Here is a 568,769-nt window from a genome sequence, read left to right on the forward strand (position 1 = left end):
CAGAAGTTACTGACATGAGAATATCTCCATCTGGCACATCACCTTGCACTATTGATTCACACTTGGGGGGGATTCTGTATCAAACTTGCTTGATTTGAGCGATGCTAGGAAACTATTTGCATTACAATAAGAGAGGCATTACTCCCAGTGAGGAATCCCTCGATCCCTGTACCATCCCATGGCTGTTAGAAGCATATCATGATGGCTGATCAAATTGCCCATCATCTTTTGGGAAATTGGTGGGCTTGGCTTGCGAGGCCGCATCAGAGACAGAGCACGACATATGATGTAACTGTACGTAATGAAGTTGTTAGATAGTGAGAATGGCAATATTCCTTTAGATTAAAATCCCCCTTTAGGGGCAACGTTAGACACCACGCCAACAATTCCCACTATTATCACATCTCGTGTTTTTTGGTTTTTTTTTTTTTAGTTTTTTTTCAACTCATAATTGCACATCCAGTGAAAACAGGCAATAAGAAATCCTCAATTCGTTATAGAAGATGAGCTAAGAAGGGTGGAGCTTGATCCACACCTCGCAACATACTGTGTAGAAAAACTGAGTGTAAAGATTTTTAAATTTCTATTTACGTACTTAACCCCTCTGAAGATAGAACTTTATTCATCAGGCTATCTTTTGTCGTAATGCTGGTATAAATGCATTTGAATTGTTTTTAAATATAAATGATATTAGGAAACTCATTTTAGCCTTATATTAAGCCATCTAAAAAAAACAATCTCTCAAAATATTATCCGCATGATGGATGATCCAATAAGGATGGATATCTGCCATGTGGACATTAAAACGAAGTCTTTTATCCTTTTCATCATAGAAGGAATTTTAATCAGACATTTCATGCATTAGTGGTGTAGGATATTAGGAATTTCGAGACAATTTGCGTCGTGACTCTGGATAGCTTCATTAAACAAGAACGTAGAGCCCTTTACTCTTTAAGGAACAATAGGGATATAATTATTTGGTGTGCTAAGGGCTATACAGATATCTTGAAGCTCACTGCATACATGTCTGAATCATAACGGATATTGGAAGATAAGACATATTATCAAACTTTCCTCTGACCCCTCTGATGGCCAATTTATCCAATATCGTAATTTTGAGTTTAGAAGCCGATTGTGTGGACATTCTAATTTTGAAGAGAGGGATTATTAATAAAGAACTATACAGTACCTAATTTTTATTTGCCAAAAGTGCATGAACATATTAATAATCCCCTCCCCCCAGATGTCCCAATATTTCTGGGATTGGCTCCATAACGGGTAATTTAGTCTCTCTCCATTGCTTTATTTCTTCAACCCTTTGTTGCAGTATTTCCATAGTTTTTACAGGATTTGTCTTATCTTTTAGATGAACTTTTAGGGCTCATTCCCACTTGCGATACAATCCAATAAAAAAATCAGATTGAATTCCGACCAATGTTATTTTTCGATTGTGTGTTCATCTGTGTTTTTTCTTTCCAGATCAGATCACGATCAGACTGGAAAAAACTCGCATTAAGCCCAGAGGTTAGTAATGAAGAGGCGTCAATAAGACGCCCCCATTACTAACCCCATAGTCACAGTGTAAGAAAACAGGCACCCAGAAAAGTTATTTAATTGAAAGAATGACTCCTTTAATATTCTTAAATAAACAATACTTACGACCTTGCCTATTCCCCTGATGCTCTCATCATCTGCAAAAGAGGTCGAAAACAATATTCCTCACCTTTCCGCAGAGATGCTTTTAATCAATTTGTCCCACGATGGGTCTAGCTCTGCTACATCTAGATGGCAGGCCTGTGAATTGCTATACCCTATCTGAGGGCACTGCGAGCGTGAGAAAGGTCTCCTCCTCACAGTTCCATCTGACAGGTCCTGCGAGTTCACGGCCAATGAAGTGAGTTCAGCGAATAGGTGGCGGTGGCCGGAAAAACTCACTCGCCGAGCTGCTCCCTCTTCTGATAGTGGTGTCGCAGGCTACTGCATATCCTCCTTGTATTCAAATCATTAGGAGGTGGATGTGCAGTACCCTGCGGCAGCCACTATCAGAAGAGAGAGCAGCTTGGTGAGTGAGTGATCGGCGGGTGCTAAGTGTTGGACCCCGGCCAATCAGACATTTAGGTCATCAATGCAAAAGTAGTGGACAACCTTTTGAAGTCAAATATCTTTACCATCTCACTGTATCTTTTTTACTTTAGATGTAAATTCTTTATACTCTAATATTAAGCATAATTTGGGTACAGAAGCCACAGAATTTTATTTGCACAAGAATAGCGAACTTCCCAAAGATCAGATTAATTTTTGATACAGGGTATTAGATTTATTTTCAATTGCAAGGTTTTCTTCTTTTGTTGTGCACTAATGGAAGATGAGTGATTGTGAGATGGGGATTTGCTTTGTGCCCACGTATGCAAACTTGTCTATGGGCCATTTCAAGTCACTGTTTAGGGCTCCCCTCATTCTGTCTCTGGGTCACATTTCCTTTTTTATTTATTGATTTATTTTTCATTTGGTCAGGTACTGTTCCTATGTAGATACAAAACTTGGCACTCAAGTATGGTAAAGGAATGATTTTTATTGATGGTAGCAATCTAGAAAACAGACGTTTCGGTCTATACAATAGACCTTCATCAGTATTTGGCGTGCCCGGGAGACACTGATTAGTCAAAGGAGACCGCACACTTAACATTGCACTTATCAATTGTCTCCTTATTTTTCTGGATTGCTGCCATCAATAATAATCATCCCTTTACCATATTTGAGTGCCAAGTTTTATATATAGTTTTTATAGCTACAAAATTAAGGCATAGGACCTTAGTAAAGTGCCGTGCTTTATTGCTATCGGGTTCTGTTAATAAAGCAGAATCTTTTATGCAGCAATTAAATGTGAATCCGTGGATTCTGGTTTTTAATCCAATCTACTCTTCTGTAGCTATTCAATTTCTAGATCTCACAATCACGCAAGATCTTAAGGCAATATTTAACATCCACATTTAAAAAAAAAAAATGTGGATTTGAAGTGACCGAGGGCAAGGTCGCCCATGTATATCCATGATCTGGCCCAGCAAAACTTCCACACTCAGATTCTATTTTAACAACCGTATCTTTACTGTTATACATTTTCCTTAACACAGCGGAACACAATAAGACAGTACAAAATATGCCTATTCACAGAGATAACGTGTAATAACAAACTGTCCCTCACTTTCCCTATCCACACGTTACCAGTTCCTTTGTTCCAAGAGGTTATCTTCCCACGTCGCAGGCCTGTCTGTCACTGCAGGGGGACGCTCCAGCCGAAGAGAAAAACAACAGGGATTAAACAAAACTCCGTCCCTCAGGTCCAGACTGTAGTCCTTGGGGTTTAACAGGTAAGGGTGGAATGTTCGGCCTCTCAACAGAGGACCCGCTTACAGTTCATGGGCTCCAGGGTCTGTGAAGATGTCACCGTTGGGTGCTCCGCAGTTTGGGAGCTGGGAACAATCTGGATGTCAGCTTCCAAGAGATAGCGGTCATCCAGGCAATCTTCTATCTCGCCTCTACAGGAGGACGCCAGCACACACCGACCTCTCTGCACACACCAGTTTCCCGGGCTCCCTCTTTCCCTCCCCTTCCTGTTCACATGACATCACAGGGGGAAGTTCTGCCAATACAGTTTGTTTCTCTGTAATCACATTCGGCATAGGTATAACTTCTGGCCACACGGGGGCAGTGTCTGTCACAGATTCTATGTCAATGATAATAGAACAGTCACAGCCGGCCAGCTCACTACAGATTAAACAGCTATTTAGAATTTGGTGGTGGTCTTCTCCCTAAGTGGATATAATATGACCTATAAAGCCAGTACTGGCAGATCAGAAAAACTACAATTTAGGTGCAGATTTTACCACACAGGCACATCTGCTATAAGAAAGGTTTCTGGCTCAAGGTTATCCTAAAGATTTAATTACAAATTCCTATAGGAAGACCAGATTGAAGTCTCAGAAGAAATGTGTTTAAAAAAAGAAAAACAGGAGAGATTAGATAAAGAAAAACTACTGAAAATATGAATTTTGTCTTCTCACGACATTTAGCGAAGGCCATGCTTCCGTTAGAAAGATATCCAAGCATTGGTCCATTGCCCTTGGTGATCCGATTCCAAATAAGATAATACCCAAGAACCCAAATATGATATTTGGAAGAAATAAAACATTTAAAAAAAATCTGTCCCCTGGACAAATTGAATCAAAACTGAATATCAAGGATGTTTTCTTGTTCTATGTTTCCTGATTTAAAGGGACACTGTCACCTGAATTTGGAGGGAACAATCTTCAGCCATGGAGGCGGGGTTTTTGGGTGTTTGATTCACCCTTTCCTTACCCGCTGGCTGCATGCTGGCTGCAATATTGGATTGAAGTTCATTCTCTGTCCTCCATAGTACACGCCTGCGCAAGGCAAGATTGCCTTGTGCAGGCATGTACTACGGAGGACAGAGAATGAACTTCAACCCAATATTGTAGCCAGCATGCAGCCAGCGGGTAAGGAAAGGGTGAACCAAACACCCGAAAACCCCGCCTCCATGGCTGAAGATTGTTCCCTCCAAATTCAGGTGACAGTGTCCCTTTAAAGGTTGTTTCCAATGTGGCAATCTGAAGTGTTTGTGTTTCTGTATGGTAACGCATAAGAGCAATAGCTTTGATTCTCTATTGACAGATGAAATTTTTTTTAGTTAATTTTTAAACTGCAGTATTTTTTTGTTATTTAACCGTGATGGTGTTAACTTTTATAAAACCGTATTTTGTTTTACTTGGGTCTGATACGATGTGCCCCCTTCAGTATTTGTCATATCTTGCTGAAGGGACAGCACTAAAAATATTGCTGTATCCTGAGCAACTGCAATAGATGGGGAAGATGTCAGGACAGCAGTGACAAACTGATTGCGTATCTCTACAATGGTTGTATCAAAATCAAATTAATCAGAAGTCTCATCATATATAGTGAAATTAGTGACATCTGGTTCAATGGTTAAATTTTATCCAAGATTTTTTTTTCCTGCAATGTTATTTTAATGGTTGAACCCACATGCTGTTTTTTTTTTTTTGTGTGTGTTGTCGGTCACTGGAATTAAAAATAATTCTACCATTGTATGCATTTCCCTTTTGGTCCCCCTTATAAGCAAAAGAATAGTAATAGAACCAAATAGATTGTGTGCTCACTTGCTAGCTAATATTTGTCTGAGGACTGATCATTTTATGCATCTTTCAAGCTGCGGAAAAAATCTATCTTTATTCGGACTCCCATGACAGCACTACGAGAGAGGGGATCCGCCCTTCAGGAACAGAAAACCTACAGATACAAAAGGGCGGTACCTCTCCCCATGCATCAGTTGGTTTCCTGTTCCTGGAGGGACAGGATCCTACAGATTTCATCTCGTAAGGAACCCAGGCCGGCCGGTCGAATCTGGTAGCGGGGGGGTCTCCTACCTCGAACGGTGCGGAAAGTCCTGGAGACGCCACGGTGGTCCAGGCTGGACTGCACGTCAGTGGCGTTGGCAGCAGGGAGCAGGGTCCGGAGGATTCCTTGTCTCCGGAAGCCGGCGTTGGTATGTTTCATTTCCCCCCCCTGGGTCAGGCGGCGGCGGTGAGGTGCGGTGGTGCGGTTGCGGCGTCGGAAGTGGAGCGCCGTCCGGAGCACTGCTGGGCATTCCCGGCGTCCTGCATCGCTCACTGAGCGTTTCCGGAACGCTGGGGCGCCGGGGGGTGGAGCCGGCAGGCGCTTCCGGTTTGCGGGTGGGCTGCGCATGCGCGGTCTTTTCCAAAATGGCGGCGCCCATGGTCCGGTCACCGGTTCTTCTGTATTACCACCGCTAACATCCCAGCTGCAGCCTGATCATCAGGAACCAATGGGGAACACGCCAGGTGGCCTGCTGACCGGACTACAGGGGATATAAGCAGGTGTTGGCGATAGAACCCTGCTTTTGGCCACAGTCTCATCATGGCAGATGATGGTGAGCAGCAGCCTCAGCTTCTGGATAAAGTGCGGCAGGAAGCCGTGGGAAAGGAGCATATCAGAAGTGATCAGTCCAGCCGTAAAAGCTCGTCCAGGCAAGGATCTAGAGCTTCGACTGGCAAGGAGCCCCCTCGTGTTCCGGTACCTTTTTCTTTGACGTACACTGGTAAGTGATCTACGTGAATGTTCACTCAGTGACGCGGGCCCCTTATACTTTGTCATTCTAGGGGAAGAGAAGTGCAAAGTCGAAACATAAGGAGTGTGCCCTATGTGAAGTCCCTTTTCCAGATTCCTACCCTAAAAAATTGTGTGCCTCCTGTATACAACAGACGGTGAGGTCTACAGGAGTGGAGGGGTTGAGTGACATCAGGCTAGATAGATGGTATCTCCCCTTATTGTCCTCCCCTAGGTAGCGGAAGAATCTGTTTCTACGGCTAGTCTAAAGGAGATGATCCGTATGGAAGTTAAGGAATCCCTGCGGTCTTTGTCCCAGGCGGGAAGTTCAAAACAAAGAGCTTCGATGATCTCAGATTCTTCGGAGGAAGATAAAGAGGAGGGTTCTTATGGCTCAATTCTCTCTTCCTCGTCATCAGAAGAGGACTCTGGCCGATTCTGTCTGCCTCTAGACCGGGTGGATAAACTAGTCAAGTCGGTCAGAGGCACGATGGGCCTAGAAGAGCCTAAGACTCAGCCTTCCCGTCAGGAGCTAATGTTCAGCGGCTTGGAACACAAGAAACGCAGATCTTTCCCGGTGAATGATAAAATTCAAGACCTGATTCTCCGGGAATGGAAAAAAACGGAGAAGAAAGGTTCTTTGCCACCGGCTTTAAAGCGCAGGTATCCCTTTGAAGATGCGGCTGTGGATACCTGGGACAAGGCCCCTAAATTAGATGCTGCGGTGGCGAAAGCATCTAAGAAAGCAGCATTACCTTTCGAGGACATGGGTTCCCTTAAAGACCCCCTTCCTTAAAGGTACCTGGGAGATGGCAGCCGGATCCTTGAGGCCAGCAGTGGCTGCGACTTGTACAGCCAGATCCCTAATGGTCTGGCTGGCACAGTTGGAATCCCAGCTTAAAGAAGGCGCTTCCAGGAATTCTATTCTAGGTGCGCTTCCAGTGATTCAGGATGCTGCGGCTTTCCTGTCGGATGCGTCGGTGGACTCGGTCAGAATGGCAGCCAGAGCAGCAGGACTCTCCAACGCGGCTCGTAGAGCCTTATGGTTGAAGTGTTGGTCGGGGGATATCCAGTCAAGATCCAAGTTATGCGCTATCCCATGTAAAGGGGAATATCTCTTTGGGCCAACTTTGGATGAGCTGCTCGAAAAGGCTGGGGATGATGAGAAAAAATTCCCTAATTTGTCATCAGCTTCTTACCGGCGTCCATTCAACAGGAGGAGATTTGGTCGTGGAAGGAAGCGCGCGTCCTCACCCTCTAGAGAGAATTTTAGATGGGAGGATAGACGCAGGAAAGGTACGGGTTACATGTTTCGCCGTTCCTCAAAAGAACGTAAGAAACCAGACCAATGACTAGCGATCCCTGTGGGAGGGAGATTGTCAACCTTCTCTTCCGCATGGACTAACATCACGAATAGTGACTGGGTCCGAGGTATTATATCAGAAGGTCTAAAATTGGAATTTGTTCACTGGCCTCGGGATAAGTTTGTTAACCCCCTTGCGTTCCTCCACTATTGAGCAGATGGCCCTAGAGTCAGAGGTCATGACTTTATGCCGTAAAAATGTACTGATTGAGGTTCCGGAGTCAGAGAGAGGACGAGGATTCTACTCTCCTCTTTTTCTGATTCAAAAACCAGACAAGTCGTTCAGGGCTATTATCAATCTTAAATCCCTTAATGAATACCTGGTTAATACCACGTTTAAAATGGAGTCAATCAGTTCTGCAATAAAGATGTTGTTTAAACACTGCTTCATGGTAGTTGTGGGCTTAAAGGATGCATACTATCATGTTCCTATCCACGGAAACTTCCAGAGGTTTCTACGTGTGGCGGTGTCTATGGGAGGTTTTGTTCGCCATTTTCAATTTAGAGCCCTTCCCTTCGGCCTCTCAGCGTCTCCCCGGGTATTTACTAAAGTAGTTGCGGAGGTTATGGCGCACTTACGTGAATCCGATATCCTCATTGTTCCGTATCTGGATGATTTCCTAATAGTGGGGAACTCAGTAGACCATTGCCTAGCTCAGGTTAAAACAGCTATATTTAAACTGGAAAATCTGGGCTGGATCATAAATTACGATAAATCCCGTTTGCAACCCCTAAAGACCCAGAGGTTCCTAGGGCTGCTGTTAAATTCCGAGTCTCAACAATGCTGTCTTCCGCCTGATAAATTACTTCATATCCAACAACAGGTGTTAAAAGCAATTAATAAACTATCTATGACCCTTACACAGGCTATGTCTTTGTTAGGTTCCCTAACTTCCTGTATCCCCGCCGTCCGTTGGGCCCAATTCCACTCCAGGCCTTTACAGTTTGACGTACTACATTATGATAGAGTCTTACAGGGTTCCTTGCAGGGTCATATGACATTGAGTTCAGGGGTTCTTGCATCTCTTAGATGGTGGCTAGAGGAAGACAATCTGTCAGCTGGAGTTCCCTGGGTGACTCAAATGACTCGGGTAATCACAACAGACGCCAGCCCCACGGGGTGGGGGGCACACATGGGGGACGTTGTAGTCCAGGGTCTATGGGACCCCCAAACATCAGCCTCTTCCAATCAGAAGGAGTTGATGGCAATTGAATTCTCAATTAAGGAACTCCTCGTGTATCTACAGGGTCACCATGTCAAAATCCTCTCCGACAATCAGGTGGCAGTGGCCTACGTGAATCACCAAGGTGGAACACGCTCCGAGTCCCTGATGGAAATAGCGGACCGTCTGCTCCAGATAGCGGAAAACCATTTTCTATCTTTAACAGCAGTACATATAAAAGGGAAGGAAAATATAAGGACGGACTTTCTAAGTCGAAACACCTTAAGACAAGGAGAATGGTCTCTGAACACAAAAATCTTCAACCAGATTGTTCGCAGGTCGGGTCATCCAGAGGTGGACTTATTTGCCAACAAGGACAACAGAAAAGCGAAAAGATTCTGTTCCTTGAATCCCAGGGAATATCCGCTGGCAGTGGATGCCTTCCTGATCAGATGGGATTTCCGGTTGGCTTATGCGTTTCCCCCGCTAAACCTGTTGCCTCTGGTGGTCAGGAAAATAAGGGAGGATCAAGCGAGAATCATACTGATCGCTCCGTTCTGGCCCCGAAGGGCTTGGTTCTCCTGGCTCAGGACCATGTCGGTGGAAGACCCCTGGGTACTGCCGGACATCCCGGACCTACTTCATCAAGGTCCGATCAACCATCCACAAGTGAAGGGTCTCCATTTGACGGCATGGTCTTTGAGAAGTCACTGTTAAAAAACAGAGGATTTTCTCCAAATCTCATTGATACCCTTATGAAGAGTAGAAAACCCATAACAACTAAGATCTACTCTAGAACTTGGAGGAAGTTTCTGGCCTCTTCAAATTTTAATATCGAAGAGGGTTTACCAATTAACCAGATTCTGGAATTCCTGCAGAGGGGGCTAGAGCTAAATCTATCCACGAGTACGCTAAAAGTACAAGTCTCAGCCCTAGGGGCCCTATTTTCTTGTAACATTGCTGGTAATTATTGGGTATCAAGGTTCATCAAAGCAGCTAGTAGATCCAGACCTATACACAGAAATAGGTCAATGCCTTGGGATCTCAACCTAGTCCTCTCAGCCTTGACTAAAGAACCGTTTGAGCCTTTACATTCAGCCTCACTTAAATTACTATCCCTCAAAACAGCATTTTTGGTGGCAATTACATCTGCTCGTAGGGTAGGAGACATACAGGCTCTTTCTAGGCTCTCCCCCTATACAGAGTTTCTACAGGACAGAGTAGTCCTCAGACCAGATCCAGCTTATTTACCTAAAGTGGCCTCAGATTTTCATAGATCTCAGGAGATAGTTCTACCATCATTTCTCCCTAATCCTTCTAATTCCAAAGAGGAGTTACTCCATACGTTAGATGTTAGGAGATGTCTCTTAGAATATATATCAGTCACTGATGCTTGGAAGAGAGAGGAGGCGTTGTTTCTATCCTTCCAAGGTCCCAGGAAAGGTCTTAGTGTCAAAGTGCACGTTAGCAAAGTGGATTAGGGAGGCTATCTCTCTGGCTTATACTGCAGGTGGAGGTCCTGTTCCACAGAATCTGATGGCACATTCCACTCGGGCCATGGCTGCATCCTGGGCTGAGAGATCTGGAGTCTCCATCGACCAGATATGTAAGGCGGCTACGTGGTCATCCCCTTCCACCTTTTTCAAACACTATAGGTTGGACTTGGGGTTCTCTTCTGATCTCACCTTCGGGTTAAGGGTGCTGCAGGCTATAGTCCCTCCCTAAGGTAGTTTACATCTCTGTAATTCTCTCGTAGTGCTGTCATGGGAGTCCGAATAAAGCATTAAGCTACTTGCTGGTAGCGGCGTTTTTCGGAGGCCCATGACAGCACCCTTAGTTCCCTCCCTATTCACATGGGGGTTGCACTTCCTATAATGTATATAATGAGATAGACACGTCTCTCGTGTGGTATATAGTTCATTATGATTGGTTATTTTTGTACAGTAACTGTATATAATGTATATTTGTGTGCTACTAACCGCGGTAGTCCTCTCAGGCTCTAATATACAACGGATGCATGGGGAGAGGTACCGCCCTTTTGTATCTGTAGGTTTCCTGTTCCTGAAGGGCGGATCCCCTCTCTCGTAGTGCTGTCATGGGCCTCCGAAAAACGCCGCTACCAGTAAGTAGCTTAATGCTTTTTGGCTATGTGAATATGTCTTCACATAGCCAACAATATACTGTAATTCTTGCAATTTCTTCAATTTTTTTTTGCCTTATTGATAATATCACATGCAACTCTGGTTAATCGCGCCAATATTCTGTTGTATCTCAGTTTTGCACGTGCCCCCCCTCCCCCCCCCAAAAAAAAAACTAAACAAAAACAAAACAAAACAAACAGTTGATAGAATTGACCTAACTTGGTTGTACATAATGAATCTGTCTCAGTTTTCTTCAACAGCTGAGTAATTCAACTCAAAGTTGCATTACAAAAGAAGATCATCTTGTAGGAATACCAAGGTTGAAGTGAAGGACAGCATCCAGTCAAGGTGAAAGTGAAAAAAAACTTCTTTATTGTGCCATAAATGCGACGTTTCAACCTCACAGGTCTTTCTCAAGCATACCAAACAATCAAAGTGACGGCCTTAAATAGGAAGCCTGGTCATCACCAGCCAATCATCACATTCCAGGCTGCCCACTACATTTACATAGCCAGGTTCAATAATCACAATAACAGTATAAAAATTACAACATACAAAATTAAAAACAGTGGATCTTATTTTATGCATCACATAAATCACATAATACAACACAGATTTGTAATAATAGCACAAGTAGGAAATCAAATATATGTCAACAATGCTGTCTGCCAATCACCAAAGCTGTAGAGGTGAGGCTGTCCACTAACCACCAATGTATTATCTTGTTACTCACATAGCAGCGACTACAAATCAGTATACATCTAGTGGGACCCAATCATCGAGGGCGGCACATGAAAGTCTGTTTAGTCAAATCCAATCCAAGTTCACCATACAAACCATATAACACACTCACTTGTGGTGTCACCTGACCAAAATCACACAGGTTTCCATTCAAAAGAGCTCACCCACTCCTAGGTCAGCTATTCCGACTGCCAACCAATGAGCACCCACCCCAGCCACACATGACAGGGTCACAAGACCAAGCCTGAGCCGCCGTCATGGTTACCGAGAGGATACGCCCATCAGTACCCAGCTAACGTAACAAGCATCCATACAAAACAGTCAACCATAGTGGCGCGGAATGAGGGACGCATAATGTGGATAACCACCACTAGAGCTAAAAACGCGCAAAACATACAAACCCTGTTCCTCATGTGCCTGTCCACCAGCCCCATGACACACCAACACATGACACCGCATGCGGCACCGTCATGGTGACCTATAGTACACGCCCATCTGTCACGAGGGCGTCACCTAAGTTACAAGACAACGCCTACCATAGCGGTCATATACACCGTGCTCAATTATTACCTGTCAGCAGCTGCAGCCACGCTCACATCATCCGATCATAGATGTCCGTCACATCCACCGCTATCATCTTACAAGCAACAGTCCTGCACCCCATGTGCCCATCCATCGGCCCCATAGAGCAACGGCAAGTGACATGCAGCGCTACCATGGTGACCGAGCGTACACACCCACAAAAGGCGTCACATGTGTTGGAGATCAACGCCCACTATTGCCAAATGGTAATTCAGACTAGACACACATAGTGCGTGTCAGCGGCTCACACTGTCAAACTATAATTATCAATCACCTCTGCTATCCCTGCCACAATAACTGCAGTACCAATGAGAGGGCAAAGGATCATGGACACCTCCAACCTTATAATCATGTGTCTACCGAGGGAGACCCACTGCCCCATTAATCGCATAGGAGGATATCTGCAACATATATGCAGTGCCATATCCATGGCTAACTATTGTCAATATACTCAATATGCTATACAGACTAAATCGATTCCCCATAGGAAAATATCTTCATATCAAATCCATGTGCCCGGCACAATGCCAAGTCTATTCACACTATAGTATTATGTGTAAAAATTCCTTACTTAATAAGTGAAAAAATACGTGAAAAAAATACGTGAAAAAAATACCAAACCCCTTTAAAACAACTGTACACGAAGGGCTCGTCACAGACATAGAGTGCGATCTATCAATGCGCACATACTTGTAAATTATAATCAGCATTTAAGCCCCCAGGGTGACGGGAGCCCAGCTTTGAGATCCACCGAAGTTCCTTTTGTTTTATCAATTTGACTCTCACCACCCTTACGTAGGGGGGGTACACTATCAATGACCCTAAACCTTAGTTGGCTAATTGCATGGTTACTCTCAATAAAGTGCTTGGGTATTGGTAAATCCATCAATTTAGTCCTGATAGTACTCTTGTGTTTACTGATACGTGCCTTAATTTGCATCGTGGTCTCGCCTACATATGTTAATCCACACGGACAAACAATCAGGTATATCACAAAATTCGAGGTACATGTGTACCTTCCCTTAATATAAATCCTTTTACCTGTATGAGGATGGTTGAAAAATTCCCCTTTAACCAAATTGCCACAGCCCAAGCAGGGAAAATTCCCAAACTTAGGAGGACACAAAGTACTTTGAGTAGTCATATTCGTTGGACCAACGTCGGATTTAACCAACTTGTCCTTCAGGTTACATCCTCTTTTGTATGACAAGAATGGAGGACGGGTAAACTCATCAATAGCAGGCAATCCTTGCTGTAAAATATGACAGTGCTTCAATATAATATTTCTCATCAATCCACTAGCCGTATTATAGGTGAATACAAAAAGGATGCGTTTTTCTTTTGTTTTGAAATTTTTTTCTCCTCACATCAAGTCTTGATGTCTCCCTTGCCCTGTTTTTCTGTTCTTTAACATTAGCATAAGGATAACCTCTATCAAGGAATTTATTGCACATCTTTTCAAGTCTAGTGTCTAAAAGTGAATCATCTGTAATAATTTTGCGTACTCTGAGCATCTGGCTCCAGGGCAACGATTCAACCATTCTTTTCGGATGGTGACTGTTGAATTGGAGCAGACTGTTCCTATCCGTGCTTTTTACAAAAAGGTCAGTTTTCAACATGCGTAGACCCATCTTTGTAAACAAACGTGTCCAAAAACTGGACACGTTCACGAGCGTACACCACTGTAAAGTCAAGTTCTGGATAAATACTGTTCAATTATGACACGGATAACAGAGGTGATTGATAATTATAGTTTGACAGTGTGAGCCGCTGACACGCACTATGTGTGTCTAGTCTGAATTACCATTTGGCAATGGTGGGCGATGATCTCCAACACATGTGACGCCTTTTGTGGGCGTGTACGCTCGGTCACCATGGTAGCGCTGCATGTCACTTGCCGTTGCTCTATGGGGCCGATGGATGGGCACATGGGGTACAGGACTGTTGCTTGTAAGATGATAGCGATGGATGTGACGGACATCTATGATCGGATGATGTGAGCGTGGCTGCAGCTGCTGACAGCTAATAATAATTGAGCACGGTGTATATGACCGTTAAGGAAGCCGTTGTCTTGTAACTTAGGTGACGCCCCCGTGACAGATGGGTGTGTACTATCGGTCACCATGACGGTGCCGCATGCGGTGTCATGTGTTGGTGTGTCATGGGGCTGGTGGACAGGCACATGAGGAACGGGGTTTGTATGTTTTGCGCGTTTTTAGCTCTAGTGGTGGATATCCACATTATGCGTCCCTGATTCCGCACCACTATGGTCGACTGTTTTATATGGCTGCTTGTTACGTTAGCTGGGTACTGATGGGCGTATCCTCTCGGTAACCATGACGCCGGCTCAGGCTTGGTCTTGTGACCCTGTCATGTGTGGCCGGGGTGGGTGCTCATTGGTTGGCAGTCGGAATAGCTGACCTTGGAGTGGGTGAGCTCTTTTGAATGGAAACCTGAGTGATTTTGGTCAGGTGACACCACAAGTGAGTGTGTTATATGGTTTGTATGGTGAACTTGGATTGGATTTGACTAAACAGACTTTCATGTGCCGCCCTCGATGATTGGGTCCCACTAGATGTATACTGATTTGTAGTCGCTGCTATGTGAGTAACAAGATAATACATTGGTGGTTCGTGGACAGCCTCACCTCTACAGCTTTGGTGATTGGCAAACAGCATTGTTGACATATATTTGATTTCCTACATGTGCTATTATTACAAATCTGTGTTGTATTATGTGATTTATGTGATGCATAAAATAAGATCCACTGTTTTTAATTTTGTATGTTGTAATTTTTATACTGTTATTGTGATTATTGAACCTTGCTATGTAAATGTAGTGGGCGGCCTGGAATGTGATGATTGGCTGGTGATGACCAGGCTTCCTATTTAAGGCCGTCACTTTGATTGTTTGGTATGCTTGAGAAAGACCTGTGAGGTTGAAACGTCGCATTTATGGCACAATAAAGAAGTTTTTTTTCACTTTCACCTTGACTGGATGCTGTCCTTCACTTCAACCTTGGTATGTACTTTTCCACTTGGGTCCGGTGGACATAGGACGGGCATCCGCTTTAGCCTGCCATTTTTTTGTCAGAAGTGCTGTCGGTCTTAAATTTTGTTTACATCTTGTAGGAATAGTCCTTCAGTGTAAAAACAGATCTGTTATTGTATGGGTGTGTTAAACAATCTGAGTCCAATCGTAATAACTGTGAATAATCAGAAAAGGCGCTCAATGGTGAAGTCTTTCAAGCTTGATATATCGCATGAGAGCGAAAAGAAAAGTGCTCACTGGATGAGGTTGTTGGGCAGGCACTGATAGTCGTGAAGTTGTGCATGGATTGGTTGTGGCTGCTCTCTGAGGGAAAAAGTGAAAATCCTAATCCCTTAATCATGGAAGGCGATTAAAACTGGTCTTAAGACCTCTATGTAGATAAATCCAGGCTTAATTCCATTAAACTAATACCTCCAAATAGGGCGGGACATCAATTAGCTAAGCTTTTACACAGAAATTACCTGGTGGCTGTTTGCATGTGGTGGGTTAAGAATTGTACCAATTTAATGTTGTTTTTTTTCTGCTGCTCATAACACGAAATTGATCACATGTTTATACGCATGGACTTGTTGCCAGATTTAATAGCCAAGATCACAATCATCATCATCTAACCTCTTCCCTTGTGTAGTCCAGTTGTGAGATATTAACTCCGCCATCATTTACTAGGCAATTGAATTAATCTTTACGATCTCATTAAATAATCAAGGGGATCCTCCAGACTCTGGAGGAATACATCCAGTTGAACTATCTTGATTAAACCTCCTGTCTAACAAATCGTGAAGCTCACAAGTCAGTGATTAGGGGAAGAGATTCATTCAGCTTGTCTGTAAATTAAACTCCACTTTTAAAGTGGAACTGAAATCTAAATATTCTCATTAACACAATCCCCTACAAAGCAAGTTTTATTTTGGCAATACTCTTAGTTAACGTTTCGGTCCTACGTATGGACCTTTGCCAGAAATAATGGCCTCTTGTGATGTGGATGATGAACATCATGGTATTGTAAGTTACAATACCATGCTGTTCATCATCCATATCACAAGAGGCCATTAATTCTGGCAAAGGTCCATACATAGGACCGAAACGTTAACAATTTGTAATGCTCAAAATGTTAGCAAAATTCTGGCAATCCTTTTGGTTTTCTTTCACTGCAACTTCCTGGGTGCCAATTTTTTTCTATTGCAATATATACAGGTTGGAACTCTACTTTGGCACCTCATCTCACACCAGGAGTGCTGTACATCCTTTCTACACAATCTCCTACAAAGTTTGGTTTGGGGTCTGATGTGAGGACATATTGTGCGTGGAGCACCGTATTTAAAATGTGTTGTGGCAAGCATTATACTGTGCTGAGGGTCACTATAATGTTTTCATACTGTGTTGGGGTCATTGTGGGGGAATCATGCTGTGTGTGAAGGTCTGGATTTGGGGGCATCATATGGGTCACGAAATGGACATTTTAAGCTGTGTGCACATGGTGTGTATTCGTGACGGAATTGGGCCAAAAACGCTAAGGAATGTTTATACTAGGTAATTTAATGAGAATCCTTAAGTGCTGTACACATGATCAATAATTTTGAATATTTTGAGTATTTGCAATACATTTTATTCTGTAGCATGTCAATTTTGTGTGGGTTTTTAGCATTTTTCACCCATTGACTTCAATTGGGTCAGTCAAATCTGCAGCAAAAGCGCAGGTATAAAAATGTTTGCGGATTTGCTTTGTTTTTGCTTGCATTTTTACGGACTTATTATGGGGTTTCCCACGCTGTCATCTGTGTGACAGTATGGGAAACATTGGCGTGGTGGTGCTCATTGGTGGTAATACTGCCGCCGATGAGATATTTACCGTGGTCAGAGTGCTGCATGGTCACTGTCAGATGTCAGCATGAACCCACAGCTGTGACTGACCCACGGTAAAAAGCTTACTGCTGGTCACAGGCGTTGACTGATGAGACTACTACTCCCATAAGTCTACACCAGCTGTCACTGATAAGTAATAGCAGGCGCTGCTGATAGAAGTAGTATTTTGTCAGCCGGCTCCTATGCTCAAACTTAAAAAAGATAAATAAAACATTTAAAATAAATATGTATTCAAATAAAAATAAGACACATTATATTCACCTAACACCACATCCCGATGCTCTCCTATCAAAAATGTAAAATAAATAAATATACTCACCCCAATGCCCGTGTCTCCTGTAAACAATGAAAAAGAATAAACAGCCATATACTCTTCTGCCCACCATAGTCCACGTAATCCAGAGCATCCCACAACAATATCACTTTGTCTCTGACAAAGGAGCATCATCATACCCGCAGTGTGTAGTGCGGAGCTGCCGTGAGAGAGGTGAACTTTCTCAAGCAGCAGTGGTAACTTAAGTGAGATCACCTAAGCTCTTCACCTGATAAGCCTCTCACGGCAGCTCAGCGCTATACACTGCAGGAGTGATTACCTCCTGTGTCAGTGTGTAGCCGGCTGTCCTTGAGAGCAGTCAATTCAGTATGCTTTAATTTCGTTTCCATAAAGGAGTCTGTGTCATTATTTCAAATAAAGGACTTTATTCTGGGGGGTTATTTATTTTTGTTCTATCACTATGGGGTTAGTAATCGGGGCGTCTTATAGAATCCTCCATTACTAACCTCTGGGCTTGATGACACCTGACTATACAAAGGTGACATCAAACCCCCCCCCCCAATAATTAGCCCACTTTCCACTGCACCAGGGCATGTGGGAATAGCAAAGAGTGGCAGAATTGGCGCATCTTATGGATTCACCATTTCTGGGGCAGCTGAGAGCTGATGTTTAGTCTGAGAGTGAGCCAATATCCATGGCCCCTTTCTAGGCTCTTAATATCAGCCCGCAGCTGTCTGCCTAACCTTTGCTGGTTAGATTTTATAGATGGACCCTACATCATTTTTTTTTTTTTCGGGGGTCCCCCTGAAAACTAGCCTGTGAAGGCTATGCAAACAGCTGTGAGCGGATATTATAGCCAGGGAACTCTTATGTCTATTGACTCCTTCCAGAATATTAACATCAGCGTTAAGCCGTCGGCTTTCCCTTTGCTAGTTGTGAAAAATACATGGAAGCCCATGCCATTTTTTTTTTTCTTTTTTCATATTTTGTAAAAATTAACAGGCATTCCACTGCACGCGGATTTCTACAGGTGTCTGGCTGACACCTCTTCATTACTAAACCTAGGGCTTGATGTCAGCGACAGCTGCTGACACCAAGCCAAAAGTCCATTACCCTAATGCCACTGCATTAAATGGAAAAGGTGTTGAAACAAGGAATTGCATCACAAAACATTTTTTTTAAATATTCTTATTTAGCTCAGAAAAGCATTAATTGCTGAACAAAAACGCAGCAAAAAAAGTGCGCTATAACTGCCAAAAGATACAAAAACCTTGCAGAGTTGCAGAATATTCAGCAAGCAAATACTCATTGTGCGCACATACCCTTAGTGTGAGAAAATTCAGAGGTCATTCACTATTGGAATAATTACTGTACATGCCACAATACATGTCCTGCTCCCTGGTTTTTAAAAGTTTAGAATTATAACACCTACTACTACAAAAACCAAATATATTTCTTTAAAGAGAAAGGGGACACCAAGCGCAATAGGGTCTTATCCTAGGGAGGAAAATCAAAGTCAATGAGAGGAATCTGCTCACCTTTTATGGATTTGTTTGACCAACGACTGATGAATCAAGTAAATCAGCTGCTGCAGCACCCTTGAACGGCAGAATTTCATCATGTATAACGAATAATAGGAGGATAGGGGTGATAGTCTGTGCCGCCGATGTAGTACTCAAGTAACCAGGGACGATAGGGAAGTATAACCAAGCTGTCAGTTCTCTATGCATTTCGAAGTTCGACCACCTTCTGCAGTCTCTCCCTTATGCAGTTAACTGGAGAAAATATTATGTGCTCTCAAAGCCATCAGGATGATAGTGGGACACTATGGATTATCTCTTCACTTCGGACAGGTTAGTATATGGTGGTTGCTGTTTTTTTTTTTTTTCTTAAGGGGACAAAGGCACCAGGGATTCGGTGTTAAGTTGAAAATAATGTGTTTTTTTTATTCTTAAAAAATGCGCAAAATAGTGTGGTCATTTATTTCAAACTAGATGGTGGCCCGATTCTAACGCATTGGGTATTCTAGAATATGCATGTCCACATAGTATATTGCCCAGCCACGTAGTATATTGCCCAGCCACGTAGTATATTGCCCAGCCACGTAGTATATTGCCCAGCCACGTAGTATATTGCCCAGCTATGTAGTATATTGCCCAGCCACGTAGTATATTGCCCAGCCACGTAGTATATTGCCCGGCCCACGTAGTATATTGCCCGGCCACGTAGTATATTGCCCAGCCACGTAGTATATTGCCCAGCCACGTAGTATATTGCCCAGCCACGTAGTATATTGCCCAGCCACGTAGTATATTGCCCAGTCACGTAGTATATTGCCCAGTGATGTAGTATATTGCCCAGCCCAGGTAGTATATTGCCCAACCATGTACTGTATTGCCCAGCCACGTAGTATATTGCCCAGTCACGTAGTATATTGCACAGCGACGTAGTATATTGCCCAGCCACGTATGTAACAGGTTAAAAAATAAAAAAGAAGCATATACTCACCATCCGAAGAGCCCATTGTAGTTCCGGCGCTTGTGTGCTGCACCCGGCAGCTTCCGGTCCCAGGATTGGTATGAGCGCAGGACCTGTGATGACTTCGCGGTCACATGACCGTGACGTCATGGAAGGTCCTTCTCCCATAGCCTCTTTGGAAGCGGAAGCTGCCGCTTGCAGTGCCAAGGAGAGGACGCGACGGCGGAGGGTGAGAATAAGGTTTTTTATTATTATTATTATTATTATTATTATTATTTTTAACATGAGATCGTTTTACTATTGATGCTGCATACGCATCATCAATAGTAAAAAGTTGGTCACACAGGGTTAATAGCTGCGTAACCGGAGTGCGTTACACCACGGTCCGGTAACGCTGGCATTAACCCTGTGTGAGGGCTGACAGGAGGGGAGTATGGAGCGGGCACTGACTGTGGGGAGGAAAGAGCGGCCATATTGCCGCCGGACTGCGGCCGTCGCTGGTTGGTCGTGGCAATGGTCGTGGCCATTTTGCCATGACCAATCAGCGACTTGGATTCCATGACAGACAGAGGCCGTGACCAATGAATATCTGTGACAGACAGACAGACAGAAAGACGGAAGTGACCCTTAGACAATTATATAGTAAAGGACTTTTTTCTGTTTTTTTTTTTTTTTTTTTTTTTTTTTATTTTCAATTTGACTGCGGGATTAGTAATGGGGGTGTTTTATTGATGCCTCTCCAGTACTAAACTCTGGGCTTCATGTCAGCTGCCCTTACAAGGCAGACATGAACCCCCCCCCCCCCCCCCCCCCCAAACTATCTAAAGACTTGCCAGAGTATGAGGACAAGTGGTAAGAGCAAGGCTAAGGCTGCTTTCACACATCAGGTTTTTTGTTTCAGGCGAATTCCGGCTCTTCCGATAAAAAATGGAATAGAAAACCGGAGAAACCGGATCCGGCATTTCCCCCATTGAATATTATTGGTGCCGGATCCGGCGTCAAGTCGATCCCTGCGTCTGGAAAAAATGTCTACTGTAACGTTTTTTGTCTCCGGCGAAAAAGCCGGAAAGGCTGGATCCGGCCTTTCCGGCTTTTTACAACAATGCATGTCTATGGACGCCGGAAAGCGCCGGATCCGGAAAAAGTCGGATCCGGCGGCCGTATCCGGCTTTTTACACTGAGCATGCTCAAAAAACTTTGATCAGCCCCCTGGACTATATATAAAGCAGGGCCATGAGGCCTTCAGCCATTTCCAGCCCAAAAGCAGAAGAGCCAACACCCTGCCACACCCTGCCAAGACGGAAGGAGCCAGAAACCTGCCAGAGAGCCTGCCACAGAGCCGAGAGCCTGCCACAGAGCCGAGAGCCTGCCACAGAGCCGAGAGCCTGCCACAGAGCCGAGAGCCTGCCACAGAGCCGAGAGCCTGCCACAGAGCCGAGAGCCTGCCACAGAGCCGAGAGCCGAGAACCTGCCACAAAGCTGGGAGCCTGCCACAGAGCTGAGAGCTGACGCATGACACGCTGTCTCTCTTCCTCTTTCTCAATCACAATAGCTTTTAATCGATCCGCCTCTGTGATGAAATCCACGTTGTTCTGCAGAATCTTTGCAATAATGCCATCCATCTTGCTCTGTATCTTGCTCCTCTCCAACCCGTCACAGATGTTAAGAACACTGTATATATAGTTTTCAGCCGGCCAATCACCTTTTTAGCCTTTCAGGGGGCGTTTTTTAAAGCCGGATCCGTAAAAAAACGGAAAGAAAACCGGACGAACCGGAGGCAACCGGATGAGCTGGATCCGGTTTTTCGCCGGATCCAGACACCGGATCCGGCTAAAAAAACTGATCCAGCTCAGCCGGTTGCCTCCGTTTTCTTTTAAAAAAAACGGATCCGGCGATGCGGCGCGACGCCGCATCCGGCAAAAAACCTGATGTTTGAAAGCAGCCTAAGCAACAGATTTGGTGCATCTTATTGATGCGCCATTTCTGGCACGGCTGAGAGCTGATGTTTTTAGTCTCGGAGGGGGCAATTTTTTTTTCTGGGGTCCCACTGTAAACTAGCCAGTAAAGGCTAAGCAAACAACTGTAAGCTGATATTAATGACCTGGGAACCTTTTTGGCTTTTGGCTCCTTCCCAGAATATAAACATCTGCTTTCCCTCTGCTGGTTATAAAAATTACGTGGGAGCCCCCACCAATGTGAACTGGAATAACCCCACACGTCACCTCCACCATTGATGTATGCGCCGAGTTCTGCCAGTTGGAGTGTGTGCCCACGATCTGGAATAACAGAAGTTTGGACACAGCTCACCTGTGCGGAGTCCAAACTGCTGTGTTCTACGAAACAAGCACAGTGGATGGGATTTATAGAAATTCCATGCCACTGTGCTTCTATTTGATGCTGCGTAAACTTGCCTGCGGTGCTGGTTAACGAGTCACAGCATGTCTATTTCTGTGGCCGAGACTCTAGTTTGCTCAACAGAAACTCCTATAATAGAATGTATTGGATTCAGTAAATCTGTATGGTTCAATGAACACATACAGATATAACTGTGTGATTTAACCCCTTAGTGACAGAGCCAATTTGGTACTTAATGACCGAGCCAATTTTTGCAATTCTGACCACTGTCACTTTATGACAGGGCCGGCTCCAGGTTTTCGAGGGCCCCGGGCGAAAGAGTCTCAGTGGGCCCCCCTTTAACACATACCCCGATTTATGATGCACAGATACGGCAGAGAAATGTATAGTACAATGCCAGATTTCACTTCTTACATGAGTGACAGCTATTGTAGATTCTGCAGTGTGTATATATACAGGAGAGGTGCAGTGCAGTGTATATATACAGGAGAGGTGCTTTTCTGTTTTGAGTTTTTCTATGAAACAAAGACTTTTCTACATAAACAACGTTGTTTGGTTTTGCGGCCCCGACAGATCTGTGCTACAAAGTAACAGGCGGCTCGGGCATTAATGAGGGACCTGATGCTGAATCCTTTCCACAAACCCTAATGACCCAATTAGTGCCCTGTCATTAGAAGCTCATTAAACGCCTCCCAGTCATGTACAGTATGGGGGGATCCTGCAGCCCACCCCCTGACTGCTCCATACCATACACTGCCCTCTGTCGCTCTCACTATTATCCTGTGCATTTCTCTGTCATCGTTACCCCATGTTACACTTGTCACCCCCCACTACAGAGTAGCAGGGCAGCCAATGTCACCCCCTCCCGGACCCTAATGGCAGCAGGAAATGTCTGCTCCTCTATTGGGTTGGAACCTGATTTAATCAAGGAATAATGTGGATTTGTTGCCGGTGGCTGCAGGGGAAGGGTTAAGTGATGCCATGTCCGTGGTGGGAGCAGTGGCAGCTGCTGGACCTGGACAGAGACAACCAATGTTGCTGTGACTGCACAGTGTGATGTGGAGGAGAGAAGCTGAGACTCCGGAGCAGAAATCACCCACATGCCAGCACTGGGCAGAGTCCCTCCAGTCACCAGCCTGGGGCCACGGGGCCCCAACGTACAGCCCACAACTCAGTTTTATCCATGGTAGCAGCTCCCCTTCCTCCTGGCATCTGGTTAACCCCATTTATGCGGGTCGGATTGTTATCCTTAAGGTTCAGCAATAACCTTCATACAGATGGGAAGGGGTTAAGCTTCTTCCTACCCCACTGGTGCAGGTTTGGTGCAGCATGCATGTATTCTGGGAGAGCTGGGTGGCTGGGCGGCTGCAGGCTGCACCCCACCAGCTGCTCCTCCAGACTTCACCCACATTTTTAGGCAGCGGAGAAAGACAGCAGCAGACTGAGCCACAATTGCAACCACTGCTGGATACCTTTGCACTCACTCAGGCACTAGTAGGACGGAGCTCCTCGGAATCTGCCTGATAAACTTCAGCACTGTCTGCAGCCACCCAGGGGGGAGAGCAGAGAACGTGCTCTCTCCGCCCACAATGTCACACTGGCTGCCTTCTGTTAATACCTATGTGTGCCTGCCTGGCTGCACTCACTGAGTGAGAAGATGCTTGTGTCAGAGCTGGCACATAGGGGTTAAGAGAACGCAGCCAGCGTGACTTTGTGGGGGGAGAGAGCATGTTATCTCCTGCTCTGCTCTCCCAGCTGTATCTATGACAGCGTGAGTGGGCCCCCCATCTCCCCAGGGCCTCGGCATTTGCCCGCTGTTCCGGGTGCTGACGCCGGCCCTGCTTTATGAGGTTATAACTCTGGAACGCTTCAACGGATCCCGCTGATTCTGAGACTGTTTTTTCGTGACATATTGTACTTCATGATAGTGGTAACATTTCTTCGATATTACTTGCGTATATTTATGAAAAAAACTGAAATATGGCGAAAATTTTTAAAATTTTGCAATTTTCAAAATTTGTATTTTTATGCCCTTAAATCAGAGAGATATGTCACAAAAAATAGTTAATAAGTAACATTTCCCACCTGTCTACTTTACATCAGCACAATTTTGGAAACAACATTTTTTTTTGTTAGGGAGTTATAAGGGTATGTGCACACGATGCAGATTTAGTGCAGAACTGCAGCAGATTTTTCTGCAGCAGAAACGCTGCAGAACTGCACTGTGATTTACAGTACAATGTAAATCAATGTGAAAAAAAAAGCTGTGCACATGGTGCAGAAAAATCTGCGCAGAAGCGCTGCAGATTTCAAAGAAGTGCATGTCACTTCTTTTGTGCAGTTCTGCAGCGTTTCTGCACCCCTCCATAATAGAAATCCATTGGTAAAATCTGCATAAAAAACGCATAAAAAACGCACCAAAAACGCATAAAAAACGCACCTGCGGATTCTGCCAGGAGATGCAGATTTTATGCAGAAAATTCTGCACCAAATCTGCATCGTGTGCACACAGCCTTAGGCCATGTTCACACGTTCCTGATTTCCCTGCTGTTTTTTCTGCACTAAAAACCGCAGCTCTTGACAGAAAACGCAGGTCCTTTTTTTGGTGCATTTTTGATGCGTTTTTTAGTGCGTTTTTTTATGCAGTTTTCTATGCAGAGTCTGTGTGTTTTCTAGGAAGTTTTTTAGGGTTAAAATGGCTGAAAATACCCTACCCTTAACCCTACCCCTAACCCTACCCCTAACCCTACCCCTAACCCTACCCCTAACCCTACCCCTAACCCTAACCCTATTCTAACCTTAGTGGGGGAAAAAAAAAAAAATCTTTATTTTTTTATTGTCCCTACCTCATCAATAGGAAACCGCCACAGGCAGCGGCGGAAGGGGCCAAGTGAGCAGATGAGATGGGACCCGATGCAGGCCCCTTTCTCTGCCCACTGGGTCGGGGGCACACAAATGCCGGATTATAAGAGGGTCAATCTGTGACCCTCTTATAATCCACCCCTGGGTGCATCTACACCTTAGCAAACTTGTTGCTGAAGTGCTCAATGATTGGCCAAATTTTGAAAAGACGGTCAAAGTTGGGATCATCTCGGGGAAGACACCGTGCATTATCACTGTGACGCAACAATTTGTGGATGGCCTCAAAACGTTTACGGGACATGGCCATTTGGAACAGTCAACATTCCAATATTGCTGAAACTCTGGCTTTATCACTAGCCTCATGTGAAGAATCAGACCCCAAAACATCACAATTTCTCCTGCGTCTACAGGAGTCCAGTTAGGACATGATGAAGGGTGGTTTTAAGTAAAAAATTGCTGGGCATACAAATTTTTGTCACCTCGAGGTTTACAAAATCCTCAGAGAAAGATTTAGAAAAAGTCTATTTCTGTGAGGCCGGTGGCGTCAAACTTGATTTTATTCCTGATTGTGCCACAGGACCAGGAATCAGTGGCTTATAGTCTTCGCTGACTTTAACACTAACTCATTTCAGTAAAAACATACCGTAGTAGATGACAATTGCCATGGCATAATTTTACTGTCCCTAATCTAAAATTTTTTTTTTACTCTTTACTGACACTAACCCTAATGCAATTCAGTAAAAAATACTGTAGAGCGAGAGCTGGTGCCAAACAGCGATGTGCATATGATCAGTGCTGTAGGCTGCACACATGGAAGTGGTGCAAAGTGCGTGGTAAATAGACAGACAAAAAAGTCCTGAGAAACAGCGAACACTAGTGCGGATCAGTGATTTGCGTCACTGATCAATGCTTGGCAGGTGCAGTACGCACACACGAAGTGGTGCAAAGTGGGGGGACAAAAAATTGTGGAAAACAGTGAGCATGAGTTCGGATCAGTGATTTGCTTCACTTATCAGCGCTCGGTGGCTGCAGAACGGCCGAAAAACGTGCCAAAAATCGAGCGATCAAGTACTGATCAGTGCTTGGTGAGAAAAGGGGGATAAAGAGGGTGGAGAGGGGAAGTAGGAAAGATCAGGAACGGATACAGGAGGGATTCAGAATTCTTCTTTCTTCACCAGCAGCAACACTAGCAGTGGTGGCACAGGCTTTAAAAAGTCTATGGCACCACAAGGCCCAGCACAGCATGAAGCAGCACAGCATATCTGTGTGACTGGTCTCCTCAAGTCTGAAATGCGTAATAAGGAAGGACAGAGTAGTCCAGAGGTGGCCATATCATTGGTGAAACCTGTGTGGCCTCACAGGGGCCCAAGAGGTGAGGAGGCCCATTTATATCCCCAAAGCAGACGCAATTATGCGTATTTAGGAGCTCTTTGGCTGCAAAGGGCCCATTTAATATTCTTGCACAGGGGCCCTTTTCTGTATCCGCCAGTGGAGCAGTTACTAAAAAAAGTCTGTGCGCTCTGATTGGTGTGATCGATGTAATCGTTGATCACATCAATCAGACCTGTCCCTGGTGATTCTAGCGTTGCTAGGCACCAGCCTATAATCAGTGCTCTTACAGTACCCATCATAGCTTGGGCATCATTGTTTCGGGCATTTTTTTTTTACTGAAACACTGAGAAATGCTGTGATTAGCTGTTCTGAATTCTTGAAGATGCTTATGAATCTGAGGTCCAATATAGACTCAACATTAGAAATTTATCAGTTAAATATTTGAATGATTTTGCATTATCCATTGCCTTTATAAAAGTTCTTCATTTGACACAACCTGATGTGCAATGGTGAGTCAGCAAGTGCAGGACATTTTTACTACCTGGCAGAAGTGAATGTCGCAGAGGCCAGTCTCTTTTGCTGTGATGCTATTCTCTTGCTTGACTATCCCACTCAGACAGAAAGCAGTAGAACTTTGTGTATCTACCCTGGAGGCCAACTGCCTTTAAGTCACCACAGAGGGGCCACAATTGTTGGTCATATTTCAGGCACCTCAACAGCTGTTTCTTGTTATAGGTTTCTTTCATGAGGACTGCTTAACTGTCACGATATGGTATGAAATATCATATAAGTAGTTTCTCTTGTTAGCAGGCTGCGGGCTAAAAAGCCCCCCTTCCCTTGCACTCAGCCTAGAGCTTTCCTTTCCAAGGGATGGGGGAAGAAGAGTTTATTACCTCTAGCTCGGAGAGCAAAAGTATTTACGACCGGCATTCCTGCAGTGGAAAGTGACCAGCCTAAACTGGTAGAGAAGTTTCCAGAAATCCATGAAAGTTCCAAGGACGTCCACCCATTTCTTCTGATACATGTTGGCACCAATGACACGGCAAGGAAGGACCTACCGACAATCTGCAAAGACTTTGAAGAGTTGGGGAAGAAAGTAAAGGAACTGGATGCACAGGTAGTTTTTTCTTCTATCCTTCCAGTAGACGGGCATGGCACCAGGAGATGGAACAGGATCCTTGATGCAAACAACTGGCTAAGACGATGGTGCAGACAACAAGGATTTGGATTCCTGGACCACGGTGTGAATTACTGGTATGATGGACTCCTCGCCAGAGATGGACTACACCTCAACAAACCTGGGAAATACACATTCGCTAGAAGACTCGCTACACTCATCAAGAGGGCGTTAAACTAGAAGAAGAGGGGACGGGAAGAAAAACATTAGACTCGAACAAAGACGACCCAGGAAAACATACTCAGAAGGGAGGTAAGAACATTTCTAAAACAATCCACAGTGAGGAGATTGGAACAAAACAAAATCCTCTAAACTGCATGCTCGCAAACGCCAGAAGCCTGACAAACAAGATGGAAGAACTAGAAGCAGAAATATCTACAGGTAACTTTGACATAGTGGGAATAACCGAGACATGGTTAGATGAAAGCTATGACTGGGCAGTTAACTTACAGGGTTACAGTCTGTTTAGAAAGGATCGTAAAAATCGGAGAGGAGGAGGGGTTTGTCTCTATGTAAAGTCTTGTCTAAAGTCCACTTTAAGGGAGGATATTAGCGAAGGGAATGAGGATGTCGAGTCCATATGGGTTGAAATTCATGGAGGGAAAAATGGTAACAAAATTCTCATTGGGGTCTGTTACAAACCCCCAAATATAACAGAAAGCATGGAAAGTCTACTTCTAAAGCAGATAGATGAAGCTGCAACCCATAATGAGGTCCTGGTTATGGGGGACTTTAACTACCCGGATATTAACTGGGAAACAGAAACCTGTGAAACCCATAAAGGCAACAGGTTTCTGCTAATAACCAAGAAAAATTATCTTTCACAATTGGTGCAGAATCCAACCAGAGGAGCAGCACTTTTAGACCTAATACTATCTAATAGACCTGACAGAATAACAAATCTGCAGGTGGTTGGGCATTTAGGAAATAGCGACCACAATATTGTGCAGTTTCACCTGTCTTTCACTAGGGGGACTTGTCAGGGAGTCACAAAAACATTGAACTTTAGGAAGGCAAAGTTTGAACAGCTTAGAGATGCCCTTAATCTGGTAGACTGGGACAATATCCTCAGAAATGAGAATACAGATAATAAATGGGAAATGTTTAAGAACATCCTAAATAGGCAGTGTAAGCGGTTTATACCTTGTGGGAATAAAAGGACTAGAAATAGGAAAAACCCAATGTGGCTAAACAAAGAAGTAAGACAGGCAATTAACAGTAAAAAGAAAGCATTTGCACTACTAAAGCAGGATGGCACCATTGAAGCTCTAAAAAACTATTGCAAAGTGCCCTGGATGAAGCTGCTCCTCCTATACATAAAACAACTCGGCACAGACGGCAACAACCGTGGCACACGCTGCAAACACGTTTCCTGCAGCGGTGCTCCAGGCGCGCAGAACGTCTGTGGAGAAAATCTAATCTACCCGAAGATTTCATCCATTATAAGTTCATGCTAAAGACATACAATTCTGCCCTTCACCTCTCCAAACAAACCTACTTCAACACCCTCATCACCTCCCTGTCCAATAACCCTAAACGTCTCTTTGACACGTTCCAGTCCCTACTCAACCCAAGAGCGCAGGCCCCAACCACGGATCTCCGTGCTGACAATCTGGCCAATTACTTCAAAGAAAAAATTGACCATATTCGACAGGAAATCATCTCCCAATCTCTTCATACCATGCACTGTCCTCCCTCCCCCACTGCATCTAGTTCACTCTCTGACTTTGAACCAGTTACAGAAGAAGAAGTAAGCAGGCTCCTTGCATCTTCTCGCCCGACCACTTGCACCAGTGACCCCATTCCGTCACATTTCCTCCAGTCCCTTTCCCCGGCTGTCACCTCTCACCTAACAAAAATATTCAACCTTTCCCTCACTTCCGGTATTTTTCCCTCCTCATTTAAGCATGCCATCATACATCCATTACTTAAAAAACCATCCCTCGACCAAAACTGTGCCGCTAATTATAGACCTGTCTCTAATCTTCCCTTCATCTCTAAACTCCTCGAACGCCTGGTCCACTCCCGTCTTACCCGCTATCTCTCAGATAACTCTCTTCTCGACCCTCTTCAATCTGGTTTCCGCTCTTTACACTCTACTGAAACTGCCCTCACTAAAGTCTCTAATGACCTACTAACAGCTAAATCTAATGGTCACTACTCCATGCTAATTCTCTTGGATCTCTCTGCAGCATTTGATACTGTGGATCATCAGCTCCTCCTCACTATGCTCCGCTCCATCGGCCTCAAGGACACCGTTCTCTCCTGGTTCTCCTCCTATCTCTCTGACCGATCCTTCACTGTATGTTTCGCTGGTTCCTCCTCCTCTCACCTTCCCCTTACTGTTGGGGTTCCTCAAGGATCAGTCCTAGGCCCCCTCCTCTTCTCTTTGTATACTGCCCCTATTGGACAAACAATCAGTAGATTTGGCTTCCAGTACCATCTCTATGCTGACGACACCCAACTATACACTTCTTCTCCTGATCTCACGCCTGCCTTATTAGAAAACACCAGTGATTGTCTTACCGCTGTCTCTAGCATCATGTCCTCCCTCTATCTGAAACTAAACCTGTCAAAAACTGAACTCCTCGTGTTCTCTCCCTCTACTAACCTACCTTTGCCTGACATTGCCATCTCCGTTTGCGGTTCCACCATTACTCCAAAGCAACATGCCCGCTGCCTTGGGGTCATCCTTGATTCTGACCTTTCATTCACCCCCCACATCCGATCACTGGCTCGCTCTTCTTACCTGCATCTCAAAAACATTTCTAGAATTCGCCCTTTTCTTACTTTCGACTCTGCAAAAACTCTTACTGTTTCACTTATTCATTCTCGTCTGGACTATTGTAACTCTCTACTAATCGGCCTCCCTCTTACCAAACTCTCCCCGCTCCAATCTGTCCTGAATGCTGCTGCCAGGATCATATTCCTCACCAACCGTTACACCGATGCCTCTACCTTGTGCCAGTCATTACACTGGTTACCCATCCACTCAAGAATCCAGTACAAAACTACTACCCTCATCCACAAAGCACTCCATGGCTCAGCACCACCCTACATCTCCTCTCTGGTCTCAGTCTACCACCCTACCCGTGCCCTCCGCTCCGCTGATGACCTCAGGTTAGCATCCTCAATAATCAGAACCTCCCACTCCCGTCTCCAAGACTTTACACGTGCTGCGCCGATTCTTTGGAATGCACTACCTAGGATAATACGATTAATCCCCAATCCCCACAGTTTTAAGCGTGCCCTAAAAACTCATTTGTTCAGACTGGCCTACCGCCTCAATGCATTAACCTAACGATCCCTGTGTGGCCTATATTAAAAAAAAAAAAAAAAAAAAAAAAAAAAAAAAAATTAACTGGTTCATGCAGCTTTACATGAACACCCAAGCCTTACACTATGGCTGGTCCGAATAACTATAGCAATTGTTACCATCCACCTCTCGTGTCTCCCCTTTTCCTCATAGTTTGTAAGCTTACGAGCAGGGCCCTCACTCCTCTTGGTATCTGTTTTGAACTGTATTTCTGTTATGCTGTAATGTCTATTGTATGTACAAGTCCCCTCTATAATTTGTAAAGCGCTGCGGAATATGTTGGCGCTATATAAATAAAAATTATTATTATTATTATTATAGGGAGAAAAATACTTTATCTAAAAAACTAATTAAAGCTGCCAAAAAGGAAACAGAGAAGCACATTGCTAAGGAGAGTAAAACTAATCCCAAACTGTTCTTCAACTATATCAATAGTAAAAGAATAAAAACTGAAAATGTAGGCCCCTTAAAAAATAGTGAGGAAAGAATGGTTGTAGATGACGAGGAAAAAGCTAACATATTAAACACCTTCTTCTCCACGGTATTCACGGTGGAAAATGAAATGCTAGGTGAAATCCCAAGAATAAATGAAAACCCTATATTAAGGGTCACCAATCTAACCCAAGAAGAGGTGCGAAACCGGCTAAATAAGATTAAAATAGATAAATCTCCGGGTCCGGATGGCATACACCCACGAGTACTAAGAGAACTAAGTAATGTAATAGATAAACCATTATTTCTTATTTTTAGTGACTCTATAGCGACAGGGTCTGTTCCGCAGGACTGGCGCATAGCAAATGTGGTGCCAATATTCAAAAAGGGCTCTAAAAGTGAACCTGGAAATTATAGGCCAGTAAGTCTAACCTCTATTGTTGGTAAAATATTTGAAGGATTTCTGAGGGATGTTATTCTGGATTATCTCAATGAGAACTGTTTAACTCCATATCAGCATGGGTTTATGAGAAATCGCTCCTGTCAAACCAATCTAATCAGTTTTTATGAAGAGGTAAGCTATAGGCTGGACCACGGTGAGTCATTGGACGTGGTATATCTCGATTTTTCCAAAGCGTTTGATACCGTGCCGCACAAGAGGTTGGTACAGAAAATGAGAATGCTTGGTCTGGGGGAAAATGTGTGTAAATGGGTTAGTAACTGGCTTAGTGATAGAAAGCAGAGGGTGGTTATAAATGGTATAGTCTCTAACTGGGTCGCTGTGACCAGTGGGGTACCGCAGGGGTCAGTATTGGGACCTGTTCTCTTCAACATATTCATTAATGATCTGGTAGAAGGTTTACACAGTAAAATATCGATATTTGCAGATGATACAAAACTATGTAAAGCAGTTAATACAAGAGAAGATAGTATTCTGCTACAGATGGATCTGGATAAGTTGGAAACTTGGGCTGAAAGGTGGCAGATGAGGTTTAACAATGATAAATGTAAGGTTATACACATGGGAAGAAGGAATCAATGTCACCATTACACACTGAATGGGAAACCACTGGGTAAATCTGACAGGGAGAAGGACTTGGGGATCCTAGTTAATGATAAACTTACCTGGAGCAGCCAGTGCCAGGCAGCAGCTGCCAAGGCAAACAGGATCATGGGGTGCATTAAAAGAGGTCTGGATACACATGATGAGAGCATTATACTGCCTCTGTACAAATCCCTAGTTAGACCGCACATGGAGTACTGTGTCCAGTTTTGGGCACCGGTGCTCAGGAAGGATATAATGGAACTAGAGAGAGTACAAAGGAGGGCAACAAAATTAATAAAGGGGATGGGAGAACTACAATACCCAGATAGATTAGTGAAATTAGGATTATTTAGTCTAGAAAAAAGACGACTGAGGGGCGATCTAATAACCATGTATAAGTATATAAGGGGACAATACAAATATCTCGCTGAGGATCTGTTTATACCAAGGAAGGTGACGGGCACAAGGGGGCATTCTTTGCGTCTGGAGGAGAGAAGGTTTTTCCACCAACATAGAAGAGGATTCTTTACTGTTAGGGCAGTGAGAATCTGGAATTGCTTGCCTGAGGAGGTGGTGATGGCGAACTCAGTCGAGGGGTTCAAGAGAGGCCTGGATGTCTTCCTGGAGCAGAACAATATTGTATCATACAATTATTAGGTTCTGTAGAAGGACGTAGATCTGGGGATTTATTATGATGGAATATAGGCTGAACTGGATGGACAAATGTCTTTTTTCGGCCTTACTAACTATGTTACTATGTTACTATGTTACTATGTTCTTTGTTTTGTTTTTGTAAGATATTACGCAAACCGTTTACGTTAAGAACACGAAAATATATATTCTTAATCTCCCTCGGTGGATCTACCCATCCCATCTCATTAGAATGCCCACGTTAATCCGAGATGAATGCTGGGTTTGTTATGACTGACATGTTTTGTAGCGGAGTTATAGAAATTGTCTCATTTGTAACATCCTTGTAAAATATTTTGATAAAACACTGCCTAAACTTTATGGAATATAATAATATACTAGATTCTTTCTCCATGCTCTAAACGTACCCTGTCTCCTGAAGGGAATTACGCTACTGTGTTGGGTTAGCTTCGGACCCGTTTAATCGAAGCTGGTGGCAGCGATACCGTGTGCAGACTTTTGGGTGATGTTGCAGCGACTGCGGCGTTGATAATTATTGTTCCTGCCTGAGTGGGAGTAGTTTATCGCGTCCCTGCAGCGTGCCCAATAGCCAGTACATAGCAGGCAGCCTGTCTGGCGACTAATTACCCAGGGTGCAGTACCTAATCTGACCTGAGAGTAAGGGAGGCACCAGAGAGCTGCAAGTTTTAAGTGGAACTGTAAGCGGGATATACATAAATCCCTGCAGTTCGTGGTATATTGAAGAGCAGTGGGATACCTAGAATAAGCCCCTGCTGTAAACTAAGAGGTCAATAGCTTTGTGTGTGTTTTGTCATCATATTGTAGCGTGGAGGGATAACTAAGATAAGCCCCCTGCACATGTGATAGCTGTCTGTGGGCCTAAAGTCACCCCGACCCGTGACATAGGGGTGACTGTCACGGTGTGACAAATTGGTGGCAAGGCGGTGGGATCTTAGAGCATTAGTGATTTGGTTTGAGTGATCATTCCTCTCACTAAAAACTTGCAGAAAGTTCTTGCGAGGACTCTGCGCAAATAAGTTTGGAGAACGAACTCAGTGTTTTAGTCTTGAGACAATTGTGTACTGGTAATTATCCCCTCCTTTTCTCTTCGTTTTTCTATCCTATCTTTTATTTGGCAACCATGGCTGCGAAAGGAGAAGCCTGGTACGCCCAGCAGAAGAAGGACGCTCTTGCTGGGATATGCACGTACCATGGCCTGAACTCCCAGGGCAAGACCAAGGTTCAAATGGTCGCTGAACTGGTGCAATTTGAAGCAGACCAAGCCAGGTCACAGCCCAGAGGCCGCAGAAGCCAGCACAAGCGAACATGGTGCTGCAGCAGAGGTCCAACCACTGAATGCCGGCCCGATTTGCAACCAGGGCGAATTGGACCCCCACCTGCAGGCGGCCTTGAAAGAATTCCCCACTGACGACCATGAGGGACGTCAGCAGCTGATACAGCAATACCGGCAGGAGGCCGAGTCCCGAGCCGAGCGAGAGGCCCAGGCAGAGCGGGAGTACCAGCTGCAGATGGCCCGACTGCAAATGCAGGGGTTGTCCCAGACCAACTGTGAGCCCAGCAGCGCTCAGACACCGAAGCCCTGGCCTGATCACTTCCCTGATATGGAGAAGGATGGGAACTTGGACACTTTTCTGCGGGCCTTTGAGAAAACCTGCAGACAGTACCAGCTGCCTACACAAGAATGGGCACGTTACCTGACACCAGGGCTGAGAGGCAAAGCTCTGGAGGCATTTGCTGCCATCCCTCAAGAACAAGATGGAGACTATGAGGCCATCAAGCAGGCCCTGATAGCAAAGTACCAGCTTACACCTGAGGTGTACCGTAGAAAGTTCCGGACCCTCCAACGTGGCCCACACGACAGTTAGTGATGTGGTGCATGGACTGTGGACCCAAGGACTGTCAGTGACCACCTTTGCACAGCTGCGAGACCTGATGATCAAAGACCAGTTCTTTCATCTTTGCCCAGCTGAGGTGCGACAGTTCGTGATAGACAGAGAACCCAAAGACGTGACGAAAGCAGTGCAGATTGCCGATGCCTATGAGGCCAACCGTAGATCGGAAGTGCGGAAGCCAGTCACCACCAGCTGGAGAGGGGGTAAGCCTGCAACCAACGCCAGTACCCCTGCCAGCCAACACACCAGAGGTCCTGGCCCTTTGGCCAACAACACCAAACCTACCACCGAACCCCGCAAGTGTTACTTCTGCAATCGGCCTGGTCATCTCAGTCCCAACTGTCCAGACAAGCAGAAGAACCCCTCATCCAAGGCCCCAGGGCCTAATGCAGCAGTTCTTTTGATGGTTGGTGTGGTTGGGAGGGTGTGTGACAACGTACAGCACGTCACGGTGGGAGGCCATGTTGCTACAGGCCTCAAGGACACCGGGGCTGAACGAACCCTCATCCGACCCGAACTGGCGGCCCCTGAAGAAATCATTCCGGGGAGAACCCTAACTGTCACTGGGATTGGGGGCATCAGCTGTCCCTTACCAATGGCCCGGGTTCATATTGATTGGGGTGCCGGGAGCGGGGTGAAGAAGGTGGGGCTGTCTAAAAATTTGCCCACTGATGTTTTGTTGGGGACTGATTTGGGGAGGATGGTTGCATACTACATCCCTGACACCCCTCCCCAATCTACTAATGAGGGTAAAGTTAACCCTGATGATGATGATGATGGGAAATCGCATGTGTTACCTGACCATGTTTTATCTTGTAATGATGCATCTAATAACGATTTTTTTCCTAGGATTGATGGTGAAAATGTTGTACCTGTGCCAACTGAACCTGATAATGATTTTTCTGTGAAGGTTAATGTGTCCATAGGTACAGGCGTGCCGAGCCATGTCACTCTGCGGAGTGAGACGGCTGAGGAACCCCTAACAGGGGCAAGTGTCGGTGCTACAGGAAATGGGGAGATGCATGGGAACCGTGAGGAAGGTGATGCCATGAAAGTGACCAGTGCCACCGAGGAAGGTAAATGGCCCATAAGTAGCACTGCCCCTGTAGTGTTGGGGGTGGATGGGGAGGTAGAGCCCATAGCAGCGCCGGCTGATGGGTCTGTAGAAACCCCCGGGGAGACAGCCTACATAGCTGCTGTCACCCGCAGTCAGAGTGCCCGGAACGCAGATAACTGTCGGCCTTCCGGACCCTCCTCAGTCATCAGTGTGACTGAACCAGAGGTGGACCCAGAGCAGGTCAAAGAGGGTTCCCGTAGGGAAGGGACCCTGACGTCCCTTTTGGCTTCCCCTAGCCAGGAGTTTCAGGCCGCTCAGCACACAGATGCGAGCCTAGAGAGTTTGAGACAACTTGCCGGGACGCTCTTCTCCGAGACTGATAAGGAGAAGGTGTTCTGGGAACGAGGAAGGTTGTACCGGGAGACAGTACCCGGAGGATCACAAAAGGAGTGGTTGAGGGAAAGACAGCTGGTCGTCCCGCAGCGATTCCGGGGTGAGTTGTTGCGGATTGCCCATGAGATCCTGCTAGCTGGACACTTGGGGATCAGCAAAACTAAGGCCCGGCTGTCTCAACACTTCTATTGGCCTAAGATGGGGACAGATGAGTCAAACTACTGCCGCTCCTGTGTCACCTGTCAAAGAGTGGGGAAGGCGGAGCCTGCTCTTAAGGCTCCCCTGATCCCGTTGCCAGTGATAGAGGAGCCTTTCCAGATGATCGCGGTGGACATTGTGGGCCCGTTGGCCGTCCCCAGCAGCTCTGGAAAGCAATACATCCTTACTGTGGTAGACTATGCTACCCGATACCCAGAGGCAGTAGCTCTGTCGTCAACTAGGGCAGATAAGGTGGTGGATGCCCTGTTGGCCATCTTTTCACGTGTAGGATTTCCCAGGGAAATGCTTACTGATCAAGGGACCCAATTTATGTCTTGCCTAATGGAAGCTCTCTGTAAGAGAATGCAGGTGAAGCACCTGGTATCGAGTGCGTATCACCCACAGACCAATGGCTTGTGTGAACGCTTCAATGGTACCCTCAAACAGATGCTACGCATGCTGGTTGAGACCCAAGGGCGCGACTGGGAGCGGTACCTCCCACACCTGGTATTTGCTTACCGAGAGGTTCCGCAGGCCTCGACGGGGTTCTCCCCCTTCGAGCTCCTGTACGGCAGGCGAGTCCGGGGACTCCTTGGGTTGGTAAGAGAATCCTGGGAAGAGGAGTTGAACCCTTCTGAAGTGTCCATAGTGGAGTATGTCATGCGCTTCCGTGACCAGATGCAGACCTTGACGCAGTTGGTGCATGACAACATGACGCAGGCTCAGGCTGACCAGAAGCACTGGTACGACCAGAACGCCCGAGAGCGGACCTACCACGTGGGTCAAAAGGTGTGGGTGCTGGTCCCCGTACCAACGGATAAGCTTCAGGCAGCCTGGGAGGGCCCGTACGTCGTCCACCAACAGCTCAACCCGGTCACTTACGTGGTCACGCTTGACCACGCTCGGGGTAGGCGAAAGGCCTTTCACGTCAACATGATGAAGGCTCATCACGAACGTGAACCTTTCGTCCTACCGGTCTGCAGTGTGCCCGAAGACGGGGAGGAAGAACCCCTCCTGGACATGCTGGCCCAAGCCAAGGCCAATGGGTCCATCGAGGACGTGGAGGTAAGCGCCTCATTAACTGAACCCCAGCGGTTGCAGTTGCAAACCACACTGGAACCCTTCCGGGTCGTGTTCTCCAACCGACCTGGGAGGACTCAGTTAGCAGTCCACGAGGTGGACACCAGAAATCACGCCCCACTACGGCGAACACCCTATCGAATCTCTGACCAGGTGCAGCAGATTATGCGCCAAGAGATCGATGAGATGTTACAGCTGGGGGTGATTCGACGGTCATAGAGCGTGTGGGCATCACCTGTAGTTCTCGTGCCAAAGGAGGACCGGACCACCCGGTTCTGCGTGGACTACAGGGGGCTCAACGCCATTACAGCCTCTGACGCACACCCCATGCTGCGCATCGAGGAGCTGCTTGAGAAGTTAGCTGGATCGAAATACCTGACGATAATGGATCTGAGTAGAGGATACTGGCAGATTCCCCTGAGCCCCGAGGCGCAGGAGAAGTCCGCCTTTATCACGCCATTCTGACTGTATGAGTCCACTGTCATGCCTTTCGGCATGAAGAATGCCCCAGCCACTTTCCAGCGGATGGTCAACCTCCTGCTTCAGGGACTGGAGAAGTACGCCGTGGCGTACTTGGATGACATTGCCATCTTCAGTTCCTCCTGGGAGGAACACCTGCAGCATCTCGAGGAGGTGCTCAGGCGAATTCACCAAGCAGGACTGACTATCAAGCCGAGAAAGTGCCAGATGGGCATGAGGGAGGTTCACTACCTGGGGCACCGGGTAGGCGGGAACACCCTGAAGCCAGAGCCGGAGAAAGTGGGCGCGATCGCCCACTCCCGTGACCAAGAAACAGGTGATGTCCTTCTTGGGCACTGCAGGGTACTATAGGCGCTTCGCACTATAGTAGCCTGGCAAAACCTTTGACGGACCTCACCAGGAAGAAGCTACCCCACATTGTCAACTGGACAGATGGCTGTGAGGGGGCCTTCCAGGTGTTGAAAACAGCACTGTGCAACGCCCCTGTGTTGAAAGCAGTCGACAGCAGTCGACCGTTCTTGGTGCAGACCGACGCCAGCGAGTTTGGCCTTGGTGCTGTGCTCAGCCAGGTTAACTTGGAGGACCAAGAGCACCCCGTGTTATACCTGAGCCGGAAACTTTTGCCGAGGGAAGTGGCCTACTCCACCATCGAGAAGGAGTGCCTGGCCATAGTCTGGGCCCTGCAGCGCTTGCAGCCCTACTTGTACGGTCGCCCCTTCACTGTGGTGACCGACCACAACCCTCTGCGCTGCCTAAACGCCATGTGTGGAACCAACGGCAGGTTGCTACGCGGGAGCCTTGCCCTTCAGCAGTTTGACTTCACCATTGAACACAAAACGGGCAAAGCGCATGGGAATGCAGATGGACTGTCCCGCCAGGGTGAACACACTGAGGTGCGCATGGAGGCATACCGTGGGGTTCTACCTCCCTAGCGCACAACAAAAGGGGGAGGTGTCACGATATGGTATGAAATATCATATAAGTAGTTTCTCTTGTTAGCAGGCTGCGGGCTAAAAAGCCCCCCTTCCCTTGCACTCAGCCAAGAGCTTTCCTTTCCAAGGGATGGGGGAAGAAGAGTTTATTACCTCTAGCTCGGAGAGCAAAAGTATTTGCGACCGGCATTCCTGCAGTGGAAAGTGACCAGCCTAAACTGGTAGAGAAGTTTCCAGAAATCCATGAAAGTTCTTTGTTTTGTTTTTGTAAGATATTACGCAAACCGTTTACGTTAAGAACACGAAAATATATATTCTTAATCTCCCTCGGTGGATCTACCCATCCCTCGAAACACGAGCTTCTAACTCCATCTGGTAAAGGGGGGTAAAGTAGGGATTTCTCTGTAAATATGTATCCCAGATAGGACATATTTGATCTCATATGAATGCTGGGTTTGTTATGACTGACATGTTTTGTAGCGGAGTTATAGAAATTAGATATAGGTTAGGATAAAATTAGTTAACTGAAGAGGTAGGAGGGACGAGGTGATCCAACCCCTTTCTGGGATGTTACAGGCTTAGCTATAACTGTCTGCCCAGATCCCCAGCACAGTCTTCTTGTCTTTTCCTGGAGAGCCCTGAGCACGTCCCATGAACTGGGATGTATGGAAACTTCACTAGCCTGGCTGCCTGCAATGCTTTGAACATGTGAGTGTTATCTTTTCTCCTGTAATCCCTTTATGTTATAATTACCTTGTACATATTTGCAATTGTCTCATTTGTAACATCCTTGTAAAATATTTTGATAAAACACTGCCTAAACTTTATGGAGTATAATAATTAATATACTAGATTCTTTCTCCATGCTCTAAACGTACCCTGTCTCCTGAAGGGAATTACGCTACTGTGTTGGGTTAGCTTCGGACCCGTTTAATCGAAGCTGGTGGCAGCGATACCGTGTGCAGACTTTTGGGTGATGTTGCAGCGACTGCGGCGTTGATAATTATTGTTCCTGCCTGAGTGGGAGTAGTTTATCGCGTCGCTGCAGCGTGCCCAATAGCCAGTACATAGCAGGCAGCCTGTCTGGTGACTAATTACCCAGGGTGCAGTACCTAATCTGACCTGAGAGTAAGGGGGGCGCCAGAGACCTGCAAGTTTTAAGTGGAACTGTAAGCGAGATATACATAAATCCCTGCAGTTCGTGGTATATTGAAGAGCAGTGGGATACCTAGAATAAGCCCCTGCTGTAAACTAAGAGGTCAATAGCCTTGTGTGTGTTTTTTCATCACATTGTGGAGTGGAAGGATAACTAAGATAAGCCCCCTGCACATGTGATAGCCGTCTGTGGGCCTAAAGTCACCCCGACCCGTGACATAGGGGTGACGGGTGACGGTGTGAATCGTGACAATAACCAACAGGAATTGAATTTAGCTCATTGCCATTACGTAGCAGGAAGTCTTTTAGGCTTGCTTTGGATGCCTTGAAGAAGAGCCTCCATTCCTCTGGATTATGACTTCTCTTCAGAGCTTCCATTAAACTGTTGATGTTGCATGCCATAAGATCACCCTCCATGAAGAAGTACTGGATAAGCTCTTTATCACAGTTGCGGAACAAAGAAATCCAAACGTCACCCGCTAGGAGATTCCACTGTAGCCAGGAACCTAAGAGCTCAGCCTTACTATTGGGCAGATCCAAATCTCAAACAATATCATTCAGATCACTGTGTTATAACAGTTGAGGTTGCTGATGGAATCTGGGTCATCGGGGGCAGCTGCTTCATGGCACCAAGTGCTTTCTTCTTCAACAAAAGGTATTATAAGTAATTAGAACATCCTCTGGATCTTGAAAGCTTGAGCCAATCAGCAAATATAAGCATCATATTCCTTTTCAGCACAATAAAATTAGTGGAGTTCAACTATTTTCGCCTCTGAAATTTGGCTGTAGAACATTTATAGGTACAGTAAGGGGAAAAGCTAAAAGGGAATCTGTTGGTAGAATCAAACCTCCTGAGCCATCTATGTGGCATGCAGTAAATGTCAGTATTCACCGAACACTTTTGAATATATGCCAAAAGGAATTATTTATTGATATAACATCAAATATGAAGTAGAACCAAAACACAAGAAAAAGGACCAAAATAAATTTGATGTTTCTATCCTCCTGGATCTTAATCATAAAGTCGCTTTTCCACAGGAAATGATCATATAGAGAAAGTGTAGGCATAGGAATCCCAAAGGGAAGCATTGATACTGTCATGTAAGGTCAGATGCCTGGCTGAGGCATAGGCTGGTTTCACATTTGCGTTGGGCAGAGCTGCGGAGGGCTGCGTACTTCTTCCGTTAAGCCCTGCCCACTGCTGCACCTCTTCCATTCAGCTCCGGCTACATCTGCATGTGTCTTGCGTACCTATCTTTTAATAGTGTTGAGCGAGTATACTCGTTGCTTGGGTTTTCCCGAGCACGCTCGGGTGGTCTCCGAGTATTTGTGAGAGCTTGGAGATTGTTTTTGTTGATGCAGCTGCATGATTTACAGCTGCTAGCCAGCCTGAGTACATGTGGGGGTTGCCTGGTTGCTAGGGAATCCCCACATGTATTCAAGCTGGCTACCAGCCGCAAATCATGTAGCTGTGCCAACAAAAACTAAATCTCCTGAGCAGGCTCGGACTGGCTCATAGGGTAACAGGGAAGAATCCCCCGGTGGGCCCCCAACCCCACTTTATGGGCAGTACTTAGTATAGTTCACTTGATTCACTCTGTACAGAAAAAAGCAGCATCTTATTATTCACTAACCAAACTACACAGTTTATTATTATATAGAGATGTAGGTATATTTGTAAATGAGGGTGGGGTAATATGTATGCAAGTCAATTTTACTGGTGGGCCCTTGGCATCCCAGTCCGACACTGCTCCTGAGCACCAAGAAATTCTTGGAGACCACCCGAGTGTAATGACCGGTATGCCAGTCGCTGCTCGAGAATGGAGTAGGGTGCTGCTATGAATGACTCAGAGCATGATATGATATTAATCCAACTTTTCTTTATTACTTGTACAAAGAATGACAGGATTTTCTTCCCCAACACAATATGGGCCACATCAGCCACAACTCACACAATACAAATTATGCAGCCTGAGACCCGAAGAGCCAGCTTCACAGACAGGAATCAGGCTACCCCAAGACTATACCACTCTCACCCTTATCTGTAACGGCCTACACGGGGTTATACTGTGCCTGTGACACGTGGTCCTCTCAGGAATACAATCTTCCTCCCGCCTAATTTACGATAAATCACTGGTACCATTTTGTTATATATCCCAGTATAAACTCAATGTTTACGCAGTGCACTGTCTTATCCTTGAGCGTACTCCTTCACAAAATATGCTTCAACAGTAAATAACTGAATTTTTTGTTCAGACGTCCAGCAGCGGATTAAATAGCTTTTTGAGCCACCAAATCTTATGATGCAGATTCAGATAAAGTTCACAAATAATTCCAAGAATATCCCACAGCCAGAATCTTGAAGCACAGGGATCCACACAGTCTCTATTAGTTTGTATGCAATTCTCAAATACAAGAGTGTCCTTAAATAGGCTTTGATTCCTATCTAGTTATCCCTAGCTAACTACACAGCTGGCGACCGGTCACACTTCTCTGTTTACTCACAGAAGGAGATTACTTGAAATCACATGGTCCCTAAACAGGAATGCCTCAAGCTCTGGATTCCTCTCTCTAAATCACCGCGCTGCTTCTCCTCAAACGCCCGGAAGCTCTCTATGGTAACTGTACTGTTTCCAGAATCTTCTTGACCGTAACTCAAGGGTGACCTCCAATGGCTTAACAAAATTACTGCAACAACATTGTTTAGAACACAAAACAAGAGGATTAATTTACTGCATCATCACCGTTTATGATAGAAAAACATCACCTTACTACACTCCACCCCACTTATAATTTGGCGTCCCGACAAATGGATTCTCACAACTCACACACAACACATACTCGTCAGGATTACATCGTATCAGAGGAATGCTGGCTGTGCTCCTCTCTGATCTACGTAAGCCAGTACCTGTCAGGTTCAACGAAACATTTGTCATGTCTGGTGGAACAGTAACATCAGTGGGCATGTCTGGTGCATCTGGAGTTTGCACTGTCGGACTCTGCATTTCTGGGAGGTTGCCCTCACAGTCATCCCAACAGTAACACTCAACATTGCTCGGTTGCACCACTGTTGGATCAGATGACTCAGGGGAACATACAGGTTCGTCGGATATACACCGCTTTAGCCGATGCATCGTGCGACGAGGTCCGATACACCCCTCAGGAACCACCGTGTACACACTACCTCTTGGGAACACCCTTCCTGTCACCAAACTTCCCTTCTACACGTGTAACCCACACTAGCACCCTGTCACCCACCTGGAACTCATCCCCATGCAGCAGTTCTCGATCTCGGTGTGGATGATCCCGTACACGTTCTTTCACTATCTGATGGATCTCTCACAGTTTTTGTCGGTGATCCTGGACCCACTCACTGGCTGTACGATACTGCGGCTCATCCGGTACCGTCAGACCCAGCTCCCTGATTTCTCGCCCAGGTTGGCCAAACATCATCGTGTAAGGCATATGAACCCTGTAGTGCTATGGACTCTGTTGTTATAAGCCCACTTAAGCTCGGGGAGAAACTCAGGCCATCGCCCCTTTTGCCTCTGTTCCAGCATTCTCAGAATCTGGAGCAGCGTTCGGTTGAATCGCTCACAAGCCCCATTTCCCTGTGGGTGATAGGGCGTCATCCATGATTGCTGAATCCCATAGATCTGCAGCAACTCAGTCATGAACTGACCTTGAAAAACGGGTACCTTGGTCTGAATGCACTCTTTGGGGGCACCCATACACCGGAATGAAATGTTTACAGATCGCCTCTGCTGCAGACTTAGCAGTCTGATCTTTAGTGGGAACTGCCACAGCAAATTTTGTGAATTGATCGGTCATGACCAGGCATGAATGATGACCGCTGCTGGAGTACCCAATGGACAGACAATCCACCATTAATACCTCCAGCGGGGCAGATGTCACAATTGTCTGAACAGGAGCTCTCTGTTCTGGGGACTTTGTTGTGAATTCTGTTGTCGAACTCCCTCCTGTGCTCGTGAATGGTACTTCGGCGAGTTTTGTCCATGGACTCCCTCTGGTGGCTGTGAGTGGTGCTGCTGCTTCTGAGGTTCCTTCCACAGGTGACGTGATTTATCCTTTGGTTGGCTGCTCTATTTAACTCCACTCAGATTGTTACTCCATGCCAGCTGTCAATGTTCCTGCATTTGTTCAGTTCGCTCTTGGATCTTTCTGGTGACATTGTCTACTCCAGCAGAAGCTAAGTTCCTGCCAGTTATTATTTGTGCATTGTTGCCTTGTCCAGCTGGATATCATGATTTTGCCTTACTAGCTGGAAGCTCTGGGATGCAGAGTGGCATCTCCGCACCGTTAGTCGGTGCGGAGGTCTTTTTGCACACTCTGCGTGGTCTTTTGTAGTTTTTTGTGCTGACCGCAAAGATACCTTTCCTATCCTCTGTCTGTTTAGTAAGTCGGGCCTCCCTTTGCTGAAACCTGTTTCATTTCTGCGTTTGTGACTTTCATCTTTACTCACAGTCAATATATGTGGGGGGCTGCCTTTTCCTTTGGGGAATTTCTCTGAGGCAAGCAAGGCTTTATTTTCTATCTCTAGGGCTAGCTAGCTCTTAGGCTGTGAAGAGGCGTCTAGGGAGTGTCAGGAACGCTCCACGGCTATTTCTAGTTGTTGTGATAGGATTAGGGCTTGCGGTCAGCAGAGCTCCCACATCCCAGAGCTTGTCCTGTGTCAGTTTAACGATCAGGTCGCGCCGGGTGCTCCTAACCACCAGGTTCATAACAGGACTTATTCAATTCACAGGGCCGGCACTTCCCCCTGACGAAGGAATCTTATTCCGAATCGCGCGTCGGGGTGTGCGCATTATTAGGACCTAGTGGCACTGTAAGGTATAGAACTCCATTCATTGCACGCTATGTTGCACTATGCACTTTGAATTTTGCACAGGAGGTTCTTGTTATTGAAGCATGTATACCACTTATGCACTTAACTTCCACTATGTATGTAAATTTATATATATATGGATATATATAAATTTTATTATGTTAACCCCTTCCCGACCCATGACGCCACGTAGGCGTCATGAAAGTCGGTGCCGATCCGACCCATGACGCCTATGTGGCGTCATGGAAAGATCGCGTCCCTGCAGATCGGGTGAAAGGGTTAACTCCAATTTCACCCAATCTGCAGGGACAGGGGGAGTGGTACTTTAGCAATATTATATTTAGTAATATTTCACCTAAAAACTGGTGAAATATATTACAATCCAGCCATGGCCGATGCTGCAATATCATCGGCCATGGCTGGAAACACTGGTGTACCCCCCCCCCCCCCCCACCGCCACCGATCTCCTCCCCGGTCCTCCGTTCTGTGGTTCGCTCCCCTCCCCCGTCCTCCTGCCTGCTCCCCCGTGCTCCGATGCCACCCCCCCGTGCTCCGATCCACCCCCCATGCTCAGATCTCCCCTCCTTATACTTACCGGGCCTCCCAGTGTCCGTCCGTCTTCTCCCTGGGCGCCGCCATCTTCCAAAATGCTGGCCGGCAGATTCGTTCCAGGTATATTTTGATCACTGTGATAGATTATATCACAGTGATCAAAATAAAAATAAAAAATAGTAAATGACCCCCCCCCTTTATCACCCCCATAGGTAGGGCCAATAATAAAATAAAGAAAATATTTTTTGTTTCTTTTTCCACTAGGGTTAGGGTTAGAACTAGGGTTAGGGTTTGTGTTAGGATTAGGGTATTTGCACACGGTGCGGATTTGACTGTGGATCCGCTGCGGATCCGCAGCGGATTGGCCGGGGATCCGCAGTGGATTGGCCGCTGCGAATTCGTAGCAGTTTTCCATCAGGTTTACAGTACCTTGTAAACCTATGGAAAACCAAATCCGCTGTGCCCATGGTGCGGAAAATACCGTGCGGAAACGCCGCGTTGTATTTTCCGCTGCATGTCAATTTTGTGCGGATTCCGCAGCGTTTTACACCTGTTCCTCAATAGGAATCCACAGGGGAAATCCGCACAAAAAACACTGGAAATCCTCTGTAAATCCGCAGGTAAATCGCACTGCCTTTTACCTGCGGATTTTTCAAAAATCGTGCGGAAAAATCTCGCACGAATCCGCAACGTGGGCACATAGCCTTAGGGTTGGAATTAGATTTAGGGTTGGAATTAGGGCTAGGGTTGGAAATAGGGTTAAGATTAGGCTTGTGGTTAGGGGTGTGTTGGGGTTAAAACTGTGGTTAGGGTTGGGGTTAGGGTTGGGATTAGGGTTGGGATTAGGGTTACGGGTGTGCTGGGGTTAGGGTTGTGGTTAGGGGTGTGTTGGGGTTAGGGTTGTGATTATGGTTATGGCTACAGTTGGGATAAAGGTTAGGGGTGTGTTGGGGTTAGTGTTGAAGTTAGAATTGAGGGGTTTCCACTGTTTAGGCACATCAGGGGTCTCCAAACGCAACATGGCGCCACCATTGATTCCAGCCAATCTTGCGTTCAAAAAGTCAAATGGTGCTCCCTCTCTTCCGAGCCCCGACGTGCGCCCAAACAATGGTTTACCCCCACATATGGGGTACCAGCGTTCTCAGGACAAACCGGGCAGCAACTATTGGGGTCTAATTTCTTTTGTTACCCTTGTGAAAATAAAAAACATAATTTTTGAGGAAAGAAAAATTTATTTTTTATTTTCACGGCTCTGCGTTATAAACTTCTGTGAAGCACTTGGGGGTTGAAAGTGCTCAACACATATCTAGATAAGTTCCTTGGGGGGTCTAGTTTCCAAAATGGGGTCACTTGTAGGGGGTTTCTACTGTTTAGGCACATCAGGGGCTCTGCAAATGCAACGTGACGCCCGCAAACCATTCCATCAAAGTCTGCATTTCAAAACATCACTACTTCCCTTCCGAGCCCTGACGTGCGCCCAAACACTGGTTTAACCCCACATATGGGTATCGGCGTACTCATGACAAACTGGGCAACAAATACTGGGGTCCAATTTCTCCTGTTACCCTTGTGAAAATAAAAAAATTGCTTGCTAAAACATCTTTTTTGAGGAAAGAAAAATTATTTTTTATTTTCACGGCTCTGCGTTGTAAACTTCTGTGAAGCACTTGGGGGTTCAAAGTGCTCACCACATATCTAGATAAGTTCCTTGGGGGTCTAGTTTCCAAAATGTTTAGGCACATCAGGGGCTCTGCAAACGCAATGTGACTTCCGCAGACCATTCCATCAAAGTTTGCATTTCAAAAGTCACTACTTCCCTTCTGAGCCCCGACGTGTGCCTATACAGTGGTTCCTCCCCACATATAGGGCATCAGCATACTCAGGACAAACTGGACAACAACTTTTGGGGTTCAATTTCTCCTGTTACTCTTGTGAAAATAAAAAATTGCAGGCTGAAAAATAATTTTTGAGGAAAGAAAAATGATTTTTTATTTTCACGGCTCTGCGTTATAAACTTCTATGAAGCACTTGGGGGGTTTAAAGTGGTCACCGCACATCTAGATTAGTTCCATGGGAGGTCTAGTTTCCAAAATGGGGTCACTTGGGGGGGGAGGGGGGAAGCTCCAATGTTTAGGCACACAGGGCCTCTCCAAACGTGACATGGTGTCCGCTAACGATTGCAGCTAATTTTTCATTCAAAAAGTCAAATGGCACTCCTTTCCTTCCGAGCCCTGCCGCCTGCCCAAACAGTGGTTTACCCCCACATGTGAGGTATCGGTGTACTCAGGAAAAATTGCCCAATAAATTTTAGGATCCATTTTATCCTGTTGCCCATGTGAAAATGAAAACATTGAGGCTAAAATAATTTTTTTGTGAAAAAAAAGTACTTTTTCATTTTTACAGATCAATTTGTGAAGCACCTGGGGGTTCAAAGTGCTCACTATGCATCTAGATAAGCTCCTTGTGGGGTCTAGTTTCCAAAATGGGGTCACTTGTGGGGATGCTCCAATATTTAGGCACACAGGGGCTCTCCAAACGCGACATGGTGTCCGCTAAAGATTGGAGCCAATTTTTCATTGAATAAGTCAAATGGCGCTCCTTCCCTTCAGAGCCCTGTCGTGCGCCCAGACAGTGGTTCCCCCTCACATATGAGGTATCGGCGTACTCATGACAAATTGTACAATAACTTTTGTGGTCCAGTTTCTCCTTTTACCCTTGGGAAAATAAAAAAAATTGTTGCTAAAACATCATTTTTGTGACTAAAAAATTAAATGCTCATTTTTTCCTTCCATGTTGCTTCTGCTGCTGTGAAGTACCTGAAGGGTTAATAAACTTCTTGAATGTGATTTTGAGTACCTTGAGGGGTGCAGTTTTTAGAATGGTGTCACTTTTGGGTATTTTCAGCCATATAGACCCCTCAAACTGACTTCAAATGTGAGGTGGTCCCTAAAAAAAAATGGTTTTGTAAATTTCATTGTAAAAATGAGAAATCGCTGGTCAAATTTGAACCCTTATAACTTCTTAGCAAAAAAAATGTTGTTTCCAAAATTTTGCTGATGTAAAGTAGACATGTGGGAAATGTTATTTATTAACTATTTTGTGTCACATACCTCTCTGGTTTAACCGAATAAAAATTCAAAATTTGAAAATTGCGAAATTTTCAAAATTTTAGCCAAATTTCCATTTTTTTCACAAATAAACGCAAAAATTATTGACCTATATTTACCACTAGCATGAAGCCCAATATGTCACAAAAAAACAATCTCAGAACCGTTAGGATCCGTTGAAGCGTTCCTGAGTTATTACCTCATAAAGGGACACTGGTCAGAATTACAAAAAAATGGACAGGTCATTAAGGTCAAAATAGGCTGGGTCATGAAGGGGTTAAATAGTTATTAAAAATATTAGGTTACACTTACATAATTACTCACTTTATATATGGAGATTCCTAATGCTCCTACTAGGAACCTACCTTATACACTATAGGCCTACAGATATTTTGGTCCACTACTCATATCTATCATAATCATGTTTTAATTTTCTTAATTGTCCTGATATGTAGTAGTAGTAGTAGTAGTAGTAGTAGTAGTAATAATTAATAATGTTATTTATATAGCGCCAACATATTCCGCAGCGCTTTACAAATTATAGGTGATTTGTACACACATTCTATCACATTGTTTTAGCTTTACTTCTGTATGACTATTACTAATAATTAAATAAAGAAATATTTATTCTACTATACATTTTGTCTGGATTTCCATGGTTACTCTATAGTTTTGGTGGTGGGAATGTTTCAGGGCCGGCACTTAGCACACACCCCTCTCACGACTTCTAAACCAGGTGTGTATACAAATCGGTGCAACCATCTACAAGTCTTTACAGGTCCAAAATGTAAACCCTGCATATGAGCCTCTCGGGCAATGTCTGGAGCCATTGAGGCTGGGACACCACCTTCCAACGGTACCCCAGCTCTGCCGCTACATAGATCCAGCGATATAGTACCCCTTTCGTTATGGCCAATCGATCCCACTGCCATAGCAGTTTTTGCCCCTCTGTGCCCAACCGAGCTCTCATCCTTCTGTCGGGCCAGGACTTTAGACTCAGCCACGTCTTTACTCGTGACAGCTCCTAGTCTGCATCGTGTAAATCGACGCACTCCTGACAAGTTTTTCCCAACAGCGTGGCGACCCATGTCACCACAGCACCTGAGCGTGCCACATGCACGAACACAGGTAATCGGCATTGGAGTTCTCTTTACCAGAACGGAACTGAATCCGGTAATAAAACTTGGATATCCGCGCTATGCACCTCTGCTTTAGGGCTCCCAGCCTGGCATTCTCCAGGTGTGCTAGTGGGTTATTGTCAGTCATCCTAAAAATCTCCGATCCAGCCAAGTACTCTGCAAATTTCTCAGGCATAGCCCACACCAAGGCCAACATCTCCAACTAAAACGAACTATAATTATCTGGGTTTCGCTTGGTGTCTCGTAGAGACCGACTGGCATATGCAATAACCCTTTCACGCCCCTCCTGCTCTTGGGCTAACACAGCTCCCAGGCCATGTAGGCTCCCATCAGTGTACAGAATGAAAGGTCAGTAAAAACATGCATACGCAAACAAAGGTGCCCGCACAAAGGCATCCCGGATCTGATCGAATGCCTGTTGTTGTCGATCAGTCCATTGGATGGGTTGGTTCTTTGGCCCTTGCGCCATCCCTTTCAACAGCTCATTCAGTGGTTCAACCACTTTAACAAAGTCTTTAAACAAATTGGCGATAGTACCCAGCTAGACCGAGAAATGCCTATACTTCTCTCCGGGTCTTGGGTCTGGGCCACCCTTGAATGGGCTTAATTTTACTCCGTGCCAGATGCACACCCTCAGCCGACACTACATGACTCAGATTCTCGATTTGCATCCAGAACAGTTGACGTTTTTTTGGCTTGATCTTAAGTCCATTGTCTCAGTCGGTGCAACACTTGCCGGAGCTATTTCAGGTGATCATCGAATGAATTTCTGAATACGATTGCATCATCCAGATAGATCAACACAGATTCGAAGTTGTAATCACCCAAGCAATACTCCATCAACCGCTGAAATGTTCCTGGTGCATTGCTCAGTCCGAAGGGCTTTCTGTTAAACTCGAACAGACCCATCGGCAAGATGAATGCTGTCATATGCCGATCTCGAGCCGCCACGGGCACTAGCCATTGGCTAAGTCAAGCGTAGAGAAGTACTTCGCCTTCCCTAGTGCGGACAAGGATTCCTCGATTCTTGGTAACTGATAAGTCACATACAGTATGTGCATTCAGCTTGCGGTAAACAACTTAAAACCGTATGGACCCATCCTTCTTCCGTACCAAATGACAGGCACGGCCCAAGGACTTTGACTCTGGCAGATCACCCCATTGTCTAGCATTTGCGCTATCATTCCCTTAACCTCTTGATAGAGGTTTGGTGGGATCTGATGATATCTCTCTCGAATTGGAGGGGTATCTCCTGTGGGTAGTTCGTGTTCCACTGCCATTGTGCAAACAAAATCTTCATCATCCCTGGAGAAAGCAGCCTGATATTCCCACAGTGTATCCTCCAGCCTGCGCGACTGCTCGGATGTTAACTGGGACTCATCCACCCACATAATATCCATGATCTTACTGCCATTCCACGCAGGTGCGGGGAACTCATCGGTGGTCGTCTGCATTGACAGGGTCCAGGCGGTCCTGCTCTCTGCTCTGTGTAAACTGACTTTTGGGAATGATTCTCTCACCGCACACACATACACAACCAGCTTGGTGCCCGCTGCCAGTCACCTCATGATCTTGCAGATTCAAGCACCTTATTGGTACACTTCCATCTCGTACAACGGCCACCATTCGGGCTACCATTGGACTATCCATGTCTTCTGATCGACTGGTCAGTTCCAGAATTACCTCCACACCATTCAGTTTTGTGTGTACCTAGCGGCATCAATACAAGCTTGTTTTGACCTGGACTGATCACAACAGCAAACCTGCGTGGGACATACACCGCTCCCACTGCTCTTCCGACTGCTGAAATCTTCTGAATGCCGCACGAACCGACCACCTGCTGCAGGGCTCTCTGGGTGACTTTGTGGGGCTTCGCCCACTTCCAATAACACGGACCATCACGTTCAAACAGAAGAGAATCTAGCTCTCCTACGATGCTCATTCCCAGAACAACCGGAAGGTTTGGTCTCGCCTGTGTCTTCATAAGCACCCGCTCCCTTGGTTCCCAACTCCTGACCACACAGCTGTAACTTCATCCACACAATGTCCGCTACTAGGATTTCCTCATTATTAGCGGCCTTCAGTTTTAATAGATGTCCCGATTCCGGTTTGACAGTCCCTTTTGAAGTGCGCCTCAAAAAATTTAATTGGCATCGTTGTCACCTCCGACCCGGTATCCTCCAGACACTTCACCTTCGTGCCTGCAAACTGCAGCTCCAAAGTGGGGCTGTCCTCAATCTGATCCTGATGTTGGGCACTGATTTTTGTACCTGCCCCGCCATATGCCCAACTATAGCAAGGGCCTCTTTTACTGACGGCGCGGCTTCAGCTTCCAGCTTCCTCTGGCAGTCTCGCTGCAAATTACCAAATTCCCGGCATCACCAGCATTGCATCGGTCTTCTTGCCTGACCTCTGGTTGGCCCAGGTCTTAAAGCAGTCAACATTTCCCTTGAGGTATAGGGTTATCGCCCATACAACAGAATAGAGAGGTTAGGCATCGCCGGGTATATTGGAGGCGTTTCCCGAACCTGCATCTGCTGCATCTGCTCCTCCAGGCTTTTCACGGTTTTCTGTAAAGCCGCCAGCTGTATCTGGATGGGATCTGGCACCAGCCCTTGTGCATCAGCCACCTGCAGTTTACTCCACTGCAGAGCGAGCTTTACTTCTAAGGTCTGTGATACTGCTTCTTCCTGTATTTCAACATATGTAATACCAGGAATACTTTGTGCTTTCAATAACAAATCACTCCTTCGTGTCTCACTTTGGATCCCCTCAATGAACTGATCCCGAAGAATGCTGTCAACCTCGGCGTCTGTACCCACAGTCACAGGTGACTTCTTTTTAACCTCCTGATGCAGCTCCTCCAATGCTATTGCATACGGAATCAGACTTTCTCCATCACTCTGGGTCCGAGTGAAAAACTGTACTCGGTTGCCCTGCTGCCGCCACGTGATCAAATGCCGATATGCCGGTCACTGCTCGAGAATTGAATACAGTGCTGCTATGAATGACTCAGAGCATGATATGATATTAAACCAACTTTTCTTTATAACTTGTGCAAAGAATGACAGGATTTTCTTTCCCAACACAATATGGGCCACAACAGCCACAACTCACACAATACAAATTATGCAGCCTGAGACCCCAAGAGCCAGCTTCACAGACAGGAATCAGGCTACCCCAAGACTATACCACTCCCACCCTTCTCTGTAATGGGCCTACACGGGTTTATACTGTGCCTGTGACACGTGGTCCTCTCAGGAATACAATCTTCCTCCCGCCTAATTTACAATAAATCACGGGTACACGGGTATCACCGTATAAACGCAATGTATACGCAGTGCACTGTCTTATCCTTGAGCGTACTCCTTCACAAAATATGCTTCAACAGTAAATAACAGAATTTTTTGTTCAGACATCCAGCAGCGTATTAAATAGCTTTTTGAGCCACCAAATCTTCTAATGCAGATCCAGATAAAGTTCACAAATACATTTCAGGAATATCCCACAGCCAGAATCTTGAAGCACAGGGATCCACACAGTCTCTATTAGTTTGTATCCAATTCTTAATACAAGAGTGTCCTTAAATAGATAGCTAGGGATAGCTAGATAGGAATCTAACTGCACAGTCAGTGACCGGTCACACTTCTCTGTTTACTCACAGAAGTAGATTTCTTAAAATCACATGGTCCCCAAACAGGAATGCCTCAAGCTCTTGATTCCTCTCTCTAAAGGTACCTTCACACATAACGATATCGTTAAGGATATCGTTGCAACGTCACGCTTTTTGTGACGTAGCAACGATCCCGCTAACGATCTCGTTATGTGTGACAGCGACCAACGATCAGGCCCCTGCTGGGAGATCGTTGGTCGCTGGGTAATGATCAGGACCTTTTTTTGGTCGCTTATCACCCGCTGTCATCGCTGGATCGGCGTGTGTGACGCCGATCCAGCGATGTGTTCACTTGTAACCAGGGTAAATATCGGGTTACTAAGCGCAGGGCCACGCTTAGTAACCCGATATTTACCCTGGTTACCATTGTAAAAGTAAAAAAAAAAGCAAAAAAAACATTACATACTCACATTCTGATGTCTGTCACGTCCCCCGGCGTCCACAGGGTTAAAACTGCTTTCGGCTAATGCACGCGCTCCGGCCGAGAGCTTCACTGACTGACTGTCAGTGCTGGCCGTAAAGCAGAGCACAGCGGTGACGTCACCGCTGTTACTGCCAGCGCTGACAGTCAGTGAAGGGAAGCTCTCGGCCGGAGCGCGTGCATTAGCAGCGCTCCTGCCGAAAGCAGTTTTAACCCTGTGGACGCCGGGGGACGTGACAGACATCAGAATGTGAGTATGTACTGTTTTTTTTTTTTGTTTGTTTTTTTTTACTTTTACAATGGTAACCAGGGTAAATATCGGGTTACTACGCGCGTCCCTGCACTTAGTAACCCGATGTTTACACTGGTTACCCAGGTGCTGCAGGGGGACTTCGGCATCGTTGAAGACAGTTTCAATGATGCCGAAGTCATTCCCCTGATCGTTGGTCGCTGGAGAGAGCTGTCTGTGTGACAGCTCCCCAGCGACCACACAACTACTTACCAACGATCACGGCCAGGTCGTATCGCTGGTCGTGATCGTTGGTAAATCGTTTAGTGTAACGGTACCTTAAGGCTTCTTTCACACTTCTGTCGGTACGGGGCCGTCACAAAGCGACGGCGCAACGTACCAACAGACAGTGGTGATTTTCTGCTTAACGTGGGCAGCGGACGCAGTGTTTCAACGCGTCCGCTGCCCATAGTAAACTCCCAGGGAGGAGGGGGTGGAGTTACGGCCGGGCATACGCAGTGTAAAATGCAGGACACGACGTACGAAAAAACGTTCCCTTGAATGTTTTTTCACTGCGACGGACCTCCAAATACCGATGCATCCAGTGCACGACGGACACGACGTGTGGCCATACGTCGCAATCCGTTGGTAATTCAAGTCTATGGGAAAAAAACGCATCCTGCGTGCACATTTGCAGGATGCGTTTTTTTCCCAAAATGACGCATTGTGACGGATCTAAAAAGAAGGAAGTGTGAAAGTAGCCTTAATCACCGCGCTGCTTCTCCTCAAACGCCCGGAAACTTTCTAGGTAACTGTCCTGTTTCCAGAGTCGTCTTGTCCGTAACTCAAGGGTGACCTCAGAAAGTTACTGCATAGAACAGAAAACATCAGGATTAACCCCTTAATGACCGCCGATACACCTTTTAACGGTGGTAGTTAAGGGTACTTAAATCACAGCTCCATTAACTGCGCTGTGGAAAAAGTGTATAGTGCCCCCCAGTGTCTGATTTTCTCTGGGGTCTCAGTTGCCGGGGGTAGCCGAGACCCCAGAGAACATGATTTGGGTCGGTTTTTACCAACCTCTGGGTTGTGATCGACGGTAATTAACTGTTTACCAGCGACCGCAAAAAAAAGCGTGATTTGCCATTTAATTTCTCTGTCCTCCGATGTCAGGGCTGTATTTGCCACTAGGCACTCGAGGGCACGTGCCTAGGGCGGGGACGATGCGGGGGGCGGCACCTGTGAGCAAGGTTTTTTTTTTCTTTTTTTTTTTCACCTCCCGACCACCCCAACCCCCCCCCCCCCCCCCGGCCCAGCCTAGCCTCCTACTCACCCTTCGACCGCCGCCCCCCCGCCCTCCTTGAAGACGATACTCACCCTGCTCCAGCGATGCCTGGTCTCAACTTCTGTAGCGCGTCCTGAGTGAGCGGTCACGTGGTACCGTTCATTAAGGCTCATGAATATGCGCATATTCATGAGCCTTAATGAGCGGTATCACGTGACCGCTCACGCAGGAACAGGGTGCTGCGCCTGTGCGCCAGGAGTCGGGACAGAGCCGGAGGGATGTCGGCGCGCTCGCTCGGTGTGAGACAGCTGACAGGTGAGTATGAGGGACAGAGGACAGGGGGATGAAGGAGGACGGTAAGCCGCCCGCGCCATGCAAGATGGGAGGAGCGGGGAGCAGAGGGGGGTGGTGGAGTGATGAGCCATGCATAGGGGGGGGTGGAGTGATGAGCCATGCATAGGGGGGGTGGAGTGATGAGCCATGCATACGGGGGGGTGGAGTGATGAGCCATGCATACGGGGGGGTGGAGTGATGAGCCATGCATACGGGAGGGGGGGTGGAGAGATGAGCCATGCATATGGGGGGCTGGGGGGTGGAGAGATGAGCCATGCATAGGGGGGAATATGAGTCATGCATACAAGAGGTGGGGGAATTATGAGCCATGCATACAGGAGGTGGGGGGAATTATAAGCCATGCATAGGGGGATATGAGCCATGCATATGGGATGGGAGGAAGATGAGCCATGCATACAAGATGGGAGGGGGGCATTATACACTATTGAGCATCATGTGGGGTCATTATACAGTATGGAGCATCATGTGTGGCCATTATACAGTATGGAGCACTGTGTGGCCATTATACAGTATGGAGCATCATGTGTGGCCATTATAAAGTATGGAGCATCATGTGTGGCCATTATACAGTATGGAGCATCATGTGTGGCCATTATACAGTATGGAGCATCATGTGTGGTCATTATACAGTATGGAGCACCGTGTGGTCATTATACAATATGGAGCATCATGTGCGGCCATTATACAGTATGGAGCATCATGTGTGACCATTATACAGTATGGAGCATCATGTGTGGCCATTATACAGTATGGAGCACTGTGTGGCCATTATACAGTATTGAGCATCATGTGTGGTCATTATACAGTATGGAGCACTGTGTGACCATTATACAGTATGGAGCATCATGTGTGGCCATTATAAAGTATGGAGCATCGTGTGGCCATTATACAGTATTGAGCATCATGTGTGGCAATTATACAGTATTGAGCATCATGTGTGGCCATTATACAGTATGGAGCATCATGTGTGGCCATTGTACAGTATTGAGCATCATGTGGGGTCATTATACAGTATGGAGCATTGTGTGGCCATATTTTTTTTTGGTTATAATTATTGTATATGAAACGGTGTGATCAGCAGTGCTAAATGGGTGTTGTGGTGGAATATGTGTATATATATTATATATATCTATATGTGTGTAGTGACCTCTGACATCTGTCTAGTGATAATGTAGCATCTGTCCTGAAGGCCAGTGGCACCTAGGTGTTAATATGTACTTCCTTGGGAAGAGTAGGAATTCTGTCTCCAGATCTCACCAAGGGGTCTAGCTAGAGCCAAGAACAAAGGAACACTTGGCACCTCTGAGGTCTTGGAGGGGAGATGTTAAATGCTGCTTGAGGGAAGGTATCCCTGGGAACCATTTCACACATGTCTCCAGAGGAAAATAATATATATTCATTAGTAGCGCGGCCGTGGCCCAATCAAACAGGCAGCAGTTATGATATTGGCCTGAGGGGCCGGTCTAGAAACCTGACCTCAGACCAAAGTTATAAATTTAGGCTGCAGACACAGAATGGTGTTCACATGATGAGGGCAGCCTGAAAAGCTGATGTGTTCCACAACTACATTCACCCCCCCTCAGGGAGCAGAAAGCAGACTACAAGTTAGATGATTTCTGTAAGTTTCCTCCTCTTTATTTTATACTGTTTTGCATAAGTTGTATGTCTTTTTATTATCATATTTTTATACCTTGTTCTTGTAAGCATTGAACCTTTTTCTATTAAAGTATAAACTTTAATAAGTTGAACCTTGAATGTTCTACAGAATCCATAGCCTAGAGGTGTGTGAGCCTTATGAGTGATAAACATATTTTGATTAGTTATTTCTGGGACTCATCGCCCGTGTATTCGATGAGTGGTGGCAGCGTGTATGAGCGGGTGTGTGGCCTGGGTCGGTGTGTGATTTATGATCCCATTACAGCATAGGACAGAGGATGAATGCTGGATGGAGAGTGGGGAGATAGATTAACCCTTGCAGGCACAACCCAAAGTCACGTGTGAGAGCAGGCACGTGACGAATAAGGCTACGTTCACATTAGCGTTCCGCTAATGTGCGTCGCTGTTGCGTCGGCGACGCAGCGGCGACGCGCCCCTATGTTTAACATGGGGGACGCGTGCGTTTTTTTTGTTGCGTTTTCCGACACGTGCGTCGTTTCCGACGCTAGCGTCGGACGCAAGAAAATGCAACAAGTTGCATTTTTCGTGCGTCCGATTTTCGTCAAAAAACGACGCACGCGTCGCAAAACGCAGCGTTTTTGCGTGCGTTTTTTTGTGCGTCGTGCGTTGCGTCGCCGACGCAGCGGCGCACAACGCTAATGTGAACGTAGCCTGAGTGACACCACGGAGCAGCGAGCCGTGACAATTGGTGTGGTTGGGACTTGGATATGGGTGTGACTAGTTGTGAAATGGGTGTGGTCAGAGGTGTGGCCTAAAATTTGCCGCGGCGCCACATCCTTTATACCACTTTCCCTTCAAGAGTTGGGAGGTATGGTACCACAGTACCTCCCGGTGCTCCTGGGCCTTCGTGATTTCCCCCCCATGGGCGCCACCATCTTCTTGCGGTAAGAAAATGGAGGGCGCATTCGCCCGCCTGCCCGCCAGCACCCAGCAGATCTTGGGGTCTTGGCTGCTGGGGGTAGCCAAGACCCCAAAGAATATGATCTGGGTTGGTTTTTACCAACCCCTGTTTTGCGATCGCCGGTATTGTTTACCGGTGAACGCAAAAAAAAAAATGTACGATGTGCCATTCAATGTCTCTGTCCTCTGATGTGATCGCACATCAGAGCACAGAGAAATAGGGTCCCCGATCCCCCCGATAGTTACCAGTGTTTCCTGGTGTCCCTGGGTCCTCCTGCTTCCCTCACGGCCGCTGGCGTCTTCCTTCGGTAAGAAAATGGCGGGAGCATGTGCTGTGCGCCCGCTGTGATCTGCCGGCCAGCAGCTAGAGGAAGATTTTTCCTCTGGTTTCATTTTGGTCACTGTGATAGACCCTATCACAGTGATCAAAATAAAAAATAGTAAATAAGCCCCCCCTTTATCACCCCCTTAGTTAGGAAAAAATAATAAAATAAGAAAAATTATTTCGATTTTCCAATTAGGGTTACAGTTGGGCTAAAGTGAGTTGGGCTAAAGTTAGGGCTAGGGTTGGAGCTAAAGTTAGGGTTGGGGCTAAAGTTAGGGTTAGGGTTGGCATTAGGGTTAGGTTTGGGATTAGGGTTAGGGATGTATTGGGATTAGGGTTATGGTTAGGGTTGAGATCAGGGTTAGGGGTGTGCTGGGGTAGGGTTGGAGTTAGATTTGGGGGGTTTCCACTGTTTAGGCACATCAGGGGCTCTCCAAACGCGACATGGCGTCCGATCTCAATTCCAGCCAATTCTTCATTGAAAAAAATCTAACGGAACGGAACTCCTTCTATTCCAAGCTCTACCGTGCACCCAAACAGTGGTTTACCCCCACATATGGGGTATTGGCGTACTCAGGACAAATTGCACAACAATGTTTGGGGTCTAATTTTTCCAGTTACCCTTGTGAAAAAAAGAATTTGTGGGTGAAAAGATCATTTTTATGGAAAAAATAAGATTTTTTATTTTCACGGCTCTACGTTATAAACTTCTGTCAAGCACTTGGGGGTTCAAAGTGCTCACTACACATCTAGATAAGTTCCATAAGGGGTCTAGTTTCCAAAATAGTGTCACTTGTGGGGGGTTTCCACTGTTTAGGCACATCAGGGGCTCTCCAAACCCGACATGGCGTCCAATCTCAATTCCGGCCAATTCTGCATTGAAAAAGTCAAACGGCACTCCTCTTCCAAGCTCTGCCGTGCGCGCAAACAGTGGTTTACCCCCACATATGGGGTATCGGCGTATTCAGGAGAAATTTCACAACAAAATTTTGTGGTTCATTTTCTCTTTTTACAATGAAAAATAAAAAAAATTGGTTCTGAAGTAAAATGTTTGTAAAAACATTAAATGTTAATTTTTTCCTTTCACATTGTTTCAGTTCCTGTGAAGCACGTAAAGGGTTAATAAACTTCAATGTGGTTTTGAGCACCTTGAGGGGTGTAGTTTTTAGAATGGTGTCACTTTTGGGTATTTTCTGTCATGTACACCCCTCAAAGTGACTTTAACCCCTTAGTGACAGAGCCAATTTGGTACTTAATGACCAGGCCAATTTTTGCAATTCTGACCACTGTCACTTTATGAGGTTATAACTCTGGAACGCTTCAACGGATCCCGCTGATTCTGAGATTGTTTTTTCGTGACATATTGTACTTCATGTTAGTGGTAACATTTGTTCGATATTACTTGCGATTATTTATGAAAAAAACGGAAATATGGCGAAAATTTTAAAATTTTGCAATTTTCAAACTTTGTGTTTTTATGCCCTTAAATCAGAGAGATATGTCACGACAAATAGTTAATAAATAACATTTCCCACATGTCTACTTTACATCAGCACAATTTTGGAAACAAATTTTTTTTTTGTTAGGGAGTTATAAGGGTTAAAAGTTGACCAGCAATTTCTCATTTTTACAACACCATTTTTTTTTAGGGACCACATCACATTTGAAGTCATTTTGAGGGGTCTATATGATAGAAAATAATGAAGTGTGACACCATTCTAAAAACTACACCCCTCAAGGTTCTCAAAACCACATTCAAGAAGTTTATTAACCCTTTACGTGCTTCACAGGAACTGAAACAATGTGGAAGGAAAAAATGAACATTTAACTTTTTTTAAACATCTTAATTCAGAACCATTTTTTTTATTTTCACAAGTGTAAAAACAGAAATGTAACCATAAATTTTGTTATGCAATTTCTCCTGAATACGCCAATACCCCATATGTGGGGGTAAACCACTTTTTGGGCGCACCGCAGAACTTAGAAGTGAAGGAGCGCCGTTTGACTTTTTCAATGCAGAATTGGCCGGAATTGAGATCGGACGCCATGTCACGTTTAGAGAGCCTCTGATGTGCCTAAACAGTGGAAACCCCCCACAAGTGACCCCATTTTGGAAACTAGACCCCTTAAGGAACTTATCTAGATGTGTGGCGAGCACTTTGAACCCCCACGTGCTTCACAGAAGTTTATAACGTAGAGCTGTGAAAAAAAAAATTGCATTTTTTCTACAAAAATGATCTTTTTGCCCACAAATTTTTATTTTCACAAGGGTAACAGGAGAAATTGGACCCCAAAAGTTGTTGTCCAATTTGTCCTGAGTATGCTGGTACCCCATATGTGGGGGTAACCCACTGTTTGGGCGCACGGCAGAGCTCAGAAGGGAGGGAGCACCATTTGACTTTTTGAGCGCAAAATTGGCTGTCGTGTTTGGAGACCCCCTGATGTACCTAAACAGTGGAAACCCCCCAATTCTAGCTCCAACCCTAACCCCAACACACCCCTAACCCTAATCCCAGCCTGATCCATAATCCTAATCACTAACCCTAACCATAATCACAACCCTTACCCCAAAACAACCCTAATGTCAACCCTAACCATAACCCTAATCAAAACCCTAAATCCAACACACCCCTAATCCTAATCTCAACCCTAACCTCAAACCTAACCCTAATCCCAATACACCCCTAATCACAACCCTAACCTTAACCCTAATCCCAAACCTAACCCTAATCCCAAGCATAACCCTAATGCCAACCCTAACCCTAATACCAACCCTAATCCAAACCCTAACCCTAATCCCAGCTCTAACCCTAACTTTAGCCCCAACCCTTGCCCTAACTTTAGCCCCAACCCTACCCCTACCCCTAACCCTACCCCTAACCCTACCCCTAACCCTACCCCTACCCCTAACCCTACCCCTAATTTTAGCCCCAACTGCTGTTCTCCTGCCGGCCGGCAGATGGAGACAGATGGCGGGCACACTGCGCATGCGCCCGCCATTTTCTTCGGCCGGCGGCCAGGAGGAGCAGCAAGAGGATCCAGGGACACAGGTGAGTATTGTAGGGTCCCCGAATCCCCCTATTTCTCTGTCCTCTGATGTGCGATCACATCAGAGGACAGAGAATTACACTTTACTTTTTTTTTTTTTTGCGGTCGCCGGTAAACAGTTAATTACCGGCGATCGCAAAACAGGGGTCGGTAAAACCGACCCCGATCATGCTCTTTGGGGTCTCGGCTACCCCCGGCAGCCGAGACCCCAAAGATTCTCGCGGGGCCGGCCGGCGGGCGCACTGCGCATGCTCCCGCCATTTTGAAGATGGCAGCGCCCACCGGGAGACACGAGGAGCATCGGGGGAGATAGGTGAGTATTGGGGGGCCACCTGGGACCCCTTTTCTCTGTCCTCCGATGTGCGATCACATCGGAGGACAGAGAAATTGAAAAGAGATAGCGTTTTTTTTGTTTTTTTTTTTGCGATCGCCGGTAAACTGTTAATTACCGGTGATCGCAAATGTGGGGTGGGTTAAAAACCCCCCGAATCATGTTCTCTGGGGTCTCGGCTACCCCCGGCAGCCGAGACCCCGGAGAAAATCTGCTTCTGGGGGGCGCTATTCACTTTTTCCACAGCGCCGTTAATTAACGGAGCTGTGGTTTAAGTACCCTTAGCGGCCGCCGTTAAAAGGCGTATCAGCGGTCGCTAAGGAGTTAAATGTGAGATGGTCCCTAAAACAAAACAAAAAAAGTGGGAATGTTATTTATTATGGTAAATATTTTGTGGGACATAGCTCTCTGTTTTAAGGGCATAAAAATTCAAAGTTTGAAAATTGCAGAATTTTAATTTTTTTTTTTGCCATATTTCCATTTTTTTCATAAATAAACACAAGTAATATTGAAGAAATGTTACTACTGACATGAAGTACTATATGTCAAGAAAAAACAATCTCAGAATCAGCGGGTTCTGTTAAAGCGTTCCAGAGTTACCTCATAAAGTGACAGTGGTCAGTATTGTAAAAATTGTCTTGGTCTTCAAGTACCAAGTTGGCTATCACTAAGGGGTTAAATTACTGCATCATCACTGTTTATGATAGAAAAACATCACCACACTACACGAGCGTGCTCGGGAAAACCCGAGCAACGAGTATACTCGCTCATCACTAATCTTTAACATTTGGTACGCAGGCCATGCGGATGTATCCCCATGTGTCGTTTTGAAGCTGCGCCAACTGTGACAAAATGCAAGATGTTGCGTTTAACGCAGCGTCACAAGTGACACCATTTTGGAAGCTAGACCCATTAAGGAACCCCCAAGTGCTTCACAGAAGTTTATAACGTAGAGCAGTCAAAATAAAAAAACTTTTTTTTTTCCTCAAAAATGTTTTTTTACGCCGCAATTTTTTATTCAAATTTGTTTAATTTGTCCTGAGTATGCTGATGCCCGATATGTGGGGGTTAACCACTGTTTGGGCGCACGGCAGAGCTCAGAAGGGAGGGAGCACCATTTGACTTTTTGATAGTAAAAAGTTGGTCACACTTGTCAAACACTATGTTTGACAAGTGTGACCAACCTGTCTATCAGTTTTCCAAGCGATGCTACAGATCGACCTGTAGCATCGCTTGGAAAACACTAGCATTCTGCAAGCTAATTATGCTTGTAAAACACTAGTGTTTAGCGGGAAAACGCATGCCAATTCCGCTTGCATTTTTCCCGCGGCAGGGAGTTCCGGAATTGCCGCAGAAATTTCCGGGGCAATTCCGGACATGTGGACATAGCCTAATGGTTACCAGTGTGATGTGATGTGTAATGGCCGCTCATTCCTTCCTGATCTCACTGCAGAGCTGTGATTATAACTGACGCATCCTGTCAACTTTAGTGCCTCAGTGCTACTCTCGTGTTGTAAAGCAAAAGCTACCACTTATAGCAGTATCGGAGAGGGCGTTGGTACACAGCAGTGGTACTACCATGCTGCTGGTTTAAGCTAACTTTCTAAAATAGTCAGGTGCAAGACAATTAGACAAAGACATTTTTGTATAAACTTGTTTGAAAAAATGTTAAACTAGTAAATAAATTCTGGAGCGGGACAGAAGCACAGACAAACTAAGGCACTACCGTCTGGTAAAGCATAAGTGAAATTAATTAAGAAAAAGTGTGGAAAGCCATTGCTGTTGCTCTGTGGTTGGAGGAGGGTTCTTCCAGATGTATGATGGCAAAAATGAAAACTGGCACTTTAAGGCAGGCTGCGCTGCAAGATGAAGAGCTTTATGATTCCAAATAGTTTTTTTTATTAATAAACATGTTTGTGGACTGGGCTGGTGCCTTGCTCGAGATATAAAACAAGTGTACAGGGTACAACAACTGGAGGCTTTAAATAGGGTGAAATGGTTCCAAAAAGCATAAATAATGACCCTAAAGGGAAGGAGGAGGAAGTTCAGGGAAAAATGAAGTGTTGACACAGAGGATGGTTAGGTTAATACAGTGAAAAATAAAAAAAATAAAAAGTTTGGGAAAGGCAGCAGGGAGGAAAGTTAAAACATGATCAAGCAGATTGATATATAGAAAGGTGTGACTGAAAGATGTGAATACAAATAGAGAACAAGACCAGCACATCTAAGCTAGTGTGAACAGGCGGCAACCAAAAAAACACATAAGTTGAAAAACGATAAAGGTTGCACCATTATTTACCAAGAATGATTGCTCTAGAACGTTGAAAATGTATTACTGTCATAGAAAAAGGCTCTATATAATGTACACATGAAATATTTTTCTGCAAAAATTGCTATGACAAAAGGAAGGTACTTTGCGCATAAATTGACCAATGTATGTGAGCCCAATTGCCATGTCAAGGCGCCCTTCGTAATTGGGTCCCTGTCCTGTTTTGTCACCTCTCCTCGGCAAAAAAGCCTACTTTGTCCGTTGTCTCCAGCCGCCGGATCAACAATTTTCGATGGATCCAGTGAACGACGGATGAAACGTGAGGCCATCCGTTGCTAATACAAGTCTATGAGAAAAAAAAAAACAGATTCGGCGGCATCAGTTGCCGGATCCATTTTTTTCAAAATTCGACGGATTGTGACTGACAGCAAAAAAACTGATGTGTTTAAGGGGCTTTATACATATAATTATGTCACTGGGACTATGTATTTGTATATAAATCTTGCATTCTGTATATAACTACAATTACACAAGGTATCATCTCCTTATTTATTTGATCACACCTTCTGTACTTGGTTTATTACTATATACATCAATCTGGATTGATATTATTCTGGTTGACAGGTGTCACGCACGTGCACAGACTGGTTGGCGCGGGCATACGGGGGTGTGGCCCCACTGGACCACAGACCAAACTTCCCTGGAAGGGGCGTAACTAAGTAGCTTCCTAGGTGTTCGCTGGAGCCTCTGATGGTGAGGTCAGACTTGTGCAATAGGCACCTACCAGGTGCCACTCCAGGGTAATGTCTGGCTGTGGCTGCTGATCCCACTAAAGAACGGAGCGGGCACGGCTGGCACTCTGGCTGACAGGCGGGCACGGCTGGGACACAGGCAGGCAGATGGGTACAACAGACACTGGCGGGCAGGCGGACACGACTGGCTCTCTGGTAGGCAGGCAGGTACGGCTGGAACATAGGAAGAACCGGTAGGGACCGGTCTGCAGGCAGGTATGAGAAACAGGTTGGAACCTGTTCAGACAGGAGGACTAAGTAACAAGTAGAGAAAGACCGCAAGAGCGGATGCAGAGCGAAAGCACAAGAGCTAGAACCAAGAACAGAAACGCAGGAGGCTGAGTACGAGTAGAAGGTGGAACTAAGAGAAGAGAAGGAGAAGGCAGAGCCAAGGGCGGAGCCGCAAGAGGCGGAGCCAAGGGCGGAGACGCTGGAGGCGGAGCCAAGGGCGGAAACGCTGGAGGCGGAGCCAAGGGCGGAGACGCTGGAGGCGGAGCCAAGAGCGGAGACGCTGGAGGCGGAGCCAAGAGCGGAGACGCTGGAGGCGGAGCCAAGAGCGGAGACGCTGGAGGCGGAGCCAAGAGCGGAGATGCTGGAGGCGGAGCCAAGAGCGGAGACGTTGGAGGCGGAGCCAAGAGCAGAGACAAAGCCAAGTGCAGAAACACAGGAGGCGGAGCCAGATAGAACCGCAAAGAGCGGAGCCACAGAGCAAAGCCAGAGAGTGCGAAGCAAGGTCTGAGTGCAGAGCCGCAAGAGTGCGGAGTGTAAGCAGACTGAGAACACAAGGACAGACAAAGCAGGGAAGGAAGCCACAGACAAGGAGACCGAGAAAAGACAAAGTACAGTCAAGGCAATGGAACAAGACACAGGGACAAAGACACAGGGACCAGGATATTCTGCCTCCTGGAGGGCGGACTACAAGATCAAGGCAATAGCACAGAGAAAAGCCTCCAGAGAGGGAGTAACTCAGAGCAAGGCCAGGCAAACTCAGCAGCTAAACACTAACTGAGCTAACACATTGCACAGGCCCAGACCACAGGGTGGAGCTGCACTATATACAGGAGGCCTCTTGATAATTGGTCAGGAACTGATTAGACAGATGCACCTGATTCCTATAAGAACCAGAGAGTTCAGGCGCCGGCCCCCTTTACACATAGCCATGAGGCATGCAGAGAGCAGAGACACAGAACATGGAGCTGGCATGAAACAGAAACCACATCATGACCTGGAGCAGTGGGTAAGATTGTGTGAGAGATGTGAGGCCATGCCGTGATGCCAGCAGAGTTGTTACAGTACCCCCCCCTTTACGGCCCCTCTTCTTCAAGCCCGCCAGAATAACTTGTAGAAGAAGGATAGGAGCACACATAGTCCAGGCCAACATGACATCTTCAGAGTAGAATAAGGCAGGCGGGTCACCAGGAATCTCATAAAACAAAGTCTCTTGGTGCTCAACAGGGTTAGCTTCCACAATGAGCTGGACCACCTCCTTCAGGTAGACAGGTAACAGGGAATTGAATGCTGCTGTCTTAACATCTTCACCAGCCGGACACATGGAAACTGGAAGCCTTCTCATAGGATTCAACTTTTGCCCGACAGGTAGCAGAGATGTTCTTAGGTATGGAACACAAGAAAAGTCATTAGAGATGAGTGGTTAACAACCGCTCCACCGGGTCAGAGAAAAATTGAGGTGAACAAACTTCTGTTTTGAAATCTTCACCAGCCGGCCACAAGGACGCTGAAGGTATCCACATAGGAACCATCTTCTGCCTGTTATCCAGAAGAAATTGTCCTAACGGCGGGGATGTTCCTAGGAACGGATTACAGGAATAGTCGTGGGAGATGTGTGGAGACATAGTCACCATTTCCCCATCTTCGGTGACGTCAGCACACCTTGACTTGACGACTAACTGTTTACTGGTATAGTCGCTGGAGATGTGTGGAGACATCGTCACCGTTTCCCCATCTTTGGTGATGTCAGCACATCTTGACTCGACGACTAACTGTTTACTGGTATAGTCGCTGGAGATGTGTGGAGACATCGTCACCGTTTCCCCATCTTCAGTGACGTCAGCACACCTTGACTCGACGACTAGCAGACCAGCTGAAGAAGATGACACTGCTGAGAGTCTTTGATGCATGGGAACCAGACACTTCTCAAGAGTGGGTAAGTTCAAATGAAGCACTTTACTGGAACTCTTGACCAGAGCGGGTGGTAGAGTCCTTGGCTCAGAATGACCCATGGGCATAACAGACAGCATACGGAAAACAAACTTCTTCGTGTATAAGGCTCCAACTTGGAGCTGTAGTTGTCCTTGCAGGACTAGACTGCTCTTTAGCATGGCTCGGCCATTATCAGGCAACGCCCACACCGGGTTCTGGAGCTGTAGAACGGAGACCATACACTGACTCCGAATGATAGGCGGCTCAAACACATCAAAGCTCCCAGAAGGCAGAGAAACAGTCATTAACTTTGACAGAGAGGAAGTACTCTCGCCAGGGGCAGCCTCTCCTACTGGCCCAGGGTTTTGGAGTACAGGCTTCACAGGGCAAAGACCATCTGAATGTTCTTTACAACCACAGGGATACCGTATTTCAATCTCAGCACCAGATTCAGGCTGCAGATTTGCCAGACCCCTTTTATTAGACCTCTTGGATCTTGCTCGGGTGGCCGTTTTGGCGGGTTGTGGAACAGATGAGTCTTGAACGGTCATGGACGGAAGTGACGGTTTACCTACAGGTTTCTTTCGTCTGGACCGTCTCTGTGAGCTTGAAGGGGAAGACTTTTCAGGAGATGCAGTACTTGGCTTCTCGAAGGCTTTACAGAAGGCCACCAGGAAGGCCGGCAGATTCGAGATGATGGGGTCCCCTGCTTCCCAAAGGGGGTCGCACCACATCAAAGCATCTCCTCTAAGGTAGGCCATTAAGAAACCTACTTTCAACCAGTCAGTGGGGAATTGGGGAGCATGCCACTTGAAATAACGCAAACACCGCTTCAGGAACACACGACATTGCTTTGGGTCCCCATAGTAGCATGGAGGATCTGCTGGCTTGGATTCGTCATTAGGAGCGCAGGCTTGAAGTCGATCAAACAGCTCATTAGAGATGACAATTGGGGATGGAGCAGTGAAGGACTGGCTTTCAGACTGGGTAAACATTTTCCTCGGAGGCCAATACTGGCAAGAAGAGAGTTCATCTTGCTGCGAGAGCGAAGGCACATGGGATTCAGCGGGGACCATGGCCTGTGCAAACTGTCACGCACGCGCCCAGACTGGTTGGCGCGGGCATACGGGGGTGTGGCCCCACTGGACCATAGACCAAACTTCCCTGGAAGGGGCGTAACTAAGTAGCTTCCTAGGTGTTCGCTGGAGCCTCTGATGGTGAGGTCAGACTTGTGCAATAGGAAGCTACCAGGTGCCACTCCAGGGTAATGTCTGGCTGTGGCTGCTGATCCCACTAAAGAACGGAGCGGGCACGGCTGACACTCTGGCTGACAGGCGGGCACGGCTGGGACACAGGCAGGCAGACGGGTACAGCAGACACTGGCGGGCAGGCGGACACGACTGGCTCTCTGGTAGGCAGGCAGGTACGGCTGGAACATAGGAAGAACCGGTAGGGACCGGTCTGCAGGCAGGTATGAGAAACAGGTTGGAACCTGTTCAGACAGGAGGACTAAGTAACAAGTAGTATATTCTACATTGCCTCCTGCTTGGATGTGGCACTTTGGTGTTTCGTGTTTTTAAGTTGTCTCTGTCTTTATTATATTTATATTTGTTTAATGATCTTGTATTAAAAATTAAGAGAATTTTATTCAGCTCGGGTGTTCCTTTTCCTAATAAAGCATCTTTGGTGTGCTTCTAATACCATGTTAGTCACCGTGGCTGTATGTCTCATGGCTGTTCAACATGCAGGCATTGGCTGTTTGTTAGGCAATCCCTGCATGTGACATGCAGCCACAATGACTAACATTAGTATTAGAAAATGCTCTATTAGCACGCGAGCATGCTCGCTCATCATTATTATTAACACTTTCATCCCGAGTTTACGCCTTCCTGACCAGGTCAAATTTTAAGATTCCGATCAGTGTCATTTTATGTGGTAATCACTCTGGAACGCTTTAACAAATCCCAGTGATTCTGAAAATGTTATTTCATAACACATTGTACTTTGTTACTTTGGTAAATTTAGGTAAAAAAAAATGTGTATTTATTTGTGAAAATATCAGAATTTTGGTGAAAATGTAGCAATTTTTTTTTTTACTTTCAATGTTTACATTCTTAGTCATTCTGTACCAAATAATTTATAAATAACATTTCCCATATGTCTTCTTTACATCTGCATCATTTTTTAAACATAATTTTTTTAGGAAGTTAGAAAAGTTAAAATATGATCAGCAATTTTAAATTTTTTCCAACAAGATTTACTAAACAAGTTTTTTAAGGACCACATCACGTATGAAGTGACTTTCAAGGGGCATAGATGACAAAAAATACCCAAGTGCTCAAAACCACATTCAAGAAATATTAACCTTTTAGGTGCTTCACAGGAATTAAAGCCATGTGGAAGGAAAAAAATTAACATTTTAATTTTTCCCCCAAAATACTAATTTAGACTTTAAATTTTACATTTTTACAAGGGCAACAGGAGAAAATTAACCATACAATTTATTCTGTAGAGCCTCCTGAGTATGCTGATACCCAATATTTGGTGGAAAACTACTGTTTGGGAGCACAGCTCGGACAAGGAATGCCATTTTTTTTCTACCAAAAAAATGCCTGTAAAAGATAGTGGACACCATGTCACATTTGGTGAGCCCCTGATGTTCCTAAACAGTGGAAACACCCACAAATGATGGTATTTTGAAAACAACACCTCTCATGGAACTTATCTAGATTTGTATTGAGCAACTTGAACCCAGAGGTGCTCCACAGAATATTAAAACGTTGAGTTATGAATGAAATATTATATTTTTACCACAAACATGTTTCTTTTGCCGCAAATTTTTCAATTTTACAAGGGTAACAGGAAACAATTGGCCTTCCGTTTTTTTTGTGCGATTTTTCCTGAATATGCCTATACCCCATATGTGGTGAGAACCACTGTTTAGGCGCATGGCAGGGCTAAACACTGAAGGCGTGTTAATTGGATTCTGGAGCTTAATTTTGGCTGTAACAGGTTGCAGATGCCATGTCACATTTTAAGAGCCCATACAAAGAGCAGATGTCGGCGCACAACACTATAATCAATCAAATAGTACAAGGGGTGCGGAGAAGTGGCAAACAACATGAACCAGAGAAAGCCACTCTACAAAAAACTGCACACCACAATAGAGTATAAATGTACAAAAGGTAAACTTTTATTGATGCATAATATTAAAAACATCTAAAATATCCCTACAAAAAACCCAAAGATCCTGCCAGACATATTTTAGACCGAAAACTGTATGGTAACAGTTAATATAACATAACTCCCAGCCAGATACAAAATATATAACATAACTTAATATGGTGACCAAATCACTGAACGTACCCCAGAGAGGAAACCAACATTATATACAGTATGGTGGACAAAAACCCATATATCAAAGCATAATAACATACCCTCTGAGAGAAAGCTACAACCTGTATGCCAGATAGAAAAAAGCGGACCAGGAGACAAACAGGGCTGATATAAGATCATGTGAAGTCCAGATGAAAAAAGGGGTTAAATCACCTAGTGGCGGCAGTAACCGCGAAGGTCCCAGCAAAAAGACAGATAGCCACTGGTACTGGTCTAAGATATAACGCCTGGGCCAAACATGGGACCCAAAAAAACATACAGGTGGTCACCAGGGAGGATAGAGGCAGCAAGGATCAGCGTGGGGAAGAACCCTACGCGTGTCGCCGTTACAGGGACGGCTTCATCAGGGGAAGGTGAACAGACATCATGCAATCAGAGTTTAAATACCTGCAGGTAAGCGTGGGTGAGCGCGCAGACAAATCGGGAGGCCGGAACCAGAAGTGACGTTAGGGAGAGAAGCCGGGGAACAGGCAGGCGTCCCTGCCGACAGAGCATAATGCGCACGTGCCGAAAAGTATTCGGCGCGGCGCATAATGAATAGAGCAGCGCTGCTAGATAAACGCAGATAGAGGAGCCAGAGGTAGCATGAAAGAAGTGGAGAAACATGCAAAGTGCCGGGCATATGGAGCAGAGTTATTCATAGAAAGAAAGTACGCATATGTAAGCACCTGAAAAGAAAAGCAAGATTATGAAAGCAAAAAAATAATAAATAATAATAAAATAAAGAACATATAGAAAAATAATAAATAAATAAAAATGGAGATGAAAAATGAAAAATAAAGGAAAGTAAATAAATATGAATGAATGAACAAGAAATAAATACTAAATAACAAAATAAAAATAAGAGTACACATAAATGACAACCTAAAAAGGAAAAATAAGAACAAAAAATATGAACAAAAAATATAAGAAAGTGAATATCACACACAGAATTTATTGAAAAGTATACCAGAATTACATGTTACGTAACACAGAGGAGAAACCTAAGGATGCAGAAACCTGAACCAAATAAAGGTTCAGGGAAATATCACAGACCTATGGAAAAATATACCGAAGAGGAGTACCCTGCAACAGTATGTGTAAAAAACATATAAATATGAGGTATTTCGGCCACCCAAAACGGAATAGGCAGAAGAAGGGTCAATAAATTGACAGGTCCATGTGAATCTACTGGCATACAGGTATAAGAAGATAAAAAAAAAATATATGTCCTAATATGTAGCCTGTAACGAATAAACGAAGCATGGACATCCAAAAAGTTATGTACCCACAGGCCTATTGTAGGACCACCACGTTCCGAAGGCACACATGCATATGGAGGCACTGCCATAAACGATGATCACTCAGGGAAATGAGATAAGACAGCAGCTAGACATATAATACATGGGAGTCCAAAAGCATCCACACGTGTCCTCAATGGTAAAGAGTTCCGATAATTGTCCATAGATTGAGCATCCTTGCATGGTGTTTCCTTAATAGGGCATCTTCAGTCTAGTACAAAGCCGTACTACGAGATCCTAATATCTGGGAACTGTTCATGCTTTTTGTCCAATCTGTGTGAAATTCATACAGCAAATGGAATTGAGGTAGAACCAAGATAAGTCTGAAAGCATCCTAGAAGGAAACATATAGAAGATGTTATCAAGTAGTAACCTAACCAAGGAAACCTGTAAAAAGGAGGTCCTCGTTTATACCGCATGGAATAGTCGAATGCAACAAAAAAATCCATCGAGCCTCAGTTTGTAAAAGCTTGTTCTCCAGGGAACCACCTCTACCAGAACCCTTAACTTGTTCAAGGCCCACAATCTTCGTACCGGAGCCTCTAACAGCATATTGCAAAAGATAATGTGATGCCACTGTGGTAAGTTCTTTCCCTCTCTTGGAGTCTGCAGACTCAGTATTAATGGTGAAGTGTTTCTGAATGCGTTTGCGTAATTCTTGGGACGTCTGTCCCACATAAACCAGCGGACAGGGACAGATGATAGCGTAAATAACATTTTTGGATTTGCAGTTGATATATGCCTTCAGAAAATGTTCAGTCTGATCAGTCGGATTGCAAAATTTCTCTCTGACGGGATGTATGTCTGAACATATATTGCAATCACTGCAGGGGAAAGAGCCTTTTAGTGTGATGCCCCGATTTAATCGTACGGTGGGTCTGGTATAGTGACTTCTGGTCAGTATATCCCTTAAATTGGGTGCTCTCCTAGCAGTCATAAGTGGTTTCTCACTCACAATCCATGATGTTAAAAGATCCGCTGTAAGGATACCCCAGTGCCTCTGTAGCACATGTCTTACCTGGGACCAATGGGTGTTAAAGCCCGTGATGAACCGAACAGACTTATCGGAAGATTTTTGTGTAGACTCCAGAAGAGATGCCTGTGACTGGAGAGTTGATGAAGGTCCCAACCTCTTCCTGGGACCCCGACCAGATAAAAAAGACGTCGTCGATATACCTGTGCCAACATTGTACCTTGGATTTGTACCAGACAGAGTTGTAGACAATGGTGGATTCCCACCACCCTAAAAACAGATTCGCCGGGGCACAACGTGCACCCATGGCCACACCGGAGGCCTGGAGAAAGAATGTCCTATCAAAAACAAAAAAGTTGTGTTTTAAGACAAAATCAAGGAGGTCCACAATAAAGGAATCATGCATCCTATCAGAGTTTTGTAGTAGGTCCAAAAAGTACAGTACCGCTTGTAGGCCATGGTCATGGTAAATGTTGGAATAAAGAGACTCAACGTCACATTTCACCATGATATCACCTGGTGAAAGAGAAATACCTGTAGAGACGTGATGAAGTGTGATGAGTCTCTGATATACGAGGGGAGTTCTAGTACACGGGGTTGTAGAAAAAAATCAATGTATGTTCCGGCTTTTTCACAAAGACTCCCTATACTCGAAATAATCGGTCGTCCAGGCGGTCTACGGATATCTTTGTGTACTTTTGGGAGCATGTAAAAGTTCGAAACCACAGGATGTTTGACCCAGATGAAATCGTGTTCCCCCTTGTTGATGATACTCAACTCCAGAACTTTGTCAATCAGCGTTCTTAATTTGGATGCATAAACCCCAGTGGGGTCTGATGGGAGTCTATGGTAAAACCGGGGATTGTTGAGCTGTCTTTGCGCTTCTTCCAAGTAAAGATTATGGGGCCAAAGCACGATATTACCCCCTTTATCGGCTTTGCGTATAATAAACTCGCTATTCGATTTTAGTTGAGCTAAAGCGCGTTTCTCCAGAGGTGTAAGGTTGGCAACAATCGGGACCCTTGTCGGCAATGCCTCAATATCCCTTTTGACCATGTAAAAAAAAGCCTTGACCGCGGGAACAATGGACAAAGGGGGCGAGATACGAGATCTATTTCTGTGTGGGAATTTGGGCTTACCTGCAGTCTCATCTCCTTCACGTAATAAATCCATGAGATCCTGAAAAACCATCTGCTCAGTTGGATCGAGGACGGAGGTAAATTGTGGTCTGTTGTGTAGAACTTGTAAGATGATTTTTCTACAAAATAGAAATGGATCTTTTATCAAGATGAATTTATCCATCTGTTGGACTGGTGAGAAATGAGAGGCCCTTGGAAAGAACAGATGCCTCCTGTGATGAAAGGACATAGTTAGAAAGATTAATGATTTGAAAGGTATCCTTCTGGCCATACTCACCAGTGTTACCCAAAATTGGGGAGATCATTTGCGGAACTGTCTCCGTGGGTTGTGGCGTGGCGGCCTGTAGTTGCGACTCCTGGTGGCCCGGACATACGAACCACTGCTTCCTGTGTCCTCGCCTGGTCCTGGGTCGTTTTCGCTGTCTGCCGAGGATAAAAAATCACTCGAGGTGTGTGACTCGGCAGGTGGTGCCTGTCTTTCTGTCCCGATTGCTCTCAATTGAGGACCAGGGCCACGACGCCTATTCCCCTGGTGTGTCCAAAAAAATACTGTGTTTTCATCAATATCGGTCTTGTCCCTTATAAACTTGGAACGTTTTTTCGCCATGATCTCTTTGTCAAGCAAGTCCTTGAGTTTTATCCTAAAGGGTTGGACCCGTGTAGCTTGATCGAAATTAGCTAACTTGGCCTCTGAATTTTTAATTTCTGGTTTAACCTTGGTTAAAAGTTCCCTATCGTGCGTAATGAGTAAATTCATCAGAATGCTAGAACAGCGAATAAGACCCTGCTCCCATATACTACAAAAGGTAGGGGACGGCTCCCATGCTGGAAGATAGAAATCCTAAGTCCCCTAGGCACAATATTGAGCTTCAAATACTCCTCCATGCACCGGATGTTCCAAAGAAGCCTAATGCCATGCTTTTGTGATGCAATCAATTCTGTGGTCAAACCTGAAAAATCTGAATCACCCTGGACAGTGCCAGTCTCTGTAAAAACATTTGACGAGGAAGCCCTCCATGCTGCCTCCCGCGTATCCCAATCCATAGTCCTCCACGAGCTAACTATGCAACAAACCCAAATATAGCACAATAAGTAGCAATAATCCGAAAAAGCTATAATAAACTGTGTGCTGCCAACAGAACAGGCACCCAGTGCCAAAACATTTGAAGAGCCCCTGACATGCCAAAAGAGCAAAAAAAAAACACGAACCCTCATTTTCGGAAACTACGCCTCTTGAGGAATTAATTTAGCTGTGTAGTGAGCATCTCTGATCCTCATTCGATTTACATAATTGTATAACATTGGGCTGAATCAATGGAAAAGTAACAATTTTTTCCACTAACCTGTTACCTTGGCCTCAAGTCTTCAATTTTCAAAAGGGATAATGAGAGAAAATGGACCACAAAGTATGTCGCACAATTTTTTTTTGGAGTACGCAGATACCCCATATGTGGTTGAAAAGTACTTTTAACACTCAGTGCAAAGCTGAGAAGGGAATGAGCGCCATATTGTGCACAGTTTCCTGGAATGGTTTGAGGGTGCCATGTCACATTGGCAGAGGTCCCAGAGCAGCAGAACCCCCCATAAGTGACCTCATTTTATAAATTACACTTCTCAATTCATCTAGGGGTGCAGTGATCTTATTGATACCAGAGGTGTTTCACTGAATTCTATACTGTGGGGCGGTGAAGAAAGAATATTTAAATTTTTAGCACACAAATTTAGTTTTTTTCCCCAGATTTTTAATTTTGATGGGGAAATTTGTAAAAATGGCACCAAACTTTCACACAATTTCTGCATAACTTGGTGATACCCCATATATGGTTGTACAGTACTTCTGAGCCACATGGCGAGACTCAGAATGGAAGAAGCACTATTTGACTCTTGGAGAACAAATCATAGAATATTTTGCAGACTCCATAAACAGAGCCCCTAAGTGCCATAAGAGAAGAATCCCATTAGGCAGACTCTAGTATAAGGCAGACCCTCCATAGACAGACTCTGTAGTGTAAGGCAGACCCCCATAGGCAGGCTGTAATAAGGCAGCCCTCCATAGGCAGACTCTGTAGTATAAAGGTACCGTCACACAACGATATCGTTGCTTTTTGTGACGTAGCAACGACATTGTTAACGAAATCGTTATGTGTGACAGCGACCAACGATCAGGCCCCTGCTGGGAGATCGTTGGTCGCTGGGGAAAGTCCAGGACTTTATTTCGTCGCTGGATCTCCCGCTGACATCGCTGAATCGGCGTGTGTGACGCCGATTCAGCGATGTCTTCCCTGGTAACCAGGGTAAACATCGGGTTACTAAGCGCAGGGCCGCGCTTAGTAACCCGATGTTTACCCTGGTTACCAATGTAAAAGTAAAAAAAAAAACACTACATACTTACATTCCTGTCACGTTCCTCAGCGTCAGCTTCCCTGCGTCCCCCAGTGTCAGCGCCGGCCAGCCGTAAAGCAAAGCACAGCGGTGACGTCACCGCTGTGCTTTCCGGCCAGCGCGCTTACACAGAGCAGGGAAGCTGAGGTCGGGGGACGCGACAGGAATGTGAGTATGTAGTGTTTTTTTTTTTTACTTTTACAATGGTAACCAGGGTAAACATCGGGTTACTAAGCACGGCCCTGCGCTTAGTAACCCGATGTTTACCCTGGTTACCTGGGGACCTCGGCATCGTTGGTCGCTGGAGAGCTGTCTGTGTGACAGCTCTCCAGCGACCAAACAGCGACGCTGCAGCGATCGGGATCGTTGTCTAGATCGCTGCAGCGTCGTTTAATGTGACGGTGCCTTAAGGCAGACCCCCATAGGCAGACTATAGTGTAAGGCAGACCCCCACCCATAGGCATACTCTGTAGTATAAGGCAGCCCCCATAAAAATAAATACTTATCTCTCTTCTCTTCTTTCTGGCTCCTTCACTGCTCAAAGCAACCACTTATCTCCAGACAGTGGACGCCGGTAGTGACGTAATCGCGTACGCTATCAGTGTCTGAGTCAGTCAGACGCTGACAGGGGGATGATGGGAGAAGGAGCGTAACGCTCCTTCTCTCGTGTGGTCAGCTGTATCGGCTGGATGCCGATACATCTGAACCTACGATGACAGGCGGGGAGACCACAGCTGGCACCGGACCACCCCGCCTGCTCAGGGGCCCCATAGCAGCCAGGTGGCAGAGCAGGGAAGATCGATTCTCCCTGCTCTGCCAGAGAATGTAACTATCTGCGCTCTACACACGCCGATACATTTACAGTAGCGTAGCTCCGGGTGGGTCCCCTCAGATCGCGGGTTCTGGGGGCGATGGCCCCTTTTGCCCCCCGGTAGCTACGCCTACTGGATCTGACCCTTACTGCAATTTTTGGGAGGCAATTAAGAATTGGTTTCATTCATTTTTTTCTCCATTGCTTGTGCGGTTTAAGCGATTAGATTACTTTATTCTTCTGGTCCGTACCATTACAGAAATACCAGATTTAACGTTTTTGCATCGCCATATTTGAGTGCTATAATTTTTCTGTATTTCTGAAGACAGTCATGTGAGGCCTTGTGTTTTGACACACGAGTTGACGTTTTTATTGGAACTATTTTTGGGCACATGACTTTTGGGAGGCAGAATAAAGAAAACAGCAATTCAGAAATAGTGTATGGTTTTGTTTTTTTTAAATTTGTCGTTTAGTGTGTGGTAAAAGTGATATGTTCTCACGCAGTGGTGGTGCTGTAAGTGAGCTCCCCGGAGCTCATCAGCTGATTAACTCGTGTGACCTCTCTCAAGGCTACTCAACACTATACACTGTGGGAGCGTTGACGCTCAGGTCAGTGTGTAGCAGGTGGCCGGTTAGAGCAGTCACATCTTGTGATGTTACACTTCTACAAGTGAGATCGCTGTGAGTCACTCTGGATTACATGGACTACAGCGGACAGGAGAGTATATGGTTAATTATTTTTGTTTGTTTACAGAGGACATGGACATCAGGGATTTGGTGTTAAGGTGAGTATATGTTTTTTTTTATTTTACATTTTTATAGGAGACGAAAGCATTGGGGATTTGATCTTAGGTGAGTATGTGGATTTAAAGGGAACCTGTCACCCCGTTTTTTGAGATTGAGCTATAAATACTGTTAAATAGGGCCTGCGCTGTGTGTTCCTATAGTGTATGTAGTGTACCCCGATTCCCCATGTATGCTGAGAAATAACTTACCAAAGTCGCCGTTTTCGCCTGTCAATCAGGCTGGTCAGGTCGGGAGGGCGTGGTGACATCGCTGGTTCTTCCTCAGCTTTACGTTGGTGGCGTAGTGGCGTAGTGGTGAAGACACAGCGCGCGATCTGCGCTGTAATCCCTTGCATCGGTGGGGGCGGCCATCTTCCTGGGGCCGCGCGTGCGCAGATCGAGTGCTCTGCTGCACGGGGCTTCAGGAAAATGGCCGCGGGATGCCGCGCGTGCGCATTAGAGATCGCGGCGGCCATTTTCCCAAAGCCGAGTTTGCATCTCGGCTTTGGGAAAATGGCCGCCGCGATCTCTAATGCGCACGCGCGGCATCCCGCGGCCACTGGGGGGTCTACAATACCAAGATAGGTTATTACACTTGGGGCTATTTAGTTTGGAAAAATGAAGACTAAGGGGTGATCTTATTTAATGTATAAATATATGAGGGGACAGTACAAAGACCTTTCTGATGATCTTTTTAATCATAGACCTGAGACAGGGACAAGGGAGCATCCTCTACGTCTGGAGGAAAGAAGGTTTAGGCATAATAACAGACGCGGATTCTTTACTGTAAGAGCAGTGAGACTATGGAACTCTCTGCCGTATGATGTTGTAATGAGTGATTCATTACTTAAATTTAAGAGGGGATTGGATACCTTTCTTGAAAAGTATAATGTTACAGGGTATATACACTAGATTCCTTGATAGGGCGTTGATCCAGGGAACTAGTCTGATTGCCGTATGTGGAGTCGGGAAGGAATTTTTTTTCCCCAAAGTGGAGCTTACTATTTGCCACATGGGTTTTTTTTGCCTTCCTCTGGATCAACATGTTAGGGCATGTTAGGTTAGGCTATGGGTTGAACTAAATGGACTTAAAGTCTTCCTTCAACCTTAATAACTATGTACCGTATATACTCGAGTGTAAGCCGACCCGAGTATAAGCCGACCCCCCTAATTTTGCCACAAAAAACTGGGAAAACTTATTGACTCGAGTATAAGCCTAGGGTGGAAATGCAGCATTTACCGGTGAATTTCAAAAATAAAAATAGATCATTATTTCCCCATAGCTGTGCCATATAGTGCTCTGCACCGTTCATTTTGTCCCATAGCTGTGCCCCATACTGTGCTCGGCACCGTTCATTATTGCCCCATAGCTGTGCCCCATATACAGTGCTCTGCACCGTTCATTGTGCCCCATAGCTGTGCCCCATATACAGTGCTCTGCACCGTTGATTGTGCCCCATAGCTGTGCCCCATATACAGTGCTCTGCACCGTTCATATTGCCCCATATCTGTGCCCCATATAGTGCTCTGCACCGTTCATTGTGGCCCATAGCTGTGCCCTATATAGTGCTCTGCACCGTTCATATATCCCCATAGATGCTCCACATAAATCTGTGCTGCTGCTGCTGCAATAGAAAAAAAAAAAAAACACATACTCACCTCTCTTGCTTGCAGCTCCCGGCGTCTCTGCTCTGACTGATCAGGCAGAGGGCGCCGCGCACACTATATGCGTCATCGCGCCCTCTGACCTGAACAGTCAGAGCGCAGACGCCGGGAAGATGGAGGCGCCGGGAAGATGGAGGCGCCGGGAAGATGGAGCGGCGCCCGGCGGCTGGAACGCGGACAGGTGAATATTACATACTAACCTGGTCCCGACGTCTGGCTCCCTCTACCTGTCACAGTTGTCTTCGGTGCCGCAGCCTCTTTCTCTATCAGCGGTCACCGTTACCGCTGATTAGAGAAATGAATACGCGGCTCCACCCCTATGGGAGGTGGAGCCGCCTATTCATTTTTCTAATGAGCGGTCCCACGTGACCGCTGAAGAGGGGAAGAACTGCAGCAGCGAAGACCGTGGGACTGCAGGGGGAGCGCCAGGATCGCCTGGACTAGGTAAGTATACCTCAGCGCCCTCTCCCCCTCATCGGCCGACCCTGCCACCCACCTTGACTCGAGTATAAGCCGAGAGGGGCACTTTCAGCCCAAAAATTTGGGCTGAAAATCTCGGCTTATACTCGAGTATATACGGTATGTTACTATGAAATGCTGCAGAATTAAATTCACTGCAAATACTCAAAGGAAAATTACTGATTATGTGCACTGCATTTTAAGATTCGTATTGAATTAGCTGGCATAAGGATTCCCTAGCATTTAAGGTCCAGTTTCGCATGGGGAAAAAACACTGTGAAAACGCAGCAAAAACACATCGTGTGCACGCAGCCTTAGGAATTGCAACCATTTTTGCACAAAGCCTCACTTCAAAAGTTTTGATCTTTACCATAAAATGTTCGTTTTTATTACTTTGTAGAGAAACCTTTGCAGGAAATAACTGCCTGAAGTGTAGAAGTAATGGAAGTCAACAAACTCTGAATTTCCTCCTTTTGTGATGCTTTACCAGATCTTTACTACAGCCGACTTCAGTTGTTGCTTGTTTGTGGGTCTTTCTACGTTTTTAAATTTTGTCTTAAGCATGTGAAATACATGCTCAATGAGGTTGTGATTGATTCGGCCATTACAGAATATTCCACTTCTTTACCATAGGAAGCTCCTGGGTTGCTTTCGCAGTATGTTTTAGGTTATTGTCCATCTGTACTGTGAAGCACCATTCAATCAACCTTGCTGCATTTTGTTAAATATGAGCAGAGTAGAGCCCTGTACACTTAAGAAATCATCCAATTGCTTCTGTCTGCTGTCACATCAATTAAGATTAGTGACCCAGTGCCATTGGAAGCCTAGCATGCCCATGCCAATACTTATTTCACTCACTGAAAAAAAAAAAAAAATATATATATATATATATATATATAATTTATACCGTATTTTTCGGACTATAAGACGCACCGGACCATAAGACGCACCCCAAATTTGGGGTGAAAATTGCAGAAAAAAAGATTTTTTATAACATGGGGGGTCCGTCTTATTGTCCGAATTTACAGTATCTTATGGCGGTGGCAGAGCAGGGTCACAGGAGGCAAGGTGGGGTGATGCTGGGATGAGGAGGTGCTGGGATGAGAAGGTGCTGGGATGAGAAGGTGCTGGGATGAGAAGGTGCTGGGATGAGGAGGTGCTGGGATGAGGAGGTGCTGGGATGAGGAGGTGCTGGGATGAGGAGGTGCTGGGATGAGGAGGTGCTGGGATGAGGAGGTGCTGGGATGAGGAGGTGCTGGGATGAGGAGGTGCTGGGATGAGGAGGTGCTGGGATGAGGAGGTGCTGGGATGAGGAGGTGCTGGGATGAGGAGGTGCTGGGATGAGGAGGTGCTGGGATGAGGAGGTGCTGGGATCAGGAGGTGCTGGGATCAGGAGGTGCTGGGATCAGGAGGTGCAGTGAGAGGTATGGCGTGAGAGGGGTCCCTGGCGTACCATGCAGGCTTACCTAGGTGGCAGAGGTGCGGTGGCAGAGGTCCGGTGGCAGAGGTGCGGTGGCGGGGGTGTGGCAGCAGAGGAGGCGCAGGAAGCGGGGTCCCTTTCCCCGGTATGGTGATGCAGCAGGCCCGGTATGCAGCAGAGCCGGGTGAATCCTCTTGTTATCGGTGGGCGCGGCCATCTTCCTGAGGCCGCGCGTGTGCAGATGAAGCGCTCTGCTCCCGGGGCTTCAGGAAAATGGCCGCGTGAGGCTGCGCGTGCGCAGATGGAGATCGCGGCGGCCATTTTCCTGAAGCCCCGGGAAGCAGAGCGCTCCATCTGCGCACGCGCGGCCTCCGGAAAATGGCCGCCACCACCGATAACAAGAGGATTCACCCGGCTCTGCTGCATACCGGGCCTGCTGCATCACCATACCGGGGAAAGGGACCCCGCTTACTGCGCCTCCTCTGCCGGCACACCCCCGCAACCGCACCTCTGCCACCGGACCTCTGCCACCGCACCTCTGCCACCTAGGTAAGCCTGCATTGCGACTATTAGACGCACCCCCCATTTCCCCCCCTTTTTTTGGGGGGAAAAAGTGCGTCTTTTAGTCCGAAAAATACGGTATATATTTATTTATATACAGGTCTGGCAAAAAGTAAGAGACCGCTGCAAAATTTTCAGTTTGTCTGATTTTTCTCTTTATAGGTATATTTTTGAGTAAAATGCAAATTGTTCTTTTATTCTATAAACTTCTGACAACATGTCTCCGAAGCTCCAAGCAATAAAGCTTGTATTTATTTTCTGAAATTGAGAAATGGTCAAAATAACAAAAAAACTCAGTGCTTGCAGACCTCAAATCATGCAAAAAAAAAAATCATAATCATTTAGAAACAACAATACTAATGTTTTAACTCCGGAAATGATCAGAAATCAATATTTTGTGGAATAGCCATGATTTTTAGTCACAGTTTTCATGCGTCTTGGCATGCTTTCCACCAGTCTTTCACACTGCTTTTGAGTGACCTTATGCCACTTCTGGTACAAAAATGTAAGCAGTTCTTCTTTGTTTGATGGCTTGTGACTATCCATCGGTCTCTTGTTTACATTCCAGAGGTTTTTCAATTGGGTTCAGGTCTGGAGATTGGGCTGGCCATGACAGGGATTTGATGTGGTGGTCCTTCATCCACACCTTGATTGACCTAGTTGTGTGGCATGGCACATTGTCCTGCTGGAAAAAAACAGTCCTCAGAGTTGGGGAACATTGCCTGGGCAAAAGGAATCATCTGTTTTTCCAGGATAACCTTGTATGCGGCTTGATTCATAAGTCCTTCGCAAAGAACAACCTGCCCAATTCCTGCCTTGCTGAAGCATCCCCAGATCATCACAGGTCCTCCACCAAATTTCACAGTGGGTGCAAGACACTGTGGCTTGTATGCCTCTCCAGGTCTCCGTCTACCAATTAGACATCCAGGTGTTGATCTGGGGATGCTTCAGCAAGGCTGGAATTGGGCAGGATAATCTTTGCAAACGACGTATGAATCAAGCCGCATACAATGTTATCCTGGAAAAACAATTGATTCCTTCTGCTCAGGCAATGTTCCCCAACTGTTTTTTCCAGCAGGACAATGCGCCATGCCACACAGCTAGGTCAATCAAGGTGTGGATGAAGGACCACCACATCAAATCCCTGTCATGGCCAGCCCAATCTCCAGACCTGAACCCCATTGAAAACCTCTAAAATGTAATCAAGAGGAAGATGGATAGTCACAAGTCATCAAACAAAGAAGAACTGCTTAATTTTTTGTACCAGGAGTGGCATAAGGTCACTCAAGAGCAGTGTGAGAAAGACTGGTGGAAAGCATGCCAAGACGCATGGAAGTTGTGATTAAGAATCATGGTTATTCCACAAAATATTGATTTCTGAACTCTTCCTGAGTTAAAACATTAGTATTGCTGTTTTTAAATGATTATGAACTTTTTTTTTGCATTATTTGAGGTCTGCAAGCAATGCTTTTTTTGTTATTTTGACCATTTCTCATTTTCAGAAAATAAACACAAAAGTTATTGAATGGAACTTCGGAGGCATGTTGTTAGTTGTTTATAGAATAATAGAACAATTTACATTTTACTCAAAAATATATCTATAAAGAGAAAAATCAGACAAACGGAAAACTTAGCAGTGGTCTCTTAATTTTTTACAGAGCTGTATACAGTATTGACATGGGAATGCAACTGCGCTGTCTCCAATCGTCAGGACAATTATGCAATTTTATATTTAATCCAGAAAGATAGGCAGTGTTTATAAAAATATACAAGATGATACAGAAAGGGAACAACACAATATAATATATACAAATACATAAAATGAAGGAATACCGAAAGAAACTTACTAATAGAGATGGGCGCATCCTTGGATGTTCGGGTCTGGCAAGTTCAGGTACCAGAACAGTACCCAGACATCATTCACTTGAATGGAGAGTCCGAACATCCAGTGTTTGCCACACTGTCATGTGCATGACAGCGCGTTAAACACCGCTTCTGATCAGCGGTAAAATCATTATCGCCGGTCAGACAGCCACAGTTCCCACACTGTCAAATTACCATGAGCCCACAGCTGTGATTGGAGGTATAAACTTTAACTGATGTCATGGATATCGCTTAGAGCTTAACGAAGGGAGGCACTCTAATTGGAAAATGGGCAGAACCTACAGGGAACTGTGCCTTCCAATTACTGACAATTGACCTAGACCCAGTTTCTACTTTTTATTAGCTCCTAAGTTACACCCACACACCTCCCCTGGATGACCTCGTGGGGTGGATTGTGGGATGTGCTGGGTCTGTTAGAATTTTATGAGATTCCCCCAACTTGTAGGATATCTTTGCCCCTGAAGGTCTCAGGCATTTTTTATCATGATTTTACCATTACATAGAGACCAAATATGACGAGTATAGCATCTATCAGGCCATTATTGAATTGTAATGATTCTGGTGGCCCTACAGTGATGTTAGTGAATGTGTCACATCTGTCCCTTCGCTATGATGCTGAAAATCTACTGAATTTTTGGACTAGAGCAGTTGAATATTCATTCTCTTTAATAGCGGGCACACGTGATCGCCCGGCAGCTGAGGCCAACAGTGTGCCTGCTATTTAAGAAAATTAATATTCACTGCTCTACATTGCCAAGTCCCTCCCACCTCTCAGCGTTGGCTTCAGTCCATAGAGGTGGGAGGGACTATGGGCATGGGGAGCAGTGAATATTCATTTTCTTTAACAGCGGGCAGTGTTGGCTGCAGCTGCCAGCTCCTGTGACCTGCTCCTCTGCTTCTGCCGCTCCTCTCCCATCCAAAGGGGACATATATAAGGTATATCCAGACTATAATACACCCCCCCACACTTTCCTCCAAAAATTTTGGGAGAAAAAAAGTGCGTCTTAGGCTATGTGCACACGTTGCAGATTTGCCTGTTTAATTTTCTGTGTGGATTCTGCATCTCTTGGCAGAAAACGCAGGTCAAAATCTGTGCATTTTTTATGCGGATTGTGTGTGAATTTCATGCGTTTTTACCCCTGCGTTCTCTTATAATGGAATGGGTTCAGAAACGCACGAAGAATTTAATTGGTCCTTTTTTTAATCCACTGCGGATTACGTGCTCAATTTTCTGCACCATTTGCACAGCATTTTTGTTTTCCCATTGATTTACATTGTACTGTAAATCACTTGCGGTTCTGCAGCATTTCTGCACGGAAAAAACGCTGCGGATCCGCAGTAAACCCGCAACGTGTGCAAATAGCCTAGTAGTCTGAAAAATACGGTATCTCATAAATATCGGATGGGTACAAACCCCAATATTGCGCAAGTGAAAGGTGCCAACCTCTGCGTCAAGGCAGGGTTCTATTAGACCAATTGCAGGGTGCATCTATACCCCCTTATTGCCTTTTAGATGAGTGTGAAAATGAAAAAAATATTATGCCAGCTCACTAATTAAAATAGTCCAGTCTTCAGGGAAATCGCGATCCGAACTTTTGTGTGGTAATTGAAGAAATGTAGAAAAAATATATTTCCAGCTACTGCTAAAACTTCTTTAAATTTTATTCCATGATAATATTAAAAATATTTCTTGTTACAAGACATAAGTGCAAAAGCAACTCGTTTCGAATGTGTGCAAACCATTCTTTTCCAAAGTTTGCATCTCGGCTTTGGGAAAATGGCCGCCGCGATCTCTAATGCGCACCGCGGCATCCCGCGGCCATTTTCCTGAAGCCCCGTGCAGCAGAGCACTCCATCTGCGCACGCGCGGCCCCAGGAAGATGGCCGCCCCCACCGATGACAGGGGGTAATAGCGCAGATCGCGCGCTGCTTCTTCACGTGCGCGCAGTGGATTCATCACTGCGACATGCGCACACCACTACGCCACCAATGGAAAGCTGGGGAAGAAAAGAGCGATGTCACCACGCCCACCTGACCTGACCAGCCTGATTGACAGGCAATAACGGCGACTTTGGTAATGTATTTCTCAGCATAGGTGGGGAATCAGGGTACACTACATACACTATAGTAACGCACAGCGCAGGCCCTATTTAACAGTATTTATATCTCAATCTGAAAAAACGGGGTGACAGGTTCCCTTTAAGATTAAAAGGCAAAAAGAGAGGTCAAAGAGGTAAGAAAGGAAGTGAGAAATAGTAATATGAAGAGTGAAGTGAAAAAAGACTATATTATAATGAAAATCCATAACAAAGTGCCTATGATATTTATACAAAGTCAGTAAAGAAATAGTGAAAAAATAATCACAAGGCATAGAAAATGCCAGGCAAGTGTAAAGACATACACCATATCCAGTAGTGAAGAATATTAAAATAAAAAACAAAGGATAGTCTGTGAAAAACAAAAATAAACGAACGATGTAAGATTAAGACATTAGAAAAATATTCATAAAATCATAGTGTCAGGAATTCACAATATCCAAATAGGGCAACGCTTAAAGCTACAGAAAACAGACAAACAGGCCCCAAAATATATATATACATCCACACCCACACTACAAGAAGACTGTTGATGGGAGTCTCCCAACACTCCAATTGTGGCCTTGCATGTACACACAAAGGATGGTGGAAGGAAGTCATCCGGAAATGTACAGGAGGTTTCACAAGGGGCGTCCAAAAGCCAGGATACGCATAAGGAGAACCAACAATAAAAACTAGAAAATAAAGGACAAAACATCAATTAAAAATCAAAAATGCAGAGAAACCACGAGAGCAGTAAAAACACACATGAACCAAACCATGGAAGGAAAGAGGGATCGTATGACAGGTGGGAGCAAGTCGAGCAGGCAGGGACAGGTTGAGCAAGCCATGTTTTTTTGTGTAGATCTAGACTGAAAAGAACTTGGGGAAAGAATGTTGCACAATGATGGTGCATTCTTTGCCACTATTCCACAACCAAACTAAAGAGCCAAAACAAGAATATCCTCTTCATACAAAATTAAGTATTTATTGATGATCTGTTTAATTTTGGAAAGTTGAGGACTAAATTGAATAGAAAGATTAGGTTTGTCAAATTTATTTTTGTTTTGGATAATGGCTTGATTATATTTGATGAGTTCTGAACGATTTCTATCTTTGACAATGTTGTGTGCTCTGTTTAACCCCTTCATGACCCAGCCTATTTTGACCTTAAAGACCTTGCCGTTTTTTGCAATTCTGAACAGTGTCCCTTTATGAGGTAATAACTCAGGAACGCTTCAACGGATCCTAGCGGTTCTGAGATTGTTTTTTCGTGACATATTGGGCTTCATGTTAGTGGTAAATTTAGGTCAATAAAATCTGCGTTTATTTGTGATAAAAACGGAAATTTGGCGAAAATTTTGAAAATTTCGCAATTTTCACATTTTGAATTTTTATTCTGTTAAACTAGAGTTATGTGACACAAAATAGTTAATAAATAACATTTCCCACATGTATAATTTATATCAGCACAATTTTGGAAACAAATTTTTTTTTGCTAGGAAGTTATAAGGGTTAAAATTTGACCAGCGATTTCTCATTTTTACAACGAAATTTACAAAACCATTTTTTTAGGGACCACCTCACATTTGAAGTCAGTTTGAGGGGTCTATATGGCTGAAAATACCCAAAAGTGACACCATTCTAAAAACTGCACCCCTCAAGGTACTCAAAACCACATTCAAGAAGTTTATTAACCCTTCAGGTGCTTCACAGCAGCAGAAGCAACATGGAAGGAAAAAATGAACATTTAACTTTTTAGTCCCAAAAATTATCTTTTAGCAACAATTTTTTTATTTTCCCAATGGTAAAAGGAGAAACTGAACCACGAAAGTTGTTGTCCAATTTGTCCTGAGTACGTTGATACCTCATATGTGGGGGTAAACCACTGTTTGGGCGCACGGCAGGGCTTGGAAGGGAAGGAGCGCCATTTGACTTTTTGAATAAAAAATTGGCTCCACTCTTTAGCGGACACCATGTCACGTTTGGAGAGCCCCCGTGTGCCTAAAAATTGGAGCTCCCCCACAAGTGACCCCATTTTGGAAACTAGATGCCCCAAGGAACTTATCTAGATGCATAGTGAGCACTTTGAACCCCCAGGTGCTTCACAAATTGATCCGTAAAAATGAAAAAGTACTTTTTTCACAAAATTCTTTTCGCCTCAATTTTTTCATTTTCACATGGGCAATAGGATAAAATGGATCATAAAATTTGTTGGGCAATTTCTCCCGAGTACACCGATACCTCATATGTGGGGGTAAACCACTGTTTGGGCACACGGCAGGGCTCGGAAGGGAAGGCGTGCCATTTGACTTTTTGAATGGAAAATTAGCTCCAATTGTTAGCAGACACCATGTCGTGTTTGGAGAGCCCCTGTGTGCCTAAACATTGGAGATCCCCCACAAGTGACCCCATTTTGGAAACTAGACCCCCCAAGGAACTTATCTAGATGCATATTGAGCACTTTAAACCCCCAGATGCTTCACAGAAGTTTATAACGCAGAGCCATGAAAATAAAAAATAATTTTTCTTTCCTCAAAAATGATTTTTTAGCCTGGAATTTCCTATTTTGCCAAGGGTAATGGGAGAAATTGTACCCGAAATGTTGTTGTCCAGTTTGTCCTGAGTACGCTGATACCCCATGTGTGGGGGTAAACCACTGTTTAGGCGCACGGCAGGGCTCGGAAGGGAAGGCACGCCATTTGGCTTTTTAAATGGAAAATTAGCTCCAATTGTTAGCAGACACCATGTCGCGTTTGGAGAGCCCCTGTGTGCCTAAACATTGGAGATCCCCCAGAAATGACCCCATTTTGGAAACTAGACCCCCAAAGGAACTAATCTAGATGTGTGGTGAGGACTTTGAACCCCCAAGTGCTTCACAGAAGTTTATAACGCAGAGCCATGAAAATAAAAAAAAAAAATTATTTTCTCAAAAATGATCTTTTAGCCTGCAATTTTTTATTTTCCCAAGTGTAACAGGAGAAATTTGACCCCAAAAGTTGTTGTTCAGTTTCTCCTGAGTACGCTGATACCCCATATGTGGGGGTAAACCACTGTTTGGGCACATGCCGGGGCTCAGAAGGGAAGTAGTGACTTTTGAAATGCAGAATTTGATGGAATGGTCTGCGGGCGTCACGTTGCGTTTGCAGAGCCCCTGGTGTTCCTAAACAGTAGAAACCCCCCACAAGTGACCCCATTTTAGAAACTAGACCCCCCAAGGAACTTATCTAGATATGTGGTGAGCACTTTGAAGTGCTTCACAGACGTTTACAACGCAGAGCCGTGAAAATAAAAAATCATTTTTCTTTCTCAAAAATGATGTTTTAGCAAGCATTTTTTTATTTTCACAAGGGTAACAGGATAAATTGGACCCCAGTAATTGTTGTGCAGTTTATCTTGAGTATGCTGGTACCCCATATGTGGGGGTAAACCACTGTTTGGGCACACGTCGGGGCTCGGAATTGAGGGAGCACCATTTGACTTTTTGAATACGAGATTGGCTGGAATCAATGGTGGCGCCATGTTGCGTTTGGAGACCCCTGATGTGCCTAAACAGTGGAAACCCCTCAATTCTACCTCCAACACTAACCCCAACACACCGCTAACCCTTATCCCAACTGTAGCCATAACCCTAATCACAACCCTAACCCCAACCCTAACCCTAAGGCTATGTGCCCACGTTGCGGATTCGTGTGAGATTTTTCACCATCATTTTTGAAAAATCCGCGGGTAAAAGGCACTGCGTTTTAGCGGCGGATTTTCCGCGGATTTCCAGTGTTTTTTGTGCGGATTTCACCTGCGGATTCCTATTGAGGAACAGGTGTAAAACGCTGCGGAATCCGCACAAAGAATTGACATGCTGCGGAAAATACAACGCAGCGTTTCAGCGCTGTATTTTCCGCACCATGGGCACAGCGGATTTGGTTTTCCATAGGTTTACTTGGTACTGTAAACCTGATTGAACACTGCTGCGAATCCGCAGCGGCCAATCCGCAGTGTGAGCACATAGCCTAATTCTAAAGGTATGTGCACACGCTGCGGAAAACACTGCGGATCCGCAGCAGTTTCCCATGAGTTTACAGTTCAATGCAAACCCATGGGAAACAAAAATCGCTGTACACATGCTGCGGAAAAACTGCACGGAAACGCAGCGGTTTACATTCCGCAGCATGTCACTTCTTTGTGCGGATTCCGCAGCGGTTTTACAACTGCTCCAATAGAAAATCGCAGTTGTAAAACCGCAGTGAAATGCGCAGAAAAAACGTGGTAAATCCGCCGCGGTTTAGCACTGCAGATTTATCAAATCCGCAGCGGAAAAATCCGCAGAGGACCAGAATACGTGTGCACATAATGAAACCCTAACCCTACCCCTAACCCTAACCCTACCCCTAACCCTACCCCTAACCCTACCCCTAACCCTACCCTTAACCCTACCCCTACCCCTACCCCTAACCCTAACCCTACCCCTAACCCTACCCCTAACCCTACCCCTACCCCTAACCCTACCCCTAACCCTACCCCTAACCCTACCCCTAACCCTACCCCTACCCCTAAACCTAACCCTAACCCTATTCTAACATTAGTGGGAAAAAAAAAAATTCTTTATTTTTTTATTGTCCCTACCTATGGGGGTGACAAAGGGGGGGGGGGTCATTTATTATTTTTTTATTTTGATCACTGAGATAGATTATATCTCAGTGATCAAAATGTACTTTGGAACGAATCTGCCGGCCGGCAGATTCGGCGGGCGCACTGCGCATGCTCCCGCCATTTTGGAAGATGGCGGCGCCCGGGGAGAAGACGGACGGACCCCGGCAGGATCGGTAAGTATGATGGGGTGGGGGGGAGCACGGGGGGGGGGGATCGGAGCATGGGGGGGTGAATCGGAGCGCGGGAGGGGTGGAACAGAGCACGGGGAGGGTGGAACGGAGCACGGGGGGGTGGAACGGAGCACAGGGGGGTGGATCGGAGTGCAGGGGGGGTGACTGGAGCACGGGGGGGTGATTGGAGCACGGGGGTGAGCGGACAAGAGCACGGGGGGGAGCGGAGCACCGGGCGGAGGGGAGCGGGGCAGTGTACCGGGCAGATCGGAGGGCTGGGGGGGCGATCGGTGGGGTGGGGGCACATTAGTGTTTCCAGCCATGGCCGATGATATTTCAGCATCGGCCATGGCTGGATTGTAATATTTCACCCGTTATAATAGGTGAAATATTACAAATCGCTCTGATTGGCAGTTTCACTTTCAACAGCCAATCAGAGCGATCGTAACCACGGGGGGGTGAAGCCACCCCCCCTGGGCTAAACTACCACTCCTCCTGTCCCTGCAGATCGGGTGAAATGGGAGTTAACCCTTTCACCCGATCTGCAGGGACGCGATCTTTCCATGACGCCGCATAGGCGTCATGGGTCGGATTGGCACCGACTTTCATGACGCCTACGTGGCGTCATGGGTCGGGAAGGGGTTAACATCCACTTGGGATATCCATGATTCTTTAATCTTGTGTCAAGTTGGTGTGTTTTCTCACTGCAATCAGAAGAATTGCTACAATTATGTTTGATACGTATATATTCTCCAACAGTGATTGCTTTGGCAACATGCTTAGGGTGACTACTTTTGATGTACATAAGCGTTCCCTGCTGATGATTTGCATGGATGTAATAGGATTTCCAGAAACACCTATCAAATTCAAATCTAAAAAGGAAATGTCAGAAAGCTGGTGAGCCATAGTAAAACGTAAATTGAAATAAATGGCATTGATGTATTCATTAAAGAGTGGTATGGCAGAGACATCACCTCGCCAAATGAACAATGCATCCTCCATGTATCTGCCATACCACTCAATGGACATTAAAAAAGAAAAAATCCCTCCCAATATGCCATAACTTTATTAGCCAAAGAGGTCGGAAATTTAGCACTCATGGCAATGCCTCTGTGCTGTAAATAAAAAATCCAATCAAATTCAAAGGTTATGCATCATGATAAATTGTTACCTGAAAGATATAATCCTGTAAAGATTACGGTAAGTGTAATTGCTGTATTTGTGAAAAAGTGAAAAATCAGAGCTTCAATAGCTACATTCTGTGGAATTGAAGTATCGAGAGAAATGACATCACAACTTATATACAAATTTATCAGACTATAACTTTTCAGAAAACTGATCAAGAATATCACCAGAATTCCTAATATGACCTGGGGATCTCTGTGCTAAATGTTGAAGCAAAGAATCCAACCACTCGCTTAAATTCTCAATTGCTGAGCCTGAACCAGTGATTTATACGTCTCATAGGAAGGTGATTTATTCCCCTAAGAACTTTTGGAAGCGTGTGTAATGTTTCAGTAATCAGATTTTTTTATAATTAATCAGGGATTTTTTTGTTAGAACTCAATGAAAAACCCTTATTAATTTAGGTAGATGATGTTTCAGAAAAAATCTGTGTATGGTCAGAAGATAGTATGATGTAAGTAATTGGATCACTGAGCATTTTAGCAATTTCAGATCGATAAATATCAGTGTCCATTACTACCACTAAACCACCTTTTGTCAGAGATTTTTACAGTAATGTTATTCATGTGCGTGTACTCTGACAAGGCTCGATTTTGGGGAAAATGAAAGGTTAGTTGAAAATCTTTTTCATGTAACATTGTATAACATTCTCATTTCCTTTTCTATTGCGTCTTGGAATCTATCCATGCATTCGGTTCGAGACTGGATTGGATAAAAGTAGGGGTTTTTATATTGAAAGTGTTTGCTTGATTAACATCATATGTTTTGGTTTAGGTTTCATTAGGTTTCTGTATCAGGGTTGCGGATGGACCCCCCAATAAGGTGTAAGTAGTTCTTGATTGGGTTCAACAAAGTAACCTGAAAACGTTAGACGTTTCTTGGCATGGCAAATTCTTATGAACTTTTAAGTAATAGCCAAGTCTTTAACAGATCTAACTAAAATGGGAACAGATTTTTCTTGTTAGCTGAGGTAAATGATTTTTCCAATCTCTAGACGGCTTTCTCCAAGGCTCTTGTTCTCAGCAAACCCAGGATCAATCTGCCTTTCTTTGTCTAGGTAGATTCTTCCACTATTGAGATGGGAAGGTGTTCTTTCACAGAAAAAAGTGTCTACCTACATCATTGTGCTTTTTTCCCCAGAAGTTCTCTCAAGCAAAGTTTAATTGTAATATGGGTGACCGAGAACTTCTGGAGGTTAAAAGAGCCTTTGAGGAATGGAGATATTGGTTGAATGGGGTAAGACATAAGGTGACTGTCTTTACCAATCATAAGAGCCTGTTTTAGAGAGACGCTGCTAAGTGCTTAAACGTCAGACAGACTCAGTGGGCCCTTTTTTGTCCTGGCTTGATTCTGTCATTACTTCTCTCCCAGGATCTAAGAACATCAAGGCTGACTCTTTGTCCCTGAGTTAAGGTACGAAAATCCAGTAAAGATTCTTGGTGAGTGGTTAGTGTTTTGGGGGTAGATCTCGGGCAGTGCATTCAGGATGCACGGGAGGGTGCTCTTGAAGGCTTACCTATAAACAAACTTTATGTATCGCCCTCTTGTAGATCTTCTTAATGAAATCCATGATTCCGTTTTAGCAGGGCATCTGGGTCCTTCTGTCACTTGGAGATCTCTGTCTAGGTCCTTTTTGGTGGCAGAATGATCGTAAGGATATTGCTGAGTATGTCCCTAATGCAGAGCCTGTGCCAGGGCTAAAGCATCTCGTCTAGCTCTAGTGGGTTATCTCTTACCTAACTATGTTCCGTCGCAGCCCTAGACACACTTGTCCATGGACTTTGTCACCGATTTGCACAAGTCTGGTGGTTATATAGTCGTGAAGGTGGTGGCCGACCGTTGGCTAGCTTTTGGCATAGTTTTTGCTCCAGATTGGGTATCTTTCCTTTTCCATTGTGTGTTCAGAACATGGGAGCCATATAGATTGTCTAAAGTTGGATAACAAAAATTTACTAAATTATATAAAACTGCCAAAGTTGAGCTGTTCGTTCAGACCATTTGGTGTGGTTGTCCTAAAACACTATTGGTCTGCAGATGTGGGGTTAATCTGCAGCTTCACAAAGGTTTAAACCTGCCCAGAGCGGACATTGAGACCCTGCTGCCGGGAGAAAGTGAACTTTATTCCCATGGCAGCATTCAGAGTTCAGTCGTGGAGGCTGAATGCTCTATGTACAGAGAGTGGCGTCTGTATCCGTGCCCCTGGCACTGACAGCTCGCTCAGTAATAAAGTCATCTGTCAGTCAGAGCCTGGGACGAAGTTACAACTGCAGCTCTCTAAAAACATAGCTGTGACTGAAACTGTTCCGGTGCCACTGCCATGACCTGAACCCGAATGCTGCAGGGGGAAACAAGTTAATTTCCTTACGGCAGTAGGGGTCCTGTGCCAGGCAGGTTCAGAACTCTATTACCTGCAGATTAACCCAATATCTGCAGTTCAATAGCATTTTTCACATGACCGGTTCCATTTAGGCCGGCGTCACACTCGGCGTAAGACAATACGGTCCATATTTTACGGCCGTAATATGCGTGTAATACGCAGAAACAATCCCAAAATAGTGATCCGTATGTCATCCGTAGGCAGGGTGTGTCAGCGTATTTTGCGCATGTGATCTCCGTATGTAATCCGTATGGCATCCGTACTGCGAGATTTTCTCGCCAGCTTGCAAAACCGACATACAATGGATCCATGGGCTCAAATATTATTAATATTTCATACAGCGCTAGATAGCATAAAAGCCGGTAATTCAGTTGCCGGCTTTTGCTATGTCCTTCCAAAACCCAACATAATATGAGACATGGTTTACATACAGTAAACCATCTCATATCCCTTCTTTTATTACATATTCCTCTTTTTAGTAATGTAAGAAGTGTCTTGTTGTAAAATTTGGGGGCTCTAGCTATTAACTTAAAGGGTTGAATCGCGGAAAAAATTGGCGTGGGCTCCTGTGCAATTTTCTCCGCCAGAGTGGGAAAGCCAGGGACTGAGGGCAGATATTAATAGCCTGGAGAGGGTCCATGGTTATTGGCCCCCCTGGCTAAAACATCTGCCCCCAGCCACCCCAGAAAAGGCACATCTGGAAGATGCGCCTATTCTGGCACTTAGCCTCTCTCTTCCCACTCCCCTGTAGCAGTGAGATATGGGGTAATGAAGGGTTAATGTCACCTTGCTATTGTAAGGTGACATTAAGCCAGATTAAGGCTGCCGTCACACTATCAGTATTTGGTCAGTATTTTACATCAGTATTTGTAGCCAAAACCAGGAGTGGGTGATAAATGCAGACATGGTGCATATGTTTCTGTTATACTTTTCCTCTAATTGTTCCACTCCTGGTTTTGGCTTACAAATACTGATGTAAAATACTGACCAAATACTGCTAGTGTGACAGCAGCCTAATAATGGAGAGGCGTCAATTATGACACCTCTCCATTATTAATCCAATAGTACAAAATGGTTAATAAAACACACACACATTATTAAAAAGTCTTTTATTGAAATAAAGACACAGGGTGTTTTAATATTTTATTATACTCTTAATCCACCTGAAGACCCTTGTCACCTGAAACAAAGTTAAACAAAACAAACAACAATATTCCATACCTTTCCGTCGTTCAGTCAAGTCCCACGCTGTAAATCCATCTGAAGGGGTTAACTAATTTTACAAGCAGAAGCCTGCTAATGCAGCCGCCCTTGCCTGTAAAATCCCAGGGAATGAATCGAATGCAGGGGAATGACCTGTAGTTACCTCGAGTCGCGGTGATGCGCCCTCTGCTGGATGTCCTCATATGAACTCGAGCGTGGGAAAATATTCAGAAAAGTTCCCAGGCTCGAGTATCTATCTATCTATCTATCTATCTATCTATCTATCTATCTATCTATCTATCTATCTATCTATCTATCTATCTCCTGTTGTGAGTTCTGTTTTTGGGCTCCCTCTGGTGGTTACTGATGGTACTGGGTGACTTATGTTCTCTGCGGTCTATGGTTTCCACCTGTTCCATCAGGTTATGGGAGTTTCCTATTTAACCTGGCTTTTTTTGTCATTTCCTCGCCGGCTATCAATGTAATCAGCGTGTCTTTTTACCTCTGCTACCTGCGTCTGTTATCTTCTGGACAAGCTAAGTTTTGATTTTCCTGTTCCACGTTTTGCTTAATTTTTGTCTTAGTCCAGCTTGCAGATATGTGATTCCTTGCTGCTGGTTGCTCTGGTGGGCTGAAATTACTCCTCATGTTCCATGAGTTGGCACATGAGTTCAAGTAATTTCAGGATGGTTTTTTTGAAGGGTTTTTCGCTGACCGCGCAGTTCTGCTTTCTAGCTTTAGCGGGCCTCATTTTTGCTGATTCTATTTTCATAACTACGTATGTGTTTTCCTCTCATTTCACCGTTATTACATGTGGGGGGCTGCTATTTCTGTGGGGTGTTTCTCTGGAGGCAAGTGAGGTCTGTGTTTCTTCTAATAGGGGAAGTTAATCCTTCGGCTGGCGCGAGACGTCTAGGAATCATCGTAGGCACGTTCCCCGGCTACTGCTAGTTGTGTGTTTAGGTTCAGGATCGCGGTCAGCTCAGGTTCCATCACCCTAGAGCTTGTTTTGTTTTTGTGCTTGTCCTTTTGTGATCCCCTGCCATTGGGATCATGACAATCTCCCTATACTATGTGTAGACATTTATTAGATCTATTCTAATAAAACCGGTCAGTGTGATTTTACTGTACACCGCGCTTAATTGTCGGCTTTTCTATAGAACACCGCTGCGTATTTCTCGTATTTTTTGCGCCCCCATAGACTTTCATTGGTGTATTTTTTGCGCAATACGGTGACAAATGCAGCATGCTGCGAATTTCTACGGCCGTACAATACCGTATATTACGGATGCGTAATATACTGCTTATAAGAGCCGCCCCATAGAGATTCATTGGGCCGTGTGTAATGCGTATTTTACGGATTATTTTATGCGCTCATACGTCCGTAAAACTCGCTAGTGTGATGCCGGCCTTAAAGAGAATTTGTCAGCAGGATTTTGCTAAGTAAAGAACAGACATGGTGCTATATTGGCACTGTTATTCTGGTACCTGGGGTAAAGAAATAAGTTTGTGGATTTTGTTTAATCTGCTCTTGAAATTTTCTTATTATATCTTCGTTCAATGAGATGAGGCTGTGGATATGGTCTCCAGCTCTGCTCCTGCCCCTACACTTTCTCTGATGACTTTATTTTTCCTGTTTTAAAATTTTGTGCTGGTGCCTTCCTAGATGCAGACAACCCTTGTGCAGATTGATCTTGTCGTGGGCTTCAGTAAAATGGTGTTGCTGGCATTAAGCAATCTGCGCATGCGCAGTCATCAGCACCATTTTCTTGAAGACTGCAAAGAGTTCAACGTACTGAAGCATTACTTGTGTCTAGGATGTTGCCAGCGATTGGAGTGGCCGGAGCTGGGATGAAGGCCCGCCCTACAGTCCCGACCCGATGCAAGAAGATGTGATTACAAGAAAACATGAAACGCAGATTAAGCAATATACACAAAAATGATTTCTTCAATGCAGGTGTCATTCTAATCAGTATAACAGCACCAATATGGCCATGTCTGTACGTGCCATAAATCCACCTGTCTCCCTCTGCAGTAGGCTCCGTTATTGCCACAACCCCTCTTAATCGGTTTGATAATGTCAATTTCTATAAAGTTAATGATACCAGTGTCCCCTCCATGTTCCTGATTGACATGTCTAACAATTGCCGTATCCATCCCATTGGATATATCACCCATATGTTCTCCTACCCACAACTTGCCTTCACCTCGCATGGTAACACAAGACCCATTTACTTTTTTAATAAAGACACATGACAATTATTAGCGTGGATAAAATTAGGTCGTGATGTAATTTATTAAGAATTACTAAATATTTAATAAATATACCATAGTAAATAATAATAAAATACTATCCATTCTCATAGTAACCAATTAACAATATTAACCAAAGACCAATTCCACCCAGCAAAAGCTGGGCGGTTATCCACTAGCCAGGACTTAAAGAGTCTTGCCCCCCCCCCCCATACCTGAACATCACAGGCATTGTTCAATTGAATTTTTCAAACCAGCATTGAAAATGTCAAGACCTATATCAGAAAGGTGTACCAAGTCGCTTCTAAACATGCCCAGAGTAAAGCCCTCCAACTTAGAATGCCTGTAGGAAAAACCACCTGATGTTACGGAAAATGTTTCCATTGCTCCATTAACCCTTTTTCTTATTTTTTTTCTAGAAATATACAATCAGAGCCCGACCATGCTAATCTAGGGACTATTTCTGAAAAAACTAAAGAGCATGTAGGGAACCAATATTTGATTAGGGAAAGATCTCTCCATATTGGCCAAAGGAGTTCTAAGGTCTTTAATTTTCCTAAATCTTTTCCGCCCACATGAATCAATAATAAATGTGGACTTGGCCATAACCTAAATAATTTTTTAACCTCATTATAGACATTCTCTCACCTCAAAGCTCTAATACAGTGCCTTGTGAAAGTATTCGGCCCCCTGGAACTTTTCAACCTTTTCCCACATATCATGCTTAAAACATAAAGATACCAAATGTAAATTTTTGGTGAAGAATCAACAAGTGGAACACAATTGTGAAGTTGAAAGAAATTTATTGGTTACTTTAAATTTGTGTGGAAATTCATAAACTGAAAAGTGGGGCGTGCAATATTTTTCAGCCCCTTTTACTTTCAGTGCAGCAAACTCGCTCCAGAAGTTCATTGTGGATTTCTGAATGATCCAGTGTTGTCCTAAATGCCTAATGATGATAAATATAATCCACCTGTGTGTAATCAAGTCTCCGTATAAATGCACCTGCTCTGTGATAGTCTCAGGGTTCTGTTTGAAGCACAGAGAACATCATGAAGACCAAGGAACACAACAGGCAGGTCCGTGATACTGTTGTGGAGAAGTTTAAAGCCGGATTTAGATACAAAATGATTTCCAAAACTTTACACATCTCAAGGAGCACTGTGCAAGCGATCATATTGAAATGGAAGGAGTATCATACTACAAATCTACCAAGACCCAGCCGTCCCTCTAAACTTTCATCTCAAACGAGGAAAAGACTGATCAGAGATGCAGCCAAGAGGTCCATGATCACTCTGGATGAACTGCAGAGATCTACAGCTGAGGTGGGACAGTCTGTCCATAGGACAACAATCAGCCGTACACTGCACAAATCTGGCCTTTATGGAAAAGTGGCAAGAAGAAAGCCATTTCTCAAAGATATCCAAAAAAATTGTTTAACCCCTTTCTGACCTCGGACGGGATAGTACGTCCGAGGTCAGAAGCCCCGCTTTGATGCTGGCTCCGGCGGTGAGCCCGCATCAAAGCCGGGACATGTCAGCTGTTTTGAACAGATGACATGTGCCCGTAATAGGCGCGGGCAGAATCGCGATCTGCCCGCACCTATTAACTAGTTAAATGCCGCTGTCAAACGCAGACAGCGGCATTTAACTACCGCATCCGGCTGGGCAGCCGGAAATGATGGCATCGCCGACCCCCGTCACATGATCGGAGGTCGGCGATGCTTGTACATTGTAACCATAGAGGTCCTTGAGACCTCTATGGTTACTGATCGCCGGTAGCTGTGAGCGCCACCCTGTGGTCGGCGCTCATAGCACACCTGATTTTCTGCTACATAGCAGCGAACAGCAGATCGCTGCTATGTAGCAGAGGCGATCGTGCTGTGCCTACTTCTAGCCTCCCATAGAGGCTATTGAAGCATGGCAAAAGTAAAAAAAAAAATAAAAAATAAAAGTGAAAAAAATAAAAAAAAAATATAAAAGTTTAAATCACCCCCCTTTCGCCCCAATCAAAATAAATCAATAAAAAAAAAATCAAATCTACACATATTTGGTATCACCGCGTTCAGAATCGCCCGATCTATCAATTAAAAAAAGGCATTAACCTGATCGCTAAACGGCGTAGTGAGAAAAAAATTTGAAACCCCAGAATTATGTTTTTTTGGTCGCCGCGACATTGCATTAAAATGCAATAACGGGCGATCAAAAGAACGTATCTGCACCAAAATGGTATCATTAAAAACGATATCTCGGCACGCAAAAAATAAGACCCCAGATCATGAAAATGGAGACGCTACGAGTATCGGAAAATGGTGCAAATTTTTTTTTTTTTTTTTTTTTTTTTAAGCAAAGTTTGGAATTTTTTTTCACCACTTAGGTAAAAAATAACCTAGTCCTGTTAGGTGTCTATGAACTCTTACTGACATGGAGAATCATAATGTCAGGTCAGTTTTAGCATTTAGTGAACCTAGCAAAAAAGCCAAACAAAAAACAAGTGTGGGACTGCACTTTTTTTGCAATTTCACCGCACTTGGAATTTTTTTCCCATTTTCTAGAACACGACATACTAAAACCAATGATGTCGTTCAAAAGTACAACTCGTCCCACAAAAACTAAGCCCTCACATGGCCAAATTGACGGAAAAATAAAAAAGTTATGGCTCTGGGAAGGAGGGGAGTGAAAAACGAACACGGAAAAACGAAAAATCCCAAGGTCATGAAGGGGTTAAAGTTTGCAACAAGCCACCTGGGAGATGCTCTGGTCAGATGAAACCAAAATTGAACTTTTTGGCAACAATGCCAAACGATATGTTTGGCATAAAGGCAACACCGCTCATCACCCTGAACACACCATCCGCACTGTCAAACGTGGTGGCAGCATCATGGTTTGGGCCTGCTTTTCTTCAGTAGGGACAGGGAAGATGATTAAAATTGATGGGAAGATAGATGGAGCCAAATACAGGACCATTCTTGAAGAAAACCTGTTGGAGTCTGCAAAAGACCTGAGACTGGGACAGAGATTTGTCTTCGAACAAGACATTGATCCCAATCATAAAGCAAAATCTACAATGGAATGATTCACAAATAATATTCAGGTGTTAGAATGGCCAAGTCAAAGTCCAGACTTCAATCCAAACGAGAATCTGAGGAAAGAACTAAAAACTGCTGTTCACAAACGATCTCCATCAAACCTCACTGAGCTTGAGCTGTTTGCCAAGGAAGAATGGGAAAGAATTTCAGTCTCTCGATGTACAAAACTGATAGAGACATAACCCAAGATACTTGCAGCTGTAATCGCAGCATAAGGTGGCGCAACAAAGTATTAAGTTAAAGGGGCCGAATAATATTGCACGCCCCACTTTTCAGTTTTTGAATTTCCACAAAAATTTAAACTAACCAATAAATTCCGTTCAACTTCACAATTGTGTTCCACTTGTTGTTGATTCTTCACCAAAAATTTACATTTGGTATCTTTGTTTGAAGCATGATATGTGGGAGACAGTTGAAAAGTTCCAGGGGGCTGAATACTTTCACAAGGCAATGTACCATGCCAAAATATATTGAACCCGTTGTGGTTGAAAGACAAATTTTCAGAATAGGTCCTCTTGGCTGCCCTCTTCTGGGCCCAATGAATATACGAATGGCCAAGAATCCAGATAATAATTGGACCGTAAGAGATGAACATTAATTCTTTAAAATAAGCTCTGGACTGACCTATAACTTGTACCTAATAGAATTCCATCTACCTATTTTCTTGATTACACTTTCATTCAAACCCATTCTCACAGCCTCCGTAGCTGCGCCAATTCTGAATGACTGAGATGTTATTGCCTCTGTACTGCCCCAATTTATTCAAACATTTCTTGAGAACTGAACTGCATTAAATTGTAATTGTGTGGCTGGCAAACCATTTTTATGAATAAAGAACCCTTGCTGTCAGGTCTCAATAACAACCATTTCTTAGTGTTAAAAACTGGACATAAGGATAAAGTATTTAACTTAATATGCTTAACTTTACCAATTTGGTCTGTTTTAGATCATCTTAATAAAATTAATGTAGTGTTCTCTAACTGTAATATCGTCAAATAGCAAACCAATAACTCAGCCATTAGTTGTTCTCCAGGCACTGGTAGCACGGTATTTTACATTAAATCAGTTAATATTATAATTATTATTGATGATGATTTTATTATTAACTGTATCACTTAATATTGAGCAGAATTAAGTATGTGGACATCCTCCTATATATCGTTTGAACCCAAGTACAGCACCTTCTGTATATCGTATGAGCCCCCCACAGCCCCTTATATACTGTAAGAGCCCCCACACAGCCTCTCTATATAGAGCAATGAGCCCCACACAGCCTCCCTTTATACACACTGCATGAGCCCCACACAACCTCCCTATACAGCTCTGGCAAAAATTAAGAGACCACCACATCAAAACACTGTCATGGGCAGCCCAGTCTCCAGACCTGAACCTCATTGAAAACCTCTGGAATGTACCGTATATACTCGTGTATAGGCCAAGTTTTTCAGCAAATTTTTTTGTGCTGAAAACCCCCCCTCGGCTTATACACTAGTAATTGTCCAGAAACCCGGCGGAGGAGGGGGAGCAGCCGCAGGAGCCTGTGGCTGTAACTGTGCAGCTGCTAAAGAGAAATGAATATTCATTTTTCTTATAGCACACAGTGACAGTTCAAGCCGCTGGCTTCCAGAAGACATCATATTCACCCTCCAGTGTGCACTCGGAGCATCTCGTTGGTGCCGGCTTCCAGTTGCTCGTCCTGTGCTGAGCATTCACGTGGCACCGCTCATTAAGGTAATGAATTTGCATGCGCCTCTGCTCCCATAGGCGTGGAGCACATATTCATTACTTTAATGAGGGATGCCACGTGTACTCTCAGCACAGAAAGAGCTGCAGGCGCCGGGACCAACGAGATGCCGTGACGGCGCCGAGGAGGGTGAGTAGGATGTGTTTTTTTTTTGTAATAGGAAGCATACATACTGGGACAGGGGGAGCCACGCATACAACGATGGGACGGGGGGAGCCATGCATACAACGACGGGACCAGGGGAGCCACGCATACGACAGGATCGCCAGAGCCATGCATACAACGATGGAACAGGGTGAGCCACGCATACCAAGACAGGACGGGGGGGTGAGCCACGCATACCAGGACAAGATGTGGGGAGCCACACATAGCAGGACAGGGTTAAGGGGACACTGCATACCCGGCTTATACTCGAGTCAATAAGTTTACCCAGGTTTCGTGGCAAAATTAGGTGCCTCGGCTTATACTCGGGTTGGCTTATATACGGTAATCAAGAGGATGATTGATAGTCACAAGCTACCAAACAAAGAACTGCTTAAATTTTTACGCCAGGAGCAGTATGAAAGACTGGTGGAAAGCATGCCAAAACGCATGAAAGCTGTGATAAAAAATCATGGTTATTCCACAAAATATTGATTTCTGAACTCTTCCGGAGTTAAAACATTAGTATTGTTGTTTCTAAATGATTATGAATTTGTTTTCTTTGCATTATTTGAGGTCTTAAAGCATTGGGTTGTTTTTGTAATTTTGACCATTTCTCCTTTCCAGAAAAAAATAAAAATTGTATTGCTTGGAAATTCGGGGACATGACAGTAGCGTATTTTTCGGACTATAAGATGCACCGGACCATAATATGCACCTAAGTTTTAGAGGAGGAAATTAGGGGAAAAAAAAGTTGAAGCAAAAAATAAATGGTCAATTCTGTACTGTAATCTTTATTTTTATATAGCGCTAACCTATTACGCAGCACTTTACAGACATTATCATCGCTGTCTCCAATGTGGCTCACAATCTAAATTCCCTATCATTATGTCTTTGGAATGTGGGAGGAAACCAGAGAACCCAGAGGAAACCCACGCAAACACTGAGAGAACATACAAACTCTTTGCAGATGTTGTCCTTGGGGGGGGGATTTGAACCCAGGACTCCAGCTCTGCAAGGCTGCTGTGCTAACCACTAAACCACAGTGCTGCTTTATCCCCTATCCTGGTATATATGGTCCCCTCATCCCCATTCTGATGCACATGGCCCCTCATCCCTATCCTGGTATGCATGGCTCCCTCATCCCTATCCTGGTATGCATGGCCCCCTCATCCCTATCCTGGTGTGCATGGCCCCATCCTTATCCTGGTATGATTGGGACCATCCTGGTCCTGGAATGCACGACCCCATCCCAGTCCTGGTATGATTGGCCCCATCACGGTCCTGGTTGGATTGGTCCCATCCTTATTCTGGTATAATTGTTCCCATCCCGTTCCTGGTATGATTGGCCCCATCCGTTTTCTTTTAGAATTGGTCCCATCCCGTTCCTGATATTTTGGTCCCATCCTTTATCTACTATAGAATTGTCTAAGGGTCACTTCCGTCCGTCTTTCTGTCTGTCTGTCTGTCACAGATATTTATTGGTCGCGGCCTCTGTCTGTTATGGAAATCCAGTTGCTGATTGGTCATGGCAAAACAGCCACGACCAGTCAGCGACGGGCACAGTCCAGAAGAAAATGGCCGCTCCTTCCTCCCCGCAGTCAGTGCCCGGCGCCCGCATACTCCCCTCCGGTCAGCGCTCACACAGGGTTAATGGCAGCGTTGATCGGAGTGTAACGCACTCCATTAACGCTGCTATTAACCCTGTGTGACCAACTTTTTACTATTGATGCGGCCTATGCAGCATCAATAGTAAAAAGATCTAATGTTAAAAATAATTTAAAAAAATAAAAAATCGTGTTCTACTCACCGTCCGTCTGCCCCTCGGATCCACAACAGGCCTTTCCTGCTTGCGATGCTCTGGTAACCGGTCCATGCTGCGATCTCGCGAGATGATGACGTAGCGGTCTCGCGAGACCGTTACGTCATCATCTCGTGAGACTGCATTGTACTATTCAGACCGGAGCGCGCAAGAAGCGTCGGTAACCGCTTCGATTTGGGGCCAACAGAGGGTGAGTATAGAACTATTTTTTATTTTAATTCTTTTTTTTAACAGGGATATGGTGCCCACATTGCTATAGACTGCTTAGGCTGTGTAATATATTACGTCGGCTGCGCAATATACTACATGAGCTGCGCAATATACTGCGCGGGCTGCGCAATGTACTGCGCGGGCTGCGCAATGTACTGCGCGGGCTGCGCAATGTACTGCGCGGGCTGCGCAATGTACTGCGCGGGCTGCGCAATGTACTGCGCGGGCTGCGCAATGTACTGCGCGGGCTGCGCAATGTACTGCGCGGGCTGCGCAATGTACTGCGCGGGCTGCGCAATACACTACGCATACATATTCTAGAATACCCGATGCGTTAGAATCGGGCTACCATCTAGTCTTTTATAATTAGCCCCATCCGGTTCCTGGCATGATTGGTCCCATCCTTTTTCTTTTATAATTGGCTCCATCCTGTTCCTGGTATGCATGGCCCCATCAGTAAAGATTAAAAAAAAAAATTACACACCTACACTGCGCTCCCCTTGCAGCATCCTGTTCCGGTGTCCACAGCTGCTTAATGCTTGTAAGCAGCACATGGCAGGGACGTCATGTGCTGCTCACAACCAGCGCACAGCTGCCAGAATACTCACCGGGACCGTTTGTCGCAGAGAGCGGTGAGTGTTCATTTCGCTTAAGTATTGGCACACGTAACTGCCAGCCGCAGCAGGAAGCCGGCGGCTGACACTGCGTTCTACTTAATAGGAATGGTTACTCAACGCTTTGTGATGAACGGTCCTGGTGAGTATTCTGGCAGCTGTGCTCTGCTTGTGAGCAGCGCATGACGTCCCTGCCATGCGCTGCTTACAAGCATTAAGCAGCTGCTGGCACCAGAGCAGGACGCTGCGAGGGAGCGCCGTGTAGGTGAGTGTAATGTTTTTTGTTTTTTTATAATCTTTCCTGATGGGGCCATGCATACCAGGAACCGGATGGGCCAATTATAAAAGAAAAAGGATGGGACCAATGATACCAGGAACAGGATGGGACCATTTATACCAGGATGCCAGAAAAATGAATATGCATTGCCCTCCACGCCCATGGGTGTGGAATGCAGTGCATATTCATTTCTCTTTATCAGCGGGCACAGGAGTTAGCAGGAGTCACTGGCTCCAGCCTCCTGTGACCCGATGCTCCGCTGAAAACGCTCCCCCACCTCCTAACCACAGCCAGAGCCAATATATCCGGACTATGATGAACCCCACATTATCCTCCACATTTTTTGGGGAATAAAGTGCATCTTATAGTCCAGAAAATACGGTAGTTTATAGAGTAAAAGAAAAATTTACATTTTAATAAAGAGAAAAATCAGACAAACTGAACATTTTGCAGTGGTCTCTTATTTTTATTTTGCCAGAGCTGTACATACTGCATGAGCCCCACACAGCCTCTCTATATATGCTGCATGAGCCCCACACAGCCTCTCTATATATGCTCCCATGTGTAGCATGACGCCTCCATAGCCTCCCCTTATGCAGCACGAGGCCCCCATAGCCTCCCCTTGTGCAGCACAAAACCCCTAGTCTCCCCATATGCAGACCGATGCCCCCATAGCCTCCCCATGTGCAGAATGATGCCACCATAGCCGCCCCATGTCACCACCATAGCCTCCCCATGTGCATCATGTCACCACCATAGCATCCCCATGTGCACCATGTCGCCACCATAACCTCCCCTTGTGCAGCACAACATGCCCATAGCCTTCCCATGCCCACCATAACATCCCAAACACATGAAAAAAACGAACACCACATACTCACCTCTGTCCTGTTCCCCGGCGCTCTGCTTCTGTCTCTGTGTCTCCGGTGCGCTGACTCTCCGTAGCACACAGCTGACGTGATGAAATGACGACATCATGTCAGCTGTTTCACAAGCTGATTGATGGCGGAAGTGGCCATTGGCCCCTTCACTGAAGTCAGCGCAGATGGAGACAGTGAGCTGGCCGGATGTGGCCCACATGCTGCACTTTGCCCAGGTCTGAGCTACACTATTCTTACAACCTTCAATATAACATGTTTTCAACCAAATGTTCTGTTTGAAACAATATAAGACTAAATGCCTAAGTAATTTAGCTGACCATCCACATTTTGATGAAAGAGTATTCAATGCAAACACCATGTCCTGGTTATCCAGCTGAATCATAATTCTCTTATTTTTAAGTTGAGATCCCCAAATAACCATTGAAACTAAAAATCGGAAAAAGTTCCAAAGTCACAATGCTCTTATTAACTTTGGAAACAAGCCAAGTACTGAGCCCCATGTCAGCCGACCACTGACCATTCCAAAATGCTCCATAACTAATACTATTCGTGTCAGTAAACAACTGTAAAGACTTGGAAAAAGGAAATTTTACTTGCCAGCAACTACGTCCATTAAAAGTACTTCAAAATTTCGGTCATGTATACATATCATCTTTCATGGCTTTACTCAACCTAATATGAGACTTTGGAGACTTCACTCCCTTAGTTTGAATCATATCTGTTTGAAAACATCCTACCCATTGGTATTATATGAAGGGAAAAATTCAGCATGCTTAACGACTGTAAATCCTTTAATTTTGTCTCTTTTATTTGCTTAACATGAATCTCAACTGAATAGAAAGCCAATTTACTTTAATCTGCATTCCATAGACTCTGAATGATTGGTAATACCCAAAAATTCTCAACAACGAGGGACAATTTTTGTTTTTTGTTTTTCAGCTAATGGAACGCCAAACCGCTCACACAATTCTTGAAATGTTATTAGTAAATTTCATGCAAACATTTGAACCATTATTACTTATAAACAAAAAGTCATCTAGGTAATGCAAGATCCCTCCCTTTCTAATCTCATATTTTAAAACCCGCTGCAAAAATGATGAAAAAGCCTCAAAATAAAAACAAGTCAGAGAAACCCATAGGTGCCTGGTATTAATGCGAGTTTCTCGCATCACACTCGCAAGTGTGACCAAGGCCTAACGGAGATAATGTAAAATTCTGAAATGGAGGTAATGTAAATAGGCCTGACATTCTACCCATCTCAATTTTTTTTTTTTTGTTATTTTTTTCTTTCACTACTGCTGCAAACTATTTTACAGATGATAAAATCTCTACCCAGCAACAGCCTGAACCTAAAAACTCAACATAAAAGGAACATAAAAAACCATATTTGAAACCTTCAAAAATGAGCTCCACTTTGGCCTAACTTGGGAACAGATTGAGCCACGGAAGAAGCCTTTCCAGCTTCACTGGGGTCCGTGCTTTTGAAAAGAAATTCCTTGTTTCCCGGCTGCTGTTAAGAAGATTGTTCATTTCTTTTAAAGCATTTTGACATGGGGTGCATGCCCCCACAAAATGAGCACTCATGGCAAACTCTACAATTGCTCTGCCATTTGCATGTTCTCTCATTAAACGCAAAGCAAAAACCTCTCGTATATTACGGCAGGTGTAGTCTGTCTTGCAAAATTATTCCATAACCCAACATCCTTCACACCCCATTTTAAGGAAGGGTGGACTAATAACTTCTGCCTGAATAATTCGTCATAGTTGCATCATGACATACCACCAAAATTGCGGTATGCCTCTAGTACAATATTCAAATGTTGAAATAATCCTGAACAAAAATTAGGTCTCTTCATCAAGCACTGCTGCATATATAGAAAAGGCTTGGACCCAATTATTAAAGGTTTTTTTCATCAATATTTTTATCACCTTCCGTTTTTTTTCATCCCTTGTTTATACCCTTGGATAACTTTCCCTAACAGGTAGTAAAGAAAATATATCCACATACTCCAGATTCCAAATACTTTCTTTAACAGATAGTTTTAAATGAAAGCTTCCTTTAAACAAACCTGACACCCCAGAATCTTTCATTTTACTGGGTTTGTCAGACCTACAACCCCTGGCAAAAATTATGTAATCACCGGCCTTGGATGATGTTTATTCAGTTGTTTAACTTTGTAGAAAAAAAGCAGATCACGGACATGGAACAACACTAAAGTCATTTCAAATGGCAACTTTCTGGCTTTAAGAAACAATAAAAGAAATCAAGAACAAACAATGTGGTAGTCGATAATGGTTAATTTTTTAAACCAAGCATAGGGAAAAGTTATGGAGTCACTCAATTGAGGGAAAAAATTATGGAATCACCCTGTAAATGTTGATTCCCAAAACTAACACCTGCATCAAATTAGATCTGCTCCTTAGGGTACCGTCACACTATACGATTTATCAACGATCACGACCAGCGATACGACCTGGCCGTGATCGTTGGTAAGTAAGTCGTAGTGTGGTCGCTGGAGAGCTGTCACACAGACAGCTCTCCAGCGACCAACGATGCCGAGGTCCCCGGGTAACCAGGGTAAACATCGGGTTACTAAGCGCAGGGCCGCGCTTAGTAACCCGATGTTTACCCTGGTTACCAGCGTAAAAAAAAAAAAAAAAAAAACAGTACATACTTACATTCCGGTGTCTGTCCCTTGCCGTCTGCTTCCCGCACTCACTGACTGCCGGCCGTAAAGTGAAAGCACAGCACAGCGGTGACGTCACCGCTGTGCTGTGCTTTCACTTTACGGCCGGCAGTCAGTGAGTGCGGGAAGCAGACGGCAAGGGACCTGACGGACACCGGAATGTAAGTATGTACTGTTTTTTTTTTTTTATTTTACATTTACGCTGGTAACCAGGGTAAACATCGGGTTACTAAGCGCGGCCCTGCGCTTAGTAACCCGATGTTTACCCTGGTTATAAGCGAACGCATCGCTAGATCGGTGTCACACACACCGATCCAGCGATGACAGCGGGAGATCCAGCGACGAAAGAAAGTTCCAAACGATCTGCTACGACGTACGATTCTCAGCAGGATCCCTGATCGCTGCTGCGTGTCAGACACAGCGATATCGTATGGATATCGCTGGAACGTCACGAATCGTACCGTCGTAGCGACAAAAGTGCCACTGTGTGACGGTACCCTTAGTCTGCATCTAAAAAGGGGTGATCACACCTTGGAGAGCTGTTGCACCAAGTGGACTGACATGAATCATTGCTCCAACAGGAGAGATGTCAATTGAAACAAAGGAGAGGATTATCAAACTCTTAAAAGAGGGTAAATCATTATGCAGTGTTGCAAAAGATGTTGGTTGTTCAGTCAACTGTGTCTAAAATCTGGACCAAATACAAACATAGGAAGGTTGTTAACCCCTTAATCCCATATGACATACTATCCCGTCGAGGTGACCTGGGACTTAATTCCCACTGACGGGATAGTACGTCATATGCGATCAGCCTCGCTCAAGGGTGGGGCGCGGCCGGGTGTCAGCTGACAATCGCAGCTGACATCCGGCACATTAACCCCCCGAACACTGCGATCAAACATGATCGCAGCATTTCGGGGGCATAGGGAAGCATCGTGCAGGGAGGGGGCTCTCTGCGGGCTTCCCTGAGACCCTCGGTACAAGGCGATGTGCTCACCTTGTACCGAGCGTCTCCTCCCTGTAGGCCCCAGATCCAAAATAGCCGCTGGGCTACTTCCGGGTCCTGCAGGGAGGTGGCTTACAAGCACCTGCTCAGAGCAGGCGCCTGTAAGCCTGGAGCAGTGCACGTCAGATCGCTGATCTGACACCGTGCTCTGCAAAGTGTCAGATCAGCGATCTGTCACTATATAGTGATGTCCCCCCCCCCCCCCCGGGACAATGTGATAATATAAAAAAAATAATTAGATGTGTAAAAAAAAAAAAAAAAAAATTATATATATATATATATATATATATATATATATATATATATATATATATATATATATATATATATATATATATATATATATATATATAGTGTTCCCATAAATACATTTCTTTATCTAAATTAAAAAAAAAAAAAAGTACACATATTTAGTATCGCCGCGACCGTAACGACCCGACCTATAAAACTGTCTCACTAGTTAACCCCTTCAGTGAACACCGTAAAAAAACAGAGGCAAAAAACGCTTTATTATCATACCGCCGAACAAAAAGTGAAATAACATGCTATCAAAAAGACAGCTATAAATAACCATGGTACCGCTGAAAACCTCATCTTGTCCCGCAAAAAACGAGCCGCCATAAAGCATCAGCGAAAAAATAAGTTATAGCCCTCAGAATAAAGTGATGCAAAAATAATTTATTTTTTCTATAAAATAGTTTTTATCATATAAAAGCGCCAAAACATAAAAAAATGATATAAATGAGGTATCACTGTAATCGTACTGACCCGAAGAATAAAACTGCTTTATCAATTTTACCAAACATGGAACGGTATAAACGCCCCCCACAAAAGAAATGCATGAATAGCTGGTTTTTGGTCATTCTGCCTCACAAAAATTGGAATAAAAAGCGATCAAAAAAGTCACATGCCCGAAAATGTTACCAATAAAAACTTCAACTCGTCCCGCATAAAACAAGACCTCACATGACTCTGTGGACCAAAATAGGGAAAAATTATAGCTCTCAAAATGTGGAGACGCAAAAACTATTTTTTGCAATAAAAAGCGTCTTTTAGTGTGTGACAGCTGCAAATCATAAAAATCTGCTAAAAAAAACACTATAAAAGTAAATCAAACCCCCCCTTCATGACCCCCTTAGTTAGGGAAAAATAATAAAATTAAAAAAATGTATTTATTTCCATTTTCCCATTGGGGTTAGGGCTAGGGTTAGGGTTTTGGCTAAAGTTAGGGTTGGGGCTAAAGTTAGGGTTTGGATTACATTTATGGTTGGGATTAGGGTTAGGGGTGTGGTTGGGGTTAGGGGTGTGGATTGTTATGATGCGGTGGTTTAGGAGCAACATGGAACGAGCTCTGAAGGAAGTGGTATCTGTACTGACCGCAGTCCCTAAGCTCAACACAACACTAGAAGTAGCCGTGGGATGCTCCTAACTCTCCCTAGGCACCTCGTCACAGCCTAAGAGCTAACTACCCCCAAAGATAGAAGCAGGAAAACTATCTTGCCTCAGAGAAAATCCCCAAAGGATAGATTTGCCCCCCACAAATAATGACTGTGAGTGGAGAGGGAAAAGACATACACAGAATGAAACCAGGATGAGCACAGGAGGCCAGTCTAGCTAGATAGATAGGACAGGATGGAATACTGTGCGGTCAGTATAAAACACTACAAAAATCCACGCAGAGTTTACAAAAATCTCCACACCTGACTAAAGGTGTGGAGGGTAAATCTGCTTCCCAGAGCTTCCAGCAAGACAGAATTAATTCATATTGATAAGCTGGACAAACATAGAAAGCACAGAACGGATAAGTCCACAATCTGTGGACAGAAAAGAGCAAGCAAGAACTTAGCTTTGCTGAACTGGTCAGGATAACAGGGAAATCCAAAGAGATGTGAATCCAACCAGAAACCATTTACAAGTGGCACTGGCAGAAGGAAAGAGCCAGACATAAATAGCCGAGCAGAAAAGACAATCAGTGGAAGCAGCTGCTGACAGCTAAATCCAAGGAGCAGCCATACCACTTGAAACCACAAGAGGGAGCCCAAGAGCGGAATTCACAACAGTGGATGGGTTTAGGGTTAGGGGTGTGTTTGGGGTAGGGTTTCAGTTACAATTGGGGGTTTCCACTGTTTAGGCACATCGGGGCTCTCCAAATGCGACATGGCGTCCGATCTCAATTCCAGACAATTCTGCGTTGAAAAAGTAAAACAGTGCTCCTTCCTTTCCAAGCTCTGCCATGTGCCCAAACAGTGGTTTACCCCCACATATGGGGTATCTGCGTACTCAGGACAAATTGTACAACAAATTTTGGGGTCCATTTTCTTCTGTTACTTTTGGTAAAATAAAACAAATTGGAGCTTAAGTAAATTTTTTGTGAAATAAAGTTAAATGTTCATTTTTTTTTAAACATTCCAAAAATTCCTGTGAAGCACCTGAAGGGTTAATAAACTTCTTGAATGTGGTTTTGAGCACCTTGAGGGGTTCAGTTTTTAGAATGGTTTCACACTTGGTTATTTTCTATCATATACACCCCTCAAAATGACTTCAAATGTGATGTGGTCCCTAAAAAAAAAAAAAAAGGTGTGTGACAGCAGCTAAACATGATATAGATTTGGTATTGCTGTAACCGCACCAACCCGAAGAATAAAGTTGTCTAATCACTTATACTGCACGAGGAATTGCGTAAAAAAAATAAAACCAATTCTTCACCTGCTGTTGATTTGTTCATTCTACCTCTCAAAGATCACAGTAAGACTCAGTTCACTTTTTTCCTGAGCTCTATGCTTAGCTCTTACACTGAGGTTGCCATGTAAATCTCTGAAATACATAATTCAAATGGAACCCCCGAGGAAAGATTCCCTATAATGAGGCAGATGGAGACTCTGGCCTATGATCCGACAGTGTCCGTCTTTTTAGGCATGCCTAAAAGCGTGGTCGGTAACAGTTTTTTGCACTCCTGAAAAGGGTACCAGATGGAGTAGTGAGTGACTGCTGCTTCAATGGATCCCTCTGGGGTTTCATCTGAATCACATCATTCGGAGATTTTGATGGAGAGCCAGATGTAAATGCTCAGCGTAGAGTGCAGGATAAATGTCATCCCAAGTGTTTTGGAAAATGTTCCCAATAAAAGCTTCAACTCTGTGTACATAAAAAGCAAGCCCTCACTTCGGTCCATTATCTTTCAAACTCAAATGCCCATTTCCCTTCTGAGCCCCAGTGTGTCTAAACCCCATTTAGCTTCCACATGTTTGGTAGGTGTATAATTTCCAAAAAGGGGCCCCTTGAGGGGTTGAGGGAGGGGGGGGGGGGGTATTCTGCTCTTCTATGGAGTCCATGAACTATTCAGGGAAAATCTGCACAGCGGGAGGCATACGACGCTCCACCACTAAAGAGTCTCTCCGTGTGGCCAAGCAGCACTGCACAACCACATATGGAGTATTTCCACATTCAGCTGAAACTGTGAAACAAATTTTGGTGCCATTTTTACCCATTTCCGAGTGTAAAAGTGTAACAAGTTGTTTGTAGCAAAAATGTAATCATTTTTTCTTCACTGCCCAATAGTATAACATTCTGTAACACACCTGTGGTGTCAAAATGATCACTGCACCCCTAGATGACTTCATTGAAAGGTGTAGTTTGTAAAATGGAGTCACTTGGGGGATTCTGTGGTTCTGGCACCTCAGGGGCTCTGAGGGTCATGACACCCGCAAACCGTAACAGTATAATGTGCACTATAATATATCCATGCCTTCTGAGTTTTGCACTGTGCCTGAAAAGTAGCTCCCGATTACATGTAGGGTACTGGCGCAATAAGGAGTAATTGCACAAAAAACGGAGGTCCATTTTTTCCTAGCAGCTCTTGCAAAAATTAAAAATTTGGTGCTAAAACAATATTTTAGCATTAAAAATATAATTATTCATTCTTCACCACCCAACAGTTTAAATTTCTGTGAGGCTTATGTGGTGTCAAAATGCTCACTGCTTACCTAGATGAATTCATTGAGGGGTGTAGTTTGCAAAATAAGGTCATACATGGGGGGAGGTTCTGCTGTTCTGGCACCTCAGGGGCTCTGCCAATGTGACATGGCACTGTAAAACCTTTTAGCAAAATTTTAACTACAATATGGCGCTTCTTTCCTTCTGAGCTTTGTACTGTGCCTCAAAATAATAATCTTTATATAGCGCCAACATATTCCGCAGCACTTTACAGTTTAACAATTTAAAACATAATCATAAGTAACAATGTTAACAATACAATAATTAAAGCAAAATAAGACGACCCTGCTCGTGAGAGCTTACAATCTACACTGAGGTGGGGGAGATACAAAGTACAGGTGTGTATTTACAGTGATGTATTTACAATGATGGTCCAGCCATCTTCAGGGGGTGGGGGATAGATGGAGATAGTGTATGGGCTACACACACACACACACACACACACACACACACACACACACACACACACACACACACACACACACACTCACTCACTCAAAATGACTTTGATTAGGAAATGTGATAGGCCGCTCTGAATAAATGTGTTTTGAGCGAGCGCCTAAAACTATACAAATTGTGGATGCTCCTAATATCTTGAGGTAGAGTATTCCAGAGGATTGGCGCAGCACGGGAGAAGTCTTGGAGTTGGGAGTGGTAGGTACGGATTAGAGCAGAGGTTAGTCGAAGGTCGTTTGCAGAGCGGAGCGGTCGGTTAGTACTTTGAATTGTATCTTGTAATAAATGGGAAGCCAGTGTAACGACTGGCGAAGAGCGGACACGTCTGAATACTGATTAGCTAGATGGACAACCCTGGCTGCTGCATTAAGGATAGACTGGAGAGGGGAAAGTCGAGTTAGGGGGAGGCCAATTAATAGAGAATTGCAGTAGTCCAGGCGGGAGTGGATCAGGGCGACAGTGAGGGTTTTTGTTGTTTCCATGGTGAGAAATGGGCAGATTCTAGAGATGTTCTTTGGGTGTAAGCGGCAAGAGCGGGCAAGAGATTGTATATGGGATGTGAAGGAGAGATCGGAGTCCAATATAACACCCAGACAGCGCGCCTGCTGCCGGAGTGTTATTATGGTGCCACCCATGGAGAGGGAAACGTCAGGTTTAGGGAGGTTAGTAGACGGCGGGAGCAGAAGTAGTTCAGTTTTGGAGAGCTTGAGTTTCAGATAGAGTGGACATGGTGTTGGAGACTGCGGACAGACAGTCACTGGCGTTCTGTAGTACCGCGGGGGTAAGGTCAGGGGATGACATGTATAGTTGTGTGTCATCAGCGTAAAAATGGTACTGAAAGCCAAATCTGCTGATGGTCTGTCCAGTTGGGGCCGTGTAGAGAGAGAAGAGAAGGGGGCCAAGGACTGAGCCCTGAGGTACCCCGACAGTGAGAGGAAGAGGAGATGAAGTGGAGCCAGCAAACAGAACACTGAAGGAGCGGTCAGAAAGGTAAGAAGAGAACAGGGCCGGACTGGGACTAAAATTCAGCCGTGGCATTTGAAGTTACACAGGCCCACTTGTCACATGGTGACTGTATAATATCTTTGTACACTTGTAGGCAGGGCCGGTTTTAGGCAAAGTGGGGCTCTAGGCAAATTTAAAAATGGGGCCCCAAATGCTTACATATTGCACATCACACAAAAGCATTTCAGTTGTATTTACATGCGCTGATCTCAGGCCGCTAAATGAGTTTGATCGACAATACTGAAGTTGTTCAACGCTTGTTTCCCGACCTCTTTCCACAGAACGATCACTAATAGATCACTAACAGATCACCATACAGTATTATGTTATCAGCATTACATCTACAGTTTAAATCAGCGATGTGCTTCTGAGAACAATGATTGTTTTTGCTGGAACAAAAATACACCCCATAGTCCTCCATATATTATAATGTGCACCACAGTCCTCCATATAGTATAATACACTCCCTATAGTCCTCCATATATTAAAATATACTGCTCAGTCCTCAGTCCAGCATAATACACTCCTCGTAGTGCTCCATATAGTATAATGCACCACCATAGTTATCCATGTACTACAATTCACTTTCCATAGTATAATGCACCCCATAGTTCTTCATATAGTATAACGTATTCCCCATAGTCCTCAATAAAGTATAATGCAGCCCACACATAGTATAATGCAGCCACCCCATAGTATAATGCAGCCAACCCAGAGTATAATGCAGCCACCCCACAGAATATAATGCAGCCCCCCTCATAGTTTAATCCAGCCCCCTCATAGAGTATGATGCAATCACCCCTCAAAGAATATAAATATAATACAGCCCCCCATAGAATATAATGTAGCCCCGAATAGAATATAATACAGCCCACCTCCCAACAGAATATAATGCAACCCCATCAGAGTATGATGCAATCATCCCTCATAAAATCTAATACAGCCTTCCATAGAATATAATACAGCCCACCTCCCCATAATATATAATGTAGCCCCCATAGAATAGAATGCAGCCCCCCATAGTATATAGCACAGCCTCCCCATATAATACAATATACCCCCATAGAATAGTATATAACATAGCCACATAGTATATAACACGACCTCCCCCATAAAATATAATATACCCCCCATAGTATATATCAAAGCCCGCATAGTATATAGCACAACCCGCATAGTATATAGCAAAGCCCGCATAGTATATGGCACAACCTGCATAGTATATAGCACAACCCGCATCGCAGATAACACAGCCGCATCTCTCCTCCCCCCCCCCCCCCCCCGAGAATGGCCCCGCAGTCTGGTAAAAATAAAAAAAAACACACTCCTCACCTCTCCTCGTGCCTGCGTTGCTCCCTGCTCCTGTCTGGGCGGCTGCCGCTGCACTGCTTGGGACACAGTGATTGCGCGCGCACCCGCAGTGTCAGAGGCAGAGCGGGGAATGATGGGAGAGGGAGCGTCAACAGGTGCTCTCTGCTCCATCACTGCATTCAACTGAACCGGCGTCATAGACGCCTGTATAGTTGAATGCGGCGGTGCTGGTCGGGGTGGGGGGTGAGTCGGCACGCAAGCGGCCCACTACTGCCACCAGCCCTTCTGGCATTTGCCAGAACTGCCCGATGGCCAGTCCAGCCCTGGAAGAGAACCAGGAGAGAGCAGTATCCTTAACCCCTTCATGACCTTGGGATTTTTCGTTTTTCCGTGTTCGTTTTTCACTCCCCTCCTTCCCAGAGCTATAACTTTTTTTATTTTTCCGTCAATTTGGCCATGTGAGGGCTTATTTTTTGCGTGACGAGTTGTACTTTTGAACGACATCATTGGTTTTAGCATGTCGTGTACTAGAAAACGGGAAAAAAAATTCCAAGTGCGGTGAAATTGCAAAAAAAGTGCATAGACACCTAACATGACTAGGTTATTTTTTATCTAAGTGGTGAAAAAAAAATCCAAACTTTGCTAAAAAAAAAAAAAAAAATTTGCGCCATTTTCTGATACTCGTAGAGTCTCCATTTTTCGTGATCTGGGGTCGGTTGAGGGCTTATTTTTTGCGTGCCGAGCTGGCGTTTTTAATGATAGCATTTTGGTGCAGATACGTTCTTTTGATCGCCCGTTATTGCATTTTAATGCAATGTCGCGGCGACCTAAAAAATGTAATTCTGGCGTTTCGAATTTTTTTCTCGCTACGCCGTTTAGCGATCAGGTTAATGCTTTTTTTTAATTGATAGATCGGGCGATTCTGAGCGCGGCGATACCAAATATGTGTAGATTTGATTTTTTTTTAATTGATTTATTTTGATTGGGGCGAAAGGGGGGTGATTTAAACTTTTATATTTTTTTATTTTTTTCACATTTTTTTAAACTTTTTTTTTTACTTTTGCCATGCTTCAATAGCCTCCATGGGAGGCTAGAAGCAGGCACAACTCGATCGCCTCTGCTACAGAGCAACGATCTGCTGATCGCTGCTATGTAGCAGAAATGGAGGTGTGCTGTGAGCGCCGACCACAGGGTGGCGCTCACAGCCACCGGTGATCAGTAACCATAGAGGTCTCTAGGACCTCTATGGTTACCATCCTGACGCATCGCCGACCCCCGATCATGTGACGGGGGTCGGCGATGACGTCATTTCCGGCCGCCCGGCCGGAAGCGGTAGTTAAATGCCGCTGTCTGCGTTTGACAGCGGCATTTAACTAGTTAATAGGTGCGGGCAGATCGCGATTCTGCCCGCGCCTAATACGGGCACATGTCAGCTGTTCAAAACAGCTGACATGTCCCGGCTTTGATGCGGGCTCACCGCGGAGCCCTGCATCAAAGCAGGGGATCTGACCTCGGACGTACTATCCCATCCGAGGTCAGATAGGGGTTAATGCCTATTGACTGGAGCCTAGAGAGTAGGAGAGGTTGGTCAACAGTGTCGAAAGCTGCAGAAAGGTCGAGAAGAATGAGCAGAGAGTGCTCACCATTTCATTTTGCTGTCAGGTCATTGGTCACTTTGATGAGTGCAGATTCTGTCGAATGTAGGGGGCGGAAACCGGACTGGGAAGGGTCTAGGAGGGAGTGAGTGGAGAGGTAACGGGTAAGGCAGGAGTATATAAGGCGCTCCAAGAATTTAGAGATGAAGGGGAGATTGGAGACTGGTCTGTAGTTATTTGTGCAGGGTGGGTCGAGGGCAAGTTTCTTTAGTAATGGAGTAATGATAGTGTTTGAAGGAGGAGGGGAAAATGCCTGAGGAGAGGAAGAGATTAAAGATTGTAGATAGGTGAGTTGTGACAACTGGAGAGAGAGACTGGAGGAGATGAGAGGGAAAGGGGTCAGTAGTGCATGTAGTCGGACGAGAAGAAGAGAGGAGCTTGGAGATTTCTTCTTCTGTTAGGGTATGTGCACACGTATTCTTGGCCACTGCGGATTTTTCCGCAGCAGATTTGATAAATCTGCAGGGCAAAAACGCGACGTTTTTTCTGCAGATTTACCATGGTTTTTACTGCGGTTTTACAACTGCGGTTTTCCATAGGGGCAGCTGTAAAACTGCTGTGGAATCCGCAGAAAGAAGTGACATGCTGCGGAATGTAAACCGCTGCGTTTCCGCACGTTTTTTTCCGCAGCTTGTGAACAGCGTTTATGGTGTCCCATAGGTTTACATTGAACTGTAAACTCATGGGAAACTGCTGCGGACACGTGTGCACATACCCTTATGGATCGAATGTGGAGAGTGAGCGAGGGGAAATGCAGGGAGGGATGGGAGTCACTGCACTTAGTGTCTGGGAGCGTATTTCCTGACGGATATTGTCTATTTTCTCTATAAAGTGGGAGGCCAGGTCATCAGCACAAATGTATGTGATAGGGGCTTGTGCTTTTGGCCTGAGGAGGGAGTGAAAGGTGTCAAAAAGTTTCTTGGGGTTGTTGGATAGTGAGGAGATCAGGGTGGTGTAGTAGGTCTGTTTGGCAAGGTGAAGGGCAGAGTTAAAGGTCCTTAAAGGGAACCTGTCACTCCCAAAATCGATGGTGAGGTAAGCTCACCGCCATCAGTGGCTTATCTACAGCATTCTGTAATGCTGTAGATAAGCCACCGATGTTACCTGAAAGAGGAGAAAAAGAGGTTAGATTATACTCACCCAGGAGCGGTCCCGCTGCTGGTCCGGTCAAATGGGTGTCTCAGGTCCGCTCCGGCGTTTCCTATCTTCATTCCATGACGTCCTCTTCTGGTCTTCACGCCGCGGCTCCGGCGCAGGTGTACTGATCTGCCCTGTTGAGGGCAGAGCAAAGTACTGCAGTGCGCAGGCGCCGGGTGTAACAACTCTGCTGGCATCACAGCATGGCCTCACATCTCTCACACAATCTTACCCACTGCTCCAGGCCATGATGTGGTTTCTGTTTCATGCCAGCTCCATGTTCTGTGTCTCTGCTCTGTGCATGCTTCATGGCTATGTGTATAGGGGGCCGGCGCCTGAACTCTCTGGTTCTTATAGGAATCAGGTGCATCTGTCTAATCAGTTCCTGACCAATTATCAAGAGGCCTCCTGTATATAGTGCAGCTCCACCCTGTGGTCTGGGCCTGTGCAAACTGTCACGCACGCGCCCAGACTGGTTGGCGCGGGCATACGGGGGTGTGGCCCCACTGGAGCACAGACCAAACTTCACTGGAAGGGGCGTAACTAAGTAGCTTCCTAGGTGTTCGCTGGAGCCTCTGATGGTGAGGTCAGACTTGTGCAATAGGAAGCTACCAGGTGCCACTCCAGGGTGATGTCTGGCTGTGGCTGCTGATCCCACTAAGGAACGGAGCGGGCACGGCTGGCACTCTGGCTGACAGGCGGGCACGGCTGGGACACAGGGAGGCAGATGGGTACAACAGAGACACTGGCGGGCAGGCGGACACGGCTGGCTCTCTGGTAGGCAGGCGGGTACGGCTGGAACATAGGAAGAACCGGTAGGGACCGGTATGCAGGCAGGTATGTGAAACAGGTTGAAACCTGTTCAGACAGGAGGACTAAGTAACAAGTAGAGAAAGACCGCAAGAGCGGATGCAGAGCGAAAGCACAAGAGCTAGAACCAAGAACAGAAACGCAGGAGGCTGAGTATGAGTAGAAAGTGGAGCGAAGAGAAGGAGAAGGCAGAGCCAAGGGTGGAGCCGCAAGAGGCGGTGCCAAGGGCAGAGACGCTGGAGGCGGAGCCAAGAGCGGAGACGCTGGAGGCGGAGCCAAGAGTGGAGATGCTGGAGGCGGAGCCAAGAGCGGAGACGCTGGAGGCGGAGCCAGCAGAGAGCGTCTCCGCTCTTGGCTCCGCCTCCAGCATCTCCGCTCTTGTCTCCGCTCTTGGCTCCGCCTCCAGCGTCTCCGCTCTTGGCTCCGCCTCCAGCGTCTCTGCCCTTGGCTCCGCCTCTTGCGGCTCCATCCTTGGCTTTGCCTTCTCCTTCTCTTCTCTTAGTTACACCTTCTACTCGTACTCAGCCTCCTGCGTTTCTGTTCTTGGTTCTAGCTCTTGTGCTTTCGCTCTACATCCGCTCTTGCGGTCTTTCTCTACTTGTTACTTAGTCCTCCTGTCTGAACAGGTTTCAACCTGTTTCACATACCTGCCTGCATACCGGTCCCTACCGGTTCTTCCTATGTTCCAGCCGTACCCGCCTGCCTACCAGAGAGCCAGCCGTGTCCGCCTGCCCGCCAGTGTCTCTGTTGTACCCGTCTGCCTCCCTGTGTCCCAGCCGTGCCCGCCTGTCAGCCAGAGTGCCAGCCGTGCCCGCTCCGTTCCTTAGTGGGATCAGCAGCCACAGCCAGACATCACCCTGGAGTGGCACCTGGTAGCTTCCTATTGCACAAGTCTGACCTCACCATCAGAGGCTCCAGCGAACACCTAGGAAGCTACTTAGTTACGCCCCTTCCAGGGAAGTTTGGTCTGTGGTCCAGTGGGGCCACACCCCCGTATGCCCGCGCCAACCAGTCTGGGCGCGTGCGTGACACCGGGCCTCTGTGACCTTTCCGGCGCCTGCAGTACTTTGCTCTGCCCTCAACAGGGCAAAATACGCCTGCGTCGGAGCCGCGGCGTGAAGACCAGAAGAGGACGTCATGGAATGAAGATGGGAGGTGCTGTACCGGACCTGAGACACCCATCGGAGCGGGACCGCCCCTGGGTGAGTATAATCTAACCTCTTTTTCTCCTCTTTCAGGTAACATCGGTGGCTTATCTACAGCATTACAGAATGCTGTAGATAAGCCCCTGATGACGGTGAGCTTACCTCACCAGTGATTTTGGGGGTGACAGGTTACCTTTAACATAAATTTTAAGTGTATGAAGTCTTCTGGTGTGCGAGTTTTCCTCCATAAGCGTTCAGCTCACCTAGAGCATCGCTGGACAAAAGCACTATTCCCCCACATATGAGGTATCAGCATACTCAGGAGAAATTGCACTACAAAATGTATGATGCATTTTCTCCTACTACTCTTGGTAAAAAAAAAAAATTGGGGGCTAAAAACTTTTGTGGGAAAAATTGATGTACAATGACAAATTATATTGTGGTACTATTAGCCAGAAAAATCGCTGTAAATACTTGTATGTCTAATGATGACAAAATTATTCTCTGAGTGATATCTTTATTAGCGAGCTAGAAAAAAAAATGTTTGCAATGTTTCAGAGAACAGAGACTCCTTTTTTTAGGCAGGATTACAAATTGTAAAAAATTGTATTTTTTTTATTGCATTGTATGATTTTCATGGCTCTGTTTATCCTCTCTGAAGCACCTGGAGTTTCAAGGTGCTCACCAACATCTAGCTACTGTATAAGCCGAGATTTTCAGCCCATTTTTTTAGGCTGAAGATGTCCCTCTCTGTTTATACTCGTCATTGTCCCAGGGAGTCGGTGGGGGAGGGGAAGCGGCAGGAGTCGGCGGCTGTCACATCGTACTCACCTGCTTCCGGCGCGGTCCCTGCACTTTCCTGCTTCTCAGATGGTCTCCAGCTCCCGCAGCTCTTCCTATTTTCAGCGGTCACGTGGTACCGCTCATTAAGGTAATGAATATGCAACGTCTTCACTCCCATAGGCATGGAGCGCATATTCATTACTTTAATGAACAGTACCATGTGACCACTCAGCACTGGAAGGAGCTGCCGCCCCGGAACAATGGAGCAGGGAAGTGCAGAGCCCACGCCAGGAGGGTGGGTATGGCGGGGGAGGGTGAGCCATGCGACATTCACATGTCCCCGTTCCACAGCCGGGCTCTGTCTTCCGCATCCTCTGGCTGTGATGTTCAGCTCAGAGGGCGCGATGACGTGGATAGTGCGCGCTCTCTGCCTGAATAGTCACTGCAGAGAGATGGAAGATACAACGGCGGTGAAAAGGGGACAGGTGAATATCGCAAGTACCAGGGGCCTGAGCCAGAGGTGACACCAGCACCTGGCCCCCATAACGCATCGGTGTCTCTGCCTGCTCAGGACACCAGCACCTGGCCCCCAGTGACGAGAAGTACGTCTTTTGGGGCCATCAACCTTTATGGAGCAGCATACGGGGCATATTATGCTATGGAGCATCTTATGGGGCCATCAACCTTCATGGAGCATTATATGGGGCATATTTATTCTATGGAGCATTATATGGGGCATATTTTTCTATGGAGCATCTTATAGGGCCATAATTAACCTTCTGTGCAGCATTATATGGGGCATATTTTAATATGGAGCATGTTATGGGGCCCATCATGAACTTTATGGAGCATTATATAAGGCTCCTGATTCAATATGCATATTCAAAAACACTTAACCTACTGATGTCTCAATTAATTTTACTTTTATTGGTATCTATTTTTATTTTTGAAATTTACCAGTAGCTGCTGCATTTCCCACTCTAGGCTTATACTTGAGTCAATAAGTTTTCCCAGTTTTTTGTGGCAAAATTAGGGGCCTCGACTTATACTAGGGTCGGCTTATACTCTAGTATATATGGAAAGTTCCCTCACGGGTCTAGTTTCCTAAATGGGGTCACTTGTGGGGCGTTTCCACTGTTTAGGCACATCAGGGGCTGTCGAAACGCGACATCGTGTCCGCTACTTATTCCAGTAATTTTTGAGTTCAGAAAGTCCAAATGTCCCTTCTGAGCCCTGCCATGCACCCAAACAATAGTTTTGCCCCACATATGGAGTATTGGCGTACTCGGGAGAAATTGTACAGCAAATTTTGGTGTCCATTTTCTCCTGTTATGCTTGTGAAAAAAAATTTGCTGCGCGCTCTCTGCACATTTGCTCTGCTCTCTCTGCACATTTGCTGCTCTCTCTGCAGTCTCTGCTCTCTGCACATTTGCTGCTGTCTCTGCTCTCTCTGCACAGTCTCTGCTCTCTGCATATTTGCTGCTTTCTCTCTGCACATTTGCTGCTTTCTCTCTGCAGTCTCTGCTCTCTCTGCACATTCTCTTCTCTCTCTGCACATTTGCTGCTCTCTCTCTGCAGTCTCTGCTCTATCTGCACATTTGCTGCGCTCTCTGCACATTCTTCTCTTTCTGCACATTTGCTGCTCTCTCTGCACGTTTGCTGCTCTCTCTGCAGTCTCTGCACATTTGCTGCTCTCTGCACAGTCTCTGCTCTCTCTGCACATTTGCTGGTCTCTCTGCAGTCTCTGCGCATTTGCTGCTCTCTCTCTCTGCACAGTCTCTGCTCTCTGCACATTTGCTGGTCTCTCTGCACATTTGCTGCTCTCTCTCCCTCTGCACAGTCTCTGCTCTCTGCACATTTGCTGCTCTCTCTGCACAGTCTCTGCTCTCTCCATTTGCTGCTCTCTCTCTGCACAGTCTCTGCTCTCTGCACATTTGCTGCTCTCTCTGCAGTCTCTGCTCTATCTGCACATTTGCTGCGCTCTCTGCACATTCTTCTCTTTCTGCACATTTGCTGCTCTCTCTGCACATTTGCTGCTCTCTCTGCAGTCTCTGCTCTCTGCACATTTGCTGCTCTCTCTCTGCAGTCTCTGCTCTCTCTGCACATTTGCTGCGCTCTCTCTGCACATTTGCTTCTCTCTCTGCACAGTCTCTGTTCTCTGCACATTTGCTGGTCTCTCTTCTCTCTGCACATTTGCTGCTCTCTCTGCACATTCTCTGCACAGTCTCTGCTCTCTGCACAGTCTCTGCTCTCTGCACAGTCTCTGCTCTTTCTGCACATTTGCTGCTCTCTCTCTCCGCACATTTGCTGCTCTCTCTCTGCACAGTCTCTGCTCTCTCTGCACATTTGCTGGTCTCTCTCTGCAGTCTCTGCTCTCTCTGCACATTTGCTGCTCTCTCTGCACATTTGCTGCTCTCTCTCTGCGCATTTGCTGCTCTCTCTCTGCACAGTCTCTGCTCTCTGCACATTTGCTGGTCTCTCTGCACATTCTCTGCTCATTTGCTGCTCTCTCTCCCTCTGCACAGTCTCTGCTCTCTGCACATTTGCTGCTCTCTCTCTCTGCACAGTCTCTGCTCTCTCCATTTGCTGCTCTCTCTCTGCACAGTCTCTGCTCTCTGCACATTTGCTGCTCTCTCTCTGCAGTCTCTGTTCTCTCTGCACATTTGCTGCTCGCTCTCTCTGCACAGTCTCTGCTCTCTCTGCACATTTGCTGCTCGCTCTCTGCACAGTCTCTGCTCTCTCTGCACATTTGCTACTCTCTCTCTGCACAGTCTCTGCTCTCTCTGCACATTTGCTGCTCTCTCTGCAGTCTCTGCTCTCTCTCTGCAGTCTCTGCTCAGTCTCTGGTCTCTCTCTGCACATTTGCTGCTCTCTCTCTGCACAGTCTCTGCTCTCTCTCTGCAGTCTCTGCTCTCTCTCTCTGCACAGTCTCTGGTCTCTCTGCACATTCTCTGCACACTCGCTGCTCTCTCTGCACATTTGCTGCTCTCTCTCTGCACAGTCTCTGCTCTCTCTGCACATTTGCTGGTCTCTCTCTGCACAGTCTCTGCACATTTGCTGCTCTCTCTCTGCACAGTCTCTGCTCTCTCTGCACATTTGCTGGTCTCTCTCTGCACAGTCTCTGCACATTTGCTGCTCTCTCTCTGCACAGTCTCTGCTCTCTGCACATTTGCTGCTCTCTCTCTGCAGTCTCTGCTCTCTCCATTTGCTGCTCTCTCTCTGCACATTTGCTGCTCTCTCTCTGCAGTCTCTGTTCTCTCTGCACATTTGCTGCTCTCTGCACAGTCTCTGCTCTCTCTGCACATTTGCTGCTCTCTCTCTGCAGTCTCTGCACATTTGCTGCTCTCTCTCTCTGCAGTCTCTGCTCTCTCTCTCTGCACACTCGCTGCTCTCTCTCTGCACAGTCTCTGCTCTCTGCACATTTGCTGCTCTCTCTCTGCACAGTCTCTGCTCTCTCTGCACACTCGCTGCTCTCTGCACATTTGCTGCTCTCTCTCTGCACAGTCTCTGCTCTCTCTGCACATTTGCTGCTTTCTCTCTCTGCAGTCTCTGCTCTCTCTCTGCAGTCTCTGGTCTCTCTCTGCACATTTGCTGCTCTCTCTCTGCACAGTCTCTGCTCTCTGCACAGTCTCTGCTCTCTGCACATTTGCTGCTCTCTCTCTGCACACTCGCTGCTCTCTGCACATTTGCTGCTCTCTCTGCACAGTCTCTGCTCTCTCTGCACAGTCTCTGGTCTCTCTCTGCACATTCTCTGCACACTCGCTGCTCTCTCTCTGCACATTTGCTGCTCTCTCTCTGCACAGTCTCTGCTCTCTGCACATTTGCTGCTCTCTCTCTCTGCACAGTCTCTGCACATTTGCTGCTCTCTCTGCAGTCTCTGCACATTTGCTGCTCTCTCTGCACATTTGCTGCTCTCTCTCTGCAGTCTCTGGTCTCTCTCTGCACACTCGCTGCTCTCTCTCTGCACATTTGCTGCACTCTCTCTGCACAGTCTCTGCTCTCTGCACACTCGCTGCTCTCTGCACATTTGCTGCTCTCTCTCTCTGCAGTCTCTGCTCTCTCTGCACATTTGCTGCTCTCTCTCTCTGCAGTCTCTGCACATTTGCTGCTCTCTCTGCACAGTCTCTGCTCTCTCTCTGCACATTTGCTGCTCTCTCTCTCTGCAGTCTCTGGTCTCTCTCTGCACATTTGCTGCACTCTCTCTGCACATTTGCTGCTCTCTCTCTGCACACTCGCTGCTGTCTGCACATTTGCTGCTCTCTCTCTGCACAGTCTCTGGTCTCTCTCTGCACACTCGCTGCTCTCTCTCTGCAGTCTCTGCTCTCTGCACATTTGCTGCTCTCTCTCTGCACAGTCTCTGCTCTCTCTGCACATTTGCTGCTCTCTCTCTGCACACTCGCTGCTCTCTGCACATTTGCTGCTCTCTCTCTGCAGTCTCTGCTCTCTCTCTGCACAGTCTCTGGTCTCTCTCTGCACATTCTCTGCACACTCGCTGCTCTCTCTCTGCACATTTGCTGCTCTCTCTCTCTGCAGTCTCTGCTCTCTCTGCACAGTCTCTGGTCTCTCTCTGCACACTCGCTGCTCTCTCTCTGCACAGTCTCTGCTCTCTCTCTGCACATTCTCTGCACATTTGCTGCTCTCTCTCTGCACAGTCTCTGCTCTCTCTGTACGTTTGCTGCTCTCTCTCTCTGCAGTCTCTGCTCTCTCTCTGCACAGTCTCTGGTCTCTCTCTGCACACTCGCTGCTCTCTCTCTGCACATTTACTGCTCTCTCTCTGCACAGTCTCTGCTCTCTCTGCACATTTGCTGCTCTCTCTCTGCACATTTGCTGCTCTCTCTGCACAGTCTCTGCTCTCTCTCTGCACAGTCTCTGCTCCTGGCGGCCTCACAGCTGCCTCTGCTTTCACTCTCCCTCTGCCATGTGTAATGGGATATGGGTCCCTTGTAGTGAGCCAGGCAGGAGAGGAAGGGGGAGGGGAAGGAAGAGCTAGGAGAGGACTGGGAGCAAGTCGGGAGGGGGAGGGAGGAGGAGTGGCAGAGCAGTGATAAATTGCCCCTGGTGTCAAAAGGAGGAGCTTGATCCTGAGAGAAAGGGAGCAAAGAAAGCAAGGAAGGAAGGAAGGAGCCGTTCGTACACAAGGACAGCCGAGAATCGTGCAGATCGCAGCCGGAGCCCAGCACTCTGCTCAGCACTCTGCGCCGCACTCTGCTCAGCACTCTGCCGTACGGGCTGCCTTCTCTGCTGGTTTATGGAGAAGAATAAAATGGTCTCGCAGGTAAGGCTGCAGTGTGTCCTGCCCATATTGGGCCATTGCGCCGCTCTGCCCCCTCCCATGCTTTGTGTTTGTGTAATTGGCCCCATGTGCGGCCAGACCCTGCGCGGAGCTCCGTCTTCAGACGTTCCCCATTTTGTCTTTGTGCGTTTTCTGCCTCGGACTGTTCGGCAGTGATTGCGGCGCCGGTCCCAGGTGACTGCCCCAGGTGCATGCATGGCACGTCTGGCGGGGTATGCCCGGTGCTGCGGGGAGTGCGCAGGGCTCCCTGCATTGCTGCCTGCGCCGGCCACGTTCCAGTAGGTGTCTCCTGAGGTGGGGGCGGGGGCCATACTGCAATTTGAAGGTTATTGTGAGTGGAGCTCGGCCATTCCCTCGTACAGCAGCACGTCGTGTGTGGATGTAGCGGGAGGAGCCCGCACCTTATTGCTGCGGAGAACGGACATGCGGCCCCATTTGGCTGCAGGCACTTGTCCTTGTGTCGCCGGGCACCGTTACAACGTCATTTCTGACAGTGCGGTGCGGGCCGCCTGTGGAGAGCGCCAGTGACGCACTGACCGTCTGGCCCAGGCTTTCCCGGTGTGTACCGTCCTGTATAGCGGGGCTCCGTGCTTCCCCGGGCGCAGTGTATGTGCTCGGGATTGCCCTGTTACTGGGCGGGGTAGCTCGGACCTGGAGCGGCTGTGGTGACCGCAGATGCTGTAATGGAGCAGTGTGTGGTGCCCGGTGTACGGGGAGACTAGTATCGCACAGGAGCCTGTGTGTCTGCGCACCGAGGGGAACAGAGCCACTGTTACTACGATCGTTCTGCCCCCATACGGCACGGTGTTATCAGGTGCCATGTTACTACGATCGTTCTGCCCCCATACGGCACGGTGTTATCAGGTGCCATGTTACTACGATCGTTCTGCCCCCATACGGCACGGTGTTATCAGGTGCCATGTTACTACGATCGTTCTGCCCCCATACGGCACGGTGTTATCAGGTGCCATGTTACTACGATCGTTCTGCCCCCATACGGCACGGTGTTATCAGGTGCCATGTTACTACGATCGTTCTGCCCCCATACAGGACTGTCATCGGCAGGCCATGTTACTAAGATCGTTCCCCTGCCATTCAGGACTGTTATCGGCAGGCCATGTTACTAAGATCGTTCACCCGCCATTCAGGACTGTCATCGGCAGGCCATGTTACTACGATCGTTCCCCTGCCATACAGGACTGTCATCGGCAGGCCATGTTACTACGATCGTTCTGCCACCATACAGGACTGTCATCGGCAGGCCATGTTACTACGATCGTTCTGCCACCATTCAGGACTGTCATCGGCAGGCCATGTTACTACGATCGTTCCCCCGCCATTCAGGACTGTCATCGGCAGGCCATGTTACTACGATCGTTCCCCTGCCATACAGGACTGTCATCGGCAGGCCATGTTACTACGATCGTTCTGCCACCATACAGGACTGTCATCGGCAGGCCATGTTACTACGATCGTTCTGCCACCATTCAGGACTGTCATCGGCAGGCCATGTTACTACGATCGTTCCCCCGCCATTCAGGACTGTCATCGGCAGGCCATGTTACTACGATCCTTCTGCCGCCATTTAAGACTGTCATCGGCAGGCCATGTTACTAAGATCTTTCTGCTGCCATACAGGACTGTCATCGGCAGGCCATGTTACGAAGATCGTTCTGCCACCATACAGGACTGTCATCGGCAGGCCATGTTACTACGATCGTTCCCCCGCCATTCAGGACTGTCATCGGCAGGCCATGTTACTACGATCGTTCCCCCACCATTCAGGACTGTCATCGGCAGGCCATGTTACTACGATCCTTCTGCCGCCATTTAGGACTGTCATCGGCAGGCCATGTTACGAAGATCGTTCTGCCACCATACAGGACTGTCATCGGCAGGCCATGTTACTACGATCGTTCCCCCGCCATTCAGGACTGTCATCGGCAGGCCATGTTACTAAGATCGTTCTGCCACCATACAGGACTGTCATCGGCATGCTAACAAGAAACGTTTCCTTGGTCAGCTCCGGCATGGCGACACCACCTGATAATCTAGACTGGGCATTCTTCTGAGTATTTGACTTGAGTGTAAAGGTACCTTCACACTAAACGATATCGCTAGCAATCTGTGACGTTGCAGCGTCCTGGCTAGCGATATCGTTTAGTTTGACACACAGCAGCGATCAGAATCCTGCTGTGATGTCGTTTGTCGGGGCTAGAGGGCCAGACCTTTCTTTGGTCGCTGGCTCTCCCGCTGACATCGCTGAATCGGCGTGTGACACCGATTCAGCAATGTCTTCGCTGGTAACCAGGGTAAACATCGGGTTACTAAGCGCAGGGCCACGCTTAGTAACCCGATGTTTACCCTGGTTACCGGCATCGTTGGTCGCTGGAGAGCGGTCTGTGTGACAGCTCTCCAGCGACCAAACAGCGACCCGGATCGTTGTCTGGATCGCTGCAGCGTCGTTTAGTGTGAAGGTACCTTAAGGTTTCCAAAAGATTATCATCTCACCACAAGACAGTCGGGTTGGGGAAAGCCGCTCCCATTCTTTTATGCTGTTCACCATCCAGGAGAGGGAAACCAGGAAAGTATGAAGTTGGGGGGAAACTCTTGTGAACCCCCAGAGCCTTCCTCCCTGCTGCTGGGTCGGGGCTCATCATGGGATCCGTGACCTCTGAGGTTATTTCCCAGAGGAAATGTGAACCTTCCTGTGCTCTGTTCCTCCCAGGCTCTGCCCTGTATGCGGGGGCCCTCTATTGCAGTGTAGGGGGATACCCCATCTTGCAGATTGTTTGGTTTTCAGATGCAGAAATGTCTCTAAGGCTGCCATCACACTAGCAGTATGTGGTCAGTATTTTACATCAGTATTTACATAGTAACATAGTAAGGCCGAAAAAAGACATTTGTCCATCCAGTTCAGCCTATATTCCATCATAATAAATCCCCAGATCTACGTCCTTCTACAGAACCTAATAATTGTATGATACAATATTGTTCTGCTCCAGGAAGACATCCAGGCCAATAGTAACATAGAATTTGTAAGCCAAAACCAGGAGTGGAACAATTAGAGGAAAAGTATAATAGAAACATCTGCACCACTTCTGCATTTATCACCCACTCCTGGTTTTGGCTTACAAATACTGATGTAAAATACTGACCAAATACTGCTAGTGTGACGGCAGCCTAACATTCATGCAAGAAAATCCACCGTTGGCGAAGATGTTGAAGTTGGTTTCTTCTGCAATTTTTTTTTTTTTTTACAGGTTTAACAGAAATTTAAAATCACAGTAATAAACTACACTGCTGCGAGGTGCCCTGATGTAACCAGACTTAAAAGCAGCTTCAAAGATGGGCATCAAAGTGGGCACCAAAGGGTGTTTTTGAAAGGGTTAAACACTGTTGGCTCCTGATCTCACACTGCAGGCATAGATGGTGATGCCCTACAGTAATTCAGATTACTCCAGCCTGGCCCAACATGTCCTGGGCACCAGAACTGGCATCAATGTGGGCAAATAGCCAATTTTCACTGACTTGAAAAAGTGGGGTGTTAAGGGGTTTAGTGGTTGTCATTTAACCCCTTAAAAACCCTAGTTACTTATTCAGGTCACTGAAAATTGGCTATTTGCCCACATTGATGCCAGTTCTGGTGCCCAGGACCCGTTGGGCCAGGCTGGAGTGATCTGAATTAATTTAGTGTGAGATCTTTAGGCAAGTCATTTAACCCTTTCAATAACACCCTTCAGTGCACATTTTTGTGCCAGTTTTTTAATTTTTGTAGCTGCTATGAAGTGTCTTCACATCAGGGCGCCTCACTGCATTGTATGTTATTATTAGGATTTTTGTTCTCAAACCTGTAAACAAGCAGAAGAAAACAGTGAAGAATGGGAAAGCGACTTCAGCATCGTCCATTAGGTGCAGTAGCGGCACCGCCGCGTGACCACAGCTGTGCAAAGCGAATACAGTGGACATGGAGATGCCTTAGGCCTCTTTCACCCTTCCGTTTTTTACAATCAGTCACAATACTTCAAAATGTTGAAAAAGATGGATCCTGTGCAGATTGTAAAAAAACTGAAGCACTGGATCCATTTTGCGACTGATCTGTCGAGGCAGTTGTTGCCAGAATTTAAGGCTGTGCACACGTTGTGTGTGCGTCTTCGCTGCGTTTTTTCACTGAAAATGCATACACAACACAACCCATGTTAAAAATAATAAAAATAAATAAATCGTGATATTCTCACCTTCCAGCGTGGACCCGCAGCCTTCCTGATGCTCTCAGCAGCTCCCTTTCCCAGTGATGCCTTGTGAGACAATGACCTGTGATGATGTAGTGGTCTCGCACTTCCTGCGTCCATAGGCTTCCATTATAGCCAACGACGGACAGCACAGGATCCATTGCTGGACGATTTTTCCGATGTAGACAAACGTTCCTCTGTGCGTTGTCTCTGCCCGACAGAGCGATTTTACGATGGATCCTGCACACGATGGATGAAATGGAAGTCCATCCATCACTATCCGTCACTAATACAAGTCTAATAGAAAAAAACGGATCCAGCAGAAACATTTGCTAGATTTGTTTTTTTGCACAAACCGACGGACGGATTTTGACAAACAAAAAGGCGGAAATGTGAAAGAGGCCTTAAACTGTTGAGGGTCGTCCCCTTTCAAAGTTCTTCCCTGGCTGCAGTATACTTATATAAAAAAAAATCTATATAATCTCCCCTGTCTCTCTGCCAGGAGTCTGCCGCTGTCATCATGTCAATAACGTGGCGGCCAATCGGTGAGCTTATCTGATCTAAGGGGGGCGCTCCATCCTCGCTGGGTGACTTCACTGACTGGCTGTTGCCCTGTTGACGTGACATCAGTACCACAGTCAGTCCTGGGCACCAGGAGAAGTGGCAGAGATTTGTCGGAAGTGGCAGAGATTTGTCGGTGTACAGAGCCAATTGTTGTTTAACAAACTACAGCTGGGGCAGAATGCAGCCTGAACGGAAACCACCCTTGGGTTTTATTAAGGGTCTGGAAAGGTGTGGGTTTTTTTTTTGTTTTCTTTTTTTTTTCTCTTGGCATGTGTTGCCCTGATCTGCACTACTCTATGCACCTGTATGGACATTCAGATGGCTTTTTCTTTTCTCCTGTATGTAGAAAAAACACATGGCTTTTCAGCAGTGTTTAAACAGTATCTGTTTTTACAGGGATTTAATCTTGTATGATAGTTTCACCAACTGTTTATACTGTTAAAAACTTGGTGCAGCCATGTGCTGTCTGTGACTTGTATGGGTGATTTTTTTTTTTTTTTTTTTTCCCTTGTCAAATTTAAAATGAGCACTGACCTGGACAGCCCCTCAGATTTTAATGGGTTAATGTTCTGTCCATAAAAAAATGCGGAAAGAACACGTGTGAAATAACGATGTCTGAACTTGGCTCTTCAGTTACTAGTTCTACAATTAACCCCTTCAAGACCCAGCCTATTTTGACCTTAAAGACCTTGCCGTTTTTTGCAATTCTGACCAGTGTCCCTTTATGAGGTAATAACTCAGGAACGCTTCAACGGATCCTAGCGGTTCTGAGATTGTTTTTTCGTGACATATTGGGCTTCATGTCAGTGGTAAATTTAGGTCAATAAATTCTGCATTTATTTGTGATAAACACGGAAATTTGGCGAAAATTTTGAAAATTTCGCAATTTTCACATTTTGAATTTTTATTCTGTTAAACCGGAGAGATATGTGACACAAAATAGTTAATAAATAACATTTCCCACATGTTTACTTTACATCAGCACAATTTTGGAAACAAAATTTTTTTTTGTTAGGAAGTTATAAGGGTTAAAATTCGACCAGCGATTTGTCATTTTTACAACGAAATTTACAAAACCATTTTTTTTAGGGACCACCTCACATTTGAAGTCAGTTTGAGGGGTCTATATGGCTGAAAATACCCAAAAGTGACACCATTCTAAAAACTGCACCCCTCAAGGTACTCAAAACCACATTCAAGAAGTTTATTAACCCTTCAGGTGCTTCACAGCAGCAGAAGCAACATGGAAGGAAAAAATGAACATTTAACTTTTTAGTCACAAAAATTATCTTTTAGCAACAATTTTTTTATTTTCCCAATGGTAAAAGGAGAAACTGAACCACGAAAGTTGTTGTCCAATTTGTCCGGAGTACGCTGATACCTCATATGTGGGGGTAAACCACTGTTTTGGCGCACGGCAGGGCTTGGAAGGGAAGGAGCGCCATTTGACTTTTTGAATCAAAAATTGGCTCCACTCTTTAGCGGACACCATGTCACGTTTGGAGAGCCCCCGTGTGCCTAAAAATTGGAGCTCCCCCACAAGTGACCCCATTTTGGAAACTATAGCCCCAAGGAACTTATCTAGATGCATAGTGAGCACTTTGAACCCCCAGGTGCTTCACAAATTGATCCGTAAAAATGAAAAAGTACTTTTTTTTCACAAAAAAATTCTTTTAGCCTCAATTTTTTCATTTTCACATGGGCAACAGGATAAAATGGATCCTAAAATGTGTTGGGCAATTTCTCCTGAGTACACCAATACCTCACATGTGGAGGTAAACCACTGTTTGGGCACATGGTAAGGCTCGGAAGGGAAGGAGCGCCATTTGACTTTTTGAATGAAAAATTATTTCCATCGTTAGCGGACACCATGTCGCGTTTGGATAGCTCCTGTGTGCCTAAACATTGGCGCTCCCCCACAAGTGACCCCATTTTGGAAACTAGACCCCCCAAGGAACTAATTTAGATGCCTAGTGAACCCTCAGGTGCTTCACAAATTGATCTGTAAAAATGAAAAAGTAATTTTTTTTCACAAAAAAATTCTTTTCGCCTCAATTTTTTCATTTTCACATGGGCAGTAGGATAAAATGGATCATAAAATGTGTTGGGCTATTTCTCCCGAGTACGCCGATACCTCATATGTGGGGGTAAACCACTGTTTGGGCACTCGGCAGGGCTCGGAAGAGAAGGCGCGCCATTTGACTTTTTGAATGGAAAATTAGCTCCAATTGTTAGCGGACACCATGTCGCGTTTGGAGAGCCCCTGTGTGCCTAAACATTGGAGCTCCCGCACAAGTGACCCCATTTTGGAAACTAGACCCCCCAGGGAACTTATCTAGATGCATATTGAGCACTTTAAACCCCCAGGTGCTTCACAGAAGTTTATAACGCAGAGCCATGAAAATAAAAAATAATTTTTCTTTCCTCAAAAATGATTTTTTAGCCTGGAATTTCCTATTTTGCCAAGGATAATAGGAGAAATTGGACCCCAAATATTGTTGTCCAGTTTGTCCTGAGTACGCTGATACCCCATATGTGGGGGTAAACCACTGTTTGGGCGCACGGCAGGGCTCGGAAGGGATGGCACGCCATTTGGCTTTTTAAATGGAAAATTAGCTCCAATCATTAGCGGACACCATGTCACGTTTGGAGAGCCCCTGTGTGCCTAAACATTGGAGATCCCCCAGAAATGACACCATTTTAGAAACTAGACCCCCAAAGGAACTAATCTAGATGTGTGGTGAGGACTTTGAACCCCCAAGTGCTTCACATAAGTTTATAACGCAGAGCCATGAAAATAAAAAAAAAAATTATTTTCTCAAAAATGATCTTTTAGCCTGCAATTTTTTATTTTCCCAAGGGTAACAGGAGAAATTTGACCCCAAAAGTTGTTGTCCAGTTTCTCCTGAGTACGCTGATACCCCATATGTGGGGGTAAATCACTGTTTGGGCACATGCCGGGGCTCGGAAGTGAAGTAGTGACGTTTTGAAATGCAGACTTTGATGGAATGCTCTGTGAAAATAATAAATACGTTTTCTTTCCTCAAAAATAATTATTTAGCCCAGAATTTTTTAATTTTCCCAAGGGTAACAGGAGAAATTTGACCCCAATATTTGTTGTCCAGTTTCTCCTGAGTACGGTGATACCCCATATGTGGGGGTAAACTACTGTTTGGGCACATGCCGGGGCTCGGAAGTGAAGTAGTGACGTTTTGAAATGCAGACTTTGATGGAATGCTCTGCGGGCGTCACGTTGCGTTTGCAGAGCCCCTGATGTGCCTAAACAGTAGAAACCCCCCACAAGTGGCCCCATTTTGGAAACTAGACCCTGAAAGGAACTTATCTAGATGTGTGGTGAGCACTTTGAACCCCCAAGTGCTTCATAGAAGTTTATAATGCAGAGCCGTGAAAATAATAAATACGTTTTCTTTCCTCAAAAATAATTATTTAGCCCAGAATTTTTTATTTTCCCAAGGGTTACAGGAGAAATTGGACCCCAAAAGTTGTTGTCCAGTTTCTCCTGAGTACGCTGATACCCCATATGTGGGGGTAAACCACTGTTTGGGCACATGCCGGGGCTTGGAATTGAAGTAGTGACGTTTTGAAATGCAGACTTTGATGGAATGGTCTGCGGGTGTCACGTTGCGTTTGCAGAGCCCCTGGTGTGCCTAAACAGTAGAAACCCCCCACAAGTGACCCCATTTTAGAAACTAGACCCCCCAAGGAACTTATCTAGATATGTGGTGAGCACTTTGAACCCCCAAGTGCTTCACAGACGTTTACAACGCAGAGCCGTGAAAATAAAAAATCATTTTTCTTTCCTCAAAAATTGTGTTTTAGCAAGCATTTTTTTAGATTCACAAGGGTAACAGGAGAAATTGGACCCCAGTAATTGTTGCGCAGTTTGTCCTGAGTATGCTGGTACCCCATATGTGGGGGTAAACCACTGTTTGGGCACACGTCAGGGCTCGGAAGTGAGGGAGCACCATTTGACTTTTTGAATACGAGATTGGCTGGAATCAATGGTGGCGCCATGTTGCGTTTGGAGACCCCTGATGTGCCTAAACAGTGGTAACCCCTCAATTCTAACTCCAACACTAACCCCAACACACCCCTAACCCTAATCCCAACTGTAGCCATAATCCTAATCACAACCCTAACCCCAACACACCCCTAACCACAACACTAACCCTAACCACAACCCTAATTCCAACCCTAACCCTAAGGCTATGTGCCCACGTTGCGGATTCGTGTGAGATATTTCCGCACCATTTTTGAAAAATCCGCGGGTAAAAGGCACTGTGTTTTACCTGCGGATTTTCCGCGGATTTCCAGTGTTTTTTGTGCGGATTTCACCTGCGGATTCCTATTGAGGAACAGGTGTAAAACGCTGCGGAATCCGCACAAAGAATTGACATGCTGCGGAAAATACAACGCAGCGTTCCCGCGCGGTATTTTCCGCACCATGGGCACAGCGGATTTGGTTTTTCATATGTTTACATGGTACTGTAAACCTGATGGAACACTGCTGCGAATCCGCAGCCAAATCAGCACCGTATGCACATAGCCTAATTCTAAAGGTATGTGCACACGCTGCGGAAAACGCTGCGGATCCGCAGCAGTTTCCCATGAGTGTACAGTTCAATGTAAACCTATGGGAAACAAAAATCGCTGTACACATGCTGCGGAAAAACTGCACGGAAACGCAGCGGTTTACATTCCGCAGCATGTCACTTCTTTGTGCGGATTCCGCAGCGGTTTTACAACTGCTCCAATAGAAAATCGCAATTGTAAAACCGCAGTGAAATGCGCAGAAAAAAACGCGGTAAATCCGCCATAAATCCGCAGCGGTTTAGCACTGCGGATTTATCAAATCCGCAGCGGAAAAATCCGCAGAGGACCAGAATACGTGTGCACATTCCTAACCCTAACCCTAGCCCTAACCCTAGCCCTAACCCTAGCCCTAACCCTAGCCCTAACCCTACCCCTAACCCTACCCCTAACCCTACCCCTAACCCTACCCCTAACCCTACCCCTAACCCTACCCCTAACCCTACCCCTAACCCTAACCCTATTCTAACATTAGTGGAAAAAAAAAAATTTCTTTATTTTTTTATTGTCCCTACCTATGGGGGTGACAAAGGGGGGGGGGGGGGGGTCATTTATTATTTTTTTTATTTTGATCACTGAGATAGATTATATCTCAGTGATCAAAATGCACTTTGGAACGAATCTGCCGGCCGGCAGATTCGGCGGGCGCACTGCGCATGCGCCCGCCATTTTGGAAGATGGCGGCGCCCGGGAGAAGACGGACGGGACCACGGCTGGATCGGTAAGTATGATAGGGTGGGGGGGGGATCGGAGCACGGGGGGGGGAATCGGAGCGCGGGAGGGGTGGAACGGAGCGCGGGGGGCGTGGAACGGAGCACGGGGGGGCTGGAATGGAGCACGGGGGGGCTGGAATGGAGCACGGGGGGGTGGAACGGAGCACGGGGGGGTGGATCGGAGTGCAGGGGGGGTGATTGGAGCACGGGGGGGTGATTGGAGCACGGGGGGAGCGGACACGAGCACGGGGGGGAGCGGAGCACTGGACGGAGGGGAGCCGGAGCAGTGTACCGGCCAGATCGGGGGGGTGGGGGGGCGATCGGAGGGGTGGGGGCACACTAGTATTTCCAGCCATGGCCGATGATATTTCAGCATCGGCCATGGCTGGATTGTAATATTTCACCCGTTATAATGGGTGAAATATTACAAATCGCTCTGATTGGCAGTTTCACTTTCAACAGCCAATCAGAGCGATCGTAGCCACGAGGGGGTGAAGCCACCCCCCCTGGGCTAAACTACCACTCCCCCTGTCCCTGCAGATCGGGTGAAATGGGAGTTAACCCTTTCACCCGGTCTGCAGGGACGCGATCTTTCCATGACGCCGCATAGGCGTCATGGGTCGGATTGGCACCGACTTTCATGACGCCTACGTGGCGTCAAAGGTCGGGAAGGGGTTAAATTAGCCTTGCTGTCTTCAGTCCCTGTGCCAATCCCATTTCTGATGTGAATTGAGTCTCCAGTGGCGCCACTACAGTCATGAGCAAAAATTTGGAGACTCTTAAATTTTGGTTTTCAGTGTTTTTTTTTTTCCAAATCTTGTTCTGATGTTGCTGCAGCTGATCTGACTTCCTCTTCATGTTCAATCTGTACGAAGGCGGAGACATTGATGCCAGCTCTGATTGGGCGCCAGGCATCATCTGTCATTCCATCGCACCAGTGTTATTCGACTACAAGTGCCGACACCGCTGGAACAGCACCAGCATGGAAGGCAAGTATAGTTGTTTTCTTTTTTCAGGTCCAAACATTTAGTTCAAGAAGGGTTTTTTTGTTTTTGTTTGCCTACCCGCTTTTTGAGGACTAGACAGGTTCACAATGGGATTGAGATCTGAGGAGTTTCCTGGTCATTGACTCAAAATGTCAATGTTTTGCTCACCAAGCCACTTGATTATTACTTTTTTCTTATGCTAAGGTGCTTCAGCATGCTGGAAAAAGCATTGTTCTTCATCACATTGCTCCTGGATCTTTAGGAGAAGTTGTTCCCAGTCTGAAGGTGGTTTATATCAGAACATAACTTTTTACACCAGTCTCCTGCAGTCTAATCCCTGTAATTCCTGCAGAATGTTAGTCCTTGATAATTTTAGTTGGAGATAAGTGAATTCTTTGCTGTCATAGACATCAGGCGAGACTAAGGGTACCGTCACACTATACGATTTACCTACGATCACAACCAGCGATACGACCTGGCCGTGATCGTAGGTAAATCGTAGTGTGGTCGCTGGGGAGCTGTCACACAGACAGCTCTCCAGCGACCAACGATGCCGAAGTCCCCAGGTAACCAGGGTAAACATTGGGTTACTAAGCGCAGGACCGCGCTTAGTAACCCGATGTTTACCCTGGTTACAAGCGTAAAAAAAAACAAACAGCACATGCTTACATTCTGGTGTCCGTCAGGTCCCTTGCCGTCTGCTTCCCGCACTCACTGACTGCCGGCCGTAAAGTGAAAGTGAAAGCACAGCCGCTGTGCTCTGCTTTCACTTTACGGCCGGCAGTCAGTGCGGGAAGCAGACGGCAAGGGACCTGACGGACACCAGAATGTAAGTATGTGCTGTTTTTTTTTTTTTTTTTAGTTTTACGCTTGTAACCAGGGTAAACATCGGGTTACTAAGCGCGGCCCTGCGCTTAGTAACCCGATGTTTACCCTGGTTACAAGCGAAGACATCGCTGAATCGGTGTCACACGCCGATTCAGCGATGTCAGCGGGAGAGCCAGCGACCAAAGAAAGGTCTGGCCCTCTAGCCCCGACCAACGACATCACAGCAGGATTCTGAAACAAAGTTCCAAACGATCTGCTACGACGTACGATTCTCAGCAGGATCCCTGATCGCTGCTGCGTGTCAGACACAGCGATATCGTAGCGATATCGCTGGAACGTCACGAATCGTACCGTCGTAGCGATCGAAATGGCAGTGTGTGACGGTACCCTAACTCCTTCCTCACTGTGCATTCATAGGTGCTGCCTGCTGCCATTCCAGAGTAAGCTATGCACCAGTGTTTGTACCAATTTAGCATGTTGAAGAAAAAAAAATGAAGGAAAGTTCTCCAGCGATGAAAAAAATGATCCCATGGTAAGGCTTATCGCTGAAATGCATAGGTTTTTCATATGTGCATCATCTGTACAGTTACCTATACTGGTTTCTCTCAATTTTCAATAGAAATAAAGTTGTTTTAATCCCTCCATTGAGATCATTTTTTCATTGATGGAGAACTTTCCTTCGTTTTTTTTTTTTTCCTTCATTGACTGAGTCTGGGACTGCTTCGTGCAGATGATATTCATGAACAAGGTGCAAGGCATTTCAGTGAGCTGACTTTCCTTATTTCCCTTTTCCATTTTTTATGAATTTAGCTTGTTGCCACCCAAGAGTTCAGCAAGTGCCCTGAAACCTTTGGGTTAGGTTGATTGAGGGGCAGTTTTACATGCTCCAATGCTGTTTTTTTTTTTTTTTTTTTTTTCAAGTAAAGTCTGTCAGTAACCATGGTTAACTAAAGACAAAGGTGACAAGCACCAACCTACTTTTAACCCCTTCCCGACATGCACCGTACTGGTACTGCTGCTGCCGGAATTGCATTTCTGCCCAGAGCAGTATTAGTATGTCCTACACTGCCTGTCAGAATGCTGATCTGACACTTTGCTATGCAAAGTGTCAGATCATCGATCTGACATGATCTAGTGATATCCCAACCTGGGACAATGTTATAAAGTTAACAAAAAAAAAATTAGAATGTATGAAAATTTTTTTTTTTTTTTTTTTAAATCCCCAAATAAAGGAAAAACAAATTTTTTCCAATAAATCCATTTATGTAAATACAAAAAATTAAAGTACACATTTGGTATCGCCGCGTCCGTAATGACCCACTCAACAACTCTCCTACTAGTTAACCTCTTCAGTGAACACCGTAAAAATAAACTAGGAAAAAAACAATGCTTTATCATACCGCCGAACAAAAAGTGCAATAAAACGTGATCAAAAAGACTGATGTAAATAAAAATGGTACCGATGAAAATGTCACCTTGTCCCACAAGAAAAAAGCCACATACAGCTCCACCAGCAGAAAAATAGTTATAGCTCTCAGAATAAAGCGATGCAAAAATTATTTTTTTCTATAAGTTTTTGTCTTAAAGCGCCAAAACATAAAAAAAGAGATAATGAGGTATTACTATCAACACTTTTATCACACGCGGAACGGTATAAACCATCCCCCCCCTCTCACCCCCAAAGAAAATCCTGAATTGCTGCTTTTTGTTCATTCTGCCTCCCAAAAATCGGAATACAAGGCAATCTGAAAATGGTACCAATAAAAAGTCAACTCGTCCCCCAAAAACAAGACCTCACATGACTTTGTGAGCCAAAATATGGATAAATTATAGCTCTCAAAATGTGGTGGTGTAAAAACTGTTTTTTCAATAAAAAGCGTCTTTAGTGTGTGTGACAGCTGTCAAATAGAAACCCACTATAAATAGTAAATCAAAGCCCTCTTTATCACCCCTTAGTTGGGAAAAAATAAAATAAAAAAATGTACCGTATATACTTGAGTATAAGCCAACCCCCCCCCTAATTTTGCAACAAAATACTGGGAAAACTTCTTGATTCTAGTTTAATCCTAGGGTGGAAAATGCAGCAGCTACCGGTAAATGTCAGAAATAAAAATAAATACCAATAAAAGTGAAATTAATTGAGACATTCGTAGGTTGTGTTTTTGAATATCCATATTGTCAGGAACTCCATATAATGCTCCATACAGTTCATGATGGGTCCCATAAGATGCTCCATACAAAATACGCCCCATATAATGCTCCATAAAATTTATGATGGGCCCCATAAGATGCTCCATATTAAAATGTGCCCCATATAATGCAAATGCTGATTATGGCCTCATAAGATGCTCCATACGGATATTTGGCCCATATAATGCTGCACAAATAATGATTATGGCCCCAGTAGATGGTGGCCCGATTCTAACGCATCCGGTATTCTAGAATATGCTTGTCCACGTGGTGTATTGCCCAGTCACGTATTATTTAGCAGTGTGTGCACCATATCCCTGTTAAAAAATAAAAATATAAAACAAACTGTCACCGGCGTCGGCACCTCAACCCACTACAAGAAATGGGGATAACCTAGTACAATAACCCAGCTGCTGGTAGCCGCAGAACATGTGCCACTTTCTGTAAAGACCAAATCAATGTATAAACTATCGGCACCGCGCTTAGGTTATTAAAATGACCTACCCTGGCTGCAGGGGCACAATTGCCCAGAGTAGGCTGGTAAACACGTGTGTCACACTACGAACAAAGTACTAGAAGTCGCGCTACTAATCAGGCGCTGCACTGCTACGTACTTAAAATGTGTACCCCCTAAAGAACAATACTACGAGCCTGAATATAGAAAGTCGATTCCTTACCGTGGGTAACGTAAATGGGCACCCTCCGCTGCTGATAGATGCAAGTACGGCTGTGGTACGGGTCGTACAAATGGCGATGACCGGAGGGTTGGGCACACAGGAGCGTGTGCGGACGAGAGCGGTATAGAGCGCCGCTACCAAGTGCAGAGCCAGGGAACGTCCCGGTCGGAGGCGTCCCTGGTTGCACTGGAAAACAAAGATGGCCGACGCTGACACGCAGCGTGTGACGTCACAAGCCTACGGAGGCACCCAAGGACCTACGTAGTATAGAGACTTAAAAAAACAAACACATACTCACCTTCCGAAGGCCCGTTGGAAGTCCTGCTATACTCACCCTCCACCGCATTTTCCGCTCCTCTGGACGCTCCCGGGACCGCTCCATTGCAAGCGCCAGCTTCAGAATTGAAAAAATGGCGCTGTCAGGTTGTTGAAAACAGGCTTCGGGGTGAAGGGGCTAAAGCAACCAGTCTGCTTTTGTCACTGTTGTGCTGATTTAATTATATCAGCGGACTTGTCCTTGTTAACAATTTCTCCTGAGCTAAAGAGATCACTTGAATAATGTAAACGGGTAATTTTGTAACAGCTGAAATAAAGTGGACTTTTTTTTGTGGGTTACTTAGGCTACTTTCACACTTGCGTCATTTGGCCTCCGTCACAATGCATCGTTTTGGGAAAAAAAACGCATCCTGCAAATGTGCCCGTAGGATGCATTTTTTTTTCCCATAGACTTGTATTGCCTGTTTTGGCGGACCGTCCTCAGGAGAAAAACGTTCAAGGGAATGTTTTTTTTTCGTACGTTGCATCCTGCATTTCCTACCGCGCATGCGCGTCTGGAACTCCGCCCCCTTCTCCCCGGGACTTTAGAATGGGCAGGGGATGCGTTGAAAAACTGCATCTGCTGCCCACGTTGTGCCGAATTTTCACAACGTCCGTCGCGCCGACGCTTAGCGACAGCCGGGTACCGACACAAGTGTGAAAGAAGCCCTAAGTTGATTTTTATGGCGAGAAAAATGCAATTGTTCATGCCTAGTCTTTCAAGTAAGACAATCACTGTCCACGTTAAAGGGGACCTGTCACCAATTTTGGCCGATATAAGATACGGCCATCACCTTTCAGGGCTGATATACAGCATTCTATAACGCTGTATATCTGCCCCCAGCCTGACCTGCAAGAGAAGAAAAATAACATATTATGCTCGCCTGCAGGGTGGCCCAGTCCGAGGGGTGTTGCTCTTTTTGGTCCGGTGCCTCCCATCATCTTATGATCGCGGCCCTCCTGCTTGCTTCATCTGGATGATGTGCCGCTGCATCATCCACACAGTCTCCTCCACATCGCGCTCCTTCGCAGGTGCACTTATCTGTCCTGTTGAGGGCAGAGCAAAGTGCTGCAGTGCGCAGGTGCTGGAAAAGGTCAGAGTACCGGCACCTGCGCACTGCAGTACTTTGCTCTGCCCTCAACAGGGCAGATCAGTACATCTGCGCAGGAGCGCGATGTCGGGGAGACTGTGTGGATGATGCAGTGAGGCGTCATCCACATCAACCATGAGCGAGGGCGGCGATCCTAAGCAGATGGGAGGCATCGGACCAAGAAGCGCAACACCCCTCGGACCAGACTGCAGGTGAGTATAATGAAACTTATTATTTTGCAAGTCGGGCTGGGGGCAGATATACAGCATTATAGAATGCTGTATATCTGCCCTGAAAGGTGATGGTCGTAACTCATATCGGCCAAGCCTGCTGACGGGTTCCCTTTAAATGTTCAGAATCACTGAGGGGGCTGACTGCTGGGACTGCCACTGATCACGAGAATGTGACTCCGACCTGTACTCCATTCAGTCTGCAGAGCCTCTTTCTTACGATCTCATTGGTTCGATCCCATATCAGATCAGTGAGGGATTATCTAAAAACTTGGTAAAAAGCCTTTAGGCCATGTTCACACAGTGCGTTTTTTACTGCGGAACCGCAGCGGTTTTGCCGCTGCGGTTCCGCAGCTGTTTTCCATGCAGGGTACATAACAATGTAACCCTATGGAAAACAGTCACTGCTGTGCACATGATCCGTAATTTCGTTTAAAAAGCCGCGCAGAATAGCTGCGGCAAAAAAGGAGCATGTCACTTCTTTTTCCTGAACCGCAGCGGTTCTGCACCCATAGACCTCCATTGTGAGGTCAAAATCGCAGTAAAACCCGCAGATCAAAAATATATCTGCGGGTTTTACTGCGATTTGATGTGCAGAACCGCTGCAGCAGGAAGTGCGGGGGAGCGGGTGGAAGTGCGTGGGCGGAGTGTGGCTGCCCCCCCCGTGCTCCGATCCCCCCCCCCCGTGCTCCGATGCCCCCCCCCCCCCCCCGTGCTCCGATGCCCCCCCCAGTGCTCCGATGCCCCCCCCCCCGTGCCCTAATCTCCCCCCCTTATACTTACCCGGCGTCCCGGTGTCCGTCCGGCCGTCTTCTCCCTGGGCAGATTCGCTCCAAAGTGCATTTTGATCACTGAGATATAACCTATCTCAGTGATCAAAATAAAAAAATAGTAAATGACACCCCCCCCCACTTTGTCACCCCCATTGGTAGGGACAATAAAAAAGTTAAGAATTTTTTTTTTTTTTTTTTTCACTAAGGTTAGAATAGGGGTAGGGTTAGGGTTAGGGTATTTTCAGCCATTTTAGCCCTAAAAAGCTTCCTAGGAAACACACAGTCTCTGCATAGAAAACTGCATAAAAAAAGGATAAAAAAACGCATCAAAAAACGCATCAAAAAAGGACCTGCGTTTTCTGCCAAGAGCTGCAGTTTTTTAAAAAAACTGTCCTGAAAAAAAAAGGATGGAAATCCTGAACGTGTGAACATACCCTTAATGTATTAGTTACTATCAGGATTTTACATTCCCATCGGCGATCTGTGATGATTGCAGAATGCAGTTTGGTTACTATGGCAACTAGGGTCCTGCTAAGAGCCTCCCCACAACCGTTGGAATCCTCCTGGTATACCTGTGAAGCTCTACTATATGCTGAGCTTCAGAGGAAACTGATTCACACTATACTGCAGCACTGTGGCATTGCAGTATATAGTATAAGCTAATGGAACAATTGCAGATTCAAGTCCTGCAATCTGATCACGGTAGTAGCATTGCTCACAATTACTCCCCCTGCTCCTTGATTTACTCCCAGCTCTGCACACACTACATAGCTGGCTCTTGGTCAAGATACAGGGGGAATGATAACTGGGGGCTCACTGTAATGAGTGGTGACTTGGGGTATGTGCACACGTTGCAGATTTCCTGCGGATCTGCAGCGTTTTTTTGCCTTGCAGAAACTCTGCAGATCCGCAAGTGATTTACAATATAATGTAAATCAATAGGGTAATGCTGTACAGAAAATTCCGTGTGGAAACGCTGCAGATTAAAAGTAGTAGCATGTCACTGCTTTTGTGCGGATCTGCAGCGTTTTTGTACCCATTCCATTATAGAAATCTGCAAAGGTATAAAACGCAGTAAATCCACACAAAAAATTTCTGAGGCTAATCCACAATATTTGCACATAGCCTTAAAGATCCCATCACTTCCCAGATGACTGAAATCCAGTGGCTGCAGGGAAAACATGTCTGTGTATAGAATTTTTCATTTTCATCGACTCGTGCATTGAAAAGTGGCATATTCAGCCATTTTATTCTCTAAATGAGAGGCGCACTCTCCCACATCTGAGATTTCTCCTTTCAGCTCTCTAAGCATATTATGCATGTCCTCTTTTAAAGAAGCCCTGAAGAGGAAATAAACTCCTGCATATCCCCCTTAGTGAGTGGGGCAGAGTTGTGTTGCTGAATCCTCTCTGTGCCTGCACCTCTCCCCGAACCCCCAGAGGAGCCTGAAGGGGACGCAGGTGGACTTCCCCCTCGCAAAGAAGTCGGGCATTCCTGGCGGGGGTCCCCTCTTCTGTGATCTGCCATGTGTCATCATGTGCCTGGGCAGTTGTAGGAGCTGCAGGTGAGTAGCTGGAGGAAGCTGGGTGCCGAGTTGAGCCGGGATGGCCACTAAAGGTCCTGGGCTGTAGGAGCTCTGCAACTGTGCAGCTGCCATACTTGCTAGCAGGCCACGCCCCCATCACAGCACTGCTTATAAAGGGGGTAGAGAATACAAAGTAAGGCTTCCTGAGCCACAAAAGGCTGAAACAGGTCTTTAACCCTGCTGTTCTGTTCGGTCTGGGGAGACCTATTTTGAACTTTGGTATTTTTTGGGGTGTTCAAGATGCGGTTCTGAAACTTGTGGTTGATTGACTTAAATGAGGATGGGTCGGTCGGCCACGGGTTTCAGAGCCGCATCTTGAATATTTTAAAGAATATTGAAGTTCAAAGTCGGTCATTTTTGACCAACAGAACAGCAGGGTTAAACAGACTTTTCTATCCACCCCCAGAACTATTAGACGACAAGCAGAACTGAAAGGTAAAAAGTTGTTCACTAAACTGAAGAGATAATCCGTAGGTGTTAGATGCCATTCAGATCTCCTGGAACTTCAGGAGTGCCTATGCCTTCCATCGAATAGCGATGATTCCTGCAGTCATGATAAGGAAGGATCAGGTGAGAGAGACTGACTGTTCCATTCTGGCCAAAAAGATCCCGCCGGACATCCCGGACCGTCATACTCAAGGCCCAGTATTCCACACTCAAGTGAAGGTCTTCCATCTATCACTGTGGAATTTGAGAGGTCAATAGTGAGTCAGAAAGCTTTCTCACCCGGGTTATTCTCCACCTCTGTCTATGACCAGTAAGTGGAGGAAAGACCAGTCCCTGTTTATAGCCTTTCAGAGTCGCAAAAGGGATATGGGGTATCCAAAGGTACCATTGACAGGTGGTTCAGGGAGGCCATGCCTTTGTTTTACTCTGCTAGTGGGGCTCCAGTTCCTGAAGGCATCAAGGTTTGCTCACCAGAGCTATGGCTACCTCCTGGGCTGAGAAGGCGGAGATATTAATTGATCAAATATGTACGGCTGCTACCAGGTCTTCACACTCTACCTTATTTAGGCACTATAGACTGGATCTATCCTCTGCTGACGTGACCTGTTGTAGAAGGGTGTTGCAAGCTGTGGCCCTGGCTAAGGTGTTTCAATTCTCCAGAAATCTCTCAGGTTTGCTGTCATGGATGAAGGGGAACACACCAAGGTTACTTACCAGTAGCCGTTTTTTCCAGAACCAATGACTGCACCTGTACCCACCAACCCCACCCTCTTATGACCATATGGTGTGCATTATAGATTGGGTGATATTTGTGGTGGTTATTTATGTAATTATTTGAGGTCCTCTAGTGTTCTGTAACCCAACTGATGCGGGGGGGAGATGTACCGCCCTTTTATGCCAGTAGGTTTCCTATCCTTGGTAGGTGGATTCCTCTTTGGGGTGTGCGGTCATGGGTTCTGTAAAAATGGTTACTGTTAAGTAACCTTGGTGTTTTCTATTGCAAGCTACAGCAGTTGACCACTGCCGACAATAGCTACAATCCTACACGTTAGATAGCCATCAGGTGGGGCAGCCGGCAGGTTCTCTTTAAATAGATGCACCAAATAGCATGTACGAATTCAGTCTTAAACTTGTATGTTCAGTCTTTGCATGCATGTTTTTTAATGTATCTGCCTCACATAATACTTGAATAGAAATGTTGATGCAACAAGGTACTGGCTCTGAGAAATGTACGGTAATTCTGACCAGATCAGCAAGACTTAATTATGAAAAACTGGTGGCATTAATGGTATTGTGGAGTAGTATTGGCCCATGTGTGTGCACAGAAGGATTGGAGGAGGATGGGGGGCGGTGCTGAGAACATAGTGCAGCAGACTCCTTACACTGTATGAATGGTGGGAGTATATGATGCAAAGGAAGCAGTCACATGCTGGTCTGCAGTCGTTCTAGCTCATCCTGTAGCTCACACACTTATTCATTGCAGCAGCTTCAGCCATATTGCAGATAGATGACATGTATTCAGGGACGGTTTTAGATAAAGTGGGACCCTAGGCAAAAGTGTAAAATGAGGCCCCTAATGCTCACATATTGCATTACGACACTCAAACATTTTGGTTGATTTTACTTGCGTTGAGTTCAGACCGTTCGATGCTTATGATCGACAATATTGAAGTCGTTTAGCTCTTGTTTCTCGGCCTCTTTACAATGGGTAATGAACAATGATGGGGACAGAACACTAGTAGATCAGTCTATCCCCATACTGTATCATGTTAGAAGCAGCAGGGCTGTCGAGTCGGAGTCAGTGTCCATTTTGGTGGAGTTGGTATCAATTGGACACACGGACTCCTCAAATGTAATATATAAAGCTGTATGTGTGTATGTATGTCCGGGATTGGCATCTGCACCGTCGCAGCTACAGCCACAAAATTTTGCACAGTCACACGTCTGGATCCCGAGAGCGTCATAGGCTATGTTGAGGCGAAATTGTAACCCCGCGCGTTCCAATTCACCAAACAATTTTGCCCCCATCTACATAATGGGGGAAAAAGTGAAAGGAAAAGTGTTGGAGGCAAATTGACAGCTGCAAGATGTGAACAAGGGGGACTTAAAGAATGAGAGCGATGGCGCCAAAGAGTATATACCTTACAGTTGCTAAGGTGGGGCCCCGACATGAGATACTCACCACACACGGGGATATAAACACACACACAAAATGCGCCACAAACTACCACGTGCTTGAACACATATACCATCCTCAGCACACATTTCACCACATGTACACCAACCTCGCCACATAAGTCGAAATACAAAAGTCGCCGCTCAAAACTCGCCACGAGCAGAACTCGCCACATGCAAAACTAGGCTCACGCAAAACTCTCCACCCACGCAAAACTTGCACACGCGGAAAAATTGCCACATGCACAAAAGTTGCAACACATGCAAAAGTTGCCTCACACAAAACTTGCACATACTCAAAACGCACCACACATAAAATTCGCCACGCGCAAAACTTGCTTCACACAACTTGCTACACTAACCTGTCACATGCAACTCGACACACAAAAAGTTGCTACACGCATGTCGCCACACAACTCATCTCACAAAAGTCGCTACATGCATGTAGCCACATGCAACTCAACACACACAACTTGACACATGAAACTCGCCCTAAAACACACACAAGTCTGGCATTATCCTTCAAAAATAAAAATCTGATTTAATAAGCAGACAAACTACAAGAGCAACAAATGTACCATATAGGAAATATGGCAGCTGTCAGTCATATGACATGTCTATTATGTGTAGTAAAGGACAAAACGTGCACTCTCGCTAATAGTGGTGCAGACTGAACATGGAGAGACACTCCAGAATATAGTCATGTACAGCAACAGTCGCACTCAACAAAGGAAATTTTCAGTTTTTTGTTTCAACAAAAACGTGGTTTTCTTTATTATAGTGAACGAACACCAAAGTAAAGGTATCACCGCAGTGTTTCAAGGTAACGAACGTTTCGACCCACAGGGTCTTTCTCAAACCTTCTAATAGTAGAAACCGAGCGGAGGGCACAAATCCCTGGAGGGGTGCAGGAGTCCCGCTAGGGGCTATAATTGGAGAGGTCACAGGTGTCTGCGGTGGTGGTGTGTTATGTGTGAGCTGATATATACTATCAAGGGGGAGGGCTTCCTGTTGGCTGGAGATTTATCAGGCTGCCAATTTAGCTTACAAATACTGCGGTAAAAATACTGACCAAATAACGTGTGAACATGGTCTAATACAGGAGGAGATCACATACAGATATATACTATGTACAGGGGAGATAACACACAGGTATATACTATATACAGTGGAGATGACTTACAGGTATATACTATATAAAAGAGGAGATGACACATGGGTATATAGAGGAAGAGATGACATACAGCAGGTATATACTATATACAGGGGAGATTACATACAGGTATATACCATATACAAGAGAAGACATACAGGTGTATACTATATTTAAGGGAGATGACAAACCTGTATATACTGAGGTGAAAATGAGGGGTGTGAGGTGAAAATGAAAAGGTGTGAGTGCAAAATGAGAGGAGTGAGGGAAAATAGTGGAGTGATCGGAAAATGACAGATGTGAGGTCGAAATGACAAGTGTTAGGGGGGAAAATGAGAGGCATGATGGGAAAATAAGAGACTTGAGGTGCTATAACTAACCACAGATATTTACTATGCCCAGGCAACGCTGGGCTCTTCAGCTAGTACATTATATAATACATTGGGTGCAGGATGTGATGCAAGTTATTCATAATAATGTGGGAAAGTTATAAAAATGTCCTATAAATGAGCATTTTGCTCATTTATAGGAATGATTGCCAACGTGTGTGTATATGTGTATATATGTATATGTGTATGTGTGTATGTATATATATGTATATATATATATTACACACATATTACACACATATATATATATATTACACACATATATATATATATATATATTACACACATATATATATATATATATATTACACACACATATATATATATATATATATATATATATATATATATATATATATATATATATATATTACACATATATATATATATATATATATATATATATTACACACATATATATATATATTACACACATATATATATATATATATATATATATATATATATATATATATATATTACACACATATATATTTTACACACATTTACTAGATGGTGGCCCGATTCTAACACGTCGGGTGTTCTAGAATATGCATGTCCACATAGTATATTGCCCAGCACAGAGCCACGTAGTATAGAGACTTAAAACACAAACATATACTCACCTTCCGAAGGCCCGTTGGAAGTCCTGCTATACTCACCCTCCGCCACCGTTTCCGCTCCTCTGGACGCTCCCGGGACCGCTCCTGTTATGGTCTGGTGATTAAGGAGGGACATGTGACTAGCTCTGAGCAGGTGGGAACTATACTGTCCGCAGTCCCTAAGCTCAACACAACACTAGAAATAGCTGTGGGATGCTCCTAACACTCCCTAGGCACCTCGTCACAGCCTAAGAGCTAACTACCCCTAAAGATAGAAGCAGGAAAACTCTTGCCTCAGAGAAAATCCCCAAAGGATAGATAGCCCCCCACATGTAATGACTGTGAGAGGAGAAGGAAATGACATACGTAGTATGAAACAAGATTTAGCACAGGAGGCCACTTCTAGCTAGATAGGAATAGTACAGGAAAGAGCACTGTGCGGTCAGTAATAAAACCTAGAAAAAATCCACCGCAGAGAAATGCAAAAAACTCCATACCTGACTATAGGTGTGGAGGGCAAACTCTGCTGCCCAGAGCTTCCAGCTTGGCTGAATAGATCCATACTGATAAGCTGAACAAATGAGCAAAAACAAAGACAGTACTGAACAACAAAGTCCACAATAAGTGAACTGCAAAGGACAAGCAAGGACTTAGCTTTGCAGAACTGGTCAGAGTGTCAGGAAAATCCAAAGAGCAATGACTCCAGGCTGGAACAATTGACAACTGGCATTGAATGAGGGCTAAGGCCAGACTAATATAGCCGAGCCCGAAAGACGATCAGTGAAAACAGCTGCAGAAGCTAAATCCAAGAAGCAGCCATACCACTCAAAACCACAGGTGGGAGCCCAAGAGCAGAACTCACAAAAATACTACTTAAAACCACCGGAGGGAGCCCAAGAGCGGAATTCACAACACGCTCCATTGCAAGCGCCAGCTTCCGCTCCCAGGGCTGGTGTGAGCAGGACCTATGATGACGTCGCGGTCACATGACCGTGACGTAACGGCAGGTCCTTGTCGCACACCAGCCCTGGGAGCGGAAGCTGGCACTTGCAATGGTGCGGTCCCGGGAGCGTCCAGAGGAGCGGGAAAGGCGGCGGAGGGTGAGTATAGCAGGGTTTTTTTTAATTTATTTTTATTATTTTTAACATGACATATTTTTTACTATTGATGCTGCATAGGCAGCAGCAATAGTAAATAGTTGGGGACACACAGGGTTAATAGCAGTGGTAACGGAGTGCGTTACACCGCGGGCAGTTACCGCTGCCATTAACCCTGTGTGAGCGGTGAGTGGAGGGGATTATGGAGCGGGCGCCGGGCAGTGAGTGCAGGGGAGTAAGGGAGGGACTAATCGGACTGTGCCCGTCGCTGATTGGTCACGGCAGCCATGAAAATATATGTGTATGCGCACACACTAGATGGTGGCCCGATTCTAACGCATCGGGTATTCTAGAATGTGTGTATGTATAAATATAGCCTCCATATAGCAGAGGCCACTTAACAGACAGCCGCGTAGTATATAGCACAGCCATGTAGTATATAGGAGCCACGTTGTGTATATAACACTGCCCACGTAGTATATAAGGCTGGTTTCATATTTGCGTTTAAAAATGCAGCGTTTTAAACGCAAACGCATTTGGTGAAAAAACGCGTTTAAACGCTGCGTTTTTTACTCATACGTTTTTGCATGTTTTAATACAAACGCGGCGTTTTGACCCATTTACATGCGTTTTTTCCTGCGTTTGCGTTTTTGAAACGCATGATAAGTGTGTGACAGCTGCCAATCATCAAAATCAACAAGAAAACCCACTATAAGCAGAAATGGTTAGGATTAGGATCCCTAGTAACCCTAGGGATCCTAACCTAAACCCTAAGGGATCCTAACCCAAACCCTAAGTGATCCTAACCCAAACCCTAACCCTAAGGGATCCTAACCCTAAGGGATCCTAACCTAAGGGTTAGGGTTAGGATCCCTTAGGGTTAGGGTTGGCTTATCAGTGTGTATTCTTGTGTTTTTCTATTAAAACGCATGTGCTTAAAAATGCATGCGTTTACATAGACAGCAATACGGTTTTTTTTTTTTGCGGCAAAAAAAAGCCGCTAGAAATTACTACATGTTACTACATTTCTGCAACCAAACGCATGCATAGAAACGACGCATGCGTTGTCAAAACGCATGCAAAAAACGCATGCGTTTTTAATGTAAAGTATAGGAAAAAAAATGCATGTGTTTTTTTGCGCAAAAACGCAGCGGCAATAAACGCAAATGTGAAACCAGCCTAACACTGCCCACGTACTATATAGCACTGTGAGCACCATATCCCTGTTAAAAAAAAATAATAAAAAAAAAAATAAAAAAACTATATACTCCCCCTCCGACGTCCAGCGAAGCTGTCCCTATGCGCGCGATGCGGCCGCCAGCTTCCGTTCCCAGCGATGCATTGCAAAATTACCCAGATGACGTAGCGGTCTCGCGAGACCGCTACGTCATCATCTCGCGAGACCGCAATGCATGGCCCGGAGCGTCGCAAGGAGCGGGAAAGGCGCCGGACGGCGAGTATATAATTTTTTAACATTAGATCATTTTACTATTGATGCTGCATAGGCACCATCAATAGTAAAAAGTTGGTCACACAGGGTTAATAGCAGCGTTAACTAAGTGCGTTACACTGTGGCATAACGCGGTCCGTTAACGCTGCCATTAACCCTGTGTGAGCGCTGACTGGAAGGGAGTATGGAGGGGACACTGACGGCAGGGGAGTATGGAGTGGCCATTTCGTGGCTACACTGTGCCCGTCGCTGATTGGTCGCGGTCAAACGGTCTCTGTGCAGCCAGTATTTAAAATTGTGCAACACACACTATCACTGTCTATACCCAGCCATCTACATATACTAATAACATATATTCAAGTAAGAATACATACATACATACATACCGTACAGTACAGACCAAAAGTTTGGACACACCTTCTCATTTACAAATTTTTCTGTTTTTTCATGACTATGAAAATTGTACATTCACACTGAAGGCATCAAAACTATGAATTAACACATGTGGAATTATATACTTAACAAAAAAGTGTGAAACTGAAAATACGTCTTATATTCTAGGTTCTTCAAAGTAGCCACCTTTTACTTTGACTGCTTTGCACACTCTTGGCATTCTCTTGCTGAGCCTGACTATTTACCCTATGTTTGCCTCAATATATGTATCTCGACGGGTTTTGTTTAACCCCTTTCTGCCATTGGACGTAATATTCCGTCCATGTGGGGTGGGCCTTAATTCCCAAGGACAGAATATTACGTCCAGCGCGATCGGCCGCGCTCACGGGGGGAGCGCGGCCGATCGCGGCCGGGTGTCAGCTGCCTGTCGCAGCTGACATCCGGCACTATGTGCCAGGAGCGGTCACGGACCGCCCCCGGCACATTAACCCCCGGCACACCGCGATCAAAGATGATCGCGATGTGCTGGCGGTGCAGGGAAGCATCGCGCAGGGAGGGGGCTCCCTGCGGGCTTCCCTGAGACCCCCGCAGCAACGCGATGTGATCGCGTTGCTCCGGGGGTCTCTTACCTCCTCCCTGCAGCAAGTCCCGGATCCAAGATGGCCGCGGATCCGGGTCCTGCAGGGAGGGAGGTGGCTTACCAAGTGCCTGCTCAGAGCAGGCACTTGGTAACGCTGCAGCGCTGTTTGACAGATCGGTGATCTGTTAGAGTGCTGTGCAAACTGGCAGATCACCGAAAGTAAAAAAAAAGTTAAAAAATTTTTTTTCCAAGTGTGTAAAAAAAAAAATAAAAATAAATATATATATATTCCCATAAATACATTTCTTTATCTAAATTAAAAAAAACAATAAAAGTACACACGTTTAGTATCGTCGCGTCGGTAACAACCCGACCTATAAAGCTGTCCCACCGACCTATAAAGCTGTTACCCCTTCAGTAAACACCGTAAGGGAAAAAAAGAGGCAAAAAACAACGCTTTATTATCGTACCGCCGAACAAAAAGTGGAATAACACGCGATCAAAAAGACGGATATAAATAACCATGGTACCGCTGAAAGCGTCATCTTGTCCCGCAAAAAACGAGCCGCCATACAGCAACATCAGCAAAAAAATAAAAAAGTTATAGTCCTCAGAATAAAGCGATGCAAAAATAACTATTTTATAGAAAAAATAATTATCGTATAAAAGCGCCAAAACATAAAAAAGATATAAATGAGGTGTCGCTGTAATCGTACTGACCCGAAGAATAAAACTGCTTTATCAATTTTACCAAACGCGGAACGGTATAAACGTCTCCCCCCAAAAGAAATTCATGAATAGCTGGTTTTAGGTCATTCTGCCTCACAAAAATCGGAATAAAAAGCGATCAAAAAATGTCACGTGCCCGAAAATGTTACCAATAAAAACGTCAACTCGTCCCGCAAAAAACAAGACCTCACATGACTCTGTGGACCAAAATATAGAAAAATTATAGCTCTCAAAATGTGGTCATGCAAAAAATATTTTTTGCAATAAAAAGCGTCTTTCAGTGTGTGACGGCTGCCAATCATAAAAATCCGCTTAAAAACCCGCTATAAAAGTAAATCAAACCCCCCTTCATCACCCCCTTAGTTAGGGAAAAATTAAAAAATGTATTTATGTCCATTTTCCCGCTAGGGTTAGGGTTAGGGTTGGGGCTAGGGTTAGGGCTAGGGTTAGGGCTAGGGTTAGGGCTAGGGTTGGGGCTTGGGTTAGGGTTAAGGCTACAGTTAGGGTTGGGGCTAAAGTTAGGGTTAGGGTTTGGATTACATTTGCGGTTGGGATTAGGATTAGGGGTGTGTTTGGATTAGGGTTTCAGTTATAATTGGGGGGTTTCCACTGTTTAGGCACATCAGGGGCTCTCCAAACGCGACATGGCGACCGATCTCAATTCCATCCAATTCTGAATTGAAAAATTAAAACACTACTCCTTCCCTTCCGAGCTCTCCCGTGTGCCCAAACAAGAGTTTACCCCAACATATGGGGTATCGGGGAACTCGGGACAAATTGGACAACAACTTTTGGGGTCCAGTTTCTCCTGTTACCCTTGGGAAAATACAAAACTGGGGGCTAAAAAATAATTTTTGTGGGAAATTTTTTTTTTTATTTTCACGGCTCTGCGTTATAAACTGTAGTGAAATACTTGGGGGCTCAAAGTTCTCACAACACATCTAGATAAGTTCCTTGGGGGGGGTCTAGTTTCCAATATGGGGTCACTTGTGGGGGGTTTCTACTGTTTAGGTACATTAGGGGCTCTGCAAACACAATGTGACGCCTGCAGACCATTCCATCTAAGTCTGTATTCCAAATGGCGCTCCTTCCCTTCCGAGCCCTCCCATGCGGCCAAACGCTGGTTCTCCCCCACATATAGGGTATCGGCGCACTCAGGACAAATTGCACAACAACTTTTGGGGTCCAATTTCTCCTGTTACCCTTGGGAAAATACAAAACTGGGGGCTAAAAAATTATTTTTGTTGGAAAATTTTTATTTTTTTATTTTTACGGCTCTGCATTATAAACTTCTGTGAAGCTCTTATTGGGTCAAAGTGCTCACCACACATCTAGATAAGTTCCTTAGGGGGTCTACTTTTCAAAATGGTGTCACTTGTGGGGGGTTTCAATGTTTAGGCACATCAGTGGCTCTCCAAACGCAACATGGCGTCCCATCTCAATTCCTGTCAATTTTGCATTGAAAGGTCAAACGGCGCTCCTTCCCTTCCGAGCTCTCCCATGCGCCCAAACTGTGGTTAACCCCCACATATGGGGTATCAGCGTACTCAGGACAAATTGTACAACAACGTTTGGGGTCCATTTTCTCCTGTAACCCTTGGTAAAATAAAACAAATTGGAGCTGAAGTAAATTTTTTGTGAAAAAAAGTTAAATGTTCATTTTTATTTAAACATTCCAAAAATTCCTGTGAAGCACCTGAAGGGTTAATAAACTTCTTGAATGTGGTTTTGAGAACCTTGAGGGGTGTAGTTTTTAGAATGGTGTCACACTTGGGTATTTTCTATCATATAGACCCCTCAAAATGACTTCAAATGAGATGTGGTCCCTAAAATAAAATGGTGTTGTAAAAATGAGAAATTGCTGGTCAACTTTTAACCCTTATAACTCCCTAACAAAAAAAAAAATGTTGGTTCCAAAATTGTGCTGATGTAAAGTAGACATGTGAGAAATGTTACTTATTAAGTATTTTGTGTGACATATCTCTGTGATTTAATTGCATAAAAATTCAAAGTTGGAAAATTGCGAAATTTTCGCCACATTAACGTTTTTTTCACAAATAAACACAGGTAATATCAAAGAAATTTTACCACTATCATGAAGTACAATATGTCACGAAAAAACAATGTCAGAATCACTGGGATCCGTTGAAGCGTTCCAGAGTTATAACCTCATAAAGGGACAGTGGTCAGAATTGTAAAAATTGGTCCGGTCCATAAAGTGCAAACCACCCTTGGGGGTAAAGGGGTTAACAGGATATGTAGCATTTCGTATTATGAGATTTGGATTGTCCTTTTATATAATTGCTACACACACATTCTTTAATGCTTTCATCTTACATTTCCATAGTGACCCTTTGTCCATCAATGAACAACCTGGGACTATTAACCTATTATCTACCAATGTCCTTTTTTTTGGGACAATCTTGAGCTTCTAGCAACTAAAATTTTATAATTAGGTCCAATTTTTTGTGTTGTGTTTGTAAAATGAATGTTTTGAAAATAGGAAATCATGTCATTGTCATTTTTCATTGAATATTGGGATGCCCTTTTCTGAAAAATCCGTACTTGTAAAAATTTTAATTTGGCAAGTAATGGGTTAATGTATACAGTATATATCTACTCTTCTAGTTTGGATTGATATTTGAGCCATTGAGTAGGATTAATCTAGGGGATATTTGCTTCTCATTATAGGGTCTCTTGATCCATTTCAGATCTGTGAACATCTGGTTATTCAGAATTTTTGTTTCCCACTTACTCTAATTTTTCTTGTTTGGTATAATTCTTTTGGTCATTTACCGGTTTGGAATAATTAATTAACTTTTGTATACATTTTTGGTATAGGGGCTCCATTTACCGTATTTATGGTAAATAAATAATTTTTGTAGGTTGTTACTGTTCATAGTGATCTGCTTAATATGGTATTCTTATAGTTTTATGCTAATGAACTTGATGCAGGTGGGGTGGATATTAAAGAATGTCTGGTATTGCCCTTCAGTCTATTTACTGAGGTTGTTGTTGGATAAGTCTGTCTAATGGAACTAGAAGCAGCCCTAAACACCTTTCCAAATGAAAGTTACTGCTAGTTTCTTGAGGGCAGAACCCCAGCTTCCAGAGAGTCTTTGAAGACCTCCTCTATAAGGCTACGTTCACATTAGCGTTTTGCGTGTTTGCGTCGGGCGACGCATGCGTCATGCGTCCCTATATTTAATATGGGGGACGCATGGACATGCGTTGTGCTGCGTTGTGCGACGCATGCGGGTTTTTTGCCGCAAGTGTCGGGCGCAGAAAACACAACAAGTTGCATTTTTCTTGCGTCCAAATTTCGGCAAAAAAGGACGCATGCGTCGCAAAACGCAGCGTTTTTGCGTGCGTTTTGGTGCGTTTTTATTTGCGTTGTGCGTTGCGTCGCCGATGCAGCGGCGCACAACGCAAATGTGAACATAGCCTAAGGGAAGCTAAAATGGTTGTGAAGCCAAAGTGGGCCAAAAACCCAAGTGTCACCTTTCCCTTTTAACTCCAGATGTGAAAGTCCTGTCTAAGACTATAGCAAACAGGCTGATTACGGTTATATTGCAGGTTGTAGATGAGAACCAGTGAGGCTTAATGTCAACAAATCTTGCTTGATTAATTTGAGTCGACTCTAAGGCTGTGTGCACATGTTGCGTTTTTTTCGAGGTTTTTTCCCCCCAATAAAAACACTATATAAAACAGCAAAAAAACGCATACAATAAGCATCCCATTATTTAGAATGAATTCCGCATGTTTTGTGCACATGGTGCGTTTTTTTCCGCGAAAAAACCGCATCGCGGTAAAAACCGCAGCATGTTCATTAATTTTGCTTTTTTTTTTTTTTGCGGATTTCCCACTACAAAATGCATTGGGAAGTGTCCGGGAAAAACCGCGGTCAAAACCGCAGCAAGAACACATGCGGTTTTCTTGCGGATTTATTGCAGAAAATGTCCGTTTTCTCTAGTCACCTTCCACGACGGCATATGGAGGTTGTCTCTTTGCCCTAATGGGGAACAGGAAACACAGAGAGGTTTAAAAGGACCTCCCACCTCCCACCTGCCAGTGTCTTTCCTGTTCCCCATGGGACAGGGAGAGGTCTCCAGGTGCTGTTGTGGCCGGCGACTGCGGTACCTTTGTGCAGGCTCTGCCTGTTGTAGCCGGGCAGCTGATGGTCGCGCTCCGCCTCCTCCCCTGCTGCTCCCGTCGTCCTGCTATGCAGGTGCCTCAGGGACCCCCTCCCGGCCTTCCCGCGCCCCCACGAGGGCAAAGCAGGCCTGGGATCCCTCGCCGGGCTCCTCTATGAGCTGCTCGGCGTTCTCCCCCTCCATTGCCGGCTCGGCGTTCCGGATGTGACGTCGGCGGTCTCGCGCGTCACTTCCGGTCCTTCGTTCTCCTGGAGGCCGCTTCTTCCGGGTTCGCCGGCCGGCGTGTCGGACTGTTGGCGTCCCCTCACATGGATCCCGGAGGGGGAGGGGGAACTGTTGATTGCTGGAGGCAGGTGCGGACAGCGTTCTTAAACCCTGCTGAACCACCACTGAGGTAAGACTATTTTTCCCAGTATGGATGGTTCCTTGTGCCCTGTATCTGCGGAGCCCAGCGCTACCCCTGCTACAGTAAGTGTTTTGCAGGGATAGGATCCGGGAGGTAGTACCTATAGGGGGTTTAATGTCCTCACTCCCCTCTCCCTTGTCATTTCAGGGAGAGAAGTCTGCCCCTAAAGCCGCTATTAAAAAGAAGTGCCCAGTCTGTTCTACTAAATTCCCTCTTAACTGGGACAAAAGACTCTGCCAGCCATGTACTGACAAGATTGTAAAAGCTGAGCAACCATCTCTGCTGGATGAAATTCGCTCCTTAGTAAAACAGGAGGTGCAATCTTCGTTAGCAGCTTTTACTACTCCTCCACCACCGCCACCACATTCCCCAGCTAAAAAGAGGAAAATTCAGGTGGTCGAATCGGACTCTGATTCAGACCTCTCCCATACTTCATCTGTGGGCTGGGAGGATCCTGTATCACCTAAAGCTGAGGTCAGGAAATACCTCTTTTCCTCAGATTATATTGAGGATTTAGTATCTGCTGTCTGTAATACTATGGGCCTAGAAGAGGAATATGAACCACAGTCCGTACAGGATCAAATGTTTGGTGGACTCAGATCGGAGAAGAGAGTGGGGTTCCCGATGCACGCTAACATTGTTAGTATGATTAATCAGGAATGGGAACAGCCTGAGAAACGCCTCACTACCCCTGCAGAAATGAAGCATAGATTTCCTCTAGAGGGTGAAGTAATCAAATTGGACATTCCAAAGGTTGATGTGCAGGTGGCTAGAGTCGCCAAAAGAACAGCACTCCCTTTTGAGGATTCTTCACAATTAAAAGATCCTATGGACAGAAAGATTGAAAGTCTCCTAAAGAAATCTTGGGAAACTTCTACGTCTATCCTTAAGGCCAATGTCGCTTCCACTTGTGTTGCCAGGGCCCTCTCCTGCTGGTTGGAGAAATTAGAGTCTCATATATCTCAGGGTACCCCGAGAGGTGAATTATTAGATTCACTTCCCATCCTGCATAGAGCCTCTGGGTTTCTGGCTGACGCTTCTCTAGAATCTGTTAGAGTGGCTGCCAGATCTCTCGTACTCTCCAACTCTGCTAGAAGAGCCCTCTGGCTTAAAATATGGAGCGGTGATATCACCTCAAAGGCCAAGTTGTGTGCTATACCCTTTAAGGCAGGGGTCCCCAACTCCAGTCCTCAAGGCCCACCAACAGGTCATGTTTTCAGGATTTCCTTTGCATTGCACAGGTGATGCAATTATTACCTGGGCAAGACTAAGGAAATCCTGAAAACATGACATGTTGGTGGGCCTTGAGGACTGGAGTTGGGGACCCCTGCTTTAAGGGAGATTATGTTTTCGGTCCGGCCTTAGACGATATTCTTGACAAGGCTACTGACAAGAAAAAGGCACTCCCGGAGCAAAAACAACCGAGAAAACGGTTTTTTCGTGCCCCACAGTCTCAGCCCCCTCAAAGAGGGAAAGGCAAAACCGGCAGGTGGAGTTACGCAAAGGGTAGAGGGAAAAATATTTTTGTCCCCCAGCAGCAGCAGCAGCAGCAACAGTCCCAACAGGACAAGCAATGACTCCGACCCGGTAGGGGGGAGACTCTCGAAATATGTGGGTCAGTGGGAAAATATCACCAGTTCCCACTGGGTCCTCAATGTCATCAAGGAGGGCCTATTAATAGAGTTAATTTCTTCCCCCCCTCAGGGTCTAAAAATTACTACCCTTCCGACTTCAAGAGATCACAGTTTATTGACGTTGGGTCTCAGGGATCTCCCCAGTTCCACTTTTGGAACAGGGAAAAGGACATTATTCCCGGCTGTTCTTAGTACCCAAACCCTCAGGGGATGTAAGAATTATTATAAACCTAAAAGGTCTAAACCAACATGTGAAATATCGCAAGTTCAAGATGGAGTCTGTAAGATCTGCAATTCCTCTGATAGGACATCACTCCTTTATGGCAACCATCGACCTAAAGGATGCATATTTTCACATCCCTATCCACCCGAGACACAGAAAATACCTCAGGTTTGCGATACAGGGGAGTCATCGTGTGGAGCACTATCAGTTTGGAGTCCTTCCCTTCGGCATTTCCTCAGCACCAAGAGTATTCTCCAAGATCATGGCAGAGGCAGTGTCATTTATCCGGAGCCAAGGTGTCTGTATAGTGCCCTACCTGAACGATCTCCTGATAGTAGCCCCCACCGAGATGACCCTGATGTCCCATGTGTCAACCACTTTGGAGATATTGAAGTCTCTGGGTTGGATTCCAAATATGAAGAAATCACAGCTTCAACCCTCAAAAACCAGAAAGTTCTTGGGTGTGGTTCTGGACTCAGCAAAACAGATGTCCTTTCTCCCAGACGATCACAGGCTACCATTAGTAGCAAAAGTCAGAAGATTCAAGGAGACGAGATTTCCTACTCTTCGGGAGGGAATGTCTCTCTTAGGCTCCATGACAGCCTGCATACAATCAGTGGCTTGGGCTCAAGCTCACTCGAGAATTCTTCAAACCCACATTCTAGACAGATGGGATGGTCGTCCTGGCACTCTAATAAAAAGGATTCACACACCCGGTCGAGTGAAAGCATCCTTAACATGGTGGATGAATTCCACAAACCTCCTGAAAGGTGTAAGTTGGATTCAGCTTCCGCTAGTCACAATCAAGACAGATGCCAGCAGGAGGGGCTGGGGAGCCATAATAAATCATGTTCCTTACCAAGGTCTTTGGAACCAGTCAATCAGCAACAAATCGTCAAATTTCAGAGAACTCAAAGCTGTGGAAGAGGCCCTGTTGGCAGCAAACCATCAGATTTCTGGTCAACATGTCCAGATCTATTCAGACAATATGACCACGGTGGCTCATATCAAGCACCAGGGCAGTACAAAAATCCTCAGTCTGAAAAAGATCTCCGCTCGAATTTTTTTATTGGGCCGAAAATCACTTGCTGTCCCTGACGGCAATTCACCTAAAAGGGACTGCAAATATTCAAGCAGATTACCTGAGTCGCCAGGACATTCATCCTGGCGAATGGAGCCTGGATCTTCAGACGTTCAATATGCTAGTTCAAAAGTGGGGTCTTCCAGAGGTCGACCTCTTTGCCTCTCACCAGAACGCAAAAGTCAAAACCTTCTTTTCCTTAAACCCGAGAGGCAATCCCAGAGGTCTGGATGCTCTAGTCCAAGATTGGCACTTCCAGCTTGCCTACGCATTTCCGCCAATCCCAATCCTGGCAAAGGTTCTAAGGAAGATACGATCAGAAGGGACTCCGACTATCTTGATGGCTCCTTTTTGGCCCAAGAGAAGTTGGTTCAACTTGGTCATCCAACTACAAGTGGATGGACCGGTAATATTACCTCAAAAGAACAATCTCCTCTCTCAGGGTCCTATTCTCCACGCAGACCCTCAGAAATGGAACTTAGCAGCGTGGTTACTGAAGCCCACGTGTTGAAAGCAAAAGGTCTATCGGACCCCGTCATAGCTACTCTCCAAAAGTCGAGAAAGCCAGTAACCAACGCCATATACAACAAAATATGGAAAAAGTTTTCGTCTTTTTGTTTACCTAACCTTCCAGACCCTCTCAAGCCTAATATACCTAACATCTTAGATTTTTTACAAAAAGGCTTAGAAATGGGTCTTAGGCCCAGTACTCTCAAAGTCCAGGTATCGGCACTTAGCTCCTTTTTTGATCAAGATCTAGCAGGTCATCGCTGGATCAAAAGATTCTTAACATCAGCAACTAGGATGAATCCTAGAAAACAGATAATAGTTCCCCCATGGGATCTTAATGTGGTGCTTCAAGGTCTTACAGGACCGCCTTTTGAACCTTTGTCCTCCTGCTCTCTTCAAAATCTTGCCTATAAAACTGTGTTTTTGGTAGCCATAACTTCGGCTAGAAGAGTGGGTGAACTATAAGCCTTATCTATAAGAGAGCCGTATCTTCTAGTGAGAGATGACTCAATAGTACTTCGTCTAGATCCTTCTTTTCTTCCGAAGGTAGTCTCTGATTTTCATCGTTTCCAAGAGATTGTTCTACCAACCTTTTGCCATAATCCTGCAAATTCGGAATAAAGAAGATTCAACACTCTGGATGTCCGACGTATTGTGCTGCAATACTTAGATCAGACCCGTGCTTTCAGAATCGATCATAACCTCTTTGTCCATCCCTCTGGGCAAAATAAGGGTAAAAAAGTAGCTAAAAGTACCATTGCTACATGGATCAAAAAGGCTATAACGGAAGCCTACCTTGCTCAAAACAAAATACCTCCAGTAGGGATCAAGGCCCATTCAACAAGATCTACGTCAGTCTCCTGGGCAGAAAGAGCAGGTGCATCCCCAGAGCAGATCTGCAGGGCAGCAACGTGGTCTTCACTTCATACTTTCTCTAAACATTACAGATTAGATGTATTGTCCAATAAGGACTTAGTCTTCGGCCGTAAAGTTCTGCAGGCCGTTGTCCCTCCCTAGTGCCAAATTAGTTGGTATTCCTCCATATGCCGTCGTGGAAGGTGACTAGAGAAAATAGAATTATTCTTACCGTTAATTCGGTTTCTAGGAACCTTCCACGACGGCACTAATTTCACACCCGATACATATTCCTGGACTAGTTCTGGGATTCAGAAGGTAAACCGGTGCTATGGTTTCAGTTGTAAGTCACTGGGAGGTGGGAGGTCCTTTTAAACCTCTCTGTGTTTCCTGTTCCCCATTAGGGCAAAGAGACCACCTCCATATGCCGTCGTGGAAGGTTCCTAGAAACCGAATTAACGGTAAGAATAATTCTATTTTTTCCTCTAGAATTTTCTGCGAGAAATCCTGAACGTGTGCACATACCCTTAGGCCATGCAGATTTGCTGCGGATCCGCAGCGGATTTTAAAGCGCGGAAACGCTGCAGATCCGCACTGTGATGTACAGTACAATGTTCGTTAAAGGGAACCTGTAACACCGTTTTTTCAGTAGGAGATAAAAATACCGTTAAATAGGGCCTGAGCTGTGCTTTACAATAGGGTATTTTTTGTCCCCTGATTCCCTACCTATGCTGCCGAAATACCTTAGAAAAGTGTCCTTTTTCGCCTGTAAATCAGGCTGGTCAGGTCAGATGGGCGTGGTCATTCTCCCCCACATCTTGTTTATGTTCCCGTTGGTGGCGTAGTGCTTCTCGCATGCGCAAGTGCCGAATGCACTGCGCAGCTGTAGAAAGAGCGCGCTTGCCGCTATTCAGCGGTTTCTCGGTGGGCGCGGCCATCTTCCTGAGGCCGCGCGTGCGCAGATGGAGTCTCCTGCTTCCTGGGGCTTCAGGAAAATGGCCGTTGGATGCCGCGCGTGCGCAGATGGACATCGCGGCGGCCATTTTCCTGAAGGCCTCAGGAAGATGGCCGCGCCCACCGAGAAACCGCTGAATAGCGGCGAGCGCGCTCTTTTTCTAGAGCTGCGCAGTGCATTCGGCACTTGCGCATGCGAGAAGCACTACGCCACCAACGGGAACATAAGCAAGATGTGGGGGAGTAACAGCGCTGTGACCACGCCCATCTGACCTGACCAGCCTGATTGACAGGCAACAAAGGACACTTTTGTAAGGTATTTCGGCAGCATAGGTAGGGAATCAGGGGACAAAAAATACCCTATTGTAAAGCACAGCTCAGGCCCTATTTAACGGTATTTTTATCTCCTACTGAAAAAACGGGGTGACCGGTTCCCTTTAATGGGGGAAAAAAAAAGATGTGCAGACTGTGCCGAAAAAATCAGTGCGGAATTGCTGCGGATTTCAAAGACGTGCATGTCACTACTTTTGTGCAGATCTGCAGCGTTTCTGCACCCCTCCATGTTAAAAATCCGCAGTGGTAAAATCCTCAGCAATTCCGCATAGAAACCGCACAAAATCCGCATAAAAACCGTGGCAAATCCACCGCTGCGGATTCTGCCAGGAGATGCGGATTTTGTGCAGAAAATTCTGCACCTTTTCCCTACGTGTGCACATAGTAATAAGGGTATGTACACACATTGCAGATTTTCTGCAGCTTTTTTTTTCTCTTCGCCACGACAGCACCCACTGAGAGAGGGGATCCGCCCCTAGGAACAGGAAACCCTACGGAGAGATAAAAGGGGCGGTCCCCCTCGCTCCCACAGTTTGGTTTCCTGTTCCTACGGGAAGATCCACGGAGAAGAGGATTCCCAGCCTGGACGCCGCTTGCGCAGTTTACCTGTGAGGACGGCAAGGGCTCCAGGACTGGATGCAGCGTCAGGGGTGCTGATTCAGTTTTCCCCCCTCTGCTGGCAGACATCGCGAGACCGGGTCGTGGGGTCGGTTCGCGGCAGATGTCCGGCGGTCTGCGGGGCAAGCACCAGGTGGTAGCGTCGCGCCGTCCTCGGCGGACGCTTGTGCGGTGTGGAGCCCAGTGTATGCCCCCGGAAGTGCTGGTAAGCTTCCGGGGTGCGGAGGAGTGAGACGACGCCGGCGCTGAAGCCGGGTAACAGCGCCGGAGTACACAATATGGCCGCGACCCGGAAGTGGTTAGCACTTCCGGGTTCAACAGGAAGAACATGGCGGCCCCCATGTGAAAAGGACGCCGGCGCTGCATCCCGGCGTCCAGAATGGATTCTACAAGGGAGCCTGCGGTACCTTCTCTAGAAGTTACCGCCAACACCCCTCGCAGCCATGCCAGCAGCAGCAGCCGCTCTAGACAGAGTGGATCGTCCAAAAGGAAGCCACCTGCATCTGTGTCTCCTCCTCAGCCGGTACCTGATCGGTCAGCTTCTGGGTGAGTGTGCATCTACCCCACTAGTCTGATTATTGTCCCTCTCCCTTTATAATAGGCAAAAAGGAAGGAAAAAGCGAAACACAAGCAGTGTGCGTTATGTATCCAGCCCCTTCCGGATAGTTACACTAAAAGACTATGTAATTCATGTATAAAATCAACGTTACGTGAGGAAGCCTCAGTCAAATCAGAGGATATAAGGGCCATGATCAGGGAAGAATTACGAGCCCTACAAAGCGTTGGCAGAGAGCCACGTATTAAGGAGAAAAAAGGATACCTTTCACCTGTATCCGATCAGGCCTCTGAGTTAGAGGAATCAAACTCAGATCGCAGCAGGAGGTATCCTCAGATGAGGATCAGGATATGTGCTTCCCCACAGACAGCATTGACAATCTGGTGAGATCAGTTTGCAATACCATGGGCATAGAAGATCTTAAAGTCCCTAAAACACAGCAAGACATTATGTTTGCCGGCCTATCCGAAAAGAAGAGACCCTCTTTTCCGATAATAACGGCAGTAAAGAGTTTGATAAAAAAAGAGTGGGAAAGCCAGGGGCAGAGGGGGTTACCACCATCCTCAAAAAGACGCTACCCCTTTAATGATGAAGAATTAGCAACATGGTCAAAAGCCCCAAAAGTAGACGCAGCTGTGGCGTCTACATCAAAGAGATCCTTACTGCCTGTAGAGGATTCAGGCTCGTTGCAAGATCCTCTAGATCGCAAAGCCGATTCACTTCTTAAAAGAGCATGGGAGACTTCTGCAGGGGCTTTTAAACCGGCAATCTCAGCCACATGCACCGCAAGATCCATGCTTGTTTGGCTGAGTGACTTGGAAGAAGGGCTGAAAGGAGGTCTCTCTCGAGAAAAATTATTGTCCTCCATACCCCTAATTAGAGGTGCCACAGCCTTTCTAGCGGACTCATCTGCCGACTCTATCCGCCTGGCAGCCAAGTCAGCAGGATTAACCAATGCAGCACGTAGGGCCCTATGGCTTAAGGGCTGGAAGGGTGACCCTCAGACCAAGTCTAAGTTATGCAGCCTCCCATGTCAGGGTGAGTACCTGTTTGGTACCAAACTGGATGAGATTTTAACTAAAGCAGGGGAAAGGAAGAAAGGCTTTCCAAATAGTAATAATTACCTTCCATTTTATAGGAGAGCGTTCTGAAAGCCCGCATTTAATAAAAGGAAGGAGTTTAAGAACCAGGATCGCTGGGCCACAAGAGATACAAAACAAAGGGGTGCGTTCTTTGGGAAGCGCCCTTTCAAGTTTGAAGAAAAACCCCGTTAGGACAGATCTACCTGTGGGAGGCAGATTGTCCTCCTTCGCTAATCAATGGCGGGCCATAACAGCAAATATTTGGGCAAATAACCTTATCACATCTGGGTTACAATTAAAATTTTCCCGAGTCCCTCCGGACTCATTTCTATTGACTTCATTAAAGTCTCAATTACAACAAGAGGCATTGGAGCAGGAGGTAATGAATCTCCTAGCTAAGGGAGTCTTGGTGGAGGTTCCATTCCTACAGGAGGGGAAAGGATTCTATTCCCCGTTATTTCTGATTGCTAAACCAGATGGAACATTCAGAACTATTATTAATCTTAAAAAATTAAACTTCTACCTAGAAAATCAAACCTTTAAGATGGAGTCTATCCGGTCCACCATTAAACTCCTGTTTCCCTATTGCTTTATGACAGTTCTCGACCTTAAAGATGCGTATTACCATCTACCTATTTATGCAGAGCATCAACAATATCTCCGTGTAGCGATTGTATTGAATGGGTGTGTCCGACACTTTCAGTATACTGCAATGCCTTTTGGGCTATCTATAGCCCCAAGAGTATTCACTAAACTAATGGCGGAGGTAATGTCATATCTAAGACTAAAAGACACTCTCGTAATTCCCTACTTAGATGACATCTTAGTAGTAGGAAATTCTCCTTCGCAATGTCAACAACGGTTGTGTGATATGATAGCATCTCTGCAAAGATTGGGTTGGATAATAAACTGGGAAAAATCTAGACTTATCCCAACAACTTGGCAAATTTTTCTGGGAATTATATTAGATTCTACAAGCCAGAAATGTTTCCTTCCGGAAACTAAACAAATAACGGTTAGGAATAAGGTTCAGTCGTCGGTAATAGATAAACCCCTAATTTCTTTGAGAGAAGGCATGTCCCTTTTTGGCTCCTTCACGTCATGTATCCCAGCGGTTCCATGGGCCCAATTTCATTCGAGGCATTTGCAGTATGCAATTTTACATGAAGAAGAAAAATCTCATGGTCATTTAAATATTAAAATTTCCCTTTCTAATAAAGTAATCCAATCTCTGATATGGTGGCTAGAACCAAGAAACCTGGTCAGTGGAGTCCCCTGGGTAGTTAAACCCTCAAATATAATATATACTGATGCCAGTCCTACTGGCTGGGGCGCACATTTAAAAGATCATTTAGTCCAAGGATTATGGTCAGTCACGGAGTCAGACGACTCTTCTAATATAAGAGAGCTAAAAGCTATCTATCATGCTCTATGTGAATTCCTTCCGCAGCTACACGGGACACATACCAGAATTCTGTCCGACAACATGACATCAGTCGCCTATATCAATCATCAAGGAGGAACAAAATCAGGAACACTCATGTCTATAACCGAAGACATTATAACCATAGCCAAAGAACATCTTCTGTCCCTGTCAGCGCTGCATGTCAGAGGAGTGGACAACTCAAGAGCAAACTTCCTCAGTCGTCATACCCTCCACCAAGGAGAATGGGTCCTAAATCATCACATTTTCAAAATGATAACTATGAAATGGGGTATACCCGAGAGAGATCTCTTCGCCACAAGACAAAACCGACAACTAAAAAGATTCGCTTCAATGTTCCGGGCCGACAATCCCGATATTCTCGATGCCCTTCAGACTCCTTGGACATTTTAGAAAGCATACACTTTTCCTCCTCTGATTCTTCTACCAACGGTAATCAGGAAGATAAGAGAGGACCGAACAAATATAATCCTGATTGCCCCGTTTTGGCCAAAAAGACCATGGTTTTCCCTGCTCAGAGCCATGTCCAGCTCGGATCCGTGGATCCTCCCGGAGGATCAGGATCTTCTTTCCCAGGGGCCCTTCAACAACCCTCATGTGAAGGGACTAAGGTTGACAGCCTGGAATTTGAGAGGCAGCTGTTAAAATTAAGAGGCTTCTCCGATAGTGTAATTAATACCTTGTTGACAAGTAGGAAAAGATCCACTACTGACATATATGTGAGAGTGTGGAGGAAATTTCTAGATCTCTATCCATCAGCATTGTCTAGTGAAATTCCCGTCTCCACTATTCTAGAATTTCTTCAAAAAGGACGTGACCTAGGCCTTTCAGTTAATACTCTGAAGGTACAAGTTTCTGCTCTAGGGGCCTTGTATAGTCACAATGTTGCGGGTAATAGATGGATAGCTAGATTTATTTCAGCTTGCCAGAGATCAGAGCCAGTTCAGATTCCCCAGATGCCTCCTTGGGATATTAATTTGGTCCTGGAAGCTTTAACAGGTCATCCATTTGAGCCTCTAGACTCAGCTCACATTAAATATATTTCACTTAAGACCGTTCTTCTTGTCGCGTTAGTATCGGCAAGAAGAGTAGGTGACATACAGGCGCTATCGGTAGATCCTCCCTTTATGTCAATATTTCCTGATAGAATTGTCCTGAAAACAGACCCTTCCTACCTACCTAAAATGTGTACAAAATTCCATAGATCTCAAGAGATCCTTCTTCCTTCTTTCTATAATAATCCTACAAACCAGGAAGAAGAGAAGTACCATACTTTAGATGTGAGAAGGGCTATAATAACTTATCTGGATAGGACTAGCGCCTGGAGGAAGAGCAGGGCTCTCTGTTTCCTTTCAGGGTCAAAGGAAAGGATCTGGTGTTACAAAAGGCACACTATCCCGATGGATTCGGGAGGCGATACACCTGGCCTATTCATCTAAAGGGGAGAATCCACCTGAGACTGTGAAGGCACATTCCACCCGGGCGATAGCATCATCCTGGGCTGAGCGAGCAGAGGTTCCTATAGAACTCATATGTAAGGCCGCAACCTGGTCTTCTCCTTCTACCTTCTATAGTCACTATAGATTAGATCTATCTGCCTCCACTGACTTGTGTTTCGGTAGATCAGTCCTTAATACGATAATCCCCCCCCAAATAACTATCTCTGAAAGTCTCTCAGTGGGTGCTGTCGTGGCGAAGAGAAAACACCGGATTACGTACCGGTAATGCTCTTTTATAGAGCCACGACAGCACCCCTTCACTTCCCTCCCATTTATATATATTATTGTACATATGAGCACTGTTAAGGGTGGTGGATTCTTGTAGTTATACGTAGTTAAATTATAATAAATGATGATAAAGAATTGTCTACTAAAACTGGTGGGCGGTTCCTCGCAATCTCTGTAACCCAAACTGTGGGAGCGAGGGGGACCGCCCCTTTTATCTCTCCGTAGGGTTTCCTGTTCCTAGGGGCGGATCCCCTCTCTCAGTGGGTGCTGTCGTGGCTCTATAAAAGAGCATTACCGGTACGTAATCCGGTGTTTTTAGTGCAGAAATGCTGCAGATCCACAAGTGATTCACAGTACAATATAAATCAATGGCAAAAAAGAAATTCTGTGCTAATGGTGCAGAAAAATCTGCACAGAAAACGCAGCAGATTAAAAAAAAAAAAGGACCATGTCAATTCTTTTTGCAGATCTGCTGCGTTTCTGCACCCATTCCATAATAGAAATCTGCAGAGGTAAAAAAATGAAGAAATCTGCAACATGTGCACATACCAAAAAAAGGCGCAGATTCTGACCTGCATTTTCTGCCAAGAAATTCAGAATCTGCACAGAAAATTCCACAGTCAAATCTGCAACGTGTGCATATAGCTATGTGCACACGTTGCGGATTAGCCTTAAGAATTTTGGTGCGGATTCGGCCTCTCCTGGCAGAAAACGCTTTTGATGATTTGTCGTGTTTTGTGCGGATCCGCAGCATTTTTGTGGCATTTTTTATTTTTTTTTCAGATTTACTGCATTTTTTACCCCTGCAGATTTCTATAATGGAATGGGTACAAAAACGCTGCAGATCCGCAAAAAAGTGACATGCACCGCACCGGATTTTCCGCAACGTGTGCACATCATTTTTTTTTTTTCTCATTGATTTACATTGTACTGTAAATCAATTGCTTATCTGCAGCGTTTCTGCACCGCATAACGCTGCGGATCCGCAGAGAATCCGCAACGTATGCACATACCCTAAATCTCCAGTGAAGTCTTCAACCATTGGGATCTGCTGTGGTCTTCAAGCTTATTGCTGCCAATACATTTAAGTGTCAAGTGGGAGTATTTCTAAATGACATGTCATATGGGTTTTATTCGCAAAAAAGGACAGTCAGCTCACCATCAGGAGATCTGATGCATGGAACCTTGCAGTGCCACAAGATGGAAATGTAAAAAAAAAAATAAAATTCCTAAATACCGTAAATATTGTTCCCATAGATACATTTCTTTATCTAAATAATAAAAAAATAAAAGTACACATATTTAGTATCGCCGCGTCCTTAACAACCCAACCTATAAAACTGTCCCGCTAGTTAACCCCTTCAGTGAACGCAGTAAAAAAAGGCAAAAACCAACGCTTTATTATCATACCACTGAACAAAAAGTGGAATAACACGCAATCAAAAAGGATATAAATAACCATGGTACCACTGAAAACGTCATCTTGTCCTGCAAAAAATGAGCCGCCACACAGCATCACCAGCGAAAAAATAAAAGTTATAGTCCTCACAATAAAGCAATGCAAAAATAATTTTTTCTATAAAATAGTTTTTATCGTATAAAAGCGCCAAAACATAAATATTATAAAGTATCGCTGTAATCGTGCCTCACAAAAATCAGAATAAAAAGCGATCAAAAATGTCACGTGTCTGAAAATGGTTCCAATAAAAACGTCAACTCGTCCCACAAAAAACAAGACCTCACATGACTCTGTGGTCCAAAATATGGAAAAATTTATAGCTCTCAAAATGTGGAGACGCAGAAACTATTTTTTGCAATAAAAAGTGTCTTTTGTGACGGCTGTCAATAATAAAAATCCGCTAAAAAAAATGCTATAAAAATTAATCAAACCCCCCTTCATCACCACCTTAGTTAGGGAAAAATAATAAAATTAAAGAAAGTATTTCCATTTTCCCGTTGGGGATAGGGTTGGGGTTAGGGTTTCAGTTAGAATTGGGGGGTTTCCACTGTTTAGGCACATCAGGGGCTCTCCAAACGCAACATGGCGTCCGATCTCAATTCCAGCCAATTCTGCGTTGAAAAAGTAAAACAGTGCTCCTTCCCTTCCGAGCTCTACCGTGCGCCCAAACAGGGGTTTACCTCAACATATGGGGTATCAGTGTACTCAGGACAAATTGGACAACAACTTTTGGGGTCCAATTTATCTTGTTACCCTTGGGGAAAATAAAAATTTGGGGGCTAAACAATTTGTGTGAGAAGATTTTTTTTTTTTTTATTATTTTCATGGCTCTGCGTTATAAACTGTAGTCAAACACTTGGGGGTTCAAAGTTCTCACAACACATCTAGATAAGTTCCTTGGGGGGGTCTAGTTTCCAATATGGGGTCACTTGTGGGGGGTTTCTACTGTTTAGGTACATTAGGGGCTCTGCAAACTCAATGGGACGCCTGCAGACCAATCCATCTAAGTCTGCATTCCAAATGGCGCTCCTTCCCTTCCGAGCTCTGCCATACGCCCAAACAGTGGTTTCCCCCCCACCCACATATGGGGTATCGGCGTACTCAGGACAAATTGGACAACAACTTTTGGGGTCCAATTTCTCCTGTTACCCTTGGGAAAATACAAAACTGGGGGCTAAAACCATTTTTGTGCGAAAAAAATGATTTTTAATTTTCATGGCTATGCGTTATAAACTGTAGTGAAACACTTGGGGGAGCAAAGTGCTCACCACACATCTAGATAAGTTCCTTAAGGGGTCTACAAAATTGTGTCACTTGTGGGGGGTTTCAATGTTAAGGCACATTAGCGGCTCTCCAAACGCAACATGGCGTCCCATCTCAATTCCAAATGTTGCATTGAAAAGTCAAATAGGGCTCCTTCCCTTCTGAGCTCGGCCATGCGCCCAAACAGTGGTTTACCCCCACATATGGGGTATCGGCGTACTCAGGACAAATTGTGCAACAACTTCTGGGGTCCAATTTCTCCTGTTAAAATTGGTAAAATAAATCAAATTGGAGCTGAAGTAAATTTTGTGTTTGAAAAAAAGTTAAATGTTCATATTTTTTTTTTTAACATTCAAAAAATTCCTGTGAAACACCTGAAGGGTTAATAAACTTCTTCAATGTGGTTTTGAGCACCTTGAGGGGTGCAGCTTTTAGAATGGTGTCACACTTCATATAGACCCCTCAAAATAACTTAAAAGGTGATGTGGTCCCTAAAAAAAAAAAAAAAATGGTGTTGTAAAAATGAGAAATTGCTGGTCAACTTTTTAACCCTTATAACTCTCTAACAACAAAAAAAAATGTTGGTTCCAAAATTGTGCTGATGTAAAGTAGACATGTGGGAAATGTTACTTATTAAGTATTTTGTGTGACATATCTCTGTGATTTAAGGGCATGAAAATTAAAAGTTGAGAAATTGCGAAATTTTCGCCAAATTTCAATTTTTTTCACAAATGCAAGTCTTATTGAAGAAATTTTACCACTATCATGAAGTACAATATGTCACGAGAAAACAATGTCAGAATAATCAGGATCCGTTGAAGCGTTCCAGAGTTATAACCTCCATTAAGGGACAGTGGTCAGAATTGTAAAAATTGGCGCGGTCATTAACGTGCAAACCACCCTTGGGGCTTAAGGGGTTAATGATCAGGCCAATTTTTACAATTCTGACCACTGTCACTTGATAAGGTTATAAGTCTGGAACGCTTTAACAGATCCCGCTGATTCTGAGAGAGTTTTTTTGTGATCTTGTAGTTCATGTTAGTGGTAAAATTTCTTCTATATTACTTCTATTTATGAAAAAAAAACAAGACAAAACTGAAATATGGTGAAAATATAGAGATGTCACACACAATAGTTACATTTTCCACATGTCTACTTTACATCAGCACAATTTTGGAAACTTTTTTTGTTAGCAAGTTATAAGGGTTAAAAGTTGACCAGCGATTTCTCATGTCACAACAATTTACAAAACTTTTTTTTTTTTTTGGTACCATCTCACATTTAAGGTCCCTTTTGAGGGGTGTACAAGACAGAAAATACCCAAGTGACACCATTCTAAAAAACTACACCCCTCAAGGTGCTCAAAACCACATTCAAAAAGTTTATTAACCCTTTACGTGCTTCACAGGAACTGAAGCTATGTGGAAGGAAAAAAATTAACTTTTTTTTTTTAACTTCAAAACCAATTTTTTTTTTTTTTCACAAGTGTAAAAAGAGAAAATGAACCACAAAATTTGTTGTGAAATTTCTCCTGAATAAGCAGATACCCCATATGTGGAGGTAAACCACTGTTTGGGCGCACGGCAGAGCTTGGAAGAGGAGTGCCGTTTGACTTATTCAATGCAGAAAAAGAAACTGGCTCACATGAGGACCGCCCCAGGAAAGGAAGACAGTCACCTCTGCTTCTGAGGATAAGTTTATCCGAGTCATCAGCCTCAGAAATCGCAGGTTAACAGCAGCTCAGATTAGAGACCAGGTCAATGCCACAGAGTTCTTGCAGCAGACATATCTCTACAACAGCTGTTAAGAGGAGACTTTGCGCAGCAGGCCTTCATGGTAAAATAGCTGCTAGGAAACCACTGCTAAGGACAGGCAACAAGCAGAAGAGACTTGTTTGGGCTAAAGAACACAAGGAATGGACATTAGACCAGTGGAAATCTGTGCTTTGGTCTGATGAGTCCAAATTTGAGATCTTTGGTTCCAACCACCGTGTCTTTGTGCGACGCAGAAAAGGTGAACAGATGGACTTTACATGCCCGGTTCCCACCGTGAAGCATGGAGGAGGTGGTGTGATGGTGTGGGGGTGCTTTGCTGGTGACACTGTTGGGGATTTATTCAAAATTGGAGGCATACTGAACCAGCATGGCTACCACAGTATCTTGCAGCGGCATGCTATTCCATACGGATTGCGATTAGTTGGACCATTTATTTTTCAACAGGACAATGACCCCAAACACACCTCCAGGCTGGGTAAGGGCTATTTGACCAAGACTGAGGCCGGCGTCACACTAGCGATTTTTACGGATGTAAGAGAGGCGCAGAAAATAGATTGCATACGGTACAAAGATTCTCTATGGCCCAACTCCTATCTGCCGTATTTTGCTGATCCGTATTATACGGTCTTCTACGGCCGTAGGAAATCGCAGCATGCTGCGTTTGTCACCGTATTGCGCCAAAAAATCGCCAATGAAAGTCTATGGGGGCGAGAAAAATACGGATTACACACGGACCAATAGTGTGACTTGCGAGAAATACGCAGCGGTGTTCTAGAGAAAAGCCGGCAATTCAGTGCGGTGTACAGTAAAATCACACTGACAGGTTAGAATAGAATAGCTAAAATAGATGTCTACACATACAGGTCCTTCTCAAAAAATTAGCATATAGTGTTAAATTTCATTATTTATCATAATGTAATGATTACAATTAAACTTTCATATATTATAGATTCATTATCCACCAACTGAAATTTGTCACGTCTTTTATTGTTTTAATACTGATGATTTTGGCATACAACTCCTGATAACCCAAAAAACCTGTCTCAATAAATTAGCATATTTCACCCATCCAATCAAATAAAAGTGTTTTTTAATAACAAACAAAAAAAACCATCAAATAATAATGTTCAGTTATGCACTCAATACTTGGTCGGGAATCCTTTGGCAGAAATGACTGCTTCAATGCGGCGTGGCATGGAGGCAATCAGCCTGTGACACTGCTGAGATGTTATGGAGGCCCAGGATGCTTCAATAGCGGCCTTAAGCTCATCCAGAGTGTTGGGTCTTGCGTCTCTCAACTTTCTCTTCACAATATCCCACAGATTCTCTATGGGGTTCAGGTCAGGAGAGTTGGCAGGCCAATTGAGCACAGTAATACCATGGTCAGTAAACCATTTACCAGTGGTTTTGGCACTGTGAGCAGGTGCCAGGTCGTGCTGAAAAATGAAATCTTCATCTCCATAAAGCATTTCAGCCGATGGAAGCATGAAGTGCTCCAAAATCTCCTGATAGCTAGCTGCATTGACCCTGCCCTTGATGAAACACAGTGGACCAACACCAGCAGCTGACATGGCACCCCACACCATCACTGACTGTGGGTACTTGACACTGGACTTCAGGCATTTTGGCATTTCCTTCTCCCCAGTCTTCCTCCAGACTCTGGCACCTTGATTTCCGAATGACATGCAAAATTTGCTTTCATCAGAAAAAAGTACTTGGGACCACTTAGCAACAGTCCAGTGCTGCTTCTCTGTAGCCCATTTCGGCACCTGTAGCCCATTTCCTGCACACGCCTGTGCACGGTGGCTCTGGATGTTTCCACACCAGACTCAGTCCACCGCTTCCTCAGGTTCCCCAAGGTCTGGAATCGGTCCTTCTCCACAATCTTCCTCAGGGTCCGGTCTCCTCTTCTCGTTGTACAGCGTTTTCTGCCACATTGTTTCCTTCCAACAGACTTACCATTGAGGTGCCTTGATACAGCACTCTGGGAACAGCCTATTTGTTAAGAAATTTCTTTCTGGGTCTTACCCTCTTGCTTGAGGGTGTCAATGATGGCCTTCTTGACATCTGTCAGGTCGCTAGTCTTACCCATGATGGGGGTTTTGAGTAATGAACCAGGCAGGGAGTTTATAAAAGCCTCAGGTATCTTTTGCATGTGTTTAGAGTTAATTAGTTGATTCAGAAGATTAGGGTAATAGGTCGTTTAGAGAACCTTTTCTTGATATGCTAATTTATTGAGACAGGTTTTTTGGGTTATCAGGAGTTGTATGCCAAAATCATCAGTATTAAAACAATAAAAGACCTGACAAATTTCAGTTGGTGGATAATGAATCTATAATATATGAAAGTTTAATTGTAATCATTACATTATGGTAAATAATGAAATTTAACACTATATGCTAATTTTTTGAGAAGGACCTGTAGTATAGGGAAATATATATATATATATATATATATATATATATATATATATATACACACACACACACACACACACACACACACACACACACACACACACACACACACACACACACACACACACACACACACACACACACATATATACACACACATACACACACTTGTCTAAGGGGTACTTCCGTCTCTGTCCTTCTGTCACGGTTATTCGTTCGCTGATTGGTCTCGGCAGCTGCCTGTCATGGCTGCCGCGACCAATCAGCGACGGCCACAGTCCGATTAGTCCCTCCCCTACTCCCCTGCACTCTGCCCGGCGCCCGCTCCATAATCCCCTCCACTCACAGCTCACACAGGGTTAATGGCAGCAGTAACGGCCCGCGGTGTAACGCGCTCCGTTACCACTGCTATTAGCCCTGTGTGTCCCCAATTATTTACTATTGATGCTGCCTATGCAGCATCAATAGTAAAAATGTCATGTTAAAAATAATAAAAAAACCTGCTATACTCACCCTCTGCCGCTTTTCTCGCTCCTCTCCACGCTCCCAGGACCGCTCCATTGCAAGCGGCAGCTTCCGCTCCCGTCCCAGGGCTGGTGTGGGACAAGGCCTGCCGTGACGTCACGGTCAGTCATGTGACCGCGACGTCATCATAGGTCCTGCTCACACCAGCCTTGGGACCGCACGCAAGCTGCCGCTTGCAATGGAGCGGTCCCGGGAGCGTGGAGAGGAGCGAGAAAGGCGGCGGATGGTAAGTATAGCAGGACTTCAACGGGCTATAGGTGAGTATATGTTTTTTTAAGTCTCTATTCCAGAGGTGTCAAACTGCATTCCTCGAGGGCCGCAAACAGGTAAGGTTTTCAGGATTTCCTTGTATTGCACAGGTGATAATTTAATCACCTGCACAGAATGATTCCAGCACCTTGTGCAATACAAGGAAATCCTGAAAACATGACCTGTTTGCGGCCCTCGAGGAATGCAGTTTGACACCTCTACTCTATACTACGTGGCTCTGTGCTGGGCAATATACTACGTGGCTCTGTGCTGGGCAATATACTACGTGGACATGCATATTCTAGAATACCTGGTGCATATTCTAGAATACCTGGTGCGTTAGAATTGGGCCACCATCTAGTGTGTGTACACACACACACACACACACACACACACACACACACACACACACACACACACACACACACACACACACACACACACATATATATATATATACACACATACACACACACACACACACACACACACACACACACACACACACACACACACACACACGCACATATATTAGCTATTGAACCCGTTCTACGCCCGGGTGGCGAGCATTTATATTGGTATATAGTCTCCATCCTGTCATGTGCTGCTCCATCCTGCGTCCCCATCCTGTCATGTGCTGCACCCATCCGGGGGCCTGAGCAGGCGGGGACACCGGCGCACTGTGGGGGTCAGGTGCCGGTATCGCCGCCAGCTCAGGCCCCCCAGCACTTACTATATTCACCTGTCCTGCGTTCCACCGCTGGGCGCCGCCATCTTCCCGGTCTCCTGGCTGTGACTGTTCAGTCAGAGGGCGGCGCCGGCGCGCATTAAGCGCGTCATCGCGCCCTCTGAACTGAAGGTCACAGGCCGAAGACCGGGAATATGGCGGCGCTCAGCGGTGGAACGCAGGACAGGTGAATATGGCCGATACTCACCCTCCTGGCGGTCCCTGCTTCTGTGTTGGAGATCGCGGTGTGCGTTCAGTGTGAACGCATACCGCGATCTCCCGGGGGCATCACTCTGTGAGGCCCAGACTGCGCCAGCGCTTGCGCCTGCACAGTCTATAAAGGCTTCGGACAGAGTGACACTCCCAGCGTGATTATATATATATATATATATATATATATATATCACTCCTTGCTCCCCGCGTTGTCCCCGGCGCCCGCTCCATACTCCCCTCCGGTCACCGCTAACACAGGGTTAATGCCGGCGGTAACGGAACGAGTTATGCCGCGGGTAACGCACTCCGTTACCGCCGCTATTAACCCCGTGTCCCCAACCTTTTACTATTGATGCTGCCTATGCGGCATGAATAGTAAAAAAGTAATGTTAAAAAAAACAAAAAAAAACTGCTATACTCACACTACGTTGTTCGCTGAGGCGCTCGCGTCTGCCGCCATCTTCCTTTCCCAGCGATGCTTTGCGAAATTACCCAGAAGACCTAGCGGTCTCGCGACCGATCAGCGATGGGCACAGTCCGATTAGTCCCTCCCCTGCAGTCACAGTGCCCGCCCCATACTCCCCGTAGTCAGTGTGCCTGGCGCCCGCTCCATACTCCCCGCAGTCAGTGTCCCCGGCGCCAGCTCCATACTCCCCGCAGTCAGTGTCCCCGGCGCCCGCTCCAAACTCCCCTCCGGTCACCGCTCACACAGGGTTAATGCCAGCGGTAACAGACCGCGTTATGCCGCAGGTAACGCACTCCATAACCGCTGCTATTAACCCTGTGTGACCAAGTTTTTACTATTGATGCTGCCTATGCAGCGTCAATAGTAAAAAGATCTAATGTTAAAAATAATAAAGAAACAAACCTGCTATTCTCACCTTCCGTCGTCGGACGATGCACTCGCGCCGGCCACCATCTTCCGTTCCCAGAGATGCATTGCGAGATCGCCAAGTCATCTGGGTAATTTTGCAAAGCATCCTGGGAACGGAGGATGGCGGCAGCCACGCACCCATCGACACAGTGCCGTTTGATCCCAGGAGGCAGAGAGACAGGACGCTGAGGAGCAGCGACAAGAATGGTATGTTAAACTACAAGGGGTCCTCGGATCGTTAGGTGAGTATGTTTATTTTTTTAACCTGTGACATACGTGGCTGGGCAATATACTACGTCATTGAGCAATATACTACATGGCTCTGTGCTGTATACTACGTAGCTGGGCAATATACTACGTGGCTCTGTGCTGTATACTACGTCGCTGTGCAATATACTACGTGGCTGGGCAATATACTACGTGGCTGGGCAATATACTAGGTGGGCTGAGCAATATACTACGTGGGCAAGCATATTCTAGAATACCCGATGAGTTAGAATCGGGCCACCATCTAGTGTCTTATATTCTAGGTTCTTCAAAGTAGCCACTTTTTGCTTTGATGACTGCTTTGCACACTCGTGGCATTCTCTTGATGAGCTTCAATAGGTAGTCACCGGGAATGGTCTTCCAACAATCTTGAAGGAGTTCCCAGAGATGCTTAGCACTTGTTGGCCCTTTTGCCTTCACTCTGCGGTCCAGCTCACCCCAAACCATCTCGATTGGGTTCAGGTCTGGTGACTGGAGGCCAGCTCAACTGGCGTAGCACCCGATCACTCTAAGGCAGGCATCACACTCAGCGTATGAAAATACGGTCTGTTTTTTACGGCCGTAATATGCAGAAATGTCCCCAAAATAGTGATCCGTATGTCATCCGTAGGCAGGGTGTGTCAGCGTATTTTGCACATGTCATCCTCCATATGGAATCCGTACTGCGAGATTTTCTCGCAGGTTTGCAAAATGGACATACAATTGATCCATGGGCTCAAATAATTGTAAAAACAGTGTGTGTGTGTGTGCGCAATATATACACACACACACACACACACACACACACACACACACACACACACACACACACACACACACACACCGTATTTTTCCGGCGTATAAGATGACTGGGCATATAAGACGACCCCAACTTTTCCAGTTAAAATATAAAATCTTCTCAAAAGTCGGGTGTCGTCTTAGGCCGCCGTCACACTTGCGAGTTTTACGGACGTAAGAGCGCAGAAAATACGTCCGTAAAACTCGCATAACATACGGCACAATCATTCTCTATGCCCCAGCTCCTATCTGCCGTATTTTACTGATCAGTATTATATGGCTTTCTACGGCGTTTGTCACCGTATTGCGCAAATAAAACGTCAATGAAAGTCTATGGAAGCCCCAAAAATACGGATTACACACGGACCAGCAGTGTGACTTGCGAGGAATACACAGCGCTGTTAGAGAGAAAAGCCGGCAATTCAGTGCGGTGTACAGTAAAATCACACTGACAGCTTACAGTAGAATAGGTAGAATAAATGTGTACATTATATATATATATATATATATTTTGACGCCTCTCCATTATTAATTTGGCTTAATGTCACCTTACAATAGCAAGGTAGCATTAACCCTTCATTACCCCATATCCCACCGCTACACGGGAATGGGAAGAGAGTGGCCAAGTGCCAGAATAGGTGCATCTTCCAGATGTGCCTTTTCTGGGGTGGCTGGGGGCAGATGTTTTTAGCCAGGGGGGGCCAATAACCATGGACCCTCTCCAGGCTATTAATATCTGCCCTCAGTCACTGGCTTTACTACTCTGGCGGAGAAAATTGTGCGGGAGCCCACGCCAATTTTTTCCGCCATTTAACCCTTTAATTTAATAGCTAGAACGGCCAAATTTTGCATATACACATTACTAACATTAGTAGTGTGGAATATGCAAAAAAAATGGGGATATGAGATGGTTTACTGTATGTAACCATGTCTCATATCATGTCGGGTTTAGGAAGGAGAAAGCAAAAGCCGGTAATTGAATTACCGGCTTTAAAGCTATCTCGCGCTGTATGAAGTAATAATATATATACATATATGTGTCTACTGACATATATATATATATAGACAGTATATATGTTTTTTTTTGTCTTTTTTACACATGGATCCCTTGTATAGCCGTATGTCGGTTTTGCCAGCCTGCGATAAAAACACGCAGTACGGATGCCATACGGAATACATACGGAGGATGCCATGCGCAAAAAACGCTGACACACCCTGCCTAAGGAGGAGCTACGGACCACTATTTTGGGGACTTTTCAGCGTATTACGGCCGTAATATACGGACCGTATTTTCATACGCTGTGTGTGACGGCAGCCTTATAGGGTGGGTGCGCAGCAATCTGCGGTCGAAGTATATAGTGGGGGGGGGAGTGGTCCCGATGACAAGGTGCATCGGGGACACTGTGGGGAGCGAGGAGTATGGAGCGGGCGCCGGCCACTGACTGCGGGGAGTAAGGAGCGGCCATTTTCTTCCGGACTGTGGCCGTCGCTGAATATCAAATGAATATCCGTGACAGACAGACAGAAGGACAGACGGAAGTACCCCTTAGACAATTATATAGTAGAGAATTTCAGTTGTTTCTCACTTTTAAGTATATCATTCCACATGTGTTAGTTCATAGTTTTGATGCCTTCAGTGTGAATGTACAATTTTCATGGTCATGAAAATACAGAAAAATCTTCAAATGAGGTGTGTCCAAACTTGAATGTTAAAGATGGGTACGCAGGACGCATGCAGAAGTAGGCGGACCTAAACGGAAGTGTGGAAGAGGGCGGAGCTTCAGGGAGGAGGTACGCAGCCGTCCGCAAAGCCCCAGTAAGCAAGTGTCAATGTAGCCTTATCTCATTTTCTCAATCCCCTCGTAGAGTGGATATCTAGATTTACTGCATTGTAGCAGCAGACCTTTGCTGATATATTCTGAGCAGTCAAATCTATGAAGGAAAAATGTGCCATATATACTCGAGTATAAGCCGAGATTTTCAGCCCAAATTTTTGGGCTGAAAGTGCCCCTCTCGGCTTATACTCTAGTCACGGTGGGTGGCAGGGTCGGTGGGTGAGGGGGAGAGGGCGCTGAGGCATACTTACCTAGTCCCGGCGATCCTGGCGCTCCCCCTGCCATCCCACGGTCTTCGGGTGCTGCAGCTCTTCCCCTGTACAGCGGTCACGTGGGACCGCTCATTAGAAAAATGAATATGGACTCCACTCCCATAGGGGTGGAGCCGCATATTCATTTCTCTAATCAGCGGTAACGGTGACCACTGATAGAGGAAGAGGCTGCGGCACCGAAGACCAGCTGTCCGGGAGAAGGAGCGGGACGCCGGGTGCAGGTAAGTATGTCATATTTACCTATCCCCCGTTCCACACGCCGGGCGCCGCTCCATCTTCCCGGCGCTGCTCCATCTTCCCTGCATCTCTCCGCTCTGACTGCAGGTCAGAGGGCGCGATGACTCATAAAGTGTGCACGGCGCCCTCTGCTTGATCAGTCAGTGCGGAGAGACGTCGGGACCGGACGCTGGGAGCTGCAAGCAAGAGAGGCGAGTATGGCTTTTTTTTTTTTTTTTATTGCAGCAGCAATGGCACAGCTTTCTATGGTACATCAATGGGGCAATAATGAACGGTGCAGAGCACTATATGGCACAGCTATGGGGCAATAATGAACGGTGCAGAGCATTGTATATGGGGCACAGCTTTATATGGAGCATCTATGGGGCAATAATGAACTGTATGGAGCATTATATGGGGCTCCTGATTCAATATGGATATTCAAAAACACTTAACCTACTGATGTCTCAATTAATTTTACTTTTATTGGTATCTATTTTTATTTTTGAAATTCACCGGTAGCTGCTGCATTTTCCACCCTAGGCTTATACTCGAGTCAATAAGTTTTCCCAGTTTTTTATGGCAAAATTAGGGGGGTCTGCTTATACTCGGGTCGGCTTATACTCGAGTATATACGGTAATTTGATTTTGTCAATGAAAATTCTTGTAGTGAGCTGTAAATTAAAATTGCAAGTGGGTTCCTGTGGTGGCAGATTTCTATAAACTAGGCTAGACAGTAAAATTGCTCTTTTAACACACGGAATAATATGCTTCTAAATTATATCGGACTAAAATGTACCCATTAAACCTGGTCTGTGCTTTGTGTTGTCTGCTGCTCGGGATTAAGCTTCTGTTTAAACATTTTCAGAGTAATCCTATCAGTTAACAAGTTTATGGGATCTGTTCTAATCTTTAGTTTTCTAGCATAATCTGAGATAAACCTGGATTAACGGATGATATGATGGCTTTGGATTATGCTGGTTACAAGACTAGAAACCTCTGCACGCTTCAAACTAATACATAGATGCTTGCCAAGTTTCCTGCCCCAGGAATGTTTGAGGCTATATTCACACATGGCATTTTTGCTGCGTTTTACAGTACTTGCATACGCCAAAGACAAACCACCTTCACACAAAGGCCATAAAGTTAAAAAAATAATCTTTATTAATCACAATATTAAAAGTAGATAATGGCGGGTGAACACCTAGGGCACAGGACAAAAGGTGGGCAACCCAGAGCAAAATCTCCATATATAATAGTAAGAGCACTATAGATACAGTATAAACCGGCAAGTGCCAATGTGCAGTTAGTCATGTACATACAGTACATGCAACCCAAATAACAAGAAATAAAGTAAACCTACAACAGTAGAAGTAAATATGTATAATTACCAAATGGAGCGCTCCTGGGGACCCACCACACCCGACGCGCGTTTCGCACCGAAATGCTTCGTCTGGGGGTGGTTAGGTGCCGGCCAGCAATCGTATTTAAATCCAAATGATCCAATGGGGACGATACATAGATTAGAGTATACAATAAGGAACTGCTGTGGACGCATGCGCAGTGTATATCAATCAGCGCCGATCTGTTTACCTGAACGCTGAGGTATAGAAGCGGAAGCGCCGTGATCCAAAACGGCGCATGAATATAGCGTCATCAACCAAACAAGTGTACAGCCGCAAACCGGAACTGACGAGGTATCCCGACGAAAGATCCGATGCGACTAAGGTAGCCATAGCAACAGTACACAACACCCAAAAGATGGCGCTGTGTATGACGCGTACTCAGGAGACGTCACAGACGCGTCGAACGGAAACCAAGACAAATAATCATGGCTGCCGCTAAACATCCGGTGCGCCTCCACTGTGCCCATGGTAACGGTAAACATCAGGCGACGCTATGTGTAGCGCGCAACCAAAGGGCACAGAGAAACGCAGATCTGATCACCGTAACAGGTACGATGGTCACCGCTGCATTTCCGGTGCAACTCAGATGGTCTAGACGACCACCACAGCGCACTATAGATAAAAAAAGAGACAGTACTACATCGCAAAAAACGGCCAGATAATAGCCGGAAACAATGTATAAGTGCAACGCCAATTGGCGATAAACCGAGAAAAAAACGGCAGTGACCTATAAAAGACCCAGTATTAGGTCAGTGTAAAGTGCCAATATAAAGTGCGAAGTGGATAAGTGCGAGATAACAATGTGAATCCTGTAACAAGGAGTATATGTTAATAGACAAACAGTTAGCAATAGTACATAGACATATCAAATATTATAATACATAGATAAATATACTGTATTAAGACAATAGTGACAGGCAACAAAGAAGTGTATATTTAATAATAAAAAATGCAAGCAAGTACATGAATAAGTGCACATAAGGCCGATGATGCCCCAATAGTCAGAGCAAAAATAAGTCCGCAGGCAGATTCAGCCTTCACAGTCCCTGAAACTCCAGAGTCAACTCCAGCCCTAAAGGACCAAGAATAAAAAATACGACAAATTAAAAAAATTATAAAAAAAAAATATAAAACAAAATAATACACCAGCTAAAACCAAATATTAAAAAGACTGCACTGAAATATGTAAGAAAAGAGAACAAAACCCTGCCGTAGCAAAAATATCAGGGGGCGGAGAGCAGACATGAACACTGTAAAGGTATAATAGGGAGACCAGTTACATTGATACAGGAAAAAGGTGAGAAGAATGACATTCACCTAGGCAGAAAAGGGGAAAAACTATTGTATTCATTTAGACCCATAGGTGTAAGAGTACCAAGCTTAAAAATCCATCGGGCCTCCTTCTGGGCCAACATCTTCTTCCAATTCCCCCCCCCCCCCTGGGTCCAATAAAAACTCGATCAATACCTTTGACCCGCAAGCCTGTTGGATCACACCCATGAAAGGCTTTGAAGTGGCGTGGGATTGATTTTAATTTGAGGGGGTCATCCTCCCCAATAGCCCCCTCAATATCCAACACGTGTTCACGTACCCTCCGACGGAGTTCACGCGTAGTCATACCAACATAGATGAGGCCACATGGGCACGTGGCATGATAGATGACAGCCTTGGTTGTACATGTGATGGTATGTGTGATACGATATTTTCTGTCGCCCTTTGAGTTAGAAAAATCAAGGGCTGTAGCAATATTACAACAGGCAACACATTTGCCACGGTTGGAACAGCCCCATGCAGGGCCCTTGGCTCCAAAGATGTAATTGGGGTCAGGTCCCCTATGGTAACTACCAATTGATCCCTTAGGCTTGGTTCCCATTGCGTTAATGGGAACGCGCTAACGGACATCGTTGCACGGCGAAATTAACGCCGTGCAACGCGTCCGTTAGCGCACCCATTCACGGCAATGGGAACGCGCAGCACTAGCGCGTGCCATGTTCGGCACGCGCTAGCGACGCGCCGGTGTTTCCTGGCGCGCCGCGGACACTGCTTGCAGCGTCCGAGGCACGCCCGCGGTCCGTTCCCCGCTCTCGCAGATCGGGGATCTGCGAGAGCGGGGACGTTACCGCGACCCCGGGACGCGGCCACATTAAAAACATTGCGTTAGCGCAACCCGCTAGCGCTAAATGGGTTGCACTAACGCAATGTGACCCTAGCCTAACAGTACTTGCAAAAGATGTGATTTCAGAAGCACATGGATGGTGGTTTTTTTTTTTTTTTTCTTTTCTTCCAGTCTTGACTGAATTTGATCACTATAGTGTTTTGAAGTCTTATATAATGTCAATTCTTTAAGGGTATGTGCACACGTATTTTTGAAGGCTGCGGATTTCCCAAATCAGCAGGTAAAAGGCACTACGTTTTTTACCTGCGGATTTACCACCGTTTTTATGCGGAATTTGTGCGAATTCCACCTGCAGTTTTACACCTGCGGATTCCTATTGAGGATCAGGTGTAAACCGCTGCAGAATCCGCACAAAGAATTGACATGCTGCGGAATGTAAACTGCTGCGTTTCCGTGTGTTTTTTTTTTTTCGCAGCATGGGCACTGCGGATTGATTTTTCCATAGGTTTACATTAAACGCATGGAAAGCTGTTGTGGACCCGCAGCTGCAGATCCGCAGCAAAATCCGCAATGTGTGCACATAGCCTAAGCGTTCAAGCATTTTTCACCCATAGAAACCGAGAGTTAAAAAAAAAAAATGCAGCAAAACGTTTTATTTACCAAAAGCACAGCAAAGCCTAAGTTTATTAAACTGTAGACAAATCACACATCCAAATAGCTGTTTACAGGCGCTGTTTTTACTGTGAAGCCAACATGTCTACAAAAAAAAATTACTGATAAAAAAAAGACAGTTTCATAGTGTTAAGGTTGAATGACACAAACCCAACTATTGGTGCTACGAATAGTATTTTGCCTATGCTCTCATACTTGCCCTCTGCCATTTTCACCTTTTATCTGGTCAGTCTCCAGCAGTTTGTGGCCTGCCGGATGTCTACAGTGTCCGCCAGAGTGAGCCAGAGGCCACTTCTATATGCAAGCCTTGTTGTGCTTCTGATAGACTTGCATTGAGAGCTTGTGACTTTGGTCAGTAAGCAGTTGCAGTCTCAAGATGGTGGTGTGGGACCAGAGTAGTGTCCGCAAGAGCCAAGGAAAGCAGGTGGTTAGTATAATGGGTGCACCTTGTGTTAGGTGCACCACTTCAGCGCTGAAATAAAAAAATCAAACACTGGAAAGGTGCTTTAACATCTTAATCTTTAAGGTTAATCTTTAACAACCGTTAAAAAAAAAAAAACTGAATCAGTTGCCGGATTTCGTCATTTGGCCATAGGCTTCCATTCTAGCAAACGACGGACGGCGACAAGTACGGACTGGGGCTGAAATCAGCCCTGACATTTGAAATCACACAGGCCCATGCTGTCTCCGTCCCCAAGCGCTAGATGGGAAACATCAATATTACTCTGAATAGAGGAAAGCAAGATTTACTACAACACCAATGATTCTAATGATGCCAGTGGCCTGGTGGGTTAAGTGACTGAGCAAGCGACTTTGAAATCCGTCACAACTCTTAACAGTATGGGTGTCTAGAAAACACCAATTTTGCTAACAATGTTGCAGACAAGGCAGCCCACAACCAGACAGGCCCTTCTGGCATTTGCCAGATGGCCAGTCTGGCCGTGGACGGCCACGTAGACAAAAAACGTTACTATGTCCGTCGTCTCCGGTTGCCGGACAAACTATTTTCGATGGATCCTGCGAATGACAAATGAAACATGAGGCCATCCGTCGCTAATACAAGTCTTTGAGCAAAAAATGAATCCGGTGGCATGAGTTGCCAGATTTGATGGCAAAAAACTGATGTGTGTGAAAGGGGCCTTAGTGTCTATCATTACTACGTCTTGTGGTAGGGCTTTCTACAGTCTTACTGCTCTAACTGTAAAGAACTCTTTCCTGTTTAGCTGCTGGAATCTCCTTTCTTTCACCCATGATGAGTGCCCTCTGGTCCTCAGTATGGTCTTTGAAAGGAATGTCATGTGCCAGTCCTCTGTACTGAGCACACATATTTATACATGTAAATGAGACCCCTTCTGAGGCTTTTTTTTTTTTCTAAACTAAAAAAAAAATCTCTTCCAACCTCTCATCATGATACCTTTTATTCCTTGTAATAATCTAGTTGCCTGCCTTTGAATGGACTCTTAACTTCTGAGTATCCTTCTAAAAATGTAGAGCCGAAACTGGATCCCATATACTAGATGTGGCCTCACCAGTGATTTACGAAGGGGTAATAATACATCTTTTTATATGTCCTAAAATCTTTTTTACTTTTGCGGCAGCTGCTTGACATTGAGTACTGCTGCTGAGATAACTTGTAACCAGAATACCCAAGTCCTTCCCCTGGTTCTGTTGTACTCCCATTTAAAGGGAACCTGCCAGCAGGATTGTGCACAGTAACCTACAGACACCGTCAGGTCGGTGCCGTTATACTCAAAAATGATACCTTGGTTGATGAAATCTGTCTTGTGGTTATTTAATCCTTATCTTCATGTTTGAGTTAATGAGATTCTCTTGCTCTGGGATGGGGCTGTGGGGGTCTTCATGTGGTGCTCTGGTTAGATATTCATCAGTATGGCTTCTGACAGTTCTGATCCTTCAGTGACCTGCCCCCTACTTTACATAAAAAAAAAAAAAAAATATAAATATATATATATACATACATACATACATACATACATACATACATACATACATACATACATACATACAGTGGGGCAAAAAAGTATTTAGTCAGTCAGCAATAGTGCAAGTTCCACCACTTAAAAAGATGAGAGGCGTCTGTAATTTACATCATAGGTAGACCTCAACTATGGGAGACAAACTGAGAAAAAAAAATCCAGAAAATCACATTGTCTGTTTTTTTAACATTGTATTTGCATATTATGGTGGAAAATAAGTATTTGGTCAGAAACAAACAATCAAGATTTCTGGCTCTCACAGACCTGTAACTTCTTCTTTAAGAGTCTCCTCTTTCCTCCACTCATTACCTGTAGTAATGGCACCTGTTTAAACTTGTTATCAGTATAAAAAGACACCTGTGCACACCCTCAAACAGTCTGACTCCAAACTCCACTATGGTGAAGACCAAAGAGCTGTCAAAGGACACCAGAAACAAAATTGTAGCCTTGCACCAGGCTGGGAAGACTGAATCTGCAATAGCCAACCAGCTTGGAGTGAAGAAATCAACAGTGGGAGCAATAATTAGAAAATGGAAGACATACAAGACCACTGATAATCTCCCTCGATCTGGGGCTCCACGCAAAATCCCACCCCGTGGGGTCAGAATGATCACAAGAACGGTGAGCAAAAATCCCAGAACCACGTGGGGGGACCTAGTGAATGAACTGCAGAGAGCTGGGACCAATGTAACAAGGCCTACCATAAGTAACACACTACGCCACCATGGACTCAGATCCTGCAGTGCCAGACGTGTCCCACTGCTTAAGCCAGTACATGTCCGGGCCCGTCTGAAGTTTGCTAGAGAGCATTTGGATGATCCAGAGGAGTTTTGGGAGAATGTCCTATGGTCTGATGAAACCAAACTGGAACTGTTTGGTAGAAACACAACTTGTCGTGTTTGGAGGAAAAAGAATACTGAGTTGCATCCATCAAACACCATACCTACTGTAAAGCATGGTGGTGGAAACATCATGCTTTGGGGCTGTTTCTCTGCAAAGGGACCAGGACGACTGATCCGGGTACATGAAAGAATGAATGGGGCCATGTATCGTGAGAATTTGAGTGCAAACCTCCTTCCATCAGCAAGGGCATTGAAGATGAAACGTGGCTGGGTCTTTCAACATGACAATGATCCAAAGCACACCGCCAGGGCAACGAAGGAGTGGCTTCGTAAGAAGCATTTCAAGGTCCTGGAGTGGCCTAGCCAGTCTCCAGATCTCAACCCTATAGAAAACCTTTGGAGGGAGTTAAAAGTCCGTGTTGCCAAGCGAAAAGCCAAAAACATCACTGCTCTAGAGGAGATCTGCATGGAGGAATGGGCCAACATACCAACAACAGTGTGGCAACCTTGTGAAGACTTACAGAAAACGTTTGACCTCTGTCATTGCCAACAAAGGATATATTACAAAGTATTGAGATGAAATTTTGTTTCTGACCAAATACTTATTTTCCACCATAATATGCAAATAAAATGTTAAAAAAACAGACAATGTGATTTTCTGGATTTTTTTTTCTCAGTTTGTCTCCCATAGTTGAGGTCTACCTATGATGTAAATTACAGACGCCTCTTATCTTTTTAAGTGGTGGAACTTGCACTATTGCTGACTGACTAAATACTTTTTTGCCCCACTGTGTATATATCTATATATCTATATTTATTTATTTATATTTTTTTTTTTTTCCGTATATACGCTAGTATAAGCAGAGACCCTTAATTTTGCCACAAAAAACTGGGAAAACTAAATGACTCTAGTGTAAGCCTAGGGTGGAAAATGCATGCATCTACCGGTAAATGTCAAAAATAAAAAAAAAGTAAAATTAATTGAGACATCAGTAGGTTAAGTGTTTTTGAATATCCATATTGAATGAGGAGCCCCATATAATGCTCCATACTGTTCATGATGGGCCCCATAAGATGCTCCATATTAAAATATGCCCCATGTAATGCTGCACAAATGTTGATTATGGCCCCATAAGATGCTCTATACAGACCTTTGTTCCATATGCTATTGCTGCGATTAAAAAAAAAAAAAAAAAAAATCACATACTTGCCAGTCGTCGCTCAGGCCCCCGGCACTTGCTGTAGTCACCTTTCCGCGTTCCACCACTAATCGCATCATCGTGCCCTCTGACCTGAGCGTCACAGCAGAGGACGCGGAAGACGGAGTGGCGGTGGAACCAGGAGAGGTAAATATCGCGCAATGCCCCCGTTATACTTGCCTGCTCCCAGCGCGGTCCCTGGTTCTCCGGGCGCCTGCAGCTCTTTCCTGTGTTGAGCGGTCACATGGTAAAACTCATTACAGTAATGAATATGCGGCTCCACCCCTATGGGAGTGGAGTCGGGTCCATATTCATTACTGTAATGAGCAGTACCATGTGACCGCTCAATAAAGGAAGAAGCTGCCGGCACCTGGAGAAATTAGAGAGCTGCCGCTCCCCCTCCCCTACCGACCCCTGGGAATGACTCTAGTATAACCAAAGCGGGGCAATTTCAGCCTAAAAAAATGGGCTGAAATTCTCGGCTTCTACTCGAGTATATACGGTGTGTGTGTATGTATGTGTATATATATATATATATATATATATATATATATATACATACATACATACATACATACATACATACATACATACATACATACATACATACATACATACATTATTTGCCAAACGCTGTTGGAGTCAATAGTTGGGTAGAAATGAGCAAATATGTTCGTAAATGATTGTCAAACATAAATTTGGCACGCATAGGATACCAGTGTGGTACGGATATGGCAAATTCTGATTTGGTGACCGTTTCCAAACATTCACTCAATTCTATTCCTAATGCCTTAACGCCATAGTCTTTTTCAGTGTTTTCGTTTTTTTTTTTTTTTTCAACGCATGCGTTCCTAATGTTAAATATAGGAATACACAACGCATGCGGATATATGCGGTAGAAACGCTGCGGACCCACACGCAAATGTGAAACCAGCCTAAACGGCCTAGCGAGAAATTTAAAAAAAAAAAAAAAAAAAACCCGCCAGAATTTTTTTGGTCGCTGCAACATTGCATTAAAATACAATAATGGCGATAAAAAGATCGTATCTGCACCAGCATGGTATCAATAAAAAAATCCGCTCAGCACGCAAGAAATAAGCCCTCACCCGACCCCAGATCACGAAAAATGGAGACGCCACGGTTTAAGGAATATGTTGACTTTTTTTAATAGAAATTTTGGCTGTATCTCAGCCTGAACCACAGCTATTGGAGTGATTTTTAGTAAGGCTTGGTTCCCATTGCGTTAATGGGAACGCGCTAACGGACAGCGTTGCACGGCGAAATTAACGCCGTGCAACGCGTCCGTTAGCGCGCCCATTCACGGCAATGGGAACGCGCAGCACTAGATCGGGGATCTGCGAGAGCGGGGACGTTACCGCGACCCCGGGACGCGGCCACATTAAAAACATTGCGTTAGCGCAACCCGCTAGCGCTAAACGGGTTGCACTAACGCAATGTGACCCTAGCCTTACTCATTGTAAGGCAACGTTCACATCTTCAGTATTTGGTCAGTATTTTACCTCAGAATTTGTAAGCCCAATCCATGAGTGGGTGAAAAAGTGGTGACGTGTTTTTGCTGCGTTTAGTTTTTTTTATTTTTTTTTTTCCTGCAGCAAAACCTGATTTCTTGGCAGGAAAGAAGCCGCAGCAAAAATGCAGGTTTAGGTGCGGGTTTTGTGTTTTACATTGCGGTTTTGGCACGTTTTTTTTGGGTGCGTTTGTTTGGACTAACTTGTGTCTCTTCGTGCATATTAATAAAGTTAAGTTGCCATCCATGACTTTTCTGCACCAAAAAGGCTGCAAATAATGATACCTGCGTTTTTGCTGTGTTTTTTCAACACCCATTCAAGCCAATGGGTGAAAAATCCTGCAAAAAACGCTGAAAGCGACGTGTTTTATTTAAAAAAAAAAAAAAAAAAAGCCGCAAAGCACAAAATGCTGATGACAAAAAAACAGTGTGTGCATGAGATTTCTGAAATCTCATAGGCTTTGCTGGTACTTTAAAACGCTGCTGAAAATTAGCATAAAAAAGCAGCAAAAACACCCAGTGTGAACTTACCCTTATACTTTTCCTCCGATTGTTACCTTAGTGTAAGCCAAAACCTGGAGTGGCGCAATCGGAGGAAAAACCTAATTGAAACATGTCACCAGTTCTGCATTATTCACCCACTCCTGGTTTTGGCTTACAGATGCTGACCAAATACTGGGCGTGTGACCGTGGCCTTACAGTGGGAGTCGGGAGTGAGCGGCCACGACTGCAGCGCCTTTTTGTGTTCCATTTGTGGTAACTGCAGGCTGAGTGACGCTCTCGGGGCATGCATGCGGGCTTTCTGGTTAGGAGTCTGCTGTGGCATAGGTTGCTGAGAAGTAATGCTGGGCTATCGTCACAATGGAGTACACTGTGGCCTGCTCCTTATGGATGTGTGACGTTGATCTGTGAAAGAGGACAATTTTTTTTTTTGCTCTTTATATTTATAAAGAGCTTTATGGGCATTCTTACTATGGGGAGATGGCAGACTTGTGGAGAGGTGTGATGTTCTGCTGGGGAAAGCGATTCCCAGCATGCAGTTGGATGTTCACATTCTTAACATACTGAGACTTTGTGGAGCAAGCAATCCCTTCATTTTGGAAAATGGTTTGACCGAGTCAGTTTCTAATAAGGATGTTGATTGCCTCCAAATCCATATAAAGCATTCATGAAATGTACAAAAATAATTCCTTGTGGTTCAGCCTTGCAGAATACAGGGGTAACCGGATCAGCTGCTAGTGTCATGGTGCTGTACACTAAAAAATACAATCAGAAGTCTTGCCTATGGGGGGGGGGGGGGGAGGGGGGCTGATAAATTAAGTATATTGTTTTATTGGAGAGGCTGGTGGCTACAGATCAGACTTGAATTTTTATCTTCCTGTCTTTTGCATTCATAGATTAGTGCACCCACTTAATAAATATTCATAAATGAGCAAGATCTGTGTAAATTTAGAACTGCCTGTTTTCAGATTGGCTTTCACCCCACACTCTTAAATGTAAACGATGGACATTGAGATCATCTTTCCAGCTTCATGTGGCTGTTCTCCGTTCCCTGAAATATTGATGGGCTTTCTAAATGATTTAGTAAGCGCTCGGGGAATAGGGGGCTGAGTGCATGTGATGCCTAACAGAAGTAGAAGAATAAGTCTTCTAAAATGGTACTGTAAACATGTCTAACGTATCTCGTATCCGACACTCGCTTATAGCATGGCCATGGTGCATACCCCACCTACAAGACTTGTTGGAGAGTCGTGAGGCAGCAAGTGGAGAATAAATGGAGAGGAGGCCATAGTTACATAGATTAAAAAAGATGTACAGTAATTTTCGGACTATAACCCGGATCATAAGACACACCCCACATTTGAGTGGAAAATAGCAGAAAAAAACCAGACAAAACGACCGCATTACCAGTTTTACGGCAGCATCTTCTTGAGGCCACGCATGCGCAGATCTCTGCTTCAGGAAAATTGCCACCGAGATCTCTATCGGCGTACGCGCCGCCTTCGGTGGCCCAGTACCGGGCCACGGCGTTGCCACATTTATGCCGCTGGCATCCTGAGAAAGGGACCCTGCTCGGGTGCACTTCGCACCACCCAACGCCGACACAGAGCCTCAGCATCGCCGCTCCTCTACTGCCGCAACCCCCCGGTAAGCCTGCGTTTGTACTATAAAGCCTGCGTCACACTCAGCGTATGAAAATACGGTCCGTTATTTACGGCCGTAATGCGCAGAAAAGTCCCCAATATAGTGATCCGTATGTCATCCGTAGGCAGGGTGTGGCAGCGGATTTTGCGCATGGCATCCTCCGTATGTAATCCGTATGGCATCCGTACTGTGAGATTTTCTCGCAGGCTTGCAATACGGACATACAATGGATCCATGGGCTCAAACAATTGTAAAGGCATATATACTGTGCGTGTATGTGTGTATCTCTCTCTCTCTCTCTCTCTCTCGTAATTCAATCCCATGTAGAGGTGGGATATGGGGTAATGAAGGGTTAATGTCACCTTGCCCTTGTAAGGTGACATTAAGCCAGATTAATAATGGAGAGGCGTCAATTATGACACCTATCCATTATTAATCCAATAGTATGAAATGGTTAAAAAAACACACATATTACAAAGTATTTTAATGAAATAAATACACAGGTTGTTGTAATATTTTATTATACTGGTAATCCACCTGAAGACCCTTGTCACCTGAAACAAATGTAAACAAAACAAACAATATTCCATACCTTCCGATGGCCAGTCTCGTCCCACGCTGTAAATCCATTTGAAAGGGTTAACTAATTTTACAAGCAGAAGCCTGCTAATGCAGCCGCCCCTGCCTGTAAAAACCCGGTGAATGAATGGAATGTAGGTGAATGACCTGTAGTCACCTCGAGTTGCGGTGATGCGCCCTCTGCTGGATGTCCTCATATGAACTCGAGCCTGGGAACTTTTCAGACTATTTTCCCAGCAGCACTATATTCATTCTTGTGTTTTTTGTTGTTGTTTTTTTTGCTTGCTTTTTGCTTCAAAGCAGATCTAGAAGGGTATGTTTCCACATTCCTTAAAGGCAAATCTTTGGCAGCGCTGCCGCTTTTGTACGTGTGGTGATTCCTCTGTGTTCATTGAACCGTGCGGAATCATCCGCATCCTATACATTGTACGTCTCTGGCTTGTCAAGGTAAGGAGGCTTATTCGCCGTGCAATGCTCCTCTGGGAAATATAATATGCAAATTGCCTCTTCTGAGAAAAAGAGGACTTAAACTCTATAGCGCCACCTGTTTTTCTCAGAAGAGGCAATTTGCATATTATATTTCCCAGAGGAGCATTGCACGGCGAATAAGCCTCCTTACCTTGACAAGCCAGAGATGGTGTCACTCTCCATAAGGAGAAACAATACCCCTTAGACACAAATCCAGAGCCTCTCACCTAGCCAAATTAGTTCTCATGCTTCGCATGGACGAGGGCCAACCGCCCGAAACACCGTGTCTGCGAATTGCGCAGGCTTGTACTACGGAGTACATAGAATGAACTTCAATCCAATATTGCGGCCAGCATGCAGCCAGCGGGTAAGGAAAGGGTGAATCAAACACCCGAAAACTCCGCCCATATGACCGAAAACAGGTCCCGCCAAATTCAGGTGACAGGTTCCCTTTAAGTCCTCTTTTTCTCAGAGGCAGTTTGCTTATTATACATTGTACGGTGAGCGTCTCCGCAAGATAGACATGCTGCGGTCTATAAAGACGCGCCACATGTGCGTATACACAGGTCTGCCACCTGCATCTTTGAACGCATGGTGGAGATGATATTTCATAAAATCCCCTCCGCTATGCTTGTAACATCTAGACATTGCAAATCGGATGCTGTGGATGTACACAGCGTCCAATCCCCAGCAAATACTGAACGTGGAAACATACCCAAAATATTACCAGTGCTGCTTCATTAAGCCCTTAGTGACAGAGACCAATTTAAAAAAATCTGACCAGTGTCACTTTATGTGGTAATAACTCTGGAACGCTTCAGCAAATCCCAGTGATTTTGAGATTGTTTTTCCGTTACACATTATACTTTATGATAATGATAAATTTCGGTTGATATGTTGTGTGTTTATTTATTAAAAATATCAAAGTTGACAAATGTAAGAAAAAAAAAAAAGCAATTTTCAAACTGAGTGATTATCCCTTTGATTCAGGTAGTCATACCATAGCAGAACATTAAGACTGTGTGCACGTTGTTTTTCGCGTTTTTTTCACGGTGAAAACGCTTTCCATTATTTTTAATGGAATTCCGCATTGTTGTGCCCGTGCTGCTTTTTTTTCCGCGAAAAAAATGCATTGTGGAATGTGGATAAAACGCAGCATGTTCATTAATTTTGTGGAATTTTGGCGGATTTGCAGCTATATTATTGTATTGGGAAGCTCCGGAAAAACACAAACAAAAGTGGATTTCATGTGAAAGGAGTCCGGTTTTTATCAGGAAAATTCTGCAAACATTCTGCAATGTGGGCACATATCCTTATAAATAATATTTCCCACATGTTTGCTATACATCAGCATCATTTGTTAAATGTTATATTTTGCTAGCATCTTGGGAGGTTTACATATGTAGCAGTAATTTTTCATTTTTTCAAGAAAATTTACAAAATTTTTTTAGGGGCCTATCGAGGTTTGAAGTGACTCTGGGGGGTCCTATATATTGGAAAATACCCAAAACTGATACAATTTTAAAAACAACACCTCCTGACATACTGAAAACTGCTGACAGTTTATTAACCCTTCAGGTGCTTTTCAGGAATTAATACAAAGTGGCATGATAGGAATGAAAAAGTTGATTTTTACAACATAAATGTCATAGACTTTTTAACAGGTCAGTGTTGCCGGCAGACTCCAAGGTCGCTATTTGCTTGTGACTTGCCATGACAAACATCAGGACCACGCAATCGTGATCTCAGTGTGCCGATGGTGATAAAGCGGGGGAGAAGCCACACTCTTCTAAACATTTATATGACAGTCGTTGACAGCAGCATCTAAGGGGTTAAACAGATATGGACGGTGACAACACTGATCGTGGCTGATACAGCAAATTGTCAGCTATAGTGTCCAGCCGACAGCTACTTGTCTCCTGTATGGGGATGCTATTCTCTTATATCTTAGGTCAGTTAAGATGTATTGGCGGTCAGTAAGGGCCAACAGTAGTAAATTTAACGGTTTAGTAACTTAAACTCTAGTAGTTTAACTGTTTTTGTCTTTTAACCATTGTAATTTTGTGATGTGCTCTTCACAGGGTAACCAGGAGCCAACAGCTACTCCGGAGACCATGGTTCAACCTTTTGCAGCCATCCCTTTCCCGCCACCACCACAGAATGGCTTGTCCACAGAATATGGGAGTCAGCATGCACAAGACTATGCGGCTTCTTCCACAGACCACGGGCTCCCACTCTATGGGGGAGGGCAAGGTCATGCAGAGCATAATGCCCCTGCTGCAAGCACAGCGAATACGTCTAGTACGGTGCGTGTGTACTTAAGTCTAAACCTGTCTGAAAAAATAGTTGCATATTTAATTGTACGGATAAAAATTTCCTTGCTATTTACAGTATAATTTAACACTTTTCTTATTAGGAAGACTTTTTTTAAGGGAATATGTCACCAGGTTGTCCAATTATAAACTAAAACTCAGACCTTTTAAAAGGGTTTATCCAGGACTATGTAATTTTTACTATGGCCTAAGAACGAACAGGCAGGTAGTTGCTAACTGCCTGTTGTTCTCCATGTTGATCTCTAACACAGAATTGTCAGATGGCTCCTGCCTGCAATTCAGCATCTTCCACTGACATGTTGACAGAGCAGTAGCTTTCCTTCTGCTTTGCTCTGTTGATGGGGCATAATTTGTTTGGGTTTTCTCTTATACGGAAAGCTATAGCGCTTGCCGAATAAGCTGCAGAGGGAACCCGGCTGTTCGCTGGGCTCTCCATGCATGTGTTGTGACTGACACAGCCACGACACATGAAACTGCAGCGCTGATCAGCCGGCGTGATCCGGGAAGCCGGGATCCCTCTGCAGCTTATTCAGCAAGCCCTATAGCTTTCCGAATAAGAGGGTGTTCTGTCTTCATACACGTTGATACGGTGTGTGATCCAACATACAGCATAAATGACTAATGTCTTCCAAATAAGCAGACTGTTCTCTGTAGTCTAACTTGTTTATTGGTAACAGATATTGAAATGCGGTAAAACTAAAGGAATACAAATGACATATATAAGTATTGGGCTAAACAATCACACAGCTGATACTTTACAACTGACAAAGTATACAGTATGATGCACCCTACGTACATAACTACATACAGTAAGTCCCTGGTAATCACATTTCCTGTGTACTGACTGCTATACAGTTAATCACATTCTGTACAACACTACATTGCAAGAACAGGGATAATTATCTTACCGGATAAACTTAATCAGGATGGCAAGTAAGTGAGGTAGTTCAGCACAGCAGAAGAACACGGGTGTCCAGGAAGAACACAGAGAGAAAATGGAGGTTCCTCATCCCAAAATGCCTTGGTGCAATCCCACAATGCAACACTCTAATTATTACTAGAAAAACACAGGTTATAAATAGAACCACCACTGGGTGCCATAACACAGCAAACCAAAACACTAAAAGTACTAGAACTTTAATGCATGATACGAACACCCTGTCCTTCATTAGGATGGACAGAACAGAGGTAACCCGAACAAATTTGCTCAACTCAACTGCTGACATCACGCTGATGACAGCCATCTCCCTCGCTGTCAATCAGCATTGTCGACAGAGCAGACACAAGAAGAGCTGCTCTGTTAATTTGGAGCAGCTGAGTCGCTGGCAGGAGCGGTTTCTGATCTCTCTGAGCCGGTGCCATGTAAAACAGTTAGGTAGTTGCCTGTTAGTAACTACCTGACTGTTACTTTTTAGGCTCATAGTATAAATTAAATAAAAACCCTGGGCACCCTTTTAATGCATTTCACATCAGTCTGTCATACTATATAGAAGTCCCCAAACCCCTCTGCATATCCCACATTATCCCATATACTTTTTTTTATAACCCCTTCTTTGCTTCCCAATACGGCACAGTCCAGTCCCATGGGAGTTCCTGGTCTTGCTTGGTTCCTCCTCGTAATCTCACTCATCCTGTCCTGCTTCATGTGAATGTGAATGACTCTTCCTACTGTGGGATAACACAAGGTATTTTTGGGATGTGCGGTGGGTTGGGGACTTGTATACAGGTTGCTAGACTGCTGTAAAGGAGGCATTAAATGTGGTGGCTTTAGTGTATATTTGGAAAAGCTAGTGACAGGGCCACTTTTTAATAGCATTACTTTTATTTTAAACTAGCTGAAGAGCCTGGCGTTGCCTGGGCATAGTAAATATCTGTGGTTAGTTATAGCACGTCACTTCTCTTATTTTCCCATCACGCTTCTCATTTTCCCAATCACATCTTTCATTTTCCCCCTCACATCTCTCATTTTCTCCCTCACACCTCTCATTTTCTCCCTCACTCCTCTCATTCCCCCCTAACACTTGTCATTTCGACCTCACATCTGTCATTTTCCGATCACTCCACTATTTTCCCTCACTCCTCTCATTTTGCACTCACACCTTTTCATTTTCACCTCAGTATATATATGTTTGTCATCTCCCTTATATATAGTATACACCTGTATGTCATCTCCTGTATATAGTATATACCTGTATGTCATCTCCCCTGTATATAGTATATACCTGCTGTGTCATCTCCCCTGTATATAGTATATACCTGTATGTCATCTCCTCCTATATATAGTATATACCTGTATGTCATCTCCTCCTATATATAGTATATACCTGTATGTCATCTCCTCCTATATATAGTATATACCTGTATGTCATCTCCTCCTATATATAGTATATACCTGTATGTCATCTCCTCCTGTATATAGTATATACCTGTCATCTTCTATATATAGCATATACCTGTATGTCATCTCCTCCTGTATATAGTATATACCTGTATGTCATCTTCTATATATAGCATATATCTGTATGTCATCTCCTCCTGTATATAGTATATACCTGTAGATAATCTGACTCCTGTATATAGTATATACCTGTGTCATCTCCTCCTGTATATAGTATATACCTGTATGTCATCTCCTGTATATAGTATGTACCTGTATGTCATCTCCTCTATATAGTATATACCTGTGTGTCATCTCTCCTCTATCTATCTATCTATCTATCTATCTATCTATCTATCTATCTATCTATCTATCTATATATATATATATATATATATATATATATATATATGTATATTATTGTCTAAGGGTTTTTCTGTCTGTCTGTCCTGGAAATCCCGCGTCTCTGGTCGAGGCCTGGCGGCCTTGACCAATCAATCAGCAACGGGCACAGCGACGAAGATGTCATAAAGGACGTAGACATCTCACGTTTCTGATTCATCGACGGGCACAGTATCGACGTAGATGTCATAATGGTTGCCATGGCGACGATGTCATAAAGGTTGCCTCGACCAATCGGCGACGGGCACAGTCTGCCGCGAATTCTGGAATCATCATTGTCCATATACTACGGGGACATGCATATTCTAGAATACCCGATGCGTTAGAATCGGGCCACAATCTAGTATACTATATATCTGTGTGTCATCTCCCCTGTATATAGTATATACCTGTGTGATCTCCTGTATTAGACCATTAGACCTCGTTAACACGTTATTTGCTCAGTATTCTTACCTCAGTATTTGTAAGCTAAATTGGCAGCCTGATAAATCCCCAGCCAACAGGAAGCCCTCCCCCCTGGCAGTATCTATTAGCTCACACATACACATAATAGACAGGTTATGTGACTGCCAGCTGCCGTATTTCCTATATGGTACATTTGTTGCTCTTGTAGTTTGTCTGCTTATTAATCAGATTTTTATTTTTGAAGTCTAATAACAGACTTGTGTGTGTTTTAGGGCGAGTTTCGTTTGTCAAGTTGTGTGTGAGTTTTGTGTGGCAACATGCGTGTAGCAACTTTTTGTGTGTCGAGTTGCATGTGACAGGTTAGTGTAGCAAGTTGTGTGCAGCAAGTTTTGCGCATGGCGAGTTTTGCGCGTGGTGAGTTTTATGTCTGGTGCCTTTTGAGTATGTGCAAGTTTTGTGTGAGGCAACTTTTGCATGTGTTGCAAATTTTGTGCATGTGGCAATTTTTCCGCGTGTGCAAGTTTTGCGTGTGGCGAGTTTTCCATGAGGTGAGTTTTGCACTTGTGGCGAGTTTTGCGTGAGCCTAGTTTTTGCATGTGGCGAGTTTTGCGCGTGGCGAGTTTTGAGCGGCGACTTTTGTGTTTCGACTTTTATGTGGCGAGGTTGGTGTATATGTGGTGAAATGTGTGCTGAGGGTGGTATATGTGTTCAAGCACGTGGTAGTGTGTGGCGCATTTTGTGTGTGTGTTCATATCCCCGTGTGTGGTGAGTATCCCATGTCGGGGCCCCACCTTAGCAACTGATCGGTGTATATACTCTTTATTCGGACTCCCATGACAGCACTACGAGAGAGAGGATCCGCCCTTAAGGAACCGGAAACCTACAGATACAAAAGGGCGGCACCTCTCCCATGCATCAGTTGGTTTCCTGTTCCTGAAGGGACTGGATCCTACGAAAGATTACCAGGATTCCAGGCCGGCCGGACCGAATTAGGTAGCGAGAGGGTCTCCTACCTCGGCCGGTGCGGGGTACCTGAAGGAGACACGGTGGCTCTGGGGGGCTGCACGGCAGTGTCTCATCAGCGTGGAGCGGTCGCCAGGGGGTGTCCGATCTCCGAAGCCGGCGCTTGGTAAGTGTACTGTTCCCCTCCCTTGAGCGGCTTAGGGGGGGCTCTGAGGGGTCGGCGGCATTGAAGGGGCGCCACCCGGAGTCTCCTGGCAAGGCTCGGCGTCCCACTTTGTTCACAGCGCTAACAGGAAAAACCGGAGAGGAAAGGCTCCTTACCACCTGCGCAGAAGCGTCGGTATCCCTTTGATGACCCAGCAGTGGGTAATTGGGAAAAGGCCCCAAAGCTGGACGCGGCAATTGCCAAGGTGGCAAAGCGATCCTCTCTCCCGTTTGAGGATATGGGAACACTTAAAGACCCCCTGGATAGGAAAGTGGATACCTTCCTAAAAGGAACCTGGGAGATGGCAGCCGGCTCCTTAAAACCTGCGGTGGCGTCAACCTGCACGGCAAGGTCAATAATGGTCTGGCTGGACCAGTTAGAGACCCAATTAAAACAGGGGGCCTCTAGAGATTCCATACTTGCAGCGTTACCAATAATCCAGGAGGGGGCAGCTTTTTTATCGGATGCCTCAATTGACTCTGTTAAGTTGGCGGCTAGGGCAGCAGGTCTTTCTAATGCTGCGAGAAGAGCCCTATGGTTGAAATGCTGGCCGGGGGATATGCAGGCAAAAACAAAGCTCTGCGCTATCCCTTGTAAGGGCGAGTATCTATTTGGACCTACCCTGGATGAACTCCTGGAGAAGGCAGGAGAAGATAAGAAAAAATTTCCTAACCTTTTCAATCCATATCGTCGTCCCTTCAACAAGAGAAGGTTCAATCGGGGAGGAAGGCGCACCTTCTCACCGGGTAGGGATCGTTCCAGATGGGATGATAAGCGAAAAAGAGGCACAGGTCTCATGTTTCGCTGTAACCCGACGGAAAACAAAAAACAAGATCAATGACTGGCAATCCCGGTGGGAGGGAGACTGTCGCATTTCTCGGCAGAATGGTCAAAAATCACAAACAGTGTTTGGATTAAAGACACTGTTTTCCATGGTCTCAAACTTGAGTTTGTCCATACCCCACGGGACAAATTCCAGTTAACACCCTGGCGCTCATCTCCCACTGAACAATTTGCCTTGGAAGAGGAAGTGAAGACTCTTTGCTCCAAAAATGTTTTGATTGAAGTGCCGTATTCTCAGGCAGGGAAAGGGTTCTACTCTCCCCTTTTCCTAATTCAAAAGCCGGATATGTCTTATAGGACCATTATAAACCTTAAGGGTCTCAATAAGTTTTTGGTGAAACATACCTTCAAAATGGAGTCCATCAATTCGACAATAAAAATGCTTTTCAACAATTGTTTTATGGTAGTAGTGGATTTGATAGATGCCTACTATCATGTACCCATTCACGCTGATTTCCAACGATACCTGAGGGTAGCCGTACTAATAGGGGGTAGAATTCAACATTTTCAGTTCAGGGCACTCCCCTTCGGGATAACTTCTGCTCCTAGAGTGTTCACTAAAATAATCGCTGAAGTCATGGCACATTTAAGAGAATCAAATGTCCTTTATAATTCCCTACTTGGATGATTTCCTCATTGTAGGGAACTCGGTAGATCACTGTCTGTCACAATGGGAGGTTACTAAAGCCAAGCTAGAACACCTGGGTTGGATCATAAACTTCGAAAAATCTAAGTTACAGCCCCTAAATATTCAAAAGTTCCTGCGTCTAATGTTGGATTCAGTGACACAACAGTGTCTCCTCCCTATAGAAAAAATAGATCTAATTCAAATTTATGTGTTAAATGCAATCAATACACCTTCCATGACTTAGGCAAGCAATGTCCCTACTTGGGTCACTCACATCTTGCATTCCAGCAGTTAAGTGGGCTCCGATCCACACCAGATCCCTACAAAGAGGTCTTGTTCCATGACAGAGCCTTGGGAGGCGCGTTAAATGGGAAAATAAAGTTAGGGCCAACCACGCTAGATTCCCTTAGGTGGTGGTCAGATAAAAAGAATTTATCAGCAGGGGTCCCCTGGATAGTAAATGTGTCCCGGGTGATAACCACGGATGCCAGCTCTTCAGGGTGGGGAGCCTACATGGGGGACATGGTGGTCCAGGGACAATGGGAACCCTTCACAACATTCTCATCCAACCAAAGGGAGTTGTTGGCGGTTGAATTGGCTGTTAAAAAATTCCTCATATACAGTGGGGCAAAAAAGTATTTAGTCAGTCAGCAATAGTGCAAGTTCCACCACTTAAAAAGATGAGAGGCGTCTGTAATTTACATCATAGGTAGACCTCAACTATGGGAGACAAACTGAGAAAAAAAAATCAAGAAAATCACATTGTCTGTTTTTTTAACATTTTATTTGCATATTATGGTGGAAAATAAGTATTTGGTCAGAAACAAAATTTCATCTCAATACTTTGTAATATATCCTTTGTTGGCAATGACAGAGGTCAAACGTTTTCTGTAAGTCTTCACAAGGTTGCCACACACTGTTGTTGGTATGTTGGCCCATTCCTCCATGCAGATCTCCTCTAGAGCAGTGATGTTTTTGGCTTTTCGCTTGGCAACACGGACTTTCAACTCCCTCCAAAGGTTTTCTATAGGGTTGAGATCTGGAGACTGGCTAGGCCACTCCAGGACCTTGAAATGCTTCTTACGAAGCCACTCCTTCGTTGCCCTGGCGGTGTGCTTTGGATCATTGTCATGTTGAAAGACCCAGCCACGTTTCATCTTCAATGCCCTTGCTGATGGAAGGAGGTTTGCACTCAAAATCTCACGATACATGGCCCCATTCATTCTTTCATGTACCCGGATCAGTCGTCCTGGCCCCTTTGCAGAGAAACAGCCCCAAAGCATGATATTTCCACCACCATGCTTTACAGTAGGTATGGTGTTTGATGGATGCAACTGAGTATTCTTTTTCATCCAAACACGACAAGTTGTGTTTCTACCAAACAGTTCCAGTTTGGTTTAATCAGACCATAGGACATTCTCCCAAAACTCCTCTGGATCATCCAAATGCTCTCTAGCAAACTTCAGACGGGCCCGGACATGTACTGGCTTAAGCAGTGAGACACGTCTGGCACTGCAGGATCTGAGTCCATGGTCGCTTAGTGTGTTACTTATGGTAGGCCTTGTTACATTGGTCCCAGCTCTCTGCAGTTCATTCACTAGGTCCCCCTGCGTGGTTCTGGGATTTTTGCTCACTGTTCTTGTGATCATTCTGACCCCACGGGGTGGGATTTTGCGTGGAGCCCCAGATCAAGGGAGATTATCAGTGGTCTTGTATGTCTTCCATTTTCTAATTATTGCTCCCACTGTTGATTTCTTCCCTCCAAGCTGGTTGGCTATTGCAGATTCAGTCTTCCCAGCCTGGTGCAGGGCTACAATTTTGTTTCTGGTGTCCTTTGACAGCTCTTTGGTCTTCACCATAGTGGAGTTTGGAGTCAGACTGTTTGAGGGTGTGCACAGGTGTCTTTTTATACTGATAACAAGTTTAAACAGGTGACATTACTACAGGTAATGAGTGGAGGAAAGAGGAGACTCTTAAAGAAGAAGTTACAGGTCTGTGAGAGCCAGAAATCTTGATTGTTTGTTTCTGACCAAATACTTATTTTCCACCATAATATGCAAATAAAATGATAAAAAAAACAGACAATGTGATTTTCTGGATTTTTTTTTTCTCAGTTTGCCTCCCATAGTTGAGGTCTACCTATGATGTAAATTACAGACGCCTCTCATCTTTTTAAGTGGTGGAACTTGCACTATTGCTGACTGACTAAATACTTTTTTGCCCCACTGTATCTGCAGGGCCAGCACGTCAGAATTCTGTCGGACAACAGAGTTGCAGTCGCTTACATAAACCGGCAAGGGGGAACTCGTTCCGAGACATTGATGCAAATCACGGATCGATTGTTCCAGGTGGCAGAGCTCAATTTTCTATCTTTGACGGCTCTCCACATCAAAGGAAAGGAAAATGTGGCAGCAGATTTCCTCAGCCGAAACATGTTAAGACAAGGAGAGTGGTCTCTCAACAAAGACATTTTCAATCTGATCGTCTGCAGATGGGGTCAACCAGTGGTAGACCTGTTCGCCACCAGAAACAGAAAAGTAAAACTTTTTTTGCTCGCTAAATCCCAGGGAGAATCCCTTGGCGGTGGACGCGTTTCTGATAAAATGGGATTTTCCACTGGCCTATGCTTTCCCACCACTGAACCTGATACCTCTAGTGGTGAGGAAAATCAGGGAGGATCGAGCGAAAGTCATCCTTATCGCCCCCTTTTGGCCCAGAAGAATCTGGTTTGCCTGGCTCAAGACAATGTCTGTATCTGTTCCCTGGGTACTACCAGAGATCCCGAACCTGCTTTCTCAGGGACCGATCTCCCATCCACAAGTGGCAGCGCTCCATTTAACGGTGTGGAGTTTGAACGGTCACTATTAGTGGGGAAAGGCTTCTCTCCAAATTTAGTCGAGACGCTCCTAAAGAGTAGAAAGCAAATAACTACAAAAATCTACTCTAGAACTTGGAGGAAGTTCTTGTCTTGTTCAAGATTTGACATCCGAGACGGGGTACCAATACAACAAATCTTAGAGTTCCTACAGAGGGGTTTCGAGTTAAAACTCTCTACTAGTACCCTTAGAGTACAGGTCTCAGCTCTGGGTGCCCTGTTTTCATGCAATATAGCTAACAATTATTGGATAGTGAGGTTTATGAAGGCAGTTAGTAGATCTAGACCGGTATATAAGGATAGAACAGTTCCATGGGATTTAAATTTAGTTCTGTCCTCTCTAACAAAACCCCCCCTTTGAACCTCTGCAAGAGGCCTCGATCAAAATGTTGACACTTAAGACAGCCTTCTTGATTGCCATAACCTCAGCTCGCAGGATAGGGGATATCCAGGCGCTTTCCAGAGCTCCTCCATACACAGAAATCTTATCAGACAGAGTAGTCCTTAGACCAAACCCGGCATATCTGCCGAAGGTAGCGTCACGTTTCCATAGATCACAGGAGATAGTTTTGCCATCCTTTATTCCTAATCCCTCTAATCCTAAAGAGCAGGAGCTTCATACGTTAGACGTTAGGAGATCTCTCCTTCAGTATATCTCAGCTACTGATAATTGGAAGAAAGATGGAGCACTGTTTCTTTCCTTCCAAGGTCCAAGGAAAGGATTGAGTGTCAAAATATTCACTAGCCAAATGGATTAGGGAAACTATATCTCTAGCTTACACAGCAGGTGGGGGGCCAGCTCCGCAGAATCTAAAGGCACATTCCACCCGGGCCATGGCGTCATCCTGGGCAGAGAGATCTGGAGTGTCAGTGGAGCAAATATGTAAGGCGGCCACTTGGTCATCTCCTTCCACTTTCTTTAAACACTATCGGTTGGATTTGGGGTCCTCCTCTGATCTCTCCTTTGGGTTAAGGGTGCTACAGACTATAGTCCCTCCTTAAGGTAGCTTACATCTCTGTAAATCTCTCGTAGTGCTGTCATGGGAGTCCGAATAAAGCATTATGCTACTTACTGGTAGCGGCATTTTTCGGAGGCCCATGACAGCACCCTTAGTTCCCTCCCTATTCACGTGGGGGTAGCACTTCCTGATATGTAAATAGTGTAGTATGTTGTGAATTCTGTGGCTGAATTCACTCCTGTGGTCACAAGTGGTACTGCAGCTTCTGAGCTTCCTCCCTCAGGTGTTCTGGTGAGCTCGTTAACTGCTTCATTACTTAACTCCGCCTGATGCTGCTATCCTTGCTCCTTGTCAATGTTTCAGTGTTGGATCTGAGCTTCTCCTGATTGTTCCTGTGACCTGCTGCTCTGTATAGCCGTTAGTTCGGCATGGTGGGGTTTTTTTTTTGCCCCCTTTGCGTGGTTTTGCTTTAGGGTTTTTTGTAGACTTCAAAGTTCGCTTTACTGTCCTCGCTCTGTCCTAGAATATCGGGCCCCACTTTGCTGAATCTATTTCATCCCTACGTTTTGTCTTTTCATCTTACTCACAGTCATTATATGTGGGGGGCTGCCTTTTCCTTTGGGGAATTTCTCTGGGGCAAGTCAGGCCTATTTTTCTATCTTCAGGCTAGCTAGTTTCTTAGGCTGTGCCGAGTTGCCTAGGTAGTTGTTAGGCGCAATCCACAGCCGCTTTTAGTTGTGTTTAGGATAGGATCAGGTGTGCAGTCTACAGAGTTTCCACGTCTCAGAGCTCGTTCTTGTATTTTTGGGTATTTGTCAGATCACTGTGTGCGCTCTGATCGCTATGCACACTGTGTTTCTGGATTGCCTTCATAACACCTGTCATTAGCAAACATAACCGTAGTATGTAAATCTCACATATGGTGTCTGGTTACAGTATAGTAGATTATTTTTTGTTTCCAAATGTATATAATGTATACTTGTGTGCCACTAACCGCGGTAGTCCTCTCAGGCTCTGAAATACAACTGATGCATGGGAGAGGTGCCGCCCTTTTGTATCTGTAGGTTTCCTGTTCCTTAAGGGCGGATCCTCTCTCTCGTAGTGCTGTCATGGGCCTCCGAAAAATGCCGCTACCAGTAAGTAGCTTAATGCTTTTGCGCCATCGCTCTCATTCTTTAAGTCCCCCCTTGTTCACATCTGGCAGCTGTCAATTTGCCTCCAACACTTTTCCTTTCACTTTTCCCCATTATGTAGATAGGGGCAAAATTGTTTGGTGAATTGGAAAGCGTTGAGTTAAAATTTCGCCTCACAACATAGCCTATGATGCTCTCAGGGTCCAGACGTGTGACTGTGCAAAATTTTGTGGCTGTAGCTGCAACGGTGCAGATGCCAATCCCGGACATACACACATATACACACACGCACGCGCGCGCACGCACACGCACGCACATACACACATTCAGCTTTATATAGTAGATTAATTTCTTAAAATTCCTTTTAAGGGGTGTCCGGTACTAGATAACCTCTCCTTAATGGCTGTAATGACATCATAAAACAAAACCACTGCACACTTGACATATGAGCTAGCACTGTACCTACGATGCCAGCGCTGAGGTCCGCAGTGTTCAGGTGACCATGTTACATGGCCTCCATGAGAGAGATGCGGGCAGGCATGTGCACAAGGGAGGACAAAGTGAGCGTGCCTGCACCGAGGTTGTCTGGAGCAATGTGTGTGTAATGCACCTTCCCAGGCTGTACTGCTTAGAAATGGATTGACACGCAGATTCACTCTCTGGAGATTATTTGTGTCTAGTAGCAAAATAGAGAGATGCACAGATTGAGATGTAATATACTTAGAGATTGAAATATATATTTCAATCGCTATCTGGAAACTTGCTTTTTACTTGAACATTTTAAACGTCATGAAAACATCAAAACCTCATATGCCATAAATCCTGAAGGATTTGGATTTCCCCCCCCCAAAAAAATGAGCCTGAATTTCCCCTTTCCCCACACCTTCCTTTTTGGGTGATTAATTGCTGGCCAACCATCCAATGACTTAAAACATTTGGCTGGTCCACATATAACTCTGCAATGATATTTTAAACCGTCATTGAATAATGAGCAGCTGCAGTGACATTGCGCAGGAGCAAGAATCCGACTTTCAGACTCCCCATAGAGAAGGCACAATTAATTACCACGTCTTCCCATTGCAGCCATCATGTCATCATCATCAATGTCTGGTGGTTGGTACGACCCGCTGGGGTTTGCCAATTTCAGCCTCGCATTCCAACTCCTGAATTTACCTAGATCTACTATTGTTCTAAGTAAATAAATAATAAGTAAAAAATTTACATTTTCATTATGTAACAATTGTTTAATGGCCTAAAAAATGTGAAATACAAATTTCCTTGTTTTTCCTGCCAAATGTGCCCCTCAGAGAGTTACATAAAAATGAGATCCTGCGTGTCCTAAAGGGCAGTAATCAAACAAGACCATTTTTTGAGCTCTTAAAACCTCTTGTACAGAATAGCGAAAGTATGAATGGGTAAAAACATCACCTCAGTGTGGCTGCCTTTTTATTTAACATCTGGCTGTATAAAATACTGCATGCTTTACAAATGGCTCTCTCCCAATGGGCTTCCCTATAACGCTTGAATCACTGGAAAAGTGTTAAAAATGTAACAGATATGTAACACTGAGGCCATTACCATTGCTAGGATATGTTATTAGACTATAAAACACTTTTGATCACTTTTTGATAAGGAGGGTCTCAATCCTGAGGGGCTTGATGCAATCTTATTTCCATCCTTTCACTTCTATTCTTGCATTCATGTTACGAGATGATTGAACAGCACAAGCAATATAAACTTGGATATACAATTTTTGCCAAGATGTTCTTATGCATTTTTCTGTCAATGTAACCCTTGCAAACTGCAGAATCTTGAATGCTGTGTCTTCAATGGAAAGTGTGATTGTTTGCAAGTGGCTTATCTCTTGGTGTCCACCATTTTTAATTTCATGCTAGCAGACAGATGGAGCTCAGCCAGAAGGGCAACAGCTGCAAACGCAAAACAATGAGATCGCTGAAACAAAAGCAACGCCGAAGCGACTTCATGTCTCCAACATACCATTTCGATTTCGGGACCCTGATCTACGGCAAATGTTTGGAGTAAGTAATCCGTATAATTCTGCTTAATCAGGTTATAGATTGAGAACCATTGCATGCTACTGGCAAATAAATAAATTGTAAATCCTTTACTTAAAATTGTAATGTTTTTAAGTGAATTTATTTTTTTCTGCAGCAATTTGGAAAAATTCTTGATGTAGAAATAATTTTTAATGAAAGAGGCTCAAAGGTAAGTAAAAGCTATTTTTTAACTTTGATATAAGCTTCATAACATCTATACAAAATGTAACTTGCGATAAATATATTCCCAAAGATTTCAGTTTAAAGGGAAATATTTGAAATTATATATATATTTTTTGTTCTTCCTAAAGCCCACTTAAGGATTAAAATATTTGAAAATACAAAAAGCATTAAAAATAAATGCATTTATCAGCTATTTCCCCAAAACCAATATTCCAGTTTGTTACCCTAATTTTTCTTTAACAATTTATATGAAGAACTGCAGGCACAATAATAAAGTAAAGAAAAATGCTGAATATTCTGAAAGCTACATCTGTTTAAACACGTGTAACTTAATCTAGATCTTTCCACATCTGGTTCAGTTTAATACATTTAAGTTCAGCCTGTTATTCCCTTTCCTGTTAGAATTGTGGCCGGAGAAAATATCTAATACGTGGCAGTATAATCGGCTCCATATTGTGCAGCGTTGCACAGGCAGAATAACATCTGCCTTTACTATAATTTATGCACAAGCTTTTCACCTGATCTTGCATATGTCACAGCAAAGTATAATGGGCGTTATTTTTTTATAAGGGATCTTTTAGAAAATACCTTAAGGCTATGTGCACACGTTCAGGATTTCTCGCAGAAAATTCCTGAGAAAAAACGGACATTTTCTGCAAGAAATCCGCAAAAAAAACCCGCATGCGTTTTTGCCGAGATTTTACCGCGGTTTTTACGCGTTTTTGCTGCGTTTTTTTCCCAGACACTTCCCAATGCATTTTGTAGTGGGAAATCCGCAAAAAAACTGCAAAATTAATGAACATGCTGCTGTTTTTACCGCAATGCGGTTTTTTTTTTCGCGGAAAAAAACACGCACCATGTGCACAAAACATGCGGAATTCATTTTAAATGATGGGATGCTTATTGTATGCGTGTTTTTTTGCAGTTTTATAACGTTTTTATCGGGAAAAAACGCGAAAAAAACGCAACTTGTGCACACAGCCTAAAACTCCTCACATCCTCCTACCCTGTGCTGCCCTAATGATTACCTTCTCATCTGCTGCTTCATCAGGTTCAGTGTTGTAGGTGGATTGTTTTTCTACATTTAAGAAAATCAAAAATATAAGATTATAAGAATACATATTATATTTAAAAAAAAAAAGCTTTTTTTTATTATAGGGGATAGTCTGATTTTAACCCTTTTATTCTGTGGAGTTTACAAATTACAAAATTGGCTATAATCGGCCATCATTGCTCTAACCATGCTGCCTTCAGACTTTGTTAGGCGCAGCGTTCATTGCCTCCAGTCTGCTGAGCACAGTAATTGTCTGCAGTGGTCATGCACACTATACAGCAGTTGCAATGAGGAGGAAATTAATATACCCAAACAAGTATACAGCATAACAAAATTTAACTGGAAAACCCATTTTAAATGTCTTCTAATGACCACCTTGTTAGCATGGTAAAAAGCCTACCGTATTTTTCAGACTATAAAACACGCACACTTTTCCTCCACAAATTGGGGGGGGGGGGGGGGGGTTGGGGAGGTGCGTCCTATAGTCCAGATGTATAGGAGCCGGCTGCTGCGGCTAAAGCCTGTGCCCATTGCTAAAAGGAAATTAATATTCACTGCGTTCCACGCCCATGGGTGTGGAGGGCAATGAATATTTCTCTTTAATAGCATCCTGGTATTCATGGCCACATCAGAAAAACCTAAATGAAAAAAATAAAAATAAATTACACTTCTCTTTCTGCGCTCCCCCTCAGCGTCTTGTTCCGATGCCAGCAGCTGCTTTTCTTCTAAGCAGCGCACGGCATGAATGTCATGCGCTGCTTACAAGCAGAGCACAGCTGCCAGAATACTCGCGGCTCTCTACACCAGGACTGCAGTGAGTTTGCATTGTTCGAACTTTAGTAGAGCGCACGGTGTCAGCTGCTGGCTTCCTGCAGCTGCCGGCGGTCACATGTGCTTGCTAATTAAAAGAAATGAATATTCACCTCCACTCCCATGGGCGTGGAATGCAGTGAATATTCATTTCTCTTATGTAGCGGGCACACGTGACCACCAGCAGTTGCAGGAAGTCCATGGTTGACACTGTGAGCCCTAGTGAAGATCGAGCAATGAATACTCACTGCCCTCCATGCACATAGTCCCGGCGTAGAGACCAGTGAGTATTCAGGCAGCTGTGCTCTGCTTGTAAGCAGCGCATTATGTCCATTCCATGCCCTACTTTCCAGCATAAAGCAGCTGCTGGCACCAGAACAAGACGCCGCGAGGGAGAACAAAGGTAAAAAGGTAAATGTAATGTGTTTGTGGTTTTTTGTTTGTTTGTTTTTATGATGTGGCCATGCATACAAGGATAAGGAGGGGCCAATCATACAGGATAAGAATGGGCCATGGATACCAGGATTAAGATGGGGCCCTGCATACCATACTAGGGATGAGGGGGGGCCCATGCATTCCAGGATAAGGATGAGGGGGCCTATGCACACCGGGATGGGGGGACATGCATGCCAGGATAGGGATGAGGGGGCTATATATACCAGGATAGGGGATATGAAGTACAGAATTCACCACATTTTTTGCTCCGTTTTTATTTCTAATTTCCTCCTCTAAAACCTAGGTGCGTCTTATGGTCCGGTGTATCTTAGTCTGAAAAATACGGTATATGCGGTATTTGCTGCATACCGGGAAGCTCCATGTGCTAGTAAAGGACACCCTGTATTATTATTATTATTATTATAATAATAATAATAATAATAATAATAATAATAATAATAATAATAATAATAATAATAATATTAGGAGAGAACATTTTATATAAGACATGACCCTCCACAATCAGAGCTGCTCAGTGACTGAGAACATCAAAGTTTGTAATCTCCTAAACTAGTATAATTTACTTGTTTGTCTGTGTAGATCAGAAGTATGTACTTATTGTTTGTATAGCAGCTGTTAACTATTAAATAGAATAAAACAAGTGTTGGCAGAATTTTCTTTGGAAAATTGCTATTAACTGCTATGGAATAACTAAAACCAGTCTACAGCAAGAAAGAAAAGCATGCAATATGTCAATTGAACAAGTCTTATGTAGATTTGGTAGGATTATTTTGCTGAATCTGGAATTTATGGTTTCAAATGGACAGTTTCAAAAGATATCGCAAGCAAGCTGCCTGATGTAAATTTTTAATATATGGCAAAGTTTATTTTATCAATAAATGCAACATAAGTATGCTAACTTGTGGTTACATATTTGTTCTTTTATAGTAATCATCTGTACAGGTAATTATGTCTTCCATTCCAGGATGCCCGTAGCCAACTTTTGTTCAAATTTTTATAATTTAACCTTCTCAGCTTTTTCACTAAAATACAGACCAACTCTGTATTAGCTTTACTAGGCTTGCTTTAATACCAAATATTTCAAATTCTTATACTCCCTCTTATCAAAGTAGTTTTGTTTGCGAAATCTTTTGACATTAAAATGTGATTTTGTTTTTTTTTTTAATGTTTTTGTTTGTTTTTTGATAACATTTTGTATTCTGAACAGTCCATAGGAAGCGGAAAATCCTTCTCGGTTATAGATTAACATTTACAGTTCCATGGTAAATTTTAATTTTTTTTTTTCAGAAAGGGATCATTATATATGCCTCTTCTAATCCATTTCTACCCCACCTCCTTTTTTTTTTTTTTTGTGCCATCAGTCTGATTCTAAGTCATAAATTTAAGCTGAATTCATTTTGACAATGAAATGGTGCTTTGGGTTAATTGCCAACAAGTAATACATGCAATGTGTTAAAACTTAAAACCATCCACCACCTGTGTACAAGAGAATTCAAGCCTTCAGAGAAGACCTTGTGTGACCCTCCCCACCCCACAGCACTACACACATACCATTTGATCATTGTGGCTAAAGAGTTCTGTTTTAACCTCATCGGTCCACAGGACTTGTGTCCACAATGCATCAGGCTTGTTTAGATGTTCTTTTGCATACTTTGAATTTTATGGTGAAGACACAGGAGACGTTTTTTTTCTGATGACTCTTCCATGAAGGCCACCTTTGTGCAAGTGTCTCTAGAGTTCTGGTACATTATTCTACTTTTCAGAGTCTGTGAAATCTTTCTAAAGGTCTTTTGCAGTCAAGCAGAGGTTCTGATTTACCTCTCTAGCAATCCTACTAGCCTCTCACTGAAATTTTGCTTGGTCTTCCTGACCTTATATTGACCTCCCACTGTTACTGTTAACTGCTGTTTCGTAATTTTCAAACTGAGGAAATGCTTTGTTATTCTAAAGCCGGGCTGTGGGCCTCTACCATTTTTATTGCTGTAACCGCAGAAGTAATCTTTTTTTCAAATTTGTCCCTCATACATTGAAATAGTCCTGGGGGCAGGTCCTTCCCCCCTAATCCAGACGCACCACAGCCATCACTCATGGCCTCTTGGCATCGGGTGCCGCCGCCTCAGCATTATTCAATTGTCCCAGTGCCTGATATTGTCAGATATTGTCTGATTCCTATAACGCTGCACAGTATGAGGAAGGCTGAGGGAGAGCCGAAGATAAATACTGCGCATGCCCAAGAATCCCAGCCCTGCAGTGTGAATAATTCAGAAGAGACTGCGGGGCGGGATCTCGGGTCGCGCGTCCACAAAGGCGCAGTAATCAAGACATCAAGTGATGTCAGTGGACGGGCAGTGCTAACTGCGCATGCCCAAGGCATAAGATGACTGTGCAGGCGCCGGGACAATTGGATAATACTGAGGAGGCGGCCCCAAGAGGCCATGAGTGACGACTGTGGTGCGTCTGGATTAGGGGGGGAAAGACCTGCCGCCAGGACTATTTCAAGGTATGAGGGACAAATTTCAAAAAAGATGATTTCTGCGGCTACAGCACCCAGAACCAAGAGCCACCTTGTCAGAATGCAGCATTAGTGCTGCACAAGGTGGCTCTTTTAGTTACAAAAGCCTGGAGGGGAGGGGGGGGGATGGGGTTTACGGGTTCCTTTTAAAAAGGGATAATAGGAGAAAAGATGTATTAAATTGTACTGATCAGTTTCTCCTGAGTATGCCAATACCACATATGCGGTTGAAAACTACTTTTGAGGCACAGTGCTAAGTTCAGAAGGGAAGGAGTTCCATAATGGAGTTAAGATTTTGCTAGAATGGTTTGAAGGTGCCATGTCACATTGGCAGAGCCCCTGAGGTTCCAGAACATCAGAACCCCTCACAAGTGACCCCATTTTACACACTACACCTCTCATTGAATCATTCTAAGGGTGCAGTGAACAAGTTGACATAATGTGTCTCAGATTTTTATAGCATATGGGGGGGGGGATAATTACATTTTTACCACAAATTTAGTTCTTGCTTCTTAACCATACGGCGAGACTCTGAAGGGAAGGATCGCTACTTGACTATTGGAGAACAAATTATCATCTAATACTTTGCAGACTCCATATACAGACCCCTCGCAGAATCTCCTCTCTACTGACCCCATTTTGGAAATTACACTTCTCTAGGAATTTATAAGGGATAGTGATAATTTTGACACAATGTGCGTTTTCAACAAGCAATAGTGGATATTGCTGAGTGAAAATTACAAGTCTGCCATTCAGTGCCCATTCACGGTGTCCAGCTCATTCTTCTGCAGACATGGACCCTGTAAAATAAGCGGCGCCTCATCACTACAGAGATTCCAAACGTGGATGTTAAATTTGGTTTAGGCTCACTATGGGGGTCAGAAGGGAGGGGGCATTTGGATTTCTCTGGATTTCTTTTGGGGGTCGAGGAGCCATAGTGCTTTTCCAGAGCCTTTGTGTTTCTAGTAACTTGGAAGTACTCTATATTTACACTGACTGATGACGGACCTGAGTGGGGATTTCCTTTTTTATTGTGGATTGAGTTGAAGCTTTTATTGGGAACATTTTACATAACGTTTGGGATCACATTTATCCTGTGCTCTTTGAGGACGTACCTTAGTTTCCATCAGACGCCTCTCGCTCAGTCAAATCAGATATCCACTTTGCACTGACGAGGAGCAGTACCCCGAAACAGTGTCTGTAAATTGAGATTCTGGTTTGGCTTTTATCCGAAGTCTTGTAACAAGGCTTGTTAAAGGGTTAACATTGACTTTTTGGATTGCTACTTCCAGTAGGTGGCACTAGAGTTCTAGTCCTCTTCCTCTCTGAAGAGACAATTTGCATATTTCCCAGAGAAGCCTTGCGGCTTTAAGTCTCTTCATCTTGGCATGCCTAGCATGTATTCTTTGCAAGGAGAAACAACACTTCTTGGACATCTAAATCTCTGAATGACGTGATTGAGATGAAACCCGAGGGATCCATTCACTGTAATGAGGCAGCAGAGTTGCTCTAGACCCCGTTTGGTCTCTGTTCAGCGGTGTCCTTTTCAGAGGTGCATGAAACTGTGGCCGAACGCTCTTTTATGCACCCTTAAAATGACATGCACCACCGGATCATAGGCCAGACAGCGTCCAGTGACTCATACTGCCTCATCTTCCGCTTTGGGTTGTGTGTGAGTCACGTATTTCAGAGATCTACATGGAAACCCTGGTGTAAGCACTCAGTGCAGGATAACTGTGAGCCAAGCCTTACTGCGATCTTTGGGAAGCAGAACAATGAACAAATCAACAGCAGATGAAGAATTGGTCGTCTTATTTTTTACGACTAGCCTCATGCAGTATAAGTGATTAGGCGACTTTATTCTTTGGGCCGGTGCGATTACAGCAATACCAGATTTTTCTGGCTGTCACACACTAAAAGCTTTTTCTTGAAAAACAAGTTCTTGCATTGAGATATTTTGAGAGCTAAAATTTTCTATATTTCCTCTGATAGTCATGTGAAGTTTTTTTTTTTTTTTTGTGGGACGAGTTGATTTTGTTTTGGTACCATTTTCTGTCTAATATTCTGTGATCACTTACTATTCAGATTTTTGGAGAAACAGAATGAAAACAAGCCCATATTTTTTTTTTTTTTTTTTAGAGATTAATGAAGGGGTTAACAAGTGTGGCAGTTTTATAGTTTGGGTTATTAATGACGTGGCGATGCAAATTGTGCACTTCTTCTTTTTTTTTTTTTTTTTTTTTTAACTTGGTCCCTCTATGGCAGAGGTGTCAAACTGCATTCCTCGAGGGCCACAAACAGGTCATGTTTTCAGGATTTCCTTGTATTGCACAAGGTGCTGGAATCATTCTGTGCAGGTGATTAAATTATCACCTGTGCAATACAAGGAAATCCTGAAAACATGACCTGTTTGCGGCCCTCGAGGAATGCAGTTTGACACCTCTGCACTATGGGACTTTAACTTTTTTTTACTCTGATCGTTAATAAAATGCATTGCAATGCACTAGTATTGCAATGCTTTACACCTGTCAGTGCTGCGCTGACTGAAGCTTTGTCGCACTATTGTCAGTTTGTTCTGGCCGGTGTGATGAGCGGTCACATTATGCCACCACTCAACACACCATCCGGTTGTAACATAGCTGGGCTTCGTCGTGGCACATCATCTTTTTTGGATTATCTGCAGACAAGTGAGGATTACTTTGACCCATTTATAAAGATGAAAATAAAAACAAAGAGGGTCAAGGAGTATTTTGTTCAAGTAAAGAACTTTGCTCTGTTTTTTATTTTATTTTAAAAACTAACAGGGTTAGTAATGGCAGTGTCTAAAAGACTCCTATCCATTACTAACCCCTCGGCTTGATAATAGTGGACATAAAAAAAAGCTAACCCCAGAACTATTACTCCACTTGCCAACGCACCTGGGCAAGTGGGAAGAGCTAAGGTGAAGTACCAGAATTGGCGCATCTAATGGATGCGCCATTTCTGGGGCAGCTGCAAGCTGATATTAGTCTTGGAGGGGACAACATCCATGGCCCCTTACCGGGCTATTATCAGCCCAGCTGTCAGTTTAGCCTTTGGTTATTAAATAAAGGGGGGACCCTGAAAAAATGAAGTGGGGCCCCCCTATTTTTAATAACCAGTAAAAGCTAAGTAGACAGCTGTGAGCTGATATTATTAGCCTGGGAAGCTCCATGTTTATTACTCCCTTCCCAGACTATTTGCAACAACCCTCAGCTGTCGGCTTCCCTTCAGCTGGTTAAGAAAAATAAGGGGGACTCTACATGTATTTATCAAATTAAATATATTTTTAAAAGATAGCAGAGTAAGCTACAAGCGCACTGCACTAATTATATATCTCAATGACCTCTTTCTATCGTATCTATATATCCTATTCTGAAAGTTCATGCTGTGAATTTACTGTACTCGGCTGATGAAATGTCGGGTTTCCTATGAGATGGGTGCATATAAATCGCACGGCACAAGCATGCTCCATGTGCCATGCAGATTTTTTTTTTCTCGCATCCATTGACTTGCATTGACGAGTTACGTCTGATATATGCAGCCAGTCGCAGCATGCTGCAATTATTTTTTTTTCCGCAGTCCGATCAGAGGTGAAAAAAAAGTTGCAGATGAACACAATCATTCAATAATAGTAGCCTGAGTGCAATCTAAGAAAAAAATAAATATATATATATATATATATATATATATATATATATATATATATATATATATATATATATATATATACAGTATACATATATACATATATATACAGTATACATATATACATATATATACAGTATACATATATACATATATATACAGTATACATATATACATATATATACAGTATACATATATACATATATATACAGTATACATATATACATATATATACAGTATACATATATACATACAGTGGGGCAGATTGCTGGAGACAGTGTAGATTGTGAGCCTTCGCGGGCAGAGTCCTCATTCCTCCTGTACCAGTTATGACTTGTATTGTTTAAGATTATTGTACTTGTTTTTATGTATACCCCTCCTCACATGTAAAGCGCCATGGAATAAATGGCGCTATAACAATAAATAATAATAATATATATAAATATTATTATTATTATACTAGATGGTGGCCCGATTCTAACGCCTCGGGTATTCTAGAATATGCATGTCCACGTAGTATATTGCCCGGCCACGTAGTATATAGCACAGCCCACGTAGTACGGTATATTGCCCAGCCACATAGTATATAGCAGAGCTACGTAGTATATTGCCCAGCACAGAGCCACGTAGTATAGAGACTTAAAAAAACAAACAAAAAAAAACCATATACTCACCTATAGCCCTTTGAAGTCCTGCTATACTCACCCTCTGCCGCCTTTCTCGCTCCTCTCCACGCTCCCGGGACCGCTCCATTGCAAGCGGCAGGTTGCGGTCCCGTCCCAGGGCTGGTGTGAGCAGGACCTATGATGACGTCGCGGTCACATGAAATTCATGAATAGCTGGTTTTTGGTCATTCTGCCTTAAAAAAATCGGAATAAAAAGCGATCAAAAAATGTCACGTGCCCGAAAATGTTACCAATAAAAACGTCAACTCGTCCCGCAATAAAACAAGACCTCACATGACTCTGTGGACCAAAATATGGAAAAATTATAGCTCTCAAAAAGTGGTAATGCAAAAAATATTTTTTTGCAATGAAAAGCGTCTTTTAGTGTGACGGCCTCCAATCAAAAAATCCGCCAGAAAACCCGCTATAAAAGTAAATCAAACCCCCCTTCATCACCCCCTTAGTTAGGGAAAAATAAAAAAATTAAATATGTATTTATTTCCATTTTCCCATTAGGGTTAGGGCTAGGGTTAGGGCTAAGGTTAGGGCTGTGGTTAGGGTTAGGGTTGGGGCTACGGTAAGGGCTACAGTTAGGGTTGGGGCTAAGGTTAGGGTTGGGGCTAAAGTTGGGGTTTGGATTACATTTACGGTTGAGAATAGGGTTGGTATTAGGGTTAGGGGTGTGTCAGGGTTAGGGGTGTGGTTAGGGTTACCGTTGGGATTAGGTTTGGATTAGGGTTTCAGTTATAATTGGGGGGTCTACACTGTTTAGGCACATGAGGGCCTCTCCAAACGTGACATGGCGTCCGATCTCAATTCCAGCCAATTGTGTGTTGAAAAGGTAAAACAGTGCTCCTTCCCTTCCGAGCTCTCCCGTGCGCCCAAACGGGTTTACCCCAACATATGGGGTATCGGCGTACTCAGGACACATTGGAAACAACTTTTGGGGTCCAATTTCTCCTGTTACCCTTGGGAAAATACAAAACTGGGGGCTAAAAAATTTTTGTGGGGGGGAAAAAAAAAGAGAATTTTTATTTTCTCGGCTCTGCGTTATATACTGTAATGAAACACTTGGGGGTTCAAAGCTCTCACAACACATCTAGATGAGTTCCTTAGGAGGTCTACTTTTTCAAAATGGTGTCACTTGTGGGGGGTTTCAATGTTTAGGCACATCAGTGGCTCTCCAAACGCAACATGGCATCCCATCTCAATTCCAGTCAATTTTCCATTGAAAACTCAAATGGCGCTCCTTGCCTTCCGAGCTCTCCCATGCGCCCAAACAGTGGTTTACCCCCACATATAGGGTATCAGTGTACTCAGGACAAATTGTACAACAACTTTTGGGGTCCATTTTCTCCTGTTACCCTTCTACTATATAATTGTCTAAGGATCACGTCTATCTTTCTGTCTGTCACAGATATTGATTGGTCGCGGCCTCTGTCTGTCATGGAAATCCAAGTTGCTGATTGGTTGTGGCAAAACGCCCACGACCATTGCCATGACCAATCGGCGACGGCCACAGTCCGGCGGCAATATGGCTGTTCTTCCCTCCCCGCAGTCAGTGCCCGCTCCATACTCCCCTCCAGTCAGCCCTCACACAGGGTTAATACCAGCGTTACCGGAGCGCGGTGTAATGCACTCCGGTTACGCAGCTATTAACCCTGTGTGACCAACGTTTTACTATTGATGCTGTGTATGCAGCATCAATAGTAAAACGATCTAATGTTAAAAATAATAAAAAAAAAATAAAAAATCATTATATACTCACCTTCAGCCGCCTTTCCTGCTCCTCGCGACGCTCCGGTGACCGCTCCATGCAAGCGGCATGTTTCGGTGGAACCTAGAATTGGGCCACCATCTAGTGGTAATATAAAACAAATTGGAGCTGAAGTAAATTTTTTGTGAAAAAAAGGTTAAATGTTCATTTTTATTTAAACATTCCAAAAATTCCTGTGAAGCACCAGAAGGGTTAATAAACTTCTTGAATGTGGTTTTGAGCACCTTGAGGGGTGCAGTTTTTAGAATGGTGTCACACTTGGTTATTTTCTATCAATAGACCCCTCAAAATGACTTCAAATGAGATGTGGTCCCTAAAAAAAAAAAAAAAAAAAAAAAAAAAAAAAAAAAAAAAGGTGTTGTAAAAATGAGAAATTGCTGGTCAACTTTTAACCCTTATAACTCCCTAACAAAACAAAAAAAAAATTGGTTCCAAAATTGTGCTGATGTAAAGTAGACATGTGGGAAATGTTACTTAAGTATTTTGTGTGACAGATCTCTGAATTTTTATGCAATTAAATCACAAAGTTGGAAAATTGCAAAATTTTCGCCAAATTTCTTTTTCTATGTTTTTTTTTCTTTTTTTTACACAAATAAACGCAGGTAATTTCCTAGAAATTTTACCAATATCATGAAGTACAATATGTCACGAGAAAACAATGTCAGAATCACCGGGATCCGTTGAAGCGTTCCAGAGTTATAACCTCATAATGGGACAGTGGTCAGAATTGTAAAAATTGGCCCGGTCATTAACGTGCAAACCACCCTTGAGGGTAAAAGAGGTTAATGAGCAGTACGTGACCGCTGAACATAGGAATATGCTGCCGGCTCACGAAGACTATCTGACAGTGAGACGCTGCCAGGGACCGCGCCGGTAGCAGGTGAGTATATCGGGGGAGGGTGAGCACTGCGCTATATTCGCTTCTCCCCGTTCCACCGCAGCGCGCTGCTCTGTCTTCCGTCCTCTGGCTGTGACTGTTTAGGTCAGAGGGCGCAATGACGTAGTTGGTTTGTGCGCCGCCCTCTACATGAACAGTCACTGCAGAGGATGGAAGACAGAGCAGCGCGCAGCGGTGGAACGGGGAAGGTGATTATTGCAAGTGCCGGGGGCCTGAGCGAAGAAAGGGAGTATGTGATTTTTTTTATTTTAATCGCAGCAACAGCATATGGGGCATACTGTATGGAGCATCTTACAAGGACTAGAGAAGTCCTTTTCTTGACCACCATACATAATAATGGCAGCACTCCACCGCTGTACATGGTACCTCTACACAAGTCACCAAACCAGACTGTGTACTGGGGTACAGCAAGAACATGGGGGAGTTGATCTCTGATCAAATAGTCCAGCTGTACAGTTCAATGAGTAAAGCCAAGGTGTGGTACAAGAAGCTGGCTGGGCACATCGTTCAGATAGCAATGCACAAACCTTATGTGATGTCACAATGTGCAGGCCAGACCAGTACGTACCTTAGTTCCAGGAAAGTCATCAAGGCCTTAATATTTGGTAGTCGGGAAGGAGCGGGCCCCAGTATTTCTGGAACAGAAGGTGCAGGTGTTGTACCAGGGAAACATTTCCCCGGTGAGGTCCCTCAAACTCAAAAGAGAGGAAGGTTGCAAAAAAGGTGCAAAGTGTGTTACAGAAAGGTTTGAAAACCTGAGAATGTCAAAGAAGCGTCACATTAAATCAGCTGTATTTGAACATTTCACCATCATTCAAGATAGAAAACATTGTCTGCCAGTGTATGACAAATGATCCAGACGAAAACAAATGCTGTGAAGCCAAGATCAGTGCATATTCAGGCAAAGATAAAAATGCTCCTACCAGAGCTTCTAATCTAAAGAGACATTTACAGCGCTTTCATCCATAAGTACTGAAAGCAGTGGATAAGAAAGATTGCATCCAAACCAATGAACCAGTGCCCAGCTCTTCAGTCAAACAAAAGAGCAGAGAACTTTGACAAAATATCTTGCAACTTATGGCTGCAGTGACAAAGTTACTGTGACAATGACAGTAGATACATTTAAAAAAAAGATCATAGAGCTTGTTGTAAAGGATAGTGTGCCTGTTTCATTATTTTCACAACCAGCTTTTGTGTCTGAATGGGGAAATGGCCCGCAAGCTTGGTGTTTCTCTGGAGAGCGAGAGTATTAGAAAATTAGTAATCGAAGAAGCTTTTAAACAAAAGGAAGAACTTAAAAAAACTCTCAAGGGACGCTTTCTTAAAATGGATGCCTGCACACGTCAGAGAGAACTATTTTGCCATCAATGTCCGATTTGTTTGTGAAATAGTTACCAAGACATTGGCAGTAAAAGACACCAAAGCTCATCACACCAGTGAGTTTCTCCAGGTCTTGGTGGAAAAGGTTCTGCAAGACTATGAACTTAAAAAAGAGCAAGTTCTTTCTGTCGTAACTGATAATGCTTCCAATATGATAAGTACTATTAAGCTAATGAATGAGAGTAATGATGGTGACCAGCAGCTAGAAGAACATTCTGGGTCCACAGACACAGAAATGTTTGAAATAGATGAACACAGTATTGTAACTGAGGAGCAAACTGAAGTTGCTTCAGATGAACAGCAACATGATAGTTTAGATCTTGTTGAAACTGTCAATACGTTCTTTCATTCATCACATGCGCTGTGTTGTGCATACGCTACAGCTGGCTATAAGAGACAGTCTGCAAGAAGGACATGCTGCTGCACTGATTGGCAAGGTGAGAAAATTGGCTACTGTTGCCAGAACCCCTAAAGTTGACTCAATTTTGAAGAGACGTGCTGGAAAAGGGGCAATTATTGATCAAGCCACACGATGGGGAAGTACTTACTTAATGATTCAGCGCTTGGTTGAACTGAAAACCTTTCTTGTAGACATGGCTAACCCTCAACTGACGCTAAATGAAAGTAAGTGGAATCGGGTGACTGAGCTGGAAAAATTGCTAGAGCACCCATTTACAGTGACTAAAAAATTACAAGCAGAGGACTTAACTCCAGGTATTTTCTTAAAGGAGTGGAAGAACCTGATGTTTCGCCTGTCCCAAAGAGGAGGGTTAATTGCAAGTGGCATTGCTACATCAATGAAACGGAGAGAGGAGCTACTATTACAAAATAATTCTTTTGGCAGCTGTTTATGTAGACCCAATGCATCGGATTCTTCTAGATCAGTGGTTCTCAACCTTTCTAATGCCGTGACCCCGCAATACGGTTCCTCATGTTGCGGTGACCCCCAACCCAAAAAATAATTTTGGTGGCTACTTTAAAACTGTAATTTTATTAGTTATGATTCGGAATGTAAATATCTGATATGCATTATGTATTGTATTCTCATTGCTACAAATCAAACATAATAAATAATCACAAAAACAATTACCGTATATACTCGAGGAGGCTGCGGCACCGAAGATCAGCTGTCCGGGGGAAGGAGCGGGACGCCGGGAGCAGGTAAGTATGTCATATTTACCTTCCCTCGTTCCACACGCCGGGCGCCGCTCCATCTTCCCGGCGTCTCTCCGCACTGACTGTGCAAGTCAGAGGGCGCGATGACGCATATAGTGTGCGCGCCGCCCTCTGCCTGATCAGTCAGTGCAGAGAGACGCCGGGAAGATGGCGCCGAGGAGCTGCAAGCAAGAGAGGGGAGTATGTGTTTTTTTATTTTTTTTATTGCAGCAGCAGCAGCACAGATTTATGTGGAGCATCTATGGGGCAATGGTGCAGAGCGCTATATGGCAGAGCTATGGGGCAACGGTGCAGAGCACTATATGGCACAGCTGTGGGGCAATGGTGCAGAGCACTATATGGCAGAGCTATGGGGCAACAGTGCAGAGCACTGTATGGCACAGCTATGGGGCAACACTGCAGAGCACTATATGGCACAGCTATGGGGCAACGGTGCAGAGCACTGTATATATGGCACAGCTTTATGTGGAGTATCTATCTGGGGCAACGGTGCAGAGGGGGGCCTCCCATAACTGTCTCAGTGTCTCAAACTATGCTGCAGGCTGCCTGCAGGCATATTTTACTTACACCTTACTGACTGGCTGCGATCATCCAAAAAAATGTGACGTCCCTCAGCTCCAGGCAGCCTCCAATCATAGTATTGCAGACAGTGCGCGCGCCTGTGTGCCTGACCTGTGGTGTGCTGCTTGGGCAGGAGGACAGATGACCAATCACAGCACAGCTCATTGAGGTGTGCTGTGACCTGTGAGGTCACACAAAGAAAACTAATGCTGATTGGCTGCTCCTTCCTGCATCTGTCAGCCAATCAGCATTAGAATACACCCTTAGTCCAGACTCCAGTCAGACCACAGAGTTTTAGTGATGAAGAGGCGGAGTCGAGGGCGGGCAAAGTAACAATAAACAGGTCGGTGATGATGAACAGTGCAGACTCAGTGCAGACAGTGCGTCGTGCGGGTGCGTGTGTCCCTCCCTGTCTTCTCCTCTCTGACTCTGAGTCACACAGTCAGCTGTTTCCTCGGACTGTGCTGTGTGCTGGCTGAAGTCAGTGAGGTCGGCACTCGCACCACGCTGCGCACGGGCCGCTCTTATCAAGAGCCTCTGAGCACAGACTCGGCGTTGCCGTCGCAGGCCAGTGCGAGATGAGTGTGTGTGATCATTTCAGATGTGAAGGAGCAAGCAGCTGCTGCGCGGCTGCTTGCACAGCACTTCACATTCTTCAGTACAGCATGTGCGCCGACCGCCGGCTATAATAATAAACTGTGCACCGCCGCATGCAGGGCAGGGACAAATGAAGGAGGCAGGGGCTGGGGGCGGGCTTTTCCCACCGGAGGATTCTCCGGTGTCCCGGTGCCCCAGTCCGAGCCTGCATACGGGGGAAGGTGGATGGGGAGGTGAGAGAGGTGGCGACCCCTGTGTTTTGGTCGTTCGACCCCCCTCGGGGTCGCGACCCCCAGGTTGAGAACCGCTGTTCTAGATGATCAACAGCTAACTAAAGGAAAAGAAGCTCTGTTTGAAATAGCAGTAAGGATGAAAGGGTTGCAGAACAGTCAGAAGGAACAAGAAGAATTTGGTCGTCCTGCCACATCTTCACCCTCATCAACTGATGAAGAATTTAATTTAGAAAAATATTTGGATCACAAGGACCGTGCAAAGCGTTCCCGCATAGAAGTCATCCCCATCAAAGAACACAGCCAGTACATTTCAGCAGAATTGTTCATGTGCACTAAAAGAAATTGAGAAATTTGACCGTTCATCAAAAATAACAGTGCAACAAGCGATTCCTCTGTATCCTGACATTGTCAGAGATGTTGCCCGAGTGGTTACTGCTTTGCCACCAACCCAAGTTAGTGTAGAGAGGTTGTTCTCTGCTCTCAAAATAATTACCGTATATACTCGAGTATAAGCCGAGATTTTCAGCCCAAATTTTTGGGCTGAAAGTGCCCCCTCTCGGCTTATACTCGAGTCACGGTAGCGGTGGGGTCGGCGGGTGAGGGGGAGAGGGCGCTGAGGCATACTCACCTAGTCCCAGCGATCCTCGCGCTGTCCCTGCCGTCCCACGGGCTTCTGTGCTGCAGCTTCTTCCCCTCTTCAGCGGTCACGTGGGACCGCTCATTAGAGAAATGAATAGGCGGCTCCACCTCCCATAGGGGTGGAGCCGCCTATTCGTTTCTCTAATCAGCGGTAACGGTGACCGCTGATAGAGAAAGAAGCTGCGGGACCGTGGGACGGCAGGGACAGCGCGAGGATCGCTGGGACTAGGTAAGTATGTAATATTCACCTGTCCCCGTTCCACACGCCGGGCGTCGCTCCATCTTCCCGGCGTCTCTGCTCTGACTGTTCAGGTCAGAGGGCGCGATGACGCATATAGTGTGCGCGGTGCCCTCTGCCTGATCAGTCAGAGCAGAGACGCCGGGAAGATGGAGGCGCCGGGACCGGACGCTGGGAGCTGCAATCAAGAGAGGTGAGTATGGCTTTTTTTTTTTTTTATTATTGCAGCAGCAGCGGCCATGGCACAGATTTATGTGGAGCATCTATGGGGATATGTGAACGCTGCAGAGCATATATGGGGCACAGCCAAGGGGGAGATATGAACGCTGCAGAGCATATATGGGGCACAGCCAAGGGGGAGATATGAACGCTGCAGAGCATATATGGGGCACAGCCAAGGGGGAGATATGAACGCTGCAGAGCACTATATGGGGCACAGCCAAGGGGGAGATATGAACGCTGCAGAGCACTATATGGGGCACAGCCAAGGGGGAGATATGAACGCTGCAGAGCACTATATGGGGCACAGCCAAGAGGGAGATATGAACAGTGCAGAGCACTGTATGGGGCACAGCTATGGGGCAATATGAACGGTGCAGAGCACTATATGGCACAGCTATGGGGAAATAATGATCCATTTTTATTTTTGAAATTCACCGGTAAATGCTGCATTTCCACCCTAGGCTTATACTCGAGTCAATAGGTTTTCCCAGTTTTTTGTAGCAAAATTAGGGGGGTCGGCTTATACTCGGGTCGGCTTATACTCGAGTATATACGGTAGATCAGATTTGAGGGCATCCATGAAGGAGGATCTGACAGAGGCAATACTTTTTCTGAGGTCAAATTTATAGATTTCTTCTTATTAACTGCATAACAGTGTTTATTGCATATTTACTTACAAGAGTTTAGAAAAGTTTATAAAAGTTATTTGCTATATTCTAATTGTATTCGAATAAATATAGTTTTTGCTCTAAGTGGTCTGATTACTTATATGATGGTGAGAAACTGAATAAGCACGATGTTAATATTTGACAACAGTAAATTTATTGTTACGAATTTGCCATTTATGAAGGAGTCGGAGTCGGAACCTGATAAAATCCAGGAGTCTGAGTCGCAACTGTGGCTTACCGACTCCACAGCCCTGGTGGTAGCGCACCTTTAGACAGCAGGCCCCGTGAGTTTACACTGTTATGATGTTATTTCCCACCCAGGGACTTCTTTGGGACGTCCCACGGTCCTGTGTCCCCCAATGTGGCGATGGAGAAATAGGGATTTTTGTGTACTCACCGTAAAGTCCTTTTCTCCGAGCCATTGAGGGTCACGGCACCCACCCCTCTTTGGCTTGTTGCCTAGGATGAGCGTTATAGTTTTGACATGTTGTACCTACGGTTAAAATTTTTGTTAATCTCCTACTGCTTGGTCACTAAACTAGTTCTGTTAGGAGCCAGTTGGCGGTGTATACTGCAGAGGATGAGCTAAACTTTTTTGTATTTACTTAGTGTCAGCCTCCTAGTGGCAGCAGCATACACCCACGGTCCTGTGTCCCCCAATGAGTGGCTCGGAGAAAAGGATTTTACGGTGACTACACAAAAATCACTTTTTTTGTTTTTGTTTTTCCTTCCACATTCCATTAATTCTTTGAAGCACCTGAAGGGTTAATAAAGTTCTTGAATGTGGTTTTGAGCACCTTGAGGTGTGCCGTTTTTAGAAAGGTGTCACTTTGGGGTATTTTTTGTTGTAATACACCCCTCAAAGTCACTTCAAATGTGATGTGGTCCCTAATAATAATAATAATAATAATAATAATAATAATAATAATAATAATAAAAAAAAATCTAAAATTTTTATGTAAAAATGAGAATTTACTTAAACGTTCCAACTTCCCAACAATTTGTTTCCAAAATTGTGTTGATATAAAATAGACATGTGTGAAATGTTAGCTATTTTGTGTGCCATAACTCTTTGGTTTAAGAGCATAAAAATTGAAAGTTAAAAACGACAAAAAATTTTTTTCAAAACTTCCAATCATTGTCACAAATAATCGTAAGTCATATCGAAGAAATTTTACTGCTGTTATGAAGTACAATATGTCATAAAAAAAAACAATCTCTGAATTAGTGGGATCCATTTCCGCATTCAAGGTATTCAGTGGTAGTTCAGCTCACGTGCCGGTATATGGAGGTAGAAAATGGGAACACTGTCTCTTTAAATCATAGTTGGTTTATTATAAGGCAGCATAAACCAACAGGAGGGGGGAAATAAATACAGCCCTTCAGACTAGAACAGGACAACAACAAAGAAAAACCAAAAACACTGCAATCCAGTCCATACGTTGCAGGTGGCACCTCGCTCTGGAGTAATACAGGTTCAGTCTTTCCTCCACAAGATACAAAACCACTGGAGACTCCTCTCTCCAGTCTTGCTGAACCCAGACTGCCTGTTGAGCCCATTTATTTAAACCCCAGACCATGTGACTCTTTCCACCATGTGACTGACCACATGATCAGGACAAGGCACAGGTCCTATAAACGATGACCTTCAGCACCCAAAAAAGTCGGATCCAATTATGTTTTACAGATTTAGCAATTTAATTCACAGCCGACTTTATGGGACAATACAGACATAAATTCATCCAACATTTTGGCATTGTTGCCTTTATCAAGGATCTGTGAAGAGTCTGTGGGCGAAGTCCATACCTTAGTGTACCAACAGACTCTTATCACTGATATCCTTTATAAAGGCAATGATGCCGAAACGTTGGATGACTTTGTATCGTCCCATAAAGTCGGCTGTGAATTAAATTGCTACGTCTTTGAAACATCATTGGATCTGACTTTTTTGAGTGCCGAAGGTCATCGTTTATATTGCTGTTTTTTTTTTTTTTTTTTTTTTCCCTTCTGAGCACCATTCTTTTACTTGGAGTACACCACTTTTGATCGATCACACAGGTCCTGACAGCTCTGCAGGTGGAGATAAAGTGGACCTCCTCCCACCCGCTCTATGAAGGTCCACATGAAACCAGGCCATTATGCAACTTTAACTTGACTCTCACAACACAGTGTGCTGGAGGAACATACTCTGGTTTCATATCACTGATGCCATTAAGCGCAGTGACCTATATCTCCCATCTATTGCCTTACCAGTGACTTTGTCACACCTCAAAGTGACAGTGGTCAGAATTGTAAAATTTGGAGCGGTCATGAATGTGAAAACAGGCTTGGTGGTGAAAGGGTTAAAATATTTTGAGAACACTATTCTTACCTTTTAGGCTATATTCACACGTTGCGGTTTTTACCGCGGAACCGCAGCGATTTTGCCGCTGTGGGTCCGCAGCAGTTTCCATAGCGTTTACAGTAACATGTAAACCCTATGGAAACCGCAAACCGCTGTGCACATGCTGCGGGAAAAACCGCGCGGGAACGCAGCGGTTTACAACCTGCAGCATGTCACTTTGTGCAGAATCGCTGCGATTCTGCACCCATAGGAATACATTGAACCGCTTACTTCCCGCATGGGGCTATGCCCACGTTGCGGGAAGTAAGTGGATAATGTGCGGATGGTACCCGGGGTGGAGGAGAGGAGACTCTCCTCCAGGCCCCGGGAACCATATTTGTGGTTAAAAAAAAAAAAAAAAATCATGTATACTCACCCTCTGAAGTCTCAGCGCTGCACGCGGCCGTCCGGTCAGAGTTGCTGTGCGACCAGGACCTTCGGTGACGTCGCGGTCACATTACCGTGACGTCACGAAGGGTCCTTCGCGCACAGCATCTTTGGAACCGGACCGCCGGGTGCAGCGTCGAGGAGATCCGGACATCAGAGGGTGAGTATACCGATTTTTATTATTTTTAACATTACTATTGATGCTGCATATTGCTGCATATGCAGCATCAATAGTATAGGCGGAAACCGCGGAACAAACCGCGATAAATCTGCAGGGAGAACCGCAGTTGTTTTGCCCTGCAGATTTATCAAATCCGCTGCGGGAGAACCCGCAGGGACAGGACGCAAAGTGTGAACATAGCCTTAAACTTCACAAATACTTGCTACTTCATGTTGGTATATAACATAACGTGATAAAGTTTAGGTGGTATTTAGATTTAAAACCTTTGTATCTTCAGAGAATTGAACCTGCAATGATTTGATCACTTCTGACAGGAGTAGTGTTGCTATGAGATAGTTGTAAGTACACGTGAGGGGAAAGCAGAGCTATGTAGGTAGATACGAGACTGTACATCCACTAACCAGTAGTTGGAATGATTTGGGTGAGCAACTATTTTCTCTGCACGTTGGTGAGGGATGTACCATTAACAGGAAGCTGACTGAATCTGTCTGTAAGCTGCACCCTCCTGAGCCGTCTATATGAGCACACAGGGCATAGGAGGCTGAATAACATGATGCCTTGATATCTGATGTCTTATTCTAGAGAAATCCATATTTTTCTTATGTAAATGAGTTGTTTAGGACTATGGACTGGGCACAGATCTGTATGAGAATCTGCCCCAGAGGTTATTGTAAGTATAAGGAGGGAGTTACCAGTGTGGTGGCCGCTGCCTGATCTCACTGCAGAGCTGTGTGTGATTATACCTCACATGTTCAGGTTCCTCTCAGCTTCGGTCTCCAGCTCACACAGACAGGGTTGTTATATTGTTGCAATACAGCAGAGCTCAGAGAGAAGCAAAATGTGTTTCCAAGACATCAGGTTAATTACTCCTGTAATGTGTTGGTTGCATGTCCCACACTGGCAACTCCTGTTTTATTGAAGGTAATCTCTGGAGGCAGATTCCCATGCAGATAATTGTCCGGCCCAGAGCCTGAAACTGCTCATTTACATGTAAGAAAAAGTGGATTTTGCAGAAATAAGACCCCGGATCACAGATGGCAAGGTATCACTATTCAACTTCCAATGAACTGCTTGTCCATGTAACCCGCTTTAAAGGGGTTGACCCTACTAACAGATAACCTTTAATTCTCAGTCAACCAATTCTGCAGGCATACAACACAACAGAGGCCATAGAATGCAAATGATGTCAATTTTTTTTTCAAAAATGATTAAGACGAAATTATATATTTAAGTAAAAAATATCACTCAGTCGTCCATATCCTTCAGGCTGGGGCTACATCAGGATCATGTGACCTTAAATATCTGTGCATCTTGTCTGCGACCTGCTGTCACATGACTGTTTTAGAACTGTCAATCAAAAATTATAAGTTAAACAGCACCTCCATATAGCCAGGGTCCTACAGGACACTATTTAGGACGCACGTCACAACCAGGGAGTTCATCCCAGAAGAAAGCCCATACCAGACAGTGCCTCAAACGTTGGTGAAAGCAAAATCACATTTTATTCCGCCTCCTGTGGCAACGTTTCGATCCAACAGATCTTTAGAAAGATCTGTTGGATCGAAACGTTGCCACAGGAGGCGATATAAAATGTTGTTTTTTTTTTTCACTAACGTCTGAGGCGCTGTCTTTTCTACTACTTGTTTTAGAACTGTGTGATTTTGCTGTGCTGGATTTTCGGTCACGCACGCTCAGGTGGTCTCCCGAGTATTTGTGACTGCTCAGAGATTTAGTTTTACTTGGCACAGCTGCATGATTTGCGTATACTAGACAGCTTGATTACATGTGGGGATTCCCTAGCAACCAGGCAACCCACACATGTACTCAGGCTGGCTAGTAGCTGTAAATCCTTCAGCTGAGGCAACAAAAACTAAATCGCTGAGCACTAACAAATACTCGGAGACCATCCGAGCGTGCTTAGGAAAACACGAGCAACAAGTATACACGCTCATCACTATTCCTGGCCTAAATATCAGTGAAAAGCTGTATAGGGTTAGTTGGGACCTGTATACTCACAGAGCTGTGTACACCAACCATCATGGCTGTGTTTCGCTTCAGGGATTGTCTCCACATCTGGGGTGGCTAACACAAAATGATGCTAAAACTTCAACAGTTTGCACCCATTCCTAGTACCGATGCAAAATGCTGGCATGCGAAAGTGTCCAACAGGTCACTGCAATCCTTCCGGCCCAGGTGAGGTATTAATGTATTTCTTGTTGGCATTTATTAACCCACCATTCGTCTGTTTTGTTTTATATGCCTATAATATATGAAAACTAGTTCATTCCCATTCAGCTATGTGGAATCAGATTTAGAAATGGCTTTATTTTCCTTTTTTTTTTTGAGCAGCCACCTTTTCTTTCTATTCTCCCTGTTTTTATTCTTTGGAGGTATATTCACTCACTTCCCCCTCACATTGCATGTGTCTGAAGAGCATCAACATGACAGTTTAGCGCTCTGTGTTTTCTGGTCTTTCACTGTTGCAAAGTTTAAAACAAATAAGAAGTTTTGACGTTCTGTGTTTTATTCGGTTTTTATTTAAGTTTAATTCTGGCTCTTTGGCGGCTGATGTTTTCTTATGCCCCTTACTCTTTCACCTCTCCTGTCCCCTCTCTATTATTCCCCTTCCCTTCTCTAATGATTTGCATGTATGTCTCCCCTTTGCACGCAGGGTTTTGGTTTTGTAACTTTTGAAACTAGCGCGGATGCTGACCGGGCCCGGGAGAAATTGCACAGCACGGTGATTGAGGGGCGAAAAATTGAGGTGCATGTCTTTACCTAAACCTGAAAGATTGCTAAATGCCAGCTGCTGCACCCCATTCTGTCTTTCCTTTCTTACACTTCTCTTGCAGTTCCTTTTATGGCCTTGATTATCTTTAACTGCTTGGCTCGATTTTCTCATTATTCGAAGCTTATGTAACTTCCTAATTTGTACAATTTGTCTTCCTTTCTGTTTTCCTAAACTTCATCAAATTACCGTATTTTGTTCTTCACCTTATCTTAAATTGTTTTGTAGCGTTAAAACACTGTTGTACTATCAATGTCTGCAGGAGAAATATTGTAATATATCTTGCTGCTCTCTTCCTCTAATATGAAGATTGAACTCTCTTTCTCCCGTACTACAAGCTTCCCTATTTGCCTTCTTTGATTCATTATTTGCACTCACAACTGCAACTTTAATGGTGTCTGTCACCCCCAAAATGCCTTCAGGACTAACTATACAGTGATGTAAGGGACTGTGCGAGATGGCATTCACTCTAGGAGTAAGCACTGCCCAAGACTCAAAATGTGGGGGTTTAACCGTGCACCCAGCTCATGGCCACACCGAGGGTGCAAGCAACCTGTGGCCGCACCATGGGTGCACGCAAGCCTCTTCATTTGCATGTAATTTAACATTGTTTTCACAAGGACCGTACCAAGTGCAGTGCTAGCATGATTTTATAGGGGGAGAAGTCCCCTATAGCATTCTCTAGTTAGTCTAAATAACGTTTTGGGGTGATGGACTTTAATATCTCTGCATGATTGTTTATAAACTCCCATTTGTTTTCTAACATGCTTTATTTTAGAGCCTTGATATGTAGAGAAGGCTTATGTCACACCATGTTCTTTCATACAGTGGTAAATCTGCGACAAGATCAGTGATGTTTACACTTGTATTGTACACTACCCAAACAATTTTGGCATATGTCAGACAAGTAAATGTCTGAAAACATTTGTGAACATGCTAAGATTTATTTTTTCTTTTGATCTGTGAATCTGCTTAAACATGGTTGAATCCTATTTATACTTTTTTATCTTTAAAAAAAAAAAGGCTGAAAAGACAAACTTGGTGTGACTTGGCCTGATACCACTTGCTTTTTTCCAATTTTATTTGTTTCCGTAAATTTCTCAAAATATATTGATCACATAGCCACAAGATGGGTTATATAAATGCATGACCCCGTGATTAGCACTTATTTATTTATTTATTTCATGGTTCCCTTTTGAGTTTGAAAGAAGCAGCAGAAGGTCAAATATCGATTCCCTGGCATGCATGTGCAAGGAGGCCAGGAACTTGGAACATGGAACTCCTACTTTAGTTATGGGGGCTGTCCCTGTTTGCCGTGCCTCAGTACTACCACCGCAATCTTATAATCTTTATCTCCTATCTTGGGAAATCCTTTTATGAACACTTTTTATTAAATTTGTCAATTTTTTTTCTACCTCCTAAACCTTGTTCTCATGTATCACTATTGTGTGTAGCAACCCTCTGTCTACGAAATAACACTATATTAGATTACAGAAGAGCTTAGGTTTCATCTATGCATTTTCTCTGGCTCTGTTTTCCATTTTGAATTGTGTGTTTTATAATCTCAAGTTTTTCTTTTAACTTCATTTGCTGTTTGTGTATCCATCACCTTCTCTGGATTTGCGCTTTCTGCTTGAACTGGTTTTTTTTTTTTTTTGTTTTTTTTTATATATATATATACTTACCAGCTCTAAAATTTCAATGACTACCGTATATTAGGAAACTGATATGTCAAAATTCTAAGCTAAAGTAGAAATGGCCTAAATGGGCAGCTCATAACTTTGATTATTAGAACCCTTTGCTTTACTTACAGAAGTATTAGGAAAATATTATAACACCTCGGGAATTACCGTATTTTTCGGACTATAAGACGCACCGGACCATAAGACGCACCCCAAATTTGGGGTGAAAATTGCAGAAAAAAAGATTTTTTTATAAGATGGGGGTCCGTCTTATTGTCCGAATTTACAGTATCTTACCTGAGGGATGGCGGTGGCAGAGCAGGGTCACAGGAGGCAAGGTGTCGGCAGAGGTGGGGTGATGCTGGGATGAGGAGGTGCTGGGATGAGGAGGTGCTGGGATGAGGAGGTGCTGGGATGAGGAGGTGCTGGGATGAGAAGGTGCTGGGATGAGAAGGTGCTGGGATCAGGAGGTGCTGGGATCAGGAGGTGCTGGGATCAGGAGGTGCAGTGAGAGGTATGGCGTGAGAGGGGTCCCTGGCTTACCATGCAGGCTTACCTTGGTGGCAGAGGTGCGGTGGCAGAGGTCCGGTGGCAGAGGTGCGGTGGCGGGGGTGTGGCGGCAGAGGAGGCGCAGTAAGCGGGGTCCCTTTCCCCGGTATGGTGATGCAGCAGGCCCGGTATGCAGCAGAGCCGGGTGAATCCTCTTGTTATCGGTGGGCGCGGCCATCTTCCTGAGGCCGCGCGTGTGCAGATGAAGCGCTCTGTTCCCGGGGCTTCAGGAAAATGGCCGCGGGAGGCCGTGCGTGCGCAGATGGAGATCGCGGCGGCCATTTTCCTGAAGCCCCGGGAAGCAGAGCGCTCCATCTGCGCACGCGCGGCCTCCGGAAAATGGCCGCCACCACCGATAACAAGAGGATTCACCCGGCTCTGCTGCATACCGGGCCTGCTGCATCACCATACCGGGGAAAGGGACCCCGCTTACTGCGCCTCCTCTGCCGCCACACCCCCACCACCGCACCTCTGCCACCGGACCTCTGCCGCCACGGTAAGACTGCATTGCGACTATTAGACGCACCCCCCATTTTCCCCCCTTTTTTTGGGGGGAAAAAGTGCGTCTTTTAGTCTGAAAAATACGGTAGATCACAAAAAATAAAAATAAATAAATCCCAATTGTTTTCTGGAAATAATAAAATAATTACCCTCAGTACCATAACAAGAAAAAGTGGAAACCACTCATAATTAGAAGCAGACCAATCACCAGACCTATGGATATACCATGGGAGACCAGACAAAATTCTATAATTCAAGATAAATGTCTTTATTTAATAATTGCGGTACAGGAAGAAATGAAAAAATTAAAATAACGTGTGCGCGTATCAGGACAAGCAATAGAAAATCAATAAAGCTAAACCCATATACAAGAATAATGTCCATAAAAAAACAATATTCCATATATGTGACAATAAAAGAAGGATATGACAAGGATAGAAGTAGTAAGTGCAGTTATGCAGAGTCACATAGCAAGTATGCAACCCTCCGTAAATGCCAAATGCAAATAAAACTCTGCATAACTGCACATACTACTTCTATCCTTGTATGGCACGAATATATATATATATATATATATATATATATATATATATATATATATATATATATATACATATACATATACATATACATATACATATACATATACATATACATATACATATACATATATATATATATATATATATATATATATATATATATATACACATATATATATATATATATACACATATATATATATATATATATACACATATATATATATATATATATATATATATATACACATATATATATATATATATACACATATATATACACACACACACTTACATACATACATATATATATATATATATATATATATATATATATATATATATATACACATATATACATATACATATACACACACACACACACACACACACACACACACACACACACACACACACACACACACACACACACACACACACACACACACACACACACACACACACACACACTGCCCAGGGGCGGACACTGATAGCTTGGGGCCCCTGTGCAAGAAATGTGTCTGGGCCCCTCTCCTTCTATGGCGACAAAGCTACATTATACAGTATATACATAGAGCATGAGAAGAACTACCGTATACTATATTTCTAATTGGAGGTATTTGCTAATATTTCTGATATTATACCTACCACATATTAGGATAGGATGTTGGAGATGGGAATATCCCTTTTAAGTTACCATCAGTCAAACATTTGTTAGGACCCCAGCTATTCCAATTCTCTACTATATATGAACACTGAGCTGGCCTAAGAACATACACGCTTCCAATAGGAGTTGGGAGTAAGTCATTACCAGACACTGATGGTGGATTATCTCACAGGAGAGGAAAAGTATCAGTAGTGGACGTTCAAAGAGCCTGATCCTTTTCTCCACCTCTGGGAAGATTCGGGAGGTCCAGTTATACATTAATTGTTCTCTTGGACCTGCAAAAATGATCAAATTGTGTTGACTTCTCTCTAATGTGCACAGAGGTATTTAGTGTGAGTCTCATAGCTGGTCCAGTGAGTCTTATTGCCAAAGATTCCAAATACACCAGGAGCTGCCATTGTTGGGGGTAGACAGATAGATAGATGATAGATAGATGTGAGATAGATACAGTAGATAGATATTAGATAGATAAAAAATAGATAGATAATAGATAGATATAGAGATAGGTAGATAATAGATAGATAATAGATGATAGATATAGAGATAGATAGATGATAGATACTGTATTTTTCACACTATAAGACACACCGGACTATAAGACACACCTAGGTTTTAGAGGAGGAAATTAGGGGAAAAAAAGAAACTGAAGCAAAAAATGTAGTCAATGGTCCCCTCATCCCTATCCTTTTATGCATGGTCCCATTCTTATTCTGATATGATTGATTGGCCCCATCCAGTTCCTGGTATGATTGATTGGCCCTCATCCAGTTCCTGGTATACATGGCCCCATCAGAAAAGATTAAAAAAAAAACATTACTCTTACCTTCCTCCGCTCCCTCGAGGTTGCAACGTCGTGCTCAAGTGCCAGCAGCTGCTTAATGCTTGTAAGCAGCGCATGGCATGAACGTCGTGCGCTGCCCACAAACAAAGCCCAGCTGCTGGAATACTCACCGGGACCGTTCAGTGCAGAGAGCAGTGAGTATCCATTCCTCTTCAGTAGCGCGCAGTGTCAGCCACCTGTTGTCTGCTGCTGCTGTCGGCGGTCACGTGTGCCGATACTTAAGAGAAATTAATATTCTGAATCTTCATTTCTCTTAAGTATCGGCACATGTGAGCGCCACAGCAGCAGCAGGCAACAGGTGGCTGACACTGCACGCTACTGAAGAGGAATGGATACTTACCGCTCTCTGCGCTGAATGGTCCCGGTGAGTATTCCGGCAGCTGGGCTCTGTTTGTGGGCAGCGCACGACGTTCATGCCATGCGCTGCTTACAAGCATTAAGCAGCTGCTGGCACCAGAGCAGGACGCTGTGAGGGAGCTCCGAGTAGGTGAGTGTAATGTTTGTGTTTTTTGTAATATTTTGTGATGGGGCCAATCACTCATACTAGGATGCCAGGCTAAAATGAATATTCATTGCCCTCCACGCCCATGGGCATGGAATGCAGTGCATATTTATTTCTCTTTAGAAGTGGGCAGCCGCCGGCTCCTGTCTCTGTGACCCGCTGCTCATCTGATACCGCCCCCCCACCTCCCCACCACAGCCAGACCCCATACATCCGGTCTATCAGACCCACCCCCCATTTTCCTCCACATTTTGGGAGAAAAAAAGGTGCGTCTTATAGTCTGAAAAATAGGATAGATGATCGATAATAGATAGACATGAGATAGATGAGAGATAGATAGATAGATAGATATGGGCTAGACGGACAGATGGTAAAATCCCATTTATTTTGCATCTTATTCTCTGGTTCCTTTCCTGCCATAAGAGTGCAGCAGGTCGCAGAGGGGATGCTCTGCAGTGGACGACCCCCTGCACCTATAGCACTGGAGAGACCCTGCACACAGCTCTCCTTGAGGACCTGCTGCCAGCCTCCTGCACAGCTGCTGCATCTCCTAGAAGGAGCCTGGCCATGCTGGATATGACTGCTACAAAGCTTTGCTTGTAAAGTTTTCCTCTGGCAACAATTTGTCTGTTCTTTCTTAGGGCAAGCTCAGTAAAGTGAATAATCCAGAGGGAGTCCCCTATTCTCCTTACCTCCCCCCAGTACATTCTCCTAATGCCTTCACTGTCCTTTGATTGGCTTCACCACATCCAGAGCAGGAGCTTTGTCTTGAGTTAAAGTGAAGTACAGATTTTAGTCGGGAGTCCACAGTCACTGGTGTTTATTGTGCTGCAGAGCAGTGCAAAGGGAAGACGAGCGCACAGAGGGAAAGAAGACTGCAGAATCAGCAAACACCTACCTCTCTGTGGATCACCGTCGCTGGCAGCTTCCTCTCTCTGGCACAGAAGCACCCAGCCGTGCTGCTGTGTGAGGAACAGGAAGTGCAGGAAGGGAGCAGCACGGATCACTGCAGCCCTGTTGCCACTTTCTCTTTGAGACAGCGGAGCTGCAGGTATCTCTCCCTGCCCGCCGCACATGAGGGCAATCTGGCCAGGGGCCCCCCAGAGCCTCGGGGCCAGTTTGCCCTCATTATTAGCGGTCCTGTAGGGGCCCCCCCTCACCCTCTGGGCCCCTGTGCAGCTGCATCGGCTGCACATGCGGTATGTCAGCCCCTGACAGTGCCTACAAGTAGTATTCAACCCCCTGCAGGTTTTATAAGATGCAAATAAGTTAGAGCCTTCAAACAAGAGCAGGATTTATTAACCGGTTGCATAAATCTTACAAACCAAAAAGTTTTGTTGCTCAGTTAAATTTTTATAAATTTTAAACATAAAAGTGTGGGTCAATTATTATTCAACCCCTAGGTTTAATATTTTGTGGAATAACCTTTGTTTGCAATTACAGCTAATAATCGTCTTTTATAAGACCTGATCAGGCCGGCACAGGTCTCTGGAGTTTTCTTGGCCCACTCCTCCATGCAGATCTTCTCCAAGTTATCTAGGTTCTTTGGGTGTCTCATGTGGACTTTAATCTTGAGCTCCTTCCACAAGTTTTCAATTGGGTTAAGGTCAGGAGACTGACTAGGCCACTGCAACACCTTGATTTTTTGCCTCTTGAACCAGGCCTTGGTTTTCTTGGCTGTGTGCTTTGGGTCGTTGTCTTGTTGGAAGATGAAATGACGACCCATCTTAAGATCCTTGATGGAGGAGCGGAGGTTCTTGGCCAAAATCTCCAGGTAGGCCGTGCTATCCATCTTCCCATGGATGCGGACCAGATGGCCAGGCCCCTTGGCTGAGAAACAGCCCCACAGCATGATGCTGCCACCACCATGCTTGACTGTAGGGATGGTATTCATGGGGTCGTATGCAGTGCCATCCAGTCTCCAAACGTCACGTGTGTGGTTGGCACGAAAGATCTCTATCTTGGTCTCATCAGACCAGAGAACCTTGAACCAGTCAGTCTGAGTCCTCCAAGTGATCATGAGCAAACTGTAGACGAGCCTTGACATGACGCTTTGAAAGTAAAGGTACCTTACGGGCTCGTCTGGAACGGAGACCATTGCGGTGGAGTACGTTACTTATGGTATTGACTAAAACCAATGTCCCCACTGCCATGAGATCTTCCCGGAGCTCCTTCCTTGTTGTCCTTGGGTTAGCCTTGACTCTTCGGACAAGCCTGGCCTCGGCACGGGAGGAAACTTTCAAAGACTGTCCAAGCTGTGGAAGGCTAACAGTAGTTCCATAAGCCTTCCACTTCCGGATGATGCTCCCAACAGTGGAGACAGGTAGGCCCAACTCCTTGGAAAGGGTTTTGTACCCCTTGCCAGCCTTGTGACCCTCCACGATCTTGTCTCTGATGGCCTTGGAATTCTCCTTTGTCTTTCCCATGTTGACCATGTATGAGTGCTGTTCACAAGTTTGGGGAGGGTCTTAAATAGTCAGAAAAGGCTGGAAAAAGAGATAATTAATCCAAACATGTGAAGCTCATTGTTCTTTGTGCCCGAACTACTTCTTAATACTTTAGGGGAACTAAACAGAATTCTGGTGGGTTGAGGGGTTGAATAATAAATGACCCTCTGAAAAGACTTTTCACAATTTAAAAAAAAAAAAATAAACAAAGAAATAACATTCTTTTTTGCTGCAGTGCATTTCACACTTCCAGGCTGATCTACGGTCCAAATGTCACAATGCCAAGTTAATTACAAATGTGTAAACCAGCTAAATCTGCAGGGGGTTGAATACTACTTGTAGGCACTGTATGTATGTGTATATATATACACGTGTGTATGTATATATATATATATATATATATATATATATATATATATATATATATATATTATTTAATCCTTTAAATTAAATATATATATATATGTATAATTTTTAATTTAATCCTTTAAATTAAACTATATACATATATATGTTTAATTTAAGGGAATCATTGGGGATCATGTATACCCTAATTCAGGTTACTATTTACCTGCACAGGTCCACTGTTTACATCCTATTTTAGGACATTATTCGTGTATATGGGTTTATCATTATTGATTTTCTATTGCTTGTCCTGATACGCGCACACTTTATTTTAATTTTTTCATTTCCTCCTGCACCGCTATTAAATAAACTAGATGGTAGCCCGATTCTAACGCATCGGGTATTCTAGAATATGTACAGTTAGGTCCATATATATTTGGACAGACAACATTTTTCTAATTTTGGTTATAGACATTAACACAATGAATTTTAAACAAAACAATTCAGATGCAGTTGAAGTTCAGACTTTCAGCTTTCATTTGAGGGTATCCACATTAAAATTGGATGAAGGCTTGAGGAGTTTCAGCTTCTTAACATGTGCCACCCTGTTTTTAAAGGGACCAAAAGTAATTGGACAGATTAAATAATTTTAAATAAAATGTTCATGTCCAGTACTTGGTTGAAAACCCTTTGTTGGCAATGACTGCCTGAAGTCTTGACCTCATGGACATCACCAGACACTGTGTTTCCTCCTTTTTGTTGCTCTGCCAGGCCTTCATTGTGGTGGTTTTCAGTTGCTGTTTATTTGTGGGCCTTTCTGTCTGATGTTTAGTCTTTAACAAGTGAAATGCATGCTCAATTAGGTTGAGATCAGGTGACTGACTTGGCCATTCAAGAATATTATAATAATAATAATAATAATAATCTTTATTTTTATATAGCGCTAACATATTCCGCAGCGCTTTACAGTTTTTGCACACATTATCATCACTGTCCCCGATTGGGCTCACAATCTAGAATATTCCACTTCTTTGCTTTAATAAACTCCTTGGTTGCTTTGGCTTTGTGTTTTGGGTCATTGTCCATCTGTAGTATGAAACGACGACCAATCAGTTTGGCTGCATTTGGCTGGATCTGAGTACACAGTATGTCTCTGAATACCTCAGAATTCATTCGGCTGCTTCTGTCCTGTGTCACATCATCAATAAACACTAGTGACCCAGTGCCACTGGCAGCCATGCATGCTCAAGCCATCACACTGCCTCCGCCGTGTTTTACAGATGATGTGGTATGCTTTGGATCATGAGCTGCACCACGCCTTCGCCATACTTTTCTCTTTCCATCATTCTGGTAGAGGTTGATCTTGGTTTCATCTGTCCAAAGAATGTTCTTCCAGAACTGTGCTGGCTTTTTTAGATGTTTTTTTTTAGCAAAGTCCAGTCTAGCCTTTTTATTCTTAATGCTTATGAGTGGCTTGCACCGTGCAGTGAACCCTCTGTATTTACTTTCATGCAGTCTTCTCTTTATGGTAGATTTGGATATTGATGCGCCTACCTCCTGGAGAGTGTTGTTCACTTGGTTGGCTGTTGTGAACTGGTTTCTCTTCACCATGGAGATTATTCTGCGATCATCCACAACTGTTGTCTTCCGTGGGCGCCCAGGTCTTTTTGCATTGATGAGTTCACCAGTGCTTTCTTTCTTTCTCAGGATGTACCAAACTGTAGATTTTGCCACTCCTAATATTGTAGCAATTTCTCGGATGGGTTTTTTCTGTTTTTGCAGCTTAAAGATGGCTTGTTTCACCTGCATGGAGAGCTCCTTTGACTGCATGTTTACTTCACAGCAAAACCTTCCAAGTGCAAGCACCACACCTCAAATGAACTCCAGGCCTTTTATCTGCTTAATTGAGAATGACATAACGAAGGGATTGCCCACACCTGTCCATGAAATAGCCTTGGAGTCAATTGTCCAATTACTTTTGGTCCCTTTGAAAACAGGGTGGCACATTTTAAGGAGCTGAAACTCCTAAACCCTTCATCCAATTTTAATGTGGATACCCTCAAATGAAAGCTTAAAGTCTGAACTTCAACTGCATCTGAATTGTTTTGTTCAAAATTCATTGTGCTAATGTCTATAACCAAAATTAGAAAAATGTTGTCTCTGTCCAAATATATATTGACCTAACTGTATGCGTAGTGTATTGCCCAGCCCACGCAGTACATTGCCCAGCCCTCGCAGTACATTGCCCAGCCCACGCAGTACACTGTGTTCCAAATTATTATGCACAAAGAGTTTAAGAGTGATAAGGTTAGAATTTTTTTTGTTTGTCATTTAAACTCATTGATGGTGATGTGTCAGGGCTCTTTATATCACTGAAAGCAATTGCAGATACCTGTGCAAATTAGTTTGGCAGGTGTGTCCAAATAAAGGCAAGACTACTTAAGAAGGCGGTTCCACATTATTAAGCAGCCTACATTTTTGGCCGAAATGGGAAAGCGAAAGGATGTGTCGGCTGCTGAGAAGCAATAAATTGTGGAGTATTTAGGTCAAGACATGACTACAATAAACATTGCCAAGACACTTCATAGTGATCATCGCACTATCAAGAAGTATGTAGCTGATTCTCAGCACATACGTGTGCGTGCTAAGGAAAAATTGAGGACTCTTTCCAACAGGCAATTGCGTAAGGTTAAGAGCAGCTGCAAAAATGCCTTGTCATAGCAGCAGATAAGTTTTTGAAGCTGCTGGTGCCTCCAACGTCCCCAGAACAACAAGATGCAGGGTCCTTCAGAGGTTTGCAGCTGTGCGTAAGCCATCATGTCGACCACCTCTATCCACTGCACACAAGCAGAAACGGCTCCAGTGGGCCAAACGATACATGAAGACTGACTTCCAAACTGTTTTGTTCACCGATGAGTGCCGTGCAACGCTTGATGGTCCAGATGGATGGAGTGGAGGATGGCTGGTTGATGGACACCCCATGAAAACACTGCTAAGGCACCAACAAGGAGGGGGTGGAGTAATGTTTTGGGCTGGAATCATGGGTAGAGAGATTGTCGGCTCCTTTATGATCCCTAAAGGGGTAAAGATGAACTCCATCATCTATGTGGAGTTTCTAAAACAACACTTCAGAGGAAGAACCATGCTTTCCGCAGCAAGATCATTTTCATGCATAATGCACCGTCTCATGCTGCAAAAAACACATCTGCATGTCTGGCTGCTATGGACCTCCATCTTCCCCTGACCTCAACCCCATTGAGAACCTCTGGAGCATCATCAAAAGGAGTGTCTATGATGGCGGGAGGCAGTTCACATCTAAGCAGCAGCTCTGGGAGGGTATTCTGTCCACATGCAAAACAATTGAAGCCGAAACCATCCAAAAACTGACAAATTCAATGGACGAGAGAGTTCAGAAGCTTCTTTCGAACAAGGGGTCCTATGTGCAAATGTAACATCACCTAGAATAAAGTTTTCACTTGAAAACTGTTTGATTTCATTTTGTAATAAGCTGATAATGCTTATAACTTCACAATTGACCCTTTTTTTTTTGTTCAAAATTAAATAAAACAGGTTAAACTCTGCTGTGCATAATTTGGAACATTCATTTTGAGTGTTTATTTTTTTTTTTAAAAGATACTGTTTTCATTTTGTTCCAAAACATTGCAGTTATACTAGAATAGTTAGATGACTGGAAAATAACAATGACTGTAATTCAGATAGGTAATTTAGAGAAAATATGAGGAAATATTATTTGCATAATAATTTGGAACACAGTGTATATTGCACAGCCCACGCAGTCTATAGCAATGTGGGCACCATATCCCTGTTAAAAAAATAATAAAAAAAAATAGTTCTATACTCGCCCTCCGTTGGCCCCCGGATCGAAGCGGTTACCGAGGCTCCTCGTGCGCTCCGGTCTGAAGAGTGCATTGCGGCCTCGCGAGATGATGATGTAGCGGTCTCGCGACCGGTTACCGGAGTGCCGCGAGCGGGAAAGGCCTGTTGTGGATCCGAGGGGCCGACTGAGTATATAACGATTTTGTATTTTTTTTTTTTTATTATTTTTAACATAGGCAGCATGAATAGTAAAAAATTTGTCACACAGGGTTAATGGCAGCGTTAACCGAGTGCGTTACACTGCGGTCAACGCTGCCATTAACCCTGTGTGAGCGCTGACCGGAGGGGAGTATGCGGGCGACGGGCACTGACTGCGGGGAGGAAGGAGCAGCCATTTTCTTCCGGACTGTGCCCGTCGCTGATTGGTCATGGCTGTTATGCCGCGACCAATCAGCGACTTGGATTTCCATGACAGACAGACAGGCCGCGACCAATGAATAACTGTGACAGAAAGACAGACAGAAAGACTAACGTGACCCTTAGGCAATGATATAGTCGATAAAGACATTTATCTTGTATTATACAGGTCCTTCTCAAAAAATTAGCATATAGTGTTAAATTTCATTATTTACCATAATGTAATGATTACAATTAAACTTTCATATATTATAGATTCATTATCCACCAACTGAAATTTGTCAGGTCTTTTATTGTTTTAATGCTGATGATTTTGGCATACAACTCCTGATAACCCAAAAAACCTGTCTCAATAAATTAGCATATCAAGAAAAGGTTCTCTAAACGACCTATTACCCTAATCTTCTGAATCAACTAATTAACTCTAAACACATGCAAAAGATACCTGAGGCTTTTATAAACTCCCTGCCTGGTTCATTACTCAAAACCCCCATCATGGGTAAGACTAGCGACCTGACAGATGTCAAGAAGGCCATCATTGACACCCTCAAGCAAGAGGGTAAGACCCAGAAAGAAATTTCTCAACAAATAGGCTGTTCCCAGAGTGCTGTATCAAGGCACCTCAATGGTAAGTCTGTTGGAAGGAAACAATGTGGCAGAAAACGCTGTACAACGAGAAGAGGAGACCGGACCCTGAGGAAGATTGTGGAGAAGGACCGATTCCAGACCTTGGGGAACCTGAGGAAGCAGTGGACTGAGTCTGGTGTGGAAACATCCAGAGCCACCGTGCACAGGCGTGTGCAGGAAATGGGCTACAGGTGCCGCATTCCCCAGGTAAAGCCACTTTTGAACCATAAACAGCGGCAGAGGCGCCTGACCTGGGCTACAGAGAAGCAGCACTGGACTGTTGCTAAGTGGTCCCAAGTACTTTTTTCTGATGAAAGCAAATTTTGCATGTCATTCGGAAATCAAGGTGCCAGAGTCTGGAGGAAGACTGGGGAGAAGGAAATGCCAAAATGCCTGAAGTCCAGTGTCAAGTACCCACAGTCAGTGATGGTGTGGGGTGCCATGTCAGCTGCTGGTGTTGGTCCACTGTGTTTCATCAAGGGCAGGGTCAATGCAGCTAGCTATCAGGAGATTTTGGAGCACTTCATGCTTCCATCGGCTGAAATGCTTTATGGAGATGAAGATTTCATTTTTCAGCACGACCTGGCACCTGCTCACAGTGCCAAAACCACTGGTAAATGGTTTACTGACCATGGTATTACTGTGCTCAATTGGCCTGCCAACTCTCCTGACCTGAACCCCATAGAGAATCTGTGGGATATTGTGAAGAGAAAGTTGAGAGACGCAAGACCCAACACTCTGGATGAGCTTAAGGCCGCTATTGAAGCATCCTGGGCCTCCATAACATCTCAGCAGTGTCACAGGCTGATTGCCTCCATGCCACGCCGCATTGAAGCAGTCATTTCTGCCAAAGGATTCCCGACCAAGTATTGAGTGCATAACTGAACATTATTATTTGATGGTTTTTTTTGTTTGTTATTAAAAAACACTTTTATTTGATTGGATGGGTGAAATATGCTAATTTATTGAGACAGGTTTTTTGGGTTATCAGGAGTTGTATGCCAAAATCATCAGTATTAAAACAATAAAAGACCTGACAAATTTCAGTTGGTGGATAATGAATCTATAATATATGAAAGTTTAATTGTAATCATTACATTATGGTAAATAATGAAATTTAACACTATATGCTAATTTTTTGAGAAGGACCTGTAGCATTTTGTCTGGTCTCCCATGGTATATCCATAGCTCTGGTGATTGGTCTGCTTTTACTTACAGAAGTGTTGAGCATGCGGCCAGATTCTAGTTCTAGGTGGTAACTTACATAGTGATTCACCAGAAGAGGTTACTTAACAAATGGTGATGGACCTATGTGAGAGCTTTTGATTGTTAAGTTTTTCTTTTTTTTAATGTTGAAACTTTCCTGCAGCTTTTGGTAGTATTTCCAGTTATATTTTTTTAAACTGTTTTGTAACAAATGTTTGCTTACAACTTTCCAATATTCTTTCTGTATTGAAGGGATTGTCCATTTCTCAGACAACCCCTTAAAGGGAACTTATCACCTTGAAAATGTAGTCCAATCTGCAGGCAGAATGCTACAGAACATGGGCAGCTGAGCAGATTGCTGTATAATTTTTTGGAGAAACCTGCATTTTTATCAATTAAACCTCTGCTCTAGGGCAGTCCGATCAGTGGCTGATGGCTGTTTCCGTATGCAGACTTTTATACAAAAAAAAAGCCTGTCACTGAAAATCCCAGAAAGGGGCAGAGGTTTAAATGATGAAAACACAGGTTATTCTAAATATGTTCTCACAAATTATATTTCAAACTTCTCAGCTCCCACTGTTCTATAACATGGTGCCTGTAGAGTGGACTGCATTTTCATGGTGACCGGTTCCCTTTAATACTGTACTTACAATGTAAAATAAAAATAAGCCAGTCAGTGGTCACTAATGTGCTGCTTTGGTCAGACTTCATTTTGGCAGAATCTCGGACGTCCAAGGAAAGCATGAAAATTGCCTTTTTTTTTCTTTTTTTTAGCTTCTGCTAATTAGCTGTAGGACTCGTGTTATAAAAATGTCATACAAGCTCTGGGACACCCGGCGTCAATATTGCTGGAACGATGCTGGAGGTTTCTATTTTTTTTTTTTGTTTAACTTAACACAGGGGCATATAGTATTTAATGGACAACCACTTTAGTTCCTGATAGTTTTATTTTAGAATTTTTGCTAAAACTCGTGACGAACATTCCTAGCAAAATGAGTTTTTGTAAACCAAAATAGATCTAATATAATTTCTAGAAGACCTTTAACTTTTCTGCATTTGCTGAAATTGGAATACTCCTTTTAATATCCCAGGAAGGTTAAAGGGAACCTGTCACCCCAAAAATCGAAGATGAGCTGAGGCCACCAGCATCAGGGGCTTTTCTACAGCATGCTGTAATGCTGTAGATAAGCCCCCAATGTTTCCTGAAAGATGACAAACCCAGGGGCGGTCCGGGTCCGATGGGCGTCACAGTCCTGTCCAGCGCCTCTTCATAAAATGACGTTGTCTTCTTGTCTTCATGCCGCAGCTCCGGCGCAGGCGTACTTTGTCTACCCTGTTGAGGGCAGAGGAAAGTACTGCAGTGCGCAGGCGCCGGGAAAGGTCAGAGAGGCCCATTGCAATGCGATTTTTTTAACATGAGCTTTTTACATAGAGCAATTCTGTCATTTTACACATCATTTTCATATGAAAGATTTGTCAAAACATGCATGCACGCACACATATATTTACTTACATAGAAGAAAAGCCGGCAATTCATCTGCTGTGTACTGTAAAATCACTGCAGGAGCCGACAGGATATAGATGGATTACATACAGTAAATACAAATAGAATAGATATACATGTCTGTGACAAATACAATTAGTACAGTGTCCAGCTTACTGTACATGCAGGGACATGACTACCATGGTCGCATCTGCGACCGGGCCTGGCGGGTCAGGGGCCCGGCAGATCAGAGGCACCCAACACAGTGTTGCAGTGCAGGAGATTTCTCCCTCATGGCAACAGTCAGAGGCATATCTAGAGGGAGGGGGGCTGCCGGGGCATGTGAGAGATAGGAAGCAGCTCCAGTCATCACGGCGAGACAGCTTCTCCTGCTCTGCAGCCCCGGGACAGAAGGCGAGAGCGTGGGAGGTGCGGGACAGAGCTGCTGTAAGCAGGAGAAGCTGAGTAGCTGCACGTTTATATCACACTCCCCAGAACCAGAGAGGAGAGTGTGAGATGTATGAGCTGGTATCTGGTGTGTGTGCATGTGGAGCACCCCCAGGCGCAGGGCCGCGGGGTACTCTGTACCGGTCCCCTCTGTCTCGCTTCTAGGGTTGTCACGGTGGCTGGACCTGGTCCGTGACCCTGCTAAGGGGCGTCCAATGAAAGGTGATGAAAGTCTGTCAAGGGTTCGTGACGCCACCTGTGGTATTCGGTCAGGGTGACCGACGCTGCTTGGGGTCCACTGGGGTGGTGTTATGGCAGCTAGATGGTATACCTTCCAACAGGTGAAGTGCTTCCCAGTAGTGTAGGTGGCGATGATGTGAGGCGCGATTAATAACGAGGACACAGGGGTGCAGTCTCTACCTTTTTACTGAAGACTTCGGGATCCACAATCCAGAGCACTGGTAACAGGGCTGGCTGAGTCCGGCCGGTCCGAAGGCACATCCAGAGTTCCCTTTTCAGGTGGAAATCGTTGCCTACCAACCAGCGCCTGTGTGTTGTAGTCCTTCCCTTCTGAGCACCACGGGATAGTCCTCAAAACTCTCGTATCAGTTCTTTCTCTTCTCCGTTCCCCAAGTTTATCTGGCTAGGACGCACCCGTATGACGGGTAGGCTCGGAGCTATTCTGGGACCCTAGAGATGCCCCTCTCCACGTTTGCCCCCTATGTCTGCTTAGGTGATTTAAGGTAGACAGCCAACCTGTTATCAACTGTCCTGCCGCTATTTGAAGTAATGCTTGGAGTCAGTTACTTCCTCGGCGTTCTGGCCACCGGCTACGCGCCTCAGTAGGATGTTGCCGTTCTCTGGGCAGGACTCCTACTGGTTCTATCTCCTTGTGCTGTGATCTCATTTCTCACTTCTTCACAAAATACTTCGCTTTCTTGTCCTTTCTTAGGATGCCGCCGCAAGGTAGTGCAGGCGCGGCTCCGTCACGTTCTATCCCTTCTGCTAGGTACCTGCCAGGATCCCACCCCTGGCAGGTCCTCCCTGGAGCTCTCCCAGGCTGCGTTCTGTCCTAACTTCCTATCCAACCCCCAGTTTTACCAGTGTGAGGAGTGGCCTAATACATATTGCCTTTTGCTCCCCCTGGTGGCCGGAGTGTGAAGTGTAATGTGTGACTGTGGTACATGGTCAGGTGAACTCCTTTAGTGCAATCAGACATAACATCACTCCCCTTAGTGGCAGAGCGACATTACTGCAACGACCAGGACTCTGGGGCGCTGCACATGCGTGTGTGATATCTGTAGTATGTGTCTGTGTGAGGCAGGGGCGTAACTACCACGGTCGCAGAGGTTGCCGCTGCAACTGGACCCGGCAGGTCAGAGGCACCCGACTCCCTCCGCCGCCGCATTGAACTATACTGGCGTCTACGACGCCAGTACAGTTCAAAGCAATGATGGGGGAGAGACCGTCAGCTGACACTCCCTCTCCCATCATTCCCCTCTGACACTGAGAGTGCGCGATGACGGCCCAGACAGTGCAGCATCTGCACAGGTGATGGCGGCCACTATATTTTGCAGAGCCTGTGGCGGCTGCTGGGACCGGGAACAGGCAGCTCCGGAGCTGGCGGGGGGTGCGTGGACGGAACCGCCCAGGAGGGGGATGCTGCAGCGGCTCAGCCATGTGTATGATCCGGGGATGAACATGGAGGTGTACGGGACCAGCGGCAGTGAGGTGTGTCCTGCTCGTGTGTCACAGTCCTCGGCTCCCAGCGTCCCCGGACCCCGGAAAATGAGAAGTTGGGTGGAAAATATTTTGGTAAGGGGGGGGGGGGGAGGGGGACATTTGAGAGTTCGCATCGGGGCCCATAACTTTGTAGTTACGCCACTGTGTACATGTAGTTAATTAAAAGATAATTTTTCTGAAAAAAAAATCGTTGGATCCCTCATAATTTTTGTAACCATCAGAGGGAAAGCAGACGGCTAGTGGCCGATGTTAATAGCCTGGGAAGGGGGTAATACCCATGGATCTTCCCAGGTTAATATAAGCTCACAACTGTTTTCTTAGCCTTTACTGACTATTAAAATGGGGGACCCTAAAAAAAAATGTTGGGTCCCCCTAATTACAAGCAAAGGTTATGCAGACAGCGGTGGGCTGATATCAATAGCCTAGGAAGGAGCCATGGATACTGGCCCACCCCCAGGCTAAAAATATCAGCTCTCAGCTGCCACAGAAAAGGCGCATCTCTAAGATGTGCCAATTCTGGCACTTAGTCTCGCTCTTCCCATTTTCCCTGTAGCGGTGGCAAGTGGAGTGATAGTTGGGGGGTTGATGTCACCTTTGTATTGTCAGGTGACATCAAGCCCAGAGGTTAGTAATGGAGAGGCTTCGATAAGACACACCCATTACTAACCCCATAGTCACACTGTATGAAAATGCAGACACCCAGAATAAAGTCCTTTTAATTGAAAGAATGAAAGAGTCCTTTTAATAAATCTTAATTATAAATTTCCCTACTGCGCTCGTTCTGACGTGTCATAAAGGTGAAGTGAGTTCATTGGCTGTGAACTCGCAGGACCTGTCTGGCATCACGAGCAGGAGAACTTTCTCACCCTTGTGGTGCTTTTAGACAGGAATAGGAGTTCACAGGGAGACACTAAGCACACTGTGCTCAGTGTCTGCTGGATAATAATAATAATAATAATAATTTTATTTATATAGCGCCAAAATATTCCGCAGCGCTTTACAAATTATAGAGGGGATTTGTACAGACAATAGACATTACAGCATAACAAATATCACAGTTCAAAATAGATACCAATAGGAGTGAGGGCCCTGTTTGCAAGCTTACAATCTATGGTCACATCATGCAACCATGCAGCTTGCCATCTAGATGTAGCAGAGCTAGACCCATTGTGGGACAAATGAATTGGCAGCATCTCTGCGGAAAGGTGAGGAACATTGTTGTTGTTTTACTTTTAACCCCTTCCCGTCCTGTGACGCCACGTAGGCATCATGAAAGTCTGTGCCAATCCGACCTGTGACGCCTATGTGGCATCATGGCGGGATCGCGTTCCTGCAGGTTGGGTGAACCGGTTAACTCAAATGTCACCCAACACGCAGGTACAGGGGGACTTGTGACTTTAACACAAAGCCCCCCCCCCCGTGGCTACCGTCGCTCTGATTGGCTGTTGAAAGTAAAACAGTAAATCAGAGCAATTGTAATATTTCACCAAATGAAACTTGGTGAAATATTACAATCCAGCTATGGCCGATGGTGCAATACCATTGGCTAAAGCTAGGTGACCTCTGCCCCAGATCTGATTGGAGCTAGTGTCCATGTGACGCTATCCCTCCAATCAGATCTGGAGGGGCGGAGTTAACAATGGCTGCTGATGCTGCTGAAGACCCCGCCGCCACAGCTGATGATGCCGCTGATCATCCCACCACTGCTGATGATCCGGTATGCTTCCCCGCTGCCATGTGAGGGTTGGCGTTAAAGTGAGGTTGGGATTAGGGGTGTTTTGGGGTTAGAATGGGGTGGTTTCCACTGTTTAGGCACATCAGGGGCTCTCCAAACACAACATGACGCCCGCAGTCCATTCCATCAAAGTCTGCATTTCAAAACGTCACTACTTTCATTCCGAGCCCCAACGTGTGCACAAACAGTGGTCTCCCCCACCCCCCCCCCCCCCCCCAACATATGGGGTACCGGTGTACTCAGGAAAAACTGGACAACAACTTTTGGGGTCCAATTTCTCCTGTTAACCTTGTGAAAATAAAAAATTGGGGGCTACAAAATCATCTTTGAGGAAAAAAAATGTTTATTCTCACGGCTCTGCGTTAATAAACTTCTGTGAAGCACTTGGGGGTAAAAATGCTCACAACGTCTAGATAAGTTCCTTGGGGGGGTCTAGTTTCCAAAATGGGGTCACTTGTGGGGGGGGGGGGGATCTACTGTTTAGGCACATCAGGGGCTCTGCAAACGCAACATGATGCCCGCAGACCATTCCATCAAAGTCTGTAATTCAAAACATCACTACTTCCCTTCAGAGCTCTGCCATTTGCCCAAACAGTGGCCCCCCCCCCCCCCGCCCCACATATGTGGTACCAGCGTACTCAGGACAAACTGGACAACAACTTTTGGGGTCCATTTTCTTCTGTTACCCTTGTGAAAATAAAAAAATTTGGGCTAAAAAAAAAAAAATTTTTGAGGGAAAAAAATATTTTTTATTTTCACGGCTCTGTTATAAACTCCTGTGAAGCACTTGGGGGCTCAAACTGCTCACCACACATCTAGATAAGTTCCTTCGGGGGTCTAGTATCCAAAATGGGGTCACTTGTGGGGGAACTCCAATGTTTAGGCCCACAGGAGCTCTCCAAACGCGACATGGTGTCCGCTAACGATTGGAGCTAATTTTCCATTCAAAAATTCAAATGGCGCACCTTCCCTTCAGAGCCCCACTGTGCCCCTAAACAGTGGTTTACCCCCACATATGAGGTATCGGTGTACTCAGGAGAAATTGCCCAACAAATTTTAGGATCCATGTTATCCTGTTTCCCATGTGAAAATGAGAAAATTGAGGCTAAAAGAAAATTTTTGCAAAAAATTCTCCTTTTATCCTTGGGGGGAAAAAAAAAATGTTGCTAAAAGATCATTTTTGTGACTAAAAAGTTAAATGTTTATTTTTTTCCTTTTTTTCCTTCCATGTTGCTTCTGCTGCTGTGAAACACCTGAAGGGTTAATAAACTTCTTGAATGTGGTTTTGAGCGCCTTAAGGGGTGCAGTAGTTTTTAGAATGGTGTCACTTTTGGGTATTTTCAGCCATATAGACCCCTCAAACTGACTTCAAATGTAATGTGGTCCCTAAAAAAAAAAAATGGTGTTGTAAATTTTGCTGTAAAAATGAGAAATTGCTGGTCAAATTTTAACCCTTAAAACTTCCTAACCCCCAAAAAATATTTCCAAATTTGTGCTGCTGTAAAGTAGACGTGGGAAATATTATTTATTAACTATTTTGTGTCACTTAACTCTGTTTTAACAGAATAAAAATTAGAGATTTGCAAAATTTTCTCCAAATTTTTGATTCACTCCCCCTCCCCCCCAAATAAACCCAAAAATTATTGACCTAAATTCACCATTGACGTGAAGCCCAATATGTCATGAAAAAACATTCTCTGAATCGCTAGAATCTGTTGTGTTCCTGAGTTACCTCATAAAGGGACACTGGTCAGAATTGCAAAAAAAGAGGCCAGATCATTAATGTCAAAATAGGCTGGGTCATGAAGGAGTTAACTCTTTTGGAGAGGACAAGAGTGTCTGTGGGATGGTCAAGGTCATAAGTATGGTTTAATTAAGACTTATTACAGGAGTCTGTGTCATTCTATCAATTAAAGGACTTTATTCTGGGTGTCTGTGTTCTCATACAATGTTACTATGGTGTTAGTAATGGGGGTGTCTTATTAACTCGTCTCCATTACAAACCTCGAGGCTTGATGTCCCCTTACAATACAAAGGTGACCTCAACCCCCCCAACTATGGGCCCACTTGCCACTGCTACATTGCAAGTGGGAAGAGCGAGGCTAAGTGCCAGAATTGGCACATCTTAAAGATGCTCCTTTTCTGGGGTGGCTGAGAGCTGATGTTTTTAGCCTTGGGGTGCAGTATCCATGGCCCCTTCCTAGGCTATTATCAGCCCACAGCTGTCTGCATTTTTTTTTTAATGCTCCCCTCTTTTAATAGCTAGTAAAGGCTAAGTATACAGTTGTGAGCTGATATAACTTGGGAAGGTCCATGGGTATTACCCCCTTCCCTGGCTATTAATATCGGCCACAGCCGTCTGCTTTCCCTCTGCTGGTTACAAAAAGTACACGGGATCCACGCCTTAATTTTTCTAAAAAAAAAAAAAAAAAAAAAAAAAATATTTTTTTAATTAAATACATGTACAGCAAGCTGCACACCCTTTACGAATTGTATTTGTCACAGACATCCGTATATCTATCTGTATGTAATCCATCCTTCTATCCTGTCGGCTCCTGCAGTGATTTTTCTGCACACGGCAGCTGAATTGCTGGAGATAGATAATAAATATATCTATATTTAGAAATTTTAATATAATGTATGTCACTGACATCTATGCTTTCTATGTACATATACAGTGTGTCCGCGTAAAGTCATGGTGCACTTTTGGCCAGTCACTGGAAAGCAACAAAAAAAAGATAGAAATGCGAAATCTGCTCCGAATAAAAGAAACTCTCCCAGTGTCATACCTATTCAGTGCACTTCTATGTGGGCTCCATTTGTTGCCCTACACACATCCAAGTGATTGGAAAGTTCTTGCCATACACGGGTAAGGATATCTGGTGTAACAGAGTGAATAACATCTGTGATTCTCTGTTTTAAGTGATTAATGTCGTTGGCATGTACACATGTTGCTTCCCATAACCCCAAAAGTAAAAGTCTTAAGGTCGTTAGATCCGTGGATCGTGGTGGCCATGGCTTGACAGAACCCCTGCCTATCCACCGCCGGTGGAATGTTCTATCCAGAAACTCATGAACAATGATGGCGTAGTGTTGAGGAGTGCTGTCCTATTGAAAGACGACACCTTCTGGAAATTGTGGCATTGCATACAATTCCAACATGTCAAGATACGTGTTTGCCGTCACAGACTTCTCCAAGAAAAAAAAAGGCTTATCATACATCGGGCCACACCACACATTCACTTTAGGGGTGTTGCGTTTGTACTCATCGTAGGCATGAGGATGTTCAGCAGCCCCTATTCGGACATTATGGCGATGAACATGTCCACAGATATGAAGGGTCGCCTGATCGCTAAACACAATCTTCTGCAAAAATCTTGCATCATTGTCGATCTCATGAAGCATATCTGTAGCAAAAATGCATAGTTTGGGTCTAACCGCCGATTTGATATCGTGCAACAGCCGCAATTTGTACCCCATAAAACAGAGAGGTTTCTTTAACACCTTAGGAACTGTAGTCTCACTTAGTGTAATTGTCGAGCACACGCACGCACAGATTTTTTAGGGCTCCTCAGGCAGCTATCCCGTATAGCCACTACAAACTCATCACTGACTGATGGCCTACCAGAACGGGGTTTCTCCACTAAACTGCCGGCTTCCCTCCACTGCTTATCCCACCGAGTAATGTTATTCCTATGTGGTGGAGCTTCGTTATAAACACGCCGATATTCATGTAGCACTTTGGTCACGGATTCGAATTTAGCGAACCACAGAACACACTGAAATTTCCTCTGTACCATCTGTACCATCCACATCTCGACTGGCATGGAAAACCACACAACTGGTATAAGTTTGTGGTTGCATGATGTCACAGAACTGGCAGTGTATTAATCAGAGTTCAGTTTTTCAGGGGTTAATCTGACTGGGGGCTCAGCAACCGCTTTAAATGAGTTTGTGTTGTCTGGTTCTTGTTATCTCTCCTCATGATCAGGTCTGATATGATTGGGCGAGAGAAAGGGCGCCAAAATGTAAACTATAAATAGATACTGTGACTGGTCAAAAGTGCACCATGACTTTACGGACACACTGCATATCTATCTCATGCTATGGGAACACCCCCTCATACAGCGCCATATATATGTGTGTGTTTGTCGTGAAGGGGTTAAGGGCATAAAGATTAAAAGTTTCAAAATTGCGATAGTGTTTTTTTTTTTTTAGGGGGGGGGGGGGTGGGGGGTGAATTGCGAAAAATTTTGATGTTTTAACAAATGAACAGCAGTCAAATTTATCACCATCATGAAGTACAATGTGTAACAAGAAAAATCTACCTCCGAATCAGTGGGATCCGTTGAAGCCACACTGGTCAGAATTGTAAGATTTGTCTTGGTTTTGCTCGGTCACTTGGGGGTTAAGAACTGCACCCTGCAAACTCTAAACTGCTGTGATTAAATGTTAACCTTTCAGGCCCAACATAGGACTTGAGGCAAAGTGGAATAATAAAAAATTCCACTAAAATATTGCGTTGGCTGCAAATTTTGTGTAATATAAAGTGAACCTTTAAAATGTATTATAAAATTTTTTCCCACGGTAGCTTTTTTCCATACGAGGTTGAAAACTGCTGTTTGGGCACACTGCTAGGCTCTGAAGGAAAGAAGCGCTATTTGGTATTTAGATTATAAATTTGCCTGGAGTAGATTGGGGACACCATGTTATTTGCAGTGCCCCTGAAGATTTAAAAAAGCAGAGAACCTCACGAATGACCCCAATTTGGAAACTAGACCACTCAATGAATTAGGCCGGAGTCACACATACGAGAAACACATCCGTGTCTCGCATGTGAAATCCAAGTTCTGGCGCCGGCACTTGGGAGCGGAGCGTGCGGCCACATAGCAACACATGGAGCCGCACGCTCCGCTCCCAAGTGCCGGCGCCAGAGCTTGGATTTCACATGCGAGACACGGACGTGTTTCTCGCATGTGTGATCCCGGCCTTAATCTGTAGGTGTGTTTTGAAGCCACATGTGCATCACAGAACTTTAAAACATTTGGGTCTGCTAATAAAAAAAAAAAATAAGTTTTTTGGTGCTTTTTTGCCCCAGTAAAATATTGTTTTAGCCTTATGTTTGCAAATTGCCTCTTCAGAGAGGAAGAGGACTAGAACTCTAGTGCCACCTATTGGCTGTAGCAATCCTAAAAGTAAATATCGATGCGCCGTACTAGTACGGCGCATGTCGTGTCTCCCCCTTTGATGTGGGCTCCGGCGGTGAGCCCACATCAAAGTTGCGACATGTCAGCTGTTTTGTACAGCTGATATGTGCGCGCAATAGCGGTGGGTGAAATCGCGATTCACGCTCTGCTATTAACCTGTTAAATGCCGCTGTCAAATGCTGACAGCGACATTTAACTACCGCTTCCGGCTGTGCGTCCGGAAATGAGCACATCGCCGACCCCGTCACATGATCGGGGGTCGGCGATGCGTCAGGATGGTAACCATAGAGGTCCTTGAGACCTCTATGGTTACTGATGCCAGCCTGCTGTGAGCGCCACCCTGTGGTCGGCGCTCATAGCAAGCCTGCAATTCAGCTACATAGCAGCGATCTGATGATCGCTGCTATGTAGCTGAGCCGATCGAGTGGTGCCAGCTTCTAGCCTCCCATGGAGGCTATTGAAGCATGGCACAAGTAAAAAAAAAAAAAAAAAAAGCTTTTAAAAATATGAAAAAAAATATATAAAGGTTTAAATCACCCCCCTTTTTGCCCCATCCAAAATAAAATGCCAGAATTACTTTTTTTTTGTCGCCGCAACATTTCATTAAAATGCAATAATGGGCGATCAAAAGAACGTGTCTGCACAAAAGTGGTATCATTAAAAACGCCAGCTCGGCCCACAAAAAATAAGCCCTCACCCGACCCCAGATCACGAAAAATGGAGACGCTACGGGTATCGGAAAATGGCGCTTTTTTTTTTTTTAAGCAAAGTTTTGAATTTTTTTTCACCACTTAGATAAAAAATAACCTAGACATGTTAGATGTCTATGAACGCGTAATGGCCTGGAGAATCATAGTATCAGGTCAGTTTTAGCATTTGGTAAATCTAGCAAAAAAGCCAAACAAAAAACAAGTGTGGGATTGCACTTTTTTTGCAATTTCACAGCAGTTGGATTTTTTTCCCATTTTCTAGTACAAGACATGGTAAAACCAATGGTTTCATTCAAAAGTACAGCTCGTCCCGCAAAAAATAAGCCCTCACATGACCATATTGACGGAAAAATAAAAAAGTTATGACTCTGGGAAGGAGGGTTGCGAATAATGAAAGTGCAACAACGGTGTGAAGGGGTTAATGAGCCTTGTCATGTAACTTGGGATAAAAGCCAAACCACTAGGAGGCACTAGAGTTCAAGTCCTCTTCCTCTCTGAAGAGTTAGTGTGCATATTTAGGCTGTGTGCATATTTAGGCTGTGTGCACACGTTGCAGATTTTTTTGCGTTTTTTTCTTTCGTGTTTTTTCACTACAAAAATGCGAAAAAAATGCATTCATTATGCATCCCATCATTTAGAATGCATTCTGCAATTTTTGTGCACAAGATGCGTTTTTTCCGCGTAAAAAACGCAGCATGTTCATTAATTTTGCGGATTTTTTTTGCGGATTTCCCACTATATTATTGCATTGGGAACCTCTGGAAAAATCAGCAAAAAAAAAAGCGTTAACGCATGCGGATTTCTTGCAGAAAATGTCCGGTTTTGCACAGGAAATTTCTGCAAGAAATCCTGAACGTGTGCACATAGCCTTAGGCCGGCGTCACACTAGCGTATTGCATCTGATGCGAGAGCATCGGATGCGATATGCTAATGACCCTCGGCTCCTGCTCGCAGCAGAGCAGGAGCCGAGTGTGATGCGTCTGTGCTCCGATTCTCTCGCACAGGGAGGATCGGAGCACAGCTGCGGAGGAGGCGGAGAAATGAATTTCTCCATCTCCTCCATTGCTGGGGTCCGCTTATAGCGCACATCACTCGGATGATATCCGAGTGTTGTGCGCTGTCTCACTCGCACCCATAGGCTTATATGGGTGCGAGTGAGCCGCGAGTTTTCCTCGGTCCGAGACAATCGCAGCCTGCTGCGATTGTCTCGGACCGAGGAAAACAGCCGACAAAAAGTCGGCTGCTGGGAGCGGCCCCATAACTTAATATTGGTCCGAGTGCAATGCGATTTTTTTTTTTTTTTTTTTTTTTTTTTTTTATAAACGCCAGTGTGACACCGGCCGTATATGCCATGAATGCTTCCCTAGAACATTAACCTCTGACATGCACAGTGTGGGGTGTAGGTCTCCCTAGATACAGGATTGGTCTCTGTATAGCTCATAGGGGTACCTTCAGTGCAACTTTGTTTGGGCAGTGGGACCCAGTGGGTCAGTCAGGGTCGATTTAAGGACCCCAGGGCCAGCCATCGTGGAGCGGGGGCGCCACAACGCTTCCCCTAGGGTGCCTACCCCCGCAGATAGGCAGCTGTACAGCATAGACATGTACTAGGGATTTCTCCCTCATCCCCCCCACTATAGTTTTTATGTGTTATTGTTGTTTTTTTGGTGTGCCATTGGTTGTTGGCATTTTAGATTCATATTTAATAAAATTCTACTTTTAGGGTATTTCATGATTACATATGCAAAATTACTACCCCACTGTATTTTAAATTAACATTTTGGAGTACATAATTTTTGTTTGATAGCTTTCAGGCTGGGGCTAACATTCTTATCTTTTAGACTGAGAAATTTTTTTTCAAACTAATTTTATTAAATTTTGTATAATTCTAAGGCCGGGTTCACATTGCGTTTAAAGCAGCCCGTTCAACACATACGGTAACGGGCTGCTGTAAACGGTAGTGCCGGTATGGCAGCACGCTAGCGCAGATAGAGCATCTGCTAGCTCTAGCTGCGCTAGCGGTGACGGACCTGGAAACGCTGCAGCCTGCGTCTCGGGGTCCGTCACTCAATGACTGCACATCGCTAGCGCACGCCCATTGTGGATGTGCGCTAGCGATGTGTCAGACATTGAATTCAATGGCGGCATTAATGGACTACGTTTACACCGCGTTATGCCGTGGTGTAACGTAGTCCGTTAGACGGGCGGGTTCAACGCAATGTGAACCCAGCCTAACAATCACATTTAACAAACAGCTTAGAAAATCAGCAAGGAAGCAGTGCATTAAAGATGAACCATTGGGGAACATTCCCCTCTAGTGGAGACAAAACAAATTACATGATGAACAATAAAAGACTAAAGTTCCAATTAAAAGTTATAATTGACGCCATATTAATCCAACTCCTTCAACAAATACATATCACAAGCAACACTTTAAAAGACCAGATACGCACACCATGAGGGGAAGGAGGGCAAGCACAAGAGTCAGTCTGGAAAAAAAATCTTCATTCATTTTTAGTCCTCAAATAGTTCAAGTGAGGCCAGACAACCTCAAATCTGTGCACTGTCACATTCCTCAAGGCCATTATATATTCCATCCTGCAAATATCAGCTGTTCTATTTAATAAGCTTTGATAAGAGGGGGTAGTGGTCTGTTTCCATTGAGGGGCGATCAAATGCCAACCTGCAGTTAACATACGCAATATTAATTTGGCTGCGTTCCAACCCATCTCTAGGAGAAACAAGGAACATTTAGTAGGTAGATAGCAGGAGCCATATACATATACCAGAACTGATAATATGTAAGGACCATATTAGGGGAAAACTCTAAAGAGCAATACAGTAACCATAAGAAAAAGTTACAATTCCCAACTGCAAATCAAATAAATAGTAACAAATATCAAAAAAATAAACGGATTTAGAAAAAAGTACAAAACTTTATTAACACGTAATACATAAATATAGAAACACAATAAAATCCAAAGTAACTGGACAGGTAATCTAAGAAATGATGTATATAGGCAGTGACAGGCTGTCCAAAGTAGTGTTTCTATATTTATGTATTATGTGTTAATAAAGTTTTGTACTTTTTTCTAAATCAGTTTATTTTTTTGATATTTGTTACTATTTATTTGATTTGCAGTTGGGAATTGTAACTTTTTTTTCTTCTTATGGTTACTAGATAGCAGGAGCCAGTTCAACTCCCACATAGAGAGCCTTGTGTATTAAAACTTTCACCTCTTCCCAGATTTTTGCCAACCCAAATCAGGACCAGAAGATATGGTATAGGGAACCCACTTCTGAATAGCAACACCAGCATATATCCGAGATCCAGCAGCGTAGCTACTGGGGGGGCAGAGGGGGCCATTGCCCCGGGCCCAGTCACCTGAAGGGGCCCACCAGGAGATCCAATGCAGAGTCTGAGGTGTCAGGGAGAGAGCAGCACAATGCCAGCTGCAGAGCCCCCCTCCGTGCAGAGAGCAATGTGGTCTCACCTGAGGAGTCTCTTCTGGCTGGCAGCAGCAGCTGCAGTTAGGCTACGTTCAGACTAGCGTTGTGCGCCGCTGCAACGCACGACGCACGCAAAAACGCTGCGTTTTGCGACGCGTGCGTCGTTTTTTGCCGAAAATCGGACGCAAGAAAAATGCAACTTGTTGCGTTTTCTTGGTCCGACGCTTGCGGCAAAAAAGACGCATGCGTCGCACAACGCAACAAACAAACGCATGCGTCCCCCATGTTAAACATAGGGGCGCATGACGCGTGCGTCGCCGCTGCGTCGCCCGACGCTAACCCGACGCACACTAGCACAACGCTAGTCTGAACGTAGCCTTACTTCCTGGCTGTGCAGTGTGCACGCTTGGTTTGGCTGAGGCACGCTGGGTCCTAGTGCCCTCCTTGCATCTCTCTGGACACTTCCTGGTTCTCCTCACTGTCTGCCTGAAAACTTCATCAGTAAATGGGGATGGAGTTTATTAGAGTAATTCGGGTTAGGCGCATCATGGTCACTGTGGGGGTGAATGTGAGAGGATTGTGTTATTGTAGGGGCTGAAGTGGGAGAGGAGGACAGGGCACTGTGGGGTAAATGTGAAACGATGGGGGTTATTGTGGGTGTGCAGGGAGACAGGGCACTGTGGGGGTAAATGAGAGAGGATGGTGGTATTGTGGGAGGGGGACAGGGTACTGGGGGTGAATGGGAGAGTTTGAGGGTATTGTGAGGGCTGACGTGGGTGAGGGGGCACTGGGGGGCTGATTATTATTATACTGTTTGTTATGAGATATTCACTCCATCATATGTGAGGGTGTGTGTCCTCGAGCAGCGCTTTCGATGCAGCAGATACCCCGCTCCGCCTAAGGCGCTGCTCCCTGTTGTACGCAGGTGATTCTGCATATATTCATTGAACACAGGTGGAATCATTGCATCCTATTCGTAGACTGTTTTATTTATCTTGTGGAGACGGAGCATCTCCACAAGATCAATAGACATGCTGCTGTCTAGAAAAACACGCCACATGTCCGGTTACGCAGGTCTGCCACCTGCGTCTATGTACGCATAGTGGAGATGGGATTTCATAAAATACCCTCCACTATACTGTAACATCTGGAAGCTGCGGTTTCGACGCTGCGGATGTACACAGCGTCCAATCCCCAGCAAAACCCCAAGCAATACGCCTCTTGGAAACATACCCTAATAGTTGCTGTCTTGGGGGCTGGAGATGGGGAGGTCGGGGGGTTTTTATTATTGCGAGCTGGGTCTTTTATAAGTATTAGTAAAACAAGCATAGCAAAGAAGGTTAATATTACTATAACAAGGATAACTATTAACGTAAGGGCGCAGACAGACACTGTATAACTCATGCGACGAGTGCATTGCAATCCTCGGACTGGCCCTGACACCTCTCCTGACAGCATGATAGATTACTATGTAACTGTCAGCCTCAGGTCAGGAGAGCTGACGGTCAGTCCGAGGATTGCGATGCGATCCTCACATGAGAAATACGTCCGTCTGTCTGCCCCTAACAAGTATAACAATACAGTAACCACGGGCTGCATTCTATGTTATAAGAATAAATTGCTTACAATTAAATTATTAAAGGGAACCTGTCACCTCCCCCCCCCCCCGGGCATATTACGTTAATACAGCCAGCCAACTTCAGCAGCAAAAAAGGCTGCATTCTGTGAAGGTGGCTCTTATGGTTTTGTTCCCTAATAACGCTGAAATATTCACTTTTATAAATTGCGTGCCAAACCTGTATTGAGTCTGGGGGGTACGTCTTTTGTCCCTGGACACAACCGTCTCCCAGCCGTCCATCATCCCACCGGGCGCCGATGCCTGGGCTGGGCTCTCATTTTTCAGGCATGCGCCGTGTGCGCTGCCCTGGAACTCCCATCAGCTGATGTACTGATATTGCGCCTGCGTGTAGTGGAGGACCGAGATCCCGCCCCGCAGTGTGTTATGATTTATTCACACTGTGGGGCTGGGAATCTGGCGCTGTGCACAGGTGCGATCTACTTACATCACTTGATATAAGTTCCAGGGCAGCGCGCACTGCGCAAGACCGAGAAATAATTGCAGAGCGCCGGTGACGGCACAAGACAGAAAGGAGGCGGCGCCCGGTGGGATGATGAACGGCTGCGAGGCGGCTGAGTCAGGGGGAGAAAACGTACCTCCCGGACTCAATACAGGTATGGCACACAATTTATAAAAGTGAATATTTCCGCGTTATTAGGGATCAAAAACATAAGAGCCACCTTCACAGAATGCAGCCTTAGTGCTGAAGAAGGTGGCTTTTACCTTAATAGGCCCTGGGTGGTGACAGGTTCCCTTTAAGTTATTAAAGGTTGGGGATAATTGTCTGCAGTCACTCTACAGACTGCCAAATCATGATGGGGTGCACTTGCCGTCATGAAACCCCAATACCACTGGTGTGGTCAGGCGGTCATGCGACCACGTTTGCTATTTGCACGTGTTGACTAGACAAGTTTGACTTCTCAATAGAAGAAAATCGTCACATGACCTCCTGCTCTCATCCGCGATGCTGGGGCCATTATTACTGTACATAGGGGGACTCCTAAATTTTAAGTAGGCACTTACGAAGCATTGAAGCCTAACTACTGGGTGGCAGATAGTGCTGTACCGGCTGTCAGTCTGTCCCGGGGCATCAGTTACAGTCGCCGCTCTCTATACACAGAGCGGTGACTGAAAAATGTTGAAGTAATAGTATACACAGATTGGAAAAGTGGCTCCACCGGAAAGAACGTCCTCTGTAAGTCACCATCTATAACTGTACTGTGATCTCTCTATGTCATGCAGGACTGGTATAGACCAGTATATGGTATTACCTTATGGCGGTAATATCAGTACTGGTTATTGTATAGAGATTTATTTTGTCTGTGGACACAGACAGAAAAGGGCCCATGTGCAAGAACAATATATGGGCCCTTTGCAGCCCAAGAACTTCTAAAAATACAAAATTGCACCTTATTTAGAGGTAGAAAAGGCCCCCCTTAACTCTTGGGCCCATGTGCTGCCGCATAGTTTGCACTAATGATATGTCCGCCTGTTAGGGGCCCACTTACATGTTTCGCCCCCCCCGAGCTGAACTCCTAGCTACGCCTCTGCCGAGATCTGATGGTTCAATCTGTGATGGAGCTCCGGATCAGGATATCAAAATATCAATATTTTATACAGATTCTCTCTATAGGGGTTGCAAAGAGAAAACTTGGACGCTTTTTCCACAATGCTCTGCCAACACTAGGGGGACAGCTCCTTTCTGGGGAGAGACTCCCATCTGATCATATAGGAATGTTTCAATGGGGGAGCCACCTGAGGAGAGTTTGTAATCCTATAAATATCTTATCTTAACCCTTTAGTTGATGGGCCATTTTTGTATATCTTTTCAAAATCAGTCGATTAAGAGACTCATTGGACTATATAATGAAGATGCAAGATGTTTGATCTGCATATACTGAAAGAGCGCTCTATTGGTTATAGCAAATTTAGACTTGATGGCATCAAGCAAAAGAACCTCCAAAATGTTCCCATCAACCAAATCTGCACATCTGAAGCTGCCGAAATCCACGGGTGTACCATTGTTTAATCTTGACTATGAGTTCAGGGGTTGATAAATAAGATATCATTAGGGAATTAGGGGAGGCCAGACCAAAGCGCTTCATACATGAACCAAACCGCTCTTGTAAACTGCATAGGACCCAGTAAAGTAAATGGTATCTTAATGGACTCGGGTGTCCACAAAATGGAATTCCAATTAATCTGGGCCAACCATAATTTTTCGATTTCCATCCATTTACAAGTGCTCTCCCAAAATAAGATTATCATCAAAAAGTTAATTTATTCAATTCTTCAATACAAAAAGTGATACTGCTATATTATATAGTCATTAGAAACAGACTGAACTATTTTCAAGTGCCCCTTCCCCCTCTTTGCTCTTAGGGCAGAACAATATTGTATCTTACAGTTATTATCTTCTTTAGAAGGACGTAGATCTGGGGATTTTATTCTGACAGAATATAATCTGAATGGTACGAAGTGTTTTTCTGTTAATGTTAACCCTCCGTCGGGGGCAACTGATCTGACAGGCGCAGCTCACTTAGTTTCATTTCTCTATTTTCAGTGGTTTGTCTGGGAAACGCCATCCTCCCAGTACCTTCCTAAGGCTAGGGTCACATTGCGTTATGTGACTCCGTTTAACGGACTACGTTACACTGTGGCATAACGTAGTCCGTTAACGCCGCCATTGATTGTAATGGCGAACGCATCGCTAGCGCACGCCCACATTGGGCGTGCGCTAGCGATGTGCCGTCATTTAAGTGACGGTCCGTTCCTCGCTGGCGCAGATCGGCGAACGCGATCCCTTTTGGGACATTGCGTTAGCGCAGTCCGTAGCGCTATGCACTAAACGGACTGCCCTAACGCAATGTGACCCTAGCCTAACTTTAAAGGCTGTGTGAAACTTGAGAAGCCTCTTGTGCTGCAGAGCTGCAGGAGATCAGATATCAGTTTTTTGGCTTCTCAGGCTCATTGCCCCTGAATGCGTCACACCTTTGACGATTAGAATTTGCTGTTTTTGTTAATCCCAATTGGTTTTTTTAGCTTGTTTTATGAATAGCTAGTGTTAAATTTGTGGATTTGTCATAGAAGGTTTTGTTAGAAATAAGAGTGTACTTCTGAGGCACATTGCACCCTAACACATATTCTCTCTTGCTTCTGCTTTTCTTATAAAATGGCGAGGAGAATATTGGACTTGTCCAATGCCCTTCATGTTGAGTAAGTGCAAAATATACTGCTTGATGATGAGACAGACCCCTTACAGCTAGAAGATTTAGGGGAAGAAAGTGACATTGATTCAGAAGATGATGTGGAAGAATGTCCAGATGTGTCTGATACAGATCAAGATGGAGAGAGTGAGGAGGATGCTCAAGACTTAGAAACATTTCTGGTTATTAAACATTTTTTTTTACACCTGATTATGTGTATTCTCATTTATTACATTCCTATTAAGGTAACTGATCACTTTGAAAGCATTGAAATTTTAAAAAAAGGAAAATATAGCCAATTTTCTAGCCTGTGCCGGACAGGCGCAATGCCCCTAAACTCGTTATGAAACATATTGCCCCTGACGGAGGGTTAATGATTATGGCTTACAGCCAATGAAAACCCTAAAGTCATTATCTCATAAAGTATTCTAATTTACTAACACAAGCGTGAAAAAATCATTTTAATATCCGAAATGTTGGCCTGCTGAAATGTATGTTCAGTAAGCAGCTTGGATTGTGTGCCTCTCCACTCTTCCTTCAGACTCTGGGACCTTGATTTCCAAATGAAATGCAAAATTTACTTTCATCTGAAAACACGTTGGTCCACTGAGCAGCAGTCCAGTTCTTTTTCTCCTTTGCCCAGGTAAGACGCTTCTGGCGTTGCCTATCGGTCATGAGTGGCTTGACACAAGGAATGTGACACTTGTAGCCCATGTCTTGTATACGTCTGTGTGTGGTGGCTCTGGAAGCAATGACTCCAGCAGCAGTCCACTCCTTATGAATCTCCCCCAAATTTTTTAATGGCCTTTTCTTAACAATCCTTTCAAGGCTGTGGTTATCCCGGTTGCTTTTGCACCGTTTTCTACCACACTTTTTCCTTCCACTCAACTTTCCATTAATATGCTTGGATACAGCACTCTGAACAGCCAGCTTCTTTAGCAATGACCTTTTGTGGCTTACCCTGCTTGTGGAGTGTGTCAATGACTGCCTTCTGGACATCTGTCAAGTCAGCAGTCTTCCCCATGATTGGGGAGCTTGCTGAAACAGACTTAGGGTACCGTCACACTATACGATTTACCTACGATCACGACCAGCGATATGACCTGGCCGTGATCGTAGGTAAATCGTAGTGTGGTCGCTGGGGAGCTGTCACACAGACAGCTCTCCAGCGACCAACGATGCCGAGGTCCCCGGGTAACCAGGGTAAACATCGGGTTACTAAGCGCAGGACCGCGCTTAGTAACCCGATGTTTACCCTGGTTACCAGCGTAAAAAAAAACAAACAGCACATACTTACATTCTGGTGTCCGTCAGGTCCCTTGCCGTCTCTGCTTCCCGCACTCAGTGACTGCCGGCCGTAAAGTGAAAGTGAAAGCACACGTCACCGCTGTGCTCTGCTTTCACTTTACGGCCGGCAGTCACAGTGCGGGAAGCAGACGACAAGGGACCTGACGGACACCAGAATGTAAGTATGTGCTGTTTGTGTTTTTTTTTTAGTTTTACGCTTGTAACCAGGGTAAACATCGGGTTACTAAGCGCGGCCCTGCGCTTAGTAACCCGATGTTTACCCTGGTTACAGGCGAATGCATCGCTAGATCGCATCGCTAGATCGGTGTCACACACACCGATCTAGCGATGACAGCGGGAGATCCAGCGACGAAAGAAAGTTCTAAACGATCTGCTACGACGTACGATTCTCAGCAGGATCCCTGATCGCTGCTGCGTGTCAGACACAGCGATATCGTAACGATATCGCTGGAACGTCACGAATCGTACCGTCGTAGCGATCGAAATGGCAGTGTGTGACGGTACCCTAAGGGATCTTTTTAAATGCTTAGGAAGCCTTTGCAGGTGTTTTTTGTTAATTATTCTAATTTACTGAGATAATGACTTTCGGGTTTTCATTGACTGTAAGTCATAATCCTCAACATTAACAGAAACACTTGAAAATATATCACTCTGTAATGACTGTATACATTAAGGCCCCTTCACATTAAGCGACGCTGCAGCGATACCGACAACGATCCGGATCGCTGCAGCGTCGCTGTTTGGTCGCTGGAGAGCTGTCACACAGACCGCTCTCCAGCGACCAACGATGCCGGTAACCAGGGTAAACATCGGGTTACTAAGCGCAGGGCCGCGCTTAGTAACCCGATGTTTAAGCTGGTTACCAGCGTAAAAGTAAAAAAAAACAAACACTACATACTTACCTACCGCTGTCTGTCCCCGGTGCTGTGCTCTGCACTCCTCCTGTACTGGCTGTGAGCACAGCGGCCGGAAAGCAGAGCGGTGACGTCACCGCTCTGCTTTCCGGCTGACCGACGCTCACAGCCAGTACAGGAGGAGTGCAGAGAAGCACAGCGCCGGGGACAGACAGCGGTAGGTAAGTATGTAGTTTGTTTTTTTTTTTTACTTTTACGCTGGTAACCAGGGTAAACATCGGGTTACTAAGCGCGGCCCTGCGCTTAGTTACCCGATGTTTACCCTGGTTACCAGTGAAGACATCGCTGGATCGGTGTCACACACGCCGATCCAGCGATGTCCACGGGAGATCCAGCGACGAAATAAAGTTCTGGACTTTGTTCAGCGACCAACGATCTCCCAGCAGGGGCCTGATCGTTGGTCGCTGTCACACATAACGATTTCCTTAACGATATCGTTGCTACGTCACAAAAAGCAACGATATCGTTAACGATATCGTTGTGTGAAGGTACCTTTAGTTTCACTTTTTGTAGTGAAGCACTTGCATTATAAGCCCATAACGAAGCCCACAAAGGAATCTTTTAAGTGAGCTGCCCAATAATATTTAGTGATGGCCGGTACTGCCAGCCTCCCTGTGATTTATGAGACAAGGACACGTTTGGAGGTTCTATGGCGTCTGTTATTCCAAATAAACTTCATTATAGCGGCTTGAAGAGCCCCAAATTCCCCTAGAGGGACCCAGACAGGAAGAGTCTCAAAAAACTAAAGTAGGTTGGGAAGGAGAGACTTTTTACTTGAGGCTTTACAATCTATCAATCTGAGAGAAAGCCGCATTCATTTATGTAATAGACTTTTCAATTCGCCAAAGAGGAAGGGGTAATTACAATTAAATGGATTATTGGCAAAGGACAAGTTAAGCCCCAAATATTTGATGGCCTCAGTTTTCCATCTGAACTTAAAGGGAATCTGTCACCTCATATTTTGTATATAAACTGTTGCCACTGCCATCAGGGGCTTATCTACAGCATTCTGTAATGCATGTTCATTAATTTTGCGGATTTCCCACTATATTATTGCATCCCAGAACCTCTGGGGAAAAAAACGCAAAAAAAAAAACGCGAGAAATACATGAAGAAAAAAACCCGCAAAAAATCCATATGCGGATTTCTTGCAGAAAATGTCCGGTTTTGGTCAGGAAATTTGTGCAAGAAATCCTGACGTGTACACACAGCCTAAAAGCGAACTCAGTGAGGTCTAGTGGGAGGTAACCCTCTGACACCCTTGTTCCCCAGCCACTTCTGCTCCCTTTTTTGGCTCCAGACCGGAGGTGGTGCTCTTGAGGGCATAGGGGCCTCCAAATCCATTATGGTGGGGACTACAGTCTAAACGGCTTCACAAAAAGCTGGAAAATCCTCCAAGCAACGTAATGTTGAAGAGATTCCTTCAGGATGAGCTGTAAGGTCAAAAAGGAAACCCTATCTCTAGGGAATTTACAGATCCTTTAGGATGTTTAATAAGGGTTTGAGAAATCTTTTCTGTAGGGTAATACGAGACAAGTCGGCAAACAACTGGATTTCAGTACCCAAGTATATCTCCTTCTGAGACTTGGCCTTTGTCATAATCTTTTCTTTGGTCTTACACTCATGTAGACGACAGATGATGTCACGTGGTTGTTAGTTTAGAGTTTTCCTGATTGTTTGACTCTTAAGGTACCGTCACACTAAGCGACGCTGCAGCGATACCGACAACGATGTCGATCGCTGCAGGGTCGCTGGAGAGCTGTCACACTGACAATTTTTTGTGCTTTATTCCTGCTGCTCCCCTGAAAGTATTATGATTTTTTGTTTTATGAAGAGAAGAATTAGCTGGGTAGAAAGGCAAAATGAGGAACTGTAATTACACGGTGCCATATAATATTATTGCAATATAGATGGATACAAACTTCGATAGGCTTGCTTCTTCAAAACATTAAATGTATGGGAACATAAAATGTCACAGACAGTTGTTTTTTTTTTTTCTTTATTCTTTTCCTTTATTTGTCAGACAATGATTTTCCACTGCCGGGAAATCCTTTCTTAAGGTACCTTCACACTGACCAACTTCACAACGATATCGCTAGCGATCCGTGACGTTGCAGCGTCCTGGATAGCGATATCGTTGTGTTTGACAGGCAGCAACGATCTGGATCCTGCTGTGACATCGTTGGTCGGAGCAGAAAGGCCAGAACTTTATTTCGTCGCTGGATCTCCCGCAGACATTGCTGAATCGGCGTGTGTGACGCCGATTCAGCGATGTCTTCACTGGTAACCAGGGTAAACATCGGGTTACTAAGCGCAGGGCCGCGCTTAGTAACCCAATGTTTACCCTGTTTACCAGTGTAAATGTAAAAAAAACCAAACACTTCATACTTACATTCCGGTGTCTGTCGCGTCCCTCGGCGTTCTGCTTCCCTGCACTGTCAGCGCCGGCCAGCCGTAAAGCAGATTACAGCGGTGATGTCACCGCTGTGCTTTACGGCCAGCTGGCGCTCAGTCAGTGCAGGAAAGCACAGCGACGGGGGACAGACACCGGAATGTAAGTATGTAGTGTTTGTGTTTTTTTTTTTTTTTTTTACATTAGCACTGGTAACCAGGGTAAACATCAGGTTACTAAGCGCGGCCCTGCGCTTAGTAACCCGATGTTTACCCTGGTTACCAGGGGACTTCGCATAGTTGGTTGCTGGAGAGCTGTCTGTGTGACAGCTCTCCAGCGACCACACAGCGACGCTGCAGCGATCAGGATCGTTGTCTAGATCGCTGCAGCGTCGCTAAATGTGACAGTACCTTTAGCCCCACGCTGCTACATTGAAAAAAATATAAGTAAAAAATCTGAACATGGAATGGCAGTGTTCCTCTGTCAGCAATGTCTCCTCAACATTTTATTTTTTGCTTTATTAATTTATGTAGCACCATTCCAGAGTGCTTTAGACATTAGCATCCCTGTCCCCATTGGGACAGTGTTGAAGGAAACGGACAACCCAGAGGAAACTCGTGCAAACAAGGGGAGAACACCTACAAACAAACTCCTTGCAGATGCTGTCATTGGTGGCATTTGAACCCAGGACCCCAGCACTGTAGAGTAACAGTGCTAACCACTGAGCCACCGTGCTGCCCTGATTGGGCAGCCTTTCAGTAGTAAACCGGGGACTGCAGTAGTCAGTCACTAAAAGGGGCAGTGTGTTGAATTTGGAGAAGACACTTTTTATCTTGGTAGTTTTGAGCTTTAGTAACAGCAATATACCAATCAAACAAGGACAAATAGCAGAAACCTTGAAATTTGGCTAATGAACATTATTTGCAATGGAAGCTGCATTTTGATTGCTACTTTATATGGTATAATTTTTAGCACTTTTCAGAATCTTTGTTTAAGCCTTGTGATAAGTTAGGTACACAAAATATTCTCATTGTGTAGGTATTTTTTTAAGCCAGCTTGGAGGCATCTAAAGCCAAGAAAAGCAGCAGGAAATTTATCTTGGTAAAAAAGTAACATGCAGATTGTAGAAGATCTCCTCAACTTATTTATTTTGCAAATATGTAAATTAAATTTGTCCGTATTACAAGCTGCAAAGCACAATACTGCACGTTTGTTTTACTTAGACATTTACACAAGTTATAACATTGTCACTCTTTGTACACCCCTTATTTAGCTTCTTGTGTTTGCACGTGTGCTGGTTATAAATTGTGAATCCTTGCATTGCCCACGCATGCTCTTGTGGGATGGATGGCTTTCTGCATGAAACTGCTTCTGCATGTCAAATATTATTTATGGTTATTCTAACTGTATCTTTTTTTCCCTTTCCACTTATGGAATTTGTGCTAGGTCAACAATGCAACAGCTCGTGTGATGACCAATAAAAAAACTGTGACTCCTTATGGAAATGGTGAGACTTGTTAGTTGACTCAATATATTAACATGTTGTGCTGCAAAGTAACATGTAAAACTATACATTGCAGGTAGTTTTGTTTAGTTTTTGGTCTTATTCACATCCTAGTTGGCTGGACAAATATCTGTACTGTAACTATTGGCCTGAATAGCTGCGTAAATTTTGTCTTCGTCTTCCATTGGAGAAGCAAGCACAGGAACCTGTCTGGAAAAGAAAAGTGGTGCTTGCCTGCAATCATTGTACCAATCTGTAGTGAAATGCCATTTTAAATATATTCTAGCTTAATTAGAAGGTTGGCTGTATATGAAGTCATTGTGGGTGGTGCCAGGGATGTGTGAGCAGTTGGTCCTTTCTACACAGTTACAGTAGCTTATTGTTATTATTTCCCCTGCCCATGACTGAAATCCTGCTTACCATTGTGTGCTGAGCAGGATATCAGTCAAGGCAACTAACTCACTTTGTCAGTGGACATAACCATCGATACCGGTCTTGCAACGCCTGCACATGAGGAAAAAGACATCAGAAAAATTATACTACATTTCTCATTGGTGGTATTTGCTAATATTATTACACTTACTACATATTGGGATAGGATCCTAGAGATGGGAATACCCCTTTAAGCGTGTATTGATGCAGCATGATGCCCTGCGTTAAACGACTAGCAGCATATTTGCCGGTTAGCGGTCTCTTAATAGCCTGTTTACAGAAGCAGACTTTCACATGTGCATTGAATGATCTGTAATTATCTTTCTGTACACATACAGTGGGGAAAAAAGTATTTAGTTAGCCATCAATTGTGCAAGTTCTCCCACTTAAAAAGGAGAGACGCCTGTAACTGATATCACAGGTAGACCACAACTATGAGAGTCAAAATTGAGTAAAGAAATCCAGAACTTCACCTTGTCCGATTTGGCAAGGGCAGCGCGGTGGCGCAGTGGTTAGCACAGCAGCCTTGTAGCGCTGGAGTCCTGGGTTCTAATCCCACCCTGGACAACATCTGCAAAGAGTTCGTATGTTCTCTCCGTGTTTGCGTGGGTTTCCTCTGGGTACTCCGGTTTCCTCCCACATTCCAAAGACATACTGATAGGGAATTTAGATTGTGAGCCCCATCGGGGACAGCGATGATAATGTGTGCAACCTCTGTAAAGCGCTGCGGAATATGTTAGCACTATATAAAAATAAAGATTATTATTTATTTATTTTTCAAACAATGGTGGAAAATAAGTATTTGGTCGTTAACAAAAGTTCATCTCAATATTTTGTTATATATCCTTTGTTGGCAATGACAGAGGTCAAACATTTTCTGTAAGTCTCCTCAAGGTTAGCACACACTGTTAGTGGCGTGTTGGCCCATTCCTCCATGCAGATCTCCTCTAGAGCAGTGATGTTATGGGCCTGTTGGGCAATACGGACTTTCAACTCCCTCCAAAGGTTTTCTATGGGGTTGAGATCTGGAGAATAGCTAGGCCACTCCAGGACCTTCATATGCTTCTTACGAAGCCACTCCTTTGTTGCCCTGGTGGCGTGCTTGAGATTATTACCATTCTGAAAGATCCATCCACTTTACATCTTCAATGCCTTTGCTGATGGAAAGAGGCTTGCACTCAAAATCTCACTATACATGGCCCCATTCATTCTTTCATGTACACAGATCAATCGTTTTGGTCCCTTTGCAGAGAAACTGCCCCAAAGCATGGTGTTGCCACCCCCATGCTTTACCGTAGGTATGGTGTTCTTTGGATGCAACTCTGCATTCTTTCTCCTCCAAACACGGCGAGTTTTGTTACCAAACAGTTCTACTTTGGCTTAATCAGACCATATAACATTGTCCCAATACTCTTCTGGATAATCCAAATGTTCTTTAGCATACTTTAGACGGACCCAGACATGTATTGGCTTATGCAGTGGGGCACGTCTGGCACTGCAGGATCTGAGTCCCTGGCGGAGTAGTGTGTTCCTGATGGTAGCCTTTGTTGCGATGGTCCCAGCTCTATGCAGGTCATTCACTAGGTCCCCCCATGTGGTTCTGGGATTTTGCTCACTGTTCTTGTCGTCATTTTGACACCTTGGGGTGAGATCTTGCGTGCAGCCCCATATCGTGGGAGATTATCAGTGGTCTTGTATGTCTTCCATTTTCTTATTATTGCTCCCACAGTTGATTTCATCACCCCAAGCTGCTTGCCTGTTGCAGATTGTCTTCCCAGCTGGTTGCAGGGCTACAATTTTGTTTCTGGTGTCCTTCGACAGCTCTTTGGTCTTCACTATAGTGGAGTTTTGGAGTGTGACAGTTTGAGGTTGTGGATAGGTCTTTCATACTGATAAGTTCAAACAGGTGCCATTACTACAGGTAATGAGTGGAGGACAGATTAACAGATTAAAGAAGAAGTTACAGGTCTGTGAGAGCGAAAAATCTTGCATGTTTTTTAGGTGACCAAATAGTTATTTTCCACCATAATTTGAAAAATCTTGCCAAATCGGACAAGGTGAATTTCTGGATTTGTTTTCTCAGTTTTGACTCTCATAGTTGTGCACAATTGGTGGCTGACTAAATAGTTTTTTTTCCACCACTGTATGATGTTGCTGTTCTAAGCAGCGCAGGTCCTGCAAACACAGAATGATGCTCTGCTGAACTATTCTCTTCTGGGCGTCATTTCACTCATCACTTTCATTGAGCAAACCTCTTGTTAGTCCGGTGATTAGCAGCCTGTTTAGACTGCACAAATATTGTTAAATGAGTGTTCTAAGGGCTCTTAAAACTGGAACTGTGGGTCTTGTGAATCTGAAAGGTGCTCCATACTGTGACATATAGTGTAAGAATAATGGGACTTTGCAAATTGTTCCACAATTAACATCAAAGTTTATTAATACCACATAAATGTTTGCCATCACTTAATGCACTTTCCAACTCCGGTCCTCAAGGCCCAACAGGTCATGTTTTCAAATTTTCCTTAGAATCGCACAGGTGATAATTGCATCGCCTACACAAGCAATAATTCCGTAACCTGTGCAACACTAAGAAAACCCTCAAAACAAGACCTGTTGGTGGGCCTTGAGGACTAGAACTGGGAAATGCTGACTTAATGGGTCACAGGTAGCAGTGTTGTACCATCAGCCTGGTTGGTGAACTGTATTTTTTATTTTTTCAAATTTCCAGTGCCTTATAATATGTGTTTTCTTTTTAGCTAGAACCTATGACTCGTTTTATGTTACCTAATTTTTTTTTCTTGTGCAAAAGGTAAAAAAAAGTGAAAAAAAAAATTAAGGTTAAAAGTTGACCGGCAATTTCTCCAACAAAATTTACAAAACCATTTTTTAGGGTCCACATCACATCAAAATACCCAAAAGTGACACCACTCTAGAAACCACCCCTCAAGGGGCTCAAAACCACATTCAAGAAGTTTATTAAAACCCTTCAGGTGGAGGAGATGAGGGTAGTTCCCGGCACAACCAACTTGGTTGTAGTGAATGCAAAGTAAGCATATGTTTGAACTGAAGTACTAAAATCCGCCACATACAAAACACGATATCAGATAAGATTTATAAAGATATAAATGTGCTGCATATTATTTAGCATGTGGTGGCAACATTATTTACATCAAGCAAAAGCCATGTATGTATGTACTTGGGTGTGTGTATGTGTGTATATCGGTACCGTATGTATATATAATGTGTATGTATGTATGCATATGTGTGTATGTATGTATATATATATATTCTCTCTCTCTCTCTCTCTCTCGAATATATATATATATATATATATATATATATATATATATATATATATATATATATATATATATATATATATATATTCTCTATCTATCCATCTATTTATATAGCACCATTAATTCCATGGTGCTGTACATGAGAAAAGGGTTACGAACAGGGTTATAGATATCATCTACAGTAAACAAATTTACAATGACAGACCAGTACAGAGGGGACAAGACCCTGCCCTTGCGGAATATATATATATATTATTATTATTATTATTATTATTATTCCCACACCGTTTATACTTGAGTATAAGCCGACCCGAGTGTAAACAGAGACTCCTAACTTTGCCACAAAAAAACTGGGAAAGCTTATTGACTCGTGTATAAGCCTAGGGTGGGAAATGCAGCAGCTGCTGGTAAATTTCAAAACTAAAAATAGATACCAATGGAAGTAAAATTGATTGAGACATCAGTAGGTTAAGTGTTTTTGAATATCCATATTGAATCAGGAGCCCCAAATAATGCTCCATACAGTTCATGATGCGCCCCATAAGATGCTCCATACAAAATGCGCCCCATAATGTTCCATAAAGTTCATGATGGGCCACATAAGATAATCCATTTTAAAATATGCCCCATATAATGCTGCATAAAAGGTTAATGAAGGCTCCATAGAATATTATGCCCCATATAATGCTGCACAAAGGTTGATGGCCCCAGAAGATGCTCCATAGCATATTATGCCCCATATGCTGCTGCAATAAAAATAAAAAAAAGTGACATACTCCCCTCTCGTCGCTCAGGCCCCCGGCACTTGCGATACTCACCTGTCCCCGTTCCACCGCTGCACGCCACGGTCTTCCGGCTCTCTGCAGTGACTGTTCAGGCAGAGGGCGCGCACTAAACATGTCATTGCACCCTCTGACCTGAGTGTGACAGCCAGAGGATGCGGAAGACTGAGCCCAGCGGTGTAACGAGGACAGGTGAATATCGCATGGCTCACCCTCCCCCGTCATACTCACCCCCTGTCTCTGCTTCTCGGATGCGAAGGTCTGTGGCGCTGGGAGCTTGTTCCTGTGTTCAGCGGTCACATGGTACCACTCATTAAAGTAATGAATATGCGCGCCACGCCTATGGGAGTGGAGCCGCGTCCATGTTTACTTTAATGAGCGGTACCACGTGACCGCTGAACACAGAAGCAAGCTGCCGGCGTCAGAGACAATCTGAGAAGCAGGGACCGCGCCGGGAGCAAGTGAGTGTCATGTGACAGTCGCCCCTCCCGTGCCGACCCACTGGGTCAATGACTCGAGTATAAGCATAGAGGGGCACTTTTAGCCTAAAAAAACGAGGCTAACAATCTTGGCTTATACTGGAGTATATTCGGTGTGTGTGGAGAGAGAGAGATGTCGATGTCGTTTTTACCGATTTTGGTTATGCCAGGAACTACCCTAGTCCTCCTCCACGTTGGCTGTTATGACCAGCAGGTATGGCACCCATTGGTTTGCAATCATTGCAGCGGATTCATCAATGCTCTTATTGCGATTATCTCCAACCTCTCTCCCTTCACCTCCACTTCTAACTCTTCAGTTGCTTCACAGGAACTGAAGCAATGTGGAGAAAATTATCATTTAACTTTTTTCACAAAAATGGGTTTGACTCCAAATTTTCACAAGGGTAAAAGGATAAATTGCACAACAATTTTTGTGGTCCATTTTCTCCTGAGTACACAGATACCCCATATGTGAAGGAAATCTGTTTGGGCGCACGACATGATTCTGAAAAGGAGCACTGTTTGACTTTTTGAATGCAAAATTGGCTGAATTGAAAGTGGACACCATGTCTATTTTAGAGTCCCTGATGTGCCTAAACACAAGTACCGTATTTTCTGGCGTATAAGACTACCCCAACTTTTCCATATAAAATATGGAATTTGGGATGGAATTTGGGAGTCTCCTCTCCTCCAGACCCTGGGAACCACACGCCGAAATGCAGGATCGCTCCCTGCACACGCCGTACCCGGCGTATAAGACGACCCCCAACTTTTGGGACAATTTTTAGGGGTCAAAAAGTTGTCTTATACGCCGGGAAATACGGTAATACCATTTTGTCTAAATGTGTACTGAGCACCATGATTCCCCAGGTGCTTCCCAGAAATTTATAACATTAAGCTGCTAAAATAAAAAAAAATCTGATATTTGTGGAGAAAAGTTTTTGGACCCCCTTTTTTTTTTTTTTTTTTTCCTCAAGGATAACCAGAAAAAATAAACCAAACTAATTTTTATTCAGTCGCCATGACCGCACAACGAGAGAGGGGATCTGCCCTTCAGGGACAGGAAACCTCAGACATAAAAGGGCGGCACCTCACTCCCCCGCCAGTTGGTTTCCTGTCCCTGACAGTGGAACCTCTTCAGACAGGCCCCGAGAAGAGGGTCGAAGAAAAGAATTTATCCCACGCCTGACAGACCGATGCAGGTAGCGGGTTCCCCCTACCTCGGCCTGGTCAGGTAGATGGAAGCACCACACGGCAGGGGCACTGTTGGTGTAGGTGTCGGCAGGAGGAAGCGGCCCGAGGCAATAAGGGCCTTGCTTCTACGACAACTGCTTTTTACCTGGGGGTCTCCAAGGTGCCGCTTCTGCTGGGGCCTCCGGGGTCGGTCCGCCGCTTGCGCCGGGGTCTGCGGTGGCTAGAGAGAGCTGCCGTCCTTGTCCGGCGCGTCCGCTCTCAGCGCCGCAGCGGCGTCCGGAAGAGGCGTGTCCGGATGACGTCGCGAGCGGCGCGGGGCGATGACGCGGCCGCGCATGCGCGGTAGCGACCTCTTCTGGCTAATGGCGGCGCCCGGCGTTTGGGGAGGGATTTTTTGGCCACGGGGGGTCCAGCGCTTTAAGCGGACGCCTAGCGGTCACAGCCCTACCAGTGCAGTAACGGTCGTCGGCAAGTGATTTCCCTGCTAGCCCCCATCCGGGGGTGGTACCCAGGGGGAGGAATTTAAACGGCGTACTGAAGCCTCAGCTTGTTCCTGTCCACCATTGCCAATATGGAGTCTCTGGAAGGAACACCGCAGCTGGGCGGTGAGCAGCAGCAGCAACCTGAACAGCCTTTGAGCAGCTCCCAGCGGCGTTCTAGTGGCAGTAGTCGCGCTGGTAGAGCTAAAGAGGCTCAGAAATCAACTAAGTCCTCAGGCCGTAAGAGATCTCCGGCTAAGAAGGACCCCCCGATCACGGTACCATTCGCTGCAGGGATGGGTAAGTGAGCTTCGTGAAAGTACGTTTCTGATAGCTGTCCCTCCTTGTATTCCCTCTCTCCTTATTAGGGGAGGAAATCTGTGTCCAAATCCAAACATAGGGAGTGTGCCATCTGTACGGAGCCACTTCCAGATGGACATGAAAAGAAATTGTGTAGCATCTGCATTCAACGGTTAATTGAGGACGAGGCCCCTGACCTTACGTCTACTCTTAGGGATCTGGTCAGACAGGAGGTCAGAGATTCCGTGAGGTCTCAGAAATCAGTTTCAAAAAAGAGGAAGGAGATATTATCCCCAGCCTCAGATGTGGATTCAGACACGGGTGGTATAAGCTCGGATTCTCATCCGTCATCATCATCATCAGAGGACATGGAATCTAGTCGAGCCTGTCTATCACTTGATAGGATTAACCGCTTAGTCAAAGCTGTCAACAACACCATGGGAATGGAAGAAACCCGAAAGGAAGGGGTCACTACCACCAGCATTCAAAAGAAGATATCCCTTTGAGGAAGAGGCTTCTTCCTCCTGGGACAAGGTCCCGAAACTGGATGCGGCGGTGGCCAAAGCATGTAAAAAAACGTCTCTCCCATTTGAGGATCTGGGAAACCTAAAGGACCCGCTTGATAGGAAAGCTGAGGTATTCCTTAAAGGAGCTTGGGAAACATCAGCAGGTTCCCTGAGACCGGCGATTGCGGCCACCTGCACTGCCCGGTCGTTGATGGTATGGCTGGGTAATCTAGAAGACCAGCTCAAGGATAAGGTTCCTAGGAGCGAGATCCTATCATCTATGTCTATGATTCAGGATGCAGCAGCCTTCCTTTCGGATGCGTCAGCCGATTCCGTTAGGCTAGCTGCAAGGTCATCAGCCTTGTCTAATGCAGCCCGTAGAGCTCTTTGGATAAAATGCTGGCCAGGAGACTTACAGGCCAGATCGAAACTATGTGGCATCCCCTGTGAGGGGGTTCATTTGTTTGGCCCAGTCCTGGATGAGCTTCTAGAAAAAGCAGGTGACAATAAAAAGCGATTCCCTCTTCTAACAAGACCCTTCTATAGACGAGACTACAACAGAGGAGGGCCGTATCGCCGAAGATCGGACAGAGATTCAAATAGAGATTCGACCAGATATAACTCTTATAGAAGAAGAGGTAGAGGTTATATGTTTAACTCTTCTAGAGACTCTAAAAAGCCTCAATGACTGGCGGACCAGGTGGGCGGTAGGCTGTTGGCCTTCTACCCAGCCTGGTTGAAAATCACCAATAGTCCATGGATACTCAGTATCATTAAAGAGGGGTTAAAGTTCCAGTTCCACCATACCCCCCAGGACAAATTTAAATTAACCCCTATCCGTTCTTCTCCCGCAGAACAATTGGCGTTGGAGTCAGAAGTTCGAGATCTCCAAAAAAAGGGGGTTCTCGTTAAAGTACCTACGGAGGAAAAGGTACAGGGTTTTACTCCCCTTTATTCCTGGTAAAGAAGCCAGATGGGTCATATCGTACCATCATCAATCTAAAGGGCCTGAATGTATTCCTGCTGGTCCCATCCTTTAAAATGGAATCTGTGAAAACGGCAATAAAGCTTCTTTTTCACAATTGCTTCATGGTTGTCTTAGATCTGAAAGACGCCTATTACCATGTCCCGATACATGCAACTCATCAGCGCTTTCTCAGGGTGGCGGTTTCTCTTGCCGGCACAGTAGAGCACTTTCAATATCGGGCACTCCCCTTTGGTGTTGCAGTCGCACCTCGGGTTTTCACTAAGATTATGGTAGAGGTTATGGCACACCTTCATGAGCAAAACATACTAGTAATTCCCTACCTGGATGATTTATTGATTGTTGGGCGTTCAGAGTCACACTGTAAAGAGCAGTTGCAGAAAGTGATAGCACCATTACACAATTTAGGATGGATTATCAATCTCAAAAAGTCGCGTCTTCAGCCCTCAACGTCACAGCAGTTTTTGGGTCTTATTGTGGATTCGGGTCAGCAGGAATGTCGCCTGCCAGACTCAAAAGTCGATTCTATTTGTCGGCTGGCCTCCAGAGCAATTAATAATCCCGTAGTCTCCTTAAGAAATGCTATGTCACTCTTAGGTTCACTTACTTCTTGTTTTCCGGCGGTGATGTGGGCACAGTTTCACTCCAGGTCTCTGCAATGGGATGTTCTGCATAATTTTCGGCGGCTGGGCGCTAACCTTGATAAAAATTTTTCCCTATCTGTAGAGGCCACGGGTTCCCTAAGTTGGTGGACGCACATCCCTAATCTACGTAGAGGTGTACCTTGGACAAATCAGATAACACGAGTGATAATAACTGATGCTAGCCCCACGGGTTGGGGGGCACACTGGGAAGACAATTACATTCAGGGTCTGTGGTCCCAATCTGAGCGAGACACGTCCTCCAATCTGAAGGAATTGATGGCGGTAGAACGCGCCTTAGATAGGTTCCTTGTACCTCTGCAGGGTAGACATGTTAGACTACTCTCTGACAACCAGGTGCCCGTTGCTTATGTGAACCACCAAGGAGGTACACGGTCTAGGTCATTAATGAACGTTACAAATCATAGTTTTCAGATGGCCGAAAATCACCTGCTCTCCCTTACGGCCCTTCATATAAAGGGAAATCTAAATACCATGGCCGATTATTTAAGCCGCAACGAGCTCAAACAAGGGGACTGGTCTCTAAAACCGGCTGTCTTCAATCAGATCGTACGGTTGTGGGGATGTCCAGAGATAGATCTGTTTGCCAGTCAGGGAAACAAGAAACTTCATCAATTCTGTTCCCTAGATCCAAGGGACAACCCGTATGCAATCGACGCTCTCCTGATCTCCTGGAACTTCAGTCTCGCCTATGCTTTTCCCCCTCTGAATCTGATTCCTATAGTTCTGAGGAAAATTCGGGAAGACAGGGCCCGAGTGATATTAATAGCTCCATTTTGGCCCAGACGGTCATGGTTCCCATGGTTGAGAAGCATGTCCATTTCCCAGCCATGGATCCTCCCAGAAGTTCCAGACTTCCTCTCCCAGGGTCCAGTCCTACATCCACGAGTATCCAACTTGCACCTGACAGCGTGGAATTTGAGAGGTCACTTCTGAAAGGGAAGGGATTCTCTCAAAATCTTGTGAATACTCTGCTTAAAAGTAGGAAAGCCTCCACGACTAGCATTTATGTTAGGGTATGGAGGAAGTTCCTATCAAGTTCAGGAGCACAAATCAAGAAAAAACCTGATATTGCTCAAATCTTAGAATTTTTACAGAAGGGCCTAGAGTTAGGCTTAGCTACCAGCACCCTTAGAGTTCAGGTTTCAGCTCTAGGGGCACTATATAATTCCAACCTAGCCAGTAATCACTGGATAACAAGGTTTTTCAAAGCGGTCACCAGATCCAGGCCGGTTGTTAAACAAAAGATAGTTCCATGGGATCTAAATCTTGTGCTCTCGGCTCTAACACAAGCTCCGTTCGAGCCTATTGACTCTGTTCCAATCAAGATCCTGTCGGTCAAAACAGCCCTCTTAGTTGCTCTTACATCGGCAAGAAGGGTTAGTGATCTTCAGGCATTGTCCAGACAACGTCCATATATGCAAATTATGGAAGATAGAGTGGTGATGAGGCCTGACCCTCTTTATCTTCCAAAGGTTGCGTCAAAATTTCATAGGTCCCAGGAAGTGATCCTACCTTCATTTTGTTCTAATCCCTCTAACGATAAGGAGCAGAAATTTCATTGTTTGGACGTACGTAGGTGCCTTCTCAAATACATTTCAGTAACAGACACCTGGAAAAAAGACCACTCTTTATTTTTATCCTACCAGGGAGTTAGGAAGGGACTTAGAGTATCAAAAAAATACGCTAGCCAGATGGATTAGGGAGGCGATATCTCTTGCTTATACCGCAGGTGGCGTGGAAATTCCAGAAGGTATAAAGGCTCACTCCACTCGTGCGGTAGCCTCATCCTGGGCGGAGAGAGCAGAAGTATCGATTGAGGACATCTGTAAGGCGGCCACATGGTCTTCTCCATCCACCTTTCTTAGACACTATAGATTAGATCTAGGTGGCTTCTCCGACCTCACGTTTGGGAGAAGGGTGCTGGAGGCTATTGTCCCTCCCTAGTCACTTTTCACTTCTCTGAAAGTCTCTCGTTGTGCTGTCATGGCGACTGAATAAATACGTACGCTACTCACCTGGTAGCAGTGTTTTTTCAGGAGCCATGACAGCACCCTTATATTCCCTACCCTCTTTGCTTATGGGTTCAACACTTCCTTTAGAAAATTCCTAAGTTTATTCACTGGGTGAATTGTACCATATATTAATATTGTTTATGTGCTACTAACCTAGAAGGTCCTTTCATACTCTGTAAACCAACTGGCGGGGGAGTGAGGTGCCGCCCTTTTATGTCTGAGGTTTCCTGTCCCTGAAGGGCGGATCCCCTCTCTCGTTGTGCTGTCATGGCTCCTGAAAAAACACTGCTACCAGGTGAGTAGCGTACGTATTTTTTGATGTGCAATTTATCCTGATTATGCTGATACTCCATATGTGAAGGAAAGCTATTGAACTCCTGGCAGGGCTGTGAAGGGAAGGAGTAACGTTTTGGAATGCTGACTTAGATGGAATGGTTGTGGGTGTCATGTCATGTATGGAGAGCCCATGATGTGCCTAAACAGTAGAATTTCCCCCCCCCCTAACCCCCACAAGTGATTGATCTAGTTTTTCTGATGTGTTTTCTTTATAATGCAGTGGCATAAGTGAGTTGTAGAAGTCAGAAATAAATTTAGTAGTGCATGGATGTGTGGTACAGTTTAAAGCATTTTTTTATACACAGGCCTGGTTTGTCGAGGGAAGGTGTCACATTGCCAAATGATGTCCTTGCCTATACCTCTTCAGTGACATACTCTGCCCCTCTTTTGCTACCTTCTTTTCTTTGACGTTGAGGGACCTCACCGGGGAAATGTTGGCCTTGTACAGTATGAGCCTCTAAAGTTCCGGAAGTACAGGGGCCCACTCCTTCATGACTGCTAAATATTACGGCCAGCTTCTTGTACCACACCATGGCTTTTCTCATGGCACTGTGTGGCTGGAGGACTTGATCTGAGAGATTAACTCCTCCCCTTCCCCCCATGTTCTTGTACCCCATTAGATAGTTTGGTTTGTGGACCTGTTTAGAGGTACCTCGTACAGCGGTGGGGGTGCTGCCATCACCATGTATGATGGTCAGGAAAAGAACATACTCCTTGTACTTGACAACCAGCATGTTGTTGCTACATTGTGCTCTGTTCTCACCCTTTCTGAGTAGCTGCCCAATTGGCGTCTTAAGGAGGCCTTTCTTATTTTTTCGGACAATACCGCAGGCTGTCATAGCTCGCGCAGAGAGGGACTTGAACAGTGGGATGCTGGCATAAATGTTATCTACATAGAGTGGATAACCTTGATCCAGCAGTGGTTGCACCATATCCCACACGATTTTCCCAGTCCCTCCCAGTACAGAGGGTCATTCAGTGGGTTGAATGCAGGTGTCCTTTCATTCATCGGATACGCCCAAAGGTTGAGCGTTTGAGGTACTTTCGTACAGCTTGTAGAGTTTAATTTTGTACCTGCCCTCTTTCTGGGAAGGTATTGTTGGAATTTGTGCCTCCCCTTGAAATGTATTAGGGACTTATCCATGTAGATGTCCCTTTATGGAACGTACACCTCAGCAAACTTGTTGCTAAAGTACTCAATGACCGGACGGAATTTGGAAAGTCTGTCAAAGTTGGGGTCATGTTGTGGAGGACACGTTGCTTTATCGTTATAATGCAAAAATTTGTGGGTGTCCTCAAAACATTTACGGGTCTTCGCCATACGGAACAGTTGAGTGTTATATAAAAATCAACACTCCCAATATTGCCAAAGTTCTGGCTTCTTCACGAATGATAGGCGAATCCATGGTTGTTTGGATGTTCGGATCCGGCGGATTTGGCCAACAGTGGGGAGAAAAAATAATAACATTTGGTTTCGGTACCAGAACAGTACCTGGACCACATTTGCATAAATGGTGAGCCCGAACATCCAATGTTTGCCATGATGTGAGACTTTTTCTCACGCTGCCATCTGTGATCTCACTGAGGTCACCGCAATTCAGGGTCCTGGCTGGGATCGCAGCCTCTGTGACCTGCGGTAACCTCGATAACGTCCCTTTTAGTTACTGAGGCTAAACTCACAGCAGCTCATTCTCCAGTGGTATTCAACCTGGACGGTTGCATTTTGGCACAGTCCAGATCGAAAACGATTAAGGCTACGATGACGCTAGCGCATCGGAACTTTGCGGACGGCTGCGTACTTCCTCCCTAAAGCTCCGCCCACTTCCGCACTTCCGTTTAGGTCCGCCTACTTCTGCATGCGTCCTGCGTACCCATCTTTAACATTGGGTACGCAGGACATGTGGATGTATGCGGATGCGTCGTTTTGACGCGCCCACCGACTGCACAGGGACCCAGCAAACTTTCAAAAAAGCTAATAAGAGAAAACTAGCCAAATAATTTATTGCACAATGTCTCCTGAGTAAGAAAATGGCTCCATGTGTGGTTGGAAACTTCCTTTCATGCACAGTGCAAGCTCAGAAGTGACGGAGTACCATATCGGGGTGCAGATTTTGCTGGAATGGATCACGAGTGCCATGTCAAAATAGCAGAACCCCTCCCCTCTTTTATAAGTGACCCCATTTTTTTCAAACAATCCCCCTCAATAAATGTATCTAGTGAGGCAGTGAGCTTATGGACCCCACAGGTTTTTGGAAGAATTGTATGCCATTGAGAGGTGAAGAAAATATATAGACAAACTTTCCAATTCGCCAAACAATTTGATTCAGTTTATCCAAAATGCATCATAGAAGCAACATTTCAACCAACAAGCAGTCTTATTATTTTCAATTAAGAAAAACTTACATAAAATCTCATAGCAAAGTTTGCAGTGCATTAGTGATGTGCAGCGCCATTTCATCTTGAAATCATGTTCATGATCTTGCCATATTGCTATAGTATAAGGGTAAGTTCACACAGGACGTTTTTGCTCTGTATTTTTGCTGCGTTTTTTATGCTAATTTTCAGCTGCTTTTTACAGTACCAGCAAAGCCTATGAGATTTCAGAAATCTCATGCATACACATTGGTTTTTAGTTTGATCAGTATTTTGTGCTTTGCTGTGTTTTTTTTTACATGGGGCATGTCACTTCTTTCAGCATTTGTGCTGCGTTTTTTCACACATTGACTTGAATGGGTGTTGGAAAAAAAACGCAGCAAAATTGCAGGTATCATTATTTGCTGTGTTTTAGCTGCTGAAAATCCAAGGACATTAGCCTGGACAAAGAAAAAAAAAAAAAAAAAAGCACAAAAAAAACACCTAAATCTGCGTTTTTGACGCAGCTTCTTTCCTGCCAAGATGATCAGGTTTTGCTGCAGAAAAAAAAAAGCAGCAAAAGCGCCCTGTGTGAACTTACCCTAATAGTCCCATAATATATACACTGCTCAAAAAAGTAAAGGGAACACTAAAATACCACATTCTAGATATCGCTGAATTAAATATTCAATTTGCATGGTCCTGATGAGGCGGAGGTTTCCCTGAAGGATCTCCTCCCAGACCTGGATGAAATCATCAGTCAACTTCTGCACAGTCTGTGATGCAATGTTGCGTTAGTGGATGGAACGAGACATGATGTCCCATCGTTTTGGATTCCTGTCTGGGGAACGGGCAGGCCAGTCCATAGCATCAATGGCTTCATCATGCAGGAACTACTGACACACTCCAGCCACATGAGGCCTAGCATTGTCATGCATCAGAAGGAATCCAGGGCCCACTGCACCTGCATATGGTCTCGCAATGGATCTGAGGATCTCATCCTGGTACCTAATAACAGTCACGGTACCTCTTGCTAGCACATGGAGGTCTGTGTGGCCGTCCAAAGAAATTCCTCTCCACACCATTACTGATCCACTGCCAAATTGGTCCTGCTGGAGGATGTTGCAGGCAAGAATGTTCTCCACACCGCCTCCAGACTGTAATGTCTGTCATGTGCTCAGTGTGAACCTGCTTTCATCCATGAAGAGCACAGGCGCCAATGTCGAATCTGCCAATCTTGGTGTTCTCTGGCAAATGGCAATCACCCTACACGGTGATGGGCTGTAAGCACAACACCCACTTGTGGACTTTTGGCCCTCATACCATCCTCATGGATTCTGTTTCTGACAGTTTGAGCAGACACATGGATGATAGTGGCCTGCTGAAGGTCATTTTACAGGGCTCTGGCACTGCTCCTCCTGTTCCTTCTTGCACAAAAGAGGAGGTAGCAGTCCTGCTGCTGGGTCGTTGTCCTCCTACGGGCACCCTCCATGTCTCCTGGTGTACTGGCTTGTCTCCTGGTATCTGCTCCATGCTCTGGACAACGTGCTGACACACAGCTACGGCTACGTTCACATTAGCGTTGCGCGCCGGTGCGTCGGCGACGCGACGCACAAAAAACGCGCGCAAACGCACGCAAAAACGCTGCGTTTTGCGACGCGTGCGTCGTTTTTTGACGAAAATCGGACGCACGAAAAATGCAACTTGTTGCATTTTCTTGCGTCCGACGCTAGCGTCGGAAACGACGCACGTGTCGGAAAACGCGACAAAAAAACGCACGCGTCCCCCATGTTAAACATAGGGGCGCGTCGCCGCTGCGTCGCCGACGCAACAGCGACGCACATTAGCGGAACGCTAATGTGAACGTAGCCTACCTTTCTTGTCGTGTGCCATCCTGCATGAGCTGCACTACCTGAGCAACCTCTGTGGGTTGTACAGTAGACACGGTCTCATGCGACTGTGCCTCTAGGGATGAGAGCAATGACAAAATGCAAAAGTGACAAACAGCGAAAAAGAAAGAGAAATGGTCTGTGGTCATCCTCTGCAGAACCACTCCTTTTATAGAGGTTGGTTTGCCAATTGTGTATCATTTCTACCAGTTGTCTGTTCCATTTGCTCAACAGTAAGGCTACTTTCACACATCAGGTTTTTTGTTTCAGGCTAAATCCGATGAATGTTGGAAAAGCTGGATCCGGCGCAGATTGTGAAAAACTGATGTGACGGATCCATTTTTTTTACGGATCCGGCTAGCCTATCTAGATTATTGGATTTAAAAAAAAAATGGAGCATGCTCAGTTTAAAAAAAAAAAAAAAAAAAAACACGGATCAGGCCACCGGATCCGCCATGTTCTGCATCTGGCACCTTACAGCTTCCATTCTAGCAAGTGCTTCAGGCTTTTTCGCCGGAGACAAAAAACGTTACAGTAGACGTTTTTTTTCCAGACGCCGGAATCGAGTGTACGTCGGATCCGGCATCAAACCGGAAGGAACGCTGGGCCATCCGGGGCTAATACAAGTCAATGGGTGAAAAAACGGATCCGGTTTTTATTTTTTCCGGTTTTTCTCCCGAGAGCTGGATTTAGCCTGAAACAAAAAACCTGATGTGTGAAAGCAGCCTAAGGGTACCGTCACACACTGCCATTTTGATCGCTACGACGGTACGATTCGTGACGTTCCAGCGATATCGTTACGATATCGCTGTGTCTGACACGCAGCAGCGATCAGGGATCCTGCTGAGAATCGTACGTCGTAGCAGATCGTTTAGAACTTTCTTTCGTCGCTGGATCTCCCGCTGGCATCGCTAGATCGGTGTGTGTGACACCGATCTAGCGATGCGATCTAGCGATGCGTTCGCTTGTAACCAGGGTAAACATTGGGTTCCTAAGCGCAGGGCCGCGCTTAGTAACCCGATGTTTACCCTGGTTACCAGCGTAAAAAAAAACAAACAGCACATACTTACATTCTGGTGTCCGTCAGGTCCCTTGCCGTCTGCTTCCCGCACTCAGTGACTGCCAGCCGTAAAGTGAAAGCCGAGCACAGCGGTGACGTCACCGCTGTGCTTTCACTTTCACTTTACGGCCGGCAGTCAGTGAGTGCGGGAAGCAGACGGCAAGGGACCTGACGGACACCAGAATGTAAGTATGTGCTGTTTGTTTTTTTTTACGCTGGTAACCAGGGTAAACATCGGGTTACTAAGCGCGGTCCTGCGCTTAGTAACCCGATGTTTACCCTGGTTACCCGGGTACCTCGGCATCGTTGGTCGCTGGAGAGCTGTCTGTGTGACAGCTCCCCAGCGACCACACTACGATTTACCTACGATCACGGCCAGGTCATATCGCTGGTCGTGATCGTAGGTAAATCGTATAGTGTGACGGTACCCTAAGATAAATTGTTTCACAATCGGTGATGCTTCACAACTGGACAGGTTGATTTCACAGACGTGTAATTGACTTGGAGTTACAGTTTGTTGTTTAAGTGTTCTCTTTATTGTTTTGAGCAGTGTAAAAATAAGATATTTTTGTATAGATATGTGTGTGTGTGTAAAATATATATATATATATATATATATATATATATATATATATATATATATATATATATATATATATATATATATATATATATATATATAATTGTCTAAGGGTTTTTCCGTCTGTCTGTCTGTCTTTCTTTCTGTCTGTCTGTCTGTCTGTCCTGGAAATCCCGGCTCTCTGATTGGTCGAGGCCTGGCGGCCTCGACCAATCAGAGACCGGCACAGCATCGACGTAGAAATCCCGCGTCTGATTGGTCGAGGCCGCCAGGCCTCGACCAATCAGCAACGGGCACAGCGACGATGATGTCATAAAAGACGTAGACATCTCACGTTTCTGATTCAGCGACGGGCACAGTATCGACGTAGATGTCATAATGGTTGCCTCGACCAATCAGCGACGGGCACAGTGTGCCGCGAATTCTGGAATCATCATTGTCCATATACTACGGGGACATGCATATTCTAGAATACCCGATGCGTTAGAATCGGGCCACAATCTAGTATATATATATTTGTCTAAGGGATTTTCTGTCTGTCCTGGAAATCCCGCGACTCTGGTCGAGGCCGCCAGGCCTCGACCAATCAGCAACGGGCACAGCGACGATGATGTCATAAAGGATGTAGAAATCCCACGTTTCTGATTCAGCGACGGGCACAGTATCGACGTAGATGTCATAATGGTTGCCTCGACCAATCAGCGACGGGCACAGTCTGCTGCAAATTCTGGAATTATCATTGTCCATATATTGCAGGGACATGCATATTCTAGAATACCCGATGCGTTTGAATCGGGCCACAATCTAGTGTGTGTATGTATATATATATATATATATATATATATATATATAATATTTTACAGTGATTAAGGATGTTGTTAGAAACGTGTATGCTATTCCACATTGGGTTTTTGATGGATCTTTAATAATAAAGACGTTATTTTAAAGACCCCTTTTCTGGATTATTTTACATTTTTCCTAAATGTGAACTCTTTTCGCACTGTAAGGGCAGTCCCACACGTCCAGATAATTCCGGTACCGGAAAAAATCGGTACCGGAATTATCAGTGTCCGTGTGCCCCTGCGTTTCTGTGGCACACGTGCGCCAACTGGGTCCCACACAGAGCGTGCAGGAGACAGCGCTAAAGTTTAGCGCTGTCCCCTGCATCGTGCTGAAACCGCGATTCATATCTTCTGTGCAGCAGCGTTTGCTGCAGAGAAGATATGAATAATCCTTTTTTTTTTTTTTTTTTTGTTTTTGTTTATCGTGTATAAAAGAAAGGTCCATGTCCCCACCCCCTGTGCGCCCCCCCCCCATCCCCCCGCTGGTTCTGAAAATACTCACCCAGCTCCCTCGTTGGCTGTCGCTGCTTCCTCTCCTGGCCGCACCTTCTACTGTATGCGGTCACGTGGGGCCGCTCATTCACATTAATGAATATGCGGCTCCACCCCTATGGGAGGTGGAGCCGCATATTCATGACTGTAATCGGCGGCCCCACGTGACCGCATACAGTAGAAGGTGCGGCCAGGAGAGGAAGCAGCGCCTCCTGAAGTGGTCAGTGAAACGCGCGTCGGGGCAGAGCGACGCCGAGGAAAACCACACCATACACTTCTGGTAATGTGTTATTGCTTTATCTTACGGAGCTTTACCCTTACATCTACCACTTTGGACATACGGCATATGGTAAGGTATACAAAAAATCCTTAACTGCCACAACACATGATAGTCTAAGTTCCAGACATGAATTAATTATGTGGCTAGTATGGGCTATGATATTTTTCCCATTAGATCCAGTTAGAGGTCTTTCTGTGTGGTATTTAGCTCTCCCTGTATTTAGACACACCATAGTGTTAAAGAAATTTGGTGGTTTTCTTATGGTTGCTATGTCCCTCTTTTTATTGGATTTTGCACTTTTTTGTTATTATTTTTGTTATTGTATGTTAAATTAATTTTTAACTTATGTTTAATAAATTATATTTTATTTTGAGAGTACCACTTGTTTTGGGATTTACTATATAGTGTAATCACCAAAAAAATGTGATTTATGGAGACCATATTGTGGAAGATACCATCCTGCAGACCATATACAGTGCCTTGCGAAAGTATTCGGCCCCCTGGAACTTTGCAAGCTTTTCCCACATATGTTTCAAACATAAAGATACCATATGTAAATTTATGGTGAAGAATCAACAAGTGGAACACAATTGTGAAGTTGAACGAAATTTATTGGTTATTTTAAATTTTTGTGGAAATTAAAAAAACTGAAAAGTGGGGCGTGCAATATTTTTCGGCCCCTTTAACTTAATTTGTTGCGCCACCTTTTGCTTCAATTACAGCTGCAAGTTGCTTGGGGTATGTCTCTATCAGTTTTGTACATCGAGAGACTGAAATTCTTTCCCATTCTTCCTTGGCCAACAGCTCGAGCTCAGTGAGGTTTGACGGAGATCGTTTGTGAACAGCAGTTTTCAGCTCTTTCCACAGATTCTCGAACGGATTGAGGTCTGGACTTTCTTGGCCATTCTAATACCTGGATATGTTTTATTTGTGAACCATTCCATTGTAGATTTTGCTTTGTTTGGCATCATTGTCTTGTTGGAAGACAAATCTCCATCCCATTCTCAAGTCCTTTGCAGACTCCAACAGGTTTTCTTCAAGAATGGTCCTGTATTTGGCTCCATCCATCTTCCCATCAATTTTAACCATCTTCCCTGTCCCTGCTGAAGAAAAGCAGGCCTAAACCATGATGCTGCCACCACCATGTTTGACAGTGGGGATGGTGTGTTCAGGGTGATGAGCTGTGCTGCCTTTACGCTGTGTTGCCTTTACGCCAAACATATCGTTTGGCAAAATTTAAAATAACCAATAAATTTCGTTCAATTTCACAATTCTGTTCCACTTGTTGATTCTTCACCAAAAATTTACATTTGGTATCTTTTGTTTGCAACATATGTGGGAAAAGGTTGAAAAGGTCCAGGGGCTGAATACTTTCACAAGGCACTCTAAGAGATCACAGCGCCTTTATAGATGGTGACTTACAGCTGATGTTCCTTCTTATGTAGTCGTTCACTTTTCCCATCGTTTTTCTATCTGGCCCAGACCGACATGACTACTTCTACAGCCAGGACTCATCTGCAGAGATTACAACAACACATCTGACTTCTCACATTTCCTGCACCGTCTCCATCTATCTGCAACCTGTGCAAACTAATCATTCTGCTGATAACCCAATACTGAGCCACTGCTGCCATATGTGTCCTACAGCACCTGATAGCCCAATACTGAGCCTCTGCTGCCATATGTATTCTACAGCACCTGATAGCCCAATACTGAGCCACTGCTGCCATGTGTCCTACAGCACCTGATAGCCCAATACTGAGCCACTGCTGCCATATGTGTCCTACAGCACCTGATAGCCCAATACTGAGCCACGGCTGCCATGTGTCTCCTACAGCACCTGATAGCCCAATACTGACCCACTGTTGCCATGTGTCCTACAGCACCTGATAGCCCAATACTGAGCCACTGCTGCCATATGTATTCTACAGCACCTGATAGCCCAATACTGAGCCACTGCTGCCATATGTGTCCTACAGCACCTGATAGCCCAATACTGAGCCACGGCTGCCATGTCTCCTACAGCACCTGATACCCCAATACTGAGCCGCTGCTGCCATATGTATTCTACAGCACCTGATAGCCCAATACTGAGCCACTGCTGCCATATGTGTCCTACAGCACCTGATACCCCAATACTGAGCCGCTGCTGCCATATGTATTCTACAGCACCTGATAGCCCAATACTGAGCCACTGCTGCCATATGTGTCCTACAGCACCTGATAGCCCAATACTGAGCCACTGCTGCCATATGTGTCCTACAGCACCTGATAGCCCAATACTGAGCCACGGCTGCCATATGTCTCCTACAGCACCTTATAGCCCAATACTGAGCCACTGCTGCCATGTGTCCTGCAGCACCTGCTGTGTACTACAATAACCGTGCTCCTCTTACCACCCTACATAATACTCCACTGTGCCCCTTACATAGTAATCATGCCAACTTTGTGCTCTTTAGATAGTAAAATTCCCCCCTAAAATATATTAATGCCCTGTGCTAGTGCCCTCCACATTTTGTCCCTAAAAAGTAATAATACTCCATATGCAACTTTGATGAACACAATACTGAGTGCCCCTATAACAATAATGCCTAAGTGCCCACTTAGCATTTGACAATGTCTCCGGAGTCCCCCTGCCCCCCCCCCCCCCCCCCCCCCATGTACAGTAACAATGGCCCCAGCATCGCTAATGTCAGAGGACGGTCATGTGATGACTGTTTTCGGCTTCTCTCAATTCTCTTCTGTTGAGAGAAACCAAACCTTTCTAGTCGACACATGCACATAGCAAACATGGGGTCCATGACCGCCTGGTAACGCCAGTGATTTTTTTCTGGGCTCGTGCAGCAGGCGCTCTCTGTCATGATTTGGCACATAAAGTGACTGCAGACATTTATTCCAAGCCTTTATTAAATTTATAATAAATTGCTTATTAACGCATCACTGTAGCAGGTTTTTTTTCCCACAGCTGGGGTGGTGCTTTAAGTGCAAGTCTCCTGCCCCAGTCATATACCGTATTTTTCGGACTATAAGACGCACCGGAGTATAAGACGCACCCAGGTTTTAGAGGTGGATAATAGGGAAAAAAATATTTCAAGCAAAAAATGTGGTAAAATATTTAATAACCTAAATAACATACTATTATATGAGGTGTTATTATATGTAATAGTATGTTATGTTGGAAGCTACGGGTAGAAGATAGTGCTGTGGGACCAGTGTGGTGGCTGTAAAGTACTATATGAAGACGCTGGAGGGTGAGTATAAGAATAGAGGCACAGGGCTTATATTTAAAGCTCCACTCCAGCACTGAAAAATAACACTGGAGTGCTGCTTTAAAATCCCATGGGAAAACTATAACTCCCAGCCTGTCCTGCAGATCCTATGGCATGCTGGGAGTTCTAGTTCACCAAAAGAGTGGCAGAGTGCTTTATTGTGTGTTGTAAAGACTAACCTCTTAATTGTGCAGACAGCCAGTCACTGGTGAGGTAAAGAGCTGGAGCATCCCATAACTGCACACACAGAGCCCTCCCTCTTGTTGCCTCTCCACGGCACAGGTGGAAGAAGTGTGCAGATTCTTGTGGGGAGTCTGAAGAACCTGTGATGACATCAGAAGAGGGAGGGCCCTGTGCTGCCATGTGATGCTCCAGCCCGCCCACTTCATGACATCACACACGTCCTGATGCCCAGCACTCAGTGTCCAGCACAGCCAGGCAGGTACACGGCGATCTTGTCCCCTCTGGCCCCTGCTGCTGCCCCCTCCTCCACCGGACACAGATCTCCCTGCAGGAATCCAGTGCTGGGGAAACCATGTGTGTCCCTGTGTAAGTGAAGGAGTATTCAATGGCTGCTCACTGCTCAGTGCTGATAGGTGGGTGGGGAAACGGCTAATGAATATTCACTGCACTTAATCATGGGGACCATGTGGTTTCCCCAGGGCTGATTCTTGATTCTGGGCAGCAGCGACATTTTTCTGCCTCATGAAAGTGGGATCACAGTGTGATCCCACTAGCCGCTGCCCCTCTCCCCACATGCTACATCCCTACCATAAGACGCACCCACACTTTCCTCCCAAATTTGGAGGAAAAAAAGTGCGTCTTATGGTCGGAAAAATACGGTACTCATCCTTTGGCGTATTCACCATTTTTGGCACTGCTCCAGTCCCGCGGCTCAATCTTGTAAGCTGTTTCTGATTGGCCAGAAGTTGGAAGCTACTTCACAAGCGCTCAATGTAAGTCTGAGGGTCAGAACGAGGCCAGAAAGAGTCTCTCATAGACTTAACATTGATTAGAGACCTATGCGCCGCTCCATGAAACACTGAGGCAGCAGACAGGTCATAAACTGCAGGAGATGGAGCCGAGCGGATGTGAAAATGCTGGAAGGTGAAGATAAGACAGTTGGTAGAGGACTTGATTTTAAGGCGCCACTCCATTAAATAAAAAAAAAAAAAGTGGTGGTTTAAAATAAATGTGTCACACTCCAGGACGTATATGACTTGTTAATATGGGCATACCGGTTATAGAAATGTCACACTAGCTCTACCTTCATTGTAATACTACCCCCCTCCCATGTATGTCAGTTATGGCACCGTAATCCTGCGCCATGCAAGTCGCCACAGGGCACGATCGTTGCCACAGGGCATGATCGTTGCCATGGTGACCCGATATCCTAATAATTATGACATTCGGATCACCAGTCTCTAGCAAGTTAATTAGATCAAGCAGTGCGCATTGTCTAACTAACTTGTGTCAGTGCAGCACCTCCGCCAGGGGTTCCGTCTGAATCATGAGCCAAGCCTTAGGCCGGTTTCACACGTCAGTGGCTCCGGTACGTGAGGTGACAGTTTCCTCACGTACCGGAGCCACTGACACACGTAGACACATTAAAATCAATGCATCTGTGCAGATGTCATTGATTTTTTGCGGACCATGTCTCTGTGTGCCAAACACGGAGACATGTCGGTGTTCGTGGGAGCGCACGGATTACATGGGCCCATTAAAGTCAATGGGTCCGTGTAAAACACGTACCGCACACAGACGTTGTCCGTGTGCCGTGCAGGAGACAGTGCTACATTAAGCGCTGTTCCCCCCCACTGGTGCTGAAGCCACCATTCATATCTTCTCTGCAGCAGCGTTTGCTGTAGAGAAGATATGAATAATCGTGTTTAAAATAAAGATCTATGTGCCCACCCCCTCCCACCCCCTGTGTGCCCGCCCGCTGTTCTTAAAATACTCACACGGCTGGCTGGCGCTGCTTCCTGTCCTGGCCGCACCTTCTACTGTATGAGCGGTCACGTGGGGCAGCTCATTTACAGTAATGAATATGCGGCTCCACCCCTATGGGAGGTGGAGCCGCATTTTCATGACTGTAATCGGCGGCCCCACGTGACCGCACGTGTGCCACACTGATGTGCCACAGAAACACACGGGCACACGGACACGGATAATTCCGGTACCGATTTTTCCGGTACCGGAATTATCTGGACGTGTAAGACTGCCCTTACTGTGATCTTTGGGAGGCAGAATGATCAAATCAGCAGCAGGTGATTTATTTATTTTGTAAGGCTACGTTCACATTAGCGTTGCGCCGCCCTGCGTCGGCGACGCAACGCGCGACGCATGTTAAAACGCGCGCAAACGCGCGCAAAAACGCGCGCGTTTTGCGACGCGTGCGTCGTTTTTGACAAAAATCGGACGCACAGAAAATGCAACTTGTTGCATTTTCTTGCGTCCGACGCTAGCGTCGGAAACGACGCACGTGGCGAAAAACGCCACCCAAAAAACGCACGCGTCCCCTATGTTAAACATAGGGGCGCGTCGCCGCTGCGTCGCCGCTGCGTCGCCGACGCAACAGCGGCGCAACGCTAATGTGAACGTACCCTTACTCTGTTCCTATTAGACAACTTTATTCTTCAGGTCGGTGCAATAACAGCGATACCAGATTTATATTGGGTTTTTGTTTGACTGCTGTCACACACTAAAAAAAACTTTTTTTTTTTTTTTTTTTTTTTTTTTTACAAAATCTAATTTTGCATTGCCATATTTGAGCTATAATTTTTCCATATTTCTGCTAACAGACATGTGAGGGCTTGTTTTTTTGCGGGACAAGTTGACGATCTTATTGATTCCACTTTCGGTGACATGACACTTTTTGATCACTTTCTGTTACAATTTTTGGGAGGCGGAAAGAGCAAAAAACAGCAATGGTAGCTTGTTTTTTTAATTTTTTTAATGTTTTCACCATTTTTACTTTCATTTTTTCGATTGCGTTTTATTCCACTTTTTTGCTCAGCGGTATGATGAAAAAGCATAGTTTTCTTGCCCTGTTTTCTTTAATTTTGAATTTAGTGTTCACTGAAGGGGGTTAACTAGTGTGACCATTTTTGAGGTAGAACGTTCCAGACCCAGCAATACCAAACTGGTACTTTTGTATTTTTATGTAAAAAATGTGTGTAATATTTTTATTTTTTTACGTTATTTTTTTAATTTTTATTAAAGTTCATGACTACATCAGGTCACCGCAGCAACAATCTAGTCCCTGCGATGACGTCGCTGGGGCACTAATAGGAGGGCAGAGGTGGCCCCCTTCCTCTGTCTGCCTTCAAAGGCTGTGTGCACACATTGCGGATTTTGATGCGTTTCGGCAGCGTTTTTGGACTCGTGGAATTGCATCAAATCCGCAGTGTAGTACAGTAACAATGATAGTCAGTGGGAATTTGAGAATTGCTGTGCACATGCTGAGGAAAAATCCACGTGGATTCACTGTGTTTTTTTTTTTTTTTTCTGCAGCATGTCAATTTTTTGTGCGGAAACGCTGCGTTTCTGCACCCTTTGACTATACATTGAGTAAGGCAAATCCGCACATCAAAAAATGCATGACAATCCGCAAGTAATCCGCAAGAAATTCACATAAATTCTGCATTAAATCTGCAAGTATTTTGGCCTGCGTTTTCTGCCAAGAGATGCAGATTCTGTGCAGAGAATTCCACTGGCCAATCCGCATACCCTAAATGCTACAATGGATATCAGTCGCAGCATTTAAGGGGAAGAAATTGCCAAGAGCGATGTGGGCACTACTCCTGACAATGAGTGACAGGCGTTGGCTATGATATTAGCTGAACACCCGTCAGTGATTGATCACGTACAAGCTACTGTGCGAGCCAAATCACCTGGACATACCCAAGGTTAAGGCTCAGTTCACATTTTTCCTGTGCTCTAGACTGAGCACTTGCATCAGGGTTTCCATCAAAATCTCAAATGTGATTCAGATGAAACGCACCACTGATCCATTCACTATAATGCAGTAGCTTAGTTACTCTGGACTCTCTGGGTCCTCTGCTCAGCTGTGTCCTTTTCAGAGGTACACACTTAAAAAGACTGACACAGTCGGATCTCAGACTAAAATCCAGAGATGCCATCTGCCTCATTGTAGTGAATATTTCATTGTGGGTTTTGTCTGAATTACAGTTTTCATAGATTTACAGGGGATGGCCTATGTAAGTGATCCGTGTAGAGCGCAGGATAAATAAGCCCTGCCTAATTGCGATCTTTGGTAGGCAGCATGAATATAAAACAGGAATTTGGTAAAAAGTGCCAATTTTATTTTTCGGGTCAGTACAATTAGTGATGCCACACTTTTATTTTTTCTTGCCTCTTTAGATAAAAGCAATTCTATAGAAGAGAAAAATTGTTTGAATGTCTATATTCTGAGAGCTATCGCTTTATTTTTCTGCTGCTGGAAAATGATAAAAGTGATGGGTCTCAGAATATGTACATGAACTACGATTTGGTGTTGCTATAGTCGTACTGACCCACAAAATAAAATTAGCTTTATATGCAGCATGTGAATAACGGGATATTTGAAACAATGCAACTCATCCTGAACAAAAACGAGCCATCATATAGCTATGTCGACAAAAAAAAATAAAAATGCTGTAATGTGCCAAAGAAAAGATAAATTGTATTCTTGGAGGCCCAAAATGGCAAAATTAATGTATTAAACTTTAAGGTTTTGGAGCAGCAACACAGGGCTGTGGAGTCGGTGTCCATTTTGGTTGAGTCTGTATAAAATCTGAAGCACCTGGGGGTTCAACGCAAACCACACACCTAGATAAGTTCCCTGAGGGGTCTAGTTTCCAAAATGATGTAACTTGTGGGGGGTTTCCACTGTTTATGCACATCAGGGGCTCTCCAAATGCAACATGGCGTCCACTAATTAACATATTCCAGCAAATTTGGCTTGCAAAAAGCCAAATGGTGCTCCTTCCCTTCCGAGCCCTGCTGTGTACCCAAACATTGGTTTTTCCCCACATATGGGGTATCTGCATCTTCAGGAGAAATTGCATAACAAATTTTGGGGTCCATTTTTTTCCTGTTACCCTTGCAAAAATCAAAAATAATTTGGATCTAAATTAAACTTTTTGTGACAAAGGTAATTGTTCATTTTTTACTTCCACATTCCAAAAATTCCTGTGAAGCACCTGAAGGGTTAATAAACTTGAATGTGGTTTTGAGCACCTTGAAGGGTGCCGTTTTTAAAATGGTGTCACTTTTGGGTATTTTCTGTCGTATAGTCCCCTCAAAGTCACTTCAGATGTGATGTGGTCCCTAAAAAATAAAATAAAAAATGTTTTTGTAAATTTTGTTGGAAAAATGAGAAATCTTTGATCAAATTTTAACCCTTATAACGTCCTAACAAAAAATGTTTGAAAAATTGTGCTAAAGTGGACCTGTGGGAAATGTTTAAATATTCTGTGTGACATGACTCTCTGATTTAAGGGCATAAAAATTAAGTTAGAAAAGTAAAACTTTTTAAAAAAATTCTTGCAAAACTTCAGTTTTCCCACCTAAATAAGCGCAAGTCACATCAAAGAAATGTTACCGCTATCATAAAGTACAATATGTCATGAAAAAACAGTCTACATATTAGTGAGAACCATTGAAGCATTCCAGAGTTATGACCTTATAAAGTGACACTGATCAGAATTGTAAAACTTCTCCTGGTCATGATGGTGAAAATAGGCTCTCAGGGGTGAAGGTGTTAAAGTGCCCAGAGCAATGCGGGTACTACTCCTGCACGCGTGACTGATGTCAGTTGTCAGAATCAGCTGACACCTGGTGGCGATCGCTCTGTGCTCGCAAAATCACTAGGACGTGCTCAATTCGTCTAAGGTCTGTAAGTACCAGCCGACCATGACGTACTGAGTACGTCCAAGGTTGGAAAGGGGTTAATCAGCTGTCATGTGCCTTAAATAGCCGCGGGTGGATCTGAGTAAGGCCAGCGTCACACTAGCGAGTTTTACGGACGTATGAGAGGTGCAGAAAATACGGATTGCATACGGTACAATGATTCTCTATGGCCCAGCTCCTATCTGCCGTTTTTTACGGATCCATATTATACGGTCTTCTACGGCCGTAGAAAATCGCAGCATGCTGCATTTGTCAGCGTATTGCGCAAAAAACTTGCCAATGAAAGTCTATGGGGGCGAGAAAATTACAGATTACACACGGACCAACAGTGTGACTTGTGAGAAATACGCAGCGGTGTTCTATAGAAAAGCCGGCAATTCAGCGCAGTGTACAGTAAAATCACACTAATAGAATAGGTGGAATAAATGTGTACGCATAGTATAGTTTTAGTATAGGGGTGTGTGTATGTATGTATGTATGTGTGTGTATGTATGTATGTGTGTATATATATATATATATATATATATATATATATATATATATATATATATATATATATATATATATATATATATATATATATATATATATATATATATATATATATATATATATATATATATATATATTGAAGAGCCCGGCGTTGCCTGGGCATAGTAAATATCTGTGGTTAGTTATAGCATTTATAGCACCTCACGTCTCTTATTTTCCCCCTCACTCCTCTCATTCCCCCCTAACACTTGTCATTTCGACCTCACATCTGTCATTTTCCGATCACTCCACTATTTTCCCTCGCTCCTCTCATTTTACACCTTTTCATTTTCACCTCACACCTCTCATTTTCATCTCAGTATATACATGTTTGTCATCTCCCTTATATATAGTATACACCTGTATGTCATCTCCTGTATATAGTATATACCTGTATGTCATCTCCCCTGTATATAGTATATACCTGCTGTGTGTCATCTCCCCTGTATATAGTATATACCTGTATGTCCTCTCCTCCTATATATAGTATATACCTGTATGTCATCTCCTTCTATATACAGTATATACCTGTATGTCATCTCCTCCTGTATATAGTATATACCTGTGTGTCAACTCCCCTGTATGTCATCTTCTATATATAGCATATACCTGTATGTCATCTCCTCCTGTATATAGTATATACCTGTGTGTCATCTGTCCTGTATATAGTATATATCCGTGTGTCATCTCCTCCTGTATTAGACCTCGTTCACACGTTATTTGCTCAGTATTTTTACCTCAGTATTTGTAAGCTAAATTGGCAGCCTGATAAATCCCCAGCCAACAGGAAGCCCTCCCCCCTGGCAGTATCTATTAGCTCACACATACACATAATAGACAGGTTATGTGACTGACAGCTGCCGTATTTCCTATATGGTACATTTGTTGCTCTTGTAGTTTGTCTGCTTATTAATCAGATTTTTATTTTTGAAGGATAATACCAGACTTGTGTGTGTTTTAGGGCGAGCTTCGTATGTCAAGTTGTGTGTGTTGAGTTGCGTGTGGCGACATGCAAGTAGCGACCTTTGTGAGATGAGTTTTGTGTGGTGACATGCGTGTAGCAACTTTTTGTGTCGAGTTGCATGTGACAGGTTAGTGTAGCAAGCTGTGTGCAGCAAATTTTGCGCATGATGAGTTTTGCGCGTGGCGAGTTTTGTGTGGTGCCTTTTGAGTATGTGCAAGTTTTGTATGAGGCAACTTTTGCATGTGTTGCAACTTTTGTGCATGTGGCAATTTTTCCACGAGTGCAAGTTTTGCATGTGGCGAGTTTTTCATGAGGTGAGTTTTGCACTTGTGGCGAGTTTTGCGTGAGCCTAGTTTTTGCATGTGGCGAGTTTTGCGCGTGGCGAGTTTTGAGCGGTGACTTGTGTCTCGACTTTTATGTGGCGAGGTTGGTGTATGTGTGGTGAAATGTGTGCTGAGGGTGGTATGTGTTCAAGCACGTGGTAGTGTGTGGCGCATTTTGTGTGTGTGTTCATATCACCGTATGTGGTGAGTATCCCATGTTGGGGGCCCACCTTAGCAACTGTACGGTATATACTTTGGCGCCATCGATCTCACTCTTTAAGTCCCCCTTGTTCACATCTGGCAGCTGTCAATTTGCCTCCAACACTTTTCCTTTCACTTTTCCCCATTATGTAGATAGGGGAAAAATTGTTTGGTGAATTGGAACGCGCGGGGTTAAAATTTCACCTCATAACATAGCCTATGACGCTCTCGGGGTCCAGACGTGTGACTGTGCAAAATTTTGTGGCTGTAGCTGCGACGGTGCAGATGCCAATCCCGGGCATGCATGCATGCATGCATGCATACATACATACATACATACATACATACATACATACATACATACATACATACATACATACATACACACACACATTCAGCTTTATATATTAGAATATATGTATGTACGGTTAGGTCCATATATATTTGGACAGAGACAACATTTTTCTAATTTTGGTATTAATTTTAAACAAAACAATTCAGATGCAGTTGACATTCAGACTTTCAGCTTTCATTTGAGGGTATCCACATTAAAACTGGATGAAGGGTTTAGGAGTTTCAGCTCCTTAACATGTGCCACACTGTTTTTAAAGGGACCAAAAGTAATTGGACAGATTCAATAATTTTAAATAAAATGTTCATTTTTAGTACTTGGTTGAAAACCCTTTCTTGGCAATGACTGCCTGAAGTCTTGAACCAATGGACATCACCAGACGCTGTGTTTCCTCCTTTTTGATGCTCTGCCAGGCATTCACTGCGGTGGTTTTCAGTTGCTGTTTGTTTGTGGGCCTTTCTGTCTGAAGTTTAGTCTTTAACAAGTGAAATGCTGCTCAATTGGGTTGAGATCAGGTGACTGACTTGGCCATTCAAGAATATTCCACTTCCTTGCTTTAATAAACTCCTGGGTTGCTTTGGCTTTATGTTTTGGGTCATTGTCCATCTGTGGTATGAAACGACGACCAATCCATTTTGCTGCATTTGGCTGGATCTGAGCACACAGTATGTCTCTGAATACCTCCGAAGTCTTTCGGCTTCTTTTGTCCTGTGTCACATCAATTAACACTAGTGACCCAGTGCCACTGGCAGCCATGCATGCCCAAGCCATCACACTGCCTCCGGCGTGTTTTACAGATGATGTGGTATGCTTTGGATCATGAGCTGTACCACGCCTTTGCCATACTTTTCTCTTTCCATCATTCTGGTGTAGAGGTTGATCTTGGTTTCATCTGTCCAAAGAATGCTCTTCCAGAACTGTGCTGGCTTTTTTAGATGTTTTTTTTAGCAAAGTCCAGTCTAGCCTTTTTATTCTTGATGCTAATGAGTGGCTTGCACTGTGCAGTGAACCCTCTGTATTTACTTTCATGCAGTCTTCTCTTTATGGTAGATTTGGATATTGATACGCCTACCTCCTGGAGAGTGTTGTTCACTTGGTTGGCTGTTGTGAACTGGTTTCTCTTCACCATGGAGATTATTCTGCGATCATCCACCACTGTTGTCCTCCGTGGGCGCCCAGGTCTTTTTGCATTGATGAGTTCACAGTGCTTGCTTTCTTTGTTTCTCAGGATGTACCAAACTGTAGATTTTGCCACTCCTAATATTGTAGCAATTTCTCGGATGGGTTTTTTCTGTTTTTGCAGCTTAAGGATGGCTTGTTTCACCTGCATGGAGAGCTCCTTTGAATGCATGTTTACTTCACAGCAAAACCTTCCAGATGCTAACACCACACCTCAAATCAACTCCAGGCCTTTTATCTGCTTAATTGAGAATGACATAACAAAAGGATTGCACACACCTGTCCATGAAATAGCCTTGGAGTCAATTGTCCAATTACTTTTGGTCCCTTTAAAAACAGGGTGGCACATGTTAAGGAGCTGAAACTCCTAAACCCTTCATCCAATTTAAATGTGGATACCCTCAAATGAAAGCTGAAAATCTGAACTTCAACTGCAACTGAATTGTTTTGTTTAAAATTCATTGTGGTAATGTCTATAACCAAAATTAGAAAAATATTGTCTGTCCAAATATATATGGACCTAACTGTATGTATGTATATGTATGCGTATGTATATGTATGTATGTGTATGTATGTGTGTGTATATATATTTATATATATTTATATATATATATATATATATATATATATATATATATATATATAATATATCATCTTTATTTATATAGCACCAACATATTCCGCAGCGCTTTACAGTTTAACAGTTTCAAACACAACAGTCATGAGTAACCATGTTAACAATACGATGATTAAAGCAACACAAGACATAGTGACATAGTAACATAGTTAGTGAGGCTGAAAAAAGACATTTGTCCATCCAGTTCAGCCTATATTCCATTATAATAAATCCCCAGATCTACGTCCTTCTACAGAACCTTCTACAAGACCCTGCTCGTGAGAGCTTACAATCTACAATGAGGTGGGGAAATACAAAGTACAGGTGTGTATTTGCAATGATATATTTACAGTGATGGTCCAGCCATCTTCGGGGAGTGGGGGATAGATGGAGATTGTGAATGGGCTGCACACAAACAAAATAACTGATTAGGGAACATGATAGGCCGCTCTGAACAAATGTGTTTTGAGGGAGCCCCTAAAACTATGCAAATTGTGGATGGTCCTAATTTCTTGGGGTAGAGCATTCCAGAGGATTGGCGCAGCACGGGAGAAGTCTTTTAGTCGGGAGTGGGAGGTACGAATTAGTGCAGAGGTTAGTCGAAAGTCATTTGCAGAGCGCAGAGGTCGTTTAGGCCGATAGACCGAAATGAGGGAGGAGATGTAAGGGGGTGATGCACTGTGGAGAGCTTTGTGGGTGAGAACAAGTACTTTGAATTGTATCCTGTAATGAATGGGCAGCCAGTGTATTGACTGGTGAAGAGCGGACACGTTTGAGTAACGATTAGCTAGATAGACGACCCTGGCTGTTGCATTAAGGATAGACTGGAGAGGGGAAAGTCGAGTGAGGGGGAGGCCAATTAATAGAGCATTGCAGTAGTCCAGGCGGGAGTGGATCAGGGCGACAGTGAGGGTTTTTGTTGTTTCTACGGTGAGAAAAGGGCGGATTCTAGAGATGTTCTTTAGGTGTAAGCAGCATGAGCGGGCAAGAGATTGTATATGGGATGTGAAGGAGAGATCGGAGTCAAACATAACACCCAGATAGCGCGCCTGCTGCCGGGGTGTTATTATGGTGCCACCCACGGAGAGGGAAACGTTAGGTTTAGGGAGGTTAGTAGATGGTGGGAGCAGAAGAAGTTCAGTTTTGGAGAGGTTGAGTTTCAGATAGAGAGCTGACATGATGTCAGAGACTGCGGACAGACAGTCAGTAGTGTTCTGTAGTACAGCAGGAGTGAGGCCAAGGGATGACGTATATAGTTGTTTGTCGTCGGCATAAAGATGGTACTGAAAGCCAAATCTGCTGATGGTCTGTCCAATTGGGGCCGTGTAGAGGGAGAAGAGAAGGGGGCCAAGTACTGAGCCCTGGGGTACCCCGACAGTGAGGGGGAGAGGAGATGAAGTGAAGCCAGAGAACAGAACACTAAAGGAGCGGTCAGAAAGATAGGAGGAGAACCAGGAGAGAGCAGTGTCCTTAATTCCAAGTGACTGGAGCCTAGAGAGTAAGAGTGTGGTTAACAGTGTCGAAAGCTGCAGAAAGATCGAGAAGAATGAGCAGAGGATGGTCACCGTTACATTTTGCTGTTGGAAGGTCGTTGGTCACTTTGAGTGCAGTTTCTGTCGAGTGTAGAGGGCGGAAGCCGGACTGTGAAGGGTCTAGGAGGGAGTGAATGGAGAGGTAACAGGTAAGGCGGGAGTAGACTAGGCGCTCCAAGAGTTTAGAGATGAAGGGGAAATTGGAGACCGGTCTGTAGTTTTGTGCAGGATGGTTCGAAGGTGGGTTTCTTTAGTAACGGAGTAATAAGTGTTTGAAGGAGGAGGGGAAAATGCCAGAGGAGAGGGATTAAAGATTGTAGTTTGGTGAGTAGTGACGACTGGAGAGAGAGACTGGAGGAGATGAGAGGGAATGGGGTCGGTAGAGCATGTAGTCGGATGAGAAGAAGAGAGGAGCCTGGAGACTTATTCTGTGATGGGATCAAATGCGGAGAGTGAGCCAGGGGAGATGCAGGGCGGGATGCTAGTCACTGAACTTTGTGTCTGGAAGTGGATTTCCTGACGGATATTGTCTATTTTCTCTATAAATTGGGAGGCCAGGTCATCAGCACAAATGCATGTGATAGAGGCTTGAGCTTTTGGCCTGAGGAGGGAGTGAAAGGTGTCAAAAAGTTTCTTGGGGTTGTTGGATAGTGAGGAGATCAGAGTGGTGAAGTAGGTCTGTTTGGCAATGTGAAGGACAAGTTATAGGTTTTTAACATAAATTTAAAGTGTATGAAGTCTTCTGGTGTGCGAGTTTTCCTCCATAAGCGTTCAGCACTCCTAGAGCATCGATGGAGAAATCTGGTTTGTGATGTGAGCCAGGGCTGTTTAACTTTGTATTTGAAGGTTCTGAGGGTGAGGGGAGCTATATATATATTTTATATTTAATTCAGCGCTATATAGCATAAAAGCCGGTAATTCAATTGCCGGCTTTTCCTATCTCCTTCCCAAACCCGACAGGATATGAGACATGGTTTACATACAGTAAACCATTTCATATCCCGTAATTTTTTTTACATATTCCTCACTATAATGTTTGAAGTGTATGTGTGCCAAATTTGGGGACTCTAGCTATTAAAGGGTTAAATCGCGGAAAAAAATGGCGTGGGCTCCCGCGCAATTTTCTTCGCCAGAATGGTAAAGCCAGTGACTGAGGGCAGATATTAATAGCCTAGAGAGGGTCCATGGTTATTGCCCCCCACCCCCCCCCCCCCCCGCTAAAATCATTGGGTTTGTATGGGCGGATACACACTGTGTGTGACCAGCACCGTTTTGCCAATTTCTGTCTTCTTTGCTTGTTCTTATCATTAACCCCTTCCCGACCTGTGACACAGTGTATGCGTCATGAAAGTCGGTGCCAATCCGACCTGTGACGCATATGCTGTGTCACAGAAAGATCGCGTCCCTGCAGGCCGGGTGACAGGGTTAACTCCAATTTCACCCGGCCTGCAGGGACAGGGGGAGTGGTAGTTTAGCCCAGGGGGGGTGGCTTCACCCCCCCGTGGCTACGATCGCTCTGATTGGCGGTTTCACTTTCAACAGCCAATCAGAGCGATTTGTAATATTTCACCTAAAAAACTAATGAAATATTACAATCCAGCCATGGCCGATGCTGCAATATCATCGGCCATGGCTGGAAACACTGATGTGCCCCCACCCCACCGATCGCCCCCCCCGCCCCCCGATCTGTGGTCCGCTTCCCTCCGTGCTGTGCTCCGCTCCCCCGTCCTCCTGTCCGCTCCCCCCGTGCTCCAATCACACCCCCCGTGCTCCAATCAAACCCCCTGCACAGCGATCCCCCCACCCCGTGCTCCAATCCACCCCCCCGTGTTCCGATCCACCCCCCCATGCTCCGATCCACCCCCCCTGTGCTCCGACGCTCCCCCCGTGCCCTGATCTCCCAAAGCCCCTTTTACTTACCTCCCGGGATCCGTCCGTCTTCTTTCCTGGGCGCCGCCATCATCCAAAATGGCGGGCGCATGTGCAGTGCGCCCGCCGAATCTGCCGGCCGATCTCAGTGATCAAAATAAAGAAAAATAGTAAATGACCCCCCCCCCCCCCCCCTTTGTCACCCCCATAGGTAGGGACAATAAAAAATAAAGAATTTTTTTTTTTTTACACTAAGATTAGAATAGGGGTAGGGGTAGGGGTAGGGTTAGGGTTCCGGTATGTGCACATGTATTCTGTTCCTCTGCGGATTTTTCCGCTGCGGATTTGATAAATCCGCAGTGCTAAACCGCTGTGGATTTATCGCTGATTTACCGCGGTTTTTCTGCGCATTTCACTGCGGTTTTACAACTGCGATTTTCTATTGGAGCAGTTGTAAAACCGCTGCGGAATCCGCAGAAACAAGTGACATGCTGTGGAATGTAAACCGCTGCGTTTCCTTGCAGTTTTTCCGCAGCATGTGTACAGCGATTTTTGTTTCCCATAGGTTAACATTGAACTGTAAACTCATGGGAAACTGCTGCGGATCTGCAGCGTTTTCCGCAGCGTGTGCACATACCTTTAGAATTAGGCTATGTGCACACGGTGCGGATTTTGCTGCGGATCTGCAGCGGATTGGCCGCTGCGGATTCGCAGCAGTGTTCCATCAGGTTTGCAGTTCCATGTAAACATATGGAAAACCAAATCCGCTGTGCCCATGGTGCGGAAAATACCACGCGGAAATGCTGCGTTGTATTTTCCACAGCATGTCAATTCTTTGTGCGGATTCCGCAGCGTTTTACACCTGTTCCTCAATAGGAATCCACAGGTGAAATCCGCACAAAAAACACTGGAAATCCACGGTAAATCCGCAGGTAAAACACAGTGCCCTTTACCCGCGGATTTTTCAAAAATGATGCTGAAAAATCTCACACGAATCCGCAACGTGGGCACATAGCCTTAGGGTTGGAATTAGGGTTGTGGTTAGGGGTGTGATTAGGGTTATGGCTACAGTTGGGATTAGGGTTAGGGGTGTGTTGGGGTTAGTGTTGGAGTTAGAATTGAGGGGTTTCCACTGTTTAGGCACATCAGGGGTCTCCAAACGCAACATGGCGCCACCATTGATTCCAGCCAATCTTGTATTCATAAAGTCAAATGGTGCTCCCTCAATTCCGAGCCCCGACGTGCGCCCAAACAGTGGTTTACCCCCACATATGGGGTACCAGCATACTCAGGACAAACTGCGCAACAATTACTGCGGTCCAATTTCTCCTGTTACCCTTGTGAAAATAAAAAAATGCTTGCTAAAACATAATTTTTGAGGAAAGAAAAATTATTTTTTATTTTCACGGCTCTGCGTTGTAAACGTCTGTGAAACACTTGGGAGTTCAAAGTGCTCACCACATATCTAGATAAGTTCCTTTGGGCGTCTAGTTTCCAAAATGGGGTCATTTGTGGGGGGTTTCTACTGTTTAGGCACACCAGGGGCTCTGCAAACGCCCGCAGACCATTCCATCAAAGTCTGCATTTCAAAAGTCACTACTTCCCTTCGGAGCCCCGACGTGTGCCCAAACAGTGGTTTACCCCCACACATGGGGTATCAGCGTACTCAGGACAAACTGGACAACAACTTTTGTGGTCCAATTTCTCCTGTAACCCTTGGGAAAATAAAAAATTCTGGGCTAAATAATTATTTTTGAGGAAAGAAAACGTATTTATTATTTTCACTGCTCTGTGTTATGAACTTCTGTGAAGCACTTGGGGGTTCAAAGTGCTCACCTCACATCTAGATAAGTTCCTTTCGGGGTCTAGTTTCCAAAATGGGGTCACTTGTTGGGGGTTTCTACTGTTTAGCCACATCAGGGGCTCTGCAAACGCAACGTGACGCCTGCAGAGCATTCCATCAAAGTCTGCATTTCAAAACGTCACTACTTCACTTCCGAGCCCCAGCATGTGCCTAAACAGTGGTTTACCCCCACATATGGGGTATCAGCGTACTCAGGAGAAACTGGACAACAACTTTTGGGGTCAAATTTCTCCTGTTACCCTTGGGAAAATAAAAAATAGCGGGCTAAAAAATCATTTTTGAGAAAAGAATTTTTTTTTTAAATTTTCATGGCTCTGCGTTATAAACTTCTGTGAAGCACTTGAGGGTTCAAAGTGCTCACCACACATCTAGATTAGTTCCTTTGGGGGTCTAGTTTCCAAAATGGGGTCATTTGTGGGGGATCTCCAATGTTTGGGCACACAGGGGCTCTCCAAACGCGACATGGTGTCCGCTAATGATTGGAGCTAATTTTCCATTTAAAAAGCCAAATGGCGTGCCTTCCCTTCTGAGCCCTGCCGTGCGCCCAAACAGTGGTTTACCCCCACATATGGGGTATCTGCGTACTCAGGACAAACTGGACAACAACATTTGTGGTCCAATTTCTCCTATTACCATTGGCAAAATAGGAAATTCCAGGCTAAAAAATCATTTTTGAGAAAAGAAAAATTATTTTTTATTTTCATGGCTCTGCATTATAAACTTCTGTGAAGCACCTGGGGGTTCAAAGTGCTCACTATGCATCTAGATAAGTTCCTTGGGGCGTATAGTTTCCAAAATGGGGTCACTTGTGGGGGAGCTCCAATTTTTAGGCACACGGGGGCTCTCCAAACGTGACATGGTGTCCGCTAAAGTTTGCAGCCAATTTTGCATTCAAAAAGTCAAATGGCGCTCCTTTCCTTCCAAGCCCTGCCGTTCGCCCAAACAGTGGTTTACCCCCACATATGAGGTATCAGCGTACTCAGGACAAATTGGACAACAACTTTCGTGGTTCAGTTTCTCCTTTTACCATTGGGAAAATAAAAAAATTGTTGCTGAAAAATCATTTTTGTGACTAAAACGTTAAATGTTCATTTTTTTCCTTCCATTTTGCTTCTGCTGCTGTGAAGCACCTGAAGGGTTAATAAACTTCTTGAATGTGGTTTTGTGCACCTTGAGGGGTGCAGTTTTTAAAATGGTGTCACTTTTGGGTATTTTCAGCCATATAGACCCCTCAAACTGACTTCAAATGTGAGGTGATCCCTAAAAAAATGGTTTTGTAAATTTCGTTGTAAAAATGAGAAATCGCTGGTCAAATTTTAACCCTTATAACTTCCTAGCAAAAAAAAATGTTGTTTCCAAAATTGTGCTGATGTAAAGTAGACATGTGGGAAATTTTATTTATTAACTATTTTGTCACATAACTCTCTGGTTTAACAGAATAAGAATTCAAAATGTGAAAATTGCGAAATTTTCGCTAAATTTCCGTTTTGATCACAAATAAACACAGAATTTATTGACCTAAATTTACCACTAACATGAAGCCCAATATGTCACGAAAAAACAGAACCGTTAGGATCCATTGAAGCATTCCTGAGTTATTACCTCATAAAGGGACACTGGTCAGAATTGCAAAAAACGGCAAGGTCTTTAAGGTCAAAATACAATATAAAGTGACTAGCACACTCCAGGGTGTTGTGATGCAAAAAAGTGGGGATTTATTACATACAGTAAATCACAAACGTTTCGGTCGATACTGGACCTTCATCAGTGTGCTACAAAAAAGGAATTATATACAGAACAAAAAACAATAAATGTGTTGTACATATGAAAGACAAAAACAAAACAGAAACAAAAGTATATACATCACGGAGACACAGGTCATAAAATGAGGAGAGAGAACAATGACCCTGGAGGACATTCAACTTGCGTGGATACAGGTGTGTATATATATATATATATATATATATATATATATATATATATATATATATATATATATATATATATATATATATATATATATATATATATATATATATATATATATATATAGTGGGGCAAAAAAGTATTTGGTCACTCAGCAATAGTGCAAGTTCCACCACTTAAAAAGATGAGAGGCGTCTGTAATTTACATCATAGGTAGACCTCAACTATGGGAGACAAACTGAGAAAAAAAAATCCAGAAAATCACATTGTCTGTTTTTTTAACATTTTATTTGCATAATATGGTGGAAAATAAGTATTTGGTCAGAAACAAACAATCAAGATTTCTGGCTCTCACAGACCTGTAACTTCTTCTTTAAGAGTCTCCTCTTTCCTCCACTCATTACCTGTAGTAATGGCACCTGTTTAAACTTGTTATCAGTATAAAAAGACACCTGTGCACACCCTCAAACAGTCTGACTCCAAACTCCACTATGGTGAAGACCAAAGAGCTGTCAAAGGACACCAGAAACAAAATTGTAGCCCTGCACCAGGCTGGGAAGACTGAATCTGCAATAGCCAACCAGCTTGGAGTAAAGAAATCAACAGTGGGAGCAATAATTAGAAAATGGAAGACATACAAGACCACTGATAATCTCCCTCGATCTGGGGCTCCACGCAAAATCCCACCCCGTGGGGTCAGAATGATCACAAGAACGGTGAGCAAAAATCCCAGAACCACGCGGGGGGACCTAGTGAATGAACTGCAGAGAGCTGGGACCAATGTAACAAGGCCTACCATAAGTAACACACTACGCCACCATGGACTCAGATCCTGCAGTGCCAGACGTGTCCCACTGCTTAAGCCAGTACATGTTCGGGCCCGTCTGAAGTTTGCTAGAGAGCATTTGGATGATCCAGAGGAGTTTTGGGAGAATGTCCTATGGTCTGATGAAACCAAACTGGAACTGTTTGGTAGAAACACAACTTGTCGTGTTTGGAAGAAAAAGAATACTGAGTTGCATCCATCAAACACCATACCTACTGTAAAGCATGGTGGTGGAAACATCATGCTTTGGGGCTGTTTCTCTGCAAAGGGGCCAGGACGACTGATCCGGGTACATGAAAGAATGAATGGGGCCATGTATCGTGAGATTTTGAGTGCAAACCTCCTTCCATCAGCAAGGGCATTGAAGATGAAACGTGGCTGGGTCTTTCAACATGACAATGATCCAAAGCACACCGCCAGGGCAACGAAGGAGTGGCTTCGTAAGAAGCATTTCAAGGTCCTGGAGTGGCCTAGCCAGTCTCCAGATCTCAACCCTATAGAAAACCTTTGGAGGGAGTTGAAAGTCCGTGTTGCCAAGCGAAAAGCCAAAAACATCACTGCTCTAGAGGAGATCTGCATGGAGGAATGGGCCAACATACCAGCAACAGTGTGTGGCAACCTTGTGAAGACTTACAGAAAACGTTTGACCTCTGTCATTGCCAACAAAGGATATATTACAAAGTATTGAGATGAAATTTTGTTTCTGACCAAATACTTATTTTCCACCATAATATGCAAATAAAATGTTAAAAAAACAGACAATGTGATTTTCTGGATTTTTTTTTCTCAGTTTGTCTCCCATAGTTGAGGTCTACCTATGATGTAAATTACAGACGCCTCTCATCTTTTTAAGTGGTGGAACTTGCACTATTGCTGACTGACTAAATACTTTTTTGCCCCACTGTATGTATATATATATATATATATATATATATATATATATATATATATATATATATATATATATATATATATATATATATATATATATATATATATATATATATACACACATATATATATATACACATACATAATTCTTTAAATCATAGGCTGCAAGTTCTAACATGGAAAAGCCGTTGGTACGCTGAGGACATAGGTCCAAGAGGGAGTGTGAGAGGACTACTTTGTGGAACACGAGCGGTGAAGTGATATGCCGAGGGGAGAGTTGGTGTACAGTGAACACATACCTAGGTATAATTGTATACTTGTATGGCCCCAAAAACAATAGACTACTCGGATTTGCATCTAGAGATGAGAAAACGGGGTTACGGTCACAGACACTAATGGTGCCGAGTGTGTGTGGAGCTAAATAAGGCTACCTACCAATTGCCGGCAATCCCTGCACACACTCTATTAGCGGTGGATACCGCATTTATCCCTAGTGTCCCGGCGTACTGGTAAGTCTCTCAGCGTCACTCTGCAACTTATGGCGGTACAATTTACATGGTCTCTGTAGTAGTACATTAACAATAGATTTTTACCCTCCTCCTACAGACAGCTCTTTTGAGCCTCAGCGCCACCCATTATTCTGACTCACCGTCAGTTGGTATGTACCCCTCCTTATTACTCTCCATGTACACATAATAGCATCTTGTCTTACATTTCCATTATTATTTCGCCATTACTCCACAGACCAGCCTGGTTCTGTTTCTTCCCGGCTTGTTGCTTTTTTTCCAGCATGTCTGATTGGTAGGTAGCCTTATGTGATTTACTGTATGTAATAAATCCCCACTTTTTTGCATCACAACACCCTGGAGTGTGCTAGTCACTTTATATTGTATACGTTCAGGTTTGGGCACCTATGACTGTGCACCTCCCCTATTTAGGCTGTGCTTAGCATCTTCTATATTTAAGGTCAAAATAGGCTGGGTCATGAAGGGGTTAATAAACTATTTTTTGTATTACATATTTTTTCTATTGTGTACTTACTCTTTGACCCTTCATTTCGTTTTTTTCTTTTTCTTTGCTCCGTGTATTTACCGAATGGGCTGCCATTCTCTCCACAGCAAGCTTTGTAGTATATATTTCTGTACTCATAGGCTACGTTCACATTTGCGTTGTTGTGCGCAGCGTCGTCGACACAACGCATGTCAAACGCATACACAACGCAGCGTTTTTTGACGTATGCGTTGTCCTATACAATTGAAGATCAAAAAACCCCCCCAAAAAATACATTTAGTCAAAAGGCGCATGCGTCAAAAAACGCGGCGCAACGCAGGCACCTGCGCCCTATGCGTTTTCATAGACACTGAGTTTTTTTTGGCACATTTAAGACGCAGGTGCGTTGCATGCGTCAATATCCGTCGCCGACGCTGCGCCCAAAGACGCAAATGTGAACGACGGAGCATGACGGTGGTAAATAACATTATTTAAATGTTTTTAGTGTGCAAAGGTAATAACTCATAACCTATATAAATCTGGTATTACTGCGATCATATTGACCCAAAGAATAAAGCTATTTGAGCACTTTTACAGCACAGTGAATGGCAAGGAAAAAAATAAATGAGACATTTATTAATCTATTTTGTTTGTTCTTTTTTTGGGTGGCAGAGTAATCAAAATAAGTTATGTAGTCTGAAGTAGTACAAATTTAAAACTGCAGCTCATCTTGCAGAAAACAAGCCCCCACAAAGCTCATTCAGCTGAAAAATAAGTTATAGCTATCTGAATATGGTGATGCCATAAAAGATACTTTTTGAAGTATACAGTCATGGCCGAAAGTGTTGGCACCCTTGAAATTATTCCAGTAAATGAAGTATTTCTGCCATAAAATTATTGCAATTACACATGTTTTGTTATACACACGTTTATTTCCTTTGTGTGTTTTGGAACAACAACAAAAAAGCAGGAAAAAAGGCAAATTGGACATAATTTTGCACATAAATGATCTGGACAAAACTACTGGCACCCTCAACTTAATATTTGGTTGCACACCCTATGGAATAAATAACTAATCAATTACTACCTATAACCATCAACAAGCTGTGTCCGTGCACTTAGCCTGCAGTAGACATCTGGAAACGTATGTATATTGTAACATATATTGTTAGCTTCCCTAAGCAGCTCTCCTTTGTTTTGGAGCTTTACTGTGTGCCCAAACAGTAGTTTTCCCCTACATATGGAGCATCGGTGTACTCCGAAATTAGACACTAAATTGGGTGGTCCATTTTGTCTTTTTACCCTTGTAAAAAAGAAATATTTGGGGCTAAATAAACATTTTTGTGATATTCCTTTTTTTTTTTTTTTTTTTTTTTTTTTATTTTACTAACTTTCACAGTCCAATGTTTTAAAATTCTGTGAAGCTTCAGTGGTTGAAGATGATCAGCACACCTCTAGATAAATTCCTTGAGGGGTGTTGTTTTCCATATGTGTTAACTTATGGGGGGTTTCTGCTATTTTGGCAGCTTGGGGACTCTTCAAATCTGACATGGTATCCAGTCTTTTCCAGCAAAATCTGAGCTCAAACTCGGTTCTCCTTCCTTTCCAAGCTTTCGTTTCTATAGATATTTATGTTGCACTTGTACATCTCTTCCTGCTTGACCTGGCTCACCTTCTGCTATACAATTAATATTGTTTTAAACACCTTTTTATTTGCCGATGTCATTACTTCTCGATATATTTTTTTTGTTGGTTTTTTTGTTTTTGTTTTTTTCTCCCACATTTATTCATAAGAGGTATATTGTGTAAAATTCAAGTTATAAATTTGGTATTATTATTATTATTCATTTTTATAGCATCATTTATTCCATGGCGCTTTACATGTGGAAAAAGGGGGCATACATAGACAAGTACAATAAACATGCTCGAATACTATGTTCAAGTCACTGCGGCTACGGTCTTACGGCTGTTAGACAGCCGCAACATATGGAGGGATTGCCTGTTTTAGACAATCCTTGCATGTGTTGCGGCTGTCGGATCAACCGCGAAATGTGCAGCCGCGGTGACTCGAACATAGTATTCGAGCACGCCAAAGATACTCTGTTAGCACCTGAGTATGCTCAGATAAGACCTTATCCGAGCACGTTTGCTCATCTCTAGTTAGGATATGTCCTCAATCATTAAAGGTGTTATTAGGGACTTTTATTTGTTGCTATGGAGCCAAGAACCCAACAGGCAGGGAGCTGGTTACTAAATTTAGGGAATTGGCTGTCAATCAGCATGAAGTCTGCAGTGATGCCTCATCGATGACAGAGCGGAAGAGAAGATGCTGCTCTGTCGACATGACGTCAGTGGAAGCCGCAGTGTCACCTGCAGGATCGGTCCATGACCTCTTTTAGCAGGTAGAGATCAGCACCAGGCTGAACAGGCAGGGAGTTAGCAACTACCTGCCTGTTGGTTATTAATCCCATACACAAAGATAACTCAAATAACCCCTTTAAATAATGAACCTATTTATACACCCCACAATCCATGTACCATGAAGCTAGGTGACATTTCAGCCCTGAAGACTTTTTTTTTTTTTCCTCTATGCTGTCTTGCAGTAATGAAGATCTGCTCTCTGGATCTCCATCAATGTATAACTTAGATTAGAGAGTCCTCAGTAGTTGATACCTTTTAATGGCTAACTGAAAAGATGGTAACAAATTGCAAGCTTTTGAGACTACTCAGGCCTCTTCATCAGCCAAAGACTAAAACAACATCTGAGGAATCACATATTTATGCACACACAGCAGAAATATAATGCAATGGATAACACGAAAGGTGAAGCAGAGCTGTCATTATGGGAGAGTGATAAGCAGTTGTCCATAAATATTGGAACAGTTCATAGATGAGGAGTGTGAATGTTTTATTGTCCTGTGATTGGGGTCTGGTTCTGTGTTGTGATGTCCTCGCAAGATCTATATACTGGCTAACACGGTACCAAGATATATATATTTCCTGCAACTAAAGGTACCGTCACATTTAGCGACGCTGCAGCGATCTAGACAACGATCCGGATCGCTGCAGCGTCGCTGTGTGGTCGCTGGAGAGCTGTCACACAGACAGCTCTCCAGCGACCAACTATGCGAAGTCCCCTGGTAACCAGGGTAAACATCGGGTTACTAAGCGCAGGGCCGCGCTTAGTAACCCGATGTTTACCCTGGTTACCAGTGCTAATGTAAAAAAAAAAAAAACACTACATACTTACATTCCGGTGTCTGTCCCCTGTCTCTGTGCTTTCCTGCACTGACTGTGAGCGCCGGCCGGCCGTAAAGCACAGCAGTGACGTCACCGCTGTAATCTGCTTTATGGCTGGCCGGCGCTGACCGTGCAGGGAAGCAGAACGCCGAGGGACGCGACAGACACCGGAATGTAAGTATGAAGTTTGTTTTTTTTACATTTACACTGGTAAACAGGGTAAACATCGGGTTACTAAGCGCGGCCCTGCGCTTAGTAACCCGATGTTTACTTTGGTTACCAGTGAAGACATCGCTGAATCGGCGTCACATACGCCGATTCAGCGATGTCTGCGGGAGATGCAGCGACGAAATAAAGTTCTGGCCTTTCTGCTCCGACCAACGATGTCACAGCAGGATCCTGATCGCTGCTGCGTGTCAAACACAACGATATCGCTATCCAGGACGCTGCAACGTCACGGATCGCTAGCGATATCGTTGTGAAGTTGGTCAGTGTGAAGGTACCTTTAGATTATGTACATGTACAAGCACACACTTTGTTCATGAATTTCATAGATTTTTTTTCTTTTTCAGGTTGGAAGCTTAGCCCAGTAGTTGGAGCGGTGTATGGACCTGAATTATATGCTGGTAAATCTCTGCTTCTATTCGTATGAAAGTGCAAAACCAGAAGAGACCATGCTTACGTTTTTCACATTTCTGCTAAATGTGTGATCAGCGAGGGGCCTGCTGCCTCAGCTGTATGATTGTATGCGTGTATGTGTGGACTCACTATTTGGGGATCCTCTTAATCCTGCTGTTGTCTTCGGTCAAAAACGACCGACCTTGAACTTCAATATTCTTTAAACCCGTGGCCAACCGACCCATCCTCATTTTAGTCAATCAACCACAAGTTTCAGAACTGCATCTTGAACACCCCAAAAAATACCAAAGTTCAAAATCTGTCTCCCCAGAGGTTTTTAAATATAATCAATGGGGGTCTCCGCTATTAGAGTATTAACAATCTACCTGTGAATGGGTGTAAAATGTTTATGTAATGTTTAAATGCCAGACTTTGATAGGAATGTCTAATTGGTAGTGTTATACTTCCCTAGATCTTTTATCTGTAATGGCCCTCAAATGGTGCTTGGCAGAATATTGGCATCATTTACAGGGGTTGTCCTATCTCCTAACGAAAAGAAGTCTGCAGTCAGCGACTGCCAAATAGTGAGCGTGTGCAGTGAGCACGCTGTCTCGATCACCATTCCCCCATATTCTAAGTGCGAGCGTGCTGCATATTTGGCCTCTTTCACACTTCCGTCTTCCATATCCCGTCACAATCCGTCGATTTCCTGCAAAAAAAATTGCAGGATCCTGCATTTTCTCATAGACTTGTATTAGCCACGGATTGTGATGGATGGCCATCAATTTCATCCGTCGTGCACTGAATCCTGCGTAAAAAAAAAAAAAAACGGTCCGTCGGGAAGAGAAAACGTTCAGAGGAATGTTTTTCTTCTGCACGTCGGAAAATCGCTCAGCGACTCATCCTGCGCTGCCCGTCACTGGCTACAATGGAAGCCTACGGGCGCAGGATACGTCGCTGCCTGTGAAAAGCAGGAATCCAGCGACGGGTTCCGTCTTTTCAAACTGAGCATGCGTGGAAGAATTTCCCGTCAGGGAAATTCTCTCTTGCTCACTTTTCTCTTTTTACTATTGATGCTGCTTATGCAGCATCAATAGTAACAAGATATAATGTTTCAAAAAAATAAAAAATCGCAATATTCTCCGATTCACGGATGCTCCCGGCAGCTAGCGTTTCTTCCTAGTAATAAATACAATCTGAAATCTGGTGAGAAGTCGCGCGAGATCGTGACTTCTTGTGAGATTTCGCAATGTATTACTAGGAACGCTAGCTGCCGGGAGCATCGCTGCACGGGAACGCCGGTAGGTGAGAATACTGCAATTTTTTTTTTTTTTTTTAAACCTGGTTTGTGTTGTGAATGCGTTTTTGCAGTGGAAAACCGCTGCGAAGACGCATACACAACAGGTGCACATAGCCTCGACGGGTCCGTCAGAAAGACTGGTCCAGTGCACATGTTTTCCACAATCTGCACAGGATCCGTCATTTCAACGTCTTGACGGATCCTGTGCAGATTTGGAAGACGGAAGTGTAAAAGAAGCCTTTGCTGCCATAAGCAGAATAGACTCCGCCGCCTTCTTTGACTTCTCTAGCAAGAGAAGCATTCCGAGTCTAATCAGCATGTGACCCCAAGTATGCAAATTGTATAAATGAGGTAATGTGACTGTTCACCTGCACAGGGAATGCTGGGAAACTGATGACCTGTACTCTGCACTTTACCCATTCTGCAGTCGCATGGTGACCGCAGTTTTATATTATGGGATTTGAAGTGCAAGTGGAGAATATGTACAAACAAAATGATAGCTTTATAGCTATGTACTGCATCCTAAGCAGAGTCTACATAAAATAACGGCATACACCAAAAGTTACATCTTGGCCTTTTTGGTACTTTTTTCTTAAATGCACTCCTCACTAATTAAAAAAAAAAAATAATAATAATGATTTATATTCGAAATTTGTAGCTAATAAAGGATATTTGTTGCTTATTGTGTATGCAGTTCTTTGTCGTAGCCTTTATGGAAATTTTGCTCTTATAGCAAAGATCTGGTCTTCATGGGTGATTTAAATAAAAACGTAAATTTATTTAGAATTGAATTTACAATTAAATGGAATCTGTTAGCAGGTTTTTGCAATGTAATCTGTAGACCGCATGAGGTAAGGGTTAAAACACAAAATTCAGTGATGCCTCTTATCAAGCTCCCTTTTATTTATGTACAATGACTGCTTTGTCACCAGGAGCTTGTCATTGCTGTGCATTCTAGTCTGCCTCCTTTTGTGATAAGTTCACCTTCTATAGACATTGTATATACAGAGCCTGGTGTGGAAGGGGAGCAGCATTCTCAGCTCTGCTGAATTGCTAAATCTAAAAATCGTGTAGGAACGGTTAGCTAAAGTACCGTATATACTAGAGTATATGTCGACCCGAGTATAAGCTGAGGCACCGAATTTTGCCGTGAAAACCTATTGACTTGAGTATAAGCTGAGTTGACTATATGCAATGGCTCCCCGTCCCTGTCCTTGTATGCAATGGCTCCCCATCCCTGTCCTTGTATGCAATGGCTCCCTGTCCCTGTATGCAATGGCTCCCCGTCCCTGTCCCTGTATGCAATGGCTCCCCGTCCCTGTCCTTGTATGCAATTGCTCCCCGTCCCTGTATGCAATGGCTCCCCGTCCCTGTCCTTGTATGCATTGCTCCCCATCCCTGTATGCATGGCTCCTTGTCCATGTATGCATGGCTCCCCTGTCTCTGTATGAATGGCTCCTTATCCCCATCCTTGTATGCATGTCTCCTATAAGAAAAACAAAAACACATCCTATACTTAACTACCATGCGCGCCCTCGCTGCATCTCGTTCCGGTGCCAGCAGCTCTTCCGGCTGAGCGATCACGTGTCATCGCTCATTAAAGTAATAAATATTCACTCCATGCCTATGGGAGTGGAGAGAGGTGAATATTAATTACTGTAATGAGCTGGGGACTCATGATCGCTGGGCCAGAAGAGCTGCTGGCGCCGGAATGAGATGCAGCGAGGGCACGCAGGGAAGGTAAGTAGGATGTGTGCTGCAAGCCTGTGGCTGTAACTGTGCACGCTATAAGAGAAATGAATATTTACTGCCAGCTCAGTGAATATTCATTTCTCTTTAGCAGCGGGCACAGTTAAGTCACTGGCTCCTTCTGTGAGCCGTTCTCTGCCGCTCCCCCTCCCCCGTCTTTCTGGGACAATGACTCGTATATAAGCATTGGCGTTTTCAGCACAAAAAAATGTGCTGAAAAACTTGGCTTGTACACGAGTATAATACGGTAAGGGATACATAATTGGATTCAACGTCTGTTTGCCTACACTACGCTTCTCTCTGATAAGGCAGCAAAAACCTGGTGACAAATTAACTTGTAAATATGTGGAGAAAAAGAAAAGCTAAGAAATACATGGACAGAGACCCAATATCATAGTGAAGGGTGCACAGTCAAAGTTCTAGCTGACAGCCATGAGGCCTCTGTACACCCAAACCAAAATATTGCTTTGCACAATAACAGTTTATGCAAACCTAATCCATATTTCCAGTTCTCAAGGATCCTTTTTGTGTCCAAAAATTAACATGCTTTTGTCATATGGATACCCCAGCCAGCATTTGACCTTGGGGCAGAGACTCCTTGTCTATAACTGAAGTACAGGGATTTGTTTTCTAAACATCTTCACAGTTGAACACAGAAATGTGTGGCATAAATTAAGCAATATTGACAACTTTTAAAATTATAGTTATAGTGGTGTACTAAAAAGAGAGAAAAATATGATCTCGCCTTCTCAATGGATACCACGCAAGGTAGCTTTACTCTTCGGGTCATTACAACTACAGAGATTCCACATTTATGTTGTGTCTTGCTGCTTGTATACAATATATATAATTTTATTGAAAAATGAATTGTTTTGTATTTCTTGAGAGCTATAGATTGATTTCTTCACTGGTGGAGCTGTATGGGGCCTTTTTTATGGGGCAAGATGACCTTTTCAGCTATGCCATTTTTCTTTACCAACGACATTTTGATCACTTTTTTTTATTCCACCTTATGTTTGGCGGTATGATGTAAAACTGTATGCCATGATAGATATATATATATATATATATATATATATATATATATATATATATATATATATATATATATAAAATATATATATATATATATATATAATATATAAGCCTAGGGTGGATGCTGGTAAATTTCAAAAATAAAAATAGATGCTCCATACCGTTCATTATTGCCCCATATGCAACTGTGCTATATAGAATGCTCTATACCGTTCATTATGGCCCCATAGATGCTCCATAGAAAGCTGTGATATATATAACTCTGCACCGTTGATTATGGCCCCATAGATGCTCCTTATATAGCTGTGCCCCATGTATATTGCTCTGCACCGTTAATTATGGCCCCATAGATGCTCCATATAAAGCTGTGCCATATAGAATGTTCTGCACTGTTGATTATGGCCCCATAGGTGCTCCATATATAATGCTGTGCCCCATATAGAATGCTCTGCACCGTTGATTATGGCCCCATAGATGCTCCACATAAAGCTGTGCCATATATAATGCTCTGCACCGTTCATTATGGCCCCATAGATGCTCCACATATAATGCTGTGCCCCATATAGAATGCTGGTGCTGCAATTAAAAAAAAAAAAAAATCACATACTCACCTTTCTTGCTCAATACGCCGGCGCTTTCAATATTTACCTGCTCCTCGTGCGGCTCCGCCTCCAGCACTGACGCTCAGCAGAGGGCGCGCACTGACTACGTCACAGCGCCCTCTAACCTGAGCGTCACTGCTAGAGGACGCTGTAGACGGAGCCGCACCGGAGCGAGGAGCAGGTAAATATCGCGCAGCGCTGCGCTCCCCTTACCTGCTCCGGCGCGGTCCCTGCTTCCCCGACGCTGCAGCTTCTTCCTGTAATTGAGCGGTCACAGTTACCGATCATTTACAGCAATGAATATGCTGCTCCTCCCCTATGGGAGGTGGAGCCGCCTATTCATTTCTGTAATGAGCGGTACCATGTGACCACTCAGTACAGGAAGCATCTGCAGCGTCGGGGAAGCCAGGGACTGCAGGGACCGCGCTGGGAGCAGGTAAGTATAACTACACAGCCCCCGCTCCCCCTCACCTGCCGACCCCCGGGTATATGACTCGAGTATAAGCCGAGAGGGGGACTTTCAGCCCAAAAATATGGGCTGAAAATCTCGGCTTATACTCGAGTATATACGGGGTGTGTGTATATGTATGTATGTATATGTGTGTGTGTATATATATATATATATATATATATATATATATATATATATATATATATATATATATATATATATATATATATATATAATTAGATGGCAGCCCGATTCTAAAGAATCGGGAGTCTAGAATCCATATATACTTTATTTATTCAAATGTAAGAATAATACAATTAATAAATAGTAAGAAAGAACAAAAAATGGCTGCACTCACCAGCTCTTGACAATTCTTGTTATTTAAGGTACAGTTACACAGGATCCATGAACATGCTTATGAGGGGAGGGATGAAAGACATCAGACGACAACTTTGCGTGTTGTGGGCAGTGTCAGGTAGTAGGAAAATAGCCAGTTAATAATAGGCAATAGTTCTTTGCAGGAATGCAGATATTAATAAATAGGCAGTTTATATTGCAGAGAAATTGCTGGGCAATAATGGACAATGTCCTTATGTGGCAAATAATAGAGCAATATACCCAATGTGGCAAAGAAGAGGTTAATAAACGGCAGTCTCTCAGTATAACAGTCAGTGAATAATAGGCAGTATATGGAGAAAACACCAAACAAAAGTTCAAAATTGGTGTGAAAATGTCACTGAACCACTTCACAACTAAATATATATAGTTTTGGTAAATGGTATTATCATTTTTTTGACGAAATTCGGCAGGAGCTTGAAGAGCAACGTCACTGGGCCCGCCTCCACGCAGTAGAAACTTGCTGTGATGTAAAAATTCAAAAATCACACCAAAATGGCGGGCGGAGTGTGTCACAGTACGGCACGTTTCTGATTGGTCGCTCGCAGCAGGCGGCAACCAATCAGACACTGGACACTGTTGACGTCACTTATCTCCGGACATTAGCTCCAGACATTAGCTCCGGACATTAGCTCCGGACAAAGCCACGGAAGTTGGCACAAATTGCAGGAAGTAGTATTCTAGGCAATTATATATTAGATAATATATATATATATGCATGCATGCATGCATGCATGCATACATACATACATACATACATACATACATACATACATACATACATATACAGGTCCTTCTCAAAAAATTAGCATATAGTGTTAAATTTCATTATTTACCATAATGTAATGATTACAATTAAACTTTCATATATTATAGATTCATTATCCACCAACTGAAATTTGTCAGGTCTTTTATTGTTTTAATACTGATGATTTTGGCATACAACTCCTGATAACCCAAAAAACCTGTCTCAATAAATTAGCATATTTCACCCATCCAATCAAAAGTGTTTTTTAATAACAAACTAAAAAACCATCAAATAATAATGTTCAGTTATGCACTCAATACTTGGTCGGAAATCCTTTGGCAGAAATGACTGCTTCAATGCGGCGTGGCATGGAGGCAATCAGCCTGTGACACTGCTGAGATGTTATGGAGGCCCAGGATGCTTCAATAGCGGCCTTAAGCTCATCCAGAGTGTTGGGTCTTGCGTCTCTCAACTTTCTCTTCACAATATCCCACAGATTCTCTATGGGCTTCAGGTCAGGAGAGTTGGCAGGCCAATTGAGCACAGTAATACCATGGTCAGTAAACCATTTACCAGTGGTTTTGGCACTGTGAGCAGGTGCCAGGTCGTGCTGAAAAATGAAATCTTCATCTCCATAAAGCATTTCAGCCGATGGAAGCATGAAGTGCTCCAAAATCTCCTGATAGCTAGCTGCATTGACCCTGCCCTTGATGAAACACAGTGGACCAACACCAGCAGCTGACATGGCACCCCACACCATCACTGACTGTGGGTACTTGACACTGGACTTCAGGCATTTTGGCATTTCCTTCTCCCCAGTCTTCCTCCAGACTCTGGCACCTTGATTTCCGAATGACATGCAAACTTTGCTTTCATCAGAAAAAAGTACTTGGGACCACTTAGCAACAGTCCAGTGCTGCTTCTCTGTAGCCCAGGTCAGGCGCCTCTGCCGCTGTTTATGGTTCAAAAGTGGCTTTACCTGGGGAATGCGGCACCTGTAGCCCATTTCCTGCACACGCCTGTGCACGGTGGCTCTGGATGTTTCCACACCAGACTCAGTCCACTGCTTCCTCAGGTTCCCCAAGGTCTGGAATCGGTCCTTCTCCACAATCTTCCTCAGGGTCCGGTCTCCTCTTCTCGTTGTACAGCGTTTTCTGCCACATTGTTTCCTTCCAAGAGACTTACCATTGAGGTGCCTTGATACAGCACTCTGGGAACAGCCTATTTGTTGAGAAATTTCTTTCTGGGTCTTACCCTCTTGCTTGAGGGTGTCAATGATGGCCTTCTTGACATCTGTCAGGTCGCTAGTCTTACCCATGATGGGGGTTTTGAGTAATGAACCAGGCAGGGAGTTTATAAAAGCCTCAGGTATCTTTTGCATGTGTTTAGAGTTAATTAGTTGATTCAGAAGATTAGGGTAATAGGTCGTTTAGAGAACCTTTTCTTGATATGCTAATTTATTGAGACAGGTTTTTTGGGTTATCAGGAGTTGTATGCCAAAATCATCAGTATTAAAACAATAAAAGACCTGACAAATTTCAGTTGGTGGATAATGAATCTATAATATATGAAAGTTTAATTGTAATCATTACATTATGGTAAATAATGAAATTTAACACTATATGCTAATTTTTTGAGAAGGACCTGTATATACACATACACACTGTTCACCGAAAGGCTTAACTAGTGTAACTGTTTCATAGATTAGGTCTTTCCAGACTTGGCAATACCAAATGTCTACTTTTTTAACATAAGTACCGTATACATATTTATTGGTATACTTTCTATATTTATTTTTTTTAACAATTTTTAGAATTTATTTTTTAAACTTGGTCCCTCTATGGAACTTTATTTTTTATTACTCTGGTCACTGGTATAAAGCATTACAATGCACATGTTCTGCAATGCATTATGCCTGTTAGTGCTACACTGACCGAAAACTCTTAGGCCATGTTCTTGTAGGATGGTGTAACAGGCTACCGTAGCTGGCAGACCTGGAGATGATCACTTGACCTCCGATTGCCATGACTACCATCATCCATTTGCGGGGACACACTTTTAAAATAGGACTTACCAGTGCATCCTATGTTGGGAGGGGTTAAATCTTCTCTCCCTTCCTTTTTTTAAAATGTGGTCCTCTATTGGTATATAAAACAAACACAACTAAAACTGAGGCCCTTCCAGTTAACATATGAGTCCCAACTGACTCCCCTTCATAGTAACTTCAAATATAGCTGGTGTGGAACGCATCGTCCATGGAGAAAGGTGGTTAAGGACTGATGCGCCAGCTGATAAAGATTGCTGACAAGGACGTGAGGCCCAGCAGTCTGAAAGGGCGGTAGGAGACTGAGCCAGAGCTATGGACTGCAGCCAGGTTCATGGTCCCCTGCAGAGCCTACCTCCTGGAGGCTCTGTAGGGATTTTTCCACTCCAAAGACTCCTTCACCCAGCCCGGAGGTGAATCCCAACACCTCTTGTCACTAGGGTGAAGTGGATTGCAGGTAAGGTCTGGACCTAGAAGGAAAGGAAGCAGTGAGGCCAGACCCAGCTGGTCAGCCCCGATATAGGAATATTTGCCCAACAGATGACCCGGGGTACTGTGATTCATTATGACCACAAGCGGGCTATGGCTTTTTAAGGGTTTTTAATGGAGGAGAGACCTGGACATAAGGCCTGTCCATGCTGGCTTCCTTCAGCGGGGACCTAGCCTACAAGAAGATGAACACATCCAATTCCTGAGGGACCGACCATGGGTCTGGTTCGTGGTCGCAGTCTCCAGGGTCAGAACAGAAGAGAGTCTCACCAGGAAGTGGCAACACCCAAGGCAGTCACACTACTGAGGGCCAGAAAAGGGAACATCAGCGGAGAGACTGCCGGAGGTAGTGGCCAATTCGTCTGTAGTATACAAAGCCTAGGGTCTGAGTGCTGCCGGTTGGCAACTTGTACGAGTGATGAATTCCCAGAGCTTCAAGGAGTCCAGGACCCACGTAGCGGACTTCACCCATGCTAACGACTGCAGTTGTTTCCCCCTTCCCGTTTTGTTGTGCATCCCTCTGTGGGATCACACACACTGCAGATCCTGGAGGGTCCTCCACTCTCAGCCCAGGATTTAGCCCTACCCAGTCAGGGGAAATGCCTCTAAGGGACTGTGTGACTGTCTCATGGGCAGAGATAAGGTTAAGAGCTGTCCCTGTCCCACGGACTGATGAGGGACCAATAGACTGTATCATTGCCACAAGGACCAATGTTTGGGAGATGGGTGATCCAATGTTCTGTCCATTTTGAAGTTGTGCCTGCTGTGAAAAGGGCTACTCTTACATGTATGGACGGTGTTGGTTTAAGGGCAATTGTTTTATGACTTAACCCAACATCAATCAGGTTAGTTTTAACACAACAGTAACCTAGACTCAAAGGGACTTAAGTTCTATGGCACTAACCGAGAAGACTGGCTAATGTTGAGTGAAAAGAGACATTCTGTGACGTAAGTAATGTGCAGGAGGGTGTTTCAGAAACTTTTATGCTAAATGGTTTTGACCGTTATGAACTTTTAAATTCTAAGTAACCTGTAGGAGGATGTACTGGCGTCAGAACATATTGGTGTTTAGTAGGATTCTATGGGGAATGCAAGGATATGGACATGCTGCCCACATTTCTCCCTTGAAACAAGTTTGCCACATGGGATTTTTTTTTTGCCTTCCTCTGGATCAACATGTTAGGGCATGTTAAGTTAGGCTATGAGTTGAACAAGATGGACTTAAAGTCTTCCTTCAACCTTAATAACTGTTACTATGAAGTGTGTGTAATGTGAAATGTTGTCTAAAATGTAATAAGTGTTAAAGGGATCCTGTCACCCCCCCCCCCTCAGGCGTTTGTAACTAAAAGAGCCACCTTGTGCAGCACTAATGCTGCATTTTGACAAGGTGGCTCTTTTAGTTCGGGTCCCTGGCACTGCTGCAATAATCGCTTTTGAAGTTTGTTCCTCATACCTGTGAAATCGCAGGGGAGGCAGGTCTTTCCCGACTAATCCAAACGCCTCCCAGCCATCAATCATGGCCTCTGCGTGCCGGGCGATTTGACAGGTATGAGGGACAAACTTCAAAAGCGATTGCTGCAGTAGTGCCAGGGACCCGAACTAAAAGAGCCATCTTGTCAGAATGCAGCATTAGTGCAGCACAAGGTGGCTCTTTTAGTTACAAACGCATGTGGGGGGGGGGGGCAGGTTCCCTTTAATGACTGTAATGTGAGCTGTATTGTGAACTGTGGTGATTTGATGTGTATTGTTAACACTGAAAGATAACTGGCCTAAAGCATGTCTGAGAGACTGTGGCTAGTGAAGAGTCTTGTTGAAGAAATAGGACGCAGAACCACTGAACAAGTAAAGGAGACTTGTTGATTAGGACTGTTGCAAAGGAAACATTCATAAGACTTTGTACCCGCTATCTATCAATGGTATATAACACAAGTTGCCTTCAGTGAAGTGTTTATTTTGACTGGTGGTCTCTCTCATTACACTGTGTAACACCTGATCCTGGCAAACCAGCAACATTGGTCAACAGCGTCCTCATGGGCGTAATGCTCTCACGGCACAAGTACACACACCCAGCCAGGACATCCACCTTCATGTGACGTCTCGGGGCTACCGCTCTGAGCCACGTTACAATTGCACATATGCAGAATTGCAGCTTGGTCTTCTAAACCTGTTTATACAAAACGGATGGAAATTGAAAACTTGTGGCTGCCCCCAACTGAACTTAATGCTTTAGTTTGGACTAGAGCCTATAACCCTTCTTTGAATAAGACCCACAGTTTCCTCCCTCACACCTTAGATTGTTGGTGTGCAATTGTTCATCTTCTTGTCAAATATTTTTACATTTTTTGTGATGGAGATTTGTTGTATGTATACCTGGATTCGAAGCTGGATCTTTCATTATCCTGCATATCAGCTGAACACCCGGCAGTGATCATCTGCTCACAACCTCCTGTGCGCGGGCAATACTGCATTATATCTAGAGCCGCCAGTATGCTTTTACACATATTGATGGTAGCACGCTGTTTAATATCTCATCATTGGAAACAAACTTCTCCTTTTCTGTTTGACTGATACACTTGCATCAAAAGCATTAGGAATTTTTTAAATATAGTGCTGCTCTGAGCGACAACATGGACTTTGTATAGAAGCGCAAGCTAAACACGAAACGGCTATAGTCCGTCAGGTAACTGGCTTTCCTCACTGAAACAGTCACCTGCACAACCGCACTTTATGATGGTATCTGTGTAAACAAATAAAGGACTTTTTGCCTCCAAGCATCGGGCGAGTGCTGCCATTTCTTTCTTGCATCTCTATTGGATATTACATGCTTACTTCAGTAGTTCACAACCCTGAAGAGATCCTAACAAGAGGTTTGCAAAGCGAACCGGGTTCATTGACACATAGAAAAGCTTAAAATTGGTGCTCCCATTCTCTTTTGGAAGTTCTTATTTATATCACTATCGGGTTAGCAATGGGGGCGTTTTATAGTTTTATTAACCTATGGCCTTCAAGTTACCTGACAATATAAAGGTGATATCAACTCCCTCAACTATGACCCCACATGTCACCGCACCAGGGCAAGTGGGAAGAGTGAGGCGAAGTGCCATCTTATTAATGTGCCATTTCTGGGGCCGCTGAGAGCTGAGAGCTGATAGTTTGTCTGGGAGGGGGCCAATATCTACGGCCCCTTCCTAGGCTATGAATATCAGTCAGCAGCTCTCTGCCTAGCCTTTGCTGGTTAGATTTTATAGGGGCACCCTATGTCAATTTTTTTTCTGGGGTCCCCCTGTAAACTAGCCAGTACAAGCTATGCAAGCAGCTGTGAGCTGATATTAATAGCCAGGGAACCTTTAATGTTTAGGCTATGTGCACACGTTGCGGATTTTGCTGCGGGTCTGCAGCAGCTTTCCATGCGTTTACAGTACAATGTAAACCGCAATCCGCCGTGCCCATGCTGCGGAAAAAAACGCTCGGAAACGCTGCGGGTTACATTCCGCAGCATGTCAATTCTTTGTGTCTATTCCACTGCGGTTTACACCTGCTCCATAATAGGAATCCGCAGGTGTAAAACCGCTGGTGGAATCCGCATAAAAACCGCGGTAAATCCGCAGGTAAAACGCAGTGCCTTTTACCTGCGGATTTCTAAAATCCACTGCGGAAAAATCCGCAGAGCTCCTTTCTACATGTGCACATACCCTTATTGGCTTCTTCACAGAATATTGCTGTATATACTCGAGTATAAGCCAAGATTTTCAGCCCATTTTTGGGGGCTAATAGTCCCCCTCTCGGCTTATACTCGAGTCATATCCAGGGGTCGGCAGGGAAGAGAGAGCGGGGGCTGCCTAATTATACTCACCTGCTCCTGGCGCGGTCCCTGCAGGTCCCTGGCTCCCCAGCTTCTTCCTGTACTGAGCGGTCACATGGTACCGCTCATTACAGTAATGAATATGCTGCTCCACCTCCCATAGTGGTGGAGCCACATATTCATTACTGTAATGAGGTGCAACTGTGACCGCTCGGTACAGGAAGAAGCTGCAGCACTTCGGAATCGGGGACTGCACAGCGCCAGGAGCAGGTGAGTATAATGGCCAGGAGCAGCGTCTTCTGCAGTGATGCTCAGGTCAGAGGATGCAATGACATGGTTAGTGCGCACCCTCTGCCTGAACGTCAGTGCAGAAGATGCTGAAGATGGAGCGGCGCTGGAACGAAGTCAGGTGAATATTGAAAGTTCCGGGGGCCTGAGTGACGAGAGGTGGGTATGTGATTTTTAATTTTTTTTCTTATTACAGCAACATAAATGGGGCAAGTGTCTGTATGGAGAATCTTATCGGGCCATAACATTTGTGCAGCACTATATGGGGAAAGTGTCTGTATGGAGCATCTTATGGGGCCTTAATCAACGTTTGTGTAGGACTATATGGGGCAAATATCTTTATGGTGCATCTTATGGGGCCATAATTGTTTGTGGAGCATTATATGGGGCAAGTGTCTGTATGGAGCATCTTATGGGGCCATAATCAAAGTTTGTGCAGCACTATATGGGGCAAATATCTTTATGGAGCATCTTATGGGGCCATAATCAACATTTGTGCAGCATTCTATTGGGCAAATGTGTCTATGGATCATCTTATGGGGCCATTATTAACCTTTATGGAAGATTATATGGGGCTCATGATTCAATATGGATATTAAAAAAAAACTTAACCTACTGATGTCTCAATTAATTTTACTTTTATTGGTATCTATTTTTACTTTTGACATTTACCGGTAGCTGCTGCATTTCCCACCCTAGGCTTATACTCTAGTCATTAGGTTTTCCCAGTTTTTTGTGGCAAAATTAGGGGGGTCGGCTTATACTTGGGTCGGCTTATACTTAAAGAGAACCTGTCACCCCCGTTTTTTCAGATTGAGATATAAATACTGTTAAATAGGGCCTGCGCTGTGCGTTACAATAGTGTATGTAGTGTACACTGATTCCGCACCTATGCTGCGAAATACATTACCAAAGTCGCCGTTTTCGCCTGTCAATCAGGCTGGTCAGGTCAGGTGGGCGTGGTGACATCGCTCTTTTCTTCCCCAGCTTTCCGTTGGTGGCGTAGTGGTGTGCGCATGTCGCAGTGACTAGTCCACTGCGCGCACGTGAAGAAGCAGCGCGCGATCTGCGCCATTACCCCCTGTCATCGGTGGGGGCGGCCATCTTCCTGGGGCCGCACGTGCGCAGATGGAGTGCTCTGCTGCACGGGGCTTCAGGAAAATGGCCGCGGGATGCCGCGCGTGCGCAGAAGAGATCGCGGCGGCCATTTTCCCAAAGCCGAGATGGAAACTTTGGTAATGTATTTCGCAGCATAGGTGGGGAATCAGGATACACTACATACACTATTGTAACGCACAGTGCAGGCCCTATTTAACAGTATTTATATCTCAATCTGAAAAAACGGGGTGACAGGTTCCCTTTAAGTGTATACGGTAGTATCTGCCATTGGCTTTCCCTCTGCTGGTTATAAAAAAAAAAAAAAAAAATTTCTCGGGAACCCAAACAATTTATTTTTTTTGTTGTTGCATTTTTTGCAAAAAATTAACAGGTTTCGCAGTGCACGCTTATTTCTGCCAGTTGCTCTTTGGTGCAGCCTATGTAAGTTCATTATTTTAACGCTCCCAGATAGGCTGGTTACTGTGTGTATTTAACCCTTTACTTACCAGTTTAGTAATGAGTTTCTGGCTACAGTTGCTGACACTAAGCCCTATTCCAATTGCCTCAACACCACTGCATCAGAATTGAAAAGGTGTTGAACCAGGAAATTACATCACAAAACATTTTTTTTTAGATATCTTTATTTAGCTCAAAAAAACATGACTGTACAAAAATGCATGCAAGAAACGCACCAAACACGTGTGTTTTTGCTGCCAAGAGATGTAGAAACTTTGCAGAAATTTCTGCAAGCAACTATTCAAAATGCGCACATTTATTAATATATAATATTAAAAAAAGTAGGCATGAGATTTATAGAAACCCATTCACTTGCTGGAACTAAAACACTCTGGATGTTTTATTTTTTTGGAGCTGTGAAGATATGCAGCTTCAAAAACTCATCTTGGGCACACAGCCTTAGAATTCTTTCACATGTCAGTGTCTCCGGTACATATAGTGACAGTTTTCATTCGTATGGGAGACACTTACACTCGTAGACCCGTTGAAGTGAATGAGTCTGCGCACATGTCATTGGGTTTCCACAGACCGTGTCTCTGGGCAAAGCACGCTGACATGTCAGTTTTCTATCAGCACGGGCTGCAAAATGTCTCTCATGTGTGCACACTGATGACATCAGTGTGACATGTACCGGCTCCTGGGAATCTGCAGTACTGTTTGCGCTGTTCCCCGGTGCCGAAAGCGGCTCACATCATTTCCCCCTGCTCTGCCTGCGATCAGAGCAAGCAGGGGACAATGTTGAGAATTGTAATAAAGTGTAAAATTAAGAATAAAACAAAAAATCACATTATACTCCCCTTAACACTTATTCCACTGAAGTCCATGTCCCCTGTAAGTAAACAAAAATATCCCTCACCTCTCCAAAGTTGAAATGTTACCTCCGGTCACAGTCGTCGGCTGATGGGAATACTACTCCCATCAGCCTATGCCTGCTATCGCTGACAACAACGAGAGTAGGAGGCAGCTGATGGGAGTGCTCATCAGCCAGCACCTGTGCAATAAATTAAAAAAAGCAAAAATGGCATGGATTCCCCTGTATTTTTGATGACCTGCCAGGCACAACTGACCGCTGCGGGTTGCAACCCTCATCTGTCAACTTTAGCAAGGCTGGTTATCAAGAATAGATGTCCTCACACATTTTTTTTCTTTTAATTATAAAAAAAATAATAATAAACGAAAAGGTGCGCCTGTCCCCTTCCATTTTTGACAACCAGCCAAGCTAAAGCAGACAGCTTGGGGCTGGTATTCTCATTCTGCTAAGGGGTTATAGATATTTTCCCCCGGCATAAACATAACAGCCCGCACCTGTCCCAGAAAAGGCACTTCTATATTTAGTGCTAATTCTGGCGCTTTGCCTGGCTCTTCCCACTTGGCCTGTGGCAAGTGGGGTTCATATTTGTGGGGTTAATGTCACCTTTGTATTGTCCGATGACTGTAAAAAAGGACACAGCAAAAATTAAGCCTTTTTATTTGAAATAAAAGCAAAACACACTTTTATATTCACCTAACACCCTTTCAGAAGCCCTGGTCTCCTGTAATAAAACAAAAATAAAAAAACAATCATATCCCTCACCTGTACAATGTTCTGTCCCACGTTGTAATCTATGTCTGAGGATTAATAGTTTTCAATTTGGACAGTGCCTAGATGCAGCTGTCCAGGCTGAAAACTACTGGATGAGCTGCTGTGAGGGCAGCATCAGTGACATAATCGAGGCTACCACATGTCACCTACGCTGCGTTCCCAGCCGGGCCAAAGAACAGCGGTGACCTCAGTGAGATCTGTACATTTTCTAAGTTGGCTGACAACTGTATGATTTTTCTGAACTCTCATGGACTTTGCGTTTTTGCTGCTTTTTTAATGCAGCTTTTAAGCAGTGTTTACAGTACCAGCAATGTGTGAACATAGCCTTAGTCTCCCTTGTGGTGTGGTCCCCAGTGGCTTGTAAATTTTTTCCCAGAAATACTGTTGTGAGTCAAACGCACCTGGCGAAGTCATACAGCCAGTGCCTTTCATGTTGCCCATGGATCGAGCTGCATGTTTCTGCTCTCAGGTTCCCCTTTAAATTAAATCCTTATGTAAGAAATGCAAGAAATTGACTAAAACCTCATTTATATTTATATTACATTTTTATTTATTTCTTTTAAAGCTGCACCTGGACTTCAAGCTGATGTCTCATTGACAACTGAGGCTGGTGTCCACCTACCTGGTCCTCGAGGGGTTAACACATACATTCCTCTGATCAGTAAGTAAGACATATTTACCAAAATAGTAGTGGACATGAAATGCAGCAAATTTCAATTATAGCGATACCAAATTAACCAGCAAGTCTAAAGAAAAAAATCTGTTTTGTACTTGCTAGTCAGTGACCGGTACACTTAACATATGCATATGTAACACTCCATAAAAGATCAACCTGGCAAACACGATTGGGGGTCATAGACATAACTGGTGCTAAATCTGACCAATACTCACCGTATGGAGGCACCAAACCCAAGAGCTATCTTGTATTGGTAGATCAGGTGAATGAATCCCAGGTGTGATGGCGTACTGTCCTGTCATACAAGGGTAACGCTGCCGGTACATAATAATGGCGCCGTGCCACCACATACCGTATACAGATATTGAGCCCTTCATCACTTACAAGCTCAAATAGACATCATTACAGAATGTAATTTTTTACTGTTTTGCTGTTGATGTTGCATTCATAGATTGTGTAATGGCGTAGTTCTACATACGCAAGTGTTTCTTACAATGAAAGAATCTTTAAAGGGAATTTGGAGGGAAGAATTTTCAGCCATGGAGGCGGGGTTTTCGGGTGTTTGATTCACCCTTTCCTTACCTGCTGGCTGCATGCTGGCTGCAATATTGGATTGAAGTTCATTCTCTGTCCTCCATAGTACACGCCTGCGCAAGGCAAGATTGCCTTGTTCAGGCATGTACTACGGAGGACAGAGAATGAACTTCAATCCAATATTGCAGCCAGCGGGTAAGGAAAGGGTGAATCAAACACCTGAAAACCCCGCCTCCATGGCTGAAAATTGTTCCCTCCAAATTCAGGTGACAGTCCCTTTAAAGGTTACAGTGAACAATGAGCATGATTTTCGAAACGTTAACAACCCAATCTGGGAGAAAAAGGATGGTCTATCTCAACCCAGTCTGCTAAAATAGGTGTTGGGTTTACCACTTACAGGGGTTGTTCCATCACAAATTTATGGCATTTATATAGGATTTGCCATAAATGATTGGCTCATTGTGCTAAACTGGGTATGGAGAAGCAACCGCTCGTCATCTGTTCTCTCCTCACTGATGTGCAATGTTAGGCTACGGTCACACTAGCGTTATGCTAGTTTGCGTCGGGCGACGCAGCGGCGACACATGCGTCATGTGCCCCTATATTTAACATGGGGGACGCATGCGTTTTTGTTTGTTGCGTTGTGCGACGCATGCGTCTTTTTTGCCGCAAGCGTCGGACCAAAAAAACGCAACAAGTTGCATTTTTCTTGCGTCCGAATTTTGGCAAAAAACGACGCATGCGTCGCAAAATGCAGCGTTTTTGCGTGCGTTTTGGTGCGTTTTTGCGTGCGTTGCGTCGCCGACGCAGCGGCGCACAACACTAATGTGAACGTAGCCTTACTTTGGTTTCATTACTCAACTTTTTTTTTTCTTTTTTTCTGTGGCCTATTTTTTGTTTTGTTTTTCTGTTTTCTCTTCTTCAGTTCCTGGTTTCCCCTACCCTACTGCTGCAGCCGCCGCCACCACAGCAGCCGCTTTTAGAGGAGCACACTTAAGGGGACGTGGGAGGACTGTGTATGGGGCTGTGCGAGCAGTACCACCTACTGCCATCCCAACCTACCCTGGGTAAGTGGAGGGCATCTACATGAGGGAAAATGGAAGTTAGGACATGAAGATTAACTGAGGACTAAGCAGGAGATAGCCGGACAGTTCTACTGCCCAGTGTCATTGCTAGACGAGAAGACACTCGATAACCATCTGCTAGTTTGAAGAGCACCATAGGCTTGTCTTAGTCGTTATATTGGAAATCACTGTGTTAAAAAACGTAAAAGTAAATCCCCCAGAACATAAGGCTGCTTTTGGATAGCAAGAAAATGAGCTCTCGGAAAATGTCCAGTACAGATGTAGGCCAGGTGCAGAGAAGGGCTGGGTTGTGGGAGCGGGGAGGAGGCTTTCTGGAAAGCTTGTCAATAACTGCACCTCTGTGTTTGTGTGTGACCAGTCAGAGCTGACACGCATGAAATGTGGCCTCTTACATAACTGGGTGAGCAACGATGAATGATGTATGAATAACCATAGGCATAGACCTTGTATTAACAGCATCTTTGTCAGTACAGCCCAACAAAAACATGTGAAAAAGGGCATTTGTGTCCTCTTAGAAGGGTTTATTAGGCGCATGACTGCAAGAGAGACACAACTCGTCCATTTTGCTCTTAATCGACAGCTATTGCCGTTTCCTGGATGCCGCAGAGGGGAAAGGTTCTGACGTGCTGAAAGAGGCCAGGACGCCATAAAGTACTGGTGCCATCACATTCCCAGTGATGCAGCTACCAGACGTCTACACAAAAGTGGATTTAAAAACCTTTCCAGCTCTGCGGGATCAGAATGGCAGACACCTTTTTACTTTTTATTTGTTTCAGAGCTTTTTAGACTTGGTAAACTTTTTGCATGATTTTACACATTGTTGTATTACGTATGTATTATGCCTCCATGATGTAAAAAAAAATATCCATTAGTTTTAGTTGGTGCTTTTAGTAATAACAAGTTTCTGGTAAATAAACTGTTATTTGATTACCTAAATGTACCCTGCCCAGAAGTCCGTGTGAAAGATCTTTAGGCTTAGTGTTGGTAGAAGCGGTAGTCCTCATGTGAGGGTTTCCTCTTGTGACCATATTATTTAGGCAGTGATGCCTTACTCTACCTTTTTCATTATACGGTCACCTACTAAGCAATGTAGTAAAAAGTGATAAAAATATGGCGGGTAAGCTGGGGAAAAAAAGTAAAATGGCATAGCAGAAAACATTAACTCATCCAAAGCAAAGCCTGCTTACGGCTTTTTCTGTTAAACTGTGCATGTTTTTTTTTCTCTCCCCTATATGCTTTTATGAAAGTCCGCATGTTAAAAATGTAAATGCACTTTTGAATTTTTATTAAAAAAAATGTTTCTCCTGCGAAAAAACATATTAAAAAGCTGCTTCAAATCTGCAATAAAAGATGCTTAAAGGGACACTGTCACCTGAATTTGGAGGGAACAATCTTCAGCCATGGAGGCGGGGTTTTGGGGGTTTTTGATTCACCCTTTCCTTACCCGCTGGCTGCATGCTGGCTGCAATATTGGATTGAAGTTCATTCTCTGTCCTCCGTAGTACATGCCTGCACAAGGTAATCTTGCCTTGTGCAGGCGTGTACTATGGAGGACAGAGAATGAACTTCAATCCATTATTGCAGCCAGCGGGTAAGGAAAGGGTGAAAAAAAAAAACCCAAAACCCCACCTCCATGGCTGAAGATTGTTCCCTCCAAATTCAGGTGACAGTGTCCCTTTAATGAAAAGGGAAAACTCTATAGCAAAACACAGCACAATATGCGCAATACCAAACTGCTCCAATTGTTGGGTTTTGCTGACACCTGAAGGAAAAAGCCGCATATTTGCACTGGGAACATGATGTGAGTTTGTAAAAGTAGAAAACCTTAAATAAAAATAAACCAACTTGACAAGTGTATTGGCATAGCTGTGTGCGGATTACACGCATTTCCTGCTGTGGAAACGCACTGAAAAAACAGGTGCGTGTTTGCTTGCGGATTTTCTCCATCTAGTACAAGTCTATGGGAAAAATATGCAAATAAAACACAACGTATCAGCAAGAAAAATTGATAAGTTATGGATTTAAAAGCTGCCCCGCAGGTCAGATTACACAGTGGAAAAAAAAACACAGACAGCAATATATTTCTATAAATCCTATCTGCTTTGCTGAAACTGTAAAACACTGCGTATTTTATTTTTTACTCAGAATTGAGTGACTCCATAACTTTTCCCCTATGCTTGGTTAAAAAAATTAACCATTACTGACTACCACATTTTTTGCTCTTGATTTCTGAGTTTTTCCTAAAGCCAGAAAGTTGCCATTTGAAATGACTTTAGTTTTGTGCCATGTTTGTGATCTGCTTTTTTTCTACAAAATTAAACAACTGAATGAACATCCTCCAAGGCCGGTGATTCCATAATTTTTGCCAGGGGTTGTAAAACAAAGTTTGTTCCGACATTTGGTAATTAAGCACAATAAATATTTTGATGTAGTTAAGGTTACACCTTTGAAACAAATTAGTAGTGCCTCTAAAATGGGAAAAGGCTTTAAATTCAAAAGAATAATTCTGGATTTTTCAACTACAAACTTTTTATATCCAGACAGTCTAAATGACAAATTGGAACAAGTGTGATTAACATGGTAATTGCAGCAGGTAAAATCTGTTGCTGTCTATCTACTACTACTTTCACACTAGCGTTTTCTGCAGTCCGTCACAATGCGTCGTTTTGCAGAAAAAACGCATCCTGCAAAAGTGCTTGCAGGATGCGTTTTTTCCCCATAGACTTGCATTGACGACGCATTTGCGACAAATTGCCACACGTCGCATCCGTCGAGCGACGGATGCGTCGTGCTTTTGCGGACCGTCGGGAGAAAAAAACGCTACATGTAAAAAAAAAAATTCTCCTGACGGACCGCTTTTTCTGACCGCGCATGCGCGGCCGGAACTCCGCCCCCACCTCCCCGCACCTTACAATGGGGCAGCGGATGCGCCAGAAAAATGCATCCGCTGCACCCATTGTGCAATGCAGCAAACGCTAGCGTCGGAATCTCTCCCCAACGCATTGCGACGGGGAGATTCCGACGCTAGTGTGAAAGGAGCCTTAGGCTACTTTCACACTAGCGTTAACTGCAATCCATCACAATGCGTCGTTTTGCAGAATACGCATCCTGCAAAAGTGCTTGCAGGATGCGTTTTTTTCCCCATAGACTTGTATTGACGACGCATTGCGACGGATTGCCACACGTCGCAACCGTTGTGCGACGGATGCGTCGTGCTTTGGGGGACCGTCGGGAGCAAAAAACGCTACATGTAACGTTTTTTGCTGCCGACGGACCGCTTTTTCCGACCGCGCATGCGTGGCCAGAACTCCTCCCCCACCTCCCCGCACCTCACAATGGGGCAGCGGATGCGATGAGAATCTGCATCCGCTGCACCCGTTGTGCGGCGCAAACAACGCTAGCGTCGGTAACCTCGTCCCGACGCACTGTTACGGGCCGAGCCCGACGCTAGTGTGAAAGTAGCCTAACCTGTTAAGAACAAACTTGCTGCTGTATATCTAAGATGCCAAATACAAAATCTGTATGTTAAATTCCCTCTTCCTCAGTCCATAACAATCCACCTACCCTCATTCCTGGACAACCTGCGGTGTTGCTCCATATGGGGCAATTAGAACCAGCTAGTGCTCTTTACCAGCGAGCGAAGGGTTATGAAACCCAGTGGTCTATAGTTTGGAGGGTCCTTTCGGACACCATCTTTGGATAGGTATAATGGCAGTTCAAGTTTCTGTGGTCGAGGATTATTATACATTCCACAACTTTGCGATGAAAAGTTTTTTAAATAATAAATATATTTTTTAAAACACGTGTATGTGTATATAATATATTATATACATACATACATACATACATACATACATACATACATACCGGTGTACATATAATAGTGTTGTTGCATTTTTATACACACTGTATATCTAACAGATGTATTTTAGTACGGTAATTTAATCTCTCCCTGTGGCAGAAAAGTGTAAGACCGGGTCAGGGTTAGGCCGGAGTCACACCCAGTGTATGAAAATACGGTCCGTTATTTACGGCCATAATACGCAGAAAAGTCCCCAAAATAGTGGTCCGTATCTCCTCCGTAGGCAGGGTGTGTCGGCGTATTTTGCGCATGGCATCCTCCGTATGTAATCCGTATGGCATCCGTACTGCGAGATTTTCTAGCCGGCTTTGCAATACGGACTACGGACATACAATGGATCCATGGGCTCAAATAGTCGTTAAAACATATATACTGTGTGTGTGTATGTATGTATGTATGTATGTATGTATGTATGTATATATATAATATATATATATATATATATATATATATATATATATATATATATATATATATATATATATATATATATCTATCAAGGCCTTTTGTATCGGGGTGGGTTTACAGTCTGATTCTATTCAGTGTTGCTAATGTACTTTTGGATTTCCTGCAATATAGGAAGTTTGTCTTGATTCATGAAGTCTGTCGATTTTTCTCACCGACCTTTGTGAGGAGGTGTTTGATTCGGATGTGTTTTCTATGTCTCTTAATGAATAAGGCCTGTCTGACGAGTGGCATGTGCCCCACTAGAAATCTTACTGAAGTCCCTAAACCAGAGCGATGTTTCTTGTGTAGAGAACGCCGCTGCTCGATCCGTCCGGAATTATGGTATGTGAGCTGTGGCGTCCTGCCCCTGCCACATCCCAGCTATGTCTTTTTTGGCGGAGCTAGGCGAAACGGTAACTCCAAGTTGCACAAAAACTTAGCTGATTTTCAAAGCCATTTTTATGTCCGAATTCTGGCATAGTTGCTTTGATGAAACGGGGCCCATGTGTATAGAAGCCAGTGTGAAAATTGAAAGATTTTATCTTTTCATTTGTTTAATACAGATGTATAAATAAAAAAACACAGTACTAGTCAAACGTTTGGACACATGTGTGCAATGGTTTTCCTTATAGGAATGTGCACATTGTAAACAGCAAAATTACGAAGGAAGGTGTAAAGTATCACAAACCAGAATGTGTTAAGTCTTGGATTTCTCCAAGTACCCCCCTTTTAGCCTGGTGACCGTTTTATACCCCTTTGGCATTTTGCTCAACCAGATACGTCAAGTAGTCACCTGGAATGGTTTCCCAACAATCTTGACATTGTTCAGAGATCTTGACCACTTATTGGTTTGGGAGGAGTTGGCTGCCATACCTTCATTTTGCAGTCAATTTCAATTGGGTGGAGGTTGGATGACTGTTGAGGAATGTGATTTGATGGAGCAATTGGTAAGTGAACGTGCCCTGATATCGTGTTACCAGAGCATGCTCGGGTGTTATCTGTATCTTGGGCGTGCTTGAGTAATATGTTTGAGTCCTTGCAGCTGCATGATTTGCGGTTGTTAGAGAGCCACAACACATGCGGGGATTGACTAACAGCCGTGAATCATGCAGACGCGGGGTCTCAAACATATTACTTGAGCATGCCCAAGATCCAGATAACACCCGAGCATTCTCTGGTAACAAGATATCGGAGCATGTTTGCTCATCACTAGCAGCAATCCATCCCTCTACTTAGTCATACGTCCCTTACATATTCTTGAAGTGTGTGTTTCATCATTTGACTTGCAACAGGAAAAATAATCAATGTGCTAACCAAATGGAATGGCATGGCCTTGCAGAGTGCTGTGGTAGGCATGCCAGGTAAGTTGGCCTTCTATTTGGAATAAATCGTGTGATATCGGTGCATTATTTGAGGGCTGTTATCTGAGGCGCTGGTAACTCTGATGAACCTATACTCTGTAGCGAGGGTAATTCTTGTTGTTCCCTTCTAGGAACCATCCCAACTAGAGCGAGTTTCATCAAAGTCCTGTTTTTCATGAGTACACTTTGTAATACCTTAAAGGAACTAGCAGTGTCATAGAATGTCTGTCCTGTCCTATTTACTTGGGTGAGTGGCTCTGGTCAGCCACTGGCTTAGACCAGTTGTAGAATAGGGATCGGCACTGTATGGCATTGTGTGTTTTGCAGAGGCAATGTTGATACAAACACTTTCTGAAAGCTAGTAATGCCACAAATGAACTCCTGTTCATTGGAAGCTATTCCTCATGACTACCTGATTAAGCTATTGTGAGAATGCAAGGGTGTATAAGGCTGTCATCAGACTTCGCAGGATTTGCCTTTTTACGCCAAGGTTTAATGCACAGTCTGGTTTGTTTCACACTTGTTACATAGTTACATAGTTATTAAGGTCGAAGGAAGACTATAAGTCCATCTAGTTCAACCCATAGCCTAACCTAACATGCCCTAACATGTTGATCCAGAGGAAGGCACACATTGGGGAAAAAAATTCCTTCCCGACTCCACATACGGCAATCAGACTAGTTCCCTGGATCAACGCCCTATCAAGGAATCTAGTGTATATACCCTGTAACATACTTTTCCAGAAAGGTATCCAGTCCCCTCTTAAATTGAAGTAATGAATCACTCATTACAACATCATACGGCAGAGAGTTCCATAGTCTCACTGCTCTTACAGTAAAGAATCCGCGTCTGTTATTATGCTTAAACCTTTTTTCCTCCAAACGCAGAGGATGCCCCCTTGTCCCTGTTTCAGGTCTATGATTAAAAAGATCATTAGAAAGGTCTTTGTACTGTCCCCTCATATATTTATACATTAAAATAAGATCACCCCTTAGTCTTCGTTTTCCAAACTAAATAGCCCCAAGTGTAATAACCTATCTTGGTATTGCAGACTGGGGGGTCCTCTAATAACCTTGGTCGCTCTTCTCTGCACCCGCTCTTGTTCAGCTATGTCTTTCTTATACACCGAAGACCAGAACTGTGCACAGTATTCTAAGTGTGGTCGAACTAGTGACTTGTATAGAGGCAAAATTATGTTTTCCTCATGAGCATCTATGCCTCTTTTAATGCATCCCATTATTTTATTTGCCTTTGTTGCAGCTGCCTGACACTGGCCACTGAATATGAGTTTGTCATCCACCCATACACCCAGGTCTTTTTCATTGACGGTTTTGCCCAGAGTTTTAGAATTACGCACATAATTATACATCTTATTAATTCTACCCAAGTGCATAACCTTACATTTATCCCCATTAAAGCTCATTTGCCATTTATCAGCCCAAGCTTCTAGTTTACATAAATCATCCTGTAATATAAAATTGTCCTCCTCTGTATTAATTACCCTGCAGAGTTTAGTGTCATCTGCAAATATTGAAATTCTACTCTGAATGCCCCCTACAAGGTCATTAATAAATATGTTAAAAAGAGGGCCCAATACTGACCCCTGTGGTACGCCACTGCTAACCGCTACCCAGTCCGAATGTGTTCCATTAATAACCACCCTTTGTTTCCTATCCCTGAGCCAGCTCTTAACCCACTTGCACATATTTTCCCCTATCCCTATTATTCTCATTTTATGTATCAACCTTTTGTGTGGCACCGTATCAAAAGCTTTTGAAAAGTCCATATACACTACATCCACTGGGTTCCCTTGGTCCAATCCGGAACTTACCTCTTCATAGAAACTGATCAAATTAGTCTGACATGAACGGTCCCTAGTAAACCCGTGCTGATACTGGGTCATGAGGTTATTCCTCTTCAGATACTCCAGTATAGCATCCCTTAGAATGCCCTCCAGGATTTTACCCACAGTAGAGGTTAAGCTTACTGGCCGATAATTTCCGAGTTCAGTTGTTGTCCCCTTTTTGAATATTGGCACCACATTTGCTATACGCCAGTCCTGTGGTACTGTGTGGTTTTACTTTACTCTTTATTCATATGTGTGTTCCTTAAAATCTTCGCAATGTAGATTCAGACTGAAAGCGTCAAAACCATTGACAAAAACCTGGAAAACTATTGCATGAACGGGTGTCCAAATGTTTGAGTGATATTGTACATATAACACTTCCTGACTTTTAAACGGGTAACTTTCTCACGACTCCTTCCCTATAAGGAATTAAGGTGGTCTTCAGCTGTCGCAGTGTTGAGGTCATTTTCCATATAACATTTTTTAGTCAGAGCAAAGTTTATTGCTCTGACTGCCCCTATCCCATGTCTTTTTGTTGTATATTTGTGTAAGGAAATGTATTTCTCTCCAGTTTGGCCCCTAATCTTCCATCTACGGTAATTTTTAACCGCATTTTCTGTGGAGTGGAGAAGTCCTGCAGTTAAGTTCTTTGTGTCACCCCTAGTTTTTTTTGGACTTGATGTTTATATAAACCTCTTCACTCCCCAGAGGATTTTTTTCTTTCGTTTTTTTCCCCTTCTCTTTCAAGCACCATAGCTTGCTTTTTTCTTTCTGTCAGTGTAGCTATTTGAGGGCTTGACGAGTTCTACATTTGAATGACCCCATTCATTTTACCACATAGTGTACTGGAAAAATAATACAAGTGTCGTGAAAGTGCAATTCCACAATTTCTTTTATTACAGTATTCACTATATCGTAAAACTGACAATATGATTCTGCACGTCGGTATGAGTACGCCAATACCAAATGTGTATATAGGTTTTTTCATTTGTTTTTGTTTTTGTGGTGAAGGTCAAATCGGAAATTTTGTGTAAAGAGAAAAAAAGAGTTTGTCGCCATTTTCTGAACCCGTAGCGTTTTGCTTTTCGGGATATGGGGCTGTGAGATTGCCTGTTTTTTGTGCCCTGAGCTCACATTTTTACTGATACAATTATGGAGTAGATACAATGTTTTGATTCTCTTTGTATTTTATTACAATGTTGTGGCCAAAAGAAACACAATTCTGTTTTCTTTTTTCCTTACGATGTTTACTGATCAGAAATTTTCGATCAAAATATAAAATTAATCTGAACACATATACCAAATCTGTGTGTGTGTGTGTGTCTGTGTATACATAATTATATACAACTAGATGGTGGCCCGATTCTAATGCATCAGGTATTCTAGAATATGTATGTATATAGAAACCACATAGTATATAGCACAGGCCACGACATATTCTTGAATACCCGATGCATTAATACAGGTCACGCAGTATATAACAGTGCTCACGCAGTATATAACACAGGCCAAACAGTATATAACACAGCCCACGCAGTATATGACATTGTCCACATAGTATATAACACTGGGCACGTAGTATATAGCAGCCATGCAGTATATAACGCAGCCCACACAGTATAGAACACTGCCCACATAGTATATAACACTGCCCACGTAGTATATAGCAGCCATGTAGTATATAACGCAGCCACGCAGTATATAACATTGCCCACATAGTATATAGCAGCCATGTAGTATATAACGCAGCCCACGCAGTATATAACACAGCCCACGTAGTATATAGCAATGTGGGCACTATATGCATGGTTAAAAAAGACTTAAAATAAAAAAAAACATATACTCACCTTCCGAAGGCCAATTGAAGTCCTGGCGCCTGTGCGGTGCACGTGGCAGCTTCTGGTCCCAGGGTTGGTATGAGCGCAGGACCTGTGATGACGTCGAGAGAGAGAGAGAGATCCCATTGGCTTTGGATTGAGTTTCGTGTTTCGGTCGATCCGCGACTTTTCGCCATAATCGGCCGATTTCACTCGACTTTTGAGTTTTGCCACGACCAATCAGACAGACAGACGGAAGTGACCCTTAGACAATTATATAGTAGATTTTTACTTTCAAGCTACTTCTTCTATGTAATAGTCCCTTTAAAGGACTCGAAGCTGCGATTGTCCTATCGCTTGTGCTTTACATAGTGCATCATCACCATTCACGAGACTGGAGGGTCATCAGTAGATCCCCACTTGTTATGACAACCCATCAATGCCCTGCGGACATGTTACAGGCCCGCTGTTAGGAGCGTGGAATGACGCGACGTGGTCCATGCCAGCACGTGATAAATCTTGTTGTCAGAGTGACTTAGGCTATGTGCACACGATGCGGATTTTGCTGCGGATCCGCAGCGTTTCCGCAGCAGTTTCCCATGCGTTTACAGTACAATGTAAACGTATGGGAAATAAAAAAATGCAGTGCACATGCTGCGGAAAAAAACACGCGGAAACGCAGCGGTTTACATTCCACAGCATGTCACTTCTTTGTGCGGATTCCGCTGCAGGTTTACAACTGCCCTTATGGAAAACCGCAGTTGTAAATCCTCAGTGGAAACCGCGGTAAATCCGCAGCGGTTTTCCACTGCGGATTTATCAAATCTGCAGGAATCCGCTGCGGAAAAATCCGCAGTGGACCCAGACATCGTGGGCACATAGCCTTAACTGGTTAACATTAGTGATGAGGGAGTATATTCCTTGGAGATTTACCTTAGTTTTCTTCTCAGTTGAATGATTTACATCCATTAGCCAGCTTGATTACATGTGGGGATTCACTAGCAACCAGGCAACCCCCACATGTACTTAGCCTGGCTACTAGCTGTAAATCATTTAGCTACCACATGAAAACGAAATCTCCTGAGCAGTCATAAATACTCGAGGTCACCCAAGCGTGGCCTGGAGAACCCAAGCAAGGAGTACACTCACTCATCACTAGTTAACATCACATGTTGCCTCGTGTGGGGAAAAATGCAGATTCTACGCTCTAAAGTTTTGATTAGCTGGTTAGTGATGGCAAATATATTAAAGGAATTTTCCACTGCTGAACAACAATTTTTAACACTTAAAGTGCCTCACATAAAATATGCAAAATATATATTTTTTTTCTACAATGTCTGCATTATCCCCTGTGGTCACTTGACATTTTTGTGTCTCGTGACTGATGCAGCCATTTGGCAGCTGATGATCAGCAGCAGCCTTCAGGATTCAGTCAAACTGTCATGTCAACTATGGAATTCCTTTATGATTTTTATGATTTAAGTTGTGCTGCTGTGATACCATAATTTCCCACGGGATCAATAAAGTGTATCGTATCGTATCGTAGAGCAAACAAGGTCTCTGTAAAGTCATTTGTCTGGCTTTCAAGGTTGATCATCAATCTGGGATCCTGCACATTTTACCTCACTTAAAAGGTAACCTGTCTCTCACCGTGTACAGGAAATGACCGGATCTCATGAAGATGGCCTCCTCTTTAAATTCTGTATCTCTTCTCGAATAAATTGCTCTAAATTCTAAGACTCCTTGTTTAATGCCATCCTTGTCGCCTTTTTTATTGCACACCTATTGGGTTAACTGTAGTGTGGTTGGGTCACAGATTTTATATTCTCGCATTCTTCTGCAATAAATAAGGAACCGGAGACCAACATGAAGATTTGGACCTGCATCATTCTAGCACAGATGTAACCTTTCTTAAACTAAAGGTCCCAATACACATTAAGATAAAATTGGCCTTTTCCATCAATATCGTTGGTATTGCCTCAGTGTTTGGGGGCCTACCTACTCTTTCCAACAGATGTAGAATCCAGCACATTGGATTTCTGCTGATTGCTCTTTCCGTTCTCGCTGGGATATATTGCATCTCCGGAGAATGACAATGTGTTAAAGACAGAGGTGTCAGGAGAGATCATTCATACAAGGACACCTATCCAATGTTAATAGAGGACTCAGAAGGGGTGTTCTTAAATTGCTTAACATTTTTGTTAGCGTGAAAATAAGTACGTTTGCTATTGACTTGCTTTTTCAATCTGCTGTCATTCTTCTACAGTGAGTTTTTGATATTTTATAGTGTACAGTTCATTTCCATGGTGATTGGCTTCTAGACCCTGGTTGAGTGTGCATTAGCCAAATTCCAGGAGAGGCTTTAACTCTTAGCATCCCAGCCACTTCTCTCTGGCCCAATGATTTTCTCCCCCTTTTCAACTTCTGAAGATGGATGCTGTTATGAATTAAATAAACTCCAGCTTTCAACTTTCAGAGCAGGTCTCCTGAACAGGCTTTCACGCTCTGTTTCTCAGATCTTCACTTCTGGAGTCATGTGCTTGTTCAAACGGCCTGTTACCTTTGTATAAATAGTGATTCCAGTGTAGACTTCAGAACACACCACTCTTGGCTGAATGTGTTACAACAGAACTTGTGCTGACCTTCTATAATTGTAATACTATTCACCAGATCTGTCGCCCTCCAGCTGACATAAATTGTCCTGTAACATTAAGTTCACCTCCTATTTTATTACCCTGCAGAGTTTATTATCTGCAAATACTATAATTCCACACTGTATGTCCCCTGCAAGGTCATTAATAAATGTTAAATAGAAGAGGGTCCAATACTGACCCCTGTGGTACCCCGCTGTTAACTGTGGCACAATTTGCCTATGTTCCATTAACCCCTTTTCCCACTCAAGCCTGTTTTCACCTTCATGACCAGGCAAAATTTTAGAATTCTGATGGTGTCACTTTGTGGTAACAACTCCAGAATATTTCAACGGGTCCACTGATTGAGACTTGTTTTCTCAAAACCTATTGTACTTCACTTCATGCTGGTGGCAAAATTTGGTTGAATGTCTTGCGGTTTTGTGGAAAAAATCTGAAATTTGGTGAAAAGTTTGCATTTTTCAAACTTTTAATTCTTATTCCCTTAAACCAGAGAGTTGTCACACAAAATAGTTAATAAATAACATTTACCACATCTCTACTTTACATCTGCATGCATCTTTTTTTTAACCATAATTTTTTTTAGTAAGTTAGAAGGGTTAAAATTTGTTCAGCGATTTCTAATTTTTACAACAAAATTCACAGAATTTTTTTAAAATTTTTTTTTGAGACCACATCACATATGAAGTAACTTTGGGGGGCCTATATGACAAAATGCCCCAAAAATAAACCATTCTAAAAACTGCACCCCCCCCTCCCCTCAAGGTACTCAAAACCACATTGAAGAAGTTTTATTGACTCTTTACGTGCTTCACAGGAATTGATGCAATGTGGAAGGAAAAAAGTGAACATTTTACTTTTTTTTTACAATTTACTTTAAACCCAATTTTTTTTTTAATTTCACCAGGGTCACATGAAAAAATAAACCCCACAATTTGGTGTGCAATTTCTCCTGAGTGTGCAGATACCCCCATATGTGGGGGAAAGCTACTGTTTGGGCGCAGGGCAGAGCTCAGAAGGGAAGGCGCAGTTTAACAGGCTTTCTTATGGGGCTGTAAAATGTTGATCTTAAAAGAGACATGTATACCCGGATAGTGCTAAAATCCATGGACTGCAGCCATGGCTTAGGTAGGGTAGCATAGCTTCAGTAAGGTGTTGAATACATTTAGCTGAAGAGGGAAGGTTCTCTAACTTTAGGAATCTAGTTAAATATTGAAAAAATGCAGAATCACGTGTGTATTTTTAAATAGCATAGACCGCCTTTTAGTTAAAATTAATAAGTCCTGTTTTATTGCATCCCTGAAGCAGGGTCCATTTACACCTCTGGGTAATTTGTTGTTTGGGACTAACTAGACAGCTCCTGTCACAGAATTGGTCATCATTGGTAACTGAGAGGAGTGGCTGACCCTACACCTTCTTTGTAGAAAAAGTATGTAATGTAGATTCTATGTAATTGATTATTCAGAGACTTTTGGTTAGAGCTCATTCAGACATCAGTTTTTCACATATGGTTTGTGTTTTTCATGAATTTTTGCAGACTGAGCAGTCCACACTAGATCATGCAGACATGTCCATCTTTGATCCGAGTCACAAAGCACCAATGCAAGTCAATTGTTCTGTGAAAAATTGGCCAGCACTTTAATGCGATCCTTCTGCTTGTGCAATTTTCATGTATGCAATAAAAAACTGACATACTGACCCAACACTGATAAAACATTTACGGTAATCCAAAAAATCTGATGGCTTTTTTTTTTTTGTATTAGATTGATGAGACCGCTAAAAGCCCCATGCTGAGATGACCCCCACGCCCCCTATGTAGAAAATATAAAGCATGATTTTCCAAAATCCCCTTAAGATTATTATTTATTTATAATTCCATGGTGCTGTACATGAGAAAGGGGTTACATACAGGGTTGTAGATATCGTTCACAGTAAACAAGTTTACAGTGACAGACTGGTACAGAGGGGAGAGGACCCTGTCCTTGCGGACTTACATTCTATGGGATATGACCTAACATGAAGAAGGGAGAGGACAAATTAAAAAAGCACACAAAACCCTGGAGTGGAAAGCATTGCTTAGCTAATTGTTTGTTAAGCCATATTTACTTTAATGAAAATTTCTGGTTTAAACTGGTATTCCTATCTTTGTTCATTTATGAAATAGCTGAAGGATTTGCCATAAATGTATAGTAGAGACTGGACCCCCACATCTGCCTCAATCTGGACCATATTGTGTGCTGCTTTTTGTTAAGATGTGGTCATACAAATGAAATTCTTCCGACCACCGCTCCACCGAAAATGACATACATCAGTGTCGCATTTTAAAGGTTGAGCTCCCACTGGTGAGATCCACGTGTACTATACATTTCTGGTATATCCTTAGGGGGCAGGAGAAGCTTGTATTTTATAGTCCAAGATATGCCGGACTAACACATTAATTACAAGGGTTGTATGGTCCAAATAGATAAGTCTGCAGTTACTCTGTATGTCTGCAAACATATGAATCTCTCCCCCCCCCCCCAGGGCACGCACTGTGTGGTGCAGGGATTCGCCAGTTTCTGAGCCAGGACCAGAGGTTATGTATGAGTTATACATACTCCTGGCCAGGGCCCAATTTGTGGGTGCAGCCGTATTCAATACGCTTGTATAGAGCATGTCCGCGCCGCAACCAGCAACGCGGCCATCCAGTGGGCGTGGCTCTGTCCGGAAGTATGTATAAGTCATACTTACCCTCTGATCCTGGCTCAGAAACTGGCGAATCCCCGCAGCACACTGGGGGGGGGGGGGGGGTCCTAGGTCTCCAGTTGCAGAGTGGCTGACTGCAGACTTTTGGACACTTAAAGGTGTTGACAAATAGATATCATTGTATATCAGGAGTTTTTCACACGCTGCACCACTCTGCATCTTGCCTTTGCTAACCTTCGAGCCAACCGAAGTCTCTTAAAAGACCATTTTTCGGCAGATGCTCAAAGCCTTAAACTGCACTTAAATGGACACAATTCTATCTGTGAATTGCAAAAGTCTGGACATGTCACTCGTGGAGCACGTCACTTTGGTGAACAACATTTGAAATTTGCCCCACAGACATCAAAACTGTTACAAAAGCATGTCGTATGTGTACAGAAATGGACTTATGATGGACTTTTAGGTCAGGGTTTGGGTTCAGATTTTCTCTCTTCGGCTTATGTTCACACATTGCGTTTTGTACTCCTTTTTTATGCGGATTGTCATTTTGTCAGCAATGCATGTTTAATGAAGTCAGTTTTACTCACCAAAAATGTAGCAATAATGCATACAGTAGTTGTTTATTTTTTCAGCGTGTTTGTACTTTCTCATTGCTTTCCGTGGGTGGAAAAAGCCGTAAAAACGCTCCATGACATGCTGGAGTTTTCGAATTCAGTCAGGAAGCAAATGTGCATGCGGTTGCTGGTTCTATTCAAAGCAGCTTTTATTTGCTTAAAATCAAAACGCAAAAAAAGCTGCAAAAACCAAGCATGTGAACGTAGCCTTAACATGTAACAAATGTTCTTCAATTGCACTTGGTGTATTATTTATTTATTTTTTAGACCAACTTCATCCAATAGGCTAAAAAATTGCAAGTAGAAATTGTACTTGTTTGGTTACGACACAAAATCTGTTGCACATGTGTGTGAATAACTATTTTGTCTGTGAAAATGTGTAAAATTATGCAAAAAGGTGAATTTTTATCAATGCATTCTTGTACAAAAAAAAAGCTGCAATGAAGTACAGTTCACATCAGAGATGCTGTTGATTACGATCAAGGTGGGATAGGAGGGGTTATTCATACATCTTTTGCCTGCTTATGATTTATATGGCATGTTGCATGCAGCTGCTGTTAATAACCGGAATGTGTTTTGTTTTTTTTTTTGTTTGTTTTTTTCCTTATCATTTTTGTCCCACCCCCCCTTTCGTGGTGTGATTCTATAGTGTGCTATATCAGGATGGATTTTATGGCACTGAATTATATGTAAGTATGCAACGAAGAACTTTAAAAATACCAGATACATTTTTCAAAAACCCTGAGATATATTGATATCGATAAATTATTCCAACCTGCTTCCCACTTCCCCTTTCCTCTGTGCCCATGCAAGCCAGCCTTAATTCCCATCCATATTACATCCTTTTTTGACATGTTTTATTTTGCATTATTGTTCCTTTTCCACCTTTTTAGTGTAGTTTCTCATGTATTCATGGTGTTTCTTTCTCTTTGTTACATCAGTGGAGTGTTGTCTGGGAATGCAGGCATGCTGTCCTTACACACCGCTCTGGCCGTTGGAATGGTAGACTTTAAACAAATACAAAGTTCGTTGTTGTGGTGGCAATGAGTATATTTTAGTTTGTTTTGAGGGTTTTAATACTGCATGCAATGGTGTTGGTCACCTCCCCGCTACCTTCTGATGCTCCGGCTCCAACATAACAAGGCTACCTACAAAGTGCTGCAGAACTGGGGTTGAAAGGCAAAAACAAAGTGTATATTTTAATAAGTTATCAAAATAAGATTCCTCATTCCTACAAGTGTAATTTTTTCTTTATTGTGCATTCATACACTTTTATATTTCCCTTGCTTTTGTGTGCCAAATCCCTCCTTCCATACTCTGGTCTTCTCTCCATATTTGCCTCCATTCCTAGCCTTCCCAAATTCTCTGCATTTCTATGCCTTCTTGGCAGGTGGAGGGTTTTAATCTATTTACAGTCAATCGTAAGATGCTTTGATTTACGATCTAGTATATGCTACAGGCTGGCTTGCTCCTTCCAAATCTCTGGGAGTGTGTGGGCTATTGAGTGAATGGGAAGAGGGCATGGTTTTAATTTTCAGTTTAATCCATTTCTTTCCACAGGTGTTACTCTTATCACATATTTTGGATCATTTGTTTGTCAGGGTTTCAATATTGTTTTTGTTCTGTTATAGACTAGTCTTACAGGAACCAATCTTAAACCCTAAACTACCTCAGGTAGGCGCCCTCCCACATGGCCTTTCTCCCCCTTTTTGCCAACCAATCAGAGTGCAGATTGCTGTGAGTCCAGATTTAAATTACTAACCCATAATTAATGCCTTGTTGGAGAAGGGAACAGAGCCTTTGAAATAATAAGCAGAAACAAAAGTACGCTCATTTGTGAAAGAAATCGACATGCTATGAATTTGAAGTAGGCTTTAGAACCATGATGAACTGGTTATTCCAATCAGTCTTGCTACAACATAGAATGAATCGCTGACATATATTGCATGTCTTGTCTGCACAAGCTCGCTACAGAGTTAACTGCTCTAGGTCTGATGTGAGGCCTTGCTTTTGATGCTTAATTATTACATTGGCAGTTTTGTCAGATGTTTCTTGGCTTTCCCAGATCTTGTGTGGTCTTCAGCTGCTTTGGGATAGAGAGGTTGTCCACTTCTTTATCATTGATAATCTATTCTAAGAATAGGTCATCAATGTCTGATTGGTCGGGGTCCGACACCCGGCACTCCCACCAATCAACTGTTCTTGGTGTCAACGGCCACCTGCCAGAAGTGCTTGATTGCAGAGCTGCTTGTTCTCAAGATAGTGGCTGAGGCAGGTACTACGCATCAGCCTCCTATTCAAATCCGTAGGAAACGGATGTGTAGTATCCTGCTGCGGCCACTATCATAAGACGAAACCGCTCAAGTAGCTCCAGCTAGCGGCCGCTGACACCGAGAACAGCTGATAGGCGGGGGTGTCTGGTGTCGTACCCCAGCCTTTTTAATGCATCCCTGGGTCTCCTGTGCCATAATGATGATTTTGAAGTATGTAAATAATTTTAAGGAATGACATGCAGTACAGTTTGCATTTCTTTCCTTTTTTATATTTTTACATTTATTGGTTTTTATATCCACTGTTTAATGCTATATTTATGTTCCTCTCTCGAGACATAACAAATCTGTTTTAATTTCACTGTGAGAGGCCATGCAAATCTTCACTTCTTGTTACTAGAAGGAGCAGTAATATCTTCTTGCTGGACTGATGCCATCCATAGCATTCCCCCTACTTAAAAATACTTTTAAAGTAACCCTCTAACTGACAGGGAGCCTGTCATCAGATTAATGCTGCACGAACCAGTAGGCAGCTTGGAGTATGAGTCAAACATACCTGGTTGAAATTGCGCAGCCAGTCTTTGATTCATGAATCTGATGACAGGTTTCCTTTAATCCTCATGTCCCAGTATTATAAATAGTTATATCACCACTCTAGCATGGAGTACTGCAAAGTACTGCAGTGCGCAGGTGCCGGGAAAGGTCAGAGAGGCCCAGCACCTGCGTACTGCAGTACTTTGCTCTGCCCTCAACAGGGCAGACAAAGTACACCTGCACTGGAGCCGCAGCGTGAAGACCAGAAGAGGACGTCATCTCATGAAGATGGGAGGCGCCGGACCAACAGCGGGAACGCCCCTGGGTGAGTATAATCGAACGTCTTTTTCTCATCTTTTAGGATACATCGGGGGCGTATCTACAGCATTCCAGAATTGAGCACACGTGAGCGCGGGCAACTGCAGGAAGCCAGCGGCTACGGCTAAGAGTGTGTCCGCTATTAAGAGAAATGAATATTCACTGCTCTCCACGCCCATGGGAGTGGAGAGCAGTGAATATTCATTTCTCTTTAGCAGTGGGCACAGGAGCAAGCCGCAGCGGCCGGCTCCTGCCTCCTGTGACCGTCTGTTCTGCCGCTCTCCCACCTTACCCATCCACAGCAGTTACATCCGGACTGGAAGATGCACCACTCATTTTCCTCCACATTTTTGGAGGAAAACAGTGCGTCTTGCAGTCCGAAAAATACGGTATTTGTTAGTTAATAGTATTTGCATTTTCTAACATTGTAATTGAGGTCTATATTTTTAGATCAGTTAAACATGTAGGTTTTAATGAATGTGCACTCATTTCATAACTGAGCATTTTGCTTTCAAAATTAAACACCAGGTGAGATTTTCACCAATCAATAAATTAAGTGTCTGTATATTATAAGATGGGCATTGTGGCTGTAGCACTGGGGCCCAAAGACAATATCTGCAAACAGTTTGTATGTTCTCCTTTTGTTTGGATTTCCTCCCACACTCTAAAAACATCCTGATAGGGAATTTAGATTGAGTGCCTATCAAGACTGATGATATCTGTAAAATACTGAGGAATTAATGGTGATATATAAGCATGTGTATGTGTTTGGAGATTTATATATGGTATATATTTTCATGTGCTCTCCCTATCAAAAACTGAAATTGTTTTGTTTCACACCTCTGCTACCCAACTCAGTCTAAAATTGCCATCAGTGTGTTGTTCTACCAGGACTCCCAAGAATTAAGCCCACCGGCTTTGGGTTATATTTGACTCTGATCTTTCCTTCACTCCCTATATCCGATCATTTCACCTGCATCTCAAAAACATTTCTACAATTCGACCTTTCCTTACCTTTAATTCTGAATTAGAGTAATCCTATTCGTTTTTGCATCTTCCCCTAGACTACTGAACCTCTTTACTAATCGTTCTCTCACTTGCTCAACTCTCCCGCCCAATCTTCCATGAATGCAGCAGCCCGGAACATGTTTCTGTTCAATTGCTACACTGATGTTGCCACAATATGCCAGTCTTTGCACTGGTTGCCCATCTGCTACAGAGTCCAATGTAAACTTATTACCCATGCACACAAAGCTTTCCGCATTTCTGCAATGCCTTACAGCTCCTCGCTTCTCTCGATTACCCAACCTGTCCTTTCCATTCCACTAATGACCGAAAACTACATACTCTATAATCCGAACCTCCCATTGTAGTGTCCAGTACTTCTCTTGTGCTTCACCAGTTTCCTGGAATCCACTACCCCAGACAATCTCGTTAATTCCCAGTATCCACAGTTTAATGCGTGCCCTAAAATGACATTTCTTTTGACCAACCTATGTGACACAAGTCACTAATAATTGTGACTTACTTTGAGGCTCGGTAGTCAAGAGGTCCAGGGTCAATACAAATAATATTCTTTTATATAGCGCCAACATATTTCTCAGCACTTTACAATTAATCAGGAACATATACAGACAATAAATTCAATACTAAGCAATTGCATTAGGAGTGAGAATCCTGCTGGCAAGCTTACTATCTACAAGGAAATAGGGGGGACACAATAGTTGAAAGTGCTTTCAGAAGCAGCAATTGTAAAAGCGATTTTCATATAAAGCTGCATGATCCGGTCATCAGCCAGTGTGCTTCAGTGCATTTATCGTGTGCAGTTATGTATATGGAGGGTGTGGAGACAGATGAATAGGAGAGAGTACCGTAGATTAGAAGGAGGGAACAGTGACTTGGGTTAGTAAGTTGAGGTGATGGACTTGTTTAAAAAGATGTGTTTTTTAAAGCACACTAAAAAAAATGGGGGCTAGATAAGTCGGATCATGTTGGGTAGTGCATTCCAGAGAACTGCTGCAGCACAGGAGAAGTCTTGGAGATGGAGGTGCAAGGTTCGAATTATGGAGGATGTTAGTCTTAGGTCAGTTTCATAATATAGGGAGCATGGAGGGCAAGGGATAGAGATGAGGGAGGAAATATAGGGTGGTTCAGAACTGTGGATGGCTTTGTGGGAGAGAAATGAGTTTACAGTATATTTTGTAGCGAATGGATACCCAGTGCAGTGAATGGCACAAGATGGAGGCTTCGGTGAAACGGCTGGACCGTCCTACTACTGCAGTAGTCCAGACAAGAGTGAATAAGAGACAGTAAGGGTACCGTCACACAGTGCAATTTTCATCGCTACGACGGCACGATTCGTGACGCTCCAGCATCGTAACAATATCGCTCCAGCGTCGTAGACTGCTGTCACACTTTGCAATGTACGACGCTGGAGCGATAATTTCATGACGTATGTGCGATGTAGAAGCCGTTGGTTACTATGCGCACATCGTATACGATATATGTTACACCATGCGATCATGCCGCCACAGCGGGACACTAGACGACGAAAGTTTCAAACGATCTGCTACGACGTACGATTCTCAGCGGGGTCCCTGATCGCAGGAGCGTGTCAGACACTGCGATATCGTAACTATATCGCTCGAACGTCACGAATCGTGCCGTCGTAGCGATGAAAATTGCACTGTGTGACGGTACCCTAAGAGTTTTAGCAGTTAGAAAGGTGAGAAAAGGTCAGATTTTGGAGATGTTTAAAATACAGGCAACAAGAGCGAGTGAGTGATCGGATATAGGGAATACAGGAAAGTTGAGTGTCAAATATAACCCCAAGACAGTGGGCGTGCTGCTTGGGATTTATGGTTGAAACCTCCAAGGTAATTTCAATGTCAGGTAAAGTTAGGTTAGTAGAAGGAGGAAACTCAGTTCAGTTTTGGGGAGATTCAGTTTCAGCTAGAGGGAAGAGATTGTTGGAGATAGCGGACAAACAATCCTTGGTTATTTTGTATTGAAGTGGGGGTGATGTCAGGGGAAGAAGTGTATAATTGGGCTTGTTATAGATTAATGGAAAAGACATGCGTAGTCGGGTAACAATCCAAGGTCAGAGTATCAGGAAGTTTGCGAATCAAGACAAAGGGGTAAATCAAACGGATGGTCAAATGTAAATCCAAGGTTGACAATGGAGATCCGAATACTACTCGAAGCCTACAGTCATGGACAAAAATTTTTTGAATGAGACAAATATTTTTCCAAAGTCTACTGCTTCATTTTTTCTAATGGCAATTTGCATATACTCCTGAATGTCAGAGTGATCAGCTTAACAGCAATTACTGTACTTGCAAAGTCAATATTTGCCCAGAAAATGAACTTTAACCCCCAAAACACATTTCAACATCATTGCAGTCCTGCCTTAAAAGGAGCAGCTAACATCGTTTTAGTTATTGATCCATTAACACAGGTGTGGGTATTGATGAGGACAGGGCTGGCGATCAATCAGTCATGATTAAGTAAGAATGACATCACTGGACACTTTAAAAGGAGGCTGGTGCTTGGTATCATTGTTTCTCTTCAGTTAACCATGGTTATCTCTAAAGAAACACGTGCAGCCATCATTGCACTGCACAAAAATGGCCTAACAGGGAAGAGTATCGCAGCTACAAAGATTGCACCTCAGTCAACAATCTATCGCATCATCAAGAACTTCAAGGAGAGCTTCCATTGTTGTCAAAAAGGCTCCAGGGCGCCCAAGAAAGACCAGCAAGCGCCAGGACCGTATCTTAAAACTGTTTCAGCTGCGGGATCGGACTAACAGCAATACTGAGCTTGCTCAGGAATGGCAGCAGGCTGGTTTGAGTACTTCTGCACGCACTGTGAGGCGGAGACTCTTTGAGCAAGGCCTGGTTTCAAGGAGGGCAGCAAAGAAGCCACTTCTCTCCAGAAAAAACATCAGGGACCGACTGATATTCTGCAAAAGGTACAGGGAGTGGACTGCTGAGGACTGGGGCAAAGTCATTTTCTCTGATGAATCCCCTTTTCGATTGTTTGGGACATGTGGAAAACAGCTTATTCGGAGAAGAGGTGAGCGCTACCACCAGTCTTGTCTCATGCCAACTGTAAAGCATCCTGAAACCATTCATGTGTGGGGTTGCTTCTCAGCCAAGGGAATCGGCTCACTCAGTCTTTCCTTAAAACACAGCCATGAATAAAGAATGGTACCAGAATGTCCTCCAAGAGCAACTTCTCCCAACCGTCCAAGAGCAGTTTGGTGCCCAACAATGCCTTTTCCAGCATGATGGAGCACCTTGCCATAAAGCAAAGGTGATAACTAAATGGCTCATGGAACAAAACATAGAGATTTTGGGTCCATGGCCTGGAAACTCCCCAGATCTTAATCCCATTGAGAACTTGTGGTCAATCATCAAGAGACGGGTGGACAAACAAAAACCAACAAATTCTGGCAAAATGAAAGCATTGATTATGCAAGAATGGACTGCTATCAGTCAGGATTTGGTCCAGAAGTTGATTGAGAGCATGCCAGGGAGAATTGCAGAGGTCTTGAAGAAGGGTCAACACTGCAAATATTGACTTGCTGCATTAACTCATTCTAACTGTCAATATAACCTATTGGTACTCATAATATGATTGCAATTATATTTCTGTATGTGATATAAACATCAGACAAACACTAATAAAAACCAGAGGGCAGCAGATCATGTGAAAATATAATTTTGGTGTCATTCTCAAAAATTTTGGCCATGACTGTAGAGTAAAAACACACACCACTTGAGCAAAGCTACAATTGGCAATGGTCTGACCGGTTTCAGAGTGCTAAATAGCCCTGTAATCAGAAGGAATGATGCCTAGAGGAGATCCCACAGTCCCAGCCAGACAGGACGGCTTAGCTGTCATTCACAATACTTGCATCTCTGCCTCGGATTGGGCAGTAGAGCAGTCACTTGCAGTCCTGACGGCTCCACAAACCCTCAGCTTATCACCTCACTAATTTATCTGATAATCCACAATTCCAATGTGTGTGTGTAAATATATGTGTATATATATATATATATATATATATATATATATATATATATATATATATATATATATATATATATATATATATATATATACACATATATATATATAATATCGTATATACTCGAGTATAAGCTGACCTCCCTAATTTTGCCACAAAAAACTGGAAAAACTTATTGACTCGAGTATAAGCCTAGGGTAGGAAATGCAGCAGCTACCGGTGAATTTCAAAAATAAAAATAAATGCTCCATACCGTTCATTATTGCCCCATAGATGCTCCACATAAAGCTGTGCCATATAGAATGCTCTGCACCGTTCATTATGGCCCCATAGATGCTCCATATAAAGCTGTGCCACATATAATGCTCTGCACCGTTCATTATGGCCCCATAGATGCTCCATATAAAGCTGTGCCATATGGAATGCTCTGCACCGTTCATTATGGCCCCATAGACGCTCCATATAAAGCTGTGCCATATATAATGCTCTGCACCGTTGATTATGGCCCCATAGATGCTCTTTATAAAGCTGTGCCCCATATAAATTGCTCTGCACCGTTGATTATATCCCCATAGATGCTCCTTATAAAGGTGTGCCATATAGAATGCTGCTGCTGCAATAAAAAAAAAAAAAATCACATACTCGCCTCTCTTCGCTCAATACGCCGGGGCTTTCACTATTTACCTGCTCCTCGTGCGGCTCCGTCTCCAGCACTGACGCTCAGCAGAGGGCGCGCACTGACTACGTCACCGTGCCCTCCGACCTCAGCGTCACTGCCAGAGGACGCTGGAGACGGACCCGCACCGGAGCGAGGAGCAGGTAAATATCGCGCAGTTGCTCCCCTCCCCGTATACTTACCTGCTCCTGGCGCGGTCCCTTCTTCTCCTGGCGCTGCATCTTCCTGTATTGAGCGGTCACAGTTACCGCTCATTTTCAGTTATGATTATGCGGCTCCACCCCTATGGGAGGTGGAGCCGCATATCCATTTCTGTAATGAGCGGTACCCGCTCAATACAGGAAGAAGATGCAGCGCTGGAAGAAGCAGGGACTGCAGGGACCGCGCCGGAGCAGGTAAGTATAACTAAACAGCCCCCGCTCCCCCTCCCTGCAAAATTGAGATTCTGTTTTGGCTATTATCTTAAGTCATGTGACGAGGCTCTTTAAAGGGTCAACATTGACTTGTAGGATTGCTACTTCCAATAGGTGGCCCTAGAGTTCTAGTTCCCTTCCTCTCTGCAGAGACAATTTGCATGTTTGGCATATTTCCCAGAGGAGCATTGCGGCTTTAAAGGGACTCTGTCACCTCAAATTGGTGGGATATTTAAATGACTTTTCACCTGTCCGATGGGCGGCGTTTCATCTTCATTTCTCCACCCCGCCCGTCCCTGTTGTCCGCAATATGTTGGTGAATTAGAGTACTTGTGCTCCATAGTTGTCACGTGCACAATGCAATCTTCGGTCGCGCACGCGCAGTATGCTTTGCCCAACTGCGGGAAAAGCCGAAAAGCATTACTGCGCATGCGCCCGTGCACTATGTCCCGCAACACAGCGAAATACTTCCGGGACATAGTGCGCGGGCGCATGCGCAGTAATGCTTTTCGGCTTTGCCCACAGTTGGTCAAAGCATACTGCACATGCTCGACCAAAGATTGCATTGCGCATGCGCCAACTCTGGAGCACAAGTACTCTTAATTCAGGGGTCCCCAACTCCAGTCCTCAAGGCCCACCAACATGTCATGTTTTCAGGATTTCCTTAGTCTTGCCCAGGTAATAATTGCATCACCTGTGCAATGCAAAGGAAATCCTGAAAACATGACCTGTTGGTGGGCCTTGAGGACTGGAGTTGGGGACCCCTGCTCTAATTCACTAACATATTGCGGACAACAGGGACGGGGTGGATAAATGAAGATGAAACGCCGCCTATCGGACAGGTAAAAAGTCATTTAAATATCCCGCCAATTTGAGGTGACAGAGTCCTTTTAAGTCTCCTCATCTCAGCATGTCAATCTCCGCAAGGAGAAACAATACTTATTGTGTGTTTGTATGTATGTGTATATCATCGGGTATTCTAGAATATGCATGTCCACGTAGTATATTGCACAGCCCACGTAGTATATTGCCCAGCCACGTAGTATATTGCCCAGCCACGTAGTATATTGCCCAGCCACGTAGTATATTGCCCAGTGACGTAATATATTGCCCAGCGACTTAATATATTGCCCAGCCACGTAGTATATTGCCCAGCACAGAGCCACGTAGCATAGAGACTTTAAAAAACAAAACAAAAAAAAAACATATACTCACCTTCCGAAGGCCCGTTGATGTCCTGCTATACTCGCCCTCCGCCGCCTTTCCCGCTCCTCGCCACGCTCCCGGGACCGCTCCATTGCAAGCTGCAGCTTCCGAATCCGGTCCCATTTGATTAATAAAAGTATGTGTTCATGGAAAACACAATTGTCTGGGTGACCCTAAACTTTTGAACGGTAGTGTAATTTTTATTTTATCTTTAATTTTCAGAAGGATAACAAGAGAAAATGGACCCCAAAATTGTGCAACTTCTCTTGTGTACAAAGATACCCCATATGTTTGGGAAAACCACTGCTTGGGTGAATGGCAGGGCTCGCATGGCAAGAAGCACCGTTTGATTTTTTTTAACACAAAATTGGCTGGAATCGAGAGCGGGCCCCATGTCACACTTGGAGAGCCCCTGATGTGCCTAAACAGTGAAAACCCCACAACATACCCTATTTTGAAAACTAGACCCCTCAAGGAACTTAACTAGATATGGTGTGAGGACGTTGAGCCAGGGAAATATTAAAAAAAATCACTTTTTCCCACAAAAATGATCATTTAGCCCCATTTTTAAAATTTGTTACAGGGGTACCATGAGAAAATGAAACCAAAAATTTGTCATTTTTTTATTAGTACACTGATGCCTCATATGTGGGAGATAACTACTGTTTGGGCGCACATCAGGGCTCAGAAGGGCAGGAGTGACATTTTGGAATGCAGACTTTAATGGAATGGTCTGTGGGCGTTGTTACGTTTGCAGAGCACCTCAAGTGCCTAAACAGTAGAAACCCCACACAAGTAAACCTATGTTGGAATTGAACTAGTGTTTTCCTGGTATGTTATGTTTTTTAATGTAGTGGCATGTATGTAAATTATGTAGTGTGCATCAGCTTGGCGTACGTGCGTTGTGTAGTCCAAGTCAAAAATAAATTTAGTAGTCCATGGATGTGTGATACAGTTTGAAGCATTCTTGTATACACAGGCCAGGTTTGTCGGGGCAGGTGTCACATTGATAAGTGATGCCCTTCCGTATCTCCCTTTCTGTAACACATGCAGCACCTCTTTTGCAACCTTCCCCTTTTTTGTGCTTTGAGGGACCTCCCCAGGGAAATGTTGGCCTGGTAGAATACGCACACCTTCAGTTCTGTGGCCCGCTCTTTCCGGATCTCCAAACATTAGGGCCTTTATTACAACCTCCTGGAATTGATGGTATGGCCCTGTCTGGCCTCCATATTGTGATTGCACAAAAGCGTTGTGCATTGCCATCTGTACGATGTGCACGGCCAGCTTCTTGTACCACACCTTGGCTTTTCTCATGGCACTGGAGGACTTGATCTGAGAGATCAGCTTCCCCCATGTTCTTGTTCTACTCCAGTATACAGTCTGGTCTGGTGGCCTGTGTAGAGGTATCTCGTGCAGTGCTGGGGGTTCTGCCATCACCATGTATGGTGGACAAGAATAACTCATCCCTCTTGTACTTGATCAGCAGCATGTTGTTGCTACATTCGACTATCACCCTTTCTGAGCAGTTGCCCGATTAGCGTCTTAGGGTACCGTCACACAGTGGCATTTTGATCGCTACGACGGCACGATTTGTGACGTTCCAGCGATATATCCGTGACGTTCCAGCGATCTCGCTGTGTCTGACACGCTCCTGCGATCAGGGACCCCGCTGAGAATCGTACGTCGTAGCAGATCGTTTGAAACTTTCTTTCGTCGTCTAGTGTCCCGCTGTGGTGGCATGATCGCATGGTGTAACAAAGGTGTGCACGATATTGTATACGATGTGCGCATAGTAACCAATGGCTTCTACATCGCACATACGTCATGAAATTATCGCTCCAGCGTCGTACATTGCAAAGTGTGACAGCAGTCTACGACGCTGGAGCGATATTGTTACGATGCTGGAGCGTCACGGATCGTACCGTCGTAGCGATCAAAATGCCACTGTGTGACGGTACCCTTAGAGAGGCCTTTTAGTATAATAGTTATCACCATAGAGGTGATGACCCTGATCCAGCAGTGGGTGCACCAAATCCCACACACTTTTCCCACTCCCACAGAGGGGGCCTTCAGGGAGTTCAAGCCGGGTGTCCTTCCCTTGATAAACTCTAAACTCACACACTTTGTACAGCTTAATTCCGTACATGGCCTTCTTACTGGGCAGGTTTTGCTGGAGTCCAAGCAAAGAGAAACGTGAACTGCACTAGAGAGAAATTATTTCCACACTCTGTGTTCAGAATATGGTTCTCTATTTAACTGAATGTCATACAGCATATTTAACAGGTTTGTGGTGCTCAGCAAAAAACAAATACATGTCAAAATTCCAATATTAAGAAAGATTTGTGGCACTCACCATGTTGAAGCAATTTTCAAAAGACCTTTATGGTGCAGGAATTAGAATTAGACGTGGAGGCTAGGGAGGAATGCGGGGAGTGCAGGAATGGAGGACATCCGTTTTGCTTGTTACAGCTTCAATGGGTCCAGGTCTGATTTGGACGAGTCCTAGCCATGCGGAACATAGGAGTGTTACACAAAGCCTCAACACTCCAATATTGCCTAAATTTTGCCTTTTTCACTATCCCCATGTGAAGGACAAGGCCCCAAACATCATAATTTCTAATGTCTACAGGAGTCTAGTAAGAAAATTATGCAGGATTGTTTTGTGACAATAAATTCTGGATGTTCAAATTTGTTTGGGCCACCATGAGGTTTACAAAAGAAAAATACTGAGAGAGAAAAAACTACCATATATACTCGAGTATAAGCTGACCCCCCCCCCCCCCCTCCCTAATTTTGCAACAAAAAACTGGGAAAACTTATTGACTCGAGTATAAGCCTAGGGTGGAAAATGCAGCAGCTACCGGTAAATGTCAAAAATAAAAAATAGATACCAATAAAAGTAAAATTAATTGAGACATCAGTAGGTTAAGTGTTTTTGAATATCCATATTGAATCAGGAGCCCCATATAATGCTCCATACAGTTCATGATGGACCCTATAAGATGCTCATACAAATTAGGCCCCATATAATGCTCCATGCAGTTCTTTATGGCCCCATAGATGCCCTATATAATGCTCCATGCAGTTCTTTATGGCCCCATAGATGCCCTATATAATGCTCCATGCAGTTCTTTATGGCCTCATAGATGCCCCATATAATGCTCCATGCAGTTATGGCCCCATAGATGCCCCATATAATGCTCCATGCAGTTCTTTATGACCCCATAGATGCCCCAATATAATGCTCCATGCAGTTCTTTATGGCCCCATGTAATGTTCCATATAATGCTCCATGCAGTTCTTTATGGCACCATAGATGCTCCATATAATGCTCCATGCAGTTATGGCCCCATAGTTGCTCCATATAATGCTCCATGCAGTTATGGCCCCATAGATGCCTCATAGACGCTCCATGCAGTTCTTGCCATGCATTGTGCCACATATAATGCTGCTGCACTAAAAAAAAAAAAAAAAAAAGACATGCTCACCTCTCGTCGCTGCTCCTCGGCGTCCCGTCTCTCCGCTCTGACTATTCAGGCAGAGGGCGGCGCGCACACTAATACGTCATCGCGCCATCTGACTTGAACAGTCAGTGCAGAGGCGGCGGTGGAACGCGGAAAGGTGAGTATGACCTATTCACCTGCTCCTGGCGCGGTCCCTGCATGTCCCACGTCTCCGGGAGCGGCCGCTTCTTCCTATGGGAGTGGAGTCCATATTCATTACTTTAATGAGTGGTACCAGTGACCGCTGAACAGGGGAAGAAGCTACCGTGCCCGAAGACCGTGGGACATGCGGGGACCGCGTCAGGAGCGCTGGGAGCAGGTGAGTATTTGACAGGCGTCACTCCCCCTGAAACCCGCCAACCCCCCCCCCCCCCCCCGCCTTCCATGACTCGAGTATAAGCCAAGAGGGTAACTTTCAGCCCATTTTTGGGGGCTGAAAATCTCGGCTTATACTCGAGTATATACGGTATTTCTATGAGGACGTGGTGTCAAATTGGATTTCTTATTTATCCTCAAAATCAGGAACCAGTGGCTCATAATCTTTGGCAGGTGAGGTCCATACAGGGTCAAACTGTGGGCTCTGGTTCATTTTCTGCCCTGGGGAGTCTGGCAGTTCAGCATCACTTGAGGATGAGGAGTAGGATAAAAAATAAAGGAAGGTGGCATCCTCTCCCTCACTGTCAAGTGTTGGAGGCAAGGAAAGCTTATGCCTCCTCCGCTGAATAGTGTTTGGGATGATGTTTTTTCTTTCACGTATGTATGAGTGTGTGCACCAAATTTTATTCAGTTATGTGAGTGCTTGGTGCAAACTTTTTTTTTTTTTAATATATATAATTTAGAACAGCCATAGGAAGCACGCATGGATGTGATTTTATTTTTTCCCGCCCTGACACTTCATTCAGTAAAAAATACTGTAATAAACGACGATTACTACATTCTATTTTTACTGTCCCTAATCTAATCCCATCAACTAATCTAAAGGATATTTTACTTGATTCTTTTTTCAACAACAAAAAAACAGGAGGCCAGGTCAGTGTTGATTGTCACCGACCAGCTCGACAGCTGTAGGACATACGCACAGATGTGGTGCAAACGGGGAAAAAAAAAGTCCTTGCCAAAAACGAGCACAGGTGTTAACCAGTGGTGTACGTCTGCTCAGCAGCTGTAGGATGCACACACGGAGTGTGGAAAATCAGTTATTGTGTCACTGATCAACACTCGGTGGTTGCAGGACGCACAAACCAAAAATGCCAAAAATTGAGTGATCGAGTGCTGATCAGCACACGGCGGCAGAAGGGTGGGGTGGCGAGAGGTAGAAAAGGTGGGGGGGGGGGGGAGACTGATTGGGGTAGATTAGATAAGATCAGAAAGGATCAAGGAGGGATCAGGAACTCTTCTTTCTTCAGCAGGAGCGCAGGTAAATAGCAGCAAGAATTGTGATGTCACAGGTTTCTGTGGCACCAGAAGGGCCAGCACAGAGGGACAGTGACCGCCCTGTACAAATCCACAGCTAGAATTATTATTTATTATTATAGCGCCATTTATTCCACGGCGCTTTACATGTTGGTAAGTAAGCATCATAGGCACTCAGTGATTGCTATGCAGACAGCAGACGTCTCATCACCACTGATGCATCTATGGTCTCCTGGGGTCTGCCAGCATATTAGAGCCACTAGGCACTAGCAGATCCAAGTCGTCTCCTGGGGTTGGCCAGTATAGTAGCGCCACTAGGCCCTAGCAGATCCAAGTCGTCTCCTGGGGTCTGCCAGCATAGTAGAGCCACTAGGTCCTAACAGATCCAAGCCGTCTCCTGGGGTCTGCCAGCATAGTAGAGCCACTAGGCACTAGCAGATCCAAGTCGTCTCCTGGGGTTGGCCAGTATAGTAGCGCCACTAGGCCCTAGCTGATCCAAGTCGTCTCCTGGGGTCTGCCAGTATAGTAGAGCCCTAGCAGATCCAAGTCGTCTCCTGGGGTCCGCCAGCATAGTAGAGCCACTAGGTCCTAGCAGATCCAAGCCTTCTCCTGGGGTCTGCCAGCATAGTAGAGCCACTAGGTCCTAGCAGATCCAAGTCGTCTCCTGCGGTCCGCCAGCATAGTAGAGCCACTAGGTCCTAGCAGATCCAAGTAGTCTCCTGGGGACCGCTGTACCAGTGGTGTGGGGCACAGCCAGGGTTTCCCCTGTAACTGGGTCTTCTGTTGATGTTAAAAAGATGAGTAATTTTGGCCCATTCAGGCTTGCTCAATGAGGTGTTAAATTAGAAAGGCAGAAGCTGCCTTGTATAGATATATTGTAGATATTCTAATGTAACGCGGTTAAATCTTCAAGCTATAACATGAATTTGTCCATATAATGAAGAGAAAAAAGGGTGTTACAGGACCCGTAGAAGCACAAGGGAGCGTGAAACGGCCGTCGTCCGATTTTTTTATTTATTTTTTTTCCCCCTCCCGTTCTACACACACACACACACACACACACACACACACACACAAACTACACACACACACACACACCCACACACGATGTTTTAAATCATCACAATAAAGATTGGATTTTAGAAACTGTGAGTGCCACACTTTTTTCTCTTCAGTATATGGATTTATGCAATTGTTTACAGGGTTTGGCACCCGTGAATCGGAAAGGGCGGTGTATTTGATGTTGTAATCGCAGACAGTGGATATTTGGACTCCGGTGTTGCAGCGGTGCAGGATTCTTTCTTCTATATTATTGATTCTACAACATGAATTTGCAGTGCTCTATTTCAGGAAAAACAAAACTTTGGGGCTTATTTGTCAAAGCTCTTACATGAGAAAACTGGCATAAAAGCTTTGAAAAGTCTCTAAATATTTGCACAACGGAGTATTTTGCAAAAAAAATTGCATCATTTTCCATTTTTCTTGCCAGATAGGATCTCTTCTGCCAAAATAGGTGGCACTATGGGGGTGGGACTGAGCATGGTCACACCCGCCCCATCAAATTCATCAAGTGACAATGTTTTTTACCCAGAAATGCTACTCTATTCTAACTGGAGTAGCCTTTTTGGTGCGAGACATGCCACTCAGAGTCCCTGAATTTATTAAGTGGCGTGCACCTCTTAATGACTTTGTCGTGCACTCCAGCAAGGCTTGTGTAGCACAAGCATGCGCTATGACCGCCTTGATGAATTGGCCCCATTGTTCTTTAAAGTTTGCTTTCAAATTGTCATCTGCTGCCATTTTGTTCCTTCTCCAGTTTGGCGTAGTAACTAACTACTTGTGATGTTTCTAACAGTAAAATAGGTCAACACTGAAAGATTAACCTCACATTGACATCCTAACTACCTTCTTAAAGTAGCACTCCAGGTTTTTTTTCTTTTTTTTTTTTAATTTTTACTTCATCATTTCACTTGTCCCCGTTATATAGAGTTCAGCTTGTATTAGTTTTTATGTAGTTGTAACTCTATCTGGAAATTCATGGTATATTTCTCTTCAGTTAGGTCATATGATCACATGATGGCCCCCGATCACATTGCATGTATCATGCTCGGAGGGTCACCATTTCAGTTCTTCTATGGTGAAATGGCATGTACAACATATTTCCTCCAGGGAGAGCAGCAAATCTCACAGCTAGTGTCCTGGGTCTGCCTCTGTACACGGATATCGCATTGACTTGTATAAGAGACTATAGCGGAGGACGAGGATAAGCACACTTACCGCTGCAAGCAGTGGTAGTACTGGCTCTAGCAGTTCATGTGATGCTGTGCTGAAGCATCACAGGCTTTATAGCAGAGCTCAGTGGGAATGCTGATATCTGTAAAGTGCTGTGGAATTAATGGTGCTATAACGCCTCCTTCACACGTCCTGGAAAATCCAGTACCGGAGATAACCATGTCTGTGTGGGAACCGTGAATCCATTGTTCCCTGTAATAAAATAAAAATAAAAAACAATATCCCTCACCTGTCTGAAGTTGAAAAAAGTGTCCCTGGGTCCTATAAGAGCACTGCAGTAGAAAAGCCGCTACTCTGTCGAGGGTATGGCAGCGGAAAACGCAGAATCGCTGACAGAAGCGGTCAGTGACCACACTGTGCCAGCAGAGATCTGTCCTGCGCAGAAAGGGCAGGTACTTAGCAACTACTTGCCTGTCAGCTCATAGGCCCACAGCAAAATATTAATACAGTCCTGGATAACCCTACAACCCTCTTAATCAGAGGGCACAACACCTACTATCACATGTTCTGATACTAGTAAATGTGCGCTTCAAGGTTCCTACCATTGCAGTTTCCACCCTCACCCGCCATCCCCCAGTGACCAGATTTATGGTTTTGCTGAGTATTAGGAAGCATGAAGACAGTGTTGCTTATCACTTTATATTGTTAATGGTGAGTGTCTAATAGTATATTAATGGTGGGGTACATATCTGTATTTCGGGGGGGTTGGGCACATGTATGTATCCTTACAGTGATAAGTGTGACATTGGCAGAAATACCCCATTAACACGAAGTCCCAGGGTATTTCTGCCAATGTCACACTTATCACTGTAAGGAAAAATAGATCACCTAATTTAGATTCACTGAAAAGGGATTTACATTAAAGCTTTTAACTTATGTTTAATTAAATAACTCCAAATATTACTGCATAAATCCACTGCATATGTCAAAACCCAGTATAATATCCTGGAAGTGACTCTAATATAATAAAAACAATAGTTTGTTTTTAGATCAGTCTCCAATTCGCAGATCTAGAGTAGATTAGTTGTCTCAGGTGTTTGGTCTCCATGTGTTTTGTCTTCCCTATTACTCAGACTCCTAATCCGTAGACACTATAGATTTAATATGAGACTAATATTCAATAAAGGACACGTGAGGCCAGTGTATAGTGGACAATGTCCTGCACGGAGCTTACAGGTTCTGAGTGACCGCAATGGATGGAAAGACAAATTATGTAAGTCGAGAGTACTTTGTCAATCTAGTCCCTACATTAAAATATGGGACAAACATCTATTCCAAAATAGCGCATCCGGATAGAACACACAGGCTCAACCTACAGTGGTGTAACTGTGAATGCCCCGATCACTACTATCAAGAGTCTTCCAATTTATACAGGGTAAACACACTCCCACTTATATTTCCATATTGAGACCACCTATTTTCATTTTGATCCCTGCAAACACTAGTCTCTATATTCCACTATCTTGTATTCTTATTGAAATATTATAATTTCTATTCCCTGAAAGGCACTTCCATCCAGGTGTATAGCACTCTGTGTCAGCACTGCAGCCTAAAGCATATTGCACTGTGCCCCATATTAAATATTAGGTTTTCTTTGAGTGCTGGAAGTAGTCCACGTAATAAGACTGTGGTTCTGCATGCACAGCACAGTGTAGCAAATGGCTTTGCTCAGTCATGGCCATCCGTGACGTCTAAAGCCTCTTTCACACTTCCTTCTTTTGTCTTACGTCGAAATCCATTGAGTTTTGAAAAAACAGGATCCTGCAAATTTTTCTGCAGGATCCTGTTTTTTTCCCATAGACTTGTATTCGCGACGGATGGTAACAGATCGCCATCCGTTTCATCCGTCGTGCACTGGATCCGTCGGAAAATAGCGGTCCGTCGTGGAGAGAAAACGTTCAGAGGAACTTTTTTCTACACTTCGGAAAATTGGTCAGCGACAGGTCCTGCGATTGATCCTTACGGAGATTCCCTTTAACCCCTTCCCGACCTTTGACGCACTGTATGCGTCATGAAAACCTGTGCCAATCCAACCTGTGACGCAGCATATGCGTCATGGCCGGATTGGGCTCCTGCAGGCAGGGTGAAAGGGTTAACTGTAATTTCACCCAGCCTGCAGGGACAGGGGGAGTTGTACTTGAGCCCAGGGGGGGTGGCTTCACCCTCCCCTGGCTACGATCGCTCTGATTGGCTGTTGAAAGTGACGTTTCACTTTCAATCAGAGCGATAGTAATATTTCACCAATGAAAATTGGTGAAATATTACAATCCAGCCATGGCCGATGCTGCAATGGCATCAGCCATGGCTGGAGATCGTGATCTGACTCCCCCACCGCCACCGATCGCCTCTCCTCCGGTCCTCCGTCCTGTCAAATGCTCTCATCCGCTCCCCTCCGTCCTCCTGTCCCCCTCCCCCCCACCCTCATACTTACCGACCTGTGTCCCTCCCGGTGTCCGTCCGTCTGTTCGATGGGCGCCGCCATCTTCCAAAATGGCGGGTGCATGCGCAGTGCGCCCGCCGAATCTGCCGGCTGGCAGATTCGTTACAGGTACATTTTGATCGCTGTGATAGAACCTATCACAGCGATCAAAATTAAAAAAAAAATAATAAATAAACCCCCCCTTTATCACCCCCATAGGTAGGGAAAAAAATTAAATAAAGAAGAAATTTTTTCTTTTTTTTTTTCTTTTGCCCCACTAGGGTTGGGGTTAGTTCACACTGCGTCTAAGCAGTCCATTAGATGGACTACGTTACACCACTGCATAAACGCGGTATAACGTAGTCCGTTACGGCCGCCAATGACAGCAATGTCGGACGCATCACTAGCGCACGCCCACAATGGGCGTACGCTAGGGATGTGCCGTCATTGAGTGACGGACCCGGAGACGTGGGCTACAGCGTTTCCGGGTCCGTCACTGCTAGCGCAGATAGAGCTAGCAGATGCTCTATCTGCGCTAGCGCGATGCAAACGTCTGCACTTGCGCTAGCAGCAGCCCGTTAGCGTATGTGCTGAAAGGGCTGCTGCTAATGCAATGTGAACCTGGCCTTAGGGTTACGGCTAGAATTAGGGTTAGAACTAGGGTTAGGGTTAGAATTAGGCTTTGTGCACATGGTGCGGATTTGGCTGCGGATCTGCAGCAGATTTGGCTGCGGATCCGTAGCAGTTTTCCATCAGGTTTACAGTACCATGTAAACCTATGGAAAATCAAATCCGCTGTGCCCATGGTGCGGAAAATACCACGCGGAAACGCTGTGTTGTATTTTCCGCAGCATGTCAATTCTTTGTGCGGATTCCGCAGCGTTTTACACCTGTTCCTCAATAGGAATCCACAGGTGAAATCCGCACAAAAAACACTGGAAATCCGCAGGTAAAATGCAGTGCCTTTTACCTGCGGATTTTTCAAAAATGGTGCGGAAAAATCTCACACGAATCCGCAACGTGGGCACATAGCCTTAGGGCTAGGGTTGGAAATAGGGTTAAGATTAGGCTGTGGTTAGGGTTATGGTTAGGGTTAGGGGTGTGTTGGGGTTAGGGTTGGGATTAGGGTTAGGGTTGGGATTAGGGTTATGGCTAGAGTTGGGATTAGGGTTAGGGGTGTGTTGGGGTTAGTGTTGGAGTTAGAATTGAGGGGTTTCCACTGTTATGGCACATCAAGGGTCTCCAAACGCAACATGGCGCCACCATTGATTCCAGTCAATCTTGCATTCAAAAAGTCAAATGGTGCTCCCTCCCTTCCGAGCCCTGACGTGCGCCCAAACAGTGGTTTACCCCAACATATGGGGTACCAGCATACTCAGGACAAACTGGGCAACAATTATTAGGGTCCAATTTCTCCTGTTACCCTTGTGAAAATAAAAAATTGCTTGCTAAAACATAATTTTTGAGGAAAGAAAAATGATTTTTTATTTTCACGGCTCTGCGTTGTAAACTTCTGTGAAGCACTTGGGGGTTCAAAGTGCTCAGCACATAACTAGATAGGTTCCCTGGGGGTCTAGTTTCCAAAATATGGTCACTTGTGGGGGGTTTCTACTGTTTAGGCACATCAGGGGCTCTGCAAATACAACATGATGCCCGCAGACCATTACATCAAGTCTGCATTTCAAGTCACTACTTTTCTTCTGAGCCCCGACGTGTTCCCAAACAGTGGTTTACCCCCACATATTGGGTATCGGTGTACTCAGGACAAACTCTGCAACAACTTTTGGGGTCCAATTTCTCCTGTTACTCTTGTGAAAATAAAAAATTGTGGGCTAAAAAATAATTTTTGAGGAAAGAAAAATGTATTTTTTATTTTCACGGCTCTGCGTTATAAACTTCTGTGAAGCACTTGAGGGTTTAAAGTGGTCACCACACATCTAGATTAGTTCCTTGGGAGGTCTAGTTTCCAAAATGGGGTCACATGTGGGGAAGCTCTAATGTTTAGGCACACAGGGGCTCTCCAAACATGACATTGTGTCAGCTAACGATTGGAGCTAATTTTTCTTTCATAAAGTCAAATGGCGCTCCTTCCCTTCCGAGCCCTACTGTGTGCCCAAACAGTGGTTTACCCCCACATGTGAGGTATCCATGTACTAAGGAGAAATTGCCCAATACATTTTAGGATCCATTTTATCCTGTTGCCCATGTGGACATGAACAAATTGAGGCTAAAAGAAATTTTTTGTGAAAAAAAAGTACTGTTTCATTTTTACAGATCAATTTGTGAAGCACCTGGGGGTTCAAAGTGCTCACTATGCATCTAGATAAGTTCCTTCGGGGGGTCTAGTTTCCAAAATGGGGTCACATGTGGGGAAGCTCCAATGTTTAGGCACACAGGGGCTCTCCAAACGCGACATGGTGTCCGCTAATGATTGGAGCTAATTTTTCATTCAAAAGTCAAATGGCGCTCCTTCCCATCCGAGCCTTGCCGTGTGCACAAACAGTGGTTTGTGACCACATATGAGGTATCAATGTACTCAGGAGAAATTGCCCAACACATTTTAGGATCCATTTTATCCTGTTACCCATGTGAAAATGAAAAAATTGAGGCTAAAAGAAATTTTTTGTGAAAAAAAAAGTACTGTTTCATTTTTACGGATCAATTTGTGAAGCACCTGGGGGTTCAAAGTGCTCACTATGCATCTAGATAAGTTCCTTGGGGGGGGTCTAGTTTCCAAAATGGGGTCACGTGGGGGGGCTCCAATGTTTAGGCACACAGGGGCTCTCCAAACGTGACATGGTGTCCGCTAAAGATTGGAGCCAATTTTTCATTGAAAAAGTCAAATGGCGCTCCTTCCCTTACGAGCCCTGTCGTGTGCCCAAACAGTGGTTCCCCCCCACATATGGGGTATCGGTGTACTCAGGACAAATTGTACAATAACGATTGGTGTCCAGTTTCTCTTTTTACCCTTGGGAAAATAAAAAAAATTGTTGCTAAAACATCATTTTTGTGACTAAAAAGTTAAATGTTCATTTTTTCCTTCCATGTTGCTTCTGCTGCTGTGAAGCACCTGAAGGGTTAATAAACTTCTTGAATGTGGTTTTGAGTACCTTGAGGGGTGCAGTTTTTAGAATGGTGTCACTTTTGGGTATTTTCAGCCATATAGACCCCTCAAACTGACTTCAAATGTGAGGTGGTCCCTAAAAAAAATGTTTTTGTAATTTTCGTTGTCAAAATGAGAAATCGCTGGTCAACTTTTAACCCTTAAAACTTCCTAGCTAAAAAAGAAATTTGGTTCCAAAATTGTGCTGATGTAAAGTAGACATGTGGGTAATGTTATTTATTAACTATTTTGTGTCACATTACTCTCTCGTTTAACAGAATAAAAATTCAAAATTTGAAAATTGCTAAATTTTCAAAATTTTAGCCAAATTTCCATTTTTTTCACAAATAAACGCAAAAATTATCGAACTAAATTTACCACTAACATGAAGCCCAATACATCGGCTTTGAAAGCTGTAAAGCTGCTAAAAGTGGTTAAAAGAAGTGTACACCTATCCTTATGGTCTTTACCTGGGGGGCAATCATAGGCGAGATAGGATCAACCTAGCGCATACTTCTTAAAGAAATGGCGAGAGAGTATGCAATTGCTACAGGATCACCGTATAAAAATAATTTTTATTAACCCCTCTGTGACCTTAGACGTACTATCCCGTCGAGGTGCCCTGGGCTTATCTGACCCTGGACGGGATAGTACGTCATAGCCGATCGGCCGCGCTCACGGGGGGAGCGCGGCCGATCGCGGCCGGGTGTCAGCTGCTTATCGCAGCTGACATCCGGCACTATGTGCCAGGAGCGGTCACGGACCGCCCCCGGCACATTAACCCCTGGCACACCGCGATCAAAGATGATCGCGATGTGCCGGCGGTGCAGGGAAGCACCGCGCAGGGAGGGGGCTCCCTGCGGGCTTCCCTGAGCCCCCCGCAGCAACGCGATGTGATCGCGTTGCTGCGAGGGTCTCCTCACCTCCCTCCCTGCTCGAGCCCCGGATCCAAGATGGCCGCGGATCCGGGTCCTGCAGGGAGGGAGGTGGCTTCACAGAGCCTGCTCAGAGCAGGCACTGTGAAGCAGCCTGCACTCATATCAGATCAGTGATCTGACAGAGTGCTGTGCAAACTGTCAGATCACTGATCTGTGATGTCCCCCCCTGGGACAAAGTAAAAAAGTAAAAAAAAAATTTTCCAAATGTGTAAAAAAAAAAAAAAAAAAAATATTTCAAAATAATGAAAAAAAAAAAAAAATATTATTCCCATAAATACATTTCTTCATCTAAATAAAAAAAAAAAACCAATAAAAGTACACATATTTAGTATCGCCGCGTCCGTAACGACCCGACCTATAAAACTGTCCCACTAGTTAACCCCTTCAGTAAACACCGTAAGAAAAAAAAAAAAAAAACGAGGCAAAAAACAACGCTTTATTATCATACCGCCGAACAAAAAGTGGAATAACACGCGATCAAAAGGACAGATATAAATAACCATGGTACCGCTGAAAGCGTCATATTGTCCCGCAAAAAAAGAGCCGCCATACAGCATCATCAGCAAAAAAATAAAAAAGTTATAGTCCTGAGAATAAAGCGATGCAAAAATAATTATTTTTTCTGTAAAATAGTTTTTATCGTATAAAAGCACCAAACCATAAAAAAATGATATAAATGAGGTATCGCTGTAATCGTACTGACCCGAAGAATAAAACTGATTTATCAATTTTACCAAACGCGGAACGGTATAAACGCCTCCCCCAATAGAAATTCATGAATAGCTGGCTTTTGGTCATTCTTCCTCACAAAAATCGGAATAAAAAGCGATAAAAAAATGTCACGTGCCCAAAAATGTTTTCAATAAAAACGTCAACTCGTCCCGCAAAAAACAAGACCTCACATGACTCTGTGGACCAAAATATGGAAAAATTATAGCTCTCAAAATGTGGTATTGCAAAAAATATTTTTTGCAATAAAAAGGGTCTTTCAGTGTGTGACGGCTGCCAATCATAAAAATCCGCTAAAAAACTCGCTATAAAAGTAAATCAAACCCCCCTTCATCACCCCCTTAGTTAGGGAAAAATAAAAAAAAATGTATTTATTTCCATTTTCCCATTAGGGCTAGGGTTAGGGCTAGGGTTAGGGTTAGGGCTAGGGTTAGGGCTAGGGTTAGGGCTAGGGTTAGGGCTAGGGTTAGGGTTAGGGTTAGGGCTAGGGTTAGGGCTAGGGTTAGGGCTAGGGCTAGGGTTAGGGTTAGGGCTAGGGTTAGGGCTAGGGTTAGGGTTAGGGCTAGGGTTAGGGCTAGGGTTAGGGCTAGGGTTAGGGCTAGGGCTAGGGTTAGAGCTAGGGTTAGGGCTAGGGCTAGGGTTAGGGCTAGGGTTAGGGCTAGGGTTAGGGTTGGGGCTACAGTTAGGGTTGGGGCTAAAGTTAGGGTTAGGGTTTAGATTACATTTACAGTTGGGAATAGGGTTGGGATTAGGGTTAGGGGTGTGTCAGGGTTAGAGGTGTGGTTAGGGTTACCGTTGGAATTAGGGTTAGGGGTGTGTTTAGATTAGGGTTTCAGTTATAATTGGGGGGTTTCCACTGTTTCGGCACATCAGGGGCTCTCCAAACACGACATGGCGTCCGATCTCAATTCCAGCCAATTCTGCGTTGAAAAAGTAAAACAGTGCTCCTTCCCTTCCGAGCTCTCCTGTGTGCCCAAACAGGGGTTTACCCCAACATATGGGGTATCAGCGTACTCAGGACAAATTGGACAACAACTTTTGTGGACCAATTTCTCCTGTTACCCTTGGGAAAATACAAAACTGGGGGCTAAAAAATAATTTTTGTGGGAAAACAAAAAGATTTTTTATTTTCACGGCTCTGCGTTATAAACTGTAGTGAAACACTTGGGGGTTCAAAGTTCTCACAACACATCTAGATAAGTTCATTGAGGGGTCTAGTTTCCAATATGGGGTCACTTGTGGGGGGTTTCTACTGTTTAGGTACATTAGGGGCTCTGCAAACGCAATGTGACGCCTGCAGACCAATCCATCTAAGTCTGCATTCCAAATGATGCTCCTTCCCTTCCGAGCCCTCCCATGCGCCCAAACGGTGGTTCCCCCCCACATATCGGGTATCAGCGTACTCAGGACAAATTGGACAACAACATTTAGGGTCCAATTTCTCCTGCTAACCTTGGAAAAATACAAAACTGGGGGCTAAAATATAATTTTTGTGGAAAAAAAAATATTTTTTATTTGCATGGCTCTCTGTTATAAACTGTAGTGAAATACTTGGGGGTTCAAAGCTCTCACAACACATCAAGATGAGTTCCTTAGGGGGTCTACTTTCCAAAATGGTGTCACTTGTGGGGGGTTTCTACTGTTTAGGTACATTAGGGGCTCTGCAAACGCAATGTGACGCCTGCAGACCATTCCATCTAAGTCTGCATTCCAAATGGCGCTCCTTCCCTTCCGAACCCTCCCATGCGCCCAAACGGTGGTTCCCCCCCACATATGGGGTATCAGCGTACTCAGGACAAATTGGACAACAACTTTTGTGGTCCAATTTCTCCTGTTACCCTAGGGAAAATACAAAACTGGGGGCTAAAAAATAATTTTTGTGGGAAAAAAATTTTGTTTTATTTTTATGGCTCTGCATTATAAACTTCTGTGAAGCTCTTGGTGGGTCAAAGTGCTCACCACACATCCAGATAAGTTCCTTAGGGGGTCTACTTTCCAAAATGGTGTCACTTGTGGGGGGTTTCAATGTTTAGGCACATCAGTGGCTCTCCAAACGCAACATGGCGTCCCATCTCAATTTCTGTCAATTTTGCATTGAAAAGTCAAACTGCGCTCCTTCCCTTCCGAGCTCTCCCATGCGCCCAAACAGTGGTTTACTGCCACATATGGGGTATCAGCGTACTCAGGACAAATTGGACAACAACTTTTGAGGTCCAATTTCTTCTCTTACCCTTGGAAAAATAAAAAATTGGGGGCAAAAATATAATTTTTGTGAAAAAATATGATTTTTTATTTTTACGGTTCTGCATTATAAACTTCTGTGAAGCACTTGGTGGATCAAAGTGCTCACCACACATCCAGATAAGTTCCTTAGGGGGTCTACTTTCCAAAATGGTGTCACTTGTGGGGGGTTTCAATGTTTAGGCACATCAGTGGCTCTCCAAACGCAACATGGCGTCCCATCTCAATTCCTGTCAATTTTGCATTGAAAAGTCAAATAGCGCTCCTTCCCTTCCGAGCTCTCCCATGCGCCCAAACAGTGGTTTACTGCCACATATGGGGTATCGGCGTACTCAGGACAAATTGGACAACAACTTTTTGGGTCCAATTTCTCCTGTTACCCTTGGTAAAATAAAACAAATTGGAGCTGAAGTAAATTTTTTGTGTAAAAAAGTTAAATGTTCATTTTTATTTAAACATTCCAAAAATTCCTATTAAACACCTGAAGGGTTAATAAACTTCTTGAATGTGGTTTTGAGCACCTTGAGGGGTGCAGTTTTTAGAATGGTGTCACACTTGGGCATTTTCTATCATATAGACCCCTCAAAATGACTTCAAATGAGACGTGGTCCCTAAAAAAAAAATGGTGTTGTAAAAATGAGAAATTGCTGGTCAACTTTTAACCCTTATAACTCCCTAACAAAAAAAAAAATTGGTTCCAAAATTATGCTGATGTAAAGGAGACATGTGGGAAATGTTACTTATTAAGTATTTTGTGTGACATATCTCTGTGATTTAATTGCATAAAAATTCAAAGTTTGAAAATTGCGAAATTTTCAAAATTTTCGCCAAATTTCCGTTTTTTTCACAAATAAACGCAGGTACTATCAAAGAAATTTTACCACTATCATGAAGTACAATATGTCACGAGAAAACAATGTCAGAATCACCAGGATCCGTTGAAGCGTTTCGGAGTTATAACCTCATAAAGGGACAGTGGTCAGAATTGTAAAAATTGGCCTGGTCATTAACGTGCAAACCACCCTTGGGGGTAAAGGGGTTAATATAAAGGACACAAAATTGGTAGAACAATACACAAAAGATAATGAAAACAAATAAAAGGTCAAACATAAACACACAAAGGTGAGACTATAAGGAGAACGCCTGTCCTTATTTGCCAATAAAATAGTAGTAGCATACAAGGTATGTGTGGACCGCAGTAATGAATCTATACCAATATACACATAAGAAATGTATCAATATGCAAGAATTGGTGTAATAAAGGGAATGTCCAATATATGGCCAAATAGAATCACAATAATGAAAATCACAGCCAGATAATAAATAATCCAAATGAATAAATGTAGCATTCAGGATTAGAAGCCTGCATTGCAGTATTATGCCCAATAGAGACCAAGTAAAGGTACCGTCACACTAAGCGACGCTGCAGCGATACCGACAATGATCCGGATCGCTGCAGCGTCGCTGTTTGGCATCGTGTGACAGCTCTCCAGCGACCAACGATGCCGGTAACCAGGGTAAACATCAGGTTACTAAGCGCAGGGCCGCGCTTAGTAACCCGATGTTTACCCTGGTTATCATTGTTAAAGTAAAAAAAACAACCACTACATACTTACTTTCCGCTGTCTGTCCCCGGCGCTGTGCTTCTCTGCTCTGGCTGTGAGCACAGCGGCCGGAAAGCAGAGCGGTGACGTCACCGCTCTGCTTTCCGGCTGCCCGGCGCTCACAGCCAGAGCAGAGAAGCACAGCGCCGGGGACAGACACCGGAATGTAAGTATGTAGTGTTTTTTTTTTTTTTTTACTTTAACGATGGTAACCAGGGTAAACATTGGGTTACTAAGCGCGGCCCTGCGCTTAGTAACCCGATATTTACCCTGGTTACCAGCGAAGACATCGCTGAATCGGCGTCACACACGCAGATTCAGCGATGTCAGCGGGAGATCCAGCGACAAAATAAAGTCCTGGCCTTTCTGCCCCGACCAGCGATATCACAGCAGGGGCCTGATCGCTGCTGCCTGTCACACTGGACGATATCGCTAGCGAGGACGCTGCAACGTCACGGATCGCTAGCGATATCGTCTAGTGTGACGGTACCTTTAGCCTGGCAGACCTAGCAACAATGGAGAGGGATCCGTGAATGAGGCATGAGCTGGGATGAGTACAAGAGACCCCACAGGTTTCGCCACTTCTGTTGTGACTTATTCCTGCCATTAGTAAATATTAAAAAATAGAGCAGTGCGAACCAGATAAAAGCAAAACCTCTACTTTTGACCTAGCGACCAGTTCTGTGGCACATGGACGAGTTTGAAGCCGAGGAAGAGGAGGTGTGTAGCAGATCTAGAATGTTTTTATGCAAGACTGATTTCTGTTTCAAAGTAAAGAAGAATTTTCCACAAAGCGCTGTGATTCTTTCTGTGCATGTTTCTGGCGTGGAAGTTGCAAATATGCTGGCTTGAACTCTATAGCGCCACCTGTTGGAAGCAGTGATCCTACAAGTCACTATTGACACTTTGACAAGTCTACAATATGACTTCGGATTAAAGCCAAACCGGAATCTCTATTTTCTGACACTGTTTCAGGGTATTGTCCCTTGTCAGTGCAAAGTATGAGGACTGATTAGGCTAGGTGAGAGGCTCTGGACTGAGGTCTAAGGGGTAATGTTTCTCATTGTGGAGAGTGACATACTGGCCTTCACATGCCAACAGGTGGCGCTATAGAATTCAACTCCTGTTTCTCTCTGAAGAGGCAATTTGCATATTAAATTTCCCAGAGGGACATTGCATGGCGAATCAGCCTCCTTACATTGGCATGCCAGAGCCGGTATGTCACTCTCCACAAGGAGAAATGTCACCCCTTAGACCTAAATTGCAAATAGAAATTCATGTGGTCGAATTCAATGGTTTTCAAGCTGAGGTGCAACTTGTGTGACGAAACTTCAAATCACAGCAGATTTTACTTACCGTATCTGAAACTTGTTAGGCCTGCTGCCTAGCTTTGAGCCTTGGAGAATCTGTCAGCAGGTTTTTGCTGACATCTGAGAGCAGCATGATGTGGGGGCAGAGACCCTGATTTACTGCGTCCTTTTTGTAAAATGACAGTTTTCTTTGGTGCAGATCTAGCAATGCTCTGAATGCTGAGCTCTGTATAAGGCTACTTTCACACTTCCGTCTTTTTAGATCCATCACAATGCGTCGTTTTGGGGGAAAAAACGCATCTTGCAAAGTTGCCCGCAGGATGCTGTTTTTCCCATAGACTTGTATTGCCGACGGATCGCGATGTATGGCCACACGTCGCGTCCGTCGTGCACTGGATGCGTCGGTATTTGGCGGACCGTCGCAGCGAAAAAACGTTCAAGGGAACGTTTTTTCGTACGTCGTGTCCTGCATTTTACACTGCGCATGTCCGGCCGTAACTTTACTATGGGCAGCGGACGCGTTGAAACACTGTGTCCGCTGCCCACGTTGTGCACAAAATCACCACTGTCCGTCCGTTACGTTGCGCCAACGCTTTTTCAAGGCCCCTTACCAACAAAAGTGTGAAAGAAGCCTTACCCGCTCACCCCACTGATTAATCAGCTTACTGTGTACACTGTTCATTGACACCAAGCTGCTAATCAGTAGTGGAGGTGGGGTGTCAGAGCCGGTGATTCGGAGGCACAAGACGCCAATTCCTGTAATGATGATCTCCTACTACTAAAACGCTGATTTTTATTGGCACAACACACAACCCGGTAAGGGTTAGCTTACACAGCTGGAACAGCAGCACAATAACAGCTGGTTGGTGAACTCTTAGCGGCTGTTTGACCTCCTGTTTATAATTGCTCAGTGTGCATAGGCCGCCATTGTCCTCTGCAGTGCGAGGCCGCTATACAAATGGCAATACACCATAGAGATTGATTTTCTCTTTTACGCTGCATAAAATTGTATCACCCAAACATTTTGCTCGTTAGATCGGATGATCGGCACTGTTTTTGTTTCACAATTATCTTGCTATTGAACGACGCTCATTTACGATCATCTTGTAGTGTAAATGTCTCCTAAGTGACACATCACTGGAATCGGGGTCTCGGGCCCTATCTCTTGCTGCTCTCGGATTACATAGTAAAACCCTGTTGGCAGATTCCTTTTAAGCTTTTGTCAATTTAGGCTTAATGGTGGTGCAGGTTCAATAGCTTTTCTGCTCACTTTTGCCTAAGCTGAGCTGCTGTCCCTAAGTTTATCGGTGGGGGTCTTACACTTACAAGACTTGGAATGAAACTAGCATTTAATTTGAAAATATAAATATTATGAAAAATTAATTTTGCCACTTGTATTAAAAAACAAAATCTTGCAGTTTTCATAAAGGCCACGAAGCCGAATACTAGAGGTTTTCTTTTTGTTTTTTTTTATTCTTGTTGCTAAAAAGGGTTTTCTAGTCTAAAAATATTAGTAATATAGTAACAGTAGAATCCTTGTATTGGTAAGGAAAGCTGTTGTTAATCCTTTATTAAACGAGTGTATGAAATAAATGCAAACATTTCATAGTTGGGAAGACTGAGCACCCTTCTGAATGTAACCAAACTGCTGTGCTAATTTATGTTCCATAATGGATAGTGTGACAGATAATGCAGTGATAGCGGCCATCTGCATTATCCTGGTCTATGTAGAACAGTATGCTGAACATGCCATTCATCCAAAGGAGATGGTGTAACAAGTACTTCACATGCCCATGCCTCTAGAATACTATTGAAATCTGCACGAAAGTTTGCTTTTTAGTATTTAGACAAAACTCACAAGTTGGATTTTTCTTAATGATTGAAACCTAGAATCTAGTTTTCGTTTCTGCCTGCTGAAATGCCTTTATGACATTGTATATAACACTCTTGTGATCCAAAGCCTGTTTTGTCTATTTGTTTTAAATCTGGACAATAGTTCTAACCACTTTCTCTTATAACAGGGTGGATATGCAGCCTACAGGTACACTCAGCCAGCTACTGCTGCCACAGCCGCCACCGCCGCTGCAGCCGCCGCTGCCGCCTACAGTGATGGGTATGAGAGAATTAAAGTGATATTACCCTAGTACCGTGCTCTCTTGCTTAGTTTAGCATTGTCTTTTAAATGTTGATGTACTATGCCCCATTGTCGCCTATACAAAAGAGGTGAAAAAATTGTGTGCATTCGATTAGTGGGTCACCGCTTAAGCTTTAGTCACACTAAACGACTTACCAACGATCACGACCAGCGATACGACCTGGCCGTGATTGTTGGTAAGTCGTTGTGTGGTCGCTGGGGAGCTGTCACACAGACCGCTCTCTCCAGCGACCAACGATCAGGGGAAAGACTTCGGCATCGTTGAAACTGTCTTCAACGATGCCGAAGTCCCCCTGCAGCACCCGGGTAGACTCACATTCTGATGTCTGTCACGTCCCCCGCTGGCGTCCACAGGGTTAAAACTGCTTTCGGCAGGAGCGCTGCCAATGCACGCGCTGCTGCCGAGAGCTTCCCTGCACTGACTGTCAGCGCCGGCAGTAACAGCGTGTAATCTGCTTTATGGCCGGCGCTGACAGTCAGTGCAGGGAAGCTCTCGGCCGGAGCGCGTGCATTAGCAGCGCTCCTGCGTAAATATCGGGTTACTAAGCGCAGCCCTGCGCTTAGTAACCCGATATTTACCATGGTTACAAGTGAACACATCGCTGGATCGGCGTCACACACGCCGATCCAGCGATGACAGCGGGTGATCAGCGACCAAAAAATGGTCCTGATCGTTCCCCAACGACCCACGATCTCCCAGCAGGGGCCTGATCGTTGGTCGCTGTCACACATAACGAGATCGTTAGCGGGATCGTTGCTACGTCACCAAAAGCGTGACGTTGCAACGATATCGTTAACGATATCGTTATGTGTGACTCCAGCTTTAGTTATGAGGTTGGGTCCTATGCGCCTCCTGTGATAAAAGCTTGTGGTACTGGAGTAAGATCTCTGACGTAACTTGTGCCATAATGTTACTGCGTGGGCTTTGCTACACCCCATCTGCCCCAGCTTTGCCTATTTTTGCAAAGCTGGTTGAATCGGGCATAATATTCCAAAAGTTGCAATATTTTTGTGCAACTTTGTGTTGGCAGAAATTTTGTGCCATTTGAAGGTGTTTTACACCTGGTGAAACGCTCGTGATGAATTTTGCCTCAGTGTTGTTACAAAGCGTCTAGTATGGTTGGACTGATTTTTCTGACTGAAAAATTAATATTGTAGAGGTTATCAACTAGTCAATAACTGTATCCCCCCAATTACAACAACCAGCATATCTGCTGTTTCAAGGTGTCAGCTCTGTCTCTCCTGGGACTTTCCTGGATTATATCACACAATCCCAGCAGCAAATCGGCGCTGGCATCACTCCACTTAAGACAAATCTCACATCCGGAGGAAGGGTGAACAGGTGCATCTGACTTCCTGCAGATGTCGGATCTCTCGGAAGGAGGGTGGAGTGAAGCCAGCGCTGACTGTCTGCAGGACTCACGAGAGATTACTTACTCAAGCCAAGGAGACACCGTGCTGACGCCGCTGGAATGGGCTGTGTCGGAGGGAAGTGTAGCGGTTATTTTAATTGGGGGAAATATAGTGATTGAGAAGGGGTTTTCCAAGGAGTGGACAACATCTTAAGAGGAAAAAAAAGTCACCATTTGCTAGTTTCAGTAATTATGTGCTAACATGTTTGCCTTTCTTCAGCTGTTTTCAGCCCTGCTCCAGTCTTCTCCTGGATTGTGACCAGCCCGCTCACACAGCGATTGAAAAGGTGACATCTGGTCCACATAATGGAAGTCTGAGAGTCAGAACAAGGCTCTTGTCTTATATTAAGAAAGGAATTAAGTCTGCGGTGTGAGCTGGCAAGCAAGAGCCATGGTTATGTGGTACAGGAGAAAACTGGAGCTGCACTGGCGTCACAAAAAGCAGGATCTTCTAGCTACCTGTAAAGTACTGTATGTTCAGTGTGGGCATTGAAATACAAACCAAAGGGGAACTTTAAAATCCCCATTCCAGCATTTTCATTTTTAAAGGGAGTCACTTGTACAGTGTTTGAGAAAATAACTTAAGTTGTATGCAAATGAGAGGGGGCTATGGTGCACCTTTTGGCATGGCCAGGTTTGGTGCACCATTACACCTTCTCTGAATGCTGCTGGCGGGTGTACACCGAGGCCGGGCGTGTTCTTCTTGTCTATTTTCTGCTGGTACCACTCATTACACTCATACACCTGGACGTGTAATGAGTGGCTTCAGAGAAGTTCTCTGCACGAGCCATATCCGTACACATGCTGGCAGTATCCAGACAGTCCTCACTCTGGGAAGCGAGCAGTCAGAAACGAGGTAAGTCCCCCGCAGTATGCAAATGAGGTGGCATGATGGTGCATTACTCCCTAGGCAACACCGAGGGTGCACTTTATTTGTATACAAACTATTTTCTCAGGCAATGTACCAATAACCGATACAGTGCTAGAAAGGTTTGTATAGGGGTTTTGACCCCTACAACATTGTATAGCCCGTTTAAAATGTATTTTGGGGGTGACTAACACCCTGCAAAAATGCTGTCTCTGTATTGGGAGGTATTTTTTTTCTGCTTCAACTGATTTGGTAATCAAAAAACATTACCATATACATTATATGTTTGTTTTCTTATTGACTTAAAAATAAACTCTTAAAATAAGACTTTAACTTTTATATATGTATTTTGTAGCTGAATTTGCTACATAACTTGTATCAAAAATCTATACATACCTTCAAATTAAAAAAAAAAGTGAATAATTCTCACTGTGGAGTGAATAACCAAATCTGTACATTGAATGCCTTTTCAAATACTGCTGCCTGTCAGGAAATCAATCCAAAGAAAAATGAAGTTGATCGGCACATCCAAAAAGTAGAATCATCACATTTTATTCAGTAAGTATCAAACAAGTAAAATGCAAGTGCTGGTGATGGCAAAAACAGCGTGTGGATTTAAATGGTTTGATACTTAAATAATAAAATTTGAAGATTTTTTGGATGTACCGATCAACTTTTACTTTCTTCAAATTTTAAGTAGTATCACTTGTTTTGGTCCTCCAGATGGTTGTGAAAGGAATAGCCTTACTGTACTTTAGCTCCACTGGCTCCTCTCGCCTTTTCCCTGCTGATGCAGGTGAAATCCTGACCTTCGGGGTTTGCCAAGTACAATGGCCTATTAGGCCCTGCCATAAACGGAGCCTAACCAGATTCCTGTCAATGTAAAACTGACAGGTCTAGTGTACCGCAACACAACAGTTTTTAAATAAAAAAAAAAAATAATTGAAAAATATTTTTGTTTACATCTCCAAACAGAAAAAAAAACAAAACACAAACTCCGTATTGTCATTTCCAGAAAGACCTGCTTTTTTAAAGTTTGGCAGCCACTTTAGCTTCCTGCAGGTTGGTCATGACAAATCCCACCCACCACCACCTCCATCTCTCAGTAGACCACAACAGTGCACAGCTAAGCATATCCAAGTGCACAACTTTTTTTTTTTTTTTTTTTTTTTTGTGTGCAAACACTAGGAAAAGCTTTAAACGTTTTGAGTAAGGGTAATGCTAATTGTTGTAATGGCATTAATATATGATTTATTTATTTTCTGACACACCTTCCAAACCAAGTGGTTCAGAGATTGTTTTCCAAAGTTATTGACATATAATAGAATATCTAATTTGAATAATCCGGCCTGGTCAGGAAGGTAAAAATTGGCTACAGGGCAAAAGGGTTAAAAGGAGTTGGAGAGGAAAACAAAAAGTATATGCAAAAAAAAGACTACACCTTCAAAAAATAAAACTTGATTATGGAAAAAATAGAACAAATCTAAAACAGCGATTTAAAATCACCACAGATGTATATGTGTAAGATGGTGGTGAATGGACTTGTAGTGTCATTCTATGGCCACAAGAAGTCACGGTTGCCTATTGGACAGTCTCTAAGGTAGACCTCATGGTGTTTTAGAGAACTAGGCGAGAGCTGACAGGAGGGCAGGTGTGAGGGAGATCCACTGCCATTCCTGGAGCTGTGAGACCTGCTGTGAAGTGGAAAGCTCTATGCAAGTCGATCGAGCTAATTTGGCCTCCCTACTAATGGACAATCAGCCAGCCTCCTCAGCGAAAAGGTTACGGTCAGGAAGTCCTGAGCTCGAGCTCCGTCACAGTGATCAAGGTGGGAGCGTTACTTTGGGACTTAGAAAGTTTAGGGCCAAAGTTAGATTATCAGGCAGAGAAATTGTTTGCTAGCAAAACTGTATGAACTTAGAGCTAGTTGCCCGCAGCATGAGAGAGACTCTTCCACACACTCTGAACAAAATCCTCCCCAAGGAAAATCACCTGTGGGTAGGAAAAAGGATGAGCTAGATATGCACTCATTTAATTTGATATGTTTTTCTTGGTTACCTTCTCGGCTACCGCATTAGGATGAAGCAGAAGTCAGGCAAATTATAGTGTATTTTGGAACATTCTAGACGAGGTGTGTGTGTCAAACTTTACTGTGTTCTCCTTTGTGTTGTCAGAGGAACTGGGGCTCCATTTTCAGTAAAGAATAGTTTGACAAGTTGTCTGGTCATGTTCTTTGTACATGGCACTAGGATGAATTATATGCTAGAGCACTGAAAGAGTTAGCAGAGAAAATTACAGAACCACTAGCCAGAATCTTTATAAAATCATGGAAAACATGAGAAATCTCAGAAGAATGGAGAAAGGCAAATGTTGTCCCCATTTTCAAAAAAGGAAAGATGGAGCCAGGAAGTTACAGGCTTACTACTATACCAGGAAAGATATTTGAAGAGATTATTAAACAGCATGTATGTTAGTACTGGCTAACAATACAGTAATTTAACTAGAGCCAGCATGGATTTGTAGCTAACGTCATGCCGACCTAATCTAATTTCTTTCTATGATGGAATCACTGACTGGGTAGATCAGGAAAATGCGGTAAATATAGTATCTCTCGAATTCAGCAAAGCATTTGATAAAAGCATCTCATACTATCCTTATTGAAGAAAATGATCACGTATGGGATTGACAAGGCAATGGTTAGGTGGATTCATAACTGACTCTGTGATCGTACTCAAAGGGTGATGATAAATGCTTGCAAATCCAATTGGAAAAGTCTTTCAAGTAGAGTACCACAAGTCTCCGTCCTGGCCTCAGTGTACAACATTTTTTATAAATGATCTACATAAGGGAACTGGAAGTAAACTAATAAAATTTGCAGACTATGCAAACCTAGGAAGGGTAGCTAACACTAGAGTAGACAGCGAAAGGCTTCAGAAGGATCTAGATAAGCTTGAACAATGGGCAGCGACTAATTGAATGGTATTTAACCGGGAGAAATGCAAGATTCTACATCTGGACAAGAAAATCAAAAATGAAATCTACAGAATGGAAGGAATAGAACTGAGCAACAGCGTGTGTGAAAAAGACTTGTGTGTACTGATAGATCAGACTGCATATGAGTCAACAGTGTGGTTCAGCAGCAAAAAAGGCAAACACCGTTCTAGGATATATTAAAGGGAACCTGTCACCCCCAAAATAGAAGATGAGCTAAGCCCACTGGCATCAGGGGCTTATCTACAGCATTCTGGAATGTTGTAGATAAGCCCCCGATGTATCCTGAAAGATGAGAAAGAGGTTATAATATACTCACCCAGGGGCGTTCCCGCTGCGGTTCGGTCCGAAGGGTGTTGCGGTCCAGGGCTTCCTATCTTCATAGGATGACATCCTCTTCTTGTCTTCACAATGCGGCTCCGGCGCAGGCGTACTTAGAGACCTGTTGAGGGCAGAGCAAAGAACTGCAGTGCGCAGGCGCCGGGCCTCTCTGACCTTTCCCGGTGCCTGCGCATTGCAGTACTTTGTTCTGCCCTCAACAGGGCAGATAAAGTACGCCTGCGCCGGAGCTGCAGCGTGAAGACAAGAAGAGGACGTCATTGTAAGAAGATGGGAGGCCCCGAACCGTGACACCCATCGGATCGGACAGAATGCTGTAGATAAGCCCCTGATGCTGGTGGCCGCAGCTCATACTCGATTTTGGGGGTGACAGGTTCCCTTTAAGAGAAGCATAGAGTCTAGATCACAGGAAGTAATTATCCCACTCCATTCCTCCTTGGTCAGGCCGCATCTGGAATAGTGTGTCCAGTTTTGGGCACCACATTTAATTAGAAAAACATTGGAAAACTGGAGCAAGTTCAAAAAAAGATCTACCGGGATGGTGAGCGGACTGCAAAATATATCCTACAAGGAATGGCTAAAGGATCTGGGAATGTTTAGCTTGCAGAAAAGAAGGCTAAGAGGAGACTTGATAGAGGTTTACAAATATCTGAAGAGATGTCAGTGTGTAGAGGGATCATAATTATTCTCATTTGCACATGGAAACCCAAGAAACAATGGAATGAAACTGAAAGGGAGAACATTGAGGGTGATCAATGACTTAAACAGGCTGACACAAGAGGTTGTGAGTTCTCCTTCAATGGAAGTCTTCAAACAGAGGCTGGACAGATATCTGTCTGAGATACTTTAGTAAATTCTCCATTGAGCAGGGGGTTGGACACGATGACCCTGGAGGTCCATTCTAATGCTAATATTCTATGGCTCGCTGTATCTTGGGGAGAGGACCCCAGTACACGGTCTGCATAAAATATAACACAGCCCAAGATAATGAGGAAGAATAAACCACATCCTGAAATCAAAATAATGGTGCAGATATGTAATTAAGACACACACAAAAATAACACAACCTCCAGTAATAATGTAATACAATTCAAATGTTCATACATTCAATTAAGATGATTCAAAGCCTAAATGAGAATTAAAAAAAAAATTCTAGGTGTGTAGCAGCAACAGGGATAGTGGTAGAAGATAGGAAATCCTATGCTTGGTAGAGTAAATAAATGCTGTAAATAAGTGACCTCATTCCATAGGTGAAAAAAAAAAATCAGTCGACCATAGCTGCAGACCAGGAAGAGGTAGACAGAAGCCCAGTGCTTATTGCCCCACACATTGGCTTTGTCAGGAGCTATCAGATTGTAGGTAGAGCTGTATTTATATATGTAGCAAAAGCTAATGATAGGTAAAAGTGGAAATGGAAACACATGACAATATACCTACCATATTTTTCTGACCATAAGACGCACCTAGGTTTTAGAGGAGGATATTAGGAGAAAAAATTGAAGCAAAAAATGTGCTCAATTCTGTACTTAATATCCCCTATCCTGATATATATGGTCCCCTCATCCCTATCCTGGTATGCATGGCCCCATCATAAAACATTTAAAAAAAAATACACTTACCCTCCTGGCACTCCCTCGCAGCGTTTTGTCCCGATGCCAGCAGCTGATTTATGCTTGTACTCAGCACATGGCAGGAACGTCATGCACTGCTTGCAAGCAGAAGGACAGCTGCCGGAATACTCATTGCTCTGCACACCGAGTCTATGTGCATGGGGAGCAGCAAGTATTCCTTGCTCTTTATATGTTAAGAAAGAGAGTAGCGGGCACCGCATAAATAAGTCGGTGATCAACCAAATGCATCTATATATAAACAGTTTAAGTCGAGCAAAAAAGATAGGATCAACCACGAAAAAATATATGCTTATTATTGATTCCAATACAAAAGCACAACGAGGCAAGGCATACTACGTTAAAAACATTTAAAAACCAAGAAAAATGGCTGATAGGCCATTTATCCCCCCAGGCAGAGAGAAAAATAAATACAAAGCACTTTATATTGAATCAATTATCCACATAATAGGTATAAATAATGAGAAGCTCAAGTCCCCTGCCTATCTGCTGCCAGCTATACAGGGTATCACTTGATACAATAACTATAGCCCAAATACAGAAACGTCAATGTAGGCATATTTACCAAAAAGCTGCGCAGAAATCAAGTACAAGAAATAGCAAAAGACACCCCAAGTGAACCTGTAGCTCCTATCAAAGCTATTGGTCTGAACACCTTATAAATCTGGGCAGTCAAATGAAGATACAGCGATCGATGATCAAGTGCTGGCCATGGGGTGGAAGAAGACCAAAGCCCACGCGTATCGACGCTATTGAAGCGTCTTCATCAGGGGAAAATACTGTGTCAGCCAGAGCCTTCCTACAGCTGCCGGCGGTCACGTGTCGCTACTTAAGAGAAGTGAATATTCATCGTATTGCACTCCCATGGGCGTGGAATGCTGTGAATATTCATTCCCTTTAGTAGCGGCACACATGACCGCCGGCAGCTGCAGAAAGTCGGCGGCTGACACCGTGTGCACTATTAAATAGCAATGACTACTCACTGCTCTCCGAGCACACAGTCCCCGTCCCCTTGCAGCTGCCCTTCAGCTTCTAAACTGAGCATGACATCCCTGCCGAGCGCTTACAAGCATAAACCAGTTGCTGGCATCAAACCAAGACGCTGCGAGGGAACGCCAGGAAGCTAAGGCCGGCTTCACACTTGCGAGTTTTACGGACGTAAGAGCGCAGAAACTACGTCCGTAAAACTCGCAAAAAATACGGCACAATTATTCTCTATGCCTCTGCTCCTATCTGCTGTATTTTACTGATCAGTATTATACGGCTTTCTACGGCCGTACAAAATCGCAGCATGCTGCGTTTGTCACTGTACTGCGCAAGAAATACGCCAATGAAAGTCTATGGAAGCGTGAAAAATACGGATTACACACGGACAAGCAGTGTGACTTGCGAGAAATACGCAGCGCTGTTAGAGAGAAAAGCCGGTAATTCATTGCGGTGTACAGTAAAATCACACTGACAGTTTACAGTAGAATAGGTAGAATAAATGTGTACACATAGAATAGGTATGTATATATATATATGTCAGTGAGACACATATATGTATATATATTAATATTTATTCCAGCGTTATACAGCTTGAAAGCCGGTAATTCAATTACCGGCTTTTTCTTTCTCCTTCCTAAAACCCGACATGATTTGAGACATGGTTTAAATACAGTAAACCATGTCTTCTCTCCATTTTTTTTGCAGATTCCACACTACTAATGTCAGTAGTGTGTATCTGCAAAATTTGGCCGTTCTAGCTCTTAAAATAAAGGGTTAAATGGCGGAAAAAATTGGCGTGGGCTCCCGCGCAATTTTCTCCGCCAGAGTAGTAAAGCCAGTGACTGAGGGCAGATATTAATAGCCTGGAGAGGGTCCACGGTTATTGGCCCCCCCCTGGCTAAAAATATCTGCCCCCAGCCACCCCAGAAAAGGCACATCTGGAAGATGCGCCTATTCTGGCACTTGGCCACTCTCTTCCCATTCCCGTGTAGCGGTGGGATATGGGGTAATGAAGGGTTAATGCCACCTTGCTATTGTAAGGTGACATTAAGCCTAATTAATAATGGAGAGGCGTCAATTATGACACCTATCCATTATTAATCCAATTGTAGTAAAGGGTTAAATAAAACACAAACACATTATTTAAAATTATTTTAATGAAATAAAAACAATGGTTGTTGGAGTATTTTATTCTACGCCCAATCCAGTCACTGAAGACCCTCGTTCTGTGAAAGAAAAAACATAATAAACCAACAATATACTTACCCTCCGCAGATCTGTAACGTCCAACGATGTAAATCCTTCTGAAGGGGTTAAAACATTTTGCAGCAAGGAGCTTTGCTAATGCAATGCTACTCCTCGCTGCAAAACCCCTGGGAATGAGTCTAAATATAGATCAATGAGCTATATTTAGCTTAATTTGCGGTGAGGCGCCCTCTGCTGGATGTTCATAGATCGTGGGAACTTACCTAGAAAGCTCCCAGGCTATATATATATACAGTGTATATATATTTTTTTTTTTTCTTTTTGGGACACATGGATCATTTCTATAGCGGTATGTTGGTTTTGCAAGCCTGCGAGAAAACCACGCAGTACGGATGCCATACGGAGGATGCCATGCGCAAAAAACGCTGACACACCCTGCCTACGGAGGAGCTACGGACCACTATTTTCGGGACATTTCAGCGTATTACGGCCGTAATATACGGACCGTATTTTCATACGCCGAGTGTGAAGCCGGCCTAAGAGTAATGTTTTTTTTTTTAATGTTTTCTGATGGGGCCATGCATACCAGGGTGGGGTGGGGGCCAATTATACCAGGATAAGGATGGGGCCATGAATACCAGGATGGGGAGCCAACACTACCAGGATGCTGTTAGAGAAATGAATATTCATTTCCCTCCACACCCATTGGCGTTGAATACAGTGAATATTCATTTCTCACTATCAGCGGGCGCAGGAGTTAGCCACATTGCTGGCTCCTGCCTCTGTGACCCGCTGCTCCTCCATTGCCAGAGGCAGTACATCTGGACTGACAATCCCCCCCCACCCCCCCCCACCCCCATTTTCCTCCACATTTTTGGAGGAAAAAAAGTGTGAAATACCGTATGTATAATGCCAAATAACAGCCAATTGTGGAATAGTTTTTAAAGGGAATCTGTCAACAGTTTTTTGCTATATAGTCTGAGAGCACCATAATGGAAGAGCAGAGACCCTGATTTCAGCAATGTCACTTACTGGGCTGTCTTTTGCTGTGTCAATACAATCAGTGTTTCATCAGCAGATTATCACTACAAAACAAGCTTAAGGCCCCTTCACATTAAGCGACGCTGCAGCGATACCGACAACGATCCGGATCGCTGCAGCGTCGCTGTTTGGTCGCTGGAGAGCTGTCACACAGACCGCTCTCCAGCGACCAACGATGCCGGTAACCAGGGTAAACATCGGGTAACTAAGCGCCAGGGCCGCGCTTAGTAACCCGATGTTTACCCTGGTTACCATGCTAAAAGTAAAAAAAACAAACACTAGATACTTACCTACCGCTGTCTGTCCTCCAGCGCTGCGCTCTGCTTCTCTGCTCTCCTCCTGTACTGGCTGTGAGCCGGAAAGCAGAGCGGTGACGTCACCGCTCTGCTTTCCGGCTCACAGCCAGTACAGGAGGAGTGCAGAGCACAGCGCTGGAGGACAGACAGCGGTAGGTAAGTATCTAGTGTTTGTTTTTTTTTACTTTTAGGATGGTAACCAGAGTAAACATCGGGTTACTAAGCGCGGCCCTGCGCTTAGTTACCCGATGTTTACCCTGGTTACCAGTGAAGACATCGCTGGATCGGTGTCACACACGCCGATCCAGCGATGTCAGCAGGAGTCCAGCGACGAAATAAAATTCTGGACTTTATTCAGCGACCAACGATCTCCCAGCAGGGGCCTGATCGTTGGTCGCTGTCACACATAACGATTTCATTAACGATATCATTGCTACGTCACAAATAGCAACGATATCGTTAACAATATTGTTATGTGTGAAGGTACCTTTACTCATACCTCCTGTTCGAACCCCGCCTCTGCTAACCCCATTGTTTAGCAGCTCTCTGTGTACATTGTATAGTGACAGAGAGCTGCAGTACAGGTGGAGTTGTCCACAGCTCAATAACTGCGCTTTGCTCAACCTGCAGCAATGAAAACTCTGACTTATCACAAATGTTGCACCAAGTAAACTAAGGGATATATCGCTGGAATCGGGGTCTGTCGCTACATAATGCTGCTTTCACAGATTGACTGTAATAGCGTGTGAGCTTTATGTCCATTCCTGACTAGCAAGTCATCTCTCATATTTGTCACATTTTTATTACCGTATTTTTCGGATTATAAGACGCACCAAACCATAAGACGCACCCAAATTTTGGGGTGGAAAATAGCAGAAAAAAGATTGAGATGGGGGTCCGTCTTATTGTCCAAATTTAAGGTATATTACCGAAGGGCCAGTGGTGGTACAGTGAGGTCACAGGAGGCATGGTCCCTTCCTCAGGAGACCAGCAGCGGCATAAGTGGGGCAATGCTGCAGTACCGGGGTGCGATGCTGTGGGTCCGGTGTCAGTCGTGAGGCAGAGCAAGGTCCCTTCCTCAGGATGCTGGGAACAGAAATGTGCCCATGCCACGGCCCGGTGTCCACGCCGCGGCCTGGTGTCCACAGCGAGTGCATCACTGGTTTCCATGCGGCCATCTTCCTGAAGCCGTGGGCCGCTGGAGGGTTCAGGAAAATGGCTGCCGGAGGCTGCGCGTGTGCACAGATTGAGATTTCCGCTGCTATTTTCCTGAAGCAGAGTGCCACTGAGATCTCAATCTGTGCACACGCGCGGCCTTCGGTGGCCATTTTCCTGAATCCTCCAGCAGCCCATGGCTTCAGGAAGATGGCCGCAGGGAAACCGGTGATGCCCTCACTGTGGACATATTTATGCCGCCTGCATCCTGAGGAAGGGACCCTGCTCAGGTGCACTCCGCAGCATCGCCGATTCAGCTGCCGCAAACCCCAGTAGGCCTGCGTTCGCACCATGAAATGCACCCCCCATTTTCCTCCCAAATTTTTTGGAAATTGCGTCTTATGGTGTGGAAAATACTGTATTTTGTGTCCATTATTACAGTTATTTAGTACGAGTCTTCTTCTATGTTGTTTCCATGGCTTACCAGTTACTGTTTATATGCGTACACACTGTAGTCATATATTACATATTTCCCTGATATGGTATATCTTTAACTACAGGATCTTCTATCTCGTGTACCTGTTATTTGGAATAATACACCAATGATATGTGGTGTGGAGACTACTCATTGTGCCTTTTGGCTGCTATATCCTCATATGCTTCCATTTCAAAGTTTTACCTATCTTTAGCTTTTCTTACATATAAAACATAGCTCTACCTACAGTCTGATGGCTCCAGATGAAGCCAATGTGTGTGGCGATACGCCGTGAGCCTCTGTCCTCCTCCTTGGCTCCAGATATGGTTGGTTAAATCTGCTTCATTTTCTTGTTTTGCGTATGGGTTGATGTCACTAATTTGACTGTTTTTGTTCTGTATTTTGTTTTATTTTTATTCTACCATCCTTTTTTGAGCTTTGAAAGATCATTAGACTCGCCCTTCATATTTGCACCCATTATTTTGGTTTGAGGACGTGGTCTATTCTTTCGAATTATCTTAGGCTGAGATGTTATCGCATACACTTTTTGGTGTTTCGAAGTGTTTTTAATCGCTGTTATTTGGGTTTGTTTTTATTCATTATAAAGTTTTTGGGGTGTTTTACTTGTGTAGTCCTCATTTTGCATATACTTTGTTTTCCATTGCTTGCCTTTATATGCTTGACTGGCATTACATTTATATTAATAGTTGTGCCCACCGCAATTTCTCACAATTTCTGAAACCTTTAAGGCTGTGGCTACTCGGCGACTTTTGGCTCGACAGTCGACAACTGTCATGCGCCGAAAAGGTCGCCAGGCGTCACTGCTAGTAAATCAACTTTTAGGGTACTCCTCAAGCGAATCACATTAAAGAAGCACTCCCATCAAAGTTTTCATCCTCTTAATATATTGCAATCATCATATTGTATGGCACACACTATTTACAATTGCCCGTTTTGCTCTTCTACCCAGCTAATTCTTCTCACTTCCATTAGGCCTATGACAACACATGATTAAAAACTGACTTGCTGAATCCTTCTAAGCTCTAAGTAGAAACAGGAGGTCAATTATCCCTGTATGAGTCATAAGTCACTGCAAATGTCAATTGCAACAGAGAGGAGGCAGCAGCTGGTCAGGGGGTGAAGAGGGGAATGATTTCTGCAGGGGCAGGATACGTCCAGTTTCTACTTAGATCAGAGAAAAGAGGAGAATTAGCTGGGTAGAAAGGAAAAATGAGCAATTGTAAGTGCACAGTGTTATACAATATCTTAAGAGGCTATAAGAGTGCTTCTTTAAAACTGTGGTTGGACATCTTGCGACTCGCTTATCGCAAATGCAGTTCCACTCACAGCGCCTTTTCACTTTTAATGCACTGTGATATAGCAATGGCCCCTAACGAACTTTGACTATGTGACAGGTGTCAGGGCCAAAGTTGCCGTGCAGCCCCAGCCTAAATGTGACAAATTGACAAAATCATATGAATTGAAGGGAGGGCCAATACTCTTGGACAGCACAGTAGAACTATGTATGGATATTTATAATTCCTGTAATATAGCTTGCTATCCACTACTGTAATGCTAAAACCAGTACTGATTTTTACTATAGGGTTGAATTCTAAAATCTGAATACAAGTTGCTGCCACTTACATGACACGTATTGTTTTTCCTGTGCAGATACGGGAGAGTATATACAGCTGACCCATATCATGCCCTGGCCCCTGCTACCAGTTACGGAGTGGGAGCTGTGGTAAGTAAAACATCATTATTATTTTTTAAAACTTTGTACTTAGAAAATCAATATATTAGGAATAAAAGGGACTGTTGACTAGTTTTAACATTTTTTTCCCAAGGAAGTCAGTATCTGTGGATGCAGTGGGCTCTGGAGCCTGATTTTATATATGCTAAGCAGTTTGAAGACTCCCAAGAGGACCTTTCACCAAATTGCTCGTGTAGAACTGGCCACACTGTTGTTGTGGCTGTAGAGTGGGATGTTTTGTTTTTAATTTTTTTACCTCCACTGTGGAGATGTCCGCAATCAAATATTTGGCACCTAATAAGTTTTCATTCGGTCGTTAATTCTGCTTCTGTATAATGTATGACCAATCCTAAGCGAGCAGCAATATAGAAGTGCAGAAGGCCCCATGATGTCACAAAGGTCATATGACCGGAGTCCACCCGTCCTGCCAACCAGTGTGTGCAGCCAAAATGAGCACTGAAGATATATTGCACAGCACAGAGGTGTCGAAATATTAACATGTTAATGACTCCACACTTCTGTTGTGTAATATACCTTCAGTCAGGCAGCACGGTGGCTCAGTGGTTAGCACTGTTGCTTTGCAGCTCTGGGGTCCTGAGTTAAAATAACAAAAGGCAACATCTGCAAGGAGTTAGGGTACCGTCACACAGTGCAATTTTGATCGCTACGACGGCACGATTCGTGACGTTCGAGCGATATAGTTACGATATCGCAGTGTCTGACACGCTCCTGCGATCAGGGACCCCGCTGAGAATCGTACGTCGTAGCAGATCGTTTGAAACTTTCTTTCGTCGTCTAGTGTCCCGCTGTGGCGGCATGATCGCATGGTGTAACATATATCGTATACGATGTGCGCATAGTAACCAACGGCTTCTACATCGCACATACGTCATGAAATTATCACTCCAGCGTCGTACATTGCAAAGTGTGACAGCAGTCTACGACGCTGGAGCGATATTGTTACGATGCTGAAGCGTCACGAATCGTGCCGTCGTAGCGATCAAAATTGCACTGTGTGACGGTACCCTTAGTGTATATTGCCTCCAGGTTCCTCCCACACTCCAAGATATGCTGATTGGGGCTCACAATCTAGAATCCCTATGGGGACAATATTAATAAATATCTGTAATGCGCTGTGGAATATGATGGCGATGTATAAGTAAGCATGATAAAAATTATCCAGTAACTCACTTGGTCTTAACTAAAGTGAACTCATTAGGCTACTTTCACACTTGCGTCATTTTGGAGAAAAAACGCATCTTGCAAATGTGCCCGCAGGATGCGTTTTTTTCCCATAGACTTGTATTGCCGACGGATCGCGACATATGGCCATACGTCACGTCCGTTGTGCACTGGATGCGTCGTGTTTTGGCGGACAGTCGTCACGAAAAAACATTCAAGGAAACGTTTTTTCGTACGTCGGGTCCTGCATTTCCTACCGCGCATGCGTGGCCGGAACTCTGCCCCCTCCTCCCCGGGACTATACAATGGGCAGCGGATGCGTTGAAAAACTGCATCCCCGCTGCCCACATTGTGCCAAATTTTCACAACGTCCGTCGGTACGTCGCGCCGACGCTTAGCGACGGCCCCGTAACGACGGAAGTGTGAAAGAAGCCTTAGGTGCCAAATATTTAATTGCTAATTTATAGACCGTGGAGAGTTGAAATTAAATTAATTGATCTCTGCAGCTGCTATCACATACTGTGTTCAATTCAACATGAGAAGATTGAAAGGTTCTCTTTATTACACCTAGTATTACGGTTGAAGGCTATACTTGCATCTTTTGTATACAGTTCAAGCTTATGTCCGGTTTTACTCTTTATAATGAAACTTGTCAGTAGATTCACTCTGCCCAAACTATGGGCAGCATGTACCCGAGCCTGGCTGCACGGATGCTACCAGGTATATTTTGTTTCAAAATCCCTAGAACCCTAGGCTGCCCTAGTGCTTTCTTCCTGCACCAATCTAGGCGATTGACAGGTCTTTTGCCAACTTCCACACGTAGGAGACATGTTTATCACAAGAGTGGTGCAGGGTGAAGCCAGCAGAGGCAGTACCACCACTAGTCTCGTCTTTAGCCTATGGTTCCCGGACAGATCTCAAACTGATTTCTCTGAAATGCCCGAGCGTTTCACAGTTTGTCTGCCATGCAGTAAATGTGATCTTGGTGCCACAGACAATAATTGGTGAGTTCAGGGTCTCTTCAGTCTACACAGGCAGAGCCACTAAACTCCCTGGCTGTAGTGCTGCTGACGTGACATGCACACCGCAGCCAATACCAAATACATGGAGACGAGACACAGAGATGGGGGAGTAATAGTTTGCTTATTTTTTAACACATTGCCCCCTGGGATGCAGATTTTCTGAAACAGTAGCGCAAAAATAAATAAAAGCCCTGCTACATTAATCCGTACCTGCCAATGTTTCGGGTGTAGTTTGGCCATGTGGGTGCTTGTGCTATTCGCCAGAAGTCAGTATATGCTCTAAGCATGCATTCGTGTTGATTCCTTGTCTCGGCCATCAGAGAATGCCAATACGAGAGTGAAAGACAAGGAGCGGTGCAGAGGGAAGGTGAGTTATTGGAATGTTCACACATTGGATTTTATTGCAAACATTTCTGCAATTGAAAATCTGTTCAAAGTCATCTTTGGTTGTTGCAGATTTTCTTGTGGCCAGTTCATCAATGTGTAAATTTACCCTACAAACAAAAATCTGAAATGTTAACAGAGAGATTCTTTAGCAAAGAATATTGTTGAAAAAAAAAAAAAACTGTTTTGTTCGTAGTTTTCAATTTGGGTGAAATCTATGATTACTTCCTTTTTAAAAAAAGTTTTTGGTGCCCAAGTCATGTATAATGATGGTATATGCTTGGTCTGATGTGATGGATCTATGTACCGGTATTGCACAGTGCAAAGTGCCTTTAACCATTGAAGCCCTTGTGCCATATTTGGTGAGCATTTGTAATGGATTCAGGCTATGTTCATGCATTTCCTCTGTAGTACTGTTTCTGCTGCAGTTTTCCAAAGTGGTGACCAAACTATAGTTTTTGGTGCAATTTTGGAAAATTGCAGTAAAAGTCATATTACAACTTTTGGATGTGTTATAGAAGAAATTTGTGAATTGTATCCACGCTGCCAGACAATTCAAATACAGACGTGGTTCAAAACGTAATGGTGGTTTATTATATGCGTTTCGAAGTCGCTATGACTTCTTCTGGAAATACCTGAAAAAGAAGTCAGAGACTTCGAAACGCGTAGAATAAACCACCATTACGTTTTCAACCACGTCTTAAGGCTAGGTTCACCTTACGTTATGTGAACCCGTTTAACGGACTACGTTACACCGCGGCATAACGCGGTATAACGTAGTCCGTTAACGCCGCCATTGCTTGTAATGGTGAACGCATCGCTAGCGTACGCCAAAATTGGGCGTGCGCTAGCGATGTGCCGTCATTTGAGTGACGGACCTCGAACGCTGCTTGCAGCGTTTGCAGTCCGTTCCTCACTAGCGCAGATTGGGCATCTGCGCTAGCGGGATCGGCAAACGCGATCCCTTTTGGGACATTGCGTTAGCGCAGTCCGTAGCGCTATGCGCTAAATGGACTGCCCTAACGCAATGTGAACCTAGCCTTATTTGAATTGTCTGGCAGCGTGAATACAATCCACAAATTTCCTCTATAACATTTCTGTTATGGTCGGTTGCTGACCTGCGTCAGCTGACACATATGCTTTCTTTCTATACTACCAGGTGAGCAGTTTTTGGTAAAAAACCAAAACAGTTCTGCACCGCCTTATATCTCCTCTCTCATCTCCGTCTATCGCCCTACACGTGCCCTCCGTTCTACAAATGACCTAAGACTAACATCCCCCGTAATCCAAACCTCGCACCTCCATCTCCAAGACTTCTCTCGTGCTGCGCCAGCTCTCTGGAATGCACTTCCCCAGACGATCAGACTGATACCTAGCCCTGACCTATTCAAGCACACTTTAAAAACCCATCTCTTCAAACAAGCCTACCACATCAACTACTCAGTAAACTAACTTTGTCCTGTTCCCTCCTTCCAAATATTATCTGCATGTGAATCTGCACCCTACTATTCATCTGTCTCCACACCCTCCATGCACATGATAACTGCACTTGATACCTGACTATTGCACTTAAACACATGGGCTGATGACCGGATCATGCAGCTTTATATGAAAATCCCTATTTATTATAATTGCCAGACCTGAAATAACAAGCACTTTTCGCCTATTGTGTCCCCCCATTTCCTTGTAGATTGTAAGCTTGCGAGCAGGGACCTCACTCCTAATGTCACTGTTTAAATTGTCTTAACTTGTACTGAATTTATTGTCTGTACATGTCCCCGCTTAATTGTAAAGTGCTGCGGAATATGTTGGCGCTATATAAATAAAAATTATTATTATAATTAAAATCCGTGGGATAAGACCCTATTTGAGCTCCTTTGTCTCATACTATTACTATCTTTTGGATGTGAATGCAGCCTAATAGCTGGCACTCATCCAGGCTAGCAGAATCATAGACAGTGGAGGCAGTAGCAATGAAGAATAGAATTGGGCTAAAAGGCAAGGCCATATTGCTTATGAGGCCACAATCCCACACTCAGTATTTGGTCAGTGTTTTACATCCGTATTTGTAAGCCAAATCTAGGAATGTTTGATAAATACAGAAGTGATGACGTGTTTTTATTATGTTTTCCTTCTGATTGTTCCTCTCCTGATTTTGGCTTACAAATACTGATGTAAAATACTGACCAAATACTCAATGTGTGAACATGGCCTAAGTCTGACTACACTTAAGCTTAGGGCCCTATCCCTTTTTTTTTAATTATTATTTATACATTTTAAAATGAGTAAATGCTAACCAATATGTACAAACACAAGTCAAAACTGAAGAGGGACAGAAGAACTGTGTGTGGTCTGTGAGAAAAAAGGTCAGAAGGCTATTTCAAAATCTACATTTTTAAAATGTGCGTGTGAACCTTACATGGAGATGGACACACTAATCAAATGGACCATAAGCTTTTTTAATTTTTTTATGCTTTGCACAAAGAAAAATCTGTGTTGGTGTAAGTGTGGACCCTAAACATTTGAAGGCACAAAGGCCTCGCCATGAATTAAGGGCCTGCCAGAAGTAACATGAGTACACGGGAATCTGAGAATTTTAAGTCCCTTTATGGTAAATATATCTATGAACTAAAACAATTCCTTAATATCCTATTTAAACTGGCTTTCCGGTTTTCTTTTTTCCTTTGAATATTGGGCTTACTCTACATGAAAATATAGAGCTCAACTGGTACTCTCCCTCCTCCTCTTGGAACACCACTATGGCTCCACTCAAGTGATGAGCGATCGTTCTCTGATAAGTCGTTATCAGACCATGCTCATGTGCTAACAGAGTGTCTTCGGCGTTCGAGACCCCGCGGCTGCATGTCTTCCGGTTGTCTAACAGCCGCAACACATGCAGGGATTGCCTAACAGACAGACAATCCCTGCATGTGTTGCAGCTGTCTAACAGCCACGAGACATGCAACCACAGGAAATTGAACAAATTTATCAAGAACACCAAAGTCACTCGGTTAGTACACAAGCATGCTCTGAGAATGCCTTATCCAAGCATGTACACTCATCACTACTTTACTCCTATCTGACTGGCTGCAACAGTCACAGTGACCTCACTACTGCAGTCTATCAATATGCTGAGTGACCATGGCAAGGAGTTTGGAGCTGTCCCATGCGAAAATCTGGAGAAACAGCAAAGAGGCTTCAACAGATCCAGGGCAGATGAATAACCACCAAGTTTTACCACCTGGAGCAAGCCCATAGACATGTAAAACTTGGGGAAAACCCTTTTCGCTCTGCATTGTGCTTTCACTGCTCATTTTAATAACAGCAGGCATAATTGTTTCCTTTTTCAAGAGTCAAGTGACAACCAGGAAATAAAGGAATACCACCTAGCTGCTTAACTGTAAAGATGGGCTTAAAGGGAATCTATCGCCACCCTGGGACATGTGACCTATTAACATGGGCTCACAGTTGATTGAAATATTACACTAGTCCTACCTGTATGCCTAATATTAGCGGTCTTGTTCTTGAGAAATCTTAGTTTATTTCTTTATGCTAATGATTTCTTCCAGGCTCCAGGAGCATACAGTGCCTGGAAGAAATGCCTACTTCCTTTCTTTGTGATATCATCCCCTCCCATCCACGTCAGTTGTGGTCCCGGAACCTGTGCCTTGCACTCACTCCACAATATGTACTTTTTTTTTCTGCCTTCTATGGGCACTGTATCAGGGATCTTCTGCGCAGGCGAGTCACTGACATCTAGCGTGCGCAACGATAAGGTGTTCTCCCCACTTTCCCCCTGCATGGTTATCTCTCGGAACCATGTGTACATAGCAATGACTATGCAGGAAGGAAGTCGGGAGAGCATCTTATCGTCGTGTACACCAGAGGTCACTAGAGCAGGGAGGAAGTGGGGAGAGCATCTTACGTCGTGTACACCAGAGGTCACTGGTGCAGGGAGGAAGTGGGGAGAGCATATTGCGTCGCGTACACCAGAGGTCACTGGAGCGGGGAGGAAGTGAGGAGAGCATCTTACGTCGTGTACAACAGAGGTCACTGGAGTGGAAGTCACCTGCGTAGAAGATACCTGAATACATTGCCCATTGAAGGGAGAAAAGGGTACGTATTGTGGAGGGAGTGCAGGGCGCAGGTGCGGGATTCCGGGGCCACTGCTGATGTGCATGGGAGGGGGGTGATATTATAATGAAAACAGGAGGTAGGGATTTTTTTCCAGACCCTGGAAGAAATCAATAGCACAGGGAAATAAACTAACATTTCTTAACAAGATCATTTAATATGAGGCATACAGGTAGGACTAGTGTAACATTTGTATTACCTGTATGCCCATATTAATAATTCATACATGTCCTAGGGGGTGACAGATTCATTTAAAAACTCATCCATTTTGTTCTGTGTAAACTGAGGGTCCTGTTCTAATATTTGTTTTGCCCACTCTTCAAATTCAGTTTGCTGATCTGGCATCAGTCTAACATCCCTTCGGCCGTTATTAGCTACTGACAAATGTCACCCTTACAAAATCCAGCTGCTGCAGCATCTCAACGAGGATAACCCAGATCGGCGCGCTGAATTTGCAGAATGAGCAAAACAAAAATTGGAACAGGACCCTCAGTTTACACAGAATATTATGTTCAGTGATGAGGCAAAGTTTTTTGGGTGGGCCATTTATATGGATACACCTAAATAACATGGGAATGGTGACCGTTTTCTTGCGTAGGGTGTCTTGTATTGAAATCTGCTGCAATGACCCAGGTACTGCATTCACCAGACATCAACATAATTTCTATCCGCTCCTCACGTGTTAACCTCTGTGACAAGCACACCATTGTTTTTCTTTTGAAATTATCAGTAAGTTTCATGTCACATGACCCTCTTTCTTCCCATTGGAAAAAATAAAGTTGGATCCAAAATGGCCACCTTCAAAATGGCCACCATGGTCACCTCACCACCCATCTTGAAAAGTTTTCCCCCTCCCATATACTAATGTGCCACAAACAGGAAGTTGATATCACCAACCATTCCGATTTTATTTAGGTGTATCCATATACATGGCCCACCCTGTACTTTAACCCCTTTCTGATCTCGGACAGGATAGTACGTCCAAGGTCAGAACCCCCGCTTTGATGTGGGCTCCTGTGGTGAGCCCACATCAAAGCCGGGACATGTCAGCTGTTTTGAACAGCTGACATGTGCCCGCAATAGCGACGGGTGGAATCTTCCGGCCATCGGGCCTTAAATGAGTGCATCGCCGACCCCGTCACATGATCGGGGGTCAGCGATGCGTCTGCATAGTAACCATAGAGGTACTTGAGACCTTTATGGTTGCTGATGCCGGATTGCTATGAGCGCCACCCTGTGTTCAGCGCTCATAGCGAACCTGCAATTCAGCTACATAGCAGCGATCTAATGATCGCTGCTATGTAGCTGAGCCGATCCAGTTGTTCCAGCTTCTAGCCTCTCATGGAGGCTATTGTAGCATGGCAAAAGTAAAATAAATAAATAAAAGGAATGACCTGATCGCTAACTGGCGTAGCAAAAAAAAATTTGAAAAGCCAGAATTACGGTTTTTTTTGGGTCGCCGCGACATTACATTAAAATGCAATAACGGGCAATCAAAAGAACATAACTGCACAAAAGTGGTATCAATAAAAACGTCAGCTTGGAACGCAAAAAATAAGCCCTCAACCGACCCCAGATCATGAGAAATGGAGACGCTACGGGTATCGGAAAATGGCGCAACTTGTTTTTTTGTTCGTTTTTTTTTTTAAACAAAGTTTGGGTTTTTTTTTTTTACCACTTAGATAAAAGAACCTAGACATGTTTGGTGTCTATGAATTCGTAATGGCCTGGAGAATCATAATGACAGATCATTTTAGCATTTAGTGAACCTAGTAAAAAAGCCAAAGAAAAAACAAGTGTGGGATTGCACTTTTTTTGCAATTTCACCGCACTTGGAATTTTTTCCCGGTTTTCTAGTACACGACATGGTAAAACCAATGATGTCGTTCAAAAGTACAACTCGTTTCACAAAAAATAAGCCCTCACATGGCCAAATTGACAAAAGTGAAAAAGTTATGGCTCTGGGAAGGAGGGGAGTGAGAAACGAACATGGAAAAATGAAAAATCCCAAGGTCATGAAGGGGTTAAAAAAGCAGAAGTGAATTATTTTAAGACCTATTGCAGAGGAAACCGTAACAAAAGGTGAGTATTGGAATGCATCTTCTGTGAACTAGGTGAGTATAGTGTCTGTTTTCTACTCTCAGCGAGGCAGAGCGTAGTCCTGTAATGAACATGCGTCGGGAGAGACTGATGACCCAGAAGTAAAACCGGTGCATGCGCATTACGGTACTTTGCAACTTTGATACCCATCGGACCGTGCTGTATTATAAAAGCCATTTTTTGGGGTATTTGCAGAGAGGGTCGGCGACTTTTGCAGCAGTCTATCAATCTGTATATAAGAGGCAGTAAAGGTGGTGACTTTAGTTTCTATTGGGAATACCTGGTGACAGGTACCCTTTAAAGGGAGTTTGATAGCCCCCAAAATGCATTTTAAATTGTGTATGCAGTGTATTCTACGACTTGACCCCAATAACAACCATTTGAGAAGAATCATAAGCAGTGTACCTGTTACTGGTACAGTACCTGAGAAAATGCCTTTTAATTAATATGCAAATTAGGAGGCTTTGTTGCACCATTGCACTTCCTCATTTGCATATCTGGGCCCTACTTCTACCATTGACTGAGCTTGCTTCCCAGAGCGAGCACTGTCTGAGTACTGCTGGCGCATGTGCAGCTGGGCGCATTCTCCTGCTTGTCTCCTTTCTTCTGACACCGCTCTCTGCATTTCCAGATGTATTGTTTTATGATCAGTGTCAGAGGAATGGAAAAGGCAAGAAGACCCCTGCATGTATTGGAAGCGAGCACTGTCAATAAAACGAGGAATGGGCCCCAATTGGAAAATGAAGAGGCATAGCGGCGGTGCACCAAACTCTCCTTATTTGTTTATGAATAGTTATTTTCTCATGAACAATTATGGGTACACTGCTAGTACAGTTGTTATAGGGACTACGTCCTCTACAACTCTGTATAGCTCATTTAAAATGCATCTGAGTGTGATGGACACCTTTTATTAATCTTTTTTTTTTTTTATTTTATACAACAGAGGAACAGAGACCATCATGTAACAGTAGATCCGATAATCACTGATCCTTCCCAGAGTGTCTGAATGGTACATGGCCACTCCTAGTAGCATAGCTGCCTCCTCCATATCCTGTCCATTACTCTGCTGACTATGCCATGCCAAGCACATGAGGCTGTAGATCTGAAGACTATCACTCCAGCTCACTCCATTTGCCTGGGTGCCGCTCTTCCCAGGAAATGGAGCTTTTCAGCCTTATTTACATATCAATTTTAATTTTGATTTCTCAATAAATTCATAGTGGATGCTTTCCTGAAACGGAAAGTACTTGCAAGCAGCATAATACAAAGAATAGCAGGTTTACCCAGAATCCTTTGCAGTAGGCGGAGCTATGCAAATCATCTCTTTCCACCCCAGTCTAATCCACAGCGCTTGGAACCGCCAAGCGTGCAATGCTGCGGATTAGTTTCTAAATTTACACAGCCAACCAATTCCTAGGATTAGTTTCTAAATTTACACAGCCAACCAATTCCTAGGAATTGGTTGGCTGTGTAAATTTAGAAACTAATCCGCAGCATTGCACGCTTGGCGGTTCCAAGCGCTGTGGATTAGACTGGGGTGGAAAGAGATGATTTGCATAGCTCCGCCTACTGCAAAGGTTTCTGGGTAAACCTGCTATTCTTTGTATTATGCTGCTTGCAAGTACTTTCCGTTTCAGGAAAGCATCCACTATGTATTTCCTTTAAGTAGAGGGCTTTTCGGTCTTTCGTCCCGCTACATTTAGCCCAACTTGGGTCTCTCCCTAAGGTGGCTAGCATATATGTATCAATAAATTCAGTATTTCCAAGGGCTGGAATCCTACCTCCAGTTTCCCTTTACAGTACGTTGAGTTGACACCCTATATATATTTAACTCATTTGAAATATATGTGCTCATAAATTATCTGACAGCCATGCCGTAAATCTAGTCATGATTGCAGTTTGTGTACGTGATTGGCTTTGTGTTCTCATCCGCATTGTGAACGAGCGCAGGATACCTTTAGCTTGTATTGTGGTCTGTAGAAAGGACCAAAGCAGTGCTTCCTGCGCCAACCTTTGTTTTAGAGCTTGTGTAGAGTAAGAGAATGTGTATATATAGGACTGGACCATAACATAGGAAATTACACATATTCAAAACACTGGTAAACAGAAAATGCACTAAAGTTAATTTGGCAAAACATATTGGTACCCTCCAAATGATTTGTACTGGAAGGAAGGTATATATATAATGTAAAGTTGTAATGGTTTAATTTAAAAATATATATATTTTATTTTTAATGGAGAAAAATAATTTAAAAAGTTGCTCTTACCCACTTTTTTAGACACTCGGGGAGCGGCTGCTGAAATTTGCCATGAAAACCTTGTATACTGTTGACTCATTAAGAGAGTAAAAATGGGTGGGATAATAAGTAATCCTTATTTTTATATAGCGCTAACATATTCTGCAGCACTTTAAAATTTGCACACATTATCAACTCCTTGCAGAGGTTGTCCTTGGTGGGATTTGAACCCAGGACTCCAGCGATGCAAGGTTGCTGGTCATGTGTTTAATGTCATTCTTTCCCTCCCCTTCTGGGTGTGTGATCCTAAACTGCTGCCTCTCTTATCTTTTTGCACAGTGAGGAGCCATTTTGTTGTAACTGGAAAGTGATAGTGAGATATGGAAAGTCAAATGATGGCTGGCAGTGCCAATGCTGTTAGTTGGTGCTGCTCACTATATAATGCACTGGGATACGCATGATACGGCGAGCAGTGTATCACGTGCTGCGATGAGATACGTGGAGATTAGATGTAAGCCTCAGTGTAGTGTATCATATGATAGGATTAGATATGGAGCTCATCGGAGTGTATCACTCAACATACATTAGATACTGAGTATCTAATTCCATCCTATGTGTGACCCCACTTGTCCTCTTCTATGGGAGCAATGATGTGATGTGTGAAACCACTCTATCCATTTCTATGGGAGCAGTGGTGTAATGTGATGGGCATTAGATACACTGCTCTGGGCGTACCACACATGGTGGCATTAGATATCGTTCTCTGTACAATCCCTCATCATCATTAACACTTTCACCACACAGCCCCTCACAATCATAATTCCCCCTTTTCTGCACAGCCCCTCGTAATCAATCATCGCCCCCTTCTCTGCACAGCCTTTTATCTTCAGCCCCATAAAAGTAGCAGCATCCATTTCCCTGGCAAAACAGAGTCTTTATGATCTCATTTCTCAGCAGTGGTTTCAGTCTTGGAACTCTGTCATGCAGGACATTTTTGCCCAATCTTTCTTAGAGCTCATGTTCATCGAGGAAAAGTGACGAGTGCAGTCCGATAAATTTGGATTGCACTCAGACCAGTGTTAAGCTAGGAGTCCCTTCTCCTCAGCGCTTTTTTTTTTTTGTCAGCTGAAATTGGACTGAGAAAAAATATGCAGCATGATGGGATTGTCAATGGGTGCAAGAACAAAAAATTGCACAGCGCTCAGACTATGCGAGGTCCTTTTGATTTATTGTCCTATTGTCCTTTGAAAAGCCGGCAATTCATCTGCCACATACAGTAAAATCAGAGTGATGAGATGGACTAGAATAGCTATATGTACACAGAATAAACAGCTGTATACTTGGCCTTTACTGGTTGTTAAAATGGGGGACCCCCTCAAAAAAAAATTTCGTAGGGTCCCACTATTTAATAACCAGCAAATGCTATGCAAACAGTTGCAGACTGATGTAACTGACCATAATTGAGGCAAGTTAGGCCTGCAGTTCTTTTGGATGTTGTTGTGGGGTCTTTTGTGACCTCTTTGAGACGTTGTTGTGCCCTTGGGGTAACTTTTGTCGTCTGGCTACTTCTGGGAAGTTTCACAACTGTACCATGTTTCTGCCATTTCTGAATAATGGCTCTCACTGTCGTGTTTGCTGGAGTCCCAAAGCTTTAGAAATGGCTTTTTAACGTTTTCCAGACTGATAGATCTCAATTACTTTGTTTCTCATTTGTTCCAGAATTTCTTTGAATTGCGGCATAATGTTGATCTTTTGGTCTACTTCACTTTGTCAGGCAGGTCCTATTTAAATGATTTCTTGATTGAGGACAGGTGTGGCAGTAATCAGGCCAGAGTGTGGCTAGGGAAATTGAACTTTGCTTCCCAAAGATGTGATCAACCACAGTTAATTTGTTTTTAAGTGGGTGTGGGAGGCAATCTCTTTTTCACACAAGGCCCTGTAGGTTTGGATTTCTTTTTTCCCTTAATAATAAAGACCTTCATTTAAAAACTGCATTTAAAAACATTTAAGTGTGACAGACATTCAAAAGAATAGGAAATCTAGAAGGGGCCAACATACTTGCACACCACTGTATATGCATTCTCAAGAAAGAAAAAGCATGGAGTGAATGTTGGCGAGTAAAAATACCTGTGTGGCCAAAATAGTCATTGCAACCAGAGATGAATTCATCAAGGTAGAATCTCTAAAATATGGTCACACCTTGTAGGATTTCTGCTGTTCTGACACATGAAGGGCTCTGCAAATGTCGCCCTCAAACAATTCTAGCAACAACCGCTCCAAAAGCTAAATGGAACTACAAGTAGGGTTAGAAGATGGACCCCTAAAATTTGATAAGCAATTTCTCCTGATAGCACAGAGTACGCAATTCTTACAAGGGGTTAAAATACTTTCTTTTTATTACTTTGTTTTCATATCCATATGTGTTAATGTTTTGCGAAGAGCTTGTGGGACTAAAAATGTTTAACACACTCCTAAACAAATCCCTTGAGGTTGCTAGTTTCCATAATGGCGGTCACTTGGGAGGGGGTCTCTGCTGTACAGGCATCTCAGGGACTCTGCAAATGCAACATGGCATTTCCAATCTATTCCAAAAATCCAATTGTACCCTTTGCTCGTCTTGTTCTCAGACATTCGCTTATCCCTCCTATGAACATTAAAAATGTGAAACTTAAGTAGTTTAGTGGGTGGGAAATTTCATTTTTTAATTTTTCATTCTACTTTTGCCTGAATTCATGTATACCACCTGATGAGTTATAACATTTCCTGACAGCAGTTTTAAATAACTTGAGGGGGTACAGAAATTAAAATATCACTTCTGGGGTTTTCCAATATACAGAACTTTTGAAAATCACTTCAAAACTGAATAGTTCTGCAAATGTTAGGATTTGTACATTTATTTGGAAAAAAAATTAAAAATGGCTGCCAAATTTGATCTCTTCTAACAAAATAAAAGGGTGTTTGAAAAATAATGTTAATATAAGGTAGACAAATGGGAATTGTTTTAACTACCTTGAAAGATTATATCCTTAAACTAGATAGTCTTAAAAATTTAGGAGAATTCAGATTTTTGCTTGCTTTTTTTAAATGAACTTGGCAACAAATTTCATAATTTTCTGTTTTGATTGTTATGGGTTCCAGCGGTCGGACACACATCAATCAACAAATTATCACCTATGCACAACCTCTTTTAACTGAGTAACCCCTTTAATGGTGCAGAAGAGAGATACAGTTGAATAGAACAAGGGAGCAGGGAACCATGAGATCCCTCCCCACTATTCAGTCTATGCAGAGGCTGAAGTCACTGAAAAGAAGTTTAGCTCTTGACTGGCAGCGGAGACTAGAAGCAGACACACAGACAACGTCTTTTTGTGTATTGATGATGCAGAGTGGTGTGAGTACAGTGTGGGGGGCATTGTATTGTGTGTGTGGAAAGCTGTGGGGGGTATGATTCCGTGTATGTGGGGTCTTCATACTGTGTGTGATGGAGGGCCATGAAAGTGGTACTTGTGCAGTGTAGGAACACTAATGGTCTTCACGAAGGGCAATGTTTCTGTGAGGGCACCTATAAAGGACTGGGAGAGGTTAGTATACTGGCTTCTAAAATAAAAATTGACTTGGTGTACTGCAGTGGACATTACTCATGGATTCTTATGAACTGCCCCAAAAGCACTTTTTTTTTTTACGAAGTTCGTTGATTTCTGCCAATGTTCCTGCTGATGGGGGCTGCGCAAGAAGCCCTGGTACTAGTACATGGTGTAAGTTTCCCAGGTTACGGTTGAACAGATCACCATAACATAGAAGCTGAGCGGGCGTATGTGAGCAGTAGAGGATAGTTGATCTAATTGACTCGCCAACCCTGCCCTCCTCCCTTGATTAGGGCCACCATGTATATATCAACTTCTGGATACATGGTGGCTTAAATGAATGAATTCATTTGTTTTAGCCTTTTCCATTTATACATAGTGAACACATTGATGTGTATGTGTGTTGTATAATAAAAGATTTTGTAGGGTTCCCCTTTCATCAAATTTATAATCCTTATCCTGGTAATCTCGAGTCCCTGCAAAAGGTTTGTATTTGAGCCACAAAATCCAGAAGTTACATTCCAACATTTTATGCTTTTGGACCCTAAGAAAGGCAGAGTAGGTGGTGGGGTACATTCACAGTAATGTGATGGCCAGCAGATAGAAAACTGATGCGTATTATACTATAAATGTTGTGAAAGATTTTATGAAATCTTATCCACATACAACAAAGAAAAGAAAACTCACAGCATAAAATGACTATCCTATCAATCAATGGTAAGGTTGTTCAGCAGTGCTATAGATTGAGCTGGTATCCACTGCACTTGCCTAATCCGCTACAATATCCAAACAATTTAGTGCAGATTTTAGCATTGGCAAAGTTTCACATATGTCCCATGTGGATGTACCCTTAAAAGGGTCTTTCATTCTTTTATTTTCATTTGTTAGCTCCACTTCATTCCCCAGCAGCCATCTTTATTTACTTTCTGACCCTCCTGCCAGCTCTCTAGGCTACATTTCACTAGGCTGGGTGGGAGTGAGGTAGCTGGGCAATGTTAGAGATTTTATACAACTTAACATTCCTCTCACAAATTCAGTCAGTAATTGATGGTTTTTCTTGGAGTGCAGTGGCCTTTTTGCTGCTTGACACCAGGCCAACCTCCAAAAGTGTTCAACTCGCTGTGTTGCAGATACACTGACATCTGTCTGCTGCCATTGCTGAGCAAGCTCTGCACTGGTATTGAACTGATCATGTATCTCCATCCTCTTTAGGATATGGTCCTGGCACTTGTTGGAATTTGTTAGGCACCCTGAAACCTCCTTCCAATTTTTCAAAAAGATTCAATTGTTGTGATTTGATAAATGGTTGATATCAGGGCAGTTTTGCATGCAATGTCCTTGCCCGTGAAGCCCCTTTTGATGCAATGTTGTAACCGGAAGTAAGGTGCAGGAGGCCAGGTGACAACATGATATCTCAGGAACACTGCAGAATCTTAACTGCAAATTGATGATTTTTCTTCATTTTTCACAGGCTTTACAATGCTTTAATAATCTGTTTGCCTAGGAAGCCCTTTTAATGAATTGTTAATGTACCACTTAGGGCCGGATTCACACATTCATGCAAGGTGGTCTGTATTTAGACCACAAAACTTGTACTGTTTTTATTTTGGAGATAGATGACTGGTAACACTTTGTTCAGTGCAACTCTTGCAAATAACTTTAAAAATGCAGAACTACTGTGTATGTTAATGATAAATACACGAAAACCTGATTTTTTTTTTTTCTAGATTAACTGAGATATGGTTTTCAACAATTGTTGGGCTGTTTTCCCATGTTGTAGCCACACACCAGTTTGCCACAATTGTCAAAAATCTTGGAAGAAATAATGCAGTTTTATTGTGTCCTTGAGGAAAAAATGCACCAAGACTTCAACATGTGAAATACAGCTTTACAACAGTTCTATGTGAACTGAGAATAGATTTTGTTTGGACACCTAAACTGAAGGATTTCATGGCTTAGCTTGATTTTTTGGGAATAACCCTTTATCCCCTAGTCTACAGCTAGGGGATAATGTTTGTCGCTGCTGGTTTGACCACAGGAAACCCCAGAGATGCTGAGCTTGGGGATCTCCAGCCCCATCATATATATAATTGTCTAAGGGTCACTTCCGTCTGTCTGTCCTTCCGTCACGGTTATTCATTCGCTGATTGGTCTCGCCAGCTGCCTGTCATGGCTGCCACGACCAATCAGCGACGGGCACAGTCCAAAAGAAAATGTCCGCTCCTTACTCCCTGCAGTCAGTGCCTGTCACCCGCATACTCCCCTCTGGTCACCGCTAACACAGGGTTAATGCCGGCGGTAACGGACCGTGTTATGCCGCGGGTAACGCACTCCGTTACCGCCACTATTAACCCTGTGTGTCCCCAACTTTTTACTATTGACACTGCCTATGTGGCATCAATAGTAAAAAATGTAATGTTAAAAATAATAATAATTTAAAAAAAACCTGCTATACTCACCCTCCGTAGTCGCTTGCGCCGGCCGCCTTCTTTTGTTGCAGGTTTCGGTGGCAAAGATGGTATGGGAGAAGGACCTGCCATGACGTCACGGTCATGTGACCGTGACGTCATCACAGGTTCTGCGCTCATACCAACCCTGGGACCGGAAGCTGCCTTGGACTACAAGGGGCCCTCGGAAAGGTGAGTATATGTATATTTTTTAACCTGTGACAAACCTGGCTGGGCAATATACTACGTGACTGGCCAATATACTACGTGGCTCTGTGCTGTATACTACTTCGCTGTGCAATATACTACGTGGCTGGGCAATATACTATGTCACTGGGCAATATACTACGTGGCTCTGTGCTGTATACTACATCACTGGGCAATATACTACGTGGCTGCGCAATATACTACGTGGCTCTGTGCTGTATACTACGTCACTGGGCAATATACTACGTCACTGGGCAATATACTACGTCACTGGGCAATATACTACGTGGCTCTGTGCTGTATACTACATCACTGGGCAATATACTACGTGGCTGCGCAATATACTACGTGGCTGGACAATATACTACCTCACTGGGCAATATACTACGTGGTTGGGCAATATACTACGTCACTGGGCAATATACTACGTAGCTGGGCAATACACTACGTGTCTGGGTGTTCTTTGTTTTGTTTGTTTTTTAGTAATATACATTTTATTTATTTAGTAATATTTACATTTTATGCAGCATGTATTGCAATATTGTGTGACCATTATGTTACTATAGACTTCAGATATAAAAATTAAAGCTTTAAAGAAGTCACCCATGAGTCTCAGAGAATCTTACTTGATGTATACCCCCAGAGTGACAATATCTTGCCCACAAACTTACTGTGATGGCTGATGACACAGCTGGCAGATTTGCGCTGATCTTGTTACTTTCAAACTTCTGGTTTGAGATTGGGATGATGTAAATCTCCTAACGCTCAACCTTAAAGGGAACTTGTCATCTCAATGATCCCTATTTACTTGCAGATATAGAGGTAATCCTCATGAAAATAGCGTATCATTCCTGACTTTCTGGAGAAGCTACTACATGAAAAAATTGAATTTTTATTCTCCCTACAGCCGCTTTTTTCCAGTCATCAGTGCAGTGCATGGGGCTGTTACAGCTACTGCTGACTAATGGACGCACTGTAGTTACACTGTCCAAGTGCTGGGAAGTGATGACAGCGTGCTCACTATGTACTAGAGAGTATAGAGTGGACTGTATTACCTCCATGCACTGCCATTATGCCTGGAAGTGAGCTGCTGCAGGGAGAATAAAACTTCATTTTCTCCCAGTAGCTGCTGTGCTAGTTTGCCCACTACATAGGATTTAAACACTATTCACCTGTAAGTTTAAAGGAATAGCATTTCTGGTGGTGACAGGTTCCCTTTAATCACTCAATTTTCTAAGATTGTTTTCGATATTACTTTCTATCTGTCATCTTCATCAAACTAAGTAAAATAACACAAAAAAATTAACTATAACCTTTTACGTAACTGCAAGTCATCTAATCGCTCAAACTTCCCAACTTTATCTCTTAGTGAAATGTGTTTTTTTTATATTTCTTTTCCTCATTGTACCTCTTCTTGAATTCTAGATTACTGCAGTAACTGGAGGATGGAGTATTTAGGACACATACTTAATTTGTAATGCTTTATGACCTTTCTTCTCCCCTCCCCTCTGCTTCTCTGCTCAGTCTTCGCCTTCTCATTTCCTTACACTCAGTGGTAACTTGGCATGTTAGACCCACCCTTCATATCAGATTCAGCTATAAATTGGCTGCATATTCTAGTTTTAAGGTTTATTGACATTGCATGAAAAGTTATGAGCTTAGCAAGCACGCCGTGATTGCTGTATTGCAGAAGGTACAAATGTGTTGGAGGCTGTACTAGGTTCCTTCCATACAGTGCTTACCAATTTAGCAACACACTAGATGCAAGTACTTTCATCCGTTGACACCCGTACGTCTTCAGGGTGTGCTTTAGGTTACTCATTCATTATCTCTACATGTAAATCTGAACTCATGTCTGAACCTAATGGGCCATTCTTCACCATTTTCATGTGATTTTTGAAATTGAGATGTAGACTTGTATATAAATGACACATTGCATTTGTGTTCTTAGGCTCAACTTCTAGTATTGACACACAAATTTCAAAATGAAGCTTCTTGAGGAAGTCAAGGGATTACATATTCCTATTCCGTGTTAAAATTTGGACTAATATTACTAGAGTACTTCACCATTTCATAACCAGTGTTTAAAAAAAAATCCAGTAACTTTGCATATGTGAATCTTGTGATCACATTGCTCTACAATTGTTCATCCTTTCTGTTAATAATCAATCTCACACAGTTTTAAAAATGTGCAAGTTTGTCCGTAAACTAAAAATTTTCTTGAAAACCATGCTATTGTATTGTTTATCCTTCTGGATGCTCTAGTCAAGCAATAACTTATCTTGTATGAAGCTGTAAAAGAAATTAAAACCATTGTGTCCTAGTGTTGTGGAATCTCCGCTGTATACCACTGTTTACAAGGAGAAAAAGGACCCCTAAAATGTTATCTGTTTTATTAGGGACCACCAGCTGGCATTGGAAGATCTATAGGCCCACCAATGCTGCCTGGGATGAAGGTATTCCAATCTGCTGTCCTCCCAGAGGAAGACTTCCTCGTCAGTGGCCTCACACCATACCTTCCAACTTACACAGAGTAGAAAGAGGGACAAACCATGCGGCACACATAGTGCACCGTGGGAAATTTTGACCACTCTACTAGCCAAGCCCCAAGCCACACTCTTACCATTTCTTTCTGTCCTAGCAGTAGGAAACGTCAGATGGGACAGTGGCTGTGAGGGACACCGCATGGTGTAGACCTTTATCTGGGACTGTTCCGCCATATCCGGGGTGGTTGGGACTAGTGATGAGCAGATCGATTCAAAGGGACTCAGGTATAGCGTGTAGGTCAGTGACACCTGAAATCTCCTGAATCTCTTGCTTTCCAGCGTTCCCAGCGAAGCTTTTTATTAGCCAGGTCTTGTGCAATGTCATTTGTGCGTCCTTGTGATTTTTTTTTTTTGTCTTTACATAGCATCCTCCAGAGGAAAAAAAAACGCAAAAACAAAGTTCCGCGGTATCTTTAGACATAGTGGGTAGCAGTTTTCATGAAATTGCTTCAAATTTGTTTGGACAGTTAAACATAGCAGAATTTTTGTGCAAAAAATAAAAAAGCAGCTGATTAGACGCAACATTTATGCTACATGTGAACACAGCCTAAATGTCCAAGCAAAGTGGATGTTATTTCTTAAAAGCTTTGCTCTCAGGGCATCTAAAAACGCTATTGTAAGTGACTTTTGGTTAAACTTTTCACTATAAATAAAACTCTGGCATTTTTTTAGTGTAAAATCAAATCTTTTGTGTACTATTAAAATGGCTGCTTCATATCTGCCCCACAATACAGCAAATAAGGGGGAAAACACACAAGAAACGCAGCAAACATGCAATAATCAAAGAAAGTTATTGCATCATGTGGACACCTGCAGTAGAATTATTGCTGCATTTACACTGTGTGAATATGGCCTCAGCATTACATTTTTATTTTTATGGGTTTAATGGAGAGAGAAAAAAAAAAAATTTTTTTTTTATTTAACGATCACCATAAATCTGATCACTGCAAAGTGCGGGATGTTGCGATTACAGGGACACCAAACATGTTCGTGTTATGTGCTGACTTGAAATGTTCATTTTACTGCACAGTTTATCTATACCTCACATTGTGGAACATGTGATGCTGCTTGAGAAAGGCTCCATAGAGAGAGTTGAAATATAGTTGGTATTGGTGACTAAAGGCTCCGTACTTTTTCGCTATTTAATATGTGCCGCCTCCTTTTCTGGAATTATATTCCTTTGATAGAAAGCTTTGACAGTTTCCTTCTGGGACATGTGTACCTATACAGGCCGTGCTGCTGTTTTTCTGGATATATGTAATCTATATTGATTTGTGTGTATGTATGTATATATATATATATATATATATATATATATATATATATATATATATATATATATATATATATATATATATATATAGTGTGTATATAATAGACACATAGAGCGGATGCATTAAGTATTGAACACGTCACCAATTTTCGAAGTAAATATATTTTTAAAGGTGCTATTGAAATGAAATTCTCACCAGATGACGGTAACAACCCATCCAATCCACACAGGCAAAAAGAAACAAACTTATAAGGCCATGTGCCCACGTTGCAGATTGGTGTGCAGATTTTTCTTCACCGTTTTTGAAAAATCCGCAGGTAAAACACACTGCGTTTTACCTGCGGATTTACCGCGGATTTCCTGCGTTTTTGTGCGGATTTCACCTGCGGTTTTACACCTGCAGATTCCTATTGAGGATCAGGTGTAAAATGCTGCGGAATCCGCATAAAGAATTGACATGCTGCGGAAAATACAACACAGCGTTTCCGCGTGGTATTTTCCGCACCATGGGCGCAGCAAATTTTGTTTTCCATAGGTTTACATGGTACTGTAAACCTGATGGAAAACTGCTGCGAATCCGCAGCGGCCAATCCGCTGTGGATCCGCAGGTAAATCTGCAACGGATCCACAGGCAAATCCGCAACGTGTGCACATAGCCTCATTGTCCATAAATTAAGTGCCATAATGAGGAATATAACAGGGAAAAAGTATTGAGCAGCTGAAGAAAGAAAGGTTCAAAAAGTCATGGAAAGTCATTGTACATGACATCAGTAATTAGAAAGCAACCCTGCCACTTAGTGAAAAATATCAGCTGCTTCAACTAATGACCTATAAAAAGGTGTCTCATTAGCAAGATGCCATGCAAGAAACATCTCAAGATAGGTAAAACTAGTGAGCTGTCTCAAGACCTTTACAACCTTATTGTTAGAAAAGATACTGATGACATTGGTTGCAGAAGAATTTCCAGACTACTGAACGCTCCATTGAGCACTGTTGGGGCCATAATCCGGAAGTGGAAAGAACATCACCATATTGCCACATTTCACCATAATGTGGCCACGACCAGGTGCTCCCTGCAATATTTCAGAAAAAGGAGTGAAAATAATTATCAGAAGAGTTGTTCTAGAGTCAAGAACCACCTGTGGAGAGCTACAGAAAGACCTGAAATGAGCAGGTACAATTGATTCAAACAAAACAATAATGTTCTCAACCTCCACAATAATAATCTTTTTTTTATATAGCGCCAACCTATTCCTCAGTGCTTCACAGTTTTGCATACATTATCATTGCTGTCCCCAATGGCGCTCACAATCTAAATTCCCTATTAGAGTATGTCTTTGGAATGTGGGAGGAAACTGGAGTGCCCGGAGGAAATCCACGCAAACATGCGGAGAACATACAAACTCCTTGCAGATGTTGTCCTTGGTGGGATTTAAACCCAGGACTCCAGCACTGCAAGGTTGCAGTGCTAACCACTGAGCCACAGTGCTGCTCCATGGCCTAAATGAACACTCACCACTCAAGACTGCATTGTTGAACAAAAACCATGTTGAAGAGTGTTTACAGTTTGCTCAACATTTAGACAAGCATGTGAAATACTGGGAAAATATAGTCTGGTCAGATTGAACCAAAATTGACCACTTTTGATGCCATCATATATACTATGTTTTGAGGCCAAAAGGCCGATCGCCCCAAAAACACCATACCAACAGTGATATTTGTAGGTGGGAACATCATGGTGTGGGCCTGTTTTTGAGCATACGGCATTGGAGAATGTCATAGGTTTAAAGCAGGAACAAATGTACCAAGATATTCTTGATAAATTTGCTGCCATCTACCGGGATGACGAAGATAAAACGAGGGTGGACATTTCAGCAACAAAATGATCCCAACACACACAACCAATGAAACTTTAATTGGTTTCACAGAAAAAATAAAGCTGCTAAAATGGCACAGCCAGTCACCTGACCTGAATCGAATAGATAATTTATGGAAGGAACTAAAGTTCAGAGTTCATAGGAGCCCACAGAACCTTCAGATTTTGAAGAGCGATTGTGTGGAGGAATGCTCCAGAATCACACCTGAGCAATTTATACGACTAGTTTTTCTATACAGGAGTCATCTTGAAGCTGTCATCACCAACAAAGGCTTTTGTACGACGTATTAAATAAACTTCATTATTGCACATAACTTAGTTTACGGACATCTATGGTTTGATTTATTTGCTTGTGTGCATTGCATAGCTGGTTGCCGACATATGGTGAGAATTTCATGTCGATAGAACATTTAGAAATATATTTACATAGAAGATTGGTGACGTGGTCAATACTTTTTCACACGCTATATATACATATACACACAGAGTACTGGAACATAAAATGACCATCGAAAAGTAAACTCTGGTCAAGGATCGTTTAAAGAGGGCATTGTATAAAATATAATCTTTAGGAATAAACCCTGATAAAAATTAGAATAAAGTGCCTCATGCCAAGAAGAGGTGCAGCAACAAAAAGTTTTGATACAATTGCCTCTTTAAATGCTTCTTGACTTGATTTTAGCTTTGATGGTCATAGTGTTCATGTATTGTGATGATACGACCTCCGGGAGCCCTGATTACAACATTAAGTTTGTGTGAGATTACATGAAGAAACAGAAAGATTTGTGCAAACCTATAACAAGCCCCCGTACAAATAACATTATTTTTCAGGGAATATTATCACCAGTGCTGTAGTGAAAATGACTTGGTAACTTTGCTATTAGGGTCAGTAGAAAATGAATGGATATATATAAAAAAAAAAAAACCTAATAGGGAAGTAATTTCTAATAGTTGGCATAAGAGAACCAGTATCCTTCCTCTAATTGCTCACAGAATACACATGTGAGCACACTTATTTACACACCTACACATTACACCTACTAAAAAAAGGTTCACCACAGTGGTAAATATAGTCAATGACCAGATGGAATCAATTTCCAAAGTGATTTTCTATCGTTTCAACCCGATCCTGGGTCTTTTTCAAATTCACTAGAAATTAAAACAAACATCGTAAGTGTTCTGTACAAATATACAGGTGATACAAAAATGGTACAAATTGGGACCAAATCTAAACAGATTGGACCAAAGTAAAATACTATAAAATTCCCAGTATCTTCTATGTATAGAAATTAGAGGCAAACATTATCAAGGTAGGTCACTAAAACGACATCATCATATAAAAAAAATATCAAATTCCATGACATACAGCCTGATGAAAAAAATCACTGTAATAAAGCCAGATGAGGAAAAAAGAGCCAAATATCTGCACATAGAAAACACGAGGTAAGGGAAAAGGTACATAAGAAGGGTATATACAACAACTGACCAAATTTGTTTTGTCATGAAGTGTATAAAAATATGTTGAGGATGATATGATCCTTTGTATAAAGCTAAATAGCAGAGCTTATTAATGTGGTATGGAAGGTGGTGGTTGAGGGTGAGGTACATACCAATAGGCCTCAGATGAAAAGATAAGTAAAGAAGCACTGTTTTGGTGGCTGTCGCCTGGTAACATCAACGAGGCTAGGGAAAGGATTAAAAGGAAAGACCTTGTTACAAATTGAGTAGAGTTGGATAGATGGGGAAAGAAAAGTAAAGAGAGGGCGGCGTAAGATGCATACCATCAATCATCAGGCCTTGGAGGTGGCGTATACACATTATAGCCTGCATTCACAGTGGTGGGTGAGCGGACATTGGTGGCGGTAGTTTTTATATATGGCGCTTTCACATGTCAGTTCAGAATAAACCTTATTTATTGTCACCGGAAACAACGGCGCCTGCACACTCAGCCGTGCTGTCGAAGTCTCGTTCTCACTGCTATGCTTCCGCTGTACAGACACCGGAAGTGACAAATCAATGCCCCAAGCCTCGGCTTAACACTGATGTTACTTCCAGTGTTCCTACATTGGAACGGATATGTTAAAGCATCCAGCCTGCAGCGTTTACTGATCGTGGGCACATACCCTGAAAGAGTTCACATGCTGCAGGTTTAAATGTGCACCAATCTACCAGAGAAACATAAGCAACGTGTGCATAAGACTTCAGGAATCTCATTCACTGTGCTGGCATCAAGAAACTCTGTTCCCCACTCATTAGTATGGGTCTGTACCCACACTGCAGGTTTGTCACATTCTACAGCAAAAAGGCATCAAAATCCTGCATTTTTGCCGCTGTGTTTTTCCTGCCAAGAGACGCAGAAATTTCTGCACCAAATACTTTGCTAGCGTACTTGGATAGGGGGTTATCGGAGCATGCTCGGGTGCTAACAGAGTGACTTCAGCGTGGTCAAAATATAGGTTCTAGTCCCTGCGGCTGCTTGTCTTGTGGCTGTGCAACAGTCGCAATACATGCATGGATTGCCTAACAAACACAATTCTGTGTTTCAGCCTCTTTCTCAATCTGTCTTCAGATTACGTAGAAAATACCTGCTGACAGACGCCATTTAATGACAGGTCATAGTTGTTGTGAGTTGCCTGCTTCTGCCACTGAAGATCTTGACAGTACCTATAAAAATCGCACCTTTTATGGAGTTTAATGGCTGCTTCCATTCTGAATAAATTGTACTTTCAATTAGATATGCTAATTAGAATGCACAGTGCACCCTTGGCATGGCATAAAAAGCTAAATGCACCGATCAGGCCCATTGAGTTGGCATGCTCCACATCCTTTGCTGGCTGACAGCACTGGCTTGCCTGCAGTCTCCAGTGATGGAGGTGAGGTATGCAGAAACAGTGGGGGTGAGACGGGTGTACAGACCACCCTAAATTGCATATTTCTTCAGAACAGAGGCAGCGATTATAACACTGAAGGTTGTATCCCACACAAGACTATACAGTGCCTTGCGAAAGTATTCGGCCCCCTGGAACTTTGGATCATTCAGAGATCCACAATGAACTTTTGGAGTGAGTTTGCTGCACTGAAAGTAAAGGGGCCAAATAATATTGCATGCCCAACTTCTCAGTTTTTGAATTTCCACAAAAATTTAAAATAACCAATAAATTTGGTTCAGCTTCACAATTGTGTTCCACTTGTTGTTGATTCTTCACCAAAAATTTACATTTGGTATCTTTGTTTGAAGCATGATATGTGGGAAAAGGTTGAAAAGTTCCAGGGGGCCGAATACTTTCGCAAGGCACTATATGTTTACGTCATACTGTCGGTTTGGACTGACGCTCACTTTAAATTTATATTGACATTTATTTAGCTAGAAGGCAGGCAGTTTTCTATACACTTCCATTACAGATGGTGTGTACAGCACGGAAAGTAGCCAACATCATGAGTTCTATGCTTTAATTTTTCAAAACTCCTTTTGAAAACGGAAATATGACTTGGTACCTTTTAGCAACTACTGCACTTTTCTTTGGAACCAATCACAAGAATAGGGGGTTGTGATCTTTGTGAGACGTGGATGTCTGTAGCGGCAGGTGTTCTGAAAAAAATAAAACGCCTACGACTGATGGCATGGGATTTCAGTTTCATGGGTTCAAACTTTTAGTGTAAAGCTGCAATAAACTCCCACTGATTCCCATAGGTTGAATACGCAGTGGATTTTTGCACTACAGAATTATGCGCAGAAAATTCACTGCATGCTCCAGTGTCTCATTCACATGCTACTGAGAAAATCCTATTCCATAATGACAGTCGGCATACCCTTCAAAGATGGCAGCAGACATTGACGCTGTAGACGTGAACTCTGTAGAATGGCAAATCAAATGGTGCAGTGCAAATGCTGAAATATGTTACAAAACTGGCCATCAATGCAATGAAATGTGCAGATTTCCCTCTGGATTTTGTGCTGATGTGGGAATGTATCTCTTTTTACACTGGCATTTTGCACTGCTTGTAAGGAGTCCTGATCAATAATGTAGGAAGTTGATTTTTGCTCACTTTTAGGCTGTGTGCACACGTTGCTGATTTTTCGGGGTTTTTTCGCTATAAAAACGCTATAAAACCGCAAAAAAAGCATACATAATGCATCTCATCATTTAGAATAAATTCCGCAATTTTTGTGCACATGATGCGTTTTTTTCCGCAAAAAAAACGCATTGCGGTAAAAAAAAAAAAAACGCCGCATGTTCATTAATTTTGCGGATTTTTTTGCGGATTTCCCACTATATAATGCATTGAGAAATGTCCGGAAAAATCCGCAAAAAGAACGCGCAAAAAACGCATGCAGATTTCTTGCAGAAAATTTCAGGTTTTTCTCGGGAAATTTCTGCAAGAAATCCGGAACATGTGCACTCATAGTCATTGATTTCTGCTTTTATGCATGTTTACATTATTTTTCTGCAACATATAGGACTTGGACATGTTGCCAAGAAGCTGTAATTTCTGTACCCACATAGATGCCCTGATTAAAGAAGACCTTTCACCAAATCGTTCATGATGAACTGGCACAGGATGTAATAGTGCAGCAGGGCATTTTTTAGTTTTGCCTCTCCATAGTGGAGATATTGGCAATCAAAGTATTTGGCACCTAGTGAGTGAATTTTTATTAGATTTTTTTTGTGTGACCCCTGTTTCCTCATAGACTGTAAGCTTGTGAGCTGGCCCTCTCACTCCTCTTGGTATCTGTTGAATTATGTGTAATTGTGCAATGTCTTTGTCTGTACATGTCCCCTCTGAATTGTAAAGTGCTATGGAATATGTTGGTGCTATAAAAGCAAAATTATTAATATTCTAATTTACCTGAAAAAAAACAAAGGATTGAAAAAGATTTTCATTTGCAGAAATTTCTAAAAACTAGTTTTCAGTGTGATAGTATCCACCCTAAAGGTACCTTCACACATAACGATATCGTTAACGATATCGTTGCTTTTTGTGACGTAGCAACGATATCGTTAAGGAAATCGTTATGTGTGACAGCGACCAACGATCAGGCCCCTGCTGGGAGATCGTTGGTCGCTGAACAAAGTCCAGAACTTTATTTCGTCGCTGGATCTCCCGTGGACATCGCTGGATCGGCGTGTGTGACACCGATCCAGCGATGTCTTCACTGGTAACCAGGGTAAACATCGGGTAACTAAGCGCAGGGCCGCGCTTAGTAACCCGATGTTTACCCTGGTTACCAGCGTAAAAGTAAAAAAAAACAAACACTACATACTTACCGCTGTCTGTCCTCGGCGCTGTGCTCTGCACTCCTCCTGTACTGGCTGTGAGCGTCGGTCAGACAGAAAGCAGAGCGGTGACGTCACCGCTCTGCTTTCCGGCCGCTGTGCTCACAGTCAGTGCAGGAGGAGTGCAGAGAAGCAGAGCGCCGGGGACAGACAGCGGTAGGTAAGTATGTAGTGTTTTTTTTTTTTACATTTACAATGGTAACCAGGGTAAACATCGGGTTACTAAGCGCGGCCCTGCGCTTAGTTACCCGATGTTTACCCTGGTTACCCGGGGACTTTGGGATCGTTGGTCGCTGGAGAGCTGTCTGTGTGACAGCTCTCCAGCGACCAAACAGCGACGCTGCAGCGATCCGGATCGTTGTCGGTATCACTGCAGCGTCGCTTAATGTGAAGGGGCCTTAAAGGTTATCTGTAACCATGGGGAATGTATAGCGCTACATGGGATATAAATTAAAAGAATTTCTAATTAAAATCAAAATCTGCATCAGTTGAATATGTATTTTTTGCAAATATTGCTGTGGAATTCTCCCTGTGCTTCGCAAATGATATTCTGTTGTCGAATTTATCCTGAAAAAATGAACTTACTGCAGATTTAAAATCTACACCACATTTATTTGCAGATTTTGCCATGTCGTCGCCTCTGATAAATATGGATTTTCTGGGTGTAACATCTTCAGTATATTATAGTATATATAATATCCATACATTAATATAAATGAATAGTGAAGGGAATCCTAATCCCAACAAAAATTAGATATAGGGAACTCCTAAATAATACATAGTACCTACAAATATGTGGAGCGTATGAACGCCAATAAAGTTAATAAAAAGTATAAAAATATGACAATGTAGTATTAAATATCAACAAATACATTAAAATTTCATATGACAAAAAAGTCAGAATGGTCAATAGTGAAGGCTCAACGATGGACCAGTACACTCATTATGGAACCAAAAGGTAAATATATATCATAATTGCTGATTTAGAGACATCTGATAGTCAATTAGGTAATATATCCGTGTATATTAGAAACTACAGGATATGTCCACAGTTGTAACCTTATAAAAGTACAAATAATCATTTAGTACATAGAATTCTTTAGTACAGTAACTTGGTTATCCTCTAGTACGGTAGCTCTCTGTAATCCTCTCGTACAGTAAGGGTATGAGCACACGTTGCAGATTTCCTGCAGATCTGCAGCTTTTTTTCCGCGCAGAATCGCTGCAGATCCCCAAGTGATTTACAGTACAATTTATATCCATGGCAAAAAAATGCTGTGCTAATGGTGCAGAAAAATCTGCACAGAAAACGCAGCAGATTCAAAAAAAAGGACCATGTCACTACTTTTTGCAGATCTGCTGCGTTTCTGCACCCATTTCATAATAGAAATCTGCAGGGGTAAAAAAAAGGAAGAAATCCGCACCAAAATCTGCAACGTGTGCACAGACCAAAAAAAGGTGCAGATTCTGACCTGCGTTTTCTGCCAAGGAATTCAGAATCTGCACAGAAAATGCCACAGTCAAATCTGCAACGTGTGCACATAGCCTAAATCACTTCGACAGAGAGGAGTGGACAAATGAGATCTATCCAAACAGTGTGATTGCTGTACAAGGTAAGGTACCAAGAAAGGAAGAAGGGGTCCCAATGCCAATCTCCACAGGTCCAAGGACCAGTGTGCAGCTACGGGGCTATAAGAAGAAACTTTAATTAAAATCCAGGAACACTGAGATCTCTACGAGGGAGTGAAGCAGTGTTTTTCATTCAAACCAGAAAGTGTCGTGGTATCCAAGATTACAATCCACCGGCACTCTAGCTGTGCCAGAATACATTTGTAATTGCCCCCAAAGGTCCACTGTGGACCCGATCAATGCCAAATAGTTTGAGGTCATTGGCGTTGCAATTATAGTACAGCTTGAAATGCCTTGGGATCGTCTTTAACCCCTTTACCACCTTGGAATTTTCCATTTTAGCGTTGTTGTTTTTTTCTTTTTTGCTCCCCTTCTTCCCAGAGCCATTTATTTTTCTGTCAATATGGCCATGTGAGGACCTGTTTTTTGCAGGACAAGTTGTACTTTTGAATGACACAATTAATGTTGCCATAAATTGTACTGGGAAACAGGAAAAATTCCAAGTGCGGTGAAATTGCAAAAGAAATGAAATTCCACAATTGTTTTTACTGTGTTTACTAAATGCTAAAATTGACCTGCCATTATGATTCTCCGGGTCATTACGAGTTCGTTGATACCAGACATGTATAGGTTCTTTTTAAGTAGTAAAATAAAATCCAAAATGTGTAAAAGGAAGAAAAAAATTTTTTCCAAGATCCGTGGAGTCTCCGTTTTTCAGGGATGAAGTGAGGGCTCATTTTTTTGCGCGCGGAGTTGATGTTTTTATTGATGCCATTTGGGGGTAGATACAGTATTTTGATCGCCTGTTACTGCATTTTATTGCAGTGTTGCGTCGACTAAGACATAGTTCTTGAAGTTTTGATTTTTTTTTTTTTCTCATGGCGCCATTTTCCGATTGGATTAATTATTTTTATATGTTGATAAAATAGAAACTGGCCCACAGGAACAGGAGAATGTGCAGAGGAAACGTCTAGAAGAGGATTAACTGATGTTGTCTTATGGACAACATCCATTTGTAGCAAACAATCACCCTGCATTTCTATTTTCATGTCTAGAAAGTCAGTTTGTTTGTGATATTTAGTTCTGAGAAGAAGCTTTGGAGTTCCCTGCCACACAATTAACAGATCGTCAATATATTTGTTCCACCATTGTGCCTGGGAGGCGGCGTGAGCAGAGTCATTGAAAATCTCGCTTTCTGAAAAACCAAGAAAGTTGGTGTATGATGGCGCATATTTGACGCCCATCACATTACAGCATTTCTGGAGAAAAATCATTAAAAAGGAAATTGAGTCAAAATAAATTTAAAAAGCTCCAGTATCAAGGAGCACAATAAGTTGTCTAAAATGCTTGTGTTTATAAAGAACCCCATGGCCTCCAATCCATCACTATGCTTAATGCAAGTATAAAGAGATTCTACACCCGCAGTCACAAGGAGCACGTGTGGTTGCCAGATAAGTCCTCAAACTTCTGAAGGATGTCTGTAGTTTCTGAAATAGATTAGGGTCTCAAGTAAGGGGTGTAAATAGTGCTCAATAAATTTAAAGGCTGGGTTGCACATGCTTACTATACCTGAAACAATCAGATGCCCTGGTGGATCCAATGGTCTTTGTGAACTTTGGGAAGTATATAGAAAGTAGGATATACACATACACTCAAACTTTATTTGGGATGATACCTTTAGGAGTGATTTTATCCAAAATCTAAAATAATCCATCAGTAAGACTGATTTCCGGATTATGTGACAAGGGCGTGTGCGTCTCTCTTCCTGGAGTTGTGTGAGGGTTTGTTCCCAGGGTCAGGAAATGCTGTAGGTTGGACGCTGCGTACATCCGCAGCGGCCAGATGTTACAGCATAGTGGATGGGATTTGAAGAAATACCATCTCCACTATGGGAAGACGGACATGTGGCTCGTCTTTAGAGACCGCAGCATGTCAACTTATCTTGCAGAGACGCTCAGTCTCCTCAAGATAAATTTCCCGTCCAATGTATTGGGCACGGTGATTCCGCATGGTTCAATGAACACATGCGGAATCACCTGCGTTCAAAAGTCTGCAGCTCTTTGGACTGAGCGGATGTGCTGCATCCAAAGCGCTGCCGATTCCTGACCGTGGGAACATACCCTAAAGGCTTCTTTTTCGTAGTTCCCCACCAGCCAGATGAACACTTTCCACCATTACCAGCTGGTTTAAATACCTTTAAAAAATGAACATGCTGAAGATTTAAAATCCACACCAAATTTCTTTGCAGATTTTGTCATGCTATCTAATCTGATACTAAATTACAGTTGTGGGCAAAAGTATTGACACCTCTGCAATTGTCAGATAATACTCCGTTTCTTCCTGAAAACGATTGCAATCACAAATTCTTTGGCATTATATTTAATTTGTCTTCAATGAAAAAACACAAAAATAATTGTCCTAAAGCCAAATTGGATATAATTCCACACCAAACATGAAGGGGGTGGCCAAAAGTATTGGCACTGTTACACAAATTAGAGAAGCATCACATGATTTTTCTAATTAACAGCACCTGTAACTTACCTGTGGCACCTAACAGGTGTTGGCAATAACTAAATCACACATGCAGCCAGTTGACATGGATTAAAGTTGACTCAACCTCTGTCTTGTGTCCTTGTGTGTACCACATTGAGCATGGAGAAAAGAAATAATACCAAAGAATTGTCTGAGGACTTGAGAAACCAAATTGTGAGGAAGCATGAGCAATCTCAAGGCTACAAGTCCATCTCCAAAGACCTAAATGTCCCTGTGTCTACCGTGTGCAGTGTCATCAAGAAGTTTAAAGCCCATGGCACTGTGGCTAACCTCCCTAGATGTGGACAGAAAAGAAAAATTGACAAAAGATTTCAACGCAAGATTGTGCAGATGGTGGATAAAGAACCTCGACTAACATCCAAATAAGTTCAAGCTGCCCTGCAGTCCGAGGGTACAACAGTGTCAACCCGTACTATCCGTCGGCGTCTGAATGAAAAGGGACTGTATGATAGGAGATCCAGGAAGACCCCACTTCTTACCCCGAGACAAAAAAGCCAGGCTGGAGTTTTCCAAAACTTACTTGAGAAAGCCTAAAACGTTTTGGAAGAATGTTTTCTGTTCAGATGAGACAAAAGTAGAGCTTTTTGGGCAAAGGCATCAACATAGAGTTTACAGGAGAAAAAAAGTGGCATTCAAAGAGAACACGGTCCCTACAGTCAAACATGGCGGAGGTTCCCTGATGTTTTGGGGTTGCTTTGCTGCCTCTGGCACTGGACTGCTTGACCGTGTGCATGGCATTATGAAGTCTGAAGACTACCAACATATTTTGCAGCATAAGGTAGGGCCCGGTGTGAGAAAGCTGGGTCTCCCTCAGAGGTCATGGTTCTTCCAGCAGGACAATGACCCAAAACACATTTCAAAAAGCAATAGAAAATGGTTTGAGAGAAAGCACTGGAGACTTCTAAGGTGGCCAGCAATGAGTCCAGACCTGAATCCCATAGAACACCTGTGGAGAGATCTAAAAATTGCATTTTGGAGAAGGCACCCTTCAAATATCAGGGACCTGGAGCAGTTTGCCAAAGAAGAATGGTCTAAAATTCCAGCAGAGCATTGTAAGAAACTCATTGATGGTTACCGGAAGCGGTTGGTCGCAGTTATTTTGGCTAAAGGTTGTGCAACCAAGTATTAGGCTGAGGGTGCCAATACTTTTGTCTGGCCCATTTTTGTAGTTTTGTGTGAAATGATCAATGTTTTGCTTCATTCTCTTATGTTTTTTTCATTTAAGACAAATTAAATGAAGATAATGATACCAAAGACGTTGTGATTGCAATCATTTTCAGGAAGAAACTGAGTATTATTTGACAGAATTGCAGGGGTGTCAATACTTTTGGCCACAACTGTATATTGCTTATTTTACACCCAGAAAATTCATATTGTAGCAGCAGCAATGTACCCACCTCATGCCCCCTAATACTGGTGGAGTTTATTTACACTTTGTGTAAGAGTAACAATTGCAAAAAAACAACTGAGAACTCCAGAATAAGACATTTACGTTTAGATATCGGTACATAAATGCCTGTAAATTCCAATTTACATTTAAAAAACTGATTGACAAGAAGGGCGTTGTGCAATGTTAAGAAGCTGGAGTCCATGTTTACTTTTGCATGTACTGAACCCTTCAGAAATCCTATTCTTCCAACTCTTTGGTAAGTAATGTAACCCAAAAGCATCCGACTTAAAAGATTCTGCTACACAAACACAATTATTTGCCTAATATTGTTTCCCAACATTGTTTGCGATCTGAGCCATGTAAGATGACTCTTCTAAAAACACAAATACCTTTTATACGGTTCTGCATGTTCCTTGACCAACTTTAGCCACAACTTTCCATTTTCTTCATCAGTAGACATTGGGTTGGCTGCTGTAAGGCCTGCGCGGAATAATCTTTGGACCATGTTTTCTCAGATTGCAGGTCCTTAGATGAAGGGTATTTTTCTTCTTTCAACTGTTTATTCCGTACCACTTTGTACTTTGAGACTGAGCAGTAGTACAAGCCTCAGCCACTACATAATCACTTGAATTTTAATAAAAACTTATTGGAATGGGACTGAAGTGACCTGAAAATCAAGGAACAGTCACTATTAAATGTCCGTAGTGTGTCTGGTAAAGAATGAAGTGGATGCAGTGCACCCTAGAGTTTCTGGGATACTTGACTCAGCTTTTCACTGATGGTGCTGGAAGTCAAGTCCCACTATATATGATATTGATAACCTATCCCAGAGACAGGCAGTCAGTAAGAGAATTCCAGAAACCTTCCTTTAATTTTTTTTTTTCTTTATTAACTCCTTCATGTATACCGAAAATCACTTGCATTAGGATTGTCTAGCAACTCATGAGGCTTATGTAGAAGCAAGAAGTACATTTTAAGTTTTGCTTTTATTTGAGTAATGAACTGAAAGCCATTCTCATCATTGTCATTTCCTCTGCTCTAAATGTTAGAGTTGTTGCTTTCTTTTATTTAGGCTGGCATTCGTACTGATATGCATGAGAATCTACAACCTTCTTAGTATCTGTGTATTTTACTTTTTTTTTTTTTTTTCCTTTCTGGTTTTACAGTTTTGATAACAAAACCCTTTTCCTTTTTTTCCCAGGCGAGTTTATACAGAGGTGGTTACAGCCGATTTGCTCCGTACTGAAGTGACGTAAGCCTATTGCTTATTCAGCCTGGACAAAACTGCCCTTCTCCCCATTTGCCTGTCTCCTTTCCCTCAACTGTCAAGGTTTGCGTGGCCCGGCTTTTGCAATACTTAAAGAGAAACTCCTCTAGGAATTTTCTGGCAATGAAAGATGGATGGATAAAACTGAAATATATACAAATCAAACAAAGTGGACATATTATTACTTTTTTTTTTTTATACCTCAGCTTTCTTTCAAACTGCGATTTTTATTTCTGCATTTTTTAAGGGGTGTGTTCATTTGTTCCAAAGATATTATTTTTTTTTTCAACTGTGGTATAAGTGTGTGTGTATATATATATTATTTACATAACTCTGTGCAGTGAGCTTTTATTACAATTATTACTATTATTATTATTATTACTATTATAATTGTTCTTTCTATGCCTGGGAGAAGAAAATGGAGGAACAAAATGGCGATGCAAGATTAAAAGAAGACTAGAGGAAAGTTTATAACTTAGTTTCAAGCTACTTTCAGTAATTTCCTCGTGAGTGAGAGTCGGTTATAACAGAGTGTTCTCAAATACTTTTTTTAAGAACTGAGTAAAGGAAACATTTACAAAAGTCCACAATATAGAAATATTGAATTGTCATATTTTTACTACCTGCAGCTGTTTCATTACGTAACTAATTTCATTTATTTAATACCATATATAGGACAGTTGTTTTGTGCAGGATAAGAACATAGATTAATGGACTTCAATGTAGTGGAATCTTAGCAAATATTTAATTATTATTGCTATACTTTTTTTTTCTTTTTTTTTTTAAACCAAAACTTTGTGCAAGAGCGTTAGTGATTTCTGGAAACTGATTTGACTATGACTCCATCGAAGGCATATTTTGTCATTTGTCTGTTTTTTTTAGCTTTAGTTATTGCTTATATTCAACATTAATTATAATAGGGGAAATGAATTTATGTACTACCGTAGTTGTTCCCATGCTGCTGTTCTACTATCGTGCTGGCCACAGTATCCATCCGAAAGAAAGTACCCAAACTTTGGCAGCTTAACCCTTACACAGCTGCAGATATATACAGTATTTTTTTTATTTACCTTTGCTTGGATAAGTACAACAGTTTTTATTTCCTGGAGCTGTAATAATCTTTTAGTACGGAGTATTTGAAATCCTTGCTATTTAATGGAGGAGTAGATCAAATTTAAAGGGAAAATAAGGAATACTACTTCCTTTGGACAATATTGCAGCTATTCGTTTATCAGTCAGGTAAAAAAAAAATAAACTTTCCACACAAGTGGATTGTCTTTGTCTTCCTACAAGTGATACAAATTGTGATGTAAATTGTAATTTGCTACTATTGGGTAATTATGTGGTACCACATTGTAGTCCTATTGTGCACTGCATTATACTGTATGCATTATCAGACACCATGTCACTGCAGCCATGGATTTGTTTTTGCCCAATGCATGTGGTTTTACAAATTTCACATGATTTGGAATATCTGTGTATTTCTCTTTTTTACCTTCTTCAGGACAGCTACAGTTATTGCCACCACAGACCTTTTACTAATGATTGTCCCACTCTACAGCCTCTGGATGGTAATGGGTTACTCCAACTATTGTGAATGCAGTAGAATCACAAGAGGCGATATCTCCTAAATATGGGAGCTCTATGCAAAATCTATCTTTTAAAGGTGTTAATGTGAAATTGTTTTCTACCCTCCCTCCCATCCCCTCACCCTTCTACGATTGCACACTGGCTGTAAAGTGTCCAAGTTTGCACAAATACATTTTACTTCTCTGATCATGATCTAAATGTCATGTTACATTTTTTTACATAATGCTAGCTGTACTAGCTTGTTAATGTTGTGTCTTTTTTAATGTGTGCTTTGTCTTTTTAAACTTAATTCAGATTTTAAGTCTGTATATGTCTACAGATTACTTCTTAACAGTTATGGCCAAGGATACAAATAGAGAAGAGTAAAACTTAGGTAGATATTCAGATGTGATTGTCCGTTAAATCGATTAAAAGGCAACAACAAAACAAGACTTATAATGAATCCAGTGGTACAGTTAGAAGTAGAATAATGCTGTACTTCGGCACTGAATGTGCACGACACTGCTTTCAGTTGGCCCATTTGTGCTACAGCCGCTTCAGAAATGTATATTTCTACACTGTACTTGGCACAACTTTCAGATGAATGTCCGTATCAATTCCCACTCGTGCACAAATACTTTGTCAATACTGCAGCTACTGTCATTTGGTTTTGTTGCATTTGATGCATGTAACGAACCGCTTTTGCCATGGTTAGAAAATACAGTACAGTGCAGCTGGTCCAGTATAATATGTATCATAATGTAAATAAATCTTTCCTCCTATGAGTAATTTATTAAATGTTACTATGTGAATTTGTTTCATTCACTTATGTTAAGTAGATGATGGTGGATTGAGAAAGCGAATACAAATGATCATTGGAAAATAAAGTTCCTCTCTCTTTTGAAAGATGCCAGCATCCCCAATTTTGGGGGGTGTTGTGCATTGCTTGCCTCTGAGAAGTGTTACCGAGCTGTTCCCTACAGCATAGAGAGAGCTCTTCTCCTCTGCAGCTCTGCTCCAGCTAGAAAATTCTGCAAGGTCAAGTCCTTTGTAATGCAGCCGCAACATGACCTGGATATACAGGCTTTGTAGCATGGCAACTCCAGCCCATACACAGACATCAGTAATCTACACAAGTCACATCATGAATCCTGAGCTCGGCTGGGGCTCCCTGTGAGCAGCCCCAAGGTCGAAAAGTAAGATGGAGTCAGGTTTATAAAATGAATATCAAGGTCATTTGATAGGTTAAGTGTTTTAAAGGGGTTGTCCTTGTAATATGAGACATTATTGCCCTCCAGTAAAATCAGTTCCTGCTGTTGTATGTGTGTATATTGCACACCCTGTGTGTTTGCATTGGTACGGGTACTTCAGTTGTGAAACCATTGTTGGAGTTTTTCAGATTTGCTCATGTTTGTTTAGATGGAGTTTTTACTGCAGTTTATGATGGCAGAACTATGAGTGGACATAAAGGAGCATTCTGCAGCTTGTTTTCTTGTTAGTAATGATGTGTGTGCAGTAACTTACTCCCTAGTCGCAGACCTCGGCCATTTTCAGTGATGCTCCAGTGTCACACACCTAATCTGTGTGGAGCAGAGGTCAGTACTAATCTGAGACTTGAACAACGCTAGAGATTTCAATTGATAAAGTAATTGCTGCTCCACATAGAAGCCTGTGTGATTCAGCAGATTACAAATGTGGTCACGTGGTGATGCAGTGGACTGGAGTGGCGCTGAAAACGGCAGAAGACTGCGACTACTGCACTGATTACACATAGCAATGATGTGTATGACAAAGGGGAAAGAAAAAGTCACCAGTGTTTAAAATAAAACGTAGAAGCAAAATTGTTCCTATGTAGCTCACATCTCTACAATGCACTGCTGAGTCCTGAGGTGCCAAACTTTACCACCATGTCACATGTAAGAGCACTCGCACAATACACCAATTTATCTAAATAAAGATGGGGTCACTTCAGTCTCTTCTCTCATTTTTAATATTGTTAAACCTTCCCCATAAGCATAAACATTTATTATAATGCACATTGTGTGACTGTTCCATGCAACCCAAGTTGTGTATTTCCTTTAATTTTATTGTTCACATCCTATTTGTATCCAACAAAAACATTGGCAGCATTCTGTATGGACGAAAGTATTGTCACAATCACTTCTAGAAAAACGCCTCTGTACATTTTGCTCCAGATGGGGCCAGGGGGCTACATTATATGACTGCTGCCTTGACTCCATGCACATGGTGCCCTATTTATCTTGTGCTAGGTGGTTTTCTACAAGGATCTTGACGCCTCACCCTTGCTCCCATGCAAACCTGTCAAATACATTAGCCACACTTAATTTTTTTTTCTTTGCTTGTAAACCTTGAGCACAATTGTCAAAATTTAGCACCTGGACTGCACCATAATTTACAGTTCTATACAAACAGATCAGCACTTCTGTTGATAACGTGGCTGCTGGTGGAAGAGTAGGTAACCAGACCAGTTCCTCTTATGGACAGAAATGCTGGTCAGTTTGTGGGGAAAACTGCACTAATGAGGGAAAGTAGCCAAGTCCTTTAAGTGGTTAACTTTTACATGTGGAAGGGACTCTGTTCACTGCATACCTCTATGTAGTTTTAGACTTTAGCTATTTACATCATTATTTTTTGCTATGATTTTGAAAGACAGTTAAAAAAAAAAAATGAAAATACAGTCTAAGATCAGGTAGGTATTCTATATACCAGTCGTAGTATGAAGTGCATTTGGAGGATTAGATGGAAAATAAAGGAATACAATATTCCGACCAGTAAAGGGAGAAAAGGAACCAAATGTGGTTTATCCGTGCTGCTGGTAGGCAATAAAGATCCAAATGGAAGTATAATAAAAGATTTTTATTTCCGATTGTTTAGTCAACGCGTTTCATTCCAGACTTCTTCCTCAGGACACAATCCGTATATTACGACAGTGCATGATGAACATATTACTACACATGGTTTAGCAAAATAATGGGCACCAAAGAGACAGCTTTCACATGTCGAGTGTCTTTTCATTGGCGCCCATCCTTTATTATACTTCCATGTGGATTTTCATTGCCTACCAGCAGTGTGGATAAACCACATTTGGTGCCTGTTTTCGCCTACTAATTAATAATACTTTTCAGCTGTGGTGTGCCGTTACCAAGGCTAAAAAGTGCCACAATTTACCAGTCACAGAACAGGTAGAGGTTATATTATTGGCGTACACCAAAATCCCAACTTTTCTACATTTGTCATGCTTGGACAACCTCTTTTAACCTACAGAGTTTTACTTGAACCAGTTTTTTGTTTGCTAATTAAGAGAATTACACACATAAAAAACAAAGGTCAAACTGCAATTACTTTTATTGTCTTATTTTACTATCTACTCCTGAAAGAAGCTCACAATCAATATTGTTTTACGGTAAACTGTATTGAACATGCTTGCCATCATTTTTAACTGTATATTTGTTTCATGTAGTACAGTATTGCATTAAACAGATTTCTTTATCCATTTTTAAACGTTACTGATCCTTCCTTCCTTTCTGAGGGTTAGCATTTTATCATACTGTTGTGATCGATCAATGACAAGTGTTTCTGTGCCTTTCATTCTGGGACTGCAGTAGATTGCCAAGTGGTGTTCAAGCAAATATTGGGGGGAAACAGTGGGGATTAATGAAAATCTCCCAAATATCACTGCTTCTGAACAGTCTTTGACCTGGGAACTGTACCAACAAGCAAGGGATCCTTTTTTACAAAAAAAGATTTTCAAGTGACTGGTGGAATCATTTAATGACTTTTATTGTGTGTCCGATGATGCTAGGATATGTTTTGTGCTACAGGATGGTCTGTGCTACAATTAAGTTAAATTAAATTAGGCTATTTGCATGAAACAAATCGTGGGCCTTATAATCTCATAAGAAATTTTTGGGGGCATGAAAAATTCTGACACAAGAGTGTCGTAGTTGGGTCATGCAGACACATTTTCTGTAATAATGGGTGGCTTCAAGGATATTGTCTTCATGTTGCCAGACTTGTAACCCTTTACAATGCCTATAGCCTGTCACGACCAAATGTGATTTTTATTTTTTTTTTTAGAAAAAAAAACCCTGAAAACTCTTAAACTCCTTTTAAAAGCTACATTCCCACAATGAGATTTTGGTGAGTTTTTGTACATTGTATTTTTTAATACATGCAAGTAGTTTATTTTAGTTAATGGAAGCACAATTGGTGCAGACCATCTGCAACAACAAAAGCGCATCGTGGAACAGAGACTAGAGATGATCGAATTTGATCGGTTCAGGGCTTATTCGGCAAGCCACAGCGCTTACCGAATAAGCTGCAGAGGGAACCCGAATACATGGAGCGCGCCAGCTGATCAGATGTTCGGCTCCGCAGCTGCATGTGTCTCGGCTGTGTGACAGTCACAACTATGCATGGAAAGCCCAACAAACAGGCTATCCATCCATGTGCTGTGACTGTCACACAGCCGTGACACATGCAGCTGCAGAGCCAAACATCGATCCGGGTTCCCGCTGCAGCTTATTCAGTAAGCGCTATAGCTTGCTAAATAAGTAGGGGCCTGAACAAATTTGCTCAACTCTAACAGACAAAGCAGGGCACTTGTTCTCAGCTGGTAAATCCCCACTGCTCCAGTGGTCTCACCAGTCTTAACTGTACTGCAATGATAACATGCCAACCACGTGCAGACATCTGCTGGTATCATCTGAGGATAGTGATTGGCCGCAGTGGACACATGCAGATGGTCAAGCACATTGCCGCTTCAATAAGTCTTTATTAACTGGCTTGTGGTGATAGAAAATGAGTAATGGTTAGACCTGGATGATACTGTGAAAGGACGTGTCACTTGCCATAAATATGTAACACTTAGGATATGTGCACACGGTCAGGAATTGGCAGCGCTTTGGACGCAGCACATGTCCGCTGCCTTTAAAGTGCTGCCGGCTATTGAACACTTTATGTGACTGCATCTTTCTGAATCTTACAACCCCCACCACCCAGTGCACACACTGTGTGCTCCAGGGATTTGCCGGTTTCTGAGCTAGGACTGGTGGGTATGTATGCATTATACGAGCTCCCGGTCCAAGCCCCTCCATATATTTGCATGGAGTGAGGCCACATAGTCTACCCAGACACGTCCTCTGTACTGCCATGACACTAGTTGGGATGCGTGCGGCCTCACTCAATGTGTATGCAGCAAAGACGCGCCCACTGGACAGGCTGTGGCCGGGAGTATGTGTAAGGAAGTGGTTGGGTTGTCGTATTTCCCCCACTGAAGACATCAGTCACACTACTGTATTATAGTAATGTTACGGACCTGAAAGGTGCCTGCAGTATTAACCACCGGCCACAAGAGGTTACTGTCTTACCTTTGCTATCTTCAGATTTTGGTGTTCAGGATTGAGTGGGTTAACACCTAGCCAGCCAGGGAGAGGGAGGCGTGACCAGACAAGAGACTAGCTCCAGGTAGAGTCTAAAGGTACCGTCACACATAACGATATCGTTAACGATATCGTTGCTTTTTGTGACGTAGCAACGATATCGTTAACGAAATCGTTGTGTGACAGCGACCAACGATCAGGCCCCTGCTGGGAGATCGTTGGTCGCTGGGGAAAGTCCAGCACTTTATTTTGTCGCTGGATCTCCCGCTGACATCGCTGAATCGGCGTGTGTGACGCAGATTCAGCGATGTCTTCACTGGTAACAAGGGTAAACATCGGGTTACTAAGCGCAGGGCCACGCTTAGTAACCCGATGTTTACCCTGGTTACCGTTGTAAATGTAAAAAAAAAAAAAAACACTACATACTTACATTCCCGGTGTCTGGTCATGTCCCTCGCCTTCAGCTTCTCGCATTGACTGGTGAGCGCCGGCCAGCCGTAAAGTACAGCACAGCGGTGACGTCACCGCTGTACTTTACGGCCGGCGCTCAGTGCGGGAAGCCGACAGCGAGGGACATGACCAGACACCGGGAATGTAAGTATGTAGTGTTTTTATTTTACATTTACAACGGTAACCAGGGTAAACATCGGGTTACTAAACGCGGCCCTGCGCTTAGTAACCCGATGGTTACCCGGGGACTTCGGCATCGTTGGTCGCTGGAGAGCTGTCTGTGACAGCTCTCCAGCGATCAAACAGCGACGCTGCAGCGATCGACATCATTGTCGGTATCGCTGTAGCGTCGCTTAGTGTGACGGTACCTTAAGTTGCCAGAGTGTATGGAGAGTTCTGGAGAGAGCAGAATCTGTGTGGAGCCGAGAGGCACAATGCAACAAGAACCATTACAGAACTGTGGAGACGACTAGGATTCAGTTTAGCAGGCAACTGGGTGCAACTCATTGATGGGAGAACTAAAGGAAGAAGTGACTTCTGTGTTGGCCAGAAATGGGGGGGGCCTGTGAAGGAGGGGGCTCCCCAGATGAGGACACGAACGAAGCGGCTCTAGGAGCGGCCATTGTAAAGGATCACAGACTGCTGTTTGGATGCAAGGTTCACAGTGTATCATATCGACACGTGTCCCTGCATCAGGAAGATGGAGATTTATCTAATTTGGTCTGCTTATTTACCGTCCACATATTAAGTACTGTCAGCAAAAACCGATAAGAACATACCTCTGTATGAGACAGAAGTTGTCATGTAAAGAGTTCTTTGTTCTTACGAATGCGCCTAGTGTTCTTGTTTTGAAGTCTAATGGACCTGGTGAGGAGTGAAATGGGACAGATGATGGTACCCATAGCAACGCTGCCAGCATATACACACACCACCCAGAACTCTTGTTTCTTCTGTAATGTGCTGGGGTGTTGAATCCATGACACTCACCCACTGCTACCACCCTGGGCACATTTACACATGTGTAACTAATACATACTCTTCGGTCCTGGCTCAGAAACTGGCGAATCCACAGTGGACTCTGGGGGGATTCATAAGTCTGCAGTCATACAGAGTGACTGCAGACTTATTGATTTGGACCAGACAATCCCTTTAAAGGGACTCTGTCACCTGAATTTGGAGGGAACAATCTTCAGCCATAGGGGCGGGGTTTTCGGGTGTTTGATTCACACTTTCCTTACCCGCTGGCTGCAATATTGGATTGAAGTTCATTCTCTGTCCTCCATAGTACACGCCTGCGCAAGGCAAGATAGGGGGAGACTTGGGACATTATTAAATGTAAAGTGGGCTCTTATTGTTATAGGGGAATTCAGGTTACTGTGACTTTCAAAGGGGCACACACAGGGCAATATTACTTTTTAAGGGACAAAATGTGGGCACTGTTTTCTAGGGCACTTGCACCCAGAATTACTATATTCTAGAGGGTTGCCTTACCAGCCAGAGTTCACACTATACCACACAGCATGTGCAGTAATAGGGACAGATACGGCAGCAGCTGTTCAGCATTGGGGTAAGAGCAAGATGAGGAGTTTGTGCAGGTTCAGTATCGTCCCATTGGTGAGAAGTGAAATGTGTTTTTGTAATCTCTGCAGCCGAGTCCTGGCTGGAGAAGTTGTCATGTCGGTCTGGTCCAGATGGAAAAGACCGGAAAAGTGAACAATTACATAAGAAAGAATGTCAGCGGTAAGTCATTATCTGTAACTGCTGTGATCTCTTATATGTTCTGTAGGACTGGTATCTACTACTGACCATATGGCAGTAATATCAATAGCGGTCTTTATATAGAGATTATTTTCAGCAACAGTGTGGTCATCTGCGGAGATTCTCCACTATTGGGGTGCGTCACCCAATTATAGTCGAGGTTACCTGGTTAGGGGCCCACTGAAAAGTTTTTTCCCCCTGAAGCAAAACCCTAGCTACGCCTCTGGCTCTTACCGCAGTTTAGGAAAATCACAGCAAAAAATGTTGCATAAACACAGCCATATAGAATTTTGGACCCAGCGCATACAGACATCAACAGCCTGATAATCACATTAGAAGTTACAAGTAGCTTTTTATTAATTTAACTAATAAATCATATTAATATCAAAAGGCTGGAAATGATGGGCAGAGGGGCAAATTCCCCCCAGACTGATTCCGGCCTCCTGGTGTATGATGTCTGCATTGTACATTTAAGGCTACTTTCACACTTGCGTCGGTACGGGCCCGTCACAATGCATCGGGCCGATGTACCGACGCAAGTTGTGAAAGAAATGAACGGGGGCAGCGGATGCAGTGTTTCAACGCATCCGCTGCCCCATTGTAATTTCCGGGGAGGGGGCGGAGTTCCGGCCACCCATGCGCCGTCGGAAATGGCAGGCACGACGCACAAAAAACCGTACATGTAACTTTTTGTGCCGACGGTCCGCCAAAACACGACGCATCCGTAGCTAGACGGATGCAACGTGTGGCCATACGTTGCAATGTGTCGGCTAATGCAAGTCTATGAAGAAAAAACGCATCCTGCGGGCAAATTTGCAGGATGCGTTTTTTTCTCCAAAACGACGCATTGCGATGTCCGTCACACAACGCAAGTGTGAAAGTAGCCTAAGCCTGTACAAGTGCCATTGACAGCGTCCTTGTATTGCAGTCAGTGTGCACATGTCTGCAGGACCCTCCTTACCAGGGCGCCCCCAGCCAGCAATAGAAGGTGAACTGACAGGACTGGGTAGAGGCAGGAGCTCTCTGATGTCCCCCAGTGAGGAGCTGACAAGACCAGGCTCACCTCTTGTTTAGTGATGGGCAAGCACTAAAATGCTTGTTGCTCAGGTCGAGTAAATTGGAATACTCGGGTTCTGGACCCAAGCAACGAGCCCAATGTAAGTCTATGGGAAACCCAAGCATTTTTGCCGTGATCCCTCCCGGGCGTCCTTTTAGGGTCTGAAATTGATGGGAACAGTGCTCAAATGACACCGGAACATCATGGGGAAGACTCCTAAGTCACAGCTGTAACCAATGTCAGAGCGTGACGCCACTGTTACAGGTGCACACTAAAACATACAAAAATGAAACCTTAAAGGGAAGGTGCCGCAATTTTGTTTTTGTATTAAAAATGATTGTTTATATAAACAATTATTTTTAATACAAAATTATTTTTTTTTAACTTAAATATCTTTTATTATTATTTTTGCAGCCACTGGGCGCTGCCATTTTCCTTTGCAGGAGTGTAAGAGTCCCAGCACGACACTTACACTCTGCAAATATGGCAGCCCTGGGCATAGGAGACTGTGGTTGTCGGCGTCCGACCCCATACATAATCATTGAGCTGCTCCCTGCTGTGATCTGGCCACGCCCCCTGGGCTGTCTCCACATCACAGCAGAGGCAGGAGGACGGCGCCATCTTTCTTCAGCCAACAGTGTATCTGTGAGCTCCACTGTGACTTGAGAGCTGTGCTGTTAGGCCGGTTTCACACGTCAGTGGCTCCGGTACGTGAGGTGACAGTTTCCTCACGTACCGGAGCCACTGACACACGTAGAAACATTGAAATCTGTGCAGATGTCATTGATTTTTTTTTTGCGGACCGTGTCTCCGTGTGCCAAACACGGAGACGTGTTCGTGGGAGCGCACAGATTACACGGACCCATTAAAGTCAATGGGTCCGTGTAAAACACGTACCACACACGGACTTCCGTGTGCCATGCAGGAGACAACGCTATAGTAAGCGCTGTCCTCCCCCCACTGGTGCTGAAGCCGCCATTCATATCTTCCCTGCAGCAGCATTTGCTGTAGAGAAGATATAAATATTCCTTTTTTTTTTTTTTTGTTTCTCCTGTTTACAATAAAGATCCATGTGCCCACCCCCTGTGCGCCCGCCCGCTGTTCTTAAAATACTCACCCGGCTCCCTCGCTGGCTGGCGCTGCTTCCTGTCCTGGCCGCATCTTCTACTGTTTGAGCAGTCACGTGGGGCTGCCGATTACAGTTATGAATATGCGGCTCCACCTCCCATAGGGGTGGAGCCGCATATTCATTACTGTAAATGAGCGGCCCCACGTGACCGTTCACACAGTAGAAGGTGCGGCCAGGACAGGAAGCAGCGCCAGCGAGGGAGCCGGGTGAGTATTTTAAGAACAGCGGGCGAACGCACAGGGAGTGGGCACATGGATCTGTATTGTAAACACGAGAAACAAAAAAAAAGGAATATTCATATCTTCTCTACAGCAAACGCTGCTGCAGGGAAGATATGAATGGCGGCTTCAGCACGATGCAGGGGACAGCGCTAAACTTTATCGCTGTCTCCTGCAAGGTGCGTGTTGTACCCAGTGGGCACACGGGCGCCACACGTGTGCCACACTAATGTGCCATAGAAACGCACGGGCACACGGACACGGATAATTCCGGTACCGGAATTATCTGGACGTGTGGGACTGCCCTTATAGGAAGGACAGCTCCATCTGTCTCTCCTTTCACACTGGCAGCAGTGGCCGTTCCCTGTCCTCTTCTCTGCTGCCTGGATCCCTGGCTCTAATCTCTAGAATCGCTAGAGAGGATGAAGTGCTGCCGTCTGATGTCCTCTTACCAGGAGCTGCAGAGAGGTAACAGAGGGGGATGGGGAGGCTCTGTGCTGCTCCGATCCTGCCTCTCACTGTAGCTCCTCATCAGGACATCAGACCGTGTATCTATCACTATACTGTCTGCTGAGCTGTGTATCTAATCCTGTCCTGTGTGATACTGACTGCTGAGCCGTGTATCTAATCCTCTCCTGCAGGGTCGGACTGGGACACCGGACAATCCTCCGGTGGGCCCCGCCCCCAGCTCCTGCCTCCTTCATTTGTGCCTGCCCGGCCCCTGCATCATGCTCATAGTGTAAACCCAGCCTGCACCGCAGCAGCTGGCAGACTGCACAGGTGATGGGAAGTAGTGATGGGACTTCGGGGTTTTTTTTGGGAATCGGCTCGGCTCAGCAAGAAGAGTCGGCTCTTTCGGCTCTTGAATCGGCTCTTCAGTAATCTCACCAAAACAATGACACAAAACCTTCTAGTTAACAGATTAACATTGTTTATATTATTTTTCATTATAAGAACATCAAACAAATGCAAAAAATGTGCAAAACAGCCGTATAACTTAACAGTGAAACATTTTTAGAAGGTCATTAGGACAAATTGGCATTAAGAAACACTAAGTGCCTCAGTTTGGACGGGCTGATCCGGTTTCTTCTCTCTGTGATTATCTGCCCTGTTTTGGAGAAAATTCTCTCTGAAGGGACTGATGTTGCTACTGAACACAGGGCAGGATGCCAATAAAGGCATCTTTCACACTAGCGTGGGCTCGGCCCGTCGCAGTGCGTTGGGCCGAGGTTACCGACGCTAGCGTTGTCTCCGCCGCACAACGGGTGCAGCGGATGCTGCTTTTCAGCGCCTCCGCAGCCCCATTGTGAGGTGCAGGGAGGTGGGGGCGGAGTTCTGGCCGCGCATGCGCGGTCGGAAAGACGATCCGTCGGCTGCAAAAAACGTTACATGGAACGTTTTTTGCGGCCGACGGTCTGCCACAACACGGCGCAACCGTCGCGCGACAGTTGCGACGTGTGGCAATCCGTTGCGTAATGTTAGTCAATGCAGAAAAAACGCATCCTGCAAACACTTTTGCAGGATGCGTTTTTTCTGCAAAATGACGCATTGTGATGGATTGCAGTTAACGCTAGTGTGAAAGTAGCCAAAGATGTAAGAAGACAGTGCATGAGGACAAGTGAAACTTGAGCTGTGACTGGCTGCTCTGTGGTCACATGTTCTGCCTTCATTTACATCCTGCTTCTGTATTGGCCGGGTGAATGAGATCACACTGAGCGCTGCTGCCCACTCCTCTCCTACAGGACTTTCAGCAGCAGCTTTCCTCTCTCCCCCTCCAGCACACAGTCTCTCCTGGCTCCTCTCCTCCCCCTCCACCACCAGGCTGAGGGAAGGGAGGAGAGCAGAGAGCCACTAGATAACAAGCGGCTCACTGATAGGTGCCGGCTCATATCGTTCGGCTCTTTGAGTCGGCTCGTTCATGAACGTCACATCACTAATGGGAAGTGCAGGTGCAGCTCCTTCACATCACCTGCTGCCGCTGCCATTCCTCTGCCAGGAGAGCTGTGTGTGCAGAGTGCGGACCCTCAATACAGCCAGCAGTCAGAGGAACAGCTGACTGTGAGGCTGAGAGCAGACAGGCACACAGCAGCTCACCCCCAGTCACCTGTTTCCTGTGCTCCACCGCTCTGCTCCTCTTCAAAAATGCCCTGGGCAGCAGTGTAAATGCTGATTGGCTGCAATTCAGCCAATCAGCGTTAGTTTTCTTTGTGTGAGCTCACAGCACAGCTCAGGCAAGGAGCTGTGCTGTGATTGGTCAGCAGTCCTACTAACCAAGCAGCAGTGTAGCAGAGGGAGTCTGATGGCTGCAGTCAATGTGACTGTAAGTACATAACTATATGATGCCGGCACCTGAGTAGATCTCCGGCCACAGAGGCAGTTAGGGGAGGGGGCCCCATGCATCCTATAGGTGACACAGGGGAGGGGGCCCACAGTGATATTCTAATTTTCTTGTGGGCCCCCTCCCCTACCTCTATTTTAGGCTATGTGCACACGTATTCTGGGTCCACTCCGGATTTTTCTGCAGCGGATTTGATAAATCCGCAGTGGAAAACCGCTGCGGATTCACCGCGGTTTTACAACTGCGGTTTTCTGTAAGGGCAGTTGTAAAACCGCTGCGGAAAACGCAGAAAGAAGTGACATGCTGCGGAATGTAAACCGCTGCGTTTCTACGCGGTTTTTTCCACAGCATGGGCACAGCGTTTTTTGTTTCCCATAGGTTTACATGGTACTGTAAACGCATGGGAAACTGCTGCGGATCCGCAGCTGCGGAAATACTGCGGATCCGCAGCAAAATCTGCATCGTCTTACTGTGGCTTCCCTTTCACTCTCTGAGCAGGCCCACAGGAAAATAGAGGTGAAACAGTGGGGGAGGAGGATATTGGGTGACACAGTGGGGGAGGGGGCCCATAGGAAATTAGAGGTGAAACAGTGGGGGAGGGGGCCCATAGGATACTGGGTGATACAGTGGTGAAGGGGGTCCTCAGGTGATTAACACCCTTACGACATCTGCCTTACATGTATGGCGCGTGTTAAATGCCAGTGTCAATCTCTGACTGCAGCATATAACACATGCCAGCATGCGTGCATATCATTCTCTCACCCATTGGTGCCCATGAGGTGATCGTGGGTCGCCGATGGGTTTTAATGACAGCCAGGGGTCTTCTTTCTGTAGCCGAGCTTTAAAGGAGACTATAATTTCTTCTATATGCAGGAATGCTGTGGCAGCACTGCATATAATAGCACATGTGATCGGATGATCGCATCTTCATGTCCTCGAAGGCGATGTGCACACGTTGCGGATTAGGCTTAGGAATATATGGTACGTATTCAGCCTCTCCTGGCCGAAAACGCACCTGCGGATTTGTCGCATTTTTTTGTGCAATTCCGCAGCGTTTTTTGTGCGTTTTTGCTGCGGTTTTCTTGCGGATTTGTTGCGCTTTTTACCCCTGCGGTTTTCTATAATGGAATGGGTACAAAAACGCTGCAGTTTCACAAAAAAAGAGGTGACATGCTACTTCTTTTAAACCGCAGCGTTTCCGCAGCGGATTTTCCACAAAGTGTGCACAGCATTTTTTTTTCTCATTGATTTACATTGTACTGTAAATCAATTGCGGATCTGCAGCGTTTCTGCACCGCAAAAAATGCTGCGGATCCGCAGAGAATCTGCAACGTGTGCACATAGCCTAAGGGGGCTAACTGTACCAGTGAAAGGTAAAAAGAAAATAAAAAAATTCCTAAAAGTTCAAATCACCCTTTTTATCCCATTGAAAATAAATATATTTTAAAAATAAAAAACAACAAATATTTGGTAATGCTGGGTTCAGAAAATTCCGATCGATAAAACTATAAAAAACAATTAACTTGATCAGAAAACACCGTAAAAAGAAACAAATGCCAAATGTCCTTTTTTCTGTTCACCACAATTCCACAAAAAAAGCTATAACAAATGATGAAAACATTACATCTATCCCAAAATCGTACTAACAAAAACAATGTCTCGCCCCCAACAGAAAACTTCCCTGTGTGTAATAAAATACGCAGCAGTCGCCGTCTTCTGCCGCTGTGTCGTTGCTTGTGTCTTCATTGCAGTAGAATATGGCCACCGGTAAGTGTTTTACTACACATAGTGGACCTACATTACTGCTCTCCTGTGTGGTGTAGTATATAGAGGATCTGTCAGCTCTCCCGTGTGGTGCAGTATATAGAGGATCTGTCAGCTCTCCTGTGTGGTGCAGTATATAGAGGATCTGTCGGCTCTCCTGTGTGGTGTAGTATATAGAGGATCTGTCGGCTCTCCTGTGTGGTGTAGTATATAGAGGATCTGTCGGCTCTCCTGTGTGGTGTAGTATATAGAGGATCTGTCGGCTCTCCTGTGTGGTGTAGTATATAGAGGATCTGTCGGCTCTCCTGTGTGGTGTAGTATATAGAGGATCTGTCGGCTCTCCTGTGTGGTGTAGTATATAGAGGATCTGTCGGCTCTCCTGTGTGGTGTAGTATATAGAGGATCTGTCGGCTCTCCTGTGTGGTGTAGTATATAGAGGATCTGTCGGCTCTCCTGTGTGGTGTAGTATATAGAGGATCTGTCGGCTCTCCCGTGTGGTGTAGTATATAGAGGATCCGTCAGCTCTCCCGTGTGGTGTAGTATATAGAGGATCCGTCAGCTCTCCCGTGTGGTGTAGTATATAGAGGATCCGTCAGCTCTCCCGTGTGGTGTAGTATATAGAGGATCCGTCAGCTCTCCCGTGTAACATAGTAACATAGTTAGTAAGGCCGAAAAAAGACATTTGTCCATCCAGTTCAGCCTATATTCCATCATAATAAATACCCAGATCTACGTCCTTCTACAGAACCTAATAATTGTATGATACAATATTGTTCTGCTCCAGGAAGACATCCAGGCCTCTCTTGAACCCCTCGACTGAGTTCGCCATCACCACCTCCTCAGGCAAGCAATTCCAGATTCTCACTGCCCTAACAGTAAAGAATCCTCTTCTATGTTGGTGGAAAAACCTTCTCTCCTCCAGACGCAAAGAATGCCCCCTTGTGCCCGTCACCTTCCTTGGTATAAACAGATCCTCAGCGAGATATTTGTATTGTCCCCTTATATACTTATACATGGTTATTAGATCGCCCCTCAGTCGTCTTTTTTCTAGACTAAATAATCCTAATTTCGCTAATCTATCTGGGTATTGTAGTTCTCCCATCCCCTTTATTAATTTTGTTGCCCTCCTTTGTACTCTCTCTAGTTCCATTATATCCTTCCTGAGCACCGGTGCCCAAAACTGGACACAGTACTCCATGTGCGGTCTAACTAGGGATTTGTACAGAGGCAGTATAATGCTCTCATCATGTGTATCCAGACCTCTTTTAATGCACCCCATGATCCTGTTTGCCTTGGCAGCTGCTGCCTGGCACTGGCTGCTCCAGGTAAGTTTATCATTAACTAGGATCCCCAAGTCCTTCTCCCTGTCAGATTTACCCAGTGGTTTCCTGTTCAGTGTGTAATGGTGATATTGATTCCCTCTTCCCATGTGTATAACCTTACATTTATCATTGTTAAACCTCATCTGCCACCTTTCAGCCCAAGTTTCCAACTTATCCAGATCCATCTGTAGCAGAATACTATCTTCTCTTGTATTAACTGCTTTACATAGTTTTGTATCATCTGCAAATATCGATATTTTACTGTGTAAACCTTCTACCAGATCATTAATGAATATGTTGAAGAGAACAGGTCCCAATACTGACCCCTGCGGTACCCCACTGGTCACAGCGACCCAGTTAGAGACTATACTATTTATAACCACCCTCTGCTTTCTATCACTAAGCCAGTTACTAACCCATTTACACACATTTTCCCCCAGACCAAGCATTCTCATTTTGTGTACCAACCTCTTGTGCGGCACGGTATCAAACGCTTTGGAAAAATCGAGATATACCACGTCCAATGACTCACCGTGGTCCAGTCTATAGCTTACCTCTTCATAAAAACTGATTAGATTGGTTTGACAGGAGCGATTTCTCATAAACCCATGCTGATATGGAGTTAAACAGTTATTCTCATTGAGATAATCCAGAATAACATCCCTCAGAAACCCTTCAAATATTTTACCAACAATAGAGGTTAGACTTACTGGCCTATAATTTCCAGGTTCACTTTTAGAGCCCTTTTTGAATATTGGCACCACATTTGCTATGCGCCAGTCCTGCGGAACAGACCCTGTCGCTATAGAGTCACTAAAAATAAGAAATAATGGTTTATCTATTACATTACTTAGTTCTCTTAGTACTCGTGGGTGTATGCCATCCGGACCCGGAGATTTATCTATTTTAATCTTATTTAGCCGGTTTCGCACCTCTTCTTGGGTTAGATTGGTGACCCTTAATATAGGGTTTTCATTGTTTCTTGGGATTTCACCTAGCATTTCATTTTCCACCGTGAATACCGTGGAGAAGAAGGTGTTTAATATGTTAGCTTTTTCCTCGTCATCTACAACCATTCTTTCCTCACTATTTTTTAAGGGGCCTACATTTTCAGTTTTTATTCTTTTACTATTGATATAGTTGAAGAACAGTTTGGGATTAGTTTTACTCTCCTTAGCAATGTGCTTCTCTGTTTCCTTTTTGGCAGCTTTAATTAGTTTTTTAGATGAAGTATTTTTCTCCCTATAGTTTTTTAGAGCTTCAATGGTGCCATCCTGCTTTAGTAGTGCAAATGCTTTCTTTTTACTGTTAATTGTGTGGTGTAGTATATAGAGGATCCGTCAGCTCTCCCGTGTGGTGTAGTATATAGAGGATCCGTCAGCTCTCCCGTGTGGTGTAGTATATAGAGGATCCGTCAGCTCTCCCGTGTGGTGTAGTATATAGAGGATCCGTCAGCTCTCCCGTGTGGTGTAGTATATAGAGGATCCGTCAGCTCTCCCGTGTGGTGTAGTATATAGAGGATCCGTCAGCTCTCCCGTGTGGTGTAGTATATAGAGGATCCGTCAGCTCTCCCGTGTGGTGTAGTATATAGAGGATCCGTCAGCTCTCCCGTGTGGTGTAGTATATAGAGGATCCGTCAGCTCTCCCGTGTGGTGTAGTATATAGAGGATCCGTCAGCTCTCCCGTGTGGTGTAGTATATAGAGGATCCGTCAGCTCTCCCGTGTGGTGTAGTATATAGAGGATCCGTCGGCTCTCCCGTGTGGTGTAGTATATAGAGGATCCGTCGGCTCTCCCGTGTGGTGTAGTATAGTATATAGAGGATCCGTCGGCTCTCCCGTGTGGTGCAGTATATAGAGGATCCGTCGGCTCTCCCGTGTGGTGTAGTATATAGAGGATCCGTCGGCTCTCCCGTGTGGTGTAGTATATAGAGGATCCGTCGGCTCTCCCGTGTGGTGTAGTATATAGAGGATCTGTCGGCTCTCCTGTGTGGTGTGGTACATAGGATCTATCCTGGGTGGTATTTTTAAACTGCATGGTGGGCCCCAAGAATGATTTTTCTCTGGTGGGCCCAAGGTACTCCAGTCCGACGCTGCTCTCCTGTGTGATACTGTCTGCTGCGCCGTGTATCTAATCCTATCCTGTGTGATACTATCTTCTGAGCCGTGTATCTAATCCTATACTGTGCTGACCTGTTTATCTAATCCTCCTGTGGAATACTGACTGCTGAGCCGTGTATCTAATCCTATACTGTGTGATACTGTCTGCTGAGCCGTGTATCTAATCCTATACTGTGCTGACCTGTGTATCTAATCCTCCTGTGGAATACTGAATGCTGAGCCATGTATCTAATCCTCCAGTGTGATACTGACTGCTGAGCCATGTATCTAATAGGGGCAGCACGGTGGCGCAGTGGTTAGCACTACAGCCTTGCAGCGCTGGGGTCCTGGGTTCTAATCCCACCCAGGACAACATCTGCAAAGAGTTTGTATGTTCTCTCTGTGTTTGCGTGGGTTTCCTCCCACATTCCAAAGACATACTGATAGGAATTCTAGATTGTGAGCCCAATTGGGGACAGTGATGATAATGTGTGCAAAACTGTAAAGCGCTGCGGAATATGTTAGCGCTATATAAAAAAAATAAAGATAAAAAATAAAGAATCCTATCCTGTGTGATATGGTCTGAGCCATGTAACTAATCCTATCCTGTATGATGATATGCTGAGCCGTGTATCTAATCCTATCCTGTGTGATACTGTCTGGTGAACCGTGTATCTAATCCTCTGCTATGCACTCCTCTCCCCTCTGCATGTCCTTCCCCATTGCACACACAACTCAATGTGTGCGATAACAGGAGCTGCAGTTGTCATGCTGTATTATGTGAGATCTATATGACGGTATTATGTGATCTGTATGGTGGTATTATGCTTGATCAGTATTGAGAGAATTGTATTGTGTGTGATCTATATGGCGGTATTATGTGAGATCTATGTGGCGGCATTGTGAGAAGTATGTGGTGGTATTGTGTGATCTGCATGGCTGTATTATGTGAGAACACTATGGCGGTATTATGTGTGATCTATATGGCGGTATGTGAGAACACTGGCCGTATTATGTGTGATCTATATGGTGCTATTATGTCAGAACTGTATGACAGTATTGTGTGATCTATTTGATAGTATTGTGTGTGATCTATATGGCGGTATTATGTGAGGAAGACTCTAAGAAGTCGAAACCGGTTGTATTTTAGTTTGAAATAAAAATCATCCTTGAATCAGAATATCGAGTTCCATCATCATCCTTCAGGAGCGCATATTGCTGGGAAAAACATCCACAAAGTGTAATCGCCTGTGAAAGCACAGTTCAGTGCGTTCATCAGTTCCCAGATCTTTTGCAGCAAACTGAGTGGAAAGAGGAATGGAGTGATCCATGGATTGGATCTATACACAGTATATCAAGACACCAAAAAGGTGAGTGGATTCACACTGAGTACACACCTTGGGAAACTAACTACTACACTCAGAAGTCTGCGCTTCCCATTTCTCTCCCTATAATCCCCTCTTGTTTTACATATATGGCGGTATTATGTGATCTGTATGGCGGTATTATGTGAGAACACTATGGCAGTATTATCTTCAGAAAGGGGACCCATTCTAGGGTGGTTTTAGCTGAGCACCTGCACACGGGTCTGGGGTAATAGAGGGGGCAGCATGACCTCCAGTTAGGTGCAGTCATGGGAGGGCTGGTGAGGCAGCTGAAGAGAGGGGTCTCATTTTTATCATTACTGTATGGCTACATTTCCTTACCAGCATCACCCCGTACTGCGCCTGTCGCTTCGCTTTCACACATCGCCAGGACAGGATGGAGAAGACAGGATCTGAGGATGGGAATGGGGTCTTTGCATCCAAAGTCTGGATCAGAACAGGCCATCAATCCTCAGAAATGTTTCCTGGATTTCTGTGGAGCAGACGGTCCATCCATGTGTTTAAAAGACAGCGCTCTATGTACAATCCCTGGCTGCTCCGCGCACCGTACAGGGTGCCCCCCATAGACCAGCACACTGCTCTCCTGAAATACTCTGTGCTGCTGTCACCCTGCTCCCTCCACCATATCTCCCAGAATCCTTGCTGCCTGCCATCCTCGGTGACTGTCTACTTGTCAATATAAGGCTGGTTTCACATTTGCTGTTTTTTTTTGCGTTTTTGCGCAAAAAAAAATGCATGCGTTTTTTTCCCTATACTTAACATTAAAAACGCATGCGGTTTTTTGCATGCGTTTTGACGACGTATGCGTTTTTTCTCTGCATGCGTTGTGTTGCATTTCTGCAACATGTAGTAATTTCTAGCGGTGTTTTTTGCGGCAAAAAAACTTATTGATGTCTATGTAAACGCATGCGTTTTTAAGCACATGCGTTTGCATGCGTTTTTATAGAAAAACACAAGAATACACACTGATAAGCCACCCCCAACCCTAACCCTAAGGGATCCTAACCCTAAGGGTTAGGATCCCTAGGGTTAGGGTTTGTGTTAGGGTTAGAGTTTGGGTTAGGGTTTGTGTTAGGGTTAGAGTTTGGATTAGGGTTCGTGTTAGGGTTTGGGTTGGGGTTTGTGTTACGGTTAGAGTTAGGGTTTGTGTTAGGGTTAGGCTAGGGTCACATTGCGTTAGTGCAATCCGTTTAGCGCTAGCAGATTGCGCTAACGCAATGTTTTTACCGGGGCCGCGTTCCAGGGTTGCGGTAACGTCCCCACTCTCGCAGATCCCTGATCTGCGAGAGCGGGGAACGGACCGCGGGCGCGCCTCGGACGCTGCAAGCAGCGTCCGCGGCGCGCCACAAAACACCTGAGACAGGTTTTTTGGGTTATCAGGAGTTGTATGCCAAAATCATCAGTATTAAAACAATAAAAGACCTGACAAATTTCAGTTGGTGGATAATGAATCTATAATATATGAAAGTTTAATTGCAATCATTACATTATGGTAAATAATGAAATTTAACACTATATGCTAATTTTTTGAGAAGGACCTGTAGACCCCATGGTACCAAAGCAGTGATTTTTTTTTTCATGGTTCCACAGCAGGGTTAAGGAGCATCCTATCCAGGGTAATAAATTGTATGTAAGGAAAAATAAAGACCCCCTTCCCCCCCCAAAAAAAAAAATAAAATAAAAAAAATGTACCTCCACCATTTTGGCTATGTTCACATGTAAAGTTTTTGGTGCGTTTTTCAACTTTAACATTGCTTTCAACCACTCCAAGTGCATTCACTGGGAAATGTCATTGTAACATTTACCAACCCTAGCTGGCCATGTGGTGTGTGACACATAAGCAGACCCATCTTGTTTCATTTATGAAGGAGGGACTCTTAAAGTCACAGAGCCTATTTTTATAGGGGCATCAGGTGGCATTATTATTCTTAAAGGGCCATTATTAAACAGTGGGTCTCCTATATAGTTATTGCCTATGCAGTGAGTGGCTGGGCTGCCGAAAATTAGAACGCACCACAATACCCCTTTCAAGAGACATACAGGAGGGCCTCCTGAAAAAATGTTCCCATTATAAGAAAGTGGGTCTCACATAGTGTTTGCCTATGCATTGAGTGCAAGGCCTGCCCTGCCACAAAGTTACACGCATCCCAATAACCCTTGGAACAGACGTCCTGGATGGCCATATGAAACCAAAGTTCCTGTTATTTTTCATTTGGTACTGCCATACTGTTAGCCTATGCATTGAATATAAGGCCTGCCCTGCACCAAGGTTACACTCACCCCAACAACCTATTGAACAGGTCCTGGATGGCAAAGTTCCCATTATTAGGAAGTTGGTACTTCCATACTGTTTGACTATGCAATGTTAAGCCTGAAGAACCTGAGTTTTTGAATTGCAGCGGTGAGCCTGGAGTGGAGAATTGCAGTGTTGAGGCTGAAGAATCTGTAGTGGAGAATTGCAGTGTTGAGGATGAAGAACCAAAAGTGGAGAATTTCATTGTTGAAGCAGCTGACCAATCCCTACAGTTCCCATTATTAGGAAGTGGGTCTCCCATACTGTTTGCTTATGCATTGAATGCAAGGCCTGCCCTGCCCCAAAGTTACACGCACCCCAATAAGCCTTTGAGCCCACGTACTGGATGGCCACAGGAAAACCAAGTTTAGATTATTCATTTGGTATTGTGTGTGGGGGGTATTACTGTGTATGGGGGCTATTGCTGTGTGTGGGGTATTACGGTGTATGGGGGGTATTGCTGTGTGTGGGGATATTACTGTGTATGGGGGGTATTGCTGTGTGTGGGGGGGTGTTACTGTGTGTGTGGGGATATTACTGTTTATGGGGGATATTACTGTGTGTGGGGGGCAGGGCTGCCACTAGGAATTTTGGGGCCCCATACTGGCAACATTTTTGGGGCCCCCTTGAGACTCCACCCAGGCTCCACCCCAATCACACGAACCTTCCACAGTCCCATTGCCCTTTCTTGGAAAAACTCCACTTCTGCACCACGTCCTCACCAATCACACATTACCAGTTCCCATCACCAGATCACATACATAGCCAGTAGCGTTTGTATACTATTTTGGCTGGGCTCTACTCTACTGTAACATATTAAACATTTGTTAAAATATCCAATTGTTAAAATATCCAATACAATTTAGGTATATTTTTAATTGTTTTTCAATTTTTAAAATAACCAATAATAACACATACAAGGGACAAATACCACCGACCATGACCAGACACCATATTACCACCACATAGTGGCCTATAATACCACATACAAGGAACAAAGACCGCCACACCATGACCAGACCACATATTACCACAACACAGTGACCGATTACTACAATACTGATCATCAATAAAATAAAACAATACTAATATCACCATAAGTGCCATTATACACAGGAGATGTGTACTTAGTATACAGTGTCAGTGTACAGGTAATATAGGGATCACCGGTGACATTGTACACAAAAGCTCTGTATATAGTGTCAGTGTACTAGTAATACAGGGATCACCAGTGGACAGATAATACAGTGATCACCAGTGACATTATACACAGGAGATCTGTATATAGTGTCAATGTACAGATAATAAAGTGATCACCAATGACATACACAGGAGCTCTGTATATAGTGTCAGTGTACAGGTAATACAGTGATCACTTGTGACATTGTACACAGGAGCTCTGTTTATGATATACAGTGTATACTGTGTATGTACACGTAATACTCTGACTCACCACTGATGTCTCGAGATTGGTTTCCATCTTTACCTTTTTTTTTAACCATTCAATTTTTATTGAGAAAACAGAGTACATTTAAAATGCAACAAGGAAAGGAAAAAGAAGGGGAAGGGGAGGGGAAGAGGCAGACATAAATGTAAATATCCACGATCAAGAATGAGACAAAAAAATTACAGTACCTAGGTGCATACATAGCTATGATATCAAACATTTGAGTCAGCTGGCAGAAGAAGGGGGAAGGTGGTCAGGCGAGGAAATAAAGGGTGAGGAGACCCAAGGATCCCACCACGTAAGGACCTTATTCTTTTTTCCAAGACAGTCCGCAGTAATCGACTCATAACTAAAGTGCAGATTAATTTTGGATATCAATTCAGGTCTGGAGGGAATATTAGAAGATTTCCAACGCTTTGCAATACATTGTCGGGCCGCCACAAGAATATTAGAAATAATGGGTTGAAGGGCAGATGGGAAGTCCAAGAGAAATATACCCAATACTGCTAGAGGGCCAGTTAGGTTGATATGAAGATGGGTCACCTCTGAAAGAATCGCTTCAACCTGACGCCAAAATATTTGCACACGAGGGCAACTCCACCATACATGAGCCAGCGAACCAGAAATATTGCAATTTTTCCAGCACAAAGGGGAAGAGGAGGGATAAAATTTAGCTAATTTAACAGGAGTGAAGTACCATAGGAGCTGAATTTTTTTGCTTTGTTCGAGGTGACCAAGGCACGAAGAGAATTTGGAAGGATGCAGCATAGCCATGCTCCAATCCTCCGCGGAAGCCTCGAATGCAGGGGCACCCTCCCAAGTGGACATAAATGGGAGTCTCTCAGAGAAATCATGGGAGAGGAGGGATTTATAAATGATGGAAATGCCATGATCAATCCACGTGTTTGGTCTGAAAAATCTGTGGATTGGGGTCTCCATACCCAGGGGGGACACGGCCACACCGAATGAGTTACAATGTTTAAGGAAGCTACGAATTTGGAAATACTGAAAAAAAGCCCTAGGAGGCAAGTTATAGCGAGCAGTGAGGTCCGCAAATGATCTCAGGCCCGACTCATTATAGAGATCATTCACCCGGTGTATTCCGCAGTCCCCCCAGGCAGAGAGAGACAAACCATCTATTGCGTATTCTAATGCTTGAATAGAAACGTAGTCAAATATAAAAGGGTGGTAAGTAGGGCAGAGACTTGTCCAGGCCTTAGTGGCAGAGCAAATTGTTTTAAGAGGGGAGCTCCGACTGGGCGGCTGGAGCAAACAGAGCTCCAGCAAAAGCTTGAGAGAACCCCTAGGGGCAAAGCACGACTCAATATGGAACCACTGGAGGGAGGAGTTCCCCTCCCACCAAATCTTAAGGGGGTCTAGGAGAGCAGCTTTGTGGTAAAGGTGGATATTAGGGGCACCAAGACCTCCCCTGGCATATGGGAGAGACATTAGGGAGCGTTTTATTCTATGTGGCTTGTTATTCCAAATAAAACGGTCAATAATTGCTTGAAAAGCAGAGAGGTACTTAGAGGGGATAGCGAAGGGGAGGCATCTAAAAAGATATATAAGTTTAGGGAGAATTAACATCTTAGACGTTTGTATCCTAGCCATCCAGGATAGACGAGAGCAGGCAAGCTGGTCAATTTCTTTTTTAATTTCGTGTAGGGTTGAATCACAGTTAAGGCGAACAATGTTTTTAATATGGGTAATTTGAATACCTAGATAAGTGAATCCGAGCGGAGACCATATGAAAGGGTAAATATTTTGGATTTGAAGTTGGAGAGAGGAAGAGATAAATAGAGGAAAAATTGTGGACTTGGACAGATTTAGCTTATAATAGGAGGCTTCAGCAAATTGGGTAAGAATGGAAGACACTGCAGATAGTGACTGTAGAGGAGCAGAGCAAGACAACACCACATCAACGGCGTAGAGGCCAATTTTGTGTTCCTGACTTCCCACCATTACCCCCCTAATGTCAGGGCATTGCCTCACCGCAGCCGCCAGGGGCTCCATGACTAAAGCACAGATGATGGGGGAGAGGGGGCAACCCTGCCGGGTCCCATTTGAAATAGAAAATATGCGGGATTTAAAGCCGGCTGAGCGAACTGAGGCACAAGGATTGGAATACAAAGCCATAATGGCTGAAAAAAATCTGGCCAGTAAGACCAAATTTGTGCAAAGTAGGTGCTATATAACCCCAGTGCACCCGATCGAACGCCTTTTCCGCGTCGAGAGACAGGAACACACTGCGGAGGCTCCCCCTCTCCACCACATCCAGCAGGTCGATCAAGCGTCTCGTACCATCTCTAGTTTGCCTACCCGGGACAAACCCAACCTGGTCCGAGTGAACCAAGGATGGGAGCACCGACAATAACCTATTGGCCCAGACCTTAGCATATATCTTTACATCACAATTTAGAAGGGCGATGGGACGAAAATTGCCCGGGGAGGTCATAGGTTTCCCAGGTTTAGGAAGTGTCGAAATACAAGCCTCCAAACCCTCTCTCTCAATAGTACCCATAGAGCGCCAGTAGTTAAATAAACGAATGAGAAAAGGAGAGAGGATAGTGAGAAAATGAGAGTAGTATGAGAAGGAAAAGCCATCCGGACCCGGAGCAAAGCATTTTTTGGCCTCTTTGATTATTTGGGAGATTTCAATTGCTTCTATAGGGCCATTAGGGAGCGACAACTGCTCCGGATTAACAGTAGGGAGATTCGCTTTATTCAAAAAAGCGTTAATTGAGTCCTGAGAAGGTTAAGGAGTGTTTACGTCAGAATCTAGGTTATATAATGAGGAGTAGTATGAGGCAAATTCTTCAGCGATATGGATTGGGTTGTAAATCCGAGAACCATGTGACTTAAGAAGATAAGCAATTTTGGTTTGGGCTTCTTTTTTTTAACGCGTTTAGCTAGTAAGGCGCCTGCCCTGTCACCCATGGAGTAGAATTTGGCTTTCGATTTCCTGAGCGAATTCTCTGCTCTATGGAGGAGGAGCTGGCGAAGGTGCAGGCGTGCATTAGAAAGACTGGAAAGTAATTGAGGGGAGGGGCAGGCCTTGTGGCGAGACTCCAGCCGGGTCACTTCAGCCAAGGCAGATTGAAGGCTTAGGTTATACTTGCGTTTCGCTGTCGCAGCCATCTTAATGAAAAGGCCACGAGCCACTGCCTTGCGAGCGAACCAGAGGGAGTCCTCACGCACATCCGCCGAGTCATTAAAGGCAAAGAATTCCTGCAAAGAGTTTTGAATTAGTGTAGAGTTCGCTTGCTCAGAGAGAAGGTGGTCATTAAGGCGCCAGTGTGAAGGAGGTCTGATTGCAAGAGGGTCTTCTAGGAAGACTGACACAGGAGCATGATCAGACCAAATGATATTACCTATATTTGCAGATATGCAGTGGGGAAGGGCGACGTCATCTACTAAGATATAATCAATTCTACTGTAAGAACCGTGACGAGGGGACCAAAATGTGTAGTCTCTCTCGTTACAATGGAGATATCTCCAAATATCGTGTAAATTGTAGGATTAATCAGCTGGGCCACATCACCACTAGCCACAGCCGCCGACGAACAGTCCAGATTCTTGGATACTGGAATGTTGAAGTCTCCGGCAACTAATTTATGACAATGCTGATAATTACCTAAGATTTGAAATAAATTATTTAGAAATTTAACCTGACCAGAATTTGGGCCATACACAGAGGCAATGGTGTAAGGGGTATTATTGATTAAACATAAAATTATAATGTATCTGCCCGCGGGGTCGGCTGTAGAGCTAATTAGCTGGAAAGAGCCTTGCTAAAAAAAATTGCCACCCCAGCCTTTTTGGTCTTCCCATTTGCAAAAAATTGGTGTGGGGTATAGATTCGAATACATTCTTATATTATCCCGTTCTAGTAAATGAGTCGCCTGTAAGCATATAATATCGTGTTTGGATTTAGCGAGCTGACGCCAGACAATCGATCTCTTACCAGGGGAGTTAAGGCCGTTAACATTAATAGAATATAAAGAAACACTCATTGTAATATGTCATACAATTTGCGGAAGAAGATATGCAAACCCATTACCCACAAAAAAAGCACAAACATGTCGTGGGATACCTCGCAAACTCAATCTGCAACGAGGGGGGGGGGGGAGAGGGAAAGGAGGGGGGAGAGGGAGGGAAGGGGGGGAAGGGAAAAACAAACATACAAAATCCAAACATTTAAACAAGGGAACATCCAGGGAAATCCTGAGTCCGAGGTGAAAATAGAAAACAGTTCACCAATGGGGCAATATGCTGAGGGGAGTCCTGCCAGGAACCAGCCTCAGCAAAAAAATCAGCAAGCAAAAAAAAAGAAGAGAGAAAAAAAAAGAGAACTAGAACTGAGCGGAAAAGAGGAAAAAATAAATTCTTCCAGCCAGGAAATGGTCAATAGAGACACTTCAGGCGACCTTCCAGTCAGGGGTAATACAGCGCCTCCGGGGACCAGATCCTCCAGGTTTGGTGGAAGCAGAGGCAGGAGTGGGCGCAGGAGGGTCAAAACCCCATTGGGACAGGGTCTTGGCTGCTTGCGACGGGGATAGGCACGTGGTAAACAAACCGTCTTTACGAATGCAAAGCTTGGTGGGAAAACCCCAGCGGTATAATATACCCTTTTCCCTCAGGATTGAGGTGTATGGTGCAAAAGCCCTGCGGTGGGCTAGAGTTCCTGGAGACAGATCAGGGAAAACTGCAATGGTAGCAAATCGTTCAGGTAGCGACGGCTTCGATCTTAGTGCTTGCAGAAATTCCTCCTTCATAACAAAAAAATGGATGCGAGCTAGTACATCTCTAGGTACCGCAGGGTCAAGGCCTGAGGGTTTAGGGATCCGATGAATACGGTCGATCACAACGTCATCTTTGGAATAAAGTGGGAGAACAGATATGACAAAGTCTTGTAGAAAGGCTCTGAGATCATCAGCCCCAATTGATTCAGCAATGCCTCTTAGTTTCACATTATTTCTCCTGGATCTGTCTTCCAAATCCAGGGTTTTAGCATGAGTTTTGGTAACAAGCAGCTGCAGGTTATCATGAGCTTCCCACAAATCATTGTGAGAAGCTACCAGTTCGGACATTTTATTTTCAAGATGATCCGTGCGGCCTCCCAGCTCCTCCACCTCCTCCCAAGAGCTCTGCCATCATGGAACGCATATTGTTATGATAAGGTAATTCAGTACCACAATGGACATAGAGGTCAGAGCACATACAGTGACCTGACAATAACCCAAAAACATAGAACGGGCTCTGAGACGTGGGAACTCTGCTGACCGCAATCCCTAATCCTCTCCAACCACACTAGAGGCAGCCGTGGATTGCGCCTAACGCACCCTATGCAACTCGGCACAGCCTGAGAAACTAGCTAGCCTGAAGATAGAAAATAAGCCTACCTTGCCTCAGAGAAATACCCCAAAGGAAAAGGCAGCCCCCACATATAATGACTGTGAGTTAAGATGAAAAGACAAACGTAGAGATGAAATAGATTTAGCAAAGTGAGGCCCGACTTTCTGAACAGAGCGAGGATAGGAAAGGTAACTTTGCGGTCAACACAAAACCCTACAAAAACCACGCAAAGGGGGCAAAAAGACCCTCCGTACCGAACTAACGGCACGGAGGTACACCCTCTGCGTCCCAGAGCTTCCAGCAAGCAGGAAAAAACAAATAGACAAGCTGGACAGAAAAAGACAGCAAACAAAATAGCAAAGCGGAACTTAGCTATGCAGAGCAGCAGGCCACAGGAACGATCCAGGAGGAAACAGGTCCAATACTACAACATTGACTGGAAGCCAGGATCAAAGCACTAGGTGGAGTTAAATAGAGCAGCACCTAACGACTTCACCACATCACCTGAGGAAGGAAACTCAGAAGCCGCAGTACCACTTTCCTCCACCAACGGAAGCTCACAGAGAGAATCAGCCGAAGTACCACTTGTGACCACAGGAGGGAGCTCTGCCACAGAATTCACAACAGTACCCCCCCCTTGAGGAGGGGTCACCGAACCCTCACCAGAGCCCCCAGGACGACCAGGATGAGCCATATGAAAGGCACGAACAAGATCGGGAGCATGGACATCAGAGGCAAAGACCCAGGAATTATCTTCCTGAGCATAACCCTTCCACTTAACCAGATACTGGAGTTTCCGTCTTGAAACACGAGAATCCAAAATCTTCTCCACAATATACTCCAACTCCCCCTCCACCAAAACCGGGGCAGGAGGATCGACAGATGGAACCATAGGTGCCACGTATCTCCGCAACAATGACCTATGGAATACGTTATGTATCGAAAAAGAATCTGGAAGGGTCAGACGAAAAGACACAGGATTAAGAACCTCAGAAATCCTATACGGACCAATGAAACGAGGTTTAAACTTAGGAGAGGAAACCTTCATAGGAATATGACGAGAAGATAACCAAACCAAATCCCCAACACGAAGTCGGGGACCCACACAGCGTCTGCGATTAGCGAAACGTTGAGCCTTCTCCTGGGACAAGGTCAAATTGTCCACTACATGAGTCCAAATCTGCTGCAACCTGTCCACCACAGTATCGACACCAGGACAGTCCGAAGACTCAACCTGCCCTGAAGAGAAACGAGAATGAAACCCAGAGTTGCAGAAAAACGGTGAAACCAAGGTAGCCGAGCTGGCCCGATTATTAAGGGAGAACTCAGCCAAAGGCAAAAAGGACACCCAATCATCCTGATCAGCAGAAACAAAGCATCTCAGATATGTTTCCAAGGTCTGATTGGTTCGTTCGGTCTGGCCATTAGTCTGAGGATGGAAAGCCGAGGAAAAAGACAAGTCAATGCCCATCCTACCACAAAAGGCTCGCCAAAACCTCGAAACAAACTGGGAACCTCTGTCAGAAACGATATTCTCTGGAATGCCATGTAAACGAACCACATGCTGGAAGAACAATGGCACTAAATCAGAGGAGGAAGGTAATTTAGACAAGGGTACCAAATGGACCATCTTAGAGAAACGATCACAGACCACCCAAATGACTGACATCTTTTGAGAGACGGGAAGATCTGAAATAAAATCCATAGAGATATGTGTCCAAGGCCTCTTCGGGACCGGCAAGGGCAAAAGCAACCCACTGGCACGAGAACAGCAGGGCTTAGCCCGAGCACAAATCCCACAGGACTGCACAAAAGAACGCACATCCCGCGACAGAGATGGCCACCAAAAGGATCTAGCCACTAACTCTCTGGTACCAAAGATTCCAGGATGACCAGCCAACACCGAACAATGAACCTCAGAGATAACTTTATTCGTCCACCTATCAGGGACAAACAGTTTCTCCGCTGGGCAACGATCAGGTTTATTAGCCTGAAATTTTTGCAGCACCCGCCGCAAATCAGGGGTGATGGCAGACACAATTACTCCCTCTTTGAGGATTCCCGCCGGCTCAGATAAACCCGGAGAGTCGGGCACAAAACTCCTAGACAGAGCATCCGCCTTCACATTTTTAGAGCCCAGAAGGTACGAAATCACAAAGTCAAAACGGGCAAAAAACAGCGACCAACGAGCCTGTCTAGGATTCAACCGCTTGGCAGACTCGAGATAAGTCAAGTTCTTATGATTAGTCAAGACCACCACGCGATGCTTAGCTCCTTCAAGACAATGACGCCACTCCTCGAATGCCCACTTCATGGCCAGCAACTCTCGATTGCCCACATCATAATTTCGCTCAGCAGGCGAAAACTTCCTGGAAAAGAAGGCGCATGGTTTCATCACCGAGCAATCAGAACTTCTCTGCGACAAAACAGCCCCTGCTCCAATCTCAGAAGCTTCAACCTCGACCTGGAACGGAAGCGAAACATCTGGTTGACACAACACAGGGGCAGAAGAAAGACGACGCTTCAACTCTTGAAAAGCTTCCACAGCAGCAGACCAATTGACCACATCAGCACCCTTCTTGGTCAAATCGGTCAATGGTTTAGCAATACTAGAAAAATTGCAGATGAAGCGACGATAAAAATTAGCAAAGCCCAGGAACTTTTGCAGACTTTTCAGAGATGTCGGCTGAGTCCAATCATGGATGGCTTGGACCTTAACAGGGTCCATCTCGATAGTAGAAGGGGAAAAGATGAACCCCAAAAATGAAACCTTCTGAACACCAAAGAGACACTTTGATCCCTTCACAAACAAAGAATTAGCACGCAGGACCTGAAACACCGTTCTGACCTGCTTCACATGAGACTCCCAATCATCCGAGAAGATCAAAATGTCATCCAAGTACACAATCAGGAATTTATCCAGGTACTCTCGGAAGATGTCATGCATAAAGGACTGAAACACTGATGGAGCATTGGCAAGTCCGAATGGCATTACCAGATACTCAAAATGGCCCTCGGGCGTATTAAATGCAGTTTTGCATTCATCGCCTCGCTAAATACGCACAAGATTATACGCACCACGAAGATCTATCTTGGTGAACCAACTAGCCCCCTTAATCCGAGCAAACAAATCAGATAACAACGGCAAGGGGTACTGAAATTTAACCGTGATCTTATTTAGAAGGCGGTAATCTATACAAGGTCTCAGTGAACCATCCTTCTTGGCTACAAAAAAGAACCCTGCTCCTAATGGCGACGATGACGGGCTAATATGCCCCTTCTCCAAGGACTCCTTCACATAACTCCGCATAGCGGCGTGCTCAGGCACAGATAAATTAAACAGTCGACCTTTTGGGAATTTACTACCAGGAATCAAATCGATAGCACAGTCACAATCCCTATGCGGAGGTAGGGTATCGGACTTGGGCTCATCAAATACATCCCGGTAATCAGACAAGAACTCTGGAACCTCAGAAGGGGTGGATGACGAAATAGTCAGAAATGGGACATCACCATGTACCCCCTGACAACCCCAGCTGGACACAGACATGGATTTCCAATCTAATACTGGATTATGGACTTGTAGCCATGGCAACCCCAACACGACCACATCATGCAGATTATGCAACACCAGAAAGCGAATAACCTCCTGATGTGCAGGAGCCATGCACATGGTCAGCTGGGTCCAGTACTGAGGCTTATTCTTGGCCAAAGGCGTAGCATCAATTCCTCTCAATGGAATAGGACACTGCAAGGGCTCCAAGAAAAACCCACAACGCCTAGCATACTCCAAGTCCATCAAATTCAGGGCAGCGCCTGAATCCACAAATGCCATGACAGAATACGATGACAAAGAGCAGATCAAGGTAACGGACAGAAGAAATTTTGACTGTACCGTACCAATGGTGGCAGACCTAGCAAACCGCTTAGTGCGCTTAGGACAATCAGAGATAGCATGAGTGGAATCACCACAGTAGAAACACAGCCCATTCAGACGTCTGTGTTCTTGCCGTTCAACTCTGGTCAAAGTCCTATCGCACTGCATAGGCTCAGGTTTAAGCTCAGGTAATACCGCCAAATGGTGCACAGATTTACGCTCACGCAAGCGTCGACCGATCTGAATGGCCAAAGACATAGACTCATTCAGACCAGCAGGCATAGGAAATCCCACCATGACATCCTTAAGGGTTTCAGAGAGACCTTTTCTGAAAATAGCTGCGAGCGCACCTTCATTCCATTGAGTGAGTACGGACCACTTTCTAAATTTCTGACAATATATCTCTATCTCATCCTGACCCTGACACCGAGCCAGCAAATTTTTCTCTGCCTGATCCACTGAATTAGGTTCATCGTACAGCAATCCGAGCGCCAGGAAAAACGCATCGATATTACTTAATGCAGGATCTCCTGACGCAAGCGAAAATGCCCAGTCCTGAGGGTCGCCACGTAAAAAAGAAATAATGATCCTAACTTGTTGAACTGGGTCACCAGAGGAGCGAGGTTTCAAAGCCAGAAATAGTTTACAATTATTTTTGAAACTCAGAAATTTAGTTCTATCTCCAAAAAACAAATCAGGAATAGGAATTCTCGGTTCTAACATAGAATTCTGAACCACAAAGTCTTGAATATTTTGTACTCTTGCCGTGAGCTGATCCACACATGAAGACAGACCTTTAATGTCCATCGCTACACCTGTGTCCTGAACCACCCAAATGTCTAGGGGAAAAAAAAGGCAAAACACAGTGCAGAGAAAAAAAAATGGTCTCAGAACTTCTTTTTTCCCTCTATTGAGAATCATTAGTACTTTTGGCTTCCAGTACTGTTATGATAAGGTAATTCAGTACCACATCGGACATAGAGGTCAGAGCACATACAGTGACCTGACAATAACCCAAAAACATAGAACAGGCTCTGAGACGTGGGAACTCTGCTGACCGCAATCCCTAATCCTCTCCAACCACACTAGAGGCAGCCGTGGATTGCGCCTAACGCTCCCTATGCAACTCTGCACAGCCTGAGAAACTAGCTAGCCTGAAGATAGAAAATAAGCCTACCTTGCCTCAGAGAAATACCCCAAAGGAAAAGGCAGCCCCCACATATAATGACTGTGAGTTAAGATGAAAAGACAAACGTAGAGATGAAATAGATTTAGCAAAGTGAGGCCCGACTTTCTGAACAGAGCGAGGATAGGAAAGGTAACTTTGCGGTCAACACAAAACCCTACAAAAACCACGCAAAGGGGGCAAAAAGACCCTCCGTACCGAACTAACGGCACAGAGGTACACCCTCTGCGTCCCAGAGCTTCCAGCAAGCAGGAAAAAACAAATAGACAAGCTGGACAGAAAAAAACAGCAAACAAAATAGCAAAGCGGAACTTAGCTATGCAGAGCAGCAGGCCACAGGAATGATCCAGGAGGAAACAGGTCCAATACTACAACATTGACTGGAAGCCAGGATCAAAGCACTAGGTGGAGTTAAATAGAGCAGCACCTAACGACTGAGGAAGGAAACTCAGAAGCCGCAGTACCACTTTTCTCCACCAACGGAAGCTCACAGAGAGAATCAGCCGCAGTACCACTTGTGACCACAGGAGGGAGCTCTGCCACAGAATTCACAACAGCATATCCTCCTGCAGGGAGGTACGGAGGTCACCAAGCATGTCCCTGAGCAGCGTTGCTGTAACTGGAGCCTCTGAGAGATCAGCCGCTGCTGTGCTTGAGGCAGAAGACTGAGAGCCTCGGCGTGCAGCTCTGGAGGATCTAGGAGAAAGCGGCGCCATCTTGGACCTCTGAGGCTGCTGAGGGGTGGCTGCAAAGAAGTCCACAATGCGCCTGGAAGGGTCCCCTGTGCCGGCTTTAGATTTCCCCATACACTCACCGAATGGTAAGGAGCAGGAGTGGGGAGTTCTGGAGGAGAAATCGCCGTCTGTGCACTGCTGTGTGCCGCTTTATGAGTCCTGGGAACGGAGCTCCTGCACTATGCGACCTGCACCATCAGAAGTCAGGCCACGCCCCCCCATCTTTACTTTTCATCTTTGTCCAGCACAGACCGCCATCACTTCATCCACCCAGGACTCATCTCTGCAGGAAATAACAGTTCTTGCAGAACACATTACTTAATTTTTCCCAACTTCTGCACTACACCAGATGAAGAAAAAAAGGTGAGATAGTGTCGCCCAGTAGAGTAACAGGACCCCCTTCATTGAAAACAGTATCCTCCAAAAATAAAATATATCACTGCAGTAATAATATCCCTTAATTAGCCTCTAAAGTAATGCTATTTCCCATCCTGGCTCCTTTGTGTCTCATTCTTGGCTCCAGCCATGTTCTCCCATCCTGCCCCCATATGAGCTTATATGGGGGCAGGATGGGAGCTCATATGCGGCAGGATGGGAGCTCATATGGGGGCAGAATGGGAGCTCATGGGGCAGAATGGGAGCTCATATGGCAGCAGGATGGGAGCTCATATGGGGCAGAATAGGAGCTCATATGGGGCAGGATGGGAGCTCATATGGGGCAGGATGGGAGCTCATGGCAGCAGGATGGGAGCTCATATGGGGCAGAATAGGAGCTCATATGGGGCAGGATGAGAACCCATGTGGGGCAGGATGGGAGCTCATATGGGGCAAGATGGGAGCTCCCATCCTGTCTCCATATGAGCTCCAATCCTACCCCCATATGAGCTCCCATTCTGCCCCATATGAGCTCCAATCTTGCCCCTATAAGAGCTCCAGTCCTGCCCCATATGAGCTGCTTTCTTACCCCATCTGGGGTAAGACGCTCAGTCTCTGCAAAGTAAATGTCCCCGTACACTGTATTGGACGTGGTGATTCCTCACAGTTCAATGAACACATGCGGAATCACAGCACGTACAAAAGTCGTCAGGGCTTTGGATGGAGCGGACATGTGCTGCGTTCAAAGCGTTGCTGGATACTGACCGTGGGAACATACCTATATATATATATATATATACAGTGGGGCAAAAAAGTATTTAGTCAGTCAGCAATAGTGCAAGTTCTACCACTTAAAAAGATGAGAGGCGTCTGTAATTTACATCATAGGTAGACCTCAACTATGGGAGACAAACTGAGAAAAAAAAATCCAGAAAATCACATTGTCTGTTTTTTTAACATTTTATTTGCATATTATGGTGGAAAATAAGTATTTGGTCAGAAACAAAATTTCATCTCAATACTTTGTAATATATCCTTTGTTGGCAATGACAGAGGTCAAACGTTTTCTGTAAGTCTTCACAAGGTTGCCACACACTGTTGTTGGTATGTTGGCCCATTCCTCCATGCAGATCTCCTCTAGAGCAGTGATGTTTTTGGCTTTTCGCTTGGCAACACGGACTTTCAACTCCCTCCAAAGGAATTCTATAGGGTTGAGATCTGGAGACTGGCTAGGCCACTCCAGGACCTTGAAATGCTTCTTACGAAGCCACTCCTTCGTTGCCCTGGCGGTGTGCTTTGGATCATTGTCATGTTGAAAGACCCAGCCACGTTTCATCTTCAATGCCCTTGCTGATGGAAGGAGGTTTGCACTCAAAATCTCACGATACATGGCCCCATTCATTCTATCATGTACCCGGATCAGTCGTCCTGGCCCCTTTGCAGAGAAACAGCCCCAAAGCATGATGTTTCCACCACCATGCTTTACAGTAGGTATGGTGTTTGATGGATGCAACTCAGTATTCTTTTTCCTCCAAACACGACAACTTGTGTTTCTACCAAACAGTTCCAGTTTGGTTTCATCAGACCATAGGACATTCTCCCAAAACTCCTCTGGATCATCCAAATGCTCTCTAGCAAACTTCAGACGGGCCCGGACATGTACTGGCTTAAGCAGTGGGACACGTCTGGCACTGCAGGATCTGAGTCCATGGTGGCGTAGTGTGTTACTTATGGTAGGCCTTGTTACATTGGTCCCAGATCTCTGCAGTTCATTCACTAGGTCCCCCCGCGTGGTTCTGGGATTTTTGCTCACCGTTCTTGTGATCATTCTGACCCCACGGGGTGGGATTTTGTGTGGAGCCCCAGATCGAGGGAGATTATCAGTGGTTTTGTATGTCTTCCATTTTCTAATTATTGCTCCCACTGTTGATTTCTTCACTCCAAGCTGGTTGGCTATTGCAGATTCAGTCTTCCCAGCCTGGTGCAGGGCTACAATTTTGTTTCTGGTGTCCTTTGACAGCTCTTTGGTCTTCACCATAGTGGAGTTTGGAGTCAGAATGTTTGAGGGTGTGCACAGGTGTCTTTTTATACTGATAACAAGTTTAAACAGATGCCATTACTACAGGTAATGAGTGGAGGAAAGAGGAGACTCTTAAAGAAGAAGTTACAGGTCTGTGAGAGCCAGAAATCTTGATTGTTTGTTTCTGACCAAATACTTATTTTCCACCATAATATGCAAATAAATTGTTAAAAAAACAGACAATGTGATTTTCTGGATTTTTTTTCTCAGTTTGTCTCCCATAGTTGAGGTCTACCTATGATGTAAATTACAGACGCCTCTCATCTTTTTAAGTGGTGGAACCTGCACTATTGCTGACTGACTAAATACTTTTTTGCCACACTGTATATATATATATATATTGTAGGGGTTTCACTCACTCGGGTGCGACGTCTGAGACTCAGGAGGCACGTTTCTTGAAAAGTTCATAGGGTTTATTGCATCATAAACCACGTGGCGAAATAACAGAAAACAAATAGCCTTTGGCTCAGGAAAAGAAAAACAAATGTCCAGTCCTTCCGGCTCAGTCCTGGAGCCTTGACACACTCAGGAGAGTTTCACCTCCTCACATATCTACTGTGTTAAGCATTAGCCTGCCTTATATAGGACTAACCACACCCAGTAATCTATCACATGATTAGCCATGTGGTCTGACATCACCACAGGTCCTGAAACACAAATATATGGTTATGTAAAACAAAGAAATATTCCGGGCTACATTACAGTGACAAGGTACCTATGTGACACATACCTCCCGTCGATCACACACCCGTTAGCCATGCTACATACCTCCCCCCTCTGCCTAAAGCCGTGGGGCTTGGCACTTTCCCCAACTAAACAAGGGATTCTTGATAGGGCATCCGCATTACCGTGCAGCTTTCCGGCCCTATGTTCCACATGGAAACTAAAGTCCTGCAGGGCTAAGAACCAACGGGTGAACCTAGCATTTATATCCTTTGTTTCCCTCATCCATCTAAGTGGGGCATGGTCAGATATTAAACAAGTGACAACCATAATCCTCTAAAGGGTGTACCAGGCAGAGGATAAGAAGTGAGATGAACAACAGTAAACGATAAAATATCTATTTATTAATACATAAATTAAAAAACGGGGAACCCAAAAATGTATGATACAAAAAAGACGCAAAATGGGACCTCTTAGTGGTAATGGGAGAGAAGAGCCAAAAAAATAAATAAATAACCGATGTTGCAAAATAGTCTATATGCCGCATAGAATAGATCCCCCTCCAAAACAGGATATTAATATTCCTAGGAATACACGTGTAGCTGCAAAAAAGAGGCCAAATAGCCTAACATATGGAATAGACACTACCTTACAGAGCCATCGCATACATAGTGTATATAATAGTGAAACCAAAGAGCTGAGAGATGGTAGGGGGTATTTCCAAAATACAGAGAACCACTGATGCTAATAAAGCTATTCAAGAGGCTAATGCAGGAATCCCTTATACACTCACAGCATCGAAGATTGGAAGAAGTAGATAGCGTTGTATGGAGTGGGTATTATTACCTGTGCAGAGCCGCAGAGGATATGAGGGCCAGTGTCCTGGGATCAAGCAGGCATGGAGGGTATGTGGCTGTGCTCTCCCGACGCCCTGGTCAGATATTAGTCTGAATTTACGACCCAGCAGATAGTACCGTAACGTGTCCACCGCCCACTTTATGGCCAAACACTCTTTTTCCACGACTGAGTAGTTCTTCTCAGATGAGGACAGCTTTCTACTCAGATAGAGAACAGGATGCTCCTCCCCATGTAGCTCTTGGGAAAGGACTGCTCCTACCCCAACATCTGAGGCATCTGTCTGAAGAATAAATTCTTTCTTGAAGTCTGGGGCCATCAGAACGGGCTGCTTACATAGAGCCCCTTTCAACTCTTGGAAGGCTGACTCTGTCTCTTCGGACCATTTAACCATCACCGACTTTGTCCCCTTCAGCAGATCAGTCAGAGGCGCAGCCACTGTGGCGAAGTTCGGGATGAACCTCCTGTAATATCCCACGATTCCCAGAAAGGCTTTAACTTGCTTTTTTGAAAGTGGTTTCGGCCACGTTTGGATTGCCCCCACTTTCCTGATTTGGGGCTTTATTTCTCCACGACTCACTATATAGCCTAGGTATTTAGCTTCTTCCTTACCCAAGGCACACTTCTTCGGGTTTATTGTAAACCCCGCCTCTCTTAGGCTGGTTTCACATTGGCGTTTTTTTGGGTGCGTTTTTGCGGTAAAAAACGCAAAAAAACGCATGGTGAAAAAACGCGTGTAAACGCTGCGTTTTTTTGACGCATGCGTTTTTGCATGTGGTGAAAAAAACGCGGCGTTTTGACGCGTTTACATGCGTTCTTACATGCGCTTGCGTTTCTTAAACGCATGCTGAGAAATGTGTGACAGCTGCCAATCATCAAAATAAAGTAAAAAACCCACTATAAACAGAAATAGTTAGGGGTAGGGGTAGGGTTAGGGGTAGGGATCCTAACCCTAACCCTAAAGGGATCCTAACCCTAAGGGATCCTAACCCTACCCCTAACCCTAAGAGATCCTAACCCTACTCCTAACCCTAACCCTAAGGGATCCTAACCCTACCCCTAACCCTGCCCCTAACCATAAAGGGGTTAGGGTTAGGATCCCTTAGGGGTAGGGTTAGGGGTAGGGTTAGGGTTAGGATCCCTTAGGGTTAGCGTCAGGGGTAGGGTTAGGTTCCCTTTATCACCTTTATGTTGGGGGGTGGCATATCAGTGTGTTTTCTGGTTTTTTAATAAAAAAACGCATGCGTTTTTTACCGCAAAAAACGCATGCACCAAAAAACGCATGCGTCCCCATTGACTCCAATGTATTTTTTTACCCCAAATAAACGCATGAAAACGCATGCGGTTTTTTTTTGGTCCAAAAAACGCTTCTAAAAATACTACAAGTAGCATTTCAGAAAATGAACGCATGCAGTAAAAAAACGCATGCGTCAAAAAACGCGACCAAACGCGTACACAAAAAAACGCATGCGTTTTCAATGTTAAATATAGGGGGAAAAAACGCATGCGTTTTTTTGAAAAAAAAAACGCTGCAGACAAAAACGCAAGTGTGAAACCACCCTTAGAGCATCAAACACCGCTTGGACTTTCTCCAGATGACTCTCCCAGTCTGGGCTAAAGATGACGATATCATCTAGGTACGCAGCAGCGTAGGCCTTATGGGGTGCAAGGACTCTATCCATAGCCCTCTGGAAGGTCGCCGGAGCTCCCTGTAGGCCCAACGGCATCCGGACATACTGGAAGCATCCATCAGGTGTCGAAAAGGCCGTCTTCTCCTTGGCTTCCTGTGCCATGGGGATCTGCCAATACCCCTTTGTCAAATCCAAGGTGGATATATATCTGGCGTGCCCGAGCCTTTCGATGAGCTTATTAACGCGGGGCATGGGATAAGCATCAAACTTGGAGACCTCATTCAACTTCCGATAGTCGTTGCAAAACCTCCACTCTCCATCAGGTTTTGGGACCAGGACAATTGGGCTCGACCAACTGCTCTTGGACTCCTCAATGACTCCAAGCTTCAAAATACGCTCCACTTCCTTGGAGATAACTTCTCGACGAGCCTCAGGAATATGATAGGGTTTCACATTCACCCGCACATGTGGCTCTGTTAGGACCTCGTGCTCTATGATCTTCGTGTATCCCGGCAACTCTGAAAACAGGTCCCTGTTTTTCTGGAGTAACTCCCGGCACTGCTGTTTCTGGGTCTTTGATAGCATCTCCGCTATAGTAACCGCTCCAAGTAGGGCCGCCATCAGGGCATTACAGCCATCACTACAGTATGGGGCCCGATGAGCTGAAGCAAAAAGGGGGGCCCGCACACGCTGGCAGCCCGGTCTGGGCGGGCCCCCCTCTCTTTGCTAATGCTCATCGGGCCCCTGGGATATTTTGTTTAAAGCTGCCGCAGACCAGATACATAACAACACTGTGGTGATTTAAAGCTACACCTACAGTGTTGTTAATGTATCCGGCAGAGAGAAATGGGCACTATACCTTTAATTTGCGGGCCCTGGTGCATCATGGTCCCGACGTCACGTTACACACTGAGCACTTCCTCATTCTGGAGGAGTGTGGCGTGTGTTGTTGTCGGGCGGGCTGAGGCAGAGAGCAGGAGGAGTGAGGAGACTGCAGCCAGTGAGAAGAGGCTTCGGGTGGCTGCATCTGCTGGCGCTAATTCAGGTCTCTCCTCCTCCCCCCTGTCTGGCAGTTGTGCAGCTCTGTGCTCTTAGTCACGGAGAACTGTCACTCCAGTCCTGTTGGACACAGTGGGGGCAGAAAGCTGGACATAGGGGGGGGGCAGAAAACTGGACACAGTGGGGGCAGAAAGCTGGACACAGTGGGGGCAGAAAGCTGGACACAGGGGGGCAGAAAGCTGGACACAGTGGAGGCAGAAAGCTGGACACGGGGGGGGGGCAGAAAGCTGGACACGGGGGCAGAAAGATGGACACGGGGGGGGGCAGAAAGCTGGACACAGGGGTGCAGAAAGCTGGACACAGTGTGGGCAGAAAGCTGGACACAGTGGGGGCAGAAAGCTGGACACAGTGGGGGCAGAAAGCTGAACACAGTGGGGGCAGAAAGCTGGACACGGGGGGGGCAGAAAGCTGGACACAGGGAGGGGGCAGAAAGCTGGACACAGGGAGGGGGCAGAAAGCTGGACACAGTGTGGGCAGAAAGCTGGACACAGTGGGGACAGAAAGCTGGACACAGTGGGGGCAGAGAGCTGGACACAGTGGGGGCAGAAAGCTGGACACAGTGGGGGCAGAAAGCTGGACACAGTGGGGGGGCAGAAAGCTGGACACAGTGGGGGCAGAAAGCTGGACACGGGGGGGGGGCAGAAAGCTGGACACGGGGGGGCAGAAAGCTGGACACAGGGAGGGGGCAGAAAGCTGGACACAGTGTGGGCAGAAAGCTGGACACAGTGGGGGCAGAAAGCTGGACACAGGGAGGGGGCAGAAAGCTGGACACAGTGTGGGCAGAAAGCTGGACACAGTGGGGGCAGAAAGCTGGACACAGTGGGGGCAGAAAGCTGGACACAGTGGGGGCAGAAAGCTGGACACGGGGGGGGGGGCAGAAAGCTGGACACGGGGGGGCAGAAAGCTGGACACGGGGGGGCAGAAAGCTGGACACGGGGGCAGAAAGCTGGACACAGGGGGGCAGAAAGCTGGACACAGGGGGGCAGAAAGCTGGACACAGGGAGGGGGCAGAAAGCTGGACACAGTGTGGGCAGAAAGCTGGACACAGTGGGGGCAGAAAGCTGGACACAGTGGGGGCAGAAAGCTGGACACAGTGGGGGCAGAATGCTGGACACAGTGGGGGCAGTAAAGCTGGACACAGTGGGGGCAGAATGTTGGACACAGTAGGGGCAGAAAGCTGGACACAGTGGGGGCAGAATGCTGGACACAGTGGGGGCAGAATGCTGGACAGTGGGGCAGAATGCTGGACAGTGGGGCAGACTGTGAGACCCGGGGGCAGAATGCTGGACATGGGGGCATGGTTGGAGACATAGGGGGCAGAATGGAGACATGGGGCATGATTGGAGACAAATGGCAGGATTTCAGACATGGGGGCATGGTTGGAGACATAGGGGGCATAATGGAGACATGGGGCAGAATTGGAGACAGATCGTGCAGGATCATGGGGCAGGATGGATACGATGGAGACAGATGGGGCAGGATGGAGAGATCACATGGGGCGATCATATGGGGCAGGATGGGGAGATCATATGGGACAGAATGGATACTCATGAGGGCAGGATGGGAGAACATATGGCTGACGCCAGGAATGAGACACACGGTGGCCAGGATGGGGAAAATTATTACCATAGGGGCTAATTTAGGGATATTATTACTGCAGTGATGTATTTATTTTATTTTTTAAAGACACGGTTTTAAATGGGGGGTCCTGTTACTGTGTAGAGTGACACTATGTCGCCTCTTTTTCTTCATGTGGTGTAATGTAGAAGTTGGGAAAAATTAAGTAATGTATTCTACAAGCAGAGCTCGAGATAACTGTGTTATTTCCTGCAGAGACGAGTCCTGGCTGGATGAAATGATGGCGGTGTGTGCTGGATGAAAGATGAAGGACTTCACCTAGAGACGTCACTGGTGAGTCAGTGTGTTACCTATACACTGACACTATACACTGTATACTATATACAGAGCTTCTGTGTATAATTTCACTAGTGATCACTGTATTATCTGTACACAGACACTGCATACTAAGTACAAATCTCCTGTGTATAATGGCAGTTATAGTGATAGTATGGTGCTTTTTTTTTAATTACTGATCAGAATTGTAGTATTCAGTCACTATGTGGTGGTAATATGTGGTCTGGACATGGTGTTGCGGTATTTGTTCCTTGTATGTGATATTATTCGATCACTGTGGTGGTAATATGCGGTCTGGTCATGGTGTAGCGGTATTTGTTCTTTGTATGTGATATTATTCGATCACTGTAGTGGTAATATGTGGTCTGGTCATGGTGTAGCGGTATTTGGTCTTTGTATGTGATATTATTCGATCACAGTGGTGGTAATATGTCATCTGGTCATGGTGTAGCGGTATTTGTTCCTTGTATGTGGTATTATTGGTTATTTTAAAAATTGAAAAATAAATAAAAATATACCTAAATTGTTTTGCATATTTTAACAAATATTTAATAGGTTACAGTAGAGTAGGGCCCGGCCAAAAGTGTCTACCATGTTATGGTGGCGGCTTAAAAAATCTTTTGGCCAAAACAAAAGCTGCTGGCTATATGTGTGATCTGGTGATGGGAACTGTTAATGTGTGATAGGTGAGAAATGAAGTTTTTCCAAGAGAGAGCGGTGGGACTGTGGACAGTTCGTGGGGTGGAGCCTAGAGGCGGGGCTGGGGTGGAGCCTGGGCGGAGTCTCAAGGGGGCCCCGAAAATTTTGCCAGTATGGGGCCCTGAAATTTCTAGTGGCAGCCCTGGCTCCAACCTCATCTTCTGGGTTGCTTAGCAAAGATGGAGTTACTGTCGGCTCTCTATCTTGCCATGGCTTGATGAGGTTGACATGGTAAACTTGAAATGGTTTCTGTCTTCCCGGTTGGTGAATTTTATAATTTACCTCACCAAGTTTCTCGATGACCTCATATGGCCCTTGCCATTTGGCCAAGAACTTACTTTCCACCGTCGGAACTAACACAAGAACTCGGTCTCCCGGATTGAACTGCCTCACTCTTGCAGACCGGTTGTAGACCCTGGCCTGAGCTTCTTGTGCCTGGAGGAGGTGCTCTTTCACGATAGGCATCACCTTTGCAATCCTCTGCTGCATCAGGGCCACATGCTCAATGACGCTTCTGTGGGGCGTGACTTCGGCTTCCCAGGTTTCCTTGGCTATATCCAGGAGTCCTTGCGGATGTCGGCCATATAGAAGCTCAAATGGTGAGAACCCTGTGGAGGCCTGTGGAACTTCACGAATGGAAAACATCAGATAGGGTAAGAGACAATCCCAGTCTCTACCGTCTTTCTCAATAGCTTTTCTCAGCATGCTCTTCAGAGTCTTGTTAAATCTCTCAACAAGGCCATCTGAATGGGGATGGTACACCGAGGTCCTCAACTGGGAGATTTTCAGGGCTTTGCATAACTCCCTCATCACCTTGCTCATGAAAGGTGTACCCTGGTCAGTCAGGATCTCCTTCGGCAGACTTGTCCGGGAAAAGACATGGACCAACTCGCGGGCTATGCTCTTTGAGGAAGAATTTCTCAAGGGAATTGCCTCAGGATAGCGTGTGGCATAGTCCAAGATGACTAATATATACTGATGGCCCCGATCTGATTTAACTAAGGGACCGACCAAGTCCATGGCAATTCTCTCGAACGGTACCTCAATAATGGGCAGTGGCACAAGGGGGTTCCGGAAATGAGGAGTGGGAGCAGTTAGCTGACATGTAGGGCAGGACCTGCAATAGTTCACTATTTCCCGGTGACACCCAGGCCAATAGAACCTCTGCACAACCCGTTCCTGCGTTTTTTCCACCCCTAGGTGTCCACCCAAGATGTGTGAATGGGCCATGTCCAACACCTTCCGTCTATACGGACCCGGCACTACCAACTGCTCTACCAACTCCTCCCTTATTTTCGTGACCCAGTACAACAACTCCCCACTCATCAGAAAATGGGGAAATCTTGTGTCTGCCCCCGGCTCCTGTACCACCCCATCAATAACTGTGACATTATTAAAGGCTTCCCTCAGAGTGGGGTCCCTATGTTGGGCAGTCCCAAAATTTTCACCAGATACCTCTAACTCCAGAATGTCAGATGCAGGGGACACTTCCTCCTCATCTCCAACCAGGACACAAAAAGGAAACCTGTCTGACTCTGGGTGTGGCGACACCCTTCCAGGGTTCATTGGTTCCCTACTCTTGCTAGGGAGCTCAGAACCTTTCCCTCACAAATCCCAAAACAAACAGAAATCCCGGCCAATAATTATAGGGTGCAACAAGTCCTGAACAACGCCGACTATGTGGGACTCAGTGCCACATGCCGTTTCAATGTCCACCCTGGCCATAGGGTAGTCCTTTGCATCACCATGTATGCACCGCACTCCGACCTTCTTTCCTGGGAGCAGGTGGAGAGGAAAAGTGGCCCTCACCAGGGTCACTAGGCTCCCCGAGTCTAACAGTGCCGTTACTGCTCGACCGTTCACCTTTACGGGACACGCTTGAGGTCCCTCGTTGGATGGAGAGTTCACACTACAGGCTGGATACGCATAGTATGAACAACGGCATCCCATGCTGCAGTCCATCTGCTCAGTGGTCTGGGAACAACGGGCAGCTATATGTCCTGGCCCGTGGCACTTCCAACAAACAATATCACCCGTAGGGACCTTGGGCACCACCTCCCCCGCCCTTTGTGACCTTGGACGCACCACCCCTTTTTGGGACTCAGCTCCCTTCTGGGACCCCCAGTACGGCATGGGCTGCCTCCCGAAGGAGCCTTCCAACCCTTGGTATCTCTCAACCAGTCCGATCAGCTCGTCGGCATTCTGGGGATCACCCTGGGCAACCCAAGACTGTATAGGCCTTGGGAGGGAATGGACAAACCGATCCATCATCACACGTTCTACCATCTGTGCAGGTGTAGATGACTCTGGCTGCAGCCATTTCTGGACCAGGTGCAACAGATCAAACATTTGGGAACGAGGTGGTTTGTCCCGGTGATAGGCCCAGCAGTGAACTCGCTGTGCCCTGACAGTCAGTGTCACCCCCAAACGTGCGAGAATCTCGGCTTTCAATTTGTGATACTCTTTGGCATCCTGCAAGGTCAAATCATAGTACGCCTTCTGGGGTTCTCCCGTCAGGTATGGCGCCAGTACCTCTGCCCACTGCTCTGGCGGAAGTTTTTCCTGCTCAGCGACCCTCTCAAACACGAGTCAGGAAGGCCTCAACATCATCCCCGGGAGTAATTTTTTGCAATGCGCGTCTTACCGTCTTCCGAACGTGGGTGTCATCAGCCAGACCTGGGGTTGGGGCGCTCGTCTTGCCCTGGATGGCGGTTGCCAGAAGCTGCATCTGCTGCCGTTGCTCCTGCTGGTTCTGTTGCATCTGCTGCCGTTGCGCCTGCTGGCTCTGTTGTATCTGCTGCTGGTTCTGTTGAATCTGCTGCATCAACAGCCTGTTGCTCTCTTGCTGCGACTGGAGCAAGTGTTTCAGCAGGTCCTCCATTTTCTCCGGCAATGCTTGCTGGCTTACCACAGACTTGACCCAGGACATCCAATAACAGACTCTTCGTCTCCGCTGGGAACGCTGCCCGCACGTCTATCACCAATTGTAGGGGTTTCACTCACTCGGGTGCGACGTCTGAGACTCAGGAGGCACGTTTCTTGAAAAGTTCATAGGGTTTATTGCATCATAAACCACGTGGCGAAATAACAGAAAACAAATAGCCTTTGGCTCAGGAAAAGAAAAACAAATGTCCAGTCCTTCCAGCTCAGTCCTGGAGCCTTGACACACTCAGGAGGGTTTCACCTCCTCACATATCTACTGTGTTAAGCATTAGCCTGACTTATATAGGACTAACCACACCCAGTAATCTATCACATGATTAGCCATGTGGTCTGACATCACCACAGGTCCTGAAACACAAATATATGGTTATGTAAAACAAAGAAATATTCCGGGCTACATTACAGCGACAAGGTACCTATGTGACACATACCTCCCGTCGATCACACACCCGTTAGCCATGCTACAATATATATATAAATATATATATATATAAACTTCACACCGGTGTCTTGCCTCTCTGTTGTGTTTTCTGTCTCTCTTCTTACATCTTTTCTCTCTCCATCTCCGATTTTTATATTTCCTTTCTGCCTTCTTCTTCCTTCTTGTCTGTGGCTCCACTCCCGACATTTAGCTCCGCCCCTCCGTGGCTCTTCACAGTGTGGGAGCTGTGATGCTGCTGGAGGGGAGGTATCCGATGCTTCTGCTGCTGACTGCAGGTGCGGGGGTGAGTAGTGTTGCAGCGTGTATGACTGTGTGCCCCTGCTACACTGCAGCCGGCAACTCTCTGCACAAGTTCTCACTATGCAGAGAGGGAAGAAGCAGAGAATGAGTGCGCGCAGCCACGCTGATACCCGGCGTTCCTGAATGCCGGCTTAGTACCAGGTGAGCATTTAAAGATTCTTCTGTATTTTCATGACTATGAAAATTGTACATTCACACTGAAGTCATCAAAACTATGAATTAACACATGTGGAATTATATACTTAACAAAAAAGTGTGAAACAACTGAAATTATGTCTTATATTCAAGGTTCCTCAAAGTAGCCACCTTTCGCTTTGATGACTGCTTTGCATACTCTTGGCATTCTCTTGATGAGTTTCAAGAGGTAGTCACTGGGAATGGTCTTCCAACAGTCTTGAAGGAGTTCTGTTGTGAATTCTGTGGCAGAGCTCCCTCCTGTGGTCACAAGTGGTACTTCGGCTGATTCTCTCTGTGAGCTTCTGTTGGTGGAGGGAAGTGGTACTGCGGCTTCTGAGTTTCCTCCCTCAGGCGATCTGGTGAGGTCGTTAGGTGCTTCTTCACTTAACTCCACCTAATGCTTTGATCCTGGCTTCCTGTCAATGTTCCAGTGTTGGACTTGCTCTTCCCTGGATCATTCCTGTGGCCTGCTGCTCTGCATAGCTAAGTTCTTCTTTGCTATTTGTTTGCTATTTTTTCTGTCCAGCTTGTCTAATTTGTTGCTGGAAGCTCTGGGACGCAAAGGGTGTACCTCCGTGCCGTTAGTTCGGTACGGAGGGTCTTTTTGCCCCCTTTGCGTGGTTTTCTTTAGGGTTTTGTGTAGACCGCAAAGTTACCTTTTCTATCCTCGATCTGTTAAGAAAGTCGGGCCTCACTTTGCTGAATCAATTTCATCTCTACATTTGTCTTTTCATCTTAACTCACAGTCATTATATGTGGGGGGCTGCCTTTTCCTTTGGGGTATTTCTCTGAGGCAAGGTAGGCTTATTTTCTATCTTCAGGCTAGTTTCTCAGGCTGTGCCGAGTTGCCTAGGCAGAATTAGGCGCAATCCACGGCTGCCTCTAGTGTTGTTTGGAGAGGATTAGGGATTGCGGTCTGCAGAGTTCCCACGTCTCAGAGCTCGTTCTATGATTTTGGGTTGTCAGATCACTGTATGTGCTCTGACCGCTATGTCCATTGTAGTACTGAATTGCCTTTCATAACAGAGTTCCCAGAGATGCTTAGTACTTGTTGGCCTAGCCTCATCATCTAGCACACCATCACTCTCCTTCTTGGTCAAATAGACCTTGAACATCCTGGAGGTATGTTTGGGGTCATTGTCCTGTTGAAAAATAAATGATGGTCCAATTAAACGCAAACCGGATGGAATAGCATGCCGCTGCAAGATGCCATGCTGGTTCAGTATGCCTTCAATTTTGAATAAATCCCCAACAGTCCACAAAGAAAAAAGGGGTCTGACAGCACTCACTCTACTGGGGCGCCCGTTCCATGTCCAGGGAACCTTCATTTTGTTCATTTGATGTTAAATCCCCAACAGTGTCACCAGCAAAGCACCCCACACCATCACACCTCCTCCTCCATGCTTCACGGTGGGAACCAGGCATGTAGAGTCCATCCGTTCACCTTTTCTGCGTCGCACAAAGACACGGTGGTTGGAACCAAGGATCTCAAATTTGGACTCATCAGACAAAAGCACAGATTTTCACTGGTCTAATGTCCATTCCTTGCGTTCTTTAGCCCAAACAAGTCTCTTTTGCTTGTTGCCTGTCCTTAGCAGTGGTTTCCTAGCAGCTATTTTACCATGAAGGCCTGCTGCACAAAGTCTCCTCTTAACAGCTGTTGTAGAGATGTGTCTGTTGCTAGAGCTCTGTGCGGCATTGACCCGGTCTCTAATCTGAGCTGCTGTTAACCTGCGATTTCTGAGGCTGGTGACTCAGATAAACTTATCCTCAGAAGCAGAGGTGACTCTTGGTCTTCCTTTCCTGGGGCAGTCCTCATGTGAGTCAGTTTATTTGTAGCGTTTGATGGTTTTTGCAACTGCACGTTGGGACACTTTCAAAGTTTTCCCAATTTTTCGGACTGACCTTCATTTCTTAAAGTAATGATGGCCACTCGTTTTTCTTTACTTTGCTGCTTTTTTCTTGTCATAATACAAATTCCAACAGTCTATTCAGTAGGACTATCAGCTGTGTATCCACCAGACTTCTGCTCAACACAACTGATGGTCCCAACCCCATTTATAAGGCAAGAAATCCCACTTATTAAACCTGACAGGGCACACCTGTGAAGTGAAAACTATTTCCGGTGACTACCTCTTGAAGCTCATCAAGAGAATGCCAAGAGTGTGCAAAGCAGTCATCAAAGCAAAAGGTAGCTACTTTGAAGAAACTAGAATATACAGTTGTATACAGTAAAGTATTGACACCCCTGCAATTCTGTCAAATAATACTCAGTTTCTTCCTGAAAATGATTGCAATCACAACGTCTTTGGTATCATTATCTTCATTTAATTTGTCTTAAATGAAAAAAAAACATAAAAGAGAATGAAGCAAAACATTGATCATTTCACACAAAACTCCAAAAATGGGCCAGACAAAAGTATTAGCACCCTCAGCCTAATACTTGGTTGCACAACCTTTAGCCAAAATAACTGCGATCAACCGCTTCCGGTAACCATCAATGAGTTTCTTACAATGCTCTGCTGGAATTTTAGACCATTCTTCTTTGGCAAACTGCTCCAGGTCCCTGATATTTGAAGGGTGCCTTCTCCAAAATGCCATTTTTAGATCTCTCCATCGGTTTTCTATGGGATTCAGGTCTGGACTCATTGCTGAACTCAATAGAGAACAAGGAAGGTACACATATGTAAAAAAGTATAAATTGATGTAACACACATGTATCAATACATACAAGCCCTAAATAGCAAAAAATATAAATATACACACAATTGCATATCAATACCCTAAAAATAGGGGGAGAATAAGACAGGCTGTATATCAAAGAAAAAACAATAGGGACCACAATCCATCTAGGGTATATGCCACCATGACTAGGAATAAAACATGTTAATAACAACTTTTCATTATGCCCACTCAGGACTGTATATCATATTTTCTTATAATGACACAGACCACTAATATCAAACGGTTACTATGTGCAATAACACAGTTCCAAATTGGATCGGAGACAAGACATACACCATAAAATAATAGGTATAAGTATAAGAATTACAAAGAGTTCGGTAATCCAGCTCCAGGAAAAAGGGAAAATTCTGATCTATTAAAATCCAATAAACTTTATTGAAACAAATCCATAAAATAGTCGATCCCAATAGGTGTTTCGAACACAAACGTGTTCTTAGTCTTCAGCATGAGGAAAGAGGTTCAGCAGGTAGATATAAATGAACAAAACAGGTGAAAGAAATAAGTAATTAACAAACTCAAAAGACAATCAACATACACCCAAAATCCGACCTGGTGAGAACATACACAGAAAAGAAAAGAAAAAAAAAACAAAAAAACAAGAAAATCAGATTAAAATACATAAAAATATCAAGAAAAATATTAATAGAAAAAAGAAAACAAAGTTATCTGTTACGACATACAACAAAGCTAATAGTATAACATCATTTCTCTTCTAAGATTTAAACCAGAGGGAGCTCGAGTATTTAGACACAGTATCCAAAAAGCCTCTCGGTCACGCAAGATCCTTTCTCTATCTCCACCACGTGAATTCTTATGAATATGTTCAATCGCATAGACTTTCAATGATGAGGTGTTCCTGTTATGAGTTTGTATCAAGTGATTGGAAGCGCTGGAGAGATGTCTCAATGTAGATTGTGTAATATCATATAAGTGTTCACGGAATCTATCTTTCAATTTACGGACGGTAGATCCAATATACCGTATATAATCGAGTATAAGCTGACCCGAGTATAAGCCGACCCCCCTAATTTTGCCACAAAAAAACTGGGAAAACTTAGTGACTCGAGTATAAGCCTAGGGTGGAAATGTAGCATTTACCGGTGAATTTCAAAAATAAAAATAGATCATTATTGCCCCATAGCTGTGCCATATAGTGCTCTGCACCGTTCATATTTCCCCATAGCTCTGCCATATAGTGCTCTGCACTGTTCATATTTCCCCATAGCTCTGCCATATAGTGCTCTGCACTGTTCATATTGCCCCATATCTGCCCAATATAGTGCTCAGCACCGTTCATATTGCCCCATATCTGCCCCATATAGTGCTCTGCACCGTTCATATTGCCCCACATCTGCCCCATATAGTGCTCTGCACTGTTCATATTGCCCCATATCTGCCCCATATAGTGCTCTGCACTGTTCATATTGCCCCATATCTGCCCCATATAGTGCTCTGCACTGTTCATATTGCTCCATATCTGCCCCATATAGTGCTCTGCACTGTTCATATTGCCCCATATCTGCCCCATATAGTGCTCTGCACTGTTCATATTGCCCCATATCTGCCCCATATAGTGCTCTGCACTGTTCATATTGCTCCATATCTGCCCCATATAGTGCTCTGCACCGTTCATACTGCCCCATAGATGCTCGGTATAAATCTGTGCCGCCGCTGCTGCTGCTGCAATAAAAAAAAAACAACACATACTCACCTTTCTTGATTGCAGCTCCCAGTGTCCGGTCCCGGCGTCTCCCCGCTCTGACTGATCAGGCAGAGGGCGCTGCACACTATATGCGTCATCGCGCCCTCTGACCTGAACAGTCAGAGCGCAAATAGACGCCGGGAAGATGGAGCGGCGCCCGGCGGCTGGAACGGGGACAGGTGAATATTATATACTTACCTGGTCCCGACGTCCGGTTCCCCCTGCCGTCCCACAGTCTTCTGTGCCGCAGCCTCTTCCTCTATCAGCGGTCATCGGCACCGCTGATTAGAGAAATGAATAGGCGGCTCCACCCCTATGGGAGGTGGAGCCGCTTATTCATTTCTCTAATGAGCACATGACCGCTGAAGAGGGGAAGAAGCTGCAGCACAGAAGACCGTGGGACGGCAGGGGGAGCGTCAGGATCACTGGGACTAGGTAAGTATACCTCAGCGCCCTCCCCCTCACCCGCCAACCCTGCCACCCACCGTGACTCGAGTATAAGCCGAGAGGGGCACTTTCAGCCCAAAAATTTGGGCTGAAAATCACGGCTTATACTCGAGTATATACGGTAATACAGATTGCATGAGACACATTCTATGATATAAATGACATGGTCTGTGTTACAACTGATAGTCTTTTATATTGTAAATTTTCTGATGATTGGTGCCCATGAAGGTTGCGTTTTTTTTTCGAGAACAAACAGGTTTTGCATGGAGAAGAACCACATTTTAAAAAACCTTTTGTAGATAGCCAGCTGGCTCGGTTTTTTTTAAGCACACCAGACTGGACAAAGCTTGGAGCAAGCAAGGTACCTAAAGTACGGGCTTTTCTGGAAACTATTTTAATACCTTCCTGTAGAATGAGATCTATTGTGGGATCATCTCATAAGATATTTAGATTTCGGTGTACTATATTTGAGATTGACTTAAAGTATGTACTATAAGTTAATATTAATACCGGTTGTTTCTGATAAACATTTTTATTGTGAAAATGTGTTTTATTTTTATTGACGGAAGTATCATTACTTGAAATTGAGATGTTAACAAATTCCGGTCTGGTCTTATTTTTTACTAAATTGCAGGTTCTGTCTATAGCCCATCTCGGATATTTACGTTCACTGAGTCTATGTCGAATTGACATTTGTGTACCTAGTGACAGGTCCCGATCGCATCGGTATCTCTCTATCACTTTCAAATCCTTGTGCTCCCATAGACGAGGCCAGTGAACTCATGGATTCACTCCTTGTGGGCTGGAGGGATTTAGTGTTGCGATCTTGATTTTGCCAGCGAAAATTTTTTTTCGATTCATAATCCGCCACATCTCTGGAGAATTTTTTCTTTTTCGCTTCACTGATATTATGCTCACATTTTTCTAATTCTTTCTCAATATCTTTCAGACAACGATCCAATATATCTCCCTGAATTTTTTTTTTAATCGTTTTGAGTTGGAGATCAATTTCTTCATCTAGTTTTTTCAGAACTAAAACATTGTGTTCAGGGGCGGATTATCAGAGGGTCAATATGGGCGGTAGCCCAGGGCCCAGTGGTCTGGGGGGGCCCTGGGCTACCGCACAGATTGACCCTCTGATGATCATCTGTGAATGCCGCCGCCGCCGGCATTTATGTGCCCCTGCCGTAACCGGTGGGCAGAGAGAGGGGGCCCGCATCGGGCCCCGTCTCATCTGCTCACCGGGCCCCTTCCGGCGCTGCGGCGGTTTCCTATTGATGTGCGGGCGCGCCCCGCACGTCAATAGTTAACAACAGCCGCCAGCCAATTGGAGGCTGGCGGCTGATGTCGGCCGCAGGCGCACACGTCGCCGGCGTCTGACGTCATTGTCAGTCGCCAGCGAGTGTGCTCTGTTGGAGGGAGCTCGTCGCTGGAGCGAGGACAGGTGAGGAGTTTTTTTTTTTTTTTTTTATAACGGTAGACACACACTGAGGGCAATGCTGGAGGACACGGGCAATGCTGGAGGACACTGGGGCAGATTGCTGGAGGACACTGGGGCAGATTGCTGGAGGACACTGGGGCAGATTGCTGGAGGACACTGGGGCAATGCTGGAGGACACGGGCAATGCTGGAGGACACTGGGGCAAATTGCTGGAGGACACTGGGGCAGATTGCTGGAGGACACTGGGGCAGATTGCTGGAGGACACTGGGGCAGATTGCTGGAGGACACTGGGGCAATGCTGGAGGACACTGGGGCAGATGGCTGGAGGACACTGGGGCAGATGGCTGGAGGACACTGGGGCAGATGGCTGGAGGACACTGGGGCAATGCTGGAGGACACTGGGGCAATGCTGGAGGACACTGGGGCAATGCTGGAGGACACGGGCAATGCTGGAGGACACTGGGGCAGATGGCTGGAGGACACTGGGGCAGATTGCTGGAGGACACTGGGGCAGATTGCTGGAGGACACTGGGGCAGATTGCTGGAGGACACTGGGGCAATGCTGGAGGACACGGGCAATGCTGGAGGACACTGGGGCAGATTGCTGGAGGACACTGGGGCAGATTGCTGGAGGACACTGGGGCAGATGGCTGGAGGACACTGGGGCAGATGGCTGGAGGACACTGGGGCAATGCTGGAGGACACTGGCGCAGATTGCTGGAGGACACTGGGGCAATGCTGGAGGACACTGGGGCAATGCTGGAGGACACTGGGGCAATGCTGGAGGACACTGGGGCAGATGGCTGGAGGACACTGGGGCAGATGGCTGGAGGACACTGGGGCAGATGGCTGGAGGACACTGGGGCAGATGGCTGGAGGACACTGGGGCAATGCTGGAGGACACTGGGGCAATGCTGGAGGACACTGGGGCAATGCTGGAGGACACGGGCAATGCTGGAGGACACTGGGGCAGATGGCTGGAGAACACTGGGGCAATGCTGGAGGACACTGAGGCAGATTGCTGGAGACACTGGGGCAATGCTGGATGACACTGGGGCAGATTGCTGGAGGACACTGGGGCAATGCTGGAGGACACTGGGGCAATGCTGGAGGACACTGGGGAAGATTGCTGGAGGACACTGGGGCAATGCTGAAGACACTGGGGGAAATGCTGGACATACTGGGGGAAATGCTGGACATACTGGGGCAGATTGCTGGACACACTGGTGGTAATATTCTGGACACACTGTCTGGGGGCAATGCTGGACGCACTGGGGCAGATTGCTGGACACACTGGGGGCAATATGCTGGACACACTGGGGGTAATATGCTGGACACACTGGGGCAGATTCCTGGACACACTGGGGCAGATTGCTGGACACACTGTCTGGGGGCAATGCTGGACACACTGGGGGCAATATGCTGGAGACACTGGGGCAGATTGCTGGACACTGGGGCAATATGCTGGACATACTGGGGCAGATTGCTGGACACAATGGGGGCAGGACTGGAGGCATGGGCAGAATGTAGACACGGGGCATGATTGGAGACACGGGGCAGAATTAAAGACATGGGGCAGGATTGGATCATGGGGCAGGATGGATACGATGGAGACATATGGGGCAGGATGTGGAGATCATATGGGGTAGAATGGATACTCATGAGGGCAGGATGCGAGAGCATATGGCTGGAGCCAGGAATGAGACACACAGGGCCAGGATGTGGAATATTATTACCATAGGGGCTAATTAAGGGATATTATTACTGCAGTGATGTATTTATTTTATTTTTTGAGTATACTGTTTTAAATGGGGGTCAGTCCTGTTACTGTGCAGAGTGACACTATATCGCCTTTTTTTCTTCATGTGGTGTAATGTAGAAGTTGTGAAAAATTAAGTAATGTGTTCTGCAAGCGGAGCTCGAGATAACTGTGTTATTTCCTGCAGAAACGAGTCCTGGCTGGAAGAAATGATGGCGGTCTGTGCTGGCTGAAAGATGAAGGACTTCACCTAGAGACGTCACTGGTGAGTCAGTGTTACGTATACACTGACACTATACACTGTATACTATATAGAGCTCCTGTGTATAATACCACCAGTGATCTCTGTATTACCTCTACACAGACACTGCATACTAAGTACAGATCTCCTGTGAATACTGGCACTTATGGTGATATTATTGTGTATTTGTTTTTTACTGATCAGTATTGTAGTATTCAGTCACTATGTGGTGGTAATACGTGGTCTGGAAATGGTGTTGTGGTATTTGTCCCTTGTATGTGCTATTTGGTCACCAAGTGGTGGTAATATGTGGTCTTGACATGGTGCGGTGGTATTTGTTCCTTGTATGTGATATTATTCGATCACTGTGGTTGTAATTTGTGGTCTGGTCATGGCGCGGTGGTATTTGTTCCTTGTATGTGATATTATTCGATCACTGTGGTTGTAATTTGTGGTCTGGTCATGGCGCGGTGGTATTTGTTCCTTGTATGTGATATTATTCGATCACTGTGGTTGTAATATGTGGTCTGGTCATGGCGCGGTGGTATTTGTTCCTTGTATGTGATATTATTCGATCACTGTGGTTGTAATTTGTGGTCTGGTCATGGCGCGGTGGTATTTGTTCCTTGTATGTGATATTATTCGATCACTGTGGTTGTAATATGTGGTCTGGTCATGGCGCGGTGGTATTTGTTCCTTGTATGTGATATTATTCGATCACTGTGGTTGTAATTTGTGGTCTGGTCATGGCGCGGTGGTATTTGTTCCTTGTATGTGATATTATTCGATCACTGTGGTTGTAATTTGTGGTCTGGTCATGGTGCGGTGGTATTTGTTCCCTGTATGTGATATTATTGGTCAAAATATACCTAAATTGTATTGCAGATTCTAACAAATATTTAATAGGTTACAGTAGAGTAGGGCCCGGCCATTTTTCTGGAATAATCTGGTTCGGGTATATCATGACCCCCGTCACATGACCCCCGTCACATGACCCCCGTCAAATGACCCGGGGGGGGGGGGCCCACAGTGTCTGAACAGCCCAGGGCCCTGGCTACCCTTAATCCACCCCTGATTGTGTTCTATGATGATTTGCATAAATGTTGCTGAACAAACATTAGCAGCATCAACCCATTTTTTCAACAGTTCATCATTATTCAAGTCAAATGTTGGGAACAATTGGATACGTAATCCTCTGGGTATAATTTTTAGCTCCAAATAATTGTCCAAAAAAGTTTTTGTCCACCATATCTTAGTTTTGCGGATAAGCAAATTCTTATACTGCCTGATCAACTCTTTATGAGTTAAAACAATATCATTAAAACCACCTGAGGTACCGGTTTTGAAAATATCTGTTGCCTTGGTACGCCAGAGTGTTTCTCTAGCTTTCATATCCATCTTGTATTTAAGGATCGTCTGTCATAAACAGAAAAACAAATACAGTTAGGGCCAGAAATATTTGGACAGTGACACAATTTTCGCGAGTTGGGCTCTGCATGCCACCACATTGGATTTGAAATGAAACCTCTACAACAGAATTCAAGTGCAGATTGTAACGTTTAATTTGAAGGGTTGAACAAAAATATCTGATAGAAAATGTAGGAATTGTACACATTTCTTTACAAACACTCCACATTTTAGGAGGTCAAAAGTAATTGGACAAATAAACATAGCCCAAACAAAATATTTTTATTTTCAATATTTTGTTGCAAATCCTTTGGAGGCAATCACTGCCTTAAGTCTGGAACCCATGGACATCACCAAACGCTGGGTTTCCTCCTTCATAATGCTTTGCCAGGCCTTTACAGCCGCAGCCTTCAGGTCTTGCTTGTTTGTGGGTCTTTCCGTCTTAAGTCTGGATTTGAGCAAGTGAAATGCATGCTCAATTGGGTTTAGATCTGGAGATTGACTTGGCCATTGCAGAATGTTCCACTTTTTGGCACTCATGAACTCCTGGGTAGCTTTGGATGTATGCTTGGGGTCATTGTCCATCTGTACTATGAAGCACCGTCCAATCAACTTTGCAGCATTTGGCTGAATCTGGGCTGAAAGTATATCCCGGTACACTTCAGAATTCATCCGGCTACTCTTGTCTGCTCTTATGTCATCAATAAACACAAGTGACCCAGTGCCATTGAAAGCCATGCATGCCCATGCCATCACGTTGCCTCCACCATGTTTTACAGAGGATGTGGTGTGCCTTGGATCATGTGCCGTTCCCTTTCTTCTCCAAACTTTTTTCTTCCCATCATTCTGGTACAGGTTGATCTTTGTCTCATCTGTCCATAGAATACTTTTCCAGAACTGAGCTGGCTTCTTGAGGTGTTTTTCTGCAAATTTAACTCTGGCCTGTCTATTTTTGGTATTGATGAATGGTTTGCATCTAGATGTGAACCCTTTGTATTTACTGTCATGGAGTCTTCTCTTTACTGTTGACTTAGAGACAGATACACCTACTTCACTGAGAGTGTTCTGGACTTCAGTTGATGTTGTGAACGGGTTCTTCTTCAACAAATTAAGTATGCGGCGATCATCCACCACTGTTGTCATCCATGGACGCCCAGGCCTTTTTGAGTTCCCAAGCTCACCAGTCAATTCCTTTTTTCTCAGAATGTACCCAACTGTTGATTTTGCTACTCCAAGCATGTCTGCTATCTCTCTGATGGATTTTTTCTTTTTTTTCAGCCTCAGGATGTTCTGCTTCACCTCAATTGAGAGTTCCTTTGACCGCATGTTGTCTGCTCACAGCAACAGCTTCCAAATGCAAAACCACACACCTGGAATCCACCCCTGACCTTTTAACTACTTCATTGATTACAGGTTAACGAGGGAGACGCCTTCAGAGTTAATTGCAGCCCTTAGAGTCCATTGTCCAATTACTTTTGGTCCCTTGAAAAAGAGGACGCTATGCATTACAGAGCTATGATTCCTAAACCCTTTCTCCGATTTGGATGTGGAAACTATCATATTGCAGCTGGGAGTGTGCACTTTCAGTCCATATTATATATATAATTGTATTTCTGAACATGTTTTTGTAAACAGCTAAAATAACAAAACTTGTGTCACTGTCCAAATATTTCTGGCTCTAACTGTATCATTTATCCAAAATTTGATCCAACAATAATTTGTGCTATAAGCTAACTATCCATTCCGTCCATATCACATATAACTGTGAACCAGTAGTGACACAGAAAAGCACAACCATCTTATTTACCCCAATAAAATCATTTTTATTAAACAATTGAAAACATACATCATTAAAAATAAAACAAAAAAACAGGTATCTCAAATGTGAGGGACCAATTAACTACTCAACTCATAAAGCACAAAGCAAATATTTATCCAACAGTTAGCTTAAATCTCCTCAGCTGGGCACTGGAATAAGATCACCCTCTTAGGTATCCGTGGTATAAACCACAAAAAATCCACATTATAATAGGGTATTATCCACCCATGTCTGCTATATATAAAGTAAGGTAACCACCGCCGTAACCATAACCTCCAAGAACTTAAGTTTTGTTCTCCCAATTGGATGAACTATAGATATATTGCCCGACGGCAGTAATAAAGCCACAATACTTACTGCTAAGTGTATGGAAGAGTGTCCGGTCCCTCTACCCCGACACGCGTTTCGTCCACACTTCTTCAGGGGGCGTGTCGGGGCAGAGGGAGAGACGGACTTATATCCTGCGCTACGGCCAATAACCTGTAAGTCAGCTGGATCATGTAAGACTTCGCTGCCTGATGTATTCGGCGCGCCGGACTGTTCCCCCGCCACCTAAAGATGACTCATCACCCTCGGACAGTGAACAGCGACACATCCATGAAGCCATGGTAACGGCTTTCATGCCTGCACGCTAGCTCTAATAGCCAAGGAGATCGGAGTCTATGGCCGGGAGGATCCGAAACAGCGCGCACTGTTTAGGCAATGAATTACTAAAGTTACCTGTGCTATGTGCCAGAATTATAACAAACTGCTACACATGATAACCAATGTAAACTATACTTTTAAAGTGACCTGTGCCATATACTATAATTATTAATTGCTCCTAAGCATAATTGAATATAAAGCCGGTGAATTTTAAAGTACATAACTCACTATTTATAAATATGATACATATTAATTTTTACTTCATAAAATAATCTATCCATATTGATATCAAGTGTACAATTTCATGTATGATAAGCTCATGATTAATATACAGTGAGATAAATAAATAAAAAATAATAAATATTCTTATTTCTTTATAATTATACAATTCTTATACATATTAATTGATTGATTATACATTTAGTGAAATTTACAATAAATTTAACAAATAGTGAAAATTAAATGAAAATAAACAAGTTGAACATTTATACAAATATAATAATAATAAAAATAAAAATAAAATAAATGAAAAAATAATGAATAAAGAATGCCGAGCTCTATAACAATCCTCTGACAGATCTCCAATGTTCATCCCATTATTTTCTTTCAATAATCGATATTTTGATGTTAATATCCGAAAACGTAGACTTCTGGTCATACCATGGCAAGATAAGAAAACAAGTCCTATTTAAACTAAACAACAAAAATATAGAAAAGTAAATAAATTACATAACATTAAAACTTTAAATAACATTTTCCCTCTACCCCTAAAAACTAAAGAGAACTATAGACCAGACAGCACAAAGATATTATAAGAAAGCACTAAAGCCAAAACTCTAATTTAGCCCATCTGGAGCCATTGTGCCCAATCTAAAAATCCATTTACGTTCGAGTTTGGCTAAATTTTTTTGCCAAATCTCCTCCCCTCGGGCCCATTTTTACAACATCAATCCCTTTGACTCTCAGAAGACTCGAGTCACTGTCATGGTTTTGAAAGAATTGACGAGGTATTGTTTTAAGCTGGGTCGGGTCTTCACATGTCCTGGCTTTGTCAATATCCCTGACATGCTCACGCACTCGTCTACGTAATTCACGAGTTGTGAGACCTATATAAAGTTTTCCACAAGGACATTGTGCACTATAAACCACCCCTTTCGTGGAACAAGTAATAAAATGTCTTATTGCATAGGTGCGATTTCCAGTTGCATTTACGAATTCTTTGCTTCTCAGAACATTAGCGCATCCTTTGCAATGTCCACATGGGAAACACCCTTTTGTCTCCAACCATGTATGATTCTTTTTATCCGGTGGCTCATAGTGACTGTGCACCAAAAGATCTTTCAAGTTCTTAGATCTTCGTGCCGTACCTGTTAAAGGTAGTGACTAAACGTATTTGCCCTCCTTTTTCTTCTGCTTTAGGTTTATTCTTGTACAGTAATTTGTTTCTGGGAGTATGTCTGGCTCGATGGTAGCCATCTCTTATCATTGTCTTGTTGTAGCCTCTGTCACAGAATCTTTGTCTCATTGATTTGGATATGCTTATGACCCGGCTAAATACTAATGAACAGAATATAAAATTGACATACAAAGTGGGAAGAGAGTTGGAATTTCTAGATATACTAATTAAAACGGCACCCAGTGGCATTTTGGCCACTGAGGTCTATAGAAAGCCAACTGCAACAAATAATTTGTTGCATGCAACATCGTCACACCCAAGATCTACCATAAGAGGAATACCAATGGGCCAATTCCTTAGACTGAAAAGAATCTGTTCAGATGACTATTCGTTTGAGTTCTTAGATCTTCGTGCCGTAATCAACGGCTTTGATGGTAAACACTTCCTGAGAGTTGAATCTGACAACAACATGGGCCAATGTTTGTTAATAATCTCCCTAAAGTCTACCCATTGACTGTTAAAGGTAGTGTCTAAACGTACTTTCCCTCCTTTTTCTTCTGCTTTAGGCTTATTCTTGTATAGTAATTCGTTTCTGGGAGTATTTCTGGCTCGATGGTAGCCATCTCTTATCATTGTCTTGTTGTAGCCTCTGTCACAGAATCTTTGTCTCATTGTTTTGGCTTGTTCCTCAAACGAATAGTTATCCGAACAGATTCTTTTCAGTCTAAAGGTACCTTCACACTGAACAACATTACTACGATAACGATAGCGATCCGTGACGTTGCGGCGTCCTGGATAGCGATATCGTTGTTTGACACGCAGCAGCGATCTGGATCCTGTTGTGACATCGCTGGTCGGAGCTAGAAGGCCAGAACTTTATTTCGTCGCTGGATCACCCGCTGACATCGCTGAATCGGCGTGTGTGACGCCGATCCAGTTATGTGTTCACTGGTAACTAGGGTAAATGTCGGGTTACTAAGCACAGGGCCACGCTTAGTAACCCGATGTTTACCCTGGTTACCATTGTAAATGTAAAAAAATAAAAAAAATACTTACATTCCGGTGCCTGTCACGTCCCTGGCGTCCGCTTCCCTGCACTCCTCCTGCATCCTGTGTCAGCGCCGGCCGGCCGTAAAGCAGAGCACAGTGTTGACGTCACCGCTTTGCTTTACGGCCAGCGCTTACACAGGATACAGGAGGAGTGCAGGGAAGCAGACGCCGGGGACGTGACAGGCACCGGAATGTAAGTATGTGGTTTTTTTTTTTTACATTTACAATGGTTACCAGGGTAAACATCGGGTTACTAAGCGCGGCCCTGCGCTTAGTAACCCGATGTTTACCCTGGTTACCCGGGGACTTCGGCATCGTTAGTCGCTGGAGAGCTGTCTGTATGACAGCTCTCCAGCGACCACACAACGAATTTCCAACGATCACAGGCAGGTCGTATCGCTGGTCGTGATCGTTGGAAAGTTGCTGAGTGTGACGGTACCTTAAGGAATTGGCCCGTTGGTATTCCTCTTATGGTAGATCTTGGGTGTGACGATGTTGCATGCAACAAAGTATTTGTTGCTGTTGGCTTTCTATAGACCTCAGTGGTCAAATTGCCACTGGGTGCCATTTTAATTAGTATATCTAGAAATTATAACTCTCTTCCCACTTTGTATGTCAATTTTATATTCTGTTCATTAGTATTTCCAAATCATGTCTAGGGCCTTCCCAGATGAACCACACATCATCGATGTATCTCATCCAATGATGTATATTCTCTGTGCCCAGGACTGGATTGCTGGAAAAGATCTCCCTTTCCCACGCTCCTAAGAACAAATTTGCGTATGAGGGCACACAAGACGCCCTCATAGCAGTCCCCTGCTTCTGTAAATAATTTTTTTTATTAAATATAAAACAATTGTGGGTCAAGATGAATTCCAGAAGGCAAATTAGGAGGTCCACCAACCGTGCATCCAAGCTACTCATCCTGAGGAACCATGTGTTTGCTGCTATCCCATCATTATGTCTAATAGACGTATACAGGGACTCCACGTCTGCTGTGACCATCACCATGTTTTCGGTCAGATGCATGTTATCCAATCTTTGAAGAGCAGACGTGGTGTCCCTGATATATGATGGTAAGCTAGTGACCAAAGGCTTCAGAAAAAAAGTCAAGAGTGTCAGAAATTTCACACAGTCCATCATTGCCTGCCACTATGGGTCTTCCGGGGGTATTAATAGGATCTTTGTGGATCTTAGGGATAATGTAGAAGGTGGGTAATTTAGGCTCCAATTTACTTACCGTTTCTAGTACTTGCTTTGGAATTGTGCCCTCATATACTGCCTCCTCCAAAATAGTGATCAATTCAGCCTGTTAAGCTGGAAGCGGACTGGATGGCAACCTGCGATAACAATTAATGTCATTTAGTAATTTGTAGGCCTGTGTTTCATACTGCTCGCTTGGCCATATCACCAGGTTGCCACCCTTATCCGCTGCCTTAAAGACAACGTCCTCCCACCCCTGCATTTCCCCAAGAGCTTTTTGTTGATTAAATGTCAAGTTGAATTTTTTATATTTGTTTGTAGCTAATTTTTCAATATCTCCCGACACTATTTTGGTAAAAAACTCAACTGCTGGGCAGACATTTAACGGGGGATTTTTTTTTGGCTTTTTGAAAAAATCACAAGGAAAATTGCTTACCTCCGACATATTCTCATTTTGTTCCATCAAAGAAATTAAAGCCTCCAGGACTTCCTGTTCTCCTTCAGTATTAATATTATCAGGTGGAACATTTCTATGATGGAATTTTTTGAGTAGCACTTTGCGGGCGAACAAACGTATATCCTTAAGGTACCTTTGCACATAACGATATCGTTAACGATATCGTTGCTTTTTGTGACGTAGCAATGATATCGTTAAGGAAATCGTTCTGTGTGACAGCGACCAACGATCAGGCCCCTGCTGGGAGATCGTTGGTCGCTGAGGAAAGTCCAGAACTTTATTTCGTCGCTGGACTCCCTGCAGACATCGCTGGATCGGCGTGTGTGACACCGATCCAGCGATGTCTTCACTGGTAACCAGGGTAAACATCGGGTTACTAAGCGCAGGGCCGTGCTTAGTAACCCGATGTTTACCCTGGTTACCAGCGTAAAAGTAAAAAAAACAAACACTACATACTTACCTACCGCTGTCTGTCCCCGGCGCTCAGCTTCTCTGCACTGGCTGTGAGCGTCGGTCAGCCAGAAAGCACAGCAGTGACATCACCGCTCTGCTTTCCGACCGCTGTGCTCACAGCCAGTGCAGGAGGAGTGCAGAGAAGCAGAGCGCTGGGGACAGACAGCGGTAGGTAAGTATGTAGTGTTTGTTTTTTTTACTTTTACGCTGGTAACCAGGGTAAACATTGGGTTACTAAGTGCGGCCCTGAGCTTAGTAACCCGATGTTTACCCTGGTTACCCGGGGACCTCGTGATCGTTGGTCGCTGGAGAGCTCTCTGTGTGACAGCTCTCCAGCGACCAAACAGCGACGCTGCAGCGATCGACATCGTTGTCGGTATCGCTGCAGCGTCGCTGAGTGTGAAGGTACCTTTAGTGGCTAGAAATGGATCTAAAGAACAGGATGGAGAAAAAGTCAGCCCTTTTTCCAAAACCTCAATTTGTGATACAGTGAGTAGATGTGAAGAGAGGTTAATTACCTTATTTCTATCACCCTCTCCATTTCTTTCCTTTTATATAATGTTTGGAAGTTTGCAATGCTTTTTTTCGATTCGTGTACCTTGTGACGGGTCCCGATCGCATCGGTATCTCTCTATCACTTTCAAATCCTTGTGCTCCCATAGACGAGGCCAGTGAACTCATGGATTCACTCCTTGTGGGCTGGAGGGATTTAGTGTTGCGATCTTGATTTTGCCAGCGAATATTTTTTTCGATTCATCATCCGCCACATCTCTGGAGAATTTTTTCTTTTTCCCTTCACTGATATTATGCTCACATTTTTCTAAATCTTTCTCAATATCTTTCAGACAACGATCCAATATATCTCCGTGAATTTCTTTTTGAATCGTTTTGAGTTGGAGATCGATTTCTTCATCTAGTTTTTTCAGAACTAAAACATTGTGTTCTATGATGATTTGCATAAATGTTGCTGAACAAACATTAGCAGCATCAACCCATTTTTTCAACAGTTCATCATTATTCAAGTCAAATGTTGGGAACAATTGGATACGTAATCCTCTGGGTATAATTTTTAGCTCCAAATAATTGTCCAAAAAAGTTTTTGTCCACCATATCTTAGTTTTGCGGATAAGCAAATTCTTATACTGCCTGATCAACTCTTTATGAGTTAAAACAATATCATTAAAACCACCTGAGGTACCGGTTTTGAAAATATCTGTTGCCTTGGTACGCCAGAGTGTTTCTCTAGCTTTCATATCCATCTTGTATTTAAGGATCGTCTGTCATAAACAGAAAAACATATATCATTTATCCAAAATTTGATCCAATAATAATTTGTGCTATAAGCTAACTATCCATTCCGTCCATATCACATATAACTGTGAACCAGTAGTGACACAGAAAAGCACAACCATCTTATTTACCCCAATAAAATCATTTTTATTAAACAATTGAAAACATACATAATTAAAAATAAAACAAAAAAAAACAGGTATCTCAAATGTGAGGGACCAATGAACTACTCAACTCATAAAGCACAAAGCATATATTTATCCAACAGTTAGCTTAAATCTCCTCAGCTGGACGCTGGAATAAGATCACCCTCTTAGGTATCCGTGGTATAAACCACAAAAAATCCACATTATAATAGGGTATTACCCGCCCATGTCTGCTATTTATAAAGTAAAGTAACCACCGCCATAACCATAACCTCCAAGAACCTAAGTGTTGTTCTCCCAATTGGATGAACTAAATATAGATATATTGCCCGGCGGCAGTAATAAAGCCACAATACTTACTGCTAAGTGTATGGAAGAGTGTCCGGCCCCTCTACCCCGATGTGCGTTTCGTCCACACTTCTTCAGGGGGCGTGTCGGGGCAGAGGGAGAGACGGACTTATATCCTGCGCTACGGCCAATAACCTGTAAGTCAGCTGGATCATGTAAGACTTTGCTGCCTGATGTATTCGGTGCGCCGGACCATTCCCCCGCCACCTAAAGATGACTCATCACCCTCGGACAGCGAGCAGCAACGCAGCCATGAAGCCATGGTAACGGCTTTCATGCCTGCACACTAGCTCTAATAGCCGAGGAGATCCGAGTCTATGGCCGGGAGGATCCGAAACAGCGCGCACTGTTTAGGCAACGAATCTCAGCTGGACTACTATTTAGAGGATAAGACAATATATAAAGTGCTAATGAATTACTAAAGTTACCTGTGCTATGTGCCAGAATTATAACAAACTGCTACACATGATAACCAATGTAAACTATACTTTTAAAGTGACCTGTGCCATATACTATAATTATTAATTGCTCCTAAGCATAATTGAATATAAAGCCGGTGAATTTTAAAGTACATAACTCACTATTTATAAATATGATACATATTAATTTTTACTTCATAAAATAATCTATACTGCCCATATTGATATCAAGTGTACAATTTCATGTATGATAAGCTCATCATTAATATACAGTGAGATAAATAAATGAAAAATAATAAATATTCTTATTTCTTTATAATTATACAATTCTTATACATACTAATTGATTGATTATACATTTAGTGAAATTTACAATAAATTTAACAAATAGTGAAAACTAAATGAAAATAAACAAGTTGAACATTTATACAAAAATAATAATAATAAAAATGAAAATAAAATAAATGAAAAAATAATGATTAAAGAATGCCGAGCTCTATAACAATCCTCTGACAGATTTCTAATGTTCATCCCATTATTTTCTTTCAATAATCGATATTTTGATGTTAATGTCCGAAAACGTAGACTTCTGGTCATACCATGGCAAGATAAGAAAACAAGTCCTATTTAAACTAAACAACAAAAATATAGAAAAGTAAATAAACTACAAAACATTAAAACTTTAAATAACATTTTCCCTCTACCCCTAAAAACTAAAGAGAACTATAGACCAGACAGCACAAAGATATTATAAGAAAGCACTAAAGCCAAAACTCTCATTTAGCCCATCTGGAGCCATTGTGCCCAATATAAAAATCCATTTACATTCGAGTTTGGCTAGATTTTTTGCCAAATCTCCTCCCCTCGGGCCCATTTTTACAACATCAATCCCTTTGACTCTCAGAAGACTCGAGTCACTGTCATGGTTTTGAAAGAATTGACGAGGTATTGTTTTAAGCTGGGTCGGGTCTTTACATGTCCTGGCTTTGTCAATATCCCTGACATGCTCACGCACTCGTATACATAATTCACGAGTTGTGAGACCTATATAAAGTTTTCCACAAGGACATTGTGCACTATAAACCACCCCTTTCGTGGAACAAGTAATAAAATGTCTTATTGCACAGGTGCGATTTCCAGTTTCATTTACGAATTCTTTGATGTTGTAAAAATGGGTCCGTGGGGAGGAGATTTGGCAAAAAATCTAGCCAAACTCGAATGTAAATAGATTTTTAGATTGGGCACAATGGCTCCAGATGGGCTAAATTAGAGTTTTGGCTTTCGTGCTTTCTTATAATATCTTTGTGCTGTCTGTTCTATAGTTCTCTTTAGTTTTTAGGGGTAGAGGGAAAATGTTATTTAAAATTTTAATGTTATGTAATTTATTTACTTTTCTATATTTTTGTTGTTTAGTTTAAATAGGACTTGTTTTCTTATCTTGCCATGGTATGACCAGAAGTCTACGTTTTCGGACATTAACATCAAAATATCGATTATTGAAAGAAAATAATGGGATGAACATTGGAGATCTGTCAGAGGATTGTTATAGAGCTTGGCATTCTTTATTCATTATTTTTTTCATTTATTTTATTTTTATTTACATTTTTATTATTATTATTTTTGTATAAATTTTCAACTTGTTTATTTTCTTTTAATTTTCCCTATTTGTTAAATTTATTGTAAATTTCACTAAATGTATAATCAATCAATTAATATGCATAAGAATTGTATAATTATAAAGAAATAACAATATTTATTATTTTTTATTTATTTATCTCACTGTATATTAATGATGAGCTTATCATACATGAAATTGTACACTTGATATCAATATGGGCAGTATAGATTATTTTATTAAGTAAAAATTAATATGTATCATATTTATAAATAGTGAGTTATGTATTTTTAGCACATGTCACTTTAAAATTCACCGGCTTTATATTCAATTATGCTTAGGAGCAATTAATAATTATAGTATATGGCACAGGTCACTTTAAAAGTATAGTTTACATTGGTTATCATGTGTAGCAGTTTGTTATAATTCTGGCACATAGCACAGCTCACTTTAGTATTTCATTAGCACTTTATATATTGTCTTATCCTCTAAATAGTAGTCCTGCTGAGATTCGTTGCCTAAACAGTGCGCGCTGTTTCGGATCCTCCCGGCCATAGACTCGGATCTCCTCGGCTATTAGAGCTAGCGTGCAGGCATGAAAGCCATTACCATGGCTTCATGGATGCATCGCTGCTCGATGTCCGAGGCTGATGAGTCATCTTTAGGTGGCGGGGGAACGGTCCGGCGTGCCTAATATATCAGGCAGCGAAGTCTCACATGATCCAGCTGACTTACAGGTTATTGGCCGTAGCGCAGGATATAAGTCCGTCTCTCTCTGCCCGACACGCCCCCTGAAGAAGTGTGGACGAAACGCGCATCGGGGTAGAGGGACCGGACACTCTTCCATACACTTAGCAGTAAGTATTGTGGCTTTATTACTGCCGCCGGGCAATATATCTATATTTAGTTCATATATTTCAATCCTGGCCTATTAAATTGACTCTTCCCATAATCATAAGCAAAACCAAAAAAACGAAGAAATGTAGGCAGCATATGTCAAAAGTATCTAAAACCAATATATTTATTAAATAGATACAAACAAAGAAAAAATGTTTACATAAATAACATATATCAGAGGTAAAGAATATACTGTCCTCAGCGAGATACACATGCAAAATACAACTGTTAGTACAAGGCCACGCATAGCACCCCAACTAAGTCTCCATAAATGGTATAAAGGAGGGCACAGGAAAGATCAAAAAATGATAACTGACTCAATACACTGATGACAGAGGGTTATTCATAAAAGACTCAGTGTCCAAAATAAACAGTGATAACTGTCACCGGGATGATATGTATATAGACCCATGTAATGTAATGGCAGCTATATTGATAAAGTGCAAACAGTGCCTAGTAACCTACTACATATAGCAGCCATTACAAATTATACCTGCCAGAGCCAGCCTGTGCTAAGAGGGAGGTTATCCACATAAAATAAAACACATCAAGAAGGAAAATGGATGCGATACATGACCTGTACGTGCAGTCCTGAGAGCCCCAACGCACGTTTCGCGTATAGCTTCTTCCGGGGGAGTGTATGTGTGGATCAGCATAATGAGGGTTTTTATAGCCGGTCTTTTCATTAGTGGCAGCGGCGTTGTAATGGCACTCGCATCGCTGACCTGGGCCACAGCGCATGCGCAGATTAGCGTCCCACGTCACTTCCCCGCTTCCCCGTCCGACGCGTCAAGACGGGGGGCGGGGTCAGCGACGCTATGGACGCGTCACCACGGCAGAGCGGTAACCCAGGCAACGATGGAGCGCTCACGTCGCAGAATGACTAAAGTGCAGAGGCGTGATGGTAACCACACGGAGGAAATGGGAGGCGGGATCAGCTGCGGCATGAACGCGTCATCATAGCAGAGCAATAGCCCAGGCACTGATGGAGCGCCCATGTCATAAGTAGTAAAACTTTAACATCCCACATAAACTCAACAATGGGAGATGATAGGGAAGGGTTAAAAAAGCCTTTATCATATCATGCTCCATATACAAGAGTGAGATAAATAAGAAGAGGGGAGAAGGGAGTCTATAGATACAGTGATTGACTCAATTCCAGATGGGGAATATAAATACATTATGTCTGAGCACAGCACGCACGTACAGGTAGTACAACACCCATGCTCCATCGCCATATGTATATGTATTAACTGTTGTGAATTCTGTGGCAGAGCTCCCTCCTGTGGTCACAAGTGGTACTTCGGCTGGTTCTCTCTGTGAGCTTCCGTTGGTGGAGGAAAGTGGTACTGCGGCTTCTGAGTTTCCTTCCTCAGGTGATGTGGTGAAGTCGTTAGGTGCTGCTCTATTTAACGCCACCTAGTGCTTTGATCCTGGCTTCCAGTCAATGTTCTAGTATTGGACCTGTTTCCTCCTGGATCGTTCCTGTGGCCTGCTGCTCTGCATAGCTAAGTTCCTCTTTGCTATTTGTTTGCTGTTTTTTTTCTGTCCAGCTTGTCAATTTGTTTTTTCCTGCTTGCTGGAAGCTCTGGGACGCAGAGGGTGTACCTCCGTGCCGTTAGTTCGGTACGGAGGGTCTTTTTGCCCCCTTTGCGTGGTTTCTGTAGGGTTTTGTGTTGACCGCAAAGTTACCTTTCCTATCCTCGCTCTGTTCAGAAAGTTGGGCCTCACTTTGCTAAATCTATTTCATCTCTACGTTTGTCTTTTCATCTTAACTCACAGTCATTATATGTGGGGGCTGCCTTTTCCTTTGGGGTATTTCTCTGAGGCAAGGTAGGCTTATTTTCTATCTTCAGGCTAGCTAGTTTCTCAGGCCGTGCCAAGTTGCATAGGCAGCGTTAGGCGCAATCCACGGCTGCCTTCAGTGTGGTTGGAGAGGATTAGGGATTGCGGTCAACAGAGTTCCCACGTCTCAGAGCTCGTTCTTGTTTTTTGGGTTATTTCCAGGTCACTGTATGTGCGCTGACCTCTATGTCCATTGTGGTACTGAATTACCTTTCATAACAATTAACCCAGTGTAATTAAGAAACTGATAAAGAGGGGGTGCCATATTATATCTATATGCAATTAATAATAAACTAAATAGAAATATAAATGATGTCATTGTGATGAAAGAATTATCAAATTCTAATAAAGTGACTAGGTGCAATAATATCTAAACATATAAAAATGGGAATATCATGTATAGCATAGCTTACATATAAAAAAGTGCTTAATGCATGTCCACCTATTTGATACCATAGGCATGCAATATAAATTATTGTGAGTATGTAGTGTTTCAAGGGATTATACATATAACATTCATTGACTTATAAAATAGAGTCCTCTTGTATAACCACAATTCCTATATTCTTTTCAGCTTTTCTTGAAAACTTGGATCCATTCCTGGTTCTCCAATTCAAACCCGCCGCACACCACCGAATATCCCAATCCTCCAGATCAAAATGCCACAGATAAATATTGGTAAATATATATATTTTCCAGAAAAAAACTAAAGAAAAAAGTTGATTAAAAACCAATACAGTAAAGCAAATACAATAAAAACACCATAAAATCACACGAATATAAAAGGTTAAAGAAAGGGGGCAAAACTCAATTTTTCATTTAAACCTTTTGGATGGACACAATCAATCTTCTTAATCCATCTTGTTTCTAACTGCGCGAGCGTTTTCTTCCAGTCACCACCACTTTGGTTGATGAAGACTTTGTCAATACCTGACACCTTTAATAAATTTGCATTACAATCATGTTTTTGTTTGAAGTGCCGAGGTATTGGTTTTAATTCAGTCATGTCAGTTATTTCTCGTGCATTTAGAATGTCTCTGACATGTTCCCTTACTCGCACTTTCAATGGTCTTGAGGTCAAGCCTACATATATCTTACCGCACGGACATTTTGCGTAGTATATTACCCCAAATGAGTTGCATGTTATATGTTGAGTGATGGTAAAGTTTTTAGTTCCATCACTAGACGCAAACCCAGAGGCTTTCTGCATATTGGGGCATGCAATACAATCATTGCATGGAAAAAATCCCCATTTTGATCCTTTGGATCCAAATGCTTTATTTGGATCCTCTCCAGGATGGCAGCTGTAGACTAAAATGTCCTTTAGATTCTTGGATCTCCTATAAGTGATTGATGAGGTATCACTGATGTGTTTAGTCAGCGTTTGATCGCTTTTCAATATTGCCCAATATTTGTTAAGGGCTTGTCTCATGTCTCTCCGCTTCTCGTTGTAAGTAGAGATAAATCTGATTGTTGGGTCTCGTTCTTTTTTCTTTCCTTTTTGCTGTATGAGGTTGGTCCTATTTTCAGCTGCTGCCCGCCTCCGACCCTTTTTGATGCTTCTGTTGGAATAACCACGGCTTTTAAATCTCTCTACCAATTCATCAGCTTGTTGATTGAAGAGGGAGTCGTTGGAGCAGATTCTTCTAACCCTTAGAAATTGTCCCGTGGGAATAGCATTTACCACTTGCTGAGGGTGGGAAGACGAAGCATGGAGAAGAGAGTTTACAGCAGTCTCTTTGCAAAACACATCAGTTTCCAAGACATTGGATCCTCCCTTTCGAATAAGTATATCCAAGAATTCAATTTGAGTTTGGCTATACTTGCATGTTAACCTCACATTGATATCATTACTGTTCAATAGATTAACAAAGGACAAAAGTTCTTCTTCCGTGCCCTGCCAAATCATGAGAATGTCATCGATAAATCTCGCCCAAAAGAGGACCTTTTCAATGTCGGCGATGGGGTTGGTGAAAAATATTTTGCGTTCCCACGCCCCTAAAAATAAATTCGCATATGAGGGGGCAAATGTCGCCCCCATAGCCGTACCTTGCTTTTGTAAGTAGATGGTATTTTTAAATAAAAAATAATTATGTTCCAACGCAAATCTGAGAAGGGACATGAGAAGACTGGATAGCCCCACATCATAATTCGACATTCTTAAGAACATTTGTGCAGCTCGCATACCATCATTATGCTGGATCGAAGTGTAAAGAGATTCTACATCTAGGGATACGAGACACATATCCTCTTCCATGGGGATCCCTTCTATTTTGCCTAATACATCACCCGTGTCCCTAGTGTATGATGGTAAAGTTTGTACAATAGGTTTAAGATGGAAATCCAAATACTTACTCATTGTTTCACATAGACTTGCATTCCCCGACACGATAGGTCGTCCTGGCGGATTGGACAGGCTTTTATGGACTTTCGGGATGAAGTAAATGCATGCTGTTTTTGGATACATGGGTACAAGGTTGTCTCTTAGTTCTTTAGTTATCACCCCTTCGTCAAAGGCCTTATTTAGAATGTCATGCAGCTCATTCTGGAAAGCAGGTGTGGGGTTATAGGTTAGTCTTTTGTAACAACACGTATCTCTAAGTTGTCTAAAGGCCTCTCTTTCGTATTGTTTCTTCGGCCACACCACCACATTGCCCCCTTTATCAGAGGGTTTAATTATTATATCCCTCATATTTTTAAGTTCATAAAATCCTTTTCTTTGATCTTTTGACAAATTGTCCTTAGAAATGCCCTTAGCAATTTTTTCAAACTCTTCAGTGACAAGTTTTACAAAAATCTCAATGTTTGGATATATGTTTAGTGATGGAAATTTCTTGGGTATCAGTTCCACAAACTTACTCTTAGTTGGGGGGGTGTTCTGTTCATCCAAAAGTTCTTCTAATGCAGCCAAGGCTTCCAACTCTTCAGTACTCCAGTCTTCACTCCTATCAGTCTTATCATGCAGTTTTTTCAAAACTAATTTTCGTGCAAAGAGGTGGAGATCCTTTACGGCTAGGAACGGGTCAAAAGGGGAAACAGGGGAAAAAGTTAAGCCTAGGCTTAATACATCTGTCTGTGATTCAGACAATGGAATTTCTGATAGATTAATCACCTGTAATTTAGAGGACTTATCAGTTCTTCTATTACGATTATTGCCCTTCCTCCGGTAGTTGTTTTTCCTCAGATTGTAAATATGATTGCTCGCCCCCTGTTCACCTTCATCATCTCTAGATGACATGGATGAGAATGACGAGGATCTTGTTTTATCATATCCCCTTGCCGTCGTGGATCGCCATCTATAGATAGTACCACTTTTGAAATCATTCAGGTCTCTCTGAAATTTTTTTGTTTTAATTTCTTTTACTTCTTTTTCCCAAGTTTGAAATTGGGTATCAATATCTTTATTTAGCAGCTCCAATTCCGACGGTGTCAAGACTTCAGTCAATTTTTTGCGTGTGTTTTCAATGTCCATGTCAAATTTTTCCAGACTCTTTTTATTATTATCAATCAACAACTCGATAAGTGATTTGGAACATTGATCACATACTTCCTCCCATTTTGTTTTAAACACAGTATCTTCAACAGGGAAGGAAGGCATAATTCTTACCCGAAGTCCTCTGGGTATAAGTCCCTTAGAAAGATATTTCTCTAAAGATGCTCTATTCCACCAAGTGCGAGTACGTTTTTTCAAAAGGTATTTCATAAAGTTTTTTAATTCGGTTTTTTGCCCACTTTCATTAACATCAGATTGCACGGTATCTCCTCCAAAGACAGTATCAATAGTAGACAGCCAGGCTGTATCCCTAGCTCTAATATCCATTATGTAGCCACACAATAATCTGTAATCACAGTACAGAAAACAATCAGGATTTCATATATTTCAAACCTAGCCTATTAAATTGACTCTTAACATAATCATAAGCAAAACCAAAAAAACGAAGAAATGTAGGAAGCATATGTCAAAAGTATCTAAAACCAATATATTTATTAAATAGATACAAACAAAGAAAAAATGTTTACATAAATAACATATATCAGAGGTAAAGAATATACTGTCCTCAGCGAGATACACATGCAAAATACAACTGTTAGTACAAGGCCACGCATAGCACCCCAACTAAGTCTCCATAAATAGTATAAAGGAGGGCACAGGAAAGATAAAAAAATGATAACTGACTCAATACACTGATGACAGAGGGTTATTCATAAAAGACTCAGTGTCCAAAATAAACAGTGATAACTGTCACCGGGATATCTTGTATATAGACCCATGTAATGTAATGGCAGCTATATTGATAAAGTGCAAACAGTGCCTAGTAACCTACTACATATAGCAGCCATTACAAATTATACCTGCCAGAGTCAGCCTGTGCTAAGAGGGAGGTTATCCACATAAAATAAAACACATCAAGAAGGAAAATGGATGCGATACATGACCTGTACGTGCAGTCCTGAGAGCCCCATCGCACGTTTCGCGTATAGCTTCTTCCGGGGGATGTATGTTATTTATGTAAACATTTTTTCTTTGTTTGTATCTATTTAATAAATATATTGGTTTTAGATACTTTTGACATATGCTTCCTACATTTCTTCGTTTTTTTGGTTTTATTTAGTTCATCCAATTGGGAGAACAACACTTAGGTTCTTGGAGGTTATGGTTACGGCGGTGGTTACCTTACTTTATATATAGCAGACATGGGTGGATAATACCCTATTATAATGTGGATTTTTTGTGGTTTATACCATGGATACCTAAGAGGGTGATCTTATTCCAGTGCCCAGCTGAGGAGATTTAAGCTAACTGTTGGATAAATATATGCTTTGTGCTTTATGAGTTGAGTAGTTCATTGGTCCCTCACATTTGAGATACCTGTTTTTTTGTTTTATTTTTAATGATGTATGTTTTCAATTGTTTAATAAAAATGATTTTATTGGGGTAAATAAGATGGTTGTGCTTATCTGTGTCACTACTGGTTCACAGTTATATGTGATATGGACGAAATGGATAGTTAGCTTATAGCACAAATTATTATTGGATCAAATTTTGGATAAATGATAAGTCCTCATCAGCATGTAAAATGGGCCAGTATTTCCTCAAGATGTCCATAATTTCTGTCCATCTTGAGTTAAAGGTTGTGATCAATCTAACTGGTTGTTCACATTCTTGTAACTCTTTGTTCTTCTGACAGAGTAACTGACTTCTAGGAGTAGCTAGAGCTCTTCTATACCCCTTCCTGATGGACTTATGGTTATAACCTATCTGCTGTAAATTATTTGTCAGGATCCTGGCTTGCTTTTTAAATTTGGTGTTGTTCGAACATATGCGTTTCATCCGCAAGAACTGACCCACCGGAATCGCCCCAATTGTTTGTGGATGGTGTGCCAAAGTGGCATTGAGAAGTGAATTAGTTGATGTACTTTTCCGATAAACATCGGTCGTGACAAATTGACTCCCATCCACCTCAATCAAAACATCAAAGAACTCAACCTTTTCTTTACTATATTTGTATGTTAGCCTAATATTCTGTTGGTTATTATTTAATTGGCTAATAAAAGAGTTCAATGATGTTTCATCACCCTGCCAAATGAATAATATATCATCGATATATCTGGACCATGAGATCACGGCAGAGAAACTTTCCAAATTATATACGACTTCCCTCTCCCACAGCCCCAGAAACAAATTTGCGTATGAGGGCGCACAAGTCGCCCCATCGCTGTTCCCTGGAGCTGTAGGAAAAATCTGTCTTTAAAAATAAAAAAATTGTGAGTTAACGTAAATTGTAAAAGATCGATGATAAATTGTATAAGTTCGTCATCCAAATCTGTCATCTGTAGAAAGAATCTAGATGCCGCGATCCCATGGTCGTGACATATCGATGTATAAAGTGACTCGACGTCACACGTAACCAGGAACATATCCGGTTCCAATTGGATATTGTTAAGTCGAGTCAGTTATTGGTTGTGTCCTTAATAAAGGATGGCAGGGTTTCTACACATAGTTGCAGATAGAAGTCAATAAATCTACATACTTGTTCATTTAATCCACCAATACCCGATACAATGGGGCGACCCGGTGGGTTGTTCATATCTTTATGTATTTTTGGTGTCAAATAGAATGTTGGGACCACTGGAAATTGAATAGTTAGGCCTACCAACATTCTATTTGTTATAGGTCCCTGATCCCGGGCTCCCTGCAGCATGGAATGTAATTCTAATTTGACCATTGCAAGTGGATTAGTCTCCAATTTTCTGTAGCAATATCTAACACTGAGTTGTCGCAGGGCCTCTTTTTCATACACATCACAAGGCCAGATCACAACATTTCCCCCTTTATCAGCTGGTTTAATAACCACCTGTTTCATATTTCAAAGTTCTTGAATGGCTTTATTCTCAACATAAGTTAGATTAAATGAGGCTTTATCCTCAGGCAGCTTAGATAAATCGCGTTTAATCAGTTTGGTAAATATTTCCACATTGCTGCAAATACCTGAAGGGGGGGAAATGCTGTGATCTGGCATGTAGATGTGTTGGAAACCGAACATCTTCCGTTGCGGCCTGTTCAGCCAACAGTGCCTCCAGATCCGCCAGGGCCTGTTGCTCTATATTGGTGGGAAATTCATTTTTAGATTGATTGACAAAAAAAATTTTAAACGTCAACTTCCTAGCAAACAACTCAATGTCCTTTACCACAGTGAACTAATCAAATTTGGCTGAAGGGGAGAAAGTGAGACCCTTTTCCAACACCTTAATCTGTGCCGGGGTTAGAGGGATATTTGACAGGTTAATTACCTTAAGGTTTAGCGTATCCGTTTGTTCATCTTTTTGTAATAGTTGCGTGTGCGTACTGGAGGGAGAGGAGTCACGGACCTGTGGGATAGTTGATCTATGTTGCTTCCCTCTCCTAAACTACTCCATTTTCCTAAAAAAGGTTTGCCACATAATTCTTCAGACAATGATGACGCAACTGATGAAGAGCGTGACACTGTTTTAGGGTGCAGTTTTTTGTACTGCCACCTATAAATCTTGTTAGAATAGTCTTGTAGGTCACGCTGAAATTTGCGGACCTTGATCACCTGTATTTCCTTTTCCCACTTGATTAGGTCTAAATCTAGTTCTTTATCAAAACCAGCACACTCTTCTGTCGTCAGTGCAGCCTGGATCTTATTTTTTACTGTATCTATTTCTCCTTCAATACTCTCCAATGCCTTCTGATCAGCACCAATAAGTAATTCAAGCAAAGTACGGGAGCACTTAGTTAGTGCTTCTTCCCATTTGCTAGAAAAGGTAGAATCATTTGTTTCCAATGTGGGGTAAATTTGAATCCTCAACCCTCTAGGTATAATATCCTTTTGGAGATAATTCTCAAGGGACACCTTGTTCCACCAGAACTTGGTGCGTTTCTTAATTAGATCTTTAATATTAAGCTTCAAATCCTTAACATCACGGTTTTCCACTTCAACAGCCGCCTTATTACCAAAATCCAATTCTTATCACGTTTCCTAAAATCCATATAGTCACTCTTTGAGGCATCTGCAACACAGATAATTAGCACATAACAACTACGGCGAAACAGCCTAACATATGATCACCAAGTGATCCCTTCCACTACCAACATGAACCCAATAGAGAACAAGGAAGGTACACATATGTAAAAAAGTATACATTTATTTAACACACATGTATCAATACATACAAGCACTAAATAGCAAAAAATATAAATATACACACAATTGCATATCAATATCCTAAAAATAGGGGAGAATAAGACAGGCTGTATATCAAAGAAAAACCAATAGGGACCACAATCCATCTAGGGTATATGCCACCATGACTAGGAATAAAACATGTTAATAATTACTTTTCATTATGCCCACTCAGGACTGTATATCATATTATCTTATAATGACACAGACCACCAACATCAAACGGTTACTATGTGCAATAACACAGTTCCAACTTGGATCTGAGACAAGCCATACACCATAAGATAATAGGTATAAGTATAAGAATACTGGTGAGGCAAACCAAAATTGTACTGGTGTCAGCGTCCCTGAGGGGTGCCTAGCCTAAGTTATAGCCACGCTGGTAATTAGTAGCAGAGCTATATAGTACCCATACAGTAGTTATGGAGTATAGTGATAGCGCGCACCATAAAAAGCTCATATATTACCTGCAGCCATGATGTAACCCCAGATAGTGGTCCCGTAGCGTACCTCGATACGCGTTTCACTGCCCCCGCAGTTTCGTCAGGAAGTAATGGGTAACCTGATTGTCCAACTATATATACTGCTCCCATACTTGTGTGTCTCAAAAACAGCTGTGAGCGGCGCGTCCCCGCCATGTTGCGTCGCGGAGAGAGGGGCGGCGCTCAAGGAGCACGTCACACGGGCATGTGACCCGGTCACATGACCGGGTCCGTATCCATGCCGACGCAACACCATGTAGAGCAGCCGCCCATCTCGCCGAGAGGCAGCGCATGCGCGGTGCGCGCTCCAGCCTCTAACCCTGGATCATCAGTGTGGGTGCCAGTAAGTTGCAGAAATGGACTCATTGCTGGCCACCTTAGAAGTCTCCAGTACTTTCTCTCAAACCATTTTCTAGTGCTTTTTGAAGTGTGTTTTGGGTCATTGTCCTGCTGGAAGACCCATGACCTCTGAGGGAGACCCAGCTTTCTCACACTGGGCCCTACATTATGCTGCAAAATTTGTTAATGCCATGCACACGGTCAAGCAGTCCAGTGCCAAAGGCAGCAAAGCAACCCCAAAACATCAGGGAACCTCCGCCATGTTTGACTGTAGGGACGTGTTCTTGTCTTTGAATGCCTCTTTTTTTCTTCTGTAAACTCTATGTTGAGGCCTTTGCCCAAAAAGCTCTACTTTTGTCTCATCTGACCAAAGAACATTCTTCCAAAACGTTTTATGCTTTTTCAGGTAAGTTTTTGGCAAACTCCAGCCTGGCTTTTTTATGTCTCGGGGTAAGAATTGGGGTCTTCCTGGATCTCCTATCATACAGTCCCTTTTCATTCAGACGCCGACGGATAGTATGGGTTGACACTGTTGTACCCTCGGACTGCAGGGCAGCTTGAACTTGTTTGGATGTTAGTCGAAGTTCTTTATCCACCATCCGCACAATCTTGCATTGAAATCTCTTGTCAATTTTTCTTTTCTGTCCACATCTAGGGAGGTTAGCCACAGTGCCATGGGCTTTAAACTTCTTGATGACACTGCGCACGGTAGACACAGGAACATTCAGGTCTTTGGAGATGGACTTGTAGCCTTGAGATTGCTCATGCTTCCTCACAATTTGGTTTCTCAAGTCCTCAGACAGTTCTTTGGTCTTCTTTCTTATCTCCATGCTCAATGTGGTACACAGAAGGACACAGGACAGAGGTTGAGTCAACTTTAATCCATGTCAACTGGCTGCAAGTGTGATTTATTGCCAACACCTGTTAGGTGCCACAGGTAAGTTACAGGTGCTGTTAATTACACAAATTAGAGAAGCATCACATGATTTTTCGAACAGTGCCAATACTTTTGTCCAACCCCTTTTTATGTTTGGTGTGGAATTATATCTAATTTGGCTTTAGGACAATTCTTTTTGTGTTTTTTTCAGTTAAGACAAATTAAATGAAGATAATAATAATAAAGAAATTGTGTTTGCAATCATTTTCAGGAAGAAACTGAGTATTATCTGACAGAATTTTTTTGCACCGGTGCTCAAGAAGGATATAATGGAACTAGAGAGAGTACAAAGGAGGGCAAAAAAATTAATAAAGGGGATGAAAGAACTACAATACCCAGATAGATTAGCGAAATTAGGATTATTTAGTCTAGAAAAAAGACGACTGAGGGGCGATCTAATAACCATGTATAAGTATATAAGGGGACAATACAAATATCTCGCTGAGGATCTGTTTATACCAAGGAAGGTGACGGGCACAAGGGGGCATTCTTTGCGTCTGGAGGAGAGAAGGTTTTTCCACCAACATAGAAGAGGATTCTTTACTGTTAGGGCAGTGAGAATCTGGAATTGCTTGCCTGAGGTGGTGATGGCGAACTCAGTCGAGGGGTTCAAGAGAGGCCTGGATGTCTTCCTGGAGCACAACAATATTGTATCATACAATTATTAGGTTCTGTAGAAGGACGTAGATCTGGGGATTTATTATACTTGTGATACCACAGACCTCTTGAGGAAGATCGAGGGAGTGACATTGGAGCCTGATACTATTCTTGCAAATATTGATGTGGAAGCTCTTTACTTGATTCCTCATAAAAAGGGCCTTGAGGCAGTAAATTATTACCTTAGGAGTAGGTGTCATCAATTGAAGAATCATAAGGAATTTGTTCTTGAGTTTCTGAATTTTCTTTTGACAAGAAATGCCTTTACCTTTGAGGCTGGCCTCACACTAGCGAGTTTTACGGACGTATGAGAGGTGCAGAAAATACGGATTGCATACGGTACAATGATTCTCTATGGCCCAGCTCCTATCTGTGGAAAAAGCCTGGCTCAAAAAATTGTATTTCAAAAACCTATATAAATATAAGCAAGTGTAAGCGGGTTTTTGTAAGGTATGGACTAATTAAAACATAACTTTTACTATATACCTTTAAAAAAGGTGCAAACATATAGTGCAGACAAAGTGCTCGTGCGGACCATAACAAAACATGAAAACAAACAACCAATAAAAATGCCTTACTGCCTTCGGCAAATGTATTGAGACAATTACAGTCTCTATTCAATAGAGAAACATTGCTCAAACAAGGTCCACCATACTAGAGACAACGGGGGTCTCTCCTTAGATATTTAATAGTCTCACTAATTTACATACTGTAAACCATCTCATATCCCTTTTTTTGCATATTCCACACTACTAATGTTAGTTGTGTGTATGTGCAAAATTTGGGCGCTCTAGCTATTAAATTATTAATATTCTGAAAAGTTCCCAGGCTCGCGTTCATATGAGGACATCCAGCAGTGGGTGCATCACTGCAACTCGAGGTAACTACAGGTCATTCCCCTGCATTCCATTCATTCCCCGGGTTTTTACAGCCACAAGCACAGTGGCATTAGCAGGCTCCTGGGTGTAAAATGATTTAACCCCTTCAGATGGATTTACAGCGTGGGACAAGACTGATCGTCGGAAGGTATGGAATGTTGTTGTTTGTTTTGTTTGCACTTGTTACAGGTGACAAGGGTCTGCAGGTGGATTACCAGTATAATAAAATATTACAACAGCCTGTGTATTTATTTCATTAAAATACTTATGTGTGTGTGTTTTTTTTAACCATTTCATACTATTGGATAATTGACGCCTCTCCATTATTAATCTGGCTTAATGTCACCTTACAATAGCAAGGTGACATTAACCCTTCATTACCCCATATCCCACCACTACACGGGAATGGGAAGAGAGTGGCCAAGTGCCAGAATAGGCGCATCTTCCAGATGTGCCTTTTCTGGGGTGGCTGGGGGCAGATGTTTTTAGCCAGGGGGGGGGGGGGGGGCAATAGCCATGGACCCTCTCCAGGCTATTAATATCTGCCCTCAGTCACTGGCTTTACTACTCTGGCGGAGAAAATTGCACGGGAGCCCACGCCAATTTTTTTCCGCGATTTAACCCTTTAATTTAATAGCCAGAGTGCCCAAATTTTGCAAATACACACTACTAACATTAGTAGTGTGGAATATGCAAAAAAAAAGGGATATGAGATGGTTTACTGTATGTAAACCATGTCTCATATCATGTCGGGTTTGAGAAGGAGATAGGAAAAGCCGGCAATTGAATTACCGGCTTTTAAGCTATCTAGCACTGTATGATATATATATATATATATATATATATATATATATATATATATACACTAGACTGTGGCCCGATTCTAACGCATCGGGTATTCTAGAATATGCATGTCCCCGTAGTATATGGACAATGATGATTCCAGAATTCGCGGCAGACTGTGCCCGTCGCTGATTGGTCGAGGCAACCTTTATGACATCATCGTCGCCATGGCAACCATTATGACATCTACGTCGATACTGTGCCCGTCGCTGATTGGTCGAGGCCTGACGGCCCCGACCAATCAGAGACGCGGGATGTCTACGTCCTTTATGACATCGTCGCTGTGCCCGTCGCTGATTGGTCGAGGCCTGGCGGCCTCGACCAATCAGTGACGCGGGATTTCTACGTCCATACTGTACCCATCTCTGATTGGTCGAGGCCTGGCGGGTCTCTATGCATCGGGTATTCTAGAATATGCATGTCCCCGTAGTATATGGACAATGATGATTCCAGAATTCGCGGCAGACTGTGCCCGTCGCTGATTGGTCGAGGCAACCTTTATGACATCATCATCGCCATGGCAACCATTATGACATCTACGTCGATACTGTGCCCGTCGCTGAATCAGAAACGTGAGATGTCTACGCCCTTTATGACATCATCGTCGCTGTGCCCGTTGCTGATTGGTCGAGGCCTGGCGGCCTCGACCAATCAGAGACGCGGGATGTCTACGTCCTTTATGACATCATCGTCGCTGTGCCCGTTGCTGATTGGTTGAGGCCTGGCGGCCTCGACCAATCAGAGACGCGGGATTTCCAGGACAGACAGACAGACAGAAAGACAGACAGACGGAAAAACCCTTAGACAATTATATATATAGATATATATATATGTGTGTGTCTCACTGTTTTTACGATTATTTGAGCCCATGGATTCATTGTATGTCCGTATGTCGGTTTTGCAAGCCGGCAAGAAAATCTCGCAGTACGGATGCCATACGGATTACATACGGAGAATAGCAAGCGCAAAATACGCTGACACACCCTACCTACGGATGACATACGGATCACTATTTCGGGCACTTTTCTGCGTATTACGGCCGTAAAAAACAGACCGTATTTTTATACGCTGAGTGTGAGGCCGGCCTGACTGTAAGTACTTCCACCAGCTCAGGGGTACTGCGATGGGGAGTCCCTGTGCCCCGTCGTATGCTAATTTACTCCTGGGCTGGGTGGAAGAAACCATCATCTTTGGTGAAACAGTGTTAAGGGTAATGAGAATATCTTTTTATGGTTAAGATATATTGACAATGTGTTCGTAATATGGAATGGCACGGGCGACACCTTTGCGGATTTTGTCACCAATTTGAATTTAAATGACCTTAGCCTCACTTTCACCTTTGTATCTAATCTGGTGAGGTTATCCTTTCTTGATGTCCTGATTGAGAGGATGATAGATGTAACTTTGGGTACTAGCACCTACATAAAAGCCACAGCCACTAATTCTCTCGTGAGAAGGGAAAGCAGTCACCCCATGGCCCAGGAAATAGGCATCCCAAAAAGGACAGTATACCAGAATACATAGATACTGCTGTGATATTGACAATTTTAAGCGGCAAGCGAGTGATCTACGTAACAGATTTCTTGATAAGGGCTATCCTGATGGGGTTTTGAGAAACACATATCAGGATGTTCAGAATAGGGAGAGGGCTGAATTATTGACCCCTACCTCTATTAAATCAGACCAATATGCAGGCCTTTGTTTCATTACGACCTTCAATAATGGCACCAATAAATTGAAGCAAACTAAAAAACAGTGGCCGATTCTTAAGATGGATCGAGATATTGGTGATTTATTACCAACACACACCTAGATTACATTCCAAAGCGGGAAATCACTTAGGGATTGGCTAGTATGAAGCCACTTGTCTCAACCCCCACAAACAACATGGTTTACTGTGATGGACGACGGAGGCTCCATTTTGGATTTATTAATTCAGGCCCCATGGATTATCCAGAGATCTTCCTCCACTCCAGAAGTGGCTCCCCACCCTTGGGATAAGTACACAATTCCCCAAAAGAAGAGAACTTTACCATATGGCCAGAGAATCAGAGGCCACATGTTAATGAAGGCAAGGAGGAGCAGAGCTGGGACCCCCTGCTGTCTTGTGTGTAAGTTGGCCAACATGAAAGGGAAAGTGTAGACACTTTGGCACTGACACCTAGAGATGAATTATGAAAGTACCGTGCACCTCTAGGATAAGCCCAATATGCCACCAGAACCCTGGGAGCCCTCCGCATGCACCGCTGAGTCTCATATTTCTTTAGGCTGTCCCAGATACCAAGCTATCGAGACTGGCCCTCCAGAACCTCTTAGCCGACCCAAGTTTGGACTCTCCATATCGGTCCAGCCCCAACGTACCTGTTGAGATATCAGTCATCCCATTTGGACCCCCCAGGAAGTTATAACCCATCCTAGGTATTGGAAATTATTTCAGCTAGGAGGTCAAGGGAGGAGAATCCAGTTCAAAACAGAGGGATGGTGGTGAATATGGGAGGGGGTGAGCTAGGGGTTAAAGCTAGCCCACCTTTAGCCTTTTATCTGCCATGGAAGCCACATCATGTCATGTGTGGAGACAGACCAGAAACTAAGAAGGTGCCTGTTGATATGAGAGCTTCCCTTCATCCACAAGTGATTAGAAACGGTAATGTGACACATACAGCTAACTGCAATCCCAAACCTATACCCTACTTTGGGAGGGGGTGAGCTAGGGGTTAAAAGCTAGCCCACCTTTAGCTTTTGATCTGCCATGGAAGCCACACCATGTCGTGTGGAGACGGACCAGAAAGGAAGAAGGTGCCTGTGGATCCGAGAACTTCCCTTCATCCGCTAGTGATAAGAAACGGTAACATGACACATACACCTAACTGCTATCCCCAACCTGTACCCTACTTTTATCTGTAATTCTGGCTGTTATACCTGTATATTACTCTGTATATATTTGATGTATCTAATGCGCCTTTCAGCAATTAAATTATCAATTAATCTTTGGCTGCTCTTTTATCTCGAAACTCGATTTCCCACGTTTGTGAGTCTGTCTAGTACTTATATGCTACCTGGAGTTGGTTTCTGACCCAATATAAGCTTGTGAAAGGACCAGGCTTATATCTATGGGTCAGTAAACGCTACGGGTTGGACGCTGCTTACATCCGCAGCGTCCAACCCGCAGCGGCCAGATATTACAGCATAGTGGATAGGATTTCAAGAAATCCCATCTCCACTATGCGTGCACGGACGCCTCCGGCTTCCCTGCGGAGACAGACATGCGGCACGTCTTTTCAGACCGCAGCATGTCTAATTATCAAGTGTATACGCTCAGTCTCTGCAAGATAAACATCACCAGTCCAATGTATTGAACGCGGTGATTCCATACGGTTCAATGAACATATGTGGAATCACTGGCGTTCAAAAGCCGGCAGCGCTTTGGACGGAGCGGACATGTGCTGCATCCAAACCGCTGCAGATTACTGACCGTGGGAACATACCCTAACGAGGAACTGGAGGCAGCATATCATTCTGGTGTTATTGGGGGATCCTGGCAGTGACGGATTGAAGGTTTATATATATATTCCTGGCCTGGGATGGGGGATATATATATCGCCCTCACTGCGGAGTGCCCCGATAACCAGTACGTGACAGGGCTGCCTCTCTGGGGACTACTTATCCTAGGTACAGTTCCCTGATGGCCCTTTGGGTAAAAAGGCGCCAGAGAGCTGTGTGTGTAAGCTTCGTTACAGACTGGAGAGGGCGGGGGGATATCCATATCCCCCGACTCTCCTCACATGTCTTTCCTTACACTTACCAATGTATATAGAGCAATTCAGCGCACCACTATATATATAATAAATCTAGTGGGGGTGCAATATCAGCAGTGAGAACATGTACAAGACTAAGTAAGAAGGAAAGCACTGTTGTAACATATGTACCCTGCACCAATATGCACAGAATGACATACAAAAATATTTATTCATGAACACATCACAACAATAAAAAAGATAATTAAAACCAAAATGCATGAGAACAGCCACCCCTCAGGACATGTAATAAGCCCAATGTAATAATATCATATGCAAAGTCTATGTGAAACATAAACCTATCCGCTCATGAGGCAAAAAAAAGGCAAAGCAGTCATCAAAGCAAAAGGTGGATACTTTGAAGAACCTACACATAATTTCAGTTGTTTCACACTTTTTTGTTAAGTATATAATTCCACATGTGTTAATTCATAGTTTTGATGCCTTCAGTGTGAATGTAGTTTTCATAGTCATGAAAATACAGAAAAATCTTTAAATGAGAAGGTGTGTCCAAACTTGAGTACATGTGGTCTAATCTATGTTGGTAAAACCATCAGAGTTCAGGGGAAGAGTTGGTGAACACTTGAGAGACATTGAAAAAGAGAGATACACCATTAGCAAGGCACGTTAATTCTGTCCACAGTGGCAATACCTCTTCAGAAAAATTCATGGGAATTGACAACATTGATAGACCTATGCGTGGTGGTGACTGGGACAAGTTGATCTTGCAGCATGAAGCAAGATGGATTTATCGCCTTGGATCTACTGTCCCAGGACGTTGAAATCAACAACTTACCTTTGGGTGATTTCTTTGAAATTTTATGGCGTTCCTAGGGCTGTGTATTGAGGGTGAGCCGTTGGTGAGTGGGCGCCCCAGTGTACAGGTGCTAGGGTGCCAACTCTGCTGTCAGGCAGAGTGAATTACATAGATAGGTGTAAGTGCAGGGATTTGAGAGGCTTTCCTTTCTTCTTTTCCCATTTGTGCTCTCCTTTAATCTTTATGTGCTGTGGTTTTGTTGTGCTGTGGTTTTGTCTGTGGTTGTTGGTGCCCTCCTCTTCATCTTCTTTTTATTTTTTGACCCTTTTTTTACTATGTTTTTTTTTACCTTAGTTATAGCCTGTTGACCTCTGTTCATGTGGTAAAATGAGAAGCCAGTTGAAACTCTTTCATTGAATACTGAGCAACAGTGTTGCCCGGTTTACCATCTCTCTCTTCGGTTATTGTATATTTTTTGAACAGCTGATGGGATTTGGAATAGAATGACACAATTATATATAGTATTTTTGGTCTATCTTCTACCCTTGGTCACCAAGATGACTATCACTTGCTACTTTGTAATCTACCTGATATTTAATGTGATATCATGACTTACCCCTTGATTGTTAAAATGTGCTGTATCCATTTATGAATGCTACTGTGCTTTATTGTGTATGTTTTATTGCCCCGGTGATTTTTTGTGCACTCCGTGTCTGGTATGGGTCACGCATGCGTTCGCCTTTGTTGAGGTTGTTCTTTGGCTCCAGGAATATTGAATGCGTTTCACCACTGTGCTTTGAGTATACGGAAGTTGATTATGTGTCTCACTGCTTTGCGGTTCATGCACCTGAAGTACTGTATCCATCTGACCGCACATGTTGTTCGCGCATGTGTCCGGCTTTGGGCGCACCACTGGACTCTGAATGATTTGACATGCTGGGTGTTTTGGTGTGCGGTCCACGACACCTGCGTTTAACTTTAATCACCAATGAGGTTTTTCTTGCCATGTGATCTATCATTCACACTATTACATGTCTGTGATTGGTTATGGGTGGCCTCCTGTTTTGCTGTACTGAATTTTGATTTGTTATCGGGCATTTTTTTCATATGCTAATGTTTACATAAATGGACCCTATCATGGAATCTTTCCCATGGGAGGCTCTTGAGTAATACCTGACATGGTAGAACTCTCCTGTCCTGGCTGCCATATCCAATGATGAGTCCTAGAGGGATGAAACAAGTTGGGGGGCAGTCCCTCCTTGGTATGGCATACTGATTCCTACTCCTGGCATGGATGTTTGTTCTTATGGTTTAGTGCCTTCAGCTCCATAGGAGGTTATTTTAACAATTTTGTTGGAGGTCCTATCATCTACCTATTGGGTGAGATTGTTATTTATTTTTTATTATATGGATCTCTATTGTACATTTGGGTCATAGTGCGCAGTGTGTCAGTGGTACTGACATGTCTTCTCGCTCCCTATGTCCTATTAGATCTATTTTACTGCATTGCCAGTGGTACTGGTATTGGTAGTTTTTGATAAACAGTCGGTCCCCCGATTTAGCATATATATGTCCTTGGCCGTTTTTTTTTTTTGGGGGGGGAGGGGTTCTGATTTCTATGGTTGTTGTGTCTATGTATTTTAATATTTACCATCAAAAGTTATGCTTTAAGTTCCCTATTTTGCTACCTTTTTCTAATGATACTGAGGTATCCATACCATTTGATTGTTTCACTTATACTTTGAATTGCTTATTTGTATCCTTAAATATCTTAATAAGAGTATGGCTGGCTTCCTTACTAGTGATGAGCGAGTATACTCGTTGCTCGGGTGGTCTCCGAGTATTTGTGACTGCTCGGAGATTTAGTTTTTGTTGACACAGCTGCATGATTTCCAGCTACTGGCCAGCCTTAGGCTACTTTCACATTTCCGTCAGTACGGGCCTGTCGCAATGCGTCAGGCCAACGTACCGACGGACGTTGTGAAATTACTGCATGACGTGGGCAGCGGATGCGTTTTTCAATGCATCCTCTGCCCATTCTGCAGTCCGGGGAGGAGGGGGCGGAGTTTCGGCCGCGCATGTGCGGTCGAAAATGGCGGACGCGTCGCACAAAAAAGTTACATTGAACTTTTTTGTGACAACGGTCTGCCAATTACTGATGCATCCAGTGCACGATGTATTGAACGTGTGTCCATACGTCGCGAGGCGTCGGGAATACAAGTCTATGTGCAAAAACCGCATCATGCGGGCAACTTTGCAGGATGCGTTTTTTGCACAGAACGACACATTGCAACGTCTTTATAAAGACGGAAGTGTGAAAGTAGCCTAACATGTGGGGGCTGCCTGGTTGCTAGGGCATCCCCACATGTAATCAAGCTGTCTAGCAGCCGCAAATCATGCAGCTGCGGCTAGGAAAACTAAATCTCCGAGCAGTCACAAATACTCGGAGACCACCCAAAAGTGCTCGGGAAAACCTGAGCAACGAGTATACTCGCTCATCACTATTCTTTACCACTGGGATAGATACAAATCACTGGCTGACTGAGGTCAAATATATCTTTTCTGATCGGGGTTTCCAACAAAAAAAGTACACCCCATCATTTAATTTAGCTTTCAGGGAACTTACAAAAGTCCATAAAAAAACAAATAGTCTCCTGGTGGGAAGTTCAGGGCTTAGAAAGTTATATAAAAGCCGGTATAGTTCCACATCATTTAAGAATCTCATTGGCACCAGGTATGAGATACAAAAGCCCTGACCTCCTCACTAAGTGGGAGAGGGAGGCCACTAGCAGTTCATTAAAACTTTCTTTTGGATGAGGAATGTTTAACCCTCATCAAACTGAATGAAAGCTTGAAGGAACAAATTGAATTTGCTTCAAAGGAGTTAAATTTACAAAATAATTTGGAACGCTTCCAATTTCATTTGAAAGAGAGGAAGCATAAACAGTTTATTCATGATTTACAGTGGGACTTTAGTCACTTCTCACGGCCAAGCCGTGAGTCAGAGTGGTCAAGGAGTCCAAGGTCAGAAGCCAGGAGGGTACGTTGTAAATAGAAGGAAGAGACAAAAGCGTAGTCGGGTAATGTTCCGAAGTCAGAGTACCAGGAGAATAACGGATCAGAGCTGATTAAACAGGTGGATGGTCAGAATGAAGTCCAAGGGCAGGCAACAGATCAAGCAAACAGAATTCAAGGCACAGGAAAGCACAGCACAAACCTCACAAGCTGAATATACGTCTGGGAGACACAGCTCAGTTAAGAAGCATGGCAATTGGAATAATGAACACATGGAGACAGCCGACGCCTTACAGGCTCAGATTGGATAGTTGAGCTATCAATCAACACACTGACAGATCAGCACGCCCCTGTACCAGATTGGATGGCCAAGCTGTCAAAGTACTTACAGCAAACCCCTAAATCAGATTGAACGGCCATGCTGTCAGTAGCTGCATCCTAGACGCACTGAGGGGTGGAACCGTGACATACAGGACTTTACCCTAACAGAGACTCTAGGACCCTTGAGGTGGATTATACATCCACAGATACGGAGGTATCAGATTTGGAGGGTCATCAAAAAACACAAAGGTGAAGACAAAGAGGATGGGGTGGTGCTTGGAGAAGAGGGACTAATAGACCTAACCCCCGATTCCTTTTTCAGACCAGAGTTACCCCTTACGAAACAGGCTGAATTTGACTGGTGTACAAAATTAGGTGGAAAATCCCAGGTCCTAAATTTATCGTCTAGAACTCTAGCAGTGGACGAAATGTCAGTATTGAGCGAAGGGTTGTCGTTCGTGCCCTCCAATGATTTTGATACTTTTGAGGGGATAAAGGACCTCAGAGAAAAAAAAAGTTCTTTGTTCCAGCTCCTTGGGCAAAAATCTTCAAACTTGAAATCACATGGTTCTGTAGAAGGACGTAGATCTGGGGATTTATTATGATGGAATATAGGCTGAACTGGATGGACAAATGTCTTTTTTCGGCCTTACTAACTATGTTACTATGTTACTATGTTACATGACATGTAAGGCCCTCTAACAATGTCTAAGAACAAACAATAAATAGACAATTAAAATGCAAAGAAATGTGCACAATAAAACGAAACATATTCATTGATAATGAAACATGATTTCATTACGTCTATTCATATTCACATGTCATGTTATTTCAAGTCAGAGATTGATTGGTTTAGTTCATATTTAAATATTGGTCATTTGTAGTGAGTAGCAGCTTTGATAAAAATCGCTTTTGCGATTGAAACACGTCGCTTGCTGTCCCTGTGTGCACACATGGTGAGGTCTTGGAGCATGTCTATTGTCATATTTTAATCATTGGAATAAAATTTTGAAGATTTTTACCCAAGGAGCTGGAACAAAGAGCTTTTTTTTCTCTGTTGCTTATCGTCTCATCAGGACGGAGTTCCCGTGCACCTGGAATATGGTGAGCTGGCTTCACTTTCCTTTGTATTTCCGATAAAGGACCTCCACATGTTTGTTCGCAAACTGAAATGGAAACAATTCCATATTCAAGAAAACAAAAAAACAAGCATGGAATTGGGGGTCCCTGGTTCATTACTGGAGGATATTAGAACACTCTACAGTTTATCTGATGTGGATCCCAATACCAGAGGAGAAGGTCCATTTACTGTTTTAAAAGCTAAAAGTAAAAAAATGCCCCCACCCCAAAGTGATTTGACATCAATCGATATTTTTCTTAACCTAGTTTCTAAAGACATTGAAACTCTGGCTCGATCTTTTCCAGATGTTTGTTACAATTTGACATGGCAAGAAATGTCTGCATCATGTTGTCTTGAGAATGACCACAGTGTTACAATCAAACCATCTGATAAGGGTGGTAACGTTGTGGTCATGGACACTCCAGACTACAAAAAAACTGTGCATGCGGATCTTGCGAGACAAGGAATGTTGTCAGATACTTCCGTCAGACCCCAATGACTTTCTAAGTTAACTTAGGATATCCTTAACAGAAGGTCTCATTTCGGCTGTCATTGATGAAAGAATATGAATTCATGTTACCCAGATATCCAATAATGGCGACATTTTACTGTCTTCCAAATGTGCACAAGGGTCTTACCCCACTTAGGGGTAGACCCACTGTATCTAGCCTTACTAGAAGTCTTGGTGTATATCTGGATAGGATTCTCAACCCATTTGTCACTGCCCTTAGTTTGTATACACGTTGTGAAGAAACCAGATTGTATCTTAATTTCCCAGAGAACCATGTTTTTGCAAACCAAAAGAACTGGCTTTTTATCTGTATATTGGCTTGTGAATTTAAGTGTTTATGTCTGGTGGGTCAAGAAGACAGACTTGCCAACTGATATACTATCTAACATACTGTGTAAGTCTGTAATAGTGACTGTACATAGTGTGTGTTAAGCTTTGTTTATTGATGTGTGCTTATATGCTAATAGTGCTACTTAATCCCATCACCATTGTTTACATTTCTTGATGTTGGACTGAAGGACCATGGGTAACTCTAAAAATAAAAGAATACAAAAAACACACCAGCGCTAACCTGAAAAAAGTAAAGGAGAGACCCTCAGCAGCTGGATTCAGGACAGGTAGGTGCAGAACACTGTCGTGTAAACTATACTCTAAACTCTAAAAATAGCTTGTCGCCTTGGTCAATGGAGATGGTCAGATAAGCCAGGTGGTGACTCTCCTGTCCAGGGCCGGACTGGCCATTTGGCAATTCTGACGCCCCCTGAGGAAGTGTTATGAAACGCGCGTCGGGGTAAAGGAACGGACCCACGGACATCACACACAGTAAGTATATTTATGGCTTGCCTCATTTTCTGCCGCATATCTCGCTAAATGGGAATAGCATTGTTTAGTGGGTAGCGCCACTATATATATGCCGTATGGCAGTGACTAAGTGGCTTAGCGCCCCCCTCCCTAATTTTGCCTTACCCTTTTACACTGAGCCGTCCTGTTGATAGGATGATTTTACCGGTTGGCCAGTGTTACTTTTAGTGTTAGCAGGCAGGTTTGTGTACTCTGTTTTGGTATTTGCCATTTTATACTCTGAGGTGTATTATTCCTGATGTTATGTGTATAGTTCGCTCCTTTTGCATTGGAGGTTTTCTCTGGTTTATGATTGTTTCTGTATTATTTACATTATTAATAAACATTACTGATTTTATTATGGTTCATTGTGTATTTTGGGGGTCTGCGGCTCTTTGCGGCATGTGAGACTTCTAATTGGGTTGGAGTAAATGCCAGAAGGGCCTGTCTGGTTGTGGGCTGCCTTGTCTGCAACATTGTTAACAGAATCAGTGTTCTCAAGACAGCCATACTGTTAAGAATTGTGAAGGAGCACAAAGTCGCTGACTCCATCACTTACCCTAGCAGGCCACGGGTAACATTAGTATATTGGTCTTGTAATAAATCTTACTTACCTCCATCCAGGGAAATATTAGTAATATATTCCATCTGGTGCTTGGGGACGGGGACAGCATGGGCCTGTATGATTTCAAATGCCAGGGCTGAATTTCAATCCCAGTCCGTACCTGCTCCTGTCAACTGGCTTTGGACCTTGTATGGACTCTATGGACAGTTCTTGGTCATCTCCCTATGCTTGTCGTTACCTCTTCTCTGTGTGTGTGTATCACAGGTGGAATAGCGACCCTGGGAGCTCTGACATCATCTCATACTGGAAATAAGTGGAGACGCAGTGATCTTTTATATGCGCCCATGTAAGCAAGCAATCCCAGCCATGGTGGGATTGTTCTGTTTGCTATTGTGTGTTGTGGTTCAATAAAGTATTGCCACACTGTTTTACCTTAACCCTGTGTTGTCTGTGTAGTGTATTGCCCACTGGGAGATAGAGCGGGCGTTCAGTGGTATGAGCCGTGGTCCATGCAGTCTTGCTAAAGACAGCCGGGCCAGCGGACGAGAGCATCCACTGACCCAGTTTCTCCACAATTGGTGGCAGCAGTGGGACACTATTCAGCCCAGCGGAATCGGGGAGCTGCAGGGGACTGGTGTTCATAGACACCGTCCAGGGCTTCACAACCAGGGGGGTATACAGACAGACTCAGCAGACCATTGATGAGGCATGCACAGCAGGTTTCGGATGCCACTATATCCAACCTCACCAAATCGGCCTTGGGAAGAGAACCAGAGTAGCTATATGACCTCAACAATAAACGGAAACTGCAGCAGATGTTCCAGCTTCAACAGATTGAATAGAATTTAATGCAGGAGCTACGGAATGTGGAGGAAGCTGTTGTGAATTCTGTTGTTAAGCTCCCTCCTGTGGTCATGAATGGTACTTCGGCTGGTTCTGTCCATGGGCTTCCTCTGGTGGTTGTGAGTGGAGCTGTGGCTTCTGAGGTTCCTTCCACAGGTGACGAGGTTAATTCGTTAGCTGGCTGCTCTATTTAACTCCACCTAGATCATTGTTCCATGCCACCTGTCAATGTTCCAGTATTGGTCTAGTTCGCTCCTAGATCGTTCTTGTGACCTGTCTTCCCAGCAGAAGCTAAGTTCCTGCTTGTTTTTCTCTGTTTGCTATTTTTTCTGTCCAGCTTGCTATTTTGATTTTTGCCTTGCTTGCTGGAAGCTCTGGGACGCAGAGGGAGCGCCTCCGCACCGTGAGTCGGTGTGGAGGGTCTTTTTGCGCCCTCTGCGTGGTCTTTTTGTAGTTTTTTGTGCTGACCGCAAAGTTACCTTTCCTATCCTCTGTCTGTTCAGTAAGTCGGGCCTCACTTTGCTAAATCTATTTCATCTCTGTGTTTGTAATTTTCATCTTAACTCACAGTCATTATATGTGGGGGGCTGCCTGTTCCTTTGGGGGAATTTCTCTGAAGCAAGGTAGGCTTTATTTTTCTATCTTTAGGGCTAGCTAGTTCCTTAGGCTGTGACGAGGCGCCTAGGGAGCGTCAGGAGCGCTCCACGGCTATTTCTAGTGTGCGTGATAGGTTTAGGGATTGCGGTCAGCAGAGTTCCCACGTCTCAGAGCTTGTCCTGTATTATTAGTAACTATCAGGTCATTCCGTGTGCTCTTAACCACCAGGTCCATTATTGTCCTCACCACCAGGTCATAACAGGAAGCCATGCGTGTACCCAATGGATACCAGTTGTTACTCTTCAATTACGTATGGAGTTTATTTTCATAAGGAGCATATGGAATATGCTCTAAGGAAACTGGATGATCGGAAGCCTATCACGTCTGGGTAATTAAGATGGGGAGGAATGTGAAGAAACCAGATTGTATCTTAATTTCCCAGACAACCATGTTTTTGCAAACCAAAAGAACTGGCTTTTTATCTGTATATTGGCTTGTGAATTTAAGTGTTTATGTCTGGTGGGTCAAGAAGACAGACTTGCCAACTGATATACTATCTAACATACTGTGTAAGTCTGTAATAGTGACTGTACATAGTGTGTGTTAAGCTTTGTTTATTGATGTGTGCTTATATGCTAATAGTGCTACTTAATCCCATCGCCATTGTTTACCTTATCTTGATGTTGGACTGAAGGACCCTGGGTAATTCTAAAAATAGATTACATGCCTTGGGTATAAAAAGACTCAGAGATCACATCCGGGTAGATGGAAGTAACACAGAGCTACCAGGCGGACATTCTGCAAACCACCCAACAGACAAGAGAAAGGACTGCAGCCAATTCATCATGGCACCATCACGAGGGACATTGATCTATGATTCTATAGGAAACAACCTAGGGGTTTTTGGCTGCGGTTGGAAGGACACAGATCTGATCCAGTGACCATCTCTGAACCATAGATATGTTTGGAGAAAGCCAGGTTTGGGACCCGCTGGTCACCTGGGTCAATGGAGATGGTCAGATAAGTCAGGTGGTGACTCTCGTGTCAACTGGCTTTGGACCTTGTATGGACTCTATGGACAGTTCTTGGTCATCTCCCTATGCTTGTCGTTGCCTCTTGTGTGTGTGTGTATCACAGGTGGAATAGCGACCCTGGGAGCTCTGACATCATGTCATACTGGAAATACGTGGAGACGCCGTGATCTTTTATATGCGCCCATGTGGCTTTGGACCTTGTATGGACTCTATGGACAGTTCTTGGTCAACTGCCTATGCTTGTCGTTACCTCTTCTCTGTGTGTGTATCACAGGTGGAATAGCGACCTTGGGAGCTCTGACATCATCTCATACTGGAAATTCGTGGAGACGCAGTGATCTTTTATATGCGCCCATGTAACCAAGCAATCCCAGCCATGGTGGGATTGTTCTGTTTGCTATTGTGTGTTGTGGTTCAATAAAGTATTGCCACACTGTTTTACCTTAACCCTGTGTTGTCTGTGTAGTGTATTGCCCACTGGGAGATAGAGCGGGCGTTCAGTGGTATGAGCCGTGGTCCATGCAGTCTTGCTAAAGACAGCCGGGCCAGCGGACGAGAGCACCCACTGACCAAGTTTCTCCACAATTGGTGGCAGCAGTGGGACACTACTCAGCCCAGCGGAATCGGGGAGCTGCAGGGGACTGGTGTTCATAGACACCGTCCAGGGCTTCACAACCAGGGGGTATACAGACAGACCCAGCAGACCATTGATGAGGCATGCACAGCAGGTTTCGGATGCCACTATATCCAACCTCACCAAATCGGCCTTGGGAAGAGAACCAGAGTAGCTATATGACCTCAACAAGAAACGGAAACTGCAGCAGATGTTCCAGCTTCAACAGATTGAATAGAATTTAATACAGGAGCTACGGAATGTGGAGGAAGCCATGCGTGTACCCAATGGATACCAGTTGTTACTCTTCAATTATGTATGGAGTTTATTTTCATAAGGAGCATATGGAATATGCTCTAAGGAAACTGGATGATCGGAAGCCTATCATGTCTGGTTAATTAAGATGGAGAGGAATGTGAAGAAACCAGATTGTATCTTAATTTCCCAGACAACCATGTTTTTGCAAACCAAAAGAACTGGCTTTTTATCTGTATATTGGCTTGTGAATTTAAGTGTTTATGTCTGGTGGGTCAAGAAGACAGACTTGCCAACTGATATACTATCTAACATACTGTGTAAAGGTACTGTCACATTAAGCGACGCTGCAGCGATCTAGACAACGATGCCGATCGCTGCAGCGTCGCTGTTTGGTCGCTGGAGTGTTGTCACACAGACAGCTCTCCAGCGACCAACGATCCCGAAGTCCCCGGGTAACCAGGGTAAACATCGGGTTACTAAGCGCAGGGCCGCGCTTAGTAACCCGATGTTTACCCTGGTTACCATTGTAAATGTAAAAAAAAAAACACTACATACTTACATTCTTGTCGCGTCCCCCGGCCTCAGCTTCCCTGCACTGTGCGCGCTGGCCGGAAGCAGAGCGGTGACGTCACCGCTGTGCTTTGCTTTACGGCCGGCCGGCGCTGACACTGGGGGACGCAGGGAAGCTGAAGCTGAGGAACGTGACAGGAATGTAAGTATGTAGTGTTTTTTTTTTACTTTTACAATGGTAACCAGGGTAAACATCAGGTTACTAAGCGCGGCCCTGCCGATTCAGCGATGTCAGCGGGTGATCCAGCGACGAAATAAAGTCCTGGACTTTCCCCAGCGACCAACGATCTCCCAGCAGGGGCCTGATCGTTGGTCGCTGTCACGCATAACGATTTCGGTAACGATATCATTGCTACGTCACAAAAAGCAACGATATCGTTAACGATATCGTTATGTGTGACGGTACCTTTAGTCTGTAATAGTGACTGTACATAGTGTGTGTTAAGCTTTGTTTATTGATGTGTGCTTATATGCTAATAGTGCTACTTAATCCAATCACAATTGTTTACCTTATCTTGATGTTGGACTGAAGGACCCTGGGTAATTCTAAAAATAGCTTACATGCCTTGGGTATAAAAAGACTCAGAGATCATATCCTGGTAGATGAAAGTAACACAGAGCTACCAGCCAGACATTCTGCAAACCATCCAACAGACAAGAGAAAGGACTGCAGCCAATTCATCATGGCACCATCACGAGGGACACTGATCTATGATTCTATAGGAAACAACCTAGGGGTTTTTGGCTGCGGTTGGAAGGACACAGATCTGATCCAGTGACCATCTCTGAACCATAGATATGTTTGGAGAAAGCCAGGTTTGACCCGCTGGTCGCCTGGGTCAATGGAGATGGTCAGATAAGTCAGGTGGTGACTCTCGTGTCAACTGGCTTTGGACCTTGTATGGACTCCATGTGGCTTTGGACCTTGTATGGACTCAATGGACAGTTCGTGGTCATCTGCCTATGCTTGTCGTAACCTCTTCTCTGTGTGTGTATCACAGGTGGAATAGCGACCTTGGGAGCTCTGACATCATCTCATACTGGAAATACATGGAGACGCAGTGATCTTTTATATGCGCCCATGTAACCAAGCAATCCCAGCCATGGTGGGATTGTTCTGTTTGGTATTGTGTGTTGTGGTTCAATAAAGTATTGCCACACTGTTTTACCTTAACCCTGTGTTGTCTGTGTAGTGTATTGCCCACTGGGAGATAGAGCGGGCGTTCAGTGGTATGAGCCATGGTCCATGCAGTCTTGCTAAAGACAGCCGGGCCAATGGACGAGAGCACCCACTGACCCTGTTTCTCCACACACGTGATACCACAGACCTCTTGAGGATCGAGGGAGTGACATTGAAGCCTGATACTATTTTGGCACCAAAAAGGTGGATGGGGGGCTGTGGTGCCACTGGGGAGAAGTTTCAGTAAAGAAGGAGGGACTGTGCTGACTCAACAGGGTACTCCTCTCCAGCACCCTGTCACTGAGGGCTAATTGCTAATGTACAGCTCTGAGACTACCTTGTTCAGGAGTCCCTGGCACTGCCTTTCCTGCGTCTTGACGCAACGTGGGGCCTAGGTCTCTTGAGATGTTGTCGGGAATCTCCAGCTCCTCACCTGTCTCCAGTCCTTATATCCTCGTTTTTTCAGGGAGGATTGCGTTTTTCTACCGGGGACCAGATCAGGCTCAGTCTCCCTGCGGAAGAGATAGGACACCCAGGCTCCATCTCCAGGTGCAGGACACTCGACGGGAAAGGCACTTCCCAGCTTCAGACTGCAGCTAGTGACTAAGATTTTGATCTCAGTGGGCGGAGCTTCTCAGCTGGATTTCTGCCTGAGCCAAGTGGTAGAGGGGAGTCCACAGGGTCAGACCTGTTTTTAGGCGAGATTTGGGGCACATCTATCTGAAAAAAAATGCTTGCAAAAGAGCCCATAAGTGGGAGCTGAGCTCACACACGTGTTACCTGCTTGGTGTCTATGCCATGCCCCCAACTTCTCTTTATGTTTCTTGGGAGATTCTCATATTGCCCACACTTGTTACTTGCCACAGATAACTTTGAATGAGTATCACATGGTTGAAACAAAGGTTGTTTAGCCACAATTTGGGAAAGTAGCTGTCACGGCGCCGCCGCTCCTGCCATACTTACCCTCTCCGGCGCGCTCCTCCTGCAGGTGCACGTTCTTCCTTCTCCTCTTGATTCACCGCAGCTTCCTGGTGTCCGTCGGGTGCGCACTCCATCTCCCTCTGCGCACGCTCACTTCCTCTTTGATATGCTGGTGCGCCGCTTCTCCTCTCTTTGACCCTGGAGGGCCCTGACCCGGAAGTCCTTCTGCGCCTCTCCTATTTAAAGTAACTCCTTCCTCTGCGCCATGCCTGATTGTCATTTGTCCTCATTTGACCCAGGTCCCTCTGTACCTTGCTCTGTCCTGTGCGTTTGTAATACCTTGCTCTGTCCTGTGCGTTCGTAATACCTTGCTCTGTCCTGTGCGTTCGTCATTCCTTGCTCTGTCCTGTGCCTCCGCCATACCTTGCTCTGTCCTGTGTGTCCGTCATACCCCACCTGTCCTGTGTTTCCACCATACCTCACCTGCCCTGTGTTTCCGTCATGTCCAGTCAATCCTGGGCGTCCGCCATATCCAGCCTATTCTTAGTCTCAGTCATTGCCAGTCTGTCCTGTGTCCCCGTTATAGCCAGTTCTGCGTTGTTTCTGCTCCTACTTCCTGTCCCCGGGTATCAGCTTCTGCGGCAATTGTTAAACACCGCAAATAATTACCTGTAAGAACCAAAGTCCGCTGAGTGTGTTAGTATTAGGACCTAAACCTCTCGCCCCGACGAGCACGTTTGCAGGGCGGCGAAACGTGACTTTGATTCTTACAGGTAATTATTTGCGGTGTTTGAAAATTCCATTCATTAATCATATCAGCCACTTGTATTTCCTACTTTGCATGACACAACCTGGTTTGATTTATAAACAGCAACATGTATTTGTTTGGACTGGACACTGCACCTTATAATATGTGCATAGTTTAAACATTCACATATAGATTTGTACTTAAATCACTGGTATAGATGTGTTTGGCTAGATGGTGGCATTATATACATGCATTTTTTTTTTTTTAGAGTCACAGCACCACTTAGTGGCCAATATTGATATTAATGGCATTAATGTAGTAATTATACTACAAACAATTTCTTGGCACTATGCACTTTAATTAATATTTTGATATGAGTATTTAATATTTAATTTATTATTATAATTTGCCATTTATTAATTGGTTGCCATTTGGTGTTATGCTTTGATATTTGAAATTGTGTGCCATATATGTTATTAGTGATCCTTCTTTCAACCTCTGTTTTTCCAGTACTTATTATACTCCTGAACATTTTTATCAGGTCTTGAACAGTTTTAAAAATGTAGTACAAGCATATTTTTCTAACAATGGTCCAAAAGGGGAAGTTCTTATAGATTAAGGGTTTTCTACACCAAAACATGTAAGTTACGGGTTTTTTAATATGTGCACATTATTCCAATTTTTTTATCCTATATAATTAAAATTTAACTACTTTCCTTTGGTGCTGGAAAACATCTCTTGGACCACTTAGAGCTATTTCACCTGGAAGACATATAAGTGCATACTCCATGCACCTCACCAGATCATAGACTGTCTACCCTCAAAGTTTCCTGGGATAAACTTTAAGGCCCTATTCAAAATTTGGTCAGTATTTTACATCAGTATTTGTAAGCTAAAACCAGGAAAGGAGCAATCAGAGGAAAAGTATAATAGAAACACATCACCACTTCTATATATTTCACCCATTCCTGGCTTTGTCTTACATTACTGAGACCAAATACTGAGCATGTGAATGTGGCCCAACACATTCTCCCAAGAGTAGGGACCCGAATGGAACTTTTTCCATTATTATTGCATATTTTTCTCTACCACAATTGAAATAAGACTCCTACTCAATTTAACAGTGTGGGATTGTCATTTTATTTGTGTGAGTAAGAGTCTGACTGACTCAAAACAAGGGAAGTATGGGAAAAATAAGCTTAATTTTTAAAGATGTTACCATAAAAAAATATATATTTATTATTATCTATATACATAATTGTCTAAGGGTCACTTCCATCTGTCTGTCCTTCTGTCACGGTTATTCATTCGCTGATTGGTCTTGACAGCTGCCTGTCATGGCTGCCGCGACCAATCAGCGACGGCCACAGTCCGATTAGTCCCTTCCCTACTCCCCTGCACTCACTGCCCGGCGCCCGCTCCGTAATCCCCTCCACTCACACAGGGTTAATGGCAGCGGTAACGGCCCGCGGTGTAACGCACTCCGGTACCGCTGCTATTAACCCTGTGTGTCCCCAACTATTTACTATTGATGATGCCTATGCAGCATCAATAGTAAAAATATGCCATGTTAAAAATAATAAAAAAAAACAAAAAACCTGCTATACTCACCATCCGCCGCCTTTCCCCCTCCTCGCGTGGCTCCCGGGACCGCTCCATTGCAAGCGGCAGCTTCCGGTCCCAGGGCTGGTGTGCGACAAGGACCTGCCATGACGTCACGGTCATGTGACCGCGACGTCATCATAGGTCCTGCTCACACCAGCCCTGGAACCAGAAGCTGACGCTTGCAATGGAGCGGTCCCGGGAGCGACGCGAGGAGGGGAAAAGGCGGCGGATGGTAAGTATAGCAGGACTTCAACGGGCCTTCGGGAGGTGAGTATATGTTTATTTTTTTTTTAAGTCTCTATACTACGTGGCTCTGTGCTGGGCAATATACTACGTGGCTGGGCAATATACTATGTGGCTGGACAATATACTACGTCGCTGGGCAATATAGTATGTGACTGTGCAATATACTACGTGGCTCTGCTATATACTACGTCACTGGGCAATATACTACGTCACTGGGAAATATACTACATGATTGGGCAATATACTACGTGGCTGGGCAATATACTACGTGGCTCTGCTATATACTATGTGGCTGGGCAATATACTACGTCACTGGGCAATATACCACGTGACTGGGCAATATACTACGTCGCTGGGCAATATACTATGTGGCTGGGCAATATACTACGTGGCTGGGCAATATACTACGTCGCTGGGCAATATACTACACGGACATGCATATTCTAGAATACCCGATGCGTTAGAATCGGGCCACCATCTAGTTATTTATATAGCACCATTGAATCCATTGTGCTGTACACGAGAATGGGTTACATACAAATTACAGATATCACTTACCGTAAACTAACAATGACAGACTGATACAGAGGGGCGAGGACCCTGCCCTTGCGGGCTTACATTGTACAGGATTATGGGGAAGGAGACAATAGGTTGAGGGTTGCAGGAGCTCCGGTAGTGATGAAAAGGCAGCGGGGTCAGTGCAGGCTGTAGGCTTTCCTGAAGAGATGGGTTTTCAGGTTCCGTCTGAAGGATCCGAATGTGGTTGATAGTCGGACGTGTTGGGGCAAAGAATTCCAGAGGATGGGGGATATTCGGGAGAAGTCTTGGAGGCGGTTGGATGAGGAGCGAATAAGTGTGGAGGAGAGAAGGAGGTCTTGGGAGGACTGGAGATTACGTGAGGGAAGATTTTGGCAGATTAGTTCAGAGATATATGGAGGAGACAGGTTATGGATGGCTTTGTAGGTCAGTATTAGTAAGTTGAACTGGATACGCTGAGGGAATGAGAGCCAGTGAAGAGATTTGCAGAGGGGGGTAGCAGAGGAGTAGCGAGGAGAGAGATAAATTAGTTGGGCAGCAGAGTTAAGGATGGACTGGAGAGGTGCAAGGGTGTTACCAGGGAGGCCACAGAAAAGGATGTTGCAGTAGTCAAGGCGGGGGATGATGAGGGCATGCACAAGCATTTTAGTAGATTGACGGTTGAGAAAAGGACGGATTCTGGAGATATTTTTGAGCTGGAGGCGACAGGAGGTGGACAGAGCTTGGATGTGCGGTTTGAAGGACAGGGCAGAGTCAAAGGTTACTCCGAGGCAGCGGACTTCCGATACGGGGGAAAGCGTGATGTCGTTAATTGCGAAAGATAGGTCAGGTAAGGAAGATCTATGGGATGGACAAAAGATGTGGAGTTCAAATTTGTCCACATTGAGTTTGAGGAAGCGAGAGGAGAAGGAGGATATAGCTAATACACTGCGGAATTCTGGACAGCAGAGTGGTGACGTCTGGGCCAGAAAGGTAGATCTGAGTGTCATCAGCATAAAGGTGGTACTTGAAACCATGAGACTTTATGAGTTATCCCAGGCCAAGTGTATAGATTGAGAAGAGTAGGGGTCCTAGAACAGAGCCTTGGGGGACTCCAACAGAGAGAGTGGGATGAGGAGGTAGTGTGGGAGGCGCTGAATGTGCGGATGGAAAGGTACGAGGAAATCCAGGATAGGGCGAGGTCTTTGACGCCAGAGGAGGAGATGATCTGTAGTAGGAGGCAGTGGTCAACTGTGTCGAAAGCAGAGGACAGGTCTAGAAGGAGGAGTACAGAGTATTGTCCGTTAGCTTTGGCTGTAAGTAGGTCGTTAGTGATTTTGCTCAGGGCTGTCTCAGTTGAGTGATGGGGCAGAAACCAGATTGTCAAAGAGCAAGCTGGATGAGAGGTGGGAGGAAAGTTCAGCGTGGACGTACTGCTCCAGGAGTTTGGAAACGAATGGGAGCAGCGATATTGGGCAATAGCTGGACATAGCAGTTGGATCGAGGGTTGGCTTTTTAAGGATAGGCGTGATTGTGGCATGTTTGAAAGCAGAAGGGAAGGTGCCAGAAGTTAGTGATAAGTTGAAGAGGTGGGTTAGGGATGGGATAAGTGTGGTAGTGAGGTTGGGGAGGAGGTGAGATGGGATGGAGCGCACAGGTGGTGAGGTGCGATTTGGAGAGGAGACAATTAAGCCCCCCTTCAATGATGCTGGATAGGGAGGTTATGGGGTTTGGGCATTGGTCTGGTATACAAAGGGTTTGTGGTGGTTGAACAATGAAGACTTGCCTTGTCTGGTCGATCTTATTTTTAAAGTGTGTGGCAAAGTCTTCAGCAGAGATGAGGGAGGTTGGAGGGGGCAGGGGGGGCGGAGGAGGGAGTTAAAGGTTTTGAATAACTGTTTGGGGTTGTAGGATAGAGAAGATATGAGGGTTGTGAAATAGGCCTGTTTAGCAGAGGTGAGAGCAGATTTAAAAGTGAGTGTTGCCTGTTTGAATGCAGTGAAGTCATCTTGCGAGTGTGTTTTCTTCCAACGCCGCTCTGCAACCCTGGACACTTGGTGGTGTTATTGTGCCAAGGTTGTCTATTGATACGTCGCACTCTGCCATGAATGAGAGGGGCAACCATGTCAATAGCTGATGCGAGGGTGTCTAGGTGTGTAAGGTTTCTGCGGGGGTGCGCATGTTGCTGGACATGGGTGACCGGTGAGGACAAGGATGAGAAGGTGAGCAGATGGTGGTCGGATAGAGGGAGAGGGGAGGTGGTGAAGATAGATAGAGAGCAGAGACGAGTGAAGATAAGGTCTAGTGTATGTCCGTCTGTGTGGGTGACTGCGGAGGACCACTGAGTAAGTCCAAAAGAAGTAAGGGAACAGAAGTTTGGAGGCTGTTGACTGAAGGATATCAATGGGGATGTTGAAGTCACCCATGATGATGGTGGGAATGTCAGCAGAGAGCAAGTGAAGAAGCCAGGTGGAGAATTGGTCAATAAAGGCAGTGGCTGGGCCAGGAGGTCTGTATATGATGGCCACTTGGAGGTTGGAGGGAGAGTAGATGCGGACAGAGTGGACTTCAAAAGGGAGGGAAGAGGTGGGATTGGGTTAAAGGTGCAGTTTGAAGAAAGGAGAAGATCCACACCTCCACCATGTCTGTTGCCGGGGCGAGGGTGAAGTGTAGGCCGCCGTAACACAGCGCAGCAGGGGAGGCGGTGTCAGAGGGTGTTAGCCATGTTTCTGTGAGGCTGAGGAAGGCAAGCTTGTGAGAGAGAAAAAGGTCAGGAATCACATGAAGCTTATTGCAGATTGAGCGGGCATTCCAGAATGTTCCAGATAGAGGGAGCAGAGGGGTGGGCGTCAGGGGCACGGGTATTATGTTGGAAAGATTGTAGTTCATATTAGATAGGGAGTGGTAGGAGGGGGTAGTCATGGGAGGTAAGAGCTGTGGGGGTCCAGGGTTGGGAGATATGTCGCCAGCAGTGAGAAACAGAGAAAGGGAGAGCATGTCGGAGAAGGACAGTGGCCGGCTTGTTTTATTAGGACAGATTTGAGGTTGAGGAGCAGGTCAGCAGAGGAGGATAGGTGGGTAGGTAAGAGGGAAGGGGAGATGATTATTTAGTTAGAGGGTGCTGGGGATTGGGGATAGCGAAGGAGAGAGAGGAGTAGTGGATCAGACACTAAGGGCATATGTAAACATGGTCAAGGAGTAAGATGGGTTAATATTAGGGTTGATCGATCATCCTGAAAATCGTATCGGAAAGGATCGGTCCGATCACACTTGAAAATCGGCGATCGGGAATTCCAATTTCCGATCCTCATTGAAGTCAATGGGGATAAAAAAAAAAAATCGGAATTCCTAAAACACCTATTTTACATTTGAAGACAAAAAAGAGCACAGTGAGGTCAAAAATACACTGTTGTAAAAAAAAAATCACAGTAATAAGCAAGTGCTTGTCAAAAGACGGAAAAAATCAGGGTATTTAGTTGATACGTTTATGGATATACCTTCTCTGAACCCTGCTTATACAGGTACTATACAGATGATCAGGTTTTAAATACATCAGATAGGGATTATATACATTAGATAGGACTGCTCTATAAGGGTATACCTTGATGATTGGTGGAGCAGCTTAGTATACATTTTTTTGCAAAAAAACGTATCAACTAAATACCCTGTTTTTTTTCCATCTTTTGACAAGCACTTGCTTATTACTGTGATTTTTTTTTTACAACAGAGTATTTTTGACCTCACTGTGCTCTTTTTTTGTCTTCAAGTTTTTTGATGGTGTGAACAGGTTCCTATAGACTTGTTCAGTGTGCAAGTAGCCCATGTGTTTCTGGACCTATTTTACATTGTGGCGTTTTCTAAATGACTAAAAACGCCAAAATAACAGGTATAATTGGTAATCGGAGGCAGCGGAGCCAGAGAAATCAAATAATAATGGACAAGCACTGATTTTAGTATGAATAGAGGTTATAATGGGGCACATTTGCTCTTTGGGTTAAAATAATAACGTAATGCTTGGCAAACTCTTTGGAATTTACTTTTTCTTCATTCATTTCATTTTATTCTTCAACGGTGGGCACAGCGTTGTAGATACCATTATCACGCCTGTGGATCTCCCAGGCCGAGGTGCCTGCTTCGCTCTATTTTCCGCTAAGATCAAGGGCAAAAACGGTTCTTAAATGATTGTCTGTCGCTTCCGCTGCAATCTACGCCTGAAATGCAGGGAGGCCATATACTGGAACCAGCGGGGAAACCACAAAATTCACTATAGATACTGATGACCCGAAATCACACCAACATCTTTCTGACCCACGTCGCACATGACAAGATGCTGGAAGGCTCTAGTCTACAGCAATCGCCCAGTCGCCACAGTCAATAAAAATGCTGAAGAGATCTAAGGGTACCGTCACACTATAACATTTCGATCGCTACGACGGTACGATTCGTGACGTTCTAGCGATATCGTTACGATATCGCTGTGTCTGACACGCAGCAGCGATCAGGGATCCTGCCTGAGAATCGTACGTCGTAGCAGATCGTTTAGAACTTTCTTTCGTCGCTGGATCTCCCGCTGTCATCGCTAGATCGGTGTGTGTGACACCGATCTAGCGATGCGATCCAGCGATGCGTTCGCTTGTAACCAGGGTAAACATCGGGTAACTAAGCGCAGGACCGCGCTTAGTTACCCGATGTTTACCCTGGTTACAAGCGTTAAACTAAAAAAAAAACAAACAGCACATACTTACATTCTGGTGTCCGTCAGGTCCCTTGCCGTCTGCTTCCCGCACTGTGACTGCCGGCCGTAAAGTGAAAGCAGAGCACAGCGGCTGTGCTTTCACTTTCACTTTACGGCCGGCAGTCCTGCGCTTAGTTACCCGATGTTTACCCTGGTTACCCAGGGACCTCGGCATCGTTGGTCGCTGGAGAGCTGTCTGTGTGACAGCTCCCCAGCGACCACACTACGGGCAGCACGGTGGCGCAGTGGTTAGCACAGCAGCCTTGCAGCGCTGGGGTCCTGGGTTCTAATCCCACCCAGGACAACATCTGCAAAGAGTTTGTATGTTCTCTCCGTGTTTGCGTGGGTTTCCTCCGGGTACTCCGGTTTCCTCCCACACTCCAAAGACATACTGATAGGGATTCTAGATTGTGAGCCCCAATTGGGACAGTGATGATAATGTGTGCAAAACTGTAAAGCGCTGCGGAATATGTTAGCGCTATATAAAAATAAAGATTATTATTATTATTATTATTACCTACGATCACGGCCAGGTCATATCGCTGGTCGTGATCGTAGGTAAATCGTATAGTGTGACGGTACCCTTAAGCTGCGCACCACAATCCAAAATAGAGTGCGCTGTAGCAAGAGTCCTGCCTACATTTTTGTGTGCACATCATTCCGTGGCAGCAGCATTGATGCCATGTTTGCTGTTCCTTGCCCTGGGTACAATAAATGGTACCGAGTTCTACCCACTATTAATTTCCTTTTTTTTTTGTTACCTTTCATCCTTCTTTTTTAAATAGCTCATTCTGATAGCTTTTTTAAGAAAATGTGTTTATTGTTAAAAAAAAAAATAATTTTGCTTGCCCTATTCCTCTGCTGTGTCGGAGTAGGTTTAAATATATGAACTTTGCATGGTTTAACGACATTTGAAACACAGCAGCAGGGAGTCTCCAGGGATACCACGAGGAGGAATGGACTCAACCCCATACACTGTTTCGTCTTCTTCTGCTTACACTTATTTTTTTCTTCTTCTGCATTCTATCATTCTGCTTATTCTTATTCTGCTTATTCTTTTTTTTCCTGGTCTTATGGTATCTGGTTCTTCTGGTTCTGGTGCTTTGGGTACTGGTGCTTCTGGTTCTTCCATTTCCTAAACCTTTGCTTCATCTTCTTCTTCCTCTGGTTCTTCTTCTTCTGGGACTTCTTCCTCTTGTTCCGGTTCTTCTTCTTCCGGTTGTTCTTCTTCCTCTGGTCTGGTTCTTCTTCGTCTGGTTCTTCTTCTTCTAGTTCTTATTCTTTTAGTACTTGTATTTATAATTGTAATTTGTGAAGCATGTAGTTCAGGTGCACGGAGGAACAGCAAGAAGTACCAGTGTCCTAAAGCACATTTGTGGACCAGCTGATGCTAATGGAACCCAGATACCCAGTACGTAGAAGGAACCTGTGGCAAAGACATTATCGAGAACCAGCTGTGGTGCTGGGACTCTGTTACTAAGCAGAAGGTATAAGTGCCATTGGCACTAGCGAGAACCATCTGGTGCTGCTGGAACCCTGTTGCTAAGCAGAAGGTATAAGTGCCATTGGCACTAGCGAGAACCATCTGGTGCTGCTGGAACCCTGTTGCTAAGCAGAAGGTATAAGTGCCATTGGCACTATCGAGAACCATCTGGCGGTTCTGGAACTCGTATTGGACTGCAGGGTTAACATGTGTTACCAACCCCCAAAATAAAGGACAGCTTCTGTTACTGGAACCCGGAGCCACCTGGACTACCTGCACTCTGGAGACCCAGCTAACTCTACTGGGGCACGGAGCAGAAGCAGATCAAGTTGTGCATCTCCCCGATTACCAGTCTACGTTACCGGAACCCGGAGCGAAGCTACGAGGCAAATGTCCTGCCGGCACTCGAGAACCAGCTAACAGAGGAAACAGTGGAGGGCAACAGCGGGTGGTGCTGAGGCCCAGTGGTACAGGATTCATTGTAGGTGGGCAGCAGAATTTGAATTGCCAGTAGCACAGCCAGAGTCCAGCTTGTGTTGCTGAACTCCGACAACACGGCAGCGGGTGTTCACTGTGCTATGTGCACTTCCGAGCAACAGCTAGCGGTGTTGAGGCCCAGGTGGACTGGAGTATTTGTAGGTGGACTGGAGTATCTGATTTGCCAGTGGCACAGCCAGAGCAAAGCTTGCAGTGCTGAACCCCGTAAACAAAGCAGCGGTTGTCCACTGTGTGACTGACACTTCCGAGCAACAGCTGACGTGCTGAAGCCCAGGTGGGCTGATCAATCTAGTGGTGCCAGAGGGCCAAGTGTGGACCTGGAGACTGTTGCCAGACATGTGTTTATTCAGTCTCATCTGGCGCAGGGCTTGCAAAGTCTGGCGAGATCCACGCCTGATTCATCTTTATAAAAGTTAAGCGGTCAACGTTATCGGTGGATAGGCGCGTGCATTGGTCTGTTAGGACTCCACCAGCGGCGCTAAAGACACGCTTCGATAACACACTGGCAGCGGGGCAGGCCAGCACCTCCAAGGCATACTGGCTAAGCTCTGGCCATATATCAAGCTTGGAGACCCAAAACTTAGAGGGGGCAGAAGCATCCTGGGACACACTGACATGGCTGGACATGTAGTCTGCCACCATCTGACGGTAATGCTGCATCTTGCTGAATGGAACCGTATGGGATGGTGCATGACGTGGCTGCGGGCATACAAAACTTTGCCACATTTTGGCATGACTAAACTGGCCTTCTGCAGAGGTGCTGCTCCTGCTCTGTGGACGGCTTCCTCCCCATCCTGGAGGCACTGAGCTGCCATGTGAAACACTCGAAGTAGTCCTCTCAGGTGGAAATGAGGACATCATCGAATGTACCAGTGTGTCTTGGAACTCTTGCATTTTTTGATCCCGGTTCAACGGTGTTAACAGGGTTTGTAGGTTGTCCCGGTAGCGAGGATCCAGGAGGCTGGCCACCTAGTAATCATCAGTGTTGAGAATGCGAGCGATACGGTGGTGGTTTCGAAGGCACTGCAGCATGAAATCACTCATGTGTTGCAGACTGCCGACTGGCCACGCCCCACTGTCCCCTGCTTGAGGCGTACTCTGTCTCCTCTGCATCCCCCCATCCTCGCTGTAAATGATGACTACCAGTGTGTGGTGTACCGTCCACCTCTGGCCATACTACTTCCTCCTACAATTCTTCCTCCTCCTCTTCATCAAAAAGTGTCCCGTCTGGACCTTTGTGAGTTGCCGTGTTGCCTCGCTAACAACCCACCAGTAGAGCTGTGGGTAGATTGTCCCGATATAGAACGCATTGTCAGCATTTGTTCCTCCTCGTCCAAAACTGTATCCCTGATCCCTAGCATAGTTTTTTCAAGGAGGCATATGAGGGTTACAGTGATGCTGACTATGGCATCATCCACGCTCGACATGAGAGTGGAATCATGAAAGGGCTGGAAAACACAGCAGATGTCCTTCATGTAAGCCCACTCGGCACATGTGAAGTGTGGCCTGCGAGCTGTGCGACTCGTTTGCGCCTGATGCAGCTGGAATTCCATTACTGCCTGCTGCTGCTCACACAACCTCTCCAGCATATGCAACGTGGAATTCCACCTAGTGCGGATGTCACATATGATGCGGTGTTCAGGCAGGTTAAATCTTCGCTGCAGATCTGCAATTCGCGCATTGTGTACGCTCGAACGGCACAAGTGAGCGCACTCGCAACGGACCTTGTGCAGAAGATCTTCAAGATCCGGATAGCTTTTAAGAAAACTCTGCACAACCAAATTTAACACATATGCCAGGCACGGGATGCGAGTCAGATTGGCTAGACCCAGAGCTGCCACCACGTTTCGCCCATTATCACACACCACCATACCTGGCTGGAGGTTGAGCGGCCCAAACCACTAGTCGCTCTGCTGCTTGATGGCATTCCACAGCTGCTCTGCAGTGTGGCTTGTATCCCCCAAACTAATTAATTTCAACACGGCCTGTTGACGTTTGGCCACGGCAGTGCTCAATTTGGTCGTGTCAGTGGACGGTTCACCAGTCCATGTGGATGTAGATGGTGCCAACTGCTGTGCGGAGGAATCTGAGGAAGTGGAGTAGGAGGAAGAGGCAATGCGAACGGACGAAAGTCCTGCAATCCTTGGCGTTGGCAGGACCTGCGCAGTGCCACTATCCACTTCTGTACCCAGCTCCACCACATTTATCCAATGGGCAGTGAGGGAGATGTAGCATCCCTGACGTGCTTACTGGTCCACGCATCGGTGGTCAGGTGGACCTTGCTGCTGATGGCGTTAAGTAGCGCACGCTTAATTTTTTTCTCCACATGCTGCTGCAGGGCAGGGACGGTTTTCGACTAAAATAGTGGCGGCTAGGAACACAGTATTGTGGGACTGCCAATGCCATGAGGTTGCGAATGGCGTCCGTGTCCACCAGCCTGAATTATAGCATTTCAAGGGCCAGCAGTTTTGAAATGCTAGCATTGAGGGCCTGTGCTCAGGGGTGGCTTGCCGGGAATTTCCTTTTTCGAGCCCATAACTGTGGGATGGATGGCTGCAGGCTAGACTGGGACTGTGAGGATAACCAGGATTGTGATGTTGGTGACGGTGTGACAGTGACAATGGCTGTCTGTACACTACTGCAGGAGGACGTTCCCTCTCTCTCGGGAGGAACAAGCTACGTTAGCGGAAGAGGTGGCACATGGAGCTGCAGGTTGTGCAAGATTTTTTATGTGACTTTTCCACTTCGCAACGTGCTTGTTCCTCAAATGACTCAACATATTGGTGGTATTGAGATTGTGGACGTTTTTACCTCGCTTCAGAGTTAGATGACACAGATTGCATCTGACTGTTGTAATGTTATCGGCAACTTGGTCAAAAAAGGCCCAGGCACCATATCTCTTTGGAGCACCCCTTGCACTAGTTTTTGAGTGGGTCCTGCTTCTTCCGGGTGCCGAAGTGGAGGCAACAGGCAACCAACTCTCGCCCCTCACTCTACTCCCTTTTTTGGCCCTCTGCTGCTGTACTGTTGTGGGAATCTCTTCCTCTGAGCTGCTACAACCACTTTGCTGTCTCTCACACCATGATGAATCAAGGACCTCTATCTGTTGGACCCTCTTCCAACACCTCAGACGCTTGCTTCTCCCGGGTCGTTTGTATACTGCAGGATGCACCAGCTAATGCCACCTGAGTTTCATCATCATCTGATGCATACTGTGGTCGGCTGACTGTGTGCACAGGGCTACCCACCTCTTCTTCTGAGAGAAATAAAAGTTGGGCATCACTGCTTAAAAGCTCTTCTTCCTGTTGTCGAATACTGTCTGACTGGCCCCCTGATCCACAGCCAACAGATTCTTCAAACAGAAGTAAAGATGGCTCCTGTACTGGTCCCTCTAACTACCTGGGTAATTTGGCAGGTGGTGGTGAAGAAGCAGAGCGGTGCTCTACACTGACATGAGCGGACTCTATGCTCTGTATCTGGGAGGATGAGGAACGAATTGAAGTCGATGCCGCAGCGGCCATCCATCCAACAACGGTTTCAATTTGTTCCTCCCCCAGCAATGGGATACCAGGACCTCCAACAAGGCTGCGCATGAAGGACTGTTCCTGGTAATAGCTAGTGGCTGAGTCACTTGTGCCCGCAGCAGGCAAAGATTCTCCACATCCTCTCCCTGCAACACCTCCACGACCGAGTCCCTTACTCCCTGCCTTCCTCATCTCTCTAGACTTAGATGGGCGGAAGGGCAGAAGAGTTCTCTTATTTAGTGTGCCTAAACCTGTAAAGCTGCACACAGATGTAAGAAACACTAATTGGATTTAGTTTGGCACAAACTTTAATAGAAACTGGTGTGGCATAAACGAATATGAACTGGTGTTGTGTGAACTGTATTTATCAAAATCTGAAAGTATCACAGAGTTTTTGTAGCAGTTGCACCGTGGAGGCGTAATCTACAAATATTCTGCAACTACTAGGTGAGAATGTGCAAGGCGGCACAATCCCACAACAAAAATACGATAGTGTGATTACACCTCGACTGCTGCACAGAGGTGTAAACCGACACTAATTGGAAGTATTGTGGTGATTCCAATTAGAGTGCAAGCACACACAAAATGCAGGTGGTAATATTAGGAATTTGCACCGCGGGGGCGTAATCTACAGTGCAAAAGTGGAAGCTACAAATATTCTGCTAATACTAGGTAAGAATATTTCCCAGTTCCCACACCTCTCCCCTCCCAGTCCTCACTAAGAGGTATAGGATCACCCAACTAAATAACTTTTGTTCCCTCTATCTATCCAATTCTCAGCGGCTGCAGTCCAAACAAAATAAAAGATTGGACTATGCTGTAACAGCGAAAAGACAGGCGCTGCAATCTGCAGAGAATGCAGGAAGCAGACCAGTGTATGCTGCACAGTGACGCTGCACAGTGACGCTGCTGGCTCCACAGAATGCTGTGCAGGTCTTAAGAAAAAAAGCACAGGGTAGTGAAGCACAGTCAGTGAAGGTACTATAACACAGGAGGTGTTAGGCTATGTGCACACGTAGGAAATGTGGTGCAGAATTTTCTGCACTAAATCTGCATCTGCAGATTTGATGCAGATTTCATGCAGTTTCTGTGCAGTACAATGTAAATCAATGAAAAAAAAAAAGCTGTGCACATGGTGCAGAAAAATCTGCTGCAGAAACGCTGCAGAACTGCACAAAAGAAGTGACGTGCACTTCTTTGAAATCTGCTGCGTTTCTGCGCAGATTTTTCTGCACCATGTGCACAGCTTTTTTTTCCACATTGATTTACATTGTACTGTAAATCACAGTGCAGTTCTGCAGCGTTTCTGCAGCAGAAAAATCTGCTGCAGTTCTGCACCAATTCTGCACTAAATCTGCATCGTGTGCACATACCCTTAAAATAGATAGGAAAAAACGCTAATAGACACAATATTTTCTCTCTCTAATGAGAGACAAGCTCTCCCTAACTGAATTCACAGTAGAGTGAACACAAAATGGCGGCGCCATCCTTTTATAGTGCCTGATCACAGTCATGCCAGTAGTTAAAATGCCTACTAGCGTTTCAGGATGTGCCCACACTTCACAGGCTCTTCATTTGGGTGGTTCATGTGTCAATCACAAGCATTGTGCAAAAAAAAAAAAAAAAAATACGCACCTCTGATTTCCGATCACATTCAAAGATCGGAATCGGGATTTGGAATTCCGATCATAGTGAAAATCGGTATAATTCCGATTTTACATGATCGGATTGAACAATCGTAGTTAATATAAAAGCTAGATCCAAGTAATAAGAAGTGCTTACTGGGCAGACATTATTATTATTATTATTATAGCGCCATTTATTCCATGGCGCTTTACATGTGAGGAGGGGTATACATAATAAAACAAGTACAATAATCTTGAACAATACAAGTCACAACTGGTACAGGAGGAGAGAGGACCCTGCCCGCGAGGGCTCACAATCTACAAGGGATGGGTGAGGATACAGTAGGTAGGGTAGAGCTGGCCGTGCAGCGGTGCAGACATACCCAAATGAGAAAGCGACATAGAGTGGGGTCCTGACTCCTGCCGTGACTAACTGCCGTTGAAATAACTGCGGCATCTGTATGCTTAGCTGCGTGATGCTTTGCTGCAGGGATGCGCGTGCCTGACCTCACACGCGTGCACCCCTTAAGATGCTACTAAATTTATAGGACTGAGTAAAGGATCGGGATTGTGGGTCCTTATTTGGGATAAATTAGCAGTTGGCCAATTGCCTTCCGGGGGGAGGTTACATGATCAAAGGCACTGAGCCTGGCTACAACCATACGCTCTAACACCTTGCACACGATAATATCTCCTGTGACCCCAGCATGGATGTACAGCAGTAATACAATGCAACAAATGAATTTAGCAAACATTCAGCAGGCACATTAAAGGAATTGTTGCAGGATGATAGGCAGCAGATGACAGCAAGCAGAGATATTTGTAGTATTAAAGGAATTGTTGCAGGATGATAGGCAGCAGATGACAGCAAGCAGAGATACAGTGGGGCAAAAAAGTATTTAGTCAGTCAGCAATAGTGCAAGTTCCACCACTTAAAAAGATGAGAGGCGTCTGTAATTTACATCATAGGTAGACCTCAACTATGGGAGACAAACTGAGAAAAAAAAAAAAATCCAGAAAATCACATTGTCTGTTTTTTTATCATTTTTTTTGCATATTATGGTGGAAAATAAGTATTTGGTCAGAAACAAACAATCAAGATTTCTGGCTCTCACAGACCTGTAACTTCTTCTTTAAGAGTCTCCTCTTTCCTCCACTCATTACCTGTAGTAATGGCACCTGTTTAAACTTGTTATCAGTATAAAAAGACACCTGTGCACACCCTCAAACAGTCTGACTCCAAACTCCACTATGGTGAAGACCAAAGAGCTGTCAAAGGACACCAGAAACAAAATTGTAGCCCTGCACCAGGCTGGGAAGACTGAATCTGCAATAGCCAACCAGCTTGGAGTGAAGAAATCAACAGTGGGAGCAATAATTAGAAAATGGAAGACATACAAGACCACTGATAATCTCCCTCGATCTGGGGCTCCACGCAAAATCCCACCCCGTGGGGTCAGAATGATCACAAGAATGGTGAGCAAAAATCCCAGAACCACGCGGGGGGACCTAGTGAATGAACTGCAGAGAGCTGGGACCAATGTAACAAGGCCTACCATAAGTAACACACTACGCCACCATGGACTCAGATCCTGCAGTGCCAGACGTGTCCCACTGCTTAAGCCAGTACATGTCCGGGCCCGTCTGAAGTTTGCTAGAGAGCATTTGGATGATCCAGAGGAGTTTTGGGAGAATGTCCTATGGTCTGATGAAACCAAACTGGAACTGTTTGGTAGAAACACAACTTGTCGTGTTTGGAGGAAAAAGAATACTGAGTTGCATCCATCAAACACCATACCTACTGTAAAGCATGGTGGTGGAAACATCATGCTTTGGGGCTGTTTCTCTGCAAAGGGGCCAGGACGACTGATCCAGGTACATGAAAGAATGAATGGGGCCATGTATCGTGAGATTTTGAGTGCAAACCTCCTTCCATCAGCAAGGGCATTGAAGATGAAACGTGGATGGGTCTTTCAACATGACAATGATCCAAAGCACACCGCCAGGGCAACGAAGGAGAGGCTTCGTAAGAAGCATATCAAGGTCCTGGAGTGGCCTAGCCAGTCTCCAGATCTCAACCCTATAGAAAACCTTTGGAGGGAGTTGAAAGTCCGTGTTGCCAAGCGAAAAGCCAAAACATCACTGCTCTAGAGGAGATCTGCATGGAGGAATGGGCCAACATACCAACAACAGTGTGTGGCAACCTTGCGAAGACTTACAGAAAACGTTTGACCTCTGTCATTGCCAACAAAGGATATATTACAAAGTATTGAGATGAAATTTTGTTTCTGACCAAATACTTATTTTCCACCATAATATGCAAATAAAATGATAAAAAAACAGACAATGTGATTTTCTGGATTTTTTTTTCTCAGTTTGTCTCCCATAGTTGAGGTCTACCTATGATGTAAATTACAGACGCCTCTCATCTTTTTAAGTGGTGGAACTTTCACTATTGCTGACTGACTAAATACTTTTTTGCCCCACTGTATTTGTACCATTAAAGGAATTGCTGTAGGATGATAGGAAGCAGATGACAGCAAGCAGAGATATTTGTACCATTAAAGGAATTGTTGTAGGATGATAGGCAGCAGATGACAGCAAGCAGAGATATTTGTATTATTAAAGGAATTATATATACACACACAGTGCCAGTTATCCCTGGAACTTTTCAACCTTTCCCCACATATCATGCTTCAAACATAAAGATACCAAATGTAAATTTTTGGTGAAGAATCAACAACAAGTGGAACACAATTGTGAAGTTGAACGAAATTTATTGTTTTTTTTTAATTTTTGTGGAAATTCAAAAACTGAAAAGTTCCAGGGAGCCGAATACTTTCGCAAGGCACTGTATATATATTTATTGTCATCTGGTGCTATATTTTTGCTTTTCATCATGGCAATATAGTATTGCTTGGAGTCCTCACACTGGAGTTGTCACTGCCTGTAAGCAGAGTTCTCAAGATGTGGTCAATTTGGATGAGCTGCATAGCTAAATAATTTTTTTGCAATTTTCCTATATATACGGTATTTATGGTTGAGAAAGATACATCCCTGCGTCTTCTCAGTTTATACAGATTTTTAGACCATATAGGCTGACTTAATCCTTTCAAAGCTTCCATGCACCACCAGTACTAGGTGCAAAAGTAGTAAATATACAAGGTTGGTAAAAACAGTTGAAAATTATCACAGAAAAGAACAACAAACTCATTGTCATGCCAACAAGAATTTTTAATTTAGCGTTTGAGAACAATTTTACTACAGTTTAAGAATTCAGGCAGTTTCAGGATAACAGCAATTCACCTCTCCCAGCTCTTTCCACCAGGTTGCTGTGGTATTTTAAATCCAACAAGACCCGCCACCTTTTCGACAGAGCGTTCCCCTTTGCCATGATACTCTTCATGAAATATAAGGTGGTTCCTGACGCTTTGCAGAAGGCATAAGTAGGTGGATGCTTGGAAATGTAGCTCCTGGTGGGCTAAGCACAGCTTCTCACTGGTGACCTGTGAAGTCATATTGCGTTTATTAGGTACCAAAATTAAAAGGTCTTCAGGTAAGTTCACACAGGGCGTTTTTGCTTTTTTTTCTGCAGCAAAACCTGATCATTTTGGCAGGAAAGAAGCTGCGTAAAAAACGCAGGTTTAGGTGCGTTTTTGGTGCAATTTTTTTGCGTATTTGGTACGTTTTTTTTTCTCTTTGTCCAGGCTAATGTCCTTGGATTTTCAGCAGCAAAAACGCAGCAAATAATGATACCTGCGTATTTGGTGCACTTTTTTCAACACCCATTCAAGTCAATGGGTGAAAAAAAGCAGCAAAAACGCTGAAAGAAGTGACATGCTCTATGTTAAAAAACGCAGCAAGGCACAAAATACTGATCAAACTAAACACCAATGTGTGTGCATGAGATTTCTGAAATCTCATAGGCTTTGCTGGTACTGTAAAAAGCAGCTGAAAATTAGCACAAAAAAAAAAGCAGCAAAAAGGTCCTGTGTGAACTTACCCTTTTGCACTATTTGTGTCCAATACGCCTCAAGCACATACTTTTAGCACTTTAGCACATTGCAGTTCAAAATATAAGGCCATGTTCACACGTTGCGTCGGGTCCCTGCGGGTTTTCCCGCAGCGGATTTGATAAATCTGCAGGGCAAACCGCTGTGGTTATCCCTGCAGATTTATCGCGGTTTGTCCTGCGGGTTCCGCTGCGGGATTTTACCCCTACTATTGATGCTGCATATGCAGCAATATGCAGCATCAATAGTAGTGTTAAAAATAAAAAAATAATGATATACTCACCCTCTGACGTCCCGATCTCCTCGGCGCTGCAGGCGGTGGTCCGGTTCCAAAGATGCTGTGCGAGAAGGACCTTTGTGAAGTCACGGTCATGTGACCGCGACGTCACCGAAGGTCCTGGTCGCATAGCAAACCTGAGACCGGATGGCCGTGTGCAGCGCTGAGACTTCAGAGGTGAGTATATCATTATTTTTTATTTTAATTCTTTTTTTTTACCACAAATATGATTCCCGGGGCCTGGAGGAGAGTCTCCTCTCCTCCACCCTGGGTACCACCCGCACATTATCCGCTTACTTCCCGCATCGTGGGCACAGCACCATGCAGGAAGTAAGCGGATCAATGCATTTCTATGGGTGCAGAATCGCTGCGATTCTGCACAAAGAAGTGACATGCTGCGGGTTATAAACCGCTGCGTTTCTGCGCGGTTTTTCCCGCAGCATGTGCACAGCGGTTTGCGGTTTCCACAGGGTTTACAGGTTACTGTAAACGCAAAGGAAACTGCTGCGGACCCGCAGCATCAGAATCGCCGCGGTTCCGCGGTAAAAACCGCAACGTGTGCATATAGCCTAAGCATTTCACTGTGCCTTTGGTCAGTGGTTTATGCTTCTCCCTCTTTAGCACTATTTAGCATATCTACTATATAATTGTCTAAGGGTCACTTCCGTCTGTCTGTCCTTCTGTCACGGTTATTCATTCGCTGATTGGTCTCGGCAGCTGCCTGTCATGGCTGCCGCGACCGATCAGCGATGGATACAGTCCGGAAGAAAATGGCTGCTCCTTACTCCCCGCAGTCAGTGCCTGCCGCCCACATACTCCCCTCCGGTCACCGCTAACACAGGGTTAATGCCGGCAGTAACGGACCGCGTTATACCGCAGGTAACGCACTCCGTTACCGCTGCTATTAACCCTGTGTGTCCCCAAGTTTTTACTATTGACGCTGCCTATGCGGCATCAATAGTAAAAAATGTAATGTTAAAAATAATAATAAAAAAAAAACTGCTATACTCACCCTCTGTAGTCCACTGAGCCGCTCGCGTCGGCCGCCATCTTCCGTTGCAGGTTCCGGTGGCAAAGATGGTATGGGAAAAGGACCTGCCATGACGTCACGGTCATGTGACCGCGACGTCATCACAGGCCCTGCGCTAGAAAGACCTGCCATGATATCACGGTCATGTGACCGCGACGTCATCACAGGTCCTGCGCTCATACCAACCCTGGGACCGGAAGCTGCCGTGGACTACAAGGGGCCCTTGGAAAGGTGAGTATATATTTATTTTTTAAACTGTGACAAACCTGGCTGGGCAATATACTACGTGGCTCTGTGCTGTATACTATTTTGCTGTGCAATATACTACGTGGCTCTGTGCTGTATACTATTTCGCTGTGCAATATACTACGTGGCTCTGTGCTGTATACTATTTTGCTGTGCAATATACTACGTGGCTCTGTGCTGTATACTATTTCGCTGTGCAATATACTACGTGGCTCTGTGCAGTATACTACGTCACTGGGCAATATACTATGTGGCTGGGCAATATACTACATGGCTGGGCAATATACTATGTGACTGGGCAATATACTACGTCGCTGGGCAATATACTACGTCGCTGGGCAATATACTACGTGGTTGGGCAATATACTACGTCACTGGGCAATATACTACGTGGTTGGGCAATATACTACGTCACTGGGCAATATACTACGTGGTTGGGCAATATACTACGTAGCTGGGCAATATACTACGTAGCTGGCAATATACTACGTAGCTGGGCAATATACTTTGTCACTGGGAAATATACTACCAAAAACAAGATGTATGGCCGACAGCACATCTGATAAAAATTAGTATGCAAAAAGACAGCCAGCGGATGTCCGTCCTATATCCACTGGACGAGTACATACCATAGGTTGAAGTGAAGGACAGCATCCAGTCAAGGTGAAAAGTAAAAAATCCTCTTTAATGTGCCATAAATGCGACGTTTCAACCCAATAGGGTCTTTCTCAAGTATACCATACAGACAAAAAGACACCCTTAAATAGGAAGTCGGTCATCAACAACCAATCATCACATCACAGGCCGCCCACATAATTTACATAACAAAGTTCAGTAATCACAAAAACAATATAAAGTAAACCCACACGTGATTAAAAACTGTACATCTTATTATATACATTGTATGTATCACATAATAAAACCCAGAATTATAGTAGTGAATGCATGTCAGGAATCGAGCATATGTAAACAACACTAACCTCCAATCGCCAATGCTGTAAAGGCAGGACTTGATATGATCCACCAATGTGATACCATGTTACCAAGGCACAAAGAAGCCACCAGAGTATGTCCAATGCGACCCAATCATCCAGGACAGCACATGAAAGTCCATTCAGTCAGAACCAATCCAGGTTCACCATACAAAACCATGTGTCAAACGCTCACACATGGTGTTTAACAGACCATAGGTTATATCATCCTCCATTCACAGGGCTCACTTACTCCATGTCCAGCTGCCTAGTTCATCAACCAATGAGCACACACACCGGTCCCACATGATGGAGTCACAGGACCAAGCCTGCAGCGCCACCATGGTTACCGGGAGGGCACGCCCACCGGTCTCCAAACTCCGTCAAGTACGTCCAAATAAGGCAAAACACACCGCAGTGGCGTAGTATCTGAGACGCACAGTATTGATAGCTAACACATAGCGAAGAATCATGTGGTGCATGTTAAAAACCTGACACACACGCGCCTATCCTCAGACCCCATATGTGGCACTTGCGGCGCCGTCATGGTGACCATGAGTATACGTCCACCCACAACAGGGGGCGTCGCCCATGGTCCAACTGCGTCTACCATAACGATCATTCTAATGCGCTCCGACTACCACTAAGCTGTTTAGCGACTGGGGTCAACTTACCCTATCTGCCTGTCGGTGCCGATCGCGTCATCCATCCGGCCATACACGCGTCCCCATCTGCCAGTCCGATAAGGCAACGCCAGAAAGCACAAGATGGTAACCAAGTGAACGCCCATAAGGGGCGTCTCATATGTAGGTCAACGCCCACCACTATTGCGTTACCCTAGTGCTTCAGCATGGATACCCACTATACAAATCAGCGGCTGCAAACAGGATCAAACTACAGGTAACTATGGCACCTATCCTCAATGTCACAATAAGTGCAGCATTAATGAGAGGACAGAGAACGCAAAAAAGTTCACATATATTCTGCCACAACCCCATTAACTCGCATAGGGGGATATCTATAACCTGTATGGTATGCTTGAGAAAGACCCTATTGGGTTGAAACGTCGCATTTATGGCACAATAAAGAGGATTTTTTACTTTTCACCTTGACTGGATGCTGTCCTTCACTTCAACCTATGGGCAATATACTACGTGGCTGGGCAATATACTACGTGGCTCTGTGCTGTATACTACGTGGCTGGGCAATATACTACGTGGCTGGGCAATATACTACGTGGCTGGGCAATATACTACGTGGCTGGGCAATATACTACGTGGCTGGGCAATATACTACGTGGGCTGTGCAATATACTACGTGACTGGGCAATATACTACGTGGCTGGGCAATATACTACGTGGCTGGGCAATATACTACGTGGCTGGGCAATATACTATGTGGCTGGGCAATATACTACGTGGCTGGGCAATATACCACGTGGACATGCATATTCTAGAATACCTGATGCGTTAGAATCGGGCCACCATCTAGTGTGTGTATATATATATATATATATATATATATATATATATATATATATATAGTACAGACCAAAAGTTTGGACACACCTTCTCATTTAAAGATTTTTCTGTATTTTCATGACTATGAAAATTGTACATTCACACTGAAGGCATCAAAACTATGAGTTAACACATGTGGAATTATATACTTGACAAAAAGAGTGAAACAGCTGAAATTATGTCATATTCTAGGTTCTTCAAAGTAGCCACCTTTTGCTTTGATGACTGCTTTGCACACTCTTGGCATTCTCTTGATGAGCTTCAAGAGGTAGTCACCGGGAATGGTTTTCACTTCACAGGTGTGCACTGTCATGTTTAATAAGTGGGATTTCTTGCCTTATAAATGGGGTTGGGACCATCAGTTGTGTTGATCAGAAGTCTGGTGGATACACAGCTGATAATCCTTCTGAATAGACTGTTAGAATTTGTATTATGGCAAGAAAAAAGCAGCTAAGTAAAGAAAAACGAGTGGCCATTATTACTTTAAGAAAGGAAGGTCAGTCAGTCCGAAAAATTGGGCAAACTTTGAAAGTGTCCCCAAGTGCAGTGGCAAAAGCCATCAAGCGCTACAAAGAAACTGGCTCACATGAGGACCGCCCCAGGACAGGAAGACCAAGAGTCACCTCTGCTTCTGAGGATAAGTTTATCCGAGTCACCAGCCTCAGAAATCGCAGGTTAACAGCAGCTCAGATTAGAGACCAGGTCAATGCCACAGAGTTCTTGCAGCAGACATATCTCTACAACAGCTGTTAAGAGGAGACTTTGTGCAGCAGGCCTTCATGGTAAAATAGCTGCTAGAAAACCACTTCTAAGGACAGGCAACAAGCAGAAGAGACTTGTCTGGGCTAAAGAACACAAGGAATGGACATTAGACCAGTGGAAATCTGTGCTTTGGTCTGATGAGTGCAAATTTGAGATCTTTGGTTCCAACCACCGTGTCTTTGTGCGACGCAGAAAAGGTGAACGGATGGAATCTACATGCCTGGTTCCCTGTTGTGAATTCCGCTCTTGGGCTCCCTCCGGTGGTTGTAAGTGGCACTTTTGTGAGTTCTGCTCTTGGGCTCCCTCTGGTGGTTTCAAGTGGTATGGCTGCTCCTTGGATTTAGCTGTCATCAGCTGCTTCCACTGATCGTCTTTTCTGCTCGGCTATTTATGCCTGGCTTTTCCTTCAGCCAGTGCCACTTGTAAATGGTTCCTGGTTGGATTCACATCTCTTTGGATTTCCCTGTTATCCTGACCAGTCCAGCAAAGCTAAGTTCTTGCTTGCTATTTTCTGTCCACAGATTGTGGACTTATCCGTTCTGTGCTTTCTATGTTTGTCCAGCTTATCAGTATGAATTAATTCTGTCTTGCTGGAAGCTCTGGGAAGCAGATTTACCCTCCACACCTTTAGTCAGGTGTGGAGATTTTTGTAAACTCTGCGTGGATTTTTGTAGTGTTTTATACTGACCGCACAGTATTCCATCCTGTCCTATCTATCTAGCTAGACTGGCCTCCTGTGCTCATCCTGGTTTCATTCTGTGTATGTCTTTTCCCTCTCCACTCACAGTCATTATTTGTGGGGGGCTAATCTATCCTTTTGGGATTTTCTCTGAGGCAAGATAGTTTTCCTGCTTCTATCTTTAGGGGTAGTTAGCTCTTAGGCTGTGACGAGGTTCCTTCAGCAGAGCTCCCACTTCCCAGAGCTTGTCCTGTGTTAGTTTAAACATCAGGTCATTCCGTGTGCTCCTAACCACCAGGTCCATAACAGTACAGCTGGCCCAAAGTGTTAATGCATCTCAATAGAGGGATAAGAGAAGTTCTGAGACCATTTTTTTTCTCTGCAGTGTGTTTTGACTTTCTTTTCCCCTTAACCTCTGGGTGGTTCAGGACACAGGTGTAGATATGGACATTCAAGGTCTGTCCTCTTCTGTGGATCATCTCACTGCAAGGGTACAAAGCATTCAAGATTTTGTAGTTCAGAATCCGATGTCAGAGCCTAGAATTCCAATTCCTGATTTGTTTTCTGGGGATAGATCTAAGTTCCTGAATTTCAAAAATAATTGTAAACTGTTTCTTGCTTTGAAACCCCGCTCCTCTGGTGACCCCGTTCGGCAAGTAAAAATCATTATTTCTTTGTTGCGTGGCGACCCTCAAGACTGGGCATTTTCCCTTGCGCCAGGAGATCCTGCATTGCGTGATGTAGATGCCTTTTTTCTGGTGCTTGGATTGCTTTATGATGAACCTAATTCAGTGGATCAGGCAGAGAAAATCTTGCTGGCTTTGTGTCAGGGTCAGGATGAAGCGGAGGTATATTGTCAGAAGTTTAGAAAGTGGTCTGTGCTTACTCAGTGGAATGAGTGTGCCCTGGCGGCAATTTTCAGAAAGGGTCTTTCTGAAGCCCTTAAGGATGTTATGGTGGGATTTCCCACGCCTGCTGGTCTGAATGAGTCTATGTCCTTGGCTATTCAGATCGATCGGCGCTTGCGTGAGCACAAAGCTGTGCACCATTTGGCGGTATTCTCTGAGCAGAGGCCTGAGCCTATGCAATGTGATAGGACTTTGACCAGAGCTAAACGGCAAGAACACAGACGTCAGAATGGGCTGTGTTTTTACTGTGGTAACTCCACTCATGCTATCTCCGATTGTCCTAAACGCACTAAGCGGTTCGCTAGGTCTGCCACCATTGGTACGGTACAGTCTAAATTTCTTTTGTCCGTTACTCTGATTTGCTCTCTGTCGTCTTATTCTGTTATGGCATTTGTGGATTCAGGCGCTGCCCTGAATTTGATGGACTTGGAGTTTGCCAGGCGCTGTGGTTTTTTCTTGGAACCCTTGCAGTATCCTATTCCATTGAGAGGAATTGATGCTACGCCTTTGGCCAAGAATAAGCCTCAGTACTGGACTCAATTGACCATGTACATAGCTCCTGCACATCAGGAGGATATTCGCTTTTTGGTGTTGCATAATCTGCATGATGTGGTCGTTTTGGGGTTGCCTTGGCTACAGGTCCATAATCCAGTGTTGGATTGGAAATCAATGTCTGTGTCGAGCTGGGGTTGTCAAGGGGTACATGGTGATGTTCCATTGCTGTCAATTTCGTCTTCCACTCCTTCTGAAGTCCCTGAGTTTTTGTCGGATTACCGGGATGTATTTGATGAGCCCAAATCCAGTGCTCTACCTCCTCATAGGGATTGCGATTGTGCTATTAATTTGATTCCTGGTAGTAAGTTTCCTAAGGGCCGACTGTTCAATTTATCTGTGCCAGAACACGCCGCTATGCGGAGTTATATAAAGGAGTCCTTGGAGAAAGGGCATATTCGCCCGTCGTCATCACCGTTGGGAGCAGGGTTCTTTTTTGTGGCCAAGAAGGATGGTTCTTTGAGACCTTGTATTGATTACCGCCTTCTTAATAAGATCACGGTCAAATTTCAGTACCCTTTGCCGCTACTGTCTGATTTATTTGCTCGGATTAAGGGGGCTAGTTGGTTCACCAAGATAGATCTTCGTGGTGCGTGTAATCTTGTGCGTATTAAACAGGGCGATGAATGGAAAACAGCATTTAATATGCCCGAGGGCCATTTTGAGTACCTGGTGATGCCATTCGGGCTTTCTAATGCTCCATCTGTGCTTCAGTCCTTTATGCATGACATCTTCCGAAAATACCTGGATAGATTCATGATTGTATATTTGGATGATATTTTGGTCTTTTCGGATGATTGGGAGTCTCATGTGAGGCAGGTCAGAATGGTGTTCCAGGTCCTTCGTGCGAATTCCTTGTTTGTGAAGGGGTCTAAATGTCTCTTCGGAGTTCAGAAGGTTTCATTTTTGGGTTTCATTTTTTCCCCTTCTACTATTGAGATGGACCCTGTTAAAGTCCAGGCCATTTATGATTGGACACAGCCTACATCCGTGAAGAGCCTGCAGAAGTTCCTGGACTTTGCTAATTTTTACCGTCGCTTCATCGCTAATTTTTCTAGTGTTGTTAAACCGTTGACTGATTTGACCAAGAAAGGTGCTGATGTGGTCAATTGGTCCTCTGCGGCCGTTGAGGCTTTTCAGGAGTTGAAGCGTCGTTTTTCTTCTGCCCCTGTGTTGTGCCAGCAAGATGTTTCGCTCCCGTTTCAGGTCGAGGTTGATGCTTCTGAGATTGGAGCAGGGACTGTTTTATCTCAAAGAAGTTCTGATGGCTCGGTGATGAAACCATGTGCTTTCTTTTCTAGAAAGTTCTCGCCTGCTGAGCGCAATTATGATGTGGGCAATCGAGAGTTGTTGGCTATGAAGTGGGCATTCGAGGAATGGCGACATTGGCTTGAAGGAGCCAAGCATCGCGTGGTGGTCTTGACGGATCACAAGAATTTGACTTATCTCGAGTCTGCCAAATGGTTGAATCCTAGATAGGCTCGATGGTCGCTGTTTTTCTCCCGTTTTGATTTTGTGGTTTCATACCTTCCGGGCTCTAAGAATGTGAAGGCTGATGCCCTTTCAAGGAGTTTTGTGCCTGACTCTCCGGGTGTTCCTGAGCCGGCGGGTATTCTCAAAGAGGGGGTAATTTTGTCTGCCATCTCCCCTGATTTGCGGCGGGTGCTGCAGAAATTTCAGGCTGATAGACCTGACCGTTGTCCAGCGGAGAAACTGTTTGTCCCTGATAGATGGACTAGTAGAGTTATCTCTGAGGTTCATTGTTTGGTGTTAGCTGGTCATCCTGGAATCTTTGGTACCAGAGATTTGGTGGATAGATCCTTTTGGTGGCCTTCCTTGTCACGGGATGTGCGTTCTTTTGTGCAGTCCTGTGGGACTTGTGCTCGGGCTAAGCCCTGCTGTTCTCGTGCCAGTGGGTTGCTTTTGCCCTTGCCGGTCCCGAAGAGGCCCTGGACACATATTTCCATGGATTTTATTTCAGATCTCCCTGTCTCTCAAAGGATGTTGGTCATCTGGGTGGTTTGTGATCGCTTCTCTAAGATGGTCCATTTGGTACCCTTGTCTAAATTGCCTTCCTCCTCTGATTTGGTGCCATTATTTTTCCAGCATGTGGTTTGTTTGCATGGCATTCCGGAGAACATCGTCTCGGACAGAGGTTCCCAGTTTGTTTCGAGGTTTTGGCGGTCCTTTTGTGCTAAGATGGGCATTGATTTGTCTTTTTCTTCGGCTTTCCATCCTCAGACAAATGGCCAAACCGAACGAACCAATCAGACTTTGGAAACATATCTGAGATGCTTTTTTTCTGCTGATCAGGATGATTGGGTGTCCTTCTTGCCTTTGGCTGAGTTCGCCCCTAATAATCGGGCCAGCTCGGCTACTTTGGTTTCGCCTTTTTTCTGTAATTCTGGTTTCCATCCTCGTTTTTCTTCAGGGCAGGTTGAGCCTTCGGACTGTCCTGGTGTGGATTTTGTGGTGGACAGATTGCAGCAAATTTGGACTCACGTAGTGGACAATTTGACATTGTCACAGGAGAAGGCTCAACGTTTCGCTAACTGCCGTCGCTGTGCTGGTCCCCGACTTCGTGTTGGGGATTTGGTTTGGTTGTCGTCTCGTTATGTTCCTATGAAGGTTTCCGCTCCTAAGTTTAAGCCTCGTTTCATTGGTCCATATAAGATTTCTGAAGTTCTCAATCCTGTGTCATTTCGTTTGGCCCTTCCAGCTTCTTTTGCCATCCATAATGTGTTCCATAGGTCGTTACTGCGGAGATACGTGGCGCCTATGGTTCCCTCCGTTGACCCTCCTGCCCCGGTGTTGGTCGAGGGGGAGTTGGAGTATGTGGTGGAGAAGATTTTGGATTCTCGTATTTCGAGACGGAAACTCCAGTACCTGGTCAAGTGGAAGGGTTATGGTCAGGAAGATAATTTCTGGGTTGTTGCCTCTGATGTTCATGCTGCCGATCTGGTTCGTGCCTTTCATTTGGCTCGTCCTGATCGGCCTGGGGGCTGTGGTGAGGGTTCGGTGACCCCTCCCCAAAGGGGGGGGTACTGTTGTGAATTCTGTTATCAAACTCCCTCCTGTGGTCATGAATGGTACTTCGGCGAGTTCTGTCCATGGACTCCCTCTGGTGGCTGTGAGTGGAGCTGCTGGTTCTGAGGTTCCTTCCACAGGTGACCTAGTTTATTCTTTGGCTGGCTGCTCTATTTAACTCCACTCAGATCGTTACTCCATGCCAGCTGTCAATGTTCTAGTACTGGTTCAGTTCGCTCTTGGATCTTTCTGGTGACCTGTCTACTCCAGCAGAAGCTAAGTCCCTGCTAGTTTATTTGTTGTTCATTGTTTTCTTGTCCAGCTTGCTATCATGCCTTGCTAGCTGGAAGCTCTGGGATGCAGAGTGGCACCTCCGCACCGTGAGTCGGTGCGGGGGTCTTTTTGCACACTCTGCGTGGTCTTTTTGTAGTTTTTTGTGCTGACCGCAAAGATACCTTTTCTATCCTCAGTCTGTTTAGTAAGTCTGGCCTCCCTTTGCTGAAACTTGTTTCATTCCTGTGTTTGTGACTTTCATCTTTACTCACAGTCAATATTTGTGGGGCCTGCCTTTCCCTCTGGGGAATTTCTCTGAGGCAAGGTAGGCTTTATTTCCTTTCTCTAGGGGTAGTTAGCTCTTAGGCTGTGAAGAGGCGTCTAGGCAGAGTTAGGTACACTCCACGGCTATTTCTAGTGTGTGTGATAGGATTAGGGGTTGCGGTCAGCAGAGCTCCCACTTCCCAGAGCTTGTCCTGTGTTAGTTTAACCATCAGGTCATTCCGTGTGCTCCTAACCACCAGGTCCATAACAGTCTGTACTGTATATATATATATATATATATATATATATATATATATATATATATATATATATCTATCTATATGCTCCCCCTCGGCGGGCCATACACTACTGCAATTGGCTTGTACTAGTCCTCACACACATGACGAGGCTGAAGTTGGTTTCTTATTCGTCAGTTTCTTATTCGGCAATTTTTTCTTTTCTGTTTTTTATAGGTTTAACAACTAAAAATAAGCATCACAATAATAACATACAATACAGTGAGGTGCCCTAATGTGAATACGCTTAAAAACGGCTACAAAAATAATAAAAGTGGCACAAAAATGGGCATCAAAGTGGGCACCAAAGAGCGCTGAAGAAAGGGTTAAATGCCTTTGGGCCACTGATCTAACACTGCAGACATACAGAACAGGGCGCCCCGAATCCAAACCAGTTATTTCGAGCCTGGCCCAAATGGGTTCTGGGCACCAGAACTGGCATCAAAGTGGGCAGACAGTCAATTCTTGCCATTTTAATAAGTGACTGATGTTTTTAAGGGGTTAAATGCCTTTGGAGCACTGATCTGACACGTAAAATACACAGACAGCGATGCCCTGCATCAAACCCAGGTCCCTCCAGCCTGGCCCAAATGGGTTCTGGGCACCAGAACTGGCATCAAAGTGGGCAAACAGACCATTTTCACAGATTTGAATAAGTAACTGATGTTTTTGAGGGGTTAAATGCCTTTGGGCCACTGATACGACACTTAAAATTCAAAGACAGTGATGCCCTGCATCAAACCCAGGTCTCTCCAGCCTGGCCCAAATGGGTTCTGGGCACCAGAACTGGCATCAAAGTGGGCAAACAGACCATTTTCGCACTTGAATAAGTAACTGATGTTTTTAAGGGGTTAAATGCCTTTGGGCCACTGATACGACACTTAAAATTCACAGACAGTGATGCCCTGCATCAAACCCAGTTCCCTCCAGCCTGGCACAAATGGGTTCTGGGCACCAGAACTGGCATCAAAGTGGGCAAACAGCCCATTTTCTCAGATTTGAATAAGTAACTGATGTTTTTAAGGGGTTAAACGCCTTTGGACCACTGATCTGACACGTAAAATACACAGACAGCGATGCCCTGCATCAAACCCAGGTCCCTCCAGCCTGGCCCAAATGGGTTCTGGGCACCAGAACTGGCATCAAAGTGGGCAAACAGACCATTTTCACAGATTTGAATAAGTAACTGATGTTTTTGAGGGGTTAAATGCCTTTGGGCCACTGATACGACACTTAAAATTCAAAGACAGTGATGCCCTGCATCAAACCCAGGTCTCTCCAGCCTGGCCCAAATGGGTTCTGGGCACCAGAACTGGCATCAAAGTGGGCAAACAGCCCATTTTCGCACTTGAATAAGTAACTGATGTTTTTAAGGGGTTAAATGCCTTTGGGCCACTGATACGACACTTAAAATTCA

At 44.3% G+C, this 568,769-nt stretch overlaps 1 protein-coding gene across 10 annotated transcripts; it reads left to right on the plus strand.

Annotated features, from left to right (window-relative positions):
- The first annotated feature begins 127,690 nt into the window (after positions 1 to 127,690).
- RBFOX2 (RNA binding fox-1 homolog 2) lies at positions 127,691 to 442,019 on the plus strand. Of its 10 annotated transcripts, none has more exons than XM_069737176.1 (13): positions 127,691 to 128,008; positions 199,316 to 199,540; positions 212,256 to 212,396; positions 212,530 to 212,583; positions 235,772 to 235,864; positions 275,708 to 275,768; positions 321,788 to 321,841; positions 338,499 to 338,594; positions 340,069 to 340,210; positions 356,161 to 356,200; positions 387,537 to 387,628; positions 401,740 to 401,812; positions 436,863 to 442,019. In XM_069737176.1, the coding sequence occupies exons 1-13, from the start codon at positions 127,982 to 127,984 to the stop codon at positions 436,905 to 436,907; spliced, it is 1,143 nt and encodes a 380-aa protein (XP_069593277.1). In that variant the 5' UTR covers positions 127,691 to 127,981; the 3' UTR covers positions 436,908 to 442,019. The 10 variants fall into 10 exon arrangements, with proteins under 10 accessions (XP_069593277.1, XP_069593279.1, XP_069593275.1 ...); XM_069737174.1 differs by having other exon boundaries at positions 127,802 to 128,008; positions 212,253 to 212,396; XM_069737173.1 differs by lacking the exon at positions 356,161 to 356,200 and adding an exon at positions 357,143 to 357,185 and having other exon boundaries at positions 127,802 to 128,008; positions 212,253 to 212,396.
- The last annotated feature ends 126,750 nt before the right edge of the window (positions 442,020 to 568,769 follow it).

This window comes from Ranitomeya imitator, chromosome 8, assembly GCF_032444005.1.
Source record: "Ranitomeya imitator isolate aRanImi1 chromosome 8, aRanImi1.pri, whole genome shotgun sequence".
Lineage (NCBI taxonomy): Eukaryota > Metazoa > Chordata > Amphibia > Anura > Dendrobatidae > Ranitomeya > Ranitomeya imitator.

Coding starts and splice junctions, on each gene's coding strand:
- RBFOX2 (XM_069737173.1), top strand. CDS start 127,982: ATGGAGAAGAATAAAATGGTCTCGCAG. Junction 199,541..212,252: donor CAGCGAATACGTCTAGTACG/GTGCGTGTGTAC, acceptor ATTTCATGCTAG/CAGACAGATGGAGCTCAGCC. Junction 357,186..387,536: donor TAAACCCTAAACTACCTCAG/GTAGGCGCCCTC, acceptor CTCTTATAACAG/GGTGGATATGCAGCCTACAG.